The sequence below is a fragment of the Cavia porcellus genome, unplaced genomic scaffold, assembly GCF_034190915.1.
Source record: "Cavia porcellus strain 051 isolate PalLab524CR breed Dunkin Hartley unplaced genomic scaffold, mCavPor4.1 scaffold_9, whole genome shotgun sequence".
NCBI lineage: Eukaryota > Metazoa > Chordata > Mammalia > Rodentia > Caviidae > Cavia > Cavia porcellus.
In genome coordinates this window covers 38,735,208-39,218,507 of record NW_026947492.1, presented here as the reverse complement: position 1 = coordinate 39,218,507, position 483,300 = coordinate 38,735,208, and the positions used below count along the sequence as shown (strand labels likewise).

The 483,300-nt window shown below is 37.1% G+C and overlaps 3 protein-coding genes and 1 pseudogene across 7 annotated transcripts; 1 reads left to right on the top strand and 3 right to left on the bottom strand.

The window, feature by feature from the left end:
- Nucleotides 1-54,092: 54,092 nt before the first annotated feature.
- Maml2 (mastermind like transcriptional coactivator 2) lies at nucleotides 54,093-390,249 on the bottom strand. Its single transcript, XM_003472713.4, has 5 exons — nucleotides 386,604-390,249; nucleotides 161,470-163,029; nucleotides 70,591-70,794; nucleotides 64,477-64,588; nucleotides 54,093-60,074 (listed from the first exon to the last, which is right to left on the bottom strand). The coding sequence occupies exons 1-5, from the start codon at nucleotides 387,117-387,119 to the stop codon at nucleotides 59,059-59,061; spliced, it is 3,408 nt and encodes a 1,135-aa protein (XP_003472761.2). The 5' UTR covers nucleotides 387,120-390,249; the 3' UTR covers nucleotides 54,093-59,058.
- Nucleotides 250,248-385,048, bottom strand: LOC134477668 (large ribosomal subunit protein eL21-like; annotated as a pseudogene).
- A 454-nt stretch (nucleotides 390,250-390,703) lies between the features above and the next one.
- Ccdc82 (coiled-coil domain containing 82) lies at nucleotides 390,704-423,156 on the bottom strand. 5 transcript variants are annotated; one of them, XM_063256200.1, is made up of 9 exons: nucleotides 423,030-423,155; nucleotides 417,771-418,672; nucleotides 417,108-417,306; nucleotides 406,086-406,178; nucleotides 404,362-404,486; nucleotides 403,399-403,569; nucleotides 397,622-397,807; nucleotides 397,410-397,445; nucleotides 394,231-397,261 (listed from the first exon to the last, which is right to left on the bottom strand). In XM_063256200.1, the coding sequence occupies exons 2-9, from the start codon at nucleotides 418,656-418,658 to the stop codon at nucleotides 397,238-397,240; spliced, it is 1,722 nt and encodes a 573-aa protein (XP_063112270.1). In that variant the 5' UTR covers nucleotides 418,659-418,672; nucleotides 423,030-423,155; the 3' UTR covers nucleotides 394,231-397,237. The 5 variants fall into 5 exon arrangements, 4 of the variants coding, with proteins under 4 accessions (XP_063112269.1, XP_063112270.1, XP_063112271.1 ...); XM_063256199.1 differs by lacking the exons at nucleotides 394,231-397,261; nucleotides 397,410-397,445 and adding an exon at nucleotides 390,704-394,198 and having other exon boundaries at nucleotides 423,030-423,154; XM_063256201.1 differs by having other exon boundaries at nucleotides 394,231-397,445; nucleotides 403,399-403,503; nucleotides 423,030-423,156.
- Nucleotides 423,152-428,874, top strand: Jrkl (JRK like). The gene is made up of 2 exons (XM_063256203.1): nucleotides 423,152-423,247; nucleotides 423,639-428,874. The coding sequence occupies exon 2, from the start codon at nucleotides 423,795-423,797 to the stop codon at nucleotides 425,367-425,369; it is 1,575 nt and encodes a 524-aa protein (XP_063112273.1). The 5' UTR covers nucleotides 423,152-423,247; nucleotides 423,639-423,794; the 3' UTR covers nucleotides 425,370-428,874.
- The last annotated feature ends 54,426 nt before the right edge of the window (nucleotides 428,875-483,300 follow it).

The following is a 483,300-nucleotide window of genomic DNA, read 5'->3' as shown; positions in this document are numbered from 1 at the left end:
TTTCTTTTACAGAGGACACAGGAAGGATATAGAAAGGAATTTTTCTGATTAAGACAACCTCCTGTATAGTATATAAAACACAAAGATTACTTTTGAAAAAGAAGGGCCTTAAAAAAACTTTCTTCCTGGGATAAATATATTTGTTTAAACTTGATGTTAATTTGTACTGTACAATTGATTTTTTAAAAAGTAAACTGCAGTGCAATGAAATATTAACTCACAAATAGATTCCCAGAAAAACACTAGTTCAGTTGTGCTCAGCATAAGCTAGAGAAGGTATTAATGAAGGAATATGTTCAGCCACAGGGAGCTAGATTGGCAGGGATAGACAGCAAGCTGTTGTTTTTATCTCTGTAATTTGGGGTAGGGGGTATGGAGCTCACAACCTTGTGCTTGCCAGGCAGGCACTTAAGCCACTGAGCTAAATCCCCAGCCCTATCTCTGTGATTTTTATGAACTCTTATTCTCTTTGACTATCACAGGAGTTTAAATCCTGAGGGGGAAAAGGTCACTTTAACAAAAATAAATTTGTGCAGTGATTCTTGGAAGAATTCACTTAGCACTTCTCCATCCCTGCCTTCCTTCCAAACTTCTAACTCACCATCACCTGATGGTTTGAGCTAAATTTCTCAAACTAAGGATGATGACCGAAAAACTTTTCAGTAGAAGACCCACATACTTTTTCTACCCCATTCATTTCTAGCTTGTGTTAATAAAACACTTAAAACCTCCTGCCTAATGATGAATACTTTGTATATGGACCTATGTCCTAATGAATAAGGAACGTTAGTGAAGTGGAGAAAGTTGGGAATCAGACAAGCCTTCATTGCAATGCTGATTCTGTGACTAAACTTACTGTGTGCTTGTGATTGTTTCTTTGAAATAAGAATAAAAACATTGTTGTGGATTAGATCCAGAATGGCCCCCAAAACATTACTCAAGGCAGTGCTTTTGGAAGCTGATTGACTATGAAGGCGCTACACTCAACAGTAGATATATATACTAAGGAGTTCAGCATCTGAGTGTGTTAGGAGTTGAGCGTGGTTATAGGAGAGTTACAGGAGGCCTTCCCTAGAAGGGTTTGGCTCCTCTGGTTTCTGCTTCCTGGCTACCATGTATGAGCAGGTGTTCTCTATGAACCCTTTACGAGGCTCTTTCTGCCTTGAAGCCAGCCAGTAATGGGAAGAACCAGCTGAAATTGTAAGTACTCCTCTTGTAAGTTATGTGGCTGGATATTTTGTCCCAATGAAAACAAAATGACTAAGACACATACAACAGATTGTTTTTCTTCCATAGAGACAGTTTCAGAAAAACTCATTAAACAGGTCTATTGCTATGATTTCCCACTGAATTTACTACTTTACCATTAACGTATACATAAAACTTCTCGGAATGAAAAACAAAGAATACTTTAGCTTGCTCTGAAAATTGTATTATTGAACTTCTTTTCTGATATGTTGACTGCTGTATACCCAAGAAAAAACAACTTGATTAGCACTATTCATACATCAGTTGTCTGTTTGTTTGTTTGTTTCCCCTGGTGGTGGAGACTGAAGCCAGGGCCTTTGCACTGGGCTACATCCCCACCCTTTAGAAAGTGTTTTAGAGACAGAGCATTACTAAATTGTGGAGTTGCCCAGATTGGGCTTAAATTTGCAATTCTTTCCTCCCAGAGTGCTGGGATTGTAGGAGCACATCACCACATCCAACTCATCTCACCTTTAATGACTATTTCATCCTATCCTACATTATATGAAACTTTTGCTATAATCTAGTTATTGTCTAGGTACAGCTCTTACATTAAATTATTAACTTGAGCTCTTTTCCAAAGTTATTTTTCTTGTCTTTATTATAGTCTGTATTTCTCAGGCTGTTGTAGAAAAAAAAAACTAGTGTCTTGTTTTTAATTTCCCTCACATACAGAAAAATTAATCACTGCAAAAATAAAATTTAAGAGAAAACATGCGCATGCAAGTTTATCTATAACAGTCTGTTCTTGTCTGTGGTTTCACTTTCCACAGTTTCAGTCAACTGTAGTCAACCACATTCTGAATATATTAAATGGAAAAGTTTAGAAATACACAATTCGTAAGTTTTAAATTCCTCACCATTCTAAACAGCATGATGAAATCTCATACCATTCTTCTTGTGTAGACAGTGAATCATCTCACCAGGTAGTAGCCTGCTCCACTATCATAGTGACTATTGTGGCAGTATTGCAGTGCATATATTCCAGAAACCCTGTTCACATAGTAGCCTAATATTATGTCCCAATGCCTCTGTCCATCACTATGTGGACATTGTATCATCATGCATCACCCTAAGAAGAAGGGTAAATACACTATCAATAGATTTTTTGAAACATCCCATTCACATAACTTATTCTAATACACTGCAATAATTATTCTGTATTATTAGTTGTTTATGTCTTACTGTTCCTAATTTATAAGTTAAACCTTTTTCAGAGGTGAAAAAAAAAAAAAAACATAAAGTTTTGTACTACCAGTATCTGATTTCAATCTTTCCCCTAGGGGGTCTTAGAATTTATATCCCTTGGATAATATAGAACTAGTATATACCTAAAATTTTACCTTTCAAACACTCATTTAGGAATTTCACTTCTAGGTTGGAGGAACAGCTTCCTAATACTTTTTTCGCAGACAGCAATTATAGATTTTAGACAAACCCCACAAGGAATCAAGAGCATAAACAGAATCAGACCTAATCAAAACTGTTTGCTACAGTATGTTCCAGAAACTTCTTGATTAAATTTCATTCTGCTCTGGAAGTCCCTTAAAACCATATTATTAATTTCACACACATACAAGTTTTCAGACAACGAATTAGATTGGCAAATTATGCTGGTTACCTAAGTAAATTAACTTGCAATCTGTGTATTTTTTCCACAAAATTCTCATTTTTCAAATTTATTGCGATCTCATTCATCTGCAAAATTCTCGTATGAAATATCTTTTGAGTGTTCTTACTATTAAATGCTGCCTATAAAAATAAAAAACTATTGCATATTTACCTATTCCATGAAATTATGATCCTACCAGGTACAATTATGTCCACCATAAAATATTTTTTTTAAATGGCTGGGGATGTATCTCAGTGATAGAGTACTTGCCTAGGATACACAAGGCCCTAGGTTCAATTGTAACACACACACACAGGATTTCCAGTTCCGGACAATATGATGAACTAATGTAGCTTCTCTTCCCCAGTTCATTTATTGTAATTATAGGAACCAGAAAGAGATTGGTATACCTGGAAAAATCACATAAAATCTGTGGGAAATCTTTCAAGGAATAAAAGGTGACTGGAGTCTACTGAAGGGTAAAGAATAGCAGTTCATACTGAAGGTGAAAATGTTTCAAATGTTTCTGGTTTTCTTAACAGCACATTACAGGTACAGAAAGACTGGCCAACTTCTGGGCATTTCCATTTCTTCAGCTAACCTTACAACTTAAGAGGGCCACTTGCTTGTACCTGAGGGAGATAGTTCTCACAAGACAACTGTTCATTAGACAGGCACAAGGAAATTCCTCGAGGATCGGAATTGCCTGATTGCCAGAGAGATTGCAGCTAGGAATTATTCAAGACTAGTTTGTAGTGCCAAGATGAACACAGCCTTATAATTTTCCCTGAACTTGTTAGATCAGCATAAGGTTGGACTTTGAGTGTGTCTCTGAAATTTTTAACCAATTGAGGTTGCTGGTATTACAAGAAGAACCTATGTTCCCTGGAAAATAGTGTAAAAAATATGAGGAAAACAGTTGTTATAAATGTGATAACTCGGACCCCAGTATAAAATCCAAGGAAACAAGAAATTAAAATTTGGGAAGCAAAGGCTTTATTTCCAGGCCTGGTGACACAGCCTTCAGGAGCCAATTTGGAGACTGCGCACCTGACAGCTAAAAGTCAGGGCTTTTATCTTGTAAATCCACAAACAGCTGCTGGTCACACAATGTAAGGAGGGGGATGGGGGTGTGTCGCAAACAGAAAAGGTGATTACATGTCTTGGGAAGGGCAAAATTAGGTAAGGGTAAGCAAGTCTCCCTGCATACAAGCAAGTTTAGATAAGAAGAAATCTTGTTTTTCTTAGCAAAGAATAGAGAATTCTAACAGCAATTACCAACCTTAGTTACCTTATTTTAGCACCACAACTGTTTTTTGTAGAGGGCAACAATGGTTAACATATCAATTAGGTAAGATTTTACAATTCTTTACACAGGAGAGCATTGATTAATATATCAATCCTTTACTCAGAGGGAAAAGGAAAACACACATATACAGTAAGGCCAAGTTACAGGTATTGCTATGATACAAGCGAAGCTATTTTCGTGAAGAATAGTAAAATCTAATGCAATTAACATAATTTGTGACAGGCCACCGGGTAGGGAAGGAGGTTGTCAGGACCTATTACCTCAGGCCTTTGTTTTGTGGCCTTTTGGGAAGTTAAAACTTAACCTAGTTAGATGTGAAGGGAGAAGGGGAGGGGAAGCAGCAGGTGGGCTTATACAGAACAGGCTTCGGCATGATAGTTAGGGGGCCTTAGGTTATAACAATAAACACACACAAGACAGGGAAAATGACAATTTAAAATACAGAAGTTTTTTTCAAAAACAAAAATGATAGAAGAATTCAGAAGATGGGTTAAATGACAGAATGGATACAGTCAAAGAATTAGTGTGCTTGACACTCAAGTAGACCAACACTTGTAAAACATCAGAAACAGATTAAAAGAAAAAAGTAAAAGAAAAATTACAAGATATGGGGAGGGGCTGTCAACACTAATATAGTAGGAGACTCAGTGGGAGATAGAGGAAATATTTGACTAATAGTTAACTAAACTTCTCCCAGAAGAATGAAAGACTACAGATTAAAAATGCTCAGTTTCCAACACTGTATGTATGAATTCCATGCCTTCACATATGAAAAGGAAATAAAGAAATGGTAAGTATAAAGTGTAAAGAATGAAACAAGGTAGAGACCACTAGACAGACAGGCTTTTGTGAAGTCAACAAAGCATTGGATTTAATCCCTGGGGGCAGGCAAATAGAGGTTAAAGGTCATCATAGGAAACCAAAGAGAAGTGAGCTTTATTGGGCTTGAAAGGCAAGGGACATTAGCTGAGAAGGCCTTAGCAATCTTCAGAGGTCAAAATTCTCTGAAAGTCTGGTTCTTCAGTGTTCAAACTCCTTAGGGCATTTGGTGTAAGTATATGGAGATTCTCAGATGTCCTGGTGCTGGGAAGATTCTGTGCTTTACCTTATCTATTTGCAAGATATTCTGTGTTTGCCAAGGGCAGCAGCTCAGGTGCTGAGCTGGGTTTTCTTTGAGAACAATGACTGCTAACAAACAGGATGGGTGCTGGGAAACTTCCACCCAAGTCAAGCCTGACATAGAGACAAAATTGTAAAAGTTTCTAAAAGAAAAAACAAACCATTTCAAGATGACAGAAGAATCAGATAGACTTATCTCAGTAGTCATGCTAGTTGCAAATATAGTAAGTTTCATGTTCTATATAATTTTTGGAGAAAATAATTTTATAATTAAATTGTGATTAGGGCTTGTCCAAGGCCTAGTGTCTTGCCATGCAAGCCAGCTGCAGTATGTGGAAACATAATTCCATATGTCACAGTGGAGGGCTCAGCAGTCCCTGTGATGCCCTGACACTCCAGAGACAGATTACATTAGCTGCCAACATCCTGATTTCTTGAGAACAAGTAATAATAAAAAGGTTTCACCTTCGGGAAAAGACAAACTTCCTATTAACCTGTGATCTCTCCCCACCATTCTCATCAACATAAGATCCTCATTAGTTTAAAATCACTGCAGCCCTCTGAGTCATCCAAAGTGAACCTTGTCAACCTGATCCTTCTCAACCTGAAACTAATGCTTCCCTCTTGAGTCATCTGATAATCCCTGCATCATTTTCGTCAATGTAAATGTGGTCAGTAAATACTGAGGTTTTAGCTGCCTTGTGGCCTTTTGTTTCCCATGAGCAACTGGCCATCCCAGATCCCTATTGGTTTGCTATTTGTCATTTTCCCTTTGTTTTTACTGTGAGCTGTAACACCTTGCAGGAAACTGGGGACTCAATGAAAGGGGTTCCAACCTTCCCCAATAGGTTCACACACAGCAAAGTATATCACCAGCAGAATGAAGAGACAATCTACAGAATGGGAAACATGTTTTGTCAGCTACTCCTCATATAAAGCACTAAAATCTGGAATGTATAAAGAACTCAAAAATACTAGAGCCCCAAATTTAAAGACCCAATTAAAAATGGTCATCTAAAACCAATAGAGACTTCTCAGAGAAATACAAATGGCTCATGAATACATGAAAAATGTTCATTATCATCCGCTATTTGAGAAATGAAAATTAAAACACTGAGATTTCATCTTACTCTCCAAATAGTTACCATCAAGAAATCGACCAATAACAAATTCTAGCAAGGCTATGAGGAGAAGGGACTACTCCTCCATTGTTGGCAGGACTATAAACTGATACAACCACTATGAAAATCAGTATCCTAAAAAATAGAAATGCCATTTGACCCAGTATTTCCCTTCCAGGTATCTTCCCAGAAGAGTTAAAGACATCATATTTCAGTAATGTGTGCATACCCATATTTATATGGTTCAACTCATAATATCTAAATCTTGGAAGAAGGCTACATGTCTACCAATACATCAATGAATAAAGAAAATGTGACATTTATATACAATGGAGTACTGCTCTGCCATAAATAAGGATAAACTTGAGTCATTTGTGGAAAAATGGATACACCGTGAATGAAATCACAATATTAAGTGAAGTAAATCAGACACTAGCTTAAATCTTACATGAATTCTCTTATACAAAAACTTGTTATATTTATTATTATAAGTATGAAATAAGACAGAAGGAAAGAAGAGATGACAAAAAAAGGATAAATTGTAATCCAGCCTGGACAATATAACTAAAAGTGTACTTTACTCAGTAAAAGTGTCTTATGTGTTTTACATATTCCTTGGCCAACTAGTCTGATATTCAATTAACTTTATAAGGTAAATGAATACATCTGATGCTGGAAACGGGAAAGGGGGTGGAGAGAAGATGGGAAAATAAATCTGTTATGATCCGCCTCCCCATCCCAGCTGCACTTGGAGAACTGTGGAGCTTCCAACAAGTAGGTGGGCGCACGCTAGCCCCTGAGCCCAGACTGTTTGGGACTCCTGCACCTCACCATCAGTGTGCAGAGGAGGGGCTGGGCGGATCTGGGGCGCCTGCATCAGCCTCCCCGTGTGTCTGGAGGACTGTGGATATCTCAGCAAGCAGGGGAGGATCGCAGGTTCCAGAGGCACCGTGGCCAGTGGTGAGTGCTCAGCACACTCTGCCCAAAGCCCAGACTGTTTGGGACCCTCCAGGCTTCCAGGTACAGTGAAGTGGAGAGGCGGGTTTGAGGAAGCTACATCTGCCTCCGCATCCCAGCTGCGCTTGGAGAGCTGTGGAGCTTCCAAAGGGCAGGTGGGTGCACAGTGTCCCTGAGGCTCAGCTTATCTGGAACTGCAGAGTTCTGAACAGGCAGAGGAGGGCCATAGGTTCTGCAGGCCCAGAGGCTTGGGGGAATGGGGTGCCAGAGTCTCAGGAGCTGCAAACATAGAAGCGGATTTCCAACAGACCCTGAGGAAGCTTTCAAATAACACTTGAAACACAGAAATATAGGAAAATGACAAAACGAAAGACCAAATTACAACCTCAAACCTCCAGCCCATCTCAAGAAAGCCTAGGAGCAATGTATATAGAAAAAAATATATGCCATTCACCTCAAATATCGGACACAATAGCTACTGAAATTAACAAGCAACTCCAGGAAGCTTTAAAGAAATTCAAACTTGAAATAATCTCCCAGGTAGAAGATGAAATGATAAAAGAAATGAAAAAGATTCTGAATATATCTAAAGAAAACACAGATAAAAAATTGGAGGAACTAAACAAATAGATAGAATCCCTAGATGAGCAATATAAGAAACAAACAGAATACATAATGTAGATGCACAGAGATATACAGGAAATAAAAAACTCCACTGAAAGTTGTAAAAACCGCCTTAATGAAAGTGAAGATAGAATTTCAGACCTTGAAGACAGGATTGCAGCTAGTGAACAGGAAAGGAAAGATCTTTTAAAAATAACAAGGAATCAGGAAACAACAATTCAACAACTGCAAGACGATGCAAAGAAAAATAACATAAGAATGATAGGGATTAATGAAAAAGAAGGAGACAACATAAAGTATGTCAAGAGGATATTTAGAGAAGTAATAGCTGAAAATTTCCCAAGCATGAGATCAGAAACTGACATCAGGATCAGTGAAGCACAAAGAACTCCAAATAGTCATAACCAAAATAAAACTACACCCAGACATATAATAATCACCATCCCAGAAATCCAACACAAGAATAGATTATTAAAAGCTGTCAGAGAGAAAATACAGATCACTTATAAAGGAAAACCTATCAGAATTACAGCAGACTTCTCAGCACAAACAATAAAGTCAAGAAGAGCATGGAGTGAAGTATTCCAGATCCTAAAGCAAAATGATTTCCAACCTAGACTGATGTATCCTGCAAAACTATCATTCAAAATTGATGGGGAAATACGATACTTCCATGACAAAGAACAGCTGAAGAACTTCATGAACACCAAACCAACTCTGCAAAAAATATTGAAAGACAGTTTAGATACACAAAGGAAAAAACCACTAAGCAAAGCAGATAATTAAACAGAACAGAAAGATAAAGATGCAACAGCAGAGAGATAACATGTCAACAATAAACCAGCATTTAACACTAATAACCATTAATGTAAATGGTCTCAATGTACCAATCAAAAGAAACAGACTAGCAGAATGGATCAAGAAACAAAATCCAACCATATGCTGTTTACAGGAAACCCATCTAACCCAGAAGGATACTCACAGAATGAAAGTCAAAGGATGGAAAACAATACTTCAGGTAGCAGGAATCAAAAAAAAGGCAGGAGTAGCCATTCTGTTTGCAGACAACGTGAACTTTAAACCAACAATGACCATAAAGGACAAAGAAGGTCACTACATACTCATTAGGGGAAAACTCCAAGAGGAAGAGATAACTATCTTAAATATATATGCACCAAACTCCAGAGCACCCAGTTATATAAAACAACTATTAACAGAAATGAAAACTCAAATTATCAGTAACACAATTGTAACAGGGGACCTCAATACGCCATTGACACCAAAGGACAGATCTACCAGACAGAAAGTGAGCAAAGAAATAAGAGAACTGAATCACACCTGCGAACAAATGGATTTGATAGACATATACAGAATGTTCCACCCAACAACATCAGAATACACATTCTTCTCAGCAGTACATGGATCATTCTCTAAAATAGACCATATATTCGCTCACAGAACATATTTAAACAAATGCAAAAGAGTTGAAATCATCCCTTGCATATTATCAGATCATAGCGCTCTGAAATTAGAAATTAATGATAAAAGATACTGCAAAAATCTCGCAAACACATGGAAACTGAACAACACACTCTTGAGTAATCAGTGGGTCACAGAAGAAATTAAACAATACCTAAAAGAAAATGAAAATGCAGATACAACTTACCGGAATCTGTGGGATGCAATGAAAGCCGTCCTCAGAGGAAAATTTATTGCACTGAGTTCCCACATCAGGAAAACAGAACGAATACAAATAAATAACTTGATACTACACCTCAAACAGTTAGAAAAAGAAGAGCAAGTCAAGCCCAAAGCCAAAAGAAGAGAGGAAATTATAAAAATCAGAGCAGAAATCAATGCAATAGAGACTAAGAAAACAATCCAAAGAATCAACGAATCAAAAAGTTGGTTCTTTGAAAGAATAAATAAAATCGATAAGCCCCTAGCCAACCTTATTTTAAAAAGGGAAGAAAAAGCTCAAATTCATGCAATAAGAAATGAAAACGATGAAATCACTACAGACCCAATAGAAATACAGAAGATTATCAACACCTACTTCGAAAACCTCTACTCTCAAAAGTTTGATAACACAGAAGAAATAGACAGATTCTTAGAAACATATGAAGTACCAAAGCTAGATCAGGAGGATGTAAAACTGTTGAATAACCCAATCTCTGTTAATGAAACTGAAAATGTAATTAAGTCCTTACCTACAAAGAAGAGCCCAGGCCCAAATGGATTCACTGCAGAATTCTACAAGAAATACAAGGAAGACCTAATGCCGACACTCCTCAAACTATTCAATGAAATTGAAATGGAAGCAATCCTTTCTAAGTCATTCCTGGAAACAAATATTACTCTAATACCAAAACCTGAGGAAGACCCAACTAAAAAAGAGAACTATAGACCGATCTCCCTAATGAACACAGATGCAAAAATCCTCAATAAAATATTGGCAAATACGATGCAGCAAATCATCAAGAAGATTATACACCATGACCAAGTGGGATTCATCCCAGGAATGCAAGGATGGTTCAACATACGTAAATCAATAAATGTAATCCACCATATCAATAAAGCCAAAAGTAAGAATCACATGATCATTTCTATAGATGTGGACAAAGCCTTCGATAAGGTCCAACATTTACTCATGATAAGAACTTTATAGAAAATTGGAATAGATGGTCTTTACCTCAATATAATAAAGGCCATTTATGACAAACCAACAGCCAGCATCATACTAAATGGCCAAAAATTGAAAGCCTTTACTTTAAAATCGGGTACAAGACAAGGATGTCCTTTATCACCACTCCTATTTAATATAGTACTGGAAGTACTAGCCAGAGCAATTAGGCAAGAGAGAGAAATAAAAGGGGTAAAGATAGGAAAAGAAGAAGTTAACTTATCATTGTTTGCAGATGACATGATACTCTACATAGAAGACCCCCTAAACTCCATTGAAAGACTCTTAGATACAATAAATGAATTCAGTAATGTGGCTGGATACAAAATCAATACTCAGAAATCAATAGCATTCCTATACACCAACAACAAAATCACAGAGAGGGAAATAAGAGAAACTACACTCTTCACATTAGCAAGCAAAAAAATGAAATATTTAGGAATTACTCTTACAAAAGAAGTGAAAGATTTATACAGTGAAAATTATAATACACTCAAAAAAGAAATTGAAGATGATCTCAGAAAATGGAAAGACATTCCTTGCTCATGGATAGGAAGAACAAACATTGTGAAAATGGCCATTCTCCCAAAACTGTTATACAGATTCAATGTAATCCCAATAAAAATACCATCAACATACCTTATAGATCTAGAGAAATCACTCCTAAATTTCATCTGGAACCAGAAGAGACCTAGAATAGCAAAGGCAATTCTAAGCAGCAAAGACAAAGCAGGAGGCATCACAATCCCTGACTTGAAGTTATACTACAAAGCAACAGTAGTAAAATCAACATGGTATTGGAATCAAAACAGAGCCGAAGATCAATGGAATAGATTAGAAGATACAACCACCACTACAAACACACTCAACCACCTTATCTTTGATAAAGGAGCCAAGCAGTTCACTGGAAGAACGACAGTCTCTTTAATAAATGGTGCTGGAAAAACTGGCTCTCCATTTGCCGAAAACTAAAGCTAGACCCATGTCTATCACCATGTACTTAATTAAAATCTAAATGGGTCAAAGATCTGAATATTAAAACAGAAACACTAAATCTATTGGAAGACAAATTGGGTAGAAACCTTGAAGACATAGAAGTAGGTAGAGAATTCATGAACAGGACTCAAACCGCACGGCAAATACTTCCCAGAATCAATAGCTGGGACTACTTCTTATTAAAAAGTTTCTGCATGTCAAAACAAATCTCCAGCATGGTAAAAAGAAAACCCACAAACTGGGAAAAGATTTTAGTGAACTCTGTCTCAGACAAGGGACTCTTGTCTAAAACATATAAAGAATTAAAAAAACTCAGACCCCCAAAATTCAAAGATCCAATCCAAAAATGGGCATCTGAGATGAATACGTGCTTCTCAGATGAAGAAATACAAATGGCAAATAAATACATGAAAAAATGTTCATCATCATTAGTCATTTGAGAAATGCAAATTAAAACCACACTGAGATACCATCTCACTCCTGAAAGAATGGCCAGGATCAAGAAAACCAACAACAACAAATGCTGAAGAGGCTGTGGGGAAAAAGGAACTCTCCTACACTGTTGGTGGGAGTGTAGACTGGTGCAGCCTTTGTGGAGGTCAGTCTGGAGATTTCTCAAAAAGCTGGGATTGGAAGTCCCATTTATTCCAGCTATTCCACTTCTAGGCATATTCCCAGAAGAACTGAAAGCATCATACCACAGTGATATATGTGCACCTATGTTCATAGCAGCACAATTTGTAATCGCCAGATCTTGGAAACAACCCAAGTGTCCATCAACTGAGGAATGGATAAAAAAGTTGTGGTATTTCTATACAATGGAGTATTATTCAGCTATAAAGAAGGATCACATTGAGATATTTATCAATAAATGGGCGCAGCTTGAGACCATACTCATAAGTGAAATAAATCAATCTCGCACGTGTGAATACCGAATAGTTTCCCTAATGTAAGCAATGATTCAAATATATAAAAATATGTGGTAATCATGATTCCCCATTATGTGGCCTTGAAGCCTTATAAAGTTTTCACTTATTAATTGGAAAGGCTTTATTCTGGGCTTCTTGATATGGAAATACTTGAAGCTATAGTATATGAAGTTTTATTCAAATATTTCAAGGAAAAAGACAGACACTATGGTTACTACTATTAAGTCGGGTTATTTGGTGCTGAACCACTAGGTTGCTGAAACAGTCATGCTTTGACCTGTATTGTTATATTGTTATGTCCTGTTTTATCTCAATCTCTGCCTTATTCATTAAAAAATTATTTAGTTATTTTTTATGTTTTTTTTAATTAAGGGGAAAATTAAAAAAATTAGCAGGGTATATAATAGTAACTTTTTTGATTTCCTATTAACTTGTTTTGAAGTCCTGTAATATTCCCACTATCTTGTTTTGACTGGTTAGACTGTTCCATTCTGTATGATAGTATCAAGTTTGAGGGTATAGGCAACTACTTTGAAGGCAATAAGATTCACTAAGATGCCCATTCTGGTTTGACTATTGTCTCCTTTGGAAGTCCTGTAATGTTTACAATGCTTAAGTTTTATTGGTCTTGTTCTCTACTGTTTTGTTTAACTTTATAATATATAATGAGATAGACAATTCTTTTTAAGGTAACAAGAGACATTGTTGATAACCATTGTTGACAACCTTGTACTCTGTTTTACATCATGTGCTATGTCTATCCTTGGTTTGACTGACAGCTTTGTTTTGCCATATTTGACTTTATTCTCCACCCCCCCCAAAAGTAATAAGAAGTAAGGAGTAATAAAACCCAAAATGTGTAAATTTTGTTGTAAAAAAGAGAGGGGAAAAAAAAAGAGTTCTAAATGATACAACAGCAAGAGTGTTTACGGGTGTTAAATAGCTGACCATATTAATGTTTTTGGTTGGATCATTGAACACAACTGTTTGCAGTCTCACTGTTTTTGAGTGTCCACTTTGTATGCTTTGATACTGTGGTTTGAGCAACTATCTCTAAGATGATAATATGTAATCTATTAACCGGTGATTTCTTACTGTTTTTTTTTTTTTTTGTAGTTCTATATTACTTGTACCCTTACACTGCTTTGTTTTTTTCTCTTTTTCCTTTTAAATAAAATTAAAAAAAATAAATCTGTTATGCACATGTACCAATTCCCTATAGTGAATATAGTCATTATATACTGCTAATGTGAACTAAGTAAAAAAAAATGCAAAAAAGACATAATATGATAAGGGTCAGGGCACACACTATGCCAAGTTATGTCATATGAACTCAATGAGTTTGATAAAACTACGGAAGCAAGAAAATCACCAGCGTTATCCTCCCACTCCTCTTCTCTGAAGTAGATCATAAAACTCCAGGAAGGGTATTCTAACCTTCCCCTGAAGCAAGTCACAGAAACCTTTGTACAAAAGGTGTCCTCTCTATACCTAGAGGTATGCCTGTGTATTTCCTTATATCTGGAGATAAAAGGTCACAGAGAAGAATCTAAACAAACAGGCCTTGCTAAGGTTCCCTTATTATCCTACCTTCACATTATAACTTTGTGTGCATTTGTGTCCAGGTGTGTGTGTGTGTGTGTGTGTGTGTGTGTGTGTGTGTGTGTTTGAAATAGTGTCTTGCTTTGTAATTCAGGAGAGCTTCGAACTCATTATGTAGCTCAGGATGGCCTCAAACTCACAGCAATCCTCCTGCCTCAGCCTCCTGAGTGCTGGGATTACAGGTGTGTGCAGCCAGGCCCCCTTTTACATTATACCTTTTTTGGTCCTGTCATAGTTCTCCACAGCTAACTGCTCCTCATCAAACCAAGAATAAAAGTCACTTTGTTTTTTGTGTATTTTTATGTATTTGTGGCATCTCCCATTTCATAAAAATGTCAAATAAATTCATCTTTCTCTTTGTTAATCTCTTTTGTTTAAGATCCTCAGCTGTAAACCTATAAAGGGTAAGGAAAAGGTGTTTTTCTTCCCATGAAAAAATAGAGAAAAATTTTTCAAAGTATAAAATAAAGAGCTCTAACATATAATTTTGCATTTTAAAAAGTAAGGGAAAATATATTCTCAGGCCCCAAGACTTTTAGAGTTTTGTCATTTAAAACCTTTTTGACAGCATTCTGGAATACTCTGACAAGAAAATTAACTCTACGAGCGTCCTAATGGATGTACAAGATGCAAGTGAGGTGAAAACAGCACGGTTAGGGAATGCTAAAGAATATATCTTATTCATGATAAATACAGATATGAATAAGTTTAGAAAATAGAAGATAGAATTAGTTTATCAGTCAGATTTTACTCCATTATAGTGTAAAATATTTGCAAAATCTCAATGGCTATTCCAACAAACTTTTATTTCTTGCTATAATTGTTTGCCAGCTTCGGATGTGCTGTCTTTTTTCAATGTATCTTCTTTCTTCTAGACTATTAATAAAGTTCTAGTCCCTGACTGGGACATACAGATTTCCTTTTTCTTATGGAAGACTGAAAAGACGGATTCTGCTTGGATCAGGCATACATCACTTTACTCATATCCTGTTGGCCAAATAAAGTTAGTAGACTGAGAAATACGCTTCTCTTACAGAAGGGACTTTGTAAAATTGTTTGACTCAGCAACAGATAATATGACTCAGCCAATGAAAAGACTCAAAGAGAAAAAATGCACAAACAGCGTGATAAATGGAAGGGGAAAAAGAGCAGAATTGAGCAAAAATGTATGAACTACTAATGAATGATAATAACTAGTTTGGAAAACACCTTCAGTAAGCCAAAATAAAAACTTTAATAATTTAAAAAATTATCATAATCAGATAATTTTATCTGGTCTCAATAAACATAAAATGAACAGAAAAAATGCAATCTCCTATGTCTGATAACAATAAAAAGGTAAAAGGAAACAGCAAAAGAAGGAACACGAAGACAATTACAGAATACTTAGAAATGAAGGGTAATGAAAATATTATGGGTCAAAATTTGTGACAGAGCACTTAGAAAAGATTTATGAAATACATTAACAAAAAGTAGTGGAACAAATGGGCATGTTGGCTCAAGCCAGTAATCTCAGCACTTGTTGGAGACCAAAATAGGATTATCATGAGTTCAAGGCTATCCTGGGCTGCATAGTGAATTAAAGGCCAGCCCCATAAGCACCTGCCTTGCAAGCAGGCGGTCGTGAGTTCGATCCCTGATAACGATAAAAAAACAAAAGGATAAAAAAAAAATTAAAGGCCAGCCCAAATTAGAGCAAGACCCTGTATAAAAAAAAAGCAATGGAACAAAAAAGATAAAGGCAAATTTGAAGAGCAAATTTATTTTTTCTCTTCTTTTTTCTCCCTCCCCTTCCCTCCTCCCTCTATCTCTCTGTGTCTCTATCTCTCTCTTTCTCGACACTCTTTCTGTATTTTTCTTTTTCTATTCCTTCTTAAGCAGGAATAATTATCTCCTGCCCTGTGACACAAGAGTTCCTAGTTTTCAAGACTTTAAAATTCTGGGAGTTATACAAATGATCACCAGTTCTCAGGCCTTTGGCCTCACAGTGGGAAGTACAATGCTACTCTCCTGACACACAGGCTTTCAGGCTCAAACTGCATTACACTACTGTCTTTCTGGATTATTCAGTTTGCAGATAGCATATTATGGAACATCTTGCTCTTCAGAATTACATAAACCAATAAATATGTTTCTTCCTACATATCCAAATATATGTCACTGATTCTGTTTCTTTGGAAAATTGTGGTTAATCACAGATGATGTACCAAATACTCAGCTTTAGAAACTGGAGAAAGAACAATACAATAAATCCACAGAGACTAGATGAAAATAAATATAACTAACCTGTATAAATCACTAATATAAAGAATAGTCTCAGGAATAGAGTTAAAGTTTAATATAAATTAAAATATATTTCAAGGCTAGAAATATAGCTCAGCAGTGCAGTGCCTGCCTGCAAGTGCAAGGTCCTGAGTTCAATTTCAGGTACGCATATTACAAAACATATAAAGATAACATTCCCACAAGATTGAACTTAAAAATGTAGAAATGATAAATATATAGACCAAAAAGAAATAATAAGAGTAGACTAACCATCATAGAAAATATTATGGACATCTTCACACAAAATATTTTACAAATCTCAATGAGTAGTCTTGAAACACATAAGGTAAAATTGGATAAATAATAAACATAAATATATAAATTATATAAATTAAAATAACAACTACAGACCCTTAACACAAACATTTTTATGAATAAATTCTAATCAATTTTCCAGAAATTAATGAAGATATAAAGTTACCAAATTCATTTTATTAGCCCCTAATTTCATATATTTATAAATATATAAATGAATTCCAATGAAATCTCAAGTATAATATTAGTTAAAATAGGGCAATGTCAGTAAGATGATAGACCTTTTTCACCAACAGAACAGACCTTTTTCACCAACAGAGGTATTGAGTTAATAATAATGTACAAACTAGAGTATCTCCATGAGGACTTTAGAAATCTTAACACCAAGGAAATAGGAAATCATTAAGGAATACCATAAAAATTCCAGAAACCAATCAGGTGCTATGTCAGGAGGAATACCAGGTCACTTAGAAGTCTCATATGGACATTCTAGCTAACAGTATCATCCAGCCAGCAGCACTGTCAGACTTGAGATAGATCGGCCCCTCCCCCTGAATATCTCTTAGTCTTCAAACATCCAACTGAGTTCCTAGGTAGAGTAGAAAAGGGAAAAATATGCATTCAATGCCTTGTTCAGAATATATGAATATAACAAAAGATTGCTTTACAACACTAAATTTTGGGGTGACTTTGGTGTATAAACATAAATAACCAGAGAAGTAAATAAATATCTAAGGTTAGACTTTTTGACACTTAGCTGTCCATAGTCTATAATGTGTTGTCTATTGTGATTTCAAATTGAGTAAACTATACAGAAAAAGATTTTTAAAATTTAATGAACTGGAGTGGGGGAGGAGAAAAAAAATTTAATGAACTGTAATATGGCTATAATGTAGACAAAAACTCATTCATAAAAATGTAATAGGCTGCTAGCTCGTTAAAGAATTATCAGAAGTCCCTATTTTACTAAATGGTTAAATTTTTGCAAATAATGCTCAGTATTGTTAATTCTGATGATACAAGCGCATTTATATTACTGAGAACAGTGTGAATTGCAACAATCCTATTAACAATATGGCAAGACTAAATATATTCATACCAACTTATCCAGTAATTCTACTAAGTATTTTTGAGGAGGAAAGAGAGAGGGAACAGGGGAGAGAAGGGGAGAAGGAGAAAGGTCATTTATGTGTGGACATTCTAGCTAACAGTAACATCCAACCAACTAAGGGAGAGTGGAAAGGGCAGGGGAGGGAAAGGGGAGAGAAAGAGGAGTAGAAGGAAGGGAAAGGAATAAAGAAAAGGAAGGGGGAGGAGAAGAAAAGGAGGAAGAGAGGGAAAGGGGAAAAGAAGTGTGAGGGAAGAGCAGCTGTAAAGATATTAATCATAGCCTTATCTTTAGAAACAGACAACAGATAGACTGAAATGGGGAGCGATGCTGTGATTTGGATATGGTTTGAATTATGCCTCAAAGGTGCAGTGCTGGAATTTGTCCCCTGGATAGCTGTGTTGGGTAGTAGGGCTTTAAGCAGCCGGGCCTAGTAGAAGATGGTTAAATCACAGAGGGCATTGTCCTCAGAGGAGATTAAGATAGTTATTGTGAAACTAGTTCCTGCAAAAATAAAAGGTTACAAAAAAAGTGAGCCTTGTCCCTGAAATCCTCTGACCTCCTGTCTCCATATGTGGTATTTCCCTTCCACAGACTCTCCCATTATGATACCACTGACCATGTGGAGATACCACCTTGATTATTACAAAAAAATCTTAAATGGTTTTTTATAAATACAATAGTATCATATTTTATCTTTATCACAGTACTGTGAAGTAGATATAAAATGTTATTCTATCTTAGTTACTTTTCTCTCTCCTTGTTGAGACAAAATACCTGATGTGCGAAGTTAAGCAAGGGAAAGTTTATTTCTTACAGGTTGAAGGTTTCAGGTCATACTCAGTTGGCTCCAAGACAAAATGACATGGCTGAGGGGAAGTGGTTCATGGTGGCTGCAAACAGCAAGTGTAACCACAAAAGAGAAAAAATATGCCTTCTACTGCCTGCTGTTACACTGTATGCTGGCTCCACCCCTGGATGGATGTAGAACTCACACTACCAATCCCAGCGCCAGACAATGAACCAATCACAAATGCTAGATTTAGCCATGTCCATGACTGCATGAGGCTTGGGGACTCCATCTGACATAAACCATAATACATCCCAAATTTATAGTTGATCTCTTAGAGAAGTTAAGTCATTCATTATATTTTGTATTACCATGTGTACTGAAAATGTAATTTTTTATTATGAAATAAAGGAAATTCTTGACTTATAAATTTATCTCATAAATGTAGTACAAAGAAGTTCACACACAGAGGATAATCATGTGATTGTTGTCCATTTTACAGTTTGTGTAAAATTATAACAATACCATAGAGTATGAATTGTAATAGTCAGAAATAATGAGAATCATATTAGAATTACTCATTCGAATATTTCATAATGAAATGAAATATGAATGTACTTTATAAGCAATAAAATGTTATGCAAATAGTGGTTGTTATAGTGACCTTTTTGAGTACGATAAGGCCATATACAGCTAGAAACTCTGTGTAATATTCCCATTTTAGTACTTCTTAGTTTCAGTATGTGAATTTAGACTCTCCAACCTTCATGAGCTGTTAAATGTGGTTAATATCTCCCACCATCTTACATCACATATATACATAGACATATACATCTAACACAAACACATACATATAAGAATGTTATAATTGAGATGACCCATGTATAGGCATCTAGTATAGAGCCTGACAAGTTATACATGTTCTCCTAGTGATAGTTTTCTACCTAATTCACTGAAACAACAACAGAAACATATGGTATAGGTCAGACAGGTCATTAAGCATTATTAAAACTTGTGGTAATTGAAGATGTCAGTGCCTATTTTTTCTAGTGATCTCAGAGGCAGTTATATGTTATCAATACACAGAACCTTTTGGAATACATTTTTGGTCTTTTTTTTCTTTTTCTTTTCTTTTCTTTTTTTTTGTGTGAGTGTGTCTTTTTCCTTTTTATCGGTACTGGGGATCGAATTCACAACTGCCTGCTTGCAAGGCAGGCACTTATGCCATTGAGCTAAATCCCCAGCCCCTGGTCTTTTCTCTTTTGAGACAGGGTTTCACTATTTATTCAGGCTTACCTTTAACTCACAGTGTAGCCCAGGAGGCCTCAGACTCATAGTGATCCTCCTGCTTTGGCCTTCTAAGTTCTGGAATTACAGGAGTGCACCACCATGCCTTGATGAAATGCTTTTTTTTTTTTTTTTTTAAAGAAAAATTGACTCTGTGTTTAAATCTATTCATTCCATCTTTGCAGGTATTATGATCTCCATGATTGTCATTTAATCTAGCAACTGTCACTTTTGTTTTGAGTACATTAATTTGTCTCTGATAAGTTTCTAAACCACATAGCTTATAGATGTATTACCTTCTTTCTTTGATCCATTAAAATTATTTTCACATTCACAGCATTTTCATGGCTGGTTGATATATTGCTTTAAGCATTGGAGAGTAGATAAAACATTTCTGGCACCTTGGGAAGGGTGAATTTGTCCTGAAAAAGATTACATCGTGATGTATGGTTATTGAATCTCTTGGAAAGTGTTGTACAAACTGCCAGACCTTGTTACCTGTCTTTCATGTATGATGTGAGGTATCTAATGTATATCACATTTATGTGCTGTGAGTTGCTTATGGATTCAAGGTCATACACTGCATTTCTGCACCAATTCATGATAATTAATAAGAATGTCTGAGACAACCACATATCCTTGACCTTAAACAGAGTTTGCGTTTCAGGCTGAAATCTAATTTTAAAAAGTTCCAAAATTTTGCTTAGAGTTGCAATCGCTTTGAAATGTTTAGAATTAAAGATGGAATTGAGTCAAAATGACATAAAACTTCTGTTTGCTTCCTTCTCTATTACCATAGCCAAGTGATTTTAGTATACTTTTGCTGACACTTTTTCCATCCTAATATTAATGCTCTTATACCTCCTTCAAATATTTGCTCAAATGTCTCCTTTAGGTCTACCTTGAATATTCTATTTAAAATTTATGTATACTGTCCATTTATATTTACTTTACCTCCCTTTAGCTCTCTTTTTCCCCATTATACTTACTACTTCGGCTTGTTGTGTAATAACTTATTTATTACATCTGCTGTTCATTATCTGTGTTCCTTAAAGTTCTGTAATGACATCTTTGTAAGTTTTGCTCCAAACAACTGAAAAAAGGGTGTGATATCCCAATCAATCATAAAAGGGATTGACATAAAGTAGGCACTGAATACATATGTATGTGGATGGATAAATGTATCTCATAGATGCTTTAAAAATTCTTGATCTGGGGGGCTGGGGATTTAGCTCAGCGGCATAAGCACCTGCCTTACAAGCAGGCAGTCGTGAGTTCGATCCCCGGTACCGGTAAAAATGAAAAAAAAATTCTTGACCTGATTTGATAATTCTTGTAACAACACCACCTAATCACAGGGAAAATGATATTCAGATATACAATGTTTTGAGTGAATGATCACTTCTTGATTAGTATGTTCTCTTGCTTCTTGAATAGTATGTTCTCTTGCTAGAGTATGTTCCTACATTTTTTTCTCTAAGTTTAGTTCTGAAATGTATAGCGTTTCTGGTTCATTTTTTAAATAATTTTTTTTCATTTTTTCACAATGTTCTCAAAGATTTTACTATATAAATAATCCCATATATAATATTTATATGACAATATAAAGATGAAAAATCAGCAATATTCTTTATATTACCTAAACAGAGATTGATAGTTTTCTGTGTCTGAATTTCAAAACGTGGATTTTAGAATCATGATATTAGAAAGTTAAATATTATTTGTATACTCTGAAGACCTTAAGGCAAATTAAATATTGAGTTTTTTTAAAATTTAAGAAGAGAAATTTTAAAAAAATCAGTGATGTACTTATCAGTATTTTACTTGCAGAAAAAAATATTAGGAAAAAACTCTCCAATCCCTATTTCAGGGCTGTAGCTTTGAAATATGTAGAACTGACATATATGTTCCTTGTTAGCATGGTATACATAAAGAAAATTGTATAACAAAACAAAAAAATTCAGATGAAAGGATGTTAGGAGTTACATGAAGCCAGGTTTGTATAGATCCTTAGAATATAAAGTACGGTTTACTGAGTCTCTGATGAATTCACCTAAGTAGCTGCAGCATCTTCTGTGAGAGCTGATCCTGTTAAAAAGTTTGGATCTGGTCCAGTCTGACACAGAGCAGCAGCAGCCATCATGTACTCCCTGGCCATGACCATCCACCAACTCCAAGATGGCTCTACATTTTGCTTCCCTTTGGCAGAAGCGAGGACTAACTGACCATCTGGCCAATGGATGAGACAGACACCCAGAGAGAGAAGGTAAATCCAGAGAGATATAAGATCTAGGGATTCTCTAGCAGATTCAGAGATTCCAGTGTTATCCTCCTGCAGTGAGAACCAGACTGGGTCCAAGACCTAGAGTCCATAAAATGTCATCAAACAGAAAGTGAGATGATTAAAAATTCTGTTGTAAATATGGGCAGCAGAAAAGACCAGTGGAAGAATACAATGTCAAGAGTAGAGGACAAGGTTCTGACCAGTGACCAATTAATGAGAGATACTGTACAAACAGCAAGAGAATATGAAATAAGGATCCAGTGACTGCTAGCTGACACCAAGAAAACTAATCTAAGAGTAACTAGAATTAGTAAAAAGTCAGAATGCAATACAAATGGAATAAAAATATTTTACTGAAATAATGTCAGAAAATATTCCAAATATGGGAAAAGAATTCAACCTATAGATAAGTGAGGATATAGAATTCCAAATAATCATGGTCAGAAAATAACCTTTCCACAACACATCATAGTCAAAATCCCAGAAGTCCAACACAAGAATAATCTTAAAGGTGTTATAGAAAAGCAATGAATTGTTAATAAAGGTAAAGTCATTAGAATTACATTACACTCTCAATACAAACTTTAAAAGCCTGGAGACTCTAGTATGAAGAATTTCAGGTCATGGAAGAAAATAACTTTCAATCCAGAGTAATATATCCTTTAAAACTACCTTTGAAAACTGATAAAGAAGATATTTCATGATAAAGAGCACCTAAAAATTCATGAACACCAAATCAGCACTAATGGGGGGAAAAAAGCTAATGAAATGAATACACTAGTTACAGTGAGCAGTTAAGTGGAGGGAAAGAAGATCACGCAAAAGAAAGTACTACAGGAAAAGAAAAAGACCCAATAAACGTAAACAGTTACGGTAGGGGACCTCAGTACTCTACTGTCACCCTTAGACAGATGAGCTAGACAAGAAGTCAACAAAGAAGTATCAGAGTTAAATGAAACCTTTGAATAAAGGGACTTAATAGATATCTACAGAGTGTTCCACCCCACAACAGAACAAACTTTGTTCTCAGAAAAACATGGAAATTTCTTCAAAATAGACCATCTACTAGGCAATAAAGCATTCTTAAGTAAGTGTAAAAGAATTGAAATTATGCCATGAATTTTATCAGATCATAGCATAATGAAACTGGAAACCAAAGGCAAAAGAAACCACAGAAATTATGTAAACACATGGAAATTAAATAATACCCCTTGAACAATGTAGGAGTTACAGAAGAAATCAAGGAAGAACCAAGACAATTCCTAGTAGTAAATAGTAATGCCAATGCAACATACCAGAATATACAGGACCCAAGAAAATCAGTCCTATGAGGGAATTTTATAGCTGTGAAGACCCACATTAGAAAAACAGAGTAAGCCTAATATATAAATAATCTAATGGTGCACCTCAAGGTCCTAAAAAACACAAAGTACTCAAATACAAAGCTAGGACAAGGAAGGAAGTTATAAAGATCAGAGAAGAAAGCAATAAAATTGAGACTAAAAATACAATACAAAGAATTAATGAATCAAACAGCTGATCATCAAGAATAAACACATAACCAAAACCTTGGCCAATCTTAAAAAGAAAAGAAATAATTTGCAAAACTCAATTCAATTAGAATTTTAAAAGGTGAAATCACAAGAAACACCAACAAAATTCAGAAGATAATTAGCAACTACTTCACAAACATGTAAACTGATACAATAGAAACTGTAAAAGAAATGAATAGATTCCTAGAGTCATATGAATTCCAGAAATTGAACCAAGAAGATATAAAAACACTGAATAATCCCAAAACAGGCAATGAAATTGAAGTACTAAAAACATATCAACTAGGAAAAGCCCAGGTCTGGATGGATTCACATCTGTAAGAACTTCAGAGTAGATCGAACACCAATATTCCTCAAGTTTCTTAGTGAAACTGAAAGTAAAAGAATATTCCCAAAATCATTCTTGGAAGCTTGCATTATCCTGATCACAAAACCTAGACAATGATCCAAACAAAAGAGAAGTGTATTCCAACTCCACAATGAACACAGATTCACAAATCCTGAAAAAGATACCGGCATACAGAATGCAACACATCATCAAAATACTCAGACATCATGATCTAGTAGATTTCACACTAAGGATGCACAGATAGTAAACATATACAAATCAATAAGTGTCATCTATCACCTAGACAGAAACAAGGACAAAAATCACATAAGTATGTCAATAGACACAGAAAAACCCTCTGACAAAATCCAACATCCGTCCATAACAAAAACCCTCAAGAAAGTAGTTATAGAAGGACTTTAACTGAATCTGATAATATTCATTTAAAACAAATGTACCAATTCTAAAGTAAATGGAGGGAAACTAAAAGCTTTCCATCTAAAATCAGGAAAAAGACAAAGATGTCCACTCCTATTCAACATGGTATTTGAAACATTTAGCAAAAGCAATCAGGCAATATAAAGTAACAAAAGGGTTATGTATAGGAAAGAAAGAAGTCAAATTATCTTTATTAGCAGACAACATGGTCCTCTATATAGCAGACTCCAAAACGTCTAACAAAGACTTAAAACATCAATAACCAAGTTCATCAGTTTAACAGATATAAAAACAATGCATCAAATCAATAGCATTCCTATAGCATTACATCAATAATAAACTCCCTGAGAAAGAAATTAGGAAAAATATATCTTTCACATTAGGATTAAGAAAAGTCATGAATTAACCTAACCAATGAAGTAAAAGACATCTACAATAAAAACTACAGAACTCTGAACAAAAGAGATTGAAAAAGGCATCAGAAAATTGAAAGGCATCTCCTATTCCTGAATAGACAGAATAAATATAGTCACCAGGAGACGGAGCAGGAGAATAGTGCTAGAGGGGAACAGGTGAAGGACTAGATATAGTACCCAAGATCACAGCTCCATGACCCACGCAGACACACCCAGAAGAGTCATTTACGACTCCCCTCAGTAACTCCCAAGCCAATCAAATAGACACAATTAAGTTGATATCCTATGACTAGAAAAAAGTATTTTAAAAGCCTAGGTTTATGTGTATTATACCTTCTTAATTAAAAAACACAATCAATGTCTTCTTAATTTAAATTCTCCTTAATTGAGAAGGAGAGAACATAGCAACTTAGAGGGCAACAGCAATAGTGAGTGTTTCTGTATTAGTGCTGGGAAAAAGCTGATACTCTGAGATGGGGACAAAAGCAAAATCTGATACGAGAGGATTAATGAAAAGGAATCTAAGAGGACTAAAATCTAGTGAGTAGGGGGTGCTGGGAGGCAAAGCAGAGAAGCCTTAATAAAACAGGTATAGGAACACTTTGTTGTGACCTTGTAAAAACCACTTATAACAAGCCAATAGCTAACATCATATTAAATAGGGATAAAGAAAAAGTATGTCTACCATCACCATTCATGGTCAATATAGTATTTCAGAGCTATCAGGCAAGAGAAAGAAATAAAAAGGATATGTATAGAAAAGAAAGTAATCAAATTATTGCTATTTTCAGATGACATGATCCTTTATATAGAAGACCCCCAAATACTACTAGAAATCCACCAAAATATTCCTAGAATTAATAAACAAATTCAGCAATGTGACAGGATACAAAATCAATAGTGTTCCTGTACACTAATAATGAGCCCATTGAGAAAAAAATTAAGAAAACAGTACACAATATCATCCATAAAAATTTAATATTTAGAAATTAATATAACCAAGGTAATGAAAGACAACTACAAGGAATACTGTAGTACTCTTTACAAAGGAGATGGAAGAGGACATCGGAAAATGGAAAGGCATCACCTCTTCTTGGATAGGGAGAACAAACATTGTCAAAATGGTCATATTTCCAAAATTGATACATAGATTTCACACAATCCCACTCAAAATATCAACAACTCTGTAGTTCTCACCGAACTACAGAAAACATTCCTGAAATTCACTTGGAGCCAGAAGAGACCAGATTAGCAAAAGTGATTGTGCATAACAAGTACAAAGCAGAACATATCACAATCCCAGATCTAAAGTTACATTTCAAGGCTATGGTGATAAAACACAGCATGGTCTTGTCACAAAAACAGACGTGAGGATCAACAGAACCTCATAGAAGTTGCTGAAATAACCCAGGCACTTTCAAATATTTGATCTTTTACACAGAGGTCAAAAAAATTGGAGGAAAGATTTTAACCAATGGTGCTGGGAAAACTGCCTATACACATGCAGGACGGTGAAGTTGGATTTGTATCTTTCATTGTGTACAAAACTAAAATCAAAATGATTAGCAAATCTAAGTATTAAAAAAGAAACAGTCTGCTGGAAGACAAAATAGGTAAAACTCTGAACATCATAGGCAAAGGGAAGGACACTCTATACAGAAGCCCAGTGGTACAAGAAATAATGTTCAGTCAATAAATGGGATCACATAAAATGAAGAATCTTCTGCATAACAAAGGAAAGAACAAAAGAGGGAAGCGACAACCTACAGAATGGGATTATTTTTTGCCCAACTACATTTTATACAGAGGACTATTATCTCAAATATTTATTAAAAAACTCAAAGTAATTAGGCCCTGCAAAATAAAAGACCCAATCATAAGATGGGCAGATGAGTAGATGCTTCTCAGAAGAATTACAAATGGCCAATAAATATATGAAAAAATCGTTAGGGAATGGCAAATTAAAATGATACTGAATTTTCATTTTACTCCAGAAAAATATGGCTATAGTCAAGACTTCAAATAATAACAAATGCTGGGAAAGCTATGGGGAAAGAGGAATCTTTCTACACTGTTGCTGAGAATACATACTGTATAAAACTATGCAAATCAGTGTGGAGATTCTTCAGAAAATTAAAACTGGAAAATCTGATCCAGATATTCCACTTTATGTATCTTCCCGAATATGTTAAAGACATCACATTACAGTGACAGATGCACATTCGTGTTCATAGTAGTGCAATTCACAATAGCTAAATCTTGAAAATGGTCACCACTAAAATGGGATGAATAGATAAAGTAAATGTGTTCATACTCAGTGGAGTGCTACTGTGCTAATAGAGGACAAATTTGAATCATTTGAAGGACAATGGATATACTTGAGACCATAATGTTAATAAACATAGAACTAATAAACAAATTCAGCAATGTGACAGGATACAAAATCAGTAGTGTTCCTCTACACTAATAATGAGCCCACTGAGAAAAAAATTAAGAAAACAGTATAATTCACAATATCATCCATAAAATTTTTTTTTTTGTCTTTTTCTTTTTTATCGGTACGAGGGATCGAACTCACAACTGCCTGCTTGTAAGGCAGGCGCTTATGCCGCTGAGCTAAATCCCCAGCCCCCATCCATAAAAATTTAATATTTAGGAATTAATATAACCAAGGTAATGAAAGACAATTACAAGAAACACTGTAATACTCTTTAAAATAAATCAGACCCTCAAGCTTAAATATCATATGGTTTCTCTTATGTGACAAATTCAAAGTGTAAATAAATTAAAGGCAAAATAAAATATGCATAGCAGGAAACACAAGAAATACATCTTTGTCAAATGAGATGGAGACCAAGAAATGGAAGACATGGGAAAGGGTACATTAAAATGAATTAAGATGTGTCATATTCATGTAACAACTACCCGCAATGTTTGTAATCATTATGTGCTCATGTCTACTATTGTACCGAAGGTTTAAAACCATGTATTTATTTGCTGAAATTAACCCTGTGCAGTTAACTAGTTCTATGATCCTTCTCTCTTTGCTTTCATTTTTACTTCAGTATATAAGTGATAATATCTATTTCATGGATGATTTTTTAAAACAGTGAGCTTGACATATTAATTGTCTACTAGTGTTCATTCTATGGAAAGATCTTATTGCTGTTGAAATTGTGGGTATTATGTAAAGGGGCTCGCTCACTCCTTCACAATAATGAACATTTATTGAATGTATGGATCTGTAGTTATATATTGTTTCAATAAAAATCAATCTTCTTTTTACTGTCCAAATAGATTATTCATAGGTAAATACTGCTGTCCAGTTTGTAAATTACAGGAATTCAGCATTAAAGGAAATAAGATGAAGACCATAGGAAGGAACGGAGAAAGTGCTATACAGAGTTAGTAAAAACAGAAATTCCTCCGGCTCAGTGTGTGAGTGAACTACTGTTGAAGCCTCCTCCACCTCACATTACATTTAATAAGTTTATGTAACAGAAAGAAGGAGAAATAAACATGGTGCATTTATCTACAAAAAAATAACATAAGCTAAAATATTTTTAAATTTATCAAACATTATAATGGAAAAATGTAGGTGATAAATAGGATTGATGAAAAAATGAGATGTGGATATAAAATGAAAAGAATAAAGGTAAATTAAGATCTGCTGATATTTAAGAAAATACAACTAGAAGTCTAGAAGATGAATCTTTAACAATATAATAAAGTAAAAATCGCATAAATATAACATCAATACATGATCTAAGTAGAGATAGTATAGAAATAATTATATGTTGAAAAGAGGAAAATAAGTTTGCCATCAATGGTTATAGACAACTAAAGTTTTTGAATAAAAGTAGATACATGTCTAGAAAAATCCCAGCTACCTTTGTCCTCCTAAGATCCCCTCAAAGATTTTTTAGGCTATGGGACACAGACCAGTCTTGCCCTCCTCACTGCTGTGCGTTACGCCTCAAATGTAGCCTTTTATAACACAGTTATCAATCCATGCCATGCCAAATTCTTTCCTCAAGTTCTTTTTTTTCTTGGGTTCTCTTGTCTGGATTTCTCATTTAAAGATTTGTTTTCTTGACCTCATTATTTCCTGAAAAATAGCCTATGTTACATGTCATAGTGTTCCCCAAGTTTCTGTAATCTCTGTTCCACTTTTAGGAAAAGCAAACAAAAGTAATCTCTGAAAAGATTGATGTTGAAGACAAATCAGAGAAACTTTAGTTTTTTAAGTATTACCTATCAAGTATTATTTCAGTGCAGAGTCAAATGTAACATTTGGCATTTTATAGAAATTGATAGATTTTTAAAGGTCAGGCTAAACACATTCAAATTAATTTATAGAAGATAGTCTGCCCGATGATACTGTAGGATTATCAGCCTGTTATGTGAAAATTATCAAATGGATTTAGGATATTCTAGTTTTAAAATAGTTAAACAAGACCAAGAATATTGCTCAGTGCCATAGCACCTGCCTGGCAAGCACACTGTCATGAATTCCTAGTATCATAAATAAATAGGTAAATAAATAAATAGAAAATAAGTTGTAAAATATCCTGTTTTCTAGAGAAAAATATTTGAATCAATCTCTCATGTATCTCTAAGAATGGGCTAGAGAGCTTTTCATACTAATTCAGTAATGGAGCCTTTTTTGTTGGAGTATATTGCAAAGCCTGGCACCAGTATTTCATGAAACATGCTTTGGAAAGCATAAAAAACAAGAATTAGACCATCAGGCAGAAATTTAACTCTAGTCAAGTCCTCACAATGTCTGAAACCAATTGTGTTATTAAATTACTGATAGGAAAAATTCATAAAGTGGTCTCTGACTTTGTGGTACAATGGAAAGAGAACGGTGAGGGGTTAAATAAACTTATTAAAGTATGTACTTTCTGAATGGAGTTTCATATGTTTTAGCTTTAAAACTCAAAATTCTCTTCTCATTATTCTGAGATGAAATACACCTTAACATGTTTTTAATCTTTGAAATCAAAGGAAATAAATATATATGTGCAGTGTTTCATTTGTTTAATCACTCAATTCCAGAGTCAGTTAAATATGGCAATCCAAATTTTTATCACTTTTTTGAAATCAGTTTTTCTCTATGTCACGTAAAGAACTCACATCACCAAACAAGAGCAAATAACTTCTTTAGGGAAGAAAAACTACTATAAAACAAATCAAACTTTCATGTTTTAACAAAGACATCTGTGCACACAATTGCCATTCAGAGCCCCCTAGTATGTGTCATTTTATGTCTTTGCATACATATTTAGCTTTCAAACCCTATGACTGCTGTATTTAAAGAAATGAAACTTCTTTTTCATATATTATTCATTACCTTTGAAATGCTAAATTGAGAGTCTGAATGAGTTTTGGAAAAAAACTTAAATAATCCGGATCATCATAACCATGTCGTGCTCAAATAAATTTGGTCACTGCTCTTTTTTATTTAAAATATTTTAAAAATTTTAAAATTTAATATAATACAAATAAGTCTTATAAAGTATAAAAACTACTTTTTACTTCTGTGAAAAGATAAAACAAAATTTCATAACAACACGATTAGAACTGTATACCATAATCTTAAAAGAATGGCTATGATGTTACTCAGAGTACAAGTCAAAGACAAATAGAGACTCTCTTTTGCAAAAAAGAAACATAGTATCATAAAACTTTATTATCTGTGAACAAATAGAAACCAACAGCATAAATTAAACAAATTAGCATGCACAATACATTGAAATAATTTTGAAATAATTGAATAGATAATTTGTGGAATTATTTGAACTTCTCCCTATTTCCTATTACACCATCTTCTCTTTTGTGCTTTGTTTTTATGTGTATATGATTTGAATTTCTCATATAAGGGGAACTTGTGTGTTTGACTTGTTTCACTTAGCATCATGTTCTTAAGTTGTATCTATTTCCCTATGAATGCCTCAAGTTTACCACTGCTCTTTCATTGCTGTATTTCTTCTTATAAACTTTAATTTTAGTGTTTGTAACTGCATTCTATTATACCTCTAATGCCCTCTCTATTAGTATACTTTCTGGATTAGATACAGGACATAAAATATTTTTCCATAATAAAGCAGTCATCTGAATTGAATTGTCAAAATCTAATCCTCACACCTCTGTCATTTGGTTTTGTGCAATGAACAAAGACATCTACTTTGATATACTCAGAGCAGGATTAGACATCCTCTGAATCTTCAGACCATTTCAAAGATGACAAAAAATTCCCTGCTAACTTTAACTGAAAGACCAGATGTAGAATAATCTCCTATTTTTCTAGTGAGTGTTGAAAGGCTGAATTATACTAGTGGGGACATGCGTTATGTTTAAATGGGAGTGTTCTCCCCCACCACCTATGTCTCTATTCATATATGCTTAACTTTTCTACATGCTTTGAAGTGACATATTGCTTTCAGATTAGTATATAAACGAATAATGACTAAAAGCAACTCTGAAGGTTATTTGATGTTGTATTCATTCATTTTGGAGATAATCTTTTTAGCATTTAAATTTTACATTTTTCAGGAGTAAATGTTAAAGATCAAACTTATTTTTCACATGTACAGAACCTCGGTGCTATTCTATCCTCACCTCCCATTAATTCTCAAACAATTTCTTTCACAATATCCTTAGTATTTAGTAAGTAGATATCCTCTTAGATGATATGGATATAATTGGGTATTTGTCAATTTAAAAATTGAAGGTAAAATTAGATTACATATCATATTAAATATGTACATATATACATTATATACAAACAAATTTAATTGAGTTAAATGTTTTAATTTGAAACACACTTAAATTATGTTTTAATTTATAATTTTTAAAGTACAGTTGTTCACAAACTTTTTAATATTAGTACTGACCCATTTCTTTTTGGGATAGCTTTAATCTCTGATGTCTTTCCTGCATGAATCATAGAGACAGTGAATTTTCTAGTAGTTCAATTTTTGGCTAGGCATGGTGGTGATTACATATAATCCCAGCACTTGAGAAACTGAGGCAGAGCATCAATTTGAAGCCGGCGTGGGTGTGTAGTAAGTTCAAAGCCAGCTGAGAAGATCATTTCAATTCATGGTGCCATTAAAGTGGAATGGAAACAAAGATACTTGCAAAGCAATCTGACTATATACAATCTTTGTTTTCTTGTATGGGAACTGAACCCAGGACCTCTGCACCCAGTCTCCCTCCCCTTTTTAAATTTTGAGACAGAATCTCACTAAGTTGCCATCCTCCTGCTTCCCCGTCCAGAGTGCTGGAATTACATAAGTGTGCTACCAAGTGTGGCATGAAAACTTTTGTACCTCGTGCCTATTTGATTGGGATTTTCTGTCTATATTTTGCAAATATAATTTGACAGTGTTTAAAAATGATTGTGAAATATATCAATTACACAAAGCATTAATTTAAAGTGCATACTGTAAGAAATAACAATATAACAAGCATTCATATACATATAACCAGCTAAGAATGGAAGGTTACCAATAACTTAAAAGCCTCTTCCCTTTTGAAACAAATATTTTATTTATATATTTTTAAAATTTATTTTTGTATGATGTATAAAAAATAAAAATCATGCATATTATGGCTGTATCATATAATGTGCAAGTCATGTGTATACCGTATCATGTTTAAATCCAGTTAAAGGTATCTATGTGTCTCCTCAAAGTTTTATCATTTCTTTGTTGCAAAAACAGTAATAATTTCTTCTAGCTTTTTGAAATGTATAGTATATTGCTGTTATTTGTAGCCATGGTATTGTGTAACAGTATGCCAGAATTTCTCACCCCAATTAAATGTAACTTAGTAGCCACTGGTGAACTCTTCTCTATCTCACCCTCCCCTGAACTGTCCCCTTCCTCTGGTAATGACCGCCCCCATGTTATGTCAACTTCTATGAGATCAGTATTTTTAGATACCAAATATGAATGATAATCTTGCGGTACTTGTCTTTCCATGCCTTGCTAATTTCAGTCAGCATAAGGACATCCAGTTCCATCCATGTTGTTGCATTTTCCTCACCTACTGGTTAGTTGATGGGCACTTAGGCTATTTCTATTTCTTTGCTATAAATAGTCCTGCAATGAAGATGGGATTGGAGATATTCTTCAACATTTTGATTTAATTTCCTTTGGATATATATTCAGCAGTGAGATCGTTGAATCATATAGTAATCCTATTTTTTCATTTGTTGAACAACTTTCATACTGTTTTCATACTAGTTATACTAATTTACATTCCCACCAACTGTGCACAAGGGTTCCCCCTTTCTCCAAATGTTCTGTAGTACTTGTTATCTTTAGTACCTTTGATACTAGTAATACTTTTTTTTCTTTTTTGTACCAGGGATCAAACTCACAACCACACACACGCTTGCAAGGCAAGTGCTTATGCTCTGAGCTAAATCCCCAGCCCTGATAATAGTCATTCTTGATGGCATGATTAATGATGTTTAACATTTTTGATGTACTTGTTGATCATTTTTGTGTCTTCTTTTGTAAAGACCTATTGCCTGCATTTCATTGGGTCATTTATTTGCTATTGTGTCTTCTTTTGTAAAGACCTATTGCCTGCATTTCATTGGGTCATTTATTTGCTATTGAGTTACTGGAGTTCTTTATACACTGAGGACACAAACCTTTGTCAGATATATAGAATGCAAATGATTTCTCTCATCCTGAGTGTTTCTTCTTACTCTGTTGGCTGTTCCCTTTCGGTGTGCCTTGTGCTCTAGTGTGATGTGGTCTCCATTATCTGTTTTCACTTTTGTTTCCTATGGTTTGGGGTCTTGGCCAAATATTGTTGCCTATTCCACTGTCATCAGGCATTTCTCAAATACCTAGTAGTTTGCAGTCTTCGCATTTAAGCTTTTAAACCATGTACACTTCATTTTTGTAACTGATGAGATGTAGGGTCTAGTTTCATTTGTTTGTACATGGATACTGAATTTTTCTGTTTTTCTCCTTGTGTTTTTAGCCAGAACTAAAAGCAAATGGTCATAAATGTATGAACTTACCTGTAAGCTCTGTATTCTGTTCCTCGCATCTGAGTCTGTTTTTATTATGATTCCAAGTTGTTTTGATTTTTTTTTATTTAAGAGGAAAAAGAGAAAAACACAAAACAAACCAAAGCGGTGTAAGGGTACACGTAATACAGAACTACAAAAAAAAAAAAACCAAAACAACAACAACAACAACAAAAAATAACAGTAAGAAATCACCTGTTAGTAGATTACATATTATCATCTTGAAAATAGTTCCTCAAATCACAGTATCAAAGAATACAAGGTGGACATTCAAATAGGGAGACTGCAAACAGCTGTGTTCAATGATCCAAAAACATTGATATAGTCAGCTATTTAATACCCCTAAACACACTTGCTGTTATATCCGTTAGAGCTCTTTTTCTTGTTGTTGTTTTGATTTCTACAAAACTCACACTTGCACTTCATTTTCCCCATATTTTGAATTGTAATATTCCATTTAGCAACTTCTGTATTGATTATCTCTTAACACGTTTATGTGATTATTATGTTTGTTTCATTTTTAGTTTTTTAGCAAAGGCATGGTTTATACATTATACTTACAATACTGCAGCATTTTGAATTTGCTTGTATAATCATTCCTACCATGGAATATACCATCTATATTTTTTTCTACTCATCAGTGTTTCTCAGTTTGAAGAATTTGCTTTAGTGTTTCTGATGAACAAGTTTGTTGAAGGTATACTCTCAATTTTTGTTTATCTGGGAATATTTTTCTCTCTCCTTCATTTCTAAAGGAAGTTTGGCTAGGGAAAGTATTCCTGGTTGACTGTACTTTTCCAATGGTATTACAAAACTCTCACAGTACTTTTTTCTGGCCTGTAAGGTTACTGCTGAAGTGCTTTCTGCTCTGAAATAAGGATTCATGTGGGCTACTTGTTTCTTTTCCTTTTGGCAAACTTGAGACTCTTCTCTTTCTTTCACTTTTGAGAGCTTGATTATAAGATGTCATGGAATACATGTGCTTGAGTTATATCTGATGGTGAAATTTTATCTTTATCTGGATATTTGTATCCTTTATTAGGTTGGGAAGTTTTCTGTTATTATTTCTTTGAATACACTTTGGCATATTCAAATCCTTCTTAAATTTCAATAATCCTAATATTTTTACTCTTAATATTGTTCCAGAAGTTTCCATTAAATTATATTAATTTCACTTCATTTTTTCTCCTCTGTGTATTTTAAAAGTCTATCTTTAAGTTTTTAAATTCTTTTTCTGTTTTATGTGTCCTGCTATTATACTTTTAATTTTTCTGAGTCTATGTTCAGTTTAAGCTTGATTAATTATTTAAAAATTGGTCCCATCTATCATTCAGTTTTTCTAAATATCAAAACATTTTTCAGTGTTATATTTAATGTTGCTGAGTTAATGTTGCTAAGAATTTTTCCATATTTATTATACTATTTGGTCAATTTTTGACAACTCATTTTAAATGTTTGCTGAGACCATATTTTTCTGAAAGCCCATTATAATGTTTTCTGGGCCTTAAAGTATTAGATGTTCATTCCCATCCTCCTAAATTAACTTTGTATCAGTCTTTCCAGCAGAGGTTTATTTTATTTGAACCTGTAGTCATTTCCACTATTTTATCACTAGGTGGTGCTCAGGTCTAGATTAGGTGAATGTATGCTGTTGGTGTGTTGCCACAGACTCAGTCCTAGAGGGTAATCAAAGCCCACCTTTTTGCATACTATATTATTGGTGTGTTTAGAAAAAGCCAAGAGAGTGTCTACAAAGAGTAATCTGTCCCCACTATCCTCTCTGTGGGGCTAGGATAGATCATGATGCCTTACCAATAGTTACTGGGCTATGCTCAGATACTGCAGGATTCTGCCTGGCTCTGGGAAGAGTTAGCATGGATTGACCTGTCCTAGGGTCTTATGTTACACCTGTGGCTACCAATACTATCAAACTGCATCAGTTCCTGAATCACACCATAAAAAGACCAGGACAGTATTGGGGTAGGACCAAAGCTCATTCTACTATGGACTACTGATAAGGTAGAATCATAGCCTAAAACCATTGCAAGCAGCTGGGACAAAAGTCTAATAGACTGGGATCACATGTCTTCCCTTGGCATTTGGAGATCTTCCTAAGGAGTCATCCATCCACAAACAGACCTGGGACTGGGGTCCTATGGGTTCACCAGCCCATCACTTAGCTCCACAGCAAATTATCACACTTACCATTTCTCCTAACCACAGTTATTGGGCCTTGCATCATGCTATGCTATGTGAGGTTGGTTCATCTTAAACTGAAACAGATTCAGGTGATGAAAACAGTCCCTTCACCACCTAGGCTGATGCTAGTATGGATAGCACCTCAGTCTTATGGTGACAAAAAAACGTGCATACTCGAGTGTACCATGTTCTGTGAGGCAGCTGGTGGTGATGCAGGCTGACAAATGAATATTTCAAATTAAGGTGCAGGTCTCTGCCTATGTTTGGGCAGTTCCAGAATCCTGTTTGTGAGCATTGGCCTAAGAAGGTCTGGGTTGTTAAAGGTTGGGGGACAGATGGTGGATGACAGTTCTAACATCATCAAGGTTGATGCTAATCTGGTGTTTTAGTCACTGTATCATCACTGGGACAAAATACTCAACACTTGCAATTTAAAGCAGAAGGTTTTATTTTGGCTCACAGTTCAGAAGTTTCAGTCCATGCCCAGCAGGCTTGAACACAGACATGGCATGAAAAAAGGCACTGAGTAAAGAAAAACTGCTCACATCAGGGAGACCAGGAAGCAGAGAGAGAGAAAAGAAGAACCGGGGCGGGGAGGATACATACCCTTTTAGGTCGTGATGCCAGGGACCCACTTTTGTTTTTCTTTTTTCTTTTCTTTTTTTTTTTTTTTGTACTGAGGATCAAACTCATAAACTTACTCTTGCCAGGCAGGTGCTTATGCTGCTGAGCTAAACCCCTAGCCACCAGGGGCCCACATGTAACAAGGCTTTATCTCCTAAAAAGCAAGTCACTTGTAATGTCTGCATAATTACATTACCTTTCAAATCTCCATTTCTAAACATAAGAGACTCCTAGGGGTCACTGTTGATGTAAACAGCATTCTGCCTTGGCCCCTCATATTTCACATGCATTTCTTTATGTAAAATGCATTTAGTCCATCTCTAATACTCACCTAATTCTTAACAGAACCAGAATAGCTGAAAAGTCAAAGTCAAAAGTCTCAGTCTCAACACAAACTCTAAACTTGAACCTCTACGAAACTCAAAAGGCAAGTCAAACAATGACACAGGGTAAACATTATCATTTTAAAAAGGAAGAAATGGGGAGATACAAATGTAACCAAAGGAAGACTGCAACTCAGCAAGACAAACATTAAATTATGTGGTCTCATGTCCAACACCAAGGGCAAAGAGGTAAGCTCCAATTGACTTGCGCAGTCCTGTCCCCACAGCATTGCCTATTGCAACTTGCATGGCCTCTCTACGAATCCTGTGAGCTTCCTTAGTAGACATTCCGTATTCCTGGCATCTCCAATTTCCTGAGGTCTCCACTCACTTTCAGCTTCCCCCTCACAGCTTCATAATGGCCCTGTCAGGGCCATGCTGCCGGGGCTCTTGGGCATTCTTTTAAAATTTTGGTGGAAGCCCTCCTGACCTAAAAATTGTAAAACCAGGACCAAGGCTTGCTGCAGCTTGGGCAGCAGCCATACATCCCTGCAGAGGCCTCAGGGTGCTTGGATGAATGTACTCTGGGAAACATTTTTCTCTTCATCCTAGAAAGAATAGAGCTCCTGGAGGATTTTTTTCCCTCAAAGTAATGTCTTTCAATTTTTCAGAGTGAAGGATGGGATCTTCCTGTTTCCCAGAATGCCTTCAAGGTGTCCTTTCTACTGTCCTGACTCATAGCACTTGACCATTCATTAATATTAATTTATTCAGCAAACAAACTAAGGGACAAAATTTTACAGGTTCAAATTCTACAGGCACTTACTTTCTGGCCACCAACAAAGATAATCAAATTATTCAATTTGGCTTTTTGCTCCTGATCCTCACAGTAGATCTTGCTAAAAGCAGCAAGCAGTACACATGGCAGGTTGTGGTGACATGTGAACTCCAAGGGCTCGGCAGCCACATCCTAAAATATTGCTTGCTGTAGAGCACATGGTCTTCCCCCTTGAATGGCTTTTTCACTGTATGCAGTATCCTTAGACATCTAATATTCTTGGCTTCTCCAACTTTCTGAAGTCTCCAGTGTACGTTCAGCTTTATCCTTACAGCTTCATGCACTGTCTTTTGGGGCACACTGCCTGGCTTCCCGGTCCTTCTTCTGAAATCTACAGGGAAGCTTCCATGACCCCACACTTCCTAGATTCTGCTTGCCCATAGAATCGATGATGTGGATGATGCCAAGATCTCATGCCAGTTTGAGCAGTAGCAGATCCCCCTTACATTTGGCTGCAGAGGCTTCTGAGTTCCTGGACGCCTAGACGCTGTGAACAAAATCCTGGAACCAATTCCCTCTGAGGTTCTGTTTAATAGCAGTTTGTCCTGGGCAAAGTAAAAAGTCTTTTACTTTGCATTGTTGATCTAGTGAAGGCAACACTGATTCCTAAGATACTTGTAAAGTATGTTTGCTGTTGCTCTGATTAAAGTGTTTGTCTTGTTTTTAATGCAAATATTCTTAGTAACCATGCTCTCCTTCACTCTCAACTTTTAGAGAGAAAAGCTAAAAACTTCTGCTCTTCTTCTGGGAAAAAGACCTGAAAACTTTTAAAACTAGCTTTTGCTCTTGATTTTCATAGTAGATCTAGATAAAAGTAGAAAGCAGTCCTATGCCATGACCTATGCCAGTAAACTGCCTTGAAATTTCCTCCACATAATTTATGAACTCCTTGGACTTCCGGGAGAACATGGCGGACAGATAACAGCAACTACCGGAGGCTCTCTGAAAGACTCGGCTCAGAAGCCAGGAATGGTGCGGACTAAGGAGACATAAGCAGGTGGAGATATGCTCTGCTGACTCAGGAACGAACTGGGCTGAGAGAAACCAACTTGGAATGCAGTCCTGGTGCTAAAACAGGAACAGAAAAGCCTCGGTGTGGAGCTGGACCCCGCGCCACTGTAAGCCGCGATTTGGGTTTCCCGCCGCGCGGCGGCTGGCTGCCTTTACAGTGGCTCAGCAAGGAGAGAGACACGCAGAAGCTCTGAGAACAGCAATCTGCGAACGGCAGGGAGGCGTGCACTGACTTGTGGTGAGGTGAGTGAGAGAAACTGACACTCTACCACAGTTTGACACCAGCAGAGGACTTTCTGGGCCTGAGCAGTCCTGCGGGAGCAGGGCGCGGTGGCGACTCCAGCCACACATCCCCCTCTTGGGCGGGATTGGTGAAAAGTGCCTGGCCTGCGTGACGCTGCCGGCGGACCTGGTAGACTGTCCCAACCCAGATCCCAGAGCCTGATGGTGGCCGGGAGGGGAGACGCGTAGGCTGCCTGGTCCGTAACTCCCTGGTGCGCAGCGGTGAGCGGGAACACCTAACTGGCGCAATTCGATCAGGCTGTGGCTGACTGGGAGAGAAGCTGGGCCTCTTATATAAGCTTGCATATATAAGGAACAGAGAAGAAGAGGCAGCATGGGAAGAGGCAGCAACAAGAAAGGCTCCTCGGCCCCCAATTCTGAGAAACAGGCAATAGCAGACACCGCACCAATATACATAAGGCACCATATAGAGAGCCTCATAGACCAATTCAGGAATGAAGTTATCAACGACCTGAAGCTAGAAGTATGCAGAATAGTTAGAGAAATGCTAAGTACCACCCAAGAAAAAACAGGCGGTGGAATGGAAGAACAGAAAAAAAGGGGAGAATTGTTTGATGGAGAAAACAGAGAAACCATAGAATATGTGAAGCAGGTTCAAAGGGACTACCAAGATACCAAGAAGTCTATAGAAGACTGGCATAACAGCTTGAAAGAAACTAAGGACAGACTATCTGAACTGGAGGGCAGACTTGTAATATGGGAGAATGAAATGAAAAACTTCTTAAAAATAACAAAGAAACAAACAGCAATAATACAAAGACAAGAAGATGATAAGAGGATCCATAACTTAAGGATTAAGAACATAAAAGAAGAAGTAGGAACACAAACAAGTGAACTACAAAAGCTACTCACAGAAATAATCCAGGAGAATTTTCCTAATTTAGCAAAAGGTAAAGATACTCAGATGTATGAGGCATACAGGACCCCAGCTACCTACAACCCAAACAGACCAACACCCAGGCATATAATAATAAAAATTCCAGAAATTCAATACAAGAACAGAATATTAAAAGCTGTCAGAGACAAGAAACAGACCACTTACAAGGGAACACCCATCAGAATTACAGCAGATTTCTCGGCACAAACCATCAAATCACGAAGAGCATGGGGGGAAATAATTCAAGCTTTGAAAGATAATAATCTCCAGCCAAGATTGAGATATCCTGCACAACTGTCCCTGGAAATTGATGGAAAAACAAGGTGCTTCCAGGATAAAGAGGAACTGGGGGAATTTGCAGCCACCAATTCAACTCTACAGAGAGTATTGCAGGATATTCTAAAAAAAGAAAAATACAAAGAATCCAGAAATAATGGCAGAGAGGCCACAACGAATGGAGCAGAGAACAAAATGAAGAAGACAAACTGACAGCTACTGACAGAAAAAGAGCTCAACAGAAATGAGGCAGAGAAGATTGGATGATAGGAATAGCTATTTTGGAGAAAATGACATCTTAATAGGTAATACTGATTTAGTATCATCTTGTTTTGAAGTCTCATCTAGCTTTTGTCCTTCTGTCTCCAATGGTCTAAATAGGTTGTATCTTACTGGATTTTATTATGTACGATAGTATAAGCAAAAACCTTGTAAAGACAAGGAGATTATACAGAAACCATTATTCATTTTCTGTTAGTCAATTCTAAATACTCTGTAATGCTGTCATTCTCTTGAATGGTTTTACATCGTTTTGATATACTTAATGCTACAGTATACGAAGTTGTACTCAAGGATTTCAAAGAAAGACAATATAGTAACTACTTTTAGGTTAGAATTATCTGGTGGTGAAACACTATTCTGCTTAAATGGTTATGTTTTGATCTGCGCTGTTTCGTTGTTATGCCCTCTTTTATCTCAATCTCCACTCCATTATTTACTTTTTTATCTTTATCCTTTTAATTAAAGGAAAAAAATAGCAGGATATATTATAGTAACCCACTTTGACTTTTCATTACTTTGATTTAAAGCCCTGTATTACTCTCACCATCTGGTTTTTAACTGATGTTCCCCTATTCTGTTTTGCTGGATAGTATCAGGTTCGAAAGTTTAGGCATCAGCTGTGAAGATAATGAGATTCATTATGACGCCCATTCTTGTTGACTTTTATCTACTTTTGAAGACCTACAATGTCTCCAATGTTTTGGTTTTGTTGGTTTTATTCTTTACTGTTTTGTTCAATTGTATTATAACTAACGATATAGGCAATTCTATTAGAGATAGCGGGAGGCATTATAGTAACCATTGTTGATCACCTTGTATTATGTTTTTACATTATCTATTATGTCCACCCTTTTGACTTGACCGATTCTGTTCTGTTATGTCGCATTTGGTTTTACTCTCTTCCAAAAAAGTAATAAGAACCGTGGGAGCAATGAAACCCAAAATGTGTAATAGTCATGGTACAAAAGAGAGGAAAAGAAAGTGCTCCAAACTATATAACTGCATGTATATTTAAGTGCATAAGATAGAAAATGATATCACAGAGTTTTATTGGATCAATGAACAGAACTGTTTGCAGTATCGTTGATGGAATGTCCACTTTACAAGCTTTAATTTTGTGACTTGAACAATTATTTCTAAGATGACAATATGTAATCCATTAACTAGTGATTTCCTACTGTTCATTTTTTTTCTGTAAATCTGTATAACTTGTACCCTTTCCCTGCTTTTTTTTTCTTTTCTCCTTAAATAAAATTTAAAAAAAAAAAAAAAAATTTATGAACTCCTTAATATTAGTCTCCCACTATGTCTCAGGACATCAGCAAATTGTAGGCAAATTTTCTACCAAAGGATGATACATATGATTTTGAGCCCAAGTACACTAATATTTCAGCTCATGAACACTTCTGTTTGCAAGGAGTTCAGTTCACTAACAAAATTATTTGCCAAAGTTTTGCTTCCATTCACAGACTCTGCATCAGATGACAAACATGACGATGGCCACCTTCCCCACACAAACAAACACAAAACGTAGCTATCTTTTCCAAAATTGTAAAACATAAAGTTTGTAAACTGAGACACCTGCACTAATGAAGTCCTTGTTTTCAACTGAAATCTCCTGAGTTTGGTCTTTATCACGTGTATTTTTAATTGCATTCTCGTCATGCGAGTTCCAATCAGTATGTCCCATGAAGCTCAGTTTACAGCATTCTAGGGCTTCTCTAGACTGGATCCCCAAATCTTTCCAAACTCCTTCTGTGCATCAGATTCAAAGGCTTCTGAGCCACGTGGTCAAAGAGTCACAGCAACAGCTCTTCTCTTCACACCAAAATCTGTGTTAGTGCTTTCCTCATTGCTGAGATAATGCCTGACACTTGCAATTTAAATGAGGTGTTTATTTTGACTTATTTTTTTCTAGAAATTTTCAAGCATAGGCAACACAGAAACAAAATTGTGGAAGGATCTAGGCAGAGGAAAACTGCTCATGTCACGGTAGTCAGGAAGCAGAGAAAAAAAGGAGGAACCAAAGAGGAAGATACACACTTCTAGGTCATGCCTCCAATGACTTGCCTCTAACTCTGGCCCATTTGCTAATTGAAAGCCAACTGCAGCATCCCCATAATCAAGTCATCTTCCAAAAGCCCTGTACCAGAGTGCACGAGGCCCTTGGGGGGCATTCTTGGTATGCACCATAACAGGTTTCATCACTGCAGGGCTTGCCTAGGCTTAATAGCGGTGTGGTTATGTCCCAGGTCCATTCTAAAGTTGAAAATTATACATGCTGGAACTCAAGCCTGTCCCACCAGTAAACAGGTCTCTGCCTGATGTTAAGGCCAGTTTAGAGGTTCTGTCTGTGAACTCTGGCCCATGTACGGAAACTTCAGTTTCTCCCAAGTGCTGTGTTGTACTATGGCAGATACGGTTAGCCCCTTGCTACCTGTGGAGCGTTCCTCCTCAGCAGGGCAGTCTCTATTTACTGCTCTATCACCTGGGAATGGAGGAGAGATGGTGAAAGCAGCCAGCCTTCTTGCACTAAGGTAGTTCTTATCAACTTAGTCCTCAGATACTGGCTTGGAATTAGGAATCATGGAGCTTTGCCCAGCTTGAGCATACCGGGCTTCAAGTCAAAGGCCTGAACTTAATTCTTTCTCTTAACTAAGTGGAGGATTTACTCTCCATAGCTAAAGGGGAAGGGGTTTGGGGAAGGGGAAATGTATCCTTATTGCCATGTACGTCTTTTTATTGTGTTATACTTAAAGCAGACATGATCTCTCACCTTGATTTCCTTGGCTCGTGTGAATGTTATTTGGGGCATGAAAACTGTTCAACAGGATGCCTCTGGAGAGATAAAACTGGGGAATCTTAGCTGATACCTTGCTCCATTTCCTCAAAACCTTGTTTCAAAATGCAGAAGAAAATGCTAACGTGTTTTTTGTGATGGTCGTTTCCTATTGTCGTTGCAGTTCACCATCCTCTATATATCCTTAAAGAATATTTTTTAATATTTTTCTTCTAAATACTTGAACAAGTACATCAGTTATAGGATTGTTTTCTTTGTTCATTCAGTGTTATATTGATGTGTGCAATGCATTCAACTTTACTGCAGCATAACATTCCATTTTATTTCATTTCATTCAGTTTACCATTCTACTAGACATTTGGATTTTGTCTTAGTTTAAGTCTCATTAAAGTAGGACCAATGACAGAGATTTAGATAAAAGGAGTTTTTTGGGAAGTGATCCTAAGAAGAGCTGTGAGGGAGACAGTGAGACCTGAACAGAAGAAAAGTGTGTATTTTTGAGCAGGTTTTCATTATATGTAACTGGACCTCAATCATACTAAGCATCTGGAAAGATGATAATGTGAAATACCGGTGGAGTTACTTACCAATGGAGGAGTAATCTGTGCTATTTGTCTACTAACATCTGTCCTAAACTGACCAAAAGTCATTCCTGGCAATATCAAGTCTTTGAGTGTTTGAGTCCATGAAATCCTGGAGCCATTCAGACCCACTCAAGCCATTCAGACCCACTCTATCCCATCACTGATACTTTTACATTTAAGTGCAGTTGTTTGACAACAAAAAGAATAAAAAGATCAATTGTAGGTGGATTAAGTACAGTATCTATTGTTATAATTGATCCTGAGGCCATTAATTTGTAGTCAGAATTTCCATTCTTTTTAAAAAAATTTTATTTAAGGAGAAAAAGAAATAGAAAAAGGATTCAAGTAATACAGAATTTCAAAAAACTAAACAGTATGAAATCACTAGTTAATAGATTACATATTGTCATCTTAGAAATAGTTATTCAAGTTACAAAATTAAAGCATATTCAGTGGACAGTCAAACAGTGAGACTGCAAACAGTTCTGTTCAATGATCCAACAAAAACTCAATAATATGATTATCTATCTTTTTTTTTTTCTTTTGGTCTTTTTCCTTTTCCTCTCCCCTTTTTCCTTTTTATCGGAACCAGGGATCGAACTCACGACTGCCTGCTTTGCAAGGCAGGCGCTTATGCCGCTGAGCTAAATCCCCAGCCCCCGCTTATCTATTATATGCTTAAATATACATGCAGTTATATCCTTTATAGCACTTTCTTTTCCTCTCTTTTTTACAATGACAATTACACATTTTGGGTTTATTACTCCTACAGTTCTTATTACAGAATTTCCATTTTTTACCTTCTGTTGTAAATTTCTGTTGGCCAGATGTTCTCTTGGATTCATCCTTTGCTGCGGTGAATTTATATTTTTGAGATATGTAAATTCCTGATTATCTTGCCCCTGATTCAATAATAGGTTATTGTAATTGTCTATATGCTATTATTTTTTAACCACTTTTTGTTTTGAAGAGAATAAAGCCAAACAAAATAAAACAGAATAGAGTCAATCAAAACAAAGCAGTGAACATAATACAAGACTTCAAACAAGATAACAGGAAATAAACAATGGCTGCCATAATAGATCTTGTTATCTTTGAAATTGCTTCCCATACTATCAGATATATTAAAACAAAACAAAAAGAATAAAGCCAAAACAGAACAATGAAAATGATATAATGTTTTACAACAATAGAAAATTAACAATGGCTACTGCCTTCCATTGTTTCCCCCTTTCACTTCCACAGTATCTATTGTGCATTTTGAATCCCACTAACTCTTTCGTTTTTTTGTACTAGGGAGACAATACAATGTTCACCCATGTGACTCTGAACTATTTCACCCATGAGCTTGATCTCAAGTTAAATCCATTTACCTACAAGAGAGTTGAGGTTATCCTTTTTTATAGCTGAGTAGCTTTCTGTTGTGTAAAAATGCTGTACTTTCTTATTCATTCTGCAGTTGATGAGCAAGCTATCCCCTCTTTTTTTTGGTTCCCTGTCATGTGGAACATTGTTTTCTCTCCTTTGACTTTCAGTATATGAATTTCCTTTTGAGTTAAGTGTGTTTATTGCATAAAACCTATTGATGGATCCTGTCTCCCAATCCACTCTGCCTGAGTTTCCTTTTGTTGGTGAATTGAGGCCATCTACATTAATGGTTACTGCTAACATGCACTGGCTCATCTTTGCCATGCTATTTCCCTGCCATTGGCTCCCTGCTTTTCCCTTCATTCAATTCCTTGCCCCACTTGGTGATCCCCCACTGCCACTGTCCCAAGAACCATGTTTATCTCTCTCTAGAATGTGCCTTCATTATTCTTTGTAGGGTTGGTTTGGTGGTCATGAATTCCTTCAGTTGTTGTGTATCATGGAAGTATCTTGTTTCTGCATTAATTTTGAAAGACAATTTTTCAAGGTACATCAATCTGGGTTGGAAGTTGTTTTCTTTCAGAACTTGAAATACATCACTCCAAGCTCTTCTTGACTTGATGGCTTCTGTTGAGAAGTCTGTCATGATTCTGATGAGTTTTCCTTTTAGGTGATCTGTTTCTTTTCTCTAATAGCTTTTAATATTCTGTTCTTAATATGCTGAATTTCTGAGGTCTTGATTACTGTATATTGGGGTATAGATTTATTTTGGTTGTGGCTAGCTGGATCTTTGTATGCCTCATTTATCTGAATATCAGGTCCTTTTCCCATGCTTGAAAGTTTTCTGCTATTACTTCTGCAAGTACTCTTTTTATATCATTTATATTGACCCATGCTTTTTCACTGACACCTATCACTCTTAAATTATTTTTCTTTGTGTCATCTTGCAGTCATTGAATTGTTATTTCCTGGTTCCTTGTTATTTTTAAGGGATCTTTCCTTTTGTAATCACTAGCTGCAAATCTGTCTTCAAGGTCTAGAAGTTTATCTTCAGTTTGTTTCAAGCAATTTGGTCAGCTTTCAATGGCGTTTTCAATTTGATGGATGTCTCTTTGAATCTGTTTCATGCACTGTAAATCTTTCTTATATTGTTCATTCAAGATTTCTCTCATTTTTCAATGTTCTTCTATTTTTTTATCTATATCTTCTTTGGATATGCTCAGCAATTCTTTTATTATCTTTTTCATTTCTTCTTTTACCTGAGACAGTATTTCTGATCTAATTTCTTTCATAGCCCTATGAAGTTGTTTCTTTAACAGTCGCCATCACTTCAGAAACTTCAGGTGTACAACTTCAGTCTTTTTCACTTTTACATCTCCTGGACTTGCTCTGCATGGGTTGGAGGCCAGAGACTGCCTTTTGCTTCTCTGTCTTGACATTTTTTAGAGTTCTTCTGGACAAGTGGGCTGTGAGGTCCCAGGCACTTCCCTCATTGGCTACGATTTTTCCAAGGCACAGATGGCTGATTCTCCTGGACAGTGCTGGCTACTGGTACCTGATGGTGGCCAGCAGGTATGCTGTTGTGGGGCTGGCTGCTTCTTTCCCCAGCCTGCACTGGCTATCTGCAGGAAGTTCCCTGAGGGTGACCGTGTGAGCATGGGGGTAGGGCTGGCTGCTGCTTTTCCTGACCCACACTGGTTACCAGTGGGAAGCATCTCCAGTGATGGCTGGAGTATGTGGCACGGTGGGATTGACTGCTCCTATGTGTTATTATCATCAGATATAGAAGCACCAAGAAATAATCCTAGTGAATTCTTCTGAGATGAAGAGAATCAATGACCTTAAAATTATTTTTCCTGTGGAAAACTATGACATAAATTTCTTTCAATTTGCCCTTTAAAATATTTTTGTTAGACTTTGATAATTTCATGTGCCTAGGGTAGACATACACAAAATATTTATTCACAAATATACTCACAAAGTCCAATATTTTGGTGTTTTTACTATTATTATCAATGATGTTTTTCAGGTTTACTTTGTGGTATGTAAAAATTGCTTTTATGTGTCAATTTAAGTTTTCAGAAAGTTTGTTAGTTATTGGGATTTTCCTAACTTTCCAAATAATATCATTTATTTCTTTTGGTGCAACTCAAATGTTTTTCTATTATTTTTACTTTATTGTAATGAGTAGGATTTCCAATAGAAGACTGAATAAACAGTGAATACATTTGTTTTGTTCCTGCAAATTTTCTAAATCAATCTTTATTCCCAATATAACCATAATGTATTATGTCCATATATTGAATTGTATGTATTATGTGTGCTAAAATGTGGTTCAGTATTTTTGAAATTATGTTCATAAATGTGGCTAGTTCATGAATTGTGCGTGAATATGTGAGGGGTACTTGGGATTGAACCCAGGGATGGTCTACCAGTGAGCTAGATCCCCAGTTGTCTCCACCTTTATTTTGAGACAGAGTTTTCCTGAGTTATCCTTGTGGGATTCAAATTTATGTTCTTTCTGCCTAAGCCTTCCTCAGTACTGAGATAATAAGCTTGAGCCACCACCCCTATTTATAGTTTTTGTATTGTGTTGTTTTTGTGTCCGGGTTCTGCCAACTTTAAAAATTAGTTGGAAAGTGTTTCTTCTTTATCAATTTTCTAGAAAAATTCTGACTTTTATCTATTGCTTAGCTGTTAGTAATTTCCTTTTGCTAAGGAAGTTACTATGTACTGCTGTTTTTCTCGTGGTGAAATTTTGATTTGTTTTAATAGTTACCAGGTGATGTAGTTTCTCTACTTTTATTTAAATTTATAGTTGTGAAATTTATTTTGCAGCTGTTAGTCCACTACCTCTAAATCTACAAATTTATTGCCATATATTTGTATATAATATCATTGTCTTTTTAATCCCTGTAATTTTAAAAGTACGTTCATTTTAAATCCCCAGTAATGTCTCTTTTTTAGTGAGAGACCAGTCTTTTGTAGTTATTGATTAGTCATGTAATAATTTGTCAATTGTCTGAATATCTTTAAAGAATCAGTTTTTGACTTTGCAAATCTATAGTCTGTTTCTACCTTTATTTTTAATTAATTTCTTTCTCTTTTTATTATCTCTCTCTCTTATTTCTTTGTGTTTATCCTGCATTTTTGCTCTTAATTATTTAAAGTAGATGTGCTTCATCAATTCTGAGCATTCCCCTCCCTTTTCATTCGTGCTGCTGGAGACTAAGCCTCAGGCCTTGAACATGCTTAGCAAGCACTACTGTACCACTGAGCCATAGCCCCAGCCCTTGAGCTTTTATTTGTAATGAAAGCACTTAAGCGAATATATTTCTCTGTAATAGCTTCTTAAGATGTGCACATATTCTTTTATAGTTTAATTACAAGTGTTTTTATATTTTATTAGTTTTTTCATTCAGATTAATTGTATTTTTTATTAGTACATGGTTGCACATAATGGTTACATTTATAATACAGATTTGTTACCAATAAATAAGATATTTCAATTCTTTTTTTTTGTCTCTTTCACCTCCCTACTCCTTCCCTTTCTTGATCCTTTTCCCATTCGCAAAAGATTTATCTCCATTTCTTACTATCTTTTACTTTGTTCTTCAATCGAGTTATACTTTGGGTTTCTTATGTAAGACAATCCATATGATATTTATACACTTTAAATACATTTATTTACCACAGTTCTAGTGAATACAATACAGAGAAAAAGAAATGAAAAGCAAGACATCAAGATGAAAATTGTAGAAAATCCTATGTAATCTATAAAAAAATACAGAGCTAAGCAGAATTAACAACACTTTCAGTATGCAGAGTTAATATACATAACTCAATTGTACTGTATTTTTTTGCAATTTTTATTTATTTTATTAGTCCTTGTTTCTGTACATAATGATTACATTGTGACATGGGTTTTTTTGATGAGTTTTTAAAAATTATTTCAAATAAATTAGATTTCTAAGTTATCTTTGTAAATTCATTTCTTGCTAAGGAATCGTGGATCAGTAAAATATTGATCATTTGAAATTTACTATTTCATTCCTTTATAATGTTATCAGCTTTCATGAATATACAATGTTTTAAAAGTATGAAATGTCATGTTTTAAAAATGAATGTTTATTTTCCATTCATTTGGCAAGTACTTAATTAATGCCTGATATTTTCAAGAACATATTTTTTGCTTTATATATATTAAACAGTTTTTGATTTCTGAAGCTTTATTTGACTTTCAGTGTCTTGACTATGCTGGTGCTCGCTTATATGCTGTTCTGTTTGCATATATATTTTGTGAGTTTTGATAGTGGATTCAATTCTGGTTTCCTTTGAAACTGCATTGAAATTTTCAAAACCTTCTATAAAGTTTTGCCCTTTTTTGTCTATTCCCACAGGAAACACTTAAAATAAAATCTTGCACTCAGGTTTTTTCAACATAAATTTTATGAATGTAAGCTCAAACTCATATGAATGGAATTAGAACTTTTTCCATTTGTGATACAGTAAAGCTTATTTCATTTTTAGCCTTCCTCTAGATGAAATCCTATGGATTACCTTCCTTCCTCCCATCCTTTCTTCTTCCCTTCCTTCCTTTCTTTGTCTCTGTCTCTGTCTCTCTGTCTTTCTCTTTTCCTCTTGCAATAACAGTACCAGCTTTCGGTAGGGGATCTTTTTATTATAATTCTCACTTTAAGCATACTCTAGTCTGTATATTCTGTTCCATATCCTGCATAGTCAACTAAAATTCATATTCAAGTTCTCTAAAGTTCAACTAAAGCTGTCATGACACAAACTGTCATTGATATTTGATTATATTTGGGAATTATTGACTCTACTTCATTTCTGGATTTGACATCTGTATTATTGAGGTGGTAACTCAGTGATCTCGTTTTTAAATTTTTTTAAAAAATAGCTCTCTTGAGGTATCCATCAAAGTTTATAAAACTCACCCCTTTAAGTTATACAGTGCAGTGATTTTTAGTATTTTCAGAGTTTTGCAGTCACTACCGCTGTATAACTATACAATATTTTCCTTGCTGCCCCCTTGGAGTATTATTTGTATCCATTAGCAATCATTCTCCAGGACTTCATCTCCCAGCTCTAGGCAATTAATAATTTACTCTCAGTCTCTATGGATTTCCCTATTCCAGACACTTTACAAATACAATCATGTAACATTTGGTGTTCTGTGACCTCATGCTTTCATTGATTGTAATGGTTTTAAAGTTCTTTCATGTTATAGCATGTATCTTTCATGTTGCAGCATTTTTGCCAAACGATGCTTCTCTATTTTGTTTATCTATTCATCTGGTGATACATATTGTTTTGTTGCCACTTTTAGCTGCTATGAATAAAGCTGCCAAGAACTTTTATGTACTACATGTCTTAAATTTGTTTTTCTTTGAGATGAGGTCTCATTATACAGTTCAGGCTGATGTTGAAATCACTCTGTAGCTCCAGCTGGTCTCAAACTCATGGCAATTTTCTTTCCTCAGCCTCCTACGAGTTGGAATTATGGGCATGTGCCCCCATGCCTGGATGCACTGCACATTTTTGAATGAAAATATGTTTTCATTTCTCTTGCACATATACTTTAGAGCAGAATTATTGGATTAGGGTATTGGACTAGACAAACATAAGTATATACCCACATATATATGTACATGTGCTCACATAAAATCCAAGATTATGATGCTTTTAATGGTACTGTGAATGACACGTTTTTCAAGTTACTCTTCATAATAGCTGGATTTATGTGCTGAAATTTGTGTGTCTAATACATAATTACAAAAGAATTGTGGATGGAGAATATGATTGGTAAAATATTGGTCATCTGAAATTTGTGGCCTATAATTTATGGCCTATAATTTTATCAGTTTTCATAAATATTCCATGGGGTTTTTTTTTGTCTTTTTCCTTTTTTATCGGTACCAGGGATTGAACTCATGACTGCCTGCTTGCAAGGCAGGCGCTTATGCTGCTGAGCTAAATCCTCAGCCCCCAATATTCCATGTTTTAAAAGAATGAAAATCTCATGAAGTTTTGGGGTCACTCTATGTAGACTTTTGAGGAGCTTCTACAACCTCTTTTAAAGATCTATATAATTTTACATACCCAGCAGCAGTTTATGAGCATTCTAATTTCTACATATTTTGTGCACATTTACTTTTGTCTGTCTTTATAGTATAAATATACTAGAAGATATGACATATTGTGTAATTGTGGTTTCCTTAGTAACTAGCAATATTGAACATCGCATTATTATTCACCATTCATATATATTCTTGGAGAAGGCCTATTCAGATACTAAGCCTATTTTAAATTGAATTGTATTTTTGCCTTTAAGTTGTAAGAGTTATTTGCATATTTTAAATACAAATTCCCTATCAGATATATGCTATGTAAACATTGTCTCTCATTCAATGCTTATCTTTTTTTTATTAACAGTGGCCTTGAAACACAAAAATTTGTGATTTTCATGAAGTTTAATTTATCTACTTTTTTTTGCATGTTTGCTTTTGGTGTCATAAATAAGATACCATTCCCTAATCAAAACCATATGGTCCTTATCCACCTGAGAAAAATCACAAAATGCAACTATAGTTATGACCCCTGTGTCTATTTTTCAAATAATATTTCTATATTCCTTCAAAGATAATCAATACCTTAAATTTATAATTCTGATGGATTTATGCTTTTGTTTTCATTTTCAGCCACCTCCTTCATTGACCTCCTTTACTATAGATATTATAACTCTAAGAACTTGATGCCCAGCTTCTCCTGAAGATCTGACAGTGTATAAAACAGTCATGGCTAACAAGACAAATTAATATACTTCCCTGGGTTGAGGACCTTTCCCAAATGAAAGGAAAGACTTGTTATGTATAACATTCTTTTGCCTTTACTATTTTTTTCTTTCCATTTTTATAACTCATAGCAGAGACACAATGTTGGGTTGACCATGTTGTCACTGTAAGGTGACAATAATGAAGGATGGGACTTCTCTGCATCCTCATGAAGGTGAGCATAGCCTAAGTATCCGATAGTGTTATTAGAACACAGTGATAGGTCAAGACTGTCATACAGATCCTCTTCTTGTTGGAGACAAGTACTGCATTTCATCAAAGACAAGATGCTACTGATTATGAGGGACAGTATCATTCTACTTTCCACAACAAATGGAAAAGTTACTAATCATTATACAATAGTATAATGCTTTCTCTTCACCTCGATGGTAAATAACGGCAATTTTACTGATAAGAACACATGGCAAACATTTTTCTTAGGGTCAGTGAAATAGTTTTAAAATTTCCATATTTAAACTATTTTAGTTGGTCTTTCATATACTTGTAGTTGAACAGTTTCATAATCGACACCATTTTTTAATAAATAGACAAATAGGCTTGCTAAGAAAGCTGTTTGCTGCTGTAGGTCTGCAGTCTAAGGCTGCTGCGAGTCCAGTGATCTGCAAACTTATGTCCAGCCTGGGCCTGCTTATTGGCAGGTTTATGCCTTGCCTTTTTTTCTGCTTCTAGTTTTTAATGCACACCTCTAAACTGTATTCCACCTGAGTTCAGCAAACTAAATCCAGCTGGAGAGTGGAAGAAGGCGAGGTGGGGATGGTGGTGGTGAGAGACTGGATTTCTTCTTCCTCTTTCATTAGTCACCTACCCATTAGCTGCTGAAATTCTTCATCGGATCTGATCTCTGACCAGACAGGCCCATTAGCATTGCAGCATCTGCTCAGTAATCCTGATCCTTTGCCTTTTTGTCCTTTCGTCCAAGGCCTGGTAATGTTTTCTGACTTTGGTCATATCTGGAGGGCCTTCACCATACCCTATCTTCGTGTTAGCTTGTCTTACCTATGTAATCAATTCCTTACATTAAAGTCTCTCTGACCCTTGGAATATTTAAACATTTTCTGATTAAAAATAAATTTTGGATTTTCAGTTTTAAATTAAAGTTGTTGCATGCTACGTTAGAGATAGGAATTCTAGCAGGAGACGTGGCTGAGACTGGAAAGGAACCTGGTTCCCTGGTCACTCCCAACTGTTTAATATAGTAAACTCTTTGAGGAAAGTGACAGCTCATCTCATTGGAAAATATTACGGATGTGCAGTTTGAGGAAAGAAGGGGATTTTAAGTGTCTTTCTGCAGCCATTGATTTGAGTGGTCAGAGGCATTTAAACTTTTTTTTGTTTTTTTGCATCCTTATGAAAGGTGAGGCCTTTTGCACTTAGATGCTGTGACATATACATGCTGCATTCTCTTTTTATTGCTAGCTTGTTCTTTCTCCACAACTGTATGTTTTGGGGGGTAGTACTGGGTGTGTTTACACATCCTTTGGGCCTAGGTCACCAGTTCACATTAGGCTGGCAGGAAAGAGTACCTCACTGAGGTGTGTGGGCCTAGAAGATGGATACTGTATACACATCAGACTTGATCACCTCTCTGTGGGGAGGATGCAGATGGGTCTGTATCCTTCGTATAATTTTAAATTGAAGATTTGGGGAAAATAGTGTGTATAGAACTAGGGTAGCCAGAGAAGGTAGTAGACACTTGTGATTTTGTTTCACATTTATTGATTTTTTTAATGACAGAAACAATTGAATTTACTTTTGTGAGTCACCTGGTTCCCTTACTCAGTTCACATGGCTTGGTTAGTATCACTTCCTAAGGAATAGCCATTGGCTTGGGCCTGATCAATATCACTGTTCATGGAGAGGCACATGTACTAATCAGTCAGCGAGAAGCAAAAGAGAAAGCATTCACGGTTGTTCCCGCTGGACTTGGAGTGGTGAAGACGGTAAGTGTGGAGCTTCTAGCAATCACTGTCACCATGAGAGAAACACACCCTAAGCATGAAGCCAGTTTGTAGGGGAGCACAGGCGAGAGGCACATGAGACCCAGTGTTTGATGAGCTACTGAGTTTAGCCGTGTCTAATTCAGAACAACCTCCCAGAAGTTTCAGTTGTATGATCCAGTGAATTCCTTTCTTTAAGCCTATTTGAGGTATGTGTATGTCCCTTCCTTCTTTTTTCCCTTCTCCTTTTATTGAAATAATCGTGTAAGAGGATTCCATATATTTATATAGTATGGTATTCTTTTTTTGCTGCCTTTCTTTTTTCTTTTCTTTTACTGAAAGAATACTAACAATTATTTAAAAAGCTTCAGTATATTCCTGCATATCCTGGAGCTAAGAAGCACATAATTTGGTAAAATAAAATTTAAAATGTTATTTAGGTAAATAAACGACGTTCTCTGTTAATATTATTGTGTTCAGGTCTCATATTAAACCATTTAGTTTCAAATTTTAACTATCTAAGTATGTTACGTGCATCTACAAATCTGCTAAAATGAAAGTCATCAATCTGTGTCAATAAATCTAAGGTCAATTTTTCCTTAATTCTCATAGAATAAAGTTTCAGCTATGCTAACTGCTGCCAATAAAATTGATCTTAGAGCACTAAGTGTATTTCAGGAAAATAGGAAGTATATTTTAATGATGTTTCACAGCTGAGAACGACTCATGAAATTTCATTAATAAATATCCAATGAAACTTACCACTTAATGTAATGCTTTTCTCCTCCCTAATAGGCAAATATTCTATTTATAGGATTCTATTCTCACAAGAAAATGAGCATTTAGCATCACTTCCCACTTGTTGATCTTCAGGGCTTGATTTGAAGTCAGTGGGCATCTACATGTATATTGCTTGTCTACGGTTCAGTCCTTGTGTGATTATGACAAAATATTGCTTATGGTTTAATTGTACAGGACATGATGCTTAATGCAAAAACACTAACAATCTGAAAATTTTCTAAATTTTAAAGGATCAATGATTTCTTTATCTTAAAAATGATGCTATTGAGTGTTTTCAGTCAATTTTTTACTTAATTTTGGAAAAAATTAACCACAGAGTTCTGCAGTTAGAAAGGATTGTGGATATGTTTTAGACCCAAATCAATCTTTTTGATGATGAAACATATTTGCATAAATACCAAATTGAAATGTAAACAACTTAATTAAGTTTTCAACTTGTGGTTTCTAGAAACAGGTGAGATACTTAATTTGTTGACATTTCAATTTTGTATTTATGCAAATATGTTTACATTTCAATTTTATCCTCCTATTTCCTCTCAGATCTCCTCTCATGACCACATACTGAGTCCATAGATAGTTTGGAACTGAAAATCTCTTTCTCTTTGTTTGTATTATTTTTATTAATGGTGATTTCCTTATTGGCCCACCATATAGGTTCTTTGGGACAAGGATAATGTAAAATATCAACTGTACTAGTTCTACTAATAGTGGTAAAAAAGATGATTTCATATACTGTTTTTTTTTAAAGAGGGGGCAGGGATAATAAAATTACAGCAACATATTTAGACAGTGAGACAGGAAAATTTGGGATGATTCCTCTCGCTTCTGATAAAAGCCCATCTTTCTCTTCTGCTCCTTAATTTCTAAAATGGGCTGTATGAATGTGCTTAGTAGGGATATTGCTAAGCCCTGTGCTTACTCAGCCTGGTCTGACAAATGCCACACACAAGCCAGGTAAATACATGAGAATTCAGCAATGTCTCTCCAGTATTTAGTAGGTGCGGTATGAATAAAATTTTAATACCAAACTTGCTAACTAATCTGAAAAACATGGTTATCCAAGTCAGTATTTTGCCAGAAATAGAAGATTCTTTTAGAAAAATTTGTTTTGGGGTACTCAGTACTACTAATAGTTTTCAGAGTTTTCTGTGATACAGTGTTAACATATTGTTTGTGACCGTAGGTATGATTTCATACAAGAAAACCACTTAGGAATTTTTAAACTATTTTTTTACACATGGAATTACATACAATACAAAATATTGTTTTACAGATTGAAATCTTTACACTTATGGATACAATTGCAATAATGCAGGTTATATAGTGCGTTTACTTAAAGCAGAGTTGTTTGGGCTTAACACAAGCCCAGAATGAACTTTTTGCTCAAATTGCCTGCTAGCCTTTGAATTAAAAAAAAGAAACAAAAAAATACTTTTACCTCCTGCGTAACATGTCAAGATGATAAACAATATCAAAATTAAGTAGTCTGGTATTTCTATAAATGGGAGATTGTATTCCAATAGGTTTAAATTGTAAATTATAAGTTTCAGGCTAAATATGTCTATCTAATTGCCATTATATCAGCTTTCAGGAAAATTACATCATCTTTGGTAATAGGCTGCCACATAAACAGAAACTATAGATTACACCATTTTTTTCCAAAGAATCCTGTATTTTAATGAATAGCTGAATAAATAGACGTTACCTATGAAATTCACATTAAGATAGAAGAAAATCCAAACATTCTGATTGCTTCATCTCTTAAATCTGATAGCTACTACAAAACAGACTATTTATGTTAGGATAAAAATAAGTTGCATAACAGGAGTGTAACTAGGAGTGCTGGCAGATATATACAGTAACATGGAGGAGGCATAAAATAAATTGTTTATATGTACATTGTTTTTCCTCTTTTTTTGCATGGAGAAACACTGTTTTATAAAATGGGAAAACACACAGTAGACCACATGCAACAAGGATTAATACAATGTGCACAGCAGAATAATCAAATAAGACAGATGACCTATGAGTTTAATAAAGAATTTGGGAGCAGAAAAAAAAGGAGAGATATGAAACCTGAAATGCTTTCTTACTGAGGTTTCAGAATATAAATTTGTAACAAGCTTCTTGCAGTTTTCAAAGGTTACCACTAGACCACCTATGATTTAAGTGTGGAGCTAAAAATAAACCATCATTATACAAAACTTTGCATATTAGCATACAAAAGGTAACAATTTACTTTTTGTATAAAATATAACCTTTTGATATTATATTTATTTCACATATGTATAAATATAGCCCAAAGAATATGCTTTAAGTATTTCTACCAAAATATTCTTTACAAAAGTTTACAAAATGAGTGATTTATTTATATTTACAAATTAGCACAGTAAAGATTCTGGGCCAGTGATGTTGGTATTGTGTAAAGAAAAGAGATTGCCTCAACACATTGTAGAGATTGGGAGAGGGCTTTGCAAAACTTTCAGCATGTGTCTTATTGAACAGTTAGACTTTTAAAAGACTTATTAACATAATTTTGATTGAATTATATTTGACATTTGAATGTGTGTGTGTCCAATTAAAAAGTTAAAGATAACCTTTGGTCTCCCAAAATAGGAAAATGTTAGTGATTTTTGCAATCATCCTACATCTGCAAGATCTCCCTATTTAATAGCTCATCTGTGAGTACTAAGCATAAATGGCTTGAAAACTCTTTCTTTGATGAGCACACGGCCCTGAGAGAGAAGCCGGGATATGAACACTCCTTGATGTGACAAGGACTCATAACATTACAGACGAAAGAATGAATAGACTGCTACCGGTGAACCACGTTCTATTTAGCAGTTCACTCAAATCCAAATAATAATCCAGAGAAGGACTGGATTTCTCTCTCAATGATGCTTTCTTCTATACTCTATAGATTTGTACTCACTGTTGTTTCTTATCTCCAATCAAAGTATAATACTTTTTAATTTAAGTTTTAGTCTTCAAATTTCTTACAAATCAGTCTCTGGTTATCAAAACAGGGAGGACAAATTTCAATTTCATTCAATTTGGGACAGTGGCCAACAATCAAAAGAAGTAATACTTCAAGTTATTCATGGCCAAATAAATCTCCTTCAGAGCAATGTCCAAGGTTTTTTTTAATTTTTAGGTAAATTCAGATACAGACCAGTGTGTATCAGTATTTCAGAACGATTAGGACAGGTCTAGGATATATTGAAAACTTGCTTGGGAACAGGTTTGGAAATTGGTTGTGGAAGCCAAAATCAAGATGCACATTTCTGCATCCTTACTTCATCCCTAGACCCAGCATCCCACTGAAGTACAGAATGTGTGGACAAACTGCAAAAATCAATACTGAGTCTAGAGGGGAGACCTGTAATCCTCCCTAATCCACTCTGACTCCCCCTTACAAAGGACACTGTTTAGTTACTTCAAACAAGCCTATAATATTTCCATCTATCTCATAAGCTTTAGGAAAATTAAATGAAAATACAGTTGAAAAATTAAATCACACATATCTATGAAAGCAAATTAAGGAATTTTGTTGTTGTTGCTTAGAACTAATACCACCTCATTATGCGGGGTTTAAACACGCTACAAGTTCTCTCAGAGAAAACAGAGTGCAGGAAGCCTATTTTATACAATTAAAGACACACCAACATCACAGTTCTGTTTGGGTAATATGTCCCGGGGCTTATACAGGGACAAGTGATAAATATTTTATTTTAAGATTTGAGATTTTTAAACAAGAATTTGAGTCAAAATAGTCACCACTGAAGTTCTTTCTGCTTTTCACTTCAACCCATGATATCTTTCTGTACTCTGCCTGGAAATCATCAGTTTGGCCTTTATAACGTCCTTATAAAATACTGCCTTTTAGTGCTCGGCATTTGTGAATTGTCTCCCCTTCTGCTTTCAAGAGTTATTTCCCAAAATTTCATCAAGATTTATATCTTTCATCCAGTCATCATTGCCAGGCTCTGTTTTTAATAAAGAATCAATGAAATCAGCATCACTGTTTAGGGCAGGCCCCATGTTGTCAGTCTGTTGGCTCAGGAAGTCAAAACCTAAATCACTGCCATGGTCACTTCCTTGGAAAGGCCTGGCACTTTGGTTGGATGAAGGAAAATTGTTGGGTGTCAGGGATGGTTGCTGGCTTATGGCTGTCCTTGTCTGATTCAACCCAGTTCCTGACTGGTTCAAATTAGACAAAATTTGTGTGGTTAGTTGATTGGGTCTGAGATTCAAACCCCTGAGGGGACCCATGGTTTGTCCATTTAGTGTTTGGTTCATCTGATTCATGGGTCTCATCTGTACAGCTGGTGTTAACTGACTCGGAGGAGCCACTGCCCTCTGGGTAAACTGCTGGCCACCTACTGCCTGTTGCAGTGACTGGTTTGCAGTGTAGGCCGCAGGGGTGCCTGTGGGGAAGTGGACCCCCGTGGGCTTCAGCGCTTCCTGCTGTTTGGTTGCTGCTTCTTGAGAGGCCCAGTTTGCTGCTGCTGTGTTGGATGTGATCACTACATTCGATGTTCTCTGGGCTGGCATGCTTGCCATACTATGGGTTAAGTTTGGTCTCAATTGTTGTGAATTACCAACAGATCCAGTTCCAAAAGTGGCCACATTGTTACTGTTACTTGGCCCTAAGGTAGACGGCCGTGGCATCAAAGGATTGTTTTGATTTGTTATCAGTTGATTTGGATTCCTCTGCTGGGTGAGTTGATTTATTCCAGAAGCGATGCTGTATGTGCCAGGCTGATTACATGGCAGATTTCCATACATCCCCATGTTTTGAACTGCTGTGGACAATGATGGCATTCTTGTCCCATGGGACGTAGATAACAGGCTGGAATTTGGAGTTAAAATGGTGTGTGTTGAAACTGGGTTTGTTAAAGCCTGGTTAGAGTGTAAACTCATTGTAGACGTGCCACCTAGAAAAGAAAAGAGAATTACATTCATTCAGAGCAGTAAACCATCTCTTCTTTTTTAGTAATTTACCCAAACTGGTCAACTCAAACTGCTTTCAGGTGCAAGAATAATTGAAGAGAAATGATCATCAAACATATTATGTAAAATAAATTAGATAGCTTGTGAGTACAGGCGGCAGGATTATGCTGCTTCTTGGTTAAGAGTTTACTTATTAAAGAAGAAAACAAGGTGGTCCTATGTAGGTTTTCTTTTAGTCCTCTTCTGGAGTCACTGAGGAGAGGTAACAGTAGATCTTTCATTTTGATTTACTGTGTTCCCAGTGTTAAGAATACAGTTTTGATTAATAGCTATCATGAAATCCAGTTATTATAAAATCATGTTACTGTTTACTCTAGGGCCCAAATAAGACTGTATGAATAAATCCAATATACGGCTGCTAGACTAATATTCCTAATCTATAGCCTTGAAAATCATAGCCCATTCTTCAACTATATCATCCCTATCCAAGAAGTTGCTATAATGGCTCCCTGTTGTTCAATGGGTAAAATTTTATCTCTTTAAGGCTCCGGACTTTGATGCCATCCATGCTGTGGTTATCATTTCCACATGGGAAGCTTTCTGCTTTAGACCATATCATTACTACCGTAGCCTTCCGGGGAGCACTCTGTGCCACCTTTGCCCACGCCGTTTCCCTCTCAAATGACGACTTTCTTGCTTCACTGAGTCCCTTTTTTTCCTCCCAGCTTTAGGTCAGTACTTAAGCTCCTCTGTTAAGCTTTCTGTTTTATTCCAGTCTCATCTCTCAAGCAGTAAATTTCTCTTTAATGCATTTATTTAGCACTTAGGCAATCCACGGAAAAGCATTTTGAGAGACAAAAATGGAAGAGAAAAAAGACCATTGATAAGGCATTTCTGCCTGCTTTCTTCACTGTAATATTCCCTAAGTCTAGCAGATGGCACAAAGTTGATATTAACTTGATACACTTTATGTAAATGAATATGAGATTGTAGTGAAACAAAACTAGGAGAAAGATATTCTTAGGAAATGTTCTTCCTGAATAAAGGCAAGCAGGCCCTGGAGAATTAGAAATACTGAGAAAGTATGTTACACACACATATGAATATTAAAATTCAGTTATCAGAAGTGTATGTCTGAAATTGAAACTTCAGGATATCCCCTGAAGTCTGAGGAGACCTAATATTTTTATAGACAGCTAAGCTAAGCAAAAATATTGCGGACAATCAGACAGAGTCCTTACGAAGGTCAACACAGAGGATGAAAACACATTACAAATGTGGCTAGAGGCACATTTGTTGGAGACCAAGCCTCAAAATACAGAATGACCAAGCCTACATACTCCCTAAGAGATAAGCAATAAATTAACACCAGTCACTCCAGTGAGTGACCAAGGTCCCGATTCATCTAGTCCTCCCATCCAGGTACTAACCAGGCCCGACCCTGCTTAGCTTCTGAGATCAGACAGATCGAGCACATTCAGGGTGGTATGGCCATAGACTTTTTTTTAACCTTTTTTTTTTTGATACTGAGGATTGAACTCAGGAGCTTGTGCTTGCCAGGCAGGCCCTTGTGCCACTGAGCTAAACCCCATTCTGATTCATCTACTCCCAAAAAAAGTCCTTGTTCTTTCCAAGCACGCTTACTATGTGGCCTGCTTCTCTACTGTGTCAATTAGGTTGGTATACTTGTAAACTTATTGGCTGAGCACAGTTTTGCCCCACATTGTACCCCCTTCATGATTTTGTACCCATCTAGTGATTTTGTTTATAAAACTTCCTCTATTAAGTGGGGTCTGCAGCAAGTCATTTTTCTTGTTCCCCTCCTGCCTCTCAAGAGCTGGCGGCCTCTCGCTCTCTTTCTCTCAATAAATATTTCCTGCTCTTAACCTCTGCTGTTTCTTAGAATTCATTCTTCAGTTTTGAAAAATACAAACTTGGCGTATCTGACATCTAGCAGGTTGAGAATTACATTTCCCCCTATATCAATATGATACACAGCTTGAAAGGCTGAAGGCCAAAAGAACATTCTAGCAGTGACATTTTCTTTTTCAAAACAAGCCCCAACTAGACTATATAGTCCTTCGAGGCAGGAACAGTCTCTCATAATCTCTTTGTATCTTTAGTCTTGATACAAGGCCCTGCATTGTGTAGTGGGCAGGAAGTGTTTGACGGTGATGGATTACAGCCAGATAGAAGACACTGGAATAATAACGGAGAGTACACACAGTGCTAATGACCTGAAGCAACACTGTCTTTACATCTCAAGATTTCATAACAAGGGAGTCTGCCGGGAGGCAAATGCTAAGCAAAACATTCAGAGGTTTTAACAATCATCCCCTGTAGATGCTCTGCTTTAAAAATAATGCCCTGAGAAGATTTATGAGAATAGCAGTGTTTGTAAACAAACACAACAGAAAAATCTTCCACGGTGATCACAAAGTAACATAATGGCTAACATTCAGAAGCTCTTAACATGTGATCAAACCAGGTTCCTTTTGTGCTTCGTTTCTAATATTAGCATGTGGGAAAGGTGATTAAAATTACAAAATGATAAAAGTTTGTGGTGTGTTTTGCTGCTTATTTTACTCTTAGAAAACATGTAAAGTGCTCTAGAACAGTGATTCTTAGTTATTTGGGAAGTAGAAGTTTGTAGCTAAGGAAAATGCGTGGGCCCTTAGAAAAATGTGTACATGCAGTACAGAAGAAACTGTTAGGTGCCTATCCACTTTCCAACCTCCCTGTCTTTATTAGAAACACAGCCTTGACTTTGTAGCAGTGTATGCTGGTGACAAACCACATTTCTCAAATTTTCTTGTTGACAAAGGGTGCAGGTGAATATATTTTGACCAAAGGTAGAAATTATTAGATAGGGATCTGAGAAGCCTGCTTTTTAAAGGGAGTACAACTCATTTGGGAGGACATTTTTCTTTTTCCCTCTTTTCTTCTTTCTCCCTGAAATGTGGATGTGAAGGTTGATGATGCGTTGGGTATAAGCAGCCTTAGGATGGAAGTCAGTCACATGCTAAAGAAGATGGAACAGAAACATGATAAAGTCAAGCCATCAAATCAACCCTAGACTACTATCCCTGGGATAACACTAAGAATGGGAAAAGAAGTTCTATTTGAATTTTTAAATATTTCAGGGGGATCTCAATTTCTCCAAGGCCAGTCACAGGCCATGTTCCAAATAATTTGTTATCTTGTCCTTTCAATTTGTCTGAGGACAAGCATACAGAGAATCCTGTTTTTGCTGGAGCAAAAGAATCCTAGAAAGAATCCTCTAATGTAATAGAGACAATCTGGCTCATTTGAAGAAGTTTAAATAAATCAAGGCAATGTATTTAAAAACATACTTAACAGGGAAAAATATTAATAAATATTTTCACAGTTTCTCCTTCTTTAGAAAATTTTCTTTGGCTTCCTGTACAGATGGAGGAACACATAAAGCAGAGAGAAGGTAGGAAATATAGGAGTTTAACTTACATGAAGAAGTGCACAGAGTTTGAACAGAAGAGACTTGACCAGATGCTGAAAAGAAGGCAGGAGCGGTATCAACCAGGTTTGGGCAGGTTTTTCTAAAGTTCATAGATTGGCAGACGAGTGCTTTTGGGGTGAGATCTTATAGTGAGAAAGCTATTAAAAAGTTTCATTTTGTGATTGAAACGAAATCCACCGCTAGTGTTTAAGGAGGCTTCTTAAGGACACATTTGACTTTCAATTATTCCTTGGAGGCAGGACTATATGTCTTTGAAGGGGAAATGAGGGGAAGAGTTCAAGTCTCTTCTGTTCAAACGCTGTATTTCTTCATGTAAGTTAAAGCATTCTCTCCTCTCTGTTTTATGCATTCCTTCATCTGAACAGGATGTCAAAGAAAATTTTCTAAAGAAGGATGTGGAGTCAGAAGAGTTGGCTTTGTGCAAGTTACAATTGTGATTGTGAAGGAACAAGAAATATTTTCATGCCTTACATTACCTGGGACAAGATAAGTTATTGGGAAACTGAATGAACCTAGAATTCAGAAAATATTCAGCTCTCTGGATTCTCAGAAGTAGTTAGAGAGTAGTGGATGTGTGAGCGCGGAGCAAGAACAAGCAAGAACTAGTAGAAGGGTCCAGTGTAGTTTTAACCTGGAAGATAAATGGTAGCTAGAAAAAGACTCCATGAAAGACATTACACTCAGGACTGGGGACTTAGCTCAGCAGCATAAGCACCTGCCGTGCAAGCAGGAAGGAGGTCGTGAGTTCGATCCCCGGTAACGATAAAAAAAAATCTTTAAAGAAAGACATTACTCTCAAATATGGTTGGGAAAAGAAGACAAAAACATTGAAAAGTGAATAGCTATGTTCTTTTCCCAGTTATGTCTTTCACTAAGTTAAGGGCACTTACCAGAATACTGGGCAGTTGGTTGCAGATTTCCCACATTTCTTCTTTGGTCTTTGTAATCTGGGGGTGGCCTTGTCAAATGTGAATTTATCTGATCTTGTGGAGCAATTTTCTCCTTGAAAACACAAATGAAAACATATTAAATTGTACTATTATCTTTTCACTCATAAATTCCTATGTGCTATTTGAACAGGAAGTAAGAACAATAGAGTATTACAAGAGTATTATTCAGCTATAAAGAAGGATGAACTCAAGGTTTTTATAGGTAAATGGATGCAACTTGAGACCATACTCATAAACGAAATAAACCAGACTTGCATGTGTAAACACCGTATTGCCTCTCTAGGTAAGAACCTGAAAGAGTAAATGAGATCAAAAAGATACATTAGATATTATGAAAAGGAAAGAAACTGCTCAGAGAGAAAGAACAACTGGGATGGAAAGAAGGAAAGGAAAAGGAAAAAAATATAATTATACACACACAAGAAACCTAAGATGATTGTACTACTAATTATATTAATTCAAGGAAAGGAACAGTTAGTGCTCACATTGTTTGATCAGTTTTGCAGCCTATATCTGGTAATCTGAGCAATTCTTTTGAAGACAATAATATGCAATATAACAACCATTGTTAAGTTCCTATCATCTTGTCTTGAAATCCTGTATAGTTATTATTTTGGGGTTTTTTTTTGTTTGTTTTCTGGTTTTTTTTCTTTAAAATAAAAAAGGGCCATTTTGCAGTACTGCATTGCAAATCATGACCTCTTTTAGCTGAGCTAATTCAGAGATCAATCTTTTCAGTTTCAATAAAATTCCTACATGGAAGTGTCATTAGCATTTTGGAGCATTAAATGCTCTATAATATTTAACCTAAAATATTTTGATTCTCGGAACTACTTTCTTTTGCAATTAGATATCAGTAAGGACTCCATTTCTGTCCGTTTTGAGCTGGTGCATCTCGCTTTGCAATGTGGCACATCTCATACGCTTTGGTATCTCTGTGTAATTCTGGTACCATAGACTGTGGAAAGCCTAAGAATAGGCTTCCATATGAAAGACATATCACTTTGGTATTCTTTACTTTTATTTGTTAAATCTGGCAACATTAGTTGGGACACAATGTTAGGAGATAATTAATCCTATACTGGGATATGTACTATATGCATATGTCTTTTTTATCCCTTCATTATTAATCCTCCAAGGTAGGTATGATTATTCTCATGTAAAAGAAAAGAAAATGGAAACTTCATGAGGCTAAGCAAATTCTGAGCCATAAATTTAGGTTTTTTCCTGCCACAAAAAACCAGGACCCCTTGTGACTTAGTTTCTTAGTGATTCATACTAAAAGCACAGAATTTTCCCAGGTTCTTTCCTTTCCTTTTTTCTGGAATCAGCCACCTTTAGAACTTTAGACTAAGCAAGCCTGGAAGTTAAGAGAAGAAATATCAACATTCTTTTAACATTTCAATGCCGTATTCTGAAAGGCTACCTATTTGGTGTATTACTCATTGTTACAGAGAGGATGCACATCCTAGGGGGATACCGGGGTCTCAGGAGAAGCATGTATTAGAAAGAACCTAGCATGAGATTTGGACTTGGCATGATCCAGGAAAGGCCTAAGGAAGTGAGGATTTTTCTTAGATTGAAAGCTGCCAGAAACTGAGGCTGACTGCATGATTGACTAGAGAAGTAATCATCTATTTAGACAGGGAGGGGGATGTTTGGTATACTGAGGTCACACAGTATCCTTGTTTATATCTGTTTTAGATAAAATTATTTTGTCTATTTTGATCATGGCATCAGAGTAATTCTGTCGGAGGCTGGAATGTTATAAGATTGTTTATGTTCAACAGAGAACAAATGTCTTGGCTACAAATGTCATATAAGTTGTGGACATTAAGGGCTGCTTTATTTTTTGTCAGTGTGGATCAAGAAGTTTCTGGAATTGCTTCAGTGAATTTTATACACACCCCAAAGCAACTTCCATTTTCAAAGATAAAAGTGATTGGCATAGGTAGAAATGAAATGCTACAATTATATAAAAATTAATAAATAGAAAATAAAACTTTGTAATAGATGGATGAATCAATTAGGTAGAAGCCAAATACATACTGCCAAACATAGAACTTGCTTAAATCATGTGTTTCTCAGTTTACAATCAAATTCCAAACCTTTTAAGTAGAATAAAATTATTATAAAGGGAGGGAAGGAGTCTTAAAACAACAACAAACCAAATTTACTTCTTGTTTCTAAGAAAAAAAGACTTGAAAGACTCACAGCATTTTTTGGACATCGAGTTACTCATGTGAAACACAATTTTGATGAGCTAAGTGTAAATGAATCAGAAACATATGGATTACATTTCCTTTAAACATAGGTTTACACATAAAGGGGAAAATATGGTTGGTGAAACTCTTTTTTTGGTTTTGCCCAAACCCTAAATGTTTAAGAAACAGCTTGAAATGTTCCATGAACCCAAATGTGGCAATGTGGAACCAACTTGGTTGTAAACTATTGTGTAAACTGGCAGTTTTGATTTTTAAGCCAAACGTGGGACTCTGTAAAAATCTTCTTTTCTGAAAAGCATCTATCTCACCTAATTAGATGTTTCTACTACTTAAATTGAAGAGGACAGAATGCATATGTGTTTGCTTATTTGTGATAATTAGCCCTTTGATTTCTCATCATTCAAACCAGTATTTCTTTTTATGTGTCTTCAAGCTAATTATTGACCTTTTGTCACTCCAAGGGCGTATTAACTACTGTTCAGAGTTAAAATATACATTCGCAAAGACTATTTATTTGTAGTTTAGTTTCCCCAACTGTTACTTTTTCACAAGCGAGTTATGTCTAATGACTTTGCCTATGGATATCACATTAGAACTGTCCTGATACCACTTTGCCCAGAGGAGTAATGAAGCCTAGATAACAATACTGAGTGGTGGCAGTTATATTTTGCAAGAGAATTTCCCTATGACTTGTAAAGTCATAGACTATCCCTCAAATTATTTATGTTCAACGTGAATTTCAGTGATCAACTAATTTTGTACAATAACCTAGACTCTTGCATCTGAAACCCTAATAGCAAAACCATTTGTTACAGTACCTATCTGTTTTATGTCAGTTGTAAAAACATAAGCTGTGGATCCTTATACGGTCTCCTCCTCATACTCCTCTCCTAAGAATTAATCCTTTAATTCAGTAACAGCCCAGCATGGTGCCTGGCACACAGTAGGTGCACAATACGTGTTGGTAATCTTGATGTTCATTGTGAGAAATGTTACTTAGTCTTCATTGTGCCTCACTGGTGGAAGAATAACAGTAAGGACAACAAACTTTCATGAGAAAATGTCTCAACTGAGGTGCCTGTCTAGGCTTGCCAAGCAACTACAAAGCATATGCTAATGTACAGTGGCATCAAAGACTGTTTCTTCCTGGATATGGTAAAAAGCACAAGGGCCCTCAATGGTGTCTAAACAAAGAGAAGTATGAATGGTTTATAAAAATCAAAACCAGTGGCGCCTCATTCTCATTCATCTCTCACAGCTATGCCACTGCCCTCTGCACCTGTCCCAATGTGACTCAGCTGGGGTTCAGAGGGAGCCAGGCAGTGCCAGCCCCAGACCTTCCCGGAATGTGTGTGCTCCCACTTTCATGCCTTTTAATCTGACCTGAAAATCTAGAAATTCAACCTCAGCACATTGTAATTTGCCAGAGTAGTAAGATTGATGAAAATAATAAACGTGTATCCAGTAAGACAATTTTAGATGGCATGTTTTTCTCTTTTGCAGCCTATGTTTTAAGCTATTTATAAGTATTAAAGAAGAGGAGGAGGCAGAGGGCACGATTGGGAGGACTGAACTTGTTAAAACATTGATTTGTGAAAGATACCAGTGTGTCACTTTGTGGTCCAGCCAGTTGCTCGCTTGTGCTTATACATTAGGAGAGTATTCAAGGTCATTGGTGAAGTTAATTCTCAGTGTTCCACATTCAAGATCAAGGAAATCTGTTTCTCACTATTTTTCCTCATATATTCTGGGCTCCAAAATTATGTAACTTGTATTCTTTTTAAAAAGACACATGTAGCCAGGCATTGTAGTGCAGGTCTATAATTGCAGCATCTCAGAGGCAAAACAAGAAAATCATAAATTTTAGCTAAGCCTGGGTAATTTAGCAAGTTAGGAAGACTCTGCCTTAAAATAAAAAATAAAATCTGGGGATATAGTTCAGTTAAAGACTCTAATTTCAATCCATCCTACCGCAAAAATAATTGTTATATTATTATTTATATTTTTATTATGCATGAATTATTTCATAATTCAATCTCAACTAAAAAATGCATAGTCAGGGTGTACTTGTGTCTGGTCCACCTTCTACCTAAAATACTAGATTTATTTCTTGTGTATTAAAATGCTACAGTGTTTAAAGTCAAAGTCAAATTTTACCTTTTCTAGGAGACTATCTTCATTCTTTCCAGATTGAGTTTAATTTTTCTCTCCATTAAACTTTCTCTTACTGAGTCTATGCAATTATTATAATGTAAGTTAAATATGCATGATAAAAATATGGTGTTAAATTTTAAAAATTATTACATTAAAAGACATTTTCCTTCAAAATATTCCATCTTACTTAGAACACATTTATTTCACTGTCTTTCCACTTTCTGAAGCAGTTCTGGAAGTCTCTCTTTTTTATTTGCACTGTAGTGGCTATCTCAATGTCCTGAATCAATTCAAAATGTTTACCTTTCAGGGTTATTTTGACTATACGGAGAGTCTGAAGGTGTGGGGTGCAAGATCCAGTGAATAAGGTGGGTGGAGACACACTTTCATTAGGTAAACATTTCCATAAATGTCGATCAATGAGTGTAGATAAAGAAACACAGTGAATGTACAAATAAAAAAATACTCCTTATTACCGTGAAAGATACATATAAAAAACAATGGGATAAGTATGTTTAGATGAGGAGTATTTTGAGTACTTTTAGGGGGGTTAATGGCAATGTATTTTACTGTAATAACTTTTTAAATTTAAACAACCCCAAGTTTTGATCACCTGTAGGATTTCTCATTCTAAATTCATAAAATCTCTGTCACTTTTCTAATAATGTATGTGCTGGTTTCTCAAGCTGCATCCTCTGGTCTTTTATTTCTGGTCTCCTTGGACAACCCTACCCCATATTTGTGCATATTCTATGCCGTGACCAATATTAAGCTCTTACAACTATATTAACACCTGGCTCCTTCAGTATAAAATTCTTTTCTTTTCTTTTTTTCTTTTTACATTGCTAGGGATGAATGCAGGGGCTAGCATGCTGGACAAGAACATGGGTTACAGTTCTACTCCTTATTTTTCTCTTTTCTTTGTACCTTTGCTCTATTAACCTGGGAGTGTTTACCTTTGCCCCTGTATTTCATTTGGCCAAAAGAATGAAATTGTTGGTGATGGGGCTCATGATTTTAGGAGACAGGAAGGATTTGGACAAGATGTTGTATATGAATATGTTAGAGAACACAGAGGGATGAGCAGATAAATGTTGAAACAGGGTTAATACTTATATAGTGTTGGGACACATGACCTTGGCCTTTCTTAAAAGGCATATAGATATGGTAAAAATGGAAAATATATCTTCAATTTTCTTTAAAAAAATCTGTATCTATTTCATGATTCATTCTTTCTGAAGACAAATCTTAATATTGAAAGACCAAGTTGACTTTTGAAATTACTCTTAAACTTGATTTTCTTTAAAATCAGTTTGGATTCGAGGTGATAGAAGTTTAGCCCACTATTTTTATCCCTGGAGCATGTGGAACACCATTCGTTTCTTTTGCTTGATTCAAATGCCCACACTGGTCATTCTGGACATTCCTGAGCTGGGAATGTCTAGTTAGCCAAGGTGCTATGCTTTCAAGTGTCTGACCAACAGTAAATCAAGTTATCCTACTTTGCCCAATATATTTTAATGTTTAGAGTTTGCTTCTTTTACATTCAGGGCCCTCTTGATCCTAACATGTAAGTGGGCACAGAAAAAAAGGACATTAAATAGGAATGGAAAAGGATGATTTCTCTTTACTGGGCCAAGAAATGTGTGCACTAGAAGTCAGAAGAAAGCTTTACCGCATCAGCCAGAATCTGCTGCTGGAGGAGAAGCTGCTGTTTCTGGTCCAGGATCTGCCTCTGTAGCGTCTGCTTCTTTCCCATCAATTGCTGATTCAGCAGTGACTGCTGGGAGTTCATGTAACCACTCACAGCATTTGCATTTGAGCAGGGGCTGGGACTCAGATTGGAGCCTGTGTTCTGGCCTACCACAGAGTGTTGATCCTGAAAAAGAGAAAACAAGGGGAATCTACCATGAATTGGAAGAAAAAAATGTAATACAAAGATCATAAGCTTAGATTCCAAACAGTTTGATCATGTTAAAGGTCAAAAGTGGTTAACAGGATACTGGGAAGATGGTGGAACAGTAAACATCAAAATAAAAAGCCTCTCTGAGAAAAACAGCCCAGATGCTGGAATATAGCATTCTGGAGAAGACCAAAAGGAAACAAATGGATCCCCTTGACCCAGGAGGAAACTAAAGTGAGAATCAAAGCCCACAGAGAATAAACAAAGAAAGAAAAGAGAAGAAAAAGTTAAACACAAGCTGGTAGCTGGACATGCTTTCACCGGAGCTGGTCCCACTGTGTGAGAAGTGCCACTGGAATCTGGAGACTCATGGTCACAGTGAGGCTGGGGTTTGCCAAAGGCCTCAGCAGGAAGACGTGGTGGTGGGGGGAGCAGTAGACTGAGGAACTGCACTGACTGGTGGTGAGTGTGGGGGACTCAGTCCTCCCAATGGAGTGGGCAATTGGCCAGGTGCCAATTTGCAGTCAGGCAGGATAATCCTGGAACCAGAATTGCAGCTAGCTTCAATCAGCCACTCCTACTGCAGAGCAGATTTGTGAAAATTGCTTGGATTGAGTCCTGCCCCTGTGTGTGATCCAATAGCCAAGGCCGAGGTTTCCCTAAAGCTATCCATAACCAACCCTGCCCCTGCAGCACACACTAATGTGGCTATCCAGCACAGAAGGGAGGGGCCAGCCTGCCCTACCCCTGTTTATACTCCAGTAGTCACCAGCAGATTGGGAAAAGCAGCAATCCCTAATCAGGATGCTTCAGAGTAATTATAACTAATACAAGAAGTGCCTGGGATCCCACTACCCACTTGTTTGGGAGAAATCAGGAACATGACAAGAGAAAGAAACAAAAAGCAGTCTCTGGCCTCCAACCATGGCCCAGGAGAGGTAAACACAGAAGAGACGGGGAGTCACACACCTGTAGTTTCTGAAGAAACACCGTGTGACATAAAAAAAACTTCAAGAAATTATAAAAGAACTTAAAACAGAAATACTAATACAAGTAAAGGAAGATATAAGAAACATAATAAAAGAAATGCTAAGCCCCTCTCAAGAAGACACAGATGGAAGAATAGAGGAGCATTTAAAAAAAGGAGGGAAACCTTCAATGAAGAATATTTAAAAAATTTAGAATACATGAAACAGATTCAAAGAGATTACCAGGAAATTAAAAACTCCATTGAAAGCTGACAAAACTGCTTGAAAGAAACTACAGATAGACTGTGAAACATGGAAGACAGGTTTGCAACTTCTGATCACGAGGAAAGATCTCTTAAAAATAACAAGGAACCAGGAAATAACAATACAAAGGCTAGAAGATGATAAGAGGATCTATAACTTAAGAATAAAAAATGTGAATGAAGAAGCAGGGGTAAACAAAAATGAAATACAAAGGCTATTTGTAGAAATAATTAAAGAAAACTTCCCAAGCATAGGAAAAGGAAATCATATTCAGATGTATGAGGCATACAGAACTCTAGCCAGCTATAATCAAAATAGATCTACACCCAGACATACAATAATCAAGATCCCAAAAATTCAACACAAGAACAGAATATTAAAAGCTGTCAGAGAAAAGAAACAGATCACCTATAAAAGGAAAACCTGTCAGAATCATGACAGACTTCTCAACACAAACCATCAAATGAAGAAGAGCTTGGAGTTAAGTATTATAAGCCCTGAAAGAAAATGATCTCCAACCCAGACTGATGTACCCTGAAAAAACTATCTCTCAAAATTAATGGAGAAACAAGATGCTTCCATGACAAAGAGGAGCTGGGGGAGTTCATGACCACCAATCCAACCCTACAAAAAATATATTTGAGAGAGAGAGAGAGAAAAAAAAGACCATAGTTTCAGGAACAGTGGCAGCGGCGGCTCACTGATTGGGGCAGGACAGTGGAATGAAGAAGAAAAGTAGACAAACAACGACAGAAAAAAAGCATGGCAGAGATGAGGCAGAGAAGGTTGGCTATAATCACTAACATGGATGGCCTAGATACACTAATAAAAAGAAACACGGGCAGAGAGGATCAGGAGATAGGGTCCATCAAGATTTGCTGTATAAGAAATATAATTAATTTGAAAGGTTTTATAGAGTGAAAGTCAAAGATAAGAAAATAATGCTGTATGTGACAGGGAACCAGAAAAATGTAGGGGTTGCTCACCCATCAGCTACAGACTGGTTGGAAAGACATAACACTTTTATGCAATGGAGAACTACTCAACCTTATAGTTTTTCCTTATAGAAGGAAAACCTTGAGGCTTTTGTAGGTAAATGGATACAACTTGAAATCATGCTTAGGAGTAAAAAGGTTCAGAATCACTAATGATTCTGAATAATGGGTTGCCTCCCAAATCTAAAAACTAAAGGAGTTAGTGGGATACAAAATGTACAGTGCTCCCCATGAAAGTGAAAGGGGAGGAATTGTCTAAAAAGGGAAGGCAGTGAACACTGGTAATCTTGTTTCATGATTTGAAACCCATATTGTTTTCATCACTCTGTTTAGTTTGGTTATATTCTGTTCCAATTTGTCTACTTGTACTAGATTTGATGCCATGGACAGCTATTTCAACAAAAGCAGGATACACTTTGGTAACCATTTTTGATTTCCTATTAACTTAATTTGAAACCCTATATTGCTTGCACTGTCTTGTTTTGACTGATTTTATTGAATCTGTTTTGCTTGATAGTATTAAGTCTGAGGGTACAGATAATACTTTGAAGACAATAACATTCACTAGGATACCCATTCTGCTTTGACTATTATCTTCTTTTGAAGTCCTACAATGTATCCAATGTTTTGTTTTTATTGATTTTGTTCTGTACTGTTATGTTCAGTTTTATTATGCCTGATAATAAGGGCAATTCTATTGAAAGTAACAAGAGGCATTATGGTAACTATTGTTGATCAACTTTTATTTTGGGTTTAAGTCATATACTTTGTCCATCCTTTTGTTTTGACTGAACCGCATTTTGTTTTCTTTCATTTGGTTTTATTCTCTTAAAAAAAAAGTGGTTAAAAAGTTGGTGATTATAAAATTGCTTTTGAAATATAGAAAAGATAATCACATATCACAGCTACAAAAGTAGGTAGGCTGATGACATTAGGGCAGTGTACAAATTCCCATCCCTTTCATATTCCAGAAGACGCTTATGGAACCTCAAGGAAAACTATTATGAAAATGTACAATGAACCTCTCACTTTCTAAGAAATAAACATATCATAGAGTAAAAAGTCTCTCCTTTTGCATAAAGTTAGCATATATTATTGTCAGCCCTGCAATGAAATTGATGCTTCAATCCATGTATTTCAAAGCTAAATAACCATTTTGTTTTGCCCAGTTTCCTGTGATAGGAAGACAGAAAAAACTATGAGTTTTGTTATATAAATACTCTCAAACTTGGAAAGAGCTTTGCTTCTTGGGGACTTGTTAATTTTTCTCCCTACTCAGAATCTCAAAATTATCCAGTAAAAGAATATCCAACCCACTGATGATGAAAAAGTATTGCTTAGAAACTCATATTTTATAACAAATAATATTGGATATTGCTGATTTGATGTTCTGATCTGAGAATACTACCAGTTTTTAGGTATTGACAGATCAGGATACCAGAGGATAGAAAGCTAAACCCTGTCAGGTTTCCTAATAAATTCCCAATGATATATTTAGGATTGACCTGTAAAGTAGTGGGATTAGAAGAAATCTAGAAGGCATTACTTTGGAGAATTTGTCACTTAAGAAGAGAGAAACGTACATATGTATAAATACAAGACATTGTAGCCAGCTTTTAGATTATACAATACAAGCAAAGAGTCAAAGATCCTTAACAATTAACAGCAATCATGTGGGAAGCAAATAATGCTGTTGCCCTGACTTTGAGACAGAGCCACTGAGGCTACACACATGCTCAGGTGGCTCTGATGCTCACTGGTTCAAGGAGTGCATTTTGAGAAACACTGAAGCAATCAGAATCTAACTCTAATTTTCCAAGTGGACTGTGACTTTACAAAACACAAAAAGAAAAAGCAACTCTCATGATGTCTAATGAATAGAAGTGGTAAGTATATCATTTTTGGAAGTTCTCTTCCCCTTTCTACCCTTTTCTTTAGTTACCTGATGAACTTTAAAAAGTCATCAATTCAGGACACCAGGGGAAGGAAGACTTTCAAGGCTATGCCAACTTATCTGTTCATGCAGCACTTACTGGAAGGCTGAGTACCCTTAGGTCAGGCATGCAGGAAGGAGTGTGCTACAGATAAGGCCTGAAGAGTGCAGACAACGTAGGGAGAGTCTCCTCTCTAGCTTGTTCATCCCTGGGGCACATGCTGGCAGAAGTTTAAGGAGATATCACTGAATTGCATTAACACCTCCACCCAGTCAGTTTTTCAACTTTAAACTCCTCATAGCCATTGGAAAACTTTTCACCCCATGTGTCCTAAACCATGAGGAATATGAACTTGGAGACATGCTTTCGAGAGTCACTAACAGAATGGTAGAGGTGAGGATCTGTGAGTTGAGTGTCTTGGGAGCAAGTGGAGGAGGAAATAAGGGGCAGACTGACTTTTTTGGTCCACTTAGACTATGGCAGAGGAGTAGACCTGGTCACAGGTAGGAAGAAGCAGGCCCAGTGGAAGTGGTGGTGGGAGGAACTAGCCCTCCACTAGTGATTTCAATCGGAATAGAAATAATGTGTCTATATACTTTGGAGTTTTATGTTAGATTTTGAAAAGAGGACTTTATGTTTTTAAAAAAATAGTGAACAAACATAGGTAGAACAATTAAAAAGACTCTTCAGACTTTTCATGCATGGCCATAGAGTAGACATAGCTTGAGCTCCAGAGACTGACCCACTTTAGCTTATGTTCCCTTGCTGGCACTTACTAATATTGAAGTGGGAGTTAATTCACCTGTATGAACTTCAATTTTCTTATCTATAAAATGGGAACAATAAGAATAGTGACTGCATGGGATCCTTGGAGGAAATAAAGGAGATAATGTAATGCTTAACAAACAGTAATAAATGACACTGCTATGGCTGTTAATGCTATTCCAAGATATAGGAGAAATAGTCTAGTTCTGTTTCTTTCCTTGTGAAGGAAAGGGGAAAGGTATCACAGATTGCTGAGAGCTGTAGCTGTACTACGTTAACTCTATTAGTAATGCAGTTAGAGAATTACCTTCCTTCTCCTTGGAGATGCCTGAAAATGGGCTGTCATTTAGTGTGTGTTTCTTTTACATGGGTTAAGGAACAGCTCAGAACTTGGATATTTTGTTCTTTGCTATATTGACTGCTTTTAAGCATCCAATTACTTAACAATACAGTATCTAATGCACATTTATCAGGTACTTTGTTTTCTCTATGTGAAAAGAAAGTAACTTTATTAATAACACAAAATTACAACAGGTAAAATTTAGAATAGTGCCAGGTACATATAACCTAATACACTTTAGAATTAACATTACTATTTTTATTATAAGCTTCTTTTTATATTTTTTAATACTGCAGGGATGTTTCACAGTCAGTTTTCCTCATGAAGAGCTCCAGCTGTTGGTGCAGTGGGAGTGTAGGTGTGACATGCTTAGTCCTTGCATGTCTTAAACACAGGTTGATCTTGGTGCTCTTCAGTTGGCAATAACCTTCACTACGTATTATAACCATAAACACCCTTTTAATTCATTTCTATTATTTATCTGGCCTATGTAAGCATTTAAGTTTGAGATTATTCCCAGCTTATAGATTGTCTGGGAAGATAACATATACACTTGCCACACACACACATACACACACATACGCACGCACGCACACAAAGTTATGTAAAAGAAAAGTTAAGTTAGTAATGTAACTTAGTGTAATGTAAGGTAGTTAGTAATGTAAAGTTAGTAAAAAAAAAGCAGAATAATTTTCATTATGCTATGATACTTACCAGTATCTTAGTATTAAAGACCAGATCTATGCACCCATCAATTCATTAATGCATTTGACAAATTTACTGAATTCTTTGTTAGTCAGTTTTCTATTTTCTAGAAACTAAAAGGAAGTCAGAAATTGGAAAAAATAAGAGACAAGAAAGATATGGACAGTGTTCAATGCTGGCACAATTGGTGAACTTCAAAATGATTTCCAAAGAAATCTGGAAAATCACCCTTTCTAAGATTTATAAAAGATCTGCATGCCAAGAAAACCTAGCTATGCCTCTTTCTCTCTCTAATCAAACAGATGGACTGAGCTAAATTTAGTTTCATTCCCTCACAATACCAAGAGCTATTCTCGGGCCCTTTTCCCTAGAGTCCCAAGGGTTGTCCAAATTTGAAGCTAATGCTGGGGTGAAGGGAGGTTCTTTGGTACAGAGGAAAAAATAAAAGATAAGCTCTCTTTTGGAATTTTGCAGACTTTTTAACTGTGTAGCTTCTAGCCCGTGAGTCTTAACGTGTATTTTGCAAGATGCACTCTTTTAGTTCATGACTGAAATACTACTTAGCTGCTGTCACATTCTTTTGCTCTTCTGTTAGCTGTGAAACACAAAACATCTTTACAGACTTGCTGCCCTCGCCAAGATGTTGTGCAAACTTTTGTACACAAAATATTTTGAAAGAAAAATATGCTCAAATGCACTGGTCCTGAGTTTCAGATTCAGCCTCCCTCTTTGCCTCAAACCCAGCCATGTAGAACTTGACATCACAGAAATCACCTGTTTGTGCGCCAACAGATATTTTTCCTGAAGGGCACATGAAGGTCATAGTAAAAACAGTGCATTATTAGCCTGTGGATGAAAATGTGTGTAGCTTAAATTATACTATTCTATTATTCCTATTGATACAGCTCTGTATGTGATAGAAAGAAGTTTCAGATAAATTGAGTTAAGCATTAATTTGTCAGCAAGTAATAGTCATATGACATCATTAATTTATCTTTCACTTTGTAGATTTTTTCCTGACCTCACCTATAAAATTACAGTGTTTGATCTTAAGCCACAAACTAGCTTTTTTATCTTATTATCCTGGAACTTAATATTAATTTACATTTAACAAGCACTCACAGTTTTTCAAATGCTTGTGCATGTGTGTGAATCCATGTGTATTTGGGACTTTAAAGTCTTTTTTCATCGTTAGTTAAGTCACTAAAGTAGAGCAGTGTATCGGTGTTTAAAACTTCTTGATTCTTAGACTGGGGACATAGCTCAGTGGCACCGTACCTGCCTGGCAAACGCAAGGTCCTGAGTTTGATTCCTGGTACCAAACAAACAAAAACTTCTTGGTGCTTGTGATTTACACTAGTAATCAATCTATATCCTTAGTATTAATATCTTTGCTCTATTCTTATTCATTCAACAAGTAATTGTTAAACATCTATGCAATTCTTCTAAGCTTGAGATTAAAGCAGTAAAAAGGGTCAAAATGGCTTTTCATGAACCTAAAACAAAATTTTTATGAGTTTTAGAATCAGAATCTTTTAGTGAGATAAATTCTTTTCCCAAAATACTATCCCAGTTGGCCACAAAGAGCTTGAGATTGTAGTTTCAGCATTTCTTATGCTATGCACAAGTGCTTCTGTATTTTTTGAAGGCCCTCTTTTGGGTAGCCTCTTTCTCTAAGGCCTTGGCATTTTACTGCTCTGTCCCACACCAGTGTTAGTTTTGAGTTATTCCATTTATGGAATAACTTTAATTCTGAGACTATGTTAAGATTATTTCAAAGCAGTATTGATAACCTTTGATAAATTCATACATATACTTAATTCTGCATCCTTTCTGTCATTTCTGAAGAGGTTCAATGTTTTTAATGAAGTGTTACACTCTAGAGGATTATAGATTCAAACTACAAATTAACCTTAAACTGTTTATGTAAGAAAACATCCATCTATCCATCCATCCACCCACCCAATCATCTATAAGTATCTGTCTTTCTATCTATATCTATCTGTTATCTCATATGGCTCAAATTCTAAAACAGCAGTCCCTTTTATCACATACCTAAAAAAAGATCACTTGACTTCCACTTATATTACAGAAAACAATCCAGGTGCCATAGCTGAAATGCCTTTCAAAATTTTAAACTGCTATTTTTTAACAATATCTAAATGAAGAAAACATTATCACAGATACTTGCATATGATGGGTTCCATTTATTCACTTATTTTTAAAGAAGATATTACCTGAGTATAACTTATTTGCCAGGTATTTTGTTAGATGCTAAGGAACCAAGATGACTTTGTACAATGATATTTCTGATAAAGTTTTCATCTCTTAAAAGAGGATGTACTTACACTCTGGACTGGGGGCAATCCTAGACCACAGAAAACAATCAAAATTCCATGCCTGTGAAAATTCTGCTCCTTATCTACACTTTTAAGCTTTAGATCTATACTACTAATGGACAATTTATTTCCTAGAATGGTATTAAAGATATTAGGAGACCACTTGGTAAGCCATTCCACAAGAGCCAAAATTTTCAGCTGGTGACAGAACATGTTCACAAGTGATGGCTGATTTATATTTTTTACAAGCAGGGCCTATGTACAAAAATTCTTTCTCTAGTTTGTTATCTCATTGATTTTCGATCTTGTCATGGATTGCCAGCAGACACATTAAACCAAAGAGGTTTGCAAACTGTGTCTATAGTTTGCAAAAATTAAGTGAACATTGGAGCTCTTTTAAATTGCACAACTTTTTCCTCAGAGGACAATTTACTTGTCTCCCTGATACTGACGGTTTCCATCAAAGTCAACTTGAGCTTTTGGAAAAATGTTGTTAAAACTAAGAACAAATCGCATTATCTCAGCCCTGCCAGCTGGTTCAACTAATTTAATATTTCTAATATAAAAATTTAAAGAAAGTAAGTATGACGGTAATCTTGTAAATCCAGCAACGAACAGTAGAGGAGAGACTTGGCTGTGGTATCTTACTTTGAAAAAGTGTCTCTGTCAATCATGTCAAAATGTAAGGTATCTTTAAAAAACATATTAGCTAATAAAAATGCTGGAATTACCTCTCTCTTTCATTTTAATGCAACCCAAGGACTCTGTTTAAGAGAACTTATTTCAGCAAATGGTAGAAAAAGTCCCGGTAGACCGTGTCCTAAAGCAGCCAACAAAAATGTCCGTGAGTTCATAGAAGTATATTGAAACATTAAGACTCATTGCATTCACTCTGTTTTACTGTTAAAACAGTTTTGTGGGGTGAACTGTGATACTGGAGCTTTCACAAAGAGGTCAAAATTATTTGGTAGGTATTGTTCTCTTAGTATTAAAAAATTCTTAAAAATGTAAGTGTCCCTCTCTGCCTCTTTGTTTCTTTCTTACTTTTTTTTTTTTTAATCGGTACCGGGGTCGAACTCACAACCCAGACTCACGATTGCCTGCTTGCAAGGCAGGTGCTTATGCTGCTGAGCTAAATCCCCCGCCCTGCTCTCTGCCTCTCTGTAAAACGGTGTTTGTCATATTTAGAAAGGGGTTATTTACTGATTTCTTCCCCCACAGTAATGAAGCAATGTAATTCACTCAAGATCTGTGAGAGCATTCAGGTATACGATGACTGGCCTTTCTTTTTCTTGGCTTCCAGAGTTAGGCAACTGCAACTTGCAAAAAAAATTCAAGATAAAATACCCAGCTGAGCAAGTCTGTTGAGTAGATCTTACAAACTGGTTTGCTATTCCATCTTTCTTCTCCCCTTTCTGTCTTTCCCTCTGATTTTTTTTTCCTCATCTCCGTGAACTAACTGCTCAAGTGTTCCTCCAGGGTATTTATCTGTGGAGTTGTCTGCTGATAAAACCATTTATTTATCTTTCTGCCTGAGAAACAAGCTGCCCTGTTTCAGTTTCTCTCCAATCTGACAGGCCTACTTACTTTGAGTTATTTATTTGGGGAATGTATACGGAGATAGTGGTGGGTGATTAAAATAACTGAACAATTCTTGTTTGATACAGCAACAACGACACCAAAAACAATGATGATAAAGCAATTTATCAGGAAATCATCCAAAAAGCAGCACAGGAACAGAAGGGCTAACAGGAGCACAACTCTCCTCTCCTCCAGTCCTCAGGTGTTACAGTCTTTTATTGAAAGGGGCAGCACTAGCAAATCATGCCTGTTATCTACCTTCTTTGGTAAATAAACTTTTAATTGGAACACCGCCATACACCTTCATTTAAGTATTGTCTGTGGCTGTCCTCACACTACAATAACAGACTTGAATACTATGTATATCTTTTGGTTCACAAACCCTGAAGTGTTTACTATTTGATCTTTTACAAGAACAGTTTGTTGACCTTTACTCTATTTAGCTATGCTGGCCAAATAATGCTAGATTCTTTAGTCTTTCTTCACATTAAGTTGGAAAAGGACCTTAGAGAAAGTACCTGGTGATTCCTGAAAGTGACTGACAAACTGGGACTACGAAATATGCACCATGAGCTCTGGAGCTCTGTTCACAATAGTCCTCCTCTCAGCCACATAACAGATAATGGGAACTGAAGAGCTGCTTTCAGGTTCTTTACCCGACTACACGGTATGGCCCAAAAAGATGAAGGAGTTGATTTGTGCAAGGTCACACATCTAACTGAAAAATGAAGACTATTATGTCCAATTTCAGGAAAATATAGTAAGGAGAAATAAACAGGGAAAAATATATTGTTTTAAAAGAACTGTAGCTTGTATGATAGATTGAGCTCTTTGAGGGAGACGAGTGTGAAGATACATTGCAGAGGAGAGTTTGAGAACGTGGAAGAATGTATTTGATTCAGTATTTTTCTTTGTTCTTTATAATTATGAACATATGCTGCATTTCCCTTTTGCATAGAAGGGCATTTTGTACTTCCTTGCTCAGCAGGGAAATCTCGATTGTAGGTTTACAATTTGTTGGCTTGAAATGATTAGAATGAGTTTGTGATCACTATAGAGTTCACCCTTCAGATGTTGCCTCATTTTCAAGTCACCAGGCCACTGTGTCTATTCTTAGCCTCTGGGGTGGACACTTACTTTGGACTGCCACAGAGGCCAGTTGCATGAGTTGGGAAGCAGCGCTCAGGTGGGACCGTGGCCAGGAACAAAACGTCAGTGGGTCAGGGTGGAGTGGGAAGAGTTTGGTAACTCAGGGGAAAGAATGAGGAATTTTTCTTAAAAGGGAAATTCTTCAAGTTTCGAAGGGCTCTTTATGACAGACCTGAAATTTCTGTCCTGTAAGTTTTTAGCTTTCTGCCCCCTGAGCGGTGGTTTCAGATTCTTTCTTGTCTTTGGACAATTTCAGTGCCTTTTGAAGATTTCACGAAGCTATGGATTCTGCCACTCCTCTCATTCCCACAAACACCCATGCAACTAACAATTTTGTCTGCAACTTCAGGGAATTTTGAAGTTCTCTAAACATCTACAGACCATGTGTAAACCTCACACTGGGAATCGTGCCTCCTAAAATTAGTGTTTATGTAGGTAGTAAAATGATTATCCCCTTGGATGTCCCCTCTACAACCATTCTCATATCAAATCTCATCACCCAGATATCAAATCTATACTCCTGGGAATGGTGACAAGACCCTTTGGGATTTAACGTCTGCACCTTTTTACCCTCCACACATCTCTCCTACATTCTCAACCACAGAGACATGAAACTAACTTCCATCCTCCAAACTTTCTTTGTATATGCTCAGATCCTTTCTGTTGGGCACTTCCTCCTCTGCCCCTGCCCACGAGGTCAACTCTCGTTCTGGGGTTCACTCTCATGTCACCTTTTCAGGAAGTCTCTTTGGCTTCCAAACACTAAGCCAGGCACATCTCTTCTTTGTTTCCACACTTGGTGCCGTTTCCTTAGACAGTATTTGGCACACTTGCTTAAGTATGTACCTCTCTCAGAATATGTGGCTGGAGGCCTGGGACATGTTCGCTGTGATATTGCCAGAGTACGATGGGGTCTCCAAAAATGAGGGAAGAAGCACCGTGAAGCAGAAAATGGGGATAGAACTTTCTGTTGTGAGGTATATAAGATGAGAAGGTAGGCCCTTTTTAAAAGCAACCAGAAGCCTGGCCTGGGGTGCACACCTGTAATCCCAGCACTCAGAAGGCTGCGGCAGGAGGATTGTTACAAGTTCGAGGCCAGCTTGGTATACAAAGTGAGCTCAAGCCCAGCTTGAACTACATAGCTAGACCCTGTCTCAAAAAGACAAATAAAAATAATAGTTTAAAAAATCAGCCATAAAACCAAAGTAGAGAAAAAAGGCAGAAACTGAACAAAAGTTTTAACTCCACTGTTATATTTCAATGAGTTTTCCACCTTATAAAACCCTTTGGAAGAAAGAGTGTGCCATGGTTTATGTTGGTGGCCTCCAGGCCTCATGCCTTTACGTTATGCATTTGTGATTGGTTCATTGTCTAGCGCTTGGATTGGGGTGTGAGTGCAACCCGCCTAGGGGTGGAGCCAAAATGTGATGTAATGGCAGGATGGTGTGTCTCTCTCTCTCTTGCTGGTTTCTCCCTTGCTGTTTGCAGCCACCATGAACTGCAGCCCCACTATGCCACCCTGCGTTGGAGCCAACTGAGTATGCACTGAAACCTCCCAAAACTGTAAGAAATAAACCTTTCCTTTCCCAACTTTGGGCATCAGGTATTTTGTCTCAGTGACAAATAAAAAGTAACTAAGACAAGGTGTTTGAGGAAAAAAGAGATTTTGGCAATGAGGATGATGTACCTGTGTTGGAAGACAGTGTGCTGAAGAAGAACAGTTTCTACAAAAGTTATTGTTTGAAAGCTATGATGCCAGACCATATCATGAAGACTCATTGTTATCTAATTCTTGTGTGTGTGTGTGTGTGTGTGTGTGTGTGTGTGGTATCAGGGATTGAACTCATGACCTCGCGCTTGCCAGGCAGGCACTTATGCCACTGACCTAAAACCCCAGCCAGTGTTATGTAATTCTTACAGCAACTTTGTTTTATTCTTATTCAGATTTTAAGGGTGAAGAGATAAAACCCTGAAAAATTTGTCTTTATTTTTTAAAGCACAAATGCCTTTAAAATTCCAAATATCTTAGAGGTGACCGAGTTTAACAAAACAATGCAAAAGGCAAGATATTTTTCTTTTCTTTTCTTTTGTTCTTTTGCTTTTTTCATACTAAAGAATCAATCTCATGACCAAGTGTTTATAAGGCAGATACTTATGCCATTGAGCTATATCCCTGGCCTTCGGCAAGATTTTTTTAAAAAAATCCTTCTGTTATAAAAGAAATTTGAGTCTGTAGGCAGCTATAATGAAAAGTGAATTCTAGGATCAGACATACCTGAGTTATAATTCCAATTCTGCTTTTCCTCAAGTTATATAGGGTTAGTAATACTTCTGAGGTTAGTTTCTAGGTGAAGTGCTTTGCATAGTGGTTCTGGAATGCAATATGCTCAAACCAAATATTCTCACGCTTCCTTAAGTTAATCTGATCACTATATACAGTATATTGTATGGATAATATAAACATATATGGCATACATTTACGGCAATGGAATGAATAATATACAATTTCTAATTGCCATATAGTGAGGGCAGTATGGTGTTATAATGACACTAGCAATGAACCAATCAGCAATAATTATGTGGAGTTGTTTTCAGTCACTTAACCGTAGCAATAATTGGGTATTATCGCTATTGCTTCTACCAATTAAAACAAGACCGGGAATTAGTGTTTTAGGGTAATTTTGCCTCTGTAGACTTTATTTTATGTGTTGTATATATATTGATCTCTGATTTTCTTTTTGGTTTATAATTCATTTAAAATGAATACATGCTAGTGAAAAGCAAATGATTTATATACAAAGTGAAGAGAAACAAGAATATAGTAAGGAACCAGTTAGTACCTTAAAATTTTCTTTTATTCTAGAAAAGTTTAGAAGGTGTTATGATTTTAGATGGGGCAAATTATCAACATTTTCTGTTCTCATTAAAATTAAAGGCAACTCAATAAATGAGTAGTAATGGAAAATGAAGAGAGGCTAAATGTTACCACAGTTCAAAAGAACCAAAGCCTTTTTAAGGGTTAAGTCTTAGATTCAAATTATTATCAAATTATATATAAAACAAACCTGGCATTTCAAAGAATTGTTTTACAAAGGTGGCTCCTTATATCTTGAAAGAACATAAGATGTTTTGCTTTGAAACAAAAACCCCAATACTTTTGACATTGGAATTTCACCTCAATGAAAATTATACAGAGTAATTCTAGTTTCTTATATTCTTGTATAAGTTGCTAATAGATTAAGGCCAAATAATGATGTTTCTTACATACTATGGCTGTGTGTCAAATAAAATCATGTAAGTAAAATATGTGGTATAATCTTTGGCTTATCAGTGGTTTCTGTGGTTTGAATTATGATGTTTTCTACACAATTTACTTTCTAACTTAAAGTAACTCATCATCTGGGTGTATTAAGAGATCAAACCATTAAAATATGAGTAACCAGCAAGGGTTCCTCTTCATGGAAAGGATTAGTTGTCATTATGAAAGTTCTGCAAACTGTGACTTGGGTCCCTTTTTGTCTTGTACCATGTGAGGGTGCCACCATGAGGAAAAGCCATTGGTGGAACAGGTCTGGTGGAACAGAACCAATTTGACATCCTGATTATGGACTTCCCAGGCTCCAGTACAGTAAGAAGCAAATTTTCTCTTTCTTACAAATAATGTATTTTGCAGTATTTTGTTACAGCAGCACAAAAGGATTAAGTACTTGAAAAAGCACTTATTTTCAGCAATTATTTGCTCCACAATTTTTATGTATTCTTTTTTACCTTACACACAATTGTTAGAGATAGCTAGGTTAGATAGAAATATTATATGCAGTCAAATAGGACTCAGCCCTTGAAGGAGCCAGACTAGAAGAGGAGATACCTTGTAACTTTGATGGAGACAGGCATTTCCACTGTGGGCCAGATCACAAGACAAAAAAATAAAACAAATGCACCCACATACTTCCTAAGTATAAACATCAGGGATTGGTATTCTAAGTACGATACTGTCACCCCAAGGAAGCCTGAAGAGCTACTAACCCAGCTGCCTACAGGAAGAGCCGCTATTCTATATTCATGTCTGCTTGCTAGTGACTTACATCCTCACTTGATCCCAATCTCATCTATGTTACCTAAGCAATTATGCTCATAATCTCATTGGTTGACCATAGGTTTGTCCCACCTCACGCCTATCTTGAAAGTTCCCATATTTCCTCTCTTTGGACCCACCTCATCTTGTGATTTTCCTTTATAAGAATCCCAAGAAAAGGCAGGGTCGTTGGTAACCCACTCAGGATCCCTTCTGTTTCTTTCTCAGACAAAAGCTTTTTTCCCCCAACAAGTATATTCTGCTCTTAACCTCCATAGTGCCTAAAGTTCATTCTTTGAATTTTAGAGAACACAAACTTGTACCAAACATCTAGCAAGTGGGGAATTTCTTTCCCCTATAGCACAATGACATTCTTCTAAGCATCTGTGATATGTGAGCCTTTTGAATTTTTTCAATCTTATTTTAAACCCCTCTAGGATTTCTTTTCCAACTTTAAAATATATATGTTAGATTATAACCTCCAAATTCCATTTGAATAATAAAATAGTTGAGATTCTATTTTTATTTAGTCAATTGAGCAATAAAAGCCATCATAATGAAATAATTTGATTTTCATCAGGTCTAAAATACAGTTTAACAACATGACACAAAAAGATTTTGCATCTGTCATGAATAAGTAGTCAACTAATCCAGCTGAAGGTGGAGGAGGGGTGATCAAACTGGTTCTCTCCTTTTGATGTGATTGAGATAAATGACTGAGGTTTGGAAATGGAGATGGTGAGAAAATATATTAGACTGAATTCTGAATGTGCTTATATAAATAAATATAAAAGGTACACGTAGGATCATGTAGCTTTGATAATAACTTTTGACTTTTCTCAGCTAATGCCATGAAAGTCTGTATTTTTCTCTGATTTTGCAAAAAAAAAAAGCCCTGCAAACTATTTTGTTAGAAATAATTTTTATGCTTTCAATCCTCCTTTTGCAAATAAGGTATCTAAAATATCTATAACCTATAAACTCTATAATATAAAGTAACCTACAAATTCTTACATATTTTCTTTATAAGAAAATGTCTTTATAAGAAATTCAGTGAATGTCTTGATTATTGCAGGTTTTCAACCAGGCACACAAATCTAGATGCACTAATGAAGTACAGTGACTTTGGTCAATATCTTCAAATCCATTCAGCTACTCTAATGTGACATGATTAGCTATTTTTGAATGTATTATTATAATGACCACAAAAGGACATTAGAAAGCAGCCATCTGTTCTCTGTTAAATGTAGCTCTGAAGTCTCACTTGGATTAGCAGAGCAAGCCATTAAGTACTTCAGGAGGACTTCAAAAAAGCTGAATTCCCCCTAAAAATTGCAAAAAGATGAACTTCAAAAGACTAGAGGTTTCACTTGGATCAATTCCCAGAAAATTAGGTTATTTACTAAACCTTATTTATGCAAACTATCCAAACACAGTTTGATCTGCATACTACCAAAATAGTGTCTTAGAAAAATGATAACCTTAAATATTTTCATTTAAGTTCACTGTAGAGAAGAATAAAGAAGGTCAAATTTTCTGGCCTGATTTTTTTTTCTATCCATATTAATTAAATTTGCTGTACAACTACTGCCAAATCTGCTGTTACCCTATGGCGAAGAGTCTTAAAGAGTATCTAGTTTTATTAATTCTATTGAATAAAATGAAGGACATCTTAAACATATATACACAGTTTTGATCTCCTATTTTCTGTTTAGAATTACAAATTGGACTAATAAGGCTAAAGTACTTTTAGATATTAACCACTAAGGCATTTTTCATCTACAAAGATCTCTGGTGTATCTTTATAGTCAGAAGCTGACTCTAAACTACATTAATTCATACAAATAGAGAATACTACAGAATAAGGTAGGTATGTCTTGATGCCATTCCAACACAGGTGACCATTGTCACTTGGATCCCAATCATATTGTGTATTTATCTGTGTTCTAGAATATGCAAATTATTTATTTATCTGCATATTTTCTCTTACTATGTTATGGTTAATTTAAGAACAAGGATTTTTTTATTCCTCTATGCATTGCCAGTAGCAGAGATGAATAAGATAACTACATTTATAATACGATTTATAAAGTGTTATTAAGAATCTTACATGTATATCAAAAGTTTTCAGTAAAATGACAGATATCAATATTAGATACAATATAAATTGCCTATGACTATTAATTGTCTATACAAGATTCTATATAAGTACTTTTGCTTTTAATTAAAACCGTGAACTTTTGCTTTAATTAAAGCCTGTGATGATTGTCAATACAAGACTATATAAGTACTTTTGCTTTTAATTAAAACCTTGAACTTAAATCAGCACATATAGATATACATGAACTTTTAACCTTTTTATTCAGCAACTTAGATAGGTTGGTTGTATTGGATTCTGTTACTTGTAACTGGAAACAGACCCTTGATTTGAACATAACTGTCCAGTGATTTTTCAGTTCGGTAAACATTTGTGGCTTATGGTCCTAACTGTTGATCGGAGAGAATGCATGAAGACAGACTGATATACTGTTCAGTTACCAGTGTTTACATTGTTTTGTGCTTTCCAGATCCATGTGGTAATTTTTTAAAGGATATACATTTGGGACTGCAACAAATCTCTAGCAGCTGGATGCATCCAAGTAACAGTTCACTTAGTGTATATTTGAGCGTTTAAGAACATTTAAATGAAAATTGTGATTAAACTTGAATCAATTGGATCTCCCCTAAAATTTTAAAATATTATTCAGCTTTCCTTAGAAGAAACAAAGAAAACAAACATTTAAAAAATTTGTAGTTTCTCCATAAACTTAACAAATGTGGGCCAAGCATTTGAAATACCACACACTGAATATCATGGAAACTTAAAACGAGTCCAGTATTTACTTTCCTTAGGAGTTACCAAATAATTGGCTTGAAATGAATCACTTAACTAAATTATCAAAATCAACAAGTGAGTTGTTTTCCTTATGAGCACGATACAGCTTTATTACCTCATCTAAGATGTGATTGCCTTTATATATATTTTTAACTTGAGTTTATCATATTTATCTAATTCTTTCCAGGTAGTCACTTCAGGTTGCTTTTTTGTTGAAACATTGTATTGACACTACTGTGAGGTTCTAATATTTTTAAAAATTTGCTGTTTTTTTAAGATGCTAGATAAGCATTTGTATTCCATTTGGGAAAAATGGAATGTTAAGTATTTTGAGCATTAGTAAAAGTGTTTTGAGCTCTTTTAAAACAAAACAATGCTATAGAATGTAATGTTAATGTGATTAGGCATATAAAGCATAGGAGAGGAAGGATAGTTCTTTTAAACACTATCATCTTACTGAAGACACCGATTCCCATGTGTGGCACTCCTGCACTTCTGCACTGCTGCTTCTCTTTTCCTCTCAAATACAACTGAATATTTTTCTCCCACATTTTCTTTAGCCATTTCTCTGGCAGCTTGATTCATTGTTTTCCTCCAGATCGTTCGTGCCCAATTCACCCATATACTTTTTCAGTTTTTAAGACCAACATGGTATTAATCTTCAGATTTCATCTATTCAACTCAAAAGAAAGAGTTGGTAACTGTTTTCTTGGACAAAGTGAAAATCTGGACAATTTAACATGTTATAGTATCTTGGATATATTTATTATTAATAAAAATCAAACAGAGGCTATTTGTGTGTGATAAATAATTTTCAGTCAAATTTAACTTTGACAGAACCAGTGGGGTGCTTACTAGTACAATGGTCCTAAAAGACTTGAAGAGAACAACATGGACACTGATATATATGGTCACTTCTCAAGGAAAGTGGGAAGCAGAAAGGTGCATTTTTATATGCTTCCCCAACCCTGAGATTTTAGGCTAGCTATGTCTTACCAGAAGTCAAACTTGAAACCTTGCATTCTTTGGGCAGACACTTATACCACTGAGCTAAATCCCCAGACCACTAGGCTAGCTATTTAGAAATATTGTCCAAGGACCAACTCTACAGAGTGATAGAGTACTCCTTACTATAAATATCTATGGTAAAGGAAAAAACCAATCAGACCTAACAAGATTTACCATGCCTGGGTAGTTGAGAGATGCCCTGTAGATGGTTTCAGCTCAATGAACTGAAACAGGGACATTAGTAGCTTTCAAGATAATGTACTCACAGTAAACTGTACTATTTCTTAAATGACCAAATCAGTATCATCGTAAACTTCCTGACTTCTTTTCTAATTATATTATATTGTTGTAGCATCCACAGTCAGATAATTGTGGTCAGAGAAAATTTACCTTCTATATCTTTAATTACATGTGGGTACACATTTAAACACAACAATGAGACTATGAAAATCTAAGTGTTTTTAGGTTATACATTGTGAATATTTTTCCAAGAAAACTGGATTTGCTATTTAGGGATTAGAATAAAAAACATTTTTTTTCTATTTGAGAGGTTTCAAAGTAAATCTATTGGCCTTTGCTGGGTTGTGCATGAGGGGAGGGAATAACACTGACTTTTGGCTAGGTGCAGCAGGAATAATCTGAGAATATCACCAAAAGATTCATCAGGCTATATTATTACTTTTATATAAATGTATATTTTAACATAATTTCATTATAACGATATGATAATGTTTATAAGAATTTCAGTTTTATAAGCTCACGTTAGCCCTAAAAAAAAATTAAAATACTGTTTTCTCTCTTCAATATTCTATTATCTTTTATTGCAATAAAGTAAATATTCAAAAATGATAATGCAAAAGTACAGAAGTCAATTAATCAATGACAGAATAAATGTATTTGTTTTTCAGATTTAGGAAAATGCCAAGATACACTCCAGCCTCTCACATAATTTGGTGGTTAAGAACTAGATTTGAAAAATACAATTTAATAATTTATTTATAGAAGGTAAGATAAAATGGTAACATAACAGTTACCATTATAAATTACAGTATACTATAATTTCTAAATTTCTGTGGTTGCCAAAATAAAAGGTATGTGGACACGTATGTGTGTGCTTGTTGAGGGAGGATCTTTATCCAGTTGTAGACCACCACAAGTTCTACTTCTAATGAGTTCTATAAAACTTCAAAATGTTGCTCAAGTTTTATATGACACAGTTCAGCCACGCTGAACCCTGGGTTATCTGCTCTCTGCTCTGGGGCTGGAGTTGCCTTTGGTGCACAGGATGTCCAGAGCCTCCTCTCAAACCACCACTAGCAGGCACTGTCAGAACGTTTCCATTCAAGTTCATTCGACTTGGGCCAAAGGGAACAGCAGCTCACAACAGAGGATCAGTGAACAAAATCTCATAGCAACAGACAGCAAAACAGTCCCTCATTACAAGCCACGTCCAACAATCAAGTCTTTAACGAGAACAAAGGTTGACAGTGATTAATCATTAAGCGGTTCCTTGTTCCTTGCTGCACGTGTTCCAGCAGCCTCCTACAGAGGCAGTCTGGCATATTTCCTGTCTCTGTGCTCTACTGTGCCATGTCTGAAGGGACACCCAGGCAGCCTGCTCACTATTTTAATTTCCAGTGTTACAAACAGCCACAGAGTTTCTATGTGCACATGTCTTGACTTTTATTCTGAGCCTGGCAGACGGAGTGGATATAGAGAGTGAGAATACAATAAGCTATTAATTTCACATCTGCTTAACTAGATTATCTTCAGAGACAGTGTAAGAAATTGGTTAATTGTTTTATATAATAAACCTTTGGAATTTTTTTGTTTCCTTAAGCAGCACAATGAGTTGATACGACTTAACTGTGTAGGAGACATAAGACACCTTCACTTACTGTTTCTACATGAAAGTGGCTTCTGTGTGGAGGAAGCACCACCTTTCAAATGCAGTGAAACATTTTTAGAAGTTCTCTTTCAAATAATTCTATTTTATAAGGCAACAAAGTTTTAATATGCCAACTTTATCATCTTATTTAATGGTTCCCTTTCTTGTGTGTTTTAATTACCTGCCTAAGCACTATTTATCTGTTTTAGCAGGTCATGCAATAGAATATGTATTCCTCATATCAGGCTGACTTGGAGGCTCTTTTTTTTCTCACTTTTGACATATAAATATCACTGATGATGACCATGTTGCCTATGAACCAGGAAATCAGATGAAGAGAAGACCGGATAAGACAGATTTCCAGGAGGTATAAAGAGCAAAGCTTTATGAAAATAACAACAAAACCAAAAAGACAAAGGAAGCCAGTTATATAACAACATTGGTTTTCTGATAATAAATATCAAGTTTAATAATAACAAAATGAAATAACCCTAAGGAATCTATCTACCAACTTTTCAAACTAACCAGATTTAAATAATCTCAGTACTCCAGCAGCCTAAGTAGTAGATTTTAACTAGTACATTTATAATTTAAAGGTAAGCAGGAAACCTCGTCACAAAGCATAAAATATGAACTCAGCACTTAGAATCGAACTGTAGTTTCTTTACTAAGTTAATTTACTTAGTTAATTTACTAAGGAAATGGAAATGAAAATGTCATTCTTCAAAGAAAAAAGACCACCTTGTAATGGGCAACTAACGTCTTCACACAAACGCTTGTGACAAGGATGACATGATGGTCACTGATTCCCCTTAAGCTCAAAGGGACCTGATAGAAAACCCCAATTATAAAATGAACATTTTTAGCCAGAACTTTCTGGGCTCCACACTTAAAAGCAATCTCAGTGAGTTCTGACCTGTGAAGGAAAACAGTGATGACCTGTAGAAGGGAAACTTTTTAGGGTTTCAATGGCTTCTGAAGATAATCATACAAACCAACTAGTCTCACTGTTTTGACTCAATTCAATTTATGATAATACACTCTAATTTATTCTATGCATTATATAGTTGGAGTAAATTGACTTCATTGTACACAAATATACTTTTTAAACAATATTAGCCTAGCTTGGTCTACTTATCCAGTATTTTCTAATTAGAAGCTAAACTTGTAATATTTGGTGGCTTGAGTCAAAGTCTTAGAACAAAGACCTACATTCATTGTAAACTGAGACTCTGAAACTATGCACACATGGTGTAGAATCATTAACACACTTCCCAAATTATGGAATATGCAAAGTTCAATAAGTTTAAATACTTTTTTCATTTGGATAATTAAGACATTAAGACCAAAGTAGCTATGATGTGTTGGAGACTTAACCTCACATCAAGCACTATGATGAATGTTTTATGAGCTATCACATTTCATGCTACGATGAATATTTATACATGAAACGTCCTGTTAGTATCCCCATTTTACAGATGAGAAAACTGACAGAGGAGTTAAGTAATTCACTAATTTTTAAACAGTAGTCAAAATTCTAACCCAGGCATCTTGACTCTAGAACTCCGCTATAACGTCAGAAGAGAAATAATACAGGAATAAGTTAGCCAGAGTCCTTGTTATAAAGCAGTGATGAGTCTCTATATATGTATATACTTTAGGCACATAGTCTGCAAAGATGAAGCAACACAGTCTCCTATCCAAAAATGTAATTGGGTAACATAGGGCCTGCATTTGATATGGAAATAATATATCATTGGGTAAGTGGCTTTGCTTTTTAAACCCATTTCCTCATTATAAAAGTGGTAAAATGCTTAATTTTTAGAATAGTGAGTTTTAATGGAGATAATATCTACAAAAGTAAAAAGCAATTTGTAAGCACTGTATGCTAATTGATTGTTCCTTGCAGATTAATGGGAAAAATAAAAGCATGAAGCTGCTAATCCAATAAATGAAGAAGAACAAATAACAATAAAATGAAAGAGCTAAGAGGGCAAACAAAAAGACAGTTCATGGAAACATACTAGTGATGCCCTGTGGGTGCCCAAATAATTAGAGGATTTTTTATACCATGAAAGTAAAAAACAAAAGTGACTTAGCTTGTTAAATAAACAAGGCATAGGCATTACAGCCTCATTGTTAAAAATGTGGACTTTGCACTGAGATGTGGATTTCAGTGCTGGGTGACTTATTCAAGTCTTAAGGTCTCTGATTTTCTCATTAGTGAAACGGATAGCATGGTGAAGAAATTAAAGGAGAAAATGTAAATGAAATGTTTTGTATTGAGAAGGCTTGATTAATAGAGTGGCTATTAATATTGCTGCTTTTGTTATTATTTATCAGATGAACATGGAGCAAAAATATGACTTCAGAAGAGGTATTTGGCAGAGATTAGATATTTGTGGCTCCCAGAATTTTGACACTTGTTAATCTCTAGAGAACAAACATAAAAGAAAATTTGAGATTGTCTCTAAGTATGCATCAGGTTGATTCTAAAGTCCTTCACTCAGACCCTTATCTTTACTTAATTAGCTTCAGCGGTGGGCTCACACCATTACTTGAGATAGAGTGTCTGTGTCTGTGTAGATCGACACAGAACATTTGATTTAATGGAATGCAGTGCAGTTTGTGACAGGAATCTGGACCCGCCACTGGATTATTTATTGAAGACAAGGCCTGCATGCATGCAGGGGCAGGTGGATGGGTAGTTCGTGTGGAGGTGGGAAACAGAGAACAGAAAATCAAAAGAAGGGAGAGACAGACTAGAAGATGAAAACCTGAAATCAGAGAGTCATTCTATTATGTGCCTACAGCTTCAAGGAACTCTGTAGTGCTCAGATTATCAGGTTACCTGCCCCGTGTACCATGCTCAGAACATCCCTCTACCACATCTCCAACATCTAGTTTTGTTGGTGTTTTGAATCTTCCGCCTCTCCTAACTCTGAAGCAAATGTGTGTCCTCCTGTCTAGTGGAGATACATCCTAGGGGGAACTTGTATTGGGAGGGAAGAAGCTAATTAGGGCAATATTTTACAAAAACTTTTGGAAATCAAAAATGGCTCCTTATGTTCACTTAGATACAACTACTCAAAATGCGCACCCCAAGTTTGCATTTGCATGGAACAATGGCTTTAAGAACGTTGAGAGAAAGGTGCAAACACTAAACTTTTCTCAGTTTTCAGATTAGAACTCTAAGACTTTGAATGTAGGAGTAATAGTATAAAAATTATGCAAAATGTTTAAACAGATAATGAAGAGAAAAAACTATTCTAATATATCTAGTAATTTTTTCTTATAATTTATGAGGACTAAATAAAATTTACAATTTCTGAGACTGCAATAACTTAAAATTTTGGTATGATTACATATTTGAAGAATAGCCAATAATAATAATAATGGCCAATGTGTATGGAAGGTTTGATGCATGTGAGGTGTGTTACTAAGCAATTTAAGTACATTGCCCTGTTTGACTTTCAAAATAGCCTTTTGAGTTAGATTGGACTCTTCCTTCCAATTTTTGATGAGGAAATGAGGCTTACACAAGGTTAACTAAATTTCACAATGTTTCTTGGTTAGTAAATGGTGAATACAAATCCAGCATGAAAGGACAAAAGTGCTTTTGTTGTATAAACTCTCAATTCTGAAAAGCTGTATGTAAATGTAATAATGAAAACCAAAGTATTTTGTAAGGCTATGAGATTAGATCTGCTGGTCATACTTCCTTCCCCGCTTCTCCCTTCTTCCCTCCCTCCTTCCTTTTTTTTCTTTAAAGTACTGTGTTTACAACAGTAACTGAGGTTACAGTTAATAAAACAGAGCTCTAACCTTCCTGGAGGCAATATTTTAGCGTAGGAAGGTAGATAATAGACATATTAGCAAACAACAGATTACATGGTGATAAGTGACGCAAAGAAAACAGGGTTGCGGATACAGTATGTTGGTGGTGGGAGTGAGAGGGGCAGGATGATCACAGAGGACTCTGGGATAAAATGGAATCTGACCTGTAGGAAGCGAATGGTAGTCCAGAGCACAGCTGGGGACTTGCCAAAGTCTTGATGGGAGCGTGTTTGGCATCATGCCTGAAGCATAACAAGCAGGCTCGTGAGAGTGTGTAGAAGATAGCAGACTGGAGTAAGGGGGGGGGGTGAGGGAGAAACGGTCCTTTAGGATTTTGCAGATAATTTGTATAATCTTAGCTTTTAATTTGGATGATAAGAGGAGCCATTGGAGGACTTTGAACAGAAGAGTAGCATGATCTGATTTGTATTTTACAGGGTATTTTGTCAGTTATGTGGTGAATAGTTAACACTGGGAAAAAGAACAGTAATAAACACTACAGAGTCACCAGTCTGACCCGAAACATGCCCAACTTTCTCTAGGTAGCAGTGACAAATTATTCTTTTTATTTGCTGAAGCAGCTCTGGAAGTCCTCTTGTGTGTGTCTTTACGAGGTACTGCGAGAAATATAGTGAATGATACTGCCAAGTTCCATCCAATGGAAAGGTAGGTTTGTAAAACAAATTATAGTGTGTCCTAACCCACCTTATTTACTGAACCTGGGACCCTGCAACTTTTGGCTCTTCCCTGAGATCAAAAGGTAAATGTTTTGAATCAAATTAGTGCATCGAAGCAGCCACACAGTGCAAATGAAGACACTCGGGAGGGAGGACATCCCGAACTGCTTCAGAAAGTAGCAAAAACAATGTGATGTGTGTGTTTGAAATGAGAGTATTTAGAGGTGGATTAAGGGCAATGTATCTTTTGCTATGATAATTTTTTTTTGTCGTTTTCATTTTTTATCGGTACCAGGGAATCGAACTCACGACCGCCTGCTTGCAAGGCAGGTGCTTATGCCGCTGAGCTAAATCCCCAGCCCCTATGATAAATTTTTAAAAACAAATATTCACTATATCCTTGAATCACACTTCATATTTGCTTATATAGTAAATAATATTCCTAATGAATATGATTATTGCAGTTATAATAGCATCAGTGATAGTTTCCGGCTCTCTGGCCATAGCAGTAATTTTGAATATAATATCTTAGGGTCGAGTCTCTAATACCTGCAACAGGGAGCCATTGGCATCATTTTGAAGTGTTCTGTATGCTTGCTGAATGTGATCCAAAAAATGACAGACAAATTTTTAAGTAAAGTACATTTTATAGCCTCATTACAGAAAACGTTATACAAAGAATTAGCCATTCACTCACTTCCAATATATCTCCTAGCATATCAACATTTCTGTGTGCTGAGTTAACATAAATTCTGAGTCCTATAAACTTCAATTACACATCATGGCTACTTTAGCAGCCAAAGGCTAATAATAATATATATGGAGAAGCAGACACCTGGTGGTGAATAACCAGCAGATTGATAAACTACTGGAAACAACCTAGCTGAAGGAACAGGTCAAATTCAGAAGACTCTACTATTGGAAAGATATGACTGTGTATGAAAGTTCATGAAACTTCAGTAAAACTGTTGTTAGGAAAACCCCAGCTGCTAGTTTGTGCATTTTTCTTTATGTTCATTACTCAGTAGTACAATTGAGGTTGTCCCTCTGAGGTTCCTAGTTGTGGAGTTTATGTTATTTGGTTGTTAAGCATCATTTAATGAGGTTCTAGAGAACTTTCCAGTCCATAGATCTGCACTCTGTCTGGGCAGTGTTGGAGGCACAGGTCAGTCACAGACAGTCATGTGGATGCAATGGCTTTGCACTCACAGATTTAGTAGGGAAACAGGAAGAGCAACTGGGAAGCACTTTCCTAGGTCTTTACCAAACTTCTGAACTCCGAATAGGGTCACAAAGATTCCCAAGCCCATCCCGAAGCAAAGCTGGGTATAAGGTAAAACGTGCCTTCAGAACAGCTTTCCTACTCTCTCCCCACACGCCAGGTCCACCCTTCATCAGATTCCCATTTCCCACGAGACACTTTTCTGCACAGGATTCTATATCTCTTCTGCATACTTTTTCAGTGTAACCATATTTGCCTTCCTGAGGACTGCATGATTTAAATTTATGAACATCTCCTTTATTACAGTAAAAATGATTTTGCAGCCAATTTCTCTTGGTTAGTAATTTTCAAACTTTAATGTGAATATGAATCATTCTGGATGTTGCTAAAAGGCAGTCTTATTCAATAGATGTTGGGAAAAAATGGGAGTTTCTGTGAACTACTGTTGCATGGATTTATAATATTCCTTATCTCAGAGTATGTGGTTTCATAGGTATATTTTACACAATAAATGGAAAAGTGAATGCAGTAAGAATTCTACATCTCAGTGGCAAAGTTTAAGGGATTTTTTTTTTCACCAGGATAAGAAAAAAGTTGTTACTTTCTTTCAATTTGAATTGCCCCTCAAGTCACCAGAAATTTAGAGTTAGACCTTCATAAAGCTAGATTTTAATAAAGGATATTAGAGACTCCTCTTTGTGGCTTGATCTCAAAAGAGAAGGATCAACTGAGCTACATGCATAGAGGGACACAGGGAACAAACTTTAGCGGTAGATATTTTGATTTACCCCATTTTCCCGTGTGTGTGTGTGTGTGTGTGTGTGTGTGTGTGTGCGTGCGTGTGTACAGGTGTGCATGTAACATGGAAGCCTTCTTTAACTCCACTCCTTACCCCGCAGTCTAATGTATCCCCCCATACATGCTTCCATAGAAGCCTCAGCTACTCCCTACTGAAACTCTTGTTGCAATGCCTAAGTTTGTTTTCTATTGGAGAGGGAGGTCTTGGAAGATTTGTATCTGGTCACCATTGTATCCACAGCTATCATATCATCATGGTCTCACAAAGAACAGTATCCTAAAACATCTGTTAAAAAATGAAAAATACGTGTTTTCTGGATTTCTAAAAGTCAAGGATAATAGTTATCATAGCCCAATACATGATAACCTCGCTGGATGCACGAGCTCTTTTCTCACTAGTTCTGTAGCAGGACTGCACTTTTTGGTCTGTGAAAGGACAGAACAGAGTCTTGAAAATTCCCTTTAAAATATGGTAAGCGACTGGCAATGCTGAGGGTGGTGGCTGCCTCACATCCTTTAGTTCCCAGACAACTTTGCTGAGCAGGCTCCACTGAGCCACTGTGGATATAGAATATAAGACATGAAACATACAGCAGTGACCTTGCAATTCTGGTGTTATTTGAACTTGTTGTATCATCTGGCCAATTCTGATCTACACAGGTTAGGAAGGTAATGCTGAGAACTGAAAGCTATCAAATCCTGCTTGTTTCCAAGTTCAATAATCCTCTTCCCCTTGAAGGTGGGCCTCAGGTACATTCCTGAACAACCACTATGGTTCTGAAAACAAGGATTTGCTTTTGTTCCAGAAGTAATGCTCCTGCCTCAAACCTGGTTCTGGTTGGAAAGATCCCTGTTAAGTACTTGTCCTAATGACAGGTCCTCTAGGATGGCAGGGACTGCTCCGTTCTTGCCAGCCCAGCAGCATGGCTGTGCTCTGAGCCCTTGTGCCTGCTGCTCAGCCTGCTCAGTACCGGCAGCCTGGTGCTCCTGTTTCTTCATCCATGTGATTCATCTGCAGTTCAGGACACTCCGTAGAAACTGTTGAATTTCATTTTGCTAATCACGTAACTATATTTGTGCTGGCTCCCTGTCACTGTATTCTGTCTGCCACAGCGATCTCCACCCCTAGCCTCCATCCCAAATCTGTCTGAAGCTCCAGAGCCGGCCCCAGTACAATCAGGGAACTCTGTCCCAGTTTCCTGCTTTTTGCATTCTGCCCGGAATCACTGCAGCTAAATGGGCCATGTGTATCTGTGTCCAGAGACGTAACAGATGGGATCCTGGGGATTAAGGTGGCAAACAGAGAGCAGAGTGCTTTTAGAAGGATTAGTCTTTTGCCTAGTGGGGAGGGTAGAGAAGGACACTGGGGAGCTGATTTTAAAAGGGTCACTTGGTTCTGTAAGCATATGTGACAGTTGCTGGGATTTAGTTTCAGTCCTGTTGTTTGTCCTCTTGCATATCTATAGTGGATATCTAGAGTTAGAATTAAAACAGAAAAAAAACAAAAAACAAAAACAAGGGCTGAGGGCTAGCTTTGTCACTAACCAGCTGTGTGACTTCAGATAAATCATTTCTCCTCTCTGAGCTGATTACACCAGTGTAAAATGAGACTACTAATATGTGTCTAACATTGCTCACAATGAGGCTGGCTGGATCTCATAAAGATCAGACGAAAGAATGTCTGAGGAAGCTCCCGACCTCTTAGAAAGGCTTTATTAATGTGAGGCATGTGACGGCAGTGAGGATGCTTGGAACACAGGGCCAGATGGAATGGGAGTAGCATTTGCTTTAGCCTTCAGCCTGAGTGATGACAGTGTGTTTGCGTTTACAAAGAATCAGACAGCTGTGTTGCTACGGGAGAGGGCTGCGAAACACATTGCATCTGATAAAGGCACGGAATACAGGTAGGTAGGACCAAGCAGGAGGAAGAGATTAGGAGGAAGAGATTAAGGAACATGAAACTTCAGAGGGCCAGACAAGATAGACAGACAGCATGCCAGAAAACACTGTTTGGCATAATGTTCAGTTAATTATGCTACTGAGTGAAACTCTGACCTTCCTCATCAGGAAGGTTCAACCACATTGCATCCCCTCCTGATCTATAGTCGAAGGGTGCAGGTGTGCGAGGGCATAAGCCACAGATAGCACTGTTGACATACATCGAAGTCTCTGTTTGCACATTTTGTTGCTGGTCAGTCTTGAAGCTGAGTAGTCTGGAGGACTTTCCTCCTCTTACATTAATTTCAAGCACCCCAATCTAGCCTTATCTCGCCTTTCCATTGAAGTTCCCACACCTGTCAAAGTGTCTAGAAGCCAACCATGAGCAGAGGCTAGACGCGCCATTATGGGACCTGGACTACCCCAGTGCGAGCCAGTGCGAACACTGATGTGGAATGTTGGATCCTGATATGGTGAACAGCAGGACATTTGTACACTAGTCATCCCTCTGTGAGAGCAGGAGCTAGTGGTTCCCAGGGAAATGCACATAGACTCTGGAAGTTGTCACAAGAGACATACACAGTGACTGCTCGTCAAAAAGTCTTTCTACTTGGGGTGCTTTGCTATTACACAAGTCATTCACATGGCAGCCTTTTTCAGGCTTAGAGCAAACAGAGCACGGCTGGTATCCTGAACAGGGCAGCAGGTAAAAAGGCACAGGGAGGAAGGTGGGGAAAAATCAGGTTAGCCAGATGAGGTGCCTGTGTCAAAAGGTAGTGAGAAGAGAGGGATTTTGCTGACCAAAGCCAGAATTACCTTTAAAATGGATACGTCTCCTACAGTAAAGTGACAGATTAATTAAACTGCAAGCTCTCTCAGTTGTCTAGTACCGACGAAAGTTAAGATATAGGATGATCATAAAAACGGAAAGCTCAAATATCAAAGACACAAAAGAGCTGAGACAAAGACTAGGAAGTGCTGGTTAAAGGAGATTTCAGCAGTATTTTAGAGAAGTAAAACACAGAGAAAGGAGATATATTTTATCATGGATGGTTAAGTACTTTCTCTCAGGCAAAAAACATTTTAGGTTGACAATGAAAGTGTCACGATAGTAGAGAAAATCATTTCTACAAAGTGCCTTGGTCTTGAAATAGACAGGTTTATGGACCCAGCTCCGATTACTTCCTGATTGTGCAATCTTGTGGAAGTTACTTAACCTATCTGTGCCTCAGTTTTCCTCTATATGTATTTAGTTAAATCCAAACTACAGTGATATTGTCAGGTTTAAACCAGATCTTGTGTGTAGACAAAGAAAGCTATTTATTATAATCAGTAAAGTTGCAAATAAATGCTAGCCATTATCATCACAGAATTTTCTACTTTTCTACACTACTTTACACACTTTCTAGATGTGTAGACACTGAATCCACAGTGTAAATCCGGTCTGTCATTGAGGCTTGGAGGTAATTAAAGCTTTAAGACTTTCTTTGGCTACCATCGCTGCCTGCTGATTGACTACAATGTCATTAAAGTGGTCATTTTGTATGACACATGTGTCCCTTCACCCCTAAATCAAAGGTCAGTTTTGGATCTTGCCTATTCACCCTACAGAATTTCCCTAAAGAGTTTTCTGAACTGCTTCTGGTATTTTCACAGCCTCACTCTTCTGGAGATGTAAAACTCCTTTCCCTTGCTTCTCTTCTCTGCCTGTTCATTATTCAGTCCTCTATACTCAGCAGTTTTGTAAGTGAGGAAATTGAAGCTCAGAGAGGTTAAAAAACTAGCATGGGCAAGCAGCAAAGAGGAATGGGTTTAATCACTATTTGGAAGTACTATTGTAATCTGTTCATTTGTCAGTCTCCTCTACTTCCACTTGACTAAGAGGTCCAAAGAAGTGGAATCATACTTTAATTAGACTTGTACTTGGAGCTCCTCAACAAATAAAGAGATAAATGTGTTCTGATCTTGAGTAGGTTTGTGAAGCAACTCAAAATTAGAAATATCGTTTTAAAATTCAAATCATAAAAGTGCCCCGCAACAGTAGTTGTTTGACTTGGGTCTTTGGCCATCATCTTACCTGTTTCTCATTATTTTAGCAACATCTCTAAAAGCATCACTTCTTGTGCAGTGAGATGATGCACCCGTAGTAGACAGACCCTTCAGGAAGATTCACACAGTACATGGCACACAACCAAGGCAAGGAGCTGAGTCTCCTGCTATGTTTTATGGAACCTTGCACAATTTTATTTTAATGATGATGAAAAGTATTCCTTTTGACATCTGCACACCCAGCAAACATAAGTAAAGTTGGATAGAGTATAGAAGAAGACTTTTATGTTTATATTTAGTGGAGAGGGAGCAGGAGGAGGGGTGAAGGAATGTAAAAGCACAGTACATGCAACACAAGTACAGCTGAGATGGCTCCACCGTGGCCACACGGGAAAAAACAAATTCAAGACATTTGTGTAGCATCCTGGTAAATGAATGATTAAAACACCACATCTCCACCATATCACTAATACCTACACAGTCTCTCTTAGATTGTTAAAAATGTTTAAAGAATATGTGAATAAATTAATATTGTGGGTATCTCACTGTTCTACCTAGAGGAAGTACAGGGAACCAAAAGTCTGAACTCTCAACTTAAAGAAAGTGAGAAGCTCGACTCTAGGCAGCAGTTTAAACTGTTTCTACCAGTACCTGGTTAAGGTAGTCATTTTGCCCCTAGAGTTGCACGTTAAGGTTAGTGTCCAGGACTGAACTGATGGAAATCTGGTCACTGAATTGGCTATAATATAAATGAGGTCTGAATGAACAGTTTTGTGAACAATCTGCACATTTTCTATTTTACTCACCCATTTCACCAGGTGTTTATGGAGTGCTCTGAAATCTATTAAGTGCTGGCAAGTACTTCACATTCACTACTATATGGTGCTCAAGACAACTCTGAGAAATCTGTGCCACTGTTACCCTCAAACTGAGACAAGGAAGCTGAGTGCAAAGTAGTGAAGGTTTCGAGGTGGCACAGCTTTTGGCCTAGCTGTGATCTCTACTTAGAACTTTCTGGATCTAAAACCCTTCTTACTCTGTCTTCCATGCTTGTCTCCAACCTTTAGGAACTCAAACTTGAACAATGTGAGTATTTGAAAAAAATCACCGTATGAAAAGACAGAGATAAGAATTAGATGTACCTGTGACTTTGGAGGAAGGACCCAGAAAGTAACACTTACAAAGAAGATGAAGTCGTGAGCTTTGGAGTAGGGCAGGAAGTTCCTCAGTGCAAGAGACAGGGATGTAAAGATGAAGGGAGGATAGTACCATTTTTCTTCATTTCATGAATGGACATATGTAAATATGGTCCCAATGATGTCTAACTGTCTGCATCTTGTTCTATTTTGTACTTAATAAAATATAGGGAAAACTTCCCATAAGTTGAGTACAGTACAAACACATATATGTTGAAATATGTATTAGATATATCTCTCTGCACCTTGGAAGTTTTATAAATGATACTGTTTTTCATGTATTTGCTTCCTTGAAACTCATATGCCCCTTGCTCCTGAGTTTGTAGTTCAGTGGTGGAGCACCTGCCTAATACATGTGAGAACCTGGGTTTGATCCTCAGCACTGCAAAACAAAACAATAAAACAAACCCAAAAAATCTGTACGCCCCCAAATGGCAGCAACACCTCTGCATATGCTATTCTTTCTACCTTACAGGCTCTTCTTTTTCTGTTTATGCACATTTTATCACGTTTTCTCTTTCTGCCTCTGGCTACTTCCTACCTATCTTTCAAGGTTTAGTTAAATATCATTGTCTCTGGTCAGTTGGGTCCCCAGATAGTGAACCTTAAATGCTTCTCATCATGATACTCAAGATGTTATAGTCTCATTTATTTAACTATCATCCCCTTTAAATGTTCAATTCCATGGAAGCCTAAGACTACCTTGTTAGTTCTAAATTCTCAGTGGTCAGCAAAATATTTGGAATATAATAGACACTCAGAAAGTATTTATAGAATGAATAAATGAGTGAGATTTGATAAGGCTTTTTTTCTTTTTTCTTCTAGGATGACAAAAATAAATACTCAGCAAATTCTAATATCCAGTCAATCGATTGATAACTTAGGAAGATGTATAGAAAGAAATTATATGCCCTAAAATGGCAGATTAAAAAGCGACACATGTATAAAATTGCCACATCTGTTATTGCACCCATAGACTTCCTTAAACACACAGTAATTTCCCAGATCTTATCAATATTAGCATCCTATTTTCAATACTCTTAAACATGAGGCATTTTGTTTAAAAGAAGAAGTTATAAAACTGTTCATCATCAGGGCAATGTTTGCCAGATTTATAGCTTGTGAATAGCACAGAAAGGAAATCCAGAGTCCGCAGTACACTCTTTCCAGACCCCATTTATTGTGTTCTAAACATTTTGTACTAAATTTTACATGTTAAGTGGATCAATGTTTCGTTTTGGTTCAAAGGTCTCTCTAAAGTTTGCAACATCTGGTAAAGAAGTGAAGAGTGAAAGGGTTTTTAAAAGATCAAGTAATGAAAAAGATCTTTATTGAAGGATTGTGGAGTTTCAATTTGTTCCACATGAGACTATTTCAGGAAATTACCTTTTAACTGGTGCTCATCTCATTTGTGTAGTCATAGTCCCCTGACAGGGACAGATTGTGATCTAAGGGAACTGTACAATGTAAAACTCCGCTAGTCCATTCCAGGGACAGTATCTAAGCTTCCAGTTATTTGCCGTCTTAGAGGAATTCTTTGCCTATACAAGAGATCAACTTTTCTTCAGTCCCAAAATGATTAAGATGGAACTACATTTTTCTGTGGGTGAAAAAACTATAATGAATTAGAGAAAGAAGTTTCCCAGTTGTTGGGCACAGGGCGAGATGGTGTGAGGGAAAACTCTCTCAAAGCTGCGCTAAGCTAATAAAATGTATCTCTCATACCTGGTTTCCCACCTTTCCCCTTGTCTCTGTGGGCTGTAAACTCGCACCATTACTCTGCATCAGCTTTAAGCTTACACGTTTGGTGGACCCTCAGAAGTTTATGGTGGGGCTTTGGGTAAGGGTAGATTACAGGGGCTGAAAGTTAGGTTTACAGGCCATGCCCAGAGACCTTCACCTTTGGTCAAGAAGAGTATGTGTTTCTATTTTGTATGTTGGCAATACTACAATGTTGAAAAATGTTGAACAAAACATTCTGTCAATATTTTTAAAATATTCTCTCTAAGATATATATATATATATATATATATATAATTTAAAAAAACAAGTTTGAAAATAGCTAATACATTTCTAAAAAAGAAGATGGCAGGAATCTTTTTTATCAGGTGTATAATGACTTACAAGCAACTATAATTTAAAAATATGAATTGGCTTTGGAAGAAATGAATAGATTAATAGAATAAAATAAAACAGAAAATCTAGAAATAGACTGACTCAAAATACAAGAAAAACAGTTACATGAGAGTAAGGGCATTGCAAACCCCTGAGGAAAAGTGAAATATTTAATAAATGTTTATGTGAAAATTGTCCTCCAAATGTGAAAAAGTTACCTCTTTATATGACTGCAAACCCACACATAGAATTACAGTTAAATTTCTGTTAATATCGCTGGAAAAACAGCTCAAAGTTTGAAGTTACAGATGGACAGTTCACTCAGACTCGCTGCATGCTCACAGTGACCTTGACATGGGGAAGGTGAGGACAGCTGACTCAGCCCGCACTGATGGGCCTTCGCTTCTTATTGGTCACGCAGGCAGGAAAACTTCCAGGGACCATCTCATTGCACCCAGCTGAGGTCCCCAAGGACCCGTCAAGGCCCCAAAGGCGAAACTACCCAGTGCACCTCAGCTGGAGTGACTGTGACTCTGCATTCTTGTCATAATATAAATACATCTTTTCCTTCCTTTTCTGAAGCCTTAGAATAGTCTCAGTTTTAGGAAAGGAAGTATACAAGAATGATCCTAACCTAAATTTCAATTCTGGATTTGACCCTTATTTTTATATTACCTATAGACAGTAGTAATAGCTGTATTTCTTAGGGTTACTGTAAATATTAAAACAAGGTCATATATGGAAAGAGCATAACATAGTGTGTGGTATAAATAAATGCTCAACAAACTGGAGTAATTATTATTGCCTTTTCTCCTAAAGTGTTCTGCTGTTTCTTTTTTCTCTTCAAATACTGTATAGTTTATATTTATAGCATTGACATGTTACATGTCTACCCTTGCAAAAGGTACTTTTATATATTTCACCCACTGAATTTTCATAAGAATCCATGAGGTGGATGTTATTACCAGTTCACAGTTGTGTGTGTATGTGTGCTTTCTCTTTAATAATATTACCAAATTTGTGTTTTCTAAGGTATGGTGAAAAAGATAAAATATATTAATTTCTTTACATTTGGACATCTCAGAGTCATTGACATGCTATGGTATAGTATTAATTTCCAGAAAAGAATATTTCTTACACATTTAATAAAGCAGTTCTTAAGAGATTTTCTCAGAAAACAATTTGGAAAAAAGCCCATAGAAGAATCACTGAATAAAAGATCCAGATTTATGATCTTTCATGTCCATAATGCATGGCATACTTTGAGCAAGAAGTGTTTAATAAATTCTAGTTACTCAATGTATATGTTAAATGACTTAGATTTTAGTGTGCCAGTGGTTCAAAATGGGGAGATGTTATCTGTCTACCTGAGTGAGGCCATAATCTTAAGTTTCTTCACATTAAGAGTATCTGAAGGCTGCAGTGTAGCTCAATGGCAAAACATATGCTTAGCATGCACATGACCCTGTTTTCAATACCCATTGCCCTCTTCTCCAAATTAAAACATTGTCTGATCAGACGTTGGAGAGGATATGCACTGATTGAAACACTCAGACAAGTAAGTAATAAAGAAAAGTGATATACAGTAACTTTGGAAAGGTCTGGCAGATTCTTATAAAGATAAATATACAATTATAATCTGCACAACAGTTTCACTTGCATTTACCCAAATGAATGAAAAATTTATGCTCCCACAAAAATCAAATTGGAAATGACCAAAATGTCCTTTAGTTGGTTACTGGCCAAACAAATTGTGATACATTCATACAGTATAAGTAATACCACTCAGCACTAAACAAATTGAACTACTGACACATAAACCACAGAATAAATCTCAAAAGTACAATGCTAAATGCCAGGTGCTATATGTAAAAGGCTGCATACTGTCTGATTCCACTTGTAAAGAATTCTGTACAGCAATACTACAAGGATAGAAATCAGACCAGTGGTTGCCAGAATGGAAGGTGGGGAAGGGGCTGGTCACAAATGAACACAAGAAAATTTAGTGGGGTGATGAAAAAAGTTCTTCTAGATCATGGTTGTAGTTACACATCCATCACAATTTGGCAAACTGTATAGTCAATAGTGAGTAAATTATAACTTAAAAATAAAAATGAGAGGCCTACAACTTTATTATTCTTATACTGTAACCTCCTAAGTTTTCCTTGCTCATAGTTCATTCAAATTCCTTTCCCTTGCAAAGGTCAGCTTTTCCTAGTGTAGAGCAGGTTCCAAACTCTCACCTGTCCTGGGGACAATTAGATATACTCCCCTTCTATAGCACCTACCATGTGCTACCTTTATTGTAGTGTCACATCTTATCTTGTCTAGATTATAAATTCCAGACAAGAAAGACCCATACTCTACCCATATCCAGACACTGCTCATTAGAATGTCTTTGGGAATGCTATAAAGAATGCTTAATAAATAAATAGTCTGTACTTAGTTAATAACTTCAAGTCTATAAGTCCTTCAAAGACCATTAGCTACTTGCAGACAGGGATCATGCACATATAATCTTGTACTATAAATGCTCAAATATCTTTGACTAAATATTGAAACAAAGGATCTCAGGGGGTTCTGACTGTGATTGTCTGCATTTTGGATAGTGATGAGTGAAGAAGCTGAGTGCTCTGACAGTGCTTGCTGAGATAGAGAAGGTACCCCAGGCTACTTGTTAGACGCTCCGGAGTCAGGGAGCCATGGGCGACCCTCTAGCTGCACCACTGAGACTTCTTCTCTTACCAGGAGCTTTTGTCAGAGCATTTAGAAGTGAGATACTGTGTTTGGATCCTGTCGGAATTAACACAAAATGGACTACAACACGGCAGATTTCCAATTGTGTTTCTTAGGCTTGAAACTGTTCCCAGAAGCAAAGATGATGAAGGCTTCACTTGTTAAGCATGAAAATAATTTTTAAAAAGCACTTTACAGAAGGTTTTAAGGCAAATCTTCTCTTCCTTGTTATTCTTATTCCTCCACCTCCTACTGTTGTCCAGTCCTTAAATTTTAATTTCTTTTGAAAAAACCAGTTCTTATAACTCTTTTTCTTAAGCCAGTCTCAAAGGAAGTACTGAATATATTTTATTATATGCATTTTATAAGATTTTAATTGTAATAATTACAGTTAAATAGTCCAACATCCCAAATATCCTAGTGCTTTAGTTGGCCTGAGGGAAATAGTCTCATTAGGATGGATAATAACATAATGTTCACTTACGAAGCCAGGGTTTTATGCTCTGCATCTGATGACTAACATCCTGGATCCAAGAAGCACAGAACCTGACAATCTCAGGGTCTTTTCATTGCTTCTGAAACACAAGCAGCCATGTAAGGCAGTTGGTCAAATACTTGGTGTGTGTGTGTGTGTGTGTGTGTGTGTGTGTGTGTGTGTGTGTGATTTCTTCCATTTAAAAAATCTCATTAAGTATTTGATTTTTATTAAACTAATGCTATGGTTTGTGTCTGGATATCCCTCCCACCCAAAGCCTAATGCAGTCATGGAGGCAGGTGAATCTAGCGTTTGTGAGTGTTTATTGTCTGGCACTGGGACTGGTGGTGTGAGTACTGCACCTGCCCAGGGGTAGGTACTGGGCATACAATGTAAGGGAGGGAAGGAGGTGTGCTTCCCCCTTTTGCCCTTTTTATTCTTGCTCCTTGCAGCCATCATGAATGGTTGCTCTTTGACCACTCTGGGCTGCCGTGGAGCCCACTGATTATGGACTGAAACCTCCTAGAACTGTAAGCTAAATAAACCTTTTCTTCCTTCATTTTGGGTGTCAGGTGTTTGTCTCAGCAACGAGAGAAAAGTAACCAACACACTATTTGATTAAAAGGATTCTAATTACTCTATTATAAAGCTCCTCCTCATTTAATGCAAAAGAGGTCTGTGGGAGTAGAAAAAAATAAGAAAAATTCTGAAACTCTTTAAGTACTGCCCAGAATTCCTTAATTCAAAACTATTTTTGATACTTGAGTGAACATTCAAAGTATTTATACGTGATAAGACATTTAAAAATCATATTCTAAAGACATAATAGGTGGTATTTGTTTTTATTTCTGGTACTGGGGAATTAAACCCAAGGCCATCATACAGAGCTACAACCCAAGCCCACCATTTTCTTTTTTCATTCATTCATTCATTCTTTCTTTCTTTCTTCTTTTTTAAATAGGTCTTGATAAGTCTCTAAGTTGCCAAGGTTGGGCTCCAACTTGCTACTCTCCTGCCTCAGCCTACCAGAGTTCTGGCTTTACATGCATGTGCCACTACATTCATTTTAGATGGTATTCTTCAGCACTGGGTTCTAAGCAAGCACTGTGAATAGAGGTCATATTTTGTCTATTTTATACATCCAGAGATCAAAATACTCATCATAGGGCCAGTTGGTTTTGTTCTGGACCCCAGTCATTCTATGTGGCTTTCAATGCATGTCACAAGGCAGTATCTAGAAGATTTAGTTTAAAAGATTAAAAGAGTCCTCTGCTTTTCTAAATTATTTGGGGCACCCTCATTTTCAAGAGGCTGGGTTTAAGGGCACACTCATATCATGATTAATATGAGTAACATGAACCTTGAGGAAGTGGAGTCAAGTTAAATCCCAAACAAGGAAAAGATTTCGCACAGCTACGACAAAGAAAAATGATTAAAACATCAGAGTGTGCTAACATGTAAAGAAGGCACACAATAAAAAATCAAGACAGACCAAAAAAAGCAGACTTACCATAATCAGTGATGGTGATGGGGAATGTAGACAAGACTGTTTGAAGCCAAGAATAATTTGGATTTTAAAATTTTAAATTGAGTATCTTTTTAAAAGGTAGTATTGTTTTACACAGCTATGATTGCTCAGCTATTTTCTCCTAAAAACTTCTTGTGAAACAACTTGTCCTATGAAGTTAATCAAATTCTTGCTTTTTGAGTGTATGAACTATATAGAAGACAGAGAGACTGAGTTTGTAAGGTACAGGCTCCTAGATCTGTGAAGTGATGTGGAGTAAAAACTGGTGCTGTGGTAACTCAAAACCTTGGGGAGTCTGAAGTACTGATAAAAGAAAAAATTCTTGTCCAGAAAACATCAGTTAAGAATGAAGTAACAGGTCATGAGGTCTCAGAAGAGAGAAATACAAAGACCTGGACAATGACGCCTACAATTTTCCGTACTTTGTATCTCAGTACTCTCTTAACATTGGGTTCTCCAAGACTCCATTTGTGCACCTAGTGTGTCTCCTTTTATTTAGGAGAAGGTGAGGAGATTTCTGTCCCCTGAACTTCAACACTGCTGCACAGAGAGAGGAGAGATCACCAATGTGGAATCAGAATACCTAGGTTGTAGGCCTGGCTTCACCCACATGACCGGGACTGTGATCAAGTTCCCTGACCTGTCAGGCTGCCGTTCTGCCATCCGTGACATGAGGTTTATAATACAGACATCTCAGTGCAGCTGTGGGGATTAAATGTGAACCAGGTCTAAAAGCGTGCCTGGAACACAGTGAAATCCTCAAAATATGGATTACCTAAATAAAATAATGAATGCATGGAGCAGTTTTTTTTTCTTACTTCACAGTTTTATGTTTAAAAAGTTTTGTCAATGCTGGGGATATAGCTCAGTGGCACAAGCACCTGCCCGGCAAGGGCAAGTTCAATCCATCGTACCAAAAAGAAAGAAAAAGTAAAAAATATAGTCACTTCTTTGAGATACACACATGAAGTATGCAGGTGAGAGCAGAAAATTGCTTCAGTAAATGGTTTATGGCAGAATGATACACAATTAGAGAAACACAAAAATAAAAAGTAAAAATTATTTATCTACAGTATACGACTGGAGAAAAAATGGTATTAAGTAAAGGTCGAACAGCTTTTGAAGTTCACTCTAGAGGGCTTTAGTGCCTCTGACAAACAGAAGCCATTAAGTGTACATGCATTTTAAAATTTTATAACATTTTTTCTGTTCAGGAACACGGTGGTAAAGAACATAAAATAAATATCTCCAACTCATGATGCTGGATCCAGGCTCTCACCTACACAATCACAGCAGCAATGGGTAGTGAACAAGGTCTAGGTGAGAATGTGTCCACAGATAGGATGGTAAACAGCCGTAACTTGTAATTCTTTAGTCTAGCACGAACTCTTTGTATTGGTTGATGAGTGCGAAAACTAGATTGTAAGACTCAAGAATACACTAAATCAGATAACTATTTAAAACTAGAGTTTCAACCATGACCTTCCATTGTAAACATAATTCTGAGGCTAAGATGCTGTGCCACAAATCCACCGAACGGTTAACCCCAAATAACTTTTACTGCCTTGAACTCTCCAGGAATGGCAGCACCCCTATCACATCCAAGTGCAGTCTTGCCAATTTCAATAACATAAAACACCTTTTGTGTTATTTAAAAACACCAAGGGGATTTCTCCAGTTCAGAGGATGATGATCCTAGACTTGGAGCACCAGTTTAGATAAGTAAAAGCCCAACAGCCCGTTTTGAATCTGATCCATCCTGGAAATTTGATCGCGGAGTCTGAGAACACTTCCTAGGTTGTTCCTGTGCTGCAGCTGGGAGCCAAGGCTCCTGGGTTCTTGCCAGTGCCTGCCTTCTGCCCAATCACCAGGTGCATTCTGGGATGTCTCTGCCCACAAGCAAAACTTTGGCTTGTTTTTCTTCACAGCAACTAATGCCTTGGAAAAAACCTCTGGCTTTCCAGTTTCCCTGCTGCCTTTAGACCTGCAAAGCTAAGTGACACACCCGCAATAAAATAAGGATAATTGCTCTTTTCTTCTTTTAAAAATCACCAGTGGCTGCAAGATCATTAGCTAAACTGGTCTAAATTATCTTTTGGTATCTCTCATATACACACATGCATTTGGAGACAAATCCGCCAATACGCCGTTGTAAGTCAACTATAGTTTTATTTGATAGCTGCTTGCAGACTTAATCTTGCTACTGAACTGTGTGTTTGTAGTTGGCTGGTGACCATGGAAAAGCAGTAAATACTTAAAGATCTGCAATCAAGGAGCAAAGCAACTTAGGTTGATACTACAATTTCTGAGTTTAATCACAAGTAACACAGTGCAGGTCAGTTCATACAGGACATGCAAATTGGAAGAGACTGAAAATACAGAGAAGGTCAGAAACAGCAATTCTCTGGATCGTTTCTTCCAGAGGGAGCAGGACTTGAAGACAGTCCATCCACACAGCCAGCATTTGTTTCCTTCTAAGATTTCTCACCTGGCATTGTGGGTCTTATTTCTGTTTCCTTGACTGCTATTTGTTTATTTCAAAGCTTACAGATTTGTCCCATGATATTTTAACTCCCAATTCTAACAGTTACAAAATATCCCAAGAGACAGCTTGGCTCACAGTGTAAGGATCACTAGATATGAATTAAAACTAGGCAGAGTGAGGTTATAAAAAGATGTATTATATTAATTTAGTAAAGAGAAAGTTTTCTCCATGTTTTTGTAGTAGAAATATAATATTCTAGTATTTACATTTCATTTGTAAAATTATGAAACACGTAAACATCAGGAATTTAATAAGTATATACTTAATATAAAGTAAAAAGATTTGAGAAACTTATTTGAAACTGTATTTTATGGAATTCTACTGTCTTGTACTTTAGTAATGTGTGGTGTGTTCCATGGAAAAAAGGGTGTCACTGTCTGAATAAAATGACTGAAACATTTTTTGCCTGCTTGTTTGTTTTATTACAGGACTTAGCAACGCCTACCTTATGTTGGTATATATCTTTGTTCTTTCTTATTTGAACTCTGTGTGCGTGTGTGTGCATGTGTTGTGGTATAAATAGATCTTACATAATTCAGTTTAGGATGTGTTCTACTGAACACATCTTAGGAAATGCTGATCTAAGGCAAAATGCAAAATGGATTAAAATATGACAAAATCTTGAATAAATTTGGTGCTTTAATTTGGTTATTCAATCACTCAGAACTTTTTCTGTCCAAAGCAATGTGCTACGTACTTAAGCTCTATCCCAAAGAATTCACACATATACATAAATCGTGCAGAAATCTTGTTCTCATTAAAGGGCATTTGCATTTGCTGTTTCTTCTACTTGGGACATTCTTCTTCATAGCTTTTAAATTACCAAATTTCTTCTCCAGTGTTGACAAAATAGACAAGGCTGCTCTCATAAATTAGCTAAAACAGCAGCCCCATAATGCTCTGACTCTGTAAACTGCCTAATTTTTTTCAAAGAAACTGATATAATTTAATGTAATTATTAGATGTACTATTAGATTGGCCATCTACCCTATGTTACAACATGGTTTTATGAAACACATGTCTATCTTGCTTAGCCTTGTCTCTTACCCTTTAAAATAGTATCTGACACTTAGTAGATGTTCAAAAAACTGTTGAATGAACGAAGGAAGGAAGGAACAGTCAATCAATCAATCAATCAAATTCCTTAAGAATCATGGAAGAAAAGCTAAAGGAATTTAGGTTGAGGTTTCAAGAAAAGGGCTATATGGAAAAGATGCATTTGAGGTTGGCAGTAAAGATGCAAGGGTTTCTAATGTGGGGCAAATGGGATAAAAAAAAGATTTAGATAAAGGTTCTGAAGCATCCTGGAGAAAGAGCCCTAACACAGGCATGAAAAAAAGACAGTCACAACCTGTCTACTACACTTGGAAATGAGAAACTGCCAAAACAGTGCAGGTTCCACTTGGGTCTCTAAACCTGACTTGTTCCATTCATATTTTCCTGATTCAATGATTAATTTGTTCATTCTTTTATCCGTTATGTGACAGTTATACTTCAAGGTGGTAGAGATGCAATGGTGAGAACATAAAAATATATAGATTCCCAGAGTTTACATCTATCCCCACATATTATATATATATATATATATATATATATATATATATATATATATGAAATGTCTGCCTTAATCTGAATCCTGCCCCAACTTTGTAGTAGTCTTTTACATTGACCTTGGATCCCATTGGCCTTCTACATTCGGAGGTCATAATCACCTTTCTCAAGCCCAAATCTAGTCATGTCATTTTTCCAAGTCTTTAGCTACCTATAATGCTTTCTTGTTAAGAAAGCAATGTGTTTTTTCTAATGTAAAATGCAAAACCTTTTACTTAAAAAAACAGATTGGTTCCCATCCTACCTCATTTTTTAAAAATTTTATTTTATTTCTGTGGTACTGGGGATTGGACTAGGGTCTTCATGCTTTTCTTTATCTTCTATTCTGAATCGGGGTCTCACTAAGTCACTAAGTTGTTAGGTTAAGCACAGAATTGCTATCCTGCTTAGCACTGGTATTACACCACTATGTCCAGGTGCCTTTTTGTTTTTAAATCATTCTTTATGACGACTTTTTCCCCTCTTGTTTCTTTACCTGGTGTCACAAAGGTCAATTATAACCTTGCTAATATAATGCTCATTCTCAGTCAGTTCTTAACATTATGATCTCGGACCAGTCTTTCTTTTAGGACTGGGTCCTCAGTGAACATATAAAAATCACTGTTTTCCTTACATAAGCTAACTTATTACTGCACTTTTGTATTGACCTTGGGGAAGAGCAACAGCAGTTGTCAACATTAGTTATAAGCTGGAAAAGAAAAACTAGATACTTTAATAAATGGATTTGAGCTCTGACTAGCAAAACTTTCTTTTTTGTCATAGAATCAGCCCAGTGACTAGTGCTATGGACCGAGAAGCTCAGGCAGAATTCTAACCAAAGAAACAGAAAAGCACTTCAAAAAAGGAACCCTATGAGGAACTCCTATAAAAGACTTCAAATGGAAACAAGAACAAAACTTTGCCAGCTTGGCTATTGGGGAAGGAGCTACTTTATTGGTGGGAAATCTTGTCTCCCCCTATAAAGGGTGAGGATTTAGGAATTTACGTTGCACAAAAATGGTAAAGTACTTGGCATTAAATACAAAAATTCTTCCATCAGAGGAAAATCAGAATTGGTGAGATATCCTGGTATTTTCTCCCAATTAAAACAACAACAAAAGCTAAGCAGACAATAGAGTGTCTGGTTGAGTAAGTCAACTATGAAAAATATCTTAGGGGCAATTATTGTGTACAAAGCACTGTGCTAAGCAATAACAGTGCTACAGCGCTGACTAAGGCAGAATGTTTCTAGGAACTTCCAGTTTGAAAGGAGCAGAAAGACACAGAGTAAACATTCTAATAGGAATAAAGCTGAGAGAAGACTTCCAACAGAGCCACTTAAGGAAAGGGTTCTGTAAGCATTCTTAATAACAGTGGGTCCCCTTATTATAGACTTCAAAAACTCAGGCCGAGGTAATCATCTATGTCAGTCAGGTAGGCAAGAAGCCAGGGTCTGGGGGTCTAGCTGCAAAGGCAAGTATTGAGAAACGAAGCAGGTCACTAAGGGAGAAATCCAAGAGAGGGACCACATCGAAAAGATTCTCAGAGGTAGACAGTATATGTCTGTGGCAGCTTTTCATGCAATGACACTGATATCTTAAGTATTCTTTTTTTTTTTTTTTTTTTTTGTCTTTTTCCTTTTTACCGGTACCAGGGATCGAACTCATGACTGCCTGCTTGCAAGGCAGGCGCTTATGCCGCTGAGCTAAATCCCCAGCCCCATATCTTAAGTATTCTTGAGGCAAAAGAACAGAACACACAGCCGATTTGCCATGATGTGCAGAATGATTATAAGGATTCCTGCCTCTAGTTTTCTCCTTCCCCACCTAGTACCTGAATCCCACTGTTCTTCGTGTATAAAATGCTTCCCGGTCTTCCCTTTCCATATAGTTACTGAGTGTACAGAATGAACCAAGCATTGCGTCAGGCCTGAGAATTTCTACAAAAATGTAAACACTCTAGGAAAAACCTTAAGGTAGTGCAAGTCTCCATAGATACATTTTCAATAAAAGCACAAGGCCACTATCAGCTAACATTTTAGAAAGGATTGCGCCTCCAAGGCAGGTACAGTCATTAAAGATTAGGAATTTTACTGATAGAACATTCCTTTCTTGTCATTAATAACCAGTTTCAAAAGAGATGTCCACCAAACTACACCCTTAAATCCAAAGGTAAACTGATATAATGATATCACTTATCTCAAGATATAATGAGAGAATTTACCTTTTTGATTTCTTTTTAAGTAATACATGGATTGAAATTGTTAATCAAAAGATACCACACAAAAGAGAAAATAAAACAAAAAAATTCTTTCACATGGAAATTATATATTAGCCTAAATCATAATTCTTGGTTTAATCTAATTCTTAATTAATGTATTGGGAAAAAATCTGAATTTACCAAATGGAAGAAATTTTTTTGGTCAGTCAGGCAACTGAGTGAAAGAGAAAGTATCCTACAAATGGGTAAAACTTCTTGGGCAGCCTACAAGATAAATTAAGACAGAAACTGATGACTTAAAGAAACATTAGGCTGCCCTAGTGATTGTAGTGATAGGAATTTTTCCCTTTTAACCTTTTCCTGCATCTCTCTCTATTTCTCTCCTACTCTACAAACTTCTGGGTTTTTTTTTTTTTTCCCCTATTTCTGTTATTGTTTCTGGTTTGCCCTTAGGTTTCTGTTTTCCTAGGGCTTATTTCTGAATGAAAGGCTATTAAGCCACCGAATTTACTTCTGAGAGAATGCAACTATTTCTTCTCCCTAGCTTGCCTCCTGCCATGCCAACAAGCAGTGATGCCTAATGAGAGAAACTGGCAGACGGATGGGTTGGGGGTGGTGAGAGTGGGGCAGGCAGGGGGCTCAGGCATAGCTGATCAGCCAGGTGAGGCAGAGGCAGAGGCAGAGGCAGAGGCAGAGCTAATGAAAAGCATATGCCACCAACCATTTTAAAGACTGGCTTGAGCCTAGGGAAGTGATGAACCGCGGGAATGCATTGTGTTCCTAGCCGGGATGCTGGCAGAAACAGCCTAGCCAGAGGACCAGGATTGAAGGAAGTTATTTATTTAGTTTTTAATTTTTTAAGAGCTCAGTCTTTAAAAATACGTTTTTCTTTGTCAGCAGAATGTTCTAGATCAAAATTATGAATAGTAAGACTACCTTTGCCAGGCTAGTGCTTCCCTTTTTACCTCAATTTCTGTAGTAATATATAGCTTGCCTTTAAATTAAAGGACAAATGTTTCTACAAAAGAAGCTTAAATAATCACAGCTCTGAGCAGATTTGAGATATTTTTAATGTGAAATACAGTCTATATATATATATACCAGAGATTGAACTCATGACCTTGCACTTTCCAGGTGGGCGCTTGTGCCACTGAGCTAAGTCCCTGGCCTCAGAGGACAATCTTGACCTCTAGATTAGCATAAAGAAAGTCCATTTACATCAGAGGTCCCTGGGGAAGACAGGTAGCATCTGAACCTAGGTCCAGGAACATGCGTCTTCCTTTCTCTTCCTTTTCTTGTCTCTTTCTCTCTTTCTTTCTTCCTTTCAGAATTATTTGTAAGCTAACTCAGAAATGTCAGAGTCTTCTTAGGGGAATATGATAGAAAAATAAAGCCTAGATACCACTACGAACACAGCCAGAAAGTTTATAGGGACTCCCCTTCAAAACTTATGCTACAGTTTTTTTTAACTGTATCATCTCCAGTATCAGAGGCCCTATTTTCTAACAGCAAATTTGTTAGATTTTCTTCTTGGGAAAGTTTTTAACTCAAGACCACATCAGGACCTTACAGTGGGAAGACAGGAGCCTCCAACTGGAGCGCTCCATTGATGCAGACCAAAGTTTGCCTTTGGTATTTGTACTTCTGTCTTCTGAGTAGTTTCATGCTCTTGTTTCTCCTGATGTCTGGCATAGGACCTGCACTTAAAACTAACGAAATACTGCAGTTGCACAGTGAATAAATGAATGCTTTTCCTAGCAAACATCCATATTCCAAATTTCACTTTACTTTCTGCTTAGCCCACTCACCTTCCAACCCCACCTCTAGCAATTCTATGTCATATCCAGGTTCCGGCTCTTTACAAGAAGACATCCTGGGTAAAGCCCCTCATTCTCTGGGTCTCAGTTTCTTTAACTTTCAGTGGGAGTAAGAAACTTACTTTAATGTATGCTTTGAGAATTTTCTGACTGTGGAATACTTAAATCAACTATCTAGTCTACTTCTTGGGGTACAATGAACATTCCTTAGGTATTGATTAGCTTTTCTCCTATTCACCCTTCTGAAGATCTCTCTCAAATATTAGAAAAATGGTTTGGTTAAAACAAATCAAGCTATGAATGAGAAATGAGCGTGTAGAACCTTTCAGAATGCACCCCACCCCCGCCGATTGTTCCCTGTCCTTCACATTGAAATATGTCAGAAATCTTTTAAAAAGTTTTGTTCTCTTAATTTTGAGATGTGGATCTCACTGAGTCACTAAGCTGCCCAGACTGGACTTGAATTTGCCATCCTCTACTTCAGCCTTCCAGGATGCTAGGATTCCAGTGTGCGACGTGGCCTTCGGTTCTTCCCGGGTTTCTTACCATCCCTGTTACCTCCAGCCTCTATGTTCTGTTTGGACAGTTGATATCCTCTCTTACTACCTCAGCGCTGCAGATATAAAAAGGTCATTTAAAAGTGCCCTGTTTTTGAAAGATTGCTAACTAAGCCTTATATAAATCACAAATAATGTTCTTTTACTTTATTTAATTACCATGTATTTAATTTACACGTGTAAGCAGGTTAATGGAAACCAGCGAAACCTGGATGAAGAAATAAGTATGTATAAGAGTCCAAATGCACTGTAAAATTAAATGATCAAAACAAAACAAAAACCAGAGTGAATAGGTAAATGTTCATTCTCTGTTTCCTTCCATGTTCCAAATAAAGTTTAGAAGGATAAAACTATTCTAATAAAATCCACCTTTGATTTCCTAGAAACCAATCATCTGCTGTCTAATTTAATTGAGGAAGAAAAAAGCTATTTTAAATAATTTTTTGGCAGATATAGGTCATTTTACTTATGAGAGGCTTTTTTTTCCTGAATGTGTTGAGGAGTTGAAGTAAATAAAATGAATTAAAATATCTTATTACATTTACCTTCATTGAGGAATTAAGTGATTGAATAAATCGCTTCACCTTTCCTAAGGGAAGAGTTATTTTATCTGACAGAACCAAGACTTTTCCATTTTCTTGTTTCCTTCTCTGAGACTGGCACAATCTGCAAGGAAATACTCATTTATAGCTTCCAAATGCCGACATGTCTACATTTCTACATCTCTCCCTACCCCATATGCAAGTTTTAACATTTATTTGACAATTAAACTGCCTAATTTAGAATTTTGCTTGCCAATTTCATATTCTGTCATGGCGCAGATCTATGAATTAATCAGAACAAAGTAGAAACGTGCTAGCCATAGTGGAAGAATTTAGTTTAATTTTTCTTCTTGGCAGGAATACATGTTCAAGAACATTGTACACAGACAAAACATGTAACTAAATTTTTGGAAAGTTATTAAACTTTCATTCTAATGAACCAGTCAGTGATGCAGCTAATATCAGAAGCAGGAATCTATCGATTTGAAACCTATTCTTATAGTATATAGCATGTCTTTGAGGTAGATGGTGAGTTTTAATTACCATTTCCATTAGAAGAATTGTAACAGGATAAACTACAGAGTGGTGTCTGTATAAGTGCAAGCTATGCTCTGTTTTTCCTTGCTATTCTTTGCTACTAAGCCCTTTTTTGTCACCCATAGAATAAGCTCTATTTTAGAATAGATAATACAGAAGGAAATAAAATTTCAAGTAAAGATATGCCTTTGCTTTTCATGTTTCCCTTTGCTAGCTTCTTAGTTCCTTGAAAAGAAAGTTTTGTGCTAATACTGTCTCATTTAAATTTAGCACTCCCATTTCAAAAAGTCTGCTTTGGAGATGGGGAAAGGGATTAAGGGAAAGAGGGAGGAAGGAGGAGTTGAAGTGGGGCATAGAAGAATCAAAATGAGCAGGATATAATTAAATATACACCAATTCTCTAAAATGAATATAACTATTATGTATTACAAACATGCAGTAATAAAAACTTTCTTTTAAAAAGTCCTCTTTTCCACTAAAGCAAGTATAAGTAGTTTTTAAAAGTAATGGGAAAGCCACCGCATTTACAGATTTATTTAATGGAACAACATAGAGTTTATAAGCCTTTTTAAAATTTATTTTTATTAGTACATATTCACTATGAATAATGACCACAATTATCATAGGGAATCTGTACCTGTCCAAGCCTTTTGTGTGAAGCTGTCACTGAACACGGACTGTGGGGTTTGGGCCAGCACTACACTTCACCTGCTGCTGGCTCTGCCACATAGAGCTGGTGACCTTGGGCAAGTCTTGTATTCTTTCTAAGCTTTGGTTCTTGTTGAGAAACAGGATAATAATACCTGATGCTTAATCCAGAGAGTGTAAGCAAAGCACTTCACACAATCTCTTGCATTAATACATGGAAACTATTACCATCATTCAGGCACAAAAATAAGTGGGGTATTTAATCTTTTTGCTACTTTTCTATTTTTTACTAGCCCAAATCTCTACCATCTCATGAACACTGAGATGGAAAAATGCTCTGTGGTTCTCACTGATCTAACTCATCCTAACCACTTATGGTAAAGATAGTAATCATTACTAATAATTTAAATCGAGGAAGTAAGGACTTCCTGTGTGTCTTTCTTGAGCATATTGCATTCTGTTCACCTGTGTTTGGGATTCAATCACATTCTACTGGAACAGTAAAGCTAACTTACAATGTTTACTACGATCTTTTCAACATTTTGCCTGTTCGATCTCATGTTACCCTTCCAACAAACTTTTAAGAAAGGGCAAAACTCAAAAGATCCTCAGTTGTATAGCTTGTGGTTTAATTTAATCTGCTTGAATCACTTCGCTGCACAGAAAATGAAATCGTCTGCTTATGAATATGTGTCTGGGTTAGAGAACTGTCTAATCTTTCAAGGAAGCAATTGTTGATGGGAGGTGAGCGAGATGTTAGGGATAGTGTCAGTGACTACTGTGCTTGGCTTTTGGTTGTTGAACGGCAAATATGGAACTGCCTATGTATTTCGACTTGGAAACGTATTTGTTACAAGTATGAGAGGTAAAAATGTATTCTAAACAAAAAAACTGCATGGATTTCTCAGGCTATATTGTAAGTACTGATTGAGATGGTGTGGGCGAAGAGTTAACCAAAACTCTCCCTTTTTTGCATGAGAATCTGACCTTTGGTTAACTTCTTGGCTTGGTTTCCTTGGAAACAGATAAAGATGGTATGTGTCAACTATGTTACTAAGCAACATTGCATATGGTAAAAATGACCTCCCGCCTTGGTACAGTGCATCTTAACTAGGGGGAGGTCCAAATGAACAGTAAATACCTGGTGGTATGCTGTGCTAAGAACTTCCCTGAGCGCAGCAGTTCTTGTAACTGGCATGTTCCAGGAGAGGACATAGCAAGCTGTTTCTTTGGAGTTTTAGAAGAGTTACTGATTCCCATAGGACCCAAATCTTTTATGGAAAGGCAGTCCCCTCACCCCACCCCCCTAAATAGTTAGATCTCATCACTCAACCTTGGGTTCCAAGGCTCTCAGTAAACTGTAGAAGAAAGCCAGAGTTTCTCTCATGCTAGAAGTCTATAGTTTCTATATTATATTCTTCTGAGTATACTAATGTCAAATGTGTGTGACAATCTTAAAAATTTAAATTTCTATGAGTCCATGAAACATCTTACTGATGCTGCAGGTTGCTTTAGTGTCATGGTAATTTTCTTTGTATAGCACATTACGTATGACTTTCTGGGAAGGAATCTGAAAATAATGAAGTCTTTTGAAGTGCATTTATCTCCATAAATAAAATTCATTCACCTATCCTTTCACCCATGTATCAATCAATTATCTATCCAATGATTATTTAGAATCTACCATGTGCCAAGAATTATGTTAGGTAAAAAGAAAAAATCAAGGCCCTTTCTCTAAATAAGCTCTCATATCTTGTGGAAAGACAAGAGGTACAATATTGTTTATGAGTGATAATAATAATATTAATGGATAATATTTATTAATTGCCTGTTATTGTGTAAGGCATTTTAAATGTGTTATTTCATTTGTTAAAAAGAATTCTGTGAAGTAGGTACCATTTTATGGACATATAGACAAGTAGGTATTATTTTATAGAAATTTTATAGATGTGAAATTGAGGCACAGAGATGTTGTCTCAAAGATATACCTCTACTGTGACATCTGAGTCCTGGCAATCTAAGATCAGATTTTGTGTCTTTAACACAGTACTTAATGTGCTGTGTACCTCAACAGAATTTTTATTTAGCTTAAAAGATATTTACAACACATGACAATTTTTTTCATATTTTTTTTTTTTTGTGTGTGTAGGAGCTTGTGATGAACAATTTCAATCTTTGGATTGCTTTGCAAAGTAATTAGAAAGGTAAATTCACTTAGTATATATTTACTACTGCATTGGGCAGGTAAACTTTGTCTCTTTTTTGCCCCTGCCTAGATCCCTGGTTCTCCTGATGCCTCCTGAGTCACTGTCTATTAACTCAAACAGTAATTGGTGGGTTTTTAGACACTGTGGGAGATAGCAAACAGGAGGTCAGACAGAACTCATAGAAAATTGTTGAATGAAGTCTTTGGCACCAAAGTTTACCCAGATCTAATTGTGTATTCTGTGTTCTTCATTCTCTAGATTATGGTGGAAATTAAGAGCTATCAATCTTTACCAAAATAAGCTCATATAGAAATAAGCAAGTCAGGAATCAGTCTCCTTTTTGCCAAACAACCAAGGCTCAGATAAAAGTATTCTTCTCATTACCAGTCTTTGCTAAACTTGCAGCCAATTTATCTCAGTTCCAAACACTTTTCAGAAGGAGAAACCATAATGCTAGGCTGTGATTGCTTCCTGCCTGTCAACAACTATTTTGTCTGCTTTCACATGGCTATCTAGTGTCAAAACCATTTGGAGCTTTTCTTGGTCTGGAGTCTTAGGGCAATTTTACACTTTGCAAGCTTCCTTTTTAATACCTAAAATAAAGGAGATCTGGTCCCCAATCTACTTCCTAAGATGCTCAAGTCTCTCACACACCAGTAACTATTTTGTATTTACCTCTGCTGGAAAATTGGGTTCCTCTAGCCCTCGCCTAGTATGAGACCTGAAGCCAAAACTTACTGTAAGGCAAAAGATCCCAGAAGAAGATCCCACCTCACATGCTGTGGCAGAGCTGGACTGCAAGGCACGTGGGAGACACACGGTAAGTGCTGGTCTGTTAGCATTTGTACTGAACAGAATGAACCAGAACTACACTCAGTACTCCACTTAGTTCACTCACCAACATTTACTGAGCAGGTACTGTGCTAAATTTGGGAACAGACAGTCACTGAATGTAGTGTCTTGAGAAGTCATTTATTGTTTTTTTTTTTTGTCTTTTTCATTTTTATCGGTACCAGGGATCGAACTCACGACCGCCTGCTTGCAAGGCAGGTGCTTATGCCGCTGAGCTAAATCCCCAGCCCGAGAAGTCATTTATTGTTCGCATAACACAGAACACATTCATCTGTTCATTTTTTTTAAAAAGGAACATTGATTCTCAAACTCTCATAGAAGAAATGTTCACCGCTTCCTCTAGCCTGAAGTCTTAAAAATCTCTGGTCAATGAAGAAAAATACGGTCAGTTGCCACCAAATTGCCACCAGTCTCCTCAAATGATAATTCTGTAGCAGAGAGTTCTTGATTATCTCAGAAATCCCTGCCAGAAATGGAAGCAATATAAATAAACATAAAAGAAAATAGAGGTGCTGTAACACAACTATAAATTGCTCTTCCCCAACTTTCTTCCAATCATCCAGGGCAAAAGTAGGAAGCTGGTCTTTGTGGTAGAGAATAGACCAGCAGCTGTTCTATATCCTGCCAAGAGGAGAGAGACATTATAAATAATAGCCAACAATACGTCCTTTGGGATTAGAGACTCAGCCAGTTGGGTGGGGGTCTGGAAAGAGAAGAGAGGTCTGATGGGATGGAGGGGGTGGCCAACACAGCAGAGGATGAATTAGGAGAAATCTCTGTCAAATTTTACTGTGTACTTATGTTTCTATTACCTCATTAGGGTGATTATTTAATGCTACCCCATTTATAAACTAAAAAGGAAATCAGGGGTAGCGCTCATTAACAGGGGCTGATGTGAGACATTAACATACCGTAAGTCATGTGGGTGAACAGTTAGTATGTTTGGGAACATCTTTCTTTCTCTCTTCATCTGTTTGGTATTTTGTCTACTCCTTGCCTCTCTCTGGCCAAATATGTGTATTTTTAAATTCAAAAGGAGAGATGGAGCCGATAACTTGGTGGCTTCATTTTGAGAGCTCTTCATGGAAGAAATTTATGAAATTTGTTTTATTGTATTAGGATAGAAAAAGAGAAGAGCAATCTTACAGTAATGCATGGGTCTCTTACCACTTCCTCTCTGCAAAATCCCCACAGGACTTCCTAGCCAGATGTAGAATGGAGTTCTAAAAATTTTCATTTTTTAGGATAATTTTCTACAGATGGAGAAACGCCACTCTTCACAGAATCTTAACTTGTCAGTGTCCTGATTCTGAATTGTGACTCTAAACAAGTTTGTTTTGGGGGAACGCTGTCTATGGATAATTATTAATGTCTTAAAAATTTTAATAGCATACTAGATTCATAAAATTCATCAAGAAATACCTAACAATTGAAGAAATAGGATGCTCAAAATACAAAATAACTGCTCAGATGGTTAAAGGAAAGATCAAATTGGCAATGCAAAATCAATAGGAACTATGTGAAATGTAACTATAATATACATACTTTCTAAAGAAAGCTTAAGAAGGATCTACTTTATCTGTGGATCTTCTAATGAGAGGGAATGTGGGAATTTGTGTTTGGAGGTGCTGAGTAGAGAGCAATTTTGCTGAAAGCGTCCCTCAGAGAAAGAATGGGCTCTTTAGCCTTCATTCGTATCTCACATGCGGTTTAAATTTTATATACCAAGTCAGGGATGTACCTCAGTGGCACAGCGCTTGCTGGCAAACACGAGACACTGAGTTCAATTCCCAGTACCAAAAAACCAAAAACCAAAAACTTATATCAGTTTTATATACTTATGCTTTATTCCAACATAGCCCTATTTTCTCCCTGTCCCTGTCTCTGTCTGTCTGTCTGTCTGTCTCTGTCTTCATTTTCTCTTATATTACCTCTGGTTTTAATTTTTGGCCTCCCAAATGCAGTTTTGAAAGATTATCCTTTCTCAGAAGGTGAAAATTTGTTCTCATGATTGCAAACTAAACGAAAACTTTAGGCATGCAGCACTGTACAAAACAGAAAGTGATGTGTCTTAGTAGGAAATATACATTTTAAATATTAATACCGTAGACAGTGAGTTAGGGAGACTGTACTCTGGCAGGGAGTTGGGAGGTAGAATTCGCTTAAATCAGCAGCCATTCCATTTGATAAGTGACTTTGTCCTTTTTTTCCCTTCGTATTAATTTTGGTTACAGTATCTTAACTATCCAGCAGGTGGCATCTGCTTCAAAACTCCCATACATTCTATTTGCATTTCAAGACAAACAGGACACTGAAACACTGAAACCTCTTTTAATTGACTTCTACACTTAATAGCAAAAGGCTGCTGGAAACGTAATTAGAAATAGAGAATTAATTTCTTTTTTTTGATAAATCCTGCTTTTATTTAACTGTGAGCAGGCACCAACAGGAACATTTAGGAAAACTCAGTAATTTGAAAGGAAAATATAGTCAGTATTAAATTCAGAAGCTTTCTTAAAAGTCTATTACTTTAGTTACTTTCGGTGCTAAATAAGGGCTAAGCACTAGTGGGAGACAGAGAAAACAGAGATAATCTCAGACCTTCAAACCTCTTCTAAAGGAGGCGAAGGAATCTGCTTCTCCAATAAGGGATAAAGGAATATATGAAGCTTTATGGGTAGTTACCATACAGGGCCTTTCTCCCCTTCACTTAGAATAAAGGGATGGATGTGATTGAATGACTTCTAACATTTAATGACACCTTTGCTCCAGTGCTTTGTAAAGCTCATACATGAATACACTGATCCATTTCCAGATGATCCTGGGGCCCCTGTCCTTTTGTGTCAAGCACAAAGAAAAAAGCGAGAGAGGGAAAGACAGAGACAAAGAAACAGCTCATGTAACCAAGCTCCGAACATGATTTAAACAACCAACTTGGTAAACATCAATCTTAGGATGTGTTATATGAAATGGAGTCATACTCCCAAAGAAATGTTGGCTATATTTTAAAAGATCACTTCATCTACAGAAAATGCCAAGTTGAATTTCCATGCAGTAAGTGATCTTTCTATAAGAAGTTGACAAGACAAAAGTAACAAAGTAAAAAGGTGAAAAATGGCCCATTTGAAAAAGTTACAGCAGTATAGTTTTTTTTTAAAAGATGTGTTTCCTTGTTTTTATATTATTTGTCTGGGATCAGTGTGACTTTGAGAAAGGTTAGAAATCAAGAGATTTTCTGTGTTGCTTTATATGAAGCATTTTACCTCCCTGGACCTCAGTTTCCAGGTAGGCAACGTGGGGGAGCAAACCAAGCGATTGTCAGGGTCAGTTTCGGGTGTGTTTGTTCTGAAGGCAGAGCCCAGCATCCTCAGAGCAGCGTGTTTATGCTCCCACAGGAGCCTGAGTCGTGAGGAAGCTCAGGGGGAATTTGGAGGGTTCGGATTTGGCACTGGAAAGGTAGGCAGGACAGAAATGTTTTAGAATCCTTTGAGTTGCATGTCTCCTTTCCAGTTTCATAACCATTTTCATAAGGGAAATAAAAATAAAATAGACAGAAGCCTGAGTTTAGAAGCCAAAGTTTTGTAAGCAGATCTGTGTTGTTCCAACTCTTAGCTGAAGCATACACTGCTTTTTTACCCTTAGATCCTTTATATCCAGCCCAGTGCACATCCATGCATCTCTTTAAGTTTGGAATTTTTAAATGTCTGACATTTCACAGTTAATATATACAATAGATTCTTCAGAAATGCAGAGTTTGAACATGTGAAGCAGCTGAATACTGATTTACATGAAAACTGAAAGTATACAGTACCAACAAAATGTATCTTTGACATCTTGGCTTCTAGAGAAACACACTTCCTTTGTTCATTCACAAGTCTACTCTATTTCCACCTCAGATTTAATTATCTTCCCAGTTCTCATTTGCGTATGTGTAGGCTACCATTCACAATACGCCAAGTCCCACATGTGGGAGGCACAGATCTTTTCATTCAAAACAGAAAAAAAAAAAAAAAAAAAAATGTGGACAAGCCATTGTGACTGTGTAGTATATGCTTTAGACAAAAATCAAAGGATGTTAACTATATCCTCAAAACACCTCAAATGTCCTTGAAGAAAATATGCCGTTTGATGTATTGATCTACATATTTAGACCTTCGTTATATGTCAGATGTATAAAAAGTAATGACCTTTTTCCTACAAAATCATAGACTGTTAGAATTTGGAAGGACTTTCAGAATCTTTATGGAGACCTGCTCAGTTTACACATTAGGGAAGTGAAGCACAGAGATACCATGAGTTTGCCCCAAATCACCCAGAAGCAGAGCTAGAATTTTAAAAAAAACTACACATTAGAATCAGTTGCATAGCCGTGCTCACCGTCTCTCAGCATCTCGCTACTGCCAGGCATCTTTTCTGTGTTTCTGCCTCTCAAATTTATTCTCTCTTTGAACCTGATTCTCTAAGAATTGTTTGGTTTCTGATTTGGGATTGAGCTTCCCTCCATGCCTCTCTTACATCCTTTAAATTCTATCTAAATGCAATTTAAACAAGCGATCTAATTTACCCATCTATCTCTCCAACATCTGTCCATCCACATGTACGTCTACCCATTTCTCTATCCAAAAACAGCTCCTGAACGCCAAGCACTAGCCCTGACCTCGTAAACAAATTAAAATGCCCCTGTTCTCACAGTGTGGTTGAGTTTGCTTATGAATAATCTTTTAAAAAGTCCATCAACTTTTTAGTTGTTCTCAGCAAGTATTTTTTTAAGGTTCACATTATTACAACAAATGTTTCACTTTCCTTATTTTTTAAATGCAGTAACATTTCATTTATTTGGCTTTGGCAGAGAACGAGGTGTTCCATATAAGTAAACTCTGCAGCCCACTGAAACCAAAACTTGAGCAGAAATCTTTCCTGAAGTGTTTCATACTTCCTCGTGTTTGGGAAGAAAAGACACTGAAAATAATTTAACTTTTTTGTAACATGACCCAGAGTGATCTCCTGGGAATATTTGTTACTGTATTGGGCTGTGATACAGTTCTGTATCTAATTTTCCACGTCTCTCTTCAATGTTGGAGAGTTAAACACTTTTCACTGCAAGTGATGTTTCCTTCCAGCAGTTCTTTTCTCCCTTTTAACTTCCAGGGCCAGAAATCATATCAGGAAATATATGAAAAACATGTCTTAAATCTGTGTGTCACAGTCAATAAGTTTTCAAGGAAAAGTCTGAGGTCTATGCATGTCTTTAATGGATGGATTTGGGGACCAAAATTCTGTATTATATGTTCTGATTACTTCCAAAATTAGGATGATATAGAGAGGGCTGGTATTCACCCAGCTGTCAGGGCAAGCTGGCCAGCATGGCAGTCAGCCTCAGGCTTGAGTCTTTTATACTACCCCAAAACAGAGAGCAAACATAGGAGTATCTAAGCCCAAACAGTCGTTAGCAAGGATCAGATTGCCTCTGTGAAATAATTTGTGCTTGTTAATATTAAATGCCAACTCAACTGGATTAAAAGACATCTGGAGAGGTTATTGGATCATGGGGGCATTACAGTTATCAGCTGAATGTATTGTTAGGAAATGGGACTGACTTGAGGTGTTTCTGTAGTGGGCGCATCACTTTTGGAGGCTTCCTGGGTACCATTATATCCTTCCACCTTCTGCCTTGGAGCCAGCAGATCATAGACTGAGACCTCTAAAACCCTGAGCCAAAAATACAGCTCTCCTCTTTATGTTGTGGATGTCGAGTATTTTGTGCCAGCAATGTAATAACTTATGGATAGTTTAAATGCAATCCAATTTCTGTTCCTTCCTGCTAAAATTTATCCCCTGTCCCATGGTATTATCATCCAATAATACTATTTTCTGCTTATAGTGTGACTTACTGTTGAATCTTGTACTATACTCTTTTTATAATAGGATTTCATGCATTTCCTACAATAACTTTGAGAAGTAGATACTACTACTTTATTTTATTTATTTATTTGGCTTTTTTGGCTTGCTATGCAGTTCAGCAGGTCTTGAGCTCACTTTGTAGCCCAGGCTGATCTTGAACCTGCAACTATTCTCCTGCCTCAACCTCCTGAGTGCTAGAACTATCTTATTGTAAAGGAGAAACCAGAGGTGGAGTTTGAACAACTTAGGAAGTATAGAACTGGGAATCTTAGTGCGACTTTCTTTGTCACAGAATTTACGTGCTCAAGATTGTAACTCTGAAAAACTATGACAATGATACATGAAAGAACTTCTTAGTCACCTTAAATCTACACCTAATATAGCACTAGGTTATAAGATGACAGCTCTCTGGACAGAAATGAGGGCAAGTGAAATGAACAGACACTTCTCAGAAGAAATACAAATTGTCAATAAATACATTGAGTTCAACATCACTGGCCACTAGAGAAATGGAAATTCAAACATTGACATTCCATTCTATCCCAGCAAGAATATCACAAAGAAATCAAATAATATTATATGCTTACCAGGCTTCAGGGAATAAAGAACTCTTCTACCCTGTTGGTGGGAATGTAAATTCATAGAACTAGTATGGAAATAAATATGGAGATTCCTCAAAAAACTAGAAATTCCATTAAACCCACCTACTCCCCTTCTAAGCACCTCCCAAAAAAGTTAAAGGCATCGTATTACAGTGATATATGCATACTCATGTTTATAGATGCATAATTCCTAATAGTTAAATTTTGGAACCCATCAGCAGATGAATGAATCTGTCCATCAACAGGTGAATGGATAAAGAAAATGTGGTATTTATACACAATGGAATACTACTCTGCTTCAAAGAATCATAAACTTGATTGAATCATAGGAGAACAGATGCACCATTTATTCCATCATCATTATTATTAATGAAATAAATCAGACACACAAGCATGCTTTCTCCTATATGAGTACACAAAATATAAATAAAGTGCAAAATAAAAGCCAGATAATAGGAAGTAGTGAGATATATCTTTCGCAGATGAGGAGATAAAAAGATGAAGGAAAGGAGGGGAGGGGAAGAGGATAAAATAATTATGATGTGTTATGTACATGTACCAACTCCACACAAGGAACATCATCATTATGTGCATCATTATGTGCTGAAAACATGTACTAATAAAAGATAAAAGCAATTTCCCCTAAAACTGACATGGATTTTATCTTATTCTTTGTTCACTTACAGAATTTCAGTCACATGTTTTCAAGCTTCTACTGTACTTCCTAGTTTTCTATGTGTGCATTATGATAAATTATAACATCAAGGAAAATAAAAAGAAGACTATGTTACATAACAAACACAGAACTAGACAATGCTATGTATTTCATGCATTTCAATAACGTTTATTGGAAACAGTCAATGGATAGGCATTCTCCTTGTCAGCAAGGATTTGAGGATGGAAAATGACCTTTATTTGAGTACCTGATAGTCCTATGGGACAGGCAGGGTTATAAGCAAACAACTAGGTCAGTGTGTTAAATGCTAAAACTGAAGAATGTTAAAAACTTCTAGGAGAGCCTAATATTTAATTCTAAGGAGATGATGATCATTGAGCTTATCTAAAGAGCTGGGTAAGGCCAGAGAGAAAGGGAAGCACATTGCAGGAAAAAGCATGAATAAATGAAAGAAATTCATATGTTATGTTCATCAGGTGGAAGTCATGAGCTGATATCAGAGGTAATATAAAACTTTATAAGGTATAATAATAATATATGCTTACCAGGCTTACAATGGAAATTGTTTTGTAAAAAATTCAATCATAATGGCCATTTGTTAGCAAACATGTGACTGAAATTTTAGAAAAAGCTAGTAAATTTTATACCACAGTTAATCAGTTTTTGATCTACTGAATAGGACTCAAACAATTTGGAACCTATTTGTATATTACTGTGCAAGACCTCCAGGCTAGGGCTGTAGCTCAATGACAGAGAGCTTGACTAGTATGTAAGACCCTTGGTTCAATCCTCACTACCACAAAACAAACAAACAGGCAAAGAATTCATTTCTCCCATTTATAAATTTTTTTCCACATGTTTCTGTAAGAAAACCTAGACTTTTCAGGCCATCTGTCTTGATTTTTTTTCCTTTAAAAAAGAAAATATTTCTATTTACATTATTCCAGCACAAAATCAGGCACACAACTATTTTATGGCATTTCAACAAGAAGTAATACTCGTGCAAAAGGCCCCAGAACCTATCTAATGAAAAGAAAATGTGAATTTAAGTGAAAATTACATGGTATTGAACTTCATCCCTGAGTATAAATGTGTTATAATTTGTTAAAGCTGGGACGCTCTTTCTGAAGACCAAAGTGCCATATTCAATGTTACTACTCCCTGGGAGAAAATTAGAGTTCACTGGTAATAAAATCACCTCTTTAAATCACTGGTTAGTTTTAGTTTATTAGGTGGTATGGGATCTAAAGGAGTTATTCCTTTCAAAACTGTGACAAGACAGTAGCTCAGTGGATAGTACAATTATCTTACTAAAAACATAATTTGCTTTTCATAAGACAAAAAAGTAGCCTTCTTCAGTGTCATGAAGTGAGAAACTAAACCCAAGAGAGTTAGTGATTTTTGAGTCCTACAAAAAGTTGACTCTGAAATTGACTCTTTTGATCCCTAGTTAATTCTGCTTCTTGAGAAGTCTCCAAATTTAAGCAGTGTAATAGATATTCATTGGACTACAAGTTGCCTGATTGCTTTGCATTTCTCTCTCTTCTCTTCCCTCGATGAAAAGATGGTGCGATCTCAACTTTTGTGAAGAACACATTGCATGTGACACAGGAGAGCATCTGAAGGGGACTAGGTGTGTTTTGACTTAGGTGCTGACAAAGGCAAGCCTGCAATGCAGGCTTCTTTTTTTGAGCAATATCTCAGGAGAGGAAAATATAAGGGTAAGAAGCAAGTCTGGAAGAATAAATGTGGCTCCCTGCTATGTACATCCATTGTTCAAATAGAAATAAAAATGTACACGAGATTTGTTTCCTTGGGCTATAGATGGCTCTCATCTATAGATGGTTGGTTTTGGACAGAGGCTTCGTGGCATGATGAGAACTGGAGGAACCACAGTCCTACAGGTCAAGTCACTTTCTTCCTAAGTTAAAGGTGTGAAAACCTGTAATTCAGTTTTTTCTGTTTTTCTCATAGGTTTTTATGTAATGAAAAGAAGAGGGATCCATTTCCTCCTCAATTCTCTAGCAATTTTTAATGAGAATCCTTTGCATTTGAGTTTGTTTGGTATTCCTGTTGCTTGGAGCCCTTTGAGCCCCACAAATGCACTTAAGGACACTTTGTGATTGACTAACTGATTGCCCATAGTAACAATAATGCTAACTGGAAAGAACAAATCTGAACCACTGCATGATGGATTAGTCAACTTCAGGGAACACAGAACTCTTCAAAGCAGTGTGGGACTCATTTATTGTAAACCTGGTATATTCCAGGTAGGGTGATTCAGATGTTGAATGCGAATGCTGTGCTCAGCACAGGTGCTGCACTAAATCCAAGCCCCATAATAAAGTAGAAAACCATCACATTGTGAGAGAAAAGTTCCACTTTAACAGGAAATATCTTATTTGAAAGAAAAATTACTACTTGAATAATTATACTCTTAAAAAAGTCTCCTGGTTTGATAGTCTTTCTTTTCACAAATTAAGAAGAATTAAGTACAAAGCTAGGGAGGAATTACAGTCAGGCATATTATTTTTTGGTCTTGGTTTGTGTTACACAGAATGACTTAAAGGAAACAGAAAGTTGCTACAACTATGATGTGGTATTTATAATAAATGGTTCACCTTTGAATTGCCCAGATGCTAGGTGATTAACTAGTAATGCCAGTGGGATGATGTAGCATTTCCTGGACTGTGTTAACTTTTCAAGAAGCATGTTAGACGCTGCAGTGAAACACAGGTAAAAAGTTCACAGTTGGAGGGGGCGTATAGGAAGTGCTCTGCAAAGCTATAAGCTTACACAGGCATCCAGCCGGAAATAACTTGGGAAGGATGGAGGAGGGTATAACACATGGTAGTAATTTGAAATTTGCAGAACATGGATTTTAGGGGCTAAGGTAGGGTGGCAGAGTTTTTTCTTAAAGGGATTCTGAAATATGGAAGGAGAGAAGAGAGGAAAATGTAGAGTCCAGTTATCATAAATTGCAAGTACACAAGAGTATTCTGGACAATTTTATTTTTTAGAGTATCTGGAAGGGAAAGGGATCCTCACTACACCAGCTCTCCTCATCGTCATAGTTCCTATTTTTAAGATCAGTCTTTAAAAAGTCACCAAGATGAGGTTGTTTCTTTCTTTACAATTTCATCCAGAACTTGATGCCTAATAGGATTGTTTCCTGGAGCTTCTTGGATAGTGTGCTCATCTTAGTGGCCCCTGTCCTCTCTTTTGATATCTGCCACTATGCGAGGGTCACACTTGTAATGGTAAGGATGATGTCTCACTCATTTCTGCTACATGGAAGCCAAATACAGTTATATTGCTAACCTCTACGCCATCCCATGAAAAGCCTTTCACTGGCTTCCTACTGAGGCTATGATGGAAATCTACATGGCTCTCTTCAGCAAGGCCTGTACTTCAACGAAATCCTTACCACCGGGTCCCAGGGGAGTCCACCCCTTGTGAACCCCTCTGCCTGATGCGAGCCTTTCCTTTCCTGGCACACTCTTGCTCTCCCACTTCCTGGCCTTGTGCACAATGCTCCTGTGCTCCCTTCTGCTGTCCACCTTTCCCTCCTTTCCACGTGGTGCTGAGTATTCGCTCAAGGCTTGCGAGCATCTTCAGGAACTCCTTTCTACTTCCCAAAGTCATGCGTTCCCAGACTTCCTTAGGCTTTCTTCCCATAACTTCCTTTTCATTTTTAGTATTTATTTGGCATCTGCTTTTCCACGTGCTGAGAACTCAGGGAATACCCCTGCCTTTTTTGTCACCATACCTTGCATACCTAAGTTGTGAAGCTCGGATGGATGGTTCTAGTACGGGAGAACTCAGATTCCTTTCTGAGAAAGAGAATAAATAGTTACTTTTATGACAACCACCAGGGAGCTAAGGATGTACCTGTGAGGGTGTCAGATATTGATGGGCATAGAGAGTTCCTTGCCCAGGTTGCCTATTTAGAATGCTGCAATTTGGGCCCAGCACTCTACTCCAAAGTTTATGGCTTTACATGAAGTGTGTGTGTGTGTGTGTGTGTGTGTGTGTGTGTGTGTGTGTACTACATATTGCCCCACAGCCTTTACACTAAGCTACATCCCCAGATCTTTGAAAATAACTTTCATTTTGAGACAGGGTCTTACCAAATTGCTGAATCGTCCAGACTGGCCTCAGACTGTCAGTCCTCTTGCCTCAGCCTCACAAAGTACTGATATTAGAGGTGCGACTACCATGCCTGGCTCAGCCACCGTGTTTCTTACATTGCTACTCAATAAATGTTGGTTTTAGCAGGACACAGCAGAGCACTCCTATAAGCTGAGGACTCAGGGAGCTGAGGCAAGGTGATTTGTGGGGTCAAGACCAGCCTATCTCAATAAATTAATACGTAAATAAATAAATACTCATTTTTAAAAAATGGTAGAAATGAGAAAATATAAGTTTCAGTTTGTTACACTGTCTGTAACTGTAGTTGATTTGAATTCATGTGATTAGAACTATTCCTAATTCTAACAGATATTTCTAACTTTCATACTCAAATCCAGTCCCAATTTCCTTTATTTTAATCTGTAGATACAATGTCTGCTGGACTTGAGTTCAACTAAAGGCCTAGCTTCTGCTCAGATGCTGCCTGGGACAGAGGCGAGGTGAGTTCATGCCTTCATAATAAGCCAAGAATGGCAAGGGTATCTTTTACCCAGAGATTCTAAGATTCATGACTAGTTGGCTTCAGGATGCTGGTGTAGAGCACCTTTCAACTCTGTTTTCCTAAAGATATGTGATTAACATAGACTTTCAGTGGCTTTCCATCGACATAAGAATAAAATCTAGATGAGCATCAAGGCTCCTAAGAATGTCAATTAAAAATATAAAGCTAGGTCATTGCACAATAGCTCAATATAAGAAACTCAACTAGCAAGGTGACTCAGTAGGACCATTTGTGTTCCCGGATAGATGATGCGTGTTCTTGGACTGAGAGTGGGAGCATATACTATTAACTGCTGATAAAGTTTATTCTAGAAAATGATTTGTGTGTCAGTCAGGTTTACTCTAGAAAATATTGGTTAGAGAAGGGAACTTCTAAAATCCCTTCAGATTCTATAGGAAGGAACAGTTGATGAAATGTTTATGTAAACCATTCTGCTGCTTTGTCTGAATGTTGAAAAAACAGTTTTACAGCATGTTCATAAAGACCCCAAGCTTTGGATTCAAGATGTGTCTAAGTCAAGTCCTTGCTCTGCCCTTATATTTATGTAGCTTGGGAAAATCTCTGGGGTAAGTTCAGTTCCTTTTTTGTATACAATAAATTTACCAGTATATTTTACAGAAGGCAGTCTCTTCAGAATATGTAACATATTTCCTAACCATATTATGTTGTACAAGTTAATTAACCTCAATGTGTTGTAAAATGTGGAAGACAATAGCATTTCCTTTAAAAATACTGTTACAAGAATTAAATTAATTAACAATGTAAAGTACTTAGAATAGCACCCAACACAGAATAAGTCTTCATGGGTTTTTATTATTATTGCTATAATAATAGTAACAGCTAAAACTTTTCATTTTTAATGCAAATGTTTTATATTTTATGCACTCAATCACTATCATTTTACTTGAATTCTAAGTAGAATATAGGTTGAAAGTTCACAAATTATTAGAATTCATGCCTTCAACCAAGAAACCAACATCTCAGCAAGAGATTGTATTCTTAAGATACTAGCGGTAACGTTTATGTCAAAATGGACAGGAAATAGCTTGTTCATACAGCTTAAACTATCTGATTTTTTGTAATGATTTGAAAAATGTTCTGAATACATGCTTGAGGGATTTAAAAATGTTTGATCACATTAAAAACCTTCAAGAAAATTTCCCTGTTTCTATGACATATATTCTAAAATTTACATAAAGAAATAGAGGTTCTTGTAATGCACCCAGAATAACAATTGGTATTGGTTCTCATGGCACAGCAGGGCAAAGCTGTCTATTTTCTTTGGTGTCAGGCCTTACATACAATACCCTGTGTGTATGCCTTTGTCTAACACTCAACTATCCATATATATGTAAATGCACATGGACAGAAAAGAAAATAAGGCAGACCACCTTAGGGTAGCTGTTAGTTTCCCAAAGTTCTTTGAATGACAGCATAGACACCAGCAAGAGGAATTGTGATTCATTTCTTAACTCCCTCCAGTATTTGTAAAGAGTGACCCCGTCTTGTCTGATTCTGGGGTGCTACCATTTACGTGAACTTTTGATTTGCCAGGAACCGTAGTAACTTCTTAACACAAAATGTATCATATAACACTTACAATGGTCATGTGTGGTAAGTATTATTCTCATTTTTACAGATGATGAAGGGACGGATTTAAGCACTTTGACAGCAGTCACAGACATAGGGATCAGCAAAACCAGAATTTGAAGCAAACTTTCTCCCTGCAGAGTTGGGGCTGTTTATTACTGCTTTGCCTGACACTGGGGAGCCTATGAACAGCACTGGTTGTGTTTAGAGTTTGTCACAGGGAAAGCGCTTTGGTTGGTTCCTGACTCCTGAGACTCTCAGATCTTCTCCCTTTTTCCTCCCCAATCCTTTCCAAGAAAAGACTTGAGAACTCATTCTCAGACAAGCGACTCTGACTAGTAATCATCAAGTTCTCTTCTCATAAAATTTAGCAAGCAGAAAAGTCAGCAGTTCTTCAGAAATCCCACCCACGGAAAGCAGGATGGGCGTCTTCCTCTATTGTTCCCAGTGCTGGCTTTCCTTACCATGCCCAGACCTTGCTGTTGGTCATCAGCACTGGGGGTCCTCTCACTAACAGTGACCACAAGTGTGTAACTAGTGTCGTTGTGTGCTGATGGCCCACAGGCTGGTTACACAGTGCTTTTCTGAGGGCACATGGCAGAGCTCATCCTAGTCCACAGAAGGATGGAAGTTCCTGAAGGGGGAGAAGATCAGCATCCTCATCCTTAAAGAATTATCGTCTAGGCTGGGGATTTAGCTCAGTGGCATAAGCACCCACCTGGCAAGCATGGAGTCATGAGTTCGATCTCCAGTATAAAAAAAAAATAGAATTATTGCTTACTCCTTGGAACTTCAGTTATACTGTGGCTCAAGGTGATGAGGGAAGGGAAATACAATGAAAATATGATTACATAGCTAGACTGAAGAAAACATTTTACTTAACCTTGATTCTTCTATCTTTAGACACAGAACATGCTCTTTATTGATGCTGGATCTAAGGCTGTTTCCTTCAGTAAGAACTGACCGAAAGCGGGACCAAATTTAATTCGATCACAGGATCAGGCTTCCAGGGATGGATTATATTTGATAAAGAGTAGGATAAAAGGCCTTTTTATGTTCAGTAAATGTTGGTTAAGCATTCACTGTATGCCAGACATTGAATAGCTGGGAATAAGGCAGTACCTGAATTGAAAAGGCAGCTACTTTCAGCTAAATTCTAGCAAGAGCACGCAGATAGAAAAAAAAATATATAAGTAAACTGACACTATAGTGTGCCCAAAGGTGCTAAGATCTATGGAGAAAAATGAATCTAGATAAAGAAGAGATGTGGCATAAAAGAAAGAGGTATTGTAAAGTCTTTGAGAACAGAGCACTGTAAGAGTTGGGGTGAGGGGATGAAGTGTGTGCACCCCACTCATGTTAGCTTGTAGGCAGCTCTCACTGGGCTTAGTGATGACTTTGGCTGATACCTGGTGAGCTGGGAAACCGGTGAGCAATCTTGAGGGGCGACCTGGCAGGACACAGGTCATTCTTCCCTGAGGTCCCTGTGATACACAGCAAGTGTCTAACTTACTTTTCTAATCAGACATGTTAGCCTTGCCCTTCCAAACTCTTTCTTCTGCTCCTAATCTCCCATTTGCATACTTTTTATTTTTTAAGCCATAGCATCTCCAGGGTCAGTACTCTTATGTCCAGTATAGTCTGAAACTATTTTAAAAACAGCTCTTCAAGACACAGACTGCCTTTCAAAATGCCTTCTTCTGCATAATAGAGCATGCACTTAGAGAAATACAAGGGGCCATTTCTATTGACACAAATGTGCGTCTTGTGGCCAAACAGTCCTGTAACAGTAATGTTTCTATTTCAGAAAGTAAGTCCATTATGTCAGCAATAACCCTTTAGAATACAGAGTTATCACGTGATCTCCTTACTGCATGCAGACTAAGTAAGGACTGGCAAATAAAACACTTCTGGAAATTATATTCTATTTGGGTTTCTTAAAAAATCATCTTTTAAATCTGTTACTGGGGGCCAGGGATTTAACTCAGCGGCATAAGCACCTGCCTGGCAAGTGCAAGGTTGTGAGTTTATTTCCCAGTACCAAACATAAATAAATAAATAAATAAACCTGTTATTAGTAAACAAGATTTAGAATATCAAAATTGCTTCAAAGATTTGTTAAGAATCAAAAAAAGAAGACATGCTTATTTAGTGGGCTCTTTTGTGTTCTTTGAATAAGATATTTCACATTAATTTTAATGTTAGGTATGAAAAAATATATAGATCTGTGGCTATCTCTTTTGGATTAGTTTTCATTTCAAACCTATATTACTTACTTCCAAAGAACTTCAAATACCATATTTTTCAAGCTTGTGGTTTCAAGTTGTTGATTTAAAGGTCTTCTGTATAGAACTTTAACATTTTTTTCCAGGCATAATGGCTTGAGGGTGATGATAGAATCAAATACACTTACAACTAGGGTCAAATGAACTGAAAATTCTCTCCTAGGAAATCAGTAGTTTTATGCAGAAAATACCTGCCAAAGTTAGTGTTTTAACGAACCTCTCACTGACATTTCTGGCTCAACAATCTTTTTCCTTAATATACTTAAATGTCAACAAAATTGTTATTGCTTAAATATCTGAGTATCTTGAGTCATAATAATAATAATGTGTACATCATTTCACTTAGGAATGTTTTTGTTCTTGATTATACTCACTGTTTTTGCATGAATTGTTAGCTACTGGGAAAAAAACTAACTTACTTCTGCTGATTTTCTCTACTACCATAGTATGTATTTTAGCTTGAGAGTTACAGACCCAAAAGGGAAGAGAATTATTTTCTTTCATTTTCTCTTCCTTCTCTTGTTTCTTTCCCTCTTTTCTCTTACTTCTTTCTTTCCTTTTTATTTAAAGTATTTCTATTTTTAAATTAAAATAAGAAAACAGAATTCCAGATAAATTATAGTATAACCATTGGAGATATAAATACACTATAAATTAGAGAATAATCTTATTGTTCAGATCTGTTCTTCTTGATCAATTTAGATTTTCAAATTCACATTGCAACCACAGGATACACAGTTATAAATTCTGTGCAAAATACAGACACATTTCATTTTTAAACTCAAGGGTACTGACTAGAACAATCTGGCTTTTCTCTTGTTTATCTCTCTCTTTACTGATTAATTTGCTGTTACTTCAGCATTCTTGAAACAGCTGAGGCTTGAATATACCTTCCAGTGAAACTAGGCATTTACATAAAGGCCAAAGGACCTCTGAGTGGGAGAAAGTGAGTAAAAGCTTGAACTGTACCCCTAATTTATGTTCTGTTATTCAGGCAGATATCCAGAAAAGCAGAAGAGTCAGATAGAAAAAAATTGTCAGGACTATTCCTGGAATAGTCTTTAGGAAGAATTATAGGATCTGGTATAGAAGGGTGACTGGGCTCTAAAACCAGAGGATCGGAGGATACTTTTCATTTAGTGTGACCAAGGCAAAGACAGAGCTGAGTGGAAAGAGAAAGTTGTCATTTCAATTGGAATTAATTTGGGATCTACAGTATGTAGAGATGTGTTGCTCTAGATTATGTTGGCTGGTGGGGTCTGCCATGTAGCCTAGCGTGGCACGTAGCATGGAGGGGCACTTTGTCCTATGAACTCAAGAGAGCATTTAAAATTCACATTTGGACTCCCAAATACTTACAGTGTGAGTAGAGCTAGGAGTCATCATAGCCAGAATTTGAGTCCCCAAAGAGAAGATGGCATGAAAATGTTGCCATCTTCTAGTTTTGCTTTTAGATGATCTTTGTCCTAATAGTCTGAAAAGATTATAGATATTTAGGTACATTCGATTTTATGCTATTTTTTACTCAGTCACCAGATCTCAATTCTTCCATCTATATTCATCCAAAAGCCATGATATGTTTGTGCCTTGGTGTGCCCTGAATAGACCACCATAAAAAAGAGGTCAATGTGACACATTGCCACCAGCCATCCTGAAGGTTGGCTGTCTTCAAAGGTAGTTCATCAGACTGGTCACAGACATATAAAAATCATTCCTCAAGGTAGCTTTCTCTAATTGTATCAGGAGGACGGGTCCTCCCTTCATTTATCTTGTCTGTTGGACCAGATGTACAACAAATCCTTAAAATGTATACTGCATTACAAATAACGAAAACTAAATTAGTGGGTTTTAAGTTTTTGCAAGATGGAAGGATGTCAGATTTGTTCAACCTTGAAATAATTAAAACAATTGTTATAGAAACAGAAAATTACAAGTAGTTACAGGTTTCCTCTGACTCCTCACTGGCTTTCACCATTTTCAGTCTGCACATTTTGGCCTGGCCTTCTTGTCTATGAAAGCTCTTGATAAGGCCATATGTCATAAAAAGGCCATATGTCAATAAAGGGAAATGCTGTCTGAGTTGTGTCTTGAAGACATATAGAAAAATAGAGTATTATATACTTTTCATGTAGTCTCACCTGTACCGTATACTTGCTAGAGCTTCAGTGGGGATGAAAATGCAACTAGCATGGATCTGGACTGAAGAAATCACCATTCTCATTTGTATTCTTACAAGTGTAAAGAACTGGATTTTTCTTACATATATAAAAAGTCTTGGTTTTACTAAAAACATCTCTAAGATTCATATCACCTCTAAAATCCCTATCCTAAATTTGAGCATTTACATAGTTTAAATAAATTAAGCTATCTTTGCTCCAAGAACCAGGATTGTACACATCAAGGAAGAATAAGAGAGATCAAATTTCTTCAACTTGAAAGAGGTAGCTCTTAAGGACACAACCATTTTCTAAAAGAACTGCCTCACCGGAGAAACAGATTTACTACAAAATGAGTCCCAAACAGGACCAGAAAGCTGATCTCATGTCAAGTGACTATGTGTTTAAAGCTCTGATGCCAAAGCTGGCTCCTTAACCTGCATTGCCAAAGGAAACAAGGCAGAGCTATAAGTCTCCCAATGTGATAATGCTGCTTGTCACTTCTTCCATGTGTCTCCAAAACTAAACTTGTCTCCCGGTGCCTCCATGTCAATTAAGTACTTTTAGACCTCAGTCCAAATCTCTTCTCTTAGGATTTGGTTCAAAATATTGATAGCCATAAATTTCCATATTAATATTTTCAAACTATGAGGACATCAAAAAACACTATTACAGGCACCAAATATAATCTTAGGAACAGAAAGTGAGTTTAATTTACAAAAGAAATCTTAGGCTGTGGCATTCATAGTGCAGTAACACTACAAACCTATTTGAGTTGTATTACATTCTTTGAACTGTAAATCTTTTCTTTTACTTTTGTGGTTTAGACAAAATTATCTATTTAGCCATGCAAAAAAGCTTTTTGTTTGCTTTAATATTCTCCTGTACATTTGACACATCTTCCTCCTCCTTTTATTTAATTTTCTTTTGGCTAGATTCACATATAATTAGAGGAGTCATCCTAACTAAAAACAATGACAATTTCATGGAGTGAAGCATATGTATTGTCATGAGGGAAAGTAGTATGACATAATTGGTATTGTCTTCTACATTCTAGTTAATTGGGGGCAGAAAAACATCGACACCTCCATTATAACAAAGTAGGAAGTCACACATCTCTGGCTGGGTGTTTACTTACATATTTACTAGTAGGGAGCCATGTATATCATCCAGTCTGACTGAGAAAAATACCTTTCAAGAGGTGAATTTATCAAACAGCTAAATTTACTGACTTTGAAGGACCACCATTTACTGTGATTGTATTCTTAATTTTTAAGACTAAACTGTATTTTCTTTCATGAAATTTATGATGATAATGGGTAGTAGTTTTGTATTTTAATGCCTTGATGTAAAATGAGATAGGACAAATCTATATCAGGATTCCTTAGATAAAACATAAAAGTATGGAAACACTCATTTGACCTATTCATTTTATTGTAAGTTTAGGGAAACTGAGTCAGTGTGATAAACTGTCTACATGCGATCACTCAGCTAATCAATGTCACTGAAGCTATGTGGCCTTAGGTAAGCTCAAATTCTCAAAACGCAGTAGTGTTTGACAGTACATATCATGCAGCCCAATTCCAAGAGTTACTCCAGAAACTGCTGTCATATTGCCTTCTGTTTATAAAACTCTTGTTTGCAATCTTTTGATTCACATAAACATTCTAGTTGGCATTTGCAAAATGTATTTTTTCTCTTAAAAATTCCCAAAATAAAGAAAATAGTGACAAATTTTTTTCCCTTTTTCTGGGTAATGGGAGAAATGGATATGATAAAATATGTTATCAGAATGTATGAAAATGCCTCACTGAAACAACATTTTTAAAAAAACTAATAGTCACTAAATAAAATATAATTCTAAAAAGATTCATTTCTTTAGTGTGCTGTCTATGGAGAAGTCAATGCACAAGAAAGATTCATGATCCACCCACTTCCTGTGAACATTGCAACAGTGGCTTCAAAGCCAGCCGAAGTCATTCACCTTTGTGACTGGATTTGTTTGTTCCATAATTTTATATACATCTAGCACGTAGAGATCCTCTATGTGTTTTGAGAGGAGCAACAGGAATTTTAACTAAATGTGCCACTGTGAAAGGGGTTTCAAACAATTTTGGATCTTGGAATAAAAGTTAGATTCTTATGTCTGAGATTTCAAGTTATCTTTCTAAATGGCTTTCCTAATTGAATCAGCAAACCCTGAGGGAGAGAATTCACTTCCTTTCTGTTGTCAGTTATGCCAAGCACACCAAGAGCGTTTAATAAATAATGCTATAAGGAACACAGGAGCCCATGGAGTGGGTGTAGTGCTCTTGCCTTTTGATTGTTCCCTGAAAAAAGGAATTAATGCAGAACAGCAAAAAGAGTAGGTAACAAAAATATCCATAAAAACAAAATGAAACAAAGCCAAACAATCCAGGAAATTGGAGTATGGCCTCTAATCTCACCTTTGATTGCAAAGTCAATCGGGTATTAGCTTGAAGTTCTGGAGTTTAGAGATTCAATGTTAGTCCCCATAAAGCTATCAGATAGCTTCCCCAGAGAAGATACTGATATTATTTCCTGTTTTCCTCCTGATATAGTATTCCCCTGGGTGAAAATGTTCCGCTTTGATATTGATATTGTGTTGCCTGAACAGTAAACATAAAGTGTAAGGAAATGAGATTCAATTGACCACTTTTTATCAGTAAAATTAAAAAATCAGACAAGCAGCGAATGTAGTTTTCTGATGTATCGCTAAGATGATAAAAATTCAGTCTTTGGTTTCTCCTTAGAGAAGCTGCACTTACTGGTGTTACACAACTTGAAAAATTATGTGCAGATTGTTATTATTACATGGGTCTCCTCAGACAGAGCAGTGATTCTCTCTTCTCCATTGTAGTTTCCTCTAAGACCTAACATAAACCCTCAAAACTTCATCAATCATTAATCACATACTTAAATGCCAAAAAAGTACCAGGGAGCGTGCTGAGTGCTAGGGACTGAAGAAGACGCATAGTTCTGGAAGCTATAACGTAATGCATGAGCTGAGCTAAGTTAGGGGAAGTCGAGTGGGGGTGGATCTGTCTGACCGGCTTCCTAAAGGAAGTGATGTTTAAGGGGAAACCTGACTGATGAATAGGAGTTTCCCCAAGTTCTTTTTTCTTTGTCTTTTCAGGTTACTGGAAAAGTTGGTGGGGTCTGTGGCTAGGAACACACTGTTTAATGTGTCATCTGCTACAGAGGTCAATATAAAATCTCTTCTACTCTTACTGATTGCTGTTCAGATAGCACCTTTTGTGATGATCATATGCTAATTTGCCTGAGCAAGTTGGCCTTGCTATACAGTATTCTCACACTTCCCTAAATGTGAACACTGAAATGAACTGTGGTTGTCTCTGCTTTGTGGGTGCTTTGTTTCTACTTTTAGAATCTATGAGTTAATACAGTCTCCTTTTTCCTTCCTCAGTGCAATGCCTAGGTGGAAGACTGCTAATTTTAAAAGAATTACAACTGAAAATCATTCTACTCTAATTCTGAGACCTGTGATCTTTCCAGTTATTTAAAATATCATCTGGGCTGAGTCTTAGAGATGTTCAAAGGTGAGAGAAATACATGTAATACCTACAGCTGTGAATAATGTGCGCCTCGAAGTATGCACAAATGGAGACACCAACCGTGGAGAGGAAAAGAGCTTCCCTTTAACTCTGTTTATTATTTTTGCACTGTGAAATTTTACATGGATTCCATGGGTACTGTAAGGTGAACAATGGTGGAGGGATTTCTTCTCACTGATGCATGTGTGCTTGCACACACACACACTCTTGCATATGCAGACATGTGCACAGTGTCTTAGAGCTGTCTGCTTAACTTTTCACAGCAGCTTCCTTCTCTGGGGATGGAATATTGTCCCTGAGGAAAGGCTCGGCATCTGAATTTGGCAGGGAATCCCATTCCCATGAAAGTCAGGGCTGCCCTCACACCCCCAAGGAATAGCCTGGCGAGGTTCTCACACAGCTGTCTCTGGCTTCCCTGGAGAATATGCACTTCAAGGTGGACCAGAGAGGAGTATCCAACATTCCCCAAGTCCTACAGACCCACGGGCATCTAGAAACCTCTTCTTACCTCAGAGTATGAGAAAAATGTGAATCTTCAGCATCCGCAAACTCAACCCTCTTATGAATCTACATAAACGACAGCATTTGGCAGCCCTTTACATATCAAAACTGTCCAAGAGCAGCCTGACCTTTGAGTCTTGGAATTCATGTTGAATTCATATCCATTCAGATTTGAATTCATTTCAAGTGTCCAAAAAATGTTAAATAATTTTACAATAGCCAATTATACTCTCCCATCACTCAACCCAAAATGAATGCAGCATAAAGAAAAAAAAAATGATCAAGCATCTGCATTTGCAAACAGAAATGAACAAATTATGAGAGTTAAAATTGCCTTATAAAGTATCTTACCCAGCAGAAGAGTGATCAGAAATGCATTTTGATCCAAATTTTCTTTCTCCCTTGGGATCTCTCTTTCCTAGTTTTTACTATGTTTTTCCAATCCTCTGTCTTTCCTTGTAACTTTAAATATGTAGGCACTTTAATTTCGTCATACATGTGAGGCAGAGCCTTAGTTTAAGAATTACCTTGGTTGTAAGATAAATGCTGCTTTTTCAGGATCAAACACTTTTGGGGACTGTATTCACAAATGCCAAGCACAGCTTCATCTCCAGTTCTGCCTCCTTCTGCTGGTGTAGCCTCCAGAGAGAGGCCGCTGAGGGTGCTGGGTGGCTGGCTCGGTGGTCCTTGACTGACCGGGACTCTCATTAAGATTATAGGGATAAAATGGGTGGCCCATAATTTCTTTATTTTGATAAATGAAATAAACTAATTTAGCCTCCAATACCTGTAGGGAAAAGGCAGCAGTAGGCATTCAGGTAACAACCATGCTACAAATGTTCTTGTGATAAAAGACTCCTGGAATGAAGAGCTCTGAGCTCTTTTTCTGGCTTTGTTCTAGGTCAGATCTTTTAGTCTCTTCCTTTGTTCTAAAGGCTTCTTTCCATTCCCGTAAAAGTGCATCTGAAAGTGCTCTTCCCCTTAATCAGAACCCAGAGCCAGGTGGAGATGGATGCCCTTTCCTGTGGCTTACATAGCAAGGTAATCTGAGTACATCTGAGTCTCACATTTCTCTCTTGTTCTGAGATTCTCTATCTCAAAAAATAGGTAGTGTTCTCAATCCTATCTCTGTGTCTGGTTCAACTAATGTACACTGAACACATCATATAAAAACAAAAAATGCTCTAGAAGACATAGTTAGTACTCTTAACACCTCAGTGTCCTTATGAGATAAGCAGACTTGGTACAAGTTAGTTTGAGGATTTAATAAACTTTCTTTTCATTGTTTCTATGGAAAAAAATACATCAGTAGTGCCAAGTGACAAATTAAAAATGAACTTCTGGAGTCCAACACCTTTACTTGCTTCTAATTTCTAGCTGTATGAAAGAGTTTATGCCTCTGGGAAGCAAAACAGCAAGCAGGTTACTCCAGGAGGACAGTGCATGAGTGTGCACAGAGGACCATCAGCCAGCCAGCTCTGTGGTGTGGCATGAGGTGTCACTGGTGGGTCAAGGCAGCCGGGTGAGAAAAGCAGTCAGAAGGCTCAAGAATGCCAGTATGAATGAAATGCATCAGTGACACTTAATTGCTTGGACATTATACCTGCCACAAGTTACCCATTAAAACAACAATACAGCCAATTTTAGCTTTCCCCCCTTTTTTGGCTTCTGAGACAGGGTCTTGTTAAAGTTGTCGAGGCTAACCTTGAACTCCTAATTCTTTTGCCTCAGTTCCCAAAGTTCTGAGATTACAGAGTAGCACTTTCATTGGCTCTTTCACTAATTTTTAAAATCCTTTCTGGTACTTTTCTCTCTTGTATTTACCATTTTGCCTTTTTTTCTAGAGGCTTATCAGGACAAACATCCAGAAATAGCAGCCTGGAGTTACTTGCGGGAGCAGTACACAGCCAGAAATAAGTGTCCTTCCTTCTCCTCAGTTATTCTTCACCAGTATCCCTGGATATGTCAAAGGCAGGAGTTAATGTGACAAATGTCAGCAAATGGACTGACTGGCATAGAAACCAAAAACCACCAGGGAAAAGGGTAAAAAAACCAACACACTTTCAGTTATAACCAGATCAGATTGTAACTGCTTAATGCCTAGGAAGTAGAGCGATTAAGAACTAAACTCTTCTTTGCAAATAACTTTGTTCCAGAACTTCATGGAAAATATAATAAAACTTGATGTACATAGGACTACATAAATGATGTATAATTAAAGAGTTAAATTTTACACACACACACACACACACGAACACACTGAGCCTGAAAAAGCAGGTATCTGATGGTTTGTTATGGCTTACATCTCGGTGCCTTCCCCAAAACCCCATTCAGTGATAGCTGGAGCTTTTGGAGGTGGCTGAATCTAGGGTGTGTGATGCTGGGATTAAGGATGTGATGCCAGAATTGATTCCAGGCATCGTGCTAGGATTAAGGCTGTGAGTGCAACACACCCAGAGTGTGTAGCCTGGATTAGTGACAGAGAGAGGGCTGCTGTGGTCATCGCTTGTGGCTTGTCACTACTGCTTGCTGTCTTTCTGCTTTTGTTTCCTTCCAGCCACGAGCTGTTTCTCCTCTGCAGTGCCCCTCTGCCGTCAACCATGCCTTGGAGGCAGCCAGCTATGAACCGAAACCTCTACAAACTGAAGCCAAATAAATCTTCCCTACTTTAACTTTAGGGTGTCAGGTATTTTGTCTCAGCAATGAGAAAAGTAACTAACACAATAACTATTAAAGACACAACTGAGAAAACTCCTTGAGGAGAAAGGGTACTTTTGGATAAGAGATGCAGTGTGTGGAGAATGACTGGAATCATATAAACAGGGAGTTGGATTCCAGTTCTGCTACCCACTAGTTATGTGACACTAAACAAATTGGCAGGCCACTGTTCTCAAATTCTTGATCTGTAGGGGCTGCATAAGCACCTGCCTGGCAAGCACAAGGTTTAGAGTTTGATCCTCGGTAATTCATCATCTGTAAACATAAGACAGTTATTCCTATTTTGTAGGAGTTTCATGAGAAAGCATTTGGCATATAGTAGGTAGTCAATGAACGCATTTTTTTTCACATGCTTGGTAATACCAAGCATACTATTAGCACATTATGTTAAATTAATAACTTTTTGATGTAAGCAGTGTTTCTAATTTCTTATCACTTCAAGTGAGCTATGATTTCTCTTTAGGATTTTTTATTGTTGTTGTTGTTTTATTTTTGTTTGGCAGTGCTGGGGGGTCAAACCTGGGACTTGGTACATACTAGGTAAGTGCTCTACCAGTGAGCTTCTCCCTTAGAAGTTTTTAACACTTTCTGTTTCACACACTCTTAGTCAGGAAGCTACCAGCAGATACAGCTGACCAAAATGAGAGACCAAACAAGTAGAGAGACACAAAGTGTTCAAAAATAGAGTCCTCTGAAGGAAATGAATGAAGAGGATTGGGAGGATGGAGGAAGGAAGTGGCAGAAGACAGCTGTCTCAGCAAGCCTAGCTGACGACTCCGAGCTGTGCCACGGACAGAGAGCTTCAAGGTAGTGAGCCAGGGAAAGAAACGGGGCAAACAGATGATTCACAGGAATCACAGCATTGGAAAGGTCTTAGAGGTGTTTTACAGAGCTATTAAATGAAGCAAGATATAGCTAGAGATTCAAAGAAACTTCACAAATGAAACAAAAAAACAATCCTTAAGTCTTGGATAAGAATTATAATTACACTAGATTGGTTCTCTCAGCAAGAAATATTATCTGTTCATGAATTCTGAAAGTATCTATAAGGTTTAATTTTTAATCTAAACATATGGTGGCAAAGGGAGTGAAAATGAAAAGGTTTAAAATAGTACTAAAATCTTTATGTGATATAATAAGACCTATTAGATACAGCCTGAAATTAATAAAAACATAGTGGGTACGAATGCATTTAGAAATATGATGGCAAATAAAAAGCAATTAAAATAATGAAAGTGAATTTCTTTAGGGGCTAAGAAGAGTAAAGGTAGACAGGCCAGGGAATATAGCTTTTTTTTTTTTTTGCATTTATTATTTTTTGTCTTTACAAATTATGTGCATGTGTTACTCTGATAAAAATAAAAATCAAATTTAAAAATGAGAACAATAATTTGATTCTAGAATCATAAAATTCAGATTTATAGAATCCAATTGTAACAAAGAAAGTAAGCAAGACCCAGTGACTAATGGTAAAATACTGAGCAACAAGAGGTTGGGTTCAGATTCCATGTGCATGTCACTCATTCCTAAACCACTCCCACACAGTTCTTGTGGCAGCTGGTGTGGTTTGCTGCATACAGACAATGCTTAAATATTGCTTGATGATAAATTGTATTTGCTATACCAGTAGCTAAAATTTGCTATGATGATTTTGTTACGCTTGAACTGGAGGGAAGAGGAGTTTGTGGGTTTATTCTATGTAAAGGATTCTGTGTAATGGATACATAAAATTATAGCATATTAAAAGGCTTTGGAAAGTTCCCATTGCAATCTGACTCTGAGGCATACACTCATAGCAGGTCTAATCTACTTTCCACAAAGCACAGGTTTAACGGAAACTCATTCCATACACCTGGTAGTTGAGTGAGGCATTTTAAGGAGCATTTAAATTATGCATTCTTATAAGGTCCTATAAGGTAAATAAATCTTGCTTTTGGATTAAATGGGAGAGGCCTCAGGGAAACCTTGAAAAGGCAGAGAAAGGGTTGGAAGTGTTTTTGTTAAAGCAGTGAAAATTGTTAGAATGGGTCTTCAGAAAATTACATTTAAAATCATCTTACCTCAGCTTTGCAGAGAAAAAGCCTATCATGAATTCAAATCTAACATTGGCCCCAGATTTTTAATCTAGGTTAATAACAGAAACATAAAAGTAAACAGTCTCATGATGTTTTTACAAAATTCCCAGTGGAAGATGTCCATTTGATTACCCAACCCCTCCAATGATAAATGCACTTTGGAGCTCATTTCCAAAAAAGGTTTGCTTCCACTGATGATCTTGTATGTTTTCTTTTATATTTAAAAGAAAAAAAAAAAACATATATACCCCGCAGAATTTCTCTTGCCTTAGTTGCCTAGCTACTCAGAGGTAAATGAAGGTACAGTTTTGGATCATTTATTGCAGGTGTCTCCTGGCACAGGACTTGTACTGTTTTATTGGAGAGTCATTACTTTGCAAAGACAGGCAAGCTAATATTCATAAATTGTCTGCAGAGTGCAGGCCATGAATTTGTGGAATGGTTCATGGATTCTTTCATGGAAAATTTCAACAGTGCTACAAAATAGGTGCTGTCCTTTTTATTTTATAGATGACACAGACTCAGGGAATTTAAGTAACTTGGTCAAAGTCATATATGGGCATTAAGATGGTCATAACATTTTAGGAAGTAACTAATGCATAAGTTATCAAAAATACTCTTATGTTAAGATCAATACCGGAAGTTATTCGTAAATCACTTCATTTCTTTTGATTTTAAGACCACATGGCTTATAACATACACATGTGGACATGCACCCATACATACATATACACACAGACACACACTTATACACATCATAATAACCTTTTACGCCTTCATTTTTTGTTTCTCTCATTGCTTATAGGTGGACACTTTCAGATATTAGCCCTTGGGTATAAGAAAATTAATTATCTATAGATCATGGTCTTAAGGAGCAGAAGTCTATTGAGGGATAAGGACATAACTAAAATTTAAAGTAGAAAACAAGGACTGTAATGAGAAATACAAAAGTGTTGTGTGAGTTCAGTGGCAGGGAAGAGAAACTTCCCTGACCCAATTTGCTAGGAGTTCACAGTTCAGTAGACCAAACAGGGAGCTAGAAAAATTATAATACAATGAAGTGAACAGTAATAAAACGTTTCACTGTGCTGTTGGCACTAAAAGAAGAAACTGCTTGTTTCACAGCTTGAGGAAGGGTGAATACAGCAAATGGTGACTCAGGGAAAGAGCTGGGAGCTCAGGGCTGGGATCATAAGACACTTGCAGAACTGTATGAGAGGATGAACAAGAAGCCATAGTTAGAAGGGATCAGGCAATGGTTGGGAAAAAGGCATTTCTAGAGAGAGTTGATGCCGTAAAGTAGAATGCAAGGAGTGGCTACATCTTCGATAAAGTTGCAGTTCTAGAAAGGACATCTCGCAAGACCAACAGAGATAAATGGAACTCTAGTCACTGGCCCTATATAAAGATGGAATTTTGAATGGATAACCTAGCTGGAAAGTAGAAGGCTGAGGGTGTGTTTCAATAATCATAGCACACAGAGACAGAGATGATAATCATGCAGTGGTATCAGAATAAAAAAGCCTAAGAAGAACAAGAAATTATGTTTGCTGAATTTAAGAGCCCAGTCCTAAGCAGGACTCAGAGAGGGTACAGGATTGATAGAAAAGTATTTTTGAAGGATGCTCAAGACTTACCTGCTTGAAGATAGAATGAAGAGAGTAAATATCACAGATAGATGCTCCAAGGATGGTAGGAGCCATCTAGGGCCACGGCAGCTGTATATCAAAATCTCTGAAACGTTTTCGGTATATAGATATTTAGAAAGTCTTTTTGATCTGACTTGAGGCCACCCAGGGGGGACTTCTGTACTGCAGTTATATAATAGCTCTAAAGAGCAAATCTACTCAGTAACATTCAGCACAGCTGAATTAAGCAACTAGTTTATACTACACATAATTTCTACTTGTGTTTAAAAACAATCCATATACTTTTAAAATGATTTTTCCATTGACATCAGGATGGTAGAAAATAATCTTTGAAAAAACTGTCTCTGATAAAACTCTCCTAATTTACTCTTATGCACATCATTTCTCAGGATGTGGAGCAATTCAGCCTCCAACAAAAGTGCCACTTCAGAATCCTCACTCACAGGTTGAGCGATAGGTGAAAAAGGATTTTCTGGCTTCCAGTTTCTAAAAACAGAAACTAGAAGGACTAGGCTTGTAGGTCCATAGGAACATGGTGCTTTTCTGGTGTAAATGCCACCTCCTACTCCTATCATTGTGAGAAAAGAGGTTAATGTGTTGGTATCCTTAAATCTCCAGGATAGGAGACAGAGTGATAGGCTTATGGCATAATTCATTACACTCACATATATTTTGGGTCTCTAAAACATAATAGATGGAACAAGAAAGATGCAATCCCTGCTTTCATGTGACCAGCAGTCTAACTAAAGACACCTTCAAATAAAGATGTGATGGGTGACATGTACTAAAGAGAGGAAGCAGAGTTATGTATCAGAGCAACTATGATGGGAGTCAATACAGATTTCAAGGTCTGGGAAACTTTCTGGAGGAAATGATGTCTTGGGTAAAGAAACCTTGGGGTCTAGTTAGTCAAACAAGAGGACATCCTAGGCAAAAGAAACATAATATTTGAAGGCTTAGAGGTGAAAGAAAGCATAGTACTTTTCAAGAGTTGGAGGGCATTTAATACAGAGGAAGCCAAGAACAGAATGTGTATGCACTGGGGAAGAATAGATAGAAGGACAGAAGTCAAGAGAAAGGGAAGGTTAGGAATAAAAGATAAAATTACGGAGAGTTTGGCAAGAGCCAGATCATTCAGGGCTTTATTAGCTACATTAAGGAGCTAGAATTTATCCTGAAAAAAATGACCATTTAATGATTTCAAGTAGCTCAAGGTGATGGCAAACTTCTTATTGTACAATGTTTGCCCTTCTTGCATATTGGCAAGACTGGCAGGAGGCAGGCTAGTAGACAAGCACCTAAAATGAGAAAGAAGGTGATGGTAGGAGGCTGCTTTGGATATATTTGGCCCACGAGCATATCCATGCAGCATTCATTAATCTGGACAGGAAGACCTCATCATCATCATCATCAAAATCATGACCTCTGCAGCACGGACCCTCTTCGAGGAAACGTGTCTTCACCCTTATTCCCAAAGCAACTCTAGAGGCTGTGTGCTCCTCTCCCTTTTAAGATTTGCCATAGAACAGGTCTCAAAAAGGTTAGGGAAGATAGGCTAGTTCAAAAGCGGTCTATAGGGCAAGGGTGAAAGAAGGAAGAATGTGCCAAGGGGAGAGAGAACTGGACAAAGACTCAGAGAGCAGAGATGTGAGCCCGAGACCAGAATGAGAGGCATATAGACTGCTGTGCTCACCCCACAGACCTGCGCGTGGGTTACCAGCAAAGAAGGCTAAAAACCTCTCTGTGAAGTTTATGTTTCCTGAATGTGGAGCTGAGTTTAAGCTCCTATAAAAACCAACTGGAAAAATGCTTGTGATTTAGGGTAGAGGGAATCAGCAGAAAAAAGAAAAGTGAACAGGTCAGTCATCTCCATTCGTCTTGTCCTTGAAAATTTGGTTTTGCAGGAAGCATAGGAAAATAGTTGTTGACTTCCTTATGCTCAACTCCATTTAATTCTTGGAGAATGCAGCAACACTTTATTGTTCAGATTCATAACATCAAATATTCAGCTAGAGTTCTCTAATCAGCATCTAGAGAACTCTGTGTGTGCCCGTGCTCCTGTCTGCTTGCATATATGTTTGATTTCCCTTGCTTGAAACACAGTGTTAAAGAGTAAGATGATTTATTCACATTATACCTCTTTGATCCAATAGTCTAAACATTTGTGCGGCCTTTGGTTTCAAACCTAGAATGCCTCATAGTAAACACTTTGAATTTCAAGTCTTTGTGCCTGACATTAATTAAGGTACATTTACTGGTTAAGGCACTGGCTAAACAGGTTTCTATTTCCTTTGGATTTTACTAAAAGAAGTATTCACCCCTTCTATGAAACTGATAATGTCTGACAGCTGATTAGAAAATGCAAAACTAATTAGAATGGGTGCAAAAGGGATTGTTTGAGTCACCTACATTAATGCACATTACAGTTAAATATCTGTCAGATTTTCCATTAACCCTCTTGCATTTGCATCTCCAGGATCAAATCTGTTTCTTAACCCTATATCCTTTCTTTTCCTAGTTGGAAACTTGGTATTCAACAGGCTAAATTACCAACTAATTTTTTAAATGCATAGCTGTTATTGATGAATGAGAGGCACAGACAAAGACTTTGAAACAGAGAATAATAGAAGCCATTTCCCCAACTGTGGAGCTGAGTCCAGCGTATTATGATTCCAAGGCTAAGGTGTTCTTCTTGTTATTGTGTTTATTTTTCTGTTGAAGAACACAGGCTTTAATTGTTGTTTTATGATAATTCACTCCACTGTGTTCTGAGCTATTTACACACTAGAACAAAATAAAATGGGAAAAAAGAAAAGTAAAGAAAATAGACTTTTATTTTATTAAAAGCTAAAATAGTATGTTTAAATTAAGCTTTTTGACTTAGGGGAAATGCTCCTGTGATTTTTGCTCATTTAATACACAGAATGGGTTACGGATTAAGCAATGCAACACATATCCTAGGGGAATCTAAGTAGGACAGATGTCTCCTTCAGGTAAAAAGCTCACTGAAGGGAGGAACCATGCCTTCTTCATCTTTTTAAATAAATTGGTACAAGGTGATCATTTAATCTTTTAATCCCAAATTTCCTGCACACCATAGGAGCTCAATACATTTTCATCATATGAATGAATGATTGTGAGAATTAGTTTCATCTTATTGTGAGGCTGACTCTGAGTGGGTCTTAAATCCTAGTGGGTGACGTCAAAGAAAATGAAAAAGAACAAATTTTCTTTGTCTTTAAAAGAAACTAAAAAACTATGGAAAGTTTCACTTTAAAAGTTAAGTTACATATCTATTCCTTGGTACTTTTTCATTTTTATTTGAGATCGGATGTACCAAAAAAGCCCATCAGCAAATTAGCCTAGTAACAAAAGCAAGATAAGCCTGCAATATGATGAAAATAGTTCAATTTAAAAATGCTCCATGATTACTTAATTTTTAAGTACTTTTGAAATTTTTTATGTGTCCCTCTTATTGCACCAAGATTCCATCTTTGTTCTCAGTTGTAACAGCGGTATCCAGAATTGCGCCTGGCACCTAACAGGCATTAAACATTTTTTTTTTTTGAATGAGTGAATAAAAGCTATTGCCAGAGTTAAGAGTGAAGTAGAGCCCAATTTAGCCTGGAATCTTCAATTTATTGCTTCTGGCATGGCAGACCATACAAAAATTAGAGATCTGTGGATTCAGATAAAGCAATTCAGTGAATTTGACTGAAGATCCCTCCCTGCATCAGAATTGACTTAAATGTTACCTTAGGTAGTGATTTTACCTAGGAATATAAAGAAATAGTGAAATTTCAAACATATAGTACCAAAAAGACTGCTACACAATCCAAAGCATCTCTATTTCTTTAACTTGAATAGCATAGAACATAATCCAGCCTAGATTTTTAAAAAGAAGCTAATTACTAACTGTACATCTAGGCAGCAGGTCTGACTTTTCTGAGTCTCAGTATCTTCACCTTCAAATGTGTTGACAATATTTACCATTTGGGTCACTAGTGCATGGCACAGAATTGGTGACAATGTTAAAACACACAAATCAATAAAATGTACAAAAATCCCCCTGCTAATTTTTCCAATTAAAAATCTTCAATACCGATTATATTAGCACAAATACCTGGAAACTCACTCTGTATCCTTTTCTAAGCATTGGTTTTTCTGGAGTATTAAAAATAAATTTTTCTTTCCTTTGTAAACTTATAATTGATGAAATAACAAAGATAAAATGTAAGCATAAGTCTGCAGTTAAGTTTTCTCCCTCTTACCAAAATGCAGTGCAGGTAATAATGGAAGCTATCAAATGCTCATGAGTCATTTGCAATAACCACCTACCTACTTTTATGGTTCAATCCCATCTTTACTCCAGAGTCCATGTCACTTAAATTTACTTTGATGAGAGGCTTATCACTATTGGCCTCCTTCTTGGGTTATGAATGCACTGTTTCTGAGCATCTTTAGGACTTTGGCTTGGCTTTGCTTTTGGCCTTTTTGTGCTCCTGATGTCCTCCAACTGGCTTTTAGCCTCTTAGCCCAAACTAAACCAGCCTAATTGTAGATCTTTTAGTCACCCACTAGCCAGCAGTGTAGGCATGGCTTGGATGTCATTTTACTGCAAAACATTGAATCCAAGATTTTTCCATTAAAAAGACACTTTTAGCAGATAGAAGGTTTCTATGTCCTTTTTGGCACTTTCATTTGAGTAATAAAGCTTAGTTGTAGTGTCAGTATATATGCCTAAAGTGATTCCTCTTGCACCATTTGGGCCACTTTGATAACAAATTTCTGAGTATTCATCCTTAAAATCAGATGGCATGCAAAATTACCTTAAAGAAGTAGGGAAGAAGACATTGGAATAGTTGCTTAATTTATACCAAAAGTTGATATGGAGTAGTGAAGCTAAGTTTGCCTAGGTAGAGAGAGTTGGAGGAAGTTCATGATTGAAGAAGTTGGCTTTAAACTAGGAGGAAATGTACAAATTTATGTTTCAGTCATAACAAACCATTCATTCTCTGGCTGCCTTCCCTCCCAGAAGTTTTAGACATGGGAGAATTCTAAACCAAATATAGAACCCACTTTAGTTGCATGGATCTAATGTTAGGAAAATTTTATACTTTAAGTGACTGATTATATAGTTCTGAAACAGATCACGTTTTGATTCAAGAGGTAAGAACTTTTGGATTGAATCCTTGTGAGCTCTAGTCAGCCAATATTCTCTCAGACTTTACTAAGTGTCTGAAGACTTGAATCAGAAATTCTTGTGTCGTGTTCTTTTCTTTTCCTCTCTCATAGCCTTCAAGTCAAGAAGAGAAGAAAATCATATCCACAAGGTCTCTATTTGCTAAACTCCAAAATATTACTGAGACAAGAGTCTACCATGGACATTTTAAGAAACACCAAATAACATTTGTTTTCCTAGTCAAAGCATGAAATAATAAAGACAAATCCACCAGTTTGATTATGCTGCATCTGTCCCTCAAGCATCATTCCCATCAAAAGGAACAGAAGTGAGTACACAGGAGAGTGAGAGGGCTGCAGAAAACCCCCACATTCAGCTTCTGTCTGAGCATGTGGATCTATCTGGGTTCCGAGCTCTGGAAGAGAAATTCACCTTCGCACATCTACTGAGTAAACTGCAAGCGACTGATTAACCAATTCCAACCACCATTTTGTAGCAGAGAGCCAAGATTTCTACCATTTCCAAGGCTAAAGTTTTCCAATTAGCAAATCCAATAATAAATTTTCCTATGTTTGCCACAAAATGAGTATGACAACTAGAAAAAAAATACTTGACTAGTATTTTTATTTAAGATATTTTGTTTGACAAATTTAAGAATTGTCTAATTCTCAACCCCTTCTCCTATCTGTGATTTTGGTTATAAGTAACAGATATTTACCTGTTTTGATATGAGAACACACACATTTTTTTACTGTATATTGTAGACTGAAGCATTAAAACTACTCTAAATTAAGAACAGTTACTATAAGAACTAGAAGATCTTAGCTATATATATATATATGTATATATATACATATATATATGTAAAACAAATGAAAATTGCTTCTTGACACTATCATCTGGAGAAGCAACTCATTTCTTTTAGTTATTTCCTTCAGAGAAAGTTCATACAGTGCCCTTGAAATACAGCCTTGTCATATCATAGCTATTCTTTGGTTGTGACCCAAAGCCACATTCCCCAGTTTGATTATTTTCAAAAAGTCACCCTGACAGCATGAATATTATTATTTTGGCAATAATCTACCAAATGTTCTGTGTGCCCTAGGGACAACCCGCAGATAAATTCTATACCAAACAATAGTACCATTATTAGACTGTATACCTCTTCTAGAATGATTTCTTGCAAGAGGAAAATACTTTCTTTAGTACAGATCCCTGGTATATTTGCATAAATCTCAGACACAGGACTTTAGAAACAGACTCCAGAGAACTACTGGCCTAGGAGGGACAACGTTCAGTTCATAAAATGAGTAAGTTAGTGGCCATGGCCAGCTTGTGTAGGAGAAGCCTGTAGATTGGAATGTTAATATAATTTCTACTACTTTCTAAAGGCTTTCTTGAAGAAATGTAAAATTTGCTGGAAACATACGCATTATATGTGCTCAGAAATATAAAAAAAATGATCCCAGGTATTGAGAGGTGTTGATCTGGCCATCAGCACCATTGGTGTGCTTGGATCCTGGAAGCCTAAGTGGAGATTAAGACGACAGGAGAATGTGTACATTACTTATACCAGTAGTGAGTCAGGAAACAAGATAGAGGCTACTGGAGGTGGCAGGTAGGTTCTCAAAAAAAGAGCTAATACAACACCAAAGGGATATATTTCCTGATGTGAACCGAGTGTTTTTGTTAGCTCCATAATACATATCAAGAAGATCAAATATCACATAATTGTTTTTAAAATTACTTTCTTTAACAGCTTTGAAGGTTAGAGAATTAAGATTTTTAATCCTTAAAGGTTTTAATTTTATATGCAGTTTATGTTAATAGGGCTCCATATTAGAAGAAACTATTTTTCAGAGCTCTTACAGAGACCTACAATGGTTATTCATTTCCCAACAAATCCTACTTGTAATCTATATATAATAGTGGTTGAAAGCATAGTCTTTAAAGTAGACCATCTGAATCCTGGCTCTAGTATTTATTACCTGTGTGACCTTGGGAAAGTTATTGATCCTGTTCCTCACTTCTCCTACCTATAAAATGGGGATTATGGCACTTCCTTTATAGGGGTGAAATGACATACCACAAGTAATGGAGAAATCATGCCAGACACAGAGTAAGTACTAAAAGATACTAACTTATTGCTATCCTATTAGTTGTAATTTCCATTTTTATGGTCAGAACTCTGGGCCTGAGAGGATAAATTGTGACATACTTATAACTGTGGCATAATGAAAAAATTAAGGGCAGTTTTCTCTTATTTCCTCCATACTGTTTATGTTAGAATTTATTTTAGAAATATAGCTTGTATTAAACCAGTTACTCTCCTACATTTGACTAGTGGTTGTTTAAATGTGTTTTGAATATATTGTTCTTTACATTATGATCACAATACTAATCTTATTCGAGACTCTTTGGGAAATATTGGGAAATATATCACTTCATTCTCAGTGCAACCCCAGTGGATATTATTATCACCCTCACATGAGAAAACAGGCTGAGAGGGGTTCAAAATTGCATGAAGTGGCACAGCTAGGACCCAGAGCTACTGCTCCCTAAATCAAAATGCCTACACAGGCATTAGAAAGCAGTTTCACAATTTGTCTTTAAATGATCCCCAAATCACCTGTTTACAGAATAATTATTAAAGGATTATGTCATACATATGCACATAGCATACAGTATTAGTCTACTCCAAGTCTATTTGCTATAGTATACACTTAACACTAAAATATGCACACATAGACATATAATTCTAAGTGAGTAAGAGCTGAGGCCTTTACTTGGGACACCGAATCTTCCTTGTACTGAGTGTTCTCTTAGCCCACATCTAAGGCAGAGGTTAATTTGGACACACTCTGTGGTATTCGCAGTACTTTTTTTCTGGGTGGTAGCCATGCAAACGACTCTACGAATGCTACTAGATTTAAGGTTTGCACTATCATACTGTCCTAATGCACTGTGTAGACATATAATATGCCATCTCTGAGCACGGATACCTAATGTAGTCTTTTGAAGTAACATGCATAAAGCAGTTTCAAACTTACTTCCTCTTCCCCTCGTGCCCTCCCTCCTTTCTTCGTTTCTTCCTTTCCTTCTTCCTGCCTTCCTTCCAGGAGGATTTTCCTCTTGCAATTTCCTTAGGTTAGGACTTACTTGCTTGTAAAGATAACTGCATGTAGGTTAGGACTTACTTGCTTGTAAGTCCTAACCTACATGCAGTTATCTTTATACTTTCCTTATATTTGGGTGGAATGAAGATTTATTTTATCTTAAACAAAGCACGTAAGGAAGCCATAGATTATTTCTCAGTAGTCCTGCTATTTAATGCTTAAACAGTTACACATTACATTTCCCAGAAGCCTTTTCTGATTTTCTTTTTCTGGGGAAGCTACCTAATCTCTTCTCTCATGTTGGTATTCTTTCTACTCAGTATTAAAATGACAGTTATGGAAGTCTGTTCCCCTCTACAAACTGGAAGCTATAGGAATAATACGTAGTCAGGGCTGACACTCAGTTCACATGCTCCATATGGAGTCACAGCAGGATCTTCTATGATAGATTGAGCACTGAAACATTATAGTTTGTTAGTGCAGAATAAGACAGTCATTTAGTACTCTTAATACCCTCTGGTCTTGTTGCAATACTCAACATTGATCACAACATCCTACACATGGCAGAAATTCAAGGAGAGTGTATTGATTTAGTGCCTGGTTTACTGGTTAGATAAATGGATATCAAGGGTATCAGAATCTGACTGACAACTGGATATGTCATTAATAGTATCAGTTATAATACAATATTTTTCTTTTAGTTTGCTTGATAATTAAGCATTTGATCACTAAACATCCCAGTGACAATAATGCTTTATAAGGAAATATGAGCCCTGGCCTTTAGACACTCCCAGAAAACCAGGTTTTATGTGAGTCCACAAAGACCACTACTGATTTTGGTCTTGCTCATATCCCAACATGAACATAATGGTAACCAAAGCATAGAGCCAAGTTAATTAGTCTCTGGGAACCCTGGGGTTGAGGCTGTAGAGCCCTTACCTGTCTGTGCTGTTGGGAGGCTTGATATCCCAGGCCTGTGATAGACTGATTCTGTATTTTCTGAAGCAGGATCTTTTGTTGAAGAGGCAACGGTGACCTTAGCAAAGGCTGGGTTGATACAGGTTGGGTTGGCTGGGATGATGGTTGCTGCTGTTGCTGTTGCTGCTGCTGCTGCTGCTGCTGCTGCTGCTGCTGCTGCTGCTGCTGCTGCTGATGTTGCTGAGCCGAAATAGAACTCGGCTGCTGCTGTTGCTGCTGCTGCTGCTGTTGCTGCTGCTGCTGCTGTTGTTGCTGCTGCTGCTGTTGCTGCTGCTGCTGGGTGTAGTGCAGGAGAGAAGGCTTACTCTGGGAAGGTAAAGCAGAAGGCAACTGCTGGTTTGCTTGATCCGAGTTAAAATGGAATAAAGGCTTGGTGTTGCCATGACAAGGTTCCAGGGCCGGATGTGGTTTGTTAAAACTTCGACTGAGATCCTGAGGCTTTTGCTGCATGAGCACATCTAAGTGCCCACCCTGGGCTGAGGGGTTGGCCTTGTACATGTAGTTAGCCATTACTTTTGACTGGTTACTGCTGCCTGCTACCCCTGGCATGGGGGAACCCTGTGGGCTGAATGGCTGCTGACCAAAAGAAGGACTAGGGATTTTCTCCTGCCCAAATGAACCTGGCGATGGTCCAGCAGAAGGCAAGGGTGACCAGTTGACAGTTTGATGCTGCTGTTGTTGCTGCTGCATCCGGGCATGCTGTTGACGATTGGCAGCTATCTGTTTGAGCTGCTGGGCATGGGATACTTCCTGCCAGTTTGGGAGAGCCCGGTTTGCTCCTGATGCTGTTTGAGGCTGAGCCTGATTCTGGGGAACTGTTGGAATTGGTGATGAACTGGAGAGGGTAGAGTTGGCCATGGAAAATGCAGGACCAGCTGATGGGGGCCTCAACTGAGGAGAGCCCGAGGGACCCTGAGTCAGCCCAGGTGAATATTCACTTTTGATCACTATCTTCTCCATGGGCAAAGAGGGTCTGGGAGTACTTCTCTGGCTTTGTTGACCCAAGTCGATGTTAAATGGGTCGTCCTGCTTTATGGTGGCATTGATCATGTTCTCCAGCTCAAGGTCACTCATGGGAGGCACAGATATGTTGGTCAGTTCATTGAATAGTTCCTGTAGCTCAGGATCCATCAGCTGCTCTCCAGGGTCATCTCCAAACCTATTGGTAAAAATATTCTCTTGGGTCATTTGGCTATCCATGTGCTTACTACAAGACAGAGTCTCTCCTGGCTCCTTCTTTACCTCCTTTAAGCCCATGTTAAACATGCCATTGCCAGGAGAATTTGCATGTGGTGGCAACGTGTTAGTCTTTCTCAGAGGTGCCTGGTTGAGAGGCAAAGCTCCTGGCATAATTTGACTTTGTCCATTATTTACTTGGAGACCACCTTGTCCTGTGCAGAGATTCTCCCCAACACGGATTCTTTTGATGTCCAGGAATGAGTTGTCAACAAAGCCGTTGGGCCTCTTGCTATTGGCAGGAGATAGGTTGACTCCCTGTTTTCTTTTCAAGGAACCCTGGAGCTGAAAGACAGAAAGGGAACAAACAAAGAGAGAAAGGAAGAGAGAGATATTAATCCAATTATAGTATAAGTCAAAAGCAGTTCAGTAGTACTCAGCAGTAAAAAAACTTTTTTTTTTCATTTACACATAGGATGCAGTGAAACATGACAATTACAAGTGAGGCACAATCTAGAACATATCAGAACTCACAATGACACAAATATTTCTGGATGAGAGATCAATTAGGTTAGAGATGAGTGTTGTTCATGATTGGTACAGAGGTCACTGGATAAAAAAAATCCTTCAAATACATAGAGTTATTCACAATACCTGAGATTAATCACTAAGTCATTCTTATTTTCTGGAATAGTACACTGCACATGCAGTTATGGATGATTACAGCACATACAATTTGGACCAAGTTGGAAAAAACTAACAAATTTAAAGCTTAGATGAAGTGCTTGGTTTTTTTGTTTTGTTTTGTTTTCACAATTTCAACCCTGTTATCACTAATACCCTTTAAGTAAATAAAATCATTCTCAGTTCCAAGTAGATATCATCTATTGCACATTTAATTTTCTTTCTATAATTTCAGTGCTTTGCATTCAAGCCCATCATGAGCTAGACAACAAGAAGCATATTGTTAGTATTTAGCCCTGTGCCACATCCGGGCCATTCCCAGACCCCTTGTTCCAAGGTTTTACCTGAGATATAGAGTGTCCCTGCACACTGCCTCAGCCACTGCATGCTAGAAAGGACCATATTGTGTAGAGACACAAAAGCCATGAGATTATAATTCACTAAAGAGATACTCTAAGCACAGATTTTCTTTAGTTTCTTTAGCTGCCTGTCTGTACATCCTGGTACCAAGGTTTTGACAGGTGGCACTGCACAAGTGTTAAAAGCTCAGGCACTAGGAGGGGGCTAAGCCAAGTCTGCAAGTGTCACTGAGTGCTAGGTGGCCTTGGAAATTTGCTTATCTGAGCCTCAACTTCATAATCTGGAAATGGGAACCATAGCATTTAATTCAGGAAGAAATTAGATAACCTATGTAAATGTTTAGTACAGTACTGGCGTAATAACTACTCAACAAATTATAGTTCATAGGACAAGTATGCTGATTACATTCTAAAAAGTGAGTGTGTCTCCAAATGGCAACATTTAAGGGGCTCATGAATGTTAAAGTGCTTTACTCACTAACTGTAAACAAATTATAGTTTATAAGTCTTGGTCATTAGAAAAGAAACCAATTCATTTGCAAGAAGGTTAAGACATTCATCACTGGCCCTCTGATCCTTATTGATTTATCTCTAAAGTGAGGGACTTTATCTGTCAAAGTGTGGCTTACTCAATGCTGCTAACCCACTTACATTATTTAATTTTTTGCTCAGGATAATTGTAAAATACTTGAGACAGAAAAACTTCTCAGATAAGATATTCTATCACTTTTATTCTCACTTAGAACCACTCCCTTACCCTGCTGAAGATTTCTAGGTAGCTTAATTAAGAAATTAACATAAGTATATAAGTCAAATATTTTAAGTATTGTTGCTTTATTTTATTTAATCTGCATGCCTATTCCATTAGATAGGCATTATTATTATTATTATTATTTTGTAGATAGACACCTGCTCAGGGTCATATAGCTAAAAAATGGCAGACCTGGATTATAACATAAGGTCTGGGTGGTCCTCTGTTATTTCTACTCAGTTATCTAGAATTAGATTGTTTTAGGGCTAGGTCCTATGTAGTAGGGAGCAGCCAGGGGCAGTGAGTATAGAAACAGCTTAGATTTCAGGTAAAGTCATGAGAACACTGGGAGTGGCCAGAATGCAGCACAAACCTGATTGTGAATAATATATTTCTTTGCATCTAGTTTTCCAGTGCCTGTTTCAGTCATTCCTCATCTTTACAAGAAGGATACAGTTACAGTGGATGTGCAGTGCTGGTATAACAGGTCTTAACTTTTTACAATTGCTGCTTAGTAACCAGAGAAAGAAACCTGACCCAAGCTGGGCCAATCAATCCCTTTCATAGGAATTGTAGACATGGAAAGGAAAATCAAGCTGAATGGTGTTTTCCAAAACATAAGTTGTTGTTCCATTATATGAACCAAAGCCATCTGTAGAAAGAAAGCAGAATGAGGCAGAGAAGAGGCACACACACTGATAGAAGGTTAGCTGGGCATCTGTCTTTGTTTCATTTCATATAGTATGGGATCTTTATAGCGAGTTGTCTGTTTACCTGAGCTAATACGAACCATCTGTCATTTTCAGCCAAAGTTCTTATGTCCCCTGAGGCTTCACATTCAGTGACGAACAATTTGTAGCAAGGGGAAGGGCACACATTATACCTGGACCTGAAACTTCTCTATCTCCTTCTTTGCTCTCTTTATGATTTGTTGAGTCCTAATCTTGTCTACTTATTGGCATGGACAGCATCATCGCAGAACAATGTCAGCCACCATCACGTTCAGAGAAACTCAAAACTGCCACAGTAGTTCCTCCTGGGCCAGAAAGATTGCAGACCAAAAAGATCCAGCCATGTTGCCTGGGATTTATTTCAGCCTTTTGGAGGTTCATTTGCAGCTAGTTAAGAACAAACAAAAGACTACATTCTTTTTTCAGGTTTAAGTTATCGCCCTTGATTTATTTTCCACCCCTTTAAAAAAAAAACCTGTTCTGCCAGATTCTCCTATTGCTCCAGCCACTCCCTGGGCAGTGCAGAACACTCTGGGAAACTCTCTCCTTACACCACCAGCATTGTAGGGGCAGTAACAGAATTAGGATTGGCAGCAGAAGCAGTGACAAGAGTAATAATAGTCCCGTCATTTATTAAGGGCTTGTATACTAAGCATCATGCTAAAGTCTTTGTATTAACAATCTCACTGAATTTGGAGGACTAAAAGATTTCTCACAACTCTAAAGGTTGATACTATTTCTACCCTTTTGCCTACTTTGCAAATAAGACTTAAAGATTGAATAACCTTTCTAGGTGACACTCACAGTAATCAATGAAACCAGGAATCCAACCAAGTATTCCCCGTGCAGAGCCTCTGGTCTGTAGAAAATGACACTCTTGGTACTAACAGAGGTAAATGCTACGACAGCCATGTACTAAACAGTTGTGTGCACTCTAACACTGATTCTGCCTTTAACTTATTTGCCACTTCAGGTTTGACACTGTATATCACTTCTGTGTGCCATTGTTTTCTCCTTACAAACAGTGTTATCTTTGAGATCATTTTCCTGCCCAAACTCTGAAAATAATGAACAATAATGTAGTTTGTTCTTCATGTATAGCAATGCAAGGCCATCACTAAGCATAGCTAGAGAAATGCTTTAAGTGGGAGACAGAAAAAGTGTTAATGCATTTCTATTGGGATAGAAGACACCCTACTAAACCTCCAGTATCACTTTTTAGCAAGTGAAGTTGGTAGATATGCGGAGTCATGTGTTCAGCATTCTAGATGTTTACAGTGATAATTATATTGCCAAGGCCTACTGAATACACAGGTGTAGTAGGCACAAAACTGCTGGTACAATACAATCTAAATGTTTCTCAAAGTTTATATACCTTTGCTGGACTAGAATACTTCCATCAGATACATGATATTGAATTATGATATAACAGTGGTGGTGAACCTATGGCACATTCGTCACTGTGGACTATTTGTATCATTGAAAGCTCAAAAGGGTCACCATCAACTGTAGAGTCTCTTTTTAAAGATTCTTGTGAAAACGCAAACACTATAGTAGCAGGAGAGGAGGAACAGAGTTAGCTGATGATATCTCAGTGGAAAGAGTCTATTAGAACATTCTATGCAACTCATCAGAACAAGGACAAACCCCCAGGGGAACAAGACTATCAGAATAATGGGCAATGAAGACGTGGGTTTAAATAGAGAAGAGAAGGACACAGTAGAACTGGAGGGTTGGGAGCTCCATGGCGTGGACCTTTTGAGTAGCTGGAGAAACAGAGAAGAAAGCAAGACACAGGCAATTTATTTAATTGCAGTACAATACGGTAAGGGCAGTATATGATCCTGGCAAGAGGCTGGTTCCAGAAAATAATTAATCTCATGGAAAAGGTAGAAGGAAGGATCTTGAAACACATCATGTACCTGGGGCTGACATACCCATCAGTTTAACAGTATCCAGGGGATTCTTAGGGTTGCATACAAATTATTAATTTATTTTAAAACAAAATAAAGTATTTAAATTAAATAGATGTTTTAATATAATATAGATTTGTTTACATTTATGCCAACCCAAAAATAGAACGTAATTTTAAATCTTCTGTCCAGTCTTTTGCTCTCAAAGGCAAGAATGCCAAAGACCCATGAATGGCCCTCACCTAATGATCACTATGCATTGAATGCGTATAGTAGACAGGTATTTTGATGTGCGGAGTCTCATTTAATCATCTTGCAAGTCTCTGAAGCATGCCTCTTATTCTTATTTTACAAGTTCAGAAACGGAGTCCTTGAAATTAAAATGACATAGTACTGACAGAGGCAGGAAGCCAGCCCAGGCCTCTCTGGTACCAGAGTCTCAACTCATAATTGCTAAGTTCACTGCCTGCTTTCCTGCTGGCTTTCACCTTGCCACATGCCAACAGTGCTGTGGACACAGTGGACACAGACAGTCAAGACAAAAGGACAAGAGAAAGAAGATGCATTGTACATACAAGACAAGGGTAAAGGCATTTACACTCCCAGGGATGGATGGCAGGGACAGAACGGTGACATCACTGACTGGAGGTTGATGGTGAAAGTTCAGTCCATCACCCCTCAGGCTCCAGCATAACAAATGCAAGAGCAAAGGGTTACTCGGTCAGTCAGCAAGATTTACTAAGCACCCAGAGAGAGTTCTGAGCCATCCACTATCAAATCATCCCTGGTGTAAAGGAAAATTCGCAGATGGCTAGTGGCAGAGTATGCAGGATTCCAAATCAGCACTATTTACAGTTCTTCCATTATCTAGATAGGCTGAGAAGCATTTTTACTTTCCACAATAAATCTGTACCTCAAAATGATTACATTTAATTTGTGAGACTGTACATGTAACATCACTCTTTTGCTAATCGTCTGAAAAAAGAGCTTCTTTGGGAATGATTTTAACACAGCGAGCCCAATCTAGTGTGCAAACAACCCAGGAATTACTGTTTTCTTTTGCTGAGCTTCAGGCAGAGGTTGATTTTTACTTCTGTTCTGGTTCTTATTCTTCTATTGAAACAACTCAATGCTAAATTTAAAGCCTGTGATTTCTGCAGGGGGTAGACATAGACCTGCTCGGAACATGGCCCAGAGGTAGTGACCTGTCTGCTCTGAAAGCTGGAGATAGAGAATCTAAGAGCAGCTCAGGAAAATGCAGCACACAGAAGAGATGGGGCTGAGTCCCTAGTAAACTGCTGCTTTTTAAATAACTACGCTTCTCTCTTGTAAAGGACTCGAAACATAAACTTCCTGGAGGGATTGGAGAATGCCATCATTGCACAATCCTTTGGTTTCTGTTTCTTCCTCTCTCCCTATCCCTTTCCACAAAATAAATGCATTCTTTGTCTTCTGTGCTGCCCTAGAAACAGGGAATGTACCACACAAAGGTAACAATTCAGCACATAGGTCACATTTTTCCTCAAGTAGATTTCTGTCTTTCTCAAGAAGGCATAAACTCAAGAACCAAATTCACCATGGCCCCAATACTGAAGGGACTACCTTTGTCCCATCACCTGTAAACTTTCCTCAAGCCATTTTACTTATGGCTGATTAGAAATATGGTTGGGACAGATAACACTAGGAAGAGACCAATTTGAAACACATTGCCCTTGGTTTGATTCTTGAGGTAAATTGTTTGGGCTGTTGAAATAGAACATTTTATCTATCTCATCACATTGGAAGTGAGAGCAATTCCTATCTGATTCTCTGATCCCAAAACAAGCTATGTGAGGTTTTAGACTTTTGCTGAGATATCAAAAAGTGCTTGCTTCTCCTTTGGTCCTGTAGAATTTTGAGCTTATTGTATCGTTAAATACTGTTTTATATCCATATGGTAATCAGATGTACCCACCCAGACTATCAGCTCTTGGAGGGTAGGCATCAAGTTACACACTTCTCTGAGTTCCTTTCAGTGTTTACCACAACGCTGGCCTTATTACAGGTGTTCAAATAATGATTTGTTGATTTTAGTTCTTGGGAAGCTTCTATTTAGTGGTGAAACAACGGTGAGCAGTCATCTGTGATTTGTGGAGAACATTTTCATGCTTAATTCACAAGCAGTATAATGGTTCTATCAGAGTTTTATTTGAATAATCACTTTCCCAAGAGAATGTAAAGTCTTGAGAACAGGACCCATGAAGAAAATGTGCAGTACTGCTATGAACCCATGCTGAAGAGCCGTGCAACCTGTGGCAGTGTCACAGTGGTGTTCAGCTCCTGCTGGGTCTCCAAAACTAGGCGCCACTGCAAACCTCAACTTGATTCTGTCCCTAATGTGGGGAAGAGTCAGGGCACGTGTCCTGTGCAAACTTTAGAAACACGTGTTTTCACTCCTTCAAGAAAAAAATGTGAGTTTGTGTTTTTGGTTGGTTGGTTTTGGGTCTTGTTTGTCATTATTGGTGGCAGTGGTAGATAGGTCAGAGAAGGATGAATCTGAAAAATTTATTCCATAACTTTGTTGCATAAAGATTGGACTCTGAGAAATATGATTACTTGCGTATTACACAATAACTGTTGTTTATGAAATCTGAGATAAGCTTTTATATAGAAGCAACAACACTGCAAATTCAGAATCTATGCAGAGAAATGAGTCAGAAAGTCATCCTTGTAAACATAGTAAGTACAAAGCTCTCTTATAGTCCACATGTCTTTGACACCTTCTCTCCTTCTTAATTTGAATATATGGTTTGTGGTAGATTAACTAAGAGTCTTAGAATTTACTTCAGAAATACCCTCATCAGTATAGGACAGAGAAAGGGTATTTTATACCAGCATCTTCTGAGTAGGGACACTTCTATAACTTCCCCTTAGAAAACAGTTCAGGTTTATTATCAACCAGCAAACCATTTGTTGAAAGGAAGGAGATGCTATATGTACTACGTCAAAGAACAAAACATTCTATTTTACCCAAGTGAATGGGATGCTATGGGATCTAGAAAGAGCATGAGATTCAGTTGCTAATGAAGCTGTGTTCCCATTGCTGCTCTCCTATTTATTGTGTAAACCCAAACCAATGAATGACTCATGCCATCTGTATGGTATGAATAATAATAATTAATGTTTCAAAGATTTAGAGCAGGTTAGCAACATGTGTGTAAAGTACCAATTTGGAGAAGAGCTCCTTCAGTAGACAAGGCAGAATTGAATCTAAGTTTGCCTGATATTTCTCACTGCTATCCTTGCTTTCCTATGTGCCAGGCATGTGCTAGAAAAAGACAATGATAAGAGTATCTAAGTCATAGGAGTATTACAAAGATCAGATGATCAAAGCTCAAAAGAAGTTTAGAACATTGCTCCTAATATATGATCACAGTAAGTGTTAGAACTGACACAAAGGAAAAGGACTTTACTAATCTGTCTGAAAACAAAATGAAAACCAATAGTGCAATGTGATCAACACTCTGCAGAAGTGTGGATGGGATTATTATCAGAGAGGAAAGGAAGCTCTGCCTTGAAAAACTGGAAAAGGATTTCACTCCCCTGCACCAAAACCCTCCTCCAATATTCGGGTGAAATATGGTGTTTCACAATGCTCTAATCTTTTCATGTTAATATAAACAAAATTTGTGTCCAACAACAAGGGAATGTTTAAATTAAATTAGAAAGTACTTTCCCACGTAATGTACACTAAACAATGTTGTTTCAGATTCAGTCAGTTGGTGATACCCAGCTGCTGGTGACTCTATGCTCAGTCACCCTGACTAGTTGCTTGAATCATTGTAAAGTAACAACCTCCAGGAGTCATTCAGATATGGACTCTCTGGTGTTTAACACAGAAATGAACAAGCTATTCTATGAAAGCCTGAAAAAAGCAGATGCTTTGTGCATGAAATAATTTAACCATGACTCATTTTTTTTTGCCTAAAATATATTGAAGTGAATCCAAAATAAATGCTATGTCCAAAATTTTGGCAATTTGCTTGAAAACTCTAAAAGTCTTCTTCAGCTGAATGTACAATGCATTATCACTAATCAAATTGCCTCTCTTTACCTCCTTGACTTGGAAAGCCTAGTCTGGAGTGCTTTTTTTATACGGTCCAGCTCAAGATCCATCCTACATTTTCTCTTTTTCCCTTCATGATTTAATGATTTCAGCATTTTCTATTTTATATTGTTCTTCGTAATTACAAGTTCTTTCCTTCAGTATGATTTCAAAACTCAATGAAAGACACAGTATCTTTCTCATCCATCCCCACAATCTAAGCTTGGCTGTAGCCCAGGCAAATGCTCCCTGACTGGGTGATTTGTCACATTGGGCAGTCAGTGGTCTGAGAACATCAAATGAGCCCATTTATGGGGTATCTATGTTTTCCTGCCAAGGATCATGAACCACACCCTATTTTAAACCATACAGAAGATTCTTAGCAACTCGATGCCAATCGTAGACCTGTTGGATACTAGGACAGCACAGAAAGGTTTTTGAGAGATAGATAAAACACGGATGTTGCAACAATTTTCTCATTCTTTGCTTGTATTGGCATGAGTTAGATTCATTCCAAAATTGTATTGGTGCCAATTAAAATGTTAACAGAACACATATAGAGAGCAAGGAGTGTCACATCATTCCAGGGTTGTCTGTTCGTTGCTTGGGGTTTAAACATGGCTGCTGAAGAGCTCCATCTTTTTGTAACATAACATAGAACACAACCACCCTTAACTTTATGACAGCATCTCTCCTGCCATCTTTACTGGCCCATCAATTTACAAGGGCATTGAAAGTCCTTACATTTCAATCTCTTTTTCTCAGATCATATTCTGCATTCCTTTTTAGGTTTCTTCCCTTTCAAGTACAGTGAAATACTGAGTATCCTCCAACTACAGCCTTGGAATTTTACCCTTCGTTTTGCTCCGTCTGCTCCTGTGAGTTCTCCACCCAGAAACCACATGTACTATCTCCTTCCCATAGCCAGTCTTGAGCTGCAGTCACACTATTCTCATTTTTTTTAATCTTTAGAACACAAAAAATTATTTCAGCATGTATGCAGCCCTCTAACTGGCATACACTCATCCTCCTCTTTTACTCCTCCCCTCGCTTCTTAAATCACACCTTAAGGTGGTCCTAGCAGAGATTTTTTTCTTTATGATCACTTTTCTAAAGAATGTTTTCATTGTTGTCATGCAGTTTAGTTGCTTGGTTATTTCATTTATAGTTCTTATTTAAATTTCCAGATAGAATGAAAGAATAGAAAGGGAAGAAAAAGATTGATTCTTTGAAGCTTTTTAAGTCCTGGTTCTACTGTTGGAAAACTTGAAGTGCTATATTTCATATAATTAAATATCCAACAAATATCCCCCATGCATTCTTCTTTTGTGTCAGAAACTTCAAGAAAGCGTTTGTTATTTACAACAACTAATCTCAACTGAAACAGAGATGTAATAAAGCCAAACACTATGATTAAAATCCTCATAACATAAATGCATATTTTTCTTGATTGACCAACACTGAAAAACTGAAGAAAGGCTAAAGGCACTAATTTCTTTTCTCTATTAACTTTCTCTGTGCAGTCATTAACGTAGCTCTTCTACAGCCTTTCTGCAAGAAGCGTGTTATTATTGAAGAGTATGCCCTGCTATTCTGTGACAGCACAATTCCAGCCGGGTGTCTATTGTCTTCACACATCTCCATGTGGCATTCCCAAGGGAGGTCTGGAAAGGACATCTCCACCACGCTCTCCTCAATGCACAAGAATACTTTGAAGATAAATTCCATGTGAATCGTGTTTGGACAACACAGGACTACGCCACCACACTAAGTGTTTGAATTCAGTCACCTGGAGACAGAGGCAGTATGAGCAGATGTTTTAAGAGGTCCCTGCAGTTTCAGGCTCATCTTTAACGCCATTACAAAAGAATGTTAAGCAGCATTTTAGAAGGTAGCTTGGAGAAGTCCCTGAAAGCACCAAACAACTCCTTTGGTGTTTTTGGCATTCATGTCATCATTCTTTGAAAGTTTTAAAGAAATAGTTTTCCTACAGAACAGTATCTAGGTTCAACATAAAGGGTTGATGTGGTTTTTTTCTAATGTTAGCCTAAATATGAACAAATGATGCAGACAGATACTCTCTTAGATACTATCTCAGCCTTCACTTGAGTCTATATTTATTTTCACAACAAAGACACATCTAAGGGAAATTGCCTAGCTAGCTTTATGAAACATGAGCAGATTTACAAAGATATTTAGTTATATTTGAAAAAAAAAAAGCAGAATCCAAACCTACACTCCGGGCAATTGAAACCTTTTTGTATAAAAATGAAAATTTATAGAAAAGTCCCTTTGCTTTGCAAGAAGATCTGAGCATATACTTTTTCAGCTCTTCATTAAAATCTCACTATTTGCCATACACTTATGGAGGATGATTCTTGATTAAATGACATTAAAAGGGAGACAATGAAGCCCTTATAGTGTTTGCAATTCAACTGCTCTTTGAAGCAATGCCCTATAGCAGTACAGTGCCCTCACTTTGATCTAACTTGCTCAGCCCAGTAATTATATGACTGAGATGAATTCTCCACCTGACAGATTCTAATTCTTCATGTGTGGCCTTATTCTTTGAAGAAGAAAAAACCCACCTATATGAGAAAATAAAACTTTTAGCAAGTCTAGACTGTGAATCAATGGTAATTCTTTTGTCAAAGAAATAACCTGGGCAGAGGGCCTTCACCACTGAGAACTACTGTTTCCCAGAATGTATTTTTGGGGATTTTTGATAATAAATTAACATTCATCATCTTGGGAAAGTGAAAGAGTGAGTGTGTATGTGTATGTAGACTGCACTAACCTGGGATTTCATATCTGCTAACTCACACCCACTGATGACAGTTAAAAAAAAGAAGATGCTAGATCATTGTAAGAATGGACATTGTTGTAGTTTGGCATAACTGACACCATCTTGTGCCCTGTATTTGACCCAGAAGAGTGAAAAATTAATCAGGTTACACGTCCCATGAGAAAAGCAGAATAAGCTGCACCCACAAGAGAAAAATTAACCTGCTCAACAAAGAAGCAGGATACAGGTGTCAACCAAAATTAATGTAAGATTCTAGCTAAACTGTTTCCAACAGGATGTCTTGCTTTGCGGTTTTTTGCTTTAAAACTCTATAACTGGGCCGAGGATTTAGCTTAGTGGCATAAGTGCCTGCCTGGCAAGCCCAAGATCATGAGTTCGATTCCCGATTGAAAAAAAAAAAAACCTAAAAAAACCCAACTCTGTAAACCTCCTTTTTGGGGCCACTAGATCTGAGTCTGAAACAGGGCTCTTTGCAGGTGGTCACTGAGCTCAGTTAATAAAGTCCCAAAACTTGTCAGTTTGGCTGTTTGTATTCCTATACTAACTACAAACCCATCTCAGGCATGAGATAATCAGACATGTATTAGAGTTCATTCAGCACCATTTTTAAAAGAAAACCATTTACTGTGTTGCTTATGTCTGCTTAAAATATTAAAATCACAGAGTTAATTCATGGATCTTCTACTCTTCAAAAATATTGCTGCAGTTTATTTCATTTGCCTTTTAGATACAATACAGCATAGCTTTAAACCAAGGAAATTCCACAAACTGCGTCTAATGCAAGAGTCAGCAAGATTGATGCCACTGGGGCTTTGAACCCTACCCCAAAATACACATTTCTTCACTGTATCTCTCTCAATATTACTATCTTATATCCACTAGCTAAATTTCTAGAAGATAAAATGCTTTCTTGTCCATGATAACCTCTCTGAATTTGTCATGTCCCTATGTACACCCTCACAACCTCAAAGATAGCCTTTCTCTTTGACCCCGTGGATTTTCTTCTCTTGCCTTAAATCTCACCTCAAATCTTTTTCTTTTTCAGAGCTTAGTTATTATAAAAAGAGATCAAGGCTGGACCTTCCTTGCTTTCTGGCTTCCTGTCTTTTTATATGATCTCCTGTTGTATATACTCCTAGTATGATATTATCACCATTGGGCTCTTAAAAGAGGACAAATGAGACCAATCGATCTGGCACTTTTAGCCTTCCAAACCATGAGCTGTATAAGCCTTTTTTTTCATTACATATTGCCCACCTTCAAGGATTTTGCTGTGTAGAAAATGGACTAACGGTTTGTGGGGACAAAACTCCCACACATCTGATGTCAAATGTATTCTGTGACGAGTTAGAGTAGAAAAACATTTTAATTTTGACAACCTTTAACAGGCAGTTATTGTTTAATCTTCTCAGTCTCTTATAGTTCTGACGTGGGTCTTTAGTAGGAAAGAAGAGGAGAAAGAACATTCATTGAGTTGACTACCAAAAGGAAGGCACTGTCCTGGCATTATCTTGTTGGATCCCCTCTTATTTATCTTCAGTATAAGATTGGGCAAGTTATCTGACTTATGCACCTTAATTTTCTCATCTGCAAAATATACATAATAAATATAAGTCAATTCAAAATTAAATAAATCCATGCAGAGTGCTTAAAACAGTTCTTGACACATAGACACTATCCAATAGTACCAGCTGCTATTATTATGATTATAAAATCTTTACAACAGCCTTGAGAGATATATAGTTTCATTTTACAGATGAGAAAAATGAGACTATTAAAGTTTAAGTAACTTGAATAATATTGCCCACCCAGTACTTGAGTCAGAATGGGTTTACTGAAAACCCAAGCTCTTTACTAAAATGTATCCACTGGAAGAAACTTCATTTTTTCTGACAGAGGATGATTTCAGGCAAACACTATTATGACAGCTATGTCTTTTGGGAATTGTACATTACAGGCCAGGCTGAGTGAGGCAAGCCTAGGACCACTGATAGAAAATGAGGCTCAGTGAGAGGCAGGGGAAACTTTTTGGACTTAGATGGTGCAGTGAAACATGGGCTTAACTATGAAGACCACAAATAGCACCAAAGGATTTCAAGAAGGGGAGTGACATGATGTACATGTGTTCTAGAAAAATAACTCCTGTCTGGTGCACCAGATATCTGCAGGTGCACTCGAGATAGGATAGCTTAGGTCAGAAGGCCAGTGGAGTCTTGACACTCAGCAAGAGAAAGTAACACCTGGACTTGAGCTAAGGTGGTGGCAGTAAAAATGAAGTCAATAGGGAAGAATTTGGGAATAAGAAACCCTAAAAAGTTATGGCTAATTGTATGCAAAAGAATGGTGTGTGGAGGAGGGGGAAGGGGGAGAGGAATTAGGACCAAATTGAAATTTTCTGGATTAGACTGGACAGATGATGGACCATGTGCTAAAGAAATGTTCACAGTGAGGTGGCAAGGAGATTGATGATGGGGTCTAGTCTGGGCATGCTCATGCCAAACAGGCGACATCTGTGGGGCATATAAGTGCAGATGTTCCCTTGTTAGGGAGGTCAGGAGAGCGCACATAAGCCTTAGCTGCAGGTATGGATACGATTGGGAGTGTCCTAGTAGCGAAAGGAGAAATAAACTCTGGAGAACAGCAAGATGTAAAGAGTAAGGAGGACAGGGTTAAAGAAGAAGAGAAAGAGACGGGCAGTGGAAAATTCAAGGACAAGATGAGCAACCTCACCAAATACTGTAACAAGCGAGCTGAATTGCTGGCCTGTGGAATTTGCAAATGATTGGGGGGGGGGAGTAATACTAAGAAGCAACATGTTGAGAGAATGAGTGTCCTGAGAGGGAGCAAGGTGGGAGTGTGTTCTTCCTGGAAGCTTGGCTGAAACAAGGAGGGAAGAGGACAGCAATAGGAGTAACAGGGCAGAAGACTGCCTTAACATTTAGAAAGTATCCTTCACAGAAGTGAATACAATGCTTTGTATTTTGGAGGTACACAGTTAAACACTTTTGAATGAATGAGTCTGTCATCTTACTAATTCTTTCACTTTATCGTGTTTTTTTCCCCCATATTTACCTTCTTTTCTGTATGCCAGTAAGTTTGCAGAACATATCTTCACATACTAAGTGTAAAGCACACATTTGCCTGTTTCTTTGGGAGTGGTTAAATAGGATGCATCAGAAGAGGAACTTTAGAATGCATTTGAAGCAGAAAAGATGAGAGGGAACCCAGGCCACCAGAAATGCAGACACTGAGAAATACTGATGCTGTGTAAAGATATACTTTAATTATTTCCAAATGAATATCAGCATATGGGAAAATTCTATTTAAGAAACAGCACGACAAAAACCACCCAAAGACACTTAACAAAGAGATAGTTGGCACTGGATGACTACATTGAAAATTCCAGTACATTTTTATAAATCTAAGAATTCTAAAAGCCTGTTGAAAGTAGTATCTTCCCTATTTTAATAACCACAGATATTTCAAAGCCTCGGAACCGGGTTTAATCGCTTGTTAAATTAAGGTCACATATTGGAATTGTATTTGAACAGACAGTTTTATGCTGAATAAGAAAGAGCTAATAAAGTTTGATCTTTGCATGCCTATCACCATGTATTATCAAGCCTATCGTTTTCGCCATCAAAGAAAATATAGCCAAAAGTCAGAAAATATGAGGGGGAGCGGAAGAGAAAGAACAGTTCAACAGCCTGGGTCTATCTATTCATCCATTCACACCATTCTCCATTTTCTGCTTTCATACATCATTACTTGCTTTTGTTTCTCATCTTGTTTCTAAAGTTGCAGTACCATTTAGCAACATTCTTTTTTCCTCCTTAATATCTAGTGTCAGAGGTGCTTTTTTCTTTCCCTTTATTACTTTTGGCAATAGAAAGACATTTTTTCCATCTCCCATTGACCTTTACCTATTCCTAGCAAATTCATTGCTTTATGACAGACACCAACATGATTATACGCAGATGTAATTTATCTTTCCACGCAGCTGCTCTGTGTGCGCGTGCGACTTTGTGAGTGCTCTTTTCTCCCATTGTTCCACTTCTTTTAACTCCACTTAGATCTCTCTAATCACAGTTTGGAATTCACCTGAATTTCCCTGCTGTGAAAGCTAAAAAAGCTGACGTGAAGTTTCTAAGACCACAGCTCTGAAAAGGAAATAGCACGTCTTTATTGGTGGAACACATTAAAGGATGTGAATGTGAGGTTTTTAAGTAAGATGCTGCATACGAATAACCTCTAGGTGCTTGAGAGTCACATTGTCCTACATGTTGGCCATCTCCTCCATAATTAAAGAAAAGCTTTGAAAAAGAATAGCAGTGTTTGATTTTCGCAATAACATATTCTGGGAAAGCAGAGCCCACAGCTTGCTATGCCCAGGGCAAAGCATAAAAACTGTTCACACGAATCTTTTCATGAGGCTGAGGGCCACTGGCATTCCAGCCACATTCTGCTGCGGGAGAGAAAGTCAAATTTCTTATGACTTCTTATGTGTCCATTCATAAGATTAGTTTTATTTTCCCCTTTAAAAAGTTACTATAGCAACAACCAACTATCATAGGGCTCTTACTTGAGTACTTATAAATGCTGCTTGTTAAACATGTGCCCCATGCAATGCCAGAGAGGAAAACACCAGTCAGTCAGTTAAGAAAGATTAAAAAATAGTGACAATAAATGATTTTTAAAAATGGCTATGAAAGTCTTCATGGATGGTTGCGTTGTATAGAGGACTCTATACATATCTGGATTGTTTCTCTACAACAAAGCTATGCAAACAATCACATGGTGAACAGATTGGACAAGGCCTAGACGGAGCAATACAGAAAAAAATGGAGCTCAGATCTTTCCAAAAGAGAGACTGAAAGTCTAGTTTCTTCTCAGACCTGAATAGCTTTGCTGTGTGGTTTGCAGCACAACCAGAGACAGCGTCCAGCTCGGGTCTTGGTCCTGGCAAGCACAACACTGGAGTGGGGGCTAATTCAACCCAAGAGCCTGTGCCTCTCTCCACGTTCCTGCAGGCAGCTGGACATCACAGAACCAAAAGGAGACTGTTCTCTACCCTCCTATCCTCTGACCAACTTTGCAGGTATGAGAAAGCCTCTGAGTTTCCACTTTTGCCTCAACTTTACCCTCTGTCGTCATGGGTCTGCTCTGTCTATGATTAGCTGTGCCTCCTTCCACAGGCTTATTAGTTTGAAGGACTGACTGGTAATGCATTTCCATAGCTTGACTGGCTGATCACTTTTTGTGGCACGAGGGATGTCCTGGGCCTAATGGAAAGTACTTCATGCAGGAAACAGAAAAGATGAGGCACAAGAGAACATGTTAAAGCCAGGGTGGGTCAACGGCTGAGAAGAAGTGCTGTGATTTTCCCCTGTGGGTTTGTCAGTGAAGCAAAAGCTCTGCCCTCTGCACTGTGAGCCCACTCTGTATTTGAGTCATGGAAAATCATAGAGCAACAGGCAACAAAGCAGAAATCGGTTTGGCCTCATCTTTTATGAACAACCTGAGTTCAGCTTGCATTTTGCAGTACAAAAACAAGCCCGGTTTTTCAAGAAGACAAATGAGAAGGAAGAAAATAGAGGACACCTGGAAAGTCTTTAAAAGAAAAGAGAATGTTTTGTAGTTTTTCTTTTTCTTAATGACACTCACATTTAATCACGCTGTTTAAAGGCAAGTATATTGTGCCAAAACTTATATGAGAATTTCACTGCTTGGCATTATTTTATTTCAGATAGCTAGTAACTTTGAATCTGTAGTTTTCAAATTCCTTCCTTGAATATCTGTGCCTTTACGCAGACATATTAACTCATTTTACAAAGAGAATCCCATTATATCAAGCAAAATTCTAAGCCTGATAAAATGACTTACCCCTCAGTTTGGCTTTTATTTTAGTCTACCACAAGCTTCCCTGAAGTGGGTTTGCTGCCAAGCTATAATACTATTTTCGAGTGAAAATAGTGAGTCACCCAGGCACACTGAACAGGTTTTACTCTGCTCCCAATGCTTCCCCATGCCCGTTGTTTGAACAAAGAGAATGTGTTCCACAGTAAGTTTGCATTTAAAATGGTTACAAAAAAATTTGAAAAACCAGAAGCTCAAGTCCAGAGTGCTTAGACCCAAGAAGCACAAACTCCTGTTTTCCCCCATTACAGTGGGTCCCTAAGAGGGATGTCCATTTCTACACTCTACAGAGGCCTTAAATGTGATGAAAGTGCATGATGGTAGTTGTGTAAGTTCACAGTGCTTCATTTTTTCACAGAGACAATGTATTCAGAGTCACTCGCTATGAGTGTGGTTAAAAACACTTCCTGGAAAAATTAAAAATAAAATATTTGATGGAGTCTTGCTCTTCAAATTGGCAGACTTTCTTTACAGTTATAGAATTAAGAAAACAGAAGGGAATCATGCCTTCTGAAGGAAATCTGGACCATTGCTTGATTGCTCAGACTTTGCCACAGGGCAAGAAATTTCAGATTCTTGGCAAGGAATCAGTGTAGCGTTACCAGATGTTTCATTTCTGTCACCCAGTGTCATCATTAGATCCTAATCTGCTTGACTCCAGTTCTTTCTCACTCCTTCTCCCCTCCCAGTTCAGAGCTCAGTTTCAATCAACTCCAGGTATTTCTGCTTTCTCAAGTTCAACTCTCAGTGTTCTGGCTTCTGTAGTCTAAGACCTCATACACTCACACCTCTCTGTATCCTTACTGATTTCTACAGTTGACTGTGTTGAAGCCTGAAATATATTTTAAATAAGTAGTACCTAAAAGTTCTCCAAAAAGAGAGGCTCCCACTATGAAAGGGAACGTGGACACCAAGAAATCTTGAGTGTCCCTCTCCTGCGTGGACTCCCCTGGGGGGAGAACTGAGGGTCTCAGTTGTGTGTCCTTATGAGAAGAAGGAGTTTAGGTCTCATCCATGAGCTACCATGGCAAGACGTGAGCACACCTGGAATGTGACACAGCCAAAAACTCTGATCTCAACAGGCAAAGAAGTAAACAGGAAATGAGGACAGTGAAAAGGGAAGAAGTGAGCTGGCTGAGGTAGAAAAGAAAGTGATTAGTGTCTCTAGTGAAGCAGGGACAGCCAATGTGGGGCATTGTAGAAGCTCAGGTCCTCAATGAGGTTCTGCACTAGGGAATCCAAAAGCAGGACAGGACATGCAGGTTCACCGGCTGGCAAGGCCGCAGCCAGGAATTTCATGCAAAGAAGAGGTGACGAGGTAGTGGAGGACCTTAGTGTATGCTTGGTGAGATAGATTTGTTTGACCTCACTCCCCTTCCAAGTAATTTTGGCTTAGTAGTTAAATGAAGCAGTGTGTGCATTATTTGTTACGTCCTGCAGAATCTGGTTAGTATAAGCCTTCAGCAAACACTGAGTACCTACCTATAGGTTGTTAGGTTCTGTGCTATGTTTATGGAATTGCATGAAAAATCAGACAACGTAGTCTCGGCCTTTGAGGAATTACTGGCATCTAGTGTGACAGGCTGACAATGGAGGAGCAAACATAGAATGTCAGGAAGTGATAAATGCTGGGAAGCAATGTATGTTTATGTTTAACGTGATGATCGAGAAAGACTGCTTGGAGGCTGTGATGCCAGAACAGATGCCTGATTGAGAAGAGGGTGCCTACCAGTAATCCAAGTCCTGCAATCTCTAGGCACTGAGGGCTGGAATACACCAAGTGTTCTGATCCTGAGTTTTAGTGTCTGGTTAGGTAGAATTTCATAGGGCCTTGTAGAAACTGGCTTTGATGAGCCCAGTAAGCTACCTCAGCACAACCATGTGAAACAGCACCTGGACTGAGAGCACCTCCTCATTGCTGGTCAGCTTTCTTTTGCACATTGACAAATCTGGAGCCAGGAATCTACGCAGTCAGTGGAATTCAAATTTTGCCATGCAGACAGCAGAGATGCACTCAGCTCCTGTAAACAATGTGTGGTTTCTTAGGTGGAGAAAGGACAGTGCTTTTTTGTTTCCCTTTCTAGTGCTGAAATGCTGCTTTTTATATTCTTAGACTGTAACTGTACATTGACTTTCGTACCTATGTTTTCCCATCTGGTGGCCTCCAGGAAGGAACTCAAGCTACCCTGTGTTTCACCTTCTGCGATGAAAAGCCAGGGTGACAGAGATACTATTTGGGTATTCTAACGCAACTACAGAAAGACCACACTGTGACCTCAAAGGCCCTGATTCACTCAGTGTCTCTTCTCGGCAGTGGGACCCAAACAGAGTCAGCCTGTAGCACAGTGTACCTTTCCTGTGCTGTACCCGGGGTTGACAACATGGCAAGTAGGAGGGCTTGGCTTGGGTGTGAAATTTAGAAGCAGGTTTTGTGCTCAACTGCTAAGCTTTCTGGTGTGCAGCCATGAGGACAGACGGAGCTGAACTCGCAGAGTCTCTGCAGGATTGAGAGGAGGAAGGTAGAAAAATAAAACAGGTTTGCAAAGTACTTTCACTAAGCACATGATTCCTTTAGCTTGTGTGTGTTCCTTTCAGTAGAATATGGTGGGTTATTCCTATGCATGGCAAAGAAAATGAAGATTTCACTTTTCAATTTATGAAATGAATCAATAGTCGCTATATCAAATACCTATTAAGTGCAAGCAAATATAATAGCCAATAAGAGAAATAAAATACAGAAGACATAACAAAGAGCTAATTAACATTTTTAAAGAATGAAAGCAAAAATTTTACCTAGTAGTTCATAAACACTGATAATAAATGGTTAACTGATTAACTGCCATTAATCCAGGCATATATTTCACTGGAAACAAGACCTAACAGCCTTGAAAACTAGGGATCAAAAATGCCAGCCCAATCAGCTTATCCTTGCCTTACCTGCCACTGTAGGTTGTTCACTGAAAAAGATCATATCGAGGTATAAACTTCTACATGACACTAGCCACTAGTGTGCTAATGACCAGCTGGGGTTAGAGTAAGGATTGGGTCTTATTTTAGGGGACTCATAGTATGAACCGAATTGATCCCCAAAGCTCAATTGCGCATATGTGGGTGGGGCAAACAGGAACAATTTAAGATAGAATTTAGATACGTAGAGAGTTCAAAGATGGAATTCCAAGGAGGAGGGACTCTTGAGAAAATGAGAGGAGAAGAGAATTTAAACAATATGAAATTCAGTAAAGTCTGGACACAAGACTGGCCTTACAAATTCGTGTGACAGATACTTGCCTTCACAATCCCATCATTCTGCAGAAGTGTGTCAGCACACTCTGTGCTAAGAAGTGTAGCAATGAACCAAGAATGAAAGGTGCAAAAGATGAGGCTAGTCTTAGAATAAACAAGGTCTGTAATCTGCTGAGGCCTCTATACGCTGATTCTTAAAAATCATATGTAACCAACGTGAATAAACTCTGCAATCAAGGAACAATAGAAGTTATAATAAGAAGTCTGGAGAGGGCCTAAGAAATAATTTGGTCTGGGATGCTGCCTTTTATCAGAATTCCTCCAGACATCCCAGAGAGACTTTCATTTTCTCCTTAAATACATACTGACAAAGACTTGCATAACTGCCCCCTTACAGTAAGACATAATTTGATGACTAAGTACTGTCATTCAGTTTAATCCAAATAACATCTCCTAAACCAACAGTTGTAAGACACTGGGCCTGCACCATAGCAGACACAAAGTTCAGCTATGTATAATTCTTGGGTTTGGGAAGGTCACCATCTAGTAGAGGATGACACACAACTATAAATAAAGGCGGTGAGTGACAAGAGTCCTAGAAGAGCACTCCGAGCTTTCTGACGACAAAATGTTTTTTTCATTCTTAAACTCCAACTCCAAGTAGTAGAATAATGCTCCACAGATAGTAAGTCTCAATAAATGTTTTCTGAACTGAGGAAGACATATAGAAGGGCATATGGCAGCAGGATTCACAATTCTAGGCATAATTTTAAGCGTTTAAGGGTGCACAGCAAAAAGAAAAAATGAATGAAGAAGTGTTTCAGGAAAATATCCTGCCTCTTGTTAATTCTTTAGGGATATGAGTATGTCTGATGAACATTCTTGTCAATGTTTTATGTAATCAAAGATAGCAAAAAAAGTTATTTAGATTTGCTGCTCCAAACTAAAAACAATCTTCTGTAGTTTTTCCTTTTAGTACCTTTTCCCCATTGTTTCATTCCAAGCTTTTCCTTTTTCTCTAAACTCTTCTATATTTTATCCATATTAAAATAATTACAGAATTCCTTGTGACTCTGTTAACACCTATAGCACTTTTGTCTTTTACTGTATTTGATTTTCACAATGTTCTTTCAGGTGGGTTAAGAGGTAGTCATAATGGGGGCTGGGGATTTAGCTCAGCAGCATAAGCACCTGCCTTGTAAGCAGGTGGTCGTGAGTTCTATCCCTGGTACCGGTAAAAATGAAAAAGACGAAAAAAAAAAAAAAAGATGTAGTCATAATCCCATTATAAAGAGAAAAAAAGTTGAGGTAGACAGGACAATGAGCTGACTCCCCAAAGACAGTCATGTCTTGATCTCTATCCCTTGAGGATATGGTGCATGATTTTAGCCCGATGAGACTCATTTTGGATTTCTGACCTTCAGTATTGTGATGCAATATATTCATGTTATTTTTTAAGCCATCGAATTTGGAGTAATTTATCATAGCAGCAATAAGAAACTAATACAGTCATAGTTCTATAGAATCCTGAAATTCTTAAGAGTACCCATGATCATAAGATCTCAATCAAGAAGGCAGAAAAAACAGACTCTATTTATCAATTGGCTTTTTCTTGGAGTTACAGTATTTCCTTTGATTTCTCTTCCCAGCTTAACTTCTCTCTCACCGTACCACCTTTATTTCTTTAAAATCAATTATAATTTGAAATGATTTTATTTACTTAGAAAATAAGTTGTACTTTTGCTTCCACCAGGATACAATTTCCATCAGAAGACATGGGCCCTGAATTTGCTCACTGCCTGTAATAGTGCCTGCAAATAGTAAATGCTTGGTATATATTTATTGAAAGAGCCATATTCCATGATATGTCATGCAACAGCTTAGTAGAGCCCCTGTAGCAAACATGATTGTCCAGTGTTCACAACAGACCTGAGGGACTGAGAGCAATCTGAGTGTACCTGCTTTGTTGCGAAGGTGAGAGGAAACATGCATGATTAGTTGCTGTCCCCGAGGGCTCCAGAAGAGGATCCTTCAACATGTTTAGGGATGAAGCCAGAAGCTCAGCTCCTAACAGATCGCTTCATGGAGACACTTGACTCTTCTCCCCTTCTACAGGCTTCTCTTGCAGCCTCTTAAGTACTTGTTTCCACCCTGCATCTAATTGCTTTTGGATAATTATATCATTAACTCTTTGTAATGACTAATAAAAAATAAATCACTTTCGTGGAGGGCTGTGGAACAAGATGCCCTCGTGAGCAATTTTCAGCTCTTCCCTCCCTTCTCTTTGTCTTAATTCCCTCCTCCCTCTAACCTTCTGAATTAGAATTTCAGACCAAATGTATATATTTAAATGGTCCCTGGATGAGGCTGGTCAGTGAGGTTTACAAACTACTAACCTAGACAATCAGAATTCTAAGAGATGAAAGGAGAAACTGGAGAACAAAATAAAACAAATTACAAAGAATCCCAATTTTACTTAGATCTTGCTTCCAAATTGAGGGTACGTAGCAATTCTTGGGCAAGTGCTGTGATTTTTTAAATCTATATCTATGTCTATATCCAATATGTAGAATTGGTGCAGAGACCCCTATCACGAGGCAGCTAAATTCATAACAAATGAATAAGTACTAATTTAAAAGCAGCCAAAGTCAGGAGGAGTGAAAGATAGTTTGGAAGCTAATCAAGATTTTAGGCCAATTTCTGTAAGAAGAGAAAGCAAATTATGTTTTTAGCTTTTTGTTTCAAATCGGGCCCTATGGAACCCATAGCACTGACTAACACCTTTGGACAAAAGCAAAGTCCTCTCTTTGGCCCTAGAACAGGCTTACTTTCCAGAAGGCTCCCAGGTCAGGAGAATTACCTCCATTTAAAATAGAAGAGAGCTTCAGTGATCTCAGATTTTGGTCAGAAATAAACAAATTTCCATCGCATCAGAAGTATTCATTACAGTGTGTTTCCATGTTCAGTACTTGTTCAATTATAAACTGAACTTCCTTCTAGGAGAGCAGTCATTAACAGGCTCTCACTATGAATGGAAAGAGTCAGATTTACCCAGTTTATGCCATTAGCTGTGACAAATAACATTCAACAGGCATATACTTTTGTACAGGGTACATAAACCCTCATAAAGATGTTGCAAAGAATCGTCATATTCTTTGCCTAACTTCAAATCTAAATTTCAGTTTCTCAGGCTCTTCCCTTTGAATCATGATGAACCTGACCAGTATTAACATGTAATTGTTGTGATTAATGGGTTAGCGCCCTGGTGGCCTTGACTTCACCACAGCAAGACAATGCTTTTGGAAAATGTAAAGAACAGAGAAGACTGTAAAGGAAGACGTGGGAAATCAAAGTACCTTTATATTTGTGGCCATCCCATAGTTCTGTCTGATTTTAAATGGCTTGCAGGCTAACCTGTGTATGTAAACCACTGCCCAGGGACACAGTACAGAGTAGTCTGTGGATACAGCCATGCTAGGGTATCCTGATTTGGAGAGATTATCTCCAAGTGAGAGATTATCTCTTCCCTACTAAAGGGGAAGAAAATCTGTATTTCTTCCTAGGATATTGTTCATCTTTCTGCTCTCTTCTCAAGTTACAGAAAGTCCTTGCATCTACTTAAGTGCCTTGGTATGTAAGGGTTCTGTGGGAACAGCCATAAAGGAAGGGAAAGAGAACCAGACAAAGGAAGGAGGTGCATTAGAAATAGAGGTAGCACAAATGCACATATTTCAGGCTGATGTGTGGGTATGAGTTTGCTTATTTGTTTTCCAGAGAAAGTATAAACCATTCAGTCATAAGAAATTCTATCTCTGAGGCTGCAGTAAACCATCACACCTGTAGACTTTTATTTCTCACAGAGGACCCTGTAAAATCCTAGGCAGCAAATCAGAATTCTGTGTGGTTTAGAGGGAATGCAACCACAAATTCCAGCCAGGAGGGAAAAGATCAATTATCCCATTCTTTACATGCCCAGTCTCGTACTCAGAAAACCCCATGTAAGTGAAATGTGAGCCATAGTCAGGGCCAGGGCAGAGGAAACATAAGCTGTAAACCTCCATTATGCACAGTGAATATCCTTTATGACACTGGGGCTGGAGCAGCAGGTCTAATGCCCACTTGCCTGATGGGTGTGATGAGCAAGAATTTCTAAATGAGCTCACTCCAATTCAAGGACCTGAGATGACCCACAGGCTGGCTGACTTTACTCACTCAAAACCAGACCATGTTGAGGGTCTGTGCATCTTCTCTTGGATATCCCCCTTGTACAAGATAATCAAGGAAGATTTAAAAACCATGGTGGTGAGATGCCCATCTCTGCTCTCTCATTTATGTCCTGACCTCGCTGCTGAAGTAATGCCTTTCTTAATTCCTAACTCTCCAAATCACTGCTTATAGTTTTAGCATGTTCCAAGCCTGCTCCCTGGAGGAAAACACCATTAATTCTCTTGAAGATGTTAGAATTTACCTGAGTGAGATACACTTGAGAAATACTGAATACTTTTTCTTGATAATCATGTTGGTCTGTGTCTGAACTTGACTGAGGCCATTCAGGTCAGAAAACTGGTCTGGTTGTTCCTGATGTCCTCAACACCTCATCCAATGTCTGGTACCCAGTAAGACATCATTAATGCTTGTTTTATAAGGAAGCAGGCAATTTATCATTTCCCTATGCATATTTAATAGTCCATGAGGATTTGGTTTTATAGGTATAGTAGGAGGCTTCAGTCTTGTAAAGCAAAGGTTGAATTCAGATATGGTGACATTTTTAGAACTTTTTCGGTGGTGAGATGTGTAAGGCTTACTTGGGGTCCTTTCTAGAATCAGTAGATGGTTCTATAGCAAATAAGAGAAGTAGCAGCCACTGCAGCCTTCATGAACAAGAGGCTTATCTAAGATGAGGAACAGTGTGAAAAGAAGGTGATGACACAGGCTACACTGGCAGAGATCAGGAGCACCCAGGAGATGCCATGATTTAGAAGTGACTGTCAAAATTATGATTTCCTGCCAGGACTGAGAGACAACATCAGTAGGTCCTTGAACTTTCACTACGTTGGGAAAGTGGTGAGTAAGCCAATAATTAGAACGTGTGCTCTCCAGTGGGGTATCATAGCGGAATCATCTAAGAAGATAAATAGAAGGCAGCCCCATCATATCATTAGCTTTTAGTAAGTCAACTCCAGGTTCATCACCTGTAAAGTGTCGATCACACCATCTACTTTATGTAGCAAATAGAATTGAGTTGTTTTAAATATTTATGGAGACAGATAACCCATGGGAAAGCATCCTCAAAAGGATAAAATTTATTAGATTCTAGGTCTCTTTTCCTTCTCCTTCTCATCATTGTCATATCATGGTTGTGTCTGTTTAACTTCAAATATGTGTGTCAGAGAGATTTAAATTTGCATATATGCAAACACTTCACAGACAGGACACAAAAGAGGAGGAAAGAAAGTCACAGATCACAAAAATAGCAAAGGGGTCATTATGAAAGCTGGAATCAAATACTAAACCTAGGTTTGCCAAAAGAAGCTGCTTATTTATTAAGTTTAAATGTAGCTTTCTCAATTTGGGGCTTATTCTGCTTCAGGATTTTTTGGTAAGAATGAGTAGTGGCTGCATACATTAATACCTATTCCCTAAACTGAGTCATTTTCATTTTTAAATTATTTTATTGATGCCTCTTGATAAAGCATCATCTATCTGCAGCCACTAATCCACCACTTAGGAAAAGATGACATTGCTGTTTTTCCTGAGGGGGTTAATGGGTTGCCCTTAAATGATCTCAAAAGTTCATTATTTGTACAGATGCCTAGAGGTAGTGACAAGAAAGCAACTAAACAGAGAGGTGACAGGCTTCAGAGAGACTGTTCTGGGTTATTTAAGCAGAAGCAGTCTACCCTAAACAGGGTGACCTTTGGGCCATGAAGTCCCTGAGTCACACTGTGCAGGGACAGTGCAAAAATACCTCTACCGGCTCCAAGCCTGAGCCTCCTGGGAGTGAGGGGAAGATTCAGGAAAGGCAAGAGATAGTATCTCTGATTCAGTGGTGTCTCTGCTGGATGAAGGCTCTCACTCCAACAAGATCAATATCTATTTTACAAAAGGTAACTATAAACCCAGCCTCCTCGGGGGTCCAGCAGGGGAAGGGAAAGACAAGTTCATCACTGTGTGTGTTCTTTGGCGCACTTATTTTGAAATCCTGGATGCATCAATACTATATGGCCATTCTCTGTATCATGAACAGTTTGTATTATTTATGACATCCAGCAACCCTTGACATTTCTAACAGTGAAGTAGAAGGCAATGTGTAGAGGTCCTCTGGCAAAACAAACATAAAATGAGGACCTTAACTGTCCCTTTCCCCCCATACCTGTAAGAGTCCAGAATGTTTTATTGTTTTTCTTTTTTTAATACGTTAGACCCAGCAATGATATGAGCTGGACTTTAATGTTGAAGAAAAAAATAAGGGTCACCTACTTGGGTAGTAAAGGGCACAGGTTCTAATTGTAACCTCACTGTGGGAAAGAGACCCACAGCAGTCCCCAGTTCCCTGAGATTTCTAATTCACATGCAAAGCAGAAGTTGAGAACTCAGGTGTAGCCTTTCATGGGAAGACGCTGTTGCCTTGACAGTAATACAGTACTTTTGTTGACACGATGACTCATGAGCCATAACTGTGTAAAAAGCATTCACAAGGTGCAAGGAATTACCCTGGGAGATCTGAGAGCTACAGAATGTTAAACTTGGGCTTCTATCTCAGAGTCTAGTTGCAGAAATAACTATAAAGAAGTAGAGACATAAAGTTTTGTGAGTGAAAAATCACAATAACTAAACAAACAGTAGAGAAAGCAAGTGTAATTGGCTCTCCATGTCCGAGGGCTCTGCACCTGTGAATTCAGCCAATCTCAGACAGAAAATATTTGAAAAAATACATGCTTTTGTCATTATTCTCTAAACAATATGACAATTAATTGCATGACACATTATACTAAGTAAGTATTGCAAGTAATTTAGAGATGATTAAAGTATTCAGGAGGATGTGCACATGTCATATGAAAATACTGTGCCATTTATATAAGGGGCTGGAGCACCTGTGAATTTTGGTACCCTTGGTGAGTCCTGGATCCAAAGGAAGACTGATACCAAGGGAAACAGTACTGAACAGGGGTTCAGGTGGGAATGTATTATTTTAGACTTTAAAGTTAAGGCTTCAGGCAATATATTGTGATTGAGCTTGAAATTTAGAATGAAAAGTACTTTGAAAGTGAAAAGATAAACAAGCATTTCAGACAGGTAGGAATACAATGTATGTACAATAAAGCATGCATTCATTCAGCAGATAGTTATTTTTGAGCACATCTCACAAGCTGGTCACTAATGATGTGGCTATGAACAGTGTACCATACACAAGGTTTCTACGTTTCAGATGCTTAGGAGTTTATGGCAGTGTGACTAAGCCCAGTCAGAATTACAATGGAGGCATAAACCAAATGATTCTGGAGTCCAAGGGAAGCGCCTCATTCTAATTACAATGATCAGGAAGAACTTCCAGGGAAAGACATTGTTCTGGTTGAGCTTGGAGGATTCCAGTCTGAGACAAGATCAAAAGTGCTCAGGGTAAAGGATGGACAAAAACAATGTGACAAAGAAGGAAAGTGCTAGGACATGTGAAGATCAATCAGTGTGACAGGATTTTAGAGTGCATGGATCCCATACTGTGGGGAGAGGGAGACACAACAAAAACCAGAACTTTAATGCTATTGGACACTGGGCGGTGAGGAGCAGCTGAGTGTTTCTGAGCTGGCATCAAGGATTGAGGACAGTCCATGTGGGTAATGCCACAGGGAGTAGATGGCAGATAGAAGAACAAGCCTGGAGCTGCAGACCAGCCCAGTCATTTCATGCATGGTCCGTACAGACTGCCATGGAACATGGTCTCCTCACCTCTCACTAAGTGTTCCCATCTGCAAAGTAGGGAAATCACACCACTGTTTCTTAACCCTTCTGTAAAGTTCACCCTGAAACATGTAGAGTGTTGATGGACACAATCACCTGACTTCTCTGTATCTGTGTAAAGCAGATGGGTGATATTTTGAATAGCACACAAAGAAATCATGCTAACAGGTTGGCCAATGTGTGAAGACCGTAGCTTTCCCTGCCTGGTGCCATTTCAATTACTACTCAGGTGAAAGAAAGTCTTCTTTGGAGTGAATGGTCTGCTATTGTTGGGTTATTTATTAAGGAGAACTGATAGGCTGGAGCTGTTTTCACTTAAGATTTGTATGACATGTTCATAACTGAAATGGAGAGTTGCCATAGTTACCTGTGAGCTGTTAAACAGAGCAATCTCTGCTAAAATCTCTCCATCAAGGTCAACTAGACATTTTCAATCAGCACCAAATAATTTCCTGCCTAATGGAAGTTAATGAAATTATTAAAAGGGTAAAATAAATTGAAAATAAGTTTAATATGGATATACTTTATATTGAAATATAGTAAGTGACCAGCCGTTTCTGTGGGGTTCTTACCAGCTGGAAATTATCCAGTATAACTAGACATCTGCAGGGAAGTTTAGAGTAAAAACACATTTGGATTTTGGCACAGATTACTGCCTTCGAATCCAGCCCATCATTAACAGCTTCTGTATAGCATTGTTCTTCCTCTAGGGGCTATGAAAATGAACCAAACCTTTGTTCACCCTAAACTCCCTTTCTTGATCAGCTGCTTCTCCTGACTCCCCATGCCAGTGGCCCTTTTGTTTCTACTGGAAGCATCAGCACGGGGAGGAATACAGGCTGATGAAGTAGTATGTTCCAATCCAGTAGTCCAGAAAGAAGATAATAGACTTCATTGCATAAAATAATCTTTAACTCGGTGGTTCGCAAACCTTAATGTGCATACAAGTCACCTGGAGATCTTGTCAACTGGTGGATTTGTATTCAACAGGCATGAGTGGGTCCTGAGAGTTCTTTTAAAAGTCTTCCAGATGCTACCGGTATTCTAGGGCATAGAGTATATTATTTTTAAAAAATTGTTGTTTGTTTTTGGGGACAAGGTCTCCCTATGTATCCTGGCCTGTGCACAAACTCTAAATCGTCCTGCCTCAGCTTCCCAAGTGTTAGGATGGTTAGGCTGCACACACAGACCACAGCTTGAGTAGCAAGACCCATGTTTGTTTCATCATTTGCTTATTGTTGCCATCATAAAAATTAGCCCTACTTGGCTGCCAAACTACCTTTGTGCTTGACACAACTGACATGTTCCACTCAGATAGTGTGAGAGCCTGGGACACTTAAGATTCCCACTTATCAGGCCCACTTAGCACAATGCTCCCAGGGATCTTCAGGACTGTTTGAGGATTGTGTTTTCATTTTACAATCATCACACCAAATAAACAATTAAATAGCCCAATTAGCAAGTAAGTAGCTCAAGTGTGGCGTTAGTGAAATGTTTCATCTCAAGGCAAAATAACATTTGACTGATCTTTGCTCTGCTACAACAAATAAAGTACAGAGCAACAGGGAATCATACATCAGGCACGGTCAGGCACATGTATAATACCAGCCTTCAGGAAGCGGAGGCAGGATTGACAGTTCGAAGCCTGCCTTGGCTACATACTTCAGACTATTTCCAAACACAAATAAACAAATAAATCCTCAAGTCACAGCAAACCGGAATTTCACTATTGTATGGCACTGCCAGAAATCACAGCACATTTGTGAAGTCTAAAATTGTTGTTCATTGAAAACATGGGGACTCCTACTATGGCACAGATTAAAATTTTATAGTATAGTCTATTTTTAAGGAAATTCTGTTGTAGGGCATTTTGTGGAATGATGCGCAACACGTTAGCCATATTAATCATCTATGTGGTACAAATCTGTCAATAGTATCTAACTTAAGATTTATCAACCACTGTAGATAGAAAAAAAGAGAACTAGGGAGCAGCAATTTTATTAAAATTAGAGATGAACATTACTCTCCAGTCTATACAAGACCTCCTCCTCCATCAAACACCTCCTGGTCACGCTCTCACTTAAAATTTTTTTTTTTCAAAATAAACCGAAATCCGAATTTCCAAAGCTCTTTATGGTGATATAAAATTTGTACAGCTACTTAAGCATGATTTTTGCTTTATTTGCTCAGTATATTGAGAAGGATGGGCATGTTGGGTAAATGTTAAAATAGAAGGTCAAGTTGGAGATTTAGCTCAGCAGCATAAGTACCTGCCTGGCAAGCATGAGGTTGTGAGTTCAATCCCTGATACCAAAAACAGAAAGAAAAAAAATAAAAATAAAAGGTCAAATTTTAAAGTTTATATATTCCTGTGTATGCATATAATTTAGGCATATATATATATATATATATTCTTACATAGTCAATATTATTTACAAGTATATTCAATGTGATAATATATAAGATATAAGGATTTTTCTTTGGATAATTAGAGCCCATTCTATTCTTCCTTACTGAGTTCCATCATACACCATATCTTCTTGATTATTACTATCCTCATAATCGGTATGTCTCCATATGAATTTGAAAACTATCAAATAGTACAGTGTGAAGAGACATCAAAAACAATAAAGCTTTTATGAAAGAATATTCATAAAATAAGTGAAATTCTTTTCATCCTAGACCAATGTTCTGAAACTTCGGAGCACATCTAAACCATGTGGAGAGCTTCTAAACCAGGATTGTTGGCCTTACCTGGAATTTCTGACTCTGTAGGCCTGTGTCGGCCTGAGTCTGCATTTCTCACGTCGATGCTTCTGCTGCAGAACTAGAGACTACACTTTGAGAACTGCTTTTCTAGATAATTAGTTCGCATCTTTGGTTATACATTAGAATGGTAGCAAACATTTGAAAATCACAACTTTGTGTTGCAATCAAGATATCCTAAACAAAGAACTCAGAAGATAAGGTTCAGCTGTCAGTAACATTTTATTTGTTTGTTCGTTTGCTTTGAACTATTGGGGATGGAATCCAAGTCCTGACTCATGCTACACAAGCAGTCTACCACTAAGCTACCCATCCTTTGATACCTGGTCTTAGTATATTGCTCGGACTGGCCTTAAACTTGTGATCCTCCCACATTATCCTTCCAAGTGCTGGGACTACTATCACTTGCCATCATGTCAGCTATCAGTAACTTTCAAAGCTTTCCAGGTGCATATGAGATCAACCAAAACTATGAATTCCCAAGTATAATAGCAAAGACACCTTCTTTAAGTTAAGCAGTAAAAAGTCATTACCTCAAACTCGTATTAGCCTACATATGAGCCTGAGAACATAACTAAGCAAAATAAGGCATAGACAAAATATCCTGTAACTATGAAGACAGAAGCCTGTGAAATATTTCAGCTGTATTTTCTAATTTGAAAATTATCTTCTTATTTACTGTGCATGTTTGGCACTTGGCCTATAAGTACAAAGAGGTCGCCTGCCTGTTCTCCAGCCCAGGGCTTCTTGTGTAGAAGGCTTAACACCACTAAGTTACAAAACCTTTCAACTGAACTTTCACTATCGTGCCATTTTTCTAGTAAAACAGTACTATGGTTCAGAAACCCACAGAGGGATATTCCTTCTCCGTCTTAACAACTTTCCTTCTTCCTGCTCCTTCATTGCCCCAATGTGAAAGAAGTTAGAGACAAATAATAATAAGATTCCAAAACATTCTTAAGTTTGCCAAGCCATGATGCGTACCATGACTTGCTATTTTAATCTTGGGTGAAGGATCTAACCCTGGGATTTAAGACCTTTATAATACCTACATCTTGGATATTAATTGCGTTTAAGAATTGCTATAGATTGAATATTTATCATTCTCATATTCAAGGATTGAGAGTTCTCCACAAGAGAAAAATTCAGATTCCTTAATTCAAAATAGAGAGATTTTTCTATTTCTTTTTATGCTCTTTTAGTCTTTGTCTTAATCACCTGGAAGAAAATATTTCACCTGCCCAAGTGGTTTCCTTTTCTGATTGAAGTCTTTTTAATTATAAAAATGTTCATTTTGAAACATGGAATGAATATATTCTTCCTTTTAATTTCTACCTATTTTAATTCTATCAATCATGTAGGATCACCCAAACATGGCTAATCTTTTTTTTATGTTGAACTATTTACTAAATGTCTATCATAGTAGGCATAGAATGAGTATGAAGATGAAAGCATCCCTTTAATAAGAGGCAGAAACATAAAAACAAATTTCACAGCAAAAGTAAACACATACAAAATTACAAGAGTGATCAGATTTAGCAGAAAGACTGAGTACCTTGCTTTAGAACAGACAGCATTTAAAACATATTTTGAAAAATGGGTAAAATTACAGCAAGAGATAAAAAGATATGCAGCATATATTTGAGAAAGAGAACAGCATAAGATGATAAAAGAATGATAAAGAGCATAATCTATCTAGAGGGTGCAAGAAATATAAACATATATGCCCCTAAAGACAGAGCCACAATATACAAGAAGAAACTCTCAAAGAATGAAAGGAAAAACAATCAACGATTGTAGCCTGAGAATTAAATAGATAAGCCTTGAATGTGATATACCTAATTAGACTTTTTACCTAAGTAGACCTAACAGAGCATACACCCAACCACCATACTGTATATATTCTTCACAAGTACACATGAAACATTTTCCAGGATACATTGTGTACTTATGATTCCATTTATATGAATTATAAAATAGGCAAATTCATAATTATAGACTGTAGATTAGTGGCCATAAGAATTCAGGGAAAGAGGACTATGAAAAGTGACTATTAATGAGCACGGGATTTATTGGATAATAAAACTATTCTGGAATTTGATGGTAGCAACGGTTGTACAATGTAAAAAATACTTTAAAAATATTGAATCAGATATTTTAAGTTTAAAGATTGCTGGTGAGCAATCACATCTGTCTTGCAAGGAATAGAAGAGATTGCTAGATATGTACTTTGCTTTTGTCCATATCATGTACAGAAAGTGCTTCTTAGCAGAAAATTAGGAAAAACTGAATATGCAGAATGAGGCTTTTGCAATAGTAACTTACCCTTTTGTTAATTTCTTAAATGTTTATTAAAAATCAATTGTGCCAGGCCTTCTGCAAAGTGCTAAAGATTCAACAGTGGATAGAAAATAATTTGCCAGAGTGTGTGCACTAGTATATCTAGTTACCAGAGAACAGTATTTCAATCATAGACACCAAGTACCAGGTGATCAGCATAGATATTTTTGTGTATACATAAAGCCTTTGCATACTTATTTGATTTTGCCAGTCACAATAAAACAGTAAATGAATAGAAGGTCAACATCACAAAATCAGTAACAAGTGGAGAACAAAACAGGCACAGCGCATCTCAGTATTATCCAGAGGCAGATACTAGCCACTCTGTAAGTGTTAATCAGTGCTGCATGTCTTAGACTTCCGAGAACATCCAGGACAATGTTCTTACCAAACCTGGCACATCTCATTCCATATTTAAGAAGCAATTTACTTTGCAATTGGTCATTTTTTACATATAGGAAAGGATGATTCCATCAATGAATTTGGGTGTTCTGGTTTGCTATATATTATATTCTCTTGTAAAGGTATAAACTGGTACTTGAATTTATACTTCAGTCTCTGTAGTTCGATAGTGCTAGCTATTTTTGAAAGTCTAATAAATTCAAGTTAAATCCTGCAACATGATGAGCATGTCAAGATACTGCTATTACCCAATATTTGTGGATGAAATATAAATATTAGAATAAAAATTAAATCAAACCATTTAAATGTTACTGATATACGTGAGTATCTTCTACTTGCATAACACTCTGCTTGAAGGTATATAGTTATAGGATATATGAGAAAAACATCTTTAAGTGGACTTACTCTCCTGGATAAAGGTATTTCATGATAATTTTCAACCAAAATACTTAAAATATTTTAAGTAATATAATCAATATTAATCAAGTTCAATGAATATTACATTCAGAATTTTATTACATCCATCTTTAATGGGTGTTTCCTATGAAATTCTATTTTAATATTGGGCATACAAAAATTATAAGTGAATCATTACAAGAAAAGATTCTATTAACATAAAATGAATATATTCTTGTTTTAGTTTTTTGAAGTCTATATTCTGATTCAATTTACACTGAATCTGGGAAAAAGTAGCTAAAAAGTTTGAAAATTAAAATAATTCTACAATTTCATATAATTTTTGTCTTCATTATAAAGGTTCACGAGGTACCTGGTCTGTTATTTCATAAGGCCTTCAGAATGAAGCTCCAAGTTTCTTTCAAATCTTTTTATTTTCTGGGTATGATTTACTCAAGATTGTACAGCTGTTAAGTAGCAGGATCCAGAACCCTATTTTGTCGGTTTTAGCCCTTACTGCCAGCTAAATGCTTGGTACTTTGATAATGTAATTAATATCTTCTTTACTTACAAGTTTAGAAGTTTCAAGTGAGCAAGAACATTTGTTCTATTTCTCATTATCCACGGATTGCCTGGTGCAATCCTTGCTCAACATAAACACTTGACACATATTTGTTAAATGAGTGAACACAAGACATCACATATTTCTGACTTCAGTGTTCTCCTCTTTATGCAACTTTAAAATTCTGGAGTTATTTACTTGCCTAGAAGATCATTCTTATATATTTGAAATAACCCAAGTTCTATATAATACTATATTGAAATAAAAATGAGTCAAACCAGCTTTGATGTATGTAAATTAATCTATATTTCTCTCCCATAAGTCATAGATGCCATTTCCAACTACTTGATGCATAGAACTTTTATAATCATACTCCCGATTCTTAACTTGCCACGTTGTGGTAAAAACTTAATAGAATGTTCCTACCAGTTCAACCAATATTGCCTTCATTTCTTCCTGCTAGCAGAAGCGAATAGAAATTGTTACCATGGAAAGTTGTAAATATGGCGGGCTGCTGTTCATTTGCCACTCTCTTATGCTTCAGGTGAATAAGCATCAAAATCTTCTTCTAAAAGTTAAATCTGAGGCACATGTAGGGCACAGGGTCCAGAGCTTCTGCAGCTCCCTACTTGTCTAGTTAGAACAAAGGAAGGCATGGTAGCAACAGTGAGCCCTTGTTGAGCACTTACACAATGCTAGCTATTTCACTAAAAATTCATATACAGTATCTTACTTCATCTTCACATCTGGGCTGTAAACTGCATATATATTTGGTCGTAGTAGTGGAGATTGAACTAATATCCCCAGAGTTTTTTATTTTTTATTTTTATTTTGAGACAAGTGCCCTCTAAATTGTCAAGGTTGATCTAGAATTTGAGATCTTCTTACATCAGCCTCCTGAATAGCTCAGATTATAGGTGTGCACCACTGCACTTAGCTTATAACTATACATTTATACACAAGAAAGTTGATATCTAATAATGTTCATTTTTAAAAATTCACTCAAGTACGAGATAACAAAAGTGAAACTCTAACCCAGGTGCTTGCAATTTTTAATATTTATTTATTTATTAAACTTCGGTAATTATTTCACAGCACTTTATGCTAGGAGTATAAAGGAAACTGAAAGACAGTTAACTAAATAGTACTTATTTAAAGGTCAGTTTTTTGGGGCTGGGGATTTAGCACAGCAATATAAGCGCCTGCCTTGCAAGCATGTAGTCAGGAGTGCGATCCCAGGTACCAGAAAAAAAAGTAAGCTTTTCATATAATTTGTGCAGCAAGTTTTTCCTAGAAATTGTTAAGTCAGTTGCATCTCTGGAGGAATGATTCTTTTGGCTTTGTTCAGGGTTATATTCTTAACTCCTACTACTGACATGTACCTGTGAGTCAGATCACCCATCCTTTAGCAACCCGAGTCCCTTCCGAGGTGTGCGGTGCTGGGGCTGGGAGAGGAGATAAGAATGTATGGCATATGGCACAGGTCTTTCTGATCCAGTGCTTGAATAGGAGTGACATTTTCTTGGCCTCCTCTGGCACAAGGTCTTGGAGAATCACCTGCCTCTGTTTTTTTTTTTTTTTTTTCCAAATGAAACCTGCTGGGCTCATCTGATCTCAGGTGGTCCCAGTAGGTGTCAGACACCTTGTAAATTAGCCACTTGTATGTATTTCATCTTTCTGCTACTTCTTTGTCCATTAGAGCAGAAGAATTATTTTAACAACAGTAACAACAACAACATAGACAGCAACAATACACCTTACAGATTATATTGAATTGCAGACTGTCTGCAACTAATTAAAAGCCTGGGACACAGTAGGTACTTAATGGTTTCTATTGAACTGCATTACAATTAAACTAAGCTTTGATAACTAACCAAATGAGAACTCACCAAATGAGAACGACATGGTAGTCCTACCCTGAGGTGCACATGTGATAAATAAATAGATCTAGGAATCACCTGTCTGACATAGAAATGAAGGAATCTAGAATGTACAGGCAGACTTATCATTGAGGATGTCCAAGCCATACTAAATAGAAATCTGTATGGTAAGTTGAATTTTTCTAACTATTCTTTCTTCTTCTTTTGCCCTGCAGACTGAGCCATATTAACTATTTTAATTTCCCACTTCCTTCTGGCAGATGTAGTTGTATGTATATATGTAACACACATGCTTACATAAATATGAAGTCAATTTAGTTAACAACTGACAAGAAATTGGATATTTAAAAATGTTGATCACATAGTTTTCATGAGTTTGAAGTTAGCATCTCATGTTGGAAAGAAAAGCCACCCTATCTGTCTTATCTTGGCATTCTGCCTGTCCCCCCTGTGCTATGAATGCTATGCATTTACTTAGAGCCATAATTTTCAGTTGTTTATTTCCAACTTTCACATCCAAAGTTGGAGAAATAGACTTCGGTGAATTTCAGATTTCAAAGTTAATAGCATACTTCTGGTATGGTAGGTATCTATTCAGCCTCAATATAAGGAGGTAGGCATCTGTTTTTCTTTTGATTGATGACACAGTCTATTTTCACATGAATAATAGGGACATTTCAAAATGCATAAAAGCCCACTTTCTGCTTCATTTCCTGTAAATAACTTACACTTACTTCAAAGCTGACCTTTCACTCAGATCAAAATCCATGTTACTAAAAACTTGCAGAAAAGAGAACTGTACTCAATAGGATGAACACTAAAATAACTGTATCTTGCTTTATTTACTCTGCCCTGTATACCTTTGAGGGTTTATAATTTCTGGGGGTGCCCTGAGCAGCTTGACTGAAGTCTCTGCCAAAGATCACATCTGACTAGTGCTCGGTTATTTTTTCCACTGCTGTTCTTTAAAAAAATGCCATCAGGGAAGTTTAACTACAACAATTCTCCTTTAGTGTTGGCAATTTTGCATAAGTTCGGGGAAGTCACAGTAAATAATTCGAATACGTACAAAATTTTAAGTGGAACCTAAAAGGAGAGGAAATATTGCATATCCTTAATATCATAGAAATTTAAGTATGAAAGGCAGATTACTAAATTGCAGTGGGAAATCAAATTAGCCACATTCACTAGAAACAGAATTCAAATTACCTTGCACTTGGTTACTGGTGAGGAATGAAGAGGCTTTAAAAATAGACACAACACTGGCCTTTGTTTAAAATAGTAGTTTCCAAGACTAAATTTCTCTTACAGCTCTTAACATGCCTGAATCAAAAGAAGCAAATCTGACTTGTTTAGGAAAATCTTTAGGGAAAATCTAATTCCTTTGTCTTCTCAGCAAAGCCTCTGAATAGGAGGCTAAGTTTACTTTAGCCGAGGCATTCTGAGAACTGACTGACACATTTACTGGGAGCCAGAAAGAGTTCTCTTACAGGACCTGATCTTCAAAATTTCTTTGTTTCTTGCATCTCACATGGAAAATGATTTACGAGTATTGTGCTGTCTACAAGCTCACTGACCATTCAGTCTCCATTTTAATATACTACATATACATTCTGTGTGTGTGTGTGTGTGTGTGTGTGTGTGTGTGTGTGCGTGTGTGTGTGTTTGTCAGACACACAGAGAGAAAATAGCATGGATATGTGTACTTCTGATTAATATTAATCATTTGGAGAAGGAATATTATTATAAGCAAATTATAAAATTAGAATTGAGTTTAACTTGAAAATAATGACACAAAATGGTCATCAATATTTGATTTCTAAAACTGTTATCTTTTAACGTTTTATGTACTAATCATATCAAAAGGCATTTCTCTTTCCATTAAGTAATTTCACCTTTTTACTATTTCCTTCCAGAGTATTGCAATACTCATCAAGAGCAGTATCTTTGTAACTATAGGCTCAGTCATTTTTTTTTTTTTTTTTGTCTTTTATCGGTACCAGGGATCAAACTCACGACTGCCTGCTTGCAAGGCAGGCACTTATGCCGCTGAGCTAAATCCCCAGCCCCTAGGCTCAGTCATTTATGGTTTGTATTTTGAACAGAATGGTTATGAAATGATTATGGTAAATGTTACTCAGTTTGGAATTATTAAGGCCAAAAGAAGGCCTCAATATAATTAGTGAAAAATAACTCCAAGATTCTGAACATAGAATAACACCAAAAAGTGGCAAAATGAAGCAAAATAGAGAAACCAAAGAATGATGAAGTATATGCATTCTTGTTTGCATGCGGACACTTGTATGTCTTCCCCAAAGTCCTTGAAACTTATTAATTGGTCAACAACCTCTTCAAGTGCTAATTTCCAGGCAGCCACCTGAGCTCATGTTATTGTCTCTGGACTAGGAGATATTTGTTTGGTTCTCAGTAAAGAGTTGTGGCCCAAGAAAGTTATTTATGCAATCTGTAAAAGAAAGAACAAAATGACCGCTTTTTATCTTGTGTTCTGCAAGGGTTCTCAGGATTTATGAAAAATCTATTGCGGTAGCTGCTGAGCTAAGAATGCAAGCTCCTAATGGCTGCTAATGGGAGATCTTATTGTTGCCTTCCTGTGTTCCTTCCCCCAAGTGGGCAAGCAGCAGGCGGGGCAGGTGAGGAGATGGGAGAGTGAGCGGGTAAATGATTGCTGGTGTGTGGAGTCTGATAATGCAGCCTCCCTTGGAAATGCCTGTATTGGGGCAATCTCTAAGACTTCTCTCTTGTACCGCAGTCAGAACTGGGCGTGCGGTAAGCAAGCACTCCGCTACTGAACTACAGGCCCAGTCTTCCACTTGGAATCATTATCCTGCCCTCTACTACAAATTGTTAATAAGAGATTTCACAGCACATTCTAACATGTAAAATTTTTGTCTTTAAAGAACATGAAAAATAGTTGATTATGCTTTTTTTTATGTAGAGACTTTTGGAAAATAGTTAATTATTCTGCAACTTGTCACTTAATTTATTTGATAAACAGTCCCTTACAACAAAAATATGCCAGAATCATGAGCTAATAAAATTATTTTCCATCTGTATATTTTTAACGTACCTTGGGATAAATCAACCCTCCAAACACACTTTTTTACAGAGGTTGGATAAATATAGACCTATTAACTACTCACCATCTCTATTCAAACGCATCCAACAATTATCATCCCAAATATTGGATAAACAGTAGTTCATTTCTCTTGGTATCCAAGAGAGAATAAGAAATCTCCAAACTCATTTAATTCTTTGTCAAGAATCACAAGACTCTTTTGATCCCTGGAAAAAGGTTACTTGACAACAGGGAATCTGACTTCTGGGGCTACTTCTGCTCTTTACTTATTCGTAAATCATTTTGGTTAGAAGCAACTGTTGTTTTTCAGCATTTTTACAGAAAAGACAGCATGGAAGCTCCATTTCTCAGGGCAATACCAGATGATAGCAAGGACCAAAATAATACCAAATGCTCAAGCAAAAGCAAACATTAAGGACCTTTGAAGTTTCCATCTCTGTTGTCTATTCCCACTCTCTCCACCCACATCTACTCTCTGTGATGCAATAAAGACCTGGGTATGTAGGCAGTAATGACTGAGTAATTCTGTATTTAGAAAAGAAAATCTATTGAATCAAGGAAGCTGTAGAAAACTAGAACAACTTGTTGAAAACCTACAGAACAAAAAGTTATCAAACCTAAGCAAATTGCTTCTGAGGCTTATCATTGATAATGTTTCATTTTTCTCTGTGTGGTTAATTGCTTTCTCCTTCCATGGATGATTTCATCTCTCTTTATCATGTCTTGTGTTACAAGTGCCCGGGCATTGGTATGGTTCATCTGGGACTCCATTAGACTTGTGGCAAATACAAAAGCCAAGACTAAGAGGAGGAAAATTACATATACGCTGTTAATGTCAATTATTTTTCACATTTTGCCTTGGCCCGATTTTACTCTACTATTGACAAATTATATTTGTCTTGCTAGTTGTTAATCCTCAAAAGCTTAAAATCAAGATAGAGAGATGAAGAATAAAATGTGATGTACAAACATCATTACTGACTGTGGTTTGGGGCTGAACCATAGCACTTGTGCTGGACACTAATGGGTTGTGATGAACCCCAGTCAGCCTCGATGATACAACAATAAACTGAACGTGAGATCTTGGATCTTCCTAGAGCAAGGCCTGAGAAGCTATTCTCTGGATTTTTCTAACTTCAAGTCAGAACTTTTTTGTGCAGAAGAACTACTCAGCTCCAGCTGAAAGCTTAGAGTAGCATTGACAGAAACAGCCTCTCCATTTCTCTTTTTGTGAGTCAGAACTTTTACCACGCCAAGATGCTCATGACAGACATATCTAGAGTTCAAACCTTGCTGATCAGGTGACTTGTCTTCCTTTGGAGCCCAGGAGGCGCTCTAAATTCGGGACAAGTCTAGCACTAGAGAGGTCAAGTATAGTCGACTGGATGTAACCAGCCATCAACAAACACCCTAGGGGATGTAATTTGGGGAAACACTGGAAATAACCCTACTCCTCAAATGGCTCTCTTTGGTACTTTAGATTTAATGCTAAGATTGCCAAATGTAGTAAATAAAAACATAGGATGCCCAGTGAAATCTGAACCTCACATAAACTATCTGTTTTTATATATAACAGAAGACTATTTCATGCAACATTTCACCATAATGTGGATAATTTACATTTTCATTGTTAATTATTCAATATTCAAAAACTCCTCTGTAGAAACAAAGAATGACATTACAACATTATCATTCCTGCTGGGGTGCTTAATTTTGTGTCGAAGTGCAGCACAAAACTTCTTTGGTATACATATGGAGCATGTAACATTTGGGATATACTTACATAAAAACTCTGTTTGTAATTTATCATACATTAAAATCTAATTGGTTGTCCTGCATTACATTTGACAATTTTACCAGCAGCCTTGACATTTGAAGGGAAGTGAAGTGAAGCAAAGGGAACAGAAGTTAACCTGAGGAACAAATAGTTCTTTACTTTCAAACTACAGCTTTGGAACTTGAGTTTTCTGCATCACTGAGAGGGCACCATCAGCATGAAGTCTGGACAGCGCCTATATGACGTCAGTGCACAGCTGCAGTATTGCTGGCCTTTTGGTTGACATCACCAAGGCTGTCTGGGGTGCTGGCAGGAACCATCATCATAGTAATTTGGGGAAGGATGAGATAATACTGATAGAAAGTGATTGGGTAATTAAGAAAGCTAGTTTGTAGAGATGCTCATTTAATTAACATTTATTAAGCATCTATTATTTCACATGCAGTGTGATATGCTTCCAAAATACTGCAATGAAAAGATACGGAACATAGCATCTTGTTGTCCACAGACTGATATGGGAAACCAACAAGTCCAATCGCAATATGGTGTGGTTAGGAATGGTACCTAACTTCTTTTTGGTGTACTTAGGTAGGTTTCTTGGGAGGTAACTTCTAAATTCAGCAGCAATGCACCAGTAAGAATAATTCAAGCACAAAATTCTATATAAAATCTCCACTCCACGTAGAAGAAATCTGAGGGAACTAGAGTTGTCATTTGCCTAGTGGGACAATTAGAAAAGTATTGACTTGTGCAATTTATCTTGACTGTCTTTTTTCTTGTTAGGCTGGTGTGGCTGGAAAAACACCCATCACTTTCTAGTGTATTAGTCTGAGATTCAAATTGAAAAAATATCATTAAGCATAAGTGTATGGAAAGATGAGATATTACAGCCACTAGGTCCAAGTGCTATGTCAAGGAGCAACTCACTAGGTGCTGGTGTTACATAGGAAAACAGGATAGTTTGCCATATATTTTGATCACCGACAGTTCTTTCATAACAGAGCAATTGTTACAATTATTAAAGAATTGAATAATCATCTCATCTTTTCAGTTTTAAGAAGAGGCCAAATGTAGACTGGCAACCTAAATGTAGTGTCGATAAGAATATTCTGCTCCTCTTAAAGAATCTCAATATATATTAAGTTTCTCAAAGCTGATTCCTCTTCCTTTGGTCAGAGCAGCCTCAAAATAATAGGTTTCAGAATGAGAAAACAAGTATTTTTTTTTTTTTTGTTTAATCTTAATAATAGGGTACTTCAGGTTTGTCTAATGAAAACCAGAAGCTGATGATCTAATGCAATCAAATACTAGTTTTTGTACAAAAAGAAATAGTAAAATAACATAGGACCTTGTCTAAATAAGACTTATAAATGATGCCAGCTAAATGGGAAAAAATAGCAATAACCTTTTAAAACATTAATTTAGACTTTTATTGAAATACAAAGAATCTCTAGTGTCTGAAAGCAAGCATTGTCTCTCCCTTTTATTTCCATAGAACTGTGGCTTGAATACAACACAGCAGGGTGTGTGTTTTCTAAAGTTGGGTCATTATCAGAGTGTTCACTGCCATTTGCCAATAAGCCTTTATTTGGCAAAGTTTAAAACTGCTGACAAATGGAATTCTTCCTGTAGTGATATAATATGGGACAACTAAATATGCCTAATTACAAAACCTTCAAAAGCAGTCCAGAAATCCATAGTTTTGTAAAGAGTCAGGACAGTTCTCGAACAAGTAACAAGAAAATCCTTGAATCTTTGATCATCTCTCTCTTACTTCTATCATTGCAGATTTCAAATTATAGGGACTGTGAGATTATTCAAAACAACAGATAGCTTTTTCCAGAGGTGGTGTGCCGAGTCCCATTTCCATAAGTTTCTCTGGGGAAATTTAAGAGGCAGTTTTCTTCCGCACACTTTGGTCCATAAGTTTCTGTGGATGTTGTAACTTTTCTTCCTGTTTTAATTTGCCACTGCTCAGAGATTGAAAGATTATTACTCAAGACTCCAAACATTAATTGCTTGCATATATTTTGTGTTTTTAGAATCCAAGAAAGTCTGTCTACGGGGAAAGCCTCTTTAGAATTGGAAAAGGGACCAACATCAGATCATTTCATTATGATCTCCACCTCCAGTCGTCTCTGAAAGAACAGACACCTCCCTTAAAGTGGATTTCTTGGGAAAAATCTGTTCTGTGAACCTTGCTCTCTAATTATATAGCTGGAAGAACATGAGGTTTGTTTGGAAGCAAATGTAGCTTTCCACTCCCATAATTACACATTTTATTTCAAACACCTAACTGTACTGTTTGAAGATGTTAGCACAATTGTACAAAATATCATCCTGGAGTTCTTACTAAGCAGGGCTGACAGAGAATGAAAGAACAGGATGGCAATTGAAATGATGGGTTTATGAGGGTTTAGTCAATTCATGCTAGGAGTACTATGTAAAGAAGTGAGCTCTGGCCTTTCAAATAGAGTTTGGAGTTGTAGTCTCAGGGCCTTTTACTAAGCATGTAAAGTGATCGGCAACCCGAAGCACACTGATGAGTGGTGCTGAATAACTGATTAGGACCCAAAGGGCTTGCAACACATATATGCATTTAGAGAAGAAGTTTTATAATATGGCTAAGATAAATACTTATTGTGACACAAAGAATCAGTGTCTCAAATCCAGTGCTGGTGAGCATGTTAAATTATGGGGAAGTTATCCAGTAAGCCCAGAATAAGGGGGTGGGAAGGAGGGAGGTTAGGGCCAGGAAAGCAAGGGATGGCAGAAATTAATCAGATACATCACATAGATTTAGGGCTGTACATCACTGTATCATTCTCAAAATATCTGTGTAATGTGGCTGGCTTAAGATATTCAGTGACTAAGGGCTGGGAGTGTTACTTAGGGGCAGAATCCTTGCCTAGCATTTACAAAGCACTAGATTTAATACACACACACATATACACTTACACACGAATGTCCTTGAGGGTCTCCCAAAAGCGCACGTGCTAGATAGAGGTTTGGTCCCTAGTTTGACCTCACTAAGAGGTGGTAGAAACTTCAAGGAAGTGGGGCCTAATGAGATGTCTTTTGGAGATGTGTTCTCAGAAGAGGATTGTGGGACCAAAGTTTTTTCCTCTATCTCTTTCCCTTCCCTTTTGAAAAGTGCTCTAACATGTGCTGCCCACCGCGGCTATCTGGCATACCGACATCAGAGGCCAAAAGCTATGGGTCCACCTCACGTGGACTGAAATTTCTAAAACTGTGAGCCAAAGTAAGAATTTCTCTTTGTTAGTGTGTTATCTCAAGTATTTGTTACAGTGATGGAAAACTGAGTGACACAGACACACACCAGCCTACCGACCCCTACTACCACTTCAGAAGAGAGGAAATATGAGGCATATTATTTGATGAATAGCTCTGTTTTTATTGTTAAATTATAGGAGGTAGTATAAACGGAGAATAACAGAAATAGTAAAACAATAGTAAGTCCTGCTACCCTGTTTGGGATCATCCAGCAAGCTACCTGATGAGCAATAGATTATATTCCTGAATGTTTTGGGAAAAGAGCCAGACATATAGCAAGTATTACTCTAGTTTTTTTCAGAAATTTCAACCTATTAGTTTATTCTTATGTAAGCCCCATGGGATAAGAGAGTTTCCCTCATTTTTGACTTAAGGGAATACCTAGGGAAAGCCAGATATGGTTTAGAGGGAGCTTCCCCTCATCAACTTCTATGGCAAAATATTCTTTTAATTCCATTGTTTCTTCAGAGCCAAAGAATCCCTAAGATCCATTAACAATTTTAATAATAATCTGTCAGCTTTGATATAAATGATTTTCAAAAAAGTTGCACATACATTTTTCTCACTGGATTCTCTCAAAATAAATCTTTAAGTTGAGCAGAAGGGAATTGTTACCCTCATTTTAAAGATGGTAAAATTTATTCAGGGTCAGGAATCCAGCTTGTGCTAGAATTAAGCCCTGCTTCCTGTTTTCCCCCTGGAGACCTTGAGGGAGACCAAGAGCTGCCAAACAATTTACCGTCTCATTGCTAAACCCTGCACCAACTTGTGGACAATGGTCTCATTAATTGCTTAAGATCTTTGGATGGAGACCAAGGACTTTCCTATCTCTGCAAAAAATCTTTACAGAAACATTTCTCTCTTTACTCCTCCTCCTCATCTAAATGCTAAAATATTTACAATGATAAGCCAGATAATATCATGCTGCCCTACGATTTTTCAGGGAAAGAATAAGAAGCGCATGATAAGGCTTGGAATTTTCAACTGCCTGACATAGTGGAAGGAACACTTGTCTACGATTTAAGACATGTGGGTTCTGGGTCTGTCTCTTGCAGTTTTGGCTATATAACCTGTTACTTGTTGCTTAAAACACTCCAACACACTCTTTTATTCTATGAAAGGAACTGTCCCAATAAAATCATGATGTGGAAGAGCTTTCAAAAATTGTATTCTTATAAATAAATGGAAGAGATTGCAATTGGAGCAGTTTTCACACATAGACATGATGACATGCAATGTAATCATATAAAATATTAATGATTTTAACTCTACTTTCTTAGCCCCAAAGTGAGAGAAAAGGTTTCCACCCTCAAATCACAGTGTTAGAGTGCTGCCTTATATAGGAACACCACTGGCACATAATGTTTAAATTATTGGTAGCACAAGTTTAAGTATTTGAAGGTAGGCAGACAAGTTTTCCATAAATAATTCTGTCTCTGGAGATCCTCAGGGAAGTAATGGGATCCAGGAGGTCTTGAGGGAAAAAGATGGGAAACCCTGCTTGAGGCCAGTCTGGCAACACATACTATTTAATCATAGTAAAAATGACCATGAAGAACTGTATGCATATTACTAACAATGGACCTGGGAGGCAAGACTTGCAACAGACCATAGAATTAGGCATCAGAATGAATGTAAATCTAAGCTGTATCTCTGCTAGTATGTAGTTCTGTTGACTAATCTTTTTAACGTTCAGTGTCTTTAATTTGTGTGAGTGGTATGGTATGTTACCATAACATAGTGTTATTTTGAGAATTAGAGGAAATTCTTGTGTAAAGTACCTTGGCCAAGTACTTGTACTCAGTGAATGTCAATATCAGGATTTTACTCACACAGTGCCACAGTGACTTTTCAAACATCCCAATGATATGGATTGTGTCATCCAAACTTTAAGATTCCTCATCCATTAACAGTTGTTGATTTGGGTTTGCAGGAAATCATTTTGTGTTTGAAATGCTGTAGGTTACTAACTTTCCTATGATGCTTCTTTAAAGGTTAAAAGATACAGTTAGCAGTTCTTTTTAATGCAGAAGCTCAGAGAAAAAAGGTGCACTAACTTGTTTTGGCATACTGTTTGCTCAAAACAAAAGGCCACGCTGTCCCCTGGGGATCATGACACTTGAGTTCAACCTCTGAATTACTTCAGCACAGGATCATGTCCTATTCATTCTTTATTTATTCAAGAATCATTTATAGATATTCAGCTAAGAGTAAAGAATTCACAGTTGTAATGTTAAATTCATAGTGTCTAGTTCATTGCAGGTACAGAATTTTTTTTAAAAAACCTGTAAAACGTTAAGTGATTATTGGTGGAACGGGAGAAGCTATACATGTATCTCATGTCTGAATGTTATTAAAGCTAAATTATTTCTGTCAATACTTCTATAAAATGAGTGATATGGACTATAATATCCCAGTTACTTTCAAATCTCAAAATTTTAATGTATGCAATTTAATACAATGTAATGCATTCAATTTGCATGGCTTAAGATATGAAGTAGTCCTGGTCTTATTGTAACACAGGCATAAAAGTTTATGGCATAACCCCTTTTTTCTTATGCTTCCTGAACTTACCATTATTTTTTATCCTTGAATTCATGATTGCCTGAGGAAATGATTCATGAATGCATTAAATCTTCCCTTAACTGGACAGTTAAAAATTATATTGCTAGTTTATTTCTTTTTAAATCACAGATTTGATTTACTACTTTTTCAACTGAGAATCTTTTGGATTCAATTTCCTTCAGCAAAAACTGTTGTAGGTAGAAAAATTTTGTTTCCTTATTAAGTGAAGAAACAAAGCCAAATTAGTATTCCCTTTTTTCTTTCTTTCTCTTGTCTTCTTCCTAAAATTATCCTCCAGTGAGTTTTGCATCAAAGGGGTTATAAGTAAGGGAAAATTAATTTAGAAGTTGTAGTTTTTTTGGTGCTTCTTCACGATTTCCAACTCTATCCCATACACATTCTGGGAGTATTGTTAGTTTTGAGGAAACATTTTGGGATGTACTTATTTTATATCTTGAAAGGGGATTGTTTTTAGCATAGGACATAAAAAATAAGAGTCTAATGCATGCTAGCCACATCAGCTGCCACTCTGAAAAACCTGTGCAGGACTTAAAGCATAATGGATATGAGGAGTAAAATGCCGGCTGTTTATCTGCAACATTCCAGATAGCAATATATCTCCGTTCAGCGTGGAGTATCTCCTGTAACAAGACTGCGCTGCATTTTTCTCTGCTGCATGAACGTGATGAGCACACCTCATTCGCCACGTCCAGACATGTTAAAAGGAACCTTCTTCCCCTATTCCTTTCTATTCTGAATAAGTAATTATGAAAAACAAATCATCACCATGTCTCCTTCTTTCTTCAGTTTTATTGGGTTTTGTCTGCCTGTCTCCCATGGACATAAAGAGTTGGTCTGTTCATTCATATCCAATGATTTTCTTTAGGGGGTTGTTTCAGATAAAACAGAAGTCTGATTTTGTTAGGAATATAGCTCTAAAAGTCTCTAAGAGCAACTATGCATATGAATTAAGAGGGCAAAATGTCACCCTCTAATTGAACTGAACGGAGAAAACACAATAGAAGTCTGTTTAACACTGTACTGAGCAACAAGGAAAGAAAAGTCTAGATATGATCACTCTTTCTGAAGGCCTTGTAGGTGCCAACTGTATTAAGATTTGAGGGACACAAGCCAGGCATGGTGGCACACTTCTATAATCCTAGCACTGAGGAAGCTGAGGCCAGAGAATCATTTAAGTTCAAGACCAGCTTGGGCTACAAAGAAACTCAAGGCCAGCCTGAACTGCATAGCAAGACTCTGTTTCAAGAAGAAGAGAAAAAAAAAAAAATTGAGGGTTATGAACTAAACTATGGTAGAATATTTATTTCTGTTAAATTTAGCGCTCTTGATTAAATGTTGGCAGTCAAATTTGAAGCATGAAATGCTCTGCTGACCTAAAAAGTGTTATAATTCTGAAATGCATGCTGGCTACCTGATAAGTGAACATAAGAAGTAGTAATAATTGTGCTAGTGGTGCTGGTGTTATGATTGATACATTGTGTCAACTTGAGAAGTTTAGAAGTTTAACTGAGACACTCAGCAGGGAGCCAGGGTTCTTACTTTGTAAATATCCTCATCCTGTGCCAAGGAGGGCAAGGAGATTTTATGAGTGCTATACTTGGCCTGGAGGTGGGGAGGGGTGCCCCTCAAACAATATAAGGGCATAGAAGATGCTTATTTTCTCTCCTTTTGCTTTAGCTGTTGCCTCAAAGTGCTGTCCCGGTGCCATGCCACCCTGCCTTAGAGCCAGCTGGTTACAGACTGAAACCTCCAAAACTGTAAGAAAAATAAACCTTTCCTCCCCTAATTTTGGGCATCAGGTATTTTGTCTAAATAACTGGAGAAATGTAATGAAGACAGGGTGCATGTGCTCACAAACCTGTATAATTTGTGTCTTTCAAAAAAGGGAAAGAAAAATGGGGAGGATTAGGTAGTCTTACCAAGTGGTTAGGAAAGCACAAGGCAAAAGAGTTGGAGGCAAGCTTAAAATTTACCTACATTTCAGTGAGTCTTCCCAAGTAGAAAGCAGGAAAGGAATACAACAGGCCTTTGTCATATGGATGCAAAGTTGATTTCTGAATCCTGATGTCACACATAGGCCTAGGATTGGGTATCTCAAATTTTTTCCCTTTAGTATATGAATGCTCCAGGAACCCTCCATGACTAATAGAACCCCCATAACATGACATGCAATCCAGAAATGTGCCTTATGTTAAACATCACAGGAGAGCTTCAAAACTGAAGGATAAGATTATCCACAATCTGTCTCTATTTGCCTCTGTTGGCTCTCTTGTGCTCTGCGGCTCAACATCTGTGCTGATTTCGCTTGTCCTTTGTCTCTGGATTTGCCTGCTTCTTTATCTTTTTTTCTGTCTTTACCTGATCCTTTTCCATATTCATACCTGTCACCTTCATATCTGTGTCTCCTGAGTCATTGTGACCAGTAGCGAATTTCCTTCTAAGTTATTCTCCAAAGCTCTTATTTGTTGGACATCTCCTGGGCCTTCTAAACCCCCAAATTACAACATACCAGGATAAATTACATGAAATTAAATTAAGTTTCTCAATAACTTTTTTCTACTTTGCTATCTTTCAACGACAAAAAACAGAAGTCATTGCCATCACAGCCAAACAAAACAAAACAAACTTAATGGTTCCTGCTGGCTCATGCACCCATTCACTCATGTGACATTTGCTGTACATTTGCTGTATCTCTTCTATATCTGGATGGTAGGGTCACAAATCTAAAAAACATGGATCTCACTCTCAGCAAGCTCCCAATGCTCTGATATGAAATCTGATAGGATGTCACAGAAGCCTGTAGGAGAGATACCTGATCCAGCCAAGAGCAGAGGATGGGGAAAGGTACCAGAAAAGACTTTTTGGAGAAGGTAGAAATTGATTTGAATCTTAAGAGTGGTTTGGAGTTATTCTGGTGATGAGATAGACTGAGATGTCAGTTTTTCTTGCACAAGGGGCTACAGGACACAAACCGAAACAACCTGGACTCTGAGAAAGTATAAGGAGCTCAGAGTGACAAGCGGTAAATATTGGGAAGGGGCCTGCTTTCATGCTCCACACCCAGAGCCTAGGGTCTTGCTTGGAGTCACTCACAGTGGGGCTCACTCTCCCTAACCCTTGCATAAGACAGCTGCCAGCCCTGAAGATTTGTCTGCCACTAGGTGCTCCTCCTCTCTGACTTCAGCCACTGTTCCTCGTTCAGATCTGTTTTGCACTTGTTAGGCATGGTGATACCCCCTGACTCACAGTCTCCAGGGCTCCTCCACTCCAATTTATTTTGCCTCCCATTACACATCATTTCTAAAGCCTCCCTGCTAAAGCCGGCTCTGCAGTCTGGCAGCAGTCACAGTTCCTCACAGACATGCAGAGTTTCTGGCTCCAGACCCCCTGCAGCAGTTGGATTTTAAGTGTCTCTTCCAGCTCTCTGTTCCAGGCCCGCTGCCCAGCCCGTGGTCCTCCTGGAAGATGGCGGAACCTTTAGGAAGTGGGTCTGACAAGAGATTTTTAGGTCGCTAGGTGTGTGTCCAGAGAACATGGTAGGGCTCTGCTCCTCTCCTCTTTTTTGGTTTTTCACCAAGATGATAGGTTGGGTCCCACCATATACTTCCATTCCTGCCATGATGTGCCATCATAGCCTGTACCAGTCGTGGAACAAAACTTCCCAAACTGTGAACAGAAACGAACCTTCTCCCTTTGTAAGTTGATTATTTTAAGTATCTGTTATAGTAACAGAAAACTGACTAGCTCATCTACTAAATCTGCACTTTAACAAACTCCCTTGGTAAACTAAATTTATATTAAAATATGAGAAGTAGCATTGTCAAGCATATCTCTACTTTTGTCTGATCTCAAACGAAACACAAAATGTTCACTGACTCTCTTGTGCCTATGGAATTTAGCTCAAGAGCCCTCATCTAATTTCCATTTCTTTTAGCCTAACAGGATGCATTTTTTCAGCTTCTCCTACCCCTCTTTAGCCCCCATCTTTTCTCTGCTTGGGATGTTCTTGCACCTGCCTTTCTTCATCTAATTCACTGGGCTGAGTTGAAATGCTGAAGTGAATCTCTTCCATCTTTGAGCATTGAGAGTATTTCCATTGTTTCTTCTTAGTCTGTCCTTCATTACAGCATAGTTATCAGTTATACTCCCGGTTGGAAATCTGAAAGTTCTTGAGGGCAGAGACTATATCTAACCCACATAATTATCCCTCCTAATTTTACCTCAGTATATATTAATAGAATAAATTATTGAAAGAAAAATGTTTGTACCTATCAGGTAAAGACCAGTAAGTATATGTTGCTATTAACAGCAAGGTAAACATAAGTTGACTCAACATTCATTTGGCAATATCCAAGAAATGACCTCCAAAGATTTAGATGAAGATTCTGTGAAACAACTTACTCTTATATCTAACAATTATCAAAACATATATTGAAAAAAAGATTAACCAGTCAATTAAAGTTTTGTCCAAATTTCAGAGTGTTAAACTTTGCAATATTCATCTAACTTGAATGTTGTATAGCACGTTGCATGAAAGAATTACAGGCATATAAGCCCATCCTTTCATCTCTCCTAACCAGAGATAGGGAGCATGGGCCTGTCCATAAGCCTTCTCAACCCTTTCTTTAATGAGTCATGTAAAATTTGTTTCAGCTTCCTGGCACCTGGACACACTTGCTGGAAATATTCTTTGGAATCCTTCTGCATAAAGCAAAGAAGAATTAGTGTGGATGCAGGAGAAACTTGCAGTGTTTCTAGGCAAAGAAAGATCATGTTCACAGAATGCTGATTTGGTAAAAGAAGGAAAAGAGTTTTGTGGAGAAAATATCAATGCATTTTAACCGTGCAGCCCAAACGTGTTGGGGCATTCTAGGCGACCAGCTTTCAATGACAAACCCTGCTTGCCTGCTGGCCTGCCTGCCTGCCTGCTGGCCAGCATCTCAAGAATTAGACATAAGCAAGGGAAATGTTCCATTCATTTTTCCAAAAGTACAGGGAACAAGGGTCACTGAAGTTATATTAAGTGATTCTAATGATCACATTCTCATATTGCCAGATTGCATGGTAGTTTTAGGCATTAATAACGTTATCAGGAGACAAGCAGAACAAAAATTGAGAGAAAGATTTGTAAATCTCCCTTTTTTCATTCTTAAGTTCACACATGGCCAAGTTGTGAAACTGATGACCCATCTGGATTTTCTGCTTCTGTTTTTATATTTTAAAAATTAAATACAATTTTTGGCATGAGTTCTCCGTGAGTTTAGAATGAGGCGGCATCATTGAGTCCCAAGCAGAACTTACTGCTTGGCCTGTACCCTTTCTTGTTCCATCAAAATCTGCAGTGGTATTAATTGCTAGAGAGCCTCATACCTGGCACCTGAGCATGTGGTCTGTAGATCAACCTACTTGGACTCAAGTCCTTATTCTGCCTGTTCCTGTCACCCTGGCCAGCTTATTATAACTTATTATGCCCAGTAGATATTGTCTCCTTTTTACAGTTTGATATTTTGATTACCGTAAAGTTATTTGCATTAATTCTGATTTTCAGAAGTGTACATTAAAATGTTATTGATGGTATTAATGTTCTTGTTTACTGAATTTTTTGACATTCTCTCAAATTTCTTATAGGAGGCGACTGAGTTACTAGACTTAGGTTTTAATTTCTTTGTATATAAAAGGAAGCTAAACATAGCAACCACATTTTTGGGTAAAAGGAATAAAAGAGACAACACAGTTACATTGTTTAGAACAATGTAAGCTTTACTATTACTTACTTGACTGTAGATCTCTCCTCCCTGCACTGTAGAAGGCACCATAGCAATGCACATCAAACAATTTTAAGAACTTCAACCAAGCATCACTTGTAGAGCTTGTAAAACACAGATTTCTGGAAGTAGGCCTCCAGAAATCCTGATTTAGTCGGAATAGGACAGGGTCTGAACACATGCATTTTTCAGCTCCCAGGTGCTGAAGCTGCCCTACAGAGAGTGTAGAATGCCCCCTCTTAAATCTTGGCTTCATCCATCACCAGCACCACATTTGTCATTAGTCATCAGCACATACACTTAGGATAAACACAGAGGTTCATAAAATGTCCTGGGACTCCACTGAACAGGTTCACTTTGAGAAATACAGTTGGCTGCAAATTGCCCCCTGTACCTTTTATCTATTAGCTTTTTTTTCAGAGGCTACAGCACTGTCTTATCATTGCTTGTCTTGATTTTGTAAATGAACACCTCGGATAACATTACAGAAGTTTCTGAGACCACCAGCAATGTGTTTTCAGTATTGGATAGTAAGGAGGCTCAGTGTCTCTGTTCAGTTCAGTTTTTTTTTTTTTTTTAAACTTTTTATCAGTACCGCGGATCGAACTCATGACCGCCTGCTTGCAAGGCAGGTGCTTATGCCGCTGAGCTAAATCCCCAGCCCCCTAGGTCAAGTTCAGTTTTGCTCAGTTCAATAAACTATCACTAGTACTGGTGAGGGATCAGGTACTATGGATAAAGGAGCCCAGAACACCCACTCATAATACACAGTCCTTTGAGGCAGGAGGAGGGGAGAGACACATGACCGCAAAATTATAATTCATGCTTGAATCTATGTTAGCTTTCTGTTGTGACCATAACCTGACACCCACAGCTTAAAGAAACACAGATTTAATTTGGCTTTTTTCAAAAGGCAATTCTGTCCATGTCTTCTGGTTCTGAGACAGAAACATCATACCAGAATTGTATGGAAGAGAAAGTTGCTGAGCTCGTGGTGGATGGGAAACAGCAGGAGAGCACTGTCAAAGAGGAATGGTGAAAGGACCAGATGAGTATCCAAGGTCATGCCTCCATGACCCCACGTACACTGATCGCCAGTGTATGACATAGTAACAGATAAATGACCTGGAGGAAGCATTAGGGAAAATACCTTTTCTCTATTCCTGAGAATGACTTTTGGGGTCCCAAGGAGTTATGACCCAGGAGCCTCTTGGCCTCTTGATTCACTGTGTGAGAGGAGACTTGAGTCTTGATCCTCTCCTGCTGCACTGGGGGATCTCCCGTGTAAGTAGGAAGATCTATCTGGTTTATTTGGTTGTCCAGTTGCTGGGCCATATTTTCTACTTTATCTTTTTTTTTTAATGTATAGCAGTGATCTTTCTTTTCTGTTTGGACTCATGTTAGAAAGAGACATTGCATACCAGATGCCTTTAGAAACTTCAACAATTGTTAGTAACCAAGCTGAATCAGATAGGGTGAAGAGAGGGTAGTCAGATGGTGGCATTAGATACCTGCAAAGGAAGTGGTCCAGGAAACGCTGACAGGCCCACAGCAATCTTTAGTTCCACCCTGTTTTCTTCCTGATTATACTACTTGAAATGGCCCTTTAAAGCAGGCTACACTTTCTATTATGAGATCTTGTGCATTTCTCTTGAGACCCATTTTCCTTTAAACAATGCCAGTCACCTCATAGTGTTCTAATAATCCAATAGGAAAATATATGAGGTGAATTTCAGGCTAACTAGAATGCCCCGGTCCAGTGTTCAGTTGTTACTTGCATGTTGCAAAAGGACAGTGCTCTGAGCATATCCAGTTGCTCAGTGAAGGATCCTTACTGGGAGGAAGGTGGTTATTTCTTCAGAGAAAGGGGAAGAGAAATAATCATCCCTGTCCTACTTGAACCTGCACATTGGAGAAGCATATGCTCGGTGAATTAAATAGTGGTCTAAATATTTCTAGCCATGTTACAGGGCAAAATGATTTGGGACTCAACAATGACTCTAGGTCGATGCATGCCTGAAACGTAACTGTGATGTGGCCTCTGAGGATTGAGTACTGTCAAGTGTTACAAGAGGCGACATAAAAGAAAACACAGCGCATAAACAAGCTCCAGGGGTCTGACATAGCAAGCTCCTTCACTTTGCTGTGTAAAACCCACAGAGGGAAAGGGTTTTGCTGACCGCCCCCCACCGGTTCCTATTTCCAGCTCATTGAAGAATTGGACCTTTGCCTGTCTGCAGACAGGAAATGCTCCTGGTTTGCTGACATGCTTCGCCTCCGTAACCAAGGGCTTCCATCTGTCCACATGGTCAGACTGCTCTCTTCCCTCACCACAGAGAGGAACCGTTTGCTTCAGACACACTCTGGTCTCCTTTCACTCTCAGCCCCCTGCATGGACTGGAGGGGTTCATGCTGGGCTTCTTCCAAGCAGCTTTCTCCACCCTTCACACACCAAAGGTTCATTAAATTAGTCACTTGGACTTTCTGTGGCTTAGCTGATGGTCCCTTGCTTTAACTGTGAGACAAAGAAGAGGCATCTCTTGAGTGTAGATTCAGACCATCTCTTGGGGCAGGAGGCTGCCTCTCACTGTCCTATGGCTGCCCTTGGAAAGTACACATTTTTTTTTCAACAACTAGGAGGCAAGATTGCCCTCCAAGACAGTTCCCTAATGACAGTTCATGCTTTCATCTCTGAAAGGACAGGCCATTGCCTAAGCTTTTTATGCTTCATTTTTTCCAACTAGAAAAACAAAGGTACTCAACTTCCTTGCAGGAAGAATCTGAGGACAAGCTGACCATTTTCTGAAAAACACTTTAAGAGTTTAACCGGAGGAGGTAAAGAATGGGTACTGTTCATTAGAAGTAGCAAGATTAAACAACAACAATGCTACATATTTTATTGGTGGTGAAAAAAAATTACCAATGAAAAGGAACCTAAATTTCTTTTATAACATTTCATCTCCTAGCTGAAACTTTAGTAGGAAGAGTCAATAAAAACAAAGCAGCAGATTCCTCACTTGATGTTCTTTTGGTCCTGTGTCTGGCTTGTAGTAGTGGGTGGACTTTGTAATTACTGCGGTTGTAAAAGTCTCCAGCCATGTCTCAGTTGGGTGCTCAACGCAGACAGGACTGCATGAGAGACAGCAGTCAGTGGGGAAGAGGATTCACATAGTTCTCCTGGCAGTATTGCCATGATTCAACCGAGGAAGAAAGTGCCAGAAAAGCAGTCACTGAACAAAAACACTGATAAACATTCAGTGTTTTCTAGAGTTTTGAAGCTGTGCAATGAAATTTCCAAGCTCCAGATTAAAGGTGCATACACTAATGGGTCATAACTGGATGCACAGGTTTCACATCTAACAGCAGCGACACCTGGGAGGAGCAAGGGGGAAGTCCTACAGGGTGTTCCAATTTCCAATGCCAAGGACTTCTCCAAACACCCTTACACATCACGGAGCTTTGCCCGTGACATTACATAAAATATAGAAAGCACTGTTTATCACCCTGTGTCTAACCACTGGTGATCTGTGGATAAACAGGAGAATAGTTTTCATCAGGAATCTTCATGGGACTTAGCAAAATATTCAGGTTAGCTTCCTGAATGTAATGGTTGACACATTGCGTCATTTCGAAAAGGTTTAGAAGTTTAACTAAGGGATTCAGCAGGGGGTCAGGGTCCTCACTTTGTAAAGATCCTGAGCCTGTACAAAAGGAAGGCACTGAGTTTGTGAGGCTACATTAACCCTGGGGTGGAGGTAGCCTGCTTACCATAGAAGGGAGTAAAAGAGGCTGCCCTCCCCATTTTGTTCTTGCTGCTTTTGCTGTCTTCTGCCACCTTGAACTCTGTCACACCACCTTGCCTTGGGGTCAGCCAGCTACAGACTGAAACCTCCACAAACTGTGAGATGAATAAACTGTTCCTTCCTTAATTTCGGCTATTGGGTATTTTGCCTCAGCAATGACCAAAAAGTAGCCAAGACACTGACAAAGAACCTACATGTTACCTCTCATCCCTCTTTTGTTGTCAATTAACTGACAGACTATCATATTCATGTAATACATACGAAGAACATTAAAAACTGCTCTTTAAAGGTCTTATTATATAGAATTTGACTTTTTAAAATAACAGAGTATTTCCTTATCTACATTTATGAGCTACCTATTTTAATATTGTATATCATCTCTACATAGTTTAGAGAAATACCTAAAAAGATACAAGATCAAAAAATAGAGGGAATATTTAAATGGTTAAAAAACCTTATTACAGTAAAAGACATATTGCCAAGAATAATGGGAGAAATGTGTTTGAATTGGGGAGTATTTTAAGCATTGTGAGGCAAGATGACAATGTGGCTTTTATTGTAATAATTTTTTATTTAAACATGTTACACCATATGTTTTGATGACATCTTATTGATCAAAGGCTTACGATAATTCCTGCCAAATAAAAGCATTGGTATATGCTTATCTATCTTATTCACTGGATTTGGCACCCAGTGACTTCTTGTTCTTCTTCAAAGTCAAAATGACAATGAAAAGTAAGTGTTTTGAATCAATTCAGGACATTGAGGTAGCTACAAAAGTGCAAACAAATACACTCAGGAAGGAAGACGTCCACAACCGCTTCAGAAAGGAGCTAGATCAACAGGACGACGGGACGTGTGTTTGAAGCTGGGTGGGTATTAGGTGGGCGATTGATGGCAGTGTGTCTTTTGCTGTAATGCATTTTTTAAAAATTTAAACATTTACTGCAGATCTTGACAATTTCTTACAGAGCGATATGTACAGATAAAGCTTTTGTACATGAATCACAAAAAGTTCCATGGACAGAAAGAATCTAAATCAGTTAAAGCTTTAAAAAAGCATGTATTTGCTGTTTATATCACCTCTGTGGCTAAGAGCTTCTATAAACTATCTGATAATTTAAAATCATCTTTCTTTTTTTCTTATCTTCCTCTCCTTTTCTTTCTTTCTTTCTTTCTTTCTTTCTTTCTTTCTTTCTTTCTTTCTTTCTTTCTTTCTTTCTTTGTTATATAATTACCTATTTCAAATTTCAGGAGGTGAACCCTAATTCTTGTATCCCATTCCATTTTAATTCAGTTCAAGGAGAATTATCTATTGTGTTCCCAGGACTGTGGTTTTGGTATTCAAAAGAAATATAAATTACATTTCCTGTTCTCAAGGTATTCCAGCTCTTGTGGGGAAGGTGAGGCTAAACAGAAAAGGGTTTTGTTTAAGAGGATATGACTATTACTAAAATGAAATTACATGGATAATAGGTGCTACAGAGTCCTATATCCTCTGAGATTTGATGTAAAAATCACAGCTATGTACAGTGCAAAGAGTTCCAAATCTTAGAGTCTGTTAGCATGTGTAGGTGTCCCTAACACAGTAGACCATCGTGTTGTTCTTCTTAGCCTTGTTTGGGTGGCTCAGGGGTGAGCAAGCCCTGCGAGTAAGATGTTGCTCAGGTTGACCATCTGTCTAAGTTTTCTTTCGTGGCACAGGGGAAATCCTGGATGATCATGGATACTCTGAAAGATCAGTTTATCAGCAGCTTCCAGGGAGGTGTCTGTGCTGTAATGAATCTCTAGTTCTAATGTCTCTAAAAACTCTCACAGTAGGTGGGAAGGCTATTCCTGAAATCAGAGCCAGTTTCCTTTGACTGAGTGGAGGCTGAAACTGGCACCCCTTAAATTATATATAAAACTTGTTCTTTTTTTTTTTTAATCTCTCAGAGGTTCTGCCACTGGATTCTAGGTAGAATGGTTATATGGAGAAATAGTCGTAAGCATTGTTGTCCAACAACCCTTATTGAAATGAATTAGAACAAGCATTCCCTAAATGCTTAGGTCGTGATAGAGTTTGGTAAGAATAGTGAGTAAGGTTTCATTTTCCCAGGTGTATCTTTTGGGAAGGAAATGAGCCTTGGTTTTTGGGAGAAATGGTAAACAGAAAGAAAGCAAGTGTTAAAATTCAAAAGGTGTACCTTTGAACCCTTCCAATTAACACAGGAGTAAAGTTCTTTTTTCCTCTTAACAAATGGGTGAAGGGCTGCTGGCGTTCCTATGATCCACAGATTTGGGCAATATTGATTCTGAGGAATGCCCCAGGCTCTGGTGAAATTAATGTATTTTCATAAATACAAATTGTATCAGAACAGTTGTCATAGAAATCTGAGTAGAAAGAACAGCAGAAGCATGAGAAAAGAGAAATCTGTGGCCAGTTGTGGTTCACAATGCACAGCTCCTTGAACTGCCATGCAGAGATCACTGTAAAATGTGGATGAAGTCCTTACGGCAGGATATTCAGAGCCTTTAATCATCAGTACTAAATTACTTTTCCAGGCTACTTTATTGTCAATCCCTTACCCCATTATTTTCTGAAGTCAGGTTCAGTTCAGAGCCGTACCCCCAAGCAGTGTTTCTCAAACTTTGGGGAGGACATGAGTTACAGAGAGGTTTTGTGCAAATCATGATCCTGGGCCAGCCCTTTTCTCAGGCAGGCCCCAAATTTTGCTGGTAGAGTTAAATCTGCATCTGCTGATTCAGAGATGGTCATTTAAAAAACCTTGCCCCATTGCCTCTAGTCTTTACATCTGACTCACGCTTTTTAAAATAATGTCACATTCTGAATTTTACGATAGTTGCATGTCTTGCAGGGTTTATTGCCTTGAATAAGGAAAGAATTTATGTTTTAATAAGCATCACATCTCTCTTGTCATTTCTTACAGGCTTTTTCCTTTCAGGAAAAGATCAATACATGCTTGTGTGTTAAATGGGCAGGAAACCCAGACTGAAGAGCCTACAGAAAGCCCAAAGCTTATGTTTGCAGGATTCCACAGAGCTGTTAACACCAAGGCCTTGGGGAGGAGGCCCTGATTCTTTTTTTTCAGTCACCCTTCAGCCTGCCTTCTCTGCTCGATTCCCCTTAAAGATAGTTTGAACTGACACTTGAACCTGGTTGGCAGTAAGGACTCCAACTCAGAACGCCCTAGATTTGAACCCAGCTGTGATACAAATGAGTTGACCTAAGTTCAATTTTCTCATTCTTAGGTAGGGACTAACACTTCCTGCTTTGCAGATTTATTTAGAGGATCCAGTAAAATAATGAATAGAAATCCGTGTGGCCCTGTGCTTACCAAACAGTTGGTCCTCAGACTGTATCTTTTACTTATTATAAATACAAATTCAAGTGAGCGCACATAGCGTGGTTGGACTCAGAGGACACGCCTCCTAGGAATGACCCCTGTGACCATTTGCCTATTAATCACTTTACAAAGTTTGACAAATAGCTGCAGGATAACCTGAGAGGCACTGTACCTTTCCCTGAATATCAGTGACCCCAATTTCAGCTAGGGGGATAAATCTTCCATTTTAATATAATTCTCAAGTCAATGGGAAGGAAGAATGTCACTGAGCGAAGCCTCTGGGAGCTGTGCTGCTGAGAGTGAGAAGCCTGCCCAGCAGTGCCTCTGAGAGGAACATTCAGACCCTGAAACAATAGGATCCTGGCACCAAGGGAAGGGAATCAAATTTCTTCAGCCCCCTCCACACAAATCATTCACAAAGGAAATAGGTATTTGAGGGAAAAGTTCCTTGAGTGTATTTTTCTATTTGTATTTCTATTACCTCATCTCATAAATCTTGTTGCCTACTGGTATGATTCCTTGGGCAGAACTGCTCAGATCTCTTTCAGCCTCTCAATAGGTTCATTTTTGACTCTGCGAAGTAGACAAAGGAATTTGGAACCCAGCAGCTGGGGGAAAGTAACACGTGAGAAGTAGAGAGTAGGGTCCCTTTGGATTGATGATAGGTGATATAAAGCTGACCTTCCAAATAGCTTCCAATGCCTGGATTCTTACTTTCATGCTGAAGGAAGAATTTGAGGAAATAAAATCATGGTTGCAGGCTCTATTTTATGGTTTATTTCACATGTGCAGCAAGCATGGTGCTTACATTCTGTTCTGCTTTTTCACATAATAGTAACATGTTTGCAAACATTCCACATTTTAGTTTCCCAATTATACCTCTTTGTTTACCACCTGTCCCCCAGATTATAAGCAATTGGGTGATTAGTTTTGGCTCAGCAAACAAAATCATTACGATATCTGCCCTTCATTTTGCAGCCAGGAAAAGTGGGCTGAAATCTAGCTCTTTTGACTTTCAACATATTACACCTTCTACTCTACTGCCACCATATTCATTTTCTGTTCTTAATACACTGCAGAGGGGTGGAAAAAATACTTTGCAGACCTCAGGGTTCTGTTAGACAAGAAAAATAAATGGAGTTAAAATGCATGTTCACAGCCTCACAATGAAGGACTCTGTCTGCCTGTCTGTCTTTCTCTCTCTCCCTTTTTTTTATAAGAGGTCTATAAAAGCATGTCTCAGCATCTCCACTTGTTGCAAACAAAGCATTTTTATAGGGCTAATAAAATATTTAAACATCTTCTAATCTAAATCTAGCACCTGCTTTGCTCTAGGAACTCTGTTAGGTATTGGGTATAAGAAGATAAGCACTGTCTTCATGGAACTTACATTGGCGTTTAACTGCCCTGAACAAGAGGATCTGGGAAGGGTTCTTTGCAAGGCTTTCTAAACATAAAAAGCCCAAAGTCTGGCAAGGTTTAATTAAATGACCATCCTTCCCAATTAGCCATGAAAAACACTGCTTGTAGAGCTATGCCATTATCACTTCCTGCTGGGATTAGTGCAAGCCATGATATGCAGGCCTTCTGTGCTCCACCATTTCCTCTGGGGATTTGCAACATTTGCAAAACTCCAGCTTTAGAATGCTGGCTGGAGCCAAGTCTTCATTACTCACATTATTCCTCATGCCAAGCAAACTTCACAGGCTTCCTTTACAGTGGAGTGCACACTGTAAACTTTCTGTAGTTTAAAGGGATGCACAAAAATCTCTTCCACAAACCTGGGGCTGTCTCAGCAGTTTAAGTATACACTTCTCTCATTCCAAGCAAAAATTGGCAATTGCCAGCTCCAGACAATGCATGTGTTAATTTCCCATTCCTTGTCAAGAAAAAGCTTGATACTGTAGAAATGATTCAGGCACTTATGTAGAATCCACTGACAAGGTTTTTTCAACTTTTGTATTTGTCTAGAATAGCTGGGGTGGCAATTGCTTCCCCCGCCCCCCCCCCCCCAGTGGGTCATTTTTTTCAATCATAAATTTAGTAAAGTTGTTTTTCAAAACCAGAAGAACCCTGCAGATCAACATATTTCAAGTAAGAAACTTGAAGTCCTTAGACAAGGTGGCAGCCAGGATTAGAACACAAATCTCTTAAGTGATCCGAAAGAGTACTGTCCTCTAAAATAATTTCTAATGAACAAGAACTCTAATAAATAGTTCCAGTGATCTATAGTATATCATTTCTGTCTATACATTCAGAAGTAATTACTTTTTATCTGTAGGTTGTCCAACTCTTTGATCTTGAATGCAAAACAGCTCTTCTTATTGAAGATACCGCCCAGGTAATATAAGCATTATCAGATAAATAGGTTTCCAGGGGAGCAGAAGAAAAATTGCCTAGGAAAGAATGTTCTAGCTTCGGAAAAATCACTGGGCTTTTACAAATCCAAACTGTATGAAACAGGTCAAAGAGCATTATATTGCCTTCTGGATATGGTTCGTTTTATCTTTGTGAATCTTGTCATAAAAGAATAGAAATTTGGATTATCTTATCAACTCCTTCAGTTCAAAGGTGAAAAACCAAGTCCCAGAGGACACCAGACACTTGCTTTTGGCTGTGGAACCAGTCACAGCAGGCTCTGGAACAAAGAGCCTGTGGGACCCGACACACCCACTACTTTGTTCCTCCAGGGTTTTCCCAGCAGCACTCTTGCTAGTTTACCCCTCATATGAAATCCCCACAACAACAGAAGGTGCTCTTGATTCTTGAGTGTGACACAGTTTGTGACAAAGCTTCCCACTGACCTCTTCACAGCAGGAGGCACAGACAGGCCAATGCACAACAGAGCTCTTGACAGCCACACAGAGAGAGACAGAGAGACAGAAAGAGACAGAAAGAGATACACACACACACACACACACACAGAGAGAGATAGAGATAGAGAGAGAGAGAGAGACAGACAGACAGACAGACAGACAGACAGACAGAGGTAAATCGGGAGCAGTAGCTCCTAAGAGGCAAATGAAGAAAGAGTTGTGGTCTCAAAAAATCAGGTCAGAGGTCTGAGGGACACGGTTCATCACGTGCCCTATGAGGTAGGATACCTTACAGACAGCTTGTTACTTCCATTGGTAAAACAAATGCAAAAGTTGTGAAGCCCAATGTAAAAGGCGAACGAGCAGCTTCTGTGTGGAACTGATTGAGGAAGGATTGAGGAAGGAATCCACCTACTTTCTGTCTTCCTCTTCACTGAACTTGTGCAATACGTTCCCCGAAAAACTGAAAACCCAGAAATTCTAAGAACAACTTATTTTTGCTATAAAAATGATAAGCTTTATAGAAAGTTTGAAAAACATAGAAAATTATAAAGAAAAAAATAAGAGTTCTACACATCTACTATCTATAGAAAATTCTGTTAATTTGTCAAGAATACCTTACCAGTGTTTATTTCAGGCATACATAAATACAGATACTTTTTCACATAAATTTGCCTTCTATCATTACATATTGTTTTGTAGTCTGCTTCTCCCCTAAATTATAATATATCAGGAATTTTTTTCCAAGTGGTTGTCAAACTTTAGTAAATATTAGAGACCTGAAAGGCTGTTACAACAAAGTGCTGACCCATAACCAAAGTTTCCGGTGATAATATCATAACATGACTTCAAGGAAAAGGTCTATTCTGTTGAGCAATGGTGGCATATGATAGACGTTATACTTTTCTCACTTCTATAGTTAGAAATAATACTGTAGCATATTTATTTTTTTGCATAGCTCTGCTTTTCATTTTAACAGAAAAGCTTTTTTGAGAGATAGTTCATATACTGTAAAAATTTCCAGCTGGGTGTGATGGTGCCTGCCCATAATACCAGCACCCAGGAGTCTGAGGCAGGAGGATTGCTGCCAGTTGAAGAGCAATCTAGGCTACATGGTAAATTTAAGACCAGTCTCAACTGCATAGTGAGACTCTGTCTCAAAAAAAAATAAATAAGTAAAATAAAAAACAACATTTTTGCTATTTTGGGTATAATGCTTTGGACAAATTCTAAAGTGAGTCAAAGGTTATGCACATTTTTAAGGTTTTTAGTATATATTGACAGTTTGTCCTCTGAGGTTATAAATATATTCTCTCAGCAGTGTATGAGTCTCATTTCTTAACTTCCTGAGACAACTCAGAGTGTTATAAGTTTTAAAATGGCTTTACCAAATTGAAAGGAGTGTCATATTGTTGATATGCATAGTATCATATTGTTGCTTGTATTTATACCTCTTTGACATCGATTAAGGTTAAACATTTCTCTCTGTGTATTTTATTTGGCATAGTATTTATTATTTCTTGTTGTCAGGAATTGTGAGGAGAACAATTAGAATCAGGACACAGAATTTATAATATTATTTTATGATGGTCACCCAGAGTTAAACACAGAAAATGCAGGAAATCTGTCCACAACACTAAAAACTCAGAATATTTAGCCAAGAGCCTGGATCCCCCAGCAATGTCCTACATGAGTCCAGATGAAGATCCAGAGCTCATGACAATGCCTCCCATGAGTCCAGCTGGAGGTCCAGAGCCCACGAGAGGGACTCATGCTAATCCGTTTTACAGATTCGTGCTCAGAAGACTCAAGGTCAGCAGTGGAAGCTAGAAAGTCTATGTCAGCGGGGTGAAGGAGCTGTGCTGGTTAAGGGTTCTATACTGCAGCCGAGAAGTCACGCTAAAAATAAGAACCAGGGCTGCCCTTTTAAAAAAGTAACACAGCCATCCTCACCAACATGGAAGCCCTGAGCTCCTCCAATGATAAGAACAGCAGAATACATGCCAGGAAGTAAATGTGACAAGTTTCTCTTGGAGATTAAACGACACACATCGTCCCTTCCAGAGCCAGGAAGCAATGCTTGAGGTAAGGACCAGAACTCCCCCAAAGTGAACCACAGCCATTCCCAGCAACAAGGTCCGAGCTCCTCCTATGACAATGGGGAACTCACACTGGGTAAGCTAGTCGTGAGGAGCTCCTCCAGGAGAACCACTGGCTCAAACAACAACACTAAAGAGAGACCCACAATGCCCCACTTGGCTTCCCCATGTCTCTATTTATGCTGGCAACTTTCCTCAGGTGGAACATCTACACTCAGCACCATGCTGATGTAATTCAGCTGTGTTAAGTTGACCACTAGTTTTACTCCGTAACATTACTGTTTTGCGTTGAGCAAGATATGTGTGCTTACATGCATCGCGCATAACCCAAGACCATGAAGATGTATGTCATCTTCATGATAGACTAACAGACACAAGGAATACTCTATGTAAAGAATCTTCCATAATTCTCAGAAAGTGTTGCATCTCTCTTTCATCTCGGGTTTTGAAAACATACCAACTTGAAAACTCACAGCTAAATTGCATGAGTCAGTTATAAATACTCTGGTTCCATTTATCCTTTAATTTTTCCCTTCCTCCTCCTCCCATCTCCCTTGCCCTGCCCTGTTCCAGTTCTTCCAACTTGAACATTTTCTTCTCATTTCACAGTATCTATTATACCTCTTTGTTTTTTACTGGGTCTGAACTCAGGATGTTGCACTTGCCAGGCAGGCACTTATGCTGCTGAGTTATATTGCTGGCCTATTATACATTTTGTTCTTTATTGACACTTTCAATTTCTCACACAAAAGCATCATACGCAATGGCATACACACACCTATGTTTGTAGTGGCACAGTTTGAAATAGCTAAATCTTGGAAATAGCCCAAATGCCCATCCACCAGCAAATGGATAAAGAAGGGGTGTGTGTGTATTTTATGTAATGGAGTACTACTCTGCCATAAAGAAGAATAAACTTGAGACCATTTCTAGGTAAATGGATGTACCTTGGGACCATACTTGCAAGTGAAATAAATTGGACACAATGTGAGTCAGTTTTAAAGCAAACAGCCAGTTGAATGTGGTTAAAGTGTATATATGAATATGTTTGTTTAGTGCGTTTTAAAATAAAGGGGTTATTTTACCTAGAGTTTTACATCTTCTACTCCCCTCCATGTGTGAAAGACCCACCCTGAAGGTGTCTCCCTGAAGAGAGGGACCTGGAAGAAAGCTCGGGGAGTGTAACTGCTTTGTGGTAAAGCTGCCTAACTTGCCACCACAGAACCTTCAGGTCACATATGGATTGCTGAAGTTTTCCTGGCAAATTCTACATTCTCGGACTCTGCATTCTCCTTGGGGGGTCAGGTCATATATACTTGCACAGGGAGACAAGAAACATTGTGTGTTCTAGCTTTCAGCCTGGGATGCAGTGAACTGCTCAGAATTTTTGAAAACTGTTTCATTTTTTTTAAATTCTGGATTAAAAACAAGGTGAGATCTCTCTAGACCAGCATGAGGTGAAAGGACAGATGTCACGCTGCCACAGTGAGCGCTCATCCTCTGCAATCTGTGTACTATGCAACCTGTCAGTTCCCTTCCCCACTCCCTTTACATGCTCTTCCTGAAGGGTGGTCTCTGCTTTACCCCTCCATGATCTCACTCCCATCCCGATTGTAATACCATACACCATGTTCCAGCTCAAAAACCCTCTCCTCTGTCATTTAGTAAGTGGCCTTGGGGAATTTTTATTCCTGGGAAGGGCCAGCAGACCATTCAAAGCTGAGCTGTTTGATACTGAGCCCTTTAATTCCTCCTTCTCAAGCTCCTTACGATTCCCAGTTAATGGCATCATCCTTTGTGCTTGAAAATCCCAAGTCTTGTCAAATGCTCTGTTTGCTTGTTGATTGGATTCTGGCTCCTGTGCCTCAGATAAGTGTCATACAGGATCCTCCCCCCATTTCTTCTCCCATTGCCCCGTGCAATAACTCAGACCTCTCAAACCTCTCCTCCTTTCTGCTGCTGTCCTCCTAACTGGCCGGCCTCCTCCACTGTAATCCACTTCAGAATTGGCCTCCAGAGGTGTCTCCCCACTACAGAAATCTGATAATGTCACTCCCTTGCCTACAGAAGGCTTCCCAGAGGACTAATCTGCATTCTTTGGCTTGGCTCACAAGACCTTTCCTATCTCTTTTTCCTCCCTCTCACTTCTCTCCCACCACCCCCCTCCTGGCAGGCTTTGCTCTAGTCATGTTGCATTTCTGTTCCCAGTACAAGCTATTTTTAGCCGTTTACCCCTCCAGGTTGTGTCCATGTTACTCTCTCTTATCTTATTTGTCACAAAGTCTCCTTATCCTTTCATACTAAGGGAGGTAAATTGCCTCGCTCACTCTTGGACACATTTATTTTTTGCGTGTAGCATCTGTAAACCACTTTGCTTAGGGAAGCTAGAGAATCCTTGTTCCCACGAGCTGTGGATTTCTTTTGAAGCCTTTCTTGACACATCTGACAGTTGCCAATTTCCTCTTTACTTTTTCCTTAGCATTCTGCTCATACCGTTATTATAACAGTTAAGAAGTCATTATGTAATGACATATGGCTCTATGGGAAGTGTGGATTTCTGTCTAGGCTCAGAGCTTTAGGAGTTGGGGCTGGAAGGGTATCTGCTATAAGCACTATCGTTCCTAAATTTGAGAGACTGTTTATTTAACAAAGTAGCCAAGACCATGGGTTTTGGAGCAGACTACTTGGGTCCAAACACTCCCTATAGTATTGATAAGCCCTACAACCTTGGAAAGTTTTCTCGCCCTCTCTATGTTTTGGTTTGCTCCTCTGTTGAAGGAACATGATAGCAGTGATCTTACAGTTGAAGGATTAAAGGAGCTAATATATGAAAGCAATTAGTACACATTATGGAATGTATTTCATTTTTATTAATTCCATCATAGTGCCTAGTATTAGAAAGTCCTCAATAAAAACTGATGGGATGAGTGGATGGATATTATTTAAATATCATAACATATTTACCGATGCCTAATCAGAGATTGCATTAAGGGGCTAGGGATATGGTTCAGTGGTAAAACTCTTTGCAGGCATGCCCAGGGTGTGGATTTCACTCCCTATCAGTGGTTCTCCTTGCCTACTTTCTGATGTACTTATTTGGTAGTGGATGCTAGAGACTATGTTTCTAACATGCTCTGTGCAGATGGATAGTCCTCGGGTTATACATTGAAAGCCACTAGCCTTGGAGAGATGCCTTGGGCTTCTTCTCCTGATGACAATCCTGACTCTGCATGTCACCTTTGGAGTGAAGGGACTGGAGGGGCCTGCTGATCAAGGTTGCCAGTGCTCCAGGACCCCCACAGGACCCCTGTGGGAGACAATTAGGGAGGGAAATGAAACACATAAAGCCAATGGTGTGGAGATCAGATACACCAAGTGCCAGTCGGTGTGGGGAAGTGGAAAAAGGCTATTAGCAATTTCCACTTGGGTTATTTCCCCAAAAGTCAGCAATGCAGCCATGGTATTTAGTGTCCTTGGTGTTGCTATTTGTGTTTGAGCTTTGTATAAATTTCATGTTTGTTAATATACTACTATGAATCATAAATTACGTATGTGATATCAGCTGGTCACTTTGTCTTTCTGCTCTTTTTAAGATGCGAGAGTTCAGTTGAAATTCCTCCCAGTCTTGTGGTTCTGACTCCTAGCAGGAAACTGCACACTACTGACTGAAAAATTGAAAGCATTAACACCTTTCCCAAGAGAGAACAGTGTGCTGTGTGTTGACCCCAGATCAGTTTCCAACCTCAATCATAGTGACACACCTGGATTTTTAAAGGTGAAAGAGGGTGCCAACTCCACCGTGCATCCGAGCCAGCACCAGCTTAACAGGAAGGAGAAAGCACACCTAGAACAGAGTCGACCTGCTCCTTCCAGTCCTGCTTGTAGCACAGCCTGCTCTGTTCAGTGCTTTCTCCTGGGGCCCTGATAAAGGTTGGTGGCCAGGAGAGGGGGGTGCTTAAGGTGCCTTGCTGAATAAAAGTGTCTTGCTGAGACTGAAAGTCACCTGTCCTAGGTAAATTTAAAGGTGATAGCAATAGTGAGTTTAGGGCAAGTTTTCTGTAAAGCCAATGCTCTCTCTTATCCTGTTCTGTAATGCCAGCCATGGAACAAGAAGGATGCGTGGAGATAAAGTAAGACTTTATTCTTTCAATGCTGTATCACATGTAGCAGCACCTCTATTCCTGAGTTCTGTTGCTGTATGTTATAACAGGAGACTGGTCCAGAGTGAGTGCCTTCAGCTCTCTGTACTGGAGAACCCAGGTTCAAAGAATACCCATGTCCCCAGCATTGCACAGTTGAAGCCTCCCTCCCGGACCTGGCACATCATGTAGGTAGAGTGCAAGAGCTTAGATTGTCTGTCTGCACATTCTAGACTCCAGTATCTCCAAGGCTAGAGCCACAGAATTCCATCTGCTTCCTTTTCCTTCCTTTCTATAGCATGTGGTGAAAGATTTTCAACCAAATTGCATTGTTGGGTCAAAAAGTAATGCTTCCAGTTTAAAACTTAGACATAGATCATAAACGGCTAATTGATATTCATCTTCACTAGAGTTCTAGAGTAATTGATTTTATCATTCCAGTGAAAAGTAAGCGAAGTTGGCCTCCCAGAGAGTTTTTCTCGGTCTTACTACAGACATGGTTTATTGTATGAAGAAAGTTTTTGAAAACTGATGCTAGTTTAGAACTTTCCTTTATGTCTTGAATTCTACAATTTGAAAAGAAGCTAAGAGGGACGATAGGTACTCTTTCCTCTTGAAGAAGGATGAGATGATTGTGTGGATACCCAGGTAGTAAGTGACAAGGGGATTTCTGGTTTGAAGTTGTGGGGTGAAAGGGTGAGCGGGCACGGCTTCTGTACATAGCTTTGCTTCTTTGGTAGTGAAGGGGTAGAAATAAGCTCAGCTCTCTGCTCCCACATATCTATCTTCTGCTCCTTCTCTTTTTCCCTCTTTACTGCCCCCAAGGCAACAGATGCTGTCTCAAAGGGAAGGGAAGATTGAACAGGGTTGCTAGAGTGTGTATGTGCTCAGGATGACATGGGGTCCATCACCGGCGGTCACTACCTGCCCAGTGGCAGCATGCCCGATCACATGGCTTGTATGCTCTCCCTCACCCACTCCTGCCTGACCAGTACCTCCTTAGGCTTCAGGGCTCTGCCCAGTCAGGATGGCTGCTCCCCTTCTGTGTCAAGACACGACATTTAACAACCCGTTAAATGTCCATTTCCCATCCCTCTCTCTGCAGTCCACAAGGGCATCTCCGTCCCTGTGCTTCTGCGAAAAACCTGGGAATGCTTGGCATTCAGTATTTTTTTTAAAACAAGATAATAAAAATAAGTGTAAATAAATGCCATATAAAGGATGGACAGAGTCCCTTCCGGATGTTAATATAGGCACAAAACTGATAGATCAGAAAAATGGTGCTGTTACCCTCAGATTCCAGTCGGAAACTAAACAATATCTGCACTTCTGGTAAAAGGCAGGGTAACGGTGATAGTAGAAACCAATGCCCTGTAAGTGCCAAGGGATACGGTTTGCAGTACAGGCAGTACTCTGCACCCGGGAAGGGTGAAGGAGATGGGGCATTTGTAGCACGGGGTGGGGGACGGAGTCCTGTGGAAGGGCCCTGCCTGCCTTTTCCACCCTCAGAAGGGTTCCTCAGAGGAAATACTGTCTTAGAAGGAGGATTATGATGCCTGCCCTCAATCTGACAACCACAGCTAGAGTGCTTCTTCTTGGATGGCCGACATCATCCTTGTACATCTCTGATGCTCCAGCAACCTCTTCCCTCTGTACCTGGTGGAGAGAGGTACTTAGGGGCTAAGTTTGATTCAACTAAAGTGCAAAGTACAGTAAATTCTGACAAACAGAACTAAGATCTTTTTACTTTTTACATTGATGTGTTCAGAACGCATGGACTAGACTCATTTGTTGCATAATTGGTGCTCAATAAATACTTGTTGAATGAATACTTGAGTGTTAAAAACCTCAATACAGGCCATTTTGTTTCCTGCCAGAGTAGAGTAGAGTGGTGTTTTTGAGTAATGTTTTCAATTAATCCTTCCCAAGGTGTCCCATGGCTCATCAACAAAGCAAAAGTGAGTGATAAACCTTTTTCCACCTGCGCTTATGGCCTGATGAAGTGCCCTGGAGGGCCAAAAGGCGGAGCTTCAAGAGTCCTCTACTTGGGTAACAATGCTCATTTCTTAAGCAAGATAATAAAGGTCCTTTGCAAGGTAGAAATAGGTTATAGTGGCAAGAGGACAGCTACTTTTCTCTGAGCTCTCTGTCTGTGCCTTCTCACATGAGAAGAGAGCTCTGTACTTGCTGCTGCCTTTCAGAAATTAGAGTAAAGCTGCCTTTCTGCTGCCATGCATGTTTCAGCCTTGAAAACATTGTCTTTTCATGTCAATGTATCTGTGGTGGAATGAATTTCACATGAAGTAGTGTATGTGCTAAAGGCATTTACAACCCCCGAAAATGCGGGTTTACATTTCACTTGTCTTGCTACAATACTCTAAGAATTTATTCAGCTGGTTTTGATAATATAATTTTTTTTAAAGTGGTGGGAATATTTTTCTGTGTGTACATTATGGAATGAGAGACTCTTACAAAAAGAATTTAACACCAGAAGAGCACATGTGTACAGATGGGAAAACATGAGTAATTCCCTTTCATATGTGTTCCAGATTCGCAATGTGTGGAGCACACCACACACTGAATCAGAGCCAAAGTGCCTTTCTAATGGGCATCCATTTCATCAATTGCCATGGACAATAAGATTCTATTTCCTTTCCATCATCTTTCTCTCCTTTCACCCCAGCACAGTAACTGGGCATTTCCAGGCTCTTCCTTGCCAGGTTCTTGCCCGGGCAAACACACTACACCTTCCCCTTTGCAGAAGGGCACTGGGGCTCAAGGATCAGTTGGTGAAGTGGGTCCCTGAGCTCTGCAACACGCGGTGCAGCCATGGGCCACAAACATCTTAGAGAAAATATTTCACCACCAAAAGAAGAGGTGCAGACCCAGAGAGTAATTTTTATATTTGTACTGTGACACTCAGGAAGTATGAAAGGAGAAAGGGCATTTTAATGAAAAGGGTCTTGTACCTAAGAGTCTGGATGGCGGAGCTGATTTTCAGTGGGGTACAATTACATTTTGAACAGCTTGTTTGAGCAGAGCTGGAGGCCCTCGAGATAAAGGGCTGGTGCTCAGAGCAAAAATCAGGTCTTGGTTGGAGAGTTTTAAGATTTTGAGGGCCATCCATAAGGAAGCGGCAGCTCTTAGGAAAGAATCAGGAGAAAATTAAGGGCTGAGCCTTAACTTTGTGGATCGTTCACATCTGGAAAGAGACAGAAAGAAGACTGTTCAGTGAAGGGAGCGGAAAGGTTCATAAGGAGAGGAAGAGGAGGAAGAGGAGGAAGAGGAGGAAGAGGCAGAGAGGCTCCCTGGATACTGTGCAAGCTACCAAGAGCAAGAATTTCAGGAAGTCAGAAGTAGACCAAAAGTACAGGCAGAGGCTACAGAGGCACTGACAGGGTAAGGTTTTTTGCCTTCTCTTCTCTCTCCTCTTGCCCAGTGTCACCACGTATCCTTCCTTTTCTCCAGTTCTTCATAGTCCCACAACACGCTGGTGAGAACTGTTTTACCTGAGAGAAACAGAGACTTGTACTACTGTTCTGGCTGTCAGTGTTTAGAAGTATGGGGAGCACGTGTGGCTCACCACCTCACATGATAAGCGCTAAACAGAGCAAGATAATAATGAAAACATGTGAGCAGCAACCACTTAGGGGAAGGAGGCCACAAAACTGTCAAGGCAGATGTGCTGACCTTGGAAGCAGATGACCTCACTTCCCATCCCATCCCATCCCTTTTACACAACAGTCACCTCCCCTGTCCTTGTTCCCTAGCGTAAAACCCTTGTCTTGCTCACTCGTTTATTGCAGGATCACATATAATCTAAACATGAAGGGAAAATACTATCAGGCAGATGTCTACCCTTTCACCCCTGAAAGACTCACCCAGATGCACATCCTACCTTTGAGAAGAAGGGGCTGTGTTATTCATTTGAGGGCCACTCACGAAGTCTGAAATACATTTCGTTGGTAACCTGACGTAAATGTCTCTTGTTGCACCCACGATCGTTTTAATCTCTTGGTACTAGTTCCATTTGACAGTGGGTTTGTTTTAACCTTTTTGGTTTGGCCTTTGGCTAGAGTAATATTATTGGAGCCTCAAAACCCCGGAGGCATTATTTTATAATTGCCATTCAGCATTTCTAAGCCCTTTGTACAGTTTGAGCTCCTTCCTTGTGTGTCACACAAGAAATACTGAACAAGGCAGCAAGGGAAAAATGAGAGGGAAACGTGGCCCAAACTCCTGAGGCCGACATCTTCTCAACCCATACCTTCTAATAATTACCACAGAGGAATATTTATTTTAGGAGTATTGCATGCACCTTCATTTCTCCCTCTGCTGCTTTTTTTGTGACCCAGAAAATTTTACCATCCTCGCAAGAATAAAAGAGTGTCAGGTTTTCTTGCAGTAAACATCCTATTCCTCATCAGGGGAAATAGAAAGCAAGTTAAACTTTGTTCTGCAATTCAAATGCAAGCCAACAAAAATTTCCCTGCCTCTAGCTGAATCGGTTTTTATGCTAGGCAAAGCAAGCCACTGTAGTATCCCCTGCCTGCAAAATCCAAGAGAGGTGTGGCAAAGCTTTTCCTGTGCTCCAAAGAATCAGAAGACCTAGGCTTTACCGATGTCATCCTCTACTCCATCCTTAACCCGCCAAGAAAATGGAAAGCCAATGCCTCATGCTTGTGCCAAGGTTCTCTGAAACCTAAATTCTATAGCTCACCTACCATGAGTACAAAATATAGATTGCCCCAATTCACATAGCAAGCATAGGACAAAGAAATGTAGGAAAAAGATGATCCTCAATTTGCATAGTGCCTTGTTGTTCAAAATATGCGATCACAGGCACTATCTCCGGTGATCCTAATACTTATCTTGTAAGTAACTATGGTGATCTAATTTTACAGATGAAGATGAGGTTCAGAGATGTTGAGTCATTAGCTTAAGGTCACAGAGGAAGTCAATTATCAAAGCCAAGACTTAAAGCCAGGTTAAATTTCTTGGCAAAACCACATTCACTTAACCTCATAATATGATCACCATATTAATGATACTAGGAACTCAATACTGGCTTCAGTTCATCCTGTAGAAAATACATACCCAAAGTTTAACTCAAAAAAAAAAATGAATCAATTACTGGATGCCTACTGCAAAGCTACATGTCATATTGTGTGATTTATAAGTATTAGCGTACTTAATAATATAATAATAATCCCAAACATATGTTAAAAATTAATGTTTTAGGTAGAAGACAAGGCCCTCATCCTGCACTAGGAGAAAGCTAATGTGTCCAGAATCGGTTAATTGTTGCCCTAATGGTCAGTAGGGAGAAATCCTGCTGGGTCAGATACAAAGTCTTTTTGCCCCTCAAAAAGCTTTAGGCCTGGCTCTGATCCTATGGGGCGCCAGTGAGAAAACAGAACGAGAGAGAAATCACATCATGAAGTTTAATCCAGTTGAATTTACCTGTATTTCATGAAGAAAAGGGACATCTGCCTGTATGGAAGTGGCATGCAGGGGTCCTAATTAAGGCCACTAGGAAGGGAGAAGGAAATTATTTAAACAGTTGGGAAGGGTGAATAATCTGTCACCTTAATTGTTTCTGGAGTTAAAGGGCTTTCAAGGGTTTTGGTTCTTCCAATGAAGTGGGACTCAAAGTCAGACTTGTTTTCCTGATAGGCATGTACTGGGCAGATAAAATAATGACCAAGCACACTATGGTGGACACTAACACTGAGGTGAAAAAGAGAAGATGCCCTGGCCTTTGTAGAACTTAGGTTTAACACACAATAAATACATCATTTACAGACCTATTTCAGGCCATAGTGTCCTGAAGAAGCCAAAGCTGCTCATGTAAACTAGGCAATGAAGTATCAGGAGAATGTCATTGTACTGAAAGTCTCTCCAGATATACCGTTGCTTTAACTGTTGATTGAACCATAAAAGTGTATTCCCCGCCAAACTGCATGGTGTTCTCAATTACTTGAGTTCAGTTGTCACTGACAGGAGGCCCTTTGAGGGTTATGAATCATTACCTAGACCATGTTATTAAATGGGAAAAATATGTTATAATAGAATGTGACTGTCAGTTTTCAGGGGCACTGCAGTCCCCTGGGAATGGAACTGCATCTCATGAGGACAGGGATGACATGGGGAGAGGGCAGGAATGCAGGTGATGTGTGAGTTCATTTCTTTTCACAACTTACATGGTAATGAGGCAGTTTTTATCTAAAATAGCACGAGTAGCACTTGCAGACAACTATCCAAATGACAAGCTGCTACCAACATTTCATAGTATGTTGGTGTTTAATACTAAAATCTGGCAGTTTAGGGGATGGATTTTAATTTGGAGCTGAATTTTTCTGGTCCATAATATACACCTAGAAATGCACTGTCCATCATGAAGAATCTGTAAGGACATTGAGACTGTTTCTATTACTTTCAAATATTTTCATACCAGGTCTCAATATTTATCCTGACATTACTAGCAATTCCAAGCCCACATTTCATCAAAAGGATATTGAAAAAAGATAGAATGGGGGGAGTGTGAGAGAGCAAGAAACATTTAAGAAAGGAAATATAACTCAGGTGTAAGGATAATTGTGTTTTGTAGAAATTTTTGAGAGAAGAGAGAAAAAATACCTTGAGACCTTATATGGGGGTGGAGTAGGGGAATGAGTATGTATTTAAATAAGACCCTGAGTCTAGGGTACAGTTTAAATCCTGATGATATCTACAATTTTGTATTTCTAAATCACAACAGAAATAAGTTGAATTATTACGTTAGCATTCCTTCATGGGAATTTTTCTCTTGTTTTGCTGACACGGGCGGTATGAGACATCATCACAAACAGAAATTGTGGGAAAACACATTAAAAGTGATTAGGAAAACAATCAAAGACACTCATGGGTTTGTGCAACTCTCTCGGACAGTTTTATGGGAAGGATCAAAGATGTGGGCCTTCTGTGATAAATGAGGGTCGCTCCATGCTGAGGGCCCGGTTCTCCTGAGTGCCTTGTTTTTAATGCCCGTGGTGAGAAAGCAGGAATACAACGTTTGCCTGAGTGAAGAGCCACCTCTCTGAAATCACCTCCTGACATTCATCAGGAGGCAGAGTCAGCAGTGGGACAAATATATTTGATCTGAGGAGTTAAATTCTCCCTCAGCCAGCTTTTAGGGATGACCTTACTACGCTGCAAATCACCAGCCACACAGAAGCATCAGTTAATCCCCGGAGGGTATCGGGAAATGGCTGCAGGAGTGATTCCTTGTAAGGTGAAAAACAGTCAGGCAACCAATCGCCTGAAACTCCCAACACCACAAGGAATCAGAAGAGTCACAAAAGCCAGCTTTAATCAGGCTTGACTGTGGAAAACGTAAAAACCTACGCAGCTGCAGCACAATATCTTATTAATCATCACCAGTGTTCCAAGAGGTAGGTACTAATTGTCTCTCATGCCTCTCTGGATATGCCTCATACCCGGTTTTGCTGTTAACTGGAACACGGATTAGATGCGAGGAAGAACAAAAGGATCAGGAGGATTTCTAGGCAGTGCAATCTTTTACAAAATGACATGGCTATGGGGGAAGAAGATAATGCTCTGCAGAATTCTAATTTTGACCCTCTTCTGTAAAAGAAATCCAATTTTAATAACCGTTGCCCAATGAAATGGACATCCTGGCAGAGCTGCAGGCTGTACACATGCCTGGATTTGATTAGACAGCATCCCGAGAAAGGGTTCATCTGCTTTTGTCCCTGAGTGCTCAAGTCTGTGTGAGTGTCTGTCAAGTCTGTATTATTCTGCCTGACATTGTACTTCTGCCCAGCAACATAGCGCTGCATGTTGTGACAATGACCTTCCCTTCCAAACACCTTTCATATGAAATGCCTGGTTCACCAGGGCTCATTATAACCAGATGTGTCAACTGGTATCCTTCAATTTAAAGAGAGAGAAATAGCTCAGATATCCAAAAGGAAGTGCATGAATAGATGTGACAGAAGACAGATAATAAAGAAAATATCTTGGATTAAGAAACATTATCAAAAAGAAATGCATGACTTCAGGGTCCTTTTTTGTTCTTTACCTTCCAGTCTCCTGTATTTCTTTAAACTCTTTTCCCCAAATTTTTAAGTACCTCAGAATTTCTGCTCTCTCTCTTTCAAACCTATACACAGGAAGAATCTGATACAGGTAATGGAGTGAGCAGTTGCTTCATGCTGAGATGGTGACTTAGGACAACTCACATTCCTGCTCTGGGTCTCTCACAGCTGGATATTTCACTCTTTTTTGACTGAAAAATAAAACTTAAAAACAAAAGTCCAGCAGCCATAATCCCTACCCCATGGTCATTTTACTATACATGGCCTAAAAAGGACATGAGGATTTTCAGGATCCGAGATATTGTTTCTCTCTCTCTCTCTCTCTCTCTCTCTCTCTCTCTCTCTCTCTCTCTCTCACCTCATGTTCTCTCACAAAGCATCTTTGTTTCTCTTGAAGTGTCTCCCACCATTCTCCTCTCACTGCATCTTGCCGTTTTCTTGGAGAAGAGCCATCCTAGGTTGGCTGCCAGTTGAAGAGATTTAAGCATTGGCCAGGAAGACTGGCATTGCTTTCCAGCATTAGAGGATACAGACAGGGCCATAACTTCTTACACCAAAGTAGGAAAAGGCAGATAGTGTAATCACAAGAATTACAGAGCTGCAGCCTAAAACTGGGAACACATTAGTTTGAGGAGTATGGTTTTGGATTTTCTTTGGAGATATATTCACAAGGGAAGGGTGACAAATGCAGAGTGTCTAAACTGGAAATAGTTGAAGCCCTAGCATTGACAGCAGTGAAACCAAAGGAGAAGGAAGACTGATGTATGTACGTGACATAATGTATTTTTCTTTTTTTAACTTTTTTTTATTGGTACCAGGGATCGAACTCACAACCACCTGCTTGCAAGGCAGGTGCTTACGCCACTGAGCTAAATCCTCAGCCCCTACATATTGTATTTTTCTAAAGGACCACAGCAGTGATATCTTTGTTTCATATGCTCTCCTGACAATGTGATTTTGACACTCCTCCCCAACCCAGTGGTGGAATCTATGTTCCTTCCCCTCAGATCAGAACTGGAACGTGTGCCTTCTCCAACCAACAGTGCAAAAGATGTTGTGTAACTTCCAAGGCTAGGTCATAGAAAGAATGCAGTGTTCAACAGTTTCTCTCTTTTGGTATGTTCATATTTGGAATCTAGCCATCATAGTATGAAGAATCCCATATCACAGAAAGAGGCTACGGGTAGATATTCTAGAAGACAGCTCCAGCCAAGGTCTCAGTCCACCGTCGGAATCAACAATCAGACATGTCAATGAGTGAGCCTTCAGATGACGTCAGCCCCCTTTGCAACCTGCTCCAAAAAGAACACAAAAGGAACCAGTTCCAGCTGAGACTTGCTTATATTATGGCAAAATAAATGTTGTCACTGTTTTAAGCAACAAGCTTTTGGGTAATTTGTTAATCTGTTATACTAACTGGTGCTTGCACTGTCTGTTAAGCTTTTTCTCTAGATCAAAGATATATTTCCAGAAAAACTACAATTCTAGTGGTGGAGTACTAGGACAGCGATAAAGCTGCTGGGTGTCACCTTCTCTCGCTTCTTTAATGCCCCTTCTATCAGGGGATGACTGGGAGGTGGCCACCATGTAAAGATTGCATTTCTTCCTTTACAACAACACAAAATTTCAGTGTTTATGTTCAAGCCACACACACATCAACTGGTACATTTTGTACAACTATTATAATAACCAAGGAAAATTTCTATTACTAGGAAAATCCTCCTTTCCTTTCTTTTCTCCCCGTCCTGCCACGGCACCCCCCCCCCATTAAGTGTTTACTGCACATTATTTGAGAATAAGTCTAAGATGCAAAATAACATGAATTCTGGCTAATTGTAAGATAGAGCTAACATAGTACAGAACTGTTATTAAAACCAAAATCTTATCACGGTGGCTTCATGCACTAGGTAATGCATGCTGATGACCATTAGTGACAAGCACATCCTACACTTAAAGAAGCAGGTTAAAACTATTTGGGGAAAAAAAACCACTTTTATGGAATGAATAGTCTTTGACCAATTGTTTTCTATATCTGTCCTCAGCCGAATTGTCTTCTTATAACATCACGAGAAATAACTATCAAATTTGGTTGAAATATTAAAATATTCCCTTACTTTGTAAATTTCCTAAGCTCAGTTTTATGTTGTACATTTCATTTGTGCTCTCTTAGGTGTTTAGAATGAGTCTTTTAAAAATACATATGCATAGTGAAAAAATTATCATAAGATAGAAGATGTGAGTTTTATTTTGCTCTCACACTGAAGTTTCTCATGTGTGTTTCTTGGCATGCCTCAGTTTCCACTAATACAAAGTAGAATTTAAGACCTGCTTTACCTACCTCCCAGGTGTTGATATGTTTGATTTGTTAAATAGGCATAAAAGGCTTTTGGAAAGTGTAGTGTTCTATTAATGTAAGAACAATGCATCTGAGGGTTAAAAAACACAAGTACATGAAATTTTGGGTATACGCAGTATAGAGCCTTACATATTCAACCAATGTCTACTGAGGGCCTATTGTGTACTAGGCAGATTGAGAGGCACTATCCATGCACCTGCTGCTGTGTCCTTCCTTAGCCTTCCTTCCCGTGAACTGATCTCCAATCCAATTGAAATGATTCTCTCTTCGTAGAGTTAAATCACAAAAGGAGGATTTGCTTCTAGAAATTAGTTAATTTCAAGTAACATTTGCTAAGTACAGATTGTGGCTAGTGTTTTCATTTATAATATCTCATTAAATCTTCATAATAACTTTTAACATCAAAGTAGCTGAGTATTTTGCCCAAAGCCACATAGCTTGAAAGAGGGCAATGAAGGGATTCAAGCTCAGGTCTCACGCTAAGTAAGCTGTTGCCTTCATTTCAACATGCTCCCGTTCCAGGGCCCTCTCCTGCCAGAGAAAGAACTGGTTGAAGATCTCATCTCCCACCAGTAGAACACACTTTTAAAAAATTAATTATACCAGTTCATTATGGTGCAGCAAAAAGAAAACTGGTAGCTCTTTTTTCTCATCCATCCTTTCTACAGATGTCCTGTATTCAGTATTTTTGCTTATTTGCCAAGGCTATGAACTTTGCAGTTCTTTTACTAATAGACTTTATATTTTAGAGTGGCTTCAGCTTTATAGGAAAATTACACAGAAACTACAGAGTTCAACATTCCCTCAACTTGGCCTGTTTCACATTATTTGTCTGTTTATATATCTTAAAAGCATACTTTCCATAAATTTCCTTAATACCTTTTATTATTATAACATCTAAGTAAAATTACCATATTCCATACCAGAAGTCGAATACAGGACTCAGAAATAAATTTCTAGGTCTGCTTTTTGGACTGACTATGGAAAAGCTATCTTGACTATACGGAGACCAAAAGTTAGCATTTGCACTGTGCTGTATTGGGAGGATTATGGCTCCAGTGTCTCCTCAGAGGGTCGCAGCCCCAGAGAAACACCACATCTTGTCATTGGATTAAACCCAGCAAAGCCCTAAGGAACAACACTAGAAAAACAAATGCATGCACAGAGGTTTCAGTGCTTTATAATTCAGAGCCTGTGTTGAAACTCAAATTCCAAGGACACTAAATATAGCCATTACTTCTATATTTGTCGGTATTTCTAGGATTTTTTAAAATCTAAAATTCTGAAAATGTTTTTCCAGGACTTTCTTCTTGGCATTAAATCATTTGAGGAAGGGTTTGTGGTTTTTTTTCTCTTCCCCTGGAGGAACGGCCATGTGAGAAATGTGAAGACTTAGATTCTCTCCCTCAAGTTCCTTCAATTTTATTGGTTTAACTGCCCCCTCCTCCCAGGCAGTATGTGAAGAGTCCGAAAGCCTGATTGATTGAAAAGCATCTGTGAGGTGTGTGGTTTGGGGTGCATAAGAAGGGTCCACAGGGGCAGCGGCACAGCTGTTCTCAGTGGTGCTGCCCCTCAGCGCCCTGGCAGAGCTCAGGGACAGCCCGCCAGCCTCTACCCCATGGGCCACAGATGCAGGAGCTTCTGGTTACGCAAAGTTGTCAGAAATAATGGGACTTTGGAAGAACTGGCCTTCTCTAAAAGGAGTAGTGAAGTGTCAAAACCAGGGCGCTTTCTCACGGCTAAGCAGCTGTGTGCTGCCCAGGTGTCAGCCTGCAGGTTTCTTTCTCTTTGTGGCCTGTTTGCAAGCTGTTTTCACAGGTGCGCGCATTGGAGGGTGCTGTCTTTCAGTATGGCTCAGCTGTGCTCATGGGGGCTGAGCAGTGGTTCTTGCAGAGAACAAACTGCTGTCAAGGAAATTACTTATGACTGTCAGTGTGCTCCTGAAGGTTACCCAGCCTTGTCCACCTATCCCAGCTACTACTGCAGGCTGCAGACTGGCAACACTGGCCTGACCTGGAGCCTATGAGGAATGCAGACTCTCAGGCCTCTCTGTAGACCTGCCAGGTGAGATACTGGACGTAGGAAGATTTTGAAGCGATTTGCATGTCATCGCTCAGCATTCCCCGAACTGGAATGTACACACAAAGACTGGATTTGGCCTCTCGAACTTATACATGCTTCTGGACATATACTTGTATATGCTTCCTGGGCCCTTCAACCTATTAATGTGGTCTTTGTTTTTATATACTCTTCTGAAGTTTGATAACTTGTGTGTGTTTTATCATGTACCACAATTCAAATTGGGCAAAGTTTAAGTACAATGTGTACAACATCAAAGCTTGGTACACAGGTGCTTGGCATAGGGAACACTTGAAAGCAACTTGGAAATACAAAACTTCATCCTCTCCCCAGATCTACTGGATCTGAACTGGAATTTTAACAGGGCCTATGAGTTATATCCGCTTTTAAAATTAAAGAACCCTAAATGTGTGGAACTCACAGATTTCCTTCTTTTAATAGATGTCATAGTTTACCTTCTCATTCTAATAAGCTACATCAGATACCAACACACTAGAGGAAATTGTACAACAATATAGCATAATTAGGTTTTACTCCTAAATGAATTACATGTTAGCTTTTACAAATTGCCTATCAAATCACAGGAGAATCAGAGTACTTTTTGGAGTCCCTGGAAGGAATAGGCGTATAAGACTGAATTATGAAAGTGATGTGGGGATGGGAAAGGGACCAACAGAATGATAATTATTTTGTGAATGTTAGCTACCACCTTAAGCAATTCACATCTATCCTCTCATTTTCATGACCCCACTATATGACAGCTACCATTATTGTCAACTGATGGACAAGAAAGAATGCAAAGACCTTGCACTCACTTGATCAAGGTCATATGATCTGTGAGTATAAGAGTTGCAGTTTAAACCCAATAGTATCTGGCTTCATGCTCACCTCAAAAACAGCTGCAGTTCACTTAGAGTCCTCCACAGAGAGAAGCTTTTCACATGGAAGTTACTGTAAGCACAATCATCACACGCACAGTATCACTTGATAAATGCTGCCAGATTCAAAGAAACAGGTTCCTCTGTTTTTAGAATCATGTCTTAAATAAATGTGAGTAGTCCTAGAAGCCTCCCTGCTACTGAACTGTAGTCTATTTGGCATTCATCCCTGGTACCCTGAGTTACAGTATTTTAATTTTATTCCAAACTTGCAATATCTGTCAGTGGTCCTCAGAGGGGCCCTTTCTACTTCCGTGCATCACGCTGCTCCTGCGCACTCTGTTGATTGCCTGCTCCACCTTTTCCTTTGAGCAAGTGTGAGGGTCAAACAGGTGATCACAGGGTGGAGCATGGTAGGTGGCTAAGATAAACCCTGCAGATTTAGTTATCACTGACCTAACAAGAGATTCTGGTTTGTCTTCTCAGACTTTCAAATTAACCTATCATCTCTGCCAAAACAAATGTATGTGGTATATTCTTCATCCATTAGATATTGTAGAAATGTTTGCATTTTAAAAAATGGATAAATGGATAAACAGAAAAATGAAGAGATACACTCAGCTTTCCTAGAGGAAGCACTGCTGATGCTAACCCAGGATGTCAAAAAGTAAATGCTTCAAATCCCAGTATCCCTTACCCACAGTAACCAGGAATTTTTAAATGATGGCATCACGTCAAGGGTGTTCTTTCTACTACTGCCTGAACTCTGTTCTGATATTTTTCATGTCAGTCCATGGACTGAGCACTCAGAAAGAGGCATTTGCTTCTGATTCTAGAACTGTGCATAGTGATTAACTCAGCTGTGTTTGGCCTGGCATTCATGTGACAGAAGTGTCCCTGGCCTCTGGTTAAATGGAGTTGTCCCTCTGAGGTTTCTGACTTGCCAATGAAATCGTAGTAACAACAGTCATCTCTACAGCACCCTGCTATTTAGATTTTGCTGGAAAGTGATGAAAACATATCTTAGTTGTCTGAAATCTCTTAGATTTAGTAAAAGCAGTGTGTGAAGTTGCCAGGTTTGTGTTTAGAAACCTAGTTTTCTTTTTCTTAAGTTTTTCCAAGTTGGAAGCTTGTAACACACACAAAAAAGTCTGAATTAAGCTCTTCTCTAACCTTCCTAATTCAGATTTTAAAATTTGTTTTTGTTTGAGTAATAAACAGAAAGCCAACAAATCTCTCCCGGCTTCTACCCATCCCTGATTCATCTAGATACTTAGGCAATCTTTCCCTTCCCTGGGGCTGTGACTGTAGACTATTATTTTATTGACTCATAATTTTAAAACTTCTGATGGGAAAACTAGTTAGCAGGGAAAAATGGCTTCAAGGATCCCAAAAGCTATATATATATATATATATATATATATATATACACACAAAATGTATCAGAAACGAGGAAACCTCTTTGAAAAAAGTGTTCTGCAAAGTATTTAAGACCATGCGTGTTATGTCCTTTCAGTTTTTTTCCCCTCCAGTGTGTTTGGTGCAAATGTGAGCAGCAGTTTGAAGTGCTTGCATGTTGGAGGAGTACAGGAGTGCTGAAATTGTGCGTGGGAGGGGACTGACAATGGAAATTTGGTGGTGAACACATAGTGTGGGTAGAAAGGAAAAAGCACATGTGAGATATCTTTGAAAGGAAGTGCTACAGGAAAAACGCATGAGGCAACATTCTATGGGGCTGCTCAGAGCAGCATCAAAACTATGCATTTGCTCAACATTTAAAAAAAAAATCCTACTAAACAAGCAAGCAGCAGGAACCCAAAGAGCCACTGATGAGAAACCATTGTTGCTCTTTTAACTGAACAAACATCCCTGGAATTCAGTCACATCCTATTAGCAGAGAAGATTCTAGTGTAGTGCTGGGCGCTGGATCTTTTCTACATCTGGCTCCACTCAGGGAAATGACCACCTCCGCAGCCGCTACTCTCCTGGCGTATCTAGTTTAATATGCGGTGATTTCCCGGCTGCTGCCCTGAGGTCTGATTTGATGAGAGCTTGGCAATGCGTATAAAATACATTTTCATTATCTGAGTAAAGCCAATAGGACCTAATCTAGACTTGCGATTAAGCTTGTTTTTCTTAATGAATAGCCATTTTGTGTCACACAAATTTTGTGCTTATAATTTATCATATAAGAAATGTTTACATATTGTCTTAGTGTTTTTAATAACCAAGTTACACTTAGGAGAACAGACACTTTTGAAGATCATTTTAAATGGATGTTTTCAATTCTCCACTGGAAATGTGAAACAAGCTGGAACATTATTATGCAGGTAGCTTAGAAAGAAAAGTAGTCTCTTACCACTATGACTAATTTTAGGTAATTGAAAATCGAAAGCTTTGAAACTGCAGCACCGCTGGATAATGTCGGACAGCAAGTCTGTTTCTCTCCTGATAGATCCACTAATTCCTGTCATGGTCCATCATATCCAGTCTGTAGACAGGGATTAAGCTATCAGAACTCCAAGCTTCTTGCGACTTTGTTTCTTGGCAACTTTGTTTTGGTTGTTTAGATCTGATTGAAAGTGTCTTTGATGAATTATCCAGGAACATCTGTGAGGAGTGAATTCTTCATACGGAAAAGAACCTATCACAAGGTAAATTAGCTTTAATAACTAGAACTGGGGAATTTATATATTTATTCAATTGGTTCAATTTATTATTAGAAAATATAATGACAAAAATGTTTTCCTTCTAAAATTCAGAACCAAAAAATAGCAGGACCACATATAACCAGAGTTAATTGTATATGTCACTAGACAATATAAGGGAAGAAAACAATTTAAATTCTTAATTTTAGGGGCTGGGGATTTAGCTCAGCGGCATAAGCACCTGCCTTGCAAGCAGGCGGTTGTGAGTTCGATCCCCAGTACTGATAAAAATGAAAAAGACAAAAAAAAAATTCTTATTTTTTAGTCTATTTTTCAAGGAAGTATTTCACACTACAAGTTTTGTTAAGAAGGAACAGAGAAGCCACCACGGATGAAGCTGTTTTAGTAGAGCATCTGATGTTTACCTCTAGTGAACCTAGGCACAAGACATAGCTGTTTCATGTGAGGGAGGCATTTGGAAAAGGGCTGATGAGAGAGAAACTTGCAGCAGGCACTGATTCATACATCGTAGGCATCACCTAATATAATCCGCCCTGCAACTCGGGAAAGGGGTATTGCAGTTGAGGGTTCATCAGAAAGTTTAATGAACTTGTCAAAGACCACACAGTTAGTATGGGGAAGGGCTGGACATGAATTTTGCAATCCAGGCCTACTTGACCTCAGAACCAACGTTCTTGTAGCCACCTCTTTTAGATTGCTTCATACCTCAATAAATTTCCACACCTACTGCTGATCTGTGGAAGAATGACAACCCATGGGCTCTTATCATAGGTACATAGTTGATCTCTTCCTTGTCTCCCTTCAGACCCTGTACTGATGGCTTGTTAAAAAAATTTTAAAGCATGCTTAATAAATTTCTCATTGATATGGAGCTAGAAACCAAGACATATATATGGGATAACAGAACCTGGATCAAAAGGATCTCAGGAGGCTGGAACTATGAATTGCTCTTAAAAAGATAACATAGAACCAGTATATATTTAAATCCTGATGTGGACATAAAATATCAGTTGTACAAAATGATTGGAAAAAGGCAATCCAGCAGAGGCTGATGTGTAAATAGATTTAAGTCCGCAAAATTTTTCTGAGGGTCTATTCCACAAAAGACAATGAGACACAGGATTTTGTTGACAGTAATAACAATACCAGTCAATCATAATGTAGCTGCCCAAATAACAAATGTTATCAGAGGCTGTACCTAAAGGGTTAGCCTTTGTTTACTTTTGTCAGACTCTACTGATTGCATAATATTCAGTTTTGAGTAGCCCATTTTAGAAGTGGGACAGCCAAACTGACACTTGTTTTGAAGGCATGCCAGGCTAGATGAAGAGCCAGAATTATTGTTATTTAAGAAAGATGGAAAGGATGAGGGTGCTTAGGCAATAGAACAGGGGAAACATCAATGTGGAGTGAAACTCTACTCTCTTAAAGAAGGGTCTGAAGTTCTTGTCTGGGGCCAACAACACATAGACTTAGGACAGCACTCAAGGGTCAGACCACCTGTGGGGAAGCATGAGTTCTACAGTGACAACAGGAAGGAGAAAAGAGATGCTTGGGTCTGGATAACAGGAGGCCTGCGGGAAGGCTCCTGGGAAAAGCTGCTGTGGGAGGGATTGTTCTATAACGATTCCAACTGGCGGCATACAGTCCTTTTGCACTAATTCCAGTAACTATGAGAAGGTTAGACTTCTTCAATTGTTCATCCAATGAGTAAACTAAGGGAGGAAAGTGATAACTGAAAGCCGGGTGAAGCTGAAGCTTCTACAGAGCCCAGTGTTAAGGCTGGCTGAGGAACAGAGTGGGAATTTGGGCGCAAACACATATGTGCCACCGAAGTAGGCAAGGAGCCAAGGAGCCATGTAGTTCTGGGATTTGCTCTCAGTTTAGAGAAAATCTACGCACAACACTGGCCAGTCTTCCAAGATCAAGTTCTCAGATTATTGCTTTGTGGTCTTTAAGAAGTGGCATTGTTTTTTTTTTTTTTTTTTTTTTTTTTTTTGGTCTTTTCCTTTTTATCAGTACCAGGGATCGAACTCACAACTGCCTGCTTGCAAGGCAGGTGCTTATGCCGCTGAGCTAAATCCCCAGCCCCCTGAAGTGGCATTGTTAACAGGTCTTTCCTAATCAGGTACAAGAAAGAGCCCATCAGTTAACGAGCCCTAGAGCAGGAGTTTATGTCACTAGAACTCATTTCTTAAAAGCACAAAGATCTCTAGGATGATTTCAGTTCTACAAATAGATAATTCTAAGAAAAATAAAGGTTATTGATAATGAGTCATTTTGTAACTTATAGTCATATCCCTTGTATTCTTTTCAAAGTCTTGCCAACACAAGTAAACTGCCCAAGATAACTTCTTGTGAAGATCTGGAAGAACTGTGTCCCTCCACTGGAATCCCTTGGGATGATTCCTTCTAGCTATTCTTAACTTTTAAACTATTGCAGGGCAAAATAAAGCTCCCCTCCAGCCTTATGAAGGGCAGGCATGCCACCCACACGTGATGATCTGTACCTGGACCATATGGCAGCATGAATGATCAGCTACAACTAGACACTGCTGACTGTCTCTGCAGCATGGAGCTGTATCTGGATTGTTTCATGTAGGTCATCTGACCCTGTCTTTTCATGCATCCAAATTGAATTGCTTTAAAATTGAAATTCTGGTAGATCATACACTTTAGAATAATTTATCAAGATTTTGAATTCCAGTCACATCTTATGTGTACCATTAAAACCCAGGTGAGTGGTTCAGGACTCACTTTATTTGTTTTCCGGCTCTGTCATCTTCCATTGACTAAAATATGATGTGGGAGATAAAGGTAGATGGAAATTGTATGGCATTTTGGTTCCTCAGCTAGAAAGACACTGTCAGTTTGAGCAGACTGCCATATTCACTTGGTAGAACACCACGTTAAAGATGTTCCAAGGTATCTTTTGATTTTTGTGAACTATCCTGTATGTATAACATTTTTAGCTTCAAAAGTAAGAAGAAACAGTAATAAAATAGCTAATCCTGGGAGGTTCAAAAAGATAATTAACTTTTCTAGAACATATACAAAGCAGCAACTTAGCAATTTCCTTGTAACAAAGTGGGCATTTCCATTTGAAGAGCAAGTTGCTTTTTCTCTATCCTGTTTCTTAAGAAATGCAAGGAACATATATTTGCCTTCCACATTGACTTAGACACATTTCCCATTGTAATGTTTGTGTATACTGTTTTGTCCTGCATTTTAAGAAACGCAATAGCAAAACCAGCTGACAGATTCCATGTGGTGCTGTCCTTTTTCCTTTGTTCTTTCTTAACTTTCCCTGAGGCTGTGTCTGCAAATGGAGAGTAGCCTTGGGGGACAGGATCCAGGCCTCCTGTTATCCAGACCCAAGCATCTTTTTCCTTCTTCCTGTTGAAGTCATACCTCGTCACTCCACTGCTTTGAAATTCTAGAAATCTGGTAATCGGTGCATTTTGATGCAAAACTTTCGTTCCAATACTGCCATTTGCTTGGTACTCCATGCCTTAGCTAGAACTTGTCAGTGCTGACTGCCTCATTGTTCACTGCCCTTTCCAGCCAAAACAATTTGTTCAATACTTGTTTTTGTGACTCCCAGAGTCTACCTTCTGGGAATAATTAACGAGGCGTACCAAGGTACCACTGAATATGTCTAAATGTGGAGCCCACTGGGACAAATCTCAGACCTTTCAATTCAGAGTTGACTTCAAAACAAGAAAATAAGAAGTTGGGGGAAGAGAGCGAGACAGACAGACAGACAGACAGACACACACACACACACACACACAGACTGGGGTAGGGAGAGAATTAAAAGAAAGGCTAAAGCTTTGTAATATTAGAGTGAAGCGGTCAGTATAATAAATTCATGCAAATAGATTGTCACTTGAATTAGGGGCTGAGGTAGCAGGGTAGGAGTGAGAGATAGCAATTAACAAGGCCAGTCGAGCTGTGTCATGAATGGGTCAATTCAAATTTCAGTTTTTAAGATAGTAATACTGCCTATACCTAGTTGCAGTCTATATCTGAATAGTCAAAGTAAAGATGAGAGTTTAAAAAATTCTCCTGGCAATTTCTGAAATTTCAGAAAGGGAGTAAGTCCAGGCTCAAATCGTATAATTTGGCTCTCTCCCTGTTGGAATCAGCTAGCTAATTTCCTCTGCTTCATTTTATCTGAGCAAAAAAAACAAGCTATCTTAATGCAAAGCAGTTACTGCAAGGAGAGAATAAATTTGTTGTATTAAATCATTTGTTCTCTTTAGTTTACAACTAGAATTGCAGGAGATAAAATCTGGAAAATTTGCAAACTCCCCCCTCCCCATTTTGAAATGTTGCTTTCTTTTGTTCACAGGAGCTAAATGTGTCTTTTCTTTATTAGCCAAAGGCACTAGAACTAAATGTGAAATTCCTTGGGGAAAAATGTTGCTATAGGGCTGAGTCCACTGGCTCCTTTCCCTTTCTTTATTCTCAGGAAGAAAAGACACCAAGGGGAAAGCATTAAAATCCTTCCAAGGTTCAATTCATGATCCTTCTCTGTCCTTCAGCCTCTCCAGCTTCTCTGACATTTAAAGGCACACTGTCGAATAGGCGAGGTTTCATATTTTGAATGAAAGAACTTAAATACTGCTAATGAAAATAGACATACTTCTATGAAATATACACTTAGAAAGCAAATTAAAAAATTCAGCTCCAAATTTGTTTCTATAATATGAAACTAGAAGAGCTAAAGATTCTTAATATATCTGAAGTATACACATCCAATCTTTCTGCCTCAGTTTCTCTTAATTGTAGGCTTTTTCCCTACTAATCTTACCTCTGATAGACTTGAACATTCATGTATCCATATAAAAAGGAAAAAAAAAAGAGTAATGTCCTTTTCCTTACAGCCTTCTGCATCTACAGATTCTGCTACAATGTTCTCTTAGTTTTCACCTGTGTTTACAGAACCACCTCAATTTACTGCCTGATGGTGCAGGGAGCTCCAGTGTACAGGTAAGAACATTTCCATAAAGGCACTGAAGGAAGCAACTGGCCAAGGAGGAAAACTCAGGAAGCTTACAGGAAAGAAGCAAGGATAAAAGAATTCTCCATTCCTCCAATAGTGAAGAGCAGAGACAGATAATGAAGTCTGAGTTTTCTCTGCATTCCAGAGGTCCACTTCTCCAGGAATATATTGACTAATCTCTGCAACCAAAAAAGCGGAGAGCACAAAAAGAGTAAGGCATGACTTACTAAACCCTTCCCCCCAAAAGTGAGGTGAAACTCAGTGACGAAACCCCATAATATGAACCACCTACATGCTGACAGACTCCGTAGAAAGGCAAAAGGCCAGGCATGTACACTTTCAAGGGATATTTGATAATATATTAGAATTATTTGAAAGTTAAACTCTGATTACCAACCTACTGGAAATGAAGTGAAAACTATCTTTCCTTTTTTGCTAATTCATGATGAGTCAGAAGAGTTAACATCCTCTCCATTAATCCCTATAGCTAGTAGGTTAGTGATTAATTATATGGGGGCTTGTTTATAGAACTCAAACACTTTCATGTATATAGAACATATGCAACATCTCTGATCATCATCTGATACATTTAAAATGTATTTCACACCATAGATAAATTCTTACAACATGAATGAACAAACTCAAGGTTTGAAAAGATGTTAGCTAAATTTTTGTTTGTAAGTTATCATTCATATGTTTTCTTGTAGCAACTGGGAAAATAAATAATTCATCTCAGTTGTTTGGATGATTTTAATTTTAGCAAAGGTCATCATTTCAAATCAGCTTCAGAAAAGGACCCTACTTAAAAAATATTTCTCAAGGTCACCACTGCATGGACTGCATGAAGATAACCTTCTTCTCTTTGGGAAAAATACCATCTTACTTTCTTAGATGTCAGCTTTCTGATGGTTAATGGATACTAAGAGGCTTGTGCATTGAAATAACAGGCAGGGATTAATCACTGAAGTCAATGACTAGCAATACAAATGGAAGGGCTATGTCTTCTGTCTGTTTAAAGGTAACAGTGGGTTGAAAAATCCTGTAGTAACTCTAGTGGACCCCACAGTAACTGTAACATCCCCACGCTGAGAGCAAGGGATCCTTTCCTTAGCTGAATTGCTCCTCAGAGGCCTCTGAAATCTCAAACAAGAATGTTCATAATGTCTAGGTAAATAAGGTACAGCAAAATTATAAATTAATCAGTTTATTTGCTTAGCTTATTTTCAATTCCTAGTCTTTGGTGTCATATCTCAAACCTTTCCCTTTTTTCCCCCTCACTTATTTCTTCTATAGCTCAATGGTTATTTCTTTTTCAGTAGGTTCCAGTATATCTCTTGTAAATTTAAATCAGCGTGCTGTTCTGTGGTCCTTGTGTTTGAGACCCCCACTATGAATCATCAGGAAACAAATGACAGTAGTATTTGAAGGCAGACATTTACTAAGCACTTAAAAGAGTCACTCCAGGAAAAGGAAGAGAGATGGGTCACATTGGTCCTGAAGCCAAAGCTGCTCATGGGCAAATGTTGCTCTTCTGTGGTCAACACTCAGAGCACTGGCCCACTTACTGAGATTCACTCGCAAATTCTCCAGAATAGATATCAAAATCTAAACAAGATTTACATTCAGGGGCACATTAGCAAAAATCTATATCACAAGAATCTCTTTGCTCCTCCTTCAATATAACTTAATTTTGAATAATAGGAAATAAATCTCGGCAAATTTTATAGCTGTATTTTCAGCAATCCTGACCTCCATTAACATAGACAGTATTTCAAATTCCGCTCTCACAGTAGCTCTAACTCTTTGGGAGCTGGGAGGCAATTCAAGTATATGAGAGAAGCACTTATTTAACACGTTCCAATCTTACAACTTTGCAAAGAATACAAAGAACCCTGACGAAAAAGACAATATTTTACCTGTTTTCCATTCTGCCTTTCTCTTACTTCATTCTAGCCTATATGTCCCCTTAGTTGATGCTTGAATGCCTTCAACATTTACCATCAACCAGCTACCCTGTGCCAGGCAGAGTGCTAAGTCTCAGAATACCAGTTTGTGGTCTAGCCGGACAGGCAGATCATTAAATAAGCAGTTGCGGCAACTGTACCAAGTGTTGTTCTAAAAGTAGTGTAAGAAGTCTTTATGGGACTCCACTCCTTGAGGACACGGGCACAAAGACTTCTGAGAGGCAGCAAAAATTAAGGATGTGCAGCAGTTACCCAGGTGGTGTGAGAGTGAGTACAGAGGAGAGTGTTCTAGAGGAGGGCACAGCGCTGGCAAAGTTCCACAGAGAAGACTTGGACACATTGGAGGAAGGAGAGATTTTGTCTGGTGAGGGATATCAGGTCACATAGACTATGGAAAACCACCACAAGGCTTACTATGAGCAGTTACATGATCTGTTTTGTATTTTAAAATATTGTCAGCGGTGGATAAAGAATGGACTGTAGGGTCGGTGGGACTTCAGGGAGAAAGGCTTTTTAGAAAGCTGTCAGTCCAGGCTCTGGAGCCACCGTTTCAGTCTCATCAGTGACAGCAGCTTCACTCTGCCCGGGGAAAGCTCACTGGACTGTGTAACCACCCTGCAGATATGTCAGGCTCTTTGATCTGGATTTTTTTCTAGAGCTCTTCCAATATTCGATGCCTTCTCTAACAAAGGAATACATTTCCAGCTCAACAGCACCAGTTTTTGTACTCATTTCCCATACATCATGATCCATTCAATTATTTTAACCAGCAGTGGGACCCAGGCTCCCGGTTCTTACACTGTCCTGTTCATTTCCCCTGGATTTACTGGCTCACAAATACCTCTTGTAGAGTGGCTCTTGGGACTGAAAAGAGTACCTTAAGTGTGCTGTTAGCAGACAGAAGAGAAATTCTGTCACTTTCCCTGAAAAGATGGCTCATCTTCTGGGAAGAAGTGAAAACACTGGCAAAATTCCAGAGGAGAACAAATATTCATCTTTCCCTTTATGAGTCATATCATCCTTGATTTTTGCCTGGTCACAAAATCACCCCACATAAAGTTTACATTTTCCATCCACTACTACAGCCAGTGGTGACTGTGTGACTAAGATTTCAGTGGAAGTGTTATGTGTGACTTCTGGGACAGTCCTTAAATAGAGGGACAGTCCTTTCTGGTATTACTCTCTTTTCTGACTGGCTCCTGTCACTGGAGTGACAGCCATCTGATTCCACAATGTGGAAGTTTCGGGACTACAAGAGAAAAGGATTATGGACCCCTGACACTGAAGCCTCTCTCTTCTGGGTCGTCTCCCTTGATACTTCTTTTTATAAGAGAGAAATAAACATTGTTTAGCATACTATTGTTTTATATTTCCTGTTACTCATGGACAAATCTAAACCCACTTATATTTTTCCTTATTTCAGATCATCTATATTTATAAATGTAGCCTACGTATGAGAGAGAGAGAGAGAGAGAGAGAGAGAGAGAATGAGAGAGAGAGAGAAATAAGAAATCCCTTTAAGCTGGTATTAAGTCATATGCTTTTTGAGTTTGGAGTACTTTGTTAAATATCTTCACAAGAAGGCTGTCTTCAAGGAATAAATGAATAAAGTTTAAGGCTAGGGGTTCACTATACAAAGAAGCTGCATCCTAAGACCCATGTGCCAGATCCTTGGGGAGGTCGGCCGGCAGGGAAGAGATCACAAGGCCAAGCACTTCTTCATCTTCTGATATAATTTGTTCTGGGGAGATGTGAGGTGGTACTGGCCTGTGATGACTCCATTGTTTTAGGGATTTGTTTGCTGTGGATTCTTCTGGCTGAAGTCTCCCTGCTCCTTCTTATTTTAGTTTCCTTCACAGCCAATGCTCTGCTGCATACAGCCTCACTAAATCTAACAGCTCAGTCAAAAGGCTTTCTGTTGACTCATGTGAATATGCATCAGGGAAAGCAGGAGTAATGTTAAGTGGCAGAAAGCCAAAGCCATCCAGCAGTCTCCACATTTTCCACAAAAGATGAATAAAGCAATGAATGCAAAAGTCTCTGTATTTCATTAATTCGAACTAAACCAAAGAACAACTAATACGTTGATTTACCTCTTGGTTCCATGGGGTGGAGAGGGCTGGGGTGGGGTGAGAGAGAATCATTAGTGTGAAGTGAACACTACTGAGAACTATCTTTTTGAGTGATAAGGAGGGCTGGATGGCAGAAGCTATGCTGAGAAAATTAACAAATAAAAGTGTGAGTACTTCACAACTATCTGAGGAATTCAGTTATTATTGTCTTCTGGAAGATAATAAGGACTTTAGTTCAAACAGATGAAAAATTAGTTGCAATAAAAATGTTAAGCCTGACCCCAATTAATAACTGTCCACAATAAGTCTCTTTGTATATACTCATTAACACGCTTCATGTTCTAGCTAACTAGCATCGCCCTGGACAGGAAAATCCGTGGCTGAGCACTGCATGGGCTGCAGAGGATCTGCAGATATATTCAGTACATAATCAGTAGCTTGGTCTTGTTGAGACTGTAAGTCTCTTCAATCAGATCTCAGAGAAAGAACAATTCTTCCTCTAACAAGCTACTAGTAAAACTTCATTCTTTTTCTTCTGTTTCTCTATGAGGAATGAACGGAATCTCTCTTGGGAATTATCTTGTGCCCAAGAGCAAAACAAGCACAAAAGTTCCCACATTTGGAAAACCAAGAGCCTGACAAATTTCATCAGAGAAAGATGTCTTAAATTAGTATGTTCCTCACAACAACACTCTTACAATTTAATTATTTCCTTCAGGTCATGGTTCTGCCTCACTCTGTCATTCCTTCCTGCACACATCTTAGGATCTTCTGAACTCTGACAAGTTAACATCTGCAGTAGTGCAAAAAACATGTAAGGGAGGAGGAGAAGGAAAATGTTGGAATAATAAGCGTCTGATGGAAATGGCCATTTCAGAGAGCAAGCGCCAATGAACAGAGTGATCACAGGGCAAAGGTACTGTCCCTACGGAACGTATAACTAGAGGTAATAATGTGGGCACAGGAAAGACAATGCCATGCACAACAGAATAAACTTTACTTCTGAACTTTTTTGGTTTTATGATTTGGAAGCAATATTGCATAAGATTAAAATGACTACTACCTCTTCTGAAAAAAAAAAAAACAACCAAAAAACAACTCAGACTACTTTTCCTTTTTTTTCCCAAGAAAAAAAATAAGACAAAGGCCTCATGTACTTATTGCCTGAAATCTAAAGCACAGTGGAGAAGATTTTCATGGACTAATTCTTCAAATCAGGAGAAATTTAGATAGCTGGCCATAATTATTTGTACCTACTTGATAGACCCATAAGGCATTTCTCTCTACCAGGTAAATTCTTATCTTTAAAAGGGAAACAGATCTCCAGGTACTTAACAGTTAAAGAAGAATGAGTAGGAGATGAAGAGGAGAACATTTAACTGTCTAAGGGATTCTGCTTTCTCTAGTTACAAAAGCATCTCTCACACACGATTTCCTCCTAAACTCTAGATCTCTAGAAGACTATTTTGACTAAAGTATGATTACTCAAAGTTTGGAGTTTTGTTCTGAGACCATTAGGACTACTCTGTAAGAATGACTCACATCAAGGTCCTCTTTGTAGTTAAACAATTAAAAGTACTTATGAATAAATCAAAATGCCGACAAACTCAAAGCTCATACAGATCAACTGGAGTCATATGAAGACATAAAATAACTTAGAAAGTTCTCTAATGCAATCACAATACTATTAAATCCTCATGCTGCTCACATACAGGAAGAAAAATGGGAAGGTTCTGTTTCATGTCATTGTGGATGAAATAGAAAAAATGATGCAAGAAGGGATAGCTTTTGAGCAAGTTTATTGGTGTAATCAAGTACATACTGAAAGGCACAGGATGGGTACCAGTCATAGAATCCCAGAACAGGTCAGGCACTTTTTAGGAAAGTGCTAATTGCTTCAGAATATTCTTTTTAAAGGGTGCCAAAGTCAGAGATTAAGAGGGTGAAGGTAGGCTACCTTTGAGTGAAAGTGTTGTGGCAGAAAAGACATTGAAATGGGGTCCACTGAATGACTGTGTTGGGTTCACAGAGTATTTTTCATCTACAAAATATAGACTTCTAAAAAACCACGTAACCTAGGGCTCTAAACAGAGCAAGACTACAGTAAATATCTGTCAAAGAAACACCATGAACTTTCATTGCCTTTTTTAACATTTATGAAAGATGACACAGTGACTATAGATTTGTACACAACATTTATGAAAGATGACACAGTGACTATAGATTTGTACACAACAAATAGTAATAATATAACCACATATTTATTTAATCAGCAAGTATTTACTGAAAACTTAGTAGATACCAACCTGTGTTTTAGGAGCTGAGAATTCAGTAGTATACAAAAGCATGAAGTGTCAGATTTCATAGTGCTTATGTACCAATGATAAAGGCATGGCGTAATAGTACCTAATATAATATATTTAACCATCCCTAGAGGCTGGGCATCTCAATGATTCTTTAAATGATGAAGTGACTAGTTATTTCACTTCCCATTGGCTCTGGCAAAGAACGTAACAGGTCAGATCAAATTAGAATTCAAAACATGTTCTTTGTCAGGTAAGGCTCTATTTTTATTAGGCTATATTCATAATTCATAAATATTCATATTTCTTAAAGATTTTGGTCAGCTAGAAAATTGCTAGGAGCAAGGCATTAGAAAAAATGAAAGAAATAGAAAAGAACAAGGAAAAAGAGGGTAGCAGCCTCTCGATGCTCCACATAGACCATGCAAGAAGCCACCAAGTCACAAACATATTTAAAAGTATATGACCAAGCATAAATATTGTTAATTGCAAAATGTATAGGTCATAATCTTGAGTGACTAAATTGTGGTCACCTATATATAAAAATAAGTAGCCTACACAAAGCATGATTCATTAAAATATTTACCAAAAAATTCAATTTGGTTAGTCTCAATAATATGAGTATAGAAACATTTGAATTGAAAACTTTTTTCCGTCTTTTTTGTGTTAATGAGTGTTCAGAGAGCAAGTAGAAATATTCCAGATAATTTGTGGAGGGGTGAAGCCTGATTGTTCAGGTAGAGGGGAATCCCTGAAAAGCGCCTTAGGACTAACAGCAGACATGATGACAACTCACAGCCCAAGGACGGGAGGAGGAGAGAAAAGCCTCTGGACCCGAGGAGACAGACCTGGACAGAGGCTGCCGGGAAGGAGCTAGGACATTCTGGCAAGAGCAAGACGAAAAAGGAAGAGATGCTGTTGAAGGGACATGGAGAGGACTGGTGACACACCCACTAAATACACTATTGGTAAACTGAGTCAGTTAAATATCTTAGTCTTGAAGTATGTGATGAGCACGTACCATGTGCTCATCCTTGTACTACATGAGGACTGCAAAAAGAGGAGTAGGTCCAGGAGTCTGCCCCCAAGAAACTCTATGTCTGCTGTAAACACAATATACAGACAAAGGAAGATACACGGTTCCAGGCAAATGTGTCACTGAAATGTCAGAAGGTCTATGGAAAGACATAGGAAGGAGCTGCAGGGATCCTTTTGAAAGGGACATTATTAAGGAATTGTTAACACAGTTTTACAAGTACTATCAAGTTAATTATATGCAAATAAAGAGGTCACTGAATTCTGGGCTTATAAGTCTTTTTTTTTTTTTTTTTTTGTCTTTTTGCTTTTTATTGGTACTGGGGATTGAACTCATGACTGCCTGCTTGCAAGGCAGGCGCTTATGCCGCTGAGCTAAATCCCCAGCCCCTGGGCTTATAATTCTATTGATATGTTTATTTGGATAAATATGCATGCATTTAAGAGGTCTCAAGTGGTTTTTTTAAAATTACAATTCATATAAAAAATAGTTCAATGCCTTCACGTTACAGGGAGGAAATCTCTTTAAGTTCCTACAGCCGCTTACTAACAGAGAGAGGCAGGACCTGGTTCTGCTGGCTCCCTGTCAGTGTGGTCTCAGAGGCTTTTAGTGTTTTTGAGATAATTTTAGCTACATCTAAATTAAATCAATTTTCTTTCCTCTCTAGTTACTGCTCTGTTACATTTCATCTTTTTATCCTTCGTTCTTTTCACATTGATTTAGTGGGCCTCTCATCAATTAAATGTTTACAAGAATTGATCAGATCCCTGTATCTGTCACTTAGCAGGAAGTTTCAGAGTGTGAGTTTTGCTCTCTACTGTTTGTAATAGCCTATATTTTCCTGGTATGATTTCTCTTCATATAATGTGTGAATTTTACAGTATGATGTCAACATGGTGAAATGCAGAACCATCTGGTTACCACTAATTGAATGCTCCAATTTGTGAATTATTCAAGCAACTACTTTAGTGGCCTAATTGTTGCCATCTATTGTTTTCTTAGTAACAATTACTCAGAGTACTTTAATGCAACAGCTTTGCCTGAGTACTTCACTTAAGCATTTCTGTAAGACTATGAGTGAACTAGAGACAATCCCTGGGCCTTACTTAATACATTGCAGGTCCTCCATGATGTGTTCAACCATCCAGCATGTTCAGGGTCTAGTATATTCCAGGCAGTGTACTTGAGGTTTAAATAAAATAACACAGCTCATTCTCTTTGAGAGGATCAACCTAAATTTAACTCAACGTAACCAACCATCATTGACTAGTACTGAGTGCTGAAACACCAGGCTAGTCAGGGGACTCCTTCAAACACAGTAGCGAGTGCAGTTCTGTGATTGATGTTGCTTAAACTGTCGCTTATGCTTGGCTCTCGGGCTCAGTGTACTTGGCTGGCAAACAGGCGGATTATGCTTGCAAAAGCCCAGATGTCACAGCTCCTTCGAGGTTGGCTTCTGCTCTTCTGACTGAGAGGTGACAGCTGTAGGTCACCTGCCATCAGAATCCTTCTCACTTCTCTCCTCTCAAAGGTCAAAATGTATCTTCCATTTCCACTTTCTTTGTTACTGCTTTAGAAAGATGCTCTGATATCTGGCTTAAAGCAAAAACAGGAGGGCACTATAAGGTATTGATCCTTAAAAGGGAAACAAAACTACTTCTTGTTCTGAAACTTTAAGGTATTTTTCTCACATTGACTAAGTCAGTCATCAAGGGAAGCCACCTAAAGAAAAACTGATATATTTGGCAATACAATGAGCTTTCTGATTCTAACTGCCTTCCTAATTTGTGTTTTGATGGAATTAATTTTCTTTATTGAGCAGATGCAGCAATGAGGTCTTTTATACAGGAATAATTCCTTGATTTTTTCCAAATGAAATGCTTTGTGAGCACAGAAAACATGTTCAGTTGATATGTCATTACAAATAAGTCTATTTTGGGCAAATGGATGATTGTGGTGACTGATTAGTAGTAAGACAAAGAAAAGTGCGTGGTCCCACTGGAAAGTTTCTATTCCTGCAGAGGTACTGAAATTGTTAGACTGACTGTCAATAGGATGAAGGCCATCAGGTGACCCATTGCATTGTGTTCTCTTGGGACCTAAAGTCACACTTGACAGCCACTTTTGTTCTTACTGCCCAACTTCACACACAAATAACATCAAGTATGTGAGAAAATCAGCGTTTCCTCATTCAGTGTGGATTTTGTGGTAACTATGCATTCCACAACATTATTTATCAAATACTTTGTAATTTTAATGGAAAAACAAGGGTGAAGAGATTTACTCTGTCCTCTAGACAAGGACTTGTTTTCATAACTATACCAGTTAGAGTTCTCCATTGCAATCTGGAAACCTATGACTTTGGGCTACTCAGAGCAAACTTTTGGTTGATTTTCCTTCCGGTGTGTAATGCTGTGCTGCAAAGACTGTCAGCCGTGACAGCCCTTTTAAAAGCCCCTTTAAAGATTTGTAGGGAAAATTCTGTCCAAACACCCAACCTAACATTAAAAGTACTGTTTAAAATCAATGTATGTCATGGACATTACCCTCCTAGATTGAGGGACTCTTCGCTTCTAGTAATTCATGGCTTATGCTCCTAATCCCCAAACTGGTCGATAAATTGTGGTCACTTTAATGCTACATTCTTAAATAAAGTTTGTTACAGAAAAGCTGCAGGCAGAGCCCAACTAATCACAGATGATTGTCACCTGCATCAAACCCAATGGCTGCTTCTTTCTACCTGTGCACACCTGAGGTGAGGCTGTGTCCTGGCATGCAGTGCAATGCCTGGGCCTTGCTTCACTGCCTGCTAGCTAGTGTGGGTGCCCAGGTGATGCCAATATAAGCGAAAGAAGAGTATAACACAAGTCCATCCTGCAGTGTGGTGCTCAACTGCTGTCTCTTAAAAACTGTCAAGTGAGTATTACTGTCAAGCTATGAGTAAACCTATGATGATCTCAAAACACAGCAAATACTACACTAACTAACTCAAGAGCTCTGCACCTTGCCATTGTTAAATACAGAAGGTACTTGCAGGATTTATTTTTATTAATGGTCAATGTTCTGGGTTGTATAAACATATATGGTCATCACTAAATAGACGTCTGTCTGTTACAAAGCCAACAAAGAGCTTTTTTTAAGCCCTCATTTCCTCTCGAGGAAATGGTGTACGTTTAGAAAGGAAGTTGTCTTCCTGTTTTCTCCCTACTAACGCTCTTGTAAGGTTTTTTCTAAGTTCCCAAACTTAAGAGTCTCCGGTCATAGTGAACAAGCACTTTTAGCAACTGACAGTGAACTTTAAAAAGATTTATTTTCCCTAAGTCTTAAAAAGTATTATTAGTGTAACTTTTCATTTTCTGAACTCTTAGGCATGATATTCCCCCTGATCTCTATCTTATTCAAGATATAGGAAGGGCACCAGGCCCATCCACTGGGGTTAAGAAGTTAAAATTCTTTCAAAAATATATCACCTCTTAGTTTCCCAATTATGAAAGCAACTTGTCAGGGCACCTGTTTTTTATTATTTCAGTGTTTTGTGTTACAAATTCAATGTGTCTGGCACCCAAGAATAAAATGTAATTTAAGAATGTTTTGTTCACTCAGCTCTAAAATTTTAGCATTTCAGCTCTGATTTCTGGATTTCTGGAACTATTAAAAAAGGAACTAGTTAGGAAGAAGTCTTTCTTTCTTTCTTTCTTTTTTTTTTTTTTTTTGAGACATAGTCTCACTATGTAGTTCAAGCTGGCCTCGAACTCACAGAAACCTTCCTGCCTCAGCCTCCCAAGTGTTGAGATGGCCATTATGCCATGTTTGCTGAGTTTTCATAGCCAGTTAAGAGGACTCTTGTTTTATTTATTGTACTTGGACATACTTGAAGCAATAGGGCCCAGATGTACATGAGAATCAAGGAAGACTTAGACTTAAATGACCTTTTAAGTGGAATGAACTTTGAATTTGGCACCTTACCAGTTTTTCTTTTTACTTTTGTGTCCATCTCACCTGTTCATGAATAACAAGGTATATCAATTATCTATTAAGTTAAAGTTTTTGAGGTCCAGAAGACCACATATGTTAGAACCATTAAGATATTTGTTAAATTGCAGTTCCTTGGTTCCCTCCAAGGCCCATCAAGTCAGAATCTATGAGACTAACCCCAAGAGACTGTATTTTTTTTTTTTTGTCTTTTTCATTTTTATCGGTACCAGGGATCGAACTCATGACCGCCTGCTTGCAAGGCAATTACTTATGCCACTGAGCTAAAGAGACTGTATTTTTGAGAGTTGCTCTATTCAATTACTTATGGATGTGATAAAGATATAAAGGTTAATTACTTTCTGGGATATTTGCAGAAAACAACTAAAAACTTGGAAAACTAAAATTCACAAAATTTTTTAGATGCAAGATCTCCTTTATAATAAAGGAGGTCCCATTGCCATCAATAACTCACAAATTGAGTTCTAGGAATCACAAATAAAGAAAAAAATAACTACATTGGTAACTTGTTATATAGGCATATATTTTGATGATAATTACCCTGGAAAAGGAATTATAAAACCTAAGATATTTACAATGTAATTTTACATTTTAATGTACATTTTAAATGTAATTTTTGAGTATATTTACATAAAATTCATTATTAATTTTTAAATTATTTTCCAGCAGAAAACTATTTCTTGTAGCAAGCAACGGTCTTCAAAATCTCCCATCATACATGGAATAATTAAGCATAGTTTAATAATGTATTAGCCGGTCATTTCCATAATTATCCAATTTTAAAGAAGTATTTTTTCTTATATTTCTACTCTAGAAAGAGTTATAGATCCAAGAATCACAAACTGGCACTTTTTATAATAAGCTCAAGATTCTGATAGCAGACTTTTAAAAACAAACTAAAGGCATGGATTTAGACAACCACTAGTTAAAAATACTTGATTTTGATGATCTGCAAGGAATTTTATTTTTCCTTTCTTCTCAGTAATGACTACAGTATACCTATCATTTTAAGTGTTAAACACAGTTTACAAAATTTTATAAAATGATCTATCACTAATTAGGAAAGGTTCAAGGTGATTTAAAGGCATTCATTCATTTAACAGAGAATGATCAAATCTCTAAATGTTATTTGCATACCCTTCAAATGTTACTCAACCTCTAAAGTCTCGTTTGCTCATGTCTAAAACAGATGTCATACTAGAAACTGTCAAAGAGAAACTGAGCAGAATAAATGATGCATGGAAAGTACTTGGCACAAAATTAGCATATAGAAAGTGTCCAATAATGTTAGTTACTATAATTACTATTATTGCTTTTTATCTCTAGGTACAGTGTTAAATCTTTAACTGTATACCATAAAGTTTTTTGAAGGCAGTGTAGGAACATGTCATTCAATTTATGACACTATTTTCTATTAGAACATATGTAAATAAAATTGATTTAGTTATAAATGCCTAAATTTTGAAATTTTTTGTCTCTTTCTTTCTGGAGCTTCACATCTAACACTACAGCCCTAAACTACATGTTACATTGACTTCATTTTATGTATTTATTGGAATCCATTTAGAGTGTTGAAGGAAGATACTACATATCTAATATTCAATTTGATGAGCTCAGTTTTTTGGGGGAAGAGATGGATGTAAAAAGTAAAATATAAAATTAGGAGTGAAGGGCTGTGAATATGCAGAAGAACAAATAAGTACTACAAAATTATGCAAGGAAGGATAAAAAAAAAGCCTTTGCCTTCTTGAAGAATGAATTACAGAGACACTAGAATAGGAAAGGAGATGAGTGGTACAGACAGAAATTCCAGGGAGGAAGTCACACATCCCAGGTCAGGTAAGTCCTTAGAGAAAGCGGCAAACAGATCATGAATGGAACCTGATGGCCCATGTCACACTTTGGTTCGGGAAAGGGCGGAAAGAGGTTGGAACTTGAAACTGGGATCTTTGCTAATATATTAGTTGAGATTCTTTGGAGGCAGCGAGGCTCTAACTCCTTTTGCCACTAAAAGTTCAACAAAGAACTTGGTTTTTGAAAATTATCTCTGGCAGTATACAGAGAACAGATTAGATAGAATGGAGATAACTACACCACCAAAAAAATTTAGAAGCTATTCTCATAATATAGTAAGAAAAAGAATAAATGCTGAATTGAGGTGACTCTATTAGTAACAGGAAAGGGAAGCCTGATTCACAGAAAATTTCAAGATGAAATGAAAATGATTAGAAAACTGGGTGAATATAGAGCACGGGCAAGAGACACAGAAAACCAGAGTAACGAGCCTACAGAAGCAAGCGATGCATGTGCGCACGTGTGTGTTTACACCTATTTGGAGAAGGGGGATTAATAGACTCATTATGGCTACATTATGTTTATGTGTCTGGGAGACCGAGCTATCCAAGAGGCATCAGGACCTGAAAGCTAACACAGGAATTCAGGTTAAGGACAGTGGATTTTAGTTAGTATCAGATGGTGTCTGAGGATGCAAGAGTACAGCGATCACCAACCTGGAGAAAGGGAGGGAGAGAGGGATGGAGAGAAGGAAGAGCAGGGGAAGTAGGGAGAGAGGGAAGAGGAAGAGAGAAAGGCAGAGAGACAGACAGAAAGAAAGAAATTCAGAGGGAAGCCCAAGGACAGGCCCCTAGTGAAGAGGGTCCAGCAGACAGGAAAGAACAGAAAGAGGCAAGCAGCAATTTGGAAGGCCAAATAGCCTTTTAGGAAGCAGGGATCTTCAGGGTTTTATCAGGCAGCAGCAAAGGAGCGAGCCTTGTATCTCAAGAGACAGGGCTGCTAACAAGAAGTTGATTCACTGTCGCCACTTTCACAGTCTCCCCAGGAGAAGTGTTACCAAGGAAAACAAGGCCCAGGACAGAGAGGGCAGAAGACAGGAGGAGAAGGAGGGAGACATTTAGATCAGTTATAAATGAGTCATCAGCCCATTAAAAAGTCAGCAAAGGAGCAAACTCCTACCAGTTAAAAACATTTTTTCCTCTACGAATTGAGGTACCGTGGTAATTTAAGCTTGAATTCCTACAGGAATATTACTGATACAACTCAAAAGTATTTGTTGATGAATGAACTTAGGAAAGTTACTTTATAACCAAGGCCTCTGCTTTCTCGTCTTATAATAAGATGAAGTGACAAGAATTCTTTGGGCTTCTCCAACCTGAGTTTGTCAAGAATTCCTTAGGCCCTTAGAAGTATTTTAGGAGGAAGGGACTATTTTTAGCCCATTTTACAGAATAAGTAACAATGATACAGGAGTTTCAGAAAATTACTCACATAGGTGATAAATAAAAAATTGAAGTTTCAAGTCTGGGCCTTCAAATTTAGCCCAACCTCCCACTGGGACTCAGAATTTTCAAAGTACCTAGATAGTCTTCCTTCTTTTTTCTCAATATTAGACTTTGGGGGGGGGGTATTGCTACCTACACCAGGGAAAGAAATTGAGAATTTGTCTTCAAGTATATGTCTAGTAATAGGGAACCCTAGAATTTATATTTCCTGATTCTATTCTCTTTTACGGTCTTCTAAAGGTCAGTGAGTACATTACATTAGCAAACATTAACTTTGTGATCAAATTAATGTCTTGGAAAGAAACTACTATACCCTCAAGACAGTCTAAATATCTATTCTTTTCAGAAATCGTAGCATGATGGAAATAGATCATCTGGAGACTCTGCCTTAAGAAGTGTAGGTGGCAGTTTAAGTACAGCCCACTAAGAAGGAGCAACTTTTCCTCCATCATCTAACCCGTTAATCTTCCTGGGAACAGGCTGATATTTACTCATCCCAAGAGAGTGTTGAATTGTCTGCACTCCAAAAGATACCACGAATAAGGTTTTGAGTTCCCCACCATTAGTCATCGCATGGAAAGTGACAGAGGCTTTGCAGATGCATTGCTTTTCCTTTGCCCTTAAAATGGCAATTGAAGTAACATTCAATGAGTTTAAATTAGGAAAAGTCAGAAAAGAATACTCTCCCTTCCTTAAAAGTGATCCGTTCCCTGGGTAAGATGTGAAATACTTTGTGGTCTCCAGACAACAGAATCAGACAGGCTAACAATGTATCTGAGAGCTTTGTAAAGAAATGTTAAACAACACAGATCAAGTTAAAGTGGACACAGGTGCCCAACTACAAATTTTAATTATTTTCATCCCCAGTCTTGAAACAACGATACCATACAGTCTTACACATGATGTACATAATATATATGAGTTTATGTATAGTGAAAGTCTTTTTTCTTTCTCATTTTGGTTAATATAGATACTTAGAATTCCCATGGGGTGTCATACACATGCATTCTGAACAGTTGAGTAATAGCGAATGTTTCCTTGGAACTAAAGGAAAGCATGTTTCTAACACAGGTCTGAGCACCCATGTCTAGGTTATTCTGAAATTGATAAGGTGGATGAAGCATATATTTTCAGTCAAGAATTTCTGGATTAAAATCTAAGCACTTTCACTTATAGCTCACTAGACCCTGCACAAATTATCTAATTTTTCTAAGCTTGTGTTTTTAAAAAATCTACAAAATGGAGGAAGAAGCACTAATTTATTGGGATTATTATGAAGATTACATGTTGCAAATGGCAGAATCTCTCCAGAGTCATCAGTGCCCATTTTCCCAAATGGTCTCCTGCTCCTCTGTGCTAATGTATCACAAAAGAGGAAATATTTGTTAATGTTGCCAGTACATATACTCATTCCAAGGCGTAAGGTTTGAACAACCAAGAAAACTCCAGGAACGGTTGTGGTTGTTATCTTCCAGATGAGAAATGAGTAGCCATGTGGAGCATTCTGACGACTTGGTTTTTAGGTCCATGGCCCAATTTTTTTTTCTTTTCAATCTCAAATAGCAGTGATTCTTTATTCACACTACCTTCTAAAGTCAGCTGCATTTTAGAAGTTCTCAAGTGACTGATGTTTGCTAAACACTGAAAAGTAACTTCTCCTTAAGTTGGTTATTTTTAATTATTTAATTTAAAAAATATTTTATGTGTAATTTGAGATGATCACCATAATAGTATACAGATACATAATAGAGGTACAGACAGCAAAAATGGTACATAATAGAGGTACAGACAGCAAAAATGGTGGTTATAGGGAAGGAAATTAATGTATCTATCACTATCCATTTGTTGTCTTTGATATTGTTCTTGTTTTTGTTGTGTTGGGGCTTTCTTAAGTACTTAATTACATTCATTTGTATAAAAATATCCTAAATGCACATGCACTGGCCTTTCATGGGAACTGATATTTTAAACTCAGGTCCAATTAGAGAGCAAAAGACGAAACTTATGAAAGAACCACATGCCTCTTCAGGTTGGTTATGACTCACGGTCATGGTTGATCTTGCGTAGTTGATTTTAGGTCCAGTTGTCTGCTACCTTCTTGTTTCCCAATTTGAGAACCAGCCAGAAAGAGACATGCCTTTTAAGGTCCCCTCCACCTTTGCACACAAAGGAAAACTGTTTAAGGAACTGCTTTTGCGCCTCACGAAATTATGAGTCATTTGTGTACAGGAGTGAAGAGGCCACTTGGGTTTGTATGAAGCTGGGAGGGGGCTGGGAGACCTGGGTCAGTTCCAGTGCAGACAAACCCAGAGGATTCCGTGCTCCTCACAACAGGAGCGCAGCCTGCCGAGCTGCAGAGCCGGGAGGCCCAGTGTGTGCATCCTCCCGAGTAACACATAGGCTTTATGACTTCTCTCACATCAGAAGAGGTACTTTGGGGTCGCTCTGGCTCTTCCACTTCCTGTTAGTTTTACTCCCTTTGTTTCATTCTCAAACTTCTTCATCAGCGTTTCTCTGAGGGGTCTCTGAAGGAGACACTGGTCAGTAGTTGCTCTGAAGAATGCATGCTGCCGTCCCCTTTGGCCAGAATGAGAACATCCGGGGCAGGAAATGGTTAGTGGTTTGCTGGGTGTGATGCAGGGAGGAGGAGCAGACGGATGACGCCTCAGCAGGCTCCTCACTGGCTGCGGACCCTGCAGCAGCCCGCTGGTCCCGCGCTTCTCCCACACCTGCAGCGGCAGCCTCGCTACCGCGGCTGCCTCTGGTCCCCTGGAGGGTCCTCCTCACCCCTGACCTTTCAGACCTCTTTCAATCCAATGATATATTCGAGTGCATAAACCAGAGAGCCACCGTTTGTGACAAGGTTGGAGAATGAAAATGTGTTTTGAGCGTTTTACTATTAGGCCAAAAGGACTACCAAACACATTTCATAACATTATAAAAACAGAAAAGAACAGGCGAACGAGTTTAAGGTTAAGGCCAGTACGACATATTTTGAAGCAGAGATACGTACTAATTTGCTAAAAAATATCTTACATCATCTTTACAGCTTCTTTTGTCCCCAGCCCGGGGAACTACACAAACTGACCCCAAAATTCATTAGTGAGCACCCTTTTAGGAGTCTTTAGATCAGATGAAGAAGATGTAGGATTGGATACTGGAACAAGATTCCTACTTTCACATGATAGAGAACAAAAAGGGCTTTAACCACGGTCGTCCTTTTGTCCTCTGACGGTTCTGCCCCTCATGAGCATCCTAGGGCCACTGCCTTCTCCTTTTAATACAGCTCTTAAAGAGCACCTCAGCTTTCACCCTCTCCATGAAGTCTTCCCAGTGTTTTCCATGCTGAATTCCATGGAATTTTATCTAGCCTCTCTTGACTGTTGTAAATTCCCTATTAAGTTCCATACTTTGCAGTTTAGAAGTTCTACATGGATATGCCTGGTGTCTAGCTTCTTCTAGACCCTGGACCCTCCTGAGGGTCCAGTTCTGTCACACATCCGTATCACTCACACATTGAACAAATGCTTACTGGTCAGCCAAGTGGGCCACAAATCAAACTTAGTTCTCAAAACACAAAGCCTAAAAAGGCAATCCCTGTTCTGAAGAAGCATGAGGCTCTCTCAGAGAAGAAAGCAGAGAAACCACTAGGAATCAATGTCACATGCTTTTCAACAGGCATGAGTCAGGCCTGGGGCGCCACAGTGAACTGTACTCAGTTGGGGTTGAGGTCAGGGTGGGACTTTTGAGTTGAGCATTGAAGAACAAAGTTTCACCAGGGAGACAGAGGACAGTGGGGAATTCCATCATGGTAGAACAATGTGCAATAGCAGGTGGACATGTACGAGGCCATGCTGTAAAGTGCTGGAGACTTGGGCATGGCCGGAGGGCAGAGCGTGTTAGAGCAGGGGAAGAGCTTGTTGAGATGGACAGTGAAGATGATCTAAGTAAACATATGCATAGATGCTGCCAACACAACCACTTTAATTAGTGTTTATTATGTGCTATAGTGTTTGTCTTACTCAAATATAAATAGCATTTGCTTAGCTATTTTATAATTAGTCAACTTATACTTCCCATATCATTGAAATACTTCCCTTGATCTTGAAATGCAGCAATGGAAACTGAGAATGCTTGTTCCTATTCATTTACTAAAAAACAGAGAAGTGCAAATTCATTGTCCACTTAAAGAAGTAAAAACGTTATAGGATGTGGTAACGTCACCCCTAGATACTGATAATACGCTTTACAGGGTGCTAAATGGTTACTTTACAATGTTCCTGCTAGGAGCATGGTATATAAACAGACTCCCAGGAACAACATGTTTAAATTTCATGCTTTAACTTAAAGAACACCACTCAATGAGAATGTATTCCATCACCTTCCCTCGAATTACTTTTGCTTTATAGATTCCTCTTCCTGTTTTATAGCTCCAATATTTAATTCTTCCTTTCTTTTTGAAGGAATAGGATGGACCAGAAATAACTGTAGTGGTTGACAACTTTCCAGGTAGTTGCATAGCTCAGCATGTGTCACCCTAATAAAGTACTATACCTTTTGAGAATCACAGAGTAGTTCAGCTATATTATAAATATTTGGTTTTACTATATAGTTGTTAGATTAGTTTATGCATTGTCTTTTTGATTGTTCATTCTTAGAACTCTTAACCCAGTGTTTTGCCAAACTTTTACTTGTTTGGTAAAATGTCCATAGAAAGATTAAAACAATTTTAGAGAATTTTTAACTTTCTGGGTTTAGCAGATGCTGGTAATCTGTGAGACTCATGATCTGAAATGATTTATATCCAAACTGCTTTAAAATGTCCCCTGCCCACCTCTTCAAGACCTCATTTTGCTTTTCATGCTTTAAATTCTCTTGGAGTAACCTTTCTCTCCAAAATAGTTTCTCTTACTAAATGACGGCAGGTAAACTACACATTGAGTGGGTAAATATATTCACTTTCTCCTTTGGGGTGCTCGCGTTAATTCCAAATTGTTTTGAAAAATGTATTAGAAAAAACGTTTGAGTGTGCCTTTTGAATTTTTTCACAGCAGTGTCAGTGACAGAAGGCAGCTGCAGTCCTGGCTTTGACTTGGTTTAAAGGCTGATATTTGACTCCAACTCCAAAACAACCATCATTCTTACAATTCAATCCTAAGGCACCATGCCTTCTCCGTGAACCCCACTTAACTGTCATCTTTAATGGGGGCATTACTTTGAAATGCAGTTTCCAGTTTGTTCTTTTTTATCCTCAGGGTACACTGCACAAAGTGCATTTTATCTTGATGAAGAGCAAGAGATTTCCTTGGGTCAACCCTGACTTATCTAAAGGTTAGGTTTCTTAAATGCATAGTTCAGGTAGGAAACACACACACACACACACACACGTTTATATTAGTTCCACAAAGTTTTGTGATGTAACTTTTCTGCTCCATTAGTATTATTTTAGGCAAGAACATATTATTTGAAGGTGGACAACATTAGGGATATTATTTTCTTTTTTACTAGGTGGAGGTTAAACAATTTGATGTCTTCAAATAGGAGAGTCATGCATGCCAAATATATTCTAATCACAGAATTTGCCCTCCCATTCCTGTCTGAGCCAGATAAAAATATAAGTTAAATCTGAATTTCAGGTAAACAATGTGGTTTCTTTCCCAGTTATAAATATGTCCCATATTTATATAATTGGGACTATGTATGCTAAAAATTGTTCACTTTATAATTTATCTGAAATTCACATCTAACTGAGCCTCCTGAATTTTATTTGACATATCTCACAATCCTATATCTGGAGGCATTTGAATTATTATCGCATTTGCCATTATCTACTGATTGTAGGCTGCCGCATTCCCAAGGGGCCATTCTTTTTCATGGGTATGTGTTAAAGTGGAGACTGCCCCACAAGCCAATCTAAAGGCTACATATAGCCTTCTGGCTCCAGGTTTAATGGATCTAGTTACTGGAGATTAACCAGTCCTTCCTTTTAGGTATGTTAAAAAAAACTTTAAAGAAACAAAAATAATGCCCTTCCTATAGTGGGTGCTTAACATAGTTTTGTTGAAACCTTTAATGTTCATTAGTGCCAGTCAAGATGAATAAGAAGATAAAATATGACATCTTAAAAACCATTCCTGTGCACTCGTCACCTCTAAATCTAAGCACCTATCATGGTGTAGAAACCGTTTCAACTCTACCTCCTGCATAGGGGCTCCCAGTTCTTCTCAAATGGGAGTTCTCCACTGTCCCATCTCTCCAGCAATTTTCCTTTACACACTCACTTCACATTTAACATAGTATGCTAAATATGTTTACCATCTTCCCAAGGGAGGGGAGTACAGGTAGCGGCAGTCTAACAGTATGATCCAGAGCGTGGACCCTGGAATCAGACCCATTTTAGTTCTTAACGACGTCCTGCCTCGTTATAGTTTTGGAAGTCAGTTTCCTATCTTTAATCTCTCAGCAAAGTGAGGTAAATAATAGCATGGTTATGAATGCTAAATGACATGGTACATGTATATTATCAATTCTTGAGAAATGCTAAGATTCTAAGTGGTGATAGGTCATTATACATGACATGAAATCTATCCTTATTGTCTCTAAATCCTTCACCATAACTATTGCTTATCAGACCCTGATAAGCAGAATTGACTGTCCAAGTGGGACTAACAGGACAATAGCTCTGAATCCCAGCTGCCTATGGGAAGGAAAACAGTGCCACTGGACATCTGAGTGACCCTCATCCACTCTGCAGAGGGGACAGACTTCACTCTCACTTCTCTGCTCCCCTGTATTCCTTTAAACCTGTACATTTAAGCCCCTGTGCTGCGAGAGGCAGGAACACTCTAACTGCTTTAGAGATTTGTTTCCTTAGTGGTACCGGACATGGTGAACCCTCTTGGGACTCCAAATCACCACATACTTCCTGCCTGACTCTTTATTGATTATTTACTGCCTATTTATTTTGCTCTCCGTCACCAGTGAGGAAGTTGCATAACTTAAAAGCTAAGTGGGAGTCTCTTTATTGCAATCTGAAGTCATACATACTGCATATCCTATTGCAATGTTTAAAAAAGAATGAGAAACGGGAAATGAAATAGGAAATGCTGTCACAAATGCAAAATGATTGTTTTGGCCTGAGAATGGGTTTTCAGCATAAAGTTGGGTTCTTAATACTTATTTCTGCTTGTGTTATAATCAATAGAATAACTTGAAGAACAGTACGATTTTCTTAATTTTAGGACGTGTTAAAAAAAACAAACCAAACCAAAACGAAACGAAACAAAAAATAAAATACATGTTTCAAGTACATCCTGAATCTTCTAGCCACTTTTTTCCAAAAACAAAATTCAAAATGCTTTTTACAAGAAGTTAAAAAATAAAGCAGCATTAGTGTCATTCTGGGTCATTCACTGGCATAAGAACCATAAGACTGTAATTTCTTGGAAGGTTCCAGCTGTGCTTTTGCATTAGTACCCAGTACCTTTTTATATGAAGGTATTCCATGAGAAGTTGTTGTCTCAATTAATGAGCAAGTATTTATTGAGCAATTAAGACACGCACTCCCCTAAAATGAGTTCACAACATAGTGTTATTATTGCTATGGTCATTAATAAACAACAGCTTCACCACAATATTGTAGATCAGCCTTAGCAACTACAGGAGAAACTACAGGAGTCTGGGTGAGAATTCACAGTTCCTGGTTGTTTAGACTTAAAGCCATGGACCTTGCTGTTTTCACAGTTACCCACAGAGAACAACATGTTCTGCAGTTCTCATCTATTCAGCTTTTATTGACAAACGACTTTAAAATCATGCCGTATTTACCAAGACTCAAAGGCCTGGGTTGTTTCCCTTAGTGTCAGAACTGGCTTTGTGAGCAACATTCCTGTAGCCTTTGGTGTGACCAAGCTATTCTGTGTCCTCTGTCATTTTGGGAATAGGATAACACGGAGGAGGCCAGGCTGTACCCAAGGTTAGAGATCCCACCTTTCAAATGATCACTCTGGGGAGAATGGGAAATATTGTTTCAATTACAAGAATACAACATGGACAACTACGAGCCACTTGAAAAGCTGGTTAGTACTTGTCTTTAACCACAAAACCAAAATCACTGCCTTAGCTCTTTGCTTCTGCACGGTAGAGAAAAGATCTGAGTGGCAGTTTAGCCATTTATTTATTTATTTGTTTATTTATTGTTCTCTGGTCCTGATTTGTTACTGAAGATTTCTAAGATCTCAGGATATTTCCCCATTAATAGAAAGCAGATGTGAGCAGAACAACAAGCTCATTACTCGCAGGACCAGTCTCTTGTGCAGCGCGAATGGCTGGAGTTTCCAGAACTATTTTTCAGGTGTTTCTACTCTTGACTGGTTTTTAGTCCCTGTTTGCAGCATACGATTCCCTGTGTTTCACCTCATTCCCTCCTCTTTTTCACCTCTACTTTATCCTGCACTCATTTGACCTCACATGTGCTTTGATTTTTCTGGTGATTTATTAGAAGCAGACTATTTCGCAGTAAGAACAAGCTTGCAGGTGAAGTCTTCCTGCTGTGGCCTCTCCCTTCCGCCTTCATCTAACAGGGAAGCTGCTGTAACAGACTGAAGACCGGACTCAGGGAAACCATTCCTTCCTCTTGGAGTGTGACCCTTTGTGGGGGGGGTCACACATTTCAAAAACACACAACATAAATGTATTAAAACACGTGTGGTTGGCTGAAACATGGCACTCAGCCTCGCTGGTACAACAAGTGAACCTAAGCAACAACTCCGGTGAATAGCAACCCCAGACCCTAGTACCCAGCACCCAGGCCTCTCCATCTACTTCTGCTGGAAGCCCAAGGTTGCTTCCCCTGGAGCTGGGAGGTTTTCAGCTGATTGTGGGGCCACCCATGGCACAAAAAAGGAGGGCGGGGAAGAGTGGAGCAGGAGAAGCACTTAGGTAAGAGAGAGACAAATTAATTAACTTGTCAAGTCTTTGCTCTCAGCATGAATGCAAAAGGATAATGAGGTATCATTTTCCAGCAGTGCAGAGCTTCCATTTTCTGGCTGCTTTTCCTGTTCTAATTCACAGTCCCAGAGCCCTGTCCCTTTAGCATGAGAGCCCAACAGGTGCACACCGTGGCAGATGACATTTTGCAGTATTAATACCTATGATTCATAAAGTTAAATATATATACATATATATGCATATCTGTGTGTGTGTGTGTGTGTGTAGAAGCAATAAAGTCCCTGGGAATTAGGTCAATATTGAATGCTAGAATTGCTACTTATTTCATTTAATAAGATTTAATTAAATTTTTAAAAAAATAAAATTTCACTTCATTCAAATTTCATATTCATTAATTATGCTTTGAATTTTACATTTTATTGTTTAGAAAACTGAGGATTTAAACATTAACTTGATAACATAAGAAACAATCTTTATTTTTCATGTCTATTTACAATTTTGATGAAAATATATTCAAGTTATATACACTGAATAAAACTGCATGTTACTTTTAAGATCTTAAAGTCTAAGAGTTAGATCATTATTGTCAATACCAAATAAGTAATATGAAAATCACTATAACCTCATCTTTAGGGATTTTTATGAAAAGGCAAAAATAAGTTTTATGAATTAATTAATAGTGTATTATGTGTGATTTAATTTTGTTACTCATGGAAACATCACCAATCCAACCCAAGAAAATCCAAATGTGTGGGATAATAAATAACTCTAATTATTATGATTTTTTTAAAATCCAAGAACCATAACTTTTTATATATTTTTAAGTGTTGTCACTATCAGCATATATTTGTTCAGATGACAAAGCACATTTGACATAGCCCTTTGTTTTCCTGATTTATGCTTTAATTTTAATGTTTAGACTGATGGTGTATAGTCTTTTATTTGTTAAAAGCAGACCTCAGTTTTTTGGTTTTGTTTTGTTTTTAAATTTGCAATAGTACTGTTAAATGTTTTCTAAACTCTCTCCTTAAGTTGATTGATTTAAGTGCTACAAAATTAGATTTTCCCCCAGCAACTGAATATACTTTCTTCAATAGGTAATTTGGTTTATAAATAGGAATAAAAGAGTGAGATACAAACACCAAATTCTTTGGTCTCATAACCAGTTTTTTTGAAGTATTTTTGATTGATAATCTCTGTGTATTATTTAACATGCTCTGATTTTATTTGTAATATAGGAATTACATCATTTTATATATTTTTACACTATTATTTTGTTCATAATACATGAGACCGTTAAAACCACAGCAATTTAGAGACAGACAACCCTAGGTTTGAAATTGTGCTTCATCTTAGCAGAGATTTATTTCAGCTACATGTATAGGCCTCTATTTCTTTATCAGCGAAATGAAGATGAGAAAACTCTATCCATTGAAACTGTAACATTAAGAAAAAGAAATCAGATGCACAAATTTAAATCCTGCATGGTTTCTCTCATGGACAAAAACCCTAAAATAGATAAAGAGTAAAATAAAAGATAGATGATAGGAGCAGGGCAATAGATTTTTCTCAGATGAGAAGGGGATCAAGAGATGGAGGGAGGTGGCATGAAGGAAAGGAGAAGGGGATGAAACAGGGACTGAAACATGCAATGCAGAAGTATCAGCTCCCCAGGAGGAATGTAAGCATTATGCATTCAAACTTGTACTAATACATTTTTTTAAAGGTTGCAGGAAGGACTAGAGATAATATAAGTACTGGGTGTGGCGGATAGTAGAAAAGGAATAGATGTTATTACCATACTGTTACACGTCTGTTAATTCCTACGGTATCAGTTTGTTCCTTTATTATTAATACCACCCTTCAAAATAAACCCTACTGCCCAGGCTAGACCGTATCATAGCATTCAAATGGCTCCAGCTGATCCTTCTGAACCCAAATTCCAGCCTTCTCCCAGCTTCTTCATAGTTCTCCGACGAGACCTCTATTTTCCCTCTACGCCTTTGCTATCACAGTTCTATTTGGATGACTTCTGATCGTACACACGCAGGTCAGATGGCCCTTCTTCCGACATGTCTTTGTATCCTGTGTGTCTAATGAACTTTCTTCTCTTCTTGTGTATCCACAATACCTGCTCTACAGCTCTATTATAAAGTTTGGGTTTTTTTCGTTTGTTTGTTTGTTTACAATGATCCTGGTATTTAGGTTTTGAGTTACGAGTTCGTCATGTCTGCTACTGTCAGCTTCTTTGGGATAAATGATGCCTTATCCACATTTGCACAAGTCTGTATATGACCTAATACTCGCTGCAAAATACACGCAATTTAAAAAACTGATTGCACTGAATCCAATTCAGATGAATAAAATAGAAACAAAATCCAGTTATTATTTAGATTTTTCCAGTACTGCTAACTCCTCATATAAGGTGGTTCTGATGTGTTTAAATAGATGTAATTTTTAAGTTTGCTAATATCCAGGAAAAGTACTTTGTTTAAATGTGTTTCTTATTGACAAACTGAACACTGTGATACACTGACCCACCTACAGTAACAATTTGTGCAAATATATTGAAGGAATTTCAATATTTGCGTATTTTAGTGGTTTCTCATGTCTACACATTCTTTGCTTCTCCCTTCGAAAGGTGGAAATGAATTACCTTACTCCTTAGTGTAAGCCTGACTGAGCAGTGCTCGTCTAGAGAAGTGATGGAATGTAGTTTAGGAAGTTAAGTCATAAAAGACATGCACCTTCCTTTTTCTCTCTCGGGTCACTGGCTATGGGGCAGGCCAGCTGCCACAGCATAAGAATGCAGAGAGGCCCACAAGGGGGTCTCCTGCTCTATTTCCCTGGGTGAAGCCCCTGTGCTGGGGTATGCTGCCAGTGGCCACATAAGTAAGTGCAGACGCAGATGCCCAGTCTCACTTAAGCCTTCAGTGGACAGCAGCCTCAGCAAGCAGCTTGACTATAACCTCGTAGGAAACTCAGAGCCAGAACCACCCAGCCAACTCCGCCCAGATTCGTTGCTCTAAGGAACCCTATGAGGCACTGTTAATTGTTTAAATTGCTGCATTCTGAGGTAATTCATTATTCCCATTAGATAGCTAATATCAATCAGATAGTATACTATAACCATTTTCACCGTAAGCATTGATAGTTTCTAATCTATGATCTTTAGTCTCTGAAATCAGCAACACATTTTGAGCTGGTTACTAGAAATCATGCTATGGAACCCATCTGGCTGGACAAGACTGTCATTCATTCAGTCAGTAATGTATTTAGCAGATTCTTATTATCTTCCATCAGTCAATCACTATGCCAGGTCTTGGAAATGGAAAGACGATATATGGTGTGCAGTGGATGTAGAATATAAAACCTTCGTATACTAGTGCCATTTTGTTCACCACAGACAGCTTGGGGCTTGAAATCAGACTTGGAACCCTGATAGCATAAGTTACTTACGAAGTAGTTTCTATAATGGAGTACAAATCTGGGTGAAATTTAAGACACAGCTCTGGGTTTATTACAATTTTACCAGGTAGGACCCCAAGCAATGTCAGTCCTGACAAAGAGCTTCAAGCTTTTAAACAAAAGACAGTGGTCTCAGGGTGGGTGAAAAATAGAATTTTGTGAAATGGTTTTTCTGCCTCTGACTGCAATCAGTGCCAATAATACCATCCTCAGGGATGAAGGACAGTGACATTAATGTGAAGAAAAATATTCCATTAGTAAAACATCCTCCAATTAGCACTAATCTGTTCCCTGGAAAAGATGCTTAAGAGGAAAGATTTTTTTTCCCCACCTGCCAAACTGCCAAGCATTAATTTGGAAAATTTTCCATTTAGTTTCAAGGAACATTCAAAAGCTTCACTTAGCAAAAATTAAAAATGAGCTATTTCCAAGCTTATATAATATAGAAAGATAAGATCTTCTACAGATAAAATTAATCCCTAATTGAGCATGTCAATTAAAAGCAACTAAATGTTGCTCTTCTCTGAGTTGACATTACCCATTCCTCTTTTTTAACATAAAAATGCATTGATTGCCTAATTAGATGTAGTATCAGAAACACTGGCCCATGTTATCCTTGCACCTCTAAAACTTTTAAGTTTAATCAGATAGAATTGGCAGAAAATAAATAAAAATTACATGAAGATTAGTAAGGATGTCTTCGCATCATTTCATTTGAGAAACAGTAAGAAATTTTAGATTCATCTGAGGAATCTGAAATACACTAACTGTGACAAATCAGTCATTACATTAAGAACCAAAGGGCTCAATGAATCAGTTACGTGACTTCTGATGTGTTTTTATCCTCTCTGAGATTCAGTTTCCTCATGAGTAAAACAAAGATAATGCTATCTGTCTTCATGTGGTTGTCATAAATTTAAATGAAAAAATACTTTCAGTGTTTTCAACTGATTATTTGGCATAGAATAAATGCTTATTACTATTGCTGTTGTTAATCTTTCTGACTTTACCAATATTGCAACTCACTGCAAACTCAGTTCTTCAAAGTGGTGTTGTTGCCGTTCAGGAAGGGAGAGAGGGCTCACGGAATTTGCCTCTGCCGACCTCTGGACAGGCTCGTGTTGGTCCCTTTGGGGACCTGGCTCCCTCCTACCCTTATCAGCTAATTTCAGCCGCTCTCCTCGCACCACAGTGCTGCATTCAGGTTCCTATAACACTCTGGAAGTGTAACCCTTTAATTTCTTTGCTTTTTTGCTTCACGATAACACCCTATTCTCAGGTTCTGACGCAGTTTCTATGAAGGGGGAGTCCCTTCAGCGGGAAAAAAATGTAGTCATAGTGAAAAAATGGCTCCACTTTATTGACTTCCAAACAGTATCCCCGGAACATCCATGTAGTCCCTGATTTTCCACTCAGGATGACTTCCTGCCCCAACTAGTATAGTGTCTGGCAAGAAAAGGGATGACCTCTGTATTCCTACCCCTTGGGACATTTTAATTTTAGGGACAAACACTGATTGACATTGAGGAAGTCTCCATACAAAGACAAGAATCACTTGCTCAGTCAGCTGGACCAGACCAGACAAGACTGATTTACAAAAGGTCCTGGCTCCTGGACCCTCACTGTATTTAGAAAATCTTAAGAGTGTAACTGTGAATTCCATTGTGGTGATGCTGCCTCTGGCTGGCGAATGGCCATGATTTCAATTCGTTCATAAGCAATTTGGAGGCCTGCTGATACGGGCATTGAAAGCACTGGGCTATCTTTCATGTAAGCACATTCATGCATTCTCTTGTCCAGTTGCCTTTGATAGCCTTAAATGTTATTCATTATTTTCTGAAAATATGGCTACTTCTAGTTGATAAAAAAAATGTTCTTTATTATCTCACTTCCAAAGCTGTGGCATTGCCGAACAATCTATAAAAATAAAAGAGCTTTTACTGAGTTTAGGTTTTAAACAGAGAGAAAAGAAAAAGCAGTTTCTCAGCAGAAAAATGCAACAAAGACTTTACTTCTTACCAAATAACTTAAGAATGTCTGGACAAAAACATCCAGACCTGCTTAGTGCCAGAATTTCTCAGATAAGTCAAGAGAGGCAGAAGAACATAAATCCGACCCCAAAGCACCAAGAAATCTATGAATGGTAAAAGAGAACAATGCATAATTGAAATATTGTTACATATTTAAAGAAATAAATTACTATCATTTCTTAGGAGTATTGATTATACATTTGGGTGTTTTCTAATTAAAATTTTGGCAAAACAACCAATAAGATCCTGTAGAATTTCTGGCTTCTCCTCTAGGAGGCTTTCCAGGGAGCTCTAGTCATCCCTTCCTTAAGGCTCCACAAGGAGCCCATGTGGCCTGTGAGAAGCCTTTCTTTACCGTAAGGCTTGTCTTTCTCGTGTAATGAGACTAAGTGCCTTAAAGATTAATCTCCTTCCCCAGCACACACAGAGTTAAAGAGATCTACAGGGTTCCCGCGTTCTCCAATTTCATCAATACCTGGAACATAAATTCATTGGTTAATTCACTTACAAATTTACAAGTGTTTCCTTCAAACCAGCAGATACTGAAAATCTGGAAAAGCACTGTATTTTATTAATGGAAAAACTGATCTTCAATGGTACAAATTTTCAATTAAGGTGGTTTATTCAATTTTTGAAGAAATTGTGAACTATTTGGGCTGCAAAGAAATACAGTTACTTGGGATCCATTTTTGCATAATAGTGTGTCTTACAAAATCACAGATAGATATCAAAGGCAAGAAGGTGGATATAGATGTGGAAAACAGAAATTTAGTTGTGGTATTATGCTATCCTAGAACCACTAAAACCTTTTCTTAAATAGGGAATTATTATGCTTACGCTGCACATGTTACTTTTATCTAGATTTTACAGAATTTCACTTTTTCAGAATTGTTTTCCTCAATAGAATTAGCTTAAAACTGAAATGAATTTAAAAAAGGATTTTTAATGAAACATGCACCATTTAATAAAAGATTTTTTCCTAAAATATAATTTTCCTTTGTTCCACTTTTAGAAAGAAAATCCTGAGCTATATAAACTAGGGAAAGATGAATATGGATAGACTGAGCTAGCCTGGAATAGTGTATCCTGAATAGGATAAAATGTGGGTTTGATGATACCAACATTTGTTCAAAAATTTTCAGTTTACAAAAACACAGTGAAATGCAGTAGTGTCTCTTTCAAAATTTTATAAACTTTTCAAGTATTTATATATACTTCTATATTTTGTGTATCTTGGACCTCAATCCTGTACTTCACGTAATGTTTTTTTAAGGATGTATATGTATTTATTTTTGTGTGATTTGTAGATGTTTGTTTTTGATTTAACAAAATGAAGGAAAGAAATGCTGGAGGACCAGAGCCCTATTTGAATTACTGGATAGCATCCTATATGCAGAGATGAAGTTACATATACTAGTTCTCTTTATTCAGATGAGTAAATGAATACACAAAGATATTGAATGATTTGCTGAAATACATACAGGAACAACTGCTTCTTACATTTCCTGATTTCCAGGATGTTCACATCAAATTATTCTGATTCTGTTTTGGCCAATTTGAGACCTATAGATTAATCTCCTTCCCCAGTACACACAGAGTTAAAGAGATCTACAGGGTCCCCACGTTCTCCAATTTCATCTATACATATCTCTTTGGGTAGCTCTCAGCCGACTTAGAGATTATATTAGGGTTAGTATGATGTGATACGTGTGGAATAGATTTGACATTTGCCTGGCTAATTAAAACCCTACCTTTCTATTACAGGGGTTTTGTAATAGATCATCATATTCACTTCTGCATTTCCTTCCTTATTTAATGTTCTCATGGTCACATGAGATCCCTAAATGCTCAGGTCCTGAGCTACATTTCCATGTTTAGTAAATCAGGAAACAGTGAAAGATGTATCTTGTGACATTTTCATTCCAAACTTAGATCAGGCATAAGTATTTAATGACAAGTGAATACACATGAATAAGAAAGGGTCCAAGATTTTTAATGATCTGAATTGGTATCTAAGATAATCTATAAACAAAATATCCATATATAAAGAATTTTAATAAATATACTTATTTCTCTGTAAGTATTTCTCCAATTCCCACAATTAAAATGGATAATTTTTCTTTGGGATCCCACCATCTGTTCTCATGGCAGAACTCAGAACACATTATTGTACTTGTCTTATACACCTGTCTTTTAAGTGTGAAATCCTTAAGGGAAGAGACTTTGTTTTCTTCATCTCTGTATGTCTATTAACCTTTATAATGCTGGGACATAGCCACTGAAAAAGCTTGTCTCCAAAGTGTGGAATACATAAGTGTTTATGAAGGTGATGTCATTAAGAATTTTGCACTGGTGCTGTGCAGATAATCATCACTCACTATTTAGTGGAGCCTGCTCTAGCAATAAAGGAAGACAACCAGGAAAAGTATGCTGGGGATGTGTGAAAGACAAAAATGAGATAACTCTGAATACAACAGCAGATATTTTAAAACAATCAGCAAAATGATAGTAAGACTTAACTGGAAACTAACCAGTTACATTTAAGACAGGAAGAAGGGTTGGGGATTTAGCTCAGTGGCATAAGCACCTGCCTGCCAAGCACGAGGTCATGGGTTCGATCCCCACTACCAAAAAAAAAGAAGACACAAAAGAATGTGTCAGTTGGAAAGAAAGCTTGTCATCCATGGGATCATTGTGAGAGTTGCAGAATAACCATGTAAGTAAACAGTTTGCCTGGAACAGTAAGCATTTAAGAAGGCACTGTCTACTGTCTAAGATTATTTCACAGAAGGATACTATTCCTCTTCTCTGTGGGCAGTGAACATCCTCATGATAAACATATACCACTTTCTTGTTCTCCTAATCCTCTGAACATTGGAATCATTCCACATCCTTGCCAGAGTTCTGACAGCTGTAACAGAGCTCACATAGTTCACCTGTGGTACTCTGAAGTCTTCAGGATTAAGAACTAATAGCCTGGAATTCTAATCAGCCTCTGTGAATCAGGTGAAGATGAGATTGCCTGGTCAGTGTAGCAATGTGTGATATTTGGACTTTCAGTCATTGTGCTTGTGAGTCTAAGCGTCAGAGTTAAATGTTAACAAATCTTCCAATATGATTCTTCCCTATTGGATGCCTGTGGTCTTCTCTAAACATCACATTCCTGGCTCTCCCATGACCCGTTTGCCTTCTCTTCAAAGGGCTGCATGGAATACATGCTCAACACTATGCTTTAAATCAGTGGAGTGATCCAAGATAACATGTAATTAAGTGAGGAATTTTTGGCACAAACTGAAACTGCTACAGAAATTCTGAGAAAGTAAGGATCCTTGTGGTGGGCATTTATCCAAACAGAATCCTTAAAGGCCTATATTCTTTTTTTTAAGAATGTGATTATTGTTCGATCCCCGGTACCGATAAAAAGGAAAAAGAAAAAAAAAGAATGTGATTATTTATTTTTATTAGTATATGTTTAGAGCAAATAATATTTACAGTTCTGGTGTGGGGTTGGTACCTCTACATGATGCCTTTTAATTCCTTTTATATATGCCCTTTTCTTCTCCTTCTTCCCCCTTCTATCTCTGGATGCTTTTCTCATTGAGAAAGATCTATCACTCCATTTTCTATTATCTATTGTTTATTTTTGCTCTTTACTTGTAATTTGAGTTTCTCAGGTAAGAGGATCCATGGGGTATTTAAGCCTGCATGTAATTTAATTTACTTATCATTATGGTCTCAAGGTACATCCATTTTTCTACAAAGTTTATCTCAAGTTTAACTTTCTTATGGCAGAATAGTATTTCATTATGGGTAAATACATTTCCTTTATACATTCATATAAACAAATAGGCCCTGCATTTCCTTAAGACTTGACATCTAAATATGAAGTAATGGATAGAAAGTACAAGAAAGCTATTTCTTATAGGAGGGTTCTGAGCTACAGATATGACTGAGTTACACAATTGGAGCATTAGTACCACAAATTAGATCAATGAGCCATTTCATTGCCTTAGAATAAGTTGTGAAGGCTGCTGAGAAACATGAGAAATCAGCTTTTTAAGTTCTGAACTGTAAGCATTAACACAATCATCTAAAATGAAATTCTACTACGTGCCTCCTCTGAGAAGGATATCAACCTTTTAATTATCTGCTTTTAAAGACTAATTACTTAATGTCATCATTAATGCAATGAAAAATGCTTATTAATACTTTGAAAACAAACAGAATAAACAGGCATTTTCCACCATCAAAAACAAATTAAGTTTGAGTAAAAAAATCACTTGTACAGAGTTTGCACTGGACACTGACACGATCATGAGAACAGAGGCTTTACTGTAAACTTATTTGTATTAAAAAGAAATTATTAAATAAATTTCTTTCAAATGCTGTCCAAACTTTTTACAGATATATAAAACTTTTATTCTTGAAAATATATTATTTTTATGGGGGACAAGTTAAATCATTTATGTGCTTTCCCCCTCGCTTACAGTAGCGTAGGATAGACTGGGAAGAAAACAGAAAATAACTAAATTATTCTCTTTGAGACTGACCCTGACATACATCCCATTCACCTGTCATGGGTTTAGATTTGGAGGTGGCAAGAAAGCAATGTAAGAGCAGCAGAGTGGAACAAACAGCAGCAAAAGACAAAAAGGAAATGCAAGCAGGAAGCAGGAGCAGTCTGTGTGCTTTCTGGCAGAGCTCCTGGTGGGCCTTCAAAACCGGAAGTCCTCCGTCTGCCTTCCTTGCCTCAGTGAACGCCGCCTCCATGCTACATCTTTCCATCCTCCATGTAAGTTTTGGTTCTGGATTGAGACCAGCAAAAACAATGTACAGCACTTCCTGAAGGGGCATTCTCATGCAATTATGAGGATAGGAATAAAAGAGTCTATATGTGGAGAGAGAACAAGCCAAGAAATTTTAAGTGGAAAAGAGTTGATTCCAGGACCGTTATTGTCATAGATGTAAGTATCCCCTCTGACTTGCTTCACAAAGATGTGTCTTCCTCTGTCTCTCTTTTCTTCTCTCCATCTCTTTTACACACACACACACACACACACACACACACACACACACCCACATCCTGTGAATTTAAAAAGAAAAAACCTCAAACTTTCATGATCTAAAAGCAATTGTGCATAGAAATTCAGGGATCTTTAAACCTTTGCTTCATTTCCATTTCTTAACTGCTGTTAAACCACAAACTCTGGAATCATGTTTCTGAAGGACACAAACTTAGATTTTTAAAGGATTACTCAAGTTAACAATATCTAACAATGGTAACAGAAACCCTCAGTTGTGAGTGTATTTAACTTTTGAAAGGCATATAGGCTCATAAATCTTCCATATTTAAGTGGAACAATAGTGACATAAGGACAATCCTGAAGAATGACTCTTCGATACTTAAAAATTCTCATAAACAACATTTTCTCCAAAAAGCTATAAAAAGAGTCAGTTTTGCCTGAGTCAGAGCAATTTTATCTAACTAATAGCACCCTCTGGGCCTAGGAAAATCTGACATTCTCCATGACAGATCAGATTTGGGTTATGGCCCGTAAAGAAGCACCCAAGAAGAATTCTAAGCTTATTTTCTGCCTTAGATCTAGAGCAAAGGTCAATAAACTATGGTCCAGGGGCTAATGTTGGCCCATGAATTATTTTTGTAAATAAAGTTTTATTGGAACACAGAAATACTCTTTTGTTTACATGTTGTACATGGCTGCTTTGGGGCCAGGAAGACAAAGCTGAATACTTCTGATATTAACTGTCTGGCTTTCAGAACATGAACTATTTACTATCTGGTTTTTTACAGACCAGGTTTGATGGCTGATCTGGAAGAATGTTTTTCTTCCTCCATCACTCCTTTTGACTGAAAGTCAGGATACCTGGATTTAGAATCACTTCATTCTACCAGTATGTTTCTTTGTGACCTGAAACCAAAGATTACTTTCCTCAGGGTTGACTTTTTATCTGTAAAATAATGGAGAGACATTAATCTAAGTGATCATCTATTTCTTAATATTTCCCTCTAAGTATTGGTGTGCTAAGGAGATTGAGATATTTCTTCATAGGGCTGGGGATATAGCTCAGTGGTACAGTGCCTGCCTGGCAAGCACAAGGTCCTGGGTTCGATTCTCAGCACACACACACATACACACAAAAAACAAAAACTAGAGAGGGAGAGAGAGAGAGAGAAAGAGAGAGAGGGATCCTTAAAATATTATTTTTACAAGGATTCCAAATTAACTTAGAAAGACATATTTCTGAAAAACCCAGTTTACACTTAAATGCTTTATATCATTTTAAATATTCAACCATCAACTGATATCCCCCTTCACCACTGCATTGGTCATCCTAGAAGCTCTATATTAAAGCCAGAAGAGAATGTAAACAGCAGTAAAATCTGTCTTAACCCAGGCAGCACATCTGGCCCACACTTTATTACAATAGATGCACTGCATTGCTTATGTTAGAAATAAATGCTGTTTCTGTCATGATGTGAAAGTAAGCACTCTATGTCTGCTCAGCTCAGGGGTCCTGAGGGAAATGACAGGAGTCATCACACCAAAAGAGTACTGTGAATTCATGACGAAGGAAAAACTTCTTTGCTTCAGGAGGACTAGAGCTTCTCGTTGTCCAAAACTTGTGTACCACTGGCACACGTTACATTATACAACTCTTTTCACAGATATATAGCATAAGCTGCCAAATGAAAGAAAGGATAGCACAGGAAGAATCCTCTGCTTACTTCCCAAAACTCCACAACAGCAAAAGGATCTTTTGCTATTGCTGTCCAAATGAAATAAAAGATTTGAGATCTTATGTTACCTTAAAAGTAAAATTACCTACAGAACTTTGAAAAGAAGCCAGAAAACTTACTAGACTAGACCTCAATTTTAATTGAGCTCTGAATTCAAACCTAAAGGTCTATTATCTTTAAAAATAAACATTTCCCTATAAATTCTTTCTATCAGATAAACAAAAGTTGTGGGAGTGTCTTTGAGTTTCTGAACCAGAAATGACTGGTCTTAGACTCTGTAGCAGGAGTTTGAGTGGGAACTGGATTTCAGAAAACATAATGGATACTTATTTACATTAAAACACTGTTTCAAAATAGAAAAGACTGCCTATCAAATGGAGCCACTTGTGAGTTTTTTTACAATATCCAAAGAGAGTGAACACTATAAATAACATTTAAAGCTTAGTTACCATCTTCTTAGACAATCTCTTCTATAGTATACTAAGTTCTAGGCATTCATCATACATTGTATAGGTTGCCTGGTACCTTTGTTCTCAGTAAGTGCTTTTCTTTGCAAGAAAAAGTTGCTAGTGAGTACCATCTATCATTTCTGCTAGATCACCTTTCAGAATCTTGAAGAACAGCAATATCTGCTTCTCTCTGTCTTTCTCTTTTATGGCAAAACCTCTGAACTAGTATTTTGCAGACCAAGCATGAGGGCCAAAAGGAATTTAAAATTTAAAAATCTAAACTGGCATATCTGCATCAGTCTAAGGAAGCTCTACAGTGCTAAGCAGATTATCATAGCTGTGGTTCTCCCTTGTCAATTCTCCCCCCTCCCCAACATCTGCACTTAATACTACTATACCTTCTCTTCTTGGCCAGTCAGTTTTCTTCTCATTCTCTCAGATATAGCAAAAGGCCCATGTCTGCCTTCATAGTGCTTTGACAAGAGAAGGGGCTTGTAAAAACTGTTGGTTTGTTTTGAGAGTCTTCCTTGATGACCTCAGCCTATGTTGATCTCTGCCTTCCTTAACTCCTTTGAGACTTGCTGCCTAACCCACAAATTAACACCTTATTATCCTGATCTCTAATAGCTTCTGCTACATAACACATATCAGTTTTTTTTTTTTTTAATCGGTACCGGAGATCGAACTCACGACCTCCTGCTTGCAAGGCAGGTGCTTATGCCGCTGAGCTAAATCCCCAGCCCCCACATATCAGTGTTCTTTAAAATTGTTTCATATGAGTTTATTTTCATTCTCCAAAGAAGGGATCAACTACCCAAGATTGAAGCTGTTTTCCACAAAATATAGCAAACAGACATATAGTAAACATGCAGAAAGTTCTTTTTAAGCACCTCCAAATTTTACATTGCTTAAAAAGTTGTATAGCTTGCTAGCTATACCATGGGTAACTACAGACTAAGCTTTTATATCAAAAATAGCAGTAAGTTAATACAGCTGAGATGCACCATGGGAAAGTTTTAATACCATGGAATGTCAATACTAAATGAAAGGGGCTGTTTCAGTCATTTGCCAGACAAAACATTAAATATGTAAAAAGAAAGCTAAATAAACAAGGAAGAATATATTTAAAATTCACTTCCTATGGCAATGTGAAATTTAACTAATAGATTAAGCTAATGGATCAAGATGATTATAAAATTTAACAATTCATTCTCTCACTAATTCATAAACAGTCCTGTATTAGAACTGGATATGCAAATCATATATTTGGACAACCACACAGTCATTTATAGCATGCTTACACTCTTTGGGTGCACAGATTTCCACAGTTTACACCTTGCTCATTAGTTAGAATGTTTCTGCCATAAAAATAATTTGCTAAGCTAATGCTAATTTCCACAAACACTTCATTGGGATGTATCTTGACAACAAACATCTGTTGTAGCTAGAAACATCAAGTGAGTTGACTTACTACATTGTTAAAATTTGAAAAATTGTTCAATATTCTGCTATTTTCTGCCTGCATACATACCTAATGCTTTCCATACTACTAAATTAGTACGTAAGTAGTTAAAGTAACCAAAGGTGCTTTTGCATATAATATGCCAGCTGGTATTCTAAAGAGAATTAGACCTGAAATACCAAGCTCTGAGGACAAGCAATTAGTACAGAGCTTTAGCTGTTTAGCTGTGAGTTTCATTAATATGCAGGAGACAATAAAACTGTTATGTTCACCATTACAGTGTTTGTTTTAAGGATTTCATGCGAGGACACCTCACATCTGAAATCTGTGAAGGATTTGTATAAAGGAGGAAAGCAATATTAAACTCATCAAGCACAAAGCAAAATTGCACAAAGGAATATTTGTGTTATGTTTCAAGTCAAATAACATATTCTTTAGTTGCAAGTGAGAGAGGATTTATTTTTTCTGTAAGTGGCTAACCTCTGGAAATAATTTGTGAGACCAGAGAAAAAGAACCCAATTTCTAATGAAATCTCCCTTGTGAGTCCAAGCCATGCTGTCTCCACAGCAGCATTTCCATGACTGCTGTGTTGTCACTGCTCCAAACACCCTCACAAAGAAGTTTAGGTCCAACTTCTGGATCAATAACCACCCGCCCAAAGTTAGATGTCATTGCAGCTACTACTGCTGCAGACAAACCTTCCTTTATAACTGTAATATGTGGAGGTGGGTTTGCTAAGATTTCAATGAGCCAGAAATTACTAGAAGAGCTAAGTCAATAAATGTGAACTTATCCAAGAGTCTAGCAAGCTGGTCGGATAAAGAACCTGTTTACAAAATGGGGTAGAACATTACTGAGTCACTGATGGAATATAGTTGATGGAAACTTTTTGGAAAAAGAGCTAAGCAAGAAAGAATTTATAAAGGGAACTGCTGAAGGATCATTGTCCCTAGAAGTAAATAGTTGCTTTGGGCATCAGTAGTTCCCAGAGAAAACAGAAAAAAGAGAGATGCTTTGGTGATAGTTCAAGTAAGAAACAACTTATAGCACGAGAAATGAACCAAGAGGGAACGAGTTCACTAGTCAGGGCTAAGTCACAACCGGAATTGTAACTAACATGCAAATTAGGCTAACATTTTAGGGCTGAACATTTAACATTCAGGATTGGTCTACTGAACACTCACCCATACTTGAATACAATGAAGTGGACATCTAAATCCTTTTGACCACCATAAAGTAAGTATTGTGCTATTCTCTTGATGGTTAGCAATGGAAAGTTTCAATGATTTACTATGTGAAAGGAGATAGAAAAGGCTGTAGGTTGCAGCTCACTGAGATAAATTTTCTTCCTCTAAATGAGGGATAAGAAGAGGTCTTGACTTCTGTTAGAGAATGTCATGTCAGACTACCATTTCTCTAAGGTGGTTTTCCTCAGGAAGCCTGGAAAGGAATGATGCAAAACCCACGAATATTTTGGTCAATTGTAAAGGACCAATTCCTGAAATATAATTCCTGAAACTTTCAGAATTTGCGTTTCTTGAAAACTGAGGCCTGAATACACTTTCTCGTGATCCAGATTTTATACATTATTAAGTGTTAATTCACATATCTTGAGTTTTTTATGCTTCTCAATTCAAGGTAGAGGAGAATAAAAAATCAAAAGAAGAAGCCGAAAGCCCCAGTTTCAATTTGAGGACTACCCCTTACTAATCATCCACTGGAGCTTCCACATGGAGTGTGTTTCATCATAAGAAACCAGAATCATGATATTTATGTTCCTGAGCAGAATGGTGGGCATATCATCGAGTAGAGTAGTAGACAGTGGTGGTGTACCAGAAACTTCTCACATTTTAGTGCTGTCTCACTCTGACACTGCCTCCTCCCCTGCCTGCTATTTACTGCCACTATAGGCTCATCTGTCCTTTTGTGTATGTGTGCTGGGAACCGAACCCTGTGCCTCACTTATGCTAAGGATGTGCTCTACTAAGCTAGAGCCCAGCCCTTCTTAACATTTCTGAGTTGCAGTTTTCTTCTTGGTAAAATAGGGAAACCATAGATTCTCGACAGGGTGGTCATGGAGTCTGTTGGGATAAAGAGAATGTTTCTCCTTACAGCCTTCACAGGTATCCTCATCATCAGTAATACTCTATGGGGAAATATTAACCAGTGCATTTTTCTTTATGGCTATATAGCACCTTCCTTTATAACCTATACCCAAAGCAAAAACCTAACCAAAGCTAAGAGTCTGTGCTTTAGATGCAAACATTAAAATAAAATAAATCATTTGGAAAATTCGATTAGCTGTTCAAATTTTATACTGTGATTACTTCTTCCCCAGGGTTTCCTCAAATACAAAAAATAAAAAATTTAGTTTGTTTTCCAAACTATGAAGAAAAGTTGATGAACTGTCTGTGTCAGTATTATACATTTAGTGGAGTTATTATTATTTTTGCAATGCTTTGGCACAGCTCAATTTTAAGCGCAATTACCACATTATAATCTTGGCATGACCCACTGTTCCAAATAATTCTCTGATGTACGAATGAGTCTTCCTATCAAATGAAAACTGCCAACGGAAAGGTACTATTGTATTATATAAAAATGAAAAGTCTCATTGAAGTGCAGAATAACTATAAATTTCATTTCAAAACTATACACTATATATACACAAACTGAAAAAGTTATAATTAAGATGTCTAATGCTCCTGAAATAGTGCTTTAATATATAATAATTCACTGTAGGATATGCAGGCAGCCTGGATCAAACAGCATCTCCCTACACTGTGAACTGGAATCACTATTAGACTCAATACGTTGAAATATTTCAGTAAATTCTTTCAAAATATAAACACTAATTTCAGTATGGTCAGAAGATTTTGGTATCATTTGATCTCTGAGTTTTTGTGAGATAAAGTTTTAGAAAAATATAAAAGCATATATATTTATAAAGATCTTCAATAATTTATACTATTTTCACTATCTCTGCCTCCCAATAGTACCATACATTATCTTTTCAACTAAAAGAAAGTCTTGCCTTCAGAGAAACAAACTCCAAAATGCTGACTTACATAGACCAGATTTTACTTTCTACTAGGTGGTCTTTTGGGGCAGATAAACACACAGTTTCTATTTCCAGTATCTATTGGAAAGCTCTTTTGAAACAATGTAGGAGGCTGAAGACTGTTCTTCTGTTGCAGTGGTTCTCAACCGAGCTGATTTGTCCTTTCCTCTCTCTTCCAGGAGACATCTGGCAAAGTCTAAGGACATTTTATAGTGATAACTGGAGTAGGGAATCTATTGGCATTTATTTAGTGGGTAGATGCTAGCATTATAAACATCCCACAAGGCCCAAGACAGCCCTACCCAAAAAGGACTTGCCCAGTCCAAAATGTCTAAGGCGCCAAGGGTAAGAAGACTTGTCCTTTCGTTTTGTTGACAACTAAAAGATTGCCTATTAACACTCATTGTCTTTGTCAGTGTTTCTGGGACAGTCATCATGGTGAAGGTCAATGAAAGGGCACAGTCCAAGCCTTTCACTTCCTGCTGGGGTCTCATAAAAGATGCCACTACCCAGATGCAACTCGATGGGCCTCTTTGGTTTGTTTTAAATTAGGATTGTAGAATTTTTAAAATTCCAGAAAATATGTAAATATCATGCTGATTTGGGTTAGTCCATTTGTTTTTTTTTTTTTTTTTTTTTTTTTTGACATGTTTTGGCTAATGTGCAACATTGCTTTTTGTTGATACAGTGTTAACTAGGTGACATTCTGGCATTTGGTTACAGATACTTGGTCTATGCCTTTGTGTTAGTACCCCAGGGGTGTGATTAGAGCACAAGCTAAGGTTCATCACTGCCAGGGTCACTGAGGCTTTCTCTATTCCATGGGAGTTACATTAACTGTTATGTCTTCTACTCATAATAAAGGCACCAAACTAAGAGTTCATAGAAGGCAGTGACTTCTTCCTTCCAGTATAAGACCTTGATAAAGAAAAGTAGTTCCTTCCATATTATGTTCATGAGAAAGTACAGCAGTCTTAACATTTTGAATCTTCCTGAAATTGTTTACTTCAGTTTACTATGAAGAAACAAAAAAGGGGAAAAAAGTTCTTACAAATCTTCAGAGATTTTCAAAATGCCCATTTACCCTTATTTTGCAACGGCTGTGGTTGTGAAATCATCAGACTGAAAAATACGGGAGGAGTGATGAGGCTGGATTTTAGTGACAAGATTTCCTTAAGGCTGTAAACAAACCAAATTCATTAAGAGACAGAAACAGAGGTGGCAGATTTCATCATAAAACGAGGAAAACATTTTCCAGCCGAATTTGAGGTACAACACAAAATCTAGTTGTTCCATTTTTTTAAAACTTGAGTTTCTGCAGGCTGATGGGCCCACTTCATGAGAGCCATCTGCACCTGCTCACAAAACAACTAAAAGGAAAAAAAAAAAAGTACCAAGGAATTTAACTTATGCAGACAATAAGTGATAGCCTCTAGCTCCTGCACTAAAAAAGGAGGGAGAAATGAAGGCCGGGTATTATAATTTTTAAGTTACCAATACGTAATAGTTTAAACTCAGCATACAGCATCATTTCAGTTTTACCTGTGGCAGCCACACATACAGGCTTGCTCTGATTGTACTTTTAAAAGTTAAGCGATTAAATTTCAGCTATATGGGTTTTTCTTTTATGTAGCCTAGGGTTGAATGAATTACTAGCAGGAAACTTTAGCTCATGAGTTCAATCAAAAATCCTTTCATTTGTCAGAGCTGCTTCCTGCCCGTCTCCTTTAAACATCTGCTTCTCCAGTTCAGGGAAAACAACACACACACACACACACACACACACACACACACACACACACACACACACACTTTCTTACAATAATAAGCAATCATCAAAACTTCCCTTGCAAAAGTTACAGATTCTCTCTTATACACACACTTACTCCCAGTAGAGTTTATTTAATATATCTTTAATAGCTTCCTTGTTCTACTCGCAGCCTTTCCGCTTTTAAATTCTGGAAAATATCAAGCTGACAAAAGAAGACATTTTTAAAATGCGAACCTTCGCAGAGAGCAGCCCCGGCCGCCTCCAGGCCAATGAGAAGGACGCAGAGCAGGGGCGGGAGGTCCTGCTGTCGGGAATGGCGCTCCTTAAATGGCAGGCACTTCCTGCTAGAAGCTCGGCACCAGCAGAAGGGGGTGGGAAGAACGCAGCGAGCACCGCTCAAGCCTACAGCAGCACGCCGGTCTGCACCACTCGGGCCTCGGCCTCGCAGGACCTCCTTTCCCGCTGGCTGGCTTCACACTGGCGTTTACCCCACGCCACCACCAAAGACCCAGATGTTGGCCCAGCTGGAAAGACTGGAAGGCATTGCACAGGCATTCTTTGAGAGCTTCTTCCATGCTTAAGGACTTTTCTGTATAAAATTGACTCAAAGGCTGACTTAAGTCCCTTGTATCTTTGCCTAAAAATCGTATGGCTCCCTCCTCTAGAATAAAGTCTGGGGTCAAAATTAGTACAACTTGTGCAGGCTCAACGAGGTCCAGATGTTGTAAAATACTACTGTTTCAGAGCCTCCGTGTCATCATGGAGGAAAGCTATCTGCTTTAAGACTCACTTACCTAGAATGAATAAACATTTTAAACCACATAAAGTGTTGGTGCTTTAATAAGACAAGGAACATTAATACAACCAGCTGTTTTATCCTGAAGTGCAAGAATGTTGTATCTGATTCTTGGACTCTGTAAGTAGGTAAGGAAGCCCCTGGTTATTAAATTTTTCATCTTCTAATTGCCAGAAGCATTTCAGGTATAAAGATCAGAATATTACTGATATTCCCTAATGTACTACAGAGTGTATTCATAATTTGTATGTGATTATTTGTCCTTAAATGAAAAAAGTGGGTTACATGAGTATAGCCATTTACTGTTATGTAATAGTAATAGACACAACATTTCTCAGTGCTTGCTATGTACTAATTATAACGCGAAGTTCTGTAATTCATTATTTCATTTTATTTCTACCAACCTTATAGAACTACAATTGCACTGAAGAACTCAGAGATTATATTAATTTGCCGTAGCCTAGAGAGTTAGTGGGTAGGAAGCTGGGCTTGCTCTCAGGAGACTCTGAAAGCATATACTCTATTCAACCATAGACATTACACTCTATTCAACCACTCTGTCTATCCATTCAGCCACCTACTTGTCCGTCCAAAGTGAAATGCCTATTATTTGTAAAGAGAGTCAAACAAAACAGATAAGATTTATACAACATACTAAAAAAAAACAAACTTTATACAATTGAAGCAACACACTTCTTAAAATACCAGTTTTCAGATGTCAATAACATTCATACTGGACAGGAGAATTAATAGTACAAACAAGAAAAAAGAGGAGTCAAATGAACAATTAGTTCAATACTTCTTTGACATACAAAATACAATATTCAAGGAACCTCTCAAAAAATCAATTTTCTTTGATTTTTCTGAAGAATTTATAAGAATAAATTAAAGAACCACTCAGAAATAACAAGTTTCCAAAACAAAAAATGCATAGCTAGATAGATTATTTTGTCAATTTTACCATTTTCTGTTTCAGTGGAAAGTTCGTTGACCATATTAAAATTTTACCCTAGACAGGATATGAGAATGTTTTTATAAATCACAATTTATGGTATATTAATGGCGTGTGAAAGTTTTCTTTCCCAAACAAGAGTTCACATGAAACTTAGTTATTAAGCCTTAAATAAACCTTTCCTACATACCTTTAGGCCTCAAATTGACATTTATCTACAAATAATTTCTGAGTATATAGGATGAAGAGCTTGAACTGTGATGATTAGAAAATTCAGTTTAATTCCTGAATATGTAGGGTCAAAGACTGCATCTTTTATATAAATTTTCTGCTTTGGGTTATTATCTCCTCACTTGGAGTTTATATTTAAATTATACTGCTTGGTTGATTTCCTTCAGCACAAGTTTGTGTGGGCTATAAATCTGTGGCTAACTCAAACTATTTTTATGTTCATCTGAACCACAGTATCATACTTAATTCCTGGCGTTTCACATTTAACAGCAACAACAACAATAATAACAACAAAAGTAAAGGATTATCTTGTGCTAGGCACTACTCTGGACACAGATATCAAAGTACATAAGACACAGTGTGAAGAACGTTTAGCCTTGTGGAAGATACCAATAAGTAAATATATTCTAAGGATTGGATCAAAGGCAAAAATGCACCAACCAAGTATATAGGGGCACATAAGAAAGGGTTACCTCAAGGAAGGCCTTCTTCTTTGCAGAGCATCTCATTCATTCCATCAACAGATCCTTATTGGATTTTGAAGCATAACCCTGCACTATATAATGATGGTTAATGTCAACAGTGGCCTGCATATGTGATTTTTGTTCCCTAAGATTATATCACCTAATGACCTCTTAACCATCTTAGTTTGTATAAATACATTCTATGATATTCATACAAGGATGACATTATGTAATGGTGCAGTCTTCAGAGTATATCCCTAATGTTAAGCAACCCATCACTTTGCACGGGCATATTTAAATGTGGGAAATGCAGAAGAGCATCACACACAATCATAAAGTTCTAAAAGGGGTTTTATGTTCTTAAACTTGACTGAAGTACACATAAAATGCAAAGAAAGCACAAGGCATCTGCCTGGGAAGTTGTGGAAGGGAACAGAGAAGAGAAGGCATGTCATCTACTTCCTGGATATATCTACACTACCTTTGTAAACTGCTAATTGTCAAAGCTTTCTAAGGCATTGTGCAGATTCATCACTCGATTCCTTTGATATAAAACCAGTGAGTGCATTCCTCATTGCTTTGGTAAAAATGTAAATGGAGTGAAATATGTCTCACTTATTTGGTAAGAAATAATGGACCCTTCCAACATCTACAATAGAGGAAGTTTATGCTGCGCTTACTAAAGTATCAGACTCAGGGTTGCAATTTTTCATGTTGACTAGTCAATGTAATGTATAAAATTAAAGGTCTGTTCTGAGAATATCCTTGTGGAAATGTACAACATTTGTCAATTAAGAACAGTCACCTCTTCTCTGACCAGCATTCTCACAGACTCCTCGTCATGTCTCAATCGTTAATTCCAAATGAAACAAGGACATGATTCATACTCAGTTGCTTTTCTTTTCATGTGTAGCATGATCAAAAGAATAATTATACAAAGAGGAATTCTGTAGACAAAAATTGCGTGTGATCCTCCTTACATAAGGACCTCAGTGTGTTGTTAGAAACCCTCTGATTTGTTCTTTTGACTGGCAGCTTCAGGTTACAAGCAGAGAACAGAAAGCCTTCATTAATATCTTGGGAGCCTCCAACAAATATAGAATCAGCTCAACACACTCATTTAGTCTTGACAAATATATACCAGATTCAGACCATGCAAAAATAATAAATCAGTTTGACAACTTCTAAGGAAGAGAAAGAAAGCACATACAGTCAGTTCAGCTGACTCCAGAGAAAGTGTTTGTGGAACTTGCTAAGAGAAAAACTCCAAGATAGGAGGTTAGTGGCTGAGAAGCAAATGTGACTATGCTTTTAAACTCTTCCTACACATTTGTGCTCAACATCTCCTACTGTCACCCACCCTCCAGCCACCTCAAAACCTAGCCTTCCAAGTAGCTGCATTTTATTTAAATCCAACTTTGTCCACATTGTAGATGCTCCCTGCTCCTGTCTCTGCAGAACAGAAGATGGCTAAAAGAAAATACACCTTTGGGACGGTTAGTCTCACTTCAGATTCAGGACCACTTATCTCAGGTGAACCGTGGATGCTGCACCAATCCTAGACCATTTGTCTGGTTCTAGAGATTGTCTCATTCTCTTACATAACCACTTCACATGATTTCTTCTCTCTTCCAACCTCAGGGCCTTTTCAATTCTTAACCCACTGTTCCTCAGTGAAGTCGTTTCCCATTGTACTGAGAAAATAGCAGCAATCATCACACCAACAACCTACCAGCAACACATCTGGCTAACTTACTTGATTTTTCATACCTGCCTTCTCCAAATCTAGCAAGTCTAAAATGAAATATAATACATCCATAAAATACACTGGTTTCAAAAATTTAATACAAAAGAATGAATGCAAACTAGCTCAGTAGTAATTGTTTTATATTCAACTATGTTTAAATAGTTTGCATATATTGGATTAAATAAAATAATTACAGTTAATGATTATCTTATTTTTTAATCAAGGTGGTAGGAAATTTGACATTATATGGCTCCCACTGCATTTCTGTTGACGAGTATGGCTCTATTCTTTGCTACTATCCACATCCTTGTCTGAGATCAAGCCATTCTTTCCCTGTGCATTCAAACCTCTTTCTCCTTCCAACTCAAGGCCTTCATCTCCACAATTCTCTCTGCTTTCTCCTTCAACACTTTCTAATTCTTAGCTGCTTAGAAATGCACTACTGTATTTGCTATTTAAAAAACAACTTGATTAACCACATCATTATTCAGTTATCACTTTATTTATTGAAGTATAATTTCTTTAAAAATATACCAACTCACTCCAATTCTTCTCCTTGTATTTCTTATAAAGCTGTTTACCAGGTCACCAAGGCAGTGTGTGCTGAAACTAGTGCGATCCAATTGTTAAATATGCAGGGATTTGGTCACCTAGTGATAGCTTGAAATTGACCATGATGGATATATTTACACCACAGAAATTGGTATGCACTGCAAATCAGGATTTTGCTGTTGTTACTGCTTTTCAGATTGCCAATTTACTTGCATAAAACAATTGACAATTACCAATAGTCCTCATCAGATACAACACTCACCTCACCTCTCCTCAGTTTACCTAATTTATCTGCAGCATTTGACACAGACAGATACTCTTTCTTAACTTCTTCCTTTATTTCCCTATTGAGGTGCTGCCTTCTTACGTAGTAGCCTCTCAGTAGACACTCCTCTGTCTCCTTTGTTGGGTCCACCCCATCTTTGTGGTCTCTATACATTAGAGTTAGAACTCAGTCCCAACGCCTCCTTCCTATTCAATGTGATAGCATTAAATACTCAAATGCATACTTTTTAAGCCAGGCTGTATCCATGAATTTCAGCTTACTTATCTTCCCATCTAGTTGACACGCCTACTTGAATGTCTAATAAGTGGGTCAAACTTAGGTACAAAATTAAATCTGTAATTCTTTCACCTCTATTCCTAGACACCAAACATATATTCTAGTAATATTCCACAGCTCAGTAAATGTCAAATCTAGCAGCATACGTTACCCACTTGGAGTTATTCTTGGTTCTGCTCTTCCCTTGACACCCTGCTTCCAATGCATTGCAATCTTATTGGCTCTATATTTCAAATGTCTCCAAAATCTACTTTTCCACTTCTCATGCTACTACATTGCTCCAAGCAACCACTATTTTTTAGTGAGGTTAATGATATAAACTTTTAACTTAACACGCGGCAAGACCCAGAATAATCCTTTAAAATGTAAGTCAGATGTGTATGCTTCTGCTCAAAACACATTACTTCCTATCTTAAAATAAAAGCAAATCTTTTTAATGGTCTGCAGAGTTCTGTAAGGCATTTCTGTACCACTTTCCCACAGATCATGATCCACTGAGAGTGACAGCTTCTGTGGTCTCTTACAAAGGTACTCCTGGTTCAGAGGCTTAGCATATGTTATTCCCTGTTTAAGAATTTTCTCCAGATGGTTGTAAAGCTTATTCCTTAGCCTCCTGCTGGTTTACTTTGTAGGAAATTAATTCTTTCCATAGCAATTATTGCCATATGACACCCTATACTGTTACATGTTTGTTTATCATCTGTCTAGGCTTGGCAAACAAATTATTTGCTTTCCATTACTATATACCTAGCATCCAGAAGAGTGCTTAGAACAAAACAGAAGCTCGGCAAATATTTGTGGCATGAATGAATACATTCATGTCACATTACCAGCTTGAGATCAAGAAAAAAAGAGAAAACTAATGTTAGTTTCTCTTCTGGGTAAAGTATTAAGAGATGGACACATATTAAAGGGCTAGGCACTCAGTGTCTCTTCAAGGCTCTTTTTACATACACACTCAGTGAGGGAGGCTTTGGGTTGACAACACAGGGAGCTCTGCCTTGCTTCGGAATCAATGGTGACTTGTTGGGCGATAACTACATTATGAGTCTTCCCCTCTTTTTTCTTTTAGTTATGCTGGGAATCAAACCCAAGGCCTTGCACAAGCTAAGCAAGCACTGTACTATATCTCCAGGTTTTTCTTTTCTTTTAAATACTACCTTTTTCAAATGGGTATTTTTGAAGCCCTCTCAATTTCACAGTAGGAGTACCTTCGGGAAGTACTAAGACAGAAACACCTGAAATTTGCCCCAGAATCATGGCCTGGCTGATTGGTGAAGAAGGGAGAGAGTTAGAGGGAGAATGGAGGGCAATAAAACCAAGGTCAAAGGTTAACACAATTTTCTGGGATTATAAAGAAGGACATCTTTACATATTACACATACACATCCCTAAAACTCTTTTCTCTTTTACTAAACAGCCTGGGCAGCAAGACGCAGGCAGGCTTGTCATTCCCAGGATTTTCATGGTGGAAGATAGGAGATGTTTCTGTTACCTCCGTGGTGGCTAGAATCAGAGTACATACTGCGAATCACTGATGGAGACAGGTGTTCTACAGGACCAGGTAGTTTTTTTTCCCTCAAAGGTGCTGGATAGGTAGGCCTGAGTTTTAATTATCTCTTATAGCATCCCTTCTTAAAGTAAAGGTATCTTAAGACACAAAATTCTTTTTGTGTGTGTGTGTGTTTTTCATTTTTATCGGTACCGGGGATTGAACTCATGACTGCCTGCTTGCAAGGCAGGTGCTTATGCCGCTGAGCTAAATCCCCAGCCCCAAGACACAAAATTCTTGCTTTTTGATCTGAAATTTTGTGACAAAATTTATTTATAAGTTGGAAACTGCCTGCATTACTATTATTAACTTAGACATTTTAACGTTAAACTAAAAGCTAAGTATGCTTCAAATTTCTATAGTGATGGGAACTATAAACAGTGATTATTGTTTTTGATTTTCCAAACACAAGGTCTCCAAAGTTTTATTTATGGTTGAAACTGTTGAAGAAACATGAATGGAAGAAATATACCACAAATACGAAGAAAAACTCTTTAAATGCCAGTTGAAGTTGGTGGTGCAAGCCTGTAAATTATGTATTTTGTGAGGTTGAGGTAGGAAGACTGAAGGTTTGAATTTGGCCTGGGCAATTTAGTGACTCAGCAAGACACTGTCCAGATAGATAACTAAACAAACAAACAACAAACAAACAAACAAACAAAATATAAAAATAACAATACTTCTACAAGATCTGGTCAATTTCCACTTTGTTCTGACCCATAAAATCAGGTTATTTATGTTATTGGAAAATATGTGCTTCTACCTCCTTCCTGTTACTCATTTTCTTTCCTGATGTGCTTTCTTCTCAGTTACACTCCCCAAAACACAGACATATGCAAGAGATAATGAAGTCAGCTAACATTTAGTGAATTTCTGAAAGAGTGCTACATACTACATTGTGTTCTCCTTTTAAATTATATAATAGGAGCTACCTCCTACTTATTTATCAAGTATTTCACACTCATATCTAATTATCACAATGAAAACAAACCTTTACATAACAATATGTGCACACATTGTTCTCATTGTCTTTTACATTTATTCATCTTGCAATATCTACAACAGCCCTGCAAGATGGGAAGCTAGTTTAACATCATTGCCATCTTCAGAGCAAGACACAGATACAGAAAGATTATATGAGACTTGGCCAAGGACACATAAGCTATAGACAGTGTTAACTAGGATTTACGTACAAGAAGTCTGGCTTCTGTCTTGTTCTTTACTTTGCTATGTTTTTCACAACCTATGAACAAGCACCTTTATTGTCTGCATTTCTCAAGCAAAACCTTAACATCTATATATCAGGTTGCATCATTAACAGACATAGGTGAGATACAATCTTAAGATGACAGTATAAAAGCCTGGTTTCCACAATACCACAAAATTCTCACTATCATATATATTCTGTAAACAAAATATTAGTTCCTCAAAGTCCACTGGTATACCTTAAAATTCACCTGCATAATCCCAAGGATAAAAATACACAAGGTTCTCCACAAGTAGATACTTTATACAGGAAAGAGATTCAGAGAGATTTTTGCATTATATGTAAAGCTTACAAAACAAAAACAGAACACTACTATCCACATCACAGTTTCCTTTCATTTGAGATGACTCCAAGAAAAAGCGACTTTGATATTCTAAGTCATTTGAAGGACCCTAGTAGAGGAAAAATCAATGCTAAACTAACTAGGAAAGCCACCTGAGATGTGTTAATGTAACATGACAAATGCTAAGGAATTTAGACACTAAATTGATCTCAGAATCCAAGCTCCCTTTCTTTCATGACAACAGAAGAGGAATGACAAAATCCATATTGGGGAAAAAAACATTCATGCACTGCCTACAGATCCATCATTTACTAAAAGCAGGCACAATATCTCCAGTGCAATCTTGTTTACGAAGCAGCTAAGGTTGTTATGTCTATACACAGACAAGCTCGGCCTCTGTGTAGTACACTGATTACAATGCTTTTGCTGGTAGCATACGGACACCAAAATGTGCCTGAAATCCCCAGAAGCTCATTTAGTATTTTTCTTACTATTGAAATAAAAAACCTAGGACACAAACTTGACTGACCCTCCAGAAAAGACAAAACCAACCCAGCTGATGTTTTAAATGATTATATTATCTGACCATGGAAAGATGGATTCTCTCACCAGATGTATCGTGTAATTCTCAGTCATTGGAGGCCTCTGTTTCTTCCATCTTGTCTCATTGCTCAGAACATTACAATTCGACACCTCGTGGGCATGTGGGACATAACTCCAGATTTTCTCTGAATATTGCCAGTTTATAGACAGTTGTCACGGCCCCTTCTGAGTATGGCATATTCAAGGAAGAAATGACAACTCTTTAAAAAGGCACCGAAGAGCCAACATGGTACACCGAAAGAACTCTTTAAACTGTGCTTCTGAAACACAACTTGTGTGAGGCTTCTGAAGGAATTTTAGTAGATTCTATGAGAATTTTATAAAAACACAAAGGGAAAGTGATTTGAAGTTTGATGGGGCAAATCCACAAAAAGACAAAACTAGCCATCTGAAACTTTCACTCAAGAGAAAGCTCTACTAATTCTGTGCAAACAGTAATGGCACTTTCTAGAAAGAGCTCTAAAGTCAGTCACATACACAAACCTCAGTAGGGGCACAAAACATCCTTTGTTGCCGGATGTGAGAAAAACACACACACTTCTAAAAAAAGCCTTAGGAAGGAAGTGGAAGAACCTCAGGGGTGAGTGGGAGTGCGAATGGAATGCTGCAGCTCTGTTTTTTTTTTTTTTTTTTTTCAACATGTAAGCTTGCCATGATTCTTAATAATAGAGCAGCCTTTCAATAAGGGAAGTAAGATCGTCGTGATATTTTTTTGCTATTCCGTAGGTAAGGTATCATATGGGTTTGAAAATCTGCATTAAATTGAGTTGAATGAAAAAACTTTTTAAACAAATCAAAGAAATTCAAAATACCTGTATTTGATTCTAATTTCATGAATCTCAAAACAACTGAGATTGCTAAGGCAAAAATTAAAAAAGAAAGAGATATCTCAGAGTTAAGACAGGTGAGCAAAACATTGTGCTAAAAGTTTCCAATGTAACAAAATAAGAGATATCTGTTGGGAGAAGAAATTGAAGGCTCCTTTGAAAACTCAGATGCGATCATGTTACCTCCTTTAAATTCCTTTAATACCTTTCCTGCCTAAGGATAAACACAAAGTTTGCAATAATGCATGAGTAGGTTGCTGCAAAATCATCAAAGCATGATAAAGCTCATATTGACTGACTGTTAATGATGTAGTCGCTGTTGAATGACTTCAGTCAAGCTTATGAGGACATTTTGACGTGGAGACCCTTATTATCATCAGTTTTTTAAAACGAGGAACTGCATGTTGAGTTGCTTGCCTAGGATCATGGACCAAAAAAGTGCTGTGTCGGATGCCTTTCAATATACTGTACAATCCCTTCTCACAGGCTGCCGGCATTATCAGGGTTGGAAGATCTACATATTCGCTTCCTTTTTTCCCATTATTATTTGACTTGTGGCCAGTGATGCAAAAGCCTTACTTTGGCTTCCTGGGGAGCTTTAAACTTTTCTGATAAATCAATTGGACTTTGCATATTTCCTACTTCCTCTTGTCTGAGTAGGGCTTTCATGCCTGGGGCGACAATGATCGCCTCTAGATGAAAGAATGAGAAAAAAACAAAACAAAACAAAAATAAAAACAAACCAAAAAAAGCAACAGGCCAGAAAAGCAGGGCTAAACCTCCACAGAGTCTGGACCACAGCTCATCTCATCGAGCCTCATCAAGCCTGGAGTATTTTCACACTTTTGGTTCTGTGCTGATAATTTCCCTTTAGGAAAACTTTCTATTATTTAAAACTCACAAGAAAAATCTGTTTACCTGATACTGCTGTGAAGCCACGATCCCAACTCACCTAAGCTGAGCTCCATTCTTCTCTATGGTACACTCCCTTTTGTTGTTTTTGTCCCACGCATCTCGAAACTGTTGAAAACCAGTGGGTTTCTGCCTGCCCAGAGTCTTTCCTCAGGACAATACCTAGAGGACTTTTCTACTAGTCCTTCAGAAGTCAGTTTAAATATTACCTCTCCAGGGAAGTCTTCCTTGATCTTTGCACATTTTCTAAAGTCGCTTCTGCCATTCATGTGTTCATAGAAACCTATGTTTGTCCTGCCATCTAATGCTTGTCTTTCCAAGACACTCTTAAAGGTAGATACTGTGGTTCTTAGTGTACATAGTGGGTAGTCTATAAATATTTATTAAATGATTGAATAAATGCAGTCATTTCTCATCCGAAATCAGTTGTTGAACTAGACAGAAGAAGACAGGGAATTACTCATTTTACACATCCTAAGCCACATAAGCATATCAGCCTGAAATACATCATGTTTGACTGTTATATGCCATAAATATCTCAGCAGAAATGAAGGAAGGGGAGTCAAAATCCAGAGAGGAAATGAAGATAGAGGATATCCCACTAAGAAAAAAATATTCTTTCTCAAGGCAGTTGCCATCCCAGAATCAAAAAAAGGCTACTGCAAGAGGAGAATGGAGAATGGCAAAACGGAAACTACAAATGACACCAGGAATTATCTTGCAAAAATTTTGTTTCCAGCAGGGCAAATATAAGGCACAATATTTTCTGTGCTTCTATGTTTTGCATTTAGCATTTGAAAGGCTCTTCTGTGGGAAATTTCATAGTGGATTTGTAGGAAAATGTTGCAATTTATATAAACTTAGTTTTATTGCCAAATTTCTGGTAGCCCTTCAATTCCCTTAAGCAAGAGATGATAATTGGTTTGCGTCCTCTGTTTAAAATCGCAGCTGTCTGTGCTTTTAGAATCTTCACTTGTTTCCTTGTAATTCATCTTTATACTCTTTTATTCTCCTGTAGATTGAATTCATGAGAAAAGGAATCTTGTAACTTCTATAATTTTAGATTTTCAATACTGAACATCGTGCTGGCATAGAACATGTATATTCTGACTTTAAATGAGTAAACAAAATACATAGGCACGCTAGGCATTTAGCGAATAGATGTCAAGTTAAATCTTTGATATATGACTTGGAATTACTTTCCTCTCAAGGTATTTGTTCAGTGAGCATAATTACAGAGTGCACAATCCAAGAAAGTCTTCATTATAGAGAAAAACTAGAAAAGAGCCTTTTGATTTTTCAAGACAATATGAATTGAAGTGGCAACCACTTTTTTATTATGTGCATAGTTTCAAGTGCAAGAGCAGCTCAAAACCTGAAATAAGAAATTCTATAATATTTCTCTGCTCACCAATCCTTGTGACCTGTTGGATTGTGTCTTTATGGTGTATCCTGGGAGTTAAGTCAACAGAAGAAAGTGGAAGGTAAGAAGAGAAGATGAGACAGTTGTGACCTGCAAGCCAATCAGTACCAGGAAGGCAAAGGATGGATTGAGAAGAGAAACAAACCAGACCTGGAAGGAAGAGTGAGTGAGGATGAAAATAAGAATAAAATATGAAGACAAAAAGGCAGATTGCTTTCTTTTCTTTAGAGACATTAGAAATGCCTCTAGTTGTTCCTATCTCTGACAACAGTGCATACAGATTTGTCTACTTGACGTTAATTTTATGCCTTGCTCACATGTCAGAACTTTTTGAAGAAATTTAGAACTAAGCATCTTTAATTTTTACCTGGATCTGTTTGCAGCTCCTAATATCTTTTGTGCGCTATTCATTGCAACCATTAACTAAATCCAAAGTACAGCAGCAGAGTTTCTTAAACAGCATCTGTAGAAGATGATGCACACGATCTATTTTTTTGTATTTATAGAAAGTGAAACTTCTTCAGGGTACATTGTAATCTGGCTAATTTGTAAAAAAAACAAAACAAAAAAACCCAAAAATGCTTTTTAATTTGTATTTGGTACTAATGAAGTACGTGTTGGTGCTAATTCAGGTCCTGAATGGAATCCAGTCTTGACATAGGATAAAATGATGGCAAAACACATTAATGGTAAGAAAAAAACTTTTGCTTCAAATATGTGGATTCATTTTTCTAGCGTCTTAAAAAAAATGAAACTGAAAGAGGCAGCTTGAACAATCTTACATGTGTTTGAAACCCACATCCTGTTGTTACCACTGCCCTGGCATGGAGGAGCGGGGTGGCAAACATTCTCATTAGGGTCCCCAGCAGCTGTGATTTGTAGTGAGCTTCTCTAAAAAGAGAAGTCACATTCACTCACTGGGCTTTGGCCCAGGTACCACCATGAGTGAGCAACATTTTTGGAATAAACATTGAAGACTAAGAGAACAGTGGTCTAACCAGAGCCCCTAGAGGTTACATGACTCCTCACGCTTTCTTCCAGTCACTATAAGCAGATTTTAAGTCATGAAGGCTCATCTGCCTAGGGCCTAAAAGAAAGATAATAAGAGCAAGAGCAGTAATGGGAATCAGCCAGTAAGAATAAGGAGAACATGATGTACTGACTTTTGTTTCTTCTTCTATATTTATTTGGTCAAAATAGATGTGCTTTTGGTTCAGAGGGATGTTGGCATCCTAGCACTTTATACAGGACACTATCGGAGCAAAGAGTTTTTTATAAGCCCAATGGCAATTTTTTAAGACTCAAGATTTGTTTTCAAAACTAACACTATTCAGAATTCTTTCAAACAGTCCTATGGTGCAAATAATTACAAGGTTGTTTAAGCTTGTATCGTGAAGTTCCTCCTTTATGTTAGTCTACTCAATCACCACAGACCCTTCTTAATGGCTAGCTGCATGTCTGTTCAACTTCTAAGAGAAGACCAGCCCTCTTCAAGATGTTCCACCAACTCATTCCTCTTTCCTATAGATGTTTTTTTCTTTCTTTTGCTCCTTCTGAAAAGCATGTGTTGATAGACTACGGGGAATAAAAAGAGATTTATTTTTTTAGACAGTGTTTTCCCCTTGCAACTGTAAGTCAGCCTTCCTTGGAAGGGAAACTGGGCAAATGATTGTAATGCATTTTGCTCTGAAGCTTCCCTCCCAATAACCCATTAAAATGAAAACTGTGGAGAGTGAAGTGAAAAACTTGCCTCCATCTGGAAGCATTTACATGCAGAGGTGTCTTTAGCTTCAGTTGTTTGTCTAGAATTTCCTTTTATGAACTGCTTTGCTTTTCTCCTGTGGGTATGCCGAACACAACTGTTTGCAAAATCCATTTTATGCAACAATTCAGAGTCTCTTTCAAACTCAAACAGGCTGGAAAGGCAAACCATGACTCATAAGATCCCTCTGACACACACGCACAAACAGTCAGAAGTCAAGGGTTGAGGCAGTGTCCCTGGAAGAGGGCAGCTGCAAGTTCACCTGAGAAGTCAGGCGGTGACCATCAGACCAGTTTCATGCTTGAAAGCCTTCTCTTTCCTCCTCTGGAAAGGTGTCCGATCCTCTTTTCCTGAGCAATCTCCATATGAATGAAAGGGCCTATGTCCAGCAGAAGATGTCTTTACATTTTTTATGGATCAATATAAAAGTTTTCTAAAGCAAACCTTAGGACATACTTTCAAGATACTGACTTGTGCTTTTATTTTTGTTAATATCGGTATATCATGTTCTGATTTAATCACTGTTAGGGCTTGTATGGAGATGTCCCCCCAAAGCCTCATGAGGGCACAGGTGAGGCTTTTACAAAGGTGGCTAGGTCTCTAACGCATAATGCTGGGATTACAGGCGTGTGATTGCTGAATTAGTCTACTCATTGGTTTGGCATAGTTCTGGGTGCGAGTGCTGCCCACCCTAGAGGGGGCAGCCTAGATAGAATGCAGACAGACCAAAAGAAGCTGCTTACTACTTGTCCTTGCTCGGGGCTTGTTACCTTCCTTTCTGTCTCACCATTCTGCCATGGAGCCGGCTATCTATGAACTGAAACCTTTAAAAACTGTGAGTCAAATAAACTTTTCCTCCTTTAACTTTGGTGTTGGGTCCTTTATCTCAGCAGTGAGGACTTTAAAGAGGCGAGGAGGAAAGGTTGCAGGACATCTGAGAGGAAGCTTATTGAATGAGACAATCTAGACTCCTAGGGATGCCTGTGCTACCTTTCTGAGGTCAGTTAGTTCGAGGACTTCCTAACCATGGAGCTCTCGACTGCGAGTGTGTCTAGCCTTACAAGAGTAGAATTACTCTTTGTGCTGTTGGAAGGGGAAGAAGTCTGCCAGGGCAGCAGCCTAGAAGCATGGTGAAGAAGAGGAGTCAGAAGACAGAATGCTCCGCGTAAGACCCTCATGGCACTCCGGTGGCAGTGAAATGGCAGAGAATCCCCTCAAGGACTAAAGGGCAGCAGACATCCAGCTGTGACATACCCATTCTAATCCTTTCTTTTCTTTTCTGGTCCTCTCTTCAGAAGTTTAAGGAAAGCATTTCCTCTCGCAGTTTCTCTGGTTCTTGGGATGGGGGTCTGGCACAGTTCTGGGCAGCAAGGTGGCCGTCTAGTGAGGAAGAGCATGCTTGTGGGAAATTTTCAACTTTGCTAATAAAAGCAAAACCAGTGGTGTTGCCAGTTCTCCCTTTATTCTGCTTTGAATGCTAGTGTGCTATTGGGAGTTTGAAACAATGTGAGAAAGCACAAAAGAATTAGAGATGGTGACCTGAGTCTTGACTTTATTCAGTGGTTAAATTACTATTAATCATGATCTATCTCCAGAAATATTGTGAGGATGAGTTAAAAAAATCTATATTTGTAGTCATATTTGTTTCAAACACTGTTAGTTTTCAGTTATTTACAGCAGCAACAGGAAAAAGTCCTATATGATTTAGAAAGACAGGCAGATTAGTTAAAAAAGCATGCTCAAAAAACATTTTGGGGGTAAGGGTGGCTTTGAAAACCAAAGTGAAACCGAATATGCTTTTGAAGCTCAAAACCAATTTACCATATGGCAGAGTCCCATAATTTGTTTTATATTTTATACCTACCACAACTTAGCATCATTATTCCACGCACTGATTCAAACGGTTTATTCAAAGAACAAGTCACATTCTAGATCCATAACCATATAATTGTTTTGTTAACTGTTGGTATTTCTGTTTTTACAAGCTTCTAACCTTATTTTTCTGGGAAACAAAAGTATCAGCTAGTGGGCTACTTGCCTTTAGTCTTTTTGAATTATTATTGCTCTATTTTTAGAGAATTTTGAATGGAAAAACCAGAATGGCTTGCTTGGTCAGTAGTTAGAACATGACATTATTCAAGTCCCTGAGTCTCATATTGCTATTCTATGAAAGTGGGGTTAGGTAATTCTTTCAACTTATGTTCTAAGCAATTTGATCATAAACAATTAGGTTATCTAACAATAGATAATTTGTAATTCTTTTTGAACCTATGTGAATTATATCAAATTTCTGACATATTATCATGAACAAAAATTTAAAATTTATATTTGATATGGTCATAGTTCATAAAATTGGTTGAGTTATCTGATTCAAAGAGCTACTCTCTTTCTGACTTACTATTTTCTATGTTAAGAGGTGAAGTTGTTGTGTCTTCCTGGGTCCTGCCCAGTGTCTAGGGATGGAAAAATACATCTTTTTCACAAGTATCCATGAACATTCTAACATATGCTAATGTTTGAGGACCAGCAGTGACCTGGAAATCAGTATCACCAAAAGTATGAAATTGAGTATTTGGTAGATTATGTAGAGGTCATTATACTAAAACAAAGACCAGTTACAATACAGTTTTTTACTTCTCTAATTGTGCTACACTAAGGTCATGTATTAATCTCTTGAGACTTCAATTTTATTCTGTCTTCGTTATCACTTCTTACATGAATAAAATTCACAAAAACCAAGTGAAATAATTGCTCCAAGGGTTTTGATTCCAGCTCAGCTTGTTTTGTTTCTGCCTGGTTTTCCTTTTTAGCTGACATTTGTTCTATTGTTAAGCCATCTTTTAAAATCTTGATATTAATGCTTTGCTTCTTTAATGAGTTAGAAGTGGTAAGTGTTTTAGGACATGGTTTAGAATAACCCCATCTCTTACACTTTCTGGTTCCTTTTTGGTCCTACAATACATTAATAAACTCAAAGATTCATGCTTATTTTGCATCTATGTGATTGATGATTGCTATTTGACTAGATCTGATAGTAATCATTACACTATTTTCTAGTAGTAAATTGTTGCCCCCAGCAGTATTTTTTAAGTTCAGTAATTACTAGCTTATGTATTTCTAGCTTGGTCTGAGCACTGTTCTATCTATTGCCATCTCTCAAAGATACTTCATTTACCTTACGAGTATGTGTACCATCATCTCCTTCATAACTGTGATTTATTCAGTTTTTCTTTTATTTAAAATTGATAGAATTCTCCAAAATGCTATATCTAATTTAGATGTTTTGAATGTAGTGTTAAAAGTAGGAAGATGATATATGAGAAAAACCAACTTGTTAAATGTTAAATGTTAAATTGTTTCAGAGTCAAAAAGCCCAAAAGAAAACAAAATGAAATAAACACGGATTCAAAAGAGTAAAGCCATTATAGCTCCAATATTTGAACAATAATAGCCATTGTTATTTCATCACAATAGTATGCTCAGCGTTTCTTTTCTTTTCTTTCTTTTTTGATACCAGGGATCGAACTCATGACCTTGCACCTTCCAGGCAGGTACTTACATCACTGAGCTAAATCCCCAGCCCCAAAGACTGCTCAGCATTCTGAAAATGTTTCTGAATCAAAAGATGTTAATTTATCTTGCAAAATATCAGGCTATTACTGAATTACACACAGCACCTTAAAAGAAGTCAGGTGCCCATTATGAAGGATGATGACCACTCAGCAGATGACCACTTACCAATGACATTCATTCAACCACAGGGAGAGCTAAGATAGTCCTGAAAGAAGGCCAAGGTAGAGTGTGCTCTCCACATTTTGTACATCCCCTAATCCCAAGGGAAATTCCTTCTGAGTCTTACTTGAGGTCCATGGGGATGGGGAGGAGGATGTGGCCACAGGAACCCTGTCAGTAGTACAAGTGATGGGTATCATGCAAAGTATCCAACTGGAGTCAAAAAACCTTCGTGTGTGCTCTCTAACCTACGTTAATTGTGTAGCTTTGGGCATTTCGAAATCTCCTGAATCTAGTATGTGTCTTCATGAAAGATCTGTAACATTAGTATATTAAAACATCTTCTTAGGCCTTTGTTTGAGGGAAAATTGAGATGAATTCTGGAAATTCTTTTGCTAGAAATGCTTGTTCAAATTATAATTCAAATAAGAGTTGGATCACTTTTCGAGATCGTATTGCCTGCATTCTGGACAGAGGTACTAAGCATCTCCTGCCGGGACTACTATGCTACATTTGCTCACAGCTGTTTCATAACTATTCATCTCCAAGTACACTGGCTGGGGTTGCCTCATCCAATGCTGAGTTCCAAGTTCCATAACTTTTGTAAAGGCTCCTCACAAACCAAGACATCCTCAGCTGCTGCCGCACTGCTTACAAAGCGTAGAATATACTGGTTCATTTTTTTCTTTTTGTAAGATCCAGACTCCTACTCAGTTCACTACCCGAAAACTGATGGTTGTATACTGCTAGAGAAAAAGTGATCTCCAGACCAATACCTAGCTCTGGCAGGAATGTGTATTGGAACTGACCTAGGCAGAAATAACTCATTCAAACACAATGCATGACCATGTGTACAAATATGCTTTATGGCTGAATTTGAGTTCTTTCTGATTGTTAACATGCGCTGTTCTTTTGTGCCACCCACTCAAAAATGTGTTCTATTAGGAGTCAGATTCTATTCCTGCCTTCTTAGTCATACAGAGCAAATTGTTTTCATTAAACTGTACTCGCCAGTGTAATAGGGTAGAATTTGGGACAACAAACCACACTTAAGAGTCTTCTGAAATGAAAAGGTTGCAAATAATACAAAGTGGTTGTTTCTAATATTCTCAAAAGCAGCCATTACCCTTCTCATCTGGCTTCTGCAAGGGGTACTTATTTGATTATTCAAATACACATTTAATACACTAATATGCTTATCTTCAATCATTCCAACAGGAGAGGGGTTTGAGCAGCAACTCTGGTTTTCAGAAAGTTAGCAGATGGTCAGGACTTAACAGTACAAAGGCTGTAACAGTATCCTAAAGGAACCAGTTCAGTTCAAATTGTCACATCACTGTATCCTTTACTCTTCACACAAAACATGTCAGGTGTCTGTCAGTAAGAATTTGGTAGATGCAGCTCAGCAGCACACAAGTGCCTGCCTGGCAAGTGCAAGGTCATGAGTTCAAATCTTGTTCCCAAAAAAAGAAAAGAAAAAGAAAGAAAGAAATTTGATAGACTGTTACAGAAGAGGAAAAGCAATACGAAAGGGTAAGCAGTTATGAAACATGCATTGAGGCTAGGATGTCTCTTGCCTCATTGCTTGGAAGAGGAAGGGACAATTGGCCAAAGCGGAAAATGTGGTGGACAAACAACAGAGCATTTTACCCCTGAATTACTCCTGTAAGACGTGTAACCTTTTAACTGAGTAACTGGAGTGCTGAAATCTGCAAAATGTAAGCCCTGTTCAGAGAATGACCAGGCAGGACGACTGCGGACAGCTGACTCAGCAGATGAAGACAGTCCCGCCCCTGTGAGTGCTAAGCTGGACTTCTTGAGAACAGCAGTCTTTAATATATTATATATATATGATGCAGAGTTTCACTGATAAAATGAAATGGATCGTGTAATTTTCTAAATAACTAATTGTATTTCAAAATGGTTCATGAATTTCAAATACTACCCTTGCCACAAACCTAGCGGCAAAATAAGGACTGCTATATTAATACCTAGGTGCTTAAGTCAGGAAGTATTTATTTTAGGTTTCTTGTACAAGGCTTTTCACCTTGTGTTGCTAGGTATATTTCCCGGGACTTGCCTCAGTGAATATGATGCATGTAAATGTATATAATCATTAGCTCCTTCTGGGAGGGAATTAATACTTAAGGTATATTAACATGGAAATATTTCAAATTTACTAAGCCACAAATTTACTGAAAAACAAGTCGCCTGCTACATATCATATATTCTTTCACATAATAGGTCTCCAGATAATTTTTAAAACAAGGCATAAATGGTCAACTAGCCTGAAAAGGAGACATCTGTACATGTTTTCCTTTGTACCTACTTCTATGGAAGGGCGTATTCCTAATTGATAATTTCACATGTGTGTACAACTTAAAAGAAAAATGCATAGTTCTTTGCAAATATAGTGAATTGGATTTTCATGGAAAGATATGTATTATTTGGAGAAAAGAGTGAAAAACAATAGTGGAGTCTGTACTAAACTGATGACTAAAGCAGAGAAAAGCATTCAAATGGAGATGCTGTGGTTTAAATAAACCCAAAGACAATAGAAAAATTACGTCTCCATTAAATGAAATTTCCATCATATTAAGACTGTGGCACAAACAGAAAAGAGAGGAAATATATGATTATAGATGCCTAATTCAGCCAACACAAACACAGCATATCCATTTCAACACAGTGTGGGGTTGCTCAGTTTCTCTAGAGGAGAAAAGAATCAGAGTCTGAAAAAAAGAAAGAAAGAAAGAAAAAAAAAAAAAAAAAAAAACCCAACACCTTTTCTACTGTTCCCCCAAGGCAACCAGAAAGTGAAACTTAATTAAACAAGTGAAATGTAATTACCTACTGCTTACCGCACACGGTGCTAATTTTTGATTCTAGGTGCATTATTAACTGGCTAGTGCTGCCCAGAGGTAGGAATAAAACCGTGTAACCACTCGCAGTGAGCAAGAGAAGGAGAGCTCTGCCTGCTCTGTCCTCCTTACCGGGGCTCAGTTCCTCAGTGGCTGGTTTCAGCTAGTTGCGTTTCAGGCTGGGGCTGGGAGCTGAATCTATTTCTGGAAGCGCTGTCCCTCATGCACAGTGGGAGGTAACCCCACTCTGAGGAAAGCTGAATCTGGGGATTTTTACACTTCTCAGGACCTGAGGACAATTGCTCGCTCAGCCTATTTGCCGTTTTCATGTGCTGTTCAGAACAACTCAGCAGATTCTCTTATATGAAGAGGCATTCAACATACGGCACCTGTTGTAACAATTTGAAATGTAATTTCATCACGACACTGGAAACAAGGGCATAGCTTTTCCTTAAGGACAGGCACCCATATTGAGAACCCGCAAGATGTTGTCTTTGCTATCTAGAATACAAGTTTGCTATGAACCTGGATGCTGTGATGTAATTTGTGCATCTTCTTTAGTTTTCTACTTCCTCTTCTACCTGAGTATTCTTTTTTTTTTTTTTTTTGTCTTTTTCCTTTTTACTGGTACCAGGGATCGAACTCACGGCTGCCTGCTTGCAAGGCAGGCGCTTATGCCGCTGAGCTAAATCCCCAGCCCCCGCTGAGCTAAATCCCCAGCCCCTACCTGAGTATTCTTAAGCATGCATCTTTCTACCTGCACAGATTCAAAAAACAAATATCTGAAAAATCAAAAACCTGAAGTAGGAGGAAAATGATTGCATAAATCAAGCAAATGCTAGATTACTTGAAAGAATGACTATTTGGATTCGACAAATTTCTGCAAACGGAAACATATACTCAGAAAATTAAGAATCAATACCATGTACCGTGGCAATGATATGTCATTTTATTGGACCAGCTACAGGAATTCAAAGATGCATGAATAAAAAATTTGAAATTGTCTCTTTTGTTGCTGTTGCTGCTTTGTTTTGCGAAGCACGGTCTTGCTCTGTAGTCCAGACTGTCTTGACTCAGTCATGGCAATCCTCCAGCCTCAGCTTTCCTGAGTGCTGGGATAATGGTGAGCACCACTACGCCTGGCTTAACGTGTTTTGTTTTGTTTTGTTTTTTGGTCTTTTTGAGACAGGATCTCGCTATGCAGTGTGAGCTGGTTTTAAACTCACTTTGTAACTCAGGTTGGTCTCAAACTTACAAGGATCCTCCTATCTCAGCCTCTGTAGTTCTGGGATTACAAGCGTGTGCCACCATGCCTGGCTTGAAATTGCTTCTTTTTGAAAATGATTACTAAAATTGCTGGATGGACTGCTATGCATGGTGGCATATGTCTGTAATCTCAGCTCCTCAGAAGATTGAGGCAGGAAGACTACAAGTTCAAAGCTAGTCTGGGCAACTAAGAAACCTTATCTCAAAATAAAATTTTAAAAAGGGGCTAGAGTTGTAGCTCAGTGTTCCAGCGCTTGCCTAACCTGTGCAAGGCCTTGGGTTCAGTGTCCAGGACTGAAAACAAAATATTACTGGATGACTTTGTGGTAGAAATTTCACAGCAGCTGAAATCGAACCAGGTTTTCTTTCAGGTCTTTTCTGTGAATATTGGATTTCCAAGGCAACCAGTCCAGTGAATCCTCATCACAGGCAAACATTCCTCTGTCTGGGATACAGAGCTGTTGTTTGACATATTCCTGAGAAGGTGTTTACACCAGTGTAACTGAAAGGATAATGTTCAGGGGCTCCTTCTGTGTGCTTCTATTCTCTTGGTATTCTTGGTAAATGCATATGACCAACCAAAACCTCTTTTTACATTTATGTTTCCTTGAAATGAACGTTTGGCTGGTCTCCTCCTTCACTTGCCCCTCTTCTGGTCCTCTTTGGAGGTTCCTCTCTGTCTTGGTGACCTCTAAGGGTTGTCAGCTCCTGATTTCAGAGACCTTTCATTGAGCTTCATGGCTTTGAGTCACGTGCATGATTCTAACCATTAGTGACTGGCAAATTTACATCTAACTCAGACATCTATCACCCCTAGACTCTAGTCTCTCTCTCTCTCTATATATATATATATTTTTTTTTCAAATGCCATGTCTTCTTAGACTTAACATGTTAAAAACTAAGCAACTCACCTTTCTCTAAAAATTAATCCTCCTTCAGGTCCTTGCTAAATGCCACCTTCTTAGTGAGACTTTTACGACCTTCCTATTTGAAACCGAGCTTATTAGCTGACTTTATTCCACGGCACTTATCACCATGTCACACGCTATGCATTTTATGTTTTTGTTTTTCCACAGAACTGTAAATTCTATGGGAACACAGATTTTTGTTTAACATATGCCAAATTCCAAGTCCCTTGCACACAGTAGGAGCTCAATAAATACTTGAGTAGATAACATTTAAGAACACTTTAATTTTGATGGCTACACATGTTAAAACATCTTAGCTTATGCATCTAGGCACTGCATTTCCACGGTAAAAGACTTCCATGATTTCACAAGAGGCATCCAGGACTTTACCAGGGCCAGAATTGTCAGACAATGTTCAAACCTAAATGGTCAACTGCCAGAAACTGCAAAGTTTTTAGAAAGTAGGCCAGATTGTGAGCTGAGAACAAAACAACAATAATATGCATTTAAATATCTTCCAAGCAAAATCTCAGAAGCAACCTACCAAGTTTAGAGACCACATACTTGGCTGCATTATTTTGCAAAGACTGGAAACATAAGGCAGCTCTGAAAGTCAGAAAACACCACTCTTTGGCCTTAAAATGATTTAATACGCACAAGAATGGCACTGTGCCTTTGAGACCTGGAATGCAGCATTACAGGTTTTCTCCAAAACAGATTCATTTACTTAACATTACTCTGACCCTTTAACTTCTAACTTGCTGCACAATTAAGCTATTTAAGCCTTTGATTTATACAACTTTCTTTGTATTACAATCAGTGTCTAAACTGAAGCAAAACAACTCTATCCTTTTCTGTTTTGCTGAAGTTTGTTTTGACCTGTGAAGATGTGATGTATGCAGATTTGACCCCCATAACTGTTCAGCATGTAACTTGAGAGAGTATTTGTATTTTACTGTTTCACTCAACAAACATTTATTCAGTCCACTACTGTGTGATATCAGTCACACTGAATCAGTTTTTTTCCTTGACTGTTTCTATAAAAAAATTCTATGTAATGCCAATCACATAAAAGTTTGTTACCATGGAAACAAGAGGGCACTCACAATAGACCTGGCATCAAGTTGCTCTGAGAAACTATAGTGATGCTTTTGACAACAATGAATATCAATCTGAATTCTAAATTTTTTGTAAATCAAAGCAATGCTCTTGTCACTTTTACTTGGTCATTACTTCCCATAAAAATTGTAAATGATTTTGAAAGAATAGTTTACTTTTTTTAAAGTGTTTTTAAAAATGGTTCAACTTACATTAAAAGGGACCAAGTTTACTGAGTTTCATCAATATTTGACATGGGAAAAATTACCCATGCCAAAATAGTAATATCATGCAAATGAAAGGAATTTACTCTCCTTTGTTTAAACAAATAATTGTTAATTTTGGAAAGATTTTTCTCCTTCTGTAGTTTTTATTCCTTCCCTTTTGTTTATTTTATTTTACTTTTCCTTTGTATTCCTCAAAGATTTACAAAGAAAATAAAAAACAAATGAAACTGAGTTTAGGGCAAGAGATCTAAGTTTGAACCTGGATCGTTCTACATAAAAGCAATGTGATGGAAGGCAAGCTATCTCAGCACTGTGACACTCAGTTTAGTCACCTGAACATGATGCTGATGTTCTGCAAAATCACTGTGAGTTTCAATCAGATGGCTTGTAGGATGCCTACCATATGACAAGCAGGCAGCAGCCCATCTTCACCTCAAGTGTGTGGCAAAGGATGATACTGCCTTCATTTCTTTCATTTTTCTTTGGTTTATGGATTGCATAGTTATTTATATTGTGAAATTTAAAAATATTAACTTAGGTGACCTCCCAAACACATTTTTTAATGCAAAATCTAGCAATGTGGAATTGTATTAGGGAAAAAAGAAAACAATATAATTTGAAGCAAGCTGCAAAACATGATTTTAAATATAGCTCTATTTTACATTTTAAATACATTTTTAATTTGGGAAAAGATATACACATTTTCTTTGTAAATATTCACATGCTACCAGAAGGTATCAGAAGGTAATAAACACTTGAATCTAAACACCTAGAGATCACTACTATAAATATTTTGGTGAACTTCTCTTATGAATCTCATTATATATATATGTATGTACTAGATATGTTTAATTTCACATAAAAACAGATTCAGATTATACATGATGTATGAAACCTACTTTCTTAAAATAATGTCTTGCTAAGCTAACTCCGTGTTAATGTATACATAGCCTCAATTGTAATGCTTGTGTTATATTCCATTATATAGTTTTTAGTCAATTTTCTGTGTTGATTTTCTTAGCTAATTTTCTATGTTTCTAAGTTACTCCCTTTCTATTATAAAAATGCTGCAAAGACTAATCCTTTGAAATGTAGCACAGAATGTAGCTGATGAACTAGTTTTTTTTTTTTTTTCAAAAAAAAAGTTGTATTATTTGGTTTGTTTGTAAACAGGTCTCGCTATATAGTTTAGGCAGATCTTGAACGCCATTGTGTGGTCCAGGCTGGCCTTGAACTCACAGAAATGCTCTCGCCTCAGCTTGCCAAGTGCTAGGATTGTAGGTATATATCACCAAGCCTGGTCAATGAAGTAGTTCTTAAATGCATTTTCCCTTCAACATTTCCATCTTTATCCAGATTCTAAGGGATTTCTTTTCTTTGCAAAACTCAAAGAATGTGTCAACTGAAAGTGACATTCAGTATTAGTACCGCTGTAGGTACCAGATGGAGCACTGGAGAAATGTAGAAAAAATCCATCAGATTTCCCTAAAGAGTTCTGTTAAATAAATAGTAATATTATACAAAAATATTTCCTTTTGCTACAAACGCAAAGCAAAGACTTTCTCTTGCATTTTTGCTCATTTTTGTGTCTGCTTTAACTACATAGTAAGAGTATCATTACATCAGTAGCATTAATTTCTTACCATGGAGCTAAACATTTTACCCACTGAAGATTCTTTATCCCAGCTCCAGGAAGGCACATTCCTTCAGAAAGAGCTTTAACAACGACTGGAAAGCATCTAGCATGGTGAATACCTTATGAATTCATAATGTTCAAGGACAGCAAGGAAATCAGTTTGCACACATGATCCTTATGCCTGAGGGCACTTTGATATTTCCCATCCATGGAAATAGTTGCAGAATTCAGAAATCCTTGGGGAAGGGTAAAATTATAACAAAGCACCTACCAGTATCTCGGTCCATTTCCCATTTTTAGAGAAATGGATTCACTGGGAGTTGAACACAATGTTAAAAGACTTTCATTTCGTTTTTCTCCTTCAAATTGATCACTTGCCTTCAAGGAATCCAGCCTGTGCTCACTCTGAGTGACTAGTAACTCTGAGTGGTCCTGTTACACTTTTGCCACTTCTCACAATAGAAAGATGGTCTCAGAGGACAGGGGTTAGTCAGCAAGCACAGTTTCTTATGCTTGTCGGTGTCCAGCTCTGATTTAGGCTTAATCTTGGAATCCAAAACAGCAAAATAATTTTTCAGGAAAAAAATATCCTTGTCTGTCCTTGAACAGAGCAACCTCCAAAGCGGAACATGACGCTTTAAGGTCATACTAACCTGTACTGCTTCCCACAGCTCTGAGGTCACGTTGCAACAAACAAGACTTCATACTTGACAGAGAGAATGAGAACTAAAAATTTCTGAGAAATACATAGTTACACACATTTTAGCATCTATCCCTTTAAAATACCCATCAAACTGATGTGGCTTGAGTAATGGCTATGAAAATAAGGAAAGAGAGAAAATGTGGCTAGGGTTGCATTTCCATAATTATTCTTCCCTTTTCCTCTCATGTAAACATGTGTCACTGCTTCTCAGATTAAAAAAAAAAAGCAAAACTATTAGTCCGTGTTCTATGTAGTTTGAATACAAAGCTAAAAATGGATAGTACAATGATAAACGTTGTAAGATTTATTTATTTATCTAACTGATATTTGTCAAGTGTTTGAGTCGTATGTGCAAGGTACAATCTAAAGCCACACGAGGCCCTGCACACAAAGTAGCATCCATGCTCTGTAAAACATTCTACTATGAAACATGAGCCCGCAGTTCAAATATCTATATCTATGTCAATGTCATATACTTAAAAGTGTCACTTCGATGCCAAATCTCGGTGTAAAGGAGAGCCTGATCACTCCCTGAGAGTGCTGAGAAAAGACACATGGAAAAGACACACATCATTTGTACCAACCCAAGCACTGCAGCACACTCAAGGCTGTCATGGCAAAAATAATTGTAAATGGAATAAAAGTGATCTTAGCGTAATTAAATCTTGAAGAACTAATTTGGTATCCTGAAAAAAATTAATACATTAAACATAATAAACGGCTTGGCAAAGAGTAAGGGCTCTTCAAATGTTGATGCCCTTCTGTGATGCCTTTTGTTTGTTTGTTTGTTTGAGTTCCCAGGTCAGTGGTTCTCAAGTAGAGATGACCATCAGGATCAGCTAGAGGGTTTGTGGAAAGGGAGTTCTAACTCTATTCCTTAAGATCTCTACTTTAGTAGGCCTGGGGTAGGGTCCAAAAATATGTATGGAACAGCTGTTGCTGGTGTTGTATAGACCACATTCAGAGAAACAAGAATCCTATTCTGTTGTCATTTTAGAGATGGGTCCTAGATTTTCAATTGTGCTCCAGGAAGCACAATTTCAATTCTGTCTCTCTCTCTTTCTTCCTTCCTCCTTTCTTTCTTTCTTTTTTTTTTTTTGTCTTTCCTTTTTTCCTTTTCTTTCCTTCTTTCTTTGCTTTTCTTTCCTTCTTTCTTTCTTTTGAAAAGGAGAAAAAAATAACACCATTTTATGGAGTCTTCACACTTGGTAGGCCTGAGCAGCAACTTCTCATGTGGAAATTAATCTCCTTTGTGCATGCTTTGTGAGATGGAAAAAGTAAAACAGATTCTATTCAACATTTCCTAAGTTCTTGTCCTGTGGCTGGCCACTGTGCTGAGCCCATCAGAACTGGCTTCTGCCCTTAAGGAACTCACAGTGTAGTGAGGTGGGCAACCCAAAGAATCAATCATTAGAGTTCATTGTGTCAGGTCTGTGAGGCATGATGATAAAACATTACGATCGATTAGGTATTATGAAGGGGTAAAAAACAAACTCAAACTGGCAAATTGGAAAGGAGACAGATCACAAAGGGTTTGCTAACAGGGTGACCCATGACTCACTAAGTAGTGGAAAATGAATAGCGGTCTATTCAGTAAGGACTGGAAGGGCATTCTGGGTTGAAAGAACAGCATAGAAGCATCAAATACACTGTGTCTTTTGGGGATTTCCAGGAGCATTGTTCACCGACATCACATTGCAAATGTCTCAGCATGCTTTGCTAATGAGTTTGAACTTTATCATGAAAATATGTTAGAAAAATCTCTTGGCAGCTGCACATAGAAAAGGATTGGCCCAGAGGCAAGGTAACTGATGAATTATTTTTGTAGCACCAAAATCTATAGGAACTAACATTGTGGCAGTAGGTATCAAGGAGAAGAAAGGACCAGAAGAGATGTTTAAGAAGCAGAGAGTATGCGAAGTCAGTGATTATAAAACTGAAAAGTGAATGAAAAAGGTGACTCCATGGAACGCATATATCTCTAGTTGGGGTGAAAGGTCACCATTATCTGACATAAAGAATATTAAAAAAACAGATTTGGGGATGAAATGGTGTGTCATCCAAGTGGATATGACCATTAGAGTGTTGAGTATATGGACTAGACCAGAGGAGGAGGGCCTTACGATTTTGGGCTTATTGGAAGATCACCCAGGATAAGCACAGAGTGGGAAGATCCATTAAGGGCTGCCTGAGAAAACTGTTTTCACTAAAAGGTGATACAATTGCAGGAGGGTCTTCCCAAGGCTGGGATGGTCCTTTGCAGTATGCAATGGATACATTTACAGTCTGTCCTTATAATGACCTTTTGTCCCCCCTCCCCATTCAGGATGTAGAAGAACAAAGCAGGTATTTATGTCAAAATCTTTTGCAAACTACAAAGCACTAAATAAATGTAGGGAAAGATACATGGACAATAAAAAAGGAAGAAAGGGAATGGGGACAATGTACAAGCTTCTCAGAGCTTAGACAAGGACTAGGATTTGAATCCAGGCCCTATAGTTCCCCAGTCATTTTGGCATCTCCGGTTTCCTGATAGTTTTTGAATGAAAAAGTACGCTTCTCTTGTTACATATGTGTCATCCCTATGGCTCACCTCTGTTTTTACTAACCTACATCAGCAATCTGGACTCAGCAGCATAAGTCCTGGAGCTCTGCAGGCGTGCTGCTGAGACAGGAGCAGCTGACTCCATGCAGACGAGGACATGTCATAACCCACAGCGTGCCTGTGTCCCTGGGTGAACTAGGCACTTTATAATGGAGTTTTTCTGCCTTTCAAAAAATTAGTAGATTAAATAGTAACTGCAAGAGTTCATTTTTCTCATTTGAGTACTTTATTTGAAAAAAAGTATTCATACTATTTTACCATGAGATCAGTTCAAGTTTAAATGAATTTGGTGTGTATAAAATATACTTATAAATAAATCCACATAAAGATACAGCTCTACACAACCATGAACAGACTCATACACAATCAGTCTTTTATTCCAGGTGTGAACTGCTATGCTATTTTGCCCAGGTCAGACATAGGTTGTGGGCTTTGCAAACTAATTTTAGAAAGCAGACACAGTGTAGCTGGTAGGTGGAGTAAACTGAAAACAGAAAAAACAGTGTGCATGCCACTTTAATTGGTCTTGTGGCTCTCATAGAAAAGGGGTAATAGTTTAAAACTAGTTTTTAAAACACAACTTTAAAAGAAAGCAATGAATTTCCAGTAATTTCCCCACCTCAACTCATAGCAATTTGTTTCCTGCTGAGTGAAACCCACAGATCGTGAAACTGTTACTGAACCTTCTTTCTTCTGGCTTGTACAAATCCAAGACTCATTTCTACCTTTCACTTTTACTGTTCTGGTTGGTCTGTTCCATTTTTGTATTTGTTGCTTTTCTTTTCTTTCCTGGGAGATCAGGGATAATTTCATGGAATTATGAAAATTTGAACTTGAATCTAGAACATCAATGGTATGGTTGATGATCTAGGTAGTTAAAAAGTTCATGGACTTGAACTCTCTCCATAAAAGAGGACTCATTATCTCAGCAACGTTATTATTTTTGAAGACCATAATACAATGGTCAGGGTGCTACTCTGTTTGCAACATGAATTAGAGTATTACATGAGGTCATCAAGATGAGTGATAGCTAAAAGTACTTTTCCTCCTATTTAATTTAGCACTAGGTTGAGCTGATCTACACAATGTTGCATAGGTATAAACTTTCTCGTTTATCATACCAAACTTCCATTTTCAACCACAAGCTCCAAAAGGGACAGGTACTTCCTATTGTGTCTATATCCTAAATACCTACCATATCTTTGGTACATTGTAAGACTTTAATATACAAGATTTTCATTTTTAGATGAAGAAACTAAAATTTCCAGTGGTTGTTCTCAATGTAGCGAGAATATAAAAAGACAATAAATTAAAATGAAAACTAACATACTTCATCATATTCAGCTTTTCAGATCATGAACATTTAGGAATTTTTAAAAGTGCTTTATAAAACTAAATGTTCAAGATGGTTATCATGGAAGAGTATTTGGTTATCATGGAAGAGTACTTAAAGTATTTGATAACCCCCAAATACCAAGGTGAGAAGTGTAGCTTTCATCAGCAAAACTATGGAAGTGACTTCAGAAGAGTGGTAGTCAGCTGAGGACAGCCACAGGTGACAGAAGGTAGGGAGGTGCACGAGCTTCACAAGAGGGTCCTAGTATTACTGCGAGGGGTGTATATTTTTTCTAAGATCCAGGTGTATTCTGGCTGGGGGAGAGAAACCAAGCAAAGAGAGGCTGCAGAATTCAGACTAAGGCAACTGCTATCGACCCAAGATTTTCTGGGCTCTGGGAAGGAGAGTGGGAGGTAGTGCTTAGGGGAATGAGCAATTGCTTTTCCACATATTCATCAGCTGAATTAGCAACCATCACTATCAGAAATATTAACATATGGCTGTGATTTCTTGGGAGGCATTAATAATCTTGCAGCAAAATAGGGTGGGTCCCCAGTTTGACACTTCTACATCTAATGGACAGAACTTTAATAAAAGACAGTATGTATTTGGAATGGGGAATGACCATTAGATGGCTTCTCTACTGTGCAAGAGGATTCATGTCAGAATTCTCTTAATTCAATCAATTTGAATTTATTTAAATTACTTATTAGTCTGAAAGTTCACTTCAAATACCACTTTCCCAGGATTATATTTACCAACTAGAGCAAAAGATGTCAATATCCACTCTTACAAACTAGGAAAGTTAAGTTTTCAAGATCAAAGCAGAGTTGAAGTTTACAGCAATTTTTCCTGATTTTTTAGTTTCTAAAAAGCTGAATCTATTTAAGTCAATCTATGCTAATGTTAGATTAGATGATTTTTTTTTTTTGCCTGAAATACTCATTTAATTACATAGGACAAAGTAATGTTTTCTGATGAAGGTTAGGTAGAAAATTCTACTTGGACAATTAGCTGAGGTTATATATCATGTTCCTACAATCTGGGGTCTTGTTGAATTTTGTATTTCAAACCTAAATAATCTCAGGAACCTTATCAACATTTGAGAAGTAGTTTTTTTCATGAACATTAATAAATAACCTTCAAAAACTGGAACATGAACTCAGAAATCCCCCTCTGTCCTCCGTGTTTCACTTCAGCTTTAAAATACACACTTGCAAAATTTCTTCCATTTATTCTCCTTTAAAGGCACTTTTTAGTAGACAATTCAACTAACTGCTGTATTTTTCCATATATGATGCCAGGGAATAGAAATGAGTGAGATAGTTTCTTATATGATATAATTGTTTCCATTAAAACTCAGGAAAGCAGGAACCAATCCATCAACAAGGGCAAACAAAAGATTGTGTAATCCACAAACTTTAACTTTTGATCACTTATAAAGTTGAAAGCTGTTTAGCCATAAACTAAAAAGATGGTAACTGTCAAGGTGTAGGGATTTCTGTCCCTTTGTTAAACTTTCTGGCCCAAACCAAAAATGTGATCACAGCCCTCCTTGCTTACTCAATTCACATGAGTTTATTGATGAAAAATTATGTATACACAGTCACTAGTTAGCACATTTTTTTCATGAATGTGTGGAGTTTTACTATTTTCCTTAATATCTACCAAAGGACTTGACATGGATAAGAGAAAGTGAACATCAAGGAACCAGGAGATGCTCTTGTAACAAAATTAAATGCAGCACCATGTGACATAAACTTCTTTTTCTTTAAAAATGAAAATTAACATCACAGTAAATGATTCCCTTTTGTCCTTTGAAGAACACGAAACTGCTGAGTTTGAGTCTCCATTTGGACAAATCTTCAAAAAAGTGAGCAATGTAGTAGAGGCCTACTGTTTTAAGGAGTTAAAAGAGGAACACATTGACCCAGGAACTCACTGGGCCACCCAACATCTGTCCGCGATATTGTGAAATCCAATTGGGCTCATCAAAATGACCATTCTTGATTGAGACAATACATACTAGTTGTTTATTCGCTCTTTCTTTTATATTTTAGATCTCTTGCTCTCTAATTGCTCATTTAATCCTGCCTGATAAATATATTCATTATCAGAACCTAAAGAAATTGATATTCTCTTCTCTAAGTCCATTCCAGTAAGCTGCTTTTTTACACCAAAATTTTTGAAACAGTTCTTCACAATTGCTATCTCCGCTTCCCTATTTCCACCTAATCCATAACTGTCTTTCATTCTGAAAGGTTTAGTGAAAGTACTTGTCATTTTGCCCCCTAGACAGTCATGATAATCCTTCCAATGATCAAGCTTTTCTTTTGTTGTTTATCTTCGTACATCTCTCTGTAGCATTTGATACTATATAATGCCACTTTCATTCTTAAAAATCCCTTTGTCCTTGCTTACTAGCTGAAGCAAAACCATTTTCCACCCATAGTCTCAAAATGCAGCCCTTTCTTAATGTGCCACTCATATTTAGCTTTTAAACTATTGTCCCTGGATATGAATACTTTCCAGAGTGTCCAGGCCCATATTTTCAACTGCTCAATAAATATTTCTACTGGATATTTCACCTGCTAATATCTTGAATGAGATTCCTTATCAAACTTATCACCACCTTTGGCTGTTTTCCTCTTGTCAATCCTATTTATTTTAAAGCTTCCACTTTTATGGATGAATAATAGGGTTTTTCTCCTTTGCTCTTTGACCCTGAATTGCTAAGCTATCTCCAAAGATGAGAGCAGGAAGATTAACTGTGAGTCTAGCAATGAGTCTACAGTGCTTCTTTAGAACAATGGTTCTTATGGCCTTTAAGAGGCAGCATCAGTGCTGTAATTCTGAAGCACCTATGGCACTATTTAGCTCTGTCTGCAGTTTTTGAGATACCGTAATGCAGGATCAGAACTCTGCTAGCAATATGATCTATTTTTTCAGAAATATTCATACTCATGGTAGAAGTAATAAAGAACGGCATACATTTAAATCATTGTTTTATCATTTAAAAAAATTTCTATAATACTCTTTGTTCATGAACAATCAATCACAGTCCTGGGGGGGGGTTAGTATTCATGAGGTGCTGTGTTTGATCCCAACACACACACACACACACACACCCCAATGGCTTTACTTTTACATTTTATAATAGGAATGAACATTTACTCAGTACTTGTAAGATATCAGACTTCCCAAAACACTTGCAAAGTGTTCCTTGTTAATCCTCATTAATATACTATGAGGTAACCATTGTTGATTCTTGAATGATGCCATATGTAGATGGGAGTGTGGAACCATACAATGCACGTATATGAAGCTATGCCATTATATCTCTTGGCCCTGACAATATCGAATTACACAAAGAAGTTAAGGAACTTGTCCAAAGTCATCAAGGTACTTAGCCAGGGTTGAGTGACAATTCAAGCTGACATACTGTCCTCTACTTCTTATCAACATGTCAAACTACTTCTACTCCTGTTTCTCTTGCAGCACAAATCACACATACTTATTTTTGTACTTATTTCCTCATTTATGATGTGTGTACCATAAGGGGAAGAAGATATTTCAATTCTTATATTATTATTTTTAGTCTGAGGAGCTGGGGATATAGCTCAGAGGCAAAAGCACCTGCTTAGAAAGCTCAAGGTCCCGAGTTTGATTCCCAGTACCACAAATAAAAAATTAAAAATGAAGAAGAAGAATAGTTTTAGTATGTAAAGAGGCCACAAATCTGGGACAGGGTAGGCATTCATTCAATAAATTTTACTGCTCATCATTTTTATTGTAAATTTGTCACAAATAAGTATTAATTTGGCTTTCTTGAACAATTACTACATTAATTGTCCTAAGGTATGCAAGTGATCTGGAGGCATAGTAAATAATTTTTGTTCCATTAGTTTCCCAATCTGCCCTGTTTCCTAGTCAGTTCCCTGAATAAAAATTCACTCATTCATTCTAATATGGAAATACACAATTTCACATGATGAGTACATTGAGTCAGTGCTCTCAGTGTTGCCCTCGAACTTCACAATCATAGATATTTGTGTGCTCCACACCCAAGCAGCCTGATGGACTGTACCAGGTGTAAACATGAACTGACCAGAAGGGAGATACTGTGAAAGAAGTCAGCAAATCAGAAGAAGGAAAAATGTTAAGTGAGCCTATAACAAATAAAGATTATTGTCATCAGATGGTTTTGTAAAAGTCCTTCAGTCAACCTAGTATTATGAATGTTATAACATGGGAACAAGGGAAAATGTATTTGATTAATAACATCTGCTGAATTTCTCTTTATCAAATGACCATAACTAGAAATATATATGTCCCATAGAGAAATTGATGGTAACTAAAAGGCCCTTTGGGACAAATTTATTTGATGAAATCCCTCCAGAGGAATTTAAAGGGGGTTATATGAATGCATACGTCTACTTTGCACCTTGGATGGGATAATTTCTTTTAAAGGAAAGTTAAAAGTTTGATACTTTACTAACAGACTGTGTGTTTTTAATTGTCTTTTGACCAGATCAAGACATCAAAATAAAAAAAATAAACTCAGAAAATTAAATTTCTTATGCATACATCATTAATATGTTAAATTTTCATTTTTGCTTGATAGTCTTCAATTTTAAAAAAATCGCATAAAGTATGGAGTTTTAAAATATCGTATTTATTTTAGAACAATACATAACTGGAGAATACATCCCAGAGGGTAGACTGGCTGGAAGAAAGTGAGTTCCTGCTCTTTATTACATCCCTAATGCTGGGACTGGCTGAAAGACAGTGAGTTCGCACTGCTGGTCTCCTCCATTCCTTCCCTGGAGGGTGGGGCCAGCTGGAAGAGTGCAAGACTGACAGGAGCCCCAAGACCCAGGACAACAGCCCAGTGCAAAGATGCACACACACTTTTGGAGGGCAAAGTAATTAGCGAGGCCAGTAAGGTGAAAGCATCTGAAGCAGCAGCAAGGAGACAGCAACTGGACTCTGGAGAACTCCACCTGCAGGAGACCAGGCCCAGCCCTCACATCCAGAGGCCAAGATCAGCTCCATACCCAGCACATCTCTGGGATGTAACATGGACATTATCACAGAACTGTGAACACCAGAAGAAAGTAGGTTCTTTGGATAGCTGTAAAGAACCAACTATGCCTGGAGGATATCCCTGAAAACGGACATCTCTTGTCTTTGAGAAAGACTCAGTGCTTGTAGGGCAGAGCAATATATCATGAGAAGCTGATAGGCAGCAACACAGAAGACAAAATAAAAGGGAAAAAGAGAAGGTGGAGAATGGCAGGATACAGAGGGGGAGTATGGCCCACACGCCAGCCCACCCAGGACAGGCCTGGAACTCAATGAGATGGATGCAATTCAAGGTCAAACACTGGAGCTTTCCGAAATAACAACAGAAGTGAAAAAACAAGTGGAAAAGGCTGTCGAGAAAATGATCTCTCAGGTACAAGAAGAAATAATGCTTAAAATCAAAGATATTAGATAAAACACAAATAATAAGTGATCTTAGAGATGGAAACAAAAAAATGCCCAACATAGGAGAGAAATGGAATTCATGAAACAGATTCAGGAGATTAAAATCTCCACTGAAAGTATATGCAATAGACTGAAGGAAGGAAAGGATAGAATTTCAGCTCTTGAAGCCAGAACTGAGCTGGTGATCATGCAAAGAAAGATATCTTAAAAATCAATCCAACAGCTACAAGACAAAGCAAAGAAGAATAACACAAGATTGACAAGGTCAGTGAGAAAATTGGAGTCAGCACAAATGCCATAAGAATCAGAAATATGGGGCTGGGGGTTTAGTTCAGCAGTATAAGCACCTGCCTTGCAAGCAGACAGTCGTGAGTTCGATCCTTGGTACCGATAAAAATGAAAAAAAAAAAAAAGAATCAGAAATATGTATGCATTTAATACGGGAGCACCCAAGTATATAAAGCAGTTATTGGTAAACATGGAAAATCAAAAAGCAATAACACAATTGTAATGGGTGTCTTCAATCCCCGATTGTCACAGACAGACAGATCAACTAGACAGAAAATCAGCAAAGAAATAACAGAATTGAACCAAACTGAACAAATGGACTTAATAAGAAGAAGCCACATCTTGAGGCCTTGTGGACATCGAGGGAGACTCAGTGAACCACTGCCCCATGCCTTACCACCAGTGTAGGAACCTCAGATTGGAGGAACTCAGGTATTTAGTCCAATCCCTTATGCTGAGGCCTGGCAGCCAATGCAGGAAGCACAATGGGCTGATTCAGAGGAACCAAGAAAATGTCAAGACAAAGGAACAAAAATACTATCTCAGACTTCTAGCCGACACAGAACAAATTCAGGAGATACAGACATAGCAGACTTCTAAGTCACAGACCTGAAATGTCTGAAAAGATAACAACTGAAGAAACAATTTAGCTCTTGTATTGTTTCATTAATTTTATATGCCTATGTCTGATGGTCTGGACAGCTATTCTGAAAATAACAAGAGGCATTATGGTAGCCATTGTTAATTTCCTTTTATCTTGTTTTAAAGTCCTATATTGTTTTCATTGTTGTGTTTTGTTTGGTTTTATTCTGTTTCATTTTGTATGATTTTATTATGTCTGATGGCATGGGTGGCTATTTTGAAGATAACAAGATATATTATGGTATTCATTGATTTTCTATTAAAAAAAAAGGAAAAGAAAGAAAAAATATAACTGGAACGATCCTGACACAAAATCCAGTGTAAGTAGATTATTTTTCAGTAACTGAGATAAGAAGAGAGTCATTAAATACTCAGACTTGCCTTGGTGAGTGGGTGAATCAGGCACTGATACTATCTTTCGGTGTTCTTAATGACAAAATGCTCATCTCATACATTTTACTGCTTAATTCCATGTTAGAAGATTAAATGGCTAAAAAAAATTAAGGGAAAACCAATCCTCTATTTTCATACTAACTCATGCAGTATGCATAAAATGAAGGCTTATCAGCTGAATCATTAAATGCACTTTGCTTGCAGTTTTGTGGGACTGAGACACTGAATCCTGAAAGGGCCCCACATGAACTCTAAAACTAAATAGAGCTGTATCCTGATACACTTTTAACCATGTCACTGAAATATTTACATTGGACACCATAAATCTGAGTGGCAAATCTTGGAAACCACCTGAAAAACCACAGGAAATATTCTATCCTGCTCAACATATGGAAGTCTTTGATGGGGAAAAAGAAAAAAATATGAATTAAAAAAAATATGAATCTAAGACTCAGTGCAAATGTACAATATCTACAAGATTGGAGTACTATTACTTGAAGCTTGATATTTAGTGGTTTGTAGATTATGTTAATTCTTTGCAATCTAGAACAAAATAAAACAGATCAGCACATTTATCAACTGACTTGTGTGATGAAAACTAAACTACTGAGCAGCAAATAGTATGACTGTCCAAAAGCTCTTCCTTAGCCTCCTATATCATTTTCATTAAGCCACAAGGTTGGGAAATAGGTGGCATACAAGCATTTGGTATTATAAACTTTTGTTAAGTCTGCTTGTTTTAAAAAATTTGGCAAAACTCACTGGGTTTTTATACTGTACGTATGAATGAAGATAAATTGGGAAGAATGATACCTAAACATAGTAGCTAAAATACACTTATCAATAAACCAAGCTAATATGTACTGAGTTCTTGCATATGTGTTCTGATAATTTTATTTTAAACTGCATGGTTATGGCCATGAATTTGGGATCAGAGAGCTGTCATGGGAAAAGTTGGCTATGATATGGATTATACTTGCTTCATTTTCTAGCCATCTTTGAAAGCTGCATTTAATTTCATGACTTTTACTCCTAAAATGTAGAATGATAGCAAATAACTTGGAGCAGTATCAAATTACTGAGTTCTACCTGAAACTTGGATTTTTAACCATGAGTGGGATTAATTCTGTACTATGTTTAGATCAAATATTTGAAAAATTCTTTAACTATGCAGAGACCAAGTAGCATCACTTTTATTTATTTATTTAATTATTTTTTTTATTTAAGAAAAAAATAAAACCAGTCAGGAATCACTAGTTAATAGATCATCTATTGTCATCTTAGAAATAGTTGTTCAAGCTGCAGGATTAAAGCATACAAAGTGGACATTCAAACAGTGAGACTGCAAACAGTTGTGTTCAATGATCCAACAAAACTTAGTAATATGGTCATCTATCCTAACACACCTAAACACACTTGCAGTTGAATCCTTCAGAGCACCTCATTTTTTTCCTCTTTGGTATCACTTTTATAAGTGCAGTTCTATTAGGCTTCAAGGACAGTATATTTACATAATTAGTCATCTTAAAAAATCCACTGGAATATACCTATTGTCACTTTCAAGAAATAGATTCTTGTGCTTACAAAGCCTAGAATCTTCATAGATACTTAGGAATCTATAGAATTCCATGTAACTCATGAATGAATGAATGATCAACTTATAACTGATGACAGACTTGAAAGTTTTTAATGTTTTTATACATGCAGTTCTCTTAAATTGACTTCTTTAGATCTCTAAGGGTACCAAAATCATGAGTAGAATGTGACATTCTATTAGTCATTAAACATATTTACTTAAATTCATAAAAACTCACACACTTAGCTAACTTAGGAAAGTTTTGAGGAAATTTGGGGAACAGGAGTTATAGGCAGGACAGGTTGTATGCCTGGATTAGCTTTTGAAAATAGATATTCTATGTAGCATCATGTATTTATTTACTGTGCTTAACACTCTCAGTAACTGAGTACACACAACTGCATTCTTTTATTATTTTGTAGTATTTTTATGACCATGTGTACCTTTCTAAAAAAATTTAAAACTACTAAAAACATTTGAAAAAGTCTATGAATAAATCCTAACTAAATTAAGGAACATTAAACTTACAAGCAATATTAAACTTACAAGCAATATACTTTAATATGCTTGTTAGCTTTTACCAAAGAATGATTATCAAGTACCCTTAGATCACCTTTTTTTTTTTTTTTTTGGTACTGGGACTAACAGGTTTTTCACACTGAACTACACTCCTGTGTTTTTAATTCTCTCTCTCTCTCTCTCTCTCTCTCTCTCTCTCTCTCTCTGTGTGTGTGTGTGTGTGTGTGTATGTGTGTGTGTGTGTGTACGCGCTCTAAGTCTTGTAGGTCACTGAGTTGCCCGGACTAAACTCAAACTTCTGATCCTCTTGCCTCAACCTCTCAGATTGCTGGACTTAAAATTGTGTACCACCACCCCTGGCTTCAGATTCTCCCTCTCGGATGTTTGGAATTACTTGTGCCCTTTAGAATAATGTGGAAATCGGTTCTTCTGGCAAAATCTAACACCCTGGAGGTGCTTAATGCTTTTATTTTCCCTAAAGCCTCTCACTCTAAGGTAATAAGTTGAACTCTGAGGGAGATGCAGTTACTTTTTCAACCCAGAGAATGCCATTTGATTTACCACTCTACTGCACAAAATGGTACCCTGGTGGCTTGAAAGAGACAGTGGGGAGATTGTGGCTCATTAAATAGCAATTGATGCTGCTGCTACTTCTAATACCAGTGCTGCTGCCAAAATAACTGCATTGCTTCTATTCTTCTTCCATGAGACAAAAAATTAGCACTGTTAATCCCATGGACAGCCAACTGCCAGTCTAGCCCAACACCAGCATTGAGTGGCCAAGCTAACTGGTGTGATAACCAGGATTTCAGAATCTAATGTGCTTCCAGCATCACAGTCTACCTCCTTAATCCACATATTTATCATAAATTATCACAAATATGAATAAAATATTCATATAAGTAAAACTTTAGACATTTGATCTGAACCCTTTAGTCCCAATTTTTCTTACTTTCAGAAATTGGGATTGGAGCCATTGTGAAACGGTACAATTCACTACCTGATTTTGCCAAGAATATCTTCACTATAATCCAACCTACTTGTTAATAACTCAGAATCACTACTATGAACAATAAAGACTGCACTGTACTATATGATGGCAAAGCCCCCAATGGTCTCTCTGCATGTAACACTATGTGCCATAGTCTCTGGCTTTTGGGCTTTTCTGTTTTTTTACAATCTTTCTCTTTGTCTTACTAGGTTTATCACTTTTTATGTATCATAGTTTAATTTTATACATAAATTTGTTTAAATTTTAAAGGCAACATAGCTTCTTGAGTAAATAAAAGCTCAGAAATTAGAATGGAGTTTCCTGAGAACCATGTGACATCTATTAATACCTCACAAGGTTTTTATTTGTTTGTGGTTTATTGTCTGACTTTTAACTATATTTAATAGTACTGAGATTTCAGAAAAACTCATGTCCAGAGGAATAAAATCTTAGTTTATGTGACCAAATACTTTATATTTAGTATAATTTTTTTCCTTCTCATTTTGGAGTTGCTATTTTATGTTTTATGGGTAATCACTTACTGAAAGCCTCTTCAGATCCTTTTTTGGGGTGACATGAACTTACACCTACATATATATGCCATATATACAAGCATATATATATATATATATATATATGCCTGTACATATACACAAAGATGTGTGTATGCATGCACACATCACCATTTTATTCATAAAATACTCAGCCAACCGCAGCATCTTTGAAAGTGGTCAGTGTATCTGTCACTGTAACAGAAAACCACTTATTATTCTCCTCACTTCCTGAATGCATGTCACCTTTAGCCAGGAGCTCCTGCGATACCTTTTCTATCTCTGTGCTCTTTTTGGTGCATCCTCAATATATCACTATCATTACAGTGGGCAGACTCATGAATAAGTCTATGCCTTTTATAGTACAGTGAGAGTTTGCAGGACTATGACATAAAAATAAGGGAAGAAACAGAAAGCACAGTCTTGCTGTTTCATAGAAGGCAGCCCTAGAGAGCAAAAGAGGCATCTGTGACTCAACTGAAGACAGAGCAGAAAGACTTGGCATGTGTGTTTATCATTATTTATGAGTTTTCTATTTTACAGCTGATTTCTTCAAGTATTATACTGTCTCTAAATGGGAAATAAACATTTTTCACATATACTACACTTGAAGAATTTATCCATAACTTTTGAAACATGGCCACACATTTTAAAATAACAACTATAAAGGCATATTGTTTTGGTTCAGATTGAAAAAGGGATCCCAAAAGTCTCATGTCAAGAGGTGAAGCTTTTTCAAGGTGATTGGACCAGAAAGATGTTGAATGTGCTGTTAGGAGAAGGTTCCAGTCAGAAGAAGAAACAGGTCAAGGGGGATATGACTTGGAAGGGTATATTCTTGTCCCAGGACCCTCCTTCCCCCGCCACTCCGCTATAAAGTAAGCAGCTGCCCTCTGCCTGGCTCCTCCATCATGCTGTTTCTGCCTTGAAGCCAGCTGATTCTAGCCTGAAATCACTGGAAACTGCACTGAACAAATCTCTCCTTAAAGTTGCAGGTGTTTAGTATTTTGTCCCAGTGACAAGAAAATGACTAAGACAGAAAATTGATAACAGAGAAAGGGGGTCATTGTTGTGACTGTACCTGAACACAATAATTCTAAAGCCTTTGGAATTTGTTTGGAGGAGGAATTTGGAATGGCTTAGAGACACTGATTAGAGAAGCTTTAAAGTGGTGTAAGTATAGATTGATGAGAGATTGTAGTCAGAGACCAGAAGACTAGAAGCTGATAGGAAAGTAAACAGTAAAGGTGAGCCTCATGAAGTTATCAGCTGGGGATGAGGACTCTTTTGGCAACTCTTTTGGCCTGCCATGCATGTTACATTGTAGCAAAAAACAAAGCAAACAAAAAACTTGTCTACATTTTGCCTGTGTTCTAAGACTTTATATGAGGCTGAATTTAAATATAGTAGACTATGCTGGCAGAGGAAATTTCAAGGCATGGGTACTGCTGGCTGCTGTCAGGTACATGTACAATAAAAATCAGGAGCAACAAGCTGTGAAAAGTTTGCAGCTTCTTCAGAAAGTAAGAGCCTACAAAGTTGCAGTCATGGAGGAGGTAGCTGTTAAAAAGATTAGCACCAAAAAGAAGTCAAGTACTTTTCTATAATAGGAATGATGGCTGGAACGCGTCTCAAGAATCAGAAAGATCACATTTTCAAGGTTCAGAGTACAAAACTACAAACTTTCATTTGAGAAGAGCAGTCCTAGGCCCCCTGCTCAAGAAGAGTTGCCTTACAAATTATATCTAGGAGTTTCTTTCACAATGCTTAGTCATCCAGGAACTCTGAGGCCTCTGCGATCATGGTCAAGGGGACCTAACTACTGCGCAACTGGCTGCAGACCTTGGTGTCATCCATTTGGTGCTAATTTTATAGGCATACAGAATACAAGTTATCAGGCCTTGGACCCTTCCACCCAGGTTTCTAAAGAAGGTCTGGAAAGTAAAACTGTATAACAGGATCTCAGTCTTTGTCAGGAGCCCATGAAAAGGTGATGCATGAAGTTGTAAAGGTGAAACCAAAGGTGTAGTGAAGACCCACAAAGGTTGAAGATGCCAGGAATGTGGAACATCTGAGGACAGCTATAGGTAGTAGGCAGAACCAGTCTAACAAGGAGGCTATGTGGGCTACAAACAGCAATGCCATCGGGGTGGGGCCAATCTCATCCCAACCTGCCCTGGGCGCTGGATAGGGAGCTATAGGCTTTAACATTGGACCTGCTGGGTTTTGGTCTTTCTTGATTCCTTCCTTACTACACTCCTATTTCTCCTTTTTAGAGTGAAAATATTTACTTGGTCCCATGTATGTTAATTTTCTTCTTTTTAAAAAAAAATTTACAGGGACTCACAGTCAAAGAGTTTGCTTTTAGTTTCAGAGGAGAGTTTGTACTTAAACATTCTAACAGTGCTAGAACTCTTAAGACTTTGATAACTCTAAACACTAAATGTATTTTGCATAAGGAAATGGACATGAGCCTTTTAGGGACCAGGAGCAGAAAGCCATGGTTTAGATCTAAAATGTGCCCTCAAAAGTCTCATGTTCAGAAGCGAGGCTTTTGAAAGCTGATTGGATCGTGGAGGTACTGACTGTGCTGTTAGGACGTAGAGACCTGATCAGAAGAGTGGGATTACTGCAGATGTGACCTAACAGGGTATATTATTATTGCCAGCTCCTCCCCGTTCTCTCTTTGCTTCTCACTTGCCAGGAGTGAGCAACTGCTCTCCACTATGCCCTTCTCTCCTGCTGTTTCTGCCACTGGACTAGGATTTAACCCACTGGAAATTTTGAGACAAATAAACCTCTGCTTTAAGTTGCATATATTGGGTATGTTGTTCCAGGTAAAAGAAATAAATAATACGCATGTGTAACCACGTGTCTATTCAAAGAATCTTGAATGAAAGTGAGTATCATACTACATGTAGCAACTATCTACATGTTGACTAGTATAGCTGCCTAAATTAAAAGTTCTGTCTGATGGGGAATGTTGAATAAACTAAAGATCTGAAGCACTTTTATTAACTTATTCTGTGTCAGTGAGAGTCTGTTGTATGAAAGAAAAAATAAGTATAAACCAATCTTATAAAATTATGTTATATCTTTGACATCACCAAGCTGAATAATTTTTCTCAGTCTTTCATATGATAAAAAGGAGTAAGGGCAGAGGGTTACATTTTTTGGTCATTTGAAGCATGTTAAATCATACAAATTTTTGATGCATATTAAGATAACAGCTATAAAAATGTCAAATGCTTTACTAAAAGAGGAGATTGGAAGCACAGCAAACTTAAAAGAAATAGCAACAGTAACAACAGCAAAATATCAACTTTGAACACTCAAACAGCAGATATCCTTAAAAATGTCAGGCTGAAAAAATTAGATATAGCCTAACAGCCCACAGAAATAGTAAGTATACCGAGCAATAATCATTTTCATATCATGATATTTTTATGTGGCAGCAGAAGCTAAGGAAGTTAAAGTGAAACAAAGACACATCTAAACAGATAATTAAGGATTTAAATAAAAATTGAAACAGAATACTACATATGTAGCAGAGAGGAAAACTATGGAAATACTCAGTGAATTCTAAATTGCCTAAATATTCAAGAGTCTAGAAATCTGAGGATTGGTTGAGTAACTGCTTAGCCCTTTATTTAACCTTGGCTGTCCAGGCCAGAGCTGACTATTCAAGTGCAGCTAGAAAATAAAGGCTGAATGCTCAAAGTTCAGAAATTACTCTGGAAGGAGACCAATGAGTTTTAAGCATTATTTTCAGCATTCGCTTAAGTTTTCAATTTTAAACAGGTCTTCAGAAGACTGATATGTTCATTCTTAATTATCTTTTGCAGCCTGTACCCTAGAAATAAGCACATCATAAAGGAAACTCAGTCAAATGCCAAGCTCAAATACTTTCATTTTGAAAACAATGCTGGCTCCAGAGACACCGGACAAACAGCTGTGGTTGTGAATTTTCTCTCCTTTGGAACAAGAATGTTCTCATATCAAAGGTAACCCATGGTGAGAAAATATTTTCGAATTTATTTAATGTATCTCAGCAATTAGTTATAAAGATATAGTCACCTAGAGCAACAAAACAATTTGGTAATTTTTTTTTCACATAGGTACTTTAAGCAATTTATTTAACTGAAGTGGACTTCCATTTATTTAACTAATGTGACTTCCACTTCATTTTGACACACCTTTTCTCCATGTGGATTTACAGTATCTTCAAGCAAATAGAAATATTTCATAAATATTTGGCCATTTGGGTATTCACCTGCAAATACCTCAGCAGTATCTTTCAGTAAGAAAAGCACAGAAGAGTACAATTAACTGGGTAGAATGAATATTTGTTTCTGAGGTAAAGGCACCACACCTGTTCAGTTAAGAAAACCATCCTTGAAAACCATCCTTGAAGGATGATTGTAGGACCTAGAACACTTAGCCACCAGTTAGGTACTGAATGGCAGAACCACATCCCCAGCTAATTCCATGAATTCCTGATGAAGAGTTTCCAACCACTTGGGCTCCTTCCCATTGGTTCTCACAAACTCTGCTTCTCTGGACAGGGCAGGCTGGTGCTTTGGTTGAACTTAGGTATATTCTCCTTCGCTTCCTCCTTTCTCTTTCTTTTTCTTTTTTGTATTGGGGATTGAACTCATGACCTCACACTTGCCAGGCAGGCACTTACACTACTGAGCTAAATTCCAAGCCATGGCTTCTTTCTTTTTCTTATCATTTTCCTTGACATGTTTCAGGAAGCTATCATGACTCTTTGAGTGCTTAATATGCTCCATAAGCACATTAATCCTCTTGGCATATATATTGCCCTTCACTTGCTTGTTTACAATAATGCCAACCACATGCTGGGTAACACTGTAGACTCTTCCAGTTTTGTCATGGTAACATTTGTATGGCATTTCTTTTTGCAAGGTACCCATTTCCTTGATGTTTATAATATCATCCTTTTTGTAGATTTGTATGTATGTGTCCAAAGAAACAACCCCAGGTTTTCTAAAAGGTCTAGAGAACATACACAAGGTTTCCCACCTCTTTTCTTTTGTGTTCCTCATTTTGGCAAGTTACTGGAAAATGGCGGTTCCAGTCAAAAGGAAGGACGTTTTGGTAATCTCGAAATGGAAGGCAAAGAGGGAATCATTTTGTGAAAATGTATTTGTTTTCATCAGTTGTACCTGAAGAATCAAGATTTGACTATAAGCTCTTTCGTATACGTTGTGATAAGGAGGGCTGTAGAAAGTTACAAAGAAAAGAAATGGCATTCTTCTAAATCAATCTCCTAAAGAAAGCTCATTGTTTATTTAAAAATATAGTCAGCAAAGTTCCACACTTACGGGGATTCTGATCTCAGGTAGTTCCTAAGGATTTTGATATGAATAGATTCTTGCTTTGAACAAACAAAGAGATGATTTTATAATACCCCAGGGATCATACTCTATCCTCCAAGTACACTATCTCAATTCCTCAATACTATATAGTCCACGTTATTATCACCCACATTTCACAGATGAAAAAATGAGAGGCTAATAAAACTGCTACTTGTCACAAAACTATTAAGTGACATCATGGGATTGGGGGACTCAGATTGTCTGATTCAAAGTGTCCATACATTTAACCACTAGAAAGTAAAGTATTTGAATACATGTTAACTTTTGCTCTTTTGTTAAGAAGAGCCAATTCACTGAAATGACCTCAACATGAAGAGAAGAGAGAAGAGAAGAGAAATTCAAATGAGCCAGTTTCACTAAACTTTACACAGCTTCACCAAAACTGAGACAATCAGAAGTGATTGAAAATATTGTTTAGTTTGGAACTAACTTTATTTTCAAATTTATTTTCTATTGGTAAGTCACTTTGCTATGGTCAGAGTTTTTCTGGAAACATTGATATTTTACGAGAGGTAAAAGAGTATTAGAGAACCCACAGGTAAATAAACTTTCAATAAAAACAAAGACAGGATTAAAATGCCTCACTAGATATAGAAACAGAAACGAACTTCAATTTTTAAAATTAATTTTTAAGTCCAAATTTACACCAAATATAGTTCAAACTGTTTTTTGTATGCAGTAAGCAAGAGCTGATGCATATCATATGAAAATGTTCGGCCTAAAAATTCTCAAAAAATACACTTTGAGAAGTAAATCTGTATCACTTGGTAAGTTTCATCCCAACACCCTCAGAAGCTTACTTACTTAAGCTTATTACTTAACCTGGAGGCATAAGAAATTTAAATATGCAACCATATTATTTGATAAAATCCCAACTGAGTATTAAACTATGTTTTGGTTAAATAAAATTATCACTGCTTTGCTACTGAAAGTCTCTGTGGGGATATTAAAAACGATAAAGCAGTGACCCCAGTACTAATATTCAAGTAAATTTCTATAATCATTCATCTGTAACACAATCTTTTTTATAGGTTTCATACTCCTTGTAATTGTGGCTTTCAAACTTATTTTTGCTGTACCCTACAGCTTATATTACGCTGAGTACACACATGTATATGAGCACATATACACACACACAAAATAAAAGTTTCAGAACATAATACTGCTGTGTGCAACTCACTTATTTCTTTTCCTATTCTGTCTCAGTTTTTAAAATGTTAGTGGTAATTCACTAATTTGATATCATGAACAACTAATGGGTTATAGCCCATAAGCTGCAATATACCACATTCAATCACTTAAGTTCACAAAGAAGTATAAAGTGAGAGTAATAACAGAGAAGATCTGTAAGGCACCTATTGTTAAATTCCAAGTGATGTTTAAGGAAAATAGACTTGTGAGCATTGCTAATTGTACTGCATCTTGATAAGCAAAGAGAGAAGAGCTCTGGGTTGGTGGTTTAGAAAGTACTCAAGACATCTGAGTTGCCCCTGAGTAATGAGGGAAACATAAGTCATATTGAAATTCACCAAAACATAGTCATATTGAAATTCACCAAACTGGCTCAAAATAATTTTTTAATACTTGGTTTGTTAAACTGAGAATTTCAGCAGTCTTCACAGAACCTTTTGTTACATGCATCTTAAGTTTTGTGGCTTGGAGTTACACCACCCCTTTAAACCCAATCTCATTTTTATCGTGTGCCTTTGATTTACTGAAGAAATTGGGCAGTTCTCTAGTAAAATGTTCCACACTCCAGATTTACCAGTCCACTTCCTCAAGAATCATTAACAAGGGGCTGGGGATTTAGCTCAACAGCATAAGCCTTGAAAGCAGGCAGTTGTGAGTTCGATCCCTGGTACCGATAAAAACAAACAAACAAACAAAATACCAAAGAATCATTAACATACTTCTCTACCTCCATGTAGCCTGGGAAGTAAAATTTAACCTTAAATGCTTGATTAGATAGTTCAATATCTTTGTAAGAAAATTTGATAAACTGCTACTTCTATTACATATCGTATCTATATATCATATCATATCAGGAAGCATACAACGTTATACTGCTCTGTTTTCTTTGGAGCTATGATTGATCAGCAAATTCAATGGCGGCAGTTAATATAGATATTACTTTTTTTAAATCAACCTTGCACTTAATAATTTAATTCACTGATGACTTTGCCTGAATTGTACATTCCATGAGGGAATCAAAATATTGATTTCCTAATTCCCCCCTCCAAGTTTCATAGCTAAAATTCTTCCATGAAGAACTTTTTCCTCCACCAGATTGTTTGGATACTTGGAAATATGATCACTAAAGGAAAAGCAGACAAATGTGTTGGCTTGTGTCTTTAATTGCCAACTTTCAGATTAATAATTAGAGAACAATGAATGTTTTGTGTACTCAGTGTATTTAGCTAATCTTAATTACATATGATAATCTAACCACTGCATCTTCAGCTGTGTCCCTTCACGGTGGTTTCTGTGCCTGTTGAATAAGACATCGTTGGTTGATGATGTCTTTTTTGCTTACTGGAACACAAGATGACTATATATATGTTGCTCATTTCTTCAAAAAGCCCTCCTAAGAAGAAAGCTCCACTTTGTTTTAGTGAAAAATAGTAGTAAGAGACCACAATCTAAAAATCGGGGCTGCTCATGGTTCCCCAGTTGCTAGAGTGAGCAGAGGTACTATCCTGAAGAAATAATGAATTCCAACTCAAATTTGAGACCACAAGATTTTCTGATTTACTTTCGGGTTTAAATTATGGTTGCTAACCTCTTTATATAAGTATTAGTTTTACCTTACATTATATACCATAAAGTAAAGAGTTTTAAATTAATGATTATAGTCCTACTAAATGGAAATATTGAATAAAATTCAAGATTTCTCTGTAATTCTATTTGATTTTAGACTGTATTCTATTACAAATGTCACTTGTAACATTTATCTTCTCTGTATTAACCATTTGTCTTTTAAAAACTGAAAAAAAACTTTTCCCTTTTAAAAGTATTTTTGAGGACTGCTAAATTATACAAGTGCTCAAAATTGGAAACCAAATTGTCATAAAATGCCCTATCTATTCCCGCTTAGTTAGAATCCCTGTCCCTGCCTTGCCACGAGCACCGTCTGCCGAAAGACCAAGTTCGAACAGACTTGTTATCCAAGCTTGGTGGCAGTCTAAGGTTAACTTCCTCTTCCTGTTTTCTTCTTTTCATAGTCTCTGTACAGCACAGCAGAGCACTAACAATACGCCTCACAGAGTGAGTGTTCAATATGTATTTTCAGAATAAAGAATGATTTGATGGCAAATCAGATTTTATAACAGGGACTGATGATTTCTGTGTATTTTCTTAGTATAGATAGCAACTCCCATGGTAAGTTTAATGTATAGTCTGTCAGTTCCATTTTTTGCCTGCAAAATCCCAACGTCTAAACATTTTATGGAAAATATTTTTGGGGACTGGGGATATATCTCAGTGGCATGAGCATCTGCCTGGAAAGCACAAGATCCAAAGTTTGATTCCTGATAAATAAAATAAAATAAAATAAAATAAAATAAAATAAAATAAAATAAAATAAAATAAAATAAAATAAAATAAAATATTGTTATGAGAATGATGTTGAGCTTTACCTAAAGAGAAAACTACAGAAATACCTTACATGGCAAAAATAACAATTGTAGTAATAGATTTTCTTTTTCTTGACTTTTAAATACTATAATCACACTCCCTTCCTTCCCTACCTTCACTCATCACTTGTGTGCCTTCTTGTTCCTCTTCTCATTCTCCCCTCAGCTTCCCAGAAACTCATCTTTAGGAAATACAATATATTTTAGATTCACATGATTGTGTTGAGAATGGCATGACTTTCCACTACGCTGATAGCCGTGTTGGCAAGTGCGTCCTGAAAGACAGCATCTGTTGCTCCAGTTAATAAAATCTTTTATATGTGCAGAGTGGGTGGAAGTAAAAAATGAAATACTTATGTGTCAAGTGATTACAACCATGGAAAGAAAGTTCCTTGCAGAAAAATGTTGAAGATGGAAAGATTAAGGTGTGGGAGAAATGGGGAAGTAAGAATGGGATGCGATGGAGGTTGGCCCTTGGAAACAAAAGCATCCCTTTCCTTAAAAGCCTCGGGGGAATATAAACATGGTGTAGGGAGGGAAGCAGTGTGGAGATAGCAGCTGATGATATGTTTATTCCTGAGAGTTACCAGGAAAGACCATTTGTAACAGTGTTACAATTATGTAAGAGAAGCTAACTAAATGCATAAGGAGCTGAGTTCTTGCTAGGCATTGTTCTAGATTATATATTTATATTATATAAATATATTATAACACATAGACCTTGTGTGTGTGTGTGTGTGTGCGCGTGTGCGTGTGCATGTATACAGTTTCATCAAAGACTTATAACCAAAATCCAAATCAGTACCAGTACCTGGATTTTACAGAACAGGGAAGGATTTTACAGAGAGGTGGTTAGTACCACTCAAATTTACAATGTGATAGAGGTATTACATGAACCTAATCTGTCTGACACTGAGTCCTGAGGGACACGGAAGGGGAAACAAGTTAATAGATCATGAAATATGTTTATGAATCTTGCTCAGATCAGAAACCACATAGTTGTACTAACACAAAAGTGCAGTCAGTAATCAGAAGGCGGCTCTTAGGATCCATCTGGTGATATGAGGGTAGGTTTGCCGGCTTCATCAATGAAGCAGATTCTGCCTTGGCTTTCTCCAGCTGTGTGAGCAGGACTGACCTTTAGAGAAGTTCTCAGGGAAGATGTTAGTAAGAATGTGTCCCTCTAATGACTCATAAATGATGGTAGATACATCCCTTTGCTGTCCTGCCTGTGGTGGGAACGCAGCTTAGACGTGTTCCTCACATTTCCCCAGAATTTCACAGCTGGAGTGATGTCTAGGTGCCATCAGTGGCGATCGATCTGCTGTATAACATCACCATGGCAGCCTCTCTTTTTCTTCATCTCACTTCCAGTGCCTTTATGTATAATTTCCAGGGTCACTGACTGAGCACACTACTTGTACTTAAATAGTCAAAGTACTTCTGGGGAATGAGAATCAAAACAATGGAGAAAAGAGATACCAAGTCAGAGAATTAAAAGTACTGGTGAGAGTAATTCCACTGCCAACCATGAGGTTCCATTTAGGTGCACCAGGAATTAAAGTCAAACAGGTTAAGAGAGTAAGAAACTGGAGCAGATAAGACAGCTTAGGCTGCAAAAGGAAAATCAAGAGACAGAGAGTGAGGAAGGGAGAAAGGTGGAAGCTGAGGAGAGACCGTGCAACAGCTGAGTGGGCATTTTACAGGTAGGACAGTCCAATGTGATGAGGAGGTCACGGTGGGGTCCAAAAGAGTCGGTTCTTGGTAGAACTGAGAGAAACACCAACGAGGGACCATGAAACCTATGCTAGATTTTCAGAAGTCCTTACTTCAGGAATGTGGATCTGCTGGGGTGATGGCAGGAGCTGGGGAGATGGGAAGCCAAGGCAATCTGTGAAAGCATGAAAGTGACCTGAATATAGACAGAAGACAATGACAATGACAATAAAGCTGGATGGCGAAAAGTTCAGAGGGGAAGGGCAAGTTTGGAGAGAAAATTGGGGACTCACTGTCTCATTCTGTTTTGAGCTCTGCCACACTTCCCTATTGTGACCTGAGAAGAATGAGGGAAGAAATATTCTTAGGGGAGACTCACATTTCATTGAAGGAAGCATATTATATGCATTTACAAGAGGAAGTATCTATTTACAGAGGATGCATTTACAACGGAAGCTTGTTTACAATGGAAAAGTCTTCAGTGTACATAGTGGAAAGAGCTGGAAGGGAAGTTAGCCAAAGGAAAATAAGGTGCTGGAAGAAAGGTGACATCATGGGAGTGAACGAATGACCTCAGAGACCTCAGGCAGTGGGCAGGAGGTGAATGGGGAATGGGAATAACTGGGTAAGGGCCCGGATGATGCTAGCATAACACCCGGCAGGAGCATGACCTTTGGAATCAGATTTTTGTATTAGTAATTGGATGTGAAATTGTCTTTAGCATCTTGGAAATATCATATAAACTTTTATGCCTCAATCTTCTCATCTGTACAGTGTGAACAGTTAGCCTGAGGGTAAAGTATAGCCTCACTCCTGGTTAAAAATAAACAATTAATGCTAATTCTTGTTTATCACAAGTGACTTCATGGTTTTAAATGAATCCCTTGATGTAAACAAATTTAAAATCAGTTGACTGAGCATCCCAAGCACTAAGTTTTATATATTCTTATATTTGTCAGGCAAAAAATTATGTATACACAAATCCAGATACTTATCAGTCTATAATCATTCCCTTCGTCCTAGAAAGTAAAAACTCTGAGTCTTTGTATATGTCCAATTTTTCTGTTACCAGAATTGGGGTCACGGTGAGGCAAGTGAGACTTACAAGACACAGAATTTAGAAGATTCACTAAGTATATAACTGGAGAATGAGGGCCTTCCCATATACACCCCTGTTCCCATCTTGCCTCACCACAGTCCAACTCACCCTGGGGTCACTAGTTAGATTCTAGAGCAGAGCAATTCCACACACACATCCTGGTTACACCAGTCAATTACAGTGCAGGGACTTGTGTTCAAGGTGGAATGACTCTCCTGTGGTTCTGTGGGTGCTCCATAACTAATTCACATGAGAAAATATATTTTGCTGTCCTGCCTGTGGTGGGAACACAGCTTAGACATGTTCCTCACATTTACCCAGAATTTCACAGCTAGATTGATGTCTAGGTGCCATCAGTGGCGATCTGCTGTATAACATTACTGTGAACTTGTTAACAAGGCTATACATATATTAACAGCACTATAGACTTGTTCACAAGGCTATACATATATTAACTTATTCCTATATGATATATCTTTTAACTGCTCTAAATTAATTTAAAATGTACATGCCATGGTTGGAGGTATGTGAATAAATCAAAAGCTAGGAAAATTAACCAACCACCTTATGAATTGTGCTTCTTGCATTTATACTGAGATAATACATTCAGGTGCTGACACTTACTTTTATAAATTAATAGCACAGGCAAACAAAATCTAAATTGAAGCATAATTCACAAATTTTGCAGCTATTATCACCTGCCAATGTCTATAACTTAGCAGTTGCTTGTTTGCTACAACATAGACATGGAGGAACTATTGCAACCTTGTTCTTTATACCTTTTAGCATTTATTTGAGCTCAAAAACCACTTTGTTTACATTGGACCTTATGCAAAAGTAGGTATTTTAATTTATTAAGATATTTCTACTTAAAGGCGAAACATTGTTTTTATACTGTCACTTCATACAGTGTTGTCTGCCATGGTAATGCAACAGGGAATATTGTTGTCTTTATGCAAAATGACTTTCTTTGGATTACAAAGAGAGAAAAATAAATTCCACTATATATTGTACATCTGTTGTTTTGCCCTGCTCAGCATCCATTCTTTCCTTCTATGCGAACAGTATACCCTTTATCCCCTGAGAAAGACCCCTCCTTTCATCGGTGGGCTGGATGAGCTGTCAATCAAAGTACTCTGGTCACAAAGTGGGCAAATGATCCAAGACAGACCACAGGAACTCTAACCCTTTAGCAGCTGGGGAGAATGACACCTGGCAGAAGTCAGTTGGAGCCTTTTTCTCTGAACATCAGGCCCTGGGGACAGGACTTTCCAAGTTTTGCTACCAGAAGTCTGAGAGTTGCCCTGATTACTTGCCTCTAGATTTGCTTATTCAGACTATACCAAGATTTTATGTTCTTGTAACAACTTCTTTCTTTGATCTGCCAAAGCCTGTATTTGCTGCGTGTAACCAGAGAGTAACACAGAGATACACACAATTTTAATTTGTATAAATTTCATTATAATTTATATGAATTACTCTTTATGGATGTTCATATTTTACACAGATGGGACTCAGCTGGTTCTTTTCCTGTTGTGTATATGGATCATACCAAAGGCTATTATATTACTATTACCAACCCTACAATGTTTATGATTACTTTCACACATACCATTTTTTCCATATGTTCGATTCTTTCCTCCAAGAGATTTCCAGTAAGGAAATTTCTGAGACAAAGAGCATAGATAATCTTATAGCTCTTGAAAGATATTGGAAAAATACTTTTTAAAGGGGATCTTTCAATTTACAGTTTATTCAAGAGCCCATTTTAAAAAATGAAAACTCCAGTCAACATTGACTATTCCTGTAATTTTGGAATTCTGCTACCAATATTTTTGAATACTCTCATAGAAAATGAAACAGATAGTTCACATAGTCTGCAAGAGATAAGGTTTCTTGTTCAGGCATCCTGAATTATTTCCCCCAATGGTGGTGTATTCATTAACTTCATAGAAGTACCACATAATTTACCAACACAAAAACTGCATTCATGTCAAAATTATCATGTAATCTTAAAGTGTGATTGAGTCCCTTTTCTTTGCTAACTCTGCTAGAATTATAGTAGTTTCTGTAAAGAAATACAATATTTTCCCTATGGAATGGGTCATAGAATAAGAGTGAAAGAATAAATTTCCCATGAGTTCTGACTATATATGAATGAAAAAAGAAAAGCTGAGACAGTTCTTTTAACAATTCCAGTGTGACCCATCTAAAATTTTGTACTTGAAAGCAAAGAGATCTAGGCTGGAGGTTTAGCTCAGTGGTATAAGTGCCTGCTTGGCAAATGCGAGGTTGTGAGTTCAATCCCTGTCACCCCCTCCCCCCAAAAAAAAGAAAGTAAAGAGATCTAATTTCCTTTCCTCTTTTGAACTATTTCACTGACTAGAGTACATTTTCACAATGATGACTAGATGTTCAATCTACGGACAAAATAGGTCAAACACACACAAAAAATTAATGTCCTGTAAGAACACATAAGAAAACATGAATCCTACTGAGACATGGATAGACTAAAGGTTAGGTGCGTTGCCCTATCTTTGCTTTGTACAGAAGGCTGGAGCACCTCCACGTGACTCTTGGGTTCACCCTAGCTGGTGGAGCTGACACATTTCTTACTATGCTTGATTCTGTCCAGAATATCTGAAAAAATTAAAAAGAACAATAATCTGAAAAACTACTGTTTCGGGTCAACCAATCTTATTAGGAAATAGCACACTGTTTAAGAGGACATGGGCTCCAGGACCCAGACCATCCTTAACCCTCACTGATTTGAGCAACTCCTCCTCCTCCAATTCAGGGCCACTGAATCTTTAATGCTCAAATTTGCCCAACTCATCCTTTGAATTACAGCTCAAGGCTCCCTTGTTCACAGTGTTCAAATGCTGAGACCAGAATTACTCTCTCACTCACAAATGAAAAGTCCAGCTGACTTCTGTCTTAGTCAAGTTTCCAGTAAAAAGTCTAGTGTAGTCCCGACACTAGGTCCACAGAAGTCAGGGTTGGTGAGAAGATTTAGAGTTTTAGGCATAGACAGGGAGGACCATTTAAAGATAATAAGCAGGAACTTGGTACAAAAAGAGTTTCACTGAAGAAATTAAACTGACAAAAGAATAGAGGATAGCAAGTGGATAATAAGCCAGTTTAAATACATTTAACACAGTAATTAACACAGGTTGTTAAACATGGTCAGTACAGACTTAGAAAGGAAGACACAGTTCCATCTAGGATGAAAGATCACTAAACAAAAAAGAAACTGAATGGGGTTCTGGTGTGTTGTGCTGGTATGTTTCATTATTTCATTATGCTTCTAGCCTACTGACTCAATTACTTTTTTGAAAATTTCAAAGTGTGGAAAGTCATAATTCCACTGACTGAAAAAACATTCTGAAATGGAATTATTAGGTCAAGAAAGTCTCATTTATAGAGAAGGAATTACAGCTGCACCACTTGTAAAAACTTCAATACAAAGCAGAGTTCTGAGACCAAAAACAAAAACCAACTTTTATCCACTTGTAAGTAATTTTCAAATTTTGGTGTAACATTCTTAAATTAAACCCATTATATTTTAAAATAATAGTGTGACAATAAAAGCATCAGCAATTCCCAGAAATTAGAAGGGAGGAAAAAATGAAAAGGCACAGAGAATTTTTAGGGCAGTGAAAGTACTACACGTGATACCATAATGGTGGCTGTAGGTTATTACATATTTGTCAAAACTCACAGAATGTACAAAACCAGGACTGAACCCTAATGGAAACCACAGATGCTGGGTGATAATGTGGCATCACAGGATCAATGATAACAGCAAATATACCACTTTGGTGAAGGATACTGATGTTGGAGGAGGCTCCATAGGTGGAGGGGGAGGTGGAATATGGGAATTCTCTATATTTTCTACTCTATTTTACGAGGACCCTATACTGCTGTACTGCAGTCTATTTAAATAACAATATGAAGGGACAAAATTTGTCCTATATTAAAATATGTGTAAAACCATACTAAGTGGAAAAATTTTGAAGAGATTATTTGTCAATTGTTTAACTCCCAAAGTTCTAGATATCTGCATGTTATTTCTCAAGTCATCAAGTTCATAAAGGGAGCTTTTTCTATATTACAAAAATATTTCCACAACTTGTGTGATTATTCTGAATGTTACCAGAACTCAGAAATATGGTAAATGAAAATTAAGGCAGGTGAAAATGCCTTTTTCTCTGTAAAATATTTCCTCCTAAGGTCAAATTGGGTGAAAATCAATAGCTAAGCTGGCAACCAAACAAAACTGCAATGTAACAAACCCAACCATAAACATTGTGAGAAGTGCTTCCAAAAGATAAAGTAAAAACACTATTAGAAAATGAACCTAAAGTTAATTATATGAAATTCTCACCCTAGCATTTTAGAATGTGAAACATACCTTTCATCATGTTATGATGCAACACATAGTTACTTCTTTTATCTGATACACACACACTCACACACACACACACACACACACACACACACACACACACACACACTTTTTTTGTCCCTACAGATGTGTCAATGAAAATACATTCTGGAAAGAAAAAAAAAAGAAGAAGCACTTGAACTGTGCCTTTGTGATCACTGCAACAGCTCAGGCCCACAATATCAAAGGAAGAAGAGTTAACATGTTGACATCTATTTTAGGCTAAAAATGGAAATTATGAAGTTCTTCTCTCCTCTTCCAAGAGTTCCCTGGAATGGATCAAAAAGCTTGAAAACACTTGGCTCCAAGGGAAGTTCTAGGCAATGTCTACACAGCACAAAATGAAATGGAGACCTGGCATCTTCCTAGATAATTAGAGCTGTGTTGACTACTGCAAATAAAAGTGGGGGAGGGGACCCTAGAGCTAGCTCCCTTTGTGACTTGAAAGAGTAAAATAGCTCACAGAGCGCCAGTATTTTCCTTTGTGTGGATAGAGATATTCAATTTTCATGTAAAACTCTTACAAAACTCCTTGGCTTCAGCAAAGTTGGACACTGAACCTTAGTCTGGGCTGGGTAATATGGGTACAAATGGCTGTGTCGCTCAGAAACATGAGGCCACAGGATGTCTGGAGACTGAACTTTAAAAACACCTTTCTAATATGCTTTTTCCTCATGCTAGCTTGATTTAACCTGTAAAATCATAATTTTCTCCAGATTGAGTTAAGATGAACTACCGTTTAAAACCATTTTTGGGTGAAGCGGTTATGTGAGAACACACCATTCTTTGCAAGAGAGTTCTTCATATGTAAAGCAGAAACATTTTTGTTTTGCTTCTTAGTTGGAGTGAGCATGGAGAACTGACTTGGTTTTCCTCCAAAGTTAAAAGACCAAACCCAGAGACTACCAAAATGTTTTTTTTTTAATCATTTCCAAGCTGAAATAAAACATAATGTGAATATGCAATCCTCTGTCTTTTTCTGATTGAAGTGATCCTGCTCTTTGAGTTGCTACGTAAGACCCTGTTGAGTAGGCTCGCTCACAGGGCTGTAATAAGTCACAACAGTTTGGCATCTTGCCCAACAAAACACAAACTCTCCTGAAGTCTTGAGCTTTCCCATGGCAACATCACAGTCACCAACACAGCAAACAATCACTCCTCGCCCCACTCCCACTCCCCATTTTCTAGCAGCAAAGGATATCATTGTAGCCAGCCTCCTAGAACCATGCTAATTATCATTTGTGAAAGGAGATAGCAACGGAGATCAAGTTGCTTTCTGTGCTAAACTCAAAATGAGATCAAAGGCGGAGTAACTACAAGAGCACAGGGAAGTTATACTTTCACTTTAAAAGAAAGGGGATGGTCTGCGTGTAAAGTATATTCCTTAAGGATTAATGTGTCTTGCTTCCCTGATTACCAAGTGGCCCTGGCGCAACCACAACCTTCATACAAAACTCCCATTCACATCGAGCCCAGGGGCTCCCTGAAGCGGTGCGTGTGTGGGGTGCTGTATTAAAGCTATAGCTGTAACATTCTTGCAATGGAATTGGAACTGCTTTCAAACCTTAGGTGCTTTCTCCAAGAAAATGATCATACTGCTCATGAGTAAAGGCTGCTTAACAGTAAGCAGAGTGGCAGCCTCTGTAACAGATTAAAGCAGCACCGTTTGCTTTATGACAGTCTTTTCAGATTCAAATAACACCCTCAGAGTGGCAGTCTCCTCTCAAAAGACATGTCTGGGTTTTTGTAGTTTCTTCCAGTGATAATCTCTCCTTGTGTGTTGATTTGATTTTCTGTCTACTGATGGTGCATGAGTGTTCAGGAGCAGAACTGCAAAGCTAATACCAGCCAAAGGTAATAAATGGTATATGATGGTTGGTAAGACACCTTTACTGGGGAAGGGGTACGTAAGAGAACCTAACTTTGTGTGATCTTGAATGTTGATTGTGGTACTCTGGAATTATGGTAAAAGCCTGCACACGGTTAATGAGGATTTTGGCTTCTTCACAATTCTAGACTCAGAATTTATACAAAGCTATATATTACATTTGGGATCACTCAATCTTAGCATTACAATTAGTAATTTAAGAGGAGATTTCATCGCAGCGTACCTAAAACCTAGGTAGTTAGTTCATGTAATAAAAAATGTAAAATGATAATGACAAAATATATAAATAATTACAGAGAAATATTTATTAATATCCCAAATCTGGGTGGGTTCAACAGAATCCTAAAGTGTAACTGAAACCTTTTTAACATGCATGGAGGTGGCTGCTATGTCATTTAAGATTCTACTTGTGTTTAAATATTAACTTCCAAAATCCATTCTAGTGACAATTTAAATAATTATGGTATTACTCTAAAAGTTGGGCATTAACTTTTACTTACTACATGCGTGATTATGTTTTATTCTCTATTATCTAATCATTTCCTAGAACCCACAATCTGTGTTTTAATTTTTATCGGTAAAAAATTTTACTTTAGACATACCATACTAAGCTAAAATGAAAAAAAAAAAAAAAAACAATAGAGGTATGGGTTAGAATTGTTGTACTGTCTCAGAATATATTTCTCAAAATTATTTCCATGGCCAATTCCTACTCCTTTATGTCTCATAACTCAAGAAACCAAAATCAAAACCAAAACCAAACCAAACCAAACCAAACCAACAGACAAAAAACTCTTGCCAGTGTTCTTTTAGAGTCTGGGGATTTAGCTCAGTGGTTTAAGCACCTGCCTAGCAAGCAGAAGGTCGTGCGTTTGATTCCTGGTACAAAAAAAAAAAAAAAAAAGTGTTCTTTTAAATGTTTATTTGCTTGCTTTTAATTCATTTCTATATTAGAATATAAAATCCTGAAGTCAGAGACCATGTATGTAACTTAATGTACTATACATTCCTGGATATTGATCAAACATTTATTAAATAAATGAATTTTTCCTTTATATATACAGTGAAGCACATTTGTTTTACATACTTTCTACTTTCTGTACTCCTATCCAAATATAAAAAGGTGCAACACAAAATAATTCACTGAATGAAATAAAACATAGCAATTCTTTGGTTAAATTCAACAGAGCATCGAACTAAAAGAGGAAGAGCATCAAATGCCCTTGGTAGTGTTAGTTTGCAGTGTCTTCATTAGTATGTCTCGTAGGTTATTCATGAATATTATGGGGTTTTGGAAGAAACGAATTCCCACCAAAATGAGTAATCCAATATGCCTGACATCACTTTAAGATTTGGAATGCGACTGCATTTTAGTGTGGAGTGCTTGACAATGTATTCACAGTCAGAAGCCAGTTTAACCCTATGCATGTGATTTAGTAGATTCTAGTAACTGCATGATTTAAGTTCACAATGCATTGTTCTACTCATGGTTACTATCACTTCATTCTTACAACCATGAAATCCATACAGAGAGTTACATTCAAATTCCTTTCAAAATTACTAAGTCATTATGGATGATGACAATGATGATAACACTGGACATCATACCTACATCTTCTCATTTAATCTTCCCATCGTCTCTGTTAGGCAGATTACACAATATCACCATTTGATAAAGGGGGTATTAAGGTTTGAGAATTAATTTCCTTCAATTCTCTCAATAAATGGTAGAATGTAATTTCTAATATCCAAGATATTAACTACTATGATAGTCTACCTTTCAAATGGAAGATTTTCAAGACTCCTAAGTTTCCAAATTTTAGATGATGACATACAGATAGGAAGAGCTTCTTGTTCTTTTAAAAACTAAAGTCATATATGGAATAAAAAAGTCATATCAAAGATTCTATTTATGCTATAATCATGTCCAAAAGGAAATTCTGAACCAATATGCATAGAGGTTGCTCTAGAAAATAGCCTCAACCATTATTGTTCTGTTAAAGTCATTTAAAAATCAGTGTATGGAAAGTCAGAGTCAATTAAAAGGGTAAAATATTGAAACAACCTTTTAGATTTATTGTGCTTAAGAATATGCTAGGGTTTATACAATTTCATCAACATTATTACCTTGGGGAGGATGTAGAAAGACAGATTTTACCCTACTGTGTCCTAAAGCTGCCAGAAGCATGGAATCCCCTTGAATCATCTTTCAAGTTATCATATTGTTGCACATGAATTGAAAATGTCCAGTAAATTGAAGAAATATAGACATTCCAACCATGTTTACAAAGCAAGTGTTGTTGTATGGTTTTTTTAATAAGCAAATTATTAAAGTAAGAAGCATGCAAGCCTTTGCTCCCTAGGCATTAGGTTGGCAATATTATTGTATCAATAAATCATAACACACTTTTTCATATGCCGTAGTAAGCAGTTGACTATAAATACATTAATTTGACCCTCCGCTCTGTCCAAATTAATCCAAATCAAGCCACTGTACCTTTCTGAGTCTGTTTTCTCATGTGTTAAGAAGGAAAAATATTTAGCTCTTCTAACAGGGATGTTTTAAGGTTCAGACGCTAAATTACTTTCTATGCTACAACTTGCTATGCATGAGACTTAAATTTTTACACATTTTACGATATCACTTATGCAAATATAGATGTATATATTAGCTATATATCAGAAAAGTAACAATACATTGTTTAACAAACATATATCAATAGTGATGGCTAACATTTAAGGAGTCCCAAATATCTCTGGGCATTAAATTACGTATTTTACAGATATAACCTCATTTAATTCTTATAATAATCCTGTATGGGTTAGCATTTAATTTTTATGTAGAAGAGCAATGTAACTCAAAGAGGTTAGGTGATTTATTCAGCAGTTCATGTTGACAAGCAGGGCTTAAACTCAAAGTCAGGTCCAGATGGCTTTTTACCACTCTACTATGCTATGCTACGCTTACATTGACTAGGAGTTTGAGAAATCATAGAAGTCCACTCCTAGCATGCAGCAGAATAATGAAGGAAACAAAAAAGAATCAGAGATGTAGGAAAAACAGAAGAAGCTTAGACAGTCATCACTGACTTTAATTCTTTTTATGTGAATCATTAAATGTCCTTAGATTAATTTCTAAGATATTTCTGCAAAGTATCTTATAAAGTCAAGTTGTGATTCATAGAATATATTCAACATATATCTGTAAATATCAGTGGTGCTAGTCCCAAAATATCAATGCACAATCTACAACATTTGACCCACAAAGAAGTTAGCAGTGGTAGCATGAGGTTGGTGCTGCATATTGCTAGACAATGTGGTACCCAGGTGGGATTCTCATAGATGAGCTCAGCAAAGAAGTCTTGATTTTCTAGGGTCCCAACTGAAGTTCAAAACACTGCACTATATTTAGAAATGGTGCTAAGGGAAGTGACATGCCATGTTACACAGTTTGCTTACAAGCTTTTAGAATACATAGGCACCTTTGTGAGACTGAATTTCACTGAGCTGGACAACTGAAAAAGTTGCCTCAATTTGCTTTTCAAATGATTTTTCCCCAGATCCTTTTTGTGCTTTTGATTAAGTGATTTTCTTTCCATTGGTGTACTATTTGATTTTAAGAACAAAGGTTTTCTTCCTTGCCAATGTAATATATAACCATAATAAGAAAGGTATCAACACCACAAAAAGGTCCAAGCAACTAGAGCGAGCAAATGTCCCATATTTCTCAATCAAGTTCATCATCTCACAAAGGAAAAGTCCAAGGCAAAAGACAAACTGTCACAAGCAAAGTTCTTAGGGCATTTTCTTTTTGAATCGCCCAATGAGAATCCAAAAAGATAGGCTTTTGTGTATGAAAGCTGATTCCAGTTCAGCATTACAGAACTTAAAACACTGGATTCATCTTCACAATGAATTCATGTCCCAGCAGCAAGCCTGGGGAGCTCACCCAGGAGACATACAACATGGGTTTAGTCACTCTTCAAACTAAATAGGCTACTTTGAAAAATCAGATGCTAAAATGAATTTCTCTGCAGGAAACATGAGAAAGAGAACTGAATGTGGTATCTGGACTATTCTGTGGTAAATACATGTAACATAAAATTTTCCATTTTAACTATTTCTAAGTATATGATCTGTGATATTAAGCACATTCACAATGCTACACAATTCTTACCATCCATCTCCAGTCCATCTCCAGTCAAGCTATCTACCTGTTACAAAAGTTAACCTTAGAGAGTTTTCATATTAGAACTAATTTCAGGTAGTTGGTGTTATTTTCTTACCTAAAAATAAATATATTAATTGCATTAGAATCTGAATTAGCCCTTCTGGTTATTGAATTTTATTCTAGCTACATGGAATCATTTCTCTTCTTTCATCAGAATAACTATAATTTCTACTTCCCCAAAAGGTAAGAGGTGTAGCACCCGAGAAAGTAATAATTGTTAAGGAAATGCTTCAGTGTGTTGGTGTATGCTAAATACCTAAGATGCATCAACTCAGTAAGAAGCACAACTGTCTAGCTGCCTTTAGCCCTCTTTTACATGTGAAGGAAACCACAGTATAGAGGTCACTAGAATAGCAAAGGCAATTCTAAGCAGCAAAGGCAAGGCAGGAGACATCACAATCCATGGCTTGAAGTTATACTACAAAGCTACTGTAATAAAATCAACACGGTACCGGAATAAAAACAGATCTGAAGATCAATGGAATAGTTTAGAAGACACAACCACAACTACAAACACACTCAACTACTTTATCTTTGATAAAGGGGCCAAATATGTTCACTGGAAGAATGACAGTCTCTTTAATAAATGGTGCTGGAAAAACTGGCTCTCAATATGCTGAAAATTAAAAGTAGATCCATGCCTATTACCATATACTAAACTAAAATCTAAATGGATCAAAGATCTGAAATATTAAAACAGGAACACTAAATCTGTTGGAAGACAAATTAGGTAAAAATCTTGAACACATAGGGATAGGTAGAGAATTCATGAACAGGAATCAAACCACCCAGGAAATACTTCCAAGAATCAATAACTGGAATAACCTCTTGTTAAAAAGTTTATGCATGTCAAAAGAAATCTCCAGCATAAAGAAAAGAAAATCCACAAACTGGGAAAAAATCTTAGTGAACTATCCCACAGACAAAAGACTTCTGTCTAAAACATATAAAGAATTTAAAAAAATCAGACCCCCAAAATTCAAAAACCCAATCCAAAAATGGGCATCTGAGATGAATACACAGTTCTCAGATGAAGAAATACAAATGGCAAATAAATACATGAAAAAATGTTCATCATCATTAGTCATTAGACAAATGCAACTTAAAACAACACTGAGATTCCATCTCACTCCTGAAAGAATGGCCAGGATCAAGAAAACTATCAACAACAAATGCTGGACAGGCTATGGGAAAAAAGGAACTCTCCTGCACTGTTGGTGGTAGTGTAGACTGGTGCCACCACTGTGGAGGTCAGTCTGGAGATTCCTCAAAAAGCTGGGACTGGAAGTCCCATTTGACCCAGCTCTTTCACTTCTAGGCATATTCCCAGAAGAACTTAAAACATCATACTGCAGTGATATATATGCACCCATGTTTATAGCAGCACAATTTGTAATAGCCATATCTTGGAAACAACCTAAGTGTCCATCAACTGAGGAATGGATAAAAAAGATGTGGTATTTTATACAATGGAGTACTACTCAGCCATAAAGAATGATCACATTGAGATATGTATAAATAAATGGACACAACTTAAGACCATACTCATAAACAAAATAAATCAAACTCATGTGTATAAATACCACATAGTCTCCCTAGTGTAAGAAATGGTAAGAGTACATAAGGTTTTATGGTAATCATGATTCCCCATTACATTGCTTTGAAGCCTTATAATGTTTTCATTCATTAGTTGGAATGATTATATTCTGTTTTGCTTGATTTTATTGTGTGTGATGGTATGAACAACTGTTTTGAAGAAAACAAGACATTATGACAGCCATTGCCGATTTATTATCATCTTGCTTTTAAGTCCTACCATGCTTTTGTTCTTCTATTTCCATTGGTTCTATCATGTTGTGTCTTATTGGATTTCAATATGTGTGATAGTACAAACAAATTTTCTATGGTAAATTAGATAATATAGTAGCCATTGTTCATTTTCTGTTATTTGGCCCTGAATGCCCTGTAATACTTTCATTCTCTTGAATGGTTTTATACTATTTTGTTATGTATGTGAAGGTATCCTCAACTATTTCAAAAAGTGAGACATTATGGTAGCTACTGTTATATTGGGTTTTTTGTGGTGAAGTACGGTGTTGCTCACATTGTTCTGTTCTGATCTGCTTTATTCTGTCTTCTTTTATCTTAATCTCTTTAAAATAAAAACAAACAAGCAAGCAAGCAAACATACAAAAAAGTATAGAGGTCAGGTAAATGCTAAGATACCACACTAGCCAATTGCAGAGATAGGGTTCATAACTCCATTTATTTGACTTCAGAGTCCAGTAGCCGAAGAGAGTCACCAAGCATCAAGCATCAGCATCTACCAAAGAAGCTGTTAGAAATGCAAATCCTTTTGCCCCAGCACAGGATTAGCATGCACGGGCTATAGCAGTCAGTGTTGTAACAAGCAAGCTCTCCAGGTGCCTTTGAGACTCTCTGGAACTTTAGAGCCACTGCCCTACCCAGGGCTTCACTGCATTTCCTGTTACCCTCTGTTCCTCATCTGCTAAGTCCCACCACATGTTCTCATCACACAAAGTCTTCATTTCAGTGCCCACCTACCCTCGCCTCCCAGAAATTGCCCCATTCTTCAAACTGACTTCTTCCTTCCTCTTTTTTAGGCTGCTTTCCTTGTATTAAAGACATCTCCCTGCTGATACAGGTTTCTGCTATTATTTAATGGAAAAGCCGTCCTTCTAAACAACTCCTACCAGCCTCTAGTTCATCCATCCGTTCCATAAATATTTACAGAATACTATATATTGTAAAAGGTGCTTTTAGAAAGCGATCAAGTTATTTGGGCTATATTAATGGGGAGGATAAAGGGAAAAGAAAGGTATTTGGCTTCATGTAGGTTTTTGTATTTTACTAAAAATGTAGATACTAGAGCCTAACATCAGAAAATAGGGGTATATTTGTAGGCTTGAGATAATACCCTAGAATCTGTACATTAAGAAGCAAGTATTCCAGGTGGTTTTGACGCCAAGTAAAACTGATTATTTATTTACACACCATGAAATTGGATTAAGAGCATTAGTAATTCATTGATGTTCTATTTTTTAAATTTATTTTCTTCCTATAGCAGGATTTCTATGAGAAGGTGGGACACGGAAAGAGAAAGTGGAAATTTTTCAGGCACTCTAACGTAACTTTTTCAGGAAAGGGAAATTTTGATGGTCTTTCATGCTAGTTCTGCAGAAATCTTGCTTAACTTGAGCTTTCTTAACTTAGCTGATGAGATTTAAAGACGGCAAATGATTATTTTTTTAAAAGACAAATATCAAAGGTGACCTCTTAGCTGGTGCCCACCAGCTGGACCCCACAGCTGCTGCTTATGAGGCTGTGCTCTGGTAGGCCATGCGCTGTCAGTCATTTTGGAGTGTTTCAAAGACAGCTTCTGTAACTCTGAGTGGAAGGATTTTAAGTCATCTTGATATCCATCCCCCTTCCTAATAAGAACAAAACCAACTTGTTTAATATTTCCTCATACCACAGATTTTTTCATGAGGCCTCACCCTCTCCTAGACAATAACAACATCCTTCCTGTGGGTTGGTGACCAGTGCCATATCTACATGGTACAATAACCATGTTACACAGGGGCATTACTGCCTCTTTTTTTTTTTTTTTTTTTTTTTTTTTTGTTTCAACTCCTGCTAAGATAACCTACAACACAGGGAACTGGGCAATGGGCAGAATATTTCAACCTTTGAATCCCTTTCCAAGATGCTTCCCAAATTCCTGCCATAAGTCACCTACTGTTCCATTATTCAGTTTAGAAGATAACATAGACTCATTTTGTATCCAGAATACACATTTGCTGCAGAAACAGCCTTGTCTCAAATGGGTGCACAGAAGTTGCCATGGGAGTGGCAGGAGTTGGCAGGGCTCCATCCCAGCCAGTTGGGATCCAGACTATGGATCAGAAGGCAACACAGTCAGCACTCTGAATTCAGAAGCTGATGTGAGGGACTCGGCTTTTGTTCCACAATACAAGAAAATTAAGAACTTGTCCTCAAAACAGAGTGTCAACTGTAGAGCTTCTGCCTGCATATAGTAGGTATTAGGAAACTTCTCAGATCTATAATATGAGGTCCCTGATCTAATTTCAATCACCTGGACTCTTCTCTTTGGGAAAGGGGCTCACAGAAAGAATAAAAGTAGAAGTCTTCTTAGAAGGATGGGTAGGGCCCTGTAAGAGGCAAGGGTAGGCCCCGGACAGGGCATTCAGACTGTGACGTGGAGATGGACTTGATCCAGCAGCTTATAGGTCAGACAGTTCAACTCTTTCTCTGCTTCTTCATAACCTGTAGACATTCCCAATGACTGAAGAGTTAAGCACTTAGTGTCTTGCTATTCATTATCTTCCCAACCCTCTGGTTTACTTGTCCTTCAACTTCAGACCTGCATTCCACATATTCCTGGGTGCCCTGTTCCTGCTTGCATTCTAAAATGGCACCTATAGAAAGCAGGCAATCTTTCCGGTTGGGTCACAAATGAAGCTGACAATTTCCATAGAATGGAAGACACATCTTTGCAAGTCTCTTTTTTTGGTGCCTTCTAAAACACCCAGAAGCCACCAGGAGCATGGTAAGCCTTGCAATTTTATAGGGCTGTTGTCTTTAAAGCAAAAAGAATGTGTTTCAACTCTAACCTGCACAGCTACCTAAAATTTTCAAACCAAGGTGGCTTTATAGCTCCTCAAACAGAGTCATCCTAAAGCTGGGCTCTCTACATGTGGCTTAGAAACTTCTTGTAGGGATTCCTATCCAGATCTCCTAACCTAGAACTTCTACAGGTGGAGTGCAGTATTTTAGCATTTTCCCCATGACTAGCATACCTAGTAATGTTTGAGAGCTGAAACTTTAGAAGTTGTAAATGTATTTTAAGAAAAATATAAGATGGTTTCACTTAATTAATTTAGAGAATTGGTAAAGAAAGAAAAGGTAATGTTTCCTGGGAATTTCAAAAAGTTATCAAGAGTTATGTGTTTTATATACTCAATCTTCCAGGTAGGTATTATTTTCATTTCATTTCAAAATTGCATAAGTTAAGAAATTCCATCTCTTGAGGGCCCAGAGCCAACCAAGTTAATCTAAATCCAAAACATTTGTTCTCTTTTCCCTAGCCCTTTTCAATCTCCTGCATCTTTATAATGTCTTTCATTTTAACTAATCCAGAGTGCATGATTACCTGGAAATTAGTTGCTTTTGTTCATTTCTTCAGATGGTTCAAGGAATTATATATTACTCATGTGCACACCTCACTCCCAGTGGAGCTCTTGCAAATTATGGGTTATATGAGATATATAGAAGTTCAAATTACCAACTGTCTTCAAGAATTACAAGCACTCCCCTCTGACAAGACATTTCATTTATTGAATTTTTATATCTTTTCTGAGGCTGGCAGTGGTATCTAGAGTTCCTTTCTTCTGTCAGTTTCTCTGATGTTCCTGCACAAAATAAAAGGACAGAGAGACTGATAGCAGAATTGCAGTCTTCCAGGGAAAACCAGTACCTTTGTGGCAGGAAGCAGCTACCTGGTCAGCACTGGGCTGAGGAAAATCAGGCACTTTTTTGCTCAAGTGCTTAAGGCTGACTGAACGAGACACAAATTCCAGAGCACACACAGCTTTCTTTTCCAAGTTCCAGTGCCAACAGATGACTTATTAGCATGCCATATTCAACAGGAATAACTTAAGTAGGAACCCATCAGATGGATATTAAAAGCAGCATTGTTATGTATCTAAGTGGTAAACTGTTAATATATCAAAAGACAAAGTCTGTGAACCCCAAATGAAGTTATACTTCCTGTGTAAACTCTAGGAACAGTTATAGTTGTGGCAACTAACAGAGAAGGGGAGGTTGCTTTGGAAATAAAGTTATGCCTCACATTGCCTTACATTTTTTGGTTTAAACTTGGAGTCATTCTGATAGCAACTTTGGTAATGAGTCGTGGTAATGAATGAGTACACAGGCGCCAGTCTGAAAGATGAAAAGGCAAATAAAATCCAATGCTATCTATGCACTAGATCCTATGTGTGTTTTAAGTCTTTTGTTGCTTACAACTCCAAGAAAGATGTTATTGTTATCACCACTTTAGAGATGACACAATTGAGATTTAAATGAGTCAAATAATATGCCCAAGGTCAATAGTAGGAAGATAGTTGAAAAGTTATGACTCAAATACAGGGTAGTCTGACTCCCACATTCTATTTCTTAAGTAATGTGCCTATTTCTCTTAAACCTTAACTAATTCTTGAATTCTTTATTTCCTAACTTGAGCCATCAAAGACAGAGAAATGATCATTTGAAAGAGTTAACTAATTGAAGAATGCAATCACTGGAGAGATATTGTGATGTGTTTCTAAAAGCCTGTTTTTATTATCACAAAGAAATTAATTTTTTTATGCTAAAGCTTGTCAAAGGCAAATCAAGTCTCAAATATGATTTGAGGTCTTTGTACATACTCTGATTACATAGCCTACTGACCTATAGGATTTATTACATGAAAAGCAGAGAACAAAATGTAAGAATTTTAGGGTGAGGATCTTTGTTTTATTCTCTGGTATATCCTAAGTGTTTAAAACAATGTCCAGTTTATAGCTGAAATGAAAAGATGGCCAAATTTTAGGATAAGAAGTTGTACAACCTTCCTTAACTAATATCATAGTAGAGGACATAGTAATTGGGGTCTCAGCCAATGTCTTCTCACTAATGTGTTAAATAGCTTCCAAGATGGCCTCCAATCAACCTGCTTCCTGGCATTCATTCACATCTTTGTGTAGTTTACTCTTATAGTGACTCAGGTTTGCTCTATATGGCAAACAGAATAAAAGAGAAGGTCTGTTACTTCTGAGATTAGTTTAAACACTGTGGTTTCTGCACTAGGTTCTTCTTCTTGGATCACTGTCTCTGGGGAAAGCCAGCTGCTGTGACTTGAGAACATGAAGCCTATGCATAGCCCAACACAGGAAGGAACTGAGGCCTCTGGCCTCCAGCCAGGAAGAAACTGAGATCTCCTGCCAACAACCATGTGAGTGAACTAGGAACCGGACCCCATGTCTTTAATGGAGCTTGAGGTAACTCAAAGCCAGTGGGATCCCAAGCTAGGACCACCTAGCTAAACAGCTCCTGAATTTCTAATCCTCCAAAATCATATGGGATAATACATGTTTGTTGTTTGCAGTTGCTACATTTTGGGGTAATTAGTTATGCAACAATAGATAATTGATACAATTAACTAATCTTGTCATCTTGTTATATGATGTTATATGATGATATGAATCTAACTTTTGAAAAAAATCAAACCTTCAAACCTTTCCAAAGGAGAAAAGAGATACTCTTGTGAACTTTTAGGAAAAGTCTTCCTGCAGACATTAAAATAAATTTGATCTTACTTTAGTTTTTAGAACTTCAATCTGTAGTAAAGGAAATACCATAATCCATAAAACAAAATCATTAGATAATTTTCAGAGTGTGGTAAGTGTAATGAAGCCAATGAGCGTATCAGAGCTCATACATATAGAAAGCTAGCATTCAGAAGGAATCACCTGAGATTTTTCTGAAGTGGGCAAAAAACATTCGGTGTTACCTCATTTAAAGCATCATTTGAGGGACATTCATCAGTGTGCTAGCTTGTCCTGAAGAAGCAACAAGGGTCATGCTATGGTGGCTAAGATCATAACATACATGTGAACCAGACAAGAATATAATGTTTTCTACCAAAGGGGTTTTATGAGTTACGCTATTAAATACTTGCAACTCAACAAAAAGGCAAAAATGAAATGCATTGAAATTAACTCCTAGTTACAATGATTATCTTATGTCACTGTAAAATTAATGCTCTTGCAAACCTAACAATGAAGTACAGCCAGTGGTCTGATGATACTCCAGGATACTAAAGGAAAGGAGTCCTAAAGAAGGTAACACTTAGACATATCATCACAACCCCAAAGCAACTCTGTCCAATGGACTGAATAGTGTAATTTTGAAACCATTCCCTGGCCCTATGGTATACACAAGCTTAGGGTAACGCAAAGAGGAAGCACATTGTGTTGACTCTAGAGAGGACTGGCAGAAGATCTGGTCTCATCTCTGAGCGTATCTAACTGTCAGGAATAGAGGGGGTTAATTTTCACTCAGAGGCTGGGTTATGTCTCCCCTTTCCTTATCCACTTTCCTCTGGCATGGAGACATTATCTTGTCAATTTCTATTGTATGAACAATTACAGTCTTCAGATCATTATTTGTTAAGTAGGTAGGGACAGGTGTTTGTGAAGTAGGTGTGTGTGTGTGTGTGTGTCTGTGGTGTGTGTATGTCTGTGTCTGTGTGTCTATGTGTGTGTCTGTGATATGTGTTTATGTATCTGGGCTTCTCACGCCTGAAAAACCAAGTGAGCACCATTTGTAGCAAACAAAAGCCTGCTACAACCAGAACATTCTTGCCTTTGAAAGTGCTTGAAGAGGATATGATTTAAAAGCTGGAGCACAGAATGAGGCAGTAAGACTACATATTATATGACAAGGACCATGAAAGGGATGCATTTTGAGTTAGCCACTTAAGAAAGAGATAAAATGCATGTGGAAACCATGTACTGGCTAGTGTTACTGCTCATCTGCCTCAGAGGAAAACAATTTTTTATCTGAGGGGTAAAATCAACAATGAGGTAAGGAGCCTTCAAAGGGGGTCCATGCAGAAAGGGCACACTATTTAAGCAGTGAGCTTCCAAGCCCAGGTATGTGAGTAACACATGGCTGCCTACTGGGCTCATGACTCCTAAACACAGACACACACACAGACACACAGACACACAGACACACACACACACACACACACACACACACACACACATTCCCCACTCTGTAGACGTGCCAGTCTCCAACCAAGGATGCCTTACTCTGCTGTTCAAGATTTCATAAAATGCTAAACTCTGTGATGAAGCACAAGAATATGCCTAATGTTGCAGTCTTAAATCATTAGAGAAAAATGTCAAAGTTTGACCTCTCCTTTTTAACATTTAAATTCCTAAAGCTCCTGCTTTAAGACTGTAAGTCACAATCTCCTCAAAAGATTAAGGTGTGTTTTGTTACACTGTCTTGAATTCCTTCCAGAGATCACACAAATAGATATATTTCTGATACTCTTTCTTTTCTGTGTATGTTAGTTTAAGGTCCTTAGATCAATAGTTCATCAATGCATGCATGACTCAAGACTTCAGGATGGTATTTGTGTCCTCTTACTGGGGTTGGTAAGGTCTCTTGAATTTACAGTATGCAAGAAATATGTCTTTAGAACATTTTTATTCTAAATACAGATTTTTTAAACTCTAAACAATTTATTCTACAAACTGGACTGACTTTTCTGAACTGTCCAGGTCAATCATGTAAATATGTGCAGCAAACATTATTCTGTTCATGCATTTTGATGAACATTTGTCATAGTAAAATGACCCAGCAGTTCCATTTCTTGTTCCTCTCAAATTAGCAATATGACTGGACCATCAAATTAGCAACTAAATACCAATTTTTTTTCTATGATCACACACAATTTTGAGTTAGATGAGTGGAAAAATAATCTTGGAGTCTGAGCTTTTACTTTATTTTATTTTATTTTCATCATAACAACTTTTCAACAGCTAAACCACTTTTGGTAAATTTGAGTGAAGAAAGTGAGCTCCTAGTCACACAGCACATGTTTACAACTAAGTTAAAGGCTCTTAAAAATAGGGTGTTTGATGGTCCACTGCCAAAATAGGAACTCTAGCAGCTTGGAGTACACAGCTAATAATAAAGAGTCAGTGTGACTACGAAAATCCCCACGACAGAGCTGTAATCTAGCTTTCTCCTTTTTACCAACAAGTTCCCCACAATGACACAGACTCATAAATTTCCAGTTAGAGGTCAAGGTGGGGAGACGGGGCTGAAAACCAGGAGAGATCATTTAAAAACACAGTAAAAAAGAAAAAAATGCTGGCCTGGGCTGAAAACTAAACTGCAAAAGAGAATGAGAATAAAAAGAGCTGAGCTGCTGAGAATTGCTTGCCTTCAAAAAAAAAAAAAATGGTTTGACAGATAACAGAATAGATAACTGAAGTCCAAAGTTAAGGAACTATGTTAGGCATGAAGAAAGCTAAATTCACTTTCTGTTCAGATTCCAGAAACTAGACCGAACACACACACACAAAGAAGAAAAATATTCAGATCTCCTGGAGCCAGGTGCTCTATAGAGAGGAAAGAAGTACATTATCCCTAGTTTCAGTGGATTCTTCTTCCCACCACAACCCTAGGCTTCAAATATTTTGGGCCTTAGAGGCCTTAAAGTATCTGACAAAACTATGGAACATGTCTATGCCATTGCAATGAATTGGGTGCTCAATCAAGAAAACTCACAGGCTCAAGACATTGTTAGCATAAAAAGGTTATTGATTAAAAATGAAGAAAAGAAAAGAAGACTGAGAAACCGTGGAGATTACCTTAGTGCCTAGGGTCAAATTTAGACAAAACATTTCAAGATATATTTGCTCAAAAAATGTTTTACTGCTATGTATTTCAAGATTGATTCCCCAAAGAAAGCTCGTTGATCACCTTTAAATGTAGATCACCATCAGCACAATTCTACTTTTTCTCTGTGGCAATTTCTACCCAGAGAGGATTTCCTCCAGAATATACATCAGTGATGGCATCTCAATTACTGCCATGTAAGACAAGCTTACAGATAGTAGCTTGAATTCAGGTCAGCAAGAAAGTGGAGTTGAATTCACATTATATTTTATAAAATAATGGAAAAATTTCATCTCTCCTCCTAGAAGGAAAGAAAGATTGTGATATCTTCTAGGAACTTACTTGTCTTCAAGGAAGTTATCATTAACTTGATTAACTTATTTGAACCTAAGCTTGTTCTATAAGTGGATTTAGGCCTACTCACACATAATCAGTCATGATTCATTTCTCCATAGGAATTAAAATTTCATCAAGGATCTATACTGAGGATGCTCTGTGTCTCAATTCCTAACCCTAAAGACTCCTCCTTTGGGAACTGTCAGCTTGGCTGTCTGCTCAGATCATCAAAGGGCAGATGTTGATGATCAACCAGCAATCTTTTCCCTGAGCTTGGGTATCATTGGAATCCTTCACACAGTCCCCCTACTAAAACCTGTTCTGGAACACAAGCTGAAACACATTTGTCATTCACAGACTACATGTTCAAGCATTTTAAAAACTGGCAACTGCTTTAAAGACTAATATGTGGCTCCCAGGCATTCATTCTGAATTTTACCTGAAGCTTAGATGACTAGTTAGGTCTAATTGTCATCAATTTCCAAATGTTTTGTTGCACTTGGCTTCCAAATTCATGCCTGGAGTCTGACAATACATGAGTGGTTTTCTTCTCCTATGTACAGTATGAAACAGCAATTAGAAGCCTGGGCACTGGCATCAGCCTTGTCTGTTCAGTTTTTTTTTTGTCTTTTTCTTTTTTTTATCAGTACCAGGCTCTGTTCAGTTTCTGACTCCATTCTATACGCCATGTGACCTGAGCATGTTATTTCAACTCAAGCCTCAATTTCTTCTGTCAAATGGGAGTAATATCATAATGCAATTATAAGAATATAAATAAATATTTTAAAAACTTAATCCAGACACTTAGGAGACGTGACTTTTTTTTCACATGTGCTAAATCAAAAGGATGTTTGAAGATCACTGTATCACATTTGGTGCATAGTATAATTCACAAAATTATAAAGAGTATGGTTCTTTAAAAATTTATGCTTAGGGGCTGGGGATTTAGCTCAGTGGCGTAAGTGCTTGCCTGGAAGGTACAAGGTCATGAGCTCCATCCCATCCCTGATACAAAACAAAAAAATTCAATATTAATGGTTGTGACAATGTAGTTCAGTATATCCTGAAAGCTTGCTTACTAAAGATGTGACACTATTGTATGCTCTAGAATTACAAAGCTAGATAAAGCACATTCACACCCTGAGGAAAAATCTTATTAAATATGAACCTCCAAATTTTCTATAAGTAATAAAGAAAAACATTCATTGATTTTAAAAATATATTTTTTACTTAGATTTCAAATGGATTAAAAATCCCTTTTCAGCAAAGATCTGCAGATCTCTTCCTTAAGTTCTAAAATATTCATTCCAAAATAAACAACAGTAAATTTAGAAGCCAATCCTTGTTCAGGGGAGACTCTACTTCTTCGATTCAAGATCAAGTGTGTCTTCATATTGACCCCAGAAACTTTCCCCTAGTTCTACCACTTGACTGCTGAGAGTCACAAGAAATACAGATAACAAAATGTGGGGTTTCACAAAATGCTTTCTCACCTTGCTTTGTTTTTGTATACATTACAGAGTTTTCTTATTAAATTACAAGGAAAAGCAAAAACTTTCTGTTTTCAGCCTCCTTTATTCTAGTGTGGCCTGGGTGTCTGACATCCTCATTCCATTCATGATTCCCATTCTTTCTAGTAGACTCATTGCTTCCAGTTATGTGTGGGTGAACTTCTGGGAGCACAAGGGTTTAATGTCCCCATCTAGCTGAAAATGTAGCTAGGGATTTGTGGCCCAGCTCATCAATTGTGTGTCCTGCACAGGGCAAGGCTGGCCAAGAGTGGATTGATGTCTACTATGGGATTCAGAATAGACAAGTTTGAGTCTCTATCTCCATGGCTCAAAAACCAGACTATAAATACCCTAGTTAACATACCAAGGTAATGCATATGTACATTTTTCATACACTGCAAATTTGTTATTTAAAAAATATCATTCTTCAGCTTCCTAGGTCTGTTTCTCATTTGTAAAATACAAGTAACTACATTGGTAACTTACTGACAATATAGAATTTCTGTGAGGAATATATGTTCCGGTACATGTATGATTTTACTGCAAACACCCTTATCTTGTTCTGCATACTTCCAAACAACACGGCATGCCTCCAGTGCCTCAGCTTCCTTACTGTCCTGATGCTAACTTTCTAAGCATTTCTTTGTTTCTAGTTTTTTGTCTTGTTTTGTTTTGTTTTTATTTTTTTAAACTGTCCTGGACATAGAACCCAGGGCCTTGTGCATGTTAAATAACTACACCCCAAACCTCTGTTTTTATTTTTCCTGTGTTTTGTTTTGTTTCTATTTCTAAAGAGGAGTGACATTCTTTTCCACAAAAGTTATCTTTCAGCAGTTTCTATTTACTTCCCAAATCTCAATGATTTCTAACAAAATGATCACAATACTTCCAAGGCGTGGAAGATGCTGATGTGATCGCCTTTTTCTATAAAGCACCAGAATCAGCATTTCTGACTAAATGAGCACAGAGCTTAGGCCAGGAAGACCACTGTGCTGCCAGATGTCCAGGGTTGAAGGGGCCACAGGCAAAGGAGTCTTCTTCCAACTTGCAGTGTAGACATTTGTTTGTGATTCTCACTTTGCACATTTTAGGGTGTTTCCCAGATTTTTCTTCTTTTAGTTAACCCAAATCAATCTCTAATCAGCCACAGTAAGTAACGAAAAAAAGAGTTACACTTTGTAATGTTAGTTGCACTTGTCTTGTTTCTTTGTTTCATCTGTCTCTCCTTCAGTAAAGTACAAAGTTCATCACCAGAGCACCAGGTCTCTCCTGTGTGCCTAGCACAGGACTAAGCATGCAGTAGTGCCTCGACCTCTGTAACATCTGTTCCCTCATCCTTTCCCTTTGCACCAAGACTTTCCTTTCATGACAGTGTGGGCTTCAGAATTTTAACCTGGAAAGAATTTTAAGAGGTTATTTAGTCCTTGAGGGTTTTCACTGGAATTCTGTTTTTAGTTGCAACAGGGCCAGCATACACATTGTTAAATGCACAATTAACTCTCTTCCCTATCCCTATCATGGAAAGGCTTCTAAGGCTTATCTAGTTTAAAAGTGACTGGCTTGGTCATTGACTCAGTAAATATTGCATACCTCAAATACACCAGGAACTGCTAAAGGCTTGGAATACGTGTGGTGAGCAAAACGGACCAAGTTCCCTGGTCTCCTGGAGCTTACATTCCAGTGAGGGAGACAGAGGAAATATACAAATAAACTAGAAAGCGGCATAAATTCAGATAGTGATAAAAACTATTAAAAACTGGTAATAGGATGAAATAATGTGGAAACTGAGGACAGATCAGTCATGTGTGTCTCCGCTGGCTAGTGCAGCCAGAGAGGTCTCTCCAGGAGATGATACTTGAGTTGAGTCACATATGACAAGAACAATCCAGCAAATACAGTGCTAGGGGAGCCAATCCTTTTGAGCTGCAGGTGGAAAAATGAAGAAACAAAGGAGAGTGACTGGCAGCAAGGTCACCCTGGTAAAGCCAGGGCCAGGTGGAGGCTTCCTGCTATTCTATACTTATCATCGTCATATAATATTCCTTTTCCCAGTATCTGTAAATTGTCAAGTTCTTGTTTTCTGCAGTAATTTTATTTAAATGTTCCCTAATGCATTTCTTAATTTCTTATTTTCTCTGAAAAGTCATCGTATAACCAGCTTGTATCCATATAAACTAAGAAAATCATGATGAACAAACTTGAGAGAGAGAAAGAGGAAGAAAGAGAAAAGGAAAGAAAGAAAGCAAGAAAGAAAGAAAGAAAGAAAGAAAGAAAGAAAGAAAGAAAGAAAGAGAAAGAAAGAAAGAAAGAAAGAAAGAAAGAAAGAAAGAAAGAAAGAAAAGAAAGCTTCGGGTACATTTTCTAGCAAAAGTAAGACTCCATTTATTGGGAAAGAAAAGCAATTTGATGTTATTTTGGTCTTTAAAAAAGAAAAAGCTAGGGGCTGGGGATTTAGCTCAGCAGCGTAAGCACCTGCCTTGCAAGCAGGCGGTCGTGAGTTCGATCCCGGGTACGATAAAAAGAAAAAAGAAAAAAAAAAGTGTAAAAAAAAAAGAAAAATAAAAAACTATGTGGTATAGCATGACATCAAGATATTTACGTCTGAAAATCTTAACAAAAGATATTCCAAGGTGTTTAGAAGTAACTGAAAAATTGTCAGTATCTCTGTTTCCAACCTGACAGTAAAACTGAGTTTGTCTACTTTTTAAAACAACATAAATGGCAACCACCATGAAATAACCCTTTTGGTTTCATGCTAGTTGCTTCTGGTTTTGTTAAGGAAAGTGCTCATGCCTGGCCTGGAGCTTAAAACATGATTCAAAGACCTTTAAGACTCCTGAAATCCTAAAGAGTCAACTTGAAGAGCTGTGTTCCAACTGCATTTAGGAGATAGGAAAGAAGTGATTTGTGACAAGAAATTCTCTCCATTCAATATTTATTTAAGAATATTTTCCTTTGTTGGTGTGTTGGAGGCATATCCTGTGTATTTTTTTCCCGGTTCTATTAAATCTCTAGACAGAGCTGAGTTTTAAGGGCTTAGGGCTGCCCTTGGGAAATAGGTGATTACATTCTCTGCTTAGGGTTTTAGTGATAAGAAAAAAAAAAAAAAGGAAAAAAAAAAGCAATGGATTGAAGTCTCCTCCCCCAGGCCAATTTCTCAGTGACTCTCTTTTATAGCTCCCCTTTAAAGCGGAAACATATTTACAAAGTGAAGTGGTGACACACAAAACCCCATCCATCAATCTGTACTTTCCAATTGCTATGTGTCTATGAAGAGAAAGACAAACAGGAGAGACTGATATGCTGTACTTAGCTGAAAAATGAGTCAATTCCTAAGCAACAACATTTTAAAAGAATGTTTTACCTTTCATTTTACATATTATGTTCATGTAATTATTTCACAGAGGATCTTACTTGGGAGCTATGCTTACCTCACAAGCATGTTGCAAATATAGATGATAAAATTTGGGGAACAATCAATTTTCTTTCTAAAAGTAAATATAATGAATCAAATTGTGCTCCCACAACTGTGTTTCTTGCATTAGAACCCACCTCCCTCCCCTTTAGGGTCAGATATGGAATGATTTAATCATGACTTCCAGGAAAGTTACTAAGCAGTTATCTGCCTGGGCTCTGTCCTCTTCTGCTGTGGCTAGGTCTTAGGCCCAAGATTACATCAGATTCTCTGCCTCAGTAATATTTTTTTTTAAATGCCAAAATATTCTCACCTTGGTCACTTTTCCTTTTTATTCTTCTTTAAAAGATATATTTAAGGAGATACTGAAATTTAAGAAACAAAAGCAAAAGACCAAGAAACTCTTCATAATGTGCCATATGGAAAGAGGCCTCAGAGGCAGCCTAAACAAAAAGTAAGCCCTGGTTGAACCACAGGACTAGTGAGTATCAGAGCCCTCAACTTCCAATTTCCAGACCATTCAAAAGCACCTGTAAATAGTAAGTATAATATAGTATTACTGTATCACTCTTTGTTTAATCACATATTGTGAAGGATACAATGGAAACAAAGCCTTGAGAGTAATTTCCTACAAAAAAACCCCCAAATATAAATAGTGACAGAATTTGGAATCAGCACTCTTAAAGATGGAATACCCTTACTAGTTCCCCATGTACACTGTAGTAGCTCACAAAGTCTTCTGTGACCTAGAAGATCGAATGCAATTACAGTGCCCATATATATTTGCTGGGCTGTTTGACCCTCCCAAGGATAGCATAACAGTGCAAGGGGAGCGCTGTCTTTATGAGGTTAACCCTCTTACATTTTAAGGGTAGACTCTCTGGAGCATAACAGGAATGTTGGAAATTTGGTAGTTAGGAAGAATGACAGCACCAGGGTACCATTCAGTAGGGACAAAATTAATTACTGTTCAGCGGAACAATGAACTGGGAAAGCCTATGAGAATGTTGATACACATGAAACAAAAGTGAGGTGACAGAGGAAATGGGAGCTTCAATGATAGCACAATGACAAGAGACAAAGGGGAAAATAAGGAAACTAATGTTTGTTAAGCTCTGGCATGTGTTTGATGACATGTCAGGTTTTTCCATTTATCATCTCATTTAATACTTACAACTTTTAGAGATGTTACTATTATTTCAAGAAGGAGAAAGTAAGGCTCAGAGATGGCTCATAACTCATCTAACGTAACATTGCTAAAGAAGTAGAGTCATTTTCCATGTTAAACAGGTTTTCCAGTTCTGATTCAGTTCATCTTTGTTGTCTTGCAAACCACCCCCAAAACAGTGGTTTAAAACAGAGACATTTTATGGACATGAGACAGCTCTCTGAGAGGAATGCAATCATTACATAGCAAAACCATGTATCAATAAAAAAATACACGAAACAAAATAAAAAAGAACAATGTCATAATATCTTAAGATTCTGTTGTTCGTCCATTTCTCTGCCAGGTTCATCTGAGCTCTCACCTGAGGGCCCGCGTTGAGCTGAGGAATGGCTGGTTGCACATGGACAGTGGTGCTGGCTAAAGGAGGTAGGGTCCTACCTCCTTTAGGAAGCAGTATTCAAAGGTGCATCCTCTAGTTGGCTAGCTCCCCTTCCTTATGCGGTCTTAGGTCATTGTTCCCAGACAGTTTCATGAAGGCCTCTTCAGAGGCGGAAGAATATCATATTAGTCACATACTACCACTGAAAGTAATTTAAATTCATTCAACGTTCAAAAGAGGAGCCATCATTTACTTTTTTATGAGATGCATGACAATGTTGCATTGCAAAAAGGTCTGAGAGATGGAAGGAATTGCTGCATTAATTAAAAAGTAATCTACCAGGAGGGTCTAAATTCCCTGAAATAAAGTACCATAGATTCTAAATTCAACATTTCAATAAATATCTAAAATTCTCCCAACTTCTTTCTTTTTTAGTACAGTTTACAAAACTCTCATAAAATTAGTATTTAGATGCAAGGAAACGTGGGTTCTATTCCTACCTATGAGATCTGGGGATACTTTGTTTTGTTTTGCTTTTTAAAATGTGCTATTATTTCTTTATCTATGAAAAGATGGTTTGGTCTGTTTGCTCTCTAATGGTTTCTACAACTCCATAAATTGTAGAATCTTGCCTATTTTTAGCAAATCTAAACTGCCCCTAAGGGTTGGGCAGGATGAAAATAAAGAGAAAGCTAGAAATAATACAACTTCTATTTTGTAACACGTCCCCTTTCATTGCTGTGAGTACAAAATTTGGGAAACAGGGAGATTAAGAAATTCTTTCCCACCTGTGGTTGTAATCCTACATGATCTGAGTGCTACTCTGACCATTATCATTTATTATGTGCTAAGGCAGCATAAGGCAGCCTTATACCAAGGATTAAAGTATGAGTCTTTGCGGTACGGGCTTCTAGACCTCACTAGACAAAACAATTCCGCTGCAACATACACTCACATCAGCAAAGCAGATAGCACAGGTGAAAAGGTTCCTAGTGTCTTCCTGAGGGAAATGCTTAGCTGGGAGCTCTCTGAGAAAGATACTGTTGCCTCCTCTGTGCAAGATCAGGTTTCCAAGGAGAAAAACTAATGTTTAATTTAGCACAAAGACAGCTCAGAATCTCTCTCTGGGGGACTGAGCTTGCAAACAGATCCACATGCAAAGAATCTAAGCAAGAAAAGGAAGCTCTCTTTGGTGTTACAGGAGTCGGATCCAAACTAAGCTGTCGCCTCTGTCTGATGTTTCTGTCAGAGGACTGCTGTACTTTCCTGCTTTCTTTCAAGTCTGCACTCTGCACTTTCTCAACACTTTTGTAAAACAACCAGAATGGGATAATACCACTAGCGCACGCTCTTTGCTGAAGTTACACAGTGCTGTGTGGCAATCAAATGTGCAAACCTCAGCCAGGGGAACGAGTAACAGTCCACTTAGGAGAACAATGGCAGCAACAAAAAACTTGATTTCTCAGCTGCTTAGCTAGAGAAAGTTTGTATTTTTATATAATCTAAACTCTGGAAACCTCCAGAAATGAGCAGTTTATATGTAAGCATGGCAATCATCATTCCAAAGACATATTACAGTGTGCACTATATTCAATTAAACTATGTCTTGCACCTTGGTTACCATGACTTAAAAGATTACACTTTGTGTCCAACAGATATTGTGTCCAACAATAACTTCTAGTTATTAGCTGTTGCCACAGACTTTTGCTTTAATTTACTTTTTTAAAACCTGTAATTAACTTTCTGTCCAAAACCATCAGAACTACCTGAAAAGAATTCTGTTGTAGAAAGAGAAATTCAAGGCAGTGGGCTTCACATGGGTGAGAGCTCTTAGTGTGTTCAATAAATCCTAACATAACTCAGCCACATTTCTAACAAAAGAGAATTTTAAAAGCAACAATATTAAAAATTTTACATTTATGTATGAGCCTAGCACAATGGCTTAGGAAGTAAGACCATTAAAAACCAAATAAAACAAAACAAACTCCAATGGGTTTGACTTAATACTTCTTGAGCATTATTATTCATGTGAGGGATCAGGGTACCTCTAAGTTTAATGGTGGGGAATAAAGAAACCAACAGATAAACAAAATTTTGATTGCATTATTATTTTTTTTTGTCTTTTTCCTTTTTTTATCGGTACCAGGGATTGAACTCACAACTGCCTGCTTGCAAGGCAGGTGCTTACAACGCTGAGCTAAATCACCAGCTCCTTGATTGCATTATTTGTCCTGAGTTAGAAGCACTAAGTCCACCTATGCACAAATATAACCTACCAAAACAAGGATTGCTCTTGTTCTAATCTTGTCATTTCTTCACAAAAACATTATTCTTTTGATGAAGAATTATCACCAAAACTTGCTTTGAAGCCTTGGTGACACCTTCCTTGTGGTTGTTATGGCAAGGCACATTTTGGGAGGTACAGACTGAGCAAAGAAGAGATGTGTAGCCAAGAACCACATTAAGACATGGAATTTTTAGCTTGTATTCACTCAAGGTTGGGAAGATGACAGTTTTGTGTTGCCTGTTCACTTGTGGATGCAAAGAGCTAAGTGATTCATAGTACATTTGGCCAGAGATCTGGTTTTCAAAAGCCTAAATGGAAATCTCCACAGCAGGGAAATTCTAGCTTTTAGTGATTCTGTAATCAGATTCATTAATTTGAATTAATAACTTAATAACTCATATAACTTAATTTAGGTTATTCACTTCTAATGATTCAGACTTTTCATAGTTTAAATTTTTTACTTACCTACTAAACATTGGTTGAATGACTGAAGGGAAATTCAGACTGTAATCTAGAAGTAGGGAGTCAAGAAGACATTCCAGGCAAGTGTCAGAATGAGGCTTCTAGGAAGGGGTATTAATTGGTCCCATTCTCAAGAAATAAACACTTACTTCAGCCCAGAAACATATAAGTCTATCCCAGGAAGCATCTCCATGTTAAACCATCGAAGAAAACTGAACAATATTGGGCTCTTCACTAAATGTTTTCAGTACATGTTAAATAGAAAAGTCATGTTCATGTCCTCACATGAAATGTCTGATTCACTTGTGGAGATAGACTTTTGTTTGGATGATCCAAGTATATCATTGCTCATTAAATAAGAACAGCTACAGTTCATTAGGCCTCTTTTAAAAAGAGTCACACAATTGACTCATTTAATCAAAAACCCTAAGAAGAAACATATCCCCAAACTCAGTTAATTACTATCACTCTGTTTTACAGTTAGGGAAACCAAGGCAAGAAAATTTGACTGGCTTATCCAAGAAGACACAATTATTAAAGGGAAATGCTGTGATTTCAAACACGGTGTCTCGCTCCACAGCCTTCTTAACTGCTACACTCTCTTGCTTCCTTCTGTAAGCCAATTTAATACACTTATGTCCAACTCCATTCACATCCCCCCTTTAGTAAAAGTTCTAAGATGGCAAAGTGTACATTAACTTGCTTGTCAACCAATTCCTGGCACAGTACATGGTATACACTGACTATCGAATTACTGAATAATTTCCATAATCTTGATGTTATCCACAAATACTTGATAAAGCCATTATGACCTGTGAAGACTCGTGGTCAATATTGTTTTGTATTCATATTCATAGCCGCTCCTCCATTAATTTGGTTACAATAGGGACTGGCTCTTTATCTGTCCTCCTAGTCCTGGACAATATATAAACTTCTTTCTTTATGTCCCTTATAAGGATGTAGAACAGTATTTATTCTCACATATATGCCCCTTAGACACATGTAGGAAAAGGTCAATGCTTGGTAGATAACCTGTAGTATCCCAGCGACATGCCGTGAATCAGGGAGGCAAAGAGTTGTTGGTTTTTCTCTTTTGCCATTTATTTCATAGAATCCATTTTAATGTATCTTGTAAACAAGGGAAATTTGACTGCTAGCTGAGTCCCATGCACTATCTAACTGAACCTTATGACAAGTAAAAGATCTGTAAAACATCTGTAATAAAAGCAAGTATATCAGTCTCAACAGCCATTTGGAATCATGGTTTCTCATAAATTTTTGCTCATAACGTTTTTATAAAGCAAAAAGACATTACCCACGTTGGTATAAAAGCAACCTCATTTGTTGGGAAGATCAGTTTACACAGTAAGAGAGTACACTTTTATCTGTAAGGCCGTTCTTGAATCAGTGGATGTCCCAATGTGCTTTGCAAAGGGATTGCTCTGATGCTACTGCTGATTTTAGTTTCTCTTCTGTGTCTTGCTAGTGTGCTTTTGAAACCATCTCTTTTTGGTGCCAAAGGCCATGTCGTACTGTATATAACTCATCATGAATGGGAGAAGTGTGTAAATAGCAAGGCATTAAGCAGCTCAAGGGACTTGCAGATATTTAGTACAGCACGCTTAGGAAATGCACTCTGAGCAAAGGCTGCTAGAGGGGAAATGTGCTACTTGTCTTCAAGTGCATGAAGGATTATTATTGTTGCTAGCTTCTGCGTCCTCTGAGCCTTTCTTGCTCTATCACTTACCAGAGTTTCTGGTTTACTCTTGCCAGATCCCCAGATCCTACAGGATGTGCAACAACTCACCTAACCACACTATCAGTCAGGATTTACTCTTTCCCCCAACAGTTAAGTTTCTTGACTCTGCTCTATCCTTTTCTCTCCTCTCTCAGACTCTGCTTGTGATTCACATTCTTCCTAAAGCTATCCCTGGGCTGGACTTGATCTCTTTGCTACAAACTATTAATGGTACTTATGTTTTGAAAAATTACTGTTTGAAACACCATGCTAACTGCATGTCAAACAGCATTGGCTGTTCTTTTCAAATTAAGATACTGATGCCAAAAAAAAAAAAAAAATTCCCAAACTCATGCAGCAAGAGGTGTAAAGTATTAACAGTACTTTGGTCTAAAAATAAAACCTATGCTTTAAGTTTTTTGATATATTTTATTAGTAAGTCTCAATGTCCTTATTTGTAAAACGCTACAAATACTGCCAATTTATCTGGCTTTGGCTGACTTGACATAAAAAGTACCTATGTAAAGTAAATCCAGTACATTCTAGAGACCAATAAATATTTTTCCTCCCTTCTTCCTCCTCTTCTTCTTCCCCTCCTCCTCCACTTCCTCCTCTTCCTCATCCTCCTTTTTCTCTTATTTTTTTCTATCAGGTTTGGTCCATTCTACCTGGTTAGCACTTCAGTAGTACTTCACTGAGGTGGTCTTGATTTCTTTACTGGACTGTAAGTAAGCAGGGAATTTGTCTTTAGTTGTGTTTCTCCTTATTTTCCTGCAGAATATGTTGGAGTATGGGGAAAACAAGCATGAATATGTAGAAGGAAAAGTGTGCATTCAACATGGCCTTGCTTATGAACACGAGATGCAAGACACTGGACTAAAGGACAAGGAAGTAATGTTATACATTCAAGGAGGTTATCTGCCTTGCATAGCAGAACTGTATTTTTTCAGATTTCCTTTTAGCTCCTTGAAATTAAATAACAATGCTAAGAACATACACAAACAATAATAAAAACAAAAACAGAACAGCAAGAAATACAAAAACAGCTAACCATGATCTTCCTTCTAGTTATATTTCATTGGTATATCTCAGAACATTTGAAAATATATGTTTAAACATCTTGATTCTTAAAAATGATTACAGGTGTAGGAAAGCCATGAAACTTTAAGATTTAGAAAAAACTGATGAACATCACTTAGCAATAACAGTATTTTAGAGATATAAGGTGTCTTCTCTAAACAAATATCTAAGTAAGCAAAAACATCTTGGTTTCCATGATCATATCAACGTATCAAGGCATGTTTCCTGTCTGTTAAAAAAAAAATTTGTGGTGCTGGGCACTGAACATAGGGCCTGGAAATGCTGGGCACACAGTCCACCACTGAGCCACATCCCCAGCCCAAATTTGTGATAAATTATTACATTTAACTTCTCTCTCCACTTAAACCTTTTTAGTTTTGTGAGTTCTTAACATTTACTGTACTTGAAAGAAGTAGTGAGGTCCTGGGCAGATAAGACTTCTCTCTTTATTACTTTGTTCAAGAAGTCAGAATAAAAATGGGTCAGTTTTTAAGGAAACAATGGCTGCATATATAAATAATGTAAAAATACCTATCTTTATCTTGGGGAGGACATTTATCACATAGATAGCTGTAGACACCTAGAATGTGGTACTCCACTTACAGTTCTCAAATTTTGAGTTGTCTCTTGGAAATGTAATATTATCAGTTAAAAATCACCAGGGAACCCTGGCAATGATTTAACTTGTTTGACTTTCTTAAGCTAACAATTAACATGAAGACTGTTGTTGACAAAATATTTAACTTTCTCATGCTATTTGTGTAAACAACTTTTTTAATATTCTTAAGACACTCTGGGAGGACATGCCTTTTGAAAGTTTCTCAAGTCTACGCAACAAGCCTGTAAAGGACACACATTAAAATACACTCAAGACTTTTGTAGCATTGCAATTTAAGTAGGGTTTCCTGGGACTTCAGAAGCACCTAGCATACTCCACTATCTCAGTCTTGACAGCCCTAAATGTAAAATACCAATTCCTCTATTTACAAAAAGAGCTATTTCATCATTTCAAACAGACACCTGAAAGCTGAGTATACCTTAAATCTCTGGAAAAACTGTTATTAGTATTCATTGTTTAGTTGTTTATTATTAATAATGCTAGTAGTGATACCCTGTATTTCTGCAGTGCCGTAAGTCTTCCAAACCTTGTTCAGTAACACACACATATTCATTTGCTTTACTCAACAACCTAGCGTAGCATTACAGTTCTATTTTATAGGTGACTGCTAGGTGATTTGTCCTAGGTCACCTAGCTGCTTAGTGATCAAGCAAGCACTAAATGAGGGGATACAGGCTCCTTGTTTGATCTGCTTTCTTTCTTCCACACTCCATTAGAGAAAAGATAATCTGAGGCCAAAGATGGCTAGGAACCACTTATCTACTCATCCTAGCAACACAATCTATGCAGAAGAAAATGAGCTTGTCTCAGGCACAAGAGAAAGATTAATAATGTACCATAGAAGTTCTAACTTTACTGTTCCATGGACCAGCAATTATTTAGTTTCACAGTTCATTCAAAGATTCAAACATATTTCATCAGAAAATGATTTCGTGCCTAAAATCTGGCGAAGTGGTTAGAAATGTAGGTCTGCTCAGAGCTCTACAGTGTCAAAGCTTCTGAAAGGCTGTGTTCCTGCAATCTCTGCAGCAGTGGGGCTTCCCCTGAACTTGCACTTGAGCTAAATGAAGAAACTGGCTGAGTAAGGACTGCAGAATTAGGCTTTCAAAGTGGACAGAATTAGAACTGGCCTAGAGGTTATTCTTGCATTGTTCTTGAAATTTACGCTATTGAAAAAATTCAAATACAGTGTATTCTGTGCAGTGGAACACCCCTCTAAGTCAACACAATGCCCCCTGAAAGAAGTTGTTCTTTCTTTTTTTTACCTCTAGAATCTCCTTCATTCAACAAATACTATTCACTATATACAAGTACCATACTAGAAGGTATATGGGAGCTTTTTGTCTGAAGAACAGCACATATGTGATTTTAGATGATCATTACTCTTCCCTTTGCTCCAAAGGACATCTATGGGCACTTTCAGCATACAAATTAACCATTAAAGTGATGCATTCAACATATGCAGACCACATAAATCTGGTTATGGACATACCAGCAATAAAATTAAGAAAGAATTCTGACACCTTGTCTGAGCAAAGACTCTTTTATATGAACAGTGTCCCTGCTAATGAAAGGAGCTTGGTAAAATGAGTCCTGGCAATGCTAAGGGTGTGGTGAATCACTCCTAGATGCCCAGGCCTCTCTTTGGACACAGTGTTATCAGGTTAACACAGCACTTACATCACCACCTCTGAAAATCATACCAAGTAACAGCCAGATTTCAAAGCCAAAATGAAGAGGGAATTTCCAATAACCAAATGGGGTCGATCAATCCTTAAGACCTCATACATTTGTAGTGAAGGACAACCATTAGAAATAAAGTATCCTTGTCTTCCTAAGTTGCATCAAACCTTCCCACATCATTACTATACTCAGGGAGCTTTTCCAAAGGAAAATTTTAGGAGATGGTTGGTGGGTAGAAGGGAGAAAGGAGACTCCTTCTGAGGCCAGGAGTGGCAGAACAGGCATCCTTTGGTTTCTATCCTTATATAGTTTGAGTGCAGCAAGGCCACTATTTCCTCACTACCCTGACAGCATGGTATTATGATTATAAAGTCACAATAACCACTGAAGTTGGTTTAATTTCTCATCCCAAAACACTAGAAAAAGAGACATTCTCATGCTACTTCCAAATTGAACAAAAGAAACAATCTAAAATACAAGTCCATAGGTGGACACACCACTCTTCTGGCAGAGACTTAACTATGAAGGCCCTAGGAAAAGTCCACACTGCGACCCCTTCTGAATTCCTCCAGTCTTAGCCCCCAGGTCACAGGTCAACACTCCCTGCTCAGGGCTGAGCTGGGTGCTTTTCTCTCAGGCTCATTTGCAGAGACACTCACCAGGAGACTGAGGCACACAAAGCTGTATTCTTGGGAGACTTGCAGACAGATTATAAATTACTGGGACAATCAAGGCATTTAGTGACTTTTGGCTGCAGATACTGGTGACACACAGATACATACAAACTTCATTCTTCTCACCATTTGAGCAATTCTTTATCTTCTTCCTTCTCTTTAAAAAAAAAAAAAAAAACAGACTCCAATTGCTCTGCTAGGGAATTCCAAGGAGAAGTAGGGACGGAGCAGGTGGTAAAGGAAAGAAATTAGGCCTTGAACCTCCACTGTAACCCCACAGGGTAATTTATGTATTCAAGGATAAAACACTAAACACTGGGGAATTTAACTCTTGGAAGTTCTTTTTCCCTTGGAGCTAGGTTAGAAGATTTTGCATTCTAGGCATCATAAGCAAAATGTATGTATGGTTAGGGAAAAGAGCAGCAACCTGGTCCTCTCAGAAATGTCATTATCACAGAACTTTCCAGAAATGTCACCATCACTGAACCAAGGCAGGAATGGGGGTGTGTGGAAGACACATCCTGGGGGCTGCAGGAGGCTCAGAGCTCATTTCAGGACCTTTGGGAGGAAGAGTTTGACAGTGCCATCTTTTCCTTCAGGCTTTCTGAGTACTTTTGGGCTTTCATGGCCATTTCCTGTCTCTGTCTTTTATCAGGGGTGGTTTGTGGAAACATAGCTGTGATGAAAGCAAACTCAGAACTTCAGGAGCCCCTTGGAACTTAGAGGAAAAACCTGCAGACTACAGGGAAGAGTTGCAACCTTCTGCCCACAGGCCACTGACCTGGCAGCTTGGAGGAAGCCAGCACACAGCGGACAAACAGTCACCTGACCAGGACTGGCACCAAGAAGCAGTGATTCAATGGAGACTCCCTCTGGGTGGGGCATGTCTGTGCCTCTGAGAAAGCACTTCCAGTCAGAAACTTAACCACAACTTCTGAGTTTGATAGGGTGTCATCAGCAGCGGTTGAAGTCAAGGTACTTCCTAGGATGATATCTGAATGCCTAGTTTCTGTGCCTGCCCATTTTCAGGAAAGCTCTGAGTTAGTACTGTAGGGATATCTAGTAAATAAGCTGGATGGATCTGAGGGAGGTTGGAAATTAGAGAGCAGACATCTTAATAAATATTCTTTCAATTGTCTCTTTGGGGTATTTTCTCCAATCTTTTGATTGAGGAGACACTTTGGGCACTCGGTCTGTGTTACGAGGACTATTTGTGTTCTCTTAACCCCAGGAGAAGGGGCATTTCAAAGTGGGGAGGGGAAGAGGTAGGGGAATGGGTGAATGGCAAGGCTTTGATAAAGATCAGTTGAGCTGACAAATGCTTTCTGGCTAAAGAATGGCTAGTTGGGCCTACTCAAGGCTGGTTAGTCAAAGCAAAAGGGTACTTGAGACAGGGCCTTCCTAACCTCTTCTTTTACAAGGTGTCCACACCCCTGAGAGTCTCTGGAAACTCCCTTTTTATCAGTTAAGGAATACCCATGCATGAGCACCAGTGAATTTGATGAGTAAGAGAATAAAACCACACAGACAACACATCCAATGGCCTTTGAGGTAGTCAGAGGCATCTTGGCCTTTTCACCACCATGCATTCTTCATCAGGCCAAGACAACCTCTGACTTCACAAAAGGCCACGCCACCACAGCCAGAATCATGACAAAACCATGTGCCTTACCGCAATCAGGGCTGAGTTCCTCTGGTCTCCTGGAGTTGAGGTTGGCTGCTGCTGCTCTCCATTTATCCCACCACTGCCACCATTATTGCTACTGCTCAGCAGATGCTGCTGGTGGTGGTGGTGATGATAGTCTGGTGGGGGCGGTGGGGCTGCTGTTGCTGCTGCTTGGGAGACCGAGGCAGGGGCGGCAGGCGGCGGTGGAGGGGCGGTGGTGGTGGGAGCAGTGCTGGTGGCCTTGGTGTGCTTGCCAGCTTTCCTTGCCCCCTGGCCGTGCTGTACAAGGCTCAGGAGCTGCAAGGTGCTCTCCCTTTCACGGTCTGAGCTCTCGGCCCTACCACGTTCATAGCGTCCTTCGCAGCTCAGGTGGTGCTGGCGGCAGACGGCAATCCGAGCCCTCAGGCGCTCCACGATAGCACTGTGCACTCTAGGGGTGACTGAGCCCCCTCCAAGGAGCCCCGCCCCAGAGGCCCCCCCCAGACCTCCTGCAGAGGCCTGCGGGGGCGCTGTGTCCCCCATCCTACTGGACAGGATGATTGCTGCCTCTGGGATGAGTTGGAGAGAGGCTACTGCTGGCTATGGCAGGCAAATCTGAACTCGGTGTTCAGGGACACATGAATAGAGGTCTTCAGAGGTTGAGGGGAGCAGTGCTGAAGGTGTGGGGGAGGGGAGTTAGTAAAGTAAAGGGTGGGGAGAAAGAATAGACACCAATTGGAGAGGATAAGTTGGAAACAAACCCTGATCAACTTAGTCTAATTGCATTTGACAGCTCTGGAGAAGTTGGATAGAGTTGGTGGATTTTTTTTCCCCCAACAAGCTAAGAGCCACTAGGCACTTTGTAAACACATGATCTGGGGGTTAGTTCAAGAATTCAGGGATTGCCAAGCAAGAGGCAGAAATACACGGCAAAAGGAATTGAGAGAGGTATTAACAGAGCGCTGGACTCCCCCTCACCTAATTATTTCAGAAGATTCTTTGTGGGGATATTTCTGTAGAGAAGCATTTCTACCACGATCTATATAACCAGCAGCCTTTAGTTTCTCTCAGGTTAAAAACAAAACAAAACAACCCATAAAACAAAACAAAACAAAAAACTCAGTGCTGTTCCAAAACGTTTTGGAGTCAATATTCGAACTGTACAAAAATCAAGGGTGACTGTCTTTTGGCTGTTGATTTTTTTCCCTTTCCTTTTGCTCCGGTGTTTTCTCCTCCTGGGGGTACTGTAGGATGTTGTCTTCCCCAAGAGGAGACAGCTTTTCAATCGTTAACAATGTCAGTAACTGGACTTTGGGACCATGCTTTTTCCTTCAGCTAATCCAATCACCGGTAAAATCCTCATTCTCTCTAAGGTTTCCTAGCCTTAGGAAAGCAATCTGAGTGGCTAGGCTCTGAGAGAGATCCTCCAGCACATTTTTTTCTTTCCCGCTTACGTTTCTATTCCTCACCCCCTGGCTCTTTTCTAATACAGTATCAAGCGAGACAAACTCTTCCGAGAGTAATTTACAAACGATGGTCAAACTTACAAACTTCCAGCAAATTGCACCGAGTCATGTCCAGCCACTTTCCTGTCCACTTTTGTACATTCCATCCCCGGCCAGTGGATCTCAGGGTCTGGACTCGCAATAAGCAACGTGATTCTATGGCTTGTATTGCTCCGCTTTACAGATGAAAAAAAAAGTAGCTTGTATTTTCCTTTCTCTTTCTCCTCTGTTGCGGCTTGCTGACACTGGCTCCCGCCCGGAGTCACGGCGATACACAGGCTTTCATTGTGCTCCGATAGGAGAGGGAGAGAAAGAGAGAGAGTGAGACAGAGAGGGAGAAAGAGAGCCAGCGAGCTGCAGATGGGGGGGGGGGGGGGCGGGGAGGGCGGGAGAGCTCGCTCGAGGCTCCCTGGTGGAAGGCTGGTGCCACTGCTCGAGTGAGTAATCGCAGCCAGGCCCGGGAAAGGGGAACGCAGAGGGCCTCCCAGCGGCTGAAGAGGTAAATCCCGGAGCCTGCAGGCTCAGGGGCTCTCAGCTGAGCTGGGCTGCGGACTTGGCCAGGCGGGGAGGAGTGGGGAAATTCCCCAACGTCTATGCAACTATTTCACCAGTTCTAAATGTTTAAGAAATTCCCAGCCAGGGAATGTATTTTCCCTTTCAGACCTACATGATGCCCACCCCCAAGACATCGTTTTCATTTTTCAATATGCTGTAAATGACACCACTGAACACTCTAGAGAGAGCTGGGTGAGCGCCAAGGAAATGTTCATCAGTATGGTAAAGAAACTGAACATTACGTGTTTGGGATAAACGTGGAGAGAAGGGAAAATCATTGTTATTTCCTAGAGGTCAGGCAGGTATTATCTGCCTATCTACATGTCTCACTCTTGATAAGTCATCGTGGGTGGTCATAAGCAAATCAGCTAGGGTAAATATTGTATGAGGGTGATGAAATCATCAATACTGGTTTTAGAAGAAAGGGGTTTTCTTAAAACAATTCGATTGCTCATGATGAACAACGATGTGAATTATCCATAGTTATCTGGCTTACATATACAGTACAAAGAAAATCAGAAGGTACCAGATGAGTTCCAAATTTAATAACACAAACCGAGGGGAACTTTACAAAGAACCTTGTCCCCTCATCTTCCGATGACCCTGTCTTTAAAGTATCAAACTAGTGTATTCTGTTTGTTATGATCAATTATGGAGAAAAATACTGGAATATCTAATAATTGTGTGTGAACACAATATTGGAAGACAGGACCAAAAATAACTTGGCTGTCCTAATTTGTAAGTCATCTTTGGATATGCAGTCTTAAGCAATGAAGCTTCATTAATCTAAGCCAATTCTGGAATTTCAGTAACATGATCCTGCTTCAAACAGGAGTATGGAAAGAAATGAAAGGGTAAAATCAATGCAAACACTTCAAGACTAGATTTATTCATAGTTCCCCATAGGCTGGTCTACTGTAACACATTTTATTTTCCTAATCTTGGAATATTGGGTTGGAAATGGGGACAAGTACATTCTGTGGAATGCAGTTTGAGTATCCCTTACTCAAAATGCCCAAAGCGTCAGATTTTGAAGTTTCTCAGATTTTGGAATATATGCCCAGACTACCACCAACTCTTTCATCCATCATGCTGGTCCTCACAAATTCTGAATATTAGTTTTTCAGATTTTATATTTTTGGATTAGGACTAATCAGCCTCTGTAGCTTTTTCAGTACTGGGATTGAACACACTTTGCACTGAACTACATCCCAGTACCTTTTATTTTCTGGGATAAGTTCTTGCCAAGTTGCTAAGTTGCTCAGGCTAGCCTCAAACTTGCAACCCTCCTGTCTCAGCCTCAATCTTTAAACTTTTCTTTGAAACATATTTCTATCTGCCCCTTTTAAGTTCTTCACTACTTATGTGAGGAAAGGTAGAAATATATCTGCTAAGTAAGAAATATTTGATAAGAAAGATGTGGTACTTTTATATAATGGAGTTCTACTCACCTGTAAAGAAGGATCACATTGAGGCTTTTACAGGTAAGTGGATGCAACTTAAGACCATACTCATAAGTGAAATAAATCAAACTCACATGTATAAACACCATATTGTCTCCCTAAGAAATTGTAAGAGTAATTAAGATACAAAATGTTCAATAAATATTGTGAAAGGATAAGAATCTGCTCAAAGGGGAAAAAACAACTCAGGGAAAAGGAGGAAAAAAAAGGAAAAAATTTAAATTTATATAAACACAATTAAGATAGCTAGATGATTGTGCTACTAACTCTATTAGTTCTGGGAACAAAATAGTTAACATTCATAGGATCGGATCAATTTTGCACATTTATATCTGGTAATCTGAGGAACTCTTTTGAAGATTACTATGTAAAATAACTGTATTTTCTTACCACCTTGTTTTGAAAGCCTCTATTGTCATTGTTTTGAGCTCTTCGTTATTTTTTGTTTTTCTAGTAGTTTGTTTTTCCCTCTAATACAGGAAGGATAGATGTACATGTAGAGGCTTACACACGCCTAGAACTTCTCTAAAACAGTTTGCGAGAATTGATGTATTATGTGTGATGAAGAAGCTACTTTGAAGAAAAAGACACATTATGGAAGCTGTGAAGTCCAGTAATGCTTTTATTCTTTTAGGTTGGTTTTAGTCTGTTTTGTATTGCTTAATTTCAACATACATGAAGGTATGGACAGCTATTTTGAAGAGAACAAGAGACATCATGGCAGCCACTGTTAATTTTCCTATTGTCTGGTTTTAACAGCCTGTAATGCTTTCATTTTTGTTTTGATAAGTTTGATACAATTCTGTTTTGTTTGAATTCATTGCATGTGAAGATATAGACAGCTATTTAGAAGAAAACAAGAGACATTATGATAGCCACTGTTGATCTCCTGTTGTCTTGCAGAATACACTAGTTGCTTGCTGTCACTTGTATTGTTTTCTTCTGATCTGCTTTTACTTTCTTTAAAATAAAAAAATAAAATTTGGAGAATGTTGTCATAAAGAGTTACTAAAAAGCAAGGAGTTTTGACTATTTCATATTTGATTTTTAAGAAGTTGTATTCAATAGACACTATCTTCTTTCTACTACTAAGGTATCTTACATTTAGCAATCATATTGATAAAAGAAAAAAATCAGTATTTAATGGTAAACTGCAGTTTATTTCTCTGTAATACATTTGATTAATAAATCTTATTAAATCAGTTACCCCTAAATATACAAATAAAAATAAATTTATAGCAAAATGACATTGGAATATAAAATTATATATATTTGAGGTATGTGATGATTAAAAACATATATACATTGTGATAAATCTTGATTTCTGGGCTATACATGGGTATATCTTAAGGTGTGGGTAACTCTGGAGTGCATTTTTTTATGGAGTGTCTTTCATACACATTTACTCATACACCTCAGCCATTTCAAGGTGACATTATCAACTGCCATCCTTATTTCTGTTCACATCATATGCTACTTATTTTAAAAAGTCACTTGCCCAGGTGCAAAACATATATGATTATCCTTAATCCACAATCTGGAGAGATGGGATATTGTAAACCTCATCCATGAGGAAATTTAAGTTTATCAAAATTAAACTATTTGTGCTCCAATTCATATTACTAAGAAGTATCAGACAAGGGCTTCCAATTCGGCTTAGTGCCTTAGTGTTAAGTGTGAAAGGAATTAAAGAGACACCAAACTATCCCATACGTAGCTCAACTACTATCCTCGGTCAGCACCCTGGAGTCTAAGGAGCCCTGTAATACCCACAAGGAGTGAGCAGTGGATGGAAATACTCACCTGGATGAGGGAGGAGACCATTAAGGAAATGCTGTATGGTGAATTCATTCAACTGCCTATGAAATAAATATTTCTTTCTTCCTCATTTTATAGCATCTGCATAACTCAATGAATTCTTTCAAGCATAACTTTTATTTTTTTATCTTCCTCATGGCCTCAGTTACACATAGCTACCTAACACTAAAGTAACATCATAGTAATAAATGCCCAGATCCAAAAAATTCACTCATGCAAGATTTATAAGCTTACAAACTATTTTTTAGTGTTATAATTGGATCAATGATACCAAAGATGGTGTTAAAATCATACAAACAATACCAGTAAAGGTTAATACTATTTTTCAACATTTTCATTTTCTTATAAACTACTTGCACTGATGGCCTAACCCAAGACAACTTTTACTTCTTAGCAATCTGTGTCTGTCACTCTTTTGGTGTTACCAGAATCCTAAAAAAGCCTCTTATATCTTCCAAACAGCCACTGAAACAGTATGCTTGGTTGCAATAACCTGACTTAGAAAAACTATCTCTAAGCATTTAGTTATCAACAATCACTATTCTAATTGGAAAAGTGTGTCAGATCAACAAAGTGCTTGACCTAGGAACTGGATCAGCTATTATCGTAAGTTCCTGGAGTTATTAGTGCCTTACTCTTATAAACTAATGATTTTCATTAAAATACTAAGTACATTTTAACGAATTTCCAATTGAAACTCTCCCTCTTCAGCTATCTCAAGCTTGCCTGCTGCATCACATGTGACAAGTGATGTGACCATGGTCACCAGAGATACTTTAGAGAGCATTATCTTTCATTTTATTTTGCTTATTTGTACAGTTGCCTAAAATAAGGAATATATTCATTGTGAGGAGTTCCTTTTTACAAGTCATTTGTCATCTTTCACCTTTCTACCCTAATTACAAGTACTCTTCTAAATCTGCTTTCCTTTTTGGGGGGTATGGTCCCTTCATCTTTACCATTTAACTATGACTTCATTTCTATTCTCTGGAATTTAGTTAAATATTCTTTCTTTCTTTGCCAGAAATATGTGACATATGTGCCAAAAATCTTATTTCACATTTTTGAAAAATGTATGCATTTCTCATTAAACATGAGCAATCTCACCATGTGTTTTTTCCTGTCCAGCTTTAAAAATTAATAACTGCAGGAAATAAACTTCAGGAATTAGCAAATGTCTACTTAAGGACTTCAGTAAGTGCAGCTTCTTACATGTATATAAACACTAAGGCTCATACCATGAATCACATAATAGAAGCCAAGTTCAACCAACACTTCCAGTAATAAAAGTTTCTCAAATTTCACAGCAGAATATATCCTACTAGAATATTACTTTTAAGAATTAAAGATATAGAATGGGGGAGGGCATTTGTTTATTTTGTAACACTTTATTGTATTATGGGAAATTCTAGATGTGTAAGCAATGCAGATACCAAAATACAGTTTTTAAAATGTTTGGGGCTGGTTTGCCTCTGAGATCTTCAGACTTTAACATATACAGATGTGGTAAAAGTTATGAATAAAAAAACATATGTCAATCAACATATAGTATAAAGTGAATAGAAAAACAAAGAATATTATAAAGTATGAAATATATAGCATGAAATTTTTCTTGCATGTGAGGGTGAAAAGACTGGAGATGTGAAATCTTTTTACAAAGAAACTTTTGAAAAGAAATGAAGCACTCCTCAACTCAGAATAGATAAACTAGGTCCGGCTCTGAGATACGGCGACTGAGCTGAAGGATACACTAAAGTTTATTCTGTGGCTCACTGATCTGTGATGATAGTAGTCCAACATAATTAATGAAGATCTTTAATACTACCAGAGGTAATAAACATACCTGAAGAGAGACTAATAATAAATATATATAGCTATTCTTTAAATACAGTTTAAAAATACAATGTTTTGCATAAAATGATAGACATGAATAGTTCATTTAGTTGATAGTCATCTATTAAAGACACTGATAACTTTAAAATACATTTATAGACTTAAAAACTGTTAAAACTTTCATCTTTAAATATAACTTTTATTAGATTATAGTGTTGATTCATGGCAATATAGATGAACACAGGTTTTAAACAAGATATTTTCCCAAGAATATACATTTAAAATATATAAAAATATGCCACATGATAAAGAGAAATAAGACTCATTCATGATCTTCGCATTTAAAGGTATTTGTAAAATCTTCTCTGAAGGAAATGTGTTACAATTCATACTTCTCTTCTTGAAAGTAATCTGCATGATTGAGATATTCTTGAAGTTGATCATATTTCTGCACATACAATAAAAAAGCTAGTTATTTTACTCAAAACATTGGAGCTTGACCTTTTTAACCTATAACCACAGGAATGTGTGCTTTCCATAGTAATTGTGAACAAAAGTTATTTTCTTATGACTAGGAACTCAATTTTATTTTTTCGATACTGGGAATTGAACTCAGGACCTTGCACTTGCCAGGCAGGCAGTTCCACTATATCCCTGGCCAGGTACTCAGTTTTAAACAAATATTTTAACTCAAACAAGCATTAGACAGAAACAGTATTATTAATTTTGTAACTGTCATATAGTTTTCCTATAATTACACTTAGAATAAAAATATAGAGTAAAAACTTTAATAAATTACTCAACAAAATTTGTGAAATGCATATCAAATAGTCCACCAGTGACTGTTTAGATACAAAAATTTTACAAGGTAACTTTCCCTGTGCCTAAAGAGAATAATGTTTGGCAGTACTAATGACAATCAGTAATGAGTCTATAAAGAAATACAGTGTTATGAGGGTTCAGAAGACAAGTCATTGTTAGATGAGGTGATCAGATTTAGCAGACAAAAGGTTGAGATGGCAAAAGTTTTCTGTCAGAGATAAATGTTTATTCAACACTGACTTGACAAAGAAACAAAGGACTTTAATTGAAGGTTTGAGAGAGAGAGAGAAAGGGGGGAATGAATAAATTGAACCAAAGAGATAGAGGACAAGCATAAAAAGTACAAAATGACAGGTTAAGGAGTTGGGAAACAATTTGATAGGAAATGGGAAACACCAGTTGACTTGAAAAGTAAAAAGATTAAGAGTTAGGGAGGAAGAGTTCAAAAGAAAGAAAGAGGTATCTAATAATTGAAAGTTTTTATTTAATAATATTTATGCAACACATTCAAAATTTAACACGTGATATTCTTGTTGATGTATTTGCTAACTTCTTAGTGTTCTTGTATCTAGCAGGCTATCTCAACAATCCTATCAACTACCCAGGAAGACCCATCATCATATACACTATCTTCATAATAAAAAAGATAGAATTTTACCAGTGACATATTACAATATTTTAGAATGAGATGTGATTTACATTTATATTTTGGTTTTATAACAATTTTCATATCATTTGTTCTATTATTTATATTTGAGTTACTTCTATTTTACTTAAATATCGTTACATTAAAAAGTAGATAATCATAGATCAACTGTTAGGAAGAACAAGAACAATGCAGTCAAGTTAGGTCTTTGGGGAGACACACTGAGATAACCTGAACTAATGGAAGAAAAATATTTAAGGAACAGGTAAGGAAAAAAAGTGTGGAACACAAGCTGGAAGCAAAAAAGACAGGAATGAATAGTTTGTAGAAGACAGGAAGGATTTAAAATAGCTGGAAGGTGAGAGCAGAGTCCCTTAGGTAGGATCTGAGTGGCACTGAGCCCACTCATTCTCCAGAATTGGAGTAACTGTGGCCACAGAACTACAACTAAAGAAGATACACATGACAAAACACATGCAGTGATGTCACTCAAAGGCACGAACAGAGAGGGACAGATAACAGTGAGGATACAAATGTGAAATAACAAATTGAGAAATTTCACCAAAGCACAAAAGTACATATGAGTTTTTCGAATTCCTTTGAGAAAGCCTACAGACAAATATCTTTAATGAAGGTAACTTCAAAATGAAAATGCAGTTCTTTAACATTTTTGTGTGAAAAAGTATGTATTTCCTAAATAATATGATCTTGAAATGTCTTTAATGCCTAAATGCTATTCTTTATGAATAATATCACATTTGACTTTCCTTTCCTAAGAATATGTTTTACTCCAGATACTTTTTGCTGTCTCAAACCTTCTTAAGATTTCTGAGTCACATAATTCAGAAATAGTATTTTTGCAAGAAGTTTAATGTTTCTTATATATTATATGATGTATGGTCAGTGATTTTTCTAGACTTCATATACAATCTTTTATAAATGTGGTATACTAATAGGTTTTTCAACTCAACTACATGGTTGAGAACACTTAATGTCATCAATAACAGCACTTGAGGATTCAGCATCTGGGAAAATGAACGCTGAGGTTACTGGGTAAGTGACAGCTTATCCCAGAGCTAAATGCAAAAAAAAAAAAAAAAAAAAGTTGGATAAGTGTGGGGGAAGCATTTGAAGTAGATGTAAAAGCAAAGCAAAAGATAAAAACCTGAAGAAAGTAAAGTGAGAGAAAGAAGACAAGTATCAAGATGTCAGGACACGAAAGAGCACTGGGTGGTGGTTTGAGTGCGGGGCGGAGGGGGGGAGATACTGTCAAAAGAGAAATCAATCATGATGTCACTCTTTAGAATAGAGAATTTCACTAAACATGTCCTGAGAAATTCATATTATTCTTTTTTTCTTTCCCTCTGGTCATGAGTTTATTTGCTAAATTATCCTTTTTTATAAATCTTTTTTTACAAATTTCTCTTTTTTATAAATTTCCCTGTGACATTATTCAGGTAATGGATCTCGTTAGGTTCTTTTCTTTTTTCACTTTTTGCATAGTGGGGTTTGAACCAAGGACCTTCACACTGAGCTATATCCTCAGTCCTTTTTACATTAAACTTTGAAATGCAGTCTCTCTAAATCACTAATTTTCCCAGGCTGGGTTCAAACTTGTAATCCTCTTGTGTTAGCTTCCCAGAGTGCTGGGAAAAAAATCTATGTCTCTTAAACATTCATGTAACTAAATTTGTTTTAAAAGCCTGCAATCATATTATTCCTTCCATGTTTCATAAACAAAACAAAAGCTCTGCGAGCAAACCAGAGCTTATGAGCTGACAGCAGATCTTTGGGAATCCAGTGTACATTTCAAAACCCCTACTTTCTCCCTGATATCAAATTTAGTGATCAACAGGATATGGAAGAATCAAAAATCAGGCCTGTGGCCTGAACCTCTGCATTCCCCTCAATCTTCAGTTACTGTGCTCACTGCTCACCCCATGTCCTCAAGAAGAGGATGTGGGTGGTATTAGAACTGGCAGCCGAGATTCTTTCCTCTGATTGGCACCAGGTGCTTCTTCAGCTCAGAACACAAGAACTGTTCTAAAGAATAGGAAGCAGACAAGCACAGGTAAGTCCCACGTTCTGTTAAAGAAAATAAGGGGACTTAATATATCTAAGGAGTATTTGTAGAAATGAAAGGACAGAGGTCCTTCGTTAAGGGACAGCATTCTTGCTCATTGAAATTTACCTGATGAGTAGAGTGAATTCTTAGAACATCAGGGTCCTATTCAGGGAGGGATAATGATAAGCATGAAAAGAGTAGGTGGAAAAAGACAAAATTAAAAAAAACAGAGAAAAGAGATTTCCTTTTAAATATTACAGTCATTTGTATCTTTTTGTTGGTCATAATTAGGTTCCAGGACTACACAGAATGGGGGCAGTTCTTGTATTTCACCTTACCTTTTGAATCCAGCCACTTTGTTTTGACTGACTGAAAATTCTTTCCACTGTTTCTTTCACCTCTTCATTCTCAGCATCTTCTGTTTTTGCAATGGAGCAACATTCTTGGTAGAGCTTGAATTTAAAATGTTTCAGCTGATGGTAAGTTCTGGTTCGATTAGCACAAGTTCTGCCAACAAAAAACACCTAACCCAAGAAACAAACAATAATTTCACATATGAAGCGAATCATATAGTAATGTGTTGCAGACTTTCTTTAATAGAATCTAGCAAATGAATTATCAATTTTGTTTTAAATGTTTATATGATTCCATTACCTCTTACATCGTCAACAAAAACTGACTACTTTTTATGCTTCCAGTATTGAACTAGGCACTGGAGATAGATAAAGATTTACTTTGTTTATTAGGGATTTATAGTCTTGAGATTATAAAACAATGCAACAAATGCCACATATAAGATACTATCAACAGGCTAGTGAAGAACAATATCTAATCTAGAGAGAATGAAGGTTCCCCAAGTCTGTAATGCTTGAATTAAATGTTCAAAACACAGAGTTAGCCAAGCTTGGGAAGAAAGAAAGTTTGGTAAAGCAGAAAGACATACGTGAAAGCAAGAGAAAGCTGTACATTGCACGTACATATTCAATAATATTCAGCAGATGAGCCAAGAGTATGTTGCCAAAATCAATTTAAGTTATGGCACAATGACTGGCAATAGTCAGGGTTGAGATGTTTCCTTGTGAAGATGGTACGTTGGACAGCTGATAATCTTTCTGAAGATCCCCTGAAGCTGAAGAAAAGCATGTTCAGATTTCTGTTCATGCTTCTATGAAAATCTTCCTGTTTTTCAGATCATTAGAATATAGTATTATAATTTATTTGTTTCTTAAATTAGTTTTATCATTCTGATATTATTATTAAAGCAGTGCTGGTAGTAAAGAGCATAAAATAATTCGATAGCATAGAATATTTCCCTTAGAGAGAAGAGACACCATTTGCAGTGCCTTCTACGGGTTCCATGTATGTCTATTTCTGCCATCAAAATCACAAGTGTGAGAAAAGTCTTCTATAACTTTTCTAGATAAAATACAGTCAATTAAATATTGCAATTTGTAGCTTTATCATATTATAATCTCTATTTCCACAAAATAAGAGAAATTTTAAATTGGAGCTCCAGGGTTATAGCTCAGTGGCGCAGCACTTACCTGGCATGCGCAAAGGCCTGAGTTTGATACCTGCCCCACCCACCCACACAAAAAAAGCAGAAATTTTAAGTAGGAGTAAAAAGGGAAACTTATTTAAAATTCTTATTTTAATTTTTCCTCTATGAAACAAAAGTAACATTTGAAAATATTTCTTTCCATTTTTAATTTCTTTTCTCTTAGCATCCACTTACCTTTTAAAGGTGATAACCCCCAAATTATCTTTAGAATAGTCTCACTCTATTTTTTCCTAAAAATGTTTGCATGTGTCACAGCAAGGCCTAATTTTATATGGAAGAACCCTAGTGTTGTGAGGTTTCATGGAAAACAATAGATGTATGTAATAGTTTTAATATTCCTCACTCCATCCCTGTTTTTATGTGTATTGTTATCATCTGTATCACATGAATTGATGAGTACATTACAGAACAGCTTATACTGCAGTATTTTACTTGTATCAAGTACTGAAACAGATGAAACTATTCTGTGTTTATAACAATTTCCTTACATGTGTTCAGAAATGTACTCAGAGCTACTTCTACTTATCTAGTTACCTTTTCATACAATAAGGAAAGCTGTGTGAAAGAAAGATACTATGAAAAATACTAAATTTTGCCTGAGTGTTAAGAAAGAAGAGAAGCCGAGTGATATATAAATGATGACTGACTTATGCAGGTTTAGCACATTCCCAGATAAATATGAGGATAACTGAGTCCCCTGTTATCAATGTGAACCAAGTGAGCCTATATATTCAGAGATATAAAGCAAGAGGATGCTAAATTGAAAGGTATAAGGAGTCTGACTTGTAATTTATTAGATACATCATGTTGATGTGTAAATTACTATGAGTTAACAAACTAAGGCATGGAAAAGAACATGAAATATGTATTATGGAGACATGGTAATATCCAGCTAACTAAAGATAACTTTTTGAGTTATTTATGTAGGTTCTCATTTATTTGCTATTTATATCTTGTAGTTTATATTTGGAGTACCTGATTATTACATTCATCATGGGGGGTATGTGCACATACCTAGTATATTTTAATTCTTGTTATGTCCCCTTCCCCTCCTCTCCCTTTCACTTTCTTCCAACTCTTCGTCCTCTATCCATTTATGAAAGATCTGTATCTCTGTTTCCAATACCTATCTTTCAGTTTGCTCTTTATTTATACTTTGGGTTTACTGTATAAGAGAAAACATATACTATTTAAGCTTGCCTGATTTATTTTTTAAATGTATACAGTACAAATAGAAGGATTCTCAGGGAAAGGAAGGGATGGAAAATGTTTGTTTTCTCTTTCTAAATCTGAGGAAACAGTGCACTAGATTGAGCAAGGGATTCAATTTCCTCTTGACAGCTTTTTTTTTTAATGTGGACATATTAACATTGCCACTTGCCTCAAAATTGGTACCTCTTCCCATGACATCTTAAGCATCTTAAAGAGTCCAGACAGGCTTTGTGCAAAACTAAAAATGGACAAATTCTTGTTTTCAGTTCTCTCAGCTGCCTTTCAAGCTTTACTTTCCTCTTCGCTCCAGGCACATTCCCTACCATCTGTGTTCTCAGAATTCACTTCAATCTGATTGTCCGAGGTATCTAATCTCAGTGTGTTCCCCACTGTAACTAAATTATTCGTATCAACTGTATTTTTATTAAAGCATATGTTTAAAGAAGCTAATCTCTGGTAACTGAAGAAAGTTTGGTTGTTAAACAAGTTCACCGTTATGTAAATTCTTTTAAATTATTATGTGAACTTTAAAAAGAGCCCTAATCCCAGAGTGTCACATTTAAGGTACTATAAGCAGCACCACAAAATGGAGAATTATGTTCCAAAATAATCTGAGGGTAGGCATGGAGCTTGGCATAATTCTTTTTCATGTTCTGGATTATATATGTTTGTTTTTCCCATTTCTTTACATACATACATTGACACTGTACTTCAATAGACTATAATAAATATTAATAAGTGATTCTTCATTTTAAAGAAAAATATTATTAAAGAAATTCAATCTTATTTGTTTTACATAAACAACAATCAGGTAAAATGTGCATGTAATTAGATACACAAATCCACATTTTAAAACTTCTTATTTCACTATCATCTAGCATTATTTGACATTATACTTTATCATTGATTTAAAAATACTTCGCTACCTGAAGAGCTAGCAACCTTCATCTTAAGGTTGTTCTGTCTATGTGCATTTAAATAGAGAATATGCATCTTTCCATATATTTAACTTTAATGTTTTTTCCATTGTGCTATGGCTATATCGATACTCTTATTTTATGTGATTTCTTTCACTTTTCTAGATGTTTGAATTAACTATCTATGTAATTTTTTGTAGTACCAGGGATTGAACCCAGGCCTCTGTGTACTGTGCTGCACACCCAGTGACTCTTCCTCAGTCCTTTTGAGAAAGGGTTTTGCTAGGTTGCCCAGGCAGGACTAGAACTTGTGAGCATTCTGCCTTCGCCTTCCTCAGAGCTGGAGTTTAAAGTGTGGGTGCCTGGCTTATCTGGACCCATTCTTCCTTGATAGGAATATCAAAGCTCTAGAAATCGTTTTCTAAATGTATTTTTCTCTCCAGGATAAGTAATACAAAGCAAAGACTACAATTGTAAAGCAATATATTGGATCTCTATAACTATACACAATCTTTTAGTGTTACATTACTTTTGCCAGGGTTCTAGGGGTCTTATCTTTAAGAAGTCATAGATCATTTTTTATAAACAATGGGGAAATTGCTGAGCAAAATATGTTTTCATAATAGCTTGAGAAACAAAACATTAAAGTCCAGTTGTGAATTCATTATACAAATACAAATTTGCTAAGTGATTCTTGCAATCCATATTGTAGAGGATCTAGCATGTTAACAACCAAGAGTGCTGAGGAATCCCTACCCAGGACAGCAGAAGAATTTAAATAGAAAGCATTTTCACCTTAATAAACAGGGAGTATTTAGGGACAACTGTGTCTCTGCATCTTTCCAAACACACGTACCCGTCATGGACAGTTGGCAACTGACTGCATAAGGGTTGGTAGAAGACCCAGCTCCAGAAACCTGAGATCTGTGTTGACTTTCTCCAGAAATGAAAAGTATGTGAAATGCTGTATGTTTTTCCGTCTGTGCAGGGTAAGCTAATAATCACGGTGCTCTCAGGGTAAGAGAACAACCACGGAGGACATAGAAAGCTGTCTCTCTATTAACCTGTGCAGTCACCCAGGTTTGGAGAAAGACTTGTTCCCTTTTTTATCCTTTGCCTTGTGGGGAGCAGCTGAGCTGGAGATCAACCACGTATTTGGGGCCAGAGCAAGGCCAGTACTGAGAACAGGGAGCTCCAGAGGTGAGCCATGTCAACAAGTTGTTGGGACTAGAGCAAGGCCAGGCCAGCAGGTACCATAGAAAGCTTTGAGAATGTTCCGCTTTCAGTGTTCTGAGCAAAACACAGAGACCTTACACTTTTGACATCTTTGCAAGAGGCAGACCATGCTGGGTTGTGGCTGCCTCACCATCGGAAAAGTCGGGTCCCACTGAATCACAGCTTTCCTTTTAGTTTTGTCCTTGATTTCTTTTCTTAATCTCCTGTTACCCCTTCTCAGGAGTCACCCCTTCTCAGGACCCTGCAGTCTGGATGGGTTATGGCACTCCCTTTCTGAAGTTACATCTGCTTCTTATTTTTAAAAATCTCTTTCAACCACTTCATGAACGATGAATGGAGCTTTTTAGTGGCTAACAAAATCAAGTTGACCATGGAGGTTGCTGAGCCTATTCTCTAGAAGTAGACTTGTCCTAGTCCCCTGTACCTTGAATATTGCCTTTTGTCTTTATTTATACCCCACAGTCCCCCATCCGTATGTGGGGGGCCTTATCAGCTCCTGGCAATGGATAAGTACTCACCATAGGAAACACTCAATAGAAATACTTTTGCATTACTATATAAATGTAGTGTTTTATAAAGATTAAATAAATAGTACTCATCATCTCACATTTCACACTGTATCATTTCACATTGTATTGCTGTGCTCTTGTCTGTCAGACACATATTTTTCAATATTCTCTATTCATTCAAAATTATTACTATTTCAAGTACGAGGTGATTACTCTAGACTTTTACACATTTCTGATATAGTCTAAGTTAAAGCACAATGTTCTTTGAATTCCCTCCCAGTAGAATACAAAGTCATTTTCAACTGCTTATTTATGGACTACCACTTTGGTAGATGATGTATCATAAAATTGTCCCCTTCACAAATTCTCTTTTGAATGCGAAGGCAAACCCTACTTCTCTTGCCCCAGTGATCTTTCTCATCATTCTTGTTTCCTTCCCTCTTCACAATGTGGGTGATTATCTCTGCACCTAACTATCTATCTACAGAAGATGCAGTAAGTAAAGCACTGAATTAGAAATCAATACGCTATATAAGGCATAATTTTCACATTGAAAACTTGTACTTTCATTATTTCCCATCCTAGAGTTTTCTCTATTTGTAAAACTTATGGTTATTTGTGAAAGCTTATAAACTGGGAATTTATAAATATTTAAAACTAAATTAGAGAAAAATATGTACCTGTTTATCATGTGACATGAAGTCATCTGTTTTCATAGTTCTGATGTTGTACAACTTTCCTGATAAGCGCACTGAATATTTACAGTAGCGATGTAATCCACAAGCCTGGCAAGAACAGTTTGCAGGATTCGTCGGATGGATACTTATATCAGAGTAGCTTTCTACTCGCTCCTGAAAACAATTTTAAAATATTAGGAAGCCTAAAGTAAAAATACAGTACAGTAAGAACCTAAGCAAATTAAAACTGACCTCAGACTCACAACAGAAAGTGATAAACACAAAATGTGAACTTCCATTACTTACCATTTTCCTTTTAAGACTGTTAGGTGAGAAACCCTTAACAATCATAGAGTACACCCTTTATTAGAGATCATAAAGTAGAATTCCAGAGAATAGCATAAAATCCAGTAAGTCTGGTAAAAAGATATATTCCAAAACTGATAGAATTACAAAGTCTTAAGGTAGAGAAGAAACAATGTTTCCTAAACTATTTTATGGAAATCAAATACCCTAGGAAGAATAAAAAGGATTTCATGAAAATGAGTCTCAAAGTAAAACAAAAATTTGGAAAGCACTACGTTCTATTTTGCCACAGTATAAATTCACAATTTAATACGCCCGAAAAGTCCTTTAGTAAAGAAGTAAGTTGGACCAACTGTTTCTCAAGCTTGTTTATGTAGTACTTTTTTTCTGAAATAACAACTCTCTGAGACACATATCCTCCCTTTTAAAAGATGGCCTAAGCTCTAGAAATGTTCTAAAGTTATCTATCTCTTAGCACCACTTAATTATTAAACAGCTTAGTATGTATCAACACTATAAGTAGTTTTAAGAGAAGATAAACAATTTGATTACTAATAAAGAGAAATGCTAATACTTCAGAAGACATGTGATTGACTGGGTACTGATACCCTAAGAAGTCCCTCTGTTCCCCTATCAGAGATTTAAAAATAAAAAATATACCTTATATTGCTCTTTCCAACGACTCCTAGAAAATAAATTCTCCAGTCGGGGCTGAACAAAGCGACTATCCAAATAATGCAGAGACGTCAACATATCTTGTGCATATGATTTTCGCCTGGTACCATCTGTTCAGAAGATCAACATAATAATAAAAGTAATCACTTAGTCCATGTAAAACATTGAAAACTTAATGATATCTTCTCATAGTTTTAAATGGTTGGTTGGAAATAATTTAAATTGGAAACAAGTTAATGACATAAAATATTATTTCATTAGCTCATGACGAGGAAAGTCAGGAACTACAGTTCCCTTTTATTGATACTTCTCAAACTTTAACATTATTTAGAAGAAAAACCTCGCCAAGTTGTTCTCATACACAACTAACACAAATTAACCAACTGAATTCTCAATAAAATTTAAAGTTGACTAGGCTTCTAAGGTTCTCTGCAATTGGCTCCATTCTACTAATTCAGTGTCAATTTCTCAGGTCAACAAATCAGAATCCTCTTTTCTCCTGATTTGGTTCATATTATATTTCTGATTTGGTTCATAGTATATTCTCTATTTACAAATATCTGTCATAGTCTGTGAAGTTAAGCTTTGATTTTCTGTCTTTTCTTAATGAATTTGATCTAGTTACCTTGTTTCTTTAAATCATTACAAACAAGTTTATCATGGCTTACAAAGAACTCATCTCTTCTCCCATTTCCTCAATTCATTCCACTGCAGCTACAAGGCCTTCTAATAGCTCTTGAATACACTAAACGTATCCTTTCCTAAGGGTTTTAGAACTCATGCCATAGTTCTATGTATTACTTCTTCTCTCATTTATGTTTCTGTTTCAAAATTACTTCTTGAAAGACATCCTTTGATAATATATAACATAAACTTTAGATTTCCTTAATATTATCTCTCTCTTCATCTTACTCTACTTTTTCCAAGAAGTAGTTTAAATTGTATTACAATATATTATTTGTTTAGTCATTTATTGTTTGTCTCTTGCATTAAGACTTTAAACATGAAGCCAGGAGTCTCAGGTCTTAGTCTTGTAATATTATCAGCCCTTAAAGTAATGCCTGGTCCAATTGCAGGTATTTAATAATTATGTGTTTAATAAATTATGAATAAAATCTTATTTTGGCACTTAAGTAGGTATTTAACAAACCAGATTCTGTGCTGGATGCAAAGAACACATTTATACATCATGTATAGTTCTTCCCACACATAAGGGAGGAAAATAAAAATGCATTTTCAACACAATACAAAAGTGTATTATGTAAGTGCTGCTACCATCGCATTAGGATGGTGGTATGAATCAGAAAGTGAAAAATATTACTTGAGTGGGTCACAGAGAGTTTTCATAGTAGCAATGTTTTACATCTTACCTAAAAAATTTGAAGTAAAAAGAAATTACATTCTAGAATAAACAAAAGCCTTAAAATATAAAATTGCATGTATATTCTGATAAAATTTAAAGAACTTACAGAAGTTAGACTGCCTAAGGGAACTAAAGTATTTTGCTGACTTATATATTGGAGCAAGGCCCTGTACATACTTACCTCCTACACATCTCAAGAAACACTAGGATGTTTTTTTTTATAGGAATGTATTATTGGTATGGTTTATCCTCAAAGGAACTAGTAAGTCTTAAGGATGGTTCTCCATGGTTTTGTTTGTTGCTTAAAAATTGGAAAAAAAAAGTTCCAAACATGCTATTCACTTACCATACAATGTTCTTAGAAAAGAGTCATCTAAAGCATTGATCAGAAGAGCCTTTATCACTCTTTCAAAGTGAGTATAATGGTCACTAAAAGAGTCTGAAATTAATTTAAAACAAGTATTAGGAGCTAATAGATAAAACAGATCACTAAATGTAATAGGTTTCTTTTACAATATGAAGAAATTAATACTATAAAAAGCTAAAATAGCTTAATCATCCTCTAGGTGTCCTGGTGACTTGTGTGGTCATTGAGCAGATCTTCTTTTTCCAAATTTTCTGGCATCTTGTTCAATTTTTCTAGTTACTATTTCAAATTTTCACTTCCTAAACTTACTAAGGAAAAGTAGCTCAGGGAATAGTAAGATATATGCTGTAAAGCTATCAAAATCAACTGAACAACTGGTGTGATAGCCATAGGAATAAACTCCAAAGACAGATTAATATGCATTAATCTGTAAAGCTAGTTTCCCTGATATTCTTAAAGAAACTGCTACCCTAGTCAAAATTCTAATGGCTATAAAGATTCCATTTCTCTTTATGATGCCTTGGATTTGAAATTTGTTACATTAATTTAGAAAGACTGTGTTTCTTCCCTGTCCCACAGCATCTACATAAGACGGTTTTTCCATTTACCAGTATCAGAGATGAAATCGTCTGTTGTGACAGGTCAAGCAGTGACACATGACCATTACTTTTGAGTGAGGGTTTACTACTGCTGTGGAAATGTTCCCTTATCAAATACGACCCATTTCTCAATCCAAACAGTCACCACAGAGTATCTGTCCTGCTTTGGGTACCTGTGAAGATATATTAAGGGAAGCCTATTTATGTCCAGAAATGTGGAGATGTTTATAAGGGATTAAAGCAAAGTAAGACTTATTATTATCAACCAAGAGGATATTTGGCTTCTTTCTAGCTCAAGTCAAAAGATGGGATTTAACATAGAGTGACCTTTCTACTTCTATTTCGGTTAATAAAAGGATAATACATCTGTTTTTCAGACTTCAGTAAAAATTACTGTTGGTGTTTTCTAAGAACATAACTATGAAGCTGCTAAAGTGATCAAAATATACTAGCAAAAGTAAATAATAACAGATAACTTGCATGGAGACCCCTGACTTCAGAAAGCCTACCATCATTGAAAAGAAAAATGATCATGGCCACCAATGAATGTAATATTTTCTTCAAAATTAGAGCAAAATTGGGAAATGAAATGCAGTAATACTTCAAAATGGTTCAATTTTGACTAGACTTTCAATAAGCTCTGGATATAACATAACATGTACACAAAACATTGTGTTAAACTTATTTAAATATATTCTAACATTTCCTAAAGTGGGTTAGCAGGAAACTATCCTGGGACAATTGGATTTATATTAAAGAAAGCCAAATTCTTATTCTGTGTACCCATCAAACAATTTTTTACTCTACTAAATATATCACTTTTAAATGCATCAATGTTTAGTTACTCATCTGCTATAGAGTTTTAGAAAATTTTGTTTTGCTTAAGTCTCATAGTGCTTCTTTACAATTGGGAGGAAAAGGACAGCAGAAATCAGAATTACTTGAAGAGCATTTTCCTAATCACAGGACCATCTTCTTCTGCATTAGAATCTCTTTCAAAAAGATCAGGAAGAAAACCTTTTTTTAATTATCCTTCAGTGGATAGGTGAGTGGTGATAACGCTAAATTCTCCAGTTGAAAAATAATATTATCATTAGGCAAGTATACGACAGCTATTATTCTATTTACGTGCATTGATTCATTTTTCACAGTAAGCCTAAAAGGTACTATTACCCCAGGTTTTAATAGACAAAATGAAAGGAATGATAAAAATTTTTTTCTAGTTAAGAATTGGAACCAGGCTAGAATTCATGCAGTTTGCTTGTGGATTTCACATTTCCTTTCCCTAAACAGATGTTATGCATGATAATCAGATTTCATATTATTTTTCAAAATACAGGCTAGACTTGGATGATGAACTGGAAAAAATTAAAATTAAAATTTATCATCTTAAAATCATAAAAAATTCTCCAGTGATAACCTCAAGTTATGCAACTTGATAAAGATAGAATTTAGAACTCAGACCAACTTGAGGGTTTCTTTCAGTGTTCTAATCCCTGCATTGCATATGATTCTGTGACATATTGTAAGTTTAACCCCCCTATATTTACTCTTAAAACTGAAAAAGGTTAAAGGGAAAAATATTTGCATAAATGCATCATTTCAATTTTTCTAAAATATTCAATTACATTTCCTGTGCCTCACTTGACAGACTAATTGTTCTCTGCTGATTTCCATGCATCCTTTATTATATTTTAATTTTACACATACAACTAAGGTTTTGCTTCAGTACCACTCATCTTTTGTGATTTGACAGTCATTCTCATGCAATACTACACTATGTTACTCATTGTAACTTTATCAGTCTTTTTATATTTGTGTGTTTTTTTTTAATTTTTATTTTTGGTCACTTTCGTTTTTATTGGTACCAGGGATACAACTCACAACTGCCTGCTTGCAAGGCAGGCACTTATGCTGCTGAGCTAAATCCCCAGCCCCTGTCTTTTTGTATTTGGTAGGGAAAATTCTTTCAATTCAATCTTTGTTTTCAGAATTTATTTTCATATATTTTCTCTTTTAGGTGAATTTTATAATTAATTTGCAAGATTAAACAAAAAAAATAATATCAGCAGGAAAAAATGAAACCCTTTCCATGTCGTTAGGGGGGATGTAGGCTAGTATAACCACTATAAAAATTAGTATATAATTTCCTCAAAAAATTAAAAATAGCACCTCTATTTGGTCTAGCTATACCTCTTCTGAGTATGTTCCCAAAGGATTTAAAGACATCATATTTCAGTAATATATGCATACCCATACTTATAGCAGAACTCACGATAGTGAATCTCAGAAGCAGTGTATGTCTATTAACAAATGCATAGATAAAGCAACTGTAGTATACATATATAATGGAGTATCACTCAGTCTTAATGAAGGATAAATTTGAGTTATTTATAGGAAAATTGATGTACCTTAAGATCAAAATGCTGAGTGAAATAAATAAGACACGGAAGTTAGATACCGCATGTTTTCCCTATCTAAAAAATCCAAAGTTTAAATAAAGAGTAAAACAAAATATAGATGATATAAAAAATGAAGACAGATTAGGGATGAGAAAGGGATCTGAGGATGTGGAAAAAGGGAAACGAGGGGAGGCAGAAGGGAAGTAAAAGGATCAAGATACTATGTATATGTGCCAATTCCCCACAATAAATGTATTTTTGTATCACAAAATATACTAATGAAGAGAAAAATGAATTTCAGAAGAAACAATCTGTATTATGCAAAGAATAGTTCAGAACTATGCTCTTTTTTCTATTTATTCATTTTTTTTAGAGTAAAGTTTATTTTTGCACCCACAAAGCCATACTTTTTATGATTAGGATTAGAAATGTGCCAATGTACATACAATTTTTCCCGATTATACCTTCTAAGTATTTATTGCTAGTATTGAAGAGAACTATTGAGTTATGTGACTCTGGTCATTCTTCTAAGATCTTGTACTAATTTTAAAAGTTAAATTTTCTTGCCTATGTGTAGGAGATGAGTTTTCTGGGGCACTATAGAACTGAAGACACATATTGTTAAGGGACTCCTGGTCATTGTATCTGCTTTTCTCTCTATTCTGATCTTAGTCAAGCTTATTTAAGGAAGTGAAAGAAAGCCTGGTATTTTGAACTTAGAATGATGTTACTCTATTGTAAGTGGGAGGATATCTGTATTGAAAAAGACTATTTGAATATAATCTGACATGTTGGTATGCATATATAAATATACCCACATAAGCTGTCTCACTTATTTAACCAATGATGCAAAAAGGAAGGGATATGAGTATTTTGAGAATAAGAGTTATATCTTTCCCCAGTCTGTTCTCTTTATATGGAAGGGAAGGGAAAATCTGTTGAAATAGAAAAGTAAGTCAGATTTCTGTTCTGCCTCTGCCTTCTTGCACTAGGCTTACACATTCATTCCAAAAGAAAATACATCAGTAATCTATATGCTTCTGCTAAGTGAATATTTACTTTTCTATTCCAACAGATTTGCCCTTCCCTTCCATATAAAGAGAACAGACTGGGGAAAGATATAACTCTTATTCTCAAAATACTCATATCCCTTCCTTTTTGCATCATTGGTTAAATAAGTGAGACACTTACAGCTTATGTGGATATATTTATATATGCATACAAATATGTCAGATTATATTCAAATAATGTCTTTTTCAATACAGATATCCTTCCACTTACAATAGAGTAACATCATTCTAAGTTCAAAATACCTTAACTGAAAACCCATGTAATACAACTAATCTGGGGTAGTGGTACAGGTAAGGCCCTGGGTTCAATTTCCAGCACTAGAAAAAGAAAACAAAACCAAAAAACACAAGAATATACCCAATTTACTGAACATATAGCTTAGTAACACAGAACACTAGAGTATCACTTGTTTATCTTTATTTTTGTGTGGATGACCTGGAGCTGAAGCTTTAAGCCACCGCCTGGCATCCCAAGAGAGTATCGTATTGCTTATTACTAGCCCAGGAATTAAAATAAAAATTCAAATGAGGTTTTCTACCAAATGCATTTAATTTTTGCATCATTGTAAAGTAAAAATATTTTAGGTAGAATTGTAAGTTGGGAGTCATCTAGATTTACATTTCTTGTTTTGCTTTCATATCTACTTGCATTGTTTAAGATTCAGAACAAATGTAAAAGAATATTGTATTTCATTTTAATATCTCATTTTAAAAAGAACACAGTACTTCTATGACTTGACACTTCATATATATGACACTTCTATGACATTTCATGTAATTACGAGGTTGGCTCTTGACTTAAAATATCATCATATAAAGGACAAATGCTCCTATTACTAACTTCTACCTACTTGCTTTTTCTAAGGCAGGTATGGACAGTGAATGCTACCAAATACCTTTTTACAATCTCAAAAAAACTATGATTTTTTTCTTTTGATATATTAATATGATTGTCAATAGATGATTTTTATATAGTTCTAAAAATGGTTATGTTTATTTTTAATTAGAAAAATAGTTTCTTCAAATATCTATTTGAAAAGTTATTTGCACCAACTTAGCAGGAATGTCTCTGTAACCTGTGTAAGCAGGAGTCTTATGTATGATGAAACTTCAAAGTGTATTCCTATCTAAAAATATGGTCGACCTTTAGTACATTCAAGTAATTATTTGATCTATTGCACTAAAATTTATAAAATTTTCTTCTTTCCAATTTCTACTTTTTCTGTATACCAGACCCTCAGAATTTATTAAATAGGGTCTTATTTCTACTCCTGTATGCATATTTTATAATCTTCTTCAGAATAGCTGTTTCTTTACATTAGAACTTCTCTCAGTGATGAGATTTTCTGTACTGCTAATTTTTCTCTCTACTGCTTCCAATATAGATTTTATTTCACTTTAATTTTTAATTTTCTTGAAATTCTTCTTAGCTAGCTATTTTTAACTTCAAATTGTTCTCTGATGACTTTCTGCTGCGTTTTCATAGACTGAAAGGGAATGCTTTATAGATTTCTCTTCAGTTCTTTTAATTAAACATTTTTCGTAAGAATTTTTTTCTTCTGAATCTATTTCTATCTTATGCTGCAACATGAGTTAACTGGTGCTTTTTACTTATCATAGGAAAAATGAGAACATTGCAAGATTCAGGACAACATAAATGGTTATGACATTATTCTTAGGGCCAACTCTTTATTGTGGTGAGTCATTCTCTTTACTTGCTAGATGAAGATCATATTGATATTCACTTAGTTTAACTTCCAGTATTTAGCAAGATACTATAGACTAAAATGTACTCTTCTCATCTTTACTTATTGTTTCTGTCACTCTAAATATGAAAAGGTACTAAAATATATAATCCACAATTTAGGATGTTCTTCTCTACCTGTGTATACTATTTTTAGCATACTAATCTAGGAACACTAGTCTCATTATAACAACCCAGACCACAGAGTATTTTTTATTACTCATCATACAGGATAATACTTTAGTGAGAAAATATATTTTGATTTTACAATAATTAACTTATGGCATGTCTTAGAAGGGTATTCCCTAGAAAATCAAAAACTGCTTAAATACCATTATCTTCACATAATAAAATTGTTAAATTATTTAACTATATTATTAAATTTATTATTTAATTTAATGTAATACTACTAATTCTACTAGTTCTTGGAAAAAACAGTTAATACTCATAGGATTAGATCAATTTTGTCTGTCTGTATCTGGCAATCTAAGCAACCCTTTTGAAGGTAACAATATTCAATATTACAACCATTGTTAAATTCTTATTATCTTGGTTTAAAAACCTACAGTTATCGTTTTGGGTCTATTGTTGTTTGTCTTATGCTTTTTGTTTTTCTGTGTCTTTTTTTGTTTTTAAAAAATAAAATTAACTACCTCATAAATTGTCATTCTAAATATATGCTTTTCCTCTCTAATGTTTTTTTTTTTTTTAAATCTAGTCCTGGTTAACATTTATCTTACAATATAATTGTCTTACAATATAAAACTCAGGAATATTATCTTAATTAGCCAATCAATTTTTAACTACCAATGAATTTCTATACTATATCACCAAAGGTACTAGGAATACAAAGAAAAAGGAAGCTGGTTAACCACTGAACTTTACTGTGATTTGGAAATGGGCAGACCCACTTGGCTTATTTTTGGGGGCTTTACATTTTTATGAACCAAATATTATTTTTGGGATGTATGAAATAATGTAACCACAACAACAGCTAACCACCACAACAGCTAGTGCTCCATCTCACACTCCTTCATACCTTTTAATCATTATTTTGTATATATAAAGTCTGAGATGCTTAAAAGAAAGTCTAATGCTAAATAACATAATGAACAAACTGGGCTTTATGGTAGGAAAAAATCTTAGAGATAAAAGTTTGTGATGTTTTGCTTGTATATGGAACTAAAGTTCATGGGAAATATAACTGCCTCAACTACAGGCAAAATGAAGGTATTTGAGGATTCTGGAATTCTTGGGAACATCAACATTTATACAGCAAATGGAAAAAAAGAGGAAAACAATACTGCAGAGGAAAAGCAGGCAAGAGGCATACAAAAAAGGCTAAAAAAGAAGAGATAGGCCAATGATAAGTAAAGTATATAGCAATATTAGGTTAATGTAAGAACTGAAGATTATATTGGTAATTCAACTGGTAACTCAATTACTTTGAGTAATTTCACAGTACGGTACTAGTTTGTATTATCACTAAGAAACAGGATCAAAAAGATTCAGAATTACGGTTTGTGGAATATGCCAACCCAAGGCAGGAAAGCACAAACCTGATTATGACTGAAGGAAAAACAACTTGAAGGATTAAGATATAAGTTGAAAATAAAATAATGGATGATAGAAACAAATGTAATTATGAACATTAATAGGTAAAACCCACTGCATAAAAAATCATATATCTTCTCCAAAAGTAGAGATATTTAGTATTAAAAGCTTACAGCTTCATCTTTGTATTTATTTAGGTGAGCTAAAAACTTTCGCCCGGGCCAAGGACTCAGCTCAGCGGCATAAGCATTTGCCTTGCAGCGCAAGGTTGTGAGTTCAATCCTCAGTACCAAAAACAAAACAAAACAAACAAAAAGAAACTTTTGCCCGTAGAAAAGCCTGCATGCAAATGTTTATAGCAACTTTATTTATAACCATTAAACATGGAAGTAACCAAGATGGCCTTCAACAGATGAATGGACAACCACATTTGAAAATAGACATAATGAAATATTATTCCCCAATAAAAAGAAATGAGATTTCATGAAATGCATAATGCTAAATGACAGAAGCAAACACGAAAAGTAGTGTGATTCCAGCTATATGACATTCTATTAAAGGCAAAGCGCGTGTGCGCGCGCGCGCACACACACACACACACACACACACATACATACAAAATCAGTGGTTTTCCAGAGGTTCAGAGGAGGGAGAGGGACAAGGATGAAAAAAGGAACGTTTTTAGGAAGTAAAACTATTACCATGTGTCCTAGGATACTCTGTCTCTGTCTGTCTGCCTCTGTCTCTCTTGTTGCTGAGACAAAATATCTGACACCCAATTAAAGGTGCCAGATTTCTTTAACTCACAGTTAGTTGAGGTTTCAGTCCATAATTGGCTGGCTCCAAGGCAGGGTACCTTGGCAAAGGGGCATCTCAGAGGAGAAGGGTTCATGGCACTCACAAGGTAGCAAAAACACCAAGGGGCTTTAACAACATCTCTCTGGCCCTTTTATCTTATCCAGACTGCTTAGGACAGGTAGCACTCATTCCTTTAATGCCAGTGCCATGAAGCCTAGCACTGCACTATGAATCAATTCCAGCATCACACACTCTAGATCCAGTCACCTCTGAGGAAACTCCACTTATGATCATGTGAGGCTTTGGGGGAACATCTAAATACAAGCCACAACACAGTGTAACATACTATATTGGAGAATACATGTCATTTTGTATTTGTTCAAATCCATAGAAGGTACAGCACTAAAAGAGAACTATGACCTATATTACTGATAATGTATCAATACTAGCCCATCCAATGGCACCAAATTAAAGCAAGAGGTATAAGAAAAACTGCCTGTGAAAGAATATCCAAACTCTCTTTACTTTCCACTTACTATTTCTATGAATCCAAAATTGCCAATAAAAAGTAATTATGGAAGTACAGGTTAAAGAAGGAACTTGAAGCAGTTTCCATACACTAGACTTCAGCAGAAGTGAATATGAGCACGTATCGCTCAGCAAATGTTTCATCACATTCTAGATACATAATACAGAATGATGGGATGCCTCCTGAGTATCTTACATTGTTGCTGTTTTGTTTGTTTGGTTTTGAGACAGAATCTCACTACAGTTCAGGCTGGCCTCAAACTCACAGTAATCCTCCTGCCTCAGCCTCCCAAATGCTGGGATTACAGGCTTGTGCCACCTTGAGTATTCTTATAATTCAAATGTACAGGTGGCAGGTGAATCAGTGCCTACTGATATAAGGAATAAAGTCATTAATTTCATAGCATAGAGATACCTAGTAACTGCATCTGTAATACTGCTAAGTTCTTGAAATTCTCAGCATAATCTACTTTATTATAAACTGTGAGACTGAAACTAAAGTCGGTTATTCTTGATTTTCTAAAATAATATTTGGAAAGGATGCAGTCTTTTTTTGGTTTATTTTTGTATTGGGAATTGAATTAAGGGCCTGGTGCTTGCCAGGCAGACACTGTGCCACTGAGCTACAACTCTGGAAAGGATGCATTACTGAAGAAAAATATAAAGAATTCAGCTCTCCAGTCTTTTTCTCCCAGAGTTGTAAAATTCACAAAATCCATCTTTAAATAAATTTATGCATAAATACAAAGGTCAAACAAATAATACATATGTAAATACATCCTAAATTTCAGGACTATTATTATATTTTAATTAGTTATGTGGCAATATAGAAGATTCTAATTTCCTATCTCTAACAGGTTTCACTGACTACATGACACTTCAAAAGGCCTGATAAAATAGTAATTCTCCAGGGGTAGTCTACAGATCCCTGGGAGTCTTCAAGTCCATTTAGAGAAATCTGTGGTTTCAAAGTAAGTAAATATTATATTAAGATAATATTTATTTATTTATTTATTGATTCAGACATTTTCACTGATACTGCAAAAGCACACAGGATAAAGAAGCTGGCTCCTTAATACAGCATAAGCACCAGGCCACTAGTCATTACTGTAGTCACTGCCAGTAGACACTCAGTCTAAAAACAACACTTTCACTACAGAATGGCCTTAGCAAGTAATGAAAATTAACTTTATGACATTTTAAACCTGAAGTACGAATGTTCTAGCACCCTATGGAATTAAACGAGAAATACACATAAAATGCTTATGCTGCATACCAAGTTACAAAGATTATTTTGAAGCTAAACACTTGAGCTAATATGATGTGGCAAAGTCTCATTTATCATGAAATACCCTTTTTACTCCAAAGAGCAACTGTCAAAGTATGGTTATTTAGATTTGGATGTTTTTCAGACATTTTGTTAAAAAAATCTCCAAAAAGTGATTTATCATTAAAGACCTTAGTGTTTGTTTCCAATGATAATAAAACAGTTTTTAAGTGGAAATTAGAATTCTGACAAACTTGTACATGGTACTGTGTACTTTATAGGTTCCTGATACAATATATTCCAGTGATAGTGGTGGCAATATTAACAAATGTGAATTTTTAAAAAAATTGCTTAATGAAATGCATCAGTATTTGGAGAATCTGCATGGCTCACTGAATGAGTATTTTGCATGTGTAAAATATCCACTCAAACTGTATGATATCCCAATGGGTTATTATGAATACTAAAAGTTCACTTATATGGTTTTGGGCTATACAGCTAACTTTTTAGAAAACATCACTTACCCAATTCTGATGTTTTATATCAAATGAGAATAAACCCATCTGGGGCCAGGGATATTCTCAACGGCATAAGCACCTGCATGAGGTTGTCAGTTCGATTTCCAGTACCCAAATCCATCTGCCTTCTAATAAGCTAGACATTAAAGGTCATTTGCAAGAATGTAGAAAATGTCATCCTTTCATTCTTGGAAAGAATAGTTACTTTATAAAATGTTACTGATTGCAGTAATTAATTTTATTAATCTTATTTTGAATGAATTAATAAATACCTTTAATTATCTCAATTGTGCATTTCTACACTGGTAAATGTTAGCATGCTAGAAACAAAGGTTTTTTGGGGGACAATAATATTTAAAAGTGAAAAGAGACTAATGGAATAAACTGACAAATTTAAGATATCTGAAAATGAAACCATGGTTCCTAATAAATGACTCAGAACAAGATACTAAAAAGTAATTTGTCTTGATATACTATCATGATTAGACTTTCATAAAACATTGCCTTGATATTTAACTTACAAAGAGAATTCTGTTTTATTAATTTTAGTTGTGAAGTAGTCAATTTTTCTTCATGTTGATTTTTATTCTCTTCGTCATCCTCCTCATCTCGTACTACAAAGTCATCAATAATATAATCATCTCTATCTTCATCACATTCAAAATCGTCCTCCTCCTCCTCATCTTCATCACTAATTGGGCAGGATTGCTTTTCAGAGTCCTAATTAACGGAAAACAATGCATTAGAAAATTTTGCCTTTAAAATAGCCATTATGGATATGATATTAAAGATTAAATCTGAAAGCAGAAAAAAATGACCCACAGAATTAAGTTCCTATTTTAAGATTATTAGGGAATTCTACAGTCAGATGCTAAACTTTTGAAATTAGAAAGTATATACCTTAAGTGACATAAAACATCTAAAACAGACATCAAAAATACAAGTTAAACAAAAAAGATGATATAAAACAACAAAGAATTTTAAAAAGCAGAAAGGACTCAGAGGTTCATGTAAAATAACATATTATACACAATAGTGTAATCAAACATGTTCATGGATATTTGAATGAAAACTTCCAGACTTACCACGTAATAGAACAGATTCAGTACTTTGATTTTTATAAAAATTAAATGGTTTAAATGAAAACTTAAAAACAGTAACAAAACCAACAAAATGTAACATACCTCAAAATCGCTACCACTATTGCTTCTCTGGCGAGATCTTTGTTTGGAGAGTTCCTTCAGCTTCTGAAGCTGTTCTTGCTTTCGAGCACCTAACGATTTTTCAGGATTACTCTGCTCCATTTCCACTGAAGAACTCTCATCTTCAATCACTCTACATAGACGTTTAAAACCTACTTGTCTAACTAAGATATCACTGTCATCACTTTCATCACTGTCGTACATTACAGAAAATAATCTTTTTCTTTTGCCTCGTTTGATTTGTTCTTCTTCTAAATCTTCCTCCATGATTTGTCCTGTGTGTTTGTTGATATCATCCTCCTCCTGACTAAGCTCTTTTTCATGACCTAAATCTTCCTCCATGATTTGTCCAATGTGTTTGTTGGTATTACCCTCCTCCTGACTAACATCTTTTGCATGACCTAAATCTTCCTCCATGATTTGTCCAATGTGTTTGTTGGTATTACCCTCCTCCTGACTAACATCTTTTTCATGATCTAGTAAGTAAATAGTCCCATGATTGGTTTTGTTTATTTCCTCTTCATATGTGGAGCTGTTACCAATGTTAATGAGTTGCTTATTGTTGCTTCCTCCACATTCAACTTCAATTACTTTAAGCTCTCTTTCATTTTCTTGTATTTTATTATCATCAAGCTCCTTATTACAATCAAACTGTTCCTTATTGTCCATACTTTCCTCACTATGAATCTCTTCATCGCTGTAAAGCTCTTCATCACTATCAAGTCTCTCATCACTATCAATCTCATCATCACTATCAAACAATTGTGAGATATTATTTCTTTTGGTCCGCCTCCAATCAACTTGAGATTTTTGCTTAGGCACTTGAGTTTTAGAATTCAATCTTGTTTCACGTCTTGTAACACGTACCATTTTCACTTAAGATTCTACAGAACAAAGTAATTAGTAATACAACAATGATAAACATATTAAGCAATGAATGCATATATAGTAAACACTATATTTACTTTGCTTTATTACAAGGTTCACAGAAGCAAAATCACATGAAATACATGAGAGGAGATGGTAAAAGTTATGCAACAAATAATTCACTGAACATCTATCTATAAGACAGTATGTTCTGAATTATAGTATGTACATGTTGTGTTGAAATGGATACATAGAAAAATGGTGTCTTTCATAAAATTATATGCTAAACTAAAGCATTCAAACATAATTGAGAAAAATCCAAAGTATTCCTTTTGTATCATATTAGAAATAAAAAAAGATATTTCAGGTAAAAACAAGGCCAATCTTTGTCACTGATAAAGAATGTTATGTTTCAAAAAAAGAAAAAAAAAAAAAAGAACAGGGGCTGGGGATTTAGCTCAGCGGCATAAGCACCTGCCTTGCAAGCAGGCGGTCGTGAGTTCAATCCTTGGTACCGATAAAAATGAAAAAGACAAAAAAAGAAAAAAAAAAAAAGAATGTTATGTTTAGTAAATAAGTGTTACTAAAAAGGTAGTGAGAAAAAACTTCAAGCAGGGAAAAAAGACAAGGATGGAAAATAAATTACCAGGATGATTCATCCTGTAGAGAAAGAAGGTCGCTGAACAGAAAAATAACATGAATTTTAAAGTTTTAGTAAATTTATAAGAATAAAAGTTATAAAGTAGTTATTAACCAAGAAGGAAAGTATTACAATATTTAGAGAAAAATTACCCACTAAAATTGTAACCTCTATATACCTTAGTAGAATGGAACTGGTTTTAAACTACATAAAGCTAAAGATGTAATATAATACAATAGAAAATTTAATAACAATCCAATCATGTAGTCAGGCAAGCAAGACAAAAAATGTCATGATACTGGAAAAAAAAATAAAAGCTATCAGTTTCTGACTTATAAAAGCTTAAATTCCATTAAAATTCTCATAAATATATATGAACAAGGAATAATTAATGACAGGTAAAATAGTAAGAAAATCACTAATACATTATCTACCTCTGGTTGCTAAGGAAGAGAAACATGACTACAATGTAATGATAGTTATCTAAGAATATATGTGTAAGAACCTATGTAAAGAAGTCACCTTATCAAGCTGAATATTTCAATATTCCCACTATAGCACAGTATACTTTTGGAGGTTTTCTATAAATCAGAGTACAAAACAATACCAAAAAATTTTTAAAATAATCACACTTTTTTAATTCAAAAGAGTGATTTTTAACATTCACTTCATTCACCTATCTCAGGAATAAGGAACAGTTAAAAGTTTCTCGAAATAAACATTTGTAAAATTAGTATTACTGTCATTAAAGACATTTTTAAAATGCTTGACATACTCAAACTCAAAAGCCTAAATATTTTTTGAGCAACAACAGTACCACTGGGCCAAGTTTATAACTTTCCAAAATGATTAACTAGGAGAGAGGAAAGGATACTAATCATTTTATCATGTAAACTGTAATATATTTATAATGCAATATGTCTGCCTACAATTATAATACTTTATTTAAAATCAGACCACCAGGATTTGTAAGATTATATACCATAAATTAGCTTTACAGTATACATTGAAGTATAGCTTTATGATAATAAGTCTACAAGAAATAATCAATACTGTAATAGCAATCTAAAAATTCTAGTCAATAGACTAAACAGTCTGATATACTTGATACTATATTGTATTTTATAGAATTTTTATTTTTAGATTAATAAAGATGAAAATTTTGTGCAGTTAAAAGTACCTCTTTAAAAATATCTATTACTTTTGACAGTACTGTATAGCTTTGGGTGTAGCATACCACTTTGAATTGGTAGAAATAATGAAAAAAGCATTTATGATAATGAGTACAATTATGGTTTTCAATAGATACAGTAAACAAAAGATGGACGGTAAAATATTAAAGGGAACGATGACTTCCTTAGTACTCAAAAGCAGATTTATATATACTAGTTTATTACCTCAAAAAACAACATGTTCAAAACATAGGTCTGTATAATATGATAGATGAGTCCCATGATAATGACAGAAAAAATTAAAGCACTCTATGACTACCCATAGATAAGGTATAAAAGACACCTCCTGTATTATTGTCAGTGTACTTTTATATTTATTTTTAAAACCTGAAAATGAGTTTATACTATCTCTCTTCATTTATAAATATCAAAGTGAAGCACAGAGTTTAAGTGACTTTCATAAAATCACACACAGCTTGTTGGTGACACAGCACGGATTAGAAACAAAGTCTCCTGATTCCCAGTCAAGAGCTAAACGACTACCTGCCAATACAGGTAATAAAGAAATTAAGCTTTACAGTGTTATTTTATTTTTCATCCATGCTAATTTTAGTTTCATAAAATTAACAACAAAATTGTTATAAACAGAATTTACGAACATGCTTTTTAAACTAACTTTTAGTGCACACGAGTTAGGCCACAAACTTCTGAAAATAATCAACTCGACAAGAGAGTGCCTAAAAGGCAAAAATTTGCAGATATCCCTTTGCCATTTGATTGATGACACTGATTACAACATTTAAAGTAGTCCTCCCAAAGTAGTTTTCAAGAAAAGTAGTGTTGAGAAAAATATGTACTCTGGAAAACTATGTAATTGGAATGCTTCAGGAGGCAATTTATACTTAAATATATCAATTTCATTTGGCCGACTGCCAAATTATCTCATATTCAAAATTGTAACTTGAATCACTAATGTAAACTTTTCTGCTACTGAAAAAGGTAATTTGAATATGGTTGGCCCCTCTTTTAAACTATGTATATCTTTATTATATTAGCTGGAAAGGAGGCAGGAAAAAAAAGTGGGTGAACCTAGAGAGAAGCGACAAGGTCCTTGATAGGTAAGACATCTCAGTCTTTAGAATCCACACACACAAAAAACCCATGCAAATGGATATAATTTTCTGTACATGCTGAATTATATTCAGTTTCTTGAAATGAGAATTTTAATCAAATTTGTAATACCTCATCTTTAGGCAAAGAAAAACAAAAGAATTCCAAATAGAAACCCGTAAACAAGTGAACGAAGATCAATATTACCACATCTCTGTGCTTCATGGTTAAAAATCACATAAAATACACATCTGCATTATCTACCAAACAATATAAATTAATGATAATCCATATTGCTTGTTTTTCTCTCACAGTAATTCTACACCTAAAATAAGTTAATGTCTTTTGATAATTTACAGTACAGAAAAGATTTACTATAGGAATCATTTACTTGCTGTATAACCAATGTAAGTAGTAGTTTAGATTTTTAAGATTTGAAGGTCAGTGGAATTTCAGGTCGTTATATGAAATTGTACCAGAGGGATTCATTCACTTTTAAAAACATCACCCCTCTTTATTTTTTTAAATGAGGATTTGGAGAGTAAAACTAATAAACCAAATAAATAGCTGTCAAATGTCTACTAAAATGCCAGCACTGCTTGGAACAGGGTCGTTATTCGATGAAATAAACACCGTGTCTGCTCCAAAAGAGCTCAGAATCTGAAAAAGATATTGTGGATACCAAAAACAGCATGATACACAATTTGAGGGCTTCAGTATGTACACTGATGTGAATAAATTTACTACTGCCCTCCTGTTGGCAGGAAAAAGTACAGCACAACACCACATAAATAGAAAATTGGAAAATAAGAAAGATTTGTAAAGGAAATTCAATTCCTCCCATTAAAATCATGGGCCAGTACTATACAATTTGGCAGCAGGGATCCTGTCAACTTGGCTACATGGTAACTACAGCATAGCATCCATTAAATCTGTTAACACTGACGGTGGCTCGCTAAATCTAGCAAGGTTGGGCGGTAGACAAATGACAGGTCCTCTGGGGAGTAATTCCAGGGTCACTTTCCTTGCAGACCTGCCTTTTTGGTGGGAAGAAGGCACCCAGCGCAGGCCGCCGCCCACTCCTGCATTACTGAGCCTCCAGGAGGGAGGAGCACCATAGTCAGGAAATAGGACCTCAGGCGTCCCGGAACCGCAGCACCCAGAAAATAAACTAGGGTCTGGAAAGGCCAGAAACCCTAATCGCGGACCTAGCCCCGCGCCTCAGTTCCGAGGACCTCACTCGGCAGAAATAACAGGCACCACAGCTCCGCTGAGGAGGCAGCTGGTGCGCAAAAGGCTGGGGGGCGCCTGGGTGTTCTCTCGGAGAGCGACAGCTGGATTTCACTCTCGGCTAGCTAGAGGAGCGGTTTACCCCGCCCTCCTAATAAACCATTAGCATCCAAAGCGAGAGTCCCCGCCGGGAGCTGGCCCTGCGCCGCCCTCCACTCTCACCTTTCAAACCGCCTCCGCCTCTGCCTCCGCCTCCACCCCAGCTCCGTTTTGAGAAGCACCGCCCCACCCCTTCCGGGAACTAGAGGAAGTCCCGCCTCTGCGAGGGGTGGGGCGGAGCCTGGCGGCGGGAGGGGGCGTCTTCCGGGAGCCTGAGCTGAGGGGAGGAGCGGCCGCCGTGCGGCAGTCAAAGCTGCGCGGGGTTGCTGGTTACGACTGAGGTGGGAGAGGGTCCCCGCGGGTTGAGAGGGGCCGGGTGGACTCTCAGGCTAAACTCACCGCGGTGAAGTGGCGCTGCGCAGCGGGAGGGCCTGGCACCTGGGGAAGGAATCCAATGTTACTGTTCCTCAGGGGAGGAAGACCAGTAATTCTGGCTCTTCCGTTCTCCGCTGTAACTTTGGGGTGTGGCAGTGGTTAGTGAAGGACCTTCGCGCGCGTCCTGTGCGTGAACGAGGTTTGTGGCCATGATGCGGTTATAATGTTCGCGGCCCCTGGGGTAATAAAACACATGTCTGTAATCCACATTATCCGTAGTGAGCTGGGGCCTCCTCTACTGCCCATCTAAGTTAAAGGCCTACTTCCTCAAACTTCCTCTTTCACCTTCCTCTGCAGTCTCTTTGCCAGCCAAGCCACCTGGGGAGGGGTCAGGGCCATCAGGATGCTGTGAAGGTCTGAAGATTGTGTTAAGACTTTGTTAAAGTGAGTCAAAAACAAGGATTTTGTGGATTACTATAGTGTTGAGTGTGAAGGCAATCCCGGAAGCTCACTATGTCAGGGAAACGGAAGCGTGTGGTGTTGACTATTAAAGATAAGCTTGATATAATAAAGAAACTTGAAGATGGAGGTTCTTCCAAACAACTGGCTGTGATTTATGGAATTGGTGAAACAACAGTTCGGGATATTAGAAAAAATAAAGAAAAGATTATAACTTATGCAAGCAGTTCTGATTCTACAAGTCTTCTGGCTAAGAGGAAATCTATGAAACCATCCATGTATGAGGAACTAGATAAAGCAATGCTGGAATGGTTTAATCAACAGAGAGCAAAAGGGAATCCCATATCTGGATCAATTTGTGCAAAAAGGGCAGAATTCTTCTTTTATGCTTTGGGAATGGATGGTGATTTTAACCCCTCAGCTGGTTGGTTAACTCGATTTAAGCAGCGGCACAGCATTAGAGAGATTAACATTAGAAATGAGAGGTTAAATGGAGACGAGACTGCTGTGGAAGAGTTTTGTAACAACTTTCGAGATTTTATTGAACAAGAGAACTTGGAACCTGAACAAATCTACAATGCAGATGAAACTGGACTGTTTTGGAAGTGTTTGCCATCCAGGACTTCAATAATGAAAGGTAAATGTACTATTTCTGGGCACAAGTTGGTTGAAGAAAGAGTTACTATCATGTGTTGTGCCAATGCAACAGGTTTGCACAAGCTTAAACTTTGTGTTGTGGGCAAGGCAAAGACTCCTCGCTCCTTCAAGTCAACTGACACTTTAAACCTACCAGTCTCTTACTTTAGCCAAAAAGGTGCATGGATGGATCTTTCCATTTTCAGACAATGGTTTGATAAGATCTTTGTGCCACAGGTTCGAGAGTACTTAAGATCCAAAGGTTTGCAAGAAAAAGCTGTACTTTTGCTGGATAATTCACCAACACATCCGAATGAAAATGTCCTTCGTTCAGATGATGGCCAAATATTTGCTAAATATTTGCCACCCAATGTGGCTTCACTGATTCAGCCCTTGGATCAGGGAGTCATAGGAGCAATGAAGAGAAACTATCGTGTAGGTCTTCTTCAGAAGAATTTGGAAGAAGGTAATGACTTAAGATCATTCTGGAAGAAGCTGACTCTGCTGGATGCACTTTATGAAATAGCAATGGCATGGAACTTAGTAAAACCAGTTGCTATTAGCAGGGCTTGGAAGCCAATTCTTCCTACTATTGAGGAGAAAGAAAGCTTGGACTTCAATGACGAAGATATTTCTGTGGCTACTGTGGCCACCATTTTACAACATACCAAAGGATTAGAAAATGTGACTACTGAAAACATTGAGAAATGGTTTGAAGTAGACAGTACTGAACCAGGTTATGAAGTATTAACTGACAGTGAAATCATCAGAAGAGCACAAGGTCAGACAGATGATTCTAGTGAAAATGAAGAGGAGGAAATAGAACTAATTCCAGAGAAACATATAAATCATGCAGCTGCTCTCCAGTGGACTGAAAATTTGTTGGGTTATCTAGAACAGCAAGGTGACATGATTCTACCTGATAGACTGGTAATACGTAAACTTAGAGCCACCATTAGAAATAAACAAAAGCTGACAAACGCAAGCCAATAATGGTATTTTAATTTAATCATTTTTGTTTTGGTAATTAAGCTTACCATGCTTATTGTCTTTGCAATATGTTTTAGTTTTGTTTTCTGAATTCTCAGACATAACCTGTGAGTTACAGATTAAAAAAAATTGTATAGTAGCTTGGAAATGTGTTTTCATTATCTGTTTTATCTCTTTATTTGTGCAGATAATCAGAACCTGATTTTGTATAGATACCAATGTAATTCAGTTGTATAAATCTGTAGTCATCTCTTCAAGAGCAATGGCATCCCCAACTTCTCTAGCAAAAGTTAGAAATAATAGTGAACAGAATTAAGCACTTTCCTAAAACCTTTTGCTTAAATTTTGAGGGCTGCCACAGTATTCTTACTCTATCATAAATACTTGCTTTATGTATGTGTACAGCTTGACAGGATGAGAAAGATCTGTATCATTAGATTTCAGGATGATCTATAAAAAATGAAGTTTAGTAATAGTGGGGAAATAAAGATCTATTAATGATAAAAATAACTTACTCTTCTGTTTTACGTTTGTGTGGCTGGAAAGAAGAGATTTTTCTGGATATAAGAAGTAACTGCTAAATGAGAAACTAGGAAAACATACATAAAAGATATTCTGATTAATTCTTTGTAGGAAATGAAGTTAAAATTTTGGAAACTTCAGATTATTTATACAAAGAACAAATATGCTTGTTTTAATTTGATTTTTTATTATAAATTGGGTACTAGTATACATTTATTATTTAATTATACAGATTTCTTAATGCTTCATGTAATGAAAGAACTCCCAACGTCTTGGGAATTTTAAAGTATGATTTTTTTATTTACTGAATATTTAGAAATATTACCTATGACTTGAAAAATTTTGTCCTACTTGGCTGTAATTTGATACAAAAAGGAAAATAAAATTTTTAACATTTAAAGTAAATCATATTGGTATCTTTTTATGAAAAAAGCAAAAGTTAACTATGGAAAGTGCAAGATAGAAATTGCATTGTTTATTGTTTTGATAGTTGTAAAAAAGGAATTGTGAAATTTAATATAGGTAAGAATTATAAATTTTAATAAACTTGAACATTTTGAAAATAATTTGCTTATATTAAAATTAATATAATTTATAATGTAAAAGCAAAACATTCCCATATTACGTTTTAGTCTAGTTTTTTTTTTTTTTTTTTTTTTTTTTTTGTACCCAGGATTGAACTCACAACCTTGTATTTGCCAGGCAGGCACTTATGCCACTGAGCCAAATCCCTGGCCCTAGTCTAAAATTTTTTAAGTTATCATTCTCATTTTTGAAACGTTTAACATTTTTGATGAACTACTTAATGCCTTTTTCCAAATTTTTAAAAAAATTTTCAGCTTTCTGTAATTTGCTATCTTTGTTACGTGTATATATATTTTTTTCAAAAGATTTTTGATGAAATTATTTAAAAATTGTGTTCATTGTGTGAATTGTCTATGGTTAGTGGGGAAAGGCATAAGAATTGAACATACATACTGAGTCATAATAAATTCTACTATTATATAGGAAATAATTTTTCTAAATGAAAATTAGGTACTAAAAAGGTTCTTAAAATTTTTGTCTGTATTTCTTCACTGTTTCTGAAATTAATGTTTCTGGTGAAATACAGTTGTATCATTGCCACCTAGTGGTAATATTATTGTTACTGTTAAGCTCTGTAGTTTTAAATGTTAATATCCAGTAAAAGGTTCACTGTTTGTGGATTTGAGTGTGAATCTTATGACTTTCTCTAGATTGAGAGGCTGCTCTTGGGTTTACCAGTGTTTGCTTTTCTCTGAAATTTAAATTAGTAGGCTAATGTTCAGTTTTGGATTGTTCTTTCCTTAATTCTAAAAGTTGCCAGTTGCTGACTGTTATTTTGTATTCTAAGTAGTCTATTTGTATCATTTAATATTGATGCTTATTTTGTATTTTTTTTCTGGTACTGATAATCGAGCTCAGGACCTTGAGTTTGCCAGTCTTTCTTATATTCTTAATTGTTGTAGATCACTTGCCTGTAAGAAAGAATTTGTATTTGACTCTAAAGCCTGTGCTTCTGTTATTCATATTACATTGACCTCTTTACTTTTTTCTAGTCCTTGGCACTTATCCTTTGCACTGCTCCTTCATGACTTGCCACAAGGATCTGAATTTGTCTCAGTTCATCTGTGGCAGCTGTGACTTCTTCCGTTATACTTTTGAGAAATTAGTATTCTCTACTCTGTGGTGTTTCTATCTTTTTTGCCTTGGTACTGGAGAATAGACTCAGGCTTGTCAATTCTAGGCAAGTGTATTACTACTGACCAGTATCCACTTACTCTATATGTATATGTGTGTGTATGTGTGTATACATACTTATATATATAAATGTGAGACTTGGTCTTGCTAAATTGCTCAGGCTGGACTTGAACTAGCAAGGTGGTCACAGGTATGCACCACTGTATCCTGGAATTACAGATATATGGCATTGTACCCTATTCCTATTAAGTTCCCTCATAATTCAGGTAACTTCAGCTGTTGAAACTACCACCTGTATTTTAGAAACTTAACAAGCTCTTTTTTCTTAACAATCTAATAATGTAAGACTTAGCAAAATTTAAATTCTTCAAATTTAAAACCAATTGAATTTTCTTTAAATGATCCTTAGACCCAAGCTTGTTCAATCTGGTGATTTTTGAATCTACCAAACCCTGAGAATCTTCTGCATCCAATTAGCAGATAGGAAAGAGAAAATAAACTTACCTGCTTTTTAAATTCCTCGTCCCAGAAGCTGTTCCTTTTACTGTCTTTTGCCAAGAACTAGTTACTAGGCATAGATATAACGTTGGGACTGTATTGGAATGGTAGAAGTTGCTAGCCATGACAACTTTCTAGAATGGAAAGGGGAGGCAAACATATTGGTAAATAATTAGTCCTTTCTAAAACAAAACAAAAATAGATTTGTCACAGTTATTCAAGAATTTTAAAAAATAGAATCTGTACATGAGTCTTGCTTCTTGAGGATTTAATTTATTTGGTCTAGGATGACCATGTTTTTTAAAAAATTTCTTAGTATCTTAATGCAGCTACAGTTGAGTATGTCACAATTTGTGCAATTTGTACAAACAATGTAGAAGATGTGAGGCAAAAAAAAGAATGGTTTCATTTGATGGAAGATGAAATAAGACTATAAAATCAAAATAATGAGGGAGCTAGTTACATGCTGTAGTTTGAAATTCATATTCAGACATAATTGCCATGTAAAGAGATCTTTAAGAAGTGATTAGACCATGGCATCTCTACTCTTACATTTAGATTTTAGTGTGGCAATAAAAATGACTTTAAATCTAATGTGGAAATGAAAATGGCTTTTCATATAGAGGGATTGCTATTTTAAATAGGTGTCAATCACCTTGAGGAAGCACAAACCCTATTGGCAAAGGCCCTGTTCTGTATTCCTATCCCCTTGCTATGTAACTTGCTTCCCCATTTGATGCAGATTTAATAAATTTTACCTGAGAAATTATACTTGTAATCTTACTGGTTGACCATAGTTCTGTCCCACCTTGTGCCCATCTTGTGATTTCTCATTTTTCTCTACCTTAGACCTGCCTCACCTTGTGGTTTTGCTCTATAAAAATCTCTAAAAAAGGCAGGATGTTTGATCAACCACTCAGGACTCCTGTCTGTCTCAGACAGAAGTTGCTTTCTCTCAATAAACATATTCTGCTAAAAAAAAATTTTTTTTTTCTCTTGTGTTTCTGCCTTGCAATGACATAGTATCCCGTTGTCAGATGGTAGCACCTTAATCTTGGACTTCCTAGCCTCCAAAGCTGTGAGGAAATAAATTTCTGTTTTTAATAAATTAACAAACCTTAGGTATTCTTTAATACCAACACAAAAGGACTAAAACAGTAAGCAAATAAGCACATATATATGTGTGTAGACCAATGGGCAACTCATACATAGAATATGGAGCTGGAGAAAAAAAGGCATATATATGAGTACCAGTTCTATTAGTTTTCATTTGGAAATATTTTTGAGTTTTTCATAAGTACCTGTTCTTTCCTGTAATCTTCCTTTATTTGATTATATTTATTTTACTTATTTAAAAGTTGTTTTTTTGAATTTTCTGCTCTCTGTCTTTCTCTTACCTTTGAGTTATGTCTTTTATGGCCTTGGTCCTCCAATATCTGGTGAAATTTTATTGTGTTGTCCTTGATGCAATTGAGATTGTCTGAAAGACTATGGTCTCTACTTGCGTACTGTGTATGAGAAGTATAAAAACATGTAAGATTTGCTTGGGTACTTGGTAATAAAAATAAGAATGAATATTATGTATTATTAGATAGAAAGCTTAAAGTCTAATCTTTTGAACTTGTGTGCTCTCCATTTCTCCTGATGTTTTACTAGCTATAATATAAGGGACATTCTAATAATTACCCCAAGTTCTACTCCTTCCCAAAGATAGTCATCTTTTTTCTTATGCTTTACTTGGAAGATGGGAGTGTGTGCTTGAATCTTTCCAGTAGACCTGTTGATGAAAGCTCTTGGCTTTCATAATTTTCATTTATAGAACATAATTTTTCTTGCACAGTTTATGACCTATCTATTTTGAGGATGGCAACATTTTCTTTAGTATATATATTTTTCTGTTATTCATATAACTGATGTAATATGCAGATAAAGCATCTGCTCTTTCACCGCTTACCTTTTATTTTGTTGTTTTCTGCCATCTTTATAAAAGAAGTTCCAGCTATGTAGTCTTGGGTGAGTCTAAATCTCTCTGAATCTTTGAAAATGGGGGTAATACAAGATTATTAAGAAAATGATATCTTACTGAATAATAGAAATTAAGAGTTATATAACAGATAATGATATCAGCCTTTTAAAAACTCATGTTAAAGTAGCACCATATTCGAGTGATTTTAAGCTGACCAAGAGCAGTTGAGTGGTTTTTGTTTTCCTGACATGGGGTAGCAGTGAATCTACATTTTCCCTGATACAGAGATAATTGGTATTTGATAGCACTGATATTGAGAGTGAAGGATATTAAGCAGCCAAATAGCTTTTCTATTTCAATTTTTTATACAAATATCTCTTTATCTTACCAACCTTACTATTACCTGTAAGGTGGGCTCCAGCTCTCTGTCTTTTGCTGTTTAATCTTTATATTCTCAAACAGTATGAAGCTGACAAGGAAAGATCCTAAGTGAATCTGGCTGGAACTGTAAGTTGACACAGGAGCAAGGAATTCTCAAAGGAAAATCTTTCTTGAAAAAATCTTCCTTTCTCAAAGGAAAACGTTTCTTGCAAGCAGACAGTCATGAGTTCAATCCCCGGTACCGATAAAAAGGAAAAAGACAAAAAAAAAAAAAAAAAAAAAAAAAAAAAGAAATACATACTAGCTCCATGATAATTGGGTAAAAGATACTGCATTTAATCATACAATTATGAATTAAGCATCATTTTGTATTTTTATAAAAGCATTTATGACCAGTGTCTTTTTTTTACCTTTTTCTTTTTGTCTTTTTGATATAGGATATTACTATGCAGTTCAAGCTCAATTTGTAACCCAGTCTGGTCCTGAACTTGCAATGATTCCCTTGCCTCAGCCTCCCAAGAGCTGGGAGCCTGGAGGCACAGGCTTGTGCCACCACCCCTGGTTTGTACTTTTTTTGTATTTTGAATACATTACAAATAAAATAGGATGAATATAGAAAAGTCAGTTTTCCACAAGTTAATTTTCTAAACTTTTTCTACTGTGATTAGCAAAATCTCATTTTTTTTAAAGAGGGTAAAACAAAACAGAGCAAAGCAGATTAGAAGAAAACAATGCGAGTGACTTAAATTTCAAAGCAACACAACAGATCAACAGTGGCTACCATAATGTCTCTTGTTTTCTGTTTTATAGTTGTCTATATCTTCATACACAATGAATTCATACAAAACGAAATAGTATAAAACTGATCAAAACAAGAATAAAGGTATTTCAGGCCTTCAAAACCAGACAGAAGGAAAATCATCTACCATAATGTCTCTTTTACTTCAAAGTAGCTGTTCATTTCATTACAGATAACTTTAGGAGAAGTTCTGGGCATATATAAACCTGTACATGTACATCTATCCTTTCTACATTAGAGAGAAAAACAAGAAAACAAATTAATAGTAAAATAAGAAACAAAAAAACCAAAACATTAGCCAAGAGCCCAAAATGATGATGATATAGGGGCTTCAAAATAAGGTGGTAGGAACATAACTCGGGTTGTTATTTTACATAGTAATCTTCAAAAGAGTTGCTCAGATCACCAGACACAAACATGCAAAATTGATCCAATCTTATGAATGTTAACTGTTTTGTTTGAAGAGCTAACATAATTTGTAGCATGGTCATTTTCACTATTTTAAGTGTGTTTATACAAATTTAGATATTTTTTCTTTTCCTTTTTCCCCCTCCTTTTCCCTGAGTCTTACTTTTTTCCTCCTTTGACCAGATTTTTACTCTTTCACAGTATATATTGAGGACTTTCTATCTTATGTACTCTTACCATTTCTTATAATAGGGAAACAATATGGTATTTACACATGTGAGTTTGCATTTCTTGAATGACCAATGATGCTGAACATTTTTTCATATATTTATTTGCAATTTGTACTTCTTCATCTGAGAAATGTGTATTCATCTCAGATGTCCTTTTTTGGATTGTGGGGCCTGATTATTTAAAAATTCTTTATATGTTCTAGATAGAAGTCTTTTGTCTGAGAGACAGTTGACTAACATATTTTCCCAATTTGTGGGTTTTGTTTTCACTCCGTTGGAGATTTCTTTTGATATGGAAAAAACCTTTTAATAAAATAAGATCCCAGTTGTTCATGCTGTGAAGTATTTCCCATGCAGTTTAATTTTTGTTCATGAATTCTCTGCCTACTGCATGTCATTAAGATTTCTACCTACTTTGTCTTCCAGCAGTTTTAGTGTTTGTTTTAATATTTAGATCTTTGATCCATTTTGACTTTAATATGTGGTGATAGACATAGTCTAGTTTTAGTTTTTTTGGCATATGGAAAACCAGTTTTTTCAGCACCACTTATTAAAGAGGCTATCTTTCTTCCAGTGTACATGTTTGACTCCTTTTTCGAAGATGAGGTGGCTGAGTGCATTTGTACTTGTGGCTGTATCTTTTAATCTATTCCCTTTGTCTTCTGGTCTCTTTTTATTCCAGTACCATGCTGATTTTATCACAGTAGCTTTGTAGTATAATTTCAAGTCAGAGATTGTGATGCCTCCTGCTTTGCTTTGTTGCCCAGAATTGCCTTTGCTAGTCAGCATCTTTTCTGGTTCCAGATGAATTTGAGGAATGATTTCTCTAGATCTGTGAGGTATGTTAGTCGTGATTTGATTGGAATTGCATTAAACGTGTATAACGATTTTGGGAGAATGGCCATTTTCACAATATTTGTTCTTCCTGTCCATGAACAAGGAATGTCTTTCCATTTCCTGAGATCCTCTTCACTTTCTTTTTTCAGGATATTATAATTTTCACTGAATAGATCTTTTACTTCTTTTGTTAGATTGATTCCCAATTACTTCATTTGTTTGTATGCTATGGTGAAGGGTGTGGCTTCTGTTATTTCTCTCTCAGTGAGTTTTTTTTTTTTTTGTGTGTGTGTGTATAGGAATACCATTGATTTTTGAGTGTTGACTTTTTATCCAGGTGTATAACTGAATTTGGTTATTACATGTAGAAATCTTTCTATGGAGTTTTGGAGGCCTTCTGTATAGAGTATCATATCATCTGCAAATAACAATGTAACTTTTTTCCCTATCCTTACTCCTTTTGTTGCCTTCTTGTCTAATTTCTCTGGCTAATATTTCCAACACTGTGTCGAATAGGGATGGTGATAATGGACATCCTTGTCTTGTTCCTGATTTTAGAGTAAAAACTTTCAGTTTTTGGCCATTTAATATGATGCTGGCTGTTGGTTTGTCATAGATGGCTTTTAGCATATTGAGGTAAAGACCATCTATTTCAATATTTGGTAGGATTCTTATCATGAATGAGTGTTGGACCTTATCAAAAGCTTTTTCTGCATCTATAGAAATAATCATGTGATTCTTATTGTTGGCTTTATTGATATAGTGGATTACATTTATTGACTTGTGTATGTTGAAACATTCATGCATGCTTGGGTTGAATCCCACTTGATTGTTTTGTATAATATTGATGAATACTCCATTCTGTTTGCCAGTATTTTATTAAGAATTTTGCATTTATGTTCATTAGGAAGATTGGCCTGTAGTTCTCTTCTTCAATTGGCTCCTTCTTTGGTTTTTGTATTAGAGTAATATTTGTTTTCCAGAATGAGTTAGGGAGACTTACTTGCCTTTCAATTTCATTGAAGAGTTGGAGGAGTGTTGGCATTAATTCTTCCTTGAATTTCTTATAGAATTCTGCAGTGAATCCATCAGGACTGTTTGTAAGGTTTTAATTACATTTTCAATTTCATTGATTAAAATTGGATTATTCAGCAGTTTTATGTCTTCTTGATCCAGGTTTCATTATTCATATGTTTCTGAGAATCTGTCCATTTCTCCTGTGTTATCAAATCTATTAAAGTAAAGATTTTCAAAGAAGGTATTAATGATCTTTTGTATTTTTTCCAGGGTCTGTAGTGATTTCGCCCTTTTTATTCCTTATTGCATAAATTTGAGTATTTTCGTTCCTTTTTAAAAATAAGGTTGGCTTATCAATTTTATTCTTTCAAAGAACCAACTCTTTGATTCATTGATTCTCTGTTTTCTTAGTCTCTATTGCATTGATTTCTGCTCTGATCTTTGTAATTTTCTCCTTTCTTTTGGCTTTGGGCTTGATGGTCTTGTTTTTCTAGATGTTTGAGGTGTAGCAGCATCAGGTTGTATATTTGTGTTCATTCTGTTTTCCTGATGTGGGAATTCGCTGCAATAAGTTTTCCTCTGAGGACTGTTTTCATTGCATCCCACAGGTTCTGGTAGATTGTGTTTGTATTTTCATTTGCTTGTAGATATTGTTTAAATTCTTCTTTCATTTCCTCTGTGACTCACTGATTTCTCAGTGTATTATTTAATTTCCATGTGTTGGTGGAGTTTTTGCAGTTTCTTTTGTCATTAATTTCTAGTTTCATGACACTATTATCTGATAACATGCATAGGATAATTTCAGTCTTTTTGCATTTACTTAAGCATGTTCTGTGGGCTAGTATATGGTCTATGTTACAGAATGTGTATTCTGATGTTCTTTGGGGCAACACTGTATGCAACCACTAAGTCCATTTGTTCAAATGTGATTTAGTTCTGTTATTTGCTGCTTTTCTGTCTAGTTGATCTGTCTCTTTGTGTCAAAAGGGTGTTAAGTTCTCCCATTATAATTGCCTTATTTGTTGGATTTTTTTCATTTCTGTTAATACTTGTTTTGTATAATTGTATGCTTCCAAATTTGATGCATATATATTTGAGATTATTATCTCTTCCTCTTGAAGTTTCCCCCTAACTAGTATGTAGTGACCTTCTTTATCTTTTTTGGTCATTTTTGGTTTGAAGTTCACATTGTTTGCAAACAGAATAGCTACCCTTGCTTTTGTTTTTGGTCCCTGTTGCATGAAGTATTGTTTTCCATCCTTTGGCTTTTAGTCTGTGAGTTTCCTTTTTGGTTAGATCGGTTTCCTGTATACAGCATATGGTTGGATATTGTTTCTTGATCCATTCTGCCAGTCTGTTTAATTGGTGAATTGATGCCATGTACATTAATGGTTATAACTGATATATATTGGGGTTTTTGTCATGTTACCTTTCTTCAGTAGGTTCTTCACCTTTCCCCTCTGTTTAATTGTTTGCCTTGTTTTAGTGATTTTTCCCTATGTCTATCTAGCATGTTGTTCAGTACTCTTTTTTTAAAAAAAATCATTTAAAAGGAAAAAGAGAAAAAGCAAAACAAAACAAAGCGGTGTAAGGGTACAAGTAATACAGAACTACAAAAAAAAAAAAAAAACAGTAAGGAATCACCAGTTAATAGATTACATATTATCATCTTAGAGATAGTTGCACAAGTCACAATATCAAAGCATACAAAGTGGACATTCAAACAGTGAGACTGAAAACAGTTGTGTTCAATGATCCAACCAAAAACATTAATATGGTCAGCTATTTAACACCCCTAAACACTCTTGCTGGTGTATCCTTTAGAGCACTTTTTTTTCCCTCTCTTTTTTACAACAAAATTTACACATTTTGGGTTTTATTACTCCTTAGTTCTTATTACTTTTTTTTTTTTTTGGAGAGAATAAAGTCAAATATGGCAAAGCAAAGCTGTCAGTCAAACCAAGGATAGACATAGCACATGATGTAAAACAGAGTGCAAGGTTATGAGCAATGGTTATCAACAATGTCTCTTGTTTCCTTAAAAAGAATTGTCTATCTCATTAGATATTATAGAGTTGAACAAAACAGTAGAGAACAAGACCAATAAAACTTAAGCATTGTAAACATTACAGGACTTCCAAAGGAGACAGTAGTCAAACCAGAATGGGCATCTTAGTGAATCTTATTGCCTTCAAAGTAGTTGCCTATACCCTCAAACTTGATACTATCATACGGAATGGAACAGAGTCTAATCAGTCAAAACAAGATAGTGGGAGTATTACAGGACTTCAAAACAAGTTAATAGGAAATCAAAAAAAGTTACTATAATGTATCCTGCTAATTTTTAAAATTTTTCCCCTTAATTAAAAAAACCATAAAAAATAACTAAATAATTTTTTTAATGAATAAGGGATTGAGATAAAAGAGGTCATAACAATATAACAATACAGGTCAAAGCATGACTGTTTCAGCAACCTAGCACTTCACCACTAAATAACCTGACTTAATAGTAGTTACCATAGCGTCTGTCTTTTTCCTTGAAATATTTGAATAAAACTTCATATACTATAGCTTCAAATATTTCCATATCAAGAAGCCCAGAATAAAGCCTTTCCAATTAATAAGTGAAAACTATAAGGCTTCAAGGCCATATAATGGGGAATCATGATTACTACATATTTTTGTATATTTGAATCATTACTTACATTAGGGAAACTATTCGGTATTCACACATGTGAGATTGATTTATTTCACTTATGAGTATGGTCTCAAGCTGTGCCCATTTATTGATAAATATCTCAATGTGATCCTTCTTTATAGCTGAGTAATACTCCATTATACAGAAATACCACAACTTTTTTATCCATTCCTCAGTTGATGGACACTTGGGTTGTTTCCAAGATCTGGCGATTACAAATTGTGCTGCTATAAACATAGGTGCACATATATCACTGTGGAATGATGCTTTCAGTTCTTCTGGGAATATGCCTAAAAGTAGAATAGCTGGAATAAATGGGACTTCCTATCCCAGGTTTTTGAGAAATCTCCAGACTGACCTCCACAAAGGTTTTACCAGTCTACACTCCCACCAACAGTGTAGGAGAGTTCCTTTTTCCCCACAGCCTCTACAGCATTTGTTGTTGTTGGTTTTCTTGATCCTGGCCATTCTTTCAGGAGTGAGATGATATCTCAGTGTGGTTTTAATTTGCATTTCTCTAATAACCAATGATGATGAACATTTTTTCATGTATTTATTTGCCACTTGTATTTCTTCATCTGAGAAGTGCGTATTCATCTCAGATGCCCATTTTTGGATTGGATCTTTGAATTTTGGGGGTCTGAGTTTTTAAAATTCTTTATGTTTTAAACAAGAGTCCCTTGTCTGAGAGAGAGTTCACTAAAATCTTTTCCCAGTTTGTGGGTTTTCTTTTTACTATGCTGGAGATTTCTTTTGATATGCAGAAACTTTTTAATAAGAAGTGGTCCCAGTTATTGATTCTGAGAAGTATTTCCTATGAGGTTTGAGTCCTGTTCATGAATTCTCTACCTACTGCCATGTCTTCAAGGTTTCTACCCAATTTGTCTTTCAATAGATTTAGTGTTTCTGTTTTAATATTCAGATCTTTGACCCATTTAGATTTTAATTTAGTACATGGTGATTGCCATGGGTCTAGCTTTAGTTTTCGGAAAATGGAGAGCCAGTTTTTCCAGCACCATTTATTAAAGAGACTGTCGTTCTTCCAGTGAACCTGCTTGGCTCCTTTATCGAAGATAAGGTGGTTGAGTGTGTTCGTAGGTGTGGTTGTATCTTCTAATCTATTCCATTGATCTTTGGCTCTGTTTTGATTCCAATACCATGTTGATTTTACTACTGTTGCTTTGTAGTATAACTTCAAGTCAGGGATTGTGATGCCTCCTGTCTTGCCTTTGCTGCTTAGAATTGCCTTTGCTATTCTAAGTCTCTTCTGGTTCCAGATGAATTTTAGGACTGATTTCTCTAGATCTATGAAGTATGCTGATGGTATTTTTTATTGGGATTGCATTGAATCTGTATAACAGTTTTGGGAGAATGGCCATTTTCACAATGTTTGTTCTTCCTATGCATGAGCAAGGGATGTCTTTCCATTTTCTGAGATCATCTTCAATTTCTTTTTTCAGTGTATTATAATTTTCCCTGTATAGGTCTTTCACTTCTTTCACTTCTTCTTTCACTTCTTTTAAGAGTAATTCCTAAATATTTCATTTTTTTGCTTGCTAATGTGAAGAGTGTGGTTTCTCTTAGTTTCCTCTCTGTGATTTTGTTGTTCGTGTATAGGAATGCTATTGATTGCTGAGTATGGATTTTGTATCCACCTACATTACTGAATTTATTTATTGTATCTAAGAATCTTTCAATGGAGTTTAGGGGGTCTTCTAGGTAGAGTATCATGTCATCTGCAAACAATGATAATTTAACTTCTTCTTTTCCCATCTTTACCCCTTTTGTTTCTCTCTCTTGCCAAATTGCTCTGGCTAGTACTTCCAGTACTATATTAAATAGGAGTGGTGATAAAGAACATCCTTGTCTTGTGCCTGATTTTAAAGTAAAGGCTTTCAATTTTTGGCCATTTAGTATGATGCTGGCTGTTGGTTTGTCATAAATGGCCTTTATTATATTGAGGTAAAGACCATCTATTCCAATTCTCTGTAAAGTTCTTATCATGAATAAATGTTGGACCTTATCGAAGGCTTTTTCTGCATCTATAGAAATGATCATGTGATTCTTACTTTTGGCTTTATTGATATGGTGGATTACATTTATTGGTTTATGTATGTTGAACCATCCTTGCATGCCTGGGATGAACCCCACTTGGTCATGGTGTATAATCTTCTTGATGATTTGCTGCATCCTATTTGCCAATATTTTATTAAGGATTTTTTGCATCTGTGTTCATTAGGGAGATCGGTCTATAGTTCTCTTTTTTAGTTGGGTCTTTCTCAGGTTTTGGTACTAGAGTAATATTTGCTTCCAGGAATGACTTAGGAAGGATTGCTTCCTTTTCAATTTCATTGAATAGTTTGAGGAGTGTCGGCATTAGGTCTTCTTTGTATTTCTTGTAGAATTCTGCAGTGAATCCATCCGTGCCTGTGCTCTTCTTTGTAGGTAAGGACTTAATTACATTTTCAATTTCATTAACCGAGATTGGGTTATTCAACAGTTTTACATCCTCTTGATCTAGCTTTGGTACTTCATATGTTTCTAAGAATCTGTCTATTCTGTGTTATCAAACTTTTGAGAGTAGAGGTTTTCAAAGTAGGTGTTGATGATCTTCTGTGAATTCAAGTGGCTGGGAGCAACCTGGTAAGGCCTGTCTAAGACCTCCATTCACCTAATGAAACTCCCTGCAATAGAAATAGATATTCTCAAACCAAGAAACAACTGAGACTTTGCCTTTAGCTTCCCTAAGGGAATATAAAAAAATCACACACACACACACACACACACACACACACACACACACACACAAAATGCAATCTCAAACATCCAGCCCATCTCTCGCAAGCCTACAAAACATAGTTAGAGAAGAAATCTAAGCCATACACCTGAAAATCTTGAAATGATAGAAGATAAAAGAAACACCAGAAAGTTATCAAAGAACTCAAATCGAGTCTGGGGAGACTTGCTGCTGCTGCTGCTGCCACCAGGGAGGGAGTTGTGCTACTGGAGGAGGTTTGGGGCCTGCCTAGGCCACACCTGGTGACTTACTTTCAGTCTGGGGAGCTTTACCACTGCTGCTGCCACTGGAGGAGGGAGCTGCCCTGCAGAGGATGTTTGGGGCCTTCCTGGGCCGTGCCCAGTGAACTTCTTTCAGTCCGTGGGCCTTGCCTGGAGAGGGAACGGAGATGGAGGGCTGGGCAAGAGAAAAGAGACGGAGACAAGGGGGGATTCCATTCAAGTCTAGTTTATTCTTAAAATGGCTACAACTTATATAGGGTGGAGGTGGGCCAATGGGGCAGGAAGAGGGCACGGAGTGTTATCTGATAGGTCATCATCACATCCGGATATATGACGTAAGCAGGAGAGGATTATGGGAGATTTAGGCTGAAGCAGGAAGTTGCTCACGTCATGCGCACTGTAGGCAAGGGGAGGATCATGGGAAATGTAGGCTGACACACAAAATGCCCTCAGGTGGGAGGGGCAGGGCAGCAGCAGCCATTCTGTACATCTCTTTGAATCTTCTTTATGTATTCTGTTTGTTTCTTATATTGTTCATCCAGGAATTCTATCTTTTTGTTTTGTTTTTCTAATTTTTTAACTGTGTCTTCTTTAGATGTTTTCAGCATCTCTTCATTACTTTTATCATTTATTTTTTTACTTAGGAGATTATTTCTAGTTTGAATTCCTTTAAGTTTCCTGGAGTTGCTTCTTTATTTAAATTACTATTATTTCAGGTATTTTTGAATTCAGGTGTGACATATATTTTCTTCTATGTACATGGCTCCTAGGCTTTCTTGGGATGGGCTGGATGTTTAAGATTGCATTTTGGCCTTTGTTTTGTCATTTTCCTATATTTCCATGTTTCAGTGTTTTTCCAAAGCTTCCCCTGGGTGTGTTTGTTCTGCCATTTCCAACTGGTGGTAATGTACCTGAATGGGCTTTGCCATAAATGTGTCAATCCTGTTATTGAGTGTCATGATCCTCTGAAAAATACCAGGTCCTACAGTAAGCAGTAACAGCAAGGCAGCTATGGGTCCCAAGAGGGGGGCAATGTAAGGGAAAAGACCCCCCCACATGGAGGAGAAGGTGGTTTCTCCAAGGCGCTCTTTTTCTCTCTCTTTGAGACACTCCCTTAGTTTATTCATGGACTCTGTAACAACTCCTGAGTGGTCAGCATAAAAACAACATTCTTCCTTGAGGGCTGCACATAAGCCACCCTCCTTTAAAAATAGGAGGTCTAGCCCTCTTCTATTCTGTAGGACTACCTCAGATAGAGATGTCAGGGACGCCTTTAGAGCCATCACAGATGTTTCTATTTTTTTAAAATCTTGATCTACTGCTGCCTGTAATGGAGCTAGATGCTGACTTCCCAACACTAGAGCTGTAGTCCCTGTACCTATTCCCATTGTGACTCCTAACCCTAGTAATACAGCTAAGGTGAGTGTTGTGGGTTCTCTCATATATATAGCCAGTCTGTGATGCCTTGAGGTAGTAGTCTTCTGGGTGGAATGTTATGCAAGGAAGAACCTGTACAGAACACAAAAATCTGTAGACTTGTTAAAAACAGTAGTTGCTATATAGGGTGAGAGGCCAAAATTGCAGGCCCAAGACGTTCCTGGGGGTGGAATCAGGTAGTTATTTGGCTTGAACTCTAAATGAAGCTGGGCACAGAGTCGTGCTGCCAGTGTTGGTGGACGGCTGGAGTGCCCAAGACAAGTCCCTCTACCTGAGACGTCAGGGAGAGTCAGCTTGTGGTGATTGCCCCAATCACAGGCAGATGAGCTAGAAAAACTGTTAAAGGTTAAATTGAGGGCCTTTCCTTCATAATATGGAGGAGGAGCAACCAAGCATAACCAATAGGATTGGGTGAGATCAGGTTGGGTATGATTTAAAGCCATATATGCCCCTTTAATCAAACTGAATAGGTTAGAAAGTGAATATTGAGGGGCAGGTATGTGATCTGCCTGGTGTGAGGGGGCTTGAGAAACGCTTATGGTTGGGTGACTTACTGTGGTTGTTTGAACAGTAGCAACAGGATCTGTATTGGACTGATTGTATTTTGGATTTGGATTATATTTTGGCTTTAGAGCAGGATTTGGGCCTATGGGCATGGATGAAATCTGTAAGGGAGCCTTTTTTATGAGAATAATATTTCCCCTGTCTTTGCTTGACTCATAGACTCGAAGTCCCCAGGTGCATCCTGTCAGCCAGCCAGGGTCTTCAGGAGTGGTGACAGTGATGTTTAGAACCTGACAGGGTCTTTGATTGGCCAGTGGGTAGTCATCTAGGCTGCACCCCGGCGGCCCCAATGTCAGGTTAAGGTGTTTATCAGGGAAGGTGGGTTGCCATCCTGTTGCAACTGTTTCGCAGCCCCAACGAGCACAAACATATTCTCCTGGGGAATTACAATATGATCTGCCCCTTGTTGCTGTGGGTCAAAGGTAGAATTGACTTTGTCTGGGACATTGAAGCCCCGGAAAGAACCAACAGGGTGTGGGCGCAAACCATGGACTTCCTGATCCTACCCAAGTCCAAACCGTCTCTTGGTCATCCCAGCGGCTAAGTTCCCATTTCCAGGGTTGATAGAGTGGTACGGAGGAGGGAGCATGGCAGCGCCATTTTGAATATCGGGGCAGTGCATGCCATTTTGAGTGCCCTCATGGCCTACAGAAAAAGGAAGTGGCAGCAAGTCGCCATCTTGAAAAGGCTCCAAGATATCAAGGACCACAGAGCCAGGAGGGCTAGGTGCTTTAGATAAGTCTGGTGGTTGTGGAGTACAATTGCGGGAGGCAGATAATGCAGTCTTACCCTGAGCAAGCATCTCCGCGATCTGGGGATCTGAGTGACGTTGTTTCAGCAGCTCAGAGATTAAAGTCCAATATGAAAAGGCAGTTACTGGAATCTTTTTTGGGCCCAAAACCTCATAATAGTCTTTAAGAGCATCTCCTACTTTTTTCCACCTGTTTGAATCAATGGTGCCCTCTAGGGGGAACCATGGACACACTGAATGTATAAACTGAAAGTACTGTATCAAATCTTTTGTCTTAACCTTAATCCCTCTAATCTTGAGTGCCTCCCTGAGGCCATTCACGAACAATTAGTGCTCACTAAGTACTTGCCCCATGCTAATCCCATTCACCTACCATGATTCAGGTGAGACATAAGGTGGCCATCCGCACAGATCACAAGAACAAAGTCCCGAAACAGTCATGCCAACCAGTGCTTTACCCCTGTGAATGGTCCCATGTCGTTATCCCTCGTGCCAGGTCTGCCCCATGTTGGGCGCCACTTGATCCATCCCACAGATAGGTCCGTGGGCCTCGCCTGGAGAGGGGATGGAGATGGAGGGCTGGGCAAGAGAAAAGAGAGACAAAGACAAGGCAGGATTCCATTCAAGTCTCATTTATTCTTAAAATGGCTACAACTTATATAGGGTGGAGGTGGGCCAATGGGGCAGGAAGAGGGCACGGAGTGTTATCTGATAGGTCATCGTCACATCTGATTATATGACATAGGCAGGAGAGGATTATGGGAGATTAAGGCTGAAGCAGGAAGTTGCTAATGTCATGTGCACTGTAGGCAAGGGGAGGATCATGGGAAATGTAGGCTGACATACAAAATGCCCTCAGGTGGGAGGGGCAGGGCAGCAGCAGCCATTCTGAACTGCTCCCTTCAGTCCAGCATTTGATAGCATGCAGACACATAAGTAAAAAATCCAAAGATGTTTGACAAGTTCCTTTTTTCAACAAAATAAAGTTTATTAAAAATGACTGATGTGAAAAGCAGCAGATCTGCCTCTACCTGCTGGATGCCATCACAGGATGGCCCTTTCCTGTGGGCAGCCAGCAGAGGCAGAGAGAATGAGCATATCTGCCTCTGCCTGCCAGAAACTGCCTCTGGAAGGCTCCTTCCTGCAGGCAGCCAGCAGGAGCAGGGACATGCAACCAGGCAAGCCCTGTGCACCTGTAGGCCACCATTGGAGGCCCTTGGTTCCTTCAAGCAGCCATCATCTACCAGGAGAATCAGACAAACACACCCCTGTGTGTGTGTCACCATCGCAGGAGTCCAAGTATAGACACACAATTGAAAGGGGTCCCACCTCCATGTCCCCATCATTAGGGGAGCCCCAGTATAGTTGCACAGGTCTAAAGAAGCCCACCCCATCTTCTGGTACATCCATGTAAATCTGAGGTCAGTGGAACCCAGGTGCCTGTCAAATTCCCTTACACCACAGAGGGGTAATCAATGTGGGAAGTGCCTTAGGCTTCCAGCCAGCTTGTTGGGAGGAACTCAGGAGAATGTCAAGATGAAGGAGCAAAAGGCAATCTCAGACCTCCAGATCACACAGAACAAGTCTGGGAGATACCATCATGGAAGAAAAGGGAAGTCACACACCTGAAATCTCTGGTTTGAGATAACTGAAATAAAAAAAAAAAACAACTTCATGAGATTATAAAAGCAATCAAATCAGAAATAATGTCTTAGGTAAAAGAAATCACAAACATAATGAAAGAATTGCTCAGCATATTTAAAGAAGACAGATAAAAAAGGAGCGTAGGAAAATAATGGAAACCTTGAATGAATATAGAAAAGAATCATAATGCATGAAACAGATTCAAAGAGATATCCAGGAAACTAAATCAATCAAAACCTGGCAAAACCACTTGAAAGACACTGAAGACAGACTTTCAAACCTTGAAGATAGAATGGCAGCTAGTGATCGTGAAAGGAAAGATCTCTTAGAAATAACAAGCAATCAGGAAATAATTCAATGGCTACAAGATGATACAAAGAAACAATTTAAAGTGACATGTATAAGGGAAGAAGCAGGGGTCAATACAAATGAAATTAAAAGGCTATTTACAGAAGTAAGAGCAGAAAACTTCCCAAACATGGGAAATGCATCTAGCATGCAGATAAATGAAGCATATAGGACTTCAACTAGTCAAACCCAGACATATAATAACCAAAATCCAAGAAATTCAGCACAAAAGCAGAATACTAAAACCTGTTATAGAAAAGAAACAGATCACCTATAAAGGAAAACCAATCAGAATCATGGCAGATTTATCAATACAAACCATCAAGTTAAGAGTTTGGAGTGAAGTGTTTCAAACTCTAAAAGAAAGCAATTTCCAACCCAGACTGATATATCCTGAAAAACTGTCTTCCAAAATTGATGGAGAAATAAATACTCCCATGATAAAGAACAACTGAAGGAATCATGACTACAAAACCAACCCTACAGAGAGTGCTAAAGGATATTCTAGAGAAAGATAAAGATGACCATGTTTCTAGGAATAGCAGCACAGGAGGATCACCAAGCAGAACAGGCAAAGCAGAGGACAGCATGGCAGAGACAAACCAATGTATGCTCATTGTAACCATTAATGTAGGTGACCTCAGTTCAGCAGTAAAAAATAACACAGGGAGAGTGGATCAAGAAACAACATCCATCAATATACGGGATAGAAGAAACACATTTAATTGGAAAAGCAATTCATAGACTGAAAAAGGAGAGAAAACAATTGTTCCATGTGACAGGAGGCCAGAAAAAAATAAGCATGAATAACTTGCCCATCAACTGCAGAATGGCTAAGAAAGATAAGGTATTTTCATGCAGTGGAAAGCTACCCATCTATAAAGTAGAATAATCTTTTTAAAATTTTATTTAAAGAAAGACTAAACAAAACAGAAAATAGGTAGAAATAATACATACATTCAGAGAAAAAAATAAACAGTAAGAAATCACTAGTTGATATTTACACATTGTTGTTTTACAAATAGTTGTTCAAGATACAAAAATGGAACATGTAAAGAAGGAATTCAAACAGCCAGACCGCAAACAGTTCTGTTCTGCTGTCCAACAAAAACTTAGTAATATGGTTGTCAATCCTATACACATAAACATTAAAATGCAGTTATCCATCTCTTCATTTATGTTTAAACAAACTAAAGCAGGTAAAAATCATTCTGAACAAAGAATAATAATATTGCTGGATTTCACATCATGACACTCCATGATCAGCACTGGGTACTGTAGTGTCTTTTTAAAAAAAATTTTAATTTAAAGGAAGACTAAATAAAACAGAAAATGGGTAGAAATAATACATACTTTCAAAGAAAAAAATAAACAGAAATCACTAGTGAATGATTACAGATTGTCTTATTACAAATAGTTATTCAAGGTACTAAAGTGGAATGTATAAAGTGGGGATTCAAACTGAGACTGCAACCAGTTCTGTTCAACTATCCAACAAAAATTTAGAATTATGGTTATCAATCCTATACACTTAAACATACATGTAGTTATCCATATCTTCCATTATGTTGAGATTGAATGAACCCAACAGGCAATATCACTCTGAACAAAGAATAATACTATTGCTGGGTTTCACATTATGATACTCCAGGATCAGCACTGGGTATTTTAGTGTCTCTTTTTCTTCAAAGTATCTGTTCATTTCATCATGTGTCATAAGGTCAGTTCTCATAAACTGTTTATAGATTCTACATATGCATGAGTTTTAACATGTATTTCTATCCTTTCTGTATTAGAGGGAGAAAACAAAACAAAGCAAGGCAAAACAAAACATATTCCTATAAACACATGAAATGAAAAAAACATGTAAGACCATTGTACAAAGAGTTCTACCATGGTTCCTGTGTTGTCTCTTGTTATCTCCAATAGAATTGGCTAGATCGTCAGACATAGTATAATTGAATATATCAGTACATAACAGTATTAATAAAAACACAACTTTGTATGTAGTATAGAACTTCAAAAACTGGCAGTTATCAAACCAGAATGTGTATCGCAGAGTCTTGTCATCTTCAGTGTAGTTGTCTATACTCTCAGACTTGATACTATCAATCATATCAGTTTTGAATAAAATATTCTCTGCCTCATTTCTTTTATGCTCTGTTTTTTGCCATCAGTTGTCTGCTTATCTTCTTCATTTTGTCTTCTGCTCCATTCATTAAAGCCTTTCTTCCACTGTTCCTGGAATCCTAGTACTTTTCTCTCTCTCTCTAGAATGCCCTGCAGTATTCTCTGTAGAGTTGGATTGGTGGTTGCAGATTTCCCAGGTTCCTCTTTGTCTCGGAAGCATCTTGTTTCTCCATTAATTTCTAGAGACAGTTTATCAGGGTATATCAGTCTGGGCTGGAGGTTATTTTCTATCATGGCTTAGAATATTTCGCTCCAGGCTCTTCTTGACTTGATGGTTTGTGTCAAAAGTCTGCCATTATTCTGTTGGGCCTTTCTCTGTAGGTTATCTGTTTCTTGTCTCTAACAGTTTTTAATATTCTGTTCTTATATTTAATTTCTAGGATGTTGATTATTATATGCCTGGGTGTAGCTCTGTTTTGGTTGTAGGTGACTGGAGTTCTGTATGCCTCATATATTGGAATATCATTTCCTTTTCCTATGTTTGGGAAGCTTTCTTTAATTATTTCTGTGAATAATCTTTGTCGTTCCTTTGTTTGTATCCAAGCTTCTTCATTCACATTCTTTATTCTCAAATTATAGATCCTTTTGTCATCTTCTAGCCCTTGTATTGTTACTGCTTGTTTCCTTGTTATTTTTAAAAAGTTTTCCCTTTCATACTCCCACATTGCAAAAGTGTCCTCCAGTTTGGATAATCTATCCTTAGTTTCTTTCTAGCTGATTTGCCATCTTTCCATAGAGTTTTTAATTTCCTGGTGGTCTCTTTGAATATGCTTCATGTATTCTATATTTTTTAATATTCTTCACCAAATGGTTCTCTCTTTTGTTTGAGTTCCTCCCTTCTTCTGTCTGTGTCTGCTTGAGGGGTGCTTAGTATCTCTTTTATTAATCTTCTTATATCTTGCTTTATTTGGCTAAATATTTCACTTTTGAACTTTTCTATAAGGTCCCGAATACATCTCTTTATGTTCACTGGCACTGTGTCTGATATTGCATGTTTGCAGTTCTCATTCTCCTTTGTATTTAACTGTCTTGGGTCAGTGTTCTCAGGGTTGGGGCCTGGGGACTTTTTATTGTTGCTTCTTCTTCCCATCTTTTTTGCTTCTTCAGGAGGCCCCAGTTTCTTTCTTTGTTGGTTACAATTCTTCTGAAGTATGCTGGCTAGATGACTCTTCACATTGCCTTGTGCTAGTGAGTTGCAGACAGGGGCAGCATATGCTGTATCTGGCAAGCTGCTGTGGCCTGCACTACTGTATTACTTTGCGCTGCCTCCCCTCAAGACCAGGCAAACTTCCTAGGCCTTAATGGGCCAGTGTGGTTAGTGTGTGCCACCATTGTAGGGACTTGACCTCAGATAACCTATTGAGTCTCAGCCAGGTCATATGATCCAGGCCTAGCTCACTCCACCAATCCCATTTGGGAATGGAACAATTGACTGAAGTCACTGCTGCCCCTTGTACTTGCCAGTCCTGCCCAGTCCAAGAATGTTGTCTGCCAGAGCCCCCCTATTTATGGAATGGCTCCACTCCTGTCATTCACCACAGGTTGATGTAGGCACCCTGCCAACTCACTCTCCGTTCAGCTCACTGACCTCCCGAACTCAATGTAATTGCACCTCCAGTGAGTCAATGCGGTGGGACCTCGGATGGCTCGGCAAGTCCTGGCGGAACCTCGGATGGTTGACAAGTTGTCTTAATTTCTTCTTGGGATGAGAGAATTCATCTCCCTCTGTTTGGAGCTTCCCACTCTGTATTATGTTGAATTCTAAGTTGACTATCTCAGGAAGTTTCTGTAGCCAGTTGTTATCTATCCACCATTTTTGCTCCTCCCTCTGTAAAGTAGAATAATCCTGAGGCTGTTGTAGGTAAATGGATGCAACTTGAGGTCATGTTCATGAGCAAAACAGTTTGAACTCATAGGCATGAATTCATAGGCACCCTAACATAAGAAACAGAAGGAGTTAATGGGATACAAAGGCAAAATAGTTATTGTAAAAGTGATGGGAAGGAAGCATCTGTGAGGGAAAGGTGGTAACTACTGTTAATTTCTTATTGTCTTGATTCTTGCATTGTTTACACAGTTTTGTTAGGTTTGGCTTTGTTCTGTCTTGTTTTGTAAGATTTAACTTTGTCTGATGGTATGGGCAGTTATTTTGAACAGAATGGGATGTATTATGATAATCATAATTGGTTTCCTTTCATATTACTTTGAAGTCTTATAATACTTTCATTTGTTTGTTTAATTTTATTATGTATGATGGTATGAACAACTATTTTGAAGAAAATGAGACATTATGGTAGCCATTGCTGATTTCCTATCATCTTGTTTTGAAGTCTTATCATGCTTTTGTTCTTTTGTTTTGATTGTTTCTATTCTGTTGTGTTTTATTTGATTTTATTAGGTGTGAAAGTATGGACAACTTTTTTGAGGAAAATGAAATATTATAGTAGCCATTGTTCATTTCCTGTTATCTGCTTTTGAAGTCCTGTAGTATTTTCATTCTTTTAATTGGTTTTATATTATTTTGTTATGTTTGATATTATTGTGGTAAAGGTATGGTCAACTATTTCAAAGAAAACAAGAGACATCATGGTAGACACTTTTGATAATCCTGTTGTGAAGTCTTGTGTTGCTTGCATTGTTCTGTTCTGATTTGGGTTCTCCTATTTTGTTTTGTTTTCTTTTGTTTTATTCTCTTTAAAATAAAAAATATTTTAAAAATTAAAATAAAAATAATTGATGAGGTTGGTGATGTATCTGAGAGGCACAAGCACCTTCCTGGTAAGCACAGGGTCCTCAGTTTGATTCCTGGTTTAAAAAAAAAGAAAAAGACTGATGTTTTTAAATAAAATTTGCCCTCCTATAAATGATTCTAAAATTTATATGAGAAGAACAGTGACTCAGAATAGTGAGCATTGTACTAAAGCAGAAGAATGAAGTCAGAGAATTGACAGTTGTGGCTTAAAGATTTATTACAAAGCTATAGTAATCGAAATAGTATGATAGTCACAAGAACCAAAAATACAGCCAGTTGATCCGTGACAAATGAGCAAAGATAATCCATTTTAGGAAGTAGAATCTTTTCAACAAGTGGTGCTGTATAATCACATGCTGATAAAAAAACATAGGTAGATATACACTTTAGATCCTTCATAAAAATTAAATCCAAGTGACTTATAAACCTAACTTTAAAATTGTAAAACCACTAGCAAATCTAGGTCACATCAAGTTTGATAATGATGTTTTAGATAAAACACCAAAAATACAAGCCATGTAAAAGAACAAAATAAATCACAGATTGAGAGAAAATATGTGCAAACCACTTATCTGATAAATAATTATTATCCAAAATATACGAAGATGCTTTAAGACTCAGTAATAAAGCAAATAACTCAATTTAAAAGTGGGCAGAAGAACTATAGATATAACAGAGTAGAACACTTGCTTACCCTGTGTAGGCCTGGATTTGAATACAAATCACCAAAGTAGATAAACAAATGGCAGATAAACAGAAGAAAAGGTACTGAATATCAGTTATCAATGAGTAATAAATAAAGATAAAAATGAATTACTATCACAACACTAATTGCATTAATTTGTTTTTATTTACAACCAATATACTGTATGAATTTTTTTTTGCTATTGTTCTTGGATTCCACTGAATAACTAGATAAGATTCACCTAATTAATTCTTTAATTAACCTTGCCTAAAATTAGTAGGAGCCAAATGCAGTAAATCTGCTAGCATCTTAGTTAAAATGCAAACAAATGAAGATCTACAGTCATTGATGTCTTAAGAATATCACAATAAACCATTACAGTTATTAATTAGCTAAAACAAAATTTCTGACTAGTCATAATATACTCATCAATACTTACTTGTATACCATTGCAATTTTAAACTGCATTTAAGTCTATTTCCTAAAAAAGGCAAAAAAATTCTTGAAACAAATTGCTTCATAAATAAAAAACACTGCTTTGTATCTGGAGGCTAAAACTGATGAGGATCTGCTAGGTATAAAATGTATTGTAGCAAATTATGACTATTCATTTAAAATACAGTCTGTGTTGATACAACCTGTGTCTTAGTCACTTTCCTCATAACTGAAACAAAACGAACACCCAAAACTGGAAGAAGGAAAGACTTGTTCAGACTCACTTTTTATGTTTCAATCCTTGCATGGTTGGAGGAGTTTGTGCAGATGAAAGCTACTAATGTCATGGCAGCCAAGGAGTGATAGAAGATAGGAGTTGTGACAGAGATTCCTTTCCAGTCCGTGTCCCCAGCAACTCCCCTTTTCAACTAGACCTTACATCCTAACAACAAATCAGCTAGATAATTATGTATCATCTATATGTTCTTTAATTAACCTTACCTAAAACTAACAAGAGCCAGAAGCAGTATCCCTGCTAGCATTTTAATTAGAAACTCAAATGGAGAACTATTATCATCACTTCATTCAAAAGTCCTCCCTATAAGTTCATAATACTTTTGGGGGACATCTGTATATAAATCACAATATGATGATACTCTCACCTTAGTAATCATTTATTACTATTTGTTCTCATTGCTTTCAAATAAACTAAATAAATATTTTATAAACTATCCTGATTTTATTAAAATTAGATAAATTGATGGATGTCAGTTACAAAATTTTACAGGTAAAAAGGCGTTTCAAACAAGTTTAAAACAATATTGTAAATTTCGCTTAGATTGCTAGAAATATACTGACTTGGAAAAGTGGAAAGTGGTTTTACTTGGAAACAAAGTTGAGACATCAACATTTAAAATAGTAATAGAGGTGATATAACCAGTGAGAATATCAAAATAGAGGAGCTAGATAAAATCCTAAGAATTATTCTCATTTTAATGGGAACACATAGATCAGAAATTAAGGCCAGATTAGAGTTGCTGAAATACTTATAAACTTCCAATATAATGTCTTCCATTTCACTATAATCACTTCCTTTTTTCATGTCTGAAAACTGAAAGACTATAAGCAAAATGAGAAGCAGTGGCCCAGGTATACAGATCCTGTTATTTAGAAAATTTATATTGCATATATTTAAGAACACTGAACTGAAAATAAGCAGAACATGATCTTCTCTATTAGCCTTTTTGTATTATAGTGCAGTTAAATCTTCTTAAATTAATAGGAGAGGAAATGATCAATCCTTCATCCTAAATGCAGGAGAAACCATCAAATTCTATGAAGTTCAGGATGAGAACTTATTGAAAGAGAAGCACATAATTGGTGTTAAATAACTTGGTTAGATAATGGTTGAGAGTTTTCTTGACATTAAATACTATTTGGAAGAAGTGACATCTTGAAAAATACGGTTTCCTATCATGAACATGGAATATTTCTGTTTACTTAGATTTTTTATTTCTTTCATTAGGATTTTGTTGTTTTTTCATATGTATTTTGTTTGGTTTGTTTATTTCTATTTTATTTTCATGGTGCTGAGAATTGAACCTGAGGCCTTTACATTATAGTAGGCAAAACCGGTACTATTAAAGTGTAACCCCAATTCCCTAGTTTACTTTAAAGTATTTCTTTGCTCTCTTGATGCTAATGTAAATGATGTTGGGTTTCTAAATTTACATACCAATTGTTCACTGGTGGTGTATGTGAAAGTAATTAACTTTTACATACATACATATAAATTTTCTATCATGCAATCTATAAGCACGTATTAGTTCCAATAGTTATTTTTATAGATTCATTACATTTTTTATCTAAACAATTGTCATTCATGAATGGTTTTATTTCTTTCTCTTCAGTTTTCTTTCCTTGCCTCATTAAGAAGGATTTCTAGGATAATTTTGGAGAAACGATACGAAGTTGGTTTTTAATGCCTTTATTTTTATTTTTTTGAGACAGATTTTTGCTATGTACTTCGGGCTGGCCTGGATTCAGTGTGTAGCCCAGGCTGGCATTGAATTCACAGTAATCAACTGTCCTGCCTCAGCCTTCACTACACTCAGCCAAAGTTGGGATTTTTTTTTTCCATTTTTAAGTGGAGTATATAACATTAAGAATAAAAGGTTGTTAACAAACACTGCAACGAATAGACATCTGATTGGTATGAGGCATTATCCTGTACATATCATTTGTGTGTGTGTGTGTGTGTGTGTGTGTGTGTGTGTGTGTACCCTCAGTGCTTAGCATTTACACACAAAGCCACTGCTGCACAAGAATAGCTGAAGTGGCTGAATCAGTAAGGCTGTTTAACAGACTGAAAATTTTTAGTATATATATTCCATATGAAAGCAGATCAAGCTTTTGAACTGGCAGATAGAAGCCAACTCTGCCAAATACTACAGTAAAAGCCCCCATTTGAGTAAACAGTTCCACCCCTTCCATCTGCATGCATGACGCATTAACAGTATTTAAAGGAAAATGAAGCATTTTGTGGCAACCACAGCCATCATTATGAACATATTGCATAAATTTTATAGAACTGAACATGTAACTTGTACCCTACTCATATTTTTTAGAGCTGAAACATTTGATGCTGCCAGTAAATTCCACTTAAGTGTATAACCTGTGCCACAGCAAAGAATAGTGATGCTATTTATTCAACTACCCTTTTATAATTATACCAGAAATACTCAAGAGGCCCATCCCAAAGTTGGTTTTTAAAAATAAATTATTTCACTAGTTCATAAGTGGATAGTGAAGTTGGGCAGTTTAATTTCATGATAGATAAAAACATAAAAATTGATTAATGAGTAGCCAAGCTTCTTATATTTAAAGAATTGCAAGGAAAAACCAATTCAAGATCCCTTGCAGTTATTTTTAATTGATGGAATGAGTCAAAAGGACTTTTTCTTCTACTTATATAAATATTCAGGAAACATGAAACATGAAATAGAGAACGCAGAAGGGATTCAGGAGAATAGAAATAAATACCTTCCCCATCCTTCACAGAGAACATACAGAACACAAAATGTTTTCCTTATTAAGTTCAATAATAACAGCTATTCTTTTTAAAATCAAACTTTTAGTGAATAATGTGGAGAAAATAAATGAAGAAACGTAGGAAATATTTTTTGATCATAAGTATTGACTATCAGATATCTTTTCTATATTAAGGTCTTAAATTTTAAAAATGGAAGGAATAAGGAAGAATATGAACCAAAAAAATTGTTATACCAGTGTGTTTGCAAGTCAAAGTATATGTGGACATAACATTCGTTTGATAGTACTACAGTTATTACCTGGAAACAGTTTAATGGGACAAGTGATTATGATGACATGTAGAATCACTACATAGGAGGTATACATGAGTTACAGAGAGAAAGTTAATGAATCACACACATGCACACACACATACACACAGCCTTGTATAAAAGACAAATGCACCTGCAGAAGAACAAAGATATGACTCATGCACTGACATGCTTTAAGGCAAATAGTTATAATTTTGTTTTGTAGATAATTGTGGTTCTTCATTTGGAAGGATAGATTATCTTGGAATCTTAAGTTTTGACAAAGTTCAAATTAATGTTTCTGGAATGTTTTGAAACACTAAGGCATTTTAAATGGAATAACATCCCCATCTTGTGGTGTTTCAGAATATTGACTCTTCTTTTAAAGTAATTTGATTTTATGTATTTCTGGGTAAAAATGCATGTAATGATTGTGGAACATAAAAAAGTAGTCACACAGAAGTGAATTTACAAATTTTCAATTCCAATCCATTTTTAACAAGCTAAACTACTTTAGTGAAAGAGTTTTATTAGTTAGTAGCTAGTATGATTACTTTAACGATTGTTAGCAGTTACCTTAACCTTCCTAGGCTCAGAACAAGAACCAAGTAGTAATCTACATTTGTATCTGTCTTTTCTTAAATTTAGTGCTTACAGTTTCAATTTCTTAAAGCAAAAACTGCACAATTGCTTTTCTGTATGTGACAATAAAGAAAATGTTCACTGCTATCACCAGGAACAGTATTTAATTTGTTAATATTTTAGGCTGGGGTTCTTTTTTTTCCTACCTGGTATGTGCTTTCATTGTATCCCACAGGTTCTGGTAAGTTGTATTTGCATTTTTATTCAATTCTAGACATTGTTTAATTTCTCCTTTAATTTTTTATGTGATCTATTGGTTGTTTAGGACAGTGTTATTTAATTTCTATGTGTTTATGGGATTCTTGGTGGTTTTTTTTGTCATTAGCTTCCAATTTTGTTACACTATGGTCAGATCATGTGCATGGGATTATTTTATTTCCTTTACATTTACTTAAGCATGTTCTGTGGGCTAGCATATGGTGTATTTTAGAGAATGACTCACGTGAAGCTGAGAAAAATGTGTATTCTGATGTTGGCTGGGAACACTCAGGAACATCTACTAGGTCATTTAATCACAAATTTGATTCAGGTTTGTTATTTCTCTGCCGATTTTTTTGTTTGGTTGATCTGTCTCTTTGTGACAATGGAGTGTTAATGTCCACAGATCTAACTGTATTGCTTAATTGATTTATCACATCTATTAAGATTTGTCTTACGTGGTTGGGTGCTCCCATTATTTGGTGTATATATATTTATGATTATAATCTCTTCCTTTTGAATTTTCCCTCTAACAAGCATGTAGTCACTGTCCTAATCTCTTGATCATTCTTGGTTTGAAGTTCACATTATCTGAAACAGAAGAGCCCCCCCTACTTTTTTCTGGGTTTCTATCACATGGAATATTGTTTTATAATCTTTGACTTTTAGTCTATGAATTTCCTTTTGAGTTAAAAGTGTTTCTGGTACACACCATATCACTGGATTTTCTTTCTTAATCCACTCTGCCAGTCTGTTTCTTTTTATTGGTGAATTGAGACCATTTACATTGATGCATATAACTGATATGTACTGACTTATTTTTGTCATATTATCTTTCTGATATTGGTTCTCTACTTTTTCTCTTGTTTATTTGTTTGCCCTCCTTTGTGGTTTCCTTTTGTTGTTGTTTAAATTGTAGTCATCTTTATCTCTTTCTAGATTATTTTTCTATACTCTTTGTGGTGTTGGTTTGGTGGTCATGAATTTCTTCAGTTGTTCTTCATCATGGAATAGTGGGAGCCCTTGAACCTGAGATTGACTACACATGCAAGGATGGAGGATGATCATTTCAAGAACAAAGAGCAAACCGCGTGAAGAAGCTGCTTCAGCCCAGAGAACACCTGGCCCCAAAACAATCTGAAGAGTGGGTTGCTAAGGACAGTGGGGTGCCATGTGACATTAAGTTGCTAAAAGGTTTAAATAAATGCCCCTGCAGGGAGGAGCCACTACCTTTCTTCCCATCAGGAGAGGAAGGGCTCCACTTGACCCTGGCTTTGTCTCTTCTTTCTTTTTCTCATCCTCTCATGGTTCTTAACCCCAGGAACTTCAGGAGCCTCATGGATCACAGCATGTAGCACCCTAACAGGGATGGGGTAAGAGATAGAGGGAAAGGGGACATTTCTCAGGTGCATGTAATTTAGGGGGAGAAGTGCATTAGTATAGGTCAATAGTCATCACTAGAGTGTATTCATATTGGCTTCATCAGCTGTAAAGAGTGGGGCATTGAAACTCCCTTATTTTCTAGGGCCAGTTATAAAATGGCCTGAGAGAAACCCCTCCCCTGAAAAAAAATAAAAGAGGTATATTGATTATATCAACTGTCTAACTATGGGATAAACTTATTTAAAAGAATCAGAAATGTATAAGGAACTGTTTGTTGTATGCTTTATTCCAGTATTTAGGCTCCTTTTGTGGATCTGGATGAGAGAGGGTCTTAATAATCTTAAGCTTCCTGAGACAATCACAGTGGAACTGGCTCCAGTCACTGTTTTAGAAGCAAGTCTTGAGCAGGAAAAACGTGGCAGCATGACCGCCATCCTGATAACCTTAACTGAGCCACAAGCAGCAACTCCTGCCTTTTCAGCTCAAACAAATGTTGCTGCATCACAAATTGGAACTTCCCCCTCTCAGGGAGTAGAGCCATTTTTTCTGTCTCCCTTAAAATTAGCACTAAAGGAAAGATGGGCAGGATAATACATGGACAGTTTTCAACATTATCTACTTGGTTACAGAACTAAGCATCCCCAATAATCTGGGGCAAGTAAATGCCCTCATGAGACCATACAGTTTAAGTCATTAAAAGAATTTAAAAACACTACATCTACCTATGGTCCTACAGCCCCATTTACCTTGGGTTTCGTAGAGCTCCTAGGACAGCAAGTTATGGTCCCAAATTATTGGAAAGGCATAGCTAAAACATGTTTAAGTCTTGTGGAAAGAATTTTTTTTTTTTTTTGAATTGTGCACAGACCAGGCCATCAGCAATGCTGCTCAGAACATAGCTGTTATAAAAAAGATATGTTGATTGGGGAAGATGCCTTTGCTACTACAGGCAGTCAGTTTGCTTTTGACATGCAAGTGTATACCAAGTTAGAATAGCAGCCAATAGAGCTTGGAGGGAGCTCCCTTCAAGGGATGAGACCTCTTTGGATTTGATTTCTCTATTCATCAAGGGCCAGATGAACAATTTCAGGATTTTGCTGCATGTGTATTGCAAGCTAGTGAGAGAATTATAAGTGACAAAAAAGCGACTAAATTAATAGTTCAACAACTGGCTTTTGAAAATGCAAATAAATGGTATAAAGAAGCCTTAGGAGCCCACAAAAAGTGAGCTACGCTGTGTGAGATGATTCAGATTTGTACAGATATTGGCCCGTCATATGTGCAGGGGGCTGATTTAGCAGCAGCTCTCACTCAGTTCATAAACCCACAATATAAAAAAAAGGGAAAGAACAGGATTACTTGTTTTCATTGTGGGGGGGCAGGATATCTTGCTCAAAATTGTTCTGTTGCTGCACCTATGAAGGCAGCACAGTTGTTGTCTGTCTCTTCCATAAAATCTCCTCATATCTATGCAAGATGTCAATGAGGATATCATTGGGAAAGTAACTATAGATCAAAAATAGATGTGGAAGGCTGGTCTATTTTGGGAAACTTCTAATGGGGCCTACCTAGGCCCCAGCAAACAATGGGACACTTTCCTCAATTCCTTCCCAGCCTCACTCTTTCCGCCAAGCATGTCTCTGACCTCTGGTGAGCAGCAAAAGATCGTGGAGGCTTGGATCTCAGTTCCTCCTCTGAATTCATACTAACACCTGAGATGGGACCCCAAGCAGTTCCTACTGGAGTCTATGGGCCTCTCCCTCAAGGATCAATGGGTCTGCTAGTAGGTCATAGCAGTCTCACATTAAAAGTTCTTCAGGTTTTGTTAGGCATCATTGGTGCTGACTAATTGGGAATTAAGGTTATGATTCAAACTACTCAAAACATTGTTCAAATCACACCAGATTCTTGTATTGCCCAGTTGGTTGTTCTTCCTTCGACAACAATTGGAAAATCTATAAATAAGGAAAGGGTGTCCAAGGGCTTTGGGTCTTACTGGATTCAACAGATTAAGGAAGATCATCCTGAGATGGACTTGATCATTGAAGGAAAGGCATTTAGAGGGCTTTTAGACACAGCAGCAGATGTTTCTGTTATTGCCCAAAGGCACTGGCCAATGGTAGGGCCTCTGGATGTGGCAACTACAGATCTCCAGGGTGTGGGCAATGTTTCTCACCCTAGTAGAAGTGCTAGGTTGTTATCCTGGAGGGATGGAGAAGATCACTCTGGATATTTTCCACCTCCCGTCCTTTCCCGTATACCAGTTAACTTGTGGGCTCATGATGTGATACAGGATATGGGCATTTCTGGTTAGCCCTGGCTCTTTTAGTGACTCATCAGATGTTACAACAAAGTTTTCCCCCACACAAAAGGCTTGGTAAAAACAATCAAGGAAGGAGAGAACCCCTTATGATAAACCCAAAGAGAAACCATTTGGCATAGGATACTTGCCTTTAAATTTTTAGGGGGGCCTTGATCTCTTCTCTGACCCCACAGGTGGCATCCAAGATAACTTGGGTATCTGATGACCCTGTTTGGGTTGATCAGTGGTCCCTGACTCAAGAGAAGCTTATAGCAGCTCATTCAGTGGTTAAGGAACAAATGATGGCAGGACATCTAGAATCCTCTAATAGCCCTTGGGATACCCCAATTTTCATAATAAAAAGAAGTCAGGAAAGTGGAGACTATTACAAGATTTACAGGCTGTTAATAAAATCATGGGACCTATGGGAGCACTGCAACCTGGATTGCCTAGTCCTGTAGCTAGTCCTTTGCATTTTTCTCTCCTGGTGATTTAAAAGACTGGTTTTTTACTATTCCCCTTCATCCTCAGGATAAGAAATGTTTTGCCTTTAGTCTACCTTCTATTAGTCATCAGGCCCCTATGTGCCACTTCCAATTGTGTTGTCTGCCACACGGAATGGCAAATGGTCTGACTTTATGTCAAGAGTTTGTGGCTGCAGCTATTTTATCAGTCCATCAGGCTTATCCATCTGTTTATCTTACTTATTACGTGGAAGACATACTATTGGCTCATGAATCTTTATCCACTTTGCACAAGGTAATTATCCAGTTGGACAATGCCCTTCATACTGCCAGCCTAGTTGTGGCCCCTGAAAATGTATAAACCATGGCATCTTTCTCATACTTGGTTTACATAATCCAGAAAAGACATATTGTGCCCCTGTTCAGATTCAAACTAATCAGCTTGTAACCTTATCTGATTTTCAGACTTTACTTGGTAATATTAATTAGCTCCACCCAGCTCTTAAGCTAACAACCCATGATTTAACTCCTCTCTTTGATACCCCCAAGAGGGACCCAGCCCCCACATCTCCAAGGATAAAGTTGCCTTGGACAAGGTTAATCTGGCTCTCTCTAATACCCAACTTTCTAGAGTTGACCTAGCTTTGCCCGTGTTTTTAATTATCTTCCCTACTCACTGTATGCCCACTGGGATCCTTTGGCAGTCTCAGGGGCCTTTACAGTGGCTTCATATGCCACATGCCCCACACAAAACCATTACTCCCTTCTGTGATGCTGGCTGCAGAACTGATTGCATGTGGGCAAACACGCGCTTTTCAGCTTTTTGGTTGTGAGGTGCAAACTATCATTGTTCCCTTTTCTTCTGTCCAACAATAGTGGCTATAGCAATTTTCATCCTCTTGGCAATCTGCATTGGCTAACTTCCCTGGTAATTTTGATTGTTGTTATCCTCCAGATAAATCAATTCAATTTGCTTCCCTCACACCCTTTGTTTTTCCTTCAGAAATAAGTTCAGTCTCCATAGTAGGAGCTCTCTCTGTTTTCACAGACAGGTCATCATCAGGCAAAGGAGGTTATCTAACAGCCACCTCTTCCCAACTATAGAACAAGGGTTTCTCTTCTGCACAAAAGACTGAATTGCAAGCTGTCATATGGGCCTTGCAAGATCATCCATCCACTCCAATTAATCTTTTTTCAGACAGTGCCTGTGTTTGTGGTGTGATGTGCCACATTGAAACTGCCACAATACACACTAGTCAAGAAGATCTTTTAAACTTCATTCACACACTCAAATTCACCATTTGATCATGCCATATTGTTATAGGGCCATTTATGCTCCCGTTCCCAATTACCAGGGCCTCTCACTGAGGGAAACAAAGCAATAGACAGATTGCTGGCTACTGTCACTGTTGCTGCCTCAGATGCCATTCAACAGGCTTTTACCTCCCATGTCATTTTCCATCAAAACGCTTCTGTCTTGTGCAAACAGTTCCATTTGACCCAAGAAGAGGCTCAACAAATTGTTCAACAATGCTCTTCATGTATAACACATCTTCAGTCACTTTCCATGGGGATTAATTCCCCAGGATTACAATGTCAGTCATCTCTGGCAGATGGATGTCACCCACATTCTTGAATTTGGCTCCCTATGCTGGGTCTGTGTTTCAGTAGATACTTTCTCAGGATTTACCTTTGTTTCTGCTTGTACTGGTGAAGTGGCTAAACATGTTATTGCTCACTGCTTGGATGCCTGTAGTGCCCTAGGTTGCCCACGGGTACTTAATACTGACAGTAGTCTGGCTTATACAAGTGCTGCCTTTCAAATGTTTTGTAAAACTTTTCATGTTTCCCCGACAACAAGAATTCCTCATAACCCTCAAGATCAAGGAATTGTCAAGTGTGCACACCACGTGCTCAAGATTCAATTACAAAAACAAAAAGATGAGGCTTTTCCTACAAAATTTATACCTCATAATAGACTTCATTTGGCAGTATATACTAATAATTTTTAGAATTCTACAAGGATGGTCTTACAGCAGCAGAAACACGATTTAATCAGGTAAAGAAAAAGGGTTAGGAAGGGTCCTTTGGAAGGTTCTTCATATTGGACAATGGAAAGGTCCCAGCCCATTACTCCTCTGGGGTACAGGGTATGCTTGCATTTTTCTAGGGAATGCTGAACAGCCTATGTGGGTGCCACACTGTGCTTTCCAACTATATCATGGATCCAAACCCAGAGAAGTTGATTCTACTTCTCCAGAAGCAGATGCTCTCCTATGAGAGTGATGCCTCAGAAACCACCCCACAACTAATAGCAAAAGATGAATCTAGAGCCAACATCAATTGACCCACGATGCCCAGAAGATGGTAACAAAAAGTAAAAAAGGTCTAAATAGATGATAAGAATGTATACTAAAAAGTCCTATAATAAAAATGTTAATTATAAATAAGATTTTGTCCCTCCCAAATTTTTTTATAAGAGATCTCTACTAATTGACCTTCAACAAATTTGACTAGTCAATTTATAGTCATAAATACTACATTTGTAAAAAAATATTGTAATTCAATTTGGCTGAAAATATATGTGAGTGCATGCTGATTGTCTAAGATGTTTTTCAGTCTGTCTGAGTATGTTTTTCCAATCTGTAAGCAGTTTCTGAGAGTCAAATGAGCTAGTGATCATCCCCACATGTGGAGCCCATGCAGGAGTGCCCAAGTGGCATGGAGCCCCTGAGAGATGCCATGAGGGGATGGGGTGCTAAAGGTGAACAGGTGTTCCATCTCTGAGAACGTGGGGTATAAGAAGTGAGCTAGTTCAATGAAGGGGCATGATACAAGTATTTAAATAGCCCACTGGGAACTTAGAAAGTTCTCTTGGACACCAACAAGCTATGTGCTTGTTTCTATGTCTGTCCCAATTTGTACAGATCGTCTGTCCATGTTTGTCCATTTGTCCATTTTGTGAACAGCTATTCTTTTATTTTGAGCTCAGTGATTTTTCGTTTTCTCTTTCTTTTGCATTTATAGATCATTTAATCAAGGTTTATTTGAATTATAGGATTACAAAACATGCTTCTACCTGGTCTAAATGCCACCTGGGTTGCCAGCTGGCCCATATGATGCAAAGATTGGTTATGTAAATGTAATATATATTGTTGTTTATTATGGACTTGAGAGTTTCTCATTGTTCAAAAATTAATGAGTTAAATATTATAATTGGATTTTCATAAGTCATCAAAATTATTAAGATAGTTAAACAAAAATCTCTTGGGGTTGGGATTATTGGACAGGACTTCAGTTGATGAATAAGAAAGTGGCCACCTGGTAACATTTTACTAGCTCTTGTTCATTGATTGGAGGACTTGATGATCTCCATAGCCTTGTGGGAGACACGCCAGATAAAGCTATAAAATATATTATTGTCATATGTTCACATTGGTCATCATCAAAAGAAATAATACAATTAGGTTTTTGAGCTCCGATACAAAGGTTTCATATGGTTATGACAAATGACCTATTACCCTCATAGCATATTTATGTATTCATGCTTCCAGATGTACAGGTCTTTGAAAATGTAAATCAGATTGTTTATGGTGACAAACTTTTGTTTCAGATTTAGACCTAGGCCTCTAACAAATGCTTATGAAGTGTACATCCTACTAAATGTCAACAAATTAAGTAAAAGCTTTTATGTGTTAGATAGGGAAGATTAACCAGAAAGGGGATATTTTCTGTTAAAAAACGTCATCAAGATTGTTGTAACACCAGGTATGGTTCTGATTTCTAATTTTCTATATAAAATATGTAATTGTTAACATCCTACAGATATTCAAGCATTTAAAACATCCATGGTTGTTAAAAAATAATGGATCTATTTTATGTTGTAAGATATTTGATATTTAGATAAGATAATAATACTTCTACTACATTGTACGTTATAAGTCTTTTCTTCTGGATGTTCAATGACTGAGGTATAGAGACCAACAATTAGAGAAATAGATAGGCTAAGAGGATAGCCAATATTTTGGCTCTAGCCCTCCAAGGTCAATGAGGATCCAGGACATAAGAGAATCTCTGCTGTGTCATGCTGTACTCAGTGAGTCCCTGGTCTTCTGATCAAGAAGGTTATGAGACCACTGAGGAAAGTGATCATCAGTGTGTGGTGTGCCTGAGGAGAGTCATCAGGAGAAAAGATCTAGGCTTCCACAGAAAGCAACTTGTCAAGCAATGGCCTTGACTCACCTGAATGGCTGACAATGACAGAAGAACTAAGAGGTGCTATAGCTGGTTTCAAGGCATTCCTGAGACTTAACTGATGTTGATAGATAACAAAAATTGATTGTATTTAAAATAGGTCTCAACTTAACTTGATCTTGAACACCATGCAGAAAATGTACAACTACTAGAGGTGTACATGTTAAAGTAACATGTTGTCTATAAAAGAAGCTCAAATCACTAACACCTTCTGACAGCTGTTGACCTACACTGGTAATTATCTACAAGATTAATAGACTATAAAATGTTTAAATTGTGGGAGTTCTCCTAACAGCTCTTCCAGCTTCAACAGATCACCCATCCTGTGAAACAACAAACAAAAGAGAGGGGTATGTTGGGAACCATTGAAGATTGGTTGGAGATTGACCACACATGCAAGGCTAGAGGATGATCATTCCAAGAACAAAGAATAAAGAGCACCTGGGGCAACCCACATTAAGAGACTGCTTCAGTCCAGAGAACACCTGGCCCCAAAACAATCTGAACAGTGGGTTGCTAAGGACAATGGGGTATCATATGACTTTAATTTGCTAAAAAGTTTAAATAAATGCCCCTGCAAGGAGGAGCCAGTACCTTCCCTCCCATCAGGAGAGTAAGAGCTCCACCTGACCCTAGCTTTGTCTCTTCTTTCTTTCTCTCATGCTATCATGGTCCTTAACCCCAAGAACCTCAGGAGCTGCATGGGCCACAGCAATGGAAATATTTTATTTCTGCATTAATTTTCAAAGATAGTTTTTCAGGGCACATCAATCTGAGTTGGAAGTTGTTTTCTTTCACGACTTGAAATACTTCACTCCAAACTGTTTTTGACTTGAAAGTTTGTGTTGAGAAGTCTGCTATGATTATGATAGGTTTTCCTTCATAGGTAGTCTGTTTCTTTTCTCTAATAGCTTTTAATATTCTGTTCTTGTGCTGAATTTCTGGCATTTTAATTATTGTATGTCTGAGTGAAGATTTATTTTGCTTATGGCTAATTAGGGTGCTGTATGCCTTTCTGTATATCAGATTCCTTTTCCATGTTTGGAAATTTTTCTGCTATTATTTCTCTAAATAGTCTTCTTATGTCATTTGTTTTGAACCCCCTGCTTTTTCACTGATGCCTATCAGTATTATGTTGTTTCTGTTTGCATCATCTTGCAGCTGTTGAATTGTTGTTTCCTGGTTCCTTGTTATTTTTTACAGATCTTTTCTTTTGTGATCATAAGCTTCTATGGTTTGAGAGTCTATCTTCAGCTTCATTCAAGATGTTTTGCCAGCTTTCAATGGAATTTTTAATTTCCTGAATATCCCTTTGAATCTGTTTCATGCATTCTAATTCTGTCTTATGTTGTTGATTTATGGGTTCCATCATTTTATGTTTCTCTATTTTTTAATCTAAATCTTCTTTAGATACACTCAACAATTCTTTCATATTTGTCATTTCTTTTTTTTTTTAACCTGGGAGATTATTTCTGATCTGATTTCATCTATGGCTTCATAGAGCTGTTTCTTTACTTCAGTTGCTATCATTTCAGAAAGTTCAGTTGCGCGATTTCCAATGTTTTACCTTTTAGTGTCTCTTGGGTTTGCTCTCTGTGGGCTGGAGGACTGAGACTACATCTTGTTCTTTCATTTTGCCATTTTCCTCTGGGATTCATGTGGCTGGCCAGGCTCCCTCCCAATGCACTAGAACACTGCACTGGGCAGAGCTTCAGTTCTCTGATATTCATATGGCTAGCCAGAACTATGCATTGCTGAACTATGGTGCTGGAGCCTCACACTGTGATGGGCAAAGCTCAAAATCTCAAATGCTGTTCAGCAAACCTGGTCACTCCCTGATGGACAGCTCTGGGCTGGGAAGTCCTCAGTACCTCTGCGTTCTGTGAGGCTGGCGGGGCATTACCCTGATGGACACTGCTGGGACTCTGGACTTGACAGAGCTCAGATCCTCCATGCATCTAGCAGGCATGCACCCCTGGTGTGTGATGATGGGTTTTGCTCCTGGCTGGGTAGAGTTCAGAACCTCTAGAATCCAGGCAGCTATCTGGATACACCCCCAGAGTGTGGTGCTGGGGACTTGTGCTTGGCTGAGTGGAGTTCAGAACCTCCAGGACCCAGGAGGCTAGCCAGGACACCCCTTGGAGTATGGCACTGGGGCCTTGTGCCTGGCCAGAGTATTTCAGAACCTGTGGATCATGCAGCTAGCTGAGATGTATCTCTGGAGCATGGTGCCAGGGCCTTGCCCCTCTCATATGAGTTTTTAAGACTATTTTAAAGTATTTTGTTTCTGGTAGTTGTATGAATGGGTTAGACAGAGAAATATAAAGATCACTGATAATACAATTTAAAATTATGCACTAAAGGGATAAGTTGCTCAGTAAAAATCAAACACAAAACATGTAAGACTATGTATCACTGATATATGTGTAAAGATTGCTTAAAATTGTTCACTAATGTACTATAAATAAAATTTATTGAAATTTTACATAGTAGATTGAACCATCTTTATTGCCAGTGAGGAATACACATTGAATATATGTATTATAATGTATGCTTTCAAATCAAAGTAAATTATTTCTAAAAGATTAAATGGTATGAGCTACCTTCATCAGAAGGAAAAAAATTAAAGCAATAGTTTAATAAGACAATAGTAAGAGAAAAGCTGGTGAGAGATGAACTTATTTACAAGTGTCTTTACATTATCTGAACTATAACATATTAATGAAAATCAATTTTGGAATTGTATTCTTTGCTAGTTGTCATGGATACTTTGTTGTTGCTATGACATAATTGTCTACAACTGCAATTTAAAAGAGGGAAGGTTTATTTTGGCTCACAGTTTATACAGGTTTCAGTCCATAGTCTGTTGTCTCCAAGGTAGGGCAGCAGGGCAGAAGAGCATGACAGAGAAGCAGCTCATGACATTGCAGTGGGAAACAGACAGAGATGTAAGAAGGAGGAAGGGAGACAGACAGATCCAGGGTATACCTGCAGAGACCCACCTCCTCCACGGAGGCTTCACTTCTCAATATCACATTTAGCTATAAATTCATCAGTGGACTGCTGCACTGATGAGTATCACACTCCCATGATCCAATCACCTTCCCCAAACTCTACCTATGGAGTCCATGAGACTTTAGGGCACATCTAAAGCTGTAACAAACTTTACAGTGAAAATTAATTCTTATAATTACAACATAGTAAAACATTATGCAATGTAGATTGCTTTAAGAAACCCCAAATGGACAATTAAACTTATATATGATAAAAATGAAGGAAAATATCCAGATGAAAGTAAAATTATTTTATATAATTAATCATTATATTTAAATATATGATTCATGATTTATTTTTGGAATGTGCTGTTATTAATGGTATTAATTTTTTATCATTGCATGATAAATTACCAGAAACTCAGGTAACAACACCCATGAATTAGTCCCCAGCTTTGTAGACTCAAAGTCCAGTCATGGCATGGCTCTGTTGTTTGCCCTGGGCCTCACAAAGTAAAACCAGAGTACTGGATTTGCAATGTTACTTTTCAGAGGTTCTGAGGAATTTCCACATTCAAGGTCATTTAGGTTATTGGAAGAGTTCTATTCTTTGCAGTTATAGAAGTGAAGTCCACACTGACTTCCTATTAGGTGGAAAGTGCTCTTGACTCCAGGTTGCTACCCACATTTGCCACTGGGCTTTCTCCGTCTTCAAAGTGAGAAAGAGGGTTTCTTTCCAAATAAGCACCTTTATACTTTGAATCTTTTCCACCAGGAGCAGACGTGTCTTGTTAAGGGACTAATGAAGTTAGTCCTCCTGAATATAATCTACTCAGATTAATGCCCATTGTTTAGGACTTTAATTATATATATTAATCTACTAAAAATTATTATATTCTTATACCTATTATACCTATCAGTATTATATAGATACATTATAGCACAACAGCACCTTGATTAGTGTTTGACTAAATAACTGAGGAAAGGATTGTATCTTCAGGGGGCAGGAATTTTGGAAGATGTCTCAGAATTCTGATGTGACAGCAATAAAATGCACCATGATTGAATTTGTTTAAAAATCCATCTAAAGTATAATTCCAAACGAAAATTGAAAGGCTATTTAGAAGTTTGGAAGTCTTGAAACTATTTTAACAATGCGTTAAATTGTTTTAACTTCCAGTTTTCACTAATCTCTCAGGCTGTCAAACTCAAATATCAAGTAATGACACTGCTTGTGTGGAAGTCACTTCAGAGCTTTTCCCATCAAGATGTGGGAAATCTTCTTGCAACAAGGTGATTATTACAATATCACATGCAAGAACAATTTCTCTTTCTTGCCAGCAGTCTGCTTATAGGCATGAAGTTCACTGAGTACTTAAAATGGAAAGTTTGGGAGCCTCTAAGTATAATGTACAAGAATACCTTATAAGTAGTGGAGGCACCCTGTGCCTTTTAAATCATTGCAAATGGTTTTGTCTCCCTCCAGGATAATCAGAGCAGTACTTCCATCAGCTCCTTCTCCTTCATCATGGAACCCTCCTTCTCAGAAGCGCAAACAGTCCCAGCAACGCTGCTCTGCTCCAAATCAACTTTCTTTATCCTCTCAGGGCTAAATATCAGAAATATTTATTTTCTGCCAGATACTTAGTTTATATTTCTCATTTCTAGCTTTAATATACTCTTTAAAAAATCACCTCCTTTTAAAAAAATCACCTCCAAAGCTACACGATATAAGCATCTCTGCTTCTTGAATCACAACGTACCCCTGAATGTTCATAAGCTTGCCTCCAGTCATTAAGAAAGTGTTACATCATGGACCATATACTGCTTACCAACATGGAGAAGTGTATAAAATGCCATATTTCTAGTTAGAGGTCATTTCAGTACATAATTACCTTGTGCTCAGGGATTCATTCATTTCAGAATTAAGTTCATTATGACCCCTGCTTAATTATGATGTTTCTGCCTTAGACTTAAGTCCGCTGTATTTCAGGGTTAGATTTGGTCCATCCTTGTTTCATTAGCTCTAGAATTTGTCCCTGAGTCACCAGATCTCAAGTCCGCAAAATGTACCGTAGCCTGCAAGACTATATGTTGCATGGTTATGTTTGAAGGTTCCAGTGCCAGAGGTTCTGAATTGAATCCCAGCCCTCTAATGTTTCTATACTTCAGTTTTAGATCTTACAACATGTTCTCTTCATGTGACAGGCATAAACTAAGCACTTCCTAATGTCAGATGTCATTTTAACCATCTGTTTGCTGTATTTGGCTAAGTCTGCTGATGTATTTCTTGTCTCTTGGAAAAAGAACTAAGGCAGAACTTGGTTGGTAGATGAAATGTTTCTTACTTTCTAAATATGTCCAGAACCTAACCACTTCTCTCCATTACCATTACCCCTTCCTACTCTCCATCTAAGCCTTTTTCTTTTTTGAGGGGGAGGGTTCTCAGTCTCAGTATGTAGTTCAGCCTGGCCTTGAACTTACTATGTTGCCCAAGCTGTCCTCAAACTTATAGTGATATTCTTGCCTGAGCTTCCTGAGTACTAGAATTTCAGGTGTGCACCATCATGCCAGGCTCAAAGTTTTCTTATGTTTGTTGTAACAGCCTTGCTATTGACTTCCCTGCTTCTGTTCTCTCTCCTCTATTTGTCCTTACTGTGCTGTAGTGTTTTACAGTTTCATTTAGTGTAAAAGCAAAAGCCTTTATAGTGGCCCATAAGTCCTTCATTATCTGTGCTCCCATTAATTTCCTGACTACTTATTGCCTGCTCTTTCAATACTGTATTCTTTTCTGCTCCTCAAGTATGCAAGACCTTGTTTTACCTCACAATCTTTACACATGTGTTTCATGTCTGGAATGCTATTCCCTTAGATGTGTTACTGACATGTTCTTGTACCCTTGTTCAAATGTCAGTTTCTTGAAGAGGCTCACCCTGATACCTTTCTCTCACACTTCTAATCTCCTTTATCTCATTGTACCTTTCCTTTTCCATAGTCCTTATCATAATGTCCACACGATCTATAGTCTACTTATTCTATTATTTTGTGCTTCTTCATGCTAAGATATTATAATAAGTTACATAAACCAAGATCATCCTTTTTCTTTCATGTATCCCAAGTGTCAAAAGCAGCACCTGATGTATAATAAGGATGAACTATTTAAATTAATAAACGAATGTTGTGCCAAGGACAGAAACACATGTGATGTTAGTGTAAAAGCTAGAATTTTAAAAAGAGCAATATGAAACTTTTGCATAAAAAGATGAGCTAAACTAGGAAGCCAAAACCTGCTGGTTTTACATTAATTTTTTTAGTTACATGTAGATATTTAAACACAATCTAGTGCTCTGTCTAGCATCTGGTTACAGGCGTTAAATAAATATTTACTTTAAAAATCACTATTGTTTCCATAATTATCAAAACTCAAGTGTATTTGAGATGCAAAGTCATCTCAGAGTGCAGAAAAGGAGAGAGAAGAGAGTAGGACTGAGTGCTAAACAGTTACAAGGGGTATAGTTTCAACATCAGAGGGAATTGAAAAGATCTTTTTTGGGCTTTGATTCCTCCAGACATGGATTCCAGTCTCATCTTTATCAGTTTTATAGCTGTGTGGGCTCAGGGTGTTTTTCCACCTGAAGTCTTCAATTTGCCTCTGCTACATGGAAATAATGCCCTTGAAATATTCTAATAATTAACCAGTAATTTGGCAATCATGTTCAAGAACAGACATTTTTACTCTTAATGTTGTTCTTGAATGTACAAATATAATTAAGACAAATATAGACTAGTGATTTTATGTACTATAGCCTGAATTATGTTCCCCAATCCCCACCAAATTCGTATGCTGAAGTTCTAACTTGCAGTGTGACTATTTTTAGAGATAGAGATTTAAGGAGATAGTTAAAATTAAAGGAGATGGTGAGGCTACTCCTGATTAATGGGGCTAGTGTCCTTGTAAAGAGATGCCAGAGATCTTACTGTTGCCCTGTTACCACGTGAGGACAGAGCAAGATAGTAGCATTTACCAAGACAAGAAGAGAGTCCTCACTAAAATGTAAATTAGCCAGTACTTCAATGTTTTACTTCTCAGATTACAGAATTATGAAAGAAAATTCTATTGTTTATACTACCTAATCTATTGTGTTTAGTTTTGACAACCCAGACTGAATACGCTAGGGTGATTTACAGAGTGGAATTTTATTAGATGAACTTTCTGTTATAGTCAGTGTCTGATATAATACAGGGAGGTTCTAAATCCTGCAGGTGGTATTGTCAAGGCCCACATGTTGGAAAGATTCCTCCAAGTGGGCTGAAATTCCAGGAATGGCTCTTGTTTCAACAAAAGGCTGGCATGCTATTCAGGATGTAGGTGGAAGACAACGCAAGGGACTGGGCACATGGCCAGTGAGTGAACTGCCCTGCTCCCAAACACTCAGACTCACCCCAGATCCCAGAGGTTAAGGGAGGACACAAATATCTGATGCACCTTTTTTTTCTGCTCTTATTTTATTGATGAATTAAACACCAATGCCCAGAGCTAAGCAGAGCCAAGCAGGGCAAGGACTGATTATTATCTTCAGCTGTAAAGTATTTATCTCCACTATGGCTTGCAGAGCTTTTAAAAACCAAACTGTGATACCACTGTATATTAAATGCCTATTATTTTATAACTGTAGTCACAAGTTTTAAAAAATCATTTAAAAATGTTTTCATATAATCAGAATTTAAAAGTTGGTTGTTTAGGTATTTCTAATGAACTAAATTATCTAAAATCTCATTGAGTTATTCATATCAGCTCTTTTTAAATTATTATTATCTGGTTAATCCTATCAAATGATTCTCTTTCATTTAAATTCTAGGTTATGGTTCTCAATGTGTGGTCCTTATTTTTATATAATATGTTGATTAATATTTATGATATTTCTTTGCAGCCCGAAATGTTTATCCACCAAACTGGATATTTTCATTTCTTTTACTTGAGCACCTGGGAATCTGAATCCACTCTAAAAAGAACAGACTATTCTGGGTTGACAAAGAGCCCTACATAAAAATTATCTATCTGTGTGTCTGTCTGTCTGTCTAATCTATCTCTTAGTTTTCTTAAGAGAAAATATTTTTCTATATAGTTTATGGCAATTTTTAAAGTTCCATAAAACTTTTTAGGAAAATAATTATGGAAAGCTGTCTAAGTATAAAGCACATATCTATAAAATATATTTTCTACAACATGACAATTTGTTAAAACCTAGCAACTCCACTCAGTATCTTTACACACAGGAAATTATACTCAGAGTATATTAAACAAAAACAGTTTAATAAACATAAGAATCAGTGACATTTTAAAGCACTGGGGAATATCGCAATGATAAAGCATAATCTTTGGCTTTGAGAAGCTTGTAGATGATCAGTGAGAGAGGCAAGTTTACTGGCAATTATATCACACTGTAAAATCTCTTGAAGGAGACTGGTATTCATAGAGTACTACAGAAGCAAATAGGAGTGAAACTTGACAACATAATTTAGGGAGTACCATGGAAGTTTTCTTAAATGTATAATATGTAAGCTGATTATTGAGTGATACATGGGAAATATCTTGGTGGGTGGGAAAAATCTTGAGAAAGACTGAAGCACTGCAGGTAGAAGAAACATCCTATTAATATTCAAATATCTAAAAAAACACATGCCTATCTGGGACCTTTATGTAGAATCAGAGTAAAACATTGGAGGTAAAGGGGCTGAGGTCAGACCAGGAAAGATCTTGTTCTATAATTTAGAGAATTTAGATGAAGAGACATGGTATGTTTATAAGAAGTGGAAATTTAAGATTGTTTTCTTATTTTAGAAATTCCCTTGAAAAATAATAAACTTTTTTCATTTAATCATCATGATAATTTTGTGTCCAGTTAAATATTTGTAGTATATGGACTTTAGTACAATGATTATTTTTATGCTTCCTTCTAAAGTTTGTTTGTATTCAATGTTCAACTATTTATGGTAGTTAATAATGACAAGATGGATGCTGTGTTAAGTTATATAATGATTCTTTCTCTCCATTTGTTAAACTTGAATTTTATTGTTTAAGTGGGACCATGGTTAAAAGAAATTGTGTGTCTTCTGAAAAATGAGATCAACAGCATTCCTTATCCCTATGTTGCATAATGCTGAGGATAAACATTCTTCATTGTTCTTATTTTAAAAGTGCTGGGATGTTTCTTTTAGGAAATGCCTGTGCATAGAAGAAATATTGTAAGGCAGTAAAGTAGCTATTAGATCTACCACTTTATTCATCAGGACTTCCTTTAAGACTCCTGCCTTACTATTAACCAACACAAATCCATTGAAATGAAACAACCTCTGCCAAAACACAATCAATTTTTCTTTTAAACTTGTAAGACACTTTTCAGAGGCACTTGGCCAAACCCTAAAATCCTATAATATTTTGCCCTAATACTTCATTTTGAGACTATAATAACTAATAAATGTAGCTCTGCTTGGTCCGTAGATTTTTTTAATGGGGAGAATCAACAGTCAATGCTAGTCTTTTAAAGTAGTTTGGACGCGTTACTGTTTGGAATATAATTTCCTCTATGGTATTCCTATGAAGTTACTATAGCAATATTGCTCCCATAACAGTATTTTAAAACTTGATGAAAGATATTGGATAGTTGAGAGCATAAATTAGGTCATCAACTTTTCACAGATAAAATATTATCAAATGATGTGAGATTTGTGCTAATGACAGACAGAACAGAGGTTTTGCGTGGTAGAGGAAATCTTCGTCCATTTACTATCGTGAATACTTTATCATGTGAAATATGCAAACTTCATTTAATGAGCTGTGCACTACTATATTTCTAGAAAAACAAGAGGAAATTTTTTTTACATAAGTTTACATCTCACTTGGTCCTCATTGCCCTTATGACCAACTTTAATGTGAGTTTTCCAATATCCCTTGTAATCTGACCTTTGCTTAATACTATATTGCATCTTTCCTCTCACATTCTATATGCACAAATTTATTTTGCAAACAGATCCTTGATTGTCTCAGGAAATTTTACATGTTTTCCCTTCAATTTGGAATAAATTATACAGCTAACTAACTAGTACTACAATTCTTTCTTATATAATATTTCAGATATTTCAGTTTCTGAACTTAATTCTTTCCATGATTTTGATTGCAAACTGAATTGGATGAGAGCTAAATCAAATTCAGTGGTTAGGCTCAATGATAATTTTAAGGGGAAAGCTTATTCATATTAGCTTAATTGCCACTGGGGATATTTTCTGAACACCTAAAGTGAGCGGTCCCCAACATTTTAGGCACTAGAGACTGGTTTCATGGAAGATCATTTTGCAACAGACTGGGTTGTGAGGATGGTTTAAGGATGGTTCAAGTTATTATACTTATTGTGTACTTTATTTCTACTATTATTATATTGTACTATGTAGTGAAAAATTTTATACTCTACCATGATGCAAAATCAGTGCATGTTTTCATGCAACAAGATAGTGTCAGCTGACAGTGATGGGAGATGATAACACATGAAGAGCATTATTTATGTCCAATATACTCCATAGTCTCATTTTGGGTGCTGTCACTGCTGAAAACTCTGCTTCACAAAGATTAGATGTTGAAAGTGGAGTCCGAGTTATCAGTGGTTTTGTGGAAATCTCAGGATATTCCACCAAGACTTCAGTCCAGAATGTATGGAGATTTGAAGTTCACTTAAATGTACTTTGAAGATCATCATTATTTGCAGTTTTGAGAAGTTTGTCCTTTCTAGAATGGAAAGAATTCAATTCACCTGTTTTATTTACAAATAGATTGTGGATCCATTCCTTTCTAGTTCAGAAGTCTTTTGTTGTTGAGAAGTAATACTTAAATTCTTTTGAAAGCTAAGATAAGTGCTCATGTACCGGATTGGAGAATAAAGCCCTTGACTCCCTCCCTTCAAAAATCTCTGCTAATGTTTGAAACATGTCAGAAATCCCAATGTTATTTTTTACTCCCATACTTTCAGTTTGGCTTTGAGTGTAGTCACTTTATCTGCTAATGTGAACACATTTGTCACTCTCCCTTAACTGACAGATTGACTTTTCTGAGTAGACGGCTATGTCACACAAGTAAATAAGTTTTGTAACTTGTTCTGTGGCACTCAAATGTCTTGCCATTGGTGACTATTTTGCCAAGTACTGCAAAGAATCAATGAATTAAAGACTTGGTTCTTTGAATGAATATGAAAAATTAACAAACCCTTAGCCAAACTTATCAAAAGAAGAGAAAGGCCTATATTATGTCAATTAGAAATGAAAAAGGCAAAACCATAACAGACTATGCCAAAATCCAGAAGATCATTAATAACCACTATGAAAAAATATACTTCAATAAATCAGAGAACAAAGATGAAATAGGCAGATTTTTGAGACACATATGAATTACCACAGAAACAGAAACCCTGGAAGTCCAGTAATAGACAATGAAATTGAGGCTATAATAAAATAAAAAATTCTACCAAGAAAATCATAGGACCTGATGGATTTATCACAGAATTCTATAAGAACTTCAAGGAAGATGTAATGTCCATACTGCTCAAACTCTTTCATGAAATTGAAAGCGATGGAGTACTTTCAAACTAGTTACTAGAAGCTAACACTTCTCTGATTGCAAACCTGATGAGGCTGCAACTAAAAAAGGAAACTATAGAGACAGAAATCCTCAACCAAATACAGACAATCAGAAAGTAAAAGATAAAAAAAGATCATACATTGTGACCAAGAAGGCTTTATCTCAGGGATGTAAGGATGGTTCAAAGTATGCAACTCAATAAATGTAGTACACCATATCAATAGAAACAAGAATCCACATGTTCATTTCAACAGATGCTGAAAAAGTCTTTGACAAAATTCAACATGCATTCTAGCCCTACCAAACCCTAGATATTGAAGGATCTTATCTAAACCTGATAAAAGTCACTTATGATTATCTTACTGCCAACATTAAATTAAATAAGGAAAAGCTGAAATTTTTCCTCTGAAATTAGGAAAAAGGCAAGGATGTCTACTGTTATCACTCCTGTTTAGTACAGTACTGGAAACATTAGTAAGAACAATCCAAAAAGATAAATAAAAGGAACACACATAGGAAAGGAAGAGGTCAAATTGTCATTATTTGCATATGATGTAATCCTTTACATAAAACACCCCAAAATTGATTATTAGTTATTTGAATTAATAATCAAATTCATCAATGTAGCAGGATAGAAAATGAACACACAAATATCAATAGTGTTCCTGTATACCAATAATGAACTCACTGAGAAAGCAATTAGGAAAACAATACCATTTAGAATAGCATTAAGAAAAATCAAATTCTTAGTAATTATTCTAACCAAGCAAGTGAAAAAGCTCTATAACAAATACTATAGTATTCTGAAAAGCAGATTGAAAGGATATCAGAAAATGGAATGATATCCTCTATTTCTGGATCATTAGAACCAATATAGTCAAAATGGCCATTTTACCGAAACTGATACATAGATTTAATGTAATCCTAATCAAAATACCAACAGCATTCCTCACAGAACAAGAAACTAGCCTAAGATTTATATGAAACATGAAAAGACCTAGAATAGTAAAATCATTCCTGGGCAACAAAAACAAAGTAGAAGGCATTATAACTGCAATTTCAAGTTATACTACAAAACTATAATGATAAAAACATCATGGTACTGACACAAAAACAGGCATGTGAATCAGTGGAACAGAATAATCAGGATCAGTGGACACTAAAGCAATCCACACAAGTTAAATTACCTTATGTTTGACAAAAGGATTAAAAGTGTATGCTGAATGAAAGAGCCTCTTCAAAAATGGTACTGGGAAAACTTGTTACACACATATGGAAGATCGGATCCATACCTATAAGCACCATACTGTACTAAAATAAGGTAAAATGGATCAAAGACATATATATTAAAAGAAACGTAATATTCTGGAAGGTACGATAAATAAAACTTGAAGATATAGGCATAGGAAAAGACTTTTTAATGATAACCTTATTGCATAAGAAATAGCATAAAGAATTAACAAATGGAATCGTATCAAATAGAAAGTTTCTGCATAGCAAAGAAAAAAGACAGTCGGGTAAAGACACGCCTAGAGATTGGGAAAATTTTTGTTAGCTACTCCTGTAACAGGAGAGTAATATCTAGAATTTACAAAGTCAGATTCCCCCCAAAAAGGACCCAGTCAAAAAATGGGCAAATGAAATGAATAGACAGTGCTCAGGAGATGAATTTCAAATGGCCAACAATACCTGAAAAAATGCTCAACATCCCTGACTGCCAGAGAAATAGAAATTAAAACACATTGTGATTCCCTGTTATGCCAGAAAGAATGGCTATCATGAAAAAAAAATCAAACAATAACAAATGCTGCTAAGGCTGTAGGAGGAAAAATTACTTCTATAATGTCGGTGGAAATGTAAATGAGTGTGTACCACAGGGATACTTGCATTCTATGCCATCGTAGAATTTGATTTAGGAACTGAATAGCAAAATTTAAAGCTGTAAGTACTATAACTTACTCATTTCAGAAGTGATATTGCAAACATTATAGACTGGAACCTCCAAAACTGTGAGCCAAAAATAAACATTTTCTCTTCATAATTTCATTATCTCTGGTATTTCGTTATATTGATATAAATCTGACAGGATAGAAATACATGATGCATATCTGAAATTCTAGCCTTCTGGGAGCATGAGGCAGAAGAATTGTGATTTTGAGCCCAGTCTGGGAATTTAACTCAATTTAATTGTATATAGTGTGAGGGAAGGTGGTTTGGGTTTGGGGATGACATGTAAACGCCCTGGGCTAAACCACCAGTACTTGGAAAAAAAACAAAAACAAAAACAAAAGAAAAGCACTTCGTGCTTATACTGCTTATTTTCATGCTAATGGAATTAACTTTATACAGGTGAAAGGGAATCTTGATGTCAGATCCAGATTTAAGAAACTGAGCCACAGAACATTCTTCCAAAGAAGAGAAAGGTTTTCACAAATTTTAGGGACTGTGATGCAGGTGAACACCAATTTATAATGCTTCCCATTCCTCATTCCTCAGACTATTAGGACCTCAAAACTTTCTTTAAAATCCTCTTCTTTTTTTCCAGTTTTTTTATGATAGCTTTTTTTCCAGTTTATTTATGATAGCTCCAGGAAATTCTATAGAATTTTCTCTATAAATTCTGTCTTCCCGTATATTCTTATTTGCTTGGATTTGAAAGCCTTTTATCTCCACTCTTTTCAAAGCCTACAGCTTGTGTTTGGGCCGATTGTTTTTTGCTGTCTTGGGGAGTCTGATTTATGTCATATATTGTTAGCACTGTGATAGAGTGTGGTATAGGAGAGAGGGAAGCAAGAGGAACCAGAGTGGCCAAGGGAAAAAGTGAAAGTGAATAAATTTATATTCTCAACTAGCAGTTAAATCAGCTTTCACTTTTTACAAGGTTTTGGAAACCATTGTGGGATTAAAGGAGGGAATTCTATGCCCACTTTTATAAGTTTTATTTAACATGATTCTGGGAGTCTAAACCTGAACAGTTGGTCAAGAGAAAAAATAAAATGCATTCCAGTTGAAAGAGGAAACCAAAATGTAACTGCCGGTCAGTGACATATACAGATATGACATAATATATAGGAAATTAATGGATTCCACAAAAAATGTTAGAAATGATAAATGCATTCAGCAAAGTATCAGGCTACAAAATCAACATTCAAAAATCAGTGGTGTTGTTATCTGCTTATAGTAAATTATCTCAAATAGAAATTAAGAAAACAGTACTATTTATGATAGCTACAAAATAAAAACATACACCCATACACACCTCCTTTCAAAGACTAAATAATTAAAAATAAATAAACAAAGTATGTAGGAATAAATTTAAGCAAAGTGGTAAATGGTCTCTAAATGACAAGTATAAAACATTGATGAAAGAAACTGAATAGGACCCATATACACAAAATATAAAAGCATCCAGTATTCATAGATTAGATCAATATTAGTAAATGTCCATGCTACATAAAATGATTTATAGATTTAAAAAGCTCTTATCAATATACCAAGCAGATAGATTACAGATCTCAGAGAAAATATTTCTAAAGTTTGTATGCAGTCATAAAAAACTATTAATTAGCAAACTCATTTTGAGCCAATAGAAAAAAGACTAGAGAAAGTATTGCATCACTTAACTTCAGGACACACTGCACAGTTATAGTAATCAAACCAATATGGTATTCATTTTAATACAGATACAGCAACTTACAGAACAGAATAGAGAGCCTGGAAATAAACTGACACATCTACAGGCAACTGATTTCCAACCATAGTGCTTACAACATACACTGAAAAATGATTATCTTTTCAGTAAATGGTGCTGGGAAAATTGGATAGCCACATGCAGAATGAAATTAAACCTCTCTCACAAAGGTTACAATATCCAACTAAAAAACTCAAAATAGATTAAAGATTTAAATGTAAGACTTGAAACCATGAAACTATTGGAAGGAAACAGAGAGAAAATGCCTTAGAATCCTGAAGCTGGCAAGGACATGTTGGACAACAACTCAAATGCAAACAGATGACGAGGCTAAATTAAAAAGCCACACATGGTAAAGGAAACAGCAGAGCAAAGGGTTAACCTATAGAGTGGCAAATATATTTGCACGCTACACATTTAATAAGGACTTAATACTCAGAATATAAAAAAAACAAAAAATTCAATAGCAAAAATCAAGTAAATTGATTAAAACTGGACAGTAGAGCTAAACAGACATTTCTCAAAGTAAAACAGGAATAGTTAATATGTATATGAAAAAAGTGCCACATCACTAACCATTAGAGAAATGCAAAAACGGATCAAAACCTTATGATGTATCGCCTTACCTTGGTGAGAATCACTACATAAAAAATAAAATAAAAACTAAAAATAACTAGTGCTCATGAGGATGTGGAGAAAAGCAAACAGTTCATACTCCAGGTGGGAATGTAAATTAGTATAATTCTTTTGGAAAACATTATGGAGGTTCATCAAAAAACTTACAGACTGAACTACTATATGATTTATCTCACTCACTATGGATAGGTATCTAAAGGAAGTAAAATCAAGATGTAATTGAAGAGACATTGCACATTCAAGCTCATTGTAGCAATATTCAAAGTAGTTAAGAAATGCCATAAATTGAAGTGTACAACATCTGATGAATATCTGATGAATGGATTAAAAATGTGGTGTATTCACAATGTGAAAAGGATTCAGCCATAAGAAGAAGCAAAATTCTTTCATCTGCCACATGGTTGGGTAGAAGAGTCGTTATGTTTGATGAATACAGCACAGAAAGAAATTATGAAATTTTCAGGATCTCACTTATATGAAATCTGAAAATTTGATTTCATAGAAGTTGAGACTGGCATGGTGGTTAATAAAAGCATTGGGGAGAAAAGGCAAATGAAACAAGGGGAGAATGAGTACTAAGCTACTGTTAGAAGTACACAGGAGAGCAAATATAGACAAGAATTATGTGCTGTGTATTTCAAAATGCTGTAAGAAAGGATTTTGAATATTTTTAATCATAAAGAAATAATATTTGAGTAGACAGCTATGTTTGACTTGTTTTGAACATTGTTCATTGTATACATGTGTTAAAACATTATCTTGTATCTCATTAATGTGTACAAATTTTATATATCCATTAAAATAAATTTTTAATTTATTTTTATTTAGCTAAAAAAGCAAAACAAAAACACAGAGTTTCAAAAAATAAAAGTAAGAAATGACTAGTCAAAAAATAACAGTAAGAAATCCCTAGTTGATAGTTACCTATTGCTGTACTAGAAGTAGTTGTTCAAGTTACAAAATCAAAGCATAAAAAATAGACAAACAATGGCAGTAGAAACTATTCTGTTTGATGAACTAAAAAAAATTTAGCAGTATAGTTATCTATCTTGCACAATTATACATATACTTATACCCTTTAGAGAACTTTCCCTTTCATTTTTACAATAACTGTTATACATTTGGATCTTATTACTCTTTCAGTTTTTTATTATTATTTTTTAATTTTTGTATTTAAAGAAAAAAAGAAAAACAGAAAAAAGTAGAAATAATACATAATTTCAAAAAAGTTAACACTAAGAAATCACTAGTTGATAAATTCCATATTGTTATCTTATAAATAGCTGCTCAAGTCACAAAATTAAAGAGCATAAAAGTGGACAAACAACGAGAGTGCAAACATTCTGTTCAATGATCCAACAAAAAATTAGTAATATGGTCATCTACCTTCCACATGTAAACATACATACAGTTATATCCCTTAGAGCACTTGCCTTCCCTTTCTTTTTTACAATAGCTATTACATATTTTGGATCTTATTACTTATACAGTTTTTTATTACTTTTTACATTAGAGTGACAATGTGATATTTACAAATATGATTCTTATTTATTTCACTTATAAAGATAGTCCCAAGTTGCCTCCTTTACCTATAAAGGCTTCAAGATCATCCTTTTTTATAGCTGAGTCATATTCAATTGTATAAAAATACCACATTTTTTTTATCCACACTGTCGTTGATGGGCATTTTGGTTGTTTGCAAGATTTAGCTATTATAAATTGTGCTGCTATTATACATGGGTGCACATATATCAAGGTGACATGACCTTTTCAGTTTTTCTAGGAAAATATTCAGGAGGGGAATAGCTGGATTGAATGGAACTTCCAATCTTAGACTTCTGAGGAATTTCCATACTGATTTCCATAGGGGCTGCACCAGTCCACACTCCCACCAACAGTGGAGAAGTGTTCCTTTTTCCTTGCAGGCTCACCAGCATTTGTTATCAGTTGATTTCTTGATGCAAGCCATTCATTCCGAAGTGAGATGAAATCTCAATTCTGTTTTAATTTGCATTTCTCAAATGACCAGTGATGGTGAACATTTCTTCATGTATTTATTTTCTGTGTGTATATTTCATCTGAGAAATGTGTGTTCATTTCAGATGTCCATTTTGAGGGAGGGTCTTTGAATTTGGGGGGCTTGATGTTTTTCAATTTTTTTATATGTTCTGATTTAAGTCCTTTGTCTGATGGGTTGCTGGCTAAAATTCTTTTCCATTCTGTAGGTTTTCTTTTAACTTTGTTGGTGATTTCTTTTGAAGTGCAAAAACTTTTTAATAACATGAGGTCCCAGTCGATTCTTTGAAGTATTTCCAGTGCGGTTGGTATTTTGTTCATGAATTCTCTGCCTACCCCTCTGTCTCCAAGATTTCTACCTACCTTGTCTTCCAGCAAATTTAGTGTTTCTGTTTTAATATTTAGATCTTTGAGCCATTTTGACTTTAAAGTACATGGTGATAGGCATGGGTCTAGTTTCAGTCTTCAGAATTAGGAAAGAATTAGGGTTTTTCCAACACCCTTTATTAAAGAAGCTATCCTTCCAGTGAACATGTTTATCTTCTTTGTCAAAGATAAGGTGGCTGAGTGTCATTGTAGTAGTGTTTGCATCTTCTAATCTGTTGCATTGATTCTCAGGTCTATTTCTTTGCCAGCACCATGTTGATTTTATCAATGTGGCTTTGTAGTATAGTTTCAAGTCAGAAATTATTGAGTCGAGATGCCTCATACCTTGCCTTTGTTGCCCAGAACTACCTTTGCTATTCTAGGTTTCTTCTGTTTCCAAATGAATTTTAAGAGTGCTTCCTCTAGATCTGTAAGGTATGTTAATGGTATTTTGATTGGGATTGCCTTAAATCTGTACAACAGTTTTGAGAGTATGGCCATTTTCCTATCTATGTGCAAGGGATATCTTTCCGTTTTCTAATATCCCCTTCAATCTCCTTTTTAAGAATAGCATAATTTTCAGCATATAGTCTTTTACATTCTTTGTTAGGTTGATTCATAAGTATTTCATTTTTTGGATGCTATCATGACAGGCAATATTTCCACAATTTCTCTTTCAGTGAGTTTTTTTTTGTTTGTTTTTATACAGGAATGCTATTGCTTTTTTATTTTAAAGAGATTAAGACAAAATAGGACAAAACAAAGCAGATCAGAACAGAACAATGTAAGCAACACAGTATTTCAACACAAGACAACCCCATATTAAGAGTAGCTATGATAATGTCTCTTTCTTTGAAATAGTTGAGCTTATCTTCACATACAACAGTATCAAACATAACAAAATAGTATAAAGCCATTCAACAGAATGAAATATTAGAGGGCATTCAGAACCAAATAACAGAAAGTGAACAATGGCTACTATATTATCTCCTTTTCCATAAAAATTTGCTTATACTATCACACGTTAAAGTTCAATAAGATACACCATGATAGAATCAATGGAAACAGAAGAACAAAAGCATGGTAGGACTTCAAAGCAAGATCATATTAAATCAGCAATAGCTGTTATAATGTCTTGTTTTCTTCAAAATAGCTGTCATATCATCACACATAATAAAATCAAACAAAATAGAATAAAACCATCCCAACTAATGAAGGCTTCAAAGCAATGTAATGGGAAATCATGATTACCATAAAATCTTATGTACTCTTACAATTTCTTACACTAGGGAAACTATGTGGTATTTATAAATGTGAGTTTGATTTATTTTGCTGATGAGTATGATCTCAAGTTACATCCAATTATTTGTAAATATCTCAAGCATTCTTTATAGCTGAATAGTACTCCATTGTATAAAAATACCACATCTTTTTTATCCATCCCTCAGTTGATGGACACTTAGGTTGTTTCCAAGATCTGGCTATTACAAATTGTACTGCTATCAACATGGGTGCACATATATCACTGTGGTATGATTTTTTTTTAGTTCTGGGAATATGCCTACAAGTGGAAGAGCTGGGTCAAATGAGACTTCCAATCCCAGCTTTTTGAGAAATCTCGAGTGACCTCCACAGTGATTGTACCAGTCTACACTCCCGCCAACAATGCAGGAGAGTTCCTTTTCCCCCACAGCCTCTCCAGCATTTGTTGTGGGTAGTTCTCTTGATCCTGGCCATTCCTTCTGGAGTGAGATGGAATCTCAGTATTGTTTTAATTTGCATTTGTCTAATGACTAATGATGATGAACATTTTTTTCATGTATTTATTTGCCATTTGTATTTCTTCATCTGAGAACTGTGTATTCATCTCAGATGCCCATTTTTGGATTGGGTCTTTGAGTTTCGGGGTCTGATTTTTAAAATTCTTAATATCTTTTAGACACAAGTCCTTTGTCTGAGGGGTAGTACATTAAGATTTTTTCCAAGCTTGTGGGTTTTCTTTTCACTGTGCTGGAGATTTTTTTCTGATGTGCAGAAACATCTTTAATAAGATGTGATCCCAGTTATTGATTCTGGGAAGTATTTCCCATGTGATTTGATTTCTGTTCATGAATTCTTTACCT

Coding starts and splice junctions, on each gene's coding strand:
- Maml2 (XM_003472713.4), bottom strand. CDS start 387,119: ATGGGGGACACAGCGCCCCCGCAGGCCTCTGCAGGAGGTCTGGGGGGG. Junction 70,795..161,469: donor CCTCCCAACAGCACAGACAG/GTAAGGGCTCTA, acceptor TCTCTTTTTCAG/GATCAACACTCTGTGGTAGG. Junction 60,075..64,476: donor ACCAACTGCCCAGTATTCTG/GTAAGTGCCCTT, acceptor TTTCTTTTCTAG/GTGGCACGTCTACAATGAGT.
- Ccdc82 (XM_063256198.1), bottom strand. CDS start 418,658: ATGGTACGTGTTACAAGACGTGAAACAAGATTGAATTCTAAAACTCAA. Junction 404,487..406,085: donor TTTTCTAAGAACATTGTATG/GTAAGTGAATAG, acceptor TCTTCTGAACAG/ATGGTACCAGGCGAAAATCA. Junction 397,446..397,621: donor AAAGTGGCTGGATTCAAAAG/GTAAGGTGAAAT, acceptor CTCCCTGAATAG/GACCCTGATGTTCTAAGAAT.
- Jrkl (XM_063256203.1), top strand. CDS start 423,795: ATGTCAGGGAAACGGAAGCGTGTGGTGTTGACTATTAAAGATAAGCTT.